We start from the raw sequence: 576,716 nt of genomic DNA, 5'->3' as shown, positions 1-576,716 counted from the left end.
TATGTGGAAGTAGATCCACGGAATTGTGAGTTTCCTTTTTCTTCTCTTTCTGGAGAACTCAGTATTGTTCATTCGATAATTTTACCGATTTGACATGTCATCATCATTGCTCTCATTTTTTTTTTTAATTGTGAGTTTCCTTTCCCGACATGCCAGGCCAGAAACATTTTTGATGCCTTGACTGTGGCCTTGAAAACTTCTCATTGAAAATGTTTTTCTGTAAAATCCTTCCATTATGGTGCTGTATAAAGCCAAATCATAAAGGCTGCGCATTGTCTAAACACTGCCGGAACCAATTCTGCTAAAGCGCAGCTCCCGCAATCAGTGCAGTACACAAAGCCGAGCCCACCATTCCTGAATACAAAAGTCTGTTACCTTGCTAAAAGAGCGCCGCGCGACAATCGTAGCACCACAGACGGAAAGTTGCCCCGCATTAATTTGCGCGCTTCGTATCCACAGGCAATCTGCAGCAAGACACCAATTACACAGAGTTTTAAAGTGTCTAATTGAGGCCCTTCAGTCTGAATATGTTATTGCCAGCTCTGATTCAAGGATGAAGACAACATGCTCGACTGCAGCCTGCTGCTTCTTACTCTTCAAGGGATATGCGATGTTAAGAGGATGGATGCTCAGCTTTTTGGTTTCAGCGTCCTTCCACTGAACCAGCGTGCCTCGAGGTGATAATCCCTATTTTGTTGCATTGGCTTATTACAATGCCAGAAGTCATTTTTTTTTGCATTTAACCACGGGGCCCTTTTGCCTTGTGATGTGAGAGCGAGACCCTCCAGAGGGGGCGCCGAGTCGGCAGCGTTATCATACAGTGGCCTCCAAGACATATTGCCTATAAAATCTGCTATTCTCCAAAAAAAAAAAGCATTCTTGGAAAAACCAAGCATGAAGTTCATTTTTCTTCCCATAATTCCGTCTGGAAGAGTCGCACTAAAAACATCAAAACTATGACGGAGACGGGGGAAAAAAGATTTGAAGATATCTTCAGAATATATAGCGTCGCTTTCACTGCACCATAAAGGCAACACTTCGTCCACAGACCTAAGTACGGGTCACAGTAATTTCCATGAGCAAAAATCCCCCAAAAAAATACAGCCACCAGACTCTCATTAGGAAGCCCATGTTGGAGGACATAAATAATGCAGCGCACTTAGAACAGTGGCCAGCGTCTGTGCACCCACCAGTGTGTTTGATCTCGTCAAGTTTAACTCACATTCCTGCGCTTTTTTCTGAGGCGTTTAACTAAGCAAGTTCCTGCAAAGGCACACAGGGGTGTCGTGGGCCAGTCACTGGCATTTGATGGGGATAAATATGGGGAGCGTTTGAAGATGAACCCAAAAGACTAACGCCGCTGTAATACTTGAGCTGGGAAGATCGTCTAATGAGAAGCCGGCCCCCCCCCCGTCTTTGGCATCATAAACATTTTTGCCAAATTTATTCCAACCTCCCTATGGAAAAGCATCCGAAGAATTCTCATTTCAGTTCCCTGTACTAAACTTCATCTCATTACTAGAAGGACTCCAAAGCATCAGTGGGGACTTTAAAGCTCTGGTGAGAGTGGGAATATTAAAAGAAATATAGAATTAAAGTCAAGTGAGGTATTTTAAAATAAAATGGACTGCTGAAACAACAAGTACAAACTTTTAGAAAGGATGATAAAATATAGGAGTGAATGTTAGGGTCACACAGAATTTACGGACAAACCTGGCATAGGCCGCTAACTTCCGCTAACTTAAAAAAAAAACAATGTAATTTGGGTTTTACTACAGTTACGGAGAGTTCATTTGAAGTTCAAGAGTTATTCAAATGGCTGCCCTCAATACATGTAATAAACAAAAGTCTGTTCGTTCAAGTTAATTAGTCAATAGAAACAGTCTTCACTTGTAAATTGAAACTGTAATATATGCATGCTGGCATAATACATTTTATTTCATTATTATTCAGAATTTCTATAGGTTTGCTTTTTTCGCAGTTTACAGTCTAGCCTTTAGGGAGTACACGGTAGTTTAACTTTTGCGGCCTTTGTAAAAAGGAATTGTGTTCATCGCTGGGTTGTACACAAATTGGTGGTGACTCAAATTGAGATGTGGCTTAGCCGCTCAAATCCGAATGCCAAATCTGAATTTTCAGATTTGAGTGAGAATAAATGATAGCATATTGTCGAGAGCTGACACTCAGAAATGTTTGCTTTCCTTTTTTTTCTTTGGTCCTTCCTCGGGTCTCCTGGTGGCCTCACGACTCTGGCTGGAAGTGTTCGGTTTAGGATTTTTTAATAGGTTTTAGGTGAACTAAAGAATACACACACACGCACGCACATACAAAATAAAAAATAAATAAAAATTTAAAAATTCAAAAAAGAGAGCAATGATGATGATATGTCAAATCGGTAAAATTACCGAATGAACAATACTGAGCGCTCCAAAAAAAAAAAAAAAAAAAGAAATAAGACAAGAATGTTAAGCCAGCTAATAAGCATTAAACTGTTAAACAAACGGTCAATAAAGCTCATCTATGCCTTTGTTGCTTCCTCACTGTTGGCCCGTGACGCCATCCTAGCATAAAGGGAGTTTGCAAAATTGGACACTTGACTGGAGAGGAACATTCATAGGTTAGCGTAGCGCGAGCTAGCTATAGTACGACAGAGACAACATGGATAGACAACACAGATGGCTTTAAAACTTTATCAAAAGCGGAAAAGACACCCTGAGTTCTGCCGTTGGCCAGCGTACACCAAAGGATCCTGCAAACATTTCGTAGATAGACGTGGCTACGTTAGCGTGTCAAACACATTCAGACAGTGTACAATATGTTTCCCAAAAAAGTAAATATGAGGTTTGGTAAAGCGCTTTGGACTACATATGATGTAGATAAAGCACTGTATAAAGTGGACTCCACTTACCATTGTGATCATATTGATTAAATTTTTTGTTTTACTCAACGTGTTTTTCGGCAAAAGTACAAATGGTAACCCATTTCAATTATTTCATTCACTGCCATTGACGGCTATAGACGTCAAAAATTCATTTGAATTATTTCTATTAGTTTAACATTATTTTCCTACTTTTGTTAACAAGAGTATGAAAACCTAGAAAAAAAAATTGTACATTTAGAACAGAAATAAAATTTGTGATTAATCGTGAGTTTGTTTTTTTGTTGATCAGGGAAAGAAAAATCAAGTTTTACTTCTTTCTGTCTCCTTTCATTCTTTTTTTTTACTTGGAAATTGAATATTGTTTTTTATTGTCTTTTTTCTTTTAAAAATTAATAAAATTAATTGATTGATTGAGTTAACTAGTGAAGTCATGCAATTAATTATGATTAAAAATTTCATTTATTTTAATTAATACTCTTTTCTTTTTCTTTTTTTTATAAAAAATTTAAAAATGAAAAATTACGATAAAAAAAGAAAGAAAGAAGAAAAGATTATTAAGAATTAGGAGCGTCAGGGGATACATTTTTTTCCGTAATTAATCGCATGACTTCACTAGTTAACTCACGATTAATCAAAAATTTTATCTGTTCTAAATGTACAATATTTTTTTTCCTAGGTTTTCATACTCTTGTTAACAAAAGTGGAAAAAAATGTTAAACTAATAGAAATATTTTAAATGAATTTTTGACGTCAATAGCCATCAATGGCAGTGAATGAGTTAATTTGGGATTCAGTGGTCATATGGTAAACAAATTTACAAACGCAGATTTCAGCTACAAGTCCTGATGCTAGCTAGTATATAATAGTTTATTTTGTTAAAATTGTAAATTCTCATGACAACATGTAATACGCCCTGGTTTAAAAAAAAAAAAAGAGATGTTTAGGAAAGTTTATTTTAAAAAAATAATCAATGCAGAATTGTGAACCACAAATCTACAATAGATCTTCAAAAAAAAAAACTGTCAGAAAATGAAACTCTAAGGGCATCATATTATGACTCATGTCATTTTATTTATTTTTTGCTTTATTGAAAGGTCAGAGCAGCCTACTTGCAGTGTGGGCTGACTTCCCCTTAAGTCATTTAGCTTTAATTTCCACATCTGATATCGCCAATCGTGCTCCCTGTAAGCGGGATAAGCTCAGCCCTGGCCGGAGCTAAAAATAATAAGTCTTAGATGTTAAGAGACCAAGGTTTGTTCTCCCAAGTCATTAGCTGAGATAGCCGTTACGCTGAATTTTCTACCCACAGAGGAGTACAAGGAGGAAGGAGGTGCGCCCGCCGCCCGCCATTACCGCCAAAGTCATTTCCCTTAAACCAAAAAAAAAAAAGATCACAAAATAAGGTGACAGAAACAATAATAACCTCATCGAGAGCTTGGCTTTTTTTTTTTTCCTTCTTATGCCGTCAAAAGTTACGATGGAAGCTTATCAAGTTAATTTAGCGATGCTTATCCGAGCACACGCCCATTGGATGACAAGCTGCATCATCGGCATGAAAGATAAGAGCATCTTCAAGCACACTGGGAAGATGTTATCCACGAAAGTAGGGATGATGAGAAAGTTCATCAAAAATGCCAAGTGCTCATCCAAGAACTCAATTACAGTAAACAAAAAAAAAAAAATGGTTAATTCGTTGCCAGCAGATAATCAAATAGGATTAAGCTGATAAAAGTGATTTGAAAGTAAATAAATAAAAAAACATATCGTGGCAGTTAGAGGAAGCCAAGTTTGGTTAAGTCCTCCTTAAAGCAACACATTGGGATATTTCAGACTCTCATCCTGGCCCTTTTCAAAGCCATGAAGGTAAAAAAATATATATATATATAAATTCCAAAAAAAAAAAAAAAAAGTTAGCGGCTATAAAAATGATATACATGACAACGGCATTTCATCATGTGTTGTACCAGCTCCCAGACACTCAGCTCAGGACCCAGAGGAGCTTCTGTATCTCCATGATAAACTCATCTGGCATGATTTATTAACTAGTGAATCACTCTTTTGCTCCTGCACCGCACACACACATCCAGCGCGCGCGCGCGTGTGCGCCGCTACGCAACTTCTCGGGAACAGTAAGCCTTTCCACAGGGACAGTCAAAGTCATTAGCACCTCCAAACTTCCTCCATGCTAATTTTTGCTTTGATTTCCTTGCTAGCTCATTTAAAGCTGACTTCACAGTGCTGATGTTTTCAAACTTTCACCGCCATTTAAGACTTCTTTGCTGAGAACTCGCCGCAAATTGCGCAAACCTTAATAATGTGTCTTTAAAACGAATATTTGAGGCTTTTAAAAAAATCATGACCGGCTCGACTTTCTTTTCTTTTTTTCTTTCTGGACCGGCTCGACTTTCAACTCATCCATCATTCTTGCTTTCTTCTTCGTTGACCTTGCGGAGGTTCAAGCTCAGGCAGCTGCCGTTTGGTAGCGGGCTGATGCCGGTCTCGGGCGGCCTCCTCGCCGTTCCGCTGGCACAAAGAACGCTGGCATCACTTCCTCCTTTGCGCCTCCATCTGCCACAAGTCCGACCAAGGAGCTACTTCTTATTTTAGGCCATCTATCCACATTGCTGCAATTCAGACCTCCGGCCCCCGCCGGCCCCGTCGCCCATGTCCCATTTAGCTCTCACGTCCACTCTTCAAATGGCAAACTTGGGGTCCCGAGGCGAAGCCGGGCCGCGCTATGAAGTGAACTGGAAACACGCGCGGCCTTTTTCCTCAAACTTGACTATCCTTCACTGTCAGGTGAAGGATAGCCGCGTTCTGCTCTGCTGGCCAGAAGAGAGCGGCTTCGCTCCTCACTTACGCAGCACTTTGAAGAAAATCCCCCAACGTTCACAAGTAATGATCACTTTGTAAACATCACAGTCTATTAATGAGGTGACGGCGAGGTCGGGTGAGATGAGGTGATGCTCGCCAGCTGAACACTAGCTCGAGATCATCCAAAAATCAGAAGGGGGTTTTAGTCCTAAAAAGTAGAAGCATAGTATAGAGTTTGAACTCTAACACTTTGGTTATAATAAAAAAATAAAAAATACTGTAGTAAAACAAGGATTCATTGAAACTATATTGCACATAAATTGCGCCCTACATTTACAATAAAATGTTTAACAAGATTAAATGCAAATGAACCACACACAAAATTTTCCAAATGATGTGAAACAGAAGTGCATAAGGTTGTTCACTAACTTTTTCAGCATCATTGTATTAAATTAAGGCCACAACTATTGAATTATTTTAATAATCGATTTATCTGTCAACTATTTTGTTGATTAATCAATAAGTCAGATTTTTAAAGATTCTGATTCAAAAACATGACTTTTATTTTTATTTTTTCAAATTGACATGACATGTTTTTTTTTTATTCTTTTTGGTCTGTAACATGTCACAAAATTGGCTAAAATATTGTTTGTTAATTTCTTATTTTGATTCCTCACAATGATAATCCGCCTGCTTTCATACAGGACTGACGAAATCTGACAATGATTACTGTCAAGAGGCTGAAAGATATGGACAATGGTAGTTCTCTAAATGATTAATTGATTATCAAAAATAGTTAGTAATACGATTACCGATTAGTTGTCGATTAATTTATTAACCGTTACACCTCTATAATAAATCAAGTAGGGAATGGCAAGTAGCAGTACCGGGTAATATCGGGCTGAATCTGGCCTTATTATAAAGTATCAGGTACTAGTAGAAGCCACCGATACTTTAGGCAAAAAAATAATAATCCAACTTTAAGTAAGTCCTCCTTGGCAGTAGTTTTGCGCTATACAGCGGCATAATCATCATCATAAAAAAAGCTCTTTGTTTACAATTTTTTTATGTTAAATTAAATTTTATATATCAAAGATATTAGAGGTATCGTTACCCGATATCAGTGAGTACTGAAAGAGTATAGGTCCGAAAAAAAGTGGTATCAAACATCCCTAAACCAAAAAAACGATGAGAGGGTCCGCGGTTTATGACCGAGATCTGCTCCTGAACTCATAGAGAAGTTGCAATCATTAGATGCTAAGACAGCAAAGTCATAATCACAGTAGATAATCATACAAAATAATACACGTCTAGGCCAAAAATAGTTAAATACAATATAATAATAAATTAAAAAAAAACTGAATATAAGGCAGTAACTAAGCACACCTTCATGTGCCGCAAACACAAACTGGTGTACTGCGAGCCAATGGTGACCTTAAAACCTCGCATCAATACATTCACTCCCAGCCAATTTCACTGAAGCAACCCCCTTCGTTCCCAGCTGTTTTACTGGATTTTAAGTGATTTTGCAAGCTCTACAGAATATTCCGTTATATTGCTATAAAAACATTGTATGCTCTAGCTGGCATAAAAAATATATATAAAAAAAAAAAAACACAATTATACGTTTTTGGGTTTGAACGTTAATTAGTAAATACACTACTGCTTACTGTTTGAATAGTCAAGCTACTTTACTAAGACAGCTGCTAAGTTTCTCACAGCTAATCAGCGATGGAGTTTGAGGAAAAAGCTGATTTTTATCACTTAAAAACAACAAGCACAGTTTGTGACCGCAACATTTGTTATGATCTTCAAACCACTCCAACTTAACCTTCATCCATGTCAAAAAAATAATTTCTCTAATACGGCTTCAAAAGATAAAGACATGCTCTGTGCACAGTACTTTCTTATATTTCATCATTGTGGCTTTTTCTTCAGCATCGTCTTGGCTCGGACGGCGCAAGCTGGCGTTACGTAGTGAACGATTCCCGAGGCAATCATCTGGAAACGTCTGTAAAAAGTATTCCTCTCCAGCTCTATTGCATCTCAATAGAAGAAAAGTACACCTGGCAAAAGTGTGCAACACTACTTTGGGTCTTGGCAGCGAAGCTCTGGAGGGAGAGCGGCCATCTCATCAAGCACAGGTTAGCGGGTTAACCTCTGGATCCCTAGAGAGCATTAAACTAAACCCTCTAACTGCTGATAGTTGGCACCTAAATAAATCTACGCTATAATTGCCTTGACTTTATGCAGCCAAATGTCACTTTTAAGACAAAACTTCCACCTTTTTAGTGATCTGCCCCTGCGTGTTGACGAACTACTTAAAATATGGCCCCGGTAAGAAATATAGGTTTCCTTTCTTTCCTTTCTTTGGTCCTTCCTCAGGTCTCCTGACGGCCTCACGACTCTGTCTGGAAGTGTTCGTTTTCGGTGAATGGTATGGGATTTTTTAATAGGTTTTAGGTGAACTAATGAATACACACTCACACACATACTCACCCACATACAAAATAAAAAAAAAAATTAATTAATTAATTTAAAAAAAAAAGAGAGCGCAATGATGATGACATGTCAAATCGGTAAAATTACCGAATGAACAATACTGAGCTCTCCAGATAAAAATAAAAAATAAAAATAAAAAAAATTAATTAAGAAATATAGGTTTCCTTTCTTTCCTTTCTTTGGTCCTTCCTCGGGTCTCCTGACGGCCTCACGACTCTGTCTGGAAGTGTTCGTTTTCGGTGAATGGTATGGGATTTTTTAATAGGTTTTAGGTGAACTAATGAATACACACTCACACACATACTCACCCACATACAAAATAAAAAAAAAAATTAATTAATTAATTTTTAAAAAAAGAGAGCGCAATGATGATGACATGTCAAATCGGTAAAATTACCGAATGAACAATACTGAGCTCTCCAGATAAAAATAAAAAATAAAAATAAAAAAAATTAAGTAAGAAATATAGGTTTCCTTTCTTTCCTTTCTTTGGTCCTTCCTCGGGTCTCCTGACGGCCTCACGACTCTGGCTGGAAGTGTTCGGTTTAGGTGAATGGTATGGGATTTTTTAATAGGTTTTAGGTGAACTAATGAATACACACTCACACACATACTCACCCACATACAAAATAAAAAAAAAAATTAATTAATTAATTTAAAAAAAAAGAGAGCGCAATGATGATGACATGTCAAATCGGTAAAATTACCGAATGAACAATACTGAGCTCTCCAGATAAAAATAAAAAATAAAAATAAAAAAAATTAAGTAAGAAATATAGGTTTCCTTTCTTTCCTTTTTTTGGTCCTTCCTCGGGTCTCCTGACGGCCTCACGACTCTGTCTGGAAGTGTTCGTTTTCGGTGAATGGTATGGGATTTTTTAATAGGTTTTAGGTGAACTAATGAATACACACTCACACACATACTCACCCACATACAAAATAAAAAAAAAAAATTAATTAATTAATTTTAAAAAAAAGAGAGCGCAATGATGATGACATGTCAAATCGGTAAAATTACCGAATGAACAATACTGAGCTCTCCAGATAAAAATAAAAAATAAAAATAAAAAAAATTAAGTAAGAAATATAGGTTTCCTTTCTTTCCTTTCTTTGGTCCTTCCTCGGGTCTCCTGACGGCCTCACGACTCTGGCTGGAAGTGTTCGGTTTAGGTGAATGGTATGGGATTTTTTAATAGGTTTTATGTGAACTAATGAATACACACTCTCACACGCACGCACATACAAAATTCGAATAAAAATAAATAAATAAATAAATAAAAAAGAGAGAGAGCAATGATGATGACATGTCAAATCGTTAAAATTACTGAATGAACAATACTGAGCTCTCCAGATAAAAAAAAATAAAAAATTAAAAAAATTAAACAATCAAAGAAGAAATATAGGTTTTGATTTATTCTTCATTTTCCTTCTTTTGGTTTTAGAGATTACAAACGTCCCTTGGCCGTCCAATTCCAGCGCATTACCTGCTCTCCACAAGTAATAAAAAAAAAAAAGACCTGGGTTTTGGGTGAATCGGAATTGTTTTAGGATTACTCCCCCGAGTGTACATCACAAGCGACACACCGGTAGCTTGGAATTTAAAGGAATCTAGATTAATAAATCATAAGCCAAACCCGGCTTTCTTCAGTCACCTTTTTTGTTGTACCTAACGCCTCGATTCCCAGCAGGCCGGGCACGGGAAGGCATGTAAGAGAGCGCGGCGCTGCGGAGAAGCGCGACAAACGGGCGTCGCAAAAAAGCCCGGCGGGGGCCCCCGTATCTCCGCGCGAAGCTTCACCGACTCTGTCCTATCAAAGCGGGTCGGGGGACCTCGCCGCCATTCCTTGGTAGTCCCTCGCCGCGCACACTAAACGGCCGCTGGGAAAAACACTCCAGGTGCTCATTGACTTGCATGAGGGCTGCCTTTGGTTTCTCACGCCGGCGCATAAGAAAGACCGAAGAGCTGCTATTGATCTATTGTTGTAAATTATTTTTCTCATGCAAGTAATAAGCAAGCCAATTATCCACATTGATTGGAACTATTGTCAGCCTGGAAAATAGCAGCAGGGTGAACGGTTTAGAATGTGATTGTTGACAGCGGTTGTAATAGTAGATCGCTTTTTGCCCCTGAGTGCTGTTAGCCACCCAGCGTAAATGAGTTGCAGTTTGCTTTCAAGGACACTTGGCATCCCAAGATACTTGTTGAAGAGAAGGAATATTATTAACCCCAGTGGCACGCACTTCCATTTCTTTATATTTCGCAGGCAGAACCGTCAAACCATTACCACATTTCTTTGAATGGCCAAACCTAATTTGACTTTGGGAAAATTGCTCTGCGTAAGGTCAAAACAATGCCACAACAATGGCGGAAATGGGTCATTGTGAAAATAACTAGATGGCAGAGGAAACTTTAACGATACACGCTGTTCTTTTTTCTTCAAAGGCCAGCTTGATTCAAAGTGCTGTAGGAGTATAAGATACAAAAGTGTGTTGGAAGCTGTAGTTAAAAATGTATCTCAATTATTTTACCCTAGAGGATCTGAAGCTAGCCGTTAGCGTGCCTAACATTTTTCAACTGTTGCTCAAACTGGTTCAATAAGAGTCTTTTTTTGTGCAAACGCACATCCTAAATATCCAAAGCAGACTAGATGGGTGTGACTTCTGAAAACCTTCCCTAAAAAAATCAATGTACGGCAACTGAAAGAAGTTCAAGCTATTAGTTGCTATGCTACGGCTACTGTACTTCATTTGGCTAATTTACTGGAGGAGTGGGACCAAGAAGAAAGGTCACACAATGACCGAATGGACTGAAATCATCAGGGAAATATAACTGGGTACGACAATGTCTATGGCAATATGCCCTTTAAACTTTGAGATATGTTTTGAACAAGTGGAAATTTTGGCCTGAGGGGGTGCTAAAATAAAGGTCAAAGGGTTGAATATTTCTCAACACAGCATTGATGTAGAGAACTGATCCACACGTACGCTACGTTGTTCTTTTTATGATAATACTAAATTAAGAATATTTTTCACCATTCCCTTCAAGGAGAACCAAACACAAATTCTTCAAAAGCAAGAATAAATTGTATGAGCCTGCCCTGTTAAAAATACAGTACACTGATAACTAGCATTTGCGGAATAAGAATTAAACAGAATAGTTCGTCAACGTAAGGGCAAGCGCCAAGTGACGTCAAATCGCAAGTATCACGTAGCCTGCTAATACAGCTGGTTATTAAATTGGATTTAATCGGTCGATCATAATGGCCAAGATGTAAAACATGCAGAGGCTATCAGGGAAAGTGTAGTAAAAGCTCAAGCATCGTACATCATGAGAATCGCAAAAAGAAATTCAGATGGGCTCTCAACTGACATTATGACCAAAGTTCATTATGTAACTTTTGTAGATGTAAATAAATCTAATATGTAGATTGTCATTGTTGAATATTTACGAACAATAAAAATGACTGCCCCCGTAAAGCCCTTTTTACACTGCATTTATCAAGACTTTATTATTATTATTATTTTTTGCAACAATCAAAAATAAATCCTGTTCAGGTGACGTCTAATCGGTGGCAAAATCTCAATTTTTACTTCCTGGTAGGCTGCTACGTCAGTACTTCCAAATATGGGCACTGTCAACCGATCATTTTGTGTTGCCGCATGAGTATTTTGCACTGAGTGCAGTGTGAAAAGGGCTTAAGTGAGTCGATGTTTTAGAATAAAGACTGCAGCTGATCACTTGAGAATTATCTCATATACTTCTCCTACTAAAAATTGACACTTTGGTATAAAATATCTATTTAAAAAAATGATCTAGGTAAAACGGGATATTTATTCATTTATTTTTTCTCTTTTTTTTCCTTCTTTTTTTTCTTTTCTTTTTAGAGCTTAGTATTGTTCATTTGGTAATTTTTCCGATTTGACATGTCATCATCATTGCTCTCTTTTTTTTATATATATATATTTTTTAATAATTTTTTATTTTTTATGTGGGTGAGAATGTGTATGTGCATGTGCGTGTGCGTCAGTGTGTATTCATTAGTTCACCTAAAACCTATTAAAAAATCCCATACCGTTCATCTAAACCGAACACTTCAGAACCCAGCCAGAGCCGTGAGGCCGTCAGGAGACCCGAGGAAGGACCAAAGAAAATAAATTATTTATATTTATTCATTTATAAGGAAATTACTCATAGCCATTGGTGAATGGGTGGGTGTCTTTTACGTGGTACTACAAAAAAGCGAGAATATCAGGTTAGGGGAATAATCCTGGTTTTCATCGTAAATCAAACCATTTGGAATAAAATTGGATACACATAGATTTTCTACGACGACAGTGCTTTTCTCATCAAAGTGGCTGAAAGCATGAATACATCTGGTATTTTCAAGGTTTCCCTTCCAGAGTGGAATAATGAATAGAGAGAAGTGCTGCTGAAAGTGGAGTTGAGCAGGTGAGCTTTTTTTTATTTATTTTTTTTTATAACTCTTGTCTTGTCAGTATAGGACATGGCAGTATGACAAAATCCTGCCTTCCATCCTAAGTGACACAAGACTCTGGAGCTCCCCCATAATTAACCCTGGCTGCGCTCCAGACCAGGTAGTAGAGGAGAGCTAGAGCAATGACTGCCAGCTTGTCTGGCACGCTCCATCCATTCCCCTCAAACCTGGAGATGATCCTACACGGGAGACATTTTGACACTCTCCACCGCATACACGGAGGACTTGGGCAAGCCGCCGCCAATAAGCCCATCTGTGGAACTCATTATTGGATGGCCGCTAAACACTCAAGCAAGAGCATGCACAAGGAAACTAAGCTATGCAGATATCCTGAAATGCTGATACCGGCGCATTTTGCTCAAAACCAACGAGGGAAAGCGAAATACTGTACAACAAAAACACAATTTTTCATTATGTTGACAGGTAACTACGGCTGTGAATCACTCCCACAGTATTGGGACGTGCCCCTTGAGGGCGATAACTTTCTAGGTACTATCGTCTCAGTCATTGTTGCCTAAAGAGACTTCTTCAGACTCTCGGTTGTTTGCAGTTTGACCAGGTGCTTGGCACATACAAACTGTGCATTCATCTGCCAAAAAGTGTTGGCTCGCACACAATAGCGCATACATCTTCTCTTGCAGTCTGCTAGCAAAAATGTGCTTGTCAACAAACTGCATTCCCTGTTCAAATACAAAACCGTGTGTGTAAAGGATATCTCACGCACTGTGTCGCTGGTACTTATACTGTTGCAAAAATAAAACTATATTTGTTCATACAGCGGTACAGAAAAAAAATATACATATTAAACAAGAAAGCCCTGTGCTGTGTTTACTTTTAATGCTGCCCCTGGATGTGTTTGAACTTCCTTACAAGAAGCAGCATTAATTAACATTTGAATGCAAATTAAAACATTGAGAAGAGTCGAGCTTTTTATGTCTGCAAGTTTTGTTGATGAAGGGGTGAATATAGTTTTGACTCCTCTTCAAAATATTTAACAAATGCTAAGAATGATATTTTGTGCTGATCCGGCTATATTTTTTAGCAAATGTTATCATCTAAAACAGAGAGTTGCTATTGATTATTTTTTTTTACCAGAAAAATAGCTTAAATAGCTGAGCAGTCTTAATTTGTAAAAACAGTGTTCACCACTAGATGGCAAACATTGCTCATTAGTACCTTCAAATCCAATACTGTAGTTCATCAGAGAAGAAGAATGAACGTGTCTTGTCTTCTCTCCAGCATCAGGTAAAAGAAAAAACGGTGTCTGTCAGGTAAAATAGGAAAAGTAGATTATATGTTCACACAATTTTGATTTATTTATTTATTTTCAATAAATCAATAATTGGCCAGTCCACATGTGTGGGTGTTTTTTTATTATTATTATTGACCAATCTAAAGTGTTGAAAATGTCTTGTTCTCTTTGATGATGCAATGTTAATTAACGGTTGAACAAATATGCAGTTTTTGAGGTCTTCTGATAAGTGACTATTTTGGAGGTACAAGGTTTCGGCCCGACGTCAGTGATATGTTAACACAATTTAAATGAAAAGTTATCAGTTGAACATGTTTAATTATCCATATTAACTCCAATCTCAAAAGTACACAAACAACAACAAACAGAACAGTTGACGTGCATAAGGAGGTACTATATGCGTGTCCTCCACAAGCATGGATATATTTTTTTTATTTTTTTTTGAATAAAAGATTATTAAAAATAAGGGGCATCAGGTGATAAAATTTTTTTATTAAAACAAATCTAAATGTACAATAGAAATATTAATAGTTTAATAGAAATAGTTCAAATGAATTTATGGCAGTGAATGAGTTAACTGCGCACTAAATCCAACACTATGTTAAAATGTAATGAGTAGCATCAGGAGTTCCATCTAATTTAATTCCCATCATTTTTTTTTTTTAGTCCTCAATTTGTGCAATAGCTTGCTAAACCCGAGCTGCTGTTAAAGGTCAACCGATATCCAAATGTACAACACAGTGGAACCAGAGGGCCTTGTGCAAATCAGCTGGGCACAAAATATCCTTATGTTGCTTCTGTCACCTCCTGGTACCTTCACGCTTTGTGCATATATCGGGGAGGGGGGGGAGAGCGGGGGCAGAGGAGCCTGGATAAATTAACCAAACCACTTAGGTGATTTCTACTAAAATTAGCAGTGCTGCCTGTGGGCTCCATCAATTGTGAACTTGCACAAACTCTGACAAGCAAGGGGGGAACTTTTTCCCCCCGGCCCAACAATCTAGGAGCCCCGTCTGTCTGCCCCGCTCCCTCCTTTCCTCCTCGCACCGTATCTGCTGCACTTCCTATCAATTAGGGTTCTCTACTACTCTGCATGATCAGTACATGCCGAGAAATTATATTCCGTCATATCAGAGACATTAATGTTTTTATTCAATCAATATATCGACACTGGCTTGTGAATATTGAATAAATATGTTTTTTTAAGTGGAATGTAGTAATTGAAACTGAACGTTGCCATTGAGTGATGCTGCTAAAGTTGAGCTGAGAAACTACATGATTTAAAATTAGGAAAGGGCGTGTGATCATTTAAATGAGATTTTAATGAGATGGCTGCCTTATGTTGTTAGAATAAGAATAGCCAGAGGAGTTGTTCCATATCAAAAGCCTAACATGTTAACTTGACATAGCTGATATTATGAGTAGTACAGTTCATTAGTCACAATTAATCCACAATAATGTTTAACAATCAAATCATTTATTAGGGCAATGAATATGCCCATCCCTAATCAGAACAATGAGATGACACATGAACACCTCCGGTAACAGAAAACAGTCAGTAGATGCAAGAGAAAAGGTTTTGTGATTTTGACATGGCCTGAATTTGCAATGTTGCCCTTAAACATACAGCAAAAATAGCAAATGCCCTATATATTGTTGCTGACATGTTGTTTGTGAAACATTTATTTAAACTCCAGGCCTTGGGCTTCCCCACTTGGCTGACTAGTTGCTCGACCTAAACTGACAGGTGGCCACCCTGAAATTAGATGTTAGCGGACCATGTTGCTTTCGGTGGGCACAAACCGCTTCTTTCTGTGCAATATCATGACTTTTACTGTTGAACGTTTAGCAAGGCTAAAAAAAATATATAGATTTTTTTTTATTTTATTTTATTTTAAAGAACAATTTGGGGATTCAGTGACTTCATTTGAGGAGCAATGTTATAATTTTGTTTTGCTTTTTGCAGGTTAATCCAAAATATCTGAAGCATTTTATTAAACAATAAAAATATGACAACATAATGAATGAACAATTGTTTGTTTAATAAAATCAACAGTCTGTATTTTTTAAATTCACACCGTATATAGCAGCCAACCGTATTTTCTTGTTTAGAAGCAAAATTTAATTGATTAACAGAAAAAAGAAAAAGAACATAAAAATTCAAACTCAGGACTTTATTGTGACAAGAATTACAAATGTTTTATATTATGGATATACTTTTAACTTTTTACATGTTTCCACCCACTGCGGTGTTAGCCGCGCTAGCCGTGTCCATCTTAGATTTGCTTAGCGATTAGCTTAGCGATTAGCATGGCTTTTCCATCTTTTCTCGACATCCCTTCATGACAACGATACATGTCAGAAGTGTCGCTTATTGGCTGCCGCAGATGTGATGACTACTGACTTGAGAGTGACTCCGTAACATGTTTAGCCAGTCTGGTAACTAGCCAAAGCTTGTTTCAAGCTAGCCGCTACCGTGTAAGTAGCACAGCGCTTCAAACGACCTCTAACTACCCGCAATCAGCGACGTGAACCCACCGAGTCTTTGATTCTCAGTTTAGCTTTTACGATGAGGCACAAACTGCTTCTTTTGAGTTTTTGTTGAGAAATATAATTGTAGAAGAAATTAAAATCTATGAGTGATGAAAGGCTATTGACTGGCCAAAATATTAGATACACCTATTAAAACTCAGGACTTTATTGTGACAAGAATTACAAATGTTTTATATTATGGCTATACTTTTAACTTTTTACATGTTTCCACCCACTGCGGTGTTAAACGCGCTAGCCGTGTCCATCGTAGATTAGCTTAGCGATTAGCATGGCTTTTCCATAATGACAATGATACATGTCAGAAGTGTCGCTTATTGGCTGCCACAGATGTGATGATTACTGACTTGAGAGTGACTCCGTAACATGTTTAGCCAGTCTAGTAACTAGCCAAAGCTAGCCGCAAGCTAGCCGCTACCGTGTAAGTAGCACAGCGCTTCAAACGACCTCTAACTGCCCGCAATCAGCGACGTGAACCCACTTTGATTCTCAGTTTAGCTTTTATGATGAGGCACAAACTGCTTCTTTTGAGTTTTTGTTTAGAAATATAATTGTAGAAGAAATGAAAATCTATGATTACAACATTCAACCAGAAATCTAAACATGTATAAAAAATGAGATGGATCATCAAGGTGGCAGCGCACTGGCAAGATGAAGATATTTTATTTTATTTTTTTATTAATTTTTATTAATTTTTTATTTTATTTTTATTTTTTTCTTTCTTCTTCAGATGAAGATATTTTATAAGAGGAAATGACCGTAAATGGACCCATTCCTTTAATGACTTAATGAAGACAATGTGACTCGCAAGCGCCGCTGCACAACCGCGACTCGCTTACACACACCCAAACAGAGCACAGTGGCTGATTTTCAAATCCATTTTTTTTTTTCTAAAATGGTAAATCCTAAATCATCACTTTGAGAGATTACCTTTTCTCCCCAGCAGACAATTCTCTAATGCATCCAATTAACGGGAATAGAGTTCCAATTAAAATGTCACAACTCAAAAAATAAAAAATAAAAAAAAATCATTAGAGATAAAATTGCCGGTGACAATGGGCCAGTAATGTATTCCAACAAATAAAACGAGCACCGCCGCTTTGTTTTGGATCCATCTGTACATTTGTATTATTTCACAAGCAAAGATTCGTTTTCAAACGGTACAAATTCCAATTACTGTAAAGATTTGGTGGAGGGTTTTACCAGCTTGAGAGTGGAGTGTATTCGGACCAGACGGATCCTCTGTTTGATGACAGTCTGCAGCTTAGAAACTCTTAGACAAAGAGGTCAGATCAAATTAAAACTATTTGATCACGCCGCTGCACAACAACGCAGCCAGCTGGGTTTTTTTTTTTTTCCTTTCCACCTCGCTCGCCATTACGCAACTGAGAACATCTGTTACTCCACCACCGAATTGATGTGCAGACTAACAAAACACTTAAAGCGGAATAAGATGGTTTTAATGGAATCGAATTTCACAAGCATCAACGTTGTTACACGTTAACTCATTCACTGCCATTGACGGGTATAGACGTCAAAAATTCTATTCATTTAATTATTTCTATTAGGTTCACATTTTTTCCCCATTTTTGTAAACAAGAGTATAAAAACCTAGAATTTTTTTTATTGTACATTTAAAACAGATATCAAATTTGTGATTAATCGTGAGTTAACTATTGAAGTCATGCCATTAATTACGATTACAAATTTTAATCGCCTGATGCTCAAAATTTGTAATCTTTTCTTTTTCTTTTTATTTAATTCACTGACATTGACGGCTATAGACGTCAAAAATTCATTTGAACTATTTCTATTAGTTTAATATTTTTTTCCCACTTTTGTTAACAAGAGTATGAAAACCTAGAATTTGGTATTGTACATTTAGAACAGATATAAAATTTGTGATTAATTTATAAGTTAACTAGGGAAGTCATGTGATTAATTTACAATTAAAAAAAATAATCGTCTGACTCCCCTAATTTTTAATAATCTTTTCTTTCTTTTTTTAATTAGGGGCATTAGGCGATTACAAATTTTAATTGTAATTAATCACATGACTTCCCTAGTTAACTTATAAATTAATCACACATTTTACATCTGTTCTAAATGTACTTTTTTTTTTCTAGGTTTTCATACTCTTGTTAACAAAAGTGGAAAAAAAATGTGAAACTAATAGAAATAGTTCAAATGGATTTTTGACGTCTATAGCCGTCAATGGCAGCGAATGAGTTAAAATGGATGATCTCCCAAGTGATTCAATAACAAAGTGAATTCATCTGGCTGTTGAGAAGTGTAGAAATGTATGCAGACAAGCGTTCTCTTTTGGGAACGTCATGGGGACATTTGTCTGGGAATTGGAGCTCATTCTTTATTGGGCTAACAGCTCCCGCAAAGCCGTTGTTTTTAATTGACAAGGTGCTCCATATCAAATTCAACATTTTGGCCTATGCCCTAGTTTCCAGTGAGGGGAGCGAAAAGTTTTAAAATGGAGATTTCCAAGGGCGAGTCCAACTTCTGAAGAGACTTATGAAACGAAAGAATGTGGCAAGGATTAGAAAATGGCTGCTTCTGGCGGACCAAGCGGCTGAAGTTAAGGGTGCACATCATCACGTCCGTCAACAAAATGTATATATTTTTAGCTTCTGTTTGTTAATAACATAAGGAGAATTCAGTGACTCTGCTTACCTGTTGTGAACCAGCTATAGAAGATTGGAGTCAGGGGTCACCAACCTTTTTATAAAGCTGACAGCAACTTATTGGGAAATGATTAATGCGAAGGGCGACCATTTTGATATACATTTCTGAAATAAATGTGTTCAAATGACCTTTAATAATTGTATTATTAGAGCCTGATCTATTAAATCGGCCAATTTTAGCACTTTTAAAGTTGTCAAAAATCAGGCAAAAAAAAGGGCTAATTTTTATTTATTTATTTAGTTAATATTATATATAATGAGGTTCAAACACACTGACTGACTTTCGCCCTGGCTGAGTCTGCCCTTTTTTTGGGGGCGGGTCCAACAAACACAACCCACATGTGACAGCCATAGGCTGTGGTGGCTATCAAGAGCGGCTATCGGATGAAGCTGGTAAAGAAATAAAAAATAATAATAAAAAGAAGCTAGTAAAATCTTGCAAGAGCAAAGTGTAAGGTGACAAGCAACTAGTGCTGTCACTATTGGATATTTTCAGAATCGATTAATCTATCGATTATTCAATCGACTAATCAGATTTGTTTTAGTTTTGCATTAAAATGTATTATAAAAGCATATTTTCCCCTGATTACTGTCTATTTAACCAGTGATTGGTGTTTATTTCATACTTTATATGCATACAGTGATAATAAAAAAAAAGGGGGGGGGGATTAATGTAATTAACTCCAAAGTAAAAACAGATGTTTGAAAATGTCATATTTTGATTAAACACAGAAGATTATCAGTCTTCTTTCATGAAGGACTACAGAAATCACTCAACAATTACTGTTGCTAAGCTAAAATTTGACGATTTGGACAATTTTAAATAAATAATGATTAATCGTTTATTAAAATAGTTGTCGATTCATTTGATTATCAATTACTTGTCGATAAATCGATTCATTTTGATAGACGGCTGCCTGAATCATGGGACTCGGCGACAACCACCTTACAGGCTGTGGAAGGTAAGCGGCGGTCGACCCATTGAGTCCGACAATCGATTCGCAAAGTTGTCCTTTGGGCTCTTGTAAAGGGAGAATCTAGCCTATAATTATATATTTTTTTTAAATGTACCTTGTTGTGATTTTTTTTTTTTTGTGCATATTTATTATTTATATCATTATTGTAGTGTTTTTTTAAATTGAATGGATTATTTGTTCACCACTAGATGGCGCTAAAGATTGCAAACTGTCAAGTTTTTTTTTTTATGTCTTAAATTCTTTTGTCTTAACATTGCGTAATGTGTATGAAATGCGCTATATGAATAAAGTTGCCTTGACGTGCACTGTTGATGTGCCCTTGAGCACTCCACCCACTAAACCATGAACGCAATCACCCATCAAGCATGAGGTATCATTATTTCTAGCAGAAATCACTGGCATCGCTACCACTTTTCAACATACCTCCACACATCATCAAAAAACTATTTTTACTTTCGATTGGTAAATCGTCAACATCTATTTGAAAGTGAAACCAATGACAGACGTTTCAGCCCCCTGGCGTCCCATCATGTGGGCAGGACAGCAAAGCCTGCTCAACGAATGCCCGGCCAAGTTGAGCTGGAGGGAAGTAAAAGACCCGCTTCCTCAAACGGGCCCGCCGGCTTTCAAAGAAGCAGCCATTAGTGGGAGCTCATCAAACGCCATTGGGGGGCCGGCCCATTCCCTGGGTGAAGCCGAGCTACAATGGCGCCACAAGGAAGCGGGGAGGTGGCGGACTACCGAGGTGAGCCCCGGACCCAGTGGTGTTTCCGAAAGGAGACCGGTCCGACACGCAATTCCCAGCCCAACTGTCAATGTTGGCACCCGATCCAAACCCTTGAAGCAGAGAATCTGTGCTCATATTGGCTATTGAGCACCACACACACACACACACACACTCAGGTTCTCTCACTCATCGCTCGCCTGCTATTGTTGTGTCTAGCAACATTCCAGCCAAAAAAAAAAGGATCTGCATCTACAGCCGTTCATCAACATATGATATCTTGATCACCACTGTTTCTTAACTCAATCACTGCCATTGACGGCTATAGACGTGAAAAATTAATTTAAGCTATTTCTATTAGTTTAACATTTTTTCCACTTTTGTTAACAAGAATATGAAAACCTTGAAAAAAATGGTTCATTGTACATTTAAAACAGATATAAAATTTGCGATTAATCGTGAGTTAACGATTGATGTCATGCGATTAATTACAATTGAAAAAATGTAATCACCTGACGCGATTTAAAAAAAAAAAAGATTATTACAAATCAGGTGATTTTTATTTTATTTTATCGTAATTAATCGCATGACCTTACTAGTGATCACAAATTTTATATATGTTCTAAATATACAATGAAAAAAAAATCTAGGTTTTCGCACTCTTAACAAAAGTGGATAAAAAGTGTTAAACTAATAGAATTTGTTATAATGAATTTTTCACGTCTATAGCCGTCAATGGCAGTGTTAATAGATGCCAAATTCCTCGCACATGGAGACACATTTCGTTCGGTAGACCAGAGGTCATCAGGAAACTGAAAAATGGAGATTATTAGTGCTGGATTGAGAATATGCAGAAGTTACGGCAGACGAAAAAAGATAAGGAAAAAGGAACAGTCAATTTATCAGTTATTTTCTTAAATGAACGTTAACTTTATTATTTATTATTATTTACTACTATCTACAATTTAGGACATGTATAATTTAGGACATTCATCTATCATGGAAAACGTTCCACAATGGTCGCAACACAAAATATTATAAACTTAAATCAAAGTTATGAGGCTAACAACTAGCCATGTAAACAAAACAAGCTAGCTAGCCACACGAGTAAAACTATAATGAAAATAAAAAATAATATAATTTTTTTTTATGCTCATGTCGAACACATAATATCCAAATACAAAGTATGACTACTACACACCAGTTGCTAAAAGGGTAACTTTATACATGTGAGAGAGCACAAATCCTGATAGCTGATCGTCTTATATTCATAAAACGGGCATCGCCGGACAAACTTAACCATCAATGACCTGTGTAAGTCAAGGTATTCATACTTATATATCAGTGAGTACTCAAAAAGTGAGTACTTGTACTTTGGTATCGGTTTGGGGGAAAAGCGGTATCGGTGTGGAAGAAAAGTGGTATCGAACATTCCTAGTTCTTACACAAAACAATATCTTGTCTAAATGCTCTGAATGGCTGGCAATAAAAAATAAATAATAAGAAAGAAATAAAATAAAATGAAAAATAAAAAAATAAAATAAAATACAAAAATATAAAAATACAAAAATACAAAAATACAAAAAATACAAAAATACAAAAAATAAAAATAAATAATGCAATTCCTAATAATAAAGTGATCAATTATATGCCAACGCAAAGTTCCTGAGGTATCACAGCATATCATCATCAGCACTACAATTTCCACCACGTGACAAATACATTGCGAATGTGCGCGAGACCACCGTGGGAAACAAGCAAGAGGTGGTGACTGAACCCATTGCGACTATTGCAGGCAGTCACTACATTAATCTCAGCAAACACAGTGGGGTCCGAGGTGGCACGGTGCCACGCTGAAGGCCCCCGCTTGCGGCCATCGCTTCCCGTGACAGAGCGATAATGTCACCGGGGTCCAGGTGAGCGAAAAACGGCAGCCTGCTTGACGCTCAGTTGCCCGCTTTAATTGGCTAAAACAAAGTAATTTGAGAGCGGTGTGAAGGGCGCGAGGGGGTAAATGATGGGACAGAAGGTCACTGCTTCTCTTTTACTCTGCTGCGCGACATCCACCGACACCCCCAGCATGCGCTACGGTTAATACGGAGATCTATTATGCACCAACCTTACACCATCTGCTCACACACTGAGAGCCTGCACGGCGAACCTTGTTATTGAATAACAAAGACGGAATTTGTTCTCTCGCGCTATACAACTATCCGCGGCTGGAGCAGTGTCTTCTGAATCTTGAGGATCATAAGACGCTCTGATGTTACACAGTGATGGGAAATGATGTAACTGTATCAAAAGAGCACTTAAAGATTACATAGTACGTCCTTTGTAGTCTGCATTCTTGTAAAGCAGAGTAGAATGAAAACACAAAAGAAGAAAACTCCCCCCCCCACACACACACACACACTGCACTGTATGAAACAATCCTAATAATTATCATAATATCATAAAGAAAATTTATGTCCTGGATTTCAGAAGTTTTTTTTAATCAAAAATATTAACAGAAATGTTGCAATATATATATTTACATTTATTTTTTACTTGAAAAAGTTTGAGTATTTTTTTCTGCTTTATTGAATCTTTTGAGTTTTTTTTTCTGTTGTATTAATTTTTTTTCTGTTTAAAAAAAAGATATTATCTCTGTTTTCCCAGAATTTTTTTTTCTGTTTTTTTGAGTAAATTTTCCCTGTTTTATAAAATAATTATTTGTCTGTTTTTCTGAATATTTTTTTTAAAAGGTGTTTTCCCTCAGAGATTAGAGAACAAACCACAATACAGTAAACACATTCACTCCTTTATTGAGAGCCAGTAAGTAAACATGACCATCTTAAGTCAAAGAAGTCAAGTCACTTGGAGTTCAGATGTAAAAAAAAATAAAAGTAAAAATAAAAAAATACTCAAAAAAACAGAACACCAGCTCTGATTTTCAGAATTTTTTTTCTTCTTTTTTTTTGAAAAAAATTAATGTTTTTTCCAGTTTTTTTAAATAATTTTTTCCCTGTTTTTCAGATTTTTTTTAAAAGGGGTTTTCCCTCAGAGATTAGAGAACAAACCACAATACAGTAAACACATTCACTCCTTTATTGAGAGCCAGTAAGTAAACATGACCATCTTAAGTCAAAGAAGTCAAGTCACTTGGAGTTCAGATGTAAAAAAAAATAAAAGTAAAAATAAAAAAATACTCAAAAAAACAGAACACCAGCTCTGATTTTCAGAATTTTTTTTCTTCTTTTTTTTTGAAAAAAATTAATGTTTTTTCCAGTTTTTTTAAATAATTTTTTCCCTGTTTTTCAGATTTTTTTTAAAAGGGGTTTTCCCTCAGAGATTAGAGAACAAACCACAATACAGTAAACACATTCACTCCTTTATTGAGAGCCAGTAAGTAAACATGACCATCTTAAGTCAAAGAAGTCAAGTCACTTGGAGTTCAGATGTAAAAAAAATAAAAAATAAAAAATCTCAAAAAAACAGAACACCAGCTCTGTTTTTCAGGGGGAAAATTTATTTTTTTTTGGTTTTGTCAAATATTTTTTTCCAGTTTTTTTAAATATTTTTTTCCCTGTTATTCAGATATTTTTTTCCAGCCTGTTTTTTGGAATTTTTTTTGGACAGAAAAAAATATTAAGTAAAACAGAAAAAAATATTCAGAAAAACAGAAAAGAAAAGAAAAATACAAAAAAAAAAAAAGCTCTCGAAAAAAATAGTCAGAAAAACAGGAGTTTTTTTTTTTTCCAAGTGAATATAGCATAGTGGCATTCACCACACCATCATGCTGAAAGAGAGAAAGGCCTTCCCAAACAGTCTCCACATAGTTGAAAGCATCCAAAACATATTTCAGGGTGAATTTAAGGGACAAGCCCTACCCATGTTTGATTAATTATTCAATCACAAGGCGTTTAAAATGGTTTAGTCCGCACAATGAGTACTAGGACACACTTGTTCATACTTACATACGTAAATATTTCATGCGGTAAAAACAGGCCATGACCGTACCAAAAGTACCATTGAGACATTTTTCCAATACCTGCTGAGACGATATTTCATTAACGCTTGTGAACTGTGTTCAAGCGTGTTCAGTTTGCCTTAGTTTGAGTGCCCCACGCACAAGATGCACCTGTGTTAAACAAACAACCCCCCGACCCGCCCCCCCTCCGTGCCTTCAGGGCTCTCTCCCAAGTGAGCCCGATGCATGGATCATGTGATGCCGAGCGCCGGGGGGGGGGGGCGGGATCATCGGGATCATCTCTAAACGTAGCCCCCCTGGAAAATTTGCATTGAGTGAGGGAACGCTTCGCCTCCTCGCCTCTGAGGTGGAGCGGCGTGCTCGCGTCCCCCTCGCGCGTTATCAGTCTGACTGGGGACAACGCCATCAGTCACTCCCGTCCACATTCCCCAGCCCGGAATCAAATCAGCTCGGGGTAGCACGTCCGCGCTGATGACATGCAGACAAGATAGCAATCTCGTATGCCCTAACGTTGTTTTCCGATGCGTCAAGTATTTATCTTTGTACAAGCTCCCTGTCAGTGATGAGTGAATGCTTCCATTCGGTTCCCGCTCAGTGACAAAGAAATTTTGGTCCAGACTTCAAAGCTAAGTAGATGTTTATGGAAACATGGAACTGTCAATGTAGAGTAAATATTTCTTCTTCTTTTTTCCTGGAGAGCTCAGTATCGTTCATTCGGTAATTTTAACGATTTGACATATCATCATAGCTCTCTCTTTTTTAATTTTTTTTTTTATTTTATTTTGTATGTGGGTGAGAATGTGTATGTGCGTGTGTGCTTGTGAGTGTGTATTCATTAGTTCACCTAAAACCTATTAAAAAATCCCATACCGTTCACCTTAACCGAACACTTCCAGACAGTCGTGAGGCCGTCAGGAGACCAGAGGAAGGACCAAAGAAAAGAAAGGAAAGTGAAATCCAGCACCGACCAGACACCACCCACCAGGCCACCAACCAGAGTCCTTCACCAACCCCAGAAACATCTAAATTCCAACAAATCGAGAGTAAATATTTTTGATTGGTGGGTACGTTCAAATGTATTTACATTTGAACATACTCGCAAATCCATTCAAACATACTCCCAAATATAGTACACATACTCGCAATTATGTTCGAACATATTTGTAGGCTAAATGCTATAAACATACTGTAGCATATTTTCCCAAAATGCCACAGAGAATGTGGCTTATTTTAATACCCCGTGGCATTATGGGAAATGATGCTGTTTGTAGCATTTATTCTACAAGTACGTTTGAACATGCTTGCGGGTATGTTCAAACGTATTTATGAGTATTTCGAATGTATTTGTGAGTATGTTTGAACATGTTTATTTTGAATACTTTCAAACGTACTCGCTAGTCTGTAATAGGGAAGCATATTACGTAAAAATATATTTTAAATATTTTTTTGTGGTGGAGGGGCGGAGCTAAACTGTTTGTCTTGGAAAGCAGGTTCATCCCTGTTTTGGATTTAAAAAAACTTTTTTTTTTCCTTCCCAATGTGTTTATAATCTTATTATAAAAATAAAAAAAACATGTGCCTAAAGACATTTAAAAAATAACTACCGGTATTGTTAATATTTTGATTTTTTAAAGTATTATAATTTTAAAAAATTATTTTGCCGACAATATTTTCCCTTTTAGTAAAAGTGAATATCGGCTCCAAATATCGGCCTCCTTGACTACTAATAATCAGTATCGGCGCTCTCTATAAAAGGAGGGTACAGGATGAACTGTAAATAATAATAATAATAATAATAATAATAAAAATCCTGGATCAGCAATCCACCTTTTCTAGCCAACAAATCTCTCCACAATGTACTGTGGGAATTAGTTTTACTAGCAACATAGTCATACTGTCTTGCCCTTTGCACTATGCTGAGATAATCATATGCTCAAACAACAAAAAGCTTTTATATTTCTTACGGTTTCATTTGTCTAGGGAGGGAGGGAATCATATTCTGAATAAGGTGCTTGATGTCAAAGAGTATCTGTTAAAATTGATGTGCATCATGGATGTGGTGAAGAATTATTTATTTACTTTTTTGTCCTTAAAACTAAACACAAAAGCAGGTTTGTATTACACAATCCCAAAAAGATAAACGCTGCATTCGAAAAAGTTCACTTGAATTTTTAAAAAAATACGAGAGAGGAAAAAGGTTTGAGCATCCATTTATCCTATTTGGCTCATTCAAAAAGGTATGTTTTCAATTGATTCAGCATGCTTTTACTAGCAGTTAGCCGAGGAACTTATCCAAAGATACTTTTACAAATCGTAGGGAGGTCTCGCTCCGAGCTACACTGCACACCTTAAAGCCCCCTGCAAGCTCGCCTGCAGCCGCACTTTCTCCCTCTGAGCGCCGTACAGGAGATCAATGATGGTCAAATTGTTTGCGAGTAAACGCTTGAAACGCAATAAAAATTCTTCCGAATTTTTTTAAGGGTTTTATAGCAAGTATGAATAGTATGAGATGCTTTGGGTGATGTTTTGCTTTTGAAACCTCAGTTCGAGTAAGAATGCAGTGTAGTAGCATTCGTAATTTAAATCATTCTCCAAAACCGATTTTTAAACCTATATTAACTCATTCACTGCCATTGACGGCTATAGATGTCAAAAATTCATTTCAATTTCAAGCATTTTTTTCCCGCTTTTGTTAACAAGAGTATGAAAACCTAGAAAAAAAATATTGTGCATTTAGAGCAGATATATAAAATTTTGTGAGTTAACTAGTGAAGTCATGCGATTAATTACGAAAAAAAATAACGGCCCAAATTGTAAATAATCTTTTCTTTTTCTTTTTTTTTAAAGAAAATAAAAAGAAAAGAAAAGATTATTAAAAATTAGGGGCGTCAGGCAATAAATTTTTTTTAATCATAATTAATCGCTAGTTGAATCTTGATTAATCACAAATTTTATATCTGTTCTATATCTACAATAAAAAAAAATAGGTTTTCATACTCTTGTTAACAAAAGTGGGGAAAAAAAGTTAAACTAATAGAAATAGTTAAAATGAATTTTTGACGTTTATAGCCGTCAATGGCAGTAAATGAGTTTAAAAAAAAAAAAAGTTTTATTTTTTTATTGTTTTTTTACTGAGTCATGATTGAACACTGGACTACATCACACTCTAGATTATTATGACTTTGAGTTGAGTCAAAATCTTGACTTTGATGGTCACAATAATAACAGGAAGTGCAAAATAATGTGCGGTGTCCCACTTCACAGTCTCGACTTTTGTTTACAAACACAGGACGTGTGAGTCCCATCTCAATTTGTACAAAAACAAGCACAATCAAATTCATACGAAATTTACAGCTTTTTGGTTTACTTGGAAAAACTTGTTTTATAACATTAACCTACAGCACTGTTGTGGTCAAATGTAGCATATTCAGCACTGTGCCATCCTTTAATTCACTTTGATTGTTCGGAAATTTTCGACTACTATTTTATTAATCAATAAATCAACTAAAGTCCTACCATTAACCGAAAATTGTCTTAATACTCGGAATTTCAGCCTCTCTCAGCAGTAAACATTCTCGGATAGCTGTAGTCATCCATGTAAGCAGACTGATTATGTTTGTGCGTATTCTTTTTAAAAACAAGACAATTGCACACATCTGCTTTTCCTTTGGAAAACAATGATCAACATTTTTGTGGATTTTCTGATATGTTACAGATGGCACCAGTAAGTGAATAATACTCAGTTTATGTTTGGGCATTTTCTGCAATGTCAATTTGAAATACGGTCTTATTTTATTAATAAATGGATTGTTTGTTTTATCCACTTCAGTGATTCATCAAAAAATAATCAGCAAATAAATTGATAATTAAGTATCCCAGTGAGGGGGGGTGAACGTTTGCAAGTATTTTCGAAAGTAGCGAATGTTGAAAAATGCTAATTTTGGTTATGGAAAAAGGTTTTGCGAATAACCGCTGGCAAGACCGGACGCACGTCGCACATTTTGACCGGATATTACGTGACACGTACGTTTGTAAGGGGGGGGACGTTGAAACAGAAATCTTTTATGAATTAACTAAATACATTTTATTTCTTTATTTATTTATTCGCCTACCTTCTTCTTGTTATTCATTTTTTAATGTAAATCGTATTTGCTTGTATACTTACATCCAAAGTTTGTTTTGTTCTTGTTTTACTTATCTTTACTGCATGACCAATTTATGTTCCATGTACAGCACTTTGTATGCAGCGATGCTTGTTTTAAAGTTGAGTTGAAGTGAGTTGAGTTGAATAAAGAAGCGAATATAAATGCAATTTTAAATGGAAAACAGCAAAGAAACTCTAAGGTTTATTAAGAATGACAAAAGCAAACTCATCGCTTTCTGGTCTTCTTTTAAATTACTGGTGGATCACATCTCTATGGTGTATACCGCCACCTACAGCGGCGGAGTCCCCTCTCAATATTTGCAAAAAGAAGAGAAAAAAAAATATTAACTCATTCACCGCCATTGACGGCTTTAGACGTCAAAAATTCATTTGAACTATTTCTATTAGTTTAACATTTTTTTCCACTTTTGTTTACAAGGGTATGAAAACCTAGAGAGAGAAAAAATATTGTACATTTACAACAGATATAAAAAAAATAATAATAATCGTGAGTTAATTATTAAAGTCATGCAGTTAATTACCATCAAAAATATAAATCGCCTGACACGATTTAAAAAAAAAAGAAAAGAGAAAACATTATTAAGAATTAGGGACGTCGGGTGATTACATTTTTTTATTGTAATTAATCGCATGACTTCACTAGTTAACTCACGATTAATCACAAATTTTACATCTGTTCTAAATGAACAATAAAAAAATTCTAGGTTTTCATGCTCTTGTTAACAAAAGTGCAAAAAATGTTAAACTAATAGAAATAGTTCAAATGAATTTTTGACGTCTATAGCCGTCAATGGCAGTGAATGAGTTAAAAATTTAAATAAAACAATTTAATTTAAAAAATAAAAACAAATGGATGGAAACCCTACTACTGAAGAACTCGCAAGTGGCGCAAGCAGAAATTAATCAGTTAATTAATTAATGAATTAATCGTTGAAACACAACACCGGTGAAACTTCACAGCCCGAGAATTCATCGCAGAACAAAACAAAACTTTTTCGTCTTGAATCACCTTTTTTCTTCACCAAGCAAATTTCAGCTATATTAGAACTTGAAAGCAAATGCAATAATCATGCATTTGTAACACTGATTGTCAAACCCCTTGATAAGTTCACAGTGCGCCACACGAGCACCGTCTGCGAGATACGCCACTATCGGCATCACCCCAAGGCCTTCGCCGTCTCTCTTCTGTGTGCCTATTTCTGTCTGTCACGTAAAAATAGGCTTTTAACAACCCCCGCGCGCAGTTAATTATTGCCTCTTAAGTACTGCATTAGTCGGATAAAGCTGCAAATAGTGATTGATCAGACGGAGGATATTTGTCAGTGAGAGGGAACGGGGACGGTGACTCTTTCTTTCAATCACTGTCAGAAAGCAGCATGGCGACTCCGCGTCACTGGTGGAGCCACGTGGCGCCGCCGCCGCGCCGCCGCCAAAGTGATCAATCGGCAAACACGCGCTTAGGCTAAATAATCACATGACTTTTTCGTATTCAAAGCAGGCTTGGAAAAGTTAGAAAGGGGATGGAATTGTTTTTGATGGAAATTGCAAAACAACAAACAGGTGAAGTTTATTATTGTCGTGTTGCAAATCAAGAAAGGTGAAAGGCCAACTAGACTATCAGGTATGATGATTTGGGAAAATAATCCAATCGGGATTTGTTATTTCTCAATATTGCGAATGTGATTTATTATGATTATTTTTTCAAGGTCCTCGTCCCCTGTATTTTTAATAAACAATATCCGATTTATTTGATGTCAATATTTCGGTTTAGTGGGTTAGGCTTACGCTAAAATAAAGGCAACCACATATTAATATGAACAAATACTTCAATTAGAGTTGTTCACTTACCTAATAAAGGACTAACAATCTTGTAAGCGTTCACTACAACAACTTCACAAAAATCTACGTGGCAAAATTCTTTATCTTTATCACTTCAACTTAGTTACGTTACTGATTACTTGATTTTGAAAGTAACATTTTAATTTTATTTCATTTATTTTTTTCTGGAAGTAACATTTTAAAAGTTAATTTTTAACTCATTCAAACCCAAAAACGTATAATGATGTTTTATAATACTTTGTCCTAAACTCCCAGAAACGTATTTATACAGTTGTTTTTGTTTGTTTTTTTTATGCTTGAGCAAACAAAAGGCTTTGATACAGTTTCTGACCTGAAGAGGGCGCTTAAAACAATGGTAGTTATTACAACAACAAAAACGGCCAGCACGGGGCAGGAGAGTATAAGAGATCATTCAGGGCCATGTTGCAGCAAGCTTTATTTGCCAGTGTTTTCAGAAGGTTTGTGAATAATGTTGACATTTAGCTATATTCTAATGCTAATTGATGCAAAACGGAAACAGATAGAAATATACTTTTTTTTCCTGATGAAAGAAGAGCCTCTAATCTTTCTTTTGGTAGGTTCCCTGTTTTTATAGCAATAGAACACAATATTCTGTGGGCCTTGCAAAATCAGTCAAAAGCCAGTGAACCAGCCGGGAGCGAAGGGGGTTGCTTCAGTGAAAATGGCTGGGAGTAAATGAGTTAATTGATTTACTGATTAATATCATACTTTTAAATATAATATTTTCATCTTTAGTGGACACATACTCACTGGTATGTACACGTGAACGTCAACGTGCTGAAAACGGGGAGAAAAAAATGAAAACGTGGCTTCCTGAAATTAAGCTTTTTTTTTTCCTTTATTGCAGCACTTGTAATTTGAAAATTGCATTATACTACATGGCAATGTTGATTTTATTTTTAATTGTTCAGCCCTATAAACTATAACATTATAGTATTGCATAGTGCAGCAAACAAACAAAATAAATCTCTTCTTCCCAAAATATTCAAGCCAAAAGTGTAACTAAAAGTTAATAATTAAAAAGTGTGTTCCATAATTCCATTTAAATAGGACTTATGCACAAACGATTACTGCTTAAACATTAGCATTGTTTTACTAACCACATTAGTCAGTTCTGTGCTGCGGAGAAAAAAAAAAAAATAGTGACCAACCTCACCAGATTTTAATCAAAGCTGAAAATAGTAGCTGATTGTAATCGGCACTCAAAAGTCACCAGGGGTGTTTGAAGAGCCCGTCAAGCCTGCGAGTGGAGCTAATTCGATTAAGTGGCGCCAGTACCTGGAGGGGACGGATCCGTATCGCTTCCCTTTTTTATTTATGAGATTAAGTCGCGCCTGTTATTCCAATATAAGTCATCAAGCCAAGAGAAATGACACTGATTTTCAAGTTGCTTTATCTCCCAAAGTTTTTTGTTTATTCCGGGTGATTAATAAAGTTTGCTCATTAATAGCATCAAATTGGCTGTATAGAAAATGACAATGGCGAACAGCAGGTGTGAAAATCGCAGATAATATTTCAATATCACGTTAATATCACAATGTGATTGAAGATTAAGTTTGGGTGAGAATCTATGAATTTAAAACAAAAAATTAAAAATTAAATGTGAAAACCTTTGTTTTAAGGGATTATGCAAGTTCAAAGTCATCTAATGCTGACCAAAAAAAAGCAGTTATTTGTTGTTTTTTTTAACTTTAATTTATGACCATACTCAAATCATCTTTTTCTAGGACTCGATTTGATTTCGATTCGCAAGAGTTTAGTTTGATTCGATTTAGGTTTTTTCCCCCCGGTTCGATTCAATCCACTTCAGTTCAATTCAATATTGATTAATTATGGAACATCAATTTTTCTTAAATATCAAGGACGTGATAAAAACATTAAATTCCAATCAAATTTTGTGGAGCCGAGCCAGTAACTGGTTTAATTTATTAATGAAAGTAACACTTATTATAATCACCTAAGTGTTACACAAACTGAGATGAAAATATTTTCATAATTCTAATTCAATAATTGTAAATATAAAATAAAAAGATTCTGAATTGTCTTAAAGTGCAATAAGTCAGGTCTTTTATAGATGTAATCAAACTATTTTATTATCGGCAGATTTCTGTATTATCTGGTTCATCTGTTTGACGTCAAATTAGCCGATAATTGCCGATAATTATCGGCCACCGATATTATTGTGCATCCAAAATGGAAACCCAACTAATGACGTTTTCTAGTATGTGTTAGCATTAAGCGAGTAGGGGCACTACTTGTGGCACTGCACCATTAGCAGACTTTTGTTTTCTATATTTTTATTTTTCCGTGGGGGGGTATAAAAAATAATAAATTTTTGTTTGTTTTTTTGGCGTTGGGGGGTATAAAATGATAATAAATAAAATAAATAAAAAATGTATTATCTGCGTTTTTTGGGGGGTTTGCATCCCCCCATTGGATTTCAATAGTAATATCACCCTTCACCACTAGATGGCAGACAAGGTTTGGTTGTGCACGCACTGATTCTTATACTGGCCATACTATAACAATAACAGGAGTCGACCTCATCATTTTTTTTGTGCATTTGGAATGATATGCAGAACAAACATACTGGTAGTTCTCAACACACAGTTTTTGTTTTGCAGCCTCCATTGTAGACGCTCAAGTTTCCGTGGTTTCTCTCACAACAACGTGACATCCACATGACTTGACCCACACAACATGATGCAGAACATGTGTGCGCAGTGTGATGCGGTTCAAAGACACGACGGCTTGAAAGATACTGCTGGTCACACGTCCCGAGCGAGCGTTTTTGATACCTGCCTGCTAGGGCGCCGTCTGCGCACGGTTGAAGATATGAAAGGCTCGGCCCTGGATGTGACATAAGACTGGCTTTGAATGAGCCTTTACATCCCTCTCAGCACCTCTTTGCCACCGCGGGGGCCCCTTCTGAGAGGCCCACGTTGTGTCAGAGGGACGCGGGAGCGCAGCCACGGGCCAAGCGCCACCAGCAGACGGGTCACAGTGTACCGCATTAAATTTAGACGCCTTTAACATCCTCCAATAATGCATCTGGAGCATTTCCGGTCATTACTTGTCAAAGTCCCCCCCCTCTACTTGCATACCGACTTCTGTAAATGGGCCATAGATCTGAGCTGTCATTCACCACTGGAGATTTCGCATCAAATCTGGTGTCTATCAGCAGTCAAAAGTTGCTCGCCAGCCCCAGTTTGAAGCCGCTTGGTGATTCAAACTCCAAAATAAACTGGCCCACATTACAACAACTTGTACTAAAAGTATAGAGTCACTATAGAGTTAACTTTTACTGAGAAGTGTATGAAGAGTAGCGCACCTAATGGAATGGAATGTTCAACAACTTACAAGCAAACAGAAACCAAATCAAATTTTGTCAAGTCAGGATCATACATTTGAATTATTGTTGTCTGTGTGGGTCATTCATTTGTCATTTCCTGCCTCACGTTTCCTGCACTAAAACGTTAGTTTAAATGAACTGCGACACCCACAACACTTAAAGTGGCCATACTGATTAAAAACATATGAAAGTCATATTATGGATTTCGGATTCGGATGAACCTTCAAGCGAGGGGCTGGGATTTTTCAATTAAGGTGTGAACAAAACTAAAGGATTAAAAAACAATGACACATAATTTTAAAGAAAGGCATATATATGCCAATTGGATAGAACGATTATCGACCGGGCTTATTATCGTTGCCAATATTTTGCATTTTGAAAAATAGCGACAACGGCCTTTTTTACGAATGCGAAGGCCGATAAAGCGGTGAATGCTTGTAAACGTAGCAAATTTTGGGTTTTCATCAGGATTTGTAAAATGTTTACAGTTTTTATTTATTGAAACAATTTTTCACTGTGAAGATCTTTTGAAACCTTAACAAAACTCAAAAATTAGCTACATTCCCATGCATTTGTCCTCTGTGAGATACAGGAAGCTTTTTGTTTATGGATCTATTTAAATTTCCACTCTACAAAAAATTATGCTAACACTATTTTAAAAAATATCGACATCGGTCTTTTTATGAATCTAAAGGCGATAAAGCGGTGAATGCTTGCGAACGTAGCCAATTTAGTGTTTCATCAGGATTTGTAAAATGTTTACAGACAGTTTTTATTTATTTATTGAGACAATTTTTCCTCAGTGAGATACAGGGAACTTTTTATTTATGAATCTTTTTAAATTTCCACTCTACAAAAAATGATGCTGACACTATTTTAAAAATTACACACAAAAAAATTGGAAATTATGTTGAAATTTTGGAAAACTTTATTTACAGTAGAAAACTTCAGGGAACTATTTATTTGCTTAGTTTTTAATTAGTTTAACACTTGCTGATGACCCTGGATGCTCCCTACAATTTTTGTTATAATTTTTAAACAAATCTGTTAATACTTTATGTTTAAATTAAAATAATTTTATTTTTATTTTTTTTACACTAATAGTTTCTCTTTTACTCGGCTTGAAATATCGGTTATCGGCTCTCTTAACTACTAATAATCGGTATCGGCCTTGAAAAAAACATATTGGTGCATCACTAATCCCAATATAGCATTTATCCGTAAAATTACATTAAATTAATGGCAATTTAATTACTCTTAATTATTCTCTTCTAATTTCTAGTTTCTGATTATAAAACGGCCAAATGCATGGCATTATTTTCCAGCCTCCTTTGGTGTATTTTTTTCACTAACATGATGTGCAATCCCACCACAAAAACAAATAAAATAAATAAAAAAACTTCGGAATCAACATGCGATGCCACAATTTTCTACCGATACTTATTATTACATCTTACAAATGTGATGAAGACATGTTTTATTTATTTTTTATAATCAAATATTTTTCAGATTTTCTTCAACGTGGATTATATTTCACGCAAATATAATACTCTATAGATAAACAACAAAGAATAAATCCGATATTACAACACAAAATTAATCATTAAATGATGATCAGAGTGTTAATTCCCCTGGAAATCTTTTTTTTTTTTATGGGTTTTATTTATAAAGTGCACCTGAACGCAGCTTGCTCAGCCGTTACATATCCGCTAGTGTAAACAGCAATCGGCTGTGCCTCACAGCAACGAATAATAATCAATTACAGAACAGAAACAAACAAAAAACAAAAAAAAAGTCACAGAGATCCATACAGTTAACTACAACACAGTTTCATCTGCACAACACATGAAAAAAAGTGCATTTCTGTCAGCAATATGTCACTTCAAAGATGATGAAGGCTGGCATCAGCACCGTACACGGTAAAATACAAAACACGAATAGAATACGGACAGGGGCGGGATTTCAGCAACCATTTTGCAGAGCGGAATTTGATTTCACTCAAATGTTGTCATACGCACCGTTAGAAGACTATCTTTGTCTTCCGCGTGTTCGTTGTTGTTCGGGGTAGACAGAAAGTTGATTTTCTAAATACAGACTGGAGATCGGTGAACAGGTCCTTCGAAGGATTTATTTTACAGAATATTCTGGACACAAGCAAGTTTACAGATAAATGGCTGCAGTTCCTCTTGCAAATGTGTAATTACAGCGGACTCACAGCATTCTTATACTATCTTGAAGAGCAGTATCATAAAACCCCCAAATCCCAATGGCCCATTGGTGTGGGAATAGAGGAAGCGCCCCCAAACATAATTTAAACACTCACCCAGCTCTACTGAGGAAATTAAAACAGTTATGACTAAATCTAAACAATTATAACTAAATCAAAACAGTTATAACTAAATCTGGGCAGAAGACTCTCAACAGCACCCAAACACGACTAACATGGATGGAAGTCAATATTTGTCAATTCTTCAAAATCACCCCTAACCGATACCAGATACTGACGTTGATATCGGTGCGTCCATAGTGTTAGTGCTACATGCAATTCTCAAGCACGGGTACTCAAGTAGAGATGGTGAATAAAAATAATTTGACACATTAACACCCTCAGGCAGTAATTTAGTGCAACGTGAGTGTAGGGCGATAGGGAAAAGGGGAGGGCGAGTAACCGACACCAACAAAACAACAATCTGACCTTTAAAAAAAACAAACATCTAAAAGCAAATGCCGCTGTGTTATTCACGTTATTGAGATGTGTGTTTACAAGACGCCGCCATTTAAAAGTGATGAAAATCTATCATTCTGATCAAGGCAATGGTTTATTTCATGAAGGATGCAGAAGATAATAAAGCATGTTGTTGTGGGGAAAGAAGCGTGTGGGAGCTGAGGCGCAGTCAGTCATTCGTGAAACATAATCAGGCAACAAAAATTGACCCAAAACGGCATCCTGTATCAAAAAAAAAAAAATTCTTCCTTAATGATCCAATTTGTCATGTATTATTATGCGTTTCAACATGCAGGATGTTACATCAGCGGGAGCGGGACTTTGATGTGGCAATGTGTTTGTTTAGAGTAGTTTTAAGAAGCAGTATTTGTTTTGAGTCATACTTAAAAACGTCACTACAGTCTGCTTGTCCAAATTTCTAATAGCTGCAGCATTAGAAAAAAAACACTGCTCAATATATTATAGCTCAGCAGTCAAAATATTAGGAACACCTGCTATATACTGGAATCAGATGGATTTATTTATTAATTTACAAATGTACTTTATGCTGTGTAGATCAAGAATGGGCAACTGGCGGACCACACACTCAGTGAGTGCAATAAGGATTTTTTTTTTCTTTTAACAAAATGTTTTTGTTTTGTTTTTAATATGAATTTGTTATGGAAATGGTAAAAAAATCAATTAAAAAATGGGGCGAAAAACGGGACAAATCCAAAATATGCACTATGCACATACGTGGGTGCCGAACTGCGATTATGCAGGGGTCCGCTGTAGTTTTATGTTGTAATATCACCATTCACCACTAGATGGCAGACATGTCTTTGTTGTGTTTACACTGGGTCTTATACTGCCCATAACTCAAACGTGAGAAGGCCTAATATTTTTTTTATTTTAGTTTTGTTAGTTTAGTTCTGATTTGGAATGATGCAGGACAAACATATATCTCAATAACATAAATTTATTTGAGTTAGTTCATTTTTTGTAGAAAAAAATTTACACAATGAGTTCTTGCACTTAATGTTGGTTTCTTGTTCAGCAGTTGTTTTTGCACTGGGGAAAAATACAGTATGTGGTTGTTTTGTTGTTTGCTTGAAACCCTTTGCTGTTGGGTTTGGTAAGTAAATCTCTCATACTGGCACAAAAAAAAGTATCATCAAAAATCACCTATATTGAGAGGAAGATTTTGTCCATAGCATTTTTGTCATACATTTGTCGAATGGAACAAAACTGCCAAAATAAAATAAAATAAAATAAATACATAAATTAATTAATGTAAAAAATATAATTAAAAAAATAATAATAAAAAATTTGAAAATAAAAAAAATTATCCAAAAAATAAAAAGTAAAAAAAATATGAAAATAAAAAACAAGATTAAAAAATATAAATATTATAAAATTATAGCTCCCTCCAGCATTTGAGTTGCCCATCCCTGCTTTAGATAGAGCCCACAATGTGTTTATTTGATGTTCTGAGAGGCATTAATAGAGTATTTTAAACATCTGATTTAGTTACACAAGAACAAAATATGACCTATGATGCAGTAGAGTTCTACATCACATTAAAAAAAAAAATCAAAAAGGAAATGAATACCTATCTGACAGTTTAAATCCAAGACGAGCATCGTTACATTCATTGGTTTCTGCATGTGTGCCTAATAAAATGCCTTGTGAAGGAGAAAAGCCACGCAAATTCATCTTAAAATTTCATGCATGCAAAATAGCAGAAACACAGACAAGACTTCTAAATTTGTGTCTTCAAAAAGACACAGGAAGAGAACGCCTCACACGTGGAAAATAAAAAGATGAATCCCAGCACATTTCATTCTGATGTTACGTCGAAACTCACATCCTCCTTAGATAAGCACGCCTCCGCTCAAATGCAAATTGACCTTTGAAATCTGTAAGACCAGAATACCTTCTTTTCCTCCACAGGAGCGGTGCCAAAGTCTAAACTGGGACCAGATGTCAGTGCCCACACAGCGAGTTGAGAGAAACACATTTTGTCAGGTGAGCTAACAGATGTTTGCTAGCTTGTTTCAAAAAATCTATCCTTCATAAAAGTAGCAAGCATGTCACACAAGAAGTCTCAATAAAATGGGATATTATCGCCTCTTAAATGAAAATACAGGAGGGATGAAATTCAATATCGATGGTATAGGCAGAGAGACAGAAAAAACACATCACAGCTCCGTCCAGATCCAAATGTATCATTTCCTAGCGCTAACTCATTGAATTTGAGAAGTCACCAAGTGAAGTGCCGTCTGGTTAAGTGGCGCGAAAAGCTCCACGGCATCTCCAAGCTCTTTGAGATTCTCAAGGGGGAAAAAAACCAAACATTTTATTTATTTATTTTAAAAATATTTCTTGCTTGGCTGCACCGCGTCCACTGAGAAGCGAGGACAACAAAATAAACGCTGCCACCGCCTGAGCTGAGATCTCTCATTTCACAGTCCAAAAATAAAACTGCTGGATGAAAGTCTGGCAATGCGGCCGTTAACAGGAGGCGATTTCATTTTCAATCAGCCACTAAGTTGCAATGTCAGGTTTGATTTGTTTTCTTACAAGCAAATCACTTAAGACTACTTGTAAAAACCTCAGAAATATGAATATGAACTACAAGCTGGTGTTAAGCACAGAAGAACACTGATTGATTCAATTAAGGGTATTGAGGGATTTTTCTCATGAAATGACATCAATTCATATTATTTAGCAGTTGACTGTAGATGTGGTGTAGTGACTTGTTACACCACAGCACAATACAACCACAATAATAAACATTTTGTGTATCACATGCCTCCCTGACACTATCTTTGTAAATATATATTGTGCATGTGATTAACCATGTGCAATAATTGTACTCAATAATACAATTATTTTTTAAGACCACTACATAGACAACACTCTAGGCATAAGAATTGATTGCTTCTAATACCGGAAAAATAATTACAGTGTTCAATGACAGAATCTGTGTTTGTATTTGGATATTATCTGTGCTCAACTTATTTTAACATTTAAAATAATGCGACTATTCTAATTAACTTGTGAAGGCAATTTCTGGACAAATGATAGGGAATGATATACAATGATCCAGAATGAGCTGATCATCAGAATCAGTCAAAAAAAATAAAATAAAAAATAAAAATAAAATTAGAGAAGGAAAAAAAAGGGGGGGGAATATTTTTTTTTAACTTTCATTTTTAAATTTTGAAAAAAAAAAATACAATAGGGATAAGATGAACAGTATAAAATAAGAATGGTTTGAATCGGTCAAAAATTGAGATATTAAAATTAATTAATTACAAATTTTAATTAGGAACAATTAGGGACGTTTTTGTGGGAATTTTAGTGGTAAAATTGTTGAGTTTTTGATATAAAGAAATGTATGGCAGGTTTAAAATTGTTCCCAGGGCTCCCACATGGGAACGATGTGAATTTGTTTTGTTGAATGTGTCGTTGGGAATTAATTGTTTTGTGTGTGTGTGTGTGTGTGTTTTGCGGTACATGAACATTTTTGGCATGTCGAAAACTGTCCCCAAGATCATAACATTTAGAACTTATATTTCAATTTCAAACAGGACGAGCAATGAATTTGCAAATATAACAGAACATATGGTGTTCCACATAGTTCCATTCTGGGGCCTGTGTTGTTTTCATTCTATCTGCTGGCCCTGGATACCATCTTAAGAAAACAGCTATGTTTTTTTTTAAAGTGCTCTATCAACATAAGAGTTGAATTGAGTGATGTGAGTCAGCGAGTTTACTGCATGATTTGCAATACCAGGTTTAGCAATTCTAGTCCGGCACAACCAGCGAGCTAGCAAAATGAAAGCATCGCTAGCTTGGAAATGGGAAATACAAGACCACTATCCTGTCTGAATTAAAGATGAAGAGAGCCTGATTTGATAAAAAGGCTACTCTCCCTGTTTATTTTTTCAACAGTAAATGAAAAGAAACAAAAGAAAAACTAAATAAATTACATTATTATTCAAAATGAAGGTATTAGTGACTGTGGGTAGGAAACTAGCGAGTTCACTACCTCCAAGAACTGCTGAACTAATGTGTTGAGGGGAAGAGGGTGTTTGTTGGGAGGTAAATTAATAAAACAATGATAACATTGTACCGCGAATGAACATTTCTTCAGCATGACTGCTTCCCATTTAAAATGTGGCCTTTTTTCCAAACCAATACGTGTCCGCCATCCACCATTTAAGAGACTATTGATTAGGTGGCAGTGACACAACAAACAACAGATTGCCATTACAGCGACCACATTTGCAGACAGCCACTTAAAGATCCTTTGAGATGAGCTACGAATCAATCGTCTACTCTTTCCACTAAATCTCCAAACCTGAGGCTGTGTAGCATTAAAAAACAACTTTATGTGATTGACTGGAATGCTCATTCAACTGCTCTGAGAGCAAAACAATCAATCCAGGGGATCTATTGCAATCTATTTCACATAAGAGTTGCCATGCCAAGTTTGGACAAAAAAATTAAAAAAAAAAAAGTTCTCCAAGCTAAGTGACTTTTTTCTTGTTGTCGTTTAACCTTACTTGAAAGTGAACAGCAGGAGGACTCATTCAAAAGCAGGAGGGGTTAAACATGCGTGTGCTGTTTTTTTTTTCTCTCTTTTCTCCCTACTCAGCATTACATAACAGGCAAGAGGCGTTCTTTTTCCCTGTCGTTTCCTTCTCTTTCCCAGACACTATTTAATCGTGTGCATAAAATAGGGTGGTGGGGGGTGAATGTGGGTCAGCAGGTTAGGAGACTCTCAAAGTCAGACTCGTGAAGAGGAGAAAGAAGAAAAAAAATCAATCCATGCTTCCCAACTACCTGCATTTGCCCCGCTATTACATAAGAGCAGTCAGCCTGTGCCAAGCCACAAGTCACACACTGCCCCCCCCCCCCCCCCATCCTTCGGTGCTGTGTAAATACTGGAGGGCTGATTTTTCTTTCACCAAACATCAACTCCAAAAGTGCCCATAAAGTGGTGAGAAAGGAAAAGGTTCTGCAAGTGACGATTATGTGATGATTTCTAACCCTCAGCTTGTGCACTCGTGTTTATGGCTAAACCTGTTACATAACCAGCTCACATTCCACATTCCCCATATCACACTCTAAATATACACGGCAGGAAGATGAGGGCGCAAGCACATGTACACAAAACACAGTGGGATGAATTAATTGTCAGTGTGCGGCACTTCATTATATCCAATTGTGTCACATATAGACAGACACCTACTCAGCTTAGGGGAATCGGTTAAAAAATAGTTTTAATTTGCATGAGGAATACAAAGGGGGTGTGGTTAAACTGTCTACTGTACTGTACAACACAGATAGATCCAAACGAGACAGAATTAATCCACACACACTTCTTTTAGGCCCAGTGTGGAAGGTTTTCCACGTCAAAGGCGCGTTGCGTAAAACACAACCAAATCCATAAGGTGCCGGTTTTTCTTTTTCTTTTTTTTTAACGCACAATTGCCATAAGAGATGCCATCTCAATCACTTGGGATCACACGTCAAAGCTCGATCGATAAACCGGTCCACAGTTTGCAAACTTTTGACACCCAGCTTTGCCGCGTATAAAAAAAATAATACAAAATATAGCCGGTTAATTAAACATGTGACTGATTTGCCATGAATGAACCCAACGAGACGTTACAAAGAAATAATAAACCACTGCGCCCACAGCTCCATGCTGTGCAGTTATTTTACCGGAGCTATTTAATTCATTTGGAAGTTTCACGCCCCCCCTAAAAAAAAAAAAACGCTCGCCACCTTTCTCCACATTCACTCACCTCTATTTGTGCTCGAGCAGGTCTGCCTTCGAACCGGAGCTGGATGGTCCGCTTTCCGGAGCGTCTCCAGGCTTACCGGGGTTTCCCTGACCGCGGTAGCCGGCTCCGAGGCGCTGTTGCCCGGGTCGCTCGCTGGATCAGGCGGGGACTCCATGTTGGATGTGGTGGTTCGCTGCCTGGCTGCGGCGTGCACTTCAAACTATTCTCTCCGCTTTTTTTCGTCCGCGCCACCAAGCCTCAGCGATGTAATTTGGAGTAGAAGTAAGAAAATGAGAAATGCGAGCGTGTGTGGAGGTGGGTGTGCGGGTCTGATTGTCCACTGGCGGCGCTAGTGTGCGCCCCTCTCATGCTAACTTTAAAAAAAAAAAAAAAAAAAAAAAGGAGGGAGAGGAGGAATACACACACGCAGGCCTTGCAAGTAATGATCGAGCCGTTGTACTTTTACACGATAACAGCACCTTGTTACTACCTTTGCAAGTCACTGAATTATTTTTATGCCCATGCATGGATTTTTTTTCGAAGGTGAAGAGGTTGCCCTTATGCCACCTACAATCTGTACTCGCGACAACTCTAAATGCTTCAAAAACAGAAACTTATTTCTAAAATCGCTGCTACTTTGTTAGCGCCGAGTACAATCGAGATTCCCCACTACAACTGGCGACTGGCAGCAGTTTGACAGGAGACTTCTGTTTTTTGACACACGGTGTCGTAAATGACTGCCGTCAAGCGTCGCCGCGGCAACCAGCATGCTCTGCTTGGCTTGTTGCTACGGTTCAATCCAGCGTGCTGCCTCATGTGATCACGAGGCACACACGCCCATTTAAGGGCATACACGTGGACTGTGACATGCTTCTGCCCCCTGGGAGCTCTTTGGCTGTATTTCATGAAAATAATAAAAAATAAAATACATGAACAAAAATATGTTAAACATTGAGCAGCTTCTGAGATGTCCATTTAATCAAGCATAACATTCCACCATTAAACCTATTCTTTTCCTTGTAAAAAAAAAAAAACACTATAATTTTGAAATCTTATGCAAAAAAAATAAAATGTGCTTTATTTGTACACTTTTTTTTTTGTAAAACAGTCAAACTCAGGGATAACTAATTATTGCAGCCTGGCCCATATGGATTTTTTTTTTAAGGCATGCTGATACTAATATTTGGCAGAATCAAATTCAGATAACCAATTAATCAGCTGATTGATTAAAAAAATCTTAATAACTTAAGTATAAAAACTTTTTTTGCATTTAGTAACGTTTGCATCAATAAATATATGAGTTGCAGGCTGGACATTTGACTGTTTTATAATACTTTGTAAAAACTTGCCGATTTTTGCAGAGGGGAGGGTATTATCTTTGTCTATTATCTTTGTATTATCTTTGTCTTATATAATAATGTGTTAATATTAACACACAAAAAAATCTGCAAAAAAAAAACATCAAATTTTAATAGAGCTAATATTGGCCAATTAAATCAGCCAGATGATTAATCGATCGGGCCCTAATAATGAATATTATATACCAAATATTATTTCAATCATGGCTTGTAAATGATTGCAGAAATATAAAATTATATTTTAATTATTATTATTATTATTCATACTGATTGTAATGGCACGGCATGGATTATAAAGATAATTGAAATGAGTGGTTTATAGGATGTGTGTCAGAAAAGTTCCACGACTTATGTCACAAATGATATACTTCAAATTCAAACTACAAAATACTTCTCTGGCATGCTTCCGTACACTCTTAACGCTTAAGGCCTAGATACACCAGTCCGACGTCAGGAAAATGTAACCGACGTCAGGAAAATGTAACCGACGCCTACCCCCTGTGGTGTCGGCCCAGACGCCACAACAATGACGTAAATACACACCGCACCGACACAGACTATTACGTGCCTTTAGCGCATGCGCGAGAAGTAATTCCCCTCCGTACCATCGGCGGCGGTAGTCATTCTTCCTAAAGGCAACCGGCAATCTCTTAACGGAGGCGGGATATAGAAACGTAAACTACTCATACCAGTGTTGATAGCGGCGGCCAGCTGATGAAGCGAAAACGGGCGCTGGAACAAGCTTCGTCCCAGAATACATGGATGTACTCTGTTGTGGCGTATCCTGGACCCTGTCCACTCCTGGCTTCTACCGATCATGGTTCACCCGAAAAGCGGTTTTGGACGCAGTGCCGACCTCCAGCTTCTGAAGGAGCTTCCTCGAGACCGCCGGACGGAAGAGCCATTCACCCCCGCTGCTCCCACAAGGATCGCGCTGTTAAAAACATTTATTTTGAGGAAGTTTTTCCTTTCCAACAACTTGGATTTCAGGCCTCTGCCTGACGGGGACCTGGACTGTCGCTGGTGAGTCCACCGCTATGATTGAATTACTACCGCCTGGCTGTGCTTACATGGACGCGGTGGAGAAACGGCGACTATTAAAAAAATATATATATATTTTTTAATGTAAACGATGTCTATTTACCACATCCATCACAGCTTTGAAGCCGCCTTCTTTGAAGTCGGCCAAACTGTCACTGTGGTTTGCCATTTACCGACCTCCAAAATACAATTAGGACTTTTCAAACGACTTTACAAATCTTCTTGCTGAAATATGATCATATCCACTTTATGGGGGACTTTAATATTCACGTGTGCTGTCCTGAAAAACCATAAAGTCTCGCCACGGCCATTTTGATGTCGTCCACTAATTGTAATTCACATTCTCGTTAGGGGCTGAACACTCATCTACGTAAAATCCAAAATTCATAACAGTAATAAATATATACAATAGTTAGATAATTACCTGAGTATTGTCATTTTGTAAACTCATTTTTATACTGTTCTTGTTTAAGATTCTATTAGACTGTTTGTCTACTCATCGCATATCCAGTGATGAACTATAAGTGGTGCAGAAAATGAAAACGAGCCCCTCAAGAGGGGATCTATAAATCATTGGCCTGTCAGATGTTTTTTATGTTTCCACAGCAGCTTGTATAGCATACCAACAAGACTATTTTATGGTATAACTTTAGGAGCTGCGCTGCGGCGAGGGCCTCCTTTTTGTCAGCGAGCCAGTAGGAAGCTCTGACTGCCAAGCGAGCAGGCCAAGTTTCTTTCCCTCTGCTTAACTTAAGCTCCTTCAAATTGCCTTGACCTTTTCACCCTGTGCAATTTGACCGTGTGACCCCTGCACTCTTGAATACAAGACGACCTGGAACTCGAGGGAATATCACAGGCGCTGTTACAGAGCTAAGATGATATGATACATACATCTTTTAGATATTTTACCAGATTTTTGCATGAAACATTATGGCGGAATTATTATTATTTTTTGTTGGTAATTTTTCTAAAGATATCACATATTTGCATGTCTTCTCCCCCAGACCAGATGTTGCAGGGTTATGATAGTTTTGGAATTTTCATTATAATTTAATTTTTTTTGAGTTTTTTTTTTTTAAATAAATTTAGTTTGAATTAGTTTTTAGAATGTTTTTTTTTTATTTAGTTGTATAATTTAAAATTATTAGTTTTAGGTGTATTATTATTAGATTTAGTATTAATTAATTTTTTTACATTTTGTGTATGTATTTTATGCAAGGTTAAAAAACATTTGTGTTGCGTAATGTGTAGTAAAAAGTAAAAAATTATACTATTTTCAAAACATTTTTAAAGCAACTCTTTTTATAACTATTTGTTTTCATATCCAGAGGAAAACACTTGTGACCAAGCATCGCGTTTCGGGCTGTGTTAAGTGACAAAAGCGGGAGAACCTGTCAATTCACGATCTGAGCGATAACATACGCGAGTTCGTTGCTGAGGAGCGACGTCATCTTTTGGCGCTCTTGATGACGTTGCTTCTGGGCGACACAGAGTTAAGCGACCACAACTCCCAGATGACTGTTTGAACATCCTTCTACTAGCAAACAGCCGTGCTAATAGCAAAATATATAAAATTCATGTATTAAATTTATTGACAAAGACGAAAGTAAAGGATATTTTCGCTATAATATAGTTAGCTTCATAAGTTTATTACATGCAAAATGTAGTTTGTTCGTTTTGGGGGATTTTTTTTGCAATTTCGTTTTTATTCCATTTTATTAAAATTTTTGTTTTTTATATTTCCATATTTCGTTTTCTATATTTCATTAGTTTTTCATCAAATACTTGGTCTGTCATAGTACCTCAAATGACCTGCGAGAGGCTGCTCAGTGCCACGGGCTAACGTTATCTAACTTATTTGGTAACGACATTGCGTGACAAACTCTTCTTCCTGTCATTTTTATTGTAGTGAATGATTTCAGTGAGTCATAGTGAGTCATCAGTAAGGAACCATCACCCACTGGACACCGATTGACGCGGCTGAACCAGGGTGAACTGTGGCACAATGTGCGGGGTTTGGAGTGGCCAACCGTTTCAGTCATTAGTTTTGCTGTGATTCAAATTGCTGGTGAAGGACATCATGGTCTCGAAAACCATTGAAGCAACAAGTTTTTCCTCGTTTTTATGACTCTGTAAAGTGAAAGCTGCAGCCAGCTACTAGTCTGGACTGAATGAGGAAATGCAACCTATTGGAGAAAAAAAAAAAACTAGTGTAGTTTGTGTTACGGTGAACTTCATACAAAATTTTGAATTATGAACTATGACCAGTTTATTTTAAAATTTAAATTAGTTAACTAAAGTTTGAACTTGTTTGCGTAAAAAAAAAAGCTTTGTCAGGAAAATACTTAACTCTTTCACTGCCACTGACGTTTAAAGACATCAAGTAAAAACCTACGGAGCACTGCCAATGACGTCAAAAGACGTCATCCAATTTTTTAAAAAAAAATTTTTTGAAACAGATGGGGGGAAGCCTTCCGGAGATGTGCTGAAAATTTTAACCAGGTTTTTTGAGCCTAATGACTATTTTTGGCCCCTAGAGGGCAGCGATGACTGTCTTTTGACAAGATCGGGTGAGCGTCAGTAGAGGCGGAGCTAGAGCGTCGAGCAGGAGATCAGAATGGAAAACAAAGAAAAATGGCGACCGGTTTGTGAGGAGCTCACGCCCGAGCCGTTTTATTTCAAAGACAAAAGCATCGACCAAAAAGAGCACATTGATGATCATCGATGATCATCGATGATGATGATGATGATGATTATGACTCCGTGGATGGAAAGCATTGACGCGGCAGGAGAATACGTGGGGGGGGGGGCTAGATGGCTGAGGAGGAAACGCAGAAGGTGCCCGTTTGCAAAGCAGCTCTACACTTACTAGACAAAAGCGATCGACCAACACTAAAAGAGCACATTGATGATGACGATGATCATCATCGATGATGATGAAGGTGAATCCGAGCTTGACGGCGAAATTGGAACCGCTGACGCGGCGGCTATGACGGCGTCGTAAACGCGGAGCACAATCGAGCACGCACAGGCGGACGTTCGATCGGACGACGGAAAGTGCCCCGAGTCCAATGCATATTCATCGGAGAAGTGTGTACAGTCTGCTACTTGCTATTTATTCCCCGGAAAAAAGGCCGTCAAGGAAGTGTGAAAGTGAAAGTAAACTCCTGTGCGAGTCCTGGCGTCTCTTGCACGCAAGAGAGCGTTACAAAAAGAAAAACTGTATTTGAAACATCCACATAATTGTAAATAGTACCACAGTTGCACACATTTGTAAATAGTTTGCGAAATTGTTTTGTCAAATTGTTATACTGTTGAATGGAAATAAACGTATTTTGCAATCAAAAAACACTTTTTCATTGTTGGTGAAAGCGTTTTACAGAAGTAAAGCACTATTTAGGTGTTTGTGGCATCATTCATGGACAAAAAGAAGTGTACAATTCACTAGAATGCATGAAATAACATCGTTTCACAAAAAGCCGTTTTTATCCGCTTTTTGTTTCAAAACAGAGAATTTCGGTGAAAGTAACCATTTTCTATTGTTGATTACTGAAGAACGGAATAAGGTAGAAACAAACGTTTTTTTCTGATGAAAGATGAGAGTCCAATCTTTCCATAGTCCAAACACAACATTTTCTGTGGACCTTGAAAGATCAGTCAAAATGCTTAAATCGGCTGGCACTGGGAACAACCCGTTTCTGAAAATGTCTGGCAGTGAAAGAGTTAAGAGACATCGGACTATCAGCCCTATGCTGACATCAAAAGGGAGGGAAAATACTCACATTTTTGTTTGATTGTCTTAGTATGCACCCCAGCTTTTAACACACACGTACACAAACACACACATAGCATAACACTTCCCTGTGTTTAAACCAAAAAGACACAAGGACAAGTTTTAATTTTTGAGTAAAAATGAATTATGCTGCTGTCACTTTGTTTAGAAGAAGAAGGATGTAAAATGAGCGGCGTAAGCTCGCCCGCCCGCATTTAAAAATGATTGATTAAGCTGACACCGGCTCTCGGGCGCAACACCACTCTATTTTTCTCCCTTATTATGTAAGGCTATATTTCAAATCAGGTTGTGCACTGGAGGAAGACACAAGAGACACAGCAGATAGGACACCCTTCAAATAAAAAGTTTTATCAGACAACAGCCAAGGAGACCGATGAGCTTCCATTTTAATCTTGTCTGGTGAGTTTCAATAGAAGGAACAAAATAAAGGACTCTCAAAATAAGTTTGACCACAAGCAAAGCACGCACACTGGAACAAATAAATTCTAATGTCCACTGGGGTCGTACAATCTAGACTTGCGGATAAGATGGTTAAATTGATGCCAAATTAGCACTTTTTGTTGCTAGGTTTAGCAACGTTTCAGACTGGACTTTTTATTTATGTCCAAAAAACACTCAGCTACTGTACTTTGAAAATGTATCTTAGAAAATGCAAGCATCTATTCAAAAGTGACTCAAAAGCTAAACTGTATGCATTTTCCCTCTCAATGACACAAGCTAATGCACTCACTCCCATAGATGAAAATCGTGCTAGTCTTGCAAAACACTCAGCGTTTGAATTAAAGACTATATTAATTTCTTATTATTTACTTATATTATTTTGTATTTCCCTGATGGCTTGTTTGGTAAATTTACTTAATATATTGAAAAGTTAAATAACTATATTTAAGACAAATTAAATTACCTACAGATACAAATGTGTATATAATAAATAAATAAAACAAACCATTAGCAACAAATAGACCCTAGCAACATCCCCTGAAAATTAGTTGGAAAATCTGCCGAGATGACGATGGGTGAAACAAATCGCAGTACGTATATAGACATGAAAGTCTAAAGTGAATGTAAGATGGAATGCGGTAAGAAGCCGCCATACGCTGGTAGCCTGGTAGCCATGCCATGGCCATAGGCATGCTAACCACTAGCTCACCATGCTCCCTGAATGTTGTTAACATATGTTACTAAATATATTTTACAGGTAGCAGTTTGGCCCTCCACTTCCCAGGAACGATAATAAAGCAATTAAAGTTAAATTGTTAAAGTTAAAGTGTTAATGTCTCAAAATTTAGTTCAAACTGGTAAGAGCCAAACTAGCAAGTTAATGTCAACAATAGCTAACTTTTGCTGGGAAATACACGGGTGTGGGCGGGGTGATTAACTGAAATAAAAATAGTGCTAATGTTTGTAATTTTATATCAAGATGGTGTTAGCAAAACTAGCAACCAAATGATAGCATCATCTTATGTTTACTGAGAATTGCAACAAAACAAAGTTGAATCAACTAAAGTTAAATTAGTGCTAATATCTCTAATTGTATAGTGTTAGCAAAGCTTGCAAGCTAACGTCAGCGTTAGCTTGTATTTCCTGGGAATGCTACAAAACAAAGTTGAATCCACTGAAGTAAAATTAGTGTCAGTAATTGTATTTCAAGCTGGTGTTAGTAAAACTACCAACTCTCAACATTAATTTGCTCGTACAGTATTTACATTGATAACATAAGGAAATCTTTATTTAATCCAAACTGACAATCAGGCTAAGTCACATGATTCAAGCTGTTCATTTTTAATTGCTTTTCCCCAGAACAAATATGTTCTCAAATTTAAGATGTTTCCAATGTGATATTAAAAGATGCAAGACTGTAAAAAGTGCTTATTAGATTTACATTAGGAGTGAAGGAGGATTTCTTTTTTTAAAGACGTATGCAAATTATTTCGACAAGAATGTGGTGACATAGCCTTACAAATCGGACATCAGTGGCCTGAAACGCGTGTCTTGGCGAGCAGTGCTGAGTTCCGCAGTGTAATGAAAGAGACATATTAATGACCTCTCACTTATTCATGCGTCGGAAATGAAGAGGCACAGTCACATTTGGAAAAAGTTGACAGAATAAAGAGACATCGTTGGGGAAATGATTGTATTTATGATTTCAGTCTGACAGAGGAACGTGTCGAGAGGGAAGCGGAGTGAAATGTCGTTGACGGTTCAAAGGGTTAAACGTTGTGATGTACGGCAACATACTCCTGTTACATGGTGAGCCTTTAAGAGTCTGAGTGAGCCTTTTGGGTGTAGACCTGCAGTGTGTGAGTGCAATAGCTGTCATTTGAGGAGGAACAAGTGCAGGCTATCACACATTGTGCATATCAATGTCGAAAAATGCTGTGCAGTTGAATTTTTTGAAATGTTTAGTGAATATGAATTTTTTTTGTTTAAAAAAAAATTTAATAAATTTGTGAGCTCTGGTGCACTTTGTAATTTTACCACTGAGAGACTCGGCTCTCAATAGTACCACCTAGCTGCAGCCTGACCACAGTGGATCATCACTTTAAAGCACAGCATATATCGTATGCCCAGATATGAATGAATACAAATCTGGAGCAACTGCTAATGTTCTCAATATTTTACTCAATACTCTTTTAGTCTATAGGCCATGTTATTATACTATTTATAGAACCTAATATTTGTAAGGTCTTTAAATGTATATATTATATGGACATACTGCAAGAAAAATGGACAAAACAAAATTAGTGCACAGTGTAAATATACTGATTCTTCAATGTAAAAAAAATCCCATTAAAAAAATAAAAATAAACCAAACTTGGCATCTCACACTTTCAATAATTATGCCCAATAATCATGTACATTATAAAATGTTGCCTTTTGTAAGCCCTGAAAAGCAGGATTACATCAGATGACATTCAATAATTTTCAGCAAAAACTAGGCTGTGCTGAAATACTTCCTGATTTGTTCATCTTCAAATGTACATGCTCAAACTAAGTGTGCCACCATCTAGTGGTTGAATATGTATTTACGCGCAATTTAAACTAGAGTTAGACCAAAATAGAGGATTAACCTTGAACCCACTGTATATATATATAAAAAAAAAAAAAAAACTTTTCTGTGCCACAGCAATAAACCCTACATGTAAAATAATATTAAATAAAAAGTTGAGATTAGCGTCCGGAAGAGGAATCGTTGAAGTCAAGGCTGGAGTTGACTCGTGATGGCACGCGAGTGGAGTTCATATGACTCAAGAGCGGGATGATTTTCTTTGTTAAAAACGGGGAGGTGAAAAATGGCGTGGTTATTGGTGCCTGACAGAAGTTAAGAGCTTTTCCCTGAGGCCCAATGTCTTCTTCCCCCTGCTGACCGCAAGGCAGCCTTCTGCTGCTGCAGCATCCTCTCACCTTGCCAGCTCACTCTCATGTTACCGCCAGCCATCCTAACTTCGGCTCCACTCTGATTTGAGGACTCTTGTTTCTGGTATTTGCGTCCCACTTTCGCAAATTCGTCAGAAAAGTCTGACAAAAGTTGAATTCTGAGACGGTAGCAAAGAGGCAGGTAAATCAAGTGCAAGGTCGAAGTTTTTTTTTTTTTTTGTAGTTGTGTAATTAGTAACGTTATTACAGCCCGGTTCTAAGACTTACCAGAGAATCCTGTGTGGCACAAGCACGTCCCACAGGAAGACATCAAAGCAGTGTCTGGGGAAGGAAAATCTCTATTAGAGCTGGAGAGGAAAGGGGGGAAAACAATCCCACATTCACAACACAATATTTCAGACGGAGCCAAAACTTGACGAGACAGAGACGTCACTTTAGCTGGAACACAACTCTTGTCTGTTTTGCTCATTACGCTACTTCGACCCTGCAGGTATTCACACTTTTCATTCGAATATACTGTGCATGGAGAAATATTGCACAAGAGTTTTGATTCTTAAAGATGTGAGTTGTCAAGTGTACATATACATGACCTACCCTCTGCGGGGCTAATGTTATTATGTTAGTAAGGTACATGAATCTCACTGATTTGCAGATGGAGTCCTAAGCGGCTTTGCATTGGTTGCCTTGGCAGAGAGCAAAGGTGTGTGTTACGGGCAATTACTGCCATGGTACTCGCCTTGCTCTTCTCTCGCGTATGTGACGTAAGCGCATTGTGTCACTTATATGTCCGCTCGCAATATTGCTTTTCATTGTGTCCAAAATGTGAATTTTGAATGGCAAATTGTGATGCGAACTTATTTCGAGCCTTGTATGTTCTATATAACAAAGATTCTTCAGTGTTATCAAACTTTTTTTCGCCATAGGCCAAATCGTAGTTCTGGTTTTCTTTGAAATGTATGATCGTGATTGTCTTACATTTACAAAACAAATAATAATAATAACTCATTTTGAAATCTGAGACCAGTAAAATATGCAAATATTTTATATTTTAAAATTTAAAATGTATTTACAGACGCTCCCCTACTTACGAACATTCGAGTTACGAACAACGGTACATACGAACATTTCTGCGCGTACAGTATGTCGAAAAATGTTCGGAAAGAGATGCTGTAAGTTAGATTTTGTATTGCGCGTAGTGCTTCTTTCCGCCGCTAATACCGACGCTTGCCGCTGTGAGAGCTCATTGGAGGCTCAGCAACGTGTCAAGGAGGAGGAGGAAGAAACGCCGGCCCCCATGAAGCAGGAAATAACTTTTGAAGCCGATTCCAGCGACAACGAAGAATCTCTCATGATATAAAATCCTCCTCTTCCTCCTCCTCCATCATCTCCTTAAGCATTGAGTACATCTTCCAAAAGTAAGTTAAACTTCATTTTATTTATCTTATTACGTACATGTACATACTGTGTGTGTCTCTCGCTCTCTCTCTCTCTAACATACGTAGTACAGTACAGTACTGTATGTATTCTCTCCATTTTATTAAAAGTTTTTTTCAGTACAAACCAATGCAGGTTACTTGTACAAGCCTTAAACATACTTATATAAACCTTCAATATACTTATATAGGCTTTAAACATAAATTATAATACAAAATATAGCACTGAAGCAACTTACGAACAAATTCACCTTACGAACGATCGTCCGGAACGTAACTCGTTCGTAAGGTGGGGAGCGTCTGTATTTTATACGGCGGCAAATTAAGGCCACATATAAATATATATATAAAAAAATTGAGGGGGCGCTGAAGGTTTTATCCCGAGAAAAAACTCCCAAATTTTTTAATTCACAAATTTTCTCGCAAATCTTCGAGTTTATTTCCCGTAAATTTACTAGATTTTTTTTTCTTGCAAATTTGCAAGTTTATTTCTCGTAAATTTGTGAGTTTTTAATAACCTTTGCTCTGCAAGCTGAATTCTCGCGGTATTTGTGAGTTCACAAACTCTCGAGAATACATCTTGTACCGAGCCCGTCGATTTTCCACCGATCCAATCACAAGGCAACTTTGTGTTTGGGGGCGACATATGTAGCTGTGACGAAACCAGGAAGCGCCGACAGTCGAAACCGTGGGAAACAAACAAACCTAACATGGACGAATGGACGCTCACTTTTACTCACCGTTTCCTTGTTGAATGTTGAACAGTGGCGCTCCGTGCATTTTTACGAGACCAAAGACGACGTTTTCATCCGCTGCCTTGATAGGTCAAAACCAACGTGTACATGATGCTGCATCGTCCAATCAGCTCAAAGTATTGTACTCAATGTCCCGCCTTTTCTGAGCAATTCACCGTGGAGCAGTCCCAGATTAATATTGTGGCGAACTCCCTTGAGTGAATCACAATTATAATACTGGCTATTGCCAGGTTAAGTTTTTTTCTCCCCCTCTATATACATAAATTCAATAACGTATCCCCCCCCACCCCCCCCCAAAAAAAATGATAGTTTTGCTATTTTCCAAAGAAACATCAAGTCAATGCACATCATTTTCTTTCCCGGGCCACATAGATCTGGCCCCCGAGTCTTGGTTGGACACCCGCGTTCTAAATGTATAATAGGGGTAAGGAACCCTGTTCGTCATGAGGCTGCTGTTTCCCTCCTCCAACACACCTGATTCAAGTCTTCAGCTCATCAGCAAGCTCTGCAGTACCCTGATAACGATCCTGATCTTTTGAATCATGTGTGTTGGAGGAGGGAAATATCTAAGGTATGCAGGATGAGGACCGGAGTTGGTGTCAACTCGTAAAAAAGAGCATTGATGATTGATCAATTTTGGTGGATAAAAACGAAATATTGAATATTTGATATTAAAACGGAAAGATATGTTGATTTGTCACTTTTGTTTATAAATACTGGTGTATCATATTTCAATACAAGACATTTTGAGCTCATCATTTCATTAATATAATATTTTTTCCCCATTTCAAACCCTGACGTATATGATCTGACACATGCATTGCAGCATCAGTGAACTTGGGGTGACCCCCGGTGACATCGAGCCACTGTCGGACCCTCATTAGGATCTCATTAGATCATTAAAGTAATTGTACATCTTTATTTGTATCATTGCAGCAAAGATGACACGGACTCGTCAGTCAACAAAGCGTCGTCAGCGCTCTCTCGCCGCATGCGATGATGAAAACAAGACGGGCGGCTCTCCGGCTGCCTCTCTGATCCTCTCCGACAATACTCGCCAATCCTACGCCGCTGTGCGGTCTCTGATGTTGGGCGGCTGCTAATTTAGCCTTTAGCTCCGTGGTACGGTAAATCACAACACTCAGGAAGACAAATGTCAGAACACATGTTGCCAGACTGTCTTTTGAGCAGAAGATTCCTTTAATTGGGTGTGCGGGGACCGCGTCCAATCCCAAACAGCCTCCTCTTCGTCTTCCTCCTCGCTCTCTGGCTCGTTGCCGCTCTCGAGTCGACGCGACTAACAAAAGGCAGCGCGAGATGAAAAAGACAGCGCCAAGCCGTCCTTACTTTGTGCCATTATAGAACACACACACCAGGGGTAAAGAGGTATGATGCTGAACATCAAGGAGAGCTTTATATAACTCGCCTCGTTTCATGTTTATTTTACTCCTTCAAGCCACCATGTCTGATTGACACTGCTCGCTGTCATAACAACCACTCCGACCGCCCTAAAGAATACAGCCATAGCTTCTGGATATATTTGTCTGACTTTAGGAAAATGTGTAAAAGAATCAAAATTGCTCTCCAAAGTATGCTGGGTGTCATCTCATCATCAGTGTTATGATTTCCGCCCTTCGCCGTTCCCCGCTCACATACACACACATACTGTGAACTTCAGCAGAGGGAATAGAGATCATAAAGAATAGATATTCAAAGGCTCCAACACAAAAAGACTTTCCTCAAAGCCCTCTCTCGCATTCCGTCGCTCTTTTTGGAACCCGCTGGCTTCGCCAGGCTTGAATTGTCCACACAGAGGAGTCGCAGGGCTCAAGTCGAAAGAAGTGATTTTTGTTCCCTTAAATAGCATTGTTCACAATTTACATGTCATAAACCTTGGAGCAGCATGTTTTTTCATCATTTCATATTTGAATATGGAAGCAGTTTAGCTAACACTGAAGTGCTCGAACATCCTTGATGCTGTCACTCAAACAGACAAATGGAACATTATCTCAATTATAACCGTCAGGGATGCAACTAAGAACATTCACACACTCAACGCTGACTAATATTATATTATTTAATCACTGGAGGCTGATTATGTGTTTAACTCATTCATTCCCATCCATTTTCACTGAAGCAACCCCCTTTGCTCTCGGCTGTTTTACTGGATTTTGACAGATAGTGCTATAAAAACATGGAACCTACCAAAAAAAAGATTAGAGTATCTTCTTTCATTTAGGAAAAAAGCATATTTGTATCTGTTTCAGTTTTGCAGAAATTAGCATGAGAATATTGCTAAATTTCGTCATTATTCACAAACCTGTTTAAAACACTGGGGAAAAGAGCTTTTTGCAACATGGCCCTGATTGTTCTCTTATACTCTGCTGCCCCCCGCTAGCCATCTTTTGTAATAACTACCATTGCTTTATATGCCCTGTTTAGGTCAGAGGATGCATCAAAGCCTTAGGTATGTGCTAGCATAAAAAAACGTATAAATACGTTTTTGGGACCATGGCACTATTTAAAATTTGTGTACGTTTTGGGGAGCAAATGAGATAATAATGCATATGTATTGAGGATAATACATTATGAGCAATTATCTCCACTCTATTCAATGTTTGTCCAACAATAGTGGCTTCACACACACACAAAATTCTGGGGTGGAGGATTACTCGATTAATCAATAGTACAATCGATTTTAGTGCACTACTGTCAAAAAATATTAGATTTGATGCATGCCCATCATCTTGTCTCATCCCCCTTTCACAAATATTTTCCCGGGTTCCCAGTCCATCCCTGTTGCCAAGGGCGGCAATTACCCTGAAACCGCATACGTACTGTATACAAGAATGTCAAGAAAAGCCTACTAGAACTGTTGAACTTTGTGGTTAATCATGTTCTATCAGCTTCACTTTAAATAGTGGAAGTAGTGTACAGACTTGAATTTGAATGTGCTTGATTGATTCTGAATACACCTAGAGGGTGTGCACACTTGCACAACCACATATCAGTATATATATATTTTTTAATAGAGTTCAACAGCACATTGGTCACATTAATGATTTATCTTTTTAATGGCACAAAAACATGGCATTTGAACAGGGGTGTGTACACTTTTTTTTTTATATCCACTGTAATCGGTCAAAGACTCGTGTAAATGGCACTTCAAAAATCGTTTAGTGCTTAACTTGAAAACAATGTGCAAACCATAAAAAACATTTTGTGAAACAGGAACAGATTGAATGACATGAGTTTGATCTTTTCTTTTTTGTGAAGTGCAATGTCAAAAGCTTGTCTTTTATTTATGTATCACAGATGCAATATGTGCAACAGCAAGTTTAAACATTGTAAATTATTACACTATCAAAAAAATAAAAATAAAGCCCCGTCTTTTTTATGTATGACAGATGCAACATGTGCAGTTTAAACATTGCAAATTGTTAATTGTAAAAAAACATTTTTTTTAAAAAGGGCCAATGCTCTTTTGGCTCAAACTAAAAAGGTCAAAAGAAATTGCTAGTTTTTGGAAATATGGCTAGCAAGGACATCTTCAGCTGATCAATGCAGACATGCTGACCACTAGTCCACTGAGCTATAAACTCGCTAATTAGCTGTTTCTTAGACACATTCAATTTTGTGCTGTATATGACATATTGATGAAGTGAGTGTGTATCCGGAAGGCGCATCATTAACAAGAATTGGGTACTGAATTAATTTCAACAAGAGAAGCATTAAATCTGTTGGTTTTCCGCTTTGAAACAACTTCCGTCGCATTTTGCTAGGAACCTGCCCTTTCAAATTGATGGCTGCAGCCTGTCATCATCTGAGCCGTGACCCCGATCATCTGTGTTTGTTTTGGCATAGCAGCAGGGAGCGAAGGGCCACTTGAATGCGCCAAAGTGGACAGACAAAGACAGTCTGGACTGTGTTCATCATGTCTGCGTATTATCTGGCTGCGGTCCAGCGCGCAGAAATTAAATTCCCGTGGCTCCGTGCTCTTGCTAGTACATTACTCGAGCCACCAAGTCTGCACCAAATTTTAATTAGTTTGCCCTTAAACTAATATATTGGAGAGAAACATTGCCTTAGTGAACTACTACATTCATTTCTAATACATCACAAATGTATTTCCATGTGAAAATGAAGGAAACATCTGCCTGCGGTGGAATGATTTTCAAGATATGAGAATGACATCAGAGTAATCTAAAGGGATCTCTCTCTCTCTCTTTTTTTTTTTTTTAAGGATACTTGACCCATTTATACATTTTCAGCAGTAAAAAGTTTAAACTTAAGAATGAATTTGATAACTTCATTATTTTTTTTAAATCTACAATTAATACTTTTAAATCACTTTGCCACTTACTGTCGATTGAAAATGACATCACGTGTGCTCGTGGCTCAGGTAATGACCAATCATGGCTCAGTTTGCGAATGTCACATGACCAAACTCAGAAAACAGGTGAGCCGTCATTTTAAGTTGACTCATTCTCGACCAACTATTAACTTTTTATTGCTGAAAATGGCTACATAAATGAGTAAAATATCCTTTTAAGTGAATTTCATCAAATCGTTGACTCCTCTTAGAATATCCAGTATTTTGGTTTTGGAATTCTGACCATAATGAAAACGGAGCTCATTACCAATTTTCGTCTAGCTGACTGTTTCTCTTTTAATGGCGATTTTGCGATTCTTCTTTTTCAAAAAAAGAAAAAAAAATGCATGAATACAATAGAGATTGATTAAAAGGACTAACATTTAAAGTAATAAAACTTTAGAGGTGTCCCAATAATTTTGTTTAGTTACATCTTTAAAATAAGGTAACATAAACACTAAATGTCTTGTCCCATCATTAACCTCTTATTGCCATTGAGAATGTCGAAAAGTGAGATGTAGGAGGATTTTTTTTTGGACATGGATTGCTTTCTAATTTAGACTTTCGTTCACTTTTTACTGTAAAGTGATTAACACAATTTGACAGTAACATTTGTTACTATCAAATGTTTCCTACATATTAACTCACAATAATGAGGGTGAAAAATGTCAATTTGATTATTTTGTAAAGTCATTCGGCTCTACTAATGAGCATGAGCCAACTTTGCCATTTTTTTTTTTTTAAATAGGAACTTTATGAAGTAAAATAGAGCAAAAGTAGTGACAAAATCACACCGAGACAACAATCAAAGATTTGTTTTCCCTCCCTCCGGTTTCCCAAATCCCGAATTGTTTCCCGTAATGTTTGTCTTTTCTTTGTTTCCCTCTGTGAGTTGTTCTCCCCAGCCAGACCCCATAGTGAGCAGCAGGCACCTTTTTTATTGATCAACGCAACATCTCAAATAAATGAGCGCAGAATGAGAGCTATGCTCCAGGGAGTTCAGGGGGAGCTGGAGCTGCATAGGTTCCCATCAATTTTAATCACTGCGCTAATGAAGAGGCTCCCTCTCTGTTGGATGTCCATAAGTCAGTGTGCCACATCTCCCCTCCTCTACCTCCATCAAATCACAGCCTACTTCTACCGCACGCCTCTAATGACCTTTTCAAAAATAAACAATGTCGGCATTAGCGCGGCTGAAAAATGGTCAGATATGAATAGAAAAGTTAAGTGTTTCGCGTTGAAGAATGCGCACCAGGCGCAGCGAGTTAATCAAGCTCTCGTCAGCGCGTGCACCCGCACGCAAAAGCATTCCGCATAATGTCTTTAATGTTTGGATTGATCATGCTCTCTGCTTCTCTGTCTCCTTAAAAAAAGTGATTAACGAGAACTAATTAAACTTTTTTCTTTCACAGCTTTGGTAGAACAAATTTTTGATTAGCGGGGAAATGCATTTTAAATAGATGCTTACATGCAGAAGATTAGAGTGGTTTACCCTCGTAACAGAAAAAAACATTTCATCATAGATTGTAATATCAATAAGAAGATATACAGTGATTTCATATCTTTATTTTTTTTTTTACCGAAAAACGTTCTAACTCTCCCTATTATGAGGATAGTCTGAAAAAAAGTATGATCATTTGTCACCAAAGCTCATGCGTACATCTCTGCTCATGCTCACTTCAACCTCTGATATTAGAACGATAGACCCAATATTTTGGATTTTATGGACGTTAGATGAGGAAAAAGCTTAATTTTAATTTAAGTTGTCGCCAAAATTGTGATTGTCCCAATATTTTGGATTTTATGGACTCAAAAGGAACCCCGACTGTAATGACAAGTTTGCTCTATAGCCTTTTATTTATTTGGTTGTTGCTAACATAACTAGGAGATTCAGTTTTTAAAAATCATTTTCAGTTTAATACATTTTGTAGAAACTTTATTTGGTCAAATTATCTGCAAATATTCGAACAATCGCCATCATGTTTTGGATTTTATGAATGTTAAGGGTTTTCCTCTCCATAGGTGCTCTCTACAGAACCTTAATGCTATCGAGCCAAATGTATCATATTAAATACAAGACATTTTGAGCCCTCTATATTTCATGAGTATAATATTTTTTTGCCATTAAAACCCTGACGTATATGATCTGACACACGCATTGCACGGATAATCCATTAGAGGGCAGTATCACCCAGCTGATGGCTTTTTCCAGTGACCTTGCAAGATCGCCCCAATTGAGAAAGGAGAGACACCTATACTTATTAATAGTGGGAAATGTTCATTCAGATTTTTGGAAATACTAATATGTTTGATATGTCTGTTTATTATTATATTTTTTGACAGTTAAAGGTACACATTTAAAGCATTGTGACCAGATGTATCAAATATGATACAAATCAAAAGTCTTATGTGGAAGTTGATTTAAAAAAATTATTAAAAAAAAGAATCAGAATTTGTTCTCATACATTTCAGGCTTTATAGGGCCTAAATATTCGGGTGTAATATTTTCAAAAGTGGACATAAGTACGACTGTCCTCATTTTCCCTGTAGGGAGCATCTATGGAGAGTAAAATGCTTGACGTTCATAAAATCCAAATTATTCTGGCAATTGTTTAAATATTTTTAGAGGTGGAAGTGAGCCTTTTTAGTAGAGATGTCAATATAAATTTTGGTGACTTTTCTTTGGTCCTTCCTCGGGTCTCCTGACGGCCTCACGACTCTGGCTGGGTTCTGAAGTGTTCGGTTTAGGTAAACGGTATGGGATTTTTTAATAGGTTTTAGGTGATAATGAATACACACTCACACGTACGCACATACACATACACGTATTCACCCACATACAAAATAAAAAAATAAAAAAAGAGAGAGCAATAATGACGTCAAATCGGTAAAATTACTGAATGAACAATACTGAGCTCTCCAGAGAAAAAAAATGAATAAAGAAAAAGAAAAATTTTGGTGACAATTGACTGCAATTTTCTGATATTAAGCAACTAAGCTTCATTGTACTCACATGAAGTGTTTTACTACAGTTTCACTTGCGCACACAGACACATCTACTCACACGTGCTCCTATTTGACTTGTGGTGACGTCCAGAATTGCGCTGAAGCATCTGCTCCTCTCACTGTAGGTGAAAGAAAACCCATCACCTTCCCCCTGGGTTTGCATAAGCCTCTCAACGTGACGCGATTTGTCGCCACGTTCAGGGAAATCGTGCCGTCTGAACGCTCGGTTGTGGGCTCGCGGTGAGAGCTCGGGTTCGAGCGGTGTATAAATTTGCATTCAAAATCTAAGACCTACAAGATCTTCCTCTGTGTCCTACATGAGGCGAATTTACTGTAAACTAAAGTGACATCCAAGAGAAATAATCCAAAGTCATCCACATGAGCACATTTAATGTGTACAACTCTCTGGGTGATGGAACGTGATTCAAGCGGTCTAAACCAACAGTATGCTCCGAAAACCAACGGAGAGCATCCATGTTTGATCTTTTATTTGTGATGTCTGTCGCACATGGGGCACTCTTTGTGTGTGTTGCTGTCGTTTTAGCCCGAAGGCGCACCGGGCTGAGTGCGCCAGCAGGGGCAGCGGGCCAAGTGGACGCAGGCGTTGCGCTGGCGTCTGCAGCTGCCCAGACGATGGGATGGGATCAAACCTTACGCTTGCTTTGTAGACATTCAATTACATTAGTAAATATTACTCTGAGGCATAGGCAAATATTTTGCGGCAAATGAAAATGAGGGTAGCCTATTTCTCTCTCTGAACATGAAAGTCAACCAGAAAATGTGCTAGTTATTATCGATCAATCTGACTGAAAGTCACCTTGATGTGATTCTGACTATCAATCATTTCGAGCACGCTCTTAGTCATGGCTGGCAGTAACCATTAGCATTCCCATGGCATTGTTTGGCCAAGACGACAGGGCTGTTCCGTTGTGATTAACACAATGAAGAATCATATCCTCCTGTCCCGCTCTGTAGTGTCTATTGTTTCCAATTTAGCTCGCTAATCTCCTCTGGATGCTCCGACTCTTCATTATAACCATCCCGAAACCGTCTCAAATGTCACTCTGGAAGTGTTTGTGTGAAAGATACAGCACTTGTGCGCGTTTGTATCTTTAAGCCTTTTATTGTGAAAGAGATGTATCACAATAAGAAAATCTACCATGGATAATTAGCTAAGAATGAGGAATGGCGAAGTCGATTGCTGAAGGTGTTTTTTCTTCAGACCTCTTTAGCTTTTCTTTTTTGGGCTTTTGTAAACAACACACTGAATGTAGAAAAGACGATTGAAGGAAATGTTGGCCTTATGGATTATTTTGTGCTTTAAAATCTCCAGACAATTCAGAGGAAAAGTTCAAGTACTAGTCCTGTATAATGGCTGCATGTCTGCCCAATTTAAAAAGTTTGTAGAAAAACTCCACGGATAAGTATGCATTTACAAAAAAATTATATTTCTCAGTTTCGGTTTTATGTTGTTGTATGATTACGTTCAGGGATGTTCGATACCACTTTTCTTATTCAGACCAATGCTAGTGCTCAACTCTTGAGTAGTCACTGATACAGGTACCGATACCACTAGTACTCTTGATACATATCATTTCCACAAAAAAACAATGACATAATTTTAAAGAACGATCTACAGTATATATCCCAATATAGCAATTATCCTTATAATTGCAGGAAATTAATGGGATTTTTTATTTTCGGATCCTAAAATGGCCATCGTGAGTACCAATACATTGAAATAAGGCTGAGTATCGTCCCGATACCAATACCTTGTATCGGTGCTCGCTTATCTTTTGTTGTTTAGCTAGTTTTTTATAAAATTGCCACATTTTGATTTTAGCTAACCCTAAATTAGCACCCCAGAAAAATATATACAATATATATTTATACATACCCTCAATACAACCACATCAATTGTTGTATATCTTGACTAAACTCCGTTATAAATTACCTAGATACTCTAGAATTGTTTGAAGTACTGCACATTCCAGACTATAAGACACTTTTTTCCCACGCTTTGAACCCTGCGGCTTTAAATGTGACGCGGTTTGTTTTAAAAATTTTTTACTGATGACCCTTGATGCTGCCAATGGATTTACTCGTAGTCTCATCATATTTGACCAATGAAATGACCAAAAACATCACAGTGGACAGTGTGGAACATTGTCAAAAACTGCACTATTACCAACGGGCTACAAATTCTGTGTGATGAGAATGTGCCTCATGTGACAACAAGAGTGCTTGAGAAAGTTTGTAACGAAAGCTTGATGACTTTTCTGGGAGGCTACTGTGTAATTAGTCACGTCTGGCATTGTTTAGGGGGGGGGGTTATGTTTTATAACGTGGAGACCCGGCTCGTAAAGCAAAGCGGAAAATATCCTATATGTACTGGCGATTTCAGGTGATTAAAGTTTTTATTCGTAATTAATCGCATGACTTGAATAGTTAACTCACAATTAATTGCAACTTTTGTATCTGTTCTAAATGTACACTAAAATCTTTTTCTTTGTTTTATATTCTTGTTAACATAAAAGTGAGAAAAATGTTAAACTAATAGTAACATGACTGCATCTTTTAGTCATTGACACAGTAATTGCATAATATTGAGTTAAAATTAAAAAGATGTACAGACGCTCCCCTACTTACGAACATTCGAGTTACGAACAACGGTACATACGAACATTTCTGCGCGTACAGTATGTCGAAAAATGTTCGGAAAGAGATGCTGTAAGTTAGATTTTGTATTGCGCGTAGTGCTTCTTTCCGCCGCTAATACCGACGATTGGCGCTGTGAGAGCTCATTGGAGGCTGAGCAACGTGGCGAGGAGGAGGAGGAAGAAACGCCGGTCCCCGTGAAGCAGGAAATAACTTTTGAAGCCGATTCCAGCGACGACGAAGAATCTCTCATGATATAAAATCCTCCTCTTCCTCCTCCTCCATCATCTCCTTAAGCATCAAGTACATCTTCCAAAAGTAAGTTCAACTTCATTTTATTTATCTTATTACGTACATGTACATACTGTGTGTGTGTCTCGCTCTCTCTCTCTAACATACGTAGTACAGTACAGTACCATACGTATTCTCTCCATTTTATTAAAAGTTTTTTTCAGTACAAACCAATGCAGGTTACTTGTACAAGCCTTAAACATACTTATATAAACCTTCAATATACTTATATAGGCTTTAAACATAAATTATAATACAAAATATAGCACTGAAGCAACTTACGAACAAATTCACCTTACGAACGATCGTCCGGAACGTAACTCGTTCGTAAGGTGGGGAGCGTCTGTACTGAAGTGTGATATTGATTTGTGTTGAGGTTATTTTTCTGTCACTAGATGGCATAATTGCATTTGTAAGACATTTTTAAAATTGTAAAATACAACTTGACCCCAGTCTCTACAAATATATGCATTATTAAATTTATTACTGCTAAATTTGGACGTGTACCTGTCTGTTGCGTTGCGACTGGATTTCCTCGCAGTACAGGCTTTCCAATTAAGGCGCTGGTCATTAATTGTGCATTAAAAAAATGAGTGTCATTAAAAAACTTTAAATTAACTCAAAAGTAATGCACTAATGTTGACACTCCTATCTCCGTATTTGTTTTTAGGGCTAAATTCAGCTGTTGGGGCTCTCAAACAGGCGCGCTTTGTAGTCCAGAAATGACGGTACTTTACTTTGAGAATATTTATTTTCTGCCAGTTGCATGTGTCATTTACAGCTAAAACATCAATCCAGCAATAAAAAAACATTCACTTTATGTCAAAACTTGACCAGGATATGATTTTATGTTACCTGTTCCTGTGTTTTACATTACAAACAAAACAATAAACCACCATGACACCGCCAGTCAACGTTTTCCTAGTTCCTTCCCAACGCGGAGAAGCAAGTTGCTAAACACCTGGTCTGAGATCAGGGAGCATCGCACATTTGCCCTCTGGTCTCTCATGGAGAGCATTTGGAAGCGAACTGTGGGCCTCCTAAAGGTTCTGTGTGGTTGGGAGACATATGGCTTCGTCTGGTGTTATGTAACCCTCAACCCTCACCATCTGCCTGGAGGCCCAGGTGTGCGTAGCCTGCCAGCCTCTTTGCAGATCCGGCACCACTGGAGCTCTGTCATTCATTGATTTTTTTTAATCATTCTTTCTCTTGTTCAAATTACGGACATGTACGCGTACAAATAAGACGTGGAAGCCTTTCGCAGAGAGAAAATCGCCCCAGAAAATCTTCAAGAGGGAAGCTATAGGCCTACGTTTGTTGACACGTGGACCCAGCGCAGCGTGCCGGCTGGGAGTTATTGGAAAATAAATCATAAATCATCTCACCTCAGTGACAGGTAAAGGTCCTCTCAGAGTACACGTCCTCTGTGGCCAGTCTAACTTCATCTGATCCCGCATGCTAATACAGCGCTAACGAGTTTGCGTGGAGCACACCAGGAAGGCATCATTAAGAAAGCAAGGGAGGAAAACTCAAGTCCCACAAGCAACGCATAACTTTGACCTTTATGCGAACATCACAGAGAGTTCATCCCGCAAACTCTCTCGGCGCACACGAGGCTCATTCCCATCCCCGAAGTGATTTAGCCGGCAAATCATCTCTCGTTGTCGTGGGTGGCTTCACATCCCCGGCGTTGACAGCCTTGTAGTCAAAAGTGCAAAAGCTACAAAACCAACAAATATATTTGCCTTTTACAAATCTAGTGCAGCCAAGCTAGGTGATGGAGCCTTTGGTAAATATTGAGTGTAGGGGTGTCCCGGCAACGTGGTCTGCAGATTTATCTGCGCAGTACAAAGATGAGCTCCCACGAGGATGCTGGGAGAGATGGCTGCTGTTTGATCACCCATCAGGTGTCAGCGATGTTTCGCCTGTTAAAAACACAGGAGAGGCTGCCGCTCTTGTTTGTGCCAAGCGCATCTCTTCAAAGAGCCTCAGAAGCTCTGTAGCTTCTCATTTAAATAGGAAAGTTTCTTTTGGCTGCTAGCAAGCAACGGCAGATCTCCTGTTGACATTCCCGTGTAAAAACACATCACGACGGTTGTTTTCCCGCCTCACAGCGAGAGGTGATTAATGCCCAATTTTGTGATTATATCAAAGTGAATCCACCCTAATTGTTGCACAGAGGGGAGAGTAAGAGATCACATGATGTTTTACATTTGGATTCGTGACGGATCATTTTACCGCAAACTACGCAGCGCGTACTGTAGACGTGCACCTTGCAGCCACTTCATCAATTTTAATTGCTGTGCCCATCCAAAATAAATAGAAAGTTTAGTGGAAAAGTAAGGAAAGGCAGAAAATGAAATGTACATTCCAGCATGTCGTTATATGGTAAACGTTAGCGGCTGCACCGTGGCGCTCTGTATCTCTTCCCTCCATATGAAAAATAGTTTGCTATTTTGGAACCCCCTGGCAGCCATAGTGGATCACCACAGACCCAGAGCTCATTTATCTTTTGTCAGAGATGAAGCCAAACTAACGCCATCTCCTGAAGCAGCTAAAGAATGAGGAGGGACATAGGGAGGGTAAAAATAAACCTGCAGCCCAGGTAGCTACACAAAGAAGTCAGTCTACAAGTAATGGGCTGCTCCGGAAAGTGAAACTCTATTTGGGAGTGTCTGTTGATTGGACGCTTTCACTTTACACCCGGCTGGCTTTCATGAGGTTGCAGATTTGCTTGGAAAAGATGATCTGAAGGGCAAGATGGATTAGATTAGGATGTAGTTTGTTCAAACACAGCACACTATGTACTTCACTATGTACTTCACGATGTACTTCACTTGTGTCATGCATGAAGATGGATAAACTTTTGTTTGACTTTTAAAGTGTTTTAGTAACGTTTGGCTGAACTGTACCACTTCTAGGGTGCTGTATCTATTTTTATTGTGTATTAGGACAAGTGGTTCAGATAATGGATGTTTGGACATGCAAAAGTGTGGAACTACAAATGTGGCGTAAACATTTTTGACTGGCATGTACGGCGGTTTAATTTATTCCATCCATCATCTACCACTTATCTGGAGTCGGGTCGCGGGGGCAGCAGCTTTAGCAGGGAAGCCTAGACTTCCCTCTCCCCAGCCACTTCAACCAGCTCCTCCGACGGGATTCCAAGGCGTTCCCAGGCCAGCCGAGAGACATAGTCTCTCCAGCGTGTCCTGGGTCGTCCCCGGGGCCTCCTGCTGGTGGGACATACCTGAAACACCTCTCCAGGGAAAGGTCCAGGAGTCATCCGAACCAGATGCCCGAGCCACCTCAACTGGTTTCTCTCAACGCGAAGGAGTAGCAGCTAGACACTCCCTCCCGGATGACCGAGCTTCTCTCCCTGTCTCTAAGAGAGAGCCCGGAAACCCCGCGGAGGAAACTCATTTTGGCCGCTTGTATCCGGCATCTTGTTTTTTCGGTCACGAGCTGTGGGTCGTGACCATAGGTGAGGGTAGGAACGTAGATCGACCGGTAAATCGAGAGCTTTGCCTTTCGGCTCAGCTCCTTCTCTACCACAACGGACCGATACAGAGTCCACATCACTGCAGACGCCGCTCAGATTTGCATTATGGAGGGGAAATGCTAATTTTTTTAGCATTTTTTAGCAATCAAACAAATGATTTGAGCTTTCCTCTTTACAGGGAGTCCTCGAGTTACGGCCGAGTTACGTTCCTACGCTGGCGATGTAACCCGAAGTCTGATTTCACCATTAAAGTCGATATTTACATCAAAATACTTTCTAGAGTAGTTTTAAAAAAACATATTTGTGCGACCCGGAAAGAGCCGGAACCAATATTTAGCGATTTATTGCTGACGGATTCAAATTTACACATGGAAATGCGCGAAAAAGACGGTACTACGGACGATGCACGGGCGCCATAAAGGTTTCATAATTGTTATAGTTTTAAGGTAGACATTTTTGGGTTGTGTTTGATAGAAGCAGCACCATCTGCTGGTTGTGCTACAGCACTGTCAAATGTGTCTTTATTTTGCACCTGTCAAACATAAATCTGGCAACAGATGAAGAAAACGTGAGCAAAAAAAGCTAATTCATGTAAAAAAAAAATGTATGTGGAAAAACTTTAGCGAGAAGTTTATTTAGCTGGTAATTAATACTTGGTCACATGTATTGGGCATGCAGACAGAATTTATGTATCGTCCTCATCTGTGCCCATTTCCTCACTCACAGAAAATCATCAATCTCCCTAAGACCAGGCTGAAGAAAACACACCTGTGCAACACACACACAGCCCACAGACAAAAAACTGTGTTTACACGCTCAGAGTAACCTGGCTATCGGCCATGCTCCGCGCAAAATCGTACTTGCCTATTTCTGTTTTTCCGCAAACCTTTGATAGCCTGTGAACGTGCAGCCCTGTTACCATGAATAAGCCAGTTAAAATAATATTCCTTTACACCTGCGGTGCCCCAGATAGAGCGGTCTGCCAGAAAAAAAAGACACAGCCGCCAGCATCAGCTTCCCTCTTTGACTCAGCTCTACTAGATTTATTCTATTACAGTGGAAAGAAATTATAATCCTTTTGGTAATAGCAAAAAATCCTCACTGCATGCGCAATGTATCTGAGTTCCCTTAAGTGATAACATTTTGTAGGTGGGATGCTATCTTAACCACTCTTACTGGTTCAAATCAGAGACTAGTTCTACCCTCGCCACAGGTTGCGTTCACTTTTCTCATGACAATGATCTGGAATGTCTCTCACAGACCTGCAAGGACCTTATGATTAGTGGTTCTGTATCTTTTTGGTTCTTTACATAATTAAACAGGTCTTTGCGGAAATAAACTGGGGCAGTCGAGTATCATATCTCTTTGACAAGGCAGTTGACAGACGTCTGTGTCCAAACTAAATTGGCCATCTGCTAGCGTGTGCCACAGTCTGACAGTGCTCAGGTATCTCTCTCAACATGGCGCAAGCTGATAGTGAAGCAGACCGGTGTAAAACACTGCATGAGTAGGATTTCAGATGAAATGTCTGTGAAATGTTTTTTTTTTTGTTTTTTTTTAATCCAAACCTGAGAATGCAAACAGAACAGCGCCCCCAGTGGCCTTTTCATGGGGAGTAGCTACACCATAACTAAACAAGGCCCATGTTGTGATTGCCTCTCCATGCCTGATGTGGTCAGATGATAGCGCATCCGTTTGTCTGCAGATGAGAACCCGATGAGCTGTCAGCCTCCAAACAGCTCTAAATGAGATGGACAAAAGTGGCATGAGGGAACGTAATAAATGCACTGGGTTGCCGGGACACCTCATCTCAGGAGGGAAGAAGATGGCTTGTTTGTGCCTTCCTTAAACAAAAGGCTCGCATTACATGTACAGTTAACACAAAATACATCAATAATCATGCCCATAGATGTATATTATAAAATTTCTGTGGGCGTAAAACACAGGATTGGAGAGGATTGAGACATTTAATAATCTTCGTTTCAGCCAAAACACTTCCTGCTTTCTCTTCTTCTTTCAAATTTAAACAGTGTTGAACAGAGTAAGTGTGCCACCATCTTGTGGTTGCAAGTGGAATGACATACATAATAGCTGGGGGGGAAAAAAATATTCACAAATAGCGGGACTGCGAATCTGAGCCCTGTAATGGAGAAGAGTTTATCATTGTACTCTTGATGGATTGTCATTGCGGTGTTATGCTTAAAAAAGACCTGTATGTACAAAAGCTGTAAAGCTAGCCCGATTTCACTTTTACTCATGGACAATTGTTGAAGTATCGTCTGTAAGTGACTTTAACGACACTTTTGCATATGTAATGTAGATATATTGATGTACGCGTGGACTAGATGGCATTTAGTGTTTGCTTACCTTAAATGGTAATCGCTAGCGTGCTAATGCTAATTGTGATTGCAAACTATTTAGCATAGGCTAATTGTGTTGGTGTTTGATAATGCATATGTACAAAGGATAATAAATAAAGAGTAGTTCTTTCCATTCAATTCAACTCATGTCCAACCTAAACCAAACATTTACCTTTTAAGATCTGAGAAATAGTCCAATGGTAATGAATCTTGAGCAGAAGTAGACTCCTACCGTAACCGTATTTCTAAAAGTGCATGGACATAGCAAGCGCTCATGTTCCCTCTACGCCGTCCTGCTAATTATAAAACTGCTGAAACAGACTGTCTGCATTGTTTAATGTTCCATTGTCAAGGAAACGTATTATTCTTTTCTCGCTGTAAAAAGATTTCATCACATCTGCACTGAGCGCCACACTTTGATCTCAACACGTCTTTTTAATCAAGCTCCAAAAAAGACGTTTTGATTGTTACAGATCCTGCAAAGACAGCACTGGGAGACATATGCTAAGTTTATCTTCAGCAAATAGATCAGTACGTTCATATTTTTGCACTATAATGGTCTTCTTTCCTCTTGCACAGGGCCCATTTGGTATTATTTGCTGCCGGGCATGCCTTCTTAATAGAATGGGAATTCCAATTTGACTCCAGCGCTTAGCAGTCTTAATTTGAAGACATGCTAGTCTCCAACCTTAGTAGACGAGAGGCGGTAATTTGAGCAGACCCCCATCACCACACTCCCTCAGGAATGCTGCATCAAGTATATTTCATGGCTCCTTCTTTACGGAATTTGTCGCAGCAAGCACTGTACTTCTATTAGATTATGGGTTATTGACTTTTTATATTCAATTTTCTCACATTGGTGGTGGTGTGTGTGTGTTTGCTTGTTGACACAGATGTATACATGATCAGTGCACTGGTTGAGAAAAGACTACAAAAGGGATCTGTTGGTCACAAACATCTCAGATTATTGCCATTAATTCAAATAGATTGAAACTAAATGGTAATAGCAAGCGTATCAATAATAAAAGAGTGGCTCCGAGGCAACAGACTCCAAGAGGCTGCTAATTGACTATATAATTAACAGAACATGAGGGGAGGCAAAGTGGTTCATCAGAGCACTAACAAGCATGTGACCAGTGGCTTCTTGAGAACCTCTTTAAGGAATCATTGACCCTGGAAATGAGAACACCCCTGACTTCAGACATTTGTGGGGGAAGGGGGGGGGAGATCACATCCTCTTCGGGGACACCTAACCACTGTTAAAAGGACCCTATTTGGAAGCCGAATTCTCCTTTGAAACCTTACTTTAAAATACAGACTGCTTTAAAACCTAAACACATTCCGACAGCTGTATTATTCAACACAATTTTTTTAGCACCTGTTGAAATTTGTAGCCCTCCTTGGAGGGTAAGCCTGTTCAGGGACATTCTCAGACTTGACATTTTTAACTCAGTTTTCTAACCACTATTAAAAATTGAGGCCCTATGTGACAGCCAAAACCTGACTCCAAGGTCACACATTTTGATGGCTGAATTTTCTAACTCAAGTTTGTAACCACTGTTAAAATTTGGGACCCTGCGTGGAAGCCAAACTTTGAAACCATGACAGCTTTAAAATCAAAAGTCACACATTCTTACAGCTAAATTGTTGAATTTTGTAACTACTGTTAAAAACCAGGACCTTCCGTGGGAGTCAAACCCTCCTTTGAAAAGTTCTTTAAAATCCTGACTGCTTTAAAACCTCAGGTCACACATTCTGACAGCTGAATTGTTATTGTTGTTGTTTTTACTCTATTACGTAACCACTGTTGAAAATTGGGACCCTATTGGGAGCCAAACCCTTCTTTGAGACCCTGACAGCTTTAAAATCAAAAGTCAAACATTCTTACAGCTAAATTGTTGAACTCAATTTGGTAACTCAGGTCTCTGTGTGGAAGTCAAACCCCATTTGAAAAGTTCTTTAAAACCCTGACTGCTTTAAAACTTGAAGTCACACATTTTGACAGCTGAATTATTTTTTACGCAATTACGTAACCACTGTTAAAAATTTGGGACCCTATTGGAAGGAAGCCAAACCCTCCTTTGAAACCTGACTCTGAAACCCTTACAGCTTTAAAAATCAAAGTCACACATTCTTACAGCTGAATAATTTTTTTCTCAATTACGTAACCACTGTTAAAAATCAGGACCCTATTGAAAGCCAAGCCCTCCTTTGAAACCTTACACAAAAAGTGTTTGAGGGGTACTCTGACTGCTTCTAGTAGAGGCAGACGCAATTGTTTTTGTTTTTTTCGGTGTGCGTATTGCAAGTGAATAGAGGGACGGCTGCCCAGTCTGCTGGCACTCAGACCCAGCTGGGTTATTGGGAGACAGTGGCTGCCTAATGAGCCTCGTTAACCCCAGAGAGCTCACCCCACTGCTCCTCCCAAGCCTGTCACAGAAGGATGAAGGATCGCAACCGCTCCATCACAATTTATATATATTTATATTTTTTATTTTTATTTTTGATATTTGTACACCAATGCAGTACATTTTTTTCCAAATATAAAATAAATATTGGAGGGGAGGAGGAAACAACGCCATCTGGTGGTACACTGCGTATTCATAAAAAATACTCTGGGAATCGGTTTCACAATAAGTACCCGATTGTTGTTGCTCTGTCCATCAAATGCCGTTCTGTTATTTAACAACATTGTTAACACATTCTATGGCAGTTTTAAAATGTATGGTTTACCCACAAAATGTGTCACGCTTGTAAAAAACACATTTAATGGACTTTGCCGTGTGAGGGCAAAGCTTCAGTTCAACCTCTGCTGAGGAAACGTCCCCGGGTAGTTGTAAATTCCGATAAAAAGATCCATGCCAAAGTGAGCGTGAGTGAGTTGTAATGTTAAAGAGCAGTTGTAGCCACAACTGCACAGGGCTGTCTTTCCATTACTGCAGCTCCCCAGTGCATAATGGTCAAGGCCTGTCTTTACAGCGTAAATGTTTACCCTACAATAAGAAAAGAGGTTCACCGCAAACGGTGCGAGTGCCGTGAGGGAGGATAATGAGCGACTATTTGCATGCCTGCCTTCACACTTTGATCAGCTGATAAAGCTGAATTCAGTCTCGTGGTTCACCAGTCTTCTAAAATAAAATAAAAAAACAATGAAAGGGCAACAGTGAGAGGTTGTTTTTTTTCACGTGTTAAGTCAATTATCTGGTTTCTTAGTTGATAAATTCCTAACCAACTTCGACTTTGCATAACATTGTGGGGAAGCATTCCTTTCCACTACATTGTAATGAGAAACTACATAGGTACAGTATAAAGGGATTACGTTACATTTTATTCTTTACCATTTTGCTGTGTACTGACTTTTGCAAGGCCCACAGAATAGTGTGTTGTATTGCAGCAATTAGCATTAGAATATAGCTAAGTTTCATCATTATTCACAAATATGTTTTAAACTGTGGGGAAAACAGCTTGTTTGCAACATGGCCCTGGTTGATCTCTTATACTCTGCTGCCACCCACTGGTCATTTTTGTAATAACTACCATTGCTCCAACCGTTCTCTGCAGTTCAGAGGCTGCATCAAACAGAACGTATTTATACGCTTTTGGGTGCAAGTGAGTTAAAAATGCTTTAAAAGGCAATCATTGGTATGGGGGAAAGCATCGTTTTTAACCTAGATTTAAAAACATTTACACTTGGGGATGACTTATTGTGTGCAGCATAACAGCTAAATGCTGTTCGCTTTGAACTCTGAGCTTCACTAATTGCCCCGAGTTTGCCCACTTCAGAACCCTACCAGGTTTATATTCAATTAACATTTCTTTAGTGTATGCATAACTTGAACAATTTGGGATTTATAGGCCAGTAGCAGAATTTTAAAATCTATTCTACATCTGACTCGGAGCCAGTGTTAAGTTTAGGACTGGAATTAACTCTAGTCCCAAATAGACATATACTACATGGAATTCCCATATAGACTTTACATCAGCCTATAGTTGTCAACCACAACTTTGCATTATTGCTGTTGCATTGTCCACATAACACCTCGTAGTTATTATCCATTTGTGGTCCAGTAGCTTTGAGTGCAAAAGTTGTCTGCTTATTCCATAAACCTCTGTAAGATTTAGCAGGGTGCCTTGATTTTTTCATTTTTCTTAATGAGTACAGGGATGTGATTTTTCCGCTAATTCGCGGAATTCCGCTTTTTTTATCTCTCCCCCAAAAAAAAAATCAGATTTTTTTTTTCTTCTTTTTTTTTTTTAGTAGTTCATTGTGTATGCACATGACTCTGACAGATAACATCTTCTGCTATAACAGACATTTGTGGTATGCTCTAATATGAGTTACTTTTCATTTGGTCATGATACAATTATTTGTTCATGAAATTTGAACTCTTCAACATTATTTATGTGTTAACTTAGTAATCACATTAGTTAGATATGATGATATTCTCAGTGATAGTTTTTAAAAGCAAAGGCAGTCCAATGTTTTTGAATGTGACTGATTTTGAGTTGACTAAAACTGCCATTTTATATGGGATAGTTCAATATACATTGAAAATTTATGCTGTTGTTTTGTCTATTTCTTTGTCATGTGAGTGCATTGAAAGTACCTAGCTGGGTGCCAGCGGCCCCCAGACCCCCGGCTAAATTTTCAGATAATTTCACTTTGGTCAAATCACATCCCTGTGAATACACTTACATGTACAACAAAAAAAAAACATGTGTTTTTAACAGTTCCTTGTGTTGATATGCAGACCCGAATCTTTCCACCATGGCGTAGATCTGTGCTTTAATTTCTAGTTCAAAATGTGAGTAAGAATCAGCAATGAAAATATTTGAACAATCTATTCAAACACCTTGTGGATGGTACTGGAGGCGGGTGGCCAGAGAGCAGTTGTTGAGAATGGGCAATGAAGACATGGCGACGAATCGCAGGCGCAGCTTCTACTCATTTTTTTTTCTTTTTGTCATAGCCTGCCAAAATGGCTTTGATTTGCTGAGGGACCTATTGATAATTAATCATATCATCTGTTTCCCCCTTTGCATAAGCCAAAAACAAAAAAAAACTCACCAATTGAGGCCTAGGAGGATTTTATACCACCGGAATGGCTGATGGGATGAGAGCTGGCTATGCAAGCTGTCAGCAGATGGCGGCTTAAACTCAACATCTTTTACTTCTCGGCCACTATAAGAAGACAGAATTAGGAGTGTACACGCTTGCCAAGGTGGACCGACGTCTTTTAGGGCAGATATGGTGCGATTTAATTATTATTTTCCTCCATTTTAATTTAGAGGGAGCAGAACATTCATCTATTTACAATACAGAGCTATGTGGTAGTCAGGGGTGGTCCTAAGAATCTGTCTTGCCGTCAATTATTTCAATATTTTCACACCTTAGTAAGCAAACAACATTGCTGAGAAGTCATTGTTTATCATACCATCCACAGTCATGCTTTCATGAAATAAAATGCACACATATCCAGAACCTTGCTCAATACATTCAGGAGCACAAGGAAAGAGCAGCATTTAGAATTGTGAAGAATTAAGAGATTCATTGTACTTTGAATGTATGAGCCATCGATCGCAGTATGCAAAATGGCGTCTGCTCTGATTGGTTGTTAACTCTTTGACTGCCAGACGTTTTCAGAAACAGGATGTCGCCAGTGCCAGCCGATTTAAGCATTTTGACTGATATTTCAAGGTCCACAGAAAATGTTGTGTTTGGACGATGGAAACACACATACTACCAAATGAAAGATTGAACTCCCATCTTTCATCAGTTTGTTTCTACCTTATTCCGTTCTTCAGTAATCAACAATAGAAAATGGTTAGTTTCACCGAAATGCTCTGTTTTGAAACAAAAAAAACTCTAGTGAATTCTACACTTCTTTTTGTTCATGAATGATGCCACAAACACCTAAATAGTGCTTTACTTCTGTAATACACCACCACCAACAATGAAAAAGTGTTTTTAGATTGCAAAATACGTTTATTTCCATTCAATAGTGTAACAATTTGGCAAAACAATTTCGCAAACAATTTATAAATGTGTGCAACTGTGGTACTATTTACAATTATGTGGATGTTTCAAATACAGTTTTTCTTTTTGTAACGCTCCCCTGCGTGCAAGGAGAGGGAGCAGGATTTGCACAACAGAGTAGTTTCACTACCGATTGTCCCTTTCGCGTGCAGACGTTACACTTTCTTGACGGCCTTTTTCCCCGGGGAATAGCAAGTAGCAGACTGTACACACTCCTCCGATGAATATGCATTGGACTCGGGGTACTCTTCGTCGTCCGATTGAACGTCCGCCTGAGCGTGCTCGGTTGTGCTCCGCGTTTTCCGGTGTTAGCATCGCTAGCCCGTGAACCTTTATGACGTCGTCATAGCCGCCGCGTCAGCGCTTCCAACTTCGGCGTCAACCTCGGAGTCACCATCATCATCATCGATGATGATCATCGTCGTCATCAATGTGCTCTTTAGCATTGGTCGATGCCTTTCGTCTTTGAAAAAAATTCCCAAGTGTGAGCTGCCTGCAACCGGTCGCCATTGTTCGCTTCCTCAGACATCTAGCTCCGCCTCACGTCTTCTACTGCCGCGTCAATGCTTCCAACCTCGGAGTCACCATCGTCATCATCGATGATGATCATCGTCGTCATCAATGTGCTCTTTAGCGTTGGTCGATGCTTTTCGTCTTTGAAAAAAAATGCTTGAGCGCGAGCTGCTTGCAACCGGTCGCCATGCTCTCTTCCCTTCCCCAGCCATTGTCCCCTCTAGCTCCGCCTCACGTCTTCTACTGATGCCTACCCAATCTTGTCAAAAGAGAGTCATTGCTGCCATCTAGGGGCCAAAAATAGTCATTAGGCTAACTAGATCTGCTTGAAACTTTCACCACAGCTGGCCAAGGCTTTGCTCCACCCGTTTCAAAAAAAAAAAAAAAATTGGAGAACGTCTTTTAACGTCCTTGGCGGCCCTCCGTAGGTTTTTACTAAACGTCATTTAACGTTGTTGGCAGTCAAAGAGTTAACTAGGGTCACCATAATTTGATTTTCAAAAAAGAAGCCGCTTGGCTTGGACTCATGATGCATAAATGGTAAGTTTTACTCAAAGATACAATACATTAAAAGTATTTTAGCATAACTCTCCAACTTTTTGTGTTCCAATTGACTTTTTTTGTTCATGTGGGGAATGGATGATTGAACCCACATCACGACTATATATCCGCTTTGCGCAGAGCACTACCAGTGAGCTAAAACTAAAAAAGATTGTCTACTTTTTCTTTTAAAAAATTAAATAATATACCAATAATAACACAATCAATGGTAATAGCAAAACTTGCCCCCCCCCCCCCCCCCAACCTACCTAGTCACCGCATGATCAACTTCAGCAGTTCGCAGTCGTGCTAACAACACGGCGCACTCCACATTTGTTCTGTGATGAAAACCGGACATTTTCATGAATTTATAAAGGAACAAAAAACTGGATGTGCGGACAGGATGTAAAAAAGTGGAAAATCTACGGGCAAAAGTGGATGTTTGGTTGCCCTACTGTTAGCTAGCAAATAGATCATGTAGAAGATAAGCAAAGCAATTACAAATAAAACAGCATTATTTATACTCAATAAAAATATAAACACAACACTTTTGTCATTTTTTATGAGATAAACTCAAAGATCTAAAACATTTTCCACATACACAATATCACCATTTCTCTCAAATATTGTTCACAAGCCAGTGTAAATCTGTGATAATGAGCACTTCTCCATTGCCGAGATAATCCATCCCACCTCACAGGTGTTCCAGATGCAGATTAGACACCATGATTAGTGCACAGGTGTGCCTTAGACTGAAAGGTGCAGTTTTGTTTTATTGCTGTCTAATCAGCATCTTGATATGGCGCACCTGTGAGGTTGGATGGATTATCTCGGCAAAGGAGAAGTGCTCACTATCACAGATTTTCACTGTTTTGTGAACAATATTTGAGTAAATGGTGATTTATTTATATTTATGCCATTGCAGCCTTTTCATCGCTAATACGAACACCACGAGGATGGACGCAGGTTTCATCCACATTTGAGTCTCTTCTTGCCTTTTAATGCTTCCTGTCTGCCTGCCGTTTCACACAAACACACTTCCCACATATCTACCGAGTACGCCGGCCCATCTCTACAGCAAGCACCATGCTCGTATATGGAACATATTTTTAGCTCAATAATTCATAATCTTGGAGGGATGTTGAATAATTGAAGTGAACTTGAAGGCCTTTCAGCTCAGCTCAGCTCAGCGGAGCTTTGCATGTAGCTGATGGATCCGTGGGATTCGATGCACATTACAAGGGGGAGAGGGGAAATATAGTGCTAAGCTGTGTTTCTGTTTTCGCCGCACATTCATTGATCAATTATTCAGCCGAGCCCCTAAGAGTGTGACCCTCGGTTCTCTGCAAAGACCCGGGTCCGCTTAGCCAAAGACAGGTCTGTGACGTCTTCTTCACCTATTGCTTTGAGCTCTGCTGCCAGTGTGGGTATAACCTCTCATTGCTGTTCACCCGGGTTCAAATATTACACTTCCAGTCAGTCAACTGGTGAAACAAATCGAGGTGGTGATGCTGTTTAGGTTCTTCTCCCTGCTCAGTCTTAATCTGTGGAGAGAAGTATAAAGGAGTAAGGTTTGCTTTTATACAGCTGGGGGGTCCCCACAGCCTGAGTGTGGCTTTATCACACAGGCCTTCTTCTCATGAGTGCCGCCTAATCAAAGGCAAATCCAGCCTTGGAGCCAACATGGCTGCGAGCTTCCAATTAACACAAAAGAAAGGCACAGCGCTTGCTCAAAGTCCTTAAACAGCCTCAATCACTGCATCTTAATATCTCTGTGTTCTCAGATATGTTTTTTTTTTTTTTTTTTTTTGACTGATAGATTCATACATGGTGGCTAAATTTGTGAGTATAACTTCCTTACGTATGATCTAGACCCCTGCCAGAGGCTTTAATTATAAAAAATATATATATATATATATATTTATTTATTTATTATTATTATTATGTCAATTTGTGAGTATAACTTCCTTACATGTGATCTAGACCCCTGCCAGAGGCTTTAATTATATATATATATATATATATATATATATATATATATATATATATATATATATATATATATATGTATATATATATGTGTGAAGATTAAAAAATCCAAGCACTATTCCCCTTTGTCACAAAAGGAGACGGGTGACATGATGGGCAAATGTGACAGGCCGTGGATGCCCGGTGAGTGAGTTTAAATGTGTCAAAAAAAAAATTGCCACTGCAGTCGTGTTCTCTTCGACCTTCGTAAAATGAGGCGGACATAACTAAACCTGACAATACAGGCAGTCCTTTCCAAAAGTATTGGAACAGCGAGGTCTCCAGAACAAAAGCAAGTGAGCAAAAATATCGGAATGGTTATTATTAAATTAACTTACAGTGAATAAAACGCTATGTTTGGTGGCATAACCCTTACTTGCAATAAAAAGTTCAAGCCTGCGACGGATTGACTTAACCACAATGTCGCATTCTTCATTTGAAATGTTTTTCCAGGCCTTTACTGCAGCCTCATTCAGTTCTTGTTTGTTTCTAGAGGTTACTCTCTTCAGTCTCCCTCTTCAGGGGGGTAAAATGCATGCTCTATAGAGTTAAGGTCTGGGGATTGACTTGGCCAGTCTAAGACCTTCTGCTTTTTCTCTCTGATGAAGTCCTCTGTTATGTTGGCAGTGTGTTTTTTGTAAACTTGTAGAATTCATTCCGCTGTGATCATCATGATTTACATGAGACTGACTGTGTGTTGTGAAGTCTCAAATTCAACCACAGTAGAGTATGGTAAGCACTTTTGGGCATTTTCATGGTAAAAGGTCCCAAAATTGGTCCATCCAATGCTTTTGTTGGAATATCACAGTGCAATGGGTGGCACTAGAAACAGTGCTGCTGGCCATTGATTGTAAATGTAAATACAGGAATGTGAAAGGGAGAAAAAAATCTGTGAATGATATATTTGACTCTTGTCTTACATATATATATTTTTTACATGCTTCTTTTTTTTGTTGAAATCATTGGCAAGTTGTCTATGATGTAGTGTTAATACTATCAGACATTTTAAATTTAGTCTGAGTTTTAGTCCCGTTTCAATCACACTTGTTAGTTTTTATCATAGTGAGTCAACCTCATCCCGCTTTTATTTAGTCACCTATAAATCTAGCATTTTAGTCTTTATTTTAGTCCAAGAAAAAAAATATTTTATTTGTCTAGTTTTAGTCAACAAAAACTGTCAACGTCTTAGTCTAGTTTTAGTCAGGACAATCATTTTACCCCTGTATATATATATTTTTTTTTGTTAGCAGATAATGTTGAACATTTCGGATGTAAAACAATTTCACAAAAAATATTGCTGTGTAGCGTGACAGATAAGCAGACAGGATTTTACAGAATCATCAAATTTTCGTCTCATCTTTGTTCATGAACTAAAATGTCCATAGATTTTAATCCAGTTGTCACTTTACTGTAAACTGCAGCTGGACGGAGTCCAGGAAAAAGTTTCCCATGGGGAAAATAAAAGTATATCGTATCGTATCGTATCGTATTAAGTGAAGTTAATTTTCATCTCGTCTTTATTGGTTGACGAAAATGCTGACTGATTTAGTCCCAGTTGTTGTTTATTAATGAGGGTTGTAGTCTAGTTTTCGTCCGGTGGAAAATGTGTATTGACAAAAATATTTTTTAGTTTTTGTTAACACTATTTAACACTTCTATGTCGTGTTCTCACCTGAACTATACTTTGGTAAACCAAACTAAATTGGGCTGAAGGGCAAACATGTTTTTAGATGATGATCCAATGCATATGCTGAGGTCTTCACGCAACTGTGCAAATCGAGTTTTCTCGGTGGGGGAGGGTTTCAACTTTATTTCATGCCCTGTTGAAAGTTGCAAAGTGGTGCAGTGCATCCTCACTTCTAAAGGTTCTAAAAAGTACAGGAAAAAGAGCAAACCAGAGATTGTTTATGTAGAATCAGCCCTGTGGGATTACGTCTCCATTGTTCAAAATAAAGTACCTATTGAGGCCAAAAGAGATCCACGCTGCATCAGAATCGCCCGATATAACAACGTTTAGAGGTCAAGCTGAGCTTTGTCTGCTATGATTTATGATCCGCCCGCTCACCTACAGCTGTAAGGGAGAATACATGTCATATAACACTGCGTTGTTAGAAAAACACAGTTTGATACCCCTTTGATAGATGGATTTGAAGTTACCCCGGCTTTCTGACATCAACCGAGCGTGCTTTAGACAGAGGCGTTTAATCTTCATCCTGACTGGTAGGCTCCTCACGTCCCCTGAGCTCCTTGTTTTCCTGTATTGATTAAAATCTGCCCTCTCCACCTTCCTGGTGTAAGAACTCCTTCAAAGAAGGCTCAGTGGGATTATATCACTAAGAGAAACTTAGCCTAGTCTTTGTTCCAGCCGTTGCGCTACCTTGTTCAGTGTAGCAAGTCCGGGGCCGATATTGCCGAGGAGAAAAACATGATAATGAACAGGCGCTTTAACATCAGGTGATTCATCATAACGCTACAATGCGATGCATTTTGGAGGATCTGAGCGGCAAACGGAGGCATTGCGAGGTGACCTTCCCACAGTTTCCTTATTTGGGTTTGACCCTCCATGCTTGGGTCTGCACACAGCAAATGAAGTGGGGATTGAAACAAGGGATTAGTTTGGAAATGAGCCCCGTCCTATCTTGAAACACGGACTGGCTGAGGACTGGCTAGCTTACCTCTTATCTGTGCTTCATTGTTGCTTGAGCTGAGGAAATAATTTGAGCACGTACATTGGCAGGCCTCTGTCTGCGGCTGTGTTCTACAAAGGTATGACGGCAACAACCACTTAATTTGCGATTAGGGCTTTATTCAAAGGCATGTTTATTCTCCGAGGAATTCATTAGATCCAGAAGCTGCTTCATTTCTTCCTCCTTTCCTGCGACTTATTCCCCCAGTGAGGTGATTTAACGCTAGTCTCTGGGTGATAAAAAAACTGAGGAGCATGACCACAAATACAGTGAATACATTAGCTTCTTTTGCTTCCAAACACAAGGAAGGTTATTCTATCATGCAAATTAGGCAACGCACCAACACATTTCTCCTGCCTCTCATTCTGCAGACATCTAATTATTTTTGCTTCAGTGCCAAGTGACTTACCTGTAGTTATTTAATGCTGCCATTGAAAAATATATATATAATGCCATTGTTGTGCACGCGGGAACTTTTCCATGAGGATCAACGTAATGCACAGGTGAGTAAACGACTGAAAATGAAGAACAACCCTAATTCATCAAGATGTGTCTCAGTGGCAGGTAAAAACTTCAGAAAATTTAGTTTATTTCAATTGTGTTCCTTGCAACTTTTTTGTGATTAGTCGTCCCACTTTAACCGCAAGTGTCCCAATTTTTTTTTTAGCCTTATGTCCCAAGTCACAGCGGATTTCGCCAGCCCCGTTGTTTTGTCCCGGTTTTATGCCATTTTCGGCATCCCAATTTTTTATTTTAGTCCATCAGCAAGCTAACTGTTACACCGTCATCATAGCAATTCATACAATTAATAAACTGTAACTACAGCTAATTGCTAACATGCCGGAATTAAAACTACTTCCTCCTTCTGTGTCTAAGAATCATGGGAAATGTAGTGCTGTGGTTGCCGGTCGGACCCAAGGCAAGCTGAACTTTTCTGGCGGCATATTTTCAATGTTACAATGTGGGACCAGCATGAGGTCAACAGCATAGGCAGCTTCAATAGCTGCCGGGACCGAGCAAAAAAGGTTGGATAATGGTGAGTGCATTGTAGCACTGTTGAACTGTCAACCAAGGTAGCATTTAGCATTAGCTAATGTAATAACACAATCACTGGTGACAAGAGTAAATTTGTTGTAAATCGTTAATGGTGACAATTTATTTCATATTTGATTTTCAGCTAAATTGTAATGTCCCGGTTTTTAATTTTGAAATTCTGGCCACAATATTTTAGCCGCATTCCTATAGACTGAAGAGGAGTAAAAAATATTTGTCCTCTTTGCGTGTTCCAAAACTTGAAGACAGATTTAATGTAAGAAAAAACACCTTTGCAAAAATGATTTTAATCTAACAGAGATCTCTGGACATCGTGACAGTCTCCAATTCATCACTTAACAGGTGGAATTCAGAGCGCCGAATGTGACTCTTCCGCGTGTAAAATGGCTTCTTATAGTTAAAACCGACCGCCTCTCTTTCATTTGTAGACAAAACATACTCTCTGGGTACTTTTCCATGAGCGATGGCGAAAACAGAGTCAGGGGTGTGTGTTCGAAGCAGATTCTGTTCTCAAGGACCAAATGTGTTTTCCCACAGAGAAGGAACTTCTAGACAATATGTCCCAACTTAAGGTCAAATTATACTGAGCTCAACACTACCCGCCCCACACGTCTACAAAACCTTTCAACATGGTTAATATAAAGAATTAAGATGTTAATAATGTATAACAATAGTTAATATATGAAAATAAAGAATTTAAATGTTAATAATATCTAACAAGACCAGGATTAACCAATTCCGGTCCTCGAGGTCCAAAGTCCTGAGGTTTTAGATGTTTCCGCCCACTAGCACACCTGATTCATATAATCAACTCATCAGCATGCCTGATGACGACCCTGATCTTTAGTACCAGGTGTGTTGGTAGGCGGAAACATCTAAAACCCTCAGGACTCTGGACCTCGAGGACCGGAATTGGTGAACCCTGCTATAGACTATCATTATTTTGCTGTGAAGGTTTGAAAGCATGCGGATAAACTACAGCTCATAATGCTTGGCAACGGTCAAATATCTATGAAATATGGCTCTTTGTTGGACATTCTCCGAACAAGTTAGAGTGAATTAACTTTGCATCTGCGCAGTATTAGAGGCTGCCTGTTGGGCAATGATGTGTATACTGTGAAGCCAATCTTTCCAGACGGCTTTGAGCTGAGCCACAGTGCGCCATCTGTAGCAGCCAAGGGGACAACTGTTGCTTACTAAATTAGCCGTTTCCCTCGTCCTCATGCATCAGAGGAAGATCTGGGATCCTGGTGACCTTTCCCTCCCCCCTCTTTCAAGCACTTCCCTTTGCTAATATAGACACAAACTCAAGTAGGTCAAACACCAGGTATAAATCTACCTTGGCACGGTGCCGTGACGTTTGCCAGGTACGCACCGCGGGATGGCGTGACGGACTGAGAGTGGAGATGTGGCTCAAGTATGAAGAGGGCACGTTGTTGCCGGCGCCAGCAGGATGGGACCAGCTTGCCACTGGCTGAAGGCTTTGCCTCCTACACGGGAACCAGTTGGTCGTAGCAGTGTATTCCTCAAAAGATAAATTTGTTGTCGAAATCAAGCTGATGGCACGTTCATAGACAGTTACTGACATAATAAAATTAATACCTGGAACACAGAGATTCCATCAATATTGACGGAAGGTTCGTAAATGACAGACGGTCATTTTGTTGATGGCTGAGCCTGACGGGAAACTTTGAAAAATTGACGATCTCAGCATTACCAGAAGTGGGTTTTCATCCGTCAATGTAATCATCAATAACCGTCAGTGCTAACGAATCTGCATTTTGCTGATGAATGATGGAAACATTGACGGACGGATTGACGATTACAGTTTGGTTCAGCTAGAAATACTGAGAGATTGACGATGATAGAAGGGTGTCCCAATGTTGAAAATTGACGAATGTCGGTTTTTTAAAAGTCAATGACGTGCCCACCTCTGGTGGACAGTGATCATTTCTTCGCCGAAAAATGTGTCATATTTTCCGTCACAATTTTTTTTTCAGATGAAAGGGAAACAAAATTTTAAATATAAGCCATTCATTGAGACAATAACTAAAATTGACTGACAATTTCGTCAATGACTTAAACGAAAATGAAAACAATTCTCGCAATCCAATCAGAAGGAATGCAACACCGGTGGGACAAAAGAACCACGAAGAAACCGTTCGGTGTTCAATGCACTTTATTTAATGTTCAAACATGTTCACATACTGTTTACTGTAAAATTAATCTCAAGCAATTATGCACTTTTTTTTCTTATTTAGGTGAAAACGAAGTTATATTGTCAGTTCAACATGTTTCATTGAAACAATTAATAAAGACACTGTTGTATTAAATGTCTTGCGTGTTAAACTTCAGTTACAAATAGGTGTGTGTTGCTTCGTCTGTCCTTCCTTTTCTCAGTCTCTCCTTTGGTCTTTTGAGGTCTCCCTGATTTGTTGGAGTTTAGATGTCTCTGGGGTTGGTGAAGGACTCTGGTTAGTGGCCTGGTGGGTGGTGTCTGGTCGGTGCTGGATTTCACTTTCTTTTCTTTGATCCTTCCTCGGGTCTCCTGACGGCCTCACGACTCTGGCCGGAAGTGTTTGGTTTAGGTGAACGGTATGGGATTTTTTTTAATAGGTTTTAGGTGAACTAATGAATACACACACACTCGCACGCACGCACACATGCGCATACACATTCTCACACACATACCAAAAAAATATATATATATATATATATACTGTATATATATATAAAAGGAGAGCAATGATGACATGTCAAATCGAATGAACAATACTGAGCTCTCCAGAAAAAAAAAAATAATAAAAAATAGGTGTGTGATAATTTTCTGTATAAAAGTTTGAAATGTATGCTGAAGGAAAATATCAACTAAATTGTCAATTTAGTCAACTAAAATTGGATTAACTAAATTATGACTAAAACTGTCATTAATTTTAGTCAAAAGACTATAACTAAAACTAAATTCAAATTTCTTGTCAAAATTAACACTGCTGGTGGAACAGTCATAATGCATTTATGTCCCACAATATAAGGAATGGGTGAGTTCCGATACAGATTAGGTTAGTTGATGGTGAACATTCAAGATCATCAAAACCGGTTATATACGGTTAACAAATGGTGCCGTACACACTCCATTGTACTGTCACGTACAGGCGCTCCCCTACTTACGAACGAGTTACGTTCCGAGCGATCGTTCGTAAGGTGAATTTGTTCGTAAGTTGCTTCAGTGCTATATTTTGTATTATAATTTATGTTTAAAGCCTATATAAGTATATTGAAGGTTTATATAAGTATGTTTAAGGCTTGTATAAGTAACCTGTATTGGTTTGTACTGAAAAAAACATTTAATAAAATGGAGATAATACGTACAGTGTTGTACTGTACTACGTATGTTAGAGAGAGAGAGCGAGAGACACACACAGTATGTACATGTACGTAATAAGATAAATAAAATGAAGTTTAACTTACTTTTGGAAGATGTACTCGATGCTTAAGGAGATGATGGAGGAGGAAGAAGAGGAGGATTTTATATCATGAGAGGGTCTTCGTCGTCGCTGGAATGAGCTTTAAAAGTTACTTCCTCCTTCATGGGGACCGGCGTTTCTTCCTCTTCCTCCTCGACACGTTGCTGAGCCTCCAATGCTGGGTGAACTCTCACAGCGCCAAGCGTCGGTATTAGCGGCGGAAAGAAGCACTACTCGGAAAAAGGCGCGCATACAAAATCTAATTTACCGAACATTTTTCGACATACTGTACGCGCAGACATGTTCGTATGTACCGTTGTTCGGAACTCGAATGTTCGTAAGTAGGGGAGCGTCTGTACTTTTGTTTCAGTGTCTTCTGAAATGTCACCAATAGTCAAATCAGTGAATTGCATTTATTCGCAAGCAGGTAAAACATCAAACAAGCAAAAGCGGTAAATCCGTTTTTTCCGCAAAATGGAGCAGGAACGGGGAAAAGTCCAGAGGAGGAAACCCGTAGGTAGAGAAGGTTGAGGAGAGCCAGCAGAGGTTGCCATGCTTAGCCAGTATAAAATATTGAGGCCCGAATTGAGTTGGTAGGCCTGCAGCTGCGGGCAGCGGTGATAAATCCACCTGTGAGAGAGCTTGTATCAGACAGGCGCAGGCCACTGGCAGATAAATGGACTCGCCCGTGCCCTGACTGGGAGATGCGCACCCCTGTGGGCTTCCCTGCCACGGAGAGTTATATTTCCCGCTCGGTCTCTCGTAGGTCAGAGCGGCGCTTCTGGATACGAGCGCGCTAAATGAAACACTAATGCAGCGAGTTTCCCATCAAAAATTTCCATAATTCATTTCCACACATTTCCTTGAGAGCGCACTGTGGGATTTGAGGGAGGGGCCGGGAATCTAAATGTAGCGGCTGCATGAAAAGAAGCGTTGGATCAACAGCTCTGTGGCCTCGTGTTGAAAGGCAGCCACTCGACCTTACAGGTGTATTCTATCTTTCTACAAGGATGATTTTTTTTTTTTTTTTTTACACAGCACCTCGAGACCGGATTGTCAGAATTTTCATCTTCAATGAGTTTTCAGAGTTAAAAACATTTATTATCTTCGGCTGTTTTTGCATTTCAAAGGAAGTTCCACTTCACATCATTGCATTCTGATTGGTAAATACGCCAACTTTGCACTTTTATTGAACTTTGATTGTAACGTATTTGAGTCATTTTCTTTGACGTTTGTGAGTTCTAGCATGTCTGTCTTGCAATGAAAAGAATCTGGGTTCGATCCTCATCTCAATCCCGTCTGAACAACAGAGCTTTTCTCTCACCGTTCCTGCTTCATTCAACATCCTTTAACATCTTGTTGAAATTGCTGATAAGTGTAAGTTTTGCTAACCCAGTCGATGGTTAGCTGTGGATTTTTATATATTTTAATTAGCATGTTTGGCTGGGATTTAGGTGGTCTGGAGCTGGCCGCCATTTTGGACAGTTTTGCTGTGCTAAAGTTACTCCGTTAGCTATTTTGAAGGATGTTTGTCTAAGTATGTTATTCATTACATACATTATATATAATTGTTTTACTTATCTATTTGTCTATTTACTGTGCAAAATATTCTATCTGGAGTTTTTTTTTCTCTCTTTCTCTGATTGTAGAAATGACTTTTGATATAGTTCCCTCCGACCAAAGCGTGTTTGTGTCTGCTGGTGTGTTACACCAAAGTCTGATATGTTCCAATGTGCAACCTTCTCAAAAGATTCAGAAACGACGTAATGAAAAATTCAAGCCGGTTGGCTGTTTTCAAGTGGCGGTTTGATGCCTTCTTGTTCATGGCCTACTTTACCATACAATGAGAAAGACCAATTTAATTTCAAATAAGCATTAAAATGACTTACTACTTTGCAATTAGAATGGGAAAGGGGAAAATATAATATGAGATGGGAGCAAAACCTTGAAAAAGAATAATGGGGAAGTAATGAGGCCTTGCGAGCTTTGTGGGATGGAGAACAAATGGTTTGTACCAAGCACGCTTAGAACACAGAAATAGTGTGAACACCAGGTGCTGTACAACAACATCCCCTGCAGTGTGATGAATTGTTTGACTAAAGAGGGGTTTCATCCACACCGCCATTGCTCGACCCGACAAGAACGCAGGGAAACATAATGTTCTTCGCGTGTCTGCTGCATCACGGTGAAACATGAGCATTCTGTCAAGTAAAAAAAAAAAAGGTCGTCTTAATCTGTTGTATGATTAAGTGTCTGCATAATTAAATCCACCAAGTTGTTTTTGTAGCTATGTTGGTAACCAGCATAATCTAAAAGCGACATTGTTGCCATTAATGTTTATTCGAAGAGTTTTTAAAAAGTATATGATGACATCATGTTGTGTGTAACTTTTGAATTTAGAAAATATGTATCTTATTCTTTTACCAAAACACTTCACTATATCAACACTTAAAGCATAAGGTAATGTTAAAGCTTTTTCTACATCATGCATGCTCCACCAATGCCCAGATGAGTACAAAGAGCCCTGACTATTTTACTCTGATTGCACCTATCAACTTTTATCTTCCCTTTTATAGTAGAGTGTGCGGACCCTCACACGCCACAGTTTCTTTTTTGGAGCGGAGGGGTGGAGTTTTTCTAACCTCATTTGAAGTCATGTCTTCGTTTGTCAACTGTGACTGTCGCTTTAAGATGGTGCACGCGCACCATGAACGAGCCTGACACAAATGCTGCAGTTACGCTTTGGGCCAGAGGTGGCAGTCGCGAGTAAAAAAATAAATAAAGAAAAAGTGACAAACTGCACAAAGATCCTTGAAACTTAACATGCTACAGGATTCTTCTGTTCCAATTTTTCAAAATAAAAGATTATGTTGTTTTTAAGGGTCCCAAATATCTTTAACAACACAAGGTAATTTTAATACTATGGTACTGTGTTATTTTTGATTATGGTTTACCGTCAGAAGCTAATATCGGTCCATATGAAAATACAATCATTATGACCTGTAGGACATGATAAATATGGTATGTGAAACCCCACATATTATATAGCATTTAAATGCTAGAACCACATCCGACAGTCTGATAGGGATAACAATGACTGACTGGTCATCGCTGGCTACATCCTTGTTAGTAACCAAGATCTTGCTTCATTATTTAGCCTTGGCATCATCCGCTGAGTGCTTCTGTTCAGCTAAGTGGCCTAGTGGTAGACGCCCAGAGACTGGGAGGTTGTGGGTTCAATCCCCCGGCCAGGTCATACTAGGGGTATGAATTGCCTAGTACCTGGCGATTCAATTTGTATCACGATTCATAGGTCATGATTCAATTCGATACCGATTAATCCCGATACGAATCTATAAATGGATTATTTCGATTTTTTTAACTCAAATTTAGAAAATACTAATCAGTAAACTTATACATGTACACTGTAAGATTTGTATGAAAAAATGTATTTATTTATCTGAAAATTCAGGTTGCAGTCTGTTTGATGTTTGAACAGCACTGAAATAAAAATATTTAGGCTTAATGTTCCATTAATATAACATTCTTCCATGCTTAACTCTTTGACTGCCAGACGTTTTCAGAAAAGGGATGCCAGCCGATTTAAGCATTTTTGACTGATCTTTCAAGGTCCACAGAAAATTATGTGTTTGGACTATGGAAACACACATACTACCAAATGAAAGATTGGACTCATTTTTCATCAGAATTTTTTTTTGTTTCTTCTACCTTATTCCGTTTTTCAGTAATCAACAATAGAAAATGGTTAGTTTCACCTCTGTTTTGAAAAAAACGTCAACGTCTTTGGCACTCCTCCATAGGATTTTACTAAACGTTATTTAACGTTTTTGGCAGTCAAAGAGTTAATGTGTGAATCCTAACCCTAAGTAAGACATTTGTTGAATATTCCCATCAAAATTTTTTTTTACAATTTTTTAAAAAAGTTAAAAAATTGATCCGAGAATTGCGCGCTGTAATATCTCGATATATTGCCGAATCGATTTTTTTTCTAACACACCTAGGTCATACCAAAGACTATAAAAATGGGAACCATTGCCGCCCTGCTTGACACTCAGCATTAAGGGTTGGAATTGGGGGGGTTAGATGATCAAATGATTCCCGAGTGCGGCCTCTGCTTAGGGGATGGGTCAAATGCCGAGAATGAATTTCGCCCCACTTAGGTGGGTGTGACAATCAGTGGTACTTTAGCTTTAAAACATAATAATATTTAAGTTCAATCTTGTATCGTCCCTGTAATATTTCTGGTGGGGATGCTTGGGGGGGAAAAAAAGAGGAATAAAATACAGAACCAAACTCTCCTGGGTTAACATTTCGCCTAAGGTCTAGTAAAGACACAAAAGATTAATATTATGTACAAAAGAAAGAAAAGAAGAAAAATGGCTGCTTGTGTAGCGTCTTACTGAAGCGAGCGAAACAGCTGTTCATGGAGTGAGGAAGTGGTCAGGTAAGACAAGCCTGGAAATAATAATCACAGACCCATCTGCTGACCTGGGACCGCGTGGCCCCCGGGCTCCCGGCACAGGCCCTCCGTATGGAGCGCAGCGCAGCCCTGGCCCCGGGAAAGCTGGCCACGCACACTCGGCTGCTGACAACGCCACATGCTCCCAAGCTTGCACACTATCGGACTATACAATATACTATAGCGTATTCTCTTATCTTGTTTGTAGCAATACTTTTGAAGCAGTTCACACAAATGGGCTCAATAGTTGTGAGAAGTTTAAAAGCAAAACAGGGGAACCAGTCTTGTTCCACCTGCCAAGCTGCTTAATTCCGATCATTAATTCAGTGACAAATAGCGGCGTATGATGGCATTTTAATGTAACGTCGGATTAAAGCTCATTCATCATATTAAAGCGCATATCAGTGATTTCCTGGTCGTGCATCCTTGATGGTTATTGCGGGAACAAATCAATATTGTGCGGTAATTGAGTGATGAGGAGGGCGAGCGGTGTGAAGAAACCTAATCATAATTAAAGAGCAGGCCGGTGAACATGAGGGCGAATCGGGTCGCTCAAAGCTAAACACTACACTGTAAAAAAAATATATTATTTTTTTTAATCTGTTTATTTAATGGGGAGAAAAAACTGCCAGTTGTGGTTGCCAGAGAAATTCTGTAAAAAACAAAAATACAGTGCAAATGTAAACAACTTTACAAAACAACTTCTACATTTTACTGGTATTTAATGCACAATAAAATGTCACTGCTTCTAAATGTTACTGGGATTCAGTGGACACAAACAAAATCTGCATGTCAATTTTACAGAACGAAATAGTATAAAAGCATATTGTTCTTGGCAAATGGTGCTTTCCTACCTTACAAGATTCTCAAAGAGCTTTGCAATTCGACCACATTTCACCTACAGATCACAGCATCAGGAACGACTGACGTTTCATTATCCTGCAAATGGATCTGAGTCGCACTGCGCTGGGATCGAACCAACAACCTCAGGGTTGCAAAATGACCGTCCTACCAATGAGCTATGCCACCCTGTTGTTACATTGCCAGTAAAAGATTGTTGAATCTACAAGTCTAAAAAGATTACGGTTTTACAATATATAATATACAAGTTGTTCTGTAAAATTGTTTATATTTGCGCAGTTTAAAAAATATATATTCTGGTAACCACAACTACCAGTTTTGTTCTGTAAAAAAAAAAATGTTTTTTTTTTAAAGCGTACTGATAAATGAATAATTAGGACTACATATATATTATATTAATTTTAAATGACCATAATTAATTTAGTTTAACCTTATATTCACATGGTTTTGCTGTATATCTAAATATTCTTATTTGAAATATAACTTACTTATATATATTACTTATATAATCTTTTTTGGGGGCATAAACAAAATGTACCACAGAACTTACTGACAAAAAAAGTGTTATTCTAACTTTGGTGTGATGTAATTTTAACTTTATCCCAATGTTTTTGTTTTACAGTTTATCTGTGTTTAAATTGCAGTAATTTGTTGATTCGGGGAAAAAAAAGTGATATTTTTAAACATTTTCTTACTGTCAAATCAACAGTTGTGTTTGTTTCAGAGTTTTACAACATAATAAATTACACAATGCTTCATTGCTTTTGTATTTACAGTTTTTTTTATGTCCCAATTTTACAGAAATTCACTGTTGTTTCCACAGACATTTTTTACAGTGTATCAATGAGACGCGAGGAAACCAAGCTTAGATTTCTTGAGGCAAAATGGCGTGACGTGAAGATTTGCCTACGACTTTTAATTGATTTGTCTTTGAGAGGTCGTGTCGCTGTTAATGTCATAATCACTTTGACTTATTCTGAATCAGGATCAATCTCAACATTCTCCTTAATGTTCTAAATATGCTGATAAACTTCACAAAAACATATGCTTACTCAAAATGTACCAGCCCAAAACGCACGTAAACAAACAGCCACTTAATCATGTTCTGTGCAATTTTTCTTCCTTATTTATATATTTATTTTTTGCTCAGTGACATGCCATCAAAGCATGTGCCACAAAAGCAACTTTAATGTACTTGGAAAGTAAGTGGCAAAGAGATTTGCATCACAAGCCCACATTATCTGCTGACGCCGCGGAATGATTTGTTTTATGCACACTCGGCCTTGAAGTTTTGCGAGCACTGTGTCAGTGATGATAGAATTGAGGTAAATGGTGGAGACTGAGAAAACAACAACTTTGCTGAGGTCCCCACTTTGAGCCCGGGAGGCAAACTGCTTAACACAAAAAAAAAAAAAAAAAAAATCCCATTTTAATTGTAGCAAAATTCCCTTGAAAAGAGTGAAAGTCAGCACAGACAATGTCTACCAATGCAGCCGAGAGAAACGTGTTTATTTTGTAAAACCCGAGCCCACGTTCCAAGGATGGGGTATTAGTTTTGCATCACCCAACACAATGCACCAAAGTTCTTTGACAGAAGAAGCGCAGGTTGTTGCAAGGGATGTTTAAATATGATCAACACTGCAAAATGCAAACAAGATAAATACCAACATTTTTAAGTATGCAACTATGTCACCTGTTAGGTGGGGAAACAGAAAATTGTTGCTTTTTATAAGAGAAAATGCATCCCTTGCAAAAAAAAAAAATACAATTATGTTTTCCCACTGTTGTTATTCCTTGTGTATTACACAAAATTGGATTTCTAGCTGTATTATTGTAATTTATTCTAATCCTCAGTGTCTTATCGGAGAGTGATTCACATGCCCACAATCTGCCTTTTTTTTTTTCTTCTTCCAAATGTTGTCAGACCATCAGCTGGTGCTTCTGCCTGTCAATGCATTATTTTACAGACGCGCTAATGTGCAAAACGGGCAGCATAAAAATGTGGTTGCCTCCTAATTTCAATCAATCAAATAACATTAGACAGGAGTCCTTTCAATATCATTACTGAAACTTTAATATCCTATATGTCGCCTACTTTATTTAATTTGACCCAAGAAGTAAGAACGCAAAAGTAATAACAAATAGGGCGGGTTTTATAAAAATCGAATAATCGCTATCTAATCGATTTTCTTTTTGAATCAATTATTCTAATATCTCTTTTTTTCCCGCACAAATTCATAAGAAAAGGCCACATATTTTTTTTTACATTTATGAAAGACTCGACTTATTGAACTTTAAAACTGTTCAGAATCTTTATTTACAATTATTGAATTAGGAACATGGAAATATTTTCATCATATCCTTGCTGATGTCAATGATTATAACACGTTACTTTCATTAATAAACTAAATTGTTTAACCAGTTACTGCCTCCGCAAAATTGAGTCTGCAATTTGTTTATGGAGTCTTTAATCATCCCCTTGATTTTTAATAAGAATGGGTGTTCCATAATTAATCAATATCGATTGAATCGAATCGGGAATAATCAAAATCAAATCGAACTGAACTCTCGTGAATCAAAATCGAATCAATTGAGGAAATTAGAATCGATACCCAGCCCTAATAGCAAACAAAACCTTGGATAAACAGGAAGCGTACAACAGTAACAGATTTGAATTCATTCGGTACTCACCCAATAACAAATAGTGAATCCGATTTTTTGGAGTGTGAGTCCATACATGGATGGATGGATGGAAATAGTGCAACCTACACTGTCAGGAGTAGATGACAGGCCCGGTGAGATAGGGATGGTCATTTCCCAGGTGGAGGGGGGGCGCACAGTGAGGGATGGGCTGCGCGCGGCTGTCACAAGACATTACGAGACGCCGCGCACGGCTCCGCGCACAAACACACGGTACACACAACCGTGAAGATGATCACATTTGATACACAGATGACATTCTATCCCCGCTGTGACAACACAGGCTCATTTTTCCGCCGCGACATCCGTTGCCGTGTGGGTGTCATTCAAGTCAAATCTATCATTCTAATGGAGAAGTAGTCACACCTGAGGATTATTTGAGGGATAAATATATCATCGTCTCGTTGGGCTTCGACCGAAATGTCTCAGGGCTGATTCTTTGAAGAAGAATGCCTTAAGATGACTCCAAACTAGAGCTGCGCTGGGCCCTGTATGCCATAAAAACAGGAAACAACAGCAGTGAGCTTTAGCAGCTTCCACACGCATACGCTGAACCTCTTTAACATAACCGCAGAGGGGTAATGAAGAGGGTAATTATGTTATCCTTAATGAGTGCAAAGAAGCAAAAGAGCCATCAATAAAACAACTCCCTGGACTGTTTTCATTGAGCACTATAAGTGTGTACTCTCAGAAAAGAAATACAGTAAGCTAATGTACCCCAGTAGACACAATGTATTTTAAATTCCCCTTAAATATACAGCTTGTGTACTCTTGACATGGGACGGCTTTCAAATATATTTTAGAATGCAATTTTTGTCTGTCCTTCCTTCCTTTCCTCAGTCTCCCCTTTGGTCTCTTGAGGTCTCCCTGATTTGTTGGAATTTAGATGTCTCTGGGGTTGGTGAAGGACTCTGGTTGGTGGCGTCTGCTCAGTGCTGGATTTCACTTTCCTTTCTTTTCTTTGGTCCTTCCTCGGGTCTCCTGACGGCCTCACGACTGGCTGGATGTGTTCGGTTTAGGTGAACGGTATGGGATTTTTTAATAGGTTTTTGGTAAACTAATGAATACACACTCGCACGCATGCACACACACACACGCACATACAAAAAAAAAAAAAAAAAAGAGAGAGAGCAATGAAGATGACATGTCAAATCGGTAAAATTACCGAATGAACAATACTGAGCTATCCAGGAAAAAAAAAAGAATGCAATTTTTGATCCTAGAAAAGGCTGGAGTCCTGCAATTAGCCCTTTGTTAGCGTGAATGCAGCATATAAGTAAGCCAGAGTCTCTCCCAGCTAACTTTGGGGGAGAAGTGGAGTACATGCACCACGGACCGGCTGTACCCAAAAAACGTAACAGATATTGCGTCATTGCGTTTCGTGTCACTATGCCCACCGAAAACAAACGGCATGGACAGTCTTCATAAACCCATCCATCCGTCCATTTTTTTCTTTTTTTTTTCTTTTTCTGGAGAACTCAGTATTGTTCATTCGGTAATTTTACCGATTTGACATGTCATCATCATTGCTCTTCTTTTTGTGTGCGTGCGAGTGTGTGTGTATTCGTTAGTTCGCCTAAGACCTATTAAAAAATCCCATACCGTTCACCTAAACCGAACACTTCCAGCCAGAGTCGTGAGGCCGTCAGGAGACCCGAGGAAGGACCAAAGAAAGGAAAGTGAAATCCAGCACCGACCAGACGCCACCAACCAGAGTCCTTCACCAACCCCAGAGACATCTAAATTCCAACAAATCAGGGAGACCTCAAGAGACCAAAGGAGAGACTGAGGAAAGGAAGGAAGGAAGGACAGACGAAGCAGAGTGAGATCCACAGACGCCAGCCTCCACCGATTCAACGACCAGAGGAAGAAGCAGATTGTGTCTGAGTTTCGATAGATGCTGGAGTGGTGGATCTGGCATGCATGAAAATCTCCACCATTTTCTTAACCGCTTGTCTTTACAAAGGTCACGGGGGGAGCCTATCCCAGCTGGCTTCGGGTAGTAGGCGGGGTACACCCTGAACTTGTTGCCAGTCAATCGCAGGGCACACGGAGACGAAAAACCATCCACACGCACAATCACACCTATGGACAATTTGGAGGGTTCAATTAACCTACCATGCAAGTCTTTGGAATGTGTGAGGAAACCGGAGTCCCCGGAGAAAACCCACGCAGGCACGGGGAGAACATGCAAACTCCACCCAGGAAGGCCGATGTCCGGACTCGATCTCGCGTCCTCTGCACTGGGAGGCGGATGTGCTAACCAGTCACCCACCGTGCCGCTCTTCATAAACCACCCCACCAATTATGTTACTTACTATTTAGTAGTAGATGTTCACAATCACATGACCATATTTTCAAATCCGAAAATAGAGGACACTCTGCCTGGCCTCGAGATTATGGTATCAGTCGCAGTAACACGGTGCACTCCACCTCCAAGTCACACAATGTCAACCAGATATTTTCAGGAATTTATAAAGATACCTGGACAAGATGTAAAAAAAGACGTATCGTCACCCTATAAATGCAATGGTCCAAACCCCGTCTTGGTATTGCTAGCAAAACTGTGTGTGTGTTAGCGTCTTTGTAGGTTTTGAAGTGATGAATGAAGTTTTGCCGTTGTAGTAGTTGTGCCTTTTAGTCTTTCAGCCACGCCGTCCTCTTTCTGCCAACGTGGTCATCAACATAATCTGTGAATCCAAATCTAATCATGAGCGGCGGGGCTTCTTCCATCGCTATAGGTGGTTAGCCACTTAGCCCCACACTAGCAAGTGCGCCACAACACTGACTGGGTTGCCAGGTTGGCACGAATGAAACAAACCTTAAATAAAGAAGTTTGTTCTTTGTTTCTTTCTTTCATTTGTTCTTTCCTCTCTAAAAAAGTAGACAATGGCTGCGTTTCCATTACAATTTTTTGCAAAAATAAAAGCGATATTGTACTATTTCGATAAAGTACCAATTTCAACTTCTCGGTGTTTCCATTGAAAAGCGTTTCGCTTCTGAGGCGCAAATTCTCGTAATGTCCCGTCTCGCGAGATCTCGCAGTTCTGTAGGAGGTGCTCATCATGTTTACGGAAGACGTACGCCCGGAGTTGTTAAGATTAAAAACAAATCACTTTGTGCTTCAAAAGACTTACGACATGAAAGTGAGTGACCCCCGTACTTCCTACTTCCTTTGCTCTGTGACCGGGTGGTAGTCACATGACCACAGGAACACTTTTGCGGAATACTTCTATTTCGACACGTACATGGAAGATGGCCAATAAATGACTTGTTAAGTCTAAGTCAAGTTGAGTCAATTACCAAGTCAAGTTATTCCCAACTTTTTGTCAGTCGCAAATCCTAAAAATAGCTTCGGTCTGGCTAAGAGAAACCACATGGTGACTACGTTCAAGTGAGAAAACTGTAACATTAGTGCGCCGTGGTATGTTTTCTCATTTCACTTAATTGTTCTGAATTATATTTACTATTGATAAACAAATATATCCTTGTTCATCTATCTATTCCATCGATGTATAATGACAGGCAGAACAATTAAAATGCTCTTCCGTTAGACGGTAGAAGGTACAACATAATTAGTTACGACCGTGTGTGTATACTGCATCGGCTTGGGGCTTATCCTTGCGAGATATTTTTGGATTCTTTTCCATTTCCATTCATGCATTTTAATCAAGTAATTATATATACTGTATGAAGATGATGGATATTTATGTACAACTGTATTTGCAAATGTCTTTGGCGACACACTCCTAATAGGAAGCCCTTGCCAGCAAGCCAAAGCGCAAGAGCACTGCGGTAGCATATTCCAACACTGCTCAAACCCCGGTCTCTGAAAGCACCACTAATTGCATACGGGATTTGCTTATCCAATCCCAGAGTGCATTGCAGCCGAGCGAGAGGCAGGGGGGGTGAATTAGAGGCTGGCGGGGTGAGCCTTGTGCTTGCTGAAGCCTTGACAGTGCTTTGTACTGAATGATTGTTCTCCAGACAGCTGACGGAGGTAGCGGTGCACGCCGAGTTGTTTGAAAGCCCGAAAGGATATGCAGCTGCATCATCAAAGTCCAGCAAGTCTTCCATGTGTCAGCGAGAGATTAAGCTCTTCCAGAGAGGGCAACGCCTCTGATCACTCCATTCAATCGATGGGAATTTGAATAAAGGAATAAAAGATCAGGCATTGTGTATCTGGGTGCTGCGCAACCGCTGCATAGGATTAAGGTACGCCGGAGAAGGAACAAGTGACAGACGCCATCAATCACAAGTTCCCCACACACTAGTTAGCTGAAGTTGATATTAGCCCTAAATAGGACGACGCTGTTTGTTGCTGCACACTCTCTGACTTTAATTAATTCTCAAGTCATTTTATTTTTAGGCGCAGGTTTTTATTTGTTGCCGCTCCTGTACGTGCATGAGCAGGAAAAATGTAAATCGCATCCTTCCTGAGTGAGGGGCTCACGTACACCGGGATGCAGCAAATTAAGCACAAGCGCGTACACGGTGAGGAGCACACCCAAATACACAAACAATATGAAAGTCACCGCGCAAACAAACTTTGGTGCGGTGGTCCGCCTCGGCCTAATTTTTCCGGGCTGAGTTCTCTATCATCGCCCGGCGTCTCCTCCACAGGCTGTGTCAGATAATAGCTTCCTTTTCTCCACTTTTGGAGAGAGAATGAGTCTATTCCCTGGGAACACAGTTCAAGGGCAGGTCTGCATAAGTCCCAGATACAGACTCTTGATCCCAAGCTGGTTTTACACCCAACATGAACATATACCAGGGGTCTGCAACCTGCGGCTCTGGAGCCACATGTGGCTCTTTAGCACCTCTCCTGTGGATCTATAAATAAATGTAAAAAATAGTAGAAATTAATATATTATATATATTAATATATATATTAATATCAGACTCCAGAAAAAGACAGACGAAAAGTATATGGAAAAAGTTTAAAACTTGTCCTTGGAATTGCCCCAAAAAAAAGTCAGAAAATTGATTATTCTTATTATTTTTAGAAGGCATAATAGAAAATGTTCAAAAAGCAAATCTAAAACCTGTAAAAACAAAATAAGAAATTCCTAAAATCCCACACAAAACTGCCAAAGAAGTAAGAAATTTTATTTTTTTAAAAGCTAGAAAAGAAAATGCTTAAAAAGTAACTAGAATTGTTCAAAATCATAAGAAATCCCGAAAATTACCACATATTGTACACAAAAAAAAAAACAACAACAACAAAAACAAAGCAACAAGACAAACCGAATAAAAACTAAAAAAGTCAGAGAATTAATTTAAGAAAAGGCACGGGGAAAAATGTTTAAAAAGTAACAATAAAATGTCCAAAAACAAAAGAACAAATCCCGAAAATGACCATAAAATGTCCACAAAATTCCCAAAAATGTATAGTAGAAAAAAAGTGGAAAAAATAGCCATAATATGTCCAAAAAAGTAAGAAGGGAGGCAAATTACCATGTGTCCATAAAATTGACACAAATGTCAAAAATTTGACAAAAAGGCAGAAAAGTCTAAAAATGTATGAAATCTCAAAGTATTGAACGTTGCGTATTTTTCTGTTATGATGCTGACTAACTCACAGTTTCGTTCATCACAATGTTCAAATGTTTTGCGGTTCTTGGCAGATTTTTTGCTATTTATTTGCCCCAAAATGGCTCTTTTGACAGTAAAGGTTGCTGAGCCCAGACATATACTAAGAGTGTGGCTGGGGCTCCTTAGGCTGACACTTCAGCCCGTCTTCTAATTATCATACGCTTGCATCAGATAACTTTCCCAACTTGAGACATGTATAGAAACTCATCAAATAGCTCCCATTGTGCTGTTTGTCTTTTGTCTTCTTTCTCTCAGCCACGTTTCTCTGCTCTCTTCAGCCATCATGTCCCACAGTGGGGCATAATTACTCAAATCCTTTGCCTGGCTTTCACTCCTATTATTAGTCTGGCGTTCGAGCCCTCTACTCTGGTCAGATGGTCCGGGCTTGAGGGCAATAAGTCACAGTACATGGGCACGAAAGGTAGCCAAACATGTCCGTTGAGCACCAGGTGCCGTTGCAGTGATACCATTTGGCGAACGTTCACTATTGTGGTGCTACTGTTGCTACAGCGCCTTCATTGCTAGGGTTTTAAAACATGCATGTTAATTAGCTCAGGCATCAACCATTATCTTGAATTAGCCGCTTGGCATCCTTGAATGAGTCACATGAAGACACAATGGGAAAGCGATGAATATGTGAGTGCCAGTAAGACGGAAATATGCACAGTTGCAGCATCATTAGAATGGCTTCTTCATTATGCTATGCAAGAAATGTCCATTTTATTCAAAAAATTTTTAAGCAAGTCTCTTTTTTTCTTAGCTTTTGTTCTCTACAAGAAATGACTTTGATTGCTATATTACATTTTTATTTTGCACTTAAAGGGTGCACTATTTTCCAAGTACTTTAATTCATGCAAGTAGGATGACAGATCTCGTCAGGTTTGTTCACTTGCATTGCTTCACCTCTTGATTTTTTTTTTGGAGGGGGGGCACTATCAACGCTTTCTGTCACCATCATAAATCAGCTGCATGATTATGACTTGTCTTCTCCCTGCTCCTTTTCATTCTAGAATATTTGTTTTATATTATATTGTCTTTTTTTATTTTAAAATTGAATGAAATGAAATGACCCATGTTGTTAATTTATCATTAATGTGAATAATGAGTTTAATATTTTTGTCAAATAAAAATAAAATGTGTTAATTTTGTTTGAACCAACTCTTAGACATTTGTTGTATTCTATATTGTTATTCCCTCTTTATTGTCCTCTTGTGTCCACAATTTTGACAATGAAATAAAACTCCATACACTCCTATTTGTTTTGTTCAATTTTTTTTTACAAATTAATTCAATGGTACAAAAAAAAACATACTTTAAAAAAGACAAAAATAAGGAGTGTAAAATAATGAAATAATACTCCATACACTCCTATTCATTTTGTTCAATTTACATACAATTTAAATCGATGGCACATAAAAAAACATACTTAAAAAATGACAAAAACAAGAATGAGGAGTATAAAATAACAATGAAATGTCCAGTAATAATGAGACATCGAGAGCGATTGAGAGAGGTAAAACATTTTTTTTTTTATGTGTGGCTCTCTTCGATATTGTCTGACCATATTATTATAAATATAACAGAAACCCGTGACATAATCATCAATAATACAAAAGCTATATGAAACATTACAATTATCGACACACATCTTAAATGCAATCAGTCTAAAACTATCAATTATCAACATTTTAAACAGGTAAATAATCTAACTTCTTTTTTTGTCAGTGAACATAGCCTACATTTAGTCCAAATATGAATTGATTTAAATTGAATTTAGCATCCTCCGAACACCCACCGCTACAATTGACACATTTGCACTAATTGTTCAATTCTTCTAGTGTACACTGGTATAGAAATGCTATAGGCTAATATTTTAGCCGCCTTATTTGTTTTCTCATCAAGATGCATAATGATCTAAATTATTTTTATTTGTAAACCATTTCCTGATTATTTTTGTAAAACCCCAACTCTTCATACAGCTGTGATTATTTGCACACATTTTCAGTCATATACATTACAGTGCGAATACTGCTAAGTTGAATGACCTTTGGTGACCTTTTAGTACATCCTCTGAAATACAACCAATTCAATCTCAATTGTTTGTTTTCTGCTGTTTGCTTGACTCTAAAGGTGGAGGTAAAGCGGATATGCGGAGGTCCAGCATCACCTACGGACCCTGAACTCTGCTTACATGCAGCAGAGTGTAGCTACACATCTGCACCCCCCGCCTGCGCTAAAACCCCGGCCTCAGGGCCCATCCACAAACATGGGAGCTGACCTGTTTTGACCTCTCTTCCACTCTGGGCCCCTGGGACCCGCTCCAGTCAGCTCTGGGACCTCCCTGTTAGCACAGCCTGCCCGTTCAGCGCATCCGATGGCAAGTGAAGCACACGAACCCGCCCCCGCGCCGACACATAGACTGTACACATAAACAAAGAGACACACTCAGACGTTATCCGGGCATAACATACTGTCTCATACAAACACAATCTGTCACATTCGGGCATGTAGAGCATCACTCTGTCTGCATCTCTCACTCTCATCTTGTCGTTCTGCTGTGGGACTGCTGCATTAAACTGGTGAATATCTCCATCTTGTGGACGTCCTTTTGAACGAGATGCAAAGAGGAATGTGTTCCTTCACTCTTTAGGCGGTGGTCAACAAATGGAGTAAAAATGTTGTAGTGGGTACAAATATGGCAGAGGGGGGGATAAAATCGGTAACATATTTTATGTTTAGTATGTATTAGTAGAATTTATTTGGTAAATTCATGTGTGTAATGATTTTATAATGCTTTTTTTTTTTTTAAACCCTGGAGAACCCAAGAACCCTTTTCTTCTTTGGAAAATTATGAATCATACATTAAATGACTGCTATAAGTTCACTGAACACCAAAGTATATGTTTTTTTCAATTTTAACCCTTTATTCCCTAATTTAGGATTAGGGCGAAATTTGACCCTTTTGGGATTTAGGGGTATCATTTTGAAAAATCAGAATAACAAAAACTGTCAGTAAACTATTTAGAATTTAAGAAAATAATCAATCAAATACACAGCTACATTGAACAATATCATTTTTTTTGTTTTATTTGTTGCATTTTAGAACTGGATTTTGAATGTACAAACACACTGTGGCCAATGGAAACAAGAACACAGGGACAAAATCACTGCTGGAAAAAAAGAAAAGGTCTTTGTTATTTAAGTAGCAGAATTTATAGGGGCCAAATTTGACCCCGTGGGTTCTCCAGGGTTAAGTAAGCTCTGTCTGTCTGTTGATGTGCTGAGAGGTCTCTTGATGGGAGGGAATCAAAATTGTGGCCGATAATTTTAAACACGTCCATACTTACTCGTTAAACAATACCGTCTCGATCTATGCATACTTGAGCGTGTCATGTATGAAGTTTAATAAGTTGAAAACAACTTGATCGCGACCATGTCATCTCGCTTCCAGGAGTAGGCTACAATTTTCAAAATGATCTTGAGGGCTCTGAACTCTACAGTGTCATACTCTTGTACCACTTGCTGTCCTCAGTGTCCTCATGAGTAATAATTGTCAATGTGCCAACAATTGTTTTTATTTTTTCATGTCCAGCTCCAAATGTTGCGTTTAATAGTGTGTGCTTTTCCTATTTTCCAGCAGTAGGCTATTAGTTTGAAGGGGGGAAAACAATCGCCCCAAATTGAATATTTCTACAAAACTATTTAATCATTTGTCCTCGGTATACTAATTTCAACAACAATGTTAGTTAACAAGCAATTCCAAAAACTGACCAATACCGTCATCCATTTTAGTCCGAATAACAACAAAATGCTCTGATTTTTTTTCTCCTGGTTATGGAATAGTAATAATTCATAGTATAAGAGTACATTTTTTCACATTTTTTCACATTTTTTGGGGGGGTGGGGGGGTCATTTTTGTCATCGAAGGTGATGGTCTCTTAATACTCATATACACTCTAAAAACATTTGGGTCAAAAATAACCCAAATTTGGTCAAGAACAGACAAACCCAAATTTTTGAGTAAGTTGGGTCAAATGAAAATCCGACTAAACAACCCAAAAATTGGTTATTATAAAAAGTTGGGTAAAGTTAAATGAATACCCCTCACAAATCAGTCCAGTTTGTTGGGGTTGCTTTGTGAGTTAATAATTTGACCCAACTTTTTTGGTTGATTAAATAACCCAATTGAATAGGGTCAAAAATGTTTCAAACCAACTTTTTGAGTTATTAAACCCACAAAATTTGGTCAAATTAAATTAAAACCCCACAAAGCGACCCAATTGTTTTAGGTTGTTTGTGGGTTACTCATTTCATCCAACTTTTTGGGTTAATCGAATAACCCAATTGAATTACATCAAAAATAATTTGAACCAACTTCTTGAGCTATTTAACCCAAAGGCTGGGTGAAATTAAATTAATAACCCAAAAAGCAACAATTTTTGGGGGGTTGTTTGTTGGTTATTTATTTGACCCAACTTTTTGGGGGTTGAAAAACCCCCCAAAAAGTTGTCGGTCCCTTTTTTTTTTTATAACAAATTTGGGTCATTTTTGACCCAAGTGTATAGCTACTCAAATGTTCATACTGGTCATGTTTACAATGGATCCTCTACGTGATATGCTTTGTCCACGACCCTGAACGTGGCGGCAGGGTGACTTTATCATGAATATTTTTGGTTTGTTAGACAGTGGCCCCTCTTGGATTCACTTTTCGGATGAAGGCACAGGTAACCCCCCCACCCCGCCAAGGAACAGCCCCCCTCTCGACACGACACTTCCTCCAGTCTGTTTTTTTTCTTTTCATTTTAAATATGCAACATCTGTGCCGGGAGAGCCTTCCAAAAAGGCTGCTCCTTGGAGGATGTCGCCAGAGTCTGCTCAAACTTGGGGTTGAATGGGGCATTTGCTACAGCAAGATTCTGCACAGATGTTTGCATTCGCAAAGTCATTGTGTCCTTTGACTCTCTACCCAGGGAGGTTTATTTTAAGGGCGCTTGGTGTGTTTTCAACTTAGGTCACTTTATATGCACCTGTCAATGTAACGGATGCTTGATGAAGGGAAATGGGCCTGCAGCTTTCTGATGTTATTCTAATAAGATGGAAGGAAGATGGATTCCCTCCAAATGGTCATATTTAATGCAACATGGCCCAACATCCCCTATATTACATTTAAACATTGAATTTTGATGCCTTGAATAAAACCACTGCATACATTGGCATGAGCGCAGTCGCACAACAGTGTTTGTGCTGCACTTCCATGAAGAATGAGAATATTTTCCGAACAGAGACGCAATGACCTTAAGGCGGCTTGTCAGTCGGATTATTCAACTGATTTGCAAACACGAGTCGAGACGAGGCCGAAGAGGGGCCCGAAAAGAGATAAAAAGCCAACGCAAGGAGGAGGACACGCCGGAGCAGCCTAATGCATCGCTTACACAAAGATGTTCATATTTAATGCTCATCATTAAGGCAGGGCCGGAGCATGGAAGACGCTTCTGTTATTTTCCCACACCCCTTGAGCCAAGTCCTTGTGACAGCCCTTCGCCGCATCCCGGCAAATTATCCGCATGAGCTGCGGCGAACAAAAACAGCCCAGTGCGGGGGAAGAGGGGCCCAGCCTCAGCTCCTCTCTTATGATGGAGAGACTTGTCACTTTGCATCAGCTCCGGACGCCCCGAGCGCATCAGCTGCAAGTGAGGAGAACAAGACCACTCTGTGGGGAGAGAGGACAACACGGAGAGCGTGAAGGAGATCAGAAACACTGCAGAGCTGAGAGGGTAGAAGAAAATTTGGACCTTTGGCATTTAACAAGCATTTTATTGGTCTTCTTTTCAATGAAAACAAATACAGTGTCCTCAAAGCAAGAGTATGTCAAATCATCTTTCTCCATTGGAATGAATAGAAATTACAGTATAATTCGTTCCAGTTCCCCCAAAATACAAACAAAAAATATTTAACATAACAAAAATACACAGCAAAAATTGGAGTGTTAAAATTCCAGGGTTACATTGTTTTAACTCCCAAAGTTTAATTTCAACGTTTTCCGAGTCAAGTGGTGTTATTTCACAGAGTTGCTCACCTAGTGTTAGATTTACTCTTTAGAGTGTTTGATTAACTCCGCCTTTGCACCTGCACATTTCCAGCTGAGAGAGATAAATCGGCGCCATTTTCCTCCTCCTTGCTTATCACTGGGAAACACTGACATTCAAATAAAAGGAATTTGGGCCCATGATGTCATTTTCACAAGTTGATGGACTTCAATATAAACATGGACTTGTTGTTTACAGTGAAATGAAATGATGACATTCCACTATTTTGTCAAATAACTGACGTACTTTTGATCACGTTGAACTTATTTACAAGGACTGAGAATGTGGTGACTGTTTGGCTCATTGGAGAGAGCTGCTGAAATTCCAGTGTAAACTTTTAAGAGGTCAAACAGAAAACAGACTGGAGTGTTGATTTAACTCAGTGAGTTAAGAAAAATGTACACTCTCCCAGTGTTAAATATGTAACTATTTTAAAAGTGTTAATTGAATTCTGGAGAGTGTGGCGCTATAAAAACTCTGAAAAACTGTTAAAAGTAGAGAACAATTTAACTTTTTAATCAGATTAATCACATCTTAGAATTTCGATTCGTCACAATTAATCGCTGAATTAAAAAGGCTTTTTTTTTTACAAGATTTAAAGAGCACCTGTTATGTGTTATTTTTTTCGACATTTAATGTTGTGTGGACATCTTCAAAAAAAATAGCCACTGCACATGCTCATCCTCCTCTTTTTCTAATCAGTTAATTATTTGCATAATTTTAAATGGGGGGGGGGCAGTAGTTTGACATGAACAAATATTCTGAATGTCATACGCCAACATTTATGAAATGCTTTACTAAAATGTAAAATATTAAAATATAAACACAACCTGAGCTAGGTTTAACGTATCATGTCAGGATCATCTGCGGTCAAAATTAATAGTGTGATTAATGTGATAATTTTTTTGTGATTAATTAGTTAGTTAACGCTTTAACTTTGACAGCCTTAGCTAAGCACTGGACATTTTGCTGTGATTGGACTTTACACTGTTGTACTTTAGAAAAGCATACAGTGATATTGTAATGAAATATAATATGAAGAATTAAAGAGATTACGCATCATGATTAATTAAACGTGAGGCTCCTTTTGCGGCGCATACGGATATGCAAGAAAAAAAACCTGCCAGTCGCAAAAGCTCAGTAAGATGCAGTAAGTTTAGGCGGTTTTTGGTTTGTTTATTTCTTTGTTTGTTTTTTCAGAAGATGAACTCCTGTGAGTATTGTTACTGTATACTGTCTTTCTGTGTTGCTGCACTGTTATTGTTTAAGTATCAAAATCACTGCAGCATCAATTGTATTTGTTAGCTTGTCAATGATGTTCTGTATTGGGCATTAACATTGTTAAGCGATTGTTTTAAATACACAATGTTTAAAATGGTTAATTCTGTTTAGTTTGACAGAAAACTCCAAATGAACATGGCAATAATCAACTTATCTATTAATTACAATGAAATGTTCTTGTGTTCAATTTCACTCTTAGAAAGTCAATTTGTGAGTACAGTGACATGAGATCATTTTTTGGTGTGCTATGAGTTTTTTTCTCCCTCATTTAAAATGGTTCCTTGGATCAATAAAGGTTTGGAAGCACTTGATTATAATAAGATTGTGTACTGAAATATATTTTATATTTACCTGTTATATTTAGATTACATTCCAATACAGAACATTCCTTCTTTTTCAAATGCTTTGAACTGTAAATTACAGTAGACTTCACTAACAATCTTGCCTCATGTGACGTAGGCTACCAATTGTAGAGGTTGTTAAAAAAGAGTTGGGGCTCTCCCTGCTGGCCGATGCCCAAATTTGCAGGACCTACAATCTTATTTAAAAGAGGAAGAAGAAGTTTATATTTTTCACCTGTATAGAAAAGTACAGAGGCCTCGTGCCCTCCTTCTCAAGGATGTTTCCTGGTGGCCAAGGAGACTTGAGAAAAATGAAGCCCCACCAAAATAAACCTGTCTCACGAAGATGCATGTGCACCAAGCCTAAATTGGCCTATTTAAAGGAATAATGTAACCACGGACAGCCTTTGAATAATATTGACTCGCAAAGTGTACGAGGTCAAGGACAGGCTAGATGGAGAGCTAACTGGCATAAGAGTGATGGAAAAGACTACCGGTTATGTTTCAGATTCACGCAAGTTCATGTAAAAAGTCTCAGACCGAAAGTCTCAGACTAGAATTTTTCAGTGTTTGGAAAAAAAAATGTTTGGGCGGTGAAGCAGAAAACACCATTATTCTGCGGTCATGTCTAATTATGCAGCATATAGCTTTAAATGCTTATTTTGTATTCAATAAATAGCACTGTATTTTAGCAAACATATGCGCATTAGCAGTTTACAGGAAAAACTATTGAGTCAATAAATTCATCTTTTGGCACCATTATGTGAGGGAGTACAGTACACGGAAATAATTTGGTAACATTTGACTATTTTTGTCGATTAAATATTTTTATTTTATCATCGATCCAAATATTTAGCAGCTAGCCTCAGCCCTTTGAATGTTCATTATGTAATGCTGATATTTATTTATTTATTTATTTTATGATTACCGAAATAACATGCTTGGGAGGTGATGAAAAATATGACAGCAACAAAAGCCTGCTGCCGCACCTGCATGTTGTGCATGCGAACAGGAAATTTGAAATAATTCCTTTGAACGCAAGATGGAAATAGCAAAAATAAATAACAAAAAAAAAAAAACTAAAAAACTACAGGATGGAAATAGCAAATGAAGAGAAGTGCTTTTGATGAGCTGTTTCTAAATGAATGTGATTCAGATCCCATGCTTTTAAAATCAAAACCAGTGTCCATATATTTGATATGGCTCCAAATATTTAAAGCATTCTCGACTCCGGTTGAGTATTTATCGAACACACACAGAGTATTTGCTGCTTGTCTGCCTGAATCATTGCTGTCTTGCTGTAAAGCCTTGCGTACAACCAAGCACGCTATTCATATTCATGTGCTTTTTTTTTCTTTTCTTTTTTTTTTTTTTTGCCGGAAGGCATTGGTGTCTACTAAAAATAGCAGAGTGAGAGAAAGGGTCTCATAGTGTGTTTCCTAACATGCATGAGTCCTTGTCTCCATGATTGGTTGTGCACATGTGCCTCGGTGAGGAGAGCATACTTCATTTTCAGGCGCTTAAAATAATTACACTTGGGCCAGAATAGAATAGAAATGCAAGGTGCATCCCTTAATTTAGCCCATCTATCTAAGGTGTGCGTCATAACAGCTTTTGTTCATTAGATTCTAATCATTGAAGTGTTTAGAGTTTCCAGACAAAAATAGGAACGTTCTCAGATCGTTTGTTCTTTTTGATTTCTCATTGAGAAAATAGGTTTGAAGAGAAATTGCGTTAATGGAGGGATACCAGCAGATGGCAGCAAAGACCAAGTGTAGCCATTATGCAGCTCTGTGGATAATTAGTCTTTGTATGTTTCCTATTTAATATCATATAAGTCAATATAAATTAAAAACTGTTAACTTACAAGTAAGTAACAGTGCATATGGGCGTTGCTGGAGTATATTGTTATTATTATTATTATTATTATTATTATCAGATAAATTTTTCAAATCCCTTTTGTAACACCCAAAGGCAAAAACATGATTATTTTGTAAAGTTAGAACGTTGTTGCAGCTCATTAGTTGTACCGAAGTTGTGGTCCATGAGTTGAGCCAAAATTCTACGGGACAAACATTTCCTGCCATGTTGTTGGAAACTATTCTGAGCCAGATACTACACACTGATTATTTCGGCCCTCAATGAAGTGCCTCCAAGTGTATGCATGCCTGCATTAATGTGGCAAAGATGCAGGTCATTTCCGTTTTCCGCCCCCCCAGCCCCTTTTTAAAGTCTGTGAAGCGGTGGCGGGGCCTGAGGCACAACGCTTGATTCTCTCAAATCCGGATATGGAAACTGTGACAGAGCTCTGTGAGTCAGAGACAATAAGGCAGTGATTGTGAAAAGATAATCTACTACATGAGGGATGGGCAATTTTATTTTATTTTGAAAATGAGCTTTTCTGGAGATTTTTTCCTTACCAAAACAACATCCAATATATCTTTTCCATGAAAAATGGGTAACAAACTGAAAAAAAAATCACAAATATAAAAAACTATTTGGGGAAAACAACAAACATGTGAATGTATCGATGCCAAATTACAGATATGCGTCGATTGTAGTTTTAAGTTGTCATATCCTCAGTCACCACTAGATGGCAAACATAGCTTCGTTGTACTTCTCTCCACGACAAACATAGTACCTAATTAATATTGAAATTTCAAGTGAGTTGATTTTTGTGCAAAAATACACAATGAGTTCTTGCACCTAATGTCAGTTTGCTGCTCAACAATTTTGTGCCATTCTTAAATTATTTTATGCAAGAGAGCGTTTTTGCACCGGGTAGAAAAAAAAAATCCATCACGATATGTGCTTATTTTGTTGTTTTCTTCCCACCCTTTGTTCTTGGGTTAGGATACTAGATCTTTAAAACAGCATTTTTGTTATACATCTTGTTAGGAAGTGCACGGTCATATGTGGCCCCCTGAGTAGCACTGATGAAAAATCGTGGGGCCCCTCCACTGTTTTAAGTTCCCCATCCCCCCAACCCTGACAAAGAAAGAAAGAAAGAAAGAAAACAAACTTCTTCAAGATGTTGCTATTAATGTGAGTGTGCCCATGTAAGTGTCCATATTCATCACGTCCACCAAAGGGCAGTACTCTCATGAGCCAACATTAAAATTAAATCGCCCCGCACAGAAAGCCTGCTGCTTGCAGGAGATTACATTTAAAGGCAATTACTGAGACTGACGCGTATCAGATATCATCTGATGTTTTAAAACAGCCCTGCCGGACAGCTGTACCTCACTGCTGCACATGATCCCATTGTGACATAAGTTTCACAGACCCTCCTAGCACACGAGCTTTGTGTCTCATGTTTGATGATCATTATGAGTGTGAGCCCAGTAACCGTAATAGCACAGACGCAGATCAGTGCTTTACAACCATTGTGCTGAAGCGCATTAGTATCCGTAAGAGAGCCTTATCTTAATTAGTCCAAATTATTTGTTTAGTACAAATAAACGCCAGGAGTGAAAAGTGACAGGCAGAAGTGATATTTTTATGTAAATTGAAATGAGATCACTATTAATTCAATATGTACTGTATACTTCTGTCTAAACACAATATAAAATTGTGAACCCAGACTGAATTTCGCTATTGCTAGCTGGCGGCTAGGAGGGTCCTCAAGATGGCTGACATTGGTCCATCCATATCAATGACACATGCATTTTTTTTTTCAGGGCCTTCCTTGGTGCTTCTTGTCTCATATGCCTGCATGTCTGAAAAACAAAAAACAAAACTTTTGTTATAGATGGTGAAACCCAGACATTGGAGTCGCCCGTTAGCCTAATGTCATCCGCCAATGTTCACTGCTATCTAGCTAGCTGTCGACTGACCTTTGTTTTAGTGTTGTGTTGTAATTATTACAGAGTTTGGGTCATTCATGCTTGGAAGGCAGACAAGTTTGCCCCCTCACAGATGTGCTCTCGACCTTTAACGGCTGTGCAAAATGAGCCTCATGTTGATTTGAAGCCATCATTCAATGGTTAAACTCCACTGTCTTTTTTGAGGTAAAGTCTCCGTGCCAAAGAGGCCTACTGTAACAATAGTTATATATATCACATGGAACCTCAAAATTCAAAATCCTCAAAGATTATAAATTTGTGAAACCAGACGGAATTTCGCTTATGGTCCCTTACTAGCTATTGCTAGCTGGCGGCTAGGAGGGTTTTCAAGATGGCCGACATTGGTCCATCCATATCAATGACACATGCATTTTTGTTTTTTGTTTTTTTCAGGGCCTTCCTTGGTGCTTCTTGTCTCCTATGCCTGCATGTCTGAAAAACAAAACTTGTGTTATAGATGGTGAAACCCAGACATTGGAGTCGCCCTTTAGCCTAATGTCATCTGCTAATGCTCACTGCTATCTAGCGAGCTGTCGACTGACCTTTGTTTTAGTGTTGTGTTGTAATTATTACATTGGGTCATTCATGCTGTCTTTTTTTAGGTAAAGTCTCCGTGCCAAAGAGGTCGAAATGTTAGGTGCACTATCACACTCCAATTTACTTTGTTCTGTATCAGTCGCTTGCCCTGTACACAAGGATGGCAAACAAAGAGTCATCATGTAGCTCCTTTGTTTGCTTTTAACGGAACACACTGACCTGGGATCATGTTGTCATCTGTTATACCTGGTAGTTACATATTTAAAGCTGTTTATGTAACAAATTTGATTGATTTCCAGTAAGCCCAAAATAGTTTTTTAAGTCTAACCTCAATGTATTTACACAGACGATGTTTTGAAATATTAAATTGAGAACATGTAAATGTAGGCTAATCATGGCGTCCTTTAATGAACTGATATTTACAAGTCTTCTTGTTCATGTTACTCGACATTTTGTGTGTATGAATGATTAAAAGAACTACAGTATAAAAGTGCTTACACAATGTACTGACAGCTGGTGATGGAGGGGAAATAGCACTAGCACTTGAATTACTCAGACAAGAGCAGCCCGGATCAATGTGTGAGTCAAATAAAAGCATCTCACACATGAAAGGCAGGATCTCCATGGTCCCCCCCCCCCCCCCCCCCCCTGAAGCTGGCCCTTGTTGCCATGGGGTTAGGATGAAGGAAAAATAAAACCAGACAGACTCCTGATGAGATATGACGTTAAAACCCAATGACCAACCCTCACTGCAACGCCTGATCGTGGCTTCCTCATGAACTGAAAAAGCAGATCAGGGTTGCAAGAGTTCAAACGTCACAACTGTGTTTAACAAGTGTGATTAAATGAGAGGAGGTCCGGTTCCATCTCGGTGTGGTTGTTTTGTAGCAAACAGATCACGCTTTGATTAAGCTTAAGAGCAATGAGTGGGTGGTGCTGCACAAGGCAGGTGTACAGATAATACAATTTCGATCAATGTCATAGAGATAAGAGTAAGTTCCAGTAAATGTTTACATTAAAACCTGTCACATGACACTAAAATGGTAGCATTTAATTAGCGGCTAGCTTTGAGCAGACTTATGTCCGGAATGGTTCACCCAGGGGGACGGCTGTACTGATGCTTACAAATTCCCGAAATGAATTACTGACGATGTAGTGATTCACCTGCGTGACCTTCGTGCAGGTACTGTGGGTTCAGTTCCCAATCAGTGACGGCGTGGATGTGAATGGGAATGGATGTAACTTAAATTGTAGGTGCTCTGCGATCGACTGGAATCCAATCTATGGTCTAGTCTGCTTTTGCCTAAAGTGGTCTCGAACCGTGGTTCGCAACCTTTTTGCAGTGACGTACCCCCTGTGAAATATTTTTTCAGCTAAGTACCCCCTAACCAGTAGAAAAGCATTTGTAATTAAATTAAAAAATAATAAAACTGAGTGCTGTGCCATCATTGTCTGATATAGTATAGCATTTCCCGCTACGCTAAGTTAGCAAGTGGAGAACGTATATGTGCAATAGATTAATCTGTATTACAATAAATAAATAAAAAAGCAGATTTATTAAATACAAATGTTTTGGTATTATAGGTTAGGCTTAAACATCAACAAGTCTGTCTGCACTACTTGAGCACTTATCTAAATACCTTATCTGGCCGCATCTGAGAAACAAACTAGCTTAGCGCTAGCTAGGACAGGGCTATGGGTTAGCGCAACACAATGGGGGGGAGAGAGAGAGAGAGAGAGAGAGAGAGAGAGAAAGAGAGAGAGATTAATTAATTAATTATAAATAAAAGATTTGTGCACATACAAATTATTATCAACATAAAGTGCCATCCTTTAGGATCATAGTAAAGCTCTGTTGTCAAAAAGAAATAATTAACTGAATTTTAAATAAAGTTTTCAAGTGATTGACAGGTGATTCTAGGTGGCATAATGACAAGTAAACTGCTTACTGGGTATAGTAAGTTTCACTCTTGTTTTAAGCCTGGGAAAGTGACCAGACATCTGGGACAGTCACTGTCAATCACACAGTCGTCTTAGCGATCCATTTGATGAACCAATTAAAAAGTAATTTAACTGTTAAACTGCTAACGCTTGTGTTTTCATCATACTCGAACTAGAACTACTTCCTGTTTCCTGGCCTAGAAATTATGGGAAATGTAGTTCTCCTAGTTTAATACTGCGGTCGCTAGCCAGAACCAATGCAAGTTGAGTTTTTCTGGCGGCACATTTCCAATGTTAAATTGCGGGATCGATGCGAGGTAAACGGCACAGCCAGCTTCCAATAGCTGCCGGGATCAAACAAAAGGTTGGATAATAGTGAGTGCATTGAGTTGCTTACAGTTGTTGAACTGTCAACCTCGATAGCATTTAGCATTTGCTGAAGTCATAACACAACCAGATTAATCAGTGATTAAATTCGTTTGAAATAAATCCTGGTGAGAATTTGTTGTATATTTGATTTACAACAAAATTGTAGTGTGTCGTTTTTTGTTTTAATTTTGAACATCTTGTCATTGTCAAATTGTTTACACATACGCTACGGCTTACATTATGTTACCTGAACTTAACTTCTATTAATTTGCTCAAGAGTGAGTTTGACATCAATGCTGTCAATAGTGTTTCACTAACATTGACATTCTTGAGAGGTGATGATGCTTTTTGTGTGTCAGTCACACATAGTTTCATCCCCAGAATCATGTCCGCAACATGACTTGTGACGCACTTTCTAATATTGTACTGTGTGCTTGTTTACATTACTCGTGCTAATCACCAAAGCCGAACATGTTTGCCAATTTGAAGGGATAGCCATAAAAAGTGATCTCATGGTCCTAAAACAACTCTTAGCACACAACGGTGACATCATGGAATATTTGTGTCCTCTCATTATTTAGGTCAAAATATGAAGCGTTTGTATGTATTAATAATTAGCATGTATGGTATTGATCAACTATTGTGTATACAGTGGATGTCAATATTGGTGTCGCGATGCATCATGTTAACGACGGCTCATTGTTTTCATGAGTTTATCACCCCAAATGTCAAGCAGCTCGCTGTAAGAAGAAAACATTAAACTGATTTAATCGGTTCCCACGTGTTTACACTGACTTTTAAGTGACGTTATTAGAAAACCTGGTAAAACATAAGCCCCGATAAGAGACCTGCCGTAGCCACAGTGTTGACATTAGAAAGTGGATGTGAGATATCTCTAGGGGAGGAGCCAAATTTGTTGATCTCAGCATGACAATGTTTTCACACTGTTTTCTAGAAACCGGAGAGGTTTGGCACAAATAGCATGTCTGATATTTGGAAATAAATCTATAAAATGTCAGAATGTAGTTATTGGGTTTTTTTCCAGCTAATTGCTTTGTAAACATGCATTAGTGATGGCAAAGGCATCCCAGGTAACTGCAGGTAACCAAGCAACTGCTTTCAGATACTCAAGATTAAGCTGCTGTACTTCCCCTTTGGTGCATTTACATTTATGACGCACAGATGTTTCCTGCAGATAATAGAATATCACTTCTCATAATCAGGTTTAAGTAACACACGTTGCCCTTTTGATATATACAGACGGATGTTTTATGTCTGAATATTGAATGTTTTTGTACTTCATATAAAGATAGAGAGACCACAGTAAAATACATTCAATATCCTACAAAGGGTGTGACTTTAATTTATTCAGACACAATCTGTTGTAGGGTGCCGGTCAAACTCCGATTTTGACTCGTACAAATGTGAAATATAAGTAAACCACTGTCCAATAGTAACTGGAAAAAAACAAAACAGTCAAAGACATAAATTAAGGGTGATTGAGTTGCATCACAAATGAACCTAATATATATATATAATGTAATTTAATGGACGATATGCACATCAAACACATTTTCTTCTATTGATGGTAAGATGTGACGTAGCCATGGCCGACAGGCTTAAACCAAATGTACCGGCCTATTTTCAGTGTGTAAATCAGTGGAAATCCCTGAGATAGTATCAGTGGTCGAGCAGCAAGGTGAATCACAGGTTATTTACGTTTATTACAGGTATTTCACAGCTGAGCCAACACTCAGCTGAAAAGTGTCCAGGAGGATCCGCCTCCACAAAGGAACTGAAAACACATCCTGTGAAAAGAGCTGTTGTTGAGAAATGCACGCTGTCGCTTTGTATGGCACGCGTTTCCTTTATTTGGTCAGATGCATGCTTCTCCTATCTATTGCTGTAACACAAAAGCTGATTTATCGGGCCATGTACTGCAGAAAGACAATCCCTCATTTCCATCACAATAGCTGAGGCTGGATTGCGGCTGCATGAATGATTGGTACAGAGTGAATGAAAGTGGATCATGACAAGTTATTTTTGTCCTTTTCGCAAATGCATAATCCAAAGAATCCAATATACAACGAAGTATTTGCATCACAAAATGTGTGTCATTGTCGCCTTCCAATTAGTCTATTCTTTTTTTATGACACAGATTAAGTAGAAATAGATATTTACATGCAATAATCACATTATGCTGTGTCATTACCGTGTGGTGTCAGTTCTCTATCACAGCATTTCCCAGCCTGGCGGGCAAGCTATTAAACATTAACCAGCAGCTACAGTGGCGTCTTTCAAGCCTGCACTTTATTGCTGCAAGCTGCAGGATATGTTTGAAGTCTACATGTACATTAGGCTCTGCGGCCCTGCTGAGTTGTTCAAACATATAATACCATGCGTGTGTAAATTGCTCTGTGATACACTTAAGTCCTCTGAAAATAATATAATTGAAAAAGAACAACCTGGTTATATTTCAGTCTGTCAACCATACTCTTATGAAATGCAGGTTCTACGGAAGCATTCACTTGGAGGGGGGGGAGCCTTCTGTTTTTCTGACTAGTTTTTTGCGTGATTTTTTTTTTCCTGGTTTTCTGAATATTTTTTTCAGTTTTACTATTTTTTTCTGTCATTTTCTTTTAACAAGAACAAAAAATATTCAGAAAAACAGGAGGGGAAATTTATTCTGAAATACAGAAAAAAAATATTCAGAAAAACAGGGGGAATATTATATAACAAATAATAACAAAAAAAAAGATAAAACATTATTCTGAAAATCAGAGCACCAGCTTCTGTTGGGAGTTCAGAGGTAAAAAAAAAAAATCCAAAAAACAGAAACTGGTGCTCTGTTTTTCAGAATATTTTTTTCCCTGATTTTTTTTAATAATTGTTTCCCCTGTTTTTCTGAATATTTTTTTTCAGAGTAATTTTTCCTCCTGTTTTCTGAATATTTTTCTCCCGTTTTTCGGAGGAAAAAATTTATGACAGAAAAAAACTATTCAGAAAAACAGAAGATTTAAAAATCCCCAAGTGAATGCAATAAGCTTCCGTATCTTGAAATGTGATGTCTTTTCTAAAAGTGACCCAAAATACCCGATAATAAAATGATTTAAAGCAATTTTTGTGTACACTTGAGGCTTTTCCGGCTCAAATGTGACCCGTATCTATAACAATGAATTTGTGATTTACCAGTGTATGTTAAAGTAAGAAAAATGGTGGAAAGTGTCATGTATTGTGATAAATACAGAATAGTATAGTTTGTTCAATCTAAGATCAAATGTGTGTTGTACTTTGACTCGTATTTGGGTTGCTAAGTTGTTTTCCCAGGAATTGGTCTGTGTTAAAAACAAAATACATAAGCAATTGGGGGTTTAAAAAAAAAACTCCCTACGAAGGTTTCTGGTTTCTAGTGATATTTTCAATCAGAGTAAAAGGTCAGGATGAAAACAACAGGCTTAGGGAGAAACATGAGACTATTGTTTTTTCAAACCTGATGCAGCAGCCATTTTAGTACAGCTAAACATTAAAGCAGACATGCAATTATATTTGTATTAAAAAATTTTAAATGTAGGATTTTTTCTTCCTGTTGGCTTTACCTTTTTTTTATTAGCTAATAATATTTGCCTTATAAAACTACTTTTTATTTTCTAGTGATTCCATATTTAATGAGGTTTTCAAGAAAACAACACTGAATTGAATGCAAACCAAGTTGATGTTTCTCATAATTTATTCATTAAAAATATCGTCACATTACAAAAAAAATTAAAATAAATAATTGAATACCTTCAAGTGGAAGCCAACCTTAAACATTTCTTGACAATAATATATTATATGTGACCTCACTAGTCTAAACATGACATTTTTGGAGTATGCGTTATGAAGCAAAATCCAGCCATTTTTATCCATCTCAGGGGGCGGCCATTTTGCCACTTCGGCTGAAGATGACATCATAATTGCTCAGGGCTCAGGCAACAATCAATCATAGCTCACCGTTTTTTTGAAGCTACGCTGTGATTGGTTGTTACCTGAGACGTGAGCAACATTGATGTCATCTTCAGTCGACAGCTAGTGGCAAAATGGCCGCCCACTGAGATGGATAAAAACAGCTAAATTTTGCTGCTTAACTCTTAAGTTACTTAACTCTATTCCTTAATGCAATATTGACCAGAATACCATATTTAGACTAGTGAGGCTGCATAGAACATTATTGTTAATACATTTTTTGGGGGTTGACCTCCTCTTTTTTTAACAACGTATTTGGAAGTACTAATGGTTTAAGGTGATGATGCGACCAAGAGGCAAATCACAGCTACCCAGCAGATAGTCTCTTTTAAGGGTGGACATTTTGTTGACCACTTTGAAGCGAAGGGAGCGCACGCCGAGGTCTTCCTCGGAGATGCCGTCGAAAAAGAAATCTTCATTGAAGATGGGATTGCGGCTCTTTCGGATGACCGTGCTGCGTTGCTTCTGGACTTTTCCCGGAGACAGCGAGATGCCGACGCTGCAGTTGATGATCTTGGAGTCTACGGACAGAGGGTACAGACCCTCGGCACTGATCAGCCGGACCCTCAGTCTTTGGTTGTCTGGGCAGTACTCTGCTGAGAGTCTCAGGCTGCCGTCCTTCCCGATCGGCACCATTCTCTCTTTCAGGACTCGCTCCCTATGCAGGGTCACATCCATGGGGAAGATGGTCGGGGGTGCCAGACTATAGCAACTGGGGAGGCTTTCGCCAACGCCCTCCGATGCCCTCCTCATCACGTTGGGACTGTTGTCGGTCGAGCTGCCTTCATCCGTGGACAGGGAATTATTCCGGGACACCATGGCTTTCCTCATGTTCCTCGATAGCAGCAGCTCATGGCTCAGCGCCTTGAAGAGGGACGACTTGGCGGGGCATCTGGTCAGAAGGGGCGAACTGAAGGGAGACGACTCCGTGGAGGACGTCGTGTCGCTGTCCGGAGACGCCTGCCAGTTGAGATTGTGTCCTCTCGGGGAAAGTCGGGAGGACAGAGTGTTGAGGCTAAAGGAGGAAGGTGAGGACAAGGAGGGTGAGGCGGCTTTCGAACAGGTGGCGGATCGGCTCCTGGGCAGCAGCAGGGGGGAGGAACCCGGATCGGAGTGGAAGAGGGACTCCTTCCTCCTGGTGTGAGGGCTCTCCAATAAGGTGCAAAAGCCGTAGCAGGTCTGGGCTTTGGCCAGATGGGGGAGGGACAAGGCAGCCTGGCTTTGAGGATCTGCGTTTGTTGTCTCCTCATCGCTACAGCCGTCGTAGGGGCCCTCGTCCACGCTCTCCACCTGGATTATGTGCGGGTTGAGGGGCTCGTGGTGCACCAATTCCACCTCAGCCTTCTCACAGTGGCTCGCTTTGGCGACGCGAGCAGCTCGGCCGTGATCCGTGTTTTTGAGCTCCTGCAGGGACGGAATGGTGGGCGGTATGCAGAACTCTGGGATGTTGTCGGGGGTGATGACATTTGGGAAATGGGAAATTCTTTTGTGCTTGTCCGATTTTTCCCCGAACATGATGTCGCTGATTTTGAAGTTGAATTCTGTCGATGACATGGGCAGGATGGAGCTCTCCATTGAAACACGGATCTTCTCCGCTACCCACATAGATGTGCTGGTTGAATTCTTGAAAGTCACTACAATTGATAGAATACACGTCAGCATCAAATATCTATATTTAAAAAAAAAAATAAATTGTGGAATCATTGCCTTACCTTGTATTGATAAGATACAGATTTCCTTGTGCAGGATTAATCGAAAGCTCCGGATAAAAGGTCAAAGTGCAGTTTGAAATCTGAGAGTCTCTTTTAGACAGCAGACGGCGGTTTTTTGAACATCTGGGTCTGTTTGAGGGAGGCAGACAGGTTAAATCAAGCAAGAAAGCAGTGAATGTAAAACACACCCCCTGCACTCCTCTCGCTTGATCCTCCCTCTCTCCAGTCCTCGGCCACGGTTGCCACGGAAACATCCCAAAGCACAACACAGCTCCTGATTGGCCATTGTTTCCCAAATATGACATTCAATTTGATATCGTGTCATGAGACATGACTAGATGAATGACTGCGTTTATATTGAAATGTATTTGAAGAGATAAAACTCTTGAGTAGTCCAAACTGGCATTTAGATAACCGTCTGATTTAAATCGGCAACATCATCTTTGGAAGCACCCATTGGCCAATTTTTTACCCGGTCTTGCCATTTCTGTTTGTTTTTAGCTCAAATATTACTCAAACCCTCATTTCGCTTGAAAAATAAAACATAACCAAAATACTAGAAGAGCTCACAATATGATGCATTCCATTTCCAATGTCATTAAATCTGTCCACCCTTTACAGTTCAAAAAAAAAAATCTCTTTATTGAATGAACGGGTTTCAAATTAAATGCGTTTGTCAATAGTACTTAAAAAAAAGACATACTAGATGTTACAAGAAACTGCTGAATGCATTACAAATCTATTGTCAATGCTCGCCCTCTTGTGGTGGCACAGATATTGTCATGGTTGTGTGAAAATCAATATGACACAGTGGACTGTATGTCATACACAGTCCCCAGAAAATCTTACTACTAACACAACAATCAGTTATTCCTCTGCCATGTTCAAAATGACATTTAAAAAGTTCATAAGACCACACGGGGGGCCCTTTCGCTTTTTGACGGCCGTGTCCGTCTCAGGTGATAATTCCAGGGAGCAAGGTTCAAGTGGATGAAGTTGGTTGCTATTGGCAACAGAGCATTAACGCACATAATTAGAGCATATTGCCATCAATATAAGAACATGCACTGAAGAGCGAAGTTCTACGAAATGTTTTCCAGTTAATGGCGGGACATCAGGAAGTGAAGCGCACCGCAGGCCAATGAGTTTTTCTAAATTGTGATTGTGGAAATACTGGATACTCTTGTGCATATACTGTTGTAAAAAAAATGGCCGCTACAGCACATACACAAAGTTATAACCTTAAAAGTACTTTTCTGTTAATTCGAACAGACTGATGATTAATGAAGTCAAATGCTAACTCGTTCATGCTTGAATAGAACAGAAATACAATATGATATGAATAATAATAATAATATCATAATATGAAAACCCCAAAAGGCTTCACTTAAAACAAAACAAACAATAAAAGACAGGAGCAAATAAGAATTATATGGCAACAAAGAGAAATTTAAAGGACGCTAGTACAATGAACAGAAAGAGGAGAACCTAAGGTTACTTTAACGCATGGTCAGGCTACAATCTGATTGGACGATACAAGGGGGTGTGGCTAAAGACACCAGCTGAAAATACTGTGCTGTACATGACAAGCAATGTTGAACTTTGTGAAGGATCTTTATAATATGTTATTTATATATATATATATATATATATATATATATATATATATATATTATTTATTTATTATTATTTTTTTTTAATCTTTGCTACAAATCTGAATGTCAAGTAGCAGAGTAAAGTGCAATTCCTGGCACTTAGTGTAGGTATTTATATTAAAATGACCCTTAAATACATTTGGTAAAGCAAAAACATTTTATTCTGGAAAATATTATATATGCTGCTAATATTCAAGTGCATGTAACATTACAATATTTCAACCACCTATCAGTTGTATTTTATTTTATTTTATTTTAAGCACCCTTAATAGGGTCGCAGGTAAGCAGAAGACTATCCCAGCTCCAGCCTGGACTTGTAATCGCAGTATTTTAAAAACAGACTAAAATTAGTCACCCGATCTAATTTTGTATTTTAGGATAATTTAAAAAAAATAATAATAATCAACCCTGTGTTGTTGTAATGCTCAGAATACTGTTAGATGCATGGATTTTTTATTTTATTTTTCTAAACATATTACATTCCCTAAAGTGGAAATTTAACTCAAACTACATGCAAGGAGAGGTCAGAGTGAAATTGGCGTTCAGGGGGACTTGCGTGTGCCATGCTCAAGGGCACCTCGGCAGTAGCCAGGAAAACAGACGATCATCTTCCAGACAACTCCTTTAGGCATTTGACATTTTGTCTGGCTCAAAAGCATTAGTCCTTAAAGATGATTCTATACTGTAATAAAAATGAAAATGCATAAAATGTGATAATAATGATCCGAATCAATAATTATTGGTATTTTTTGGTTGTTCATATAAAATGTTAATCATGCTCGCTGAGGGTGGCAGTTCATACGAGACTCCGGCAGGGGGAGGTATACAACCTTTTTAGTGTGACACTTCCACCCACAGAGATGCTAAACTGAGAGGTAGGATGTTGTTTGACACATCAAATATATTCGATTAGATACCCCCGAATTAAATCTGTACCCCACTAGAGGAGCATGTTTTAGAATTGAATGAAATAAAAAACAATATGAAACCCGTCGTGGCATCTTTGGTGAATTGTAACCTGTATGCTGCAGGGTGTCACATCTTTTATTTGGATCATCACAGTTCTGGCAGGTGCATTTTTTTTTCACATTGAGTCAAATGTGCCAGGGTACGCGTATGCATCACGTGACTCAACTTGACTACATTCCCAGTAAAAGAAACGTCGCCGTGTGCCTCATCTCAGCGATGATCAGTCCTTGAAAAACGACACGCAAATATACGTGCTCCTCTTCCTCATCTCTGCATGTGTAGATGGATAAGGAGGGGCTTGATGATGATGATGAGGAGCGTGTGTGTGCGTATTTGGATGTGTGTGAGCGCGCGTGCGCGCGATGTGTGTGTCGCCTCACCGTGAGCTCGCTTGCTTTCAACGAGACGCGGACCGACAGCAGGTAGGAACTCACCTTCACTCTTTTCCGCGGAAGGTTCGGAGGAGTCCGGTGCTTTTTTTTTTTTCTTTTTCTTTTTTGTGGTTTCCGCACATTCGGACTGGAAACATGTCATCCTCCTCTTCGCCTGCAGACGACCTCTCCCCGCGCTTTAGCGGTCTTTTAATGGCTCACTTCAACCCTCGCAAGCGCGCTCTCGATTCGGATCTAACGTCGCCCAATTACAATCTTAAAGCCTCTCAAGTGGGTTTCTTCGCCGAATTTGAGGACTGCCTCCTTTTTGACACGCGAATATATGAGTGACCTACTTGTTTTCTCGTCGTAATTTGCAAGTGTAGTGAGTCCTCCTCGCATTTGGTACACGGCGAAAGCGGTGCTTGCAGCTCCTCAGCATCCTCGCTGCCCTGCACAAGAAATGTGTCATGGTTTACTAACTTGGACTTGACCTGGATGCCGTGTGGATGGCGGTTGACATTTTTGGCTGCGTGGTTGCGGGCGTGTGTACTCACTGACGTGACCGGTGATTTAAGGTGTATTGGGTTCAAGTTTGAAAGGTGGGCAGCACGTCTACCTTAAGAGTTCTGTTTGAATCTTTGCTCCGGATCGTGAGGGTTTTAATCCGGTATGCCAGCTTCCTCACACGTTACAAACACATGCATGTGAGTGGTTAGCATGTCCACCTCACAGTTCTGAGGCTGGGGGCTTGACCTTCATCTGTGGAGTAGTGCATGTTCCCCCCCCAATGCTCGTGTTTTTTTTTTCTCTGGGTACCCATATTCTAAAAACATGGAAGTTTTGTAAACAGAAGACTCCAAATTGTTGTTAGGTGTGATGCAAATGGGAAAGGTTGTCTGTTTTCGATTTGGCTACAGAGTTGAGCAGGAATCCTGACACTGGATTTTTTTTAGCGGGCCACTTAAAATGATTTGACAGGCCGAATCTGGCCCCCAAGCCTTGAGTTTGACAGGGGTTGGGCTGTTTACTATTGAATACTTTTAGAATCAATTAGGGGTGTGAATTGCCTAGTACCTGGCGGTTCGATTTGTTTCGCGATTCATATGTCACGATTCGATTCGATACAGATTAATCCCGATACGAATCTATAAATTGATTATTGCGCTATTTTTTAACAAAAATTTAGAAAATACTAATCAGTAAACTTGTACATGTACACTGTACGATGTTTGCAAATATGATTAAAATGACGGACTACCAAAATCAGAGAATATTCACTTTTCAGAGGCTGAAATCAGACGATTCGGACCATTTTTATTTAAACAATTGCTCTAAATGATTAAAAATGTTTGTTAAATAATTTGATAATTGATTAGTCCTTTAAACAATGAATTTGGAAACCTCTCGGATGGAAGTTAGTTAGGTCTGCTGGTTGGGTGCTTTATCAGAGAGCAGAGTGGGCCACAATTTGAGTATGGAGGATGTCCATATTATGAAAGAGAGGCACGTCTTGTGAATTTCATAACTGCCGTACTGTAAACATTAGGGGTGGGAATCTTTGAATGTCTCACAATTCGATTTTTTGGTGTGCGATTCGATTCAGAACCAATTTTCGATCAAGAACCGATTTTCGATTGAGAAAGATTTTTGCTTCAAAATGGTTTTTGCTTCAATTTATAGATGTTCAAAGAATCATAATGATCTACTCCAGTCTGACTCGCTAATGCTAATTAGCACCCTACTTTTATCACTCAAAAGATCGTCTCCACGCTGCAAAAAAAAAAACACCTTTTAGTGGAATAACTTGGCCGTGACTTTTTTCTTCTACTCTCTAATGTGGACAATTTAACAGTGTATCAGACCGCGTGGAACCACACTGCCCCTAAGTGGCCAAATCGGGTACAACATCAACAGCGCTCCCAATAAAGGCACACACAAACAAAACGAAGACAGTATAAAATAATTCAAATAAAATTGATTTTGGGACATTTAAAATCGATTCTGAATCGTACTAAATGAGAATCGCGATTCTTACGAGAATCGATTTTTTTTGGGGCACACCCCTAATGAAAACCCACCTGGTCTGTCTGTTCCTTGTTGCTGCTATTGTTGCAATGAGTCATGTTAATCCCATCATTTTACGTTCCTTTTTGCCACTTACGTCAAACCATTTTTGCTGGAATCAGAGGATTTGGACAATTATAAAAAAAAAAAAAAAAATGGCTTCAAACGATGACTCAATGAATAAAATAGTTGCCGATTAATCAATTCATTTTGACAGTTCTATACTTCATATAACTTCATGAATTACTTCACCGTCACCACAAAAACCCTCAACCTCCTCACAGGCTGAACATTGCATGTCAACCTGTGCTTGATGCAGCCGATTTATCACGCTTTATGATTTCACTAAATTTAAATGTAGTGCACACATTGTGTCCTTGCTGCGGCATAAAAGCAAACATACACACAGTACATCTGTTATTTACAGTCAGGACAAGCTATACATTAATCCCGCTGACAATGCCGCTCATTTCAATGATAGTAAATTGGTTTCAGAGAAGCTTTGCAGCAGAATTTAATCTCAGTATTATTTTTGGGTCACATTTTCGTCTTCTATTTAACATATTACAGACAAATGCAAATGTGGGTCTCTCCTGGTAGAGTTACGGCCCATATACATGTAGGCTCTCTTTGGTAATTGGATTCACTTTTCAGGAAGAAATGTGGGAGGATGGTCGTCTTGTCTTTCCACTCACCAGCCATTTGATTTGGTAGCTTCAAGGCTAGCAATGCTAAGCTTTGGTTGACATCGGCAAAAAAGTATTACAAGATGAAGATGGTGTGGTGTTGGTTTGCAGTGTTTGTGGCGTGAGCTGTTTCTTAACTCATGCACTGCCATTGACGGCTATAGACGTCAAAAATCCATGTGAACAATTTCTATTAGTTAAAAAAAAAAATCATTTATTATGAAAACCTAGAAAAAATGTACTGCAATTGTAAAATTGTGATAAATTGTGAGTCAACTATTGAAGTCATGCGATTAATTATGATTACAAAATTGTATTTTATTTTTTAATTTTTTTTGTAGAGCTCAGTATTGTTCATTCGGTAATTTTACCGATTTGACATGACATCGTCATTGCTCTCTTTTTTTTTTCTTTTTTGTATGTGGGTGAGTGCGTGTGTGCGAGTGTGTGTATATTCATTAGTTCACCTAAAACCTACTTAAAAAATCCCATACCGTTCACCTAAACCGAACACTTCCAGCCAGAGTCGTGAGGCCATCAGGAGACCCGAGGAAGGACCAAAGAAAGGAAAGTTAAATCCAGCACCGACCAGACACCACCCACCGGTGATTACAAAATTTTAATCGTCTGACTAATAAAAAAAAAATAATAATAATTAGGGGTGTCAGGTTTTCATACTCTTGTTAACAAAAGTGGGAAAAAAATGTTAAACTAATAGAAATAGTTCAAATGAATTTTTGACGTCTATAGCCATGAATGGCAGTGAATGAGCTAAATGCCAGCTACTCGCACAAGGCAAAATATTACATCATTGCATTATTGTCCAGTTAAACCTAATGTTATAACTCCAGCAAAAATAATGATCACGGATGGATAGTACATTAGCGCTTTAATTAACTTACTGCAGCTTGAGAGTGGAGCAAAAACATGACATTGTTTTAGCAACAAAAGGTTCAAACAGAGGTTGTGTGTTTTGCCAGATTTCTTCACCGTGCTACCGTGAAGCTCCAACATGACTTTATTCCTACACCGGGTGGTTGCTTCCACCCAGCAGACTTACAGTATCACTGAAGGGAGAGCCTTTTTCTCAAATGGTCCTCCCACCCGAGATCCGGAGCCTTAAAGCTATCCCGAGTCGCAGCTGTCTGCATCCTGCTGAGACAGCGTGAGCTTCCTCGCTTGCATCACTTTGACTTTCATCTCTCCCACAGTCCTAGTATCCTTGAATTGACCCTGGATATCCAGGAGATGACGTCACAGCAGAGAGGAAATTCACATGAAATTCAAACACCTCAGAGGTCAAGTCATTTGGAAAGTATAAGCCTCCAAACTAAACTATACAAGTGTACTTTGTGCTTGTACCTGAAATCTCAACTAATCGTCAGCATCCAGGAATGGCTTGTTTTTTACTTTAGACGTTGGACAGCATGTTCAACCGCAACATTTACCAATAGGTTTACTAGGGGTGTGCCAAAAAATCGATTCTCGTAAGAATCGCGATTCTCATTTAGTACGATTCAGAATCGATTTTAAATGTCCCAAAATTGATTGTATTTCATTTATTTTATACTGTCTTCCCTTTGTTTGTGTGTGCCTTTATTGGGAGCGCTGTTCATGTTGTACCCGATTTGGCCACTTAGGGGCAGTGGGGTTTCACGCGGTCTGATACACTGTTAAGTTGTAGCCACATTAGAGAGTATAAGGAAAAAGTCACAATCAAGTTATTCCAATAAAAGTTGTTTTTTTGCAGCGTGGAGCCGTTCTTTTGAGTGATAAAAGTGCCGCGAATAGAACACTAATTAGCATTAGTGAGTCAAGACAGGAGAAGATAATTACGATTCTATGAATTGAAGCAAAAATCATTGTCAATCAAATAATTTTGAATCAAAAATCTTTCTCAATCGAAAATCGATTCTGAATCGAATCACACACCCAAAAATCGGAATCGAATTGTGAGACATTCAAAGATTCCCATCCCACCCCTAGTTTTCATCCACCTAATTTTATTAGAATTTTCCAAAATTCCGAAAATAAACCTGAAATGAAAACGCTAGAAATTCGGGGTGGGGGGAGCCTAAAATTTGAAAACGAGTTTTTATGGTTGGATGGCATGAATTTTTCAGCGTATCGACAAAAGTAAAATGCTCATTTTAGCTATACACTGTAAAAAAAATAAAAGTAGGCAGTTTTACGACGGCGTATTAGGGCCATGTATAAATATATATTTTTTAGAGGGTAGGGGCAATATTCAGAGAAAACAAGTTTAGTTTAAGTTTTTTCTTTCTCCAAAATTTGCTAATTTTTCGACTTTTCGATTTTTTTTTTATCGGAATATTGCCACCACGCTCTAAAAAAAAAAATCATGCGTGGCCCTAATACGCCGTCGTACAGTTTAACACGAGTCTTTCTTGAAAATGAAGTTGTTTGCATACACCAATGAATTATTATCCAAATAATTCCATATGATATCATACAAAAATATTCCAGTTGTGATGCGTGATTTTCTACTGAATTATTGTCGGAAAAGGCAAGCTCACATTCCTCTGCAGCACTCATTACAAAGTGATTGTCCTCTCAACTGGTGTTCCGTCATCAAGAACGCATTCCTGGTTGGAATTCCTCAGAATATTCAGCTGGAGGGTGGGAAGTAAGCTTTTTTTTTTTTTTTTTTTATATATATATAAAAGGAGTCACTGGAGAATGTGATTGTTGAACCCTATTTAATGCATGAGCGTGTAGGAGGTGGGAACTCAAACGTGACCCCGCCTCTATGTTTACGGCTGAAATAGATCCGTCCTGTGGTGTTTTTTTCACTGCTGTCTCTGTGATCACTTCAGGGCCTGGCCCTCTTCCAGAGCTTTCTCTACACAACAGCGGTTAGATGTATGGACGCAGGCTGCCACTCTCTCTCTCCCGTTGCTCCATCAATCGGAATTCACGATTTCCTGTGTATTTCCCAGCAGATGAATGTGGCAGGCAGTCAATATATTGCACACGGGCCATTTTCTTTTTTATTAGCAACCTCTCTCGACTTTCAGGTTTTAAGTGTGGTCACGTTTGTAATTGAAGATGTTGGATTGTGCTAAAATTTAAATTAAAGCATATTCAATTATTATTATTCTTATTTAACCCTGGAGAAACAACGGGGTCAAATTTGGCCCCTATAAATTCTGCTACTCAAATAACAAAGACCTTTTTTTATATATACAAATTTAACTTCAAAAGTCCAGAGTGCCACTTCTGACCCCTGCATAGGGCCATCTAGTGGATGAATATTGCACTTACATGAGCCAGAGTGGTGGTGACAAGATGGCTGGCAACATGCTGTTTTGTTAAGCTGGAAATCAATCCAAACAAAACCATCTTCTAAGCAAACCATCAGATGGTAAAATTGTTTGTTTTTTGTTAATCTATTTCATATCATGTTGCAGAATGCCTAGGAGTATGTTTTATATATATATATATTGATAAATTAGCAACTCTGAGCTAGTTAAAAAAAAAGGGTTAAAATTGAAAAAAACATATATTTTGGTGTTCAGTGAACTTATAGCAGTCATTTAATGTATAATTCATAATTTTCCAAAGAAGAAAAGGGTTCTTGGGTTCTCCAGGGTTAAATAGAATAGAACATGTCCCCTACCTGACCTACAAAAAGTGCTATAAACAAATAAAACGGTCTGAGTTTTCACTATATATATACATATAAACCGTTTTAGCCAAGAGATAATTGGGAACCCGCGCAGGCAGGTGAAGACAGCTCGGGGGGTCCTTACAGGTCTTAGTGTCATTTTTTTCCTTAGAGACAGGAAATAATGTGAAAACGCTATGGAGAAATCAATGTGTTCAAGTTGGAGTCGTTTAATGTTTAGTGGCAACGTAAGATGGCCGCCACGCATACGAGTAATTTGTGTACTGTAGACCAAGATTCCTTTCAAAACCCAAATATTGCCAATATACGGGTTTGGAAGGGTTGTATTTACACACACACAAAAAGCCTCGAGTGGAACTAAACAAACCCAAATTTGACTTCAACACTCTAAAAACAGTTGGGTCAAAAGTAACCCAACTATGGATCAAAATTGGACTGATCCACATAATGGGTCAATTTGACCCAACTTTCTGGGTTGTTTTATACAAAATGACCCAATTTTTTGACCCCAAGTAAAGGATCTGACAAATATTTGTGAGTTGTTTTACGCTAAAAGACCCATTTCTTGACTCAAAGTCGGGTCAAATCAACCCAAGTAGAGGATCGGTCCATTTTTGACCCATAGTTGGGTTATTTTTGATGCAACTGCTTTTAGAGTGCATGTAAACATACGCTCTACGTTTTTATGTAATTAACGTTAATTTTGGAGAGAGAAAAAAACTTTGTAAATTTGCGACTTTATAAGTGGCAGATTTGAAAGAAAAAACTCAGAAACTTTTTTTCTCTGAATATTGTCCCTACCCACTAAAAATATATATATTTATACGTGGCCCTAATACGCCATCGTAAAACTGCCTACTTTTATTTTATTTTTTTACAGTGTATAGCTAAAATTAGCATTTTACTTTTGTCGATACACTGAAAAATTCATGCCATCCAACCATAAGAACTCTTTTTCAAATTTTAGGCTCCATCCCCCACCCCAAATTTCTAGCGTTTTCATTCAGGTTTATTTTCGGAATTTTTGAAAATTGGATGAATGTCTCACGATTCGATTCGATTCTTATTTTTGGGTGCGCGATTCGATTCAGAATCGATTTCCGATGTTCTTCCTGTCGCTAGCCATCACTGGCATAGATAGTTGAACAAAAATACATTATTTGGAATAACGTCACCAACAATACACCATCTTTTTATATGATTTATGCACAAGGTCAACGACAAAATGTGAAGACACCGCCCCTTAAAAAAGTGCCAGTGGTTCCAGATGTTTACCACACATGGCATCTGAAACGACGTCGCAAGGCTAGCATTGCATTGGCAAGAAGTAGGTCAGTCGATGCAAGCGCGGTGCGGTTCAGGTCAGCGGCACTGGCCCAGCCCGTGGCGCTTCTCGTCAGCAGGTCAGATGGGACCCCAGCGCGAGTACGAGACGACAGGTTTTCGACTGCGCCGTCCGTCCTGGACACACGGGGCCGTGCGTGGGTCTAAAGTGGGTTAGCAGCCTCACAGCTAATGCACATTACTGAAGGTTCCCCCAGCGCCAGATGTCGGCTTAAATAAATAGCTTTTTTTCATGCCAGGATGCTCTCAGCTATAAATATTTGCAGAAATATTTGTGCTTTTAACTAAACGGTGGGATAATTTCATTAAGTTCATTGCACGGTTGATTACGATTTAGCCAAGAGAGTTGATGCGGTATAAATCATGGCAGTGTTCTATTAATTAAGCTATCATTTATTGATATGTAAATTTGAATTTGAAAGTGTAGAAATGTGCTTTTAATGTATTTCATTTGCTAAATGAGGATGCATTGGATTGAAGACAGGAGTATGCACCTTGAAGCAAACCGATTATCAGCATTACAAATCATGTGATGTCTGCTGAAGATCATGTGATAGCCTGAGGGGGGGTGGGGGTGGTGGCTGCACGGGGTGACGGAACCAAAGCTCTTTTTTCTCCGACATGTTTGTGTTGTCCAAATTGAATGATTGCAAATAAGAGGGATGTCGGCCATGTCATTTGCACTTGGGGATGTAATGTATGCTTTTGTGTTTGAGTCAATACCTTCTCATTGTGTTTTTCTTTTTCTGCTCAAACCGCCGCTGCAGGTCTTGTTAGTCACACAATCCATTGAACATTTAATCACCTGGTGTTTTTTATTCCAATATAGTGATTGCTTTGTGAATAATGACCCTACTAATGTTGAAAAGCTTTTATTCTTTGTTACTCTCTAAAGGTCACTGAATTGTTTATTACCGGTAATTCTAAATTAAAGAGGAAATCAAGCTAATTTTATATTAGACAATAATATGTTCTATGCAGTCCCCACTAGTCTAAATATGGTATTCTGGTTAATATTACGTTATTGGAATATGAGTTATGAAGCAAAATCCAGCCGTTTTTATCCATCTCAGGAGGCAGCCATTTTGCCACTTGCTGTCGACTGAAGATGACATCACAGTTGCTCAGGGCTCAGGCAACGACCAATCACAGCTCAACTGTTTTCTGAAGCTGAGCTGTGATTGGTCGTTGCCTGAGGCCTAATTAACTGTGATGTCATCTTCAGTTGACAGCAAGTGGCAAAATGGCCACTTTTTTGCCACTTGCTGTCAACTGAAGATGACATCACAGTTGAACTGTGATGTCATCTTCAGTTGACAGCAAGTGGCAAAATGGCTGCCTCCTGAGATGGATAAAAACGGCTGGATTTTGCTTCATAACTCATATTCCAATAACGTAATATTAACGTCGCAGCTTCAGAAAACAGTTGAGCTGTGATTGGTCATTGCCTGAGCCCTAAGCAACTGTGATGTCATCTTCAGTCGACAGCAAGTGGTAAAATGGCCACTTTTTTGCCAGTTGCTGTCGACTGAAGATGACATCACAGTTGCTCAGGTAACAACCAATCACAGCTCAACTGTTTTCTGAAGCTGAGCTGTAATTGGTTGCTCAGGGCTCAGGTAACAACCAATCACAGCTCAGCTTCAGAAAACAGTTGAGCTGTGATTGGTCGTTGCCTGAGCCCTAAGCAACTGTGATGTCATCTTCAGTCGACAGCAAGTGGCAAAAAAGTGGCCATTTTACCACTTGCTGTTGACTGAAGCAACTGTGATGTCATCTTCAGTGACATTGACTGAAGATGACATCACAGTTGCTCAGGTAACAACCAATCACAGCTCAGCTGTTTTCTGAAGCTGAGCTGTGATTGGTTGCTCAGGTCTCAGGTAACAACCAATCACAGCTCAGCTTCAGAAAACAGTGGAGCTGTGATTGGGCGTTACCTGAGCCCTGAGCAACTGTGATGTCATCTTCAGTCGACAGCAACTGGCAAAATGGCCGCCCCCTGAGATGGATAAAAACAGCTGGGTTTTGCTTCTTAACTCATATTCCCCCAAAAATTATATTAATCAGAATGTCATGTTTAGACTAGTGAGGTCACATATAACATATTATTGTCAAGAAATGTTTAAGGTTGACTTTTACTTTAAGGAGTGCAATTCCAAATACCTGTATTTCAAAAGTATGTTCTGGCTAAGGCTATGACGGGCTTGCCCCTTTCATTAGCATGCCAAAAGTTTTCACGGCGTCTCTGAGGAATACTCCATGTGTCAAAGGTTGGTGGCAAGGGCAGGATTGATCAATAGTTATTAGTCACAGCCGAATATAGCTGACCGCGCTCAGCACAGCAAGTCACTTAAACACACAATTTTTTTGAGATGGGAGAAAAATATATAATATTGTCATAGAATGGAACAGCCCAGCATGTCTTGTGAAAAATGACAGGCCAATATTTTGACGTCAATGTGAATTCAGGGTCTGTTAGGCTTTTTGTGTGGCAGCTGGAAAGGAAGGTGGAGGTCTCAGGAGTGTCGCCGGAGTTCCCCCCGCCGTCTTGGACTGGGATGTCACGGAAGCTGCGAGTGCGGCCGACTGAGAGAGAGAACGCGCTGTAGTGTCACCGCGATGTGATGCTCGCACAATAACTGCGGAGCGCTCTGACACTTTCTCAGTCAAATGATTCATTACCGGCCCGCAGACTGCTCTAATGTACTGTATGGTGATTGTGTTACTTTAGCCTTGTATAGGCGGCTCATCATCTGCGCCGTGACCTTGTTCAGGGTGAAGTGACTACTTAGCCTCAGTGGATCAGTATCTGGAATTACATTTATTACGATGGTTTTGGAGATGGAAGAAGTTGTCCTGGGTTGCTAATGTTTATCGGTGTGGCCTTCGTTCTTTTCTTGACCGCTGCCACCTTTTAGAGCATCACTTTCTGCAAAGTGCCTGGCAATTCTGCATCGATATGCTGGTTATTTTTTGAAATGTGTTTCAAATCAGCCACTGTAGTCTTGTTTTGGATTGTTTGCATGTGTTGTGCCTTAAAAAGGAATACTTTGTCATTGTATATTGAAGAGCAATACAGTCTCATGTGCAATTCTTCCCTTCTTCTGTGTCTATTGTATTATGTATAATACTAATAGATTACTATATATAAAATAAAAATAAAAAAAACTGCAGAGAAAGATAACACACCATTGCTGGAGAATGCACCAGTCCATACTCTATTAGGGCTTGTTATTGTAATTAATGGCATGATTTCCAGAATTAACTTGCAATTAATCGCATACTGTATTTCTTTTTTTTTCTGGAGAGCTCAGTATTGTTCATTCGGTAATTTTACTGATTTGACATGTCATCATCATTGCTCTCTCTGTTTTTTTTTATAATTATTTTTTTTATAATTTTTTTTTTTTTTATAATTAAAAAAAAAAATTATATATATATTTTTTAATTAATCGCATATTTCATATTTGTTCTAAATGTTCAATGAAATATTTTTGTCAAGTTTTGAATACTCTTGTTTAGTAACAAAAGTGGACAAATTATGTTTACCTAATACAAAATATTGTTTTATCTTTTAGTTCAGCGATACAGTAATTGTAAAGTCATTCATAAAATTATATGAAACATATAAAAGTTAAAATTGGTGTAAAACATTGAGTCAGATTTGTGTTGAAGGAATTTTTCTGCTACTAGGTGGCATTAGTGTTTCATGTTGGATGTTAGCGACAGGAACGGTACATTTTTCTTTTCAAATGAAGCGAGTATGGCCCATCAGTGACGCAGCTTCTCGGGACATAAACAACACAGATGATGTGACATGAGATATCTTCTGGAGATGCTGAATAAGAAAGAGAAAGTGTCTTAAGAATCACTACAGGTTGATTGGTTTGGTATGATTTGTATGCAATTCCTTTCTACTGAAATAACAGATCCTTCAAATATCACTTTTTGGCACTCGTGGGTGAAGCTAGACACACTGCGGTCAATTGATCACTCAACAGGTCATTAACACAAACATTAACCAAAATATGCCATCATTGAAAAAATACAACCTTTTTAAATAAATGCCAAAATAGCAGGTTTAATTACAGTACTTTTTTTTTTTTTAATGAAGCACTCCTATTTAAATTGGCTCAGTAATGTCATTATTTTGCTGAACACTGTCAGAAAGCATGCCGGTGTTAATGGTATCAATTAAGAGTTTAGGGGGCTTTTTCTCATTTGCATTACATTATCAAATGGCGCTAGTTTTGTTTCCTGTACAGCTGTATTTCTTGAAAAGCTGTTTGTGTATTTTACACTATCCATTCCATCTATCAACACCGCCGAACAGCGCTTTGGTGAGCAAAAACAAGAGGATTTGTGAATTATACCGCAGCTTGTTCTCATACAAAGCTACCATCTGTTAATCTTCCAACGTTAATCTGACCTTGTAAATGAGATGACCTTATCTTCAGATTTCACGTCGCGTTTCTAGGTTGTGTGCTGCATCCGTTCTTAAATCCTTAGCGGAGTAAAAGGTCACCTGGTTCGATTGAACCAAATACTTATTTTTGACAGGCCTTGCTTATATATACAATCAGAGTGTTTTTACGAGAGCTGAATATAAATGTCATGTTTCAATTTCCCGTAAGCGTGTTAGACCCCAGAAGTCAACATTGTACAACATCAACACTGTCGAAAGAGATGCTTCTCTCGCGGTTCTTTTTTTATAAGCATATAATTGCACTCCAGCGGTCAGCATGCTTTCAGATCGATGAAACGTATCACAGAAAAGACGTTCTGGATTACAATAAAACATGGACGAAAATAGACATCTTTGTTTCCCCTTCCATTATGTGCTCTAATTTCTCCTCCTCGGCTATTCTTTGGCGATAGTGATTCACGCTGTAAAAAACAAACAAACATTCAAACCGGTGGTCGTGCGGGTGTTTAGGTACAAGTATTTCATCTTTATTTCTGGGTTGTTTGCTGGATGTCAGCGAGGCGTCACCTCAAGTGCTCATTGTTCTAATGATGCATCGCCTTTTCAACGTTGCACAACAAGGGCGGACGGGATTCTGTGTAAGATGATACATTATCCTGGAAGTGTCCTAAATGGATTGTCTATCCGCAGTGCAAGTTTGTGTACACAAGTATTGCCATACATGGAGTACAGCTGTCGAAATTAATCGATTAATCGGTTATCAAATGAATCGACAACTATTTTAATCATTTTTTAAATTTAGATTGTCCAAATTGTCTGATTTCAGCATATCAACAGTAGTTGTTCATTGTTTTTTTGCAGTTTGAAATAACAAGGTACTGAAATAAACTTATTGTAGTTGGTGTCATTGAGGAATATGGTGTTGGATGTGTGGTCTCAACCAGCATTAACTCATTCACTGCCATAAATTCATAAAAAAAAAAAAGATTATTAAAAATTAGGGGCAAGAGGCGATACATTTTTTTAAATTGTAATTAATCGCATGACTTCTAGTTAACTCACGATTAATCACAAATTTTATATATGTTCTAAATGAACAATAAAAAAAAATCTAGGTTTTCACACTCTTGTAAACAAAAGTGGGGGAAAAAATCAACTAATACAAATAGTTCAAATTAATTTTTGACGTTTATAGCCGCCAACAGCAGTGAATGAAGTAAAAAAAAAAAAAAAAAAAAAAGAAAGAAAATATTATAAAAAATTCAGGGCGTCAGGCGATTACATGTTTTAAAATTGTAATTAATCGCATGACTTCTAGTTAACTCACGATTAATCACAAATTTTATATATGTTCTAAATGAACAATAAAAAAAATTCTAGGTTTTCACACTCTTGTAAACAAAAGTGGGGAAAAAAATCAACTAATACAAATAGTTCAAATTCATTTTTGACGTTTATAGCCGCCAACGGCAGTGAATGAAGTAAAAAAAAAAAGGGAAAGAAAATATTATTAAAAATTCAGGGCGTCAGGCGATTACATGTTTTAAAATTGTAATTAATTGCATGACTTCTAGTTAACTCACGATTAATCACAAATTTTATATATGTTCTAAATGAACAATAAAAAAAATTCTAGGTTTTCACACTCTTGTAAACAAAAGTGGGGAAAAAAATCAACTAATACAAATAGTTCAAATTCATTTTTGACGTTTATAGCCGCCAACGGCAGTGAATGAAGTAAAAAAAAAAAAAAAAAAAGGGAAAGAAAATATTATAAAAAATTCAGGGCGTCAGGCGATTACATGTTTTAAAATTGTAATTAATTGCATGACTTCAGTAGTTAACTTGCAATTGTTCACAAATTTCATATCGGTTCTAAATGTACAATAAAAAATTCTAGGTTTTCATACTCTTGTTAAGAAAAGTGGGAAAAACGTTAAACTAATAGAAATAATTAAAATGAATTTTTGACATTTATAGCCGTCAATGGCAGTGAATGAGTTAATCAAAGTATAGATTTTTTTTCTTCTGTCCAATGGTTAGCTATTAATGCTAAAGCTATTGGAGCTATTTTGAAACCTAGCCACTTGAGGCAGATAGCTGCCCCACCCCACGTCTGGTTCTGCTCAAGTTATTTTATTTTTTCAAAAGGGGAGTTTTTCTTCCCACTCCTGCCAAGTGCTTTCTCATGGGGAATTTGTTGTGTCTCTTTAAAGCGCTGCTAAGAGGGGGGAAAATGAGACTGGGAGGCACTTATTGTATCCAACTGATATGGCATTATAAAAATCTATCTTGCTGTATACATATACATATTATATTCCTGGTTGTCGACATTATTTCATGTTCTATTTTCTTCTGCTTAAAGTGACGAATCTTCAAAATGTTGGCCATATTATCGTTTTTCTCTGCTGTCCCAATTTGACAGCTGTTTGCTGCTCCCTCCTTTGTCTGGGGTCAAATGTTTTTAAAAACAGCCCCCTCGCTTTCTGTTTGAAGTGGCTGATTATACATTTCCTGAGACATTTTTTCAGTGTGTTTGGATCCGGTATCAAATGCTGTGCTGTCACATTAGGGATTAATGGCGTTATTATTCCATTACTAGCATAATCGCTGGCATGTGATCTCAGATAAGAGCTGATATTGGGACAAATGCGCTATATTTATTACTGTTTGTATTTATTTCTTGGTGCCTCGCCATTGTCAGGATAAATAATAATGTATCTCAAGAGAGAGAAGCCACTACGAAGGTTTGGAAGTGAAACATTTGAGGCCAAAGTGCTGCAAAAGCAAAAATCAAGCACAATTATTTTACGAGCACAATCCACTAGCAAGCGATTTTGCGGGCTCGTCTCCCTTGATGATACGTTGCAGTGATGTGAGAGGCACGCAAACGAGCCCGTCGGGTGCGTTTTGGGGGGAAGTGAATGTGCCTTTCACAGTCATTTTTGGAAAAAAAACAACATTTTAATATGGGTTTTGATGCAAACTGGTCTTTAACTCATTCACTGCCATTGACGACTATAGACGTCAAAAAATCATGTGAACTGTTTCTATTAGTTTTTATGAAAACCTAGATTTTTTTTATTGTACATTTATTACAGATATAAAATTATCAAGCGATTAATTATGATTAAACGCCCCTTATTTTTATTTTTTTAAATTAGGCCTGTTTTTTATTGTAATTAATCACATGACTTCACTAGTTAACTAACAATTAACCACAAATTTTATTTCTAGGTTTTCGTACTATTAGCAAAAGTGGACATTTAAAATGAAATAAAAATAGAAATAGTTCAAATGATTTTTTTACGTCTATAGCCATCAATGGCAGTGAATGAGTTAATTCCCATACTGTACAAGTAATGCACTTTACACTTTCACATGTGACTCACTAGAGATGAGAGGACACATCACTATTCAGCCCTGTGTCAAATATTATGCATTCCTCACTCAAGGGAGGGACAAAAATCATTGAGGATGGCCTGCAATGTAAAGGTGACCTGCATGCAAATTTGCGGTGACAACCCCCTCGACACAATCGCTTCTGCACAAACCGCTCACCGTTGCTGGCTTTTAAATTCCCCAAAACGATTTTTTTTGTGAACGAGGTTATCTCTAAATGTAAAGCAACAGCGGTAATGATTTATGCCAACAACTAATGTGCCTATACAAGGCCTGCACATCCTGCATGTTTCAATGATATAGATGTCAGCTCCCTCTGGAGATGAACCATATAGGACTAATAGAATTACACATCCGCCTCCTGTCCCCAGAGAAAGCACAACGAATCATTTGGAATCACTGGGGGGGGTTTTCAGCAAGCACATGAGGCAGGTGTCTTTCTTGTAGCCAACCTATGCTGTTAGGTGACCCTTAAATGAATTTTTACTTTGCAAAAAAGAAAGTGGCCAAACAAATATGTGCAATTCACATGTCTAATGGACTGTATGGTGTTCCACAGGGCTCCAATCTAAGGCCTCTGCTGTTTTCATTGTATCTGTTGCCCCTGGGTGATTTGCAATGCCAAGTTGAGCAATTAAACTATTTATTAGGGCTGGGTATCGATTGAAATTTCCTCAGTCGATTTGGTTTCGATTCACAAGAGTTCAGTTCGATTCAGATTAGATTTTTGGGGATTCACTTCGCTTCAATAGGATATTGATTAATTATGGATCATCAGTTCATTTTAAAACTCATTCACTCCAAGCCATTTTCACAGAAGCAATCCCCTTCACTCCCGATGTTTTACTGGATTTTGACTGATTTTGCAAGGCCCAATGATTTTGTGTTCTATTGCTATAACAACATGGACCATATATATATATATATATTCTATTTTGCAGGAATTAGCATTAGAATATAACTAAGTTTCATCATTATTTAGAATTGGGAGTAATTTAGTTGTTTTTTTTCAACATAGCCCTGGTTGATATATTTTTGCTTTGCTGCCACCTGCTAACCATTTGTGGGATAACTACAATTTCTTCACCCGTTCTTTGCAGTTGAGAGGCTGCATCAAAGCCTTCTGTATAAAAAACAAACATAAAAAATGTATGAATAGGTCTTTGGGACACTTAAAACATTTAAAATAGAACGTATTTATACGCTTTTGGGAGCAAATGAGTTAAATATCAAAGTCATGATAAAAATTCCACAAACATTAAATTCCAAATAAAATTTTGCAGACGCGGTAACTGGTTAAATGATTTAGTTTATTAATGAAAGTAAGATGCAGTAATCACTTAAGTGTCACACAAACATTGACTTCGGCAAGGATGAGAAATATGTTCATAATTCTAATTCAATCATTGTAAATATGAATTAAAAAGATAATGAGTTGTCTTGAAAATACTTTTAAATTTATGCAAACAGTAAATTTCAAGAAAACCTTAAGATAAAAAAATGGCATATAAAATTCTATTTTCTTATGAATTTATGGGGGGGAAAGTGATACTGTATTAAAATAATCAATTCATGGTTTTATGAATCGATCAGGCTCGAAAAGCAAAATCAATTCGATATTGATTAATCGATTTTTTAAAATTATTTTTTAAAACCGAGCCCTACTAGCTACTACTTGAATTTGAAAAAAATAATAATCACATTTTAGTTTTCAATAAAGAAGGGTTTGGCGAATGCGCATAGAAAACTGCTCCTGAGAAAAACTGTTCAAGCCTAATGCATATATAGAAACTCACTCGACATTTGCCCCATGTAAAATCTGCAGCAGTTATTCAAGAAGGCACTTTGACACGTTACTTGAATATGCCAGAAAACGTGTCAACCTAAAGTCAGCATCGTCTCATGCGTGATGTCATACATTTGTGCTTAAAGTTGGGTATTGGGAAGATGTTTTGCTGTTGCTTAGTGATTCAGTTTCAAAATAAATAATCACAAAAATGCCACAAGGTTATTTAGATTTTTTTTTTTTCAGGGAAAAAAACACACTTATTTTCCAGTTATCTTGTAACAGGTTATAGGCACATTTAGAATAACGGCCTTTTATCTGACAACTACTGCTAAATGTCATTCCTCCGAGATGAGGAGCATGGTGAAAACTGTCAATTAATGAAATCAAACACGTTTTATGTAATTGTTCCGCCTCATATACAAAATTCATCGTCATTCATTATGTATCACGAGACTGTTGGAGGAGCATACTAAAAAGCGTAAACCAATCAACGCCGTGAACATCAAGTAGCAGTTGGGATTGATTTTTATTTTTGTTTCACATTGCAAAGATTGTCTTCGTGATCCATGCCATGCATATCATAGTAATCGGTTAACGTCAATCTACAGCAATAAGAAAAATATCTCTGCCGTCATCGGCCACTACGAACCTTTTACGTTCGTCTGTGCTGTTTTCAGTGTCGTGCTTTCATAAATCTGCTTTACAGCTACATCTGCTGTGCCCATGCCATGCCATGAAATAACACCCAGTGAGGACACACAACAATGATTTCATTTTCCGGCACTCTTTTTTTTTTCTTTTTCTTTTTTGCTGCTCCCTGGGTGGGTGGCTCTTGATTACATGATGATGCCATAAAAAGGAGAGATTAAAAGAAGCTGGATAGCCACAGCTGTGTATCCATTCTCACCGTTAGATCGACGTTAAAGCCGAGGCAGCAGTCAATGCTGCTGTCTTTATTGCTTCTCAAAGATCTTTGGAAAGTGTATGTTTTTGTCTTGTTAACTTGAGCGACATGTAGACGCTGGCAAGTTGGTTCCTTGCTACAGGCGGTCCTGCCAGATGATGCCCGGCCTTGTCAGAGACCTGCACTGATGTAATTGATGGCTTGTCCAGTTATTATAGAACTGAGCAGGGCTAACTAAATTCTGAGCCTGACTGCATGCTTGCTTTGGCCTTTCCTTCAAAATATGTGCTCATCCAGTGTACGCTGTGTGGACATTTAATTCCTAACAGGGGTAGCACAACAAAACAGGTAATGATACAAACTTAAGTCAATTCGACTGTGAGCTCGGGACCTTTTCTCAATCAATTAGTGTTCAAAACGGACCCATCAAAGTCCACCACAGCTGGATTTACACTACAGGTCCAAGTGCTCAAGTGTATCTGACATGGCTGTATATTTAAAAATAATAATATATATATATATATATATATATGTATATTAGGGGTGGGAATCTTTGAATGTCTCACGATTCGATTCCGATTTTTGGGCCTGCGATTCGATTCAGAATCGATTTTTGATTAAGAACAATTTTTGATTCAAAATGATTTGATTGACAATGATTTTTGCTTCAATCTATAGATGTGCAAGGAATCGTAATGATCTAATTCAGTCTGACTCGCTAATGCTAATTAGCACGCTATTCGTGGCACTTTTATCACTCAAAAGAACGCTGGAAAAAAAAAAAACTTATTGGAATAACTTGATCGTGACTTTTTCCTTCTACTCTCTAATGTGGCTACAACTTAACAGTGTATTAGACCGCGTGGAACCACACTGCCTCTCAGTGGCCAAACCGGGTACAACATGAACAGCGCTCCAAATAAAGGCACACACAGACAAAGGCAAGACAGTATAAAATAATTTAAATAAAATTGATTTTGGGACATTTAAAATCGATTCTGGATCGTACTAAATGAGAATCGCGATTCTTATGAGAATTTATTTTTTGGCACACCCCTAATATGTATATCTATATATATATATAATATATATATATATATATATATATATATATATATATTATTATATATTTTTTAAATATATATATATATATATATATATATATATATATATATATATATATATAATATATATATATATATATATATATATATATATATATTATTATATATTTTTTAAATATATATATATATATATATATATTATTATTATTATATATATATATATATAAATATATAGGTCTCTCCAATTTCGATACTGTAAATAGGATTGTATGCCGAGAAACATTTGGCGGCTTCAAAAGTCTTGGCTTATCAGCTATCCAGTAATATATACAGATCAGTGCATCACGCACCGGCAATGTTGGAGGCTGCCATGTTGTTTTTTTGTGCTTAATGAGAGTTTGAATATAGAATACAATACTGCATGCCCAACTGGCAAACACGTGATTGAAAACTATCTCTGTAAGTCGTTTTTCACAGAGGATAAATATCATATGACGAGCAGTGGCATCAAACAGCTTGAAGGCTCTTTTTTGAAGATGTGTTCACAATCAGCCAAATTTGTTAGGTGAGTTGAATTGAGTTCCCTGCAATCGTACCTGTGCCTGTCTCGAACTTTTGCTCGCAATCCAAAGCAAAAAAGTATTACAGTCCTCTTTTCCAGTCTTTTTAATGCACCAGAATTTTTATTTTTTATTTTTTTATGGAGAGCCCAGTATTGTTCATTCGGTAATTTTTACCGATTTGACATGTCATCATCATTGCGCTCTTTTTTTTATTATTTTTTTATTTTGTATGTGGGTGAGTATGTGTATGTGCGTGTGTGTGTATTCATTAGTTCACCTAAAACCTATTAAAAAAAATCCCATACCGTTCACCTAAACCGAACACTTCCAGCCAGAGTCGTGAGGCCGTCAGGAGACCCGAGGAAGGACCAAAGAAAAGAAAAATATTTAAAAACCGGACATGTCATTGTAATTGATAGAAACTGATGTTTGAACTGATTACTACATGCTTCACGTTAGTTGCAAAATCTATGAGAAAATGACGTTTACATATTTTTTCACAAGCTACAATTTTGTCTTTTAATCAATATGAATGACTTATCCACACTACACCACACGCTTCCCTTCCATGCGCCGAAAAAATAATTTCAACTACGTATCGGGGACCTGCTCCTAATGTTTGTTGCATCTCATTCAGCATGACTTGTTTCACATGACTGTGGCACTCTGCAGGCAGGCCACCAGCACTGTAGTTGTGCTTCATTAATCCTGTCAAGCATGAAACAGACAGATGCATTAAATGGGCCACTAAAAACAATTGGGTCGTTTTAAAAGCTCTTGAGTCTCATTTTACTGGAACATTACTGGGTTAAATCATAGGAAAATGGTTGGAGGTCTTTATTATTGCACGGTGCCCGTCGATGCTGTCTTGTCACCCTCGCTATACAATCGATCCAAGCATTGAGAGCAACGTGAGTGGGTTGGTGGGCGCGAGTGAAAAAGCAGCGTCGTCCCCCCCCCTCCCCCCTTCACCGCAATAGGACTGACCTTGAGAAGGCCTTTCTCCTTTGACTTCTCTGTGTGGAGAGTGAAGACATTTTTGTTTGAATAAACGTCTTTGTCGATGGCATGTCATTGGGGGATTACGGTGTTGTGTGTAAATACACGGTTTGAATTAATTCACGTCATTTTCCACTAAAATGCATTGGATTGTCCAGAATAATGGCGATGCATTTTATTTTTTTTATTTTTTTTATTGCATTACATTTAGCTTAACTCGTTCACTGCCATTGACGGCTATTGACGTCAACAATTTATTTAAACTATTTTTGTTAGTTTAAAATGTTTTCTACTTCTATTTTTTTTATTGTACATTTAGAACAGATATAATTTTTGGGATTAATTGTGAGTTAATTAGTGAAGTCATGCAATTAATTACAATTAAAAATATTAATCGCCTGATGTCCCTAATTTGTAATAATCTTTTCTTTTTTTAAATCGTGTCAGGCGATTTAAATTTCTGATGGTAATTAACATGCGATTAATTCCGATAAAAAAAAATTTAATTGCCTGACGCCCTGAATTTTTCATAATCTTTAAGTCGCGTCAGGCGATTAAAATTTTTAATTAATCACACATTTTATATATGTATTTCTAAAAAAAAAATTCTAGGTTTTCATACTATTGTTAACAAAAGTGGGAAAAAAATGTTAAACTAAAAGAAATAGTTTAAATGAATGTTTGACGTCTATAGCCGTCAATGGCAGTGAATGACTTAAAGATGGTTTGAAAAATTGATTGACTTTGCTATACACATGGTCAGAGGCATGATGGCGAGCCGTGCTTTTAGCTGAGAGTGAGTGAATGCGGAATGTTTGTGCGCTGTGCGTCCACCAGTCGCTAAGCTCGTTAGCGTAATCAGGTTACAAGAGAATGGAACTGAGGATCATTTTGCCTGCGGGCTTGTTTCCCCCCCAGACTTCCCCTGTGAGATGGAGAACCTCTCACTCAAGCACCGACCGAGCGGCCCGGCTGCGCAGACGGCTGCGCCTAATGATCCAGTCCCTCCGCCTTTTGTTTGTATAAAACGCACTATGGGGGGGTGTAAGTGCCACCACGCTCTTGATGTCCAGCTTGGAGTGTTAAAGTCATTCTAAAACGTTTTTCTTCTTCCTCAGCTATACTTGAAGGATCAGTTTGCCATTAAATAAAAAAAACACTGTTGAGCCCTATTTTTTGTAAACAGGCACACGTCAATTCAGTGTAAAAACATGTGCAATGTCATCTTCACAAGTCTAGTTACCATGTTTGGGTATTTGGTAGACCGAGGACGTTTTCTACGACCCCCCCCACCCCACCCCCGGTGCAGCTGCCAATTTGGTGACAAAAGTAGATTAGACTTTAGATCAGTTCTGAGGTGGTGACGTTGTGGTTTTAATGTTTTGGTGGGTTTGATCAAGGCGCTGTAAGAAAAATTGATGCAATGAAGCGATTGGACAGATCCCGAGATGATCATCGAAGACATAGCAGTTTTCATGAAATTTATGCCTGACAATGCACATTTAGCATCATAGTTTAGCACTCCATTATGAATAAGTCATGCTAGCAGCGTAGCAACCGTGGCTAACGGGTTTTTTTTTAATTCGCAGTGTGCATCTTATGCATGTCAGTGAGGGGCGTGGCTTTGGTCAGAGACTCGAGGGCCGGCGAAAGGTTAGTGGAGAGATGTTACAAATCATTAACTCATTCACTGCCATTGACGTCAAAAATTCATTAGTTTAATAGTTTAACACTTTTTTCCACTTTTGTTAACAAGAGTATGAAAACAGATATAAAATTTGTGATTAATCGTGAGTTAACTAGTGAAGTCATGCGATTAATTACGAAAAAAAATTATCGCCTGCGCCCCTCATTTTTAATCATCTTTTTTTAAGTTTTGTTTTTTATTTTTTATTATCTTTTATTTTTTTAAAGAAAAAAGAAAATATAATAAATTAGGGCCGTTAGGCGATTAATTTTGTAATCATAATTAATCCCATGACTTCAATAGTTAACTCATGATTAATCAGAAATATTATATCTGTTCTAAATGTACAATAAAAAAATTTGGAAAACATGTTAAACTAATAGAAATAGTTAAAATGAACTTTTGACGTCTATAGCCGTCAATGGCAGTGAATGAGTTAATAGGATCACTAATAGGATCCTACATTGTGCTTTTTGACCTCAGCTTGGCTAACAAACGTAATTATTTACACAGCAAAACTACAGAAGATAGAGCATGACTGGAAAGAAGAGATCTCTGTTAAATAGTTTTTTCGCTTTCGGGGAATCAATATTGTTTTGCTCGGGTCACATTAGCAGCCAGCAATAACAGAAAATGACAATATAGTAAAAGGATAAGCAACTGGATCAATCTGAAAGCATTTGCTCAATGAAATATGAACGGTGGTGCAACTTTTGGATCTCATTAGATTGCGCAGGTGTGCCCAATAAAGTGTCCAGTGGGCGCATCCCACTCCTGACGAGATGTTACGCGATCATTGCGAGAACCGTAGAGGAAGTCCAGCACATCATTGATTAACTGCTCTGTTTATCTATTTTCTTTGCAACAAAAGCCACCTGATCTGTGAACGATCCAAAACCCGAGTTGCTATGGCAACCCATTGACATGGAAAGGAATCCTGTGCATGGGAGTTCTTAACTAAGCATGGCAGCATCCCTAACATGCTGCCTCTCTGTGTGATATGGCTCATCCGGCCCGGCTGAAAAATGCGTTCTTAAGGTTTGTTCAGTCGTCATGCATAATTTAACAGTCAGTCCGGCTCCTCTTAGTTGACCCCCATTGCACCAGATATACAATTTGCTGGATGCTGGTGGATGTGGGTGGATCTTTAGTTGAGCAGATGTTCATGAGGTCGATGAAAGCCAGTGTTGTTTGTTTGTAGTCATCAGCAGGCTTGCGGAGTAACGGAATACATGTACTGCCGTTACGTAATCGGATTACAAAAAAAATTTAACTGTTCCATTACAGTTACAGGAAAAAAAAACATGTGATCAAGTTACAGGTACATTTATTAAAAATGGGGATTACTTCGAGGGATTACAATTACGATGAGAGAGAGGGCGAGAGAGCGAGAGAGAGTGCGTGCACGCCCGCACGAGGTGGTCAGTTGCTACACGTCGGGGAGATGGGAATGAACGAACTGACTAGTCGTGTCCTCCACACGCGGGCAGTTTGAAAAAGCTTGAGCTGAGAGTCCAGCAGCATGCTACGCGCTGTAGCTTCTTGCTAGCTAGCCTACAACCATAATGTGAGTTACACCTTCCAAACAAATCTTCCTCCCGACAATTCACTATTTAAACATCATACACAACATATACACGGCTAAACTTGTGACTGGGATAAAAGTTCATTTTGCAGTTGATGTCACGCATCATCATCTTCATTGGATTTATCTATCTATCTATCTAGCTAGCTATTTTTGCGATCTCACTATCTATCTATCTATCTATCTATCTATCTATCTATCTATCTATCTATCCATCTATCTATCTATCTATCATCCATCTATCCATCCATCCATCTATCTAGCTAGCTAGCTATTTTTGCGATCTCACTATCGATCTAGCTAGCTAGCTGTTTTGCGATCTATCTATCTATCTATCTATCTATCTATCTATCTATCTATCTATCTATCTATCTATCTATCTATCTATCTATCTATCTATCTATCTATCTATCTATCTATCTATCCATCCATCTATCCATCCATCCATCCATCCATCCATCATCTATCTATCTAGCTAGCTAGCTATTTTTGCGATCTCACTATCGATCTAGCTAGCTAGCTGTTTTGCGATCTATCTATCCATCTATCTATCTATCTATCTATTTATCTATCTATCTATCTATCTATCTATCTATCTATCTATCTATCTATCCATCCATCCATCCATCCATCCATCCATCCATCCATCCATCCATCCATCCATCCATCCATCCATCCATCTATCTATCTATCTATCTATCTATCTATCTATCTATCTATCTATCTATCTATCTATCTATCTATCTATCTATCTATCTATCTATCTATCTATCTATCTATCTATCTATCTATCTATCTATCCATCTATCTATCTATCTGTGAGGTGTGTGGTTGCTTTCAGTGACAGTTCGAAAACAGCATATGGCCTTCAATCAATCAATCAATCAATCAATAGCCTGCATGCTTTTTAATTACACAAGGATTTTTGCTGTTTGTAGGCTGCCCGGGTCCCTATCACCCGCAAATAGCAGGGGCACATTGTATAGAACATATATTGTGGTGATATTTATTTGTATTTTGTCTTCATGAGTATACTCAATATTGGAGTAATCCAAAAGTAATCCAGTTACATTACTTTAATATTATGGTACTTGGATTACGTGACTAACTACATTTTTTAGCAGGTAACTTGCAACTGTAATGGATTACATTTTAAAAGTAACCCTCCCAACCCTGGTCATCAGGAAAACTTCCTTCAGGGGTCGGGAAATGAGAAGAATGACGTCAGAAAGTTTCGAGAAATGATCATCTGTGTCACTTCAAACTGCATGTTAACAATATTACAAGCTGTGTTTTTCGTTTTCATTTTTTATTGTTAGGCCGTCTGTTGTTGTACTGTTAATGCTCCATGACCGTTTATATTGAATTAATAGTATTCAAAAGGCCTCATGCAAAATGTTTCTTGGTTGTGAATAACATGTACAGTCATTCTTTGAATAGATGTTGTCAACCTCTGAGGTCAAACACAATCCGTTCCAGGCAGCTAGTTGATCGATTTCTTCACAGATTTCCCCACAGCCTTTTCCACTAATACAAGTGTTCACAAAACACTGTGCAATAAAACGTGTAACACACGCGCTGCCTTTACTGAAGTGGAGAGAGAGTGTGGCAGGCTGAAGGGTTGGTGAATTAAAGGGGAAGTCAACTCGTCTAAACATGGCATTCCGATTAATACTGCGTCACGGCTCACCTGTTTCCTGAGATTGGTCATGTGACATTCGCAAGCTGAGCTGTCACTGGTCCGCTGGCAGTTGTGCCATGGCGGAGATATGATGTAGACGAAAATAAAGCCCTTAGTGTTTTATTTAGTACTGACATGCGATTATAATCTTTTAGCTATTTAATCACACAATTTTCTGAAATTAATCGTGATTAATCTCACGTTGTTGTTTTTTTGTTCAAAACTTGTAACATTCAATTTAATATTTATTTGTCATTGCAAATAACATGGTTATAAACAACGGGATAACGTTATGAGCCCCAAATACTGGCATAGTGCATATATACATACATCATACATACATTCATACAACATATATTTACTTCGGTAAAATCTCAGGATTAATGTAAAATCATCACATTGAAAGTATATTTAGAATCAAAGACTGTTCTAATATGTTATTTGATTCTGAAATCATTTGCTCCCAAAAACGTATAAATATGTTCTATTTAAAACATTTTGTTTAAGTGTCCCAAAGAGATATTTATACTTTTTTTTTTAATGTTTTTTTTTTTTTTTTATGCTAGAGTATACATAAGGCTTTGATGCAGCCTTTTTACTGCACAGAACTGGTGAAGCAATGGTAGCTATCACAAAAACTGCCCAGCAGGTGGCAGCAGAGTATAAGAGATCAACCAGGGCCATGTTGCAAACAAGCTGATTCCTCTTCTAATTCTAATGCTAATTGCTGCAAAACAGATAAAAAAAAAAAAAGATTATAAAAAATTAGGGCCGTCAAGCGATTTTTTTAAAATCATAATTAATCGCATGACTTCAATAGTTAACTCACAATTAATCAAACATTTTATATCTGTTCTAAATGTACTATATTTTTTCTAGGTTTTTATACTCTTGTTAACAAAAGTGGGGAAAAAATGTAAACTAATAGAAATAGTTCAAATGAATTTTTGACGTCTATAGCCGTCAATGGCAGTGAATGAGTTAATGGGCAAATCACAAAATGCAAATTGAATTTCCCGGCAGAACCTTCAACAAAGCAGTCAAACTGAAGTGACACGTTCACAGAGAGGTATTTTCATTTTTCCGACATGCACTATCAAAGTGGATCCAAATCAGCCCCCTCAAATACTTTTTCTGCTCATCATATCTGTCGTTTTTGACAGGATGGGTGAAAGGCCCTCTGGATGTATTGAGGATTGCACACAGCACACAGATGAAGAGAGAACCCGAACACTGTCAAGGTCTCTGACTGACTCTTAAAAGCTGGCACTTGCTGAAATATGTGAACAAGTGCTGTGCGAGAGTGTGCTCCACGTCCACGTGGTCCGTGAAGCGGTCGGTGCCGCTGTCCTGCCTTATATGTCCAGGAAAAGGTGGGCACAGCGGCAGCTATAGCAACCGAGGGCCGAGTCACTGATCTGGAAACAATGGGCCCGAAAACATGGCCTCTCATTGAACCTCCTCACATACAGCTAAGTGGCTTCACTTACCACTGACAGCAGGTTTGATTCAGTTTGGTTTTTATGCTTCACTCATCTTACAGAAAAATGTAAGCGCAGTACAATGTATTAACTCATTCACTGCCATTGACGGCTACAGACGTCAAAATTTCATTTGAACTATTTCTATTAGTTTAAAATTTTTTCAACTTTTGTTAACAAGAGTATGAAAACCTTTTTTTTTTTTGTTTATTGTACATTTATAACAGATATAAAATTTGTGATTAATCATGAGTTAACTAGTGAATTCATGGGATTAATTTGGATAAAAATTTTAATTGCCTGATGCTTCAAATTTGTAATCTTTTCTTTTTCTTTTTTCTTTTTAATTCATTCACTGCCATTGACGGCTATAAACGTAAAAAAATCATTTGAACTATTTCTATTTTTTTTTTTAAATCCACTTTTGTTAACAAGAGTATGAAAACCTCAATTTTGTTTTATACATTTAGAACAAATATAAAATGTGTGATAAATCATGAGTTAACTAGTGAAATCATCCGATTAATTGCGATTACAAATCGCCTGATGCCCCTAATTTTTAATAATCTTTTCTTTAAAAAAAAAAGAAAAAGAAGAAAAGATTATTAAAAATTAGGGGCGTCAGTTGATAAAAATTTGTAATCATAATTAATCGCATGACTTAACTAGTTAACTCACGATTAATCACAAATTTTATATCTGTTCCAAATGTACAATAAAAAAATTCTAGGTTTTCACACTCTTGTTAACGAAAGTGGGAAAAAAATGTTAAACTAATAGAAATAGTTCAAATGAATTTTTGACGTCAGTAGCCGTCAATGGCAGTGAATGAGTTAATCACAAAGAGGCATATTGCAAGACAAACAAATGCTGCTACACCTAAACTGATGCACTTCTGCTGACCCTTGCTACTTTGTTTGCAGGAAAATAAATTTTTAAAAAGCAAGCGTGGCTCAGTTCAGCACGATATAAATTGCTGATCGAGTCCCGCCGTGTATCACATCCCTTCCAGCCTATGTCGCGTTCCACTGCTCATAATACTTAAGTCAGCGTGCAAGTGGTTGTAGTTCAGTCAATTAAAGTCTAGTGAGGGGTAAAAGAAAGAAGGAGGGGGGGGGGGGGGGGCTCATTGCCAGGGCAGCCGACGGGAGATTGGAGTCACCTGATTTACAGGTCGTGACTCTTCAGGCAGAATGTCCAGTTTGTGGGAGCCAGAAAGCCACATGAAAGCTCAGTCATCGAATACAGATGGTCTCTTTTGAAGAGTTCGGTCAACGGATTGGTTTGTGCTTAGAGACGTGGTGAATGTGCATATTCCTGCGCCCGCCGGGATCTTTTGTTTATTATTATTTATGCCTGGATGGTTTTTATTGGGAGTAAAATGTTGTGAGGTCTTTTATTGAGGCGCACATTATGTTGGCAAAGGCTTTTTTGATTGAAGTTTGTTCTTCAAATCAATTGAGGCTGCTCATTTTTCCACACATTGTTAGACTGGCTATGACGGTGGTGTCCAAACTACGGCCTGGGGGCCATTTGCGGCCGGACATCTGTTTTTCAGCGTTTCGCGGCATCAAATTGCCATTTGACACAGATCCGCAAGAATAGCAAAAACTGGATGTTTATCAGCATTTTCTGAAGAATTTTGGGGGTTGGGTTAAAAATAATAATAATAAATGAGAAATTAGTCAAGGGGCGTACTCAGAATGTGGTCAGGGGCTGCAGTTGGCCATCCATACTGTATAGCTTTTTAAAAAAATAATATCAAAGTTTCTCTTCAAATCACCGTGCTGAGTAAAGAATTCAATTTTTGAAGCAAAAACAGTTTGTTCCACTTTTGCTTACATTGATCATCAAGTCATTGTTTTAAAAATCTTGAAAAACGATTTGCTTTATCACCTTTAACAGAAAGCTGTTATGCTGTAGCTGTTTAGCAAATTAATTACAAAATACAAACAATAATATATCATAGCTTGCTTGATTGAGTTTTGTGACCTTCCAATGAAAAAGTAAAATAATTATATTGCATGAATGATCTTTTAAAGCAAAAAAGACTAGCAGGGATCTAAAAACAGCAGAAGAATTTAGTTAATTGGAAATCATATTTACGGTTTAAGATGTTTCCGACACAAGGCCGTAAACGCAGCACATATTTTTATTTAATTGTTTCACATTTACGGACTGGAAGTCCTTTTATAGAAATATTTAGTGGTAATAATTTTAAAAAAAAAATCCCATACTAACACTCCCAACATGGCAGGCAAACTTTCCAAATTTCCATTACCATAATTGAATTACATTCTTTTTTTTCTTAAATAAAATCCCACTCAATTCTGCTATAAACAGGCTGAAAATTGCGTGACTGGGTCTGCCTTTTACTCGTCTATTCTTGCATTCATTACCATCAAGTATTCACAATCCTCTCTTGAAAGCCCTTAATCTTTCCATGCTCTGTCTGTAGCATTTTAATTATTGCATATATGTATTGCTGGCATCACCCGGAAATTGCTTGTGTCTCACATCCAGCTTGAGTAACATGGCAGTGAAGTGTTTTGTTTTGTTTTAATTAGATTTTGCAGAGAATGGTCTGCTTCATGTAAATTGAATCTCCATGTTGTTTCTTTGAGAAGTCCAACATTATTATGCTCGAAAGTGGGCCTGGTGTTTATTTAGCTCATTTTGATGCATGTAGCGTTTTCGATGATTGTATACCGGGAAGTACAAAGACCGCTAGGCCCAAACCTTATGACCTAAAGTTTGATTCAGGTAATTCTTTTAAAATGTGATTATTGTATTCTGTGGTGTTGAAAGCTGATCTGAATCCATAAGTAATAAGACTAATATTCTGGAAACGTTTACAAACCCCTACTGAGCCAAACTGAGAGACCGAGTGACTACGCCAGTGCGGAGGTTTTTGGTATGTGCGATATTTGGAACCGTACAAGGCGGCATTTGTGAAAAAATGCTACGTAAAATGATTTTCTATTAATATCAAGTCATGTAAATTGTTGCCGTGTTTATTGGGAATTTACGATAATTTGCTAATGAATGAAATTTAGGGGTGGGGCTAACGTTAGCATTAGCTTGTCATGGCTTCTTTTGCTCTGCAATGGTTAATCAAAATTAGAGCTGTCAAACGATTAAATTTTTAATCAGATTAATCACATCTTGGAATTTTGATTGATCACCATTAATCGCTTACTAAAAAAGTATTTTTTTATCAACATTTTTGTCCCGCCAAATTTGAAGAGCACCGTCTATGTGTTAATTCTTTTGACATTTAATGTTATGAGGACGTCTTCAAAATTTTTGCATTCACTGCACACGCTCGTCCGCCTCTTTTTCTAATCAGTTAATTACTTGCATTATTTAAAATGGAAAAAAATGACCCCAATATTTTGACATGAGCAAATATTCTAAATGTGATACGCAAACATTTATTAAATGCTTTACTTTAATACATGAAATTATGTTTATTGCTCAAACACAAACTGTGCTACCTTAAACGTAGCCATCCGCTGTTACGCTAAAGGATAATCTATGGTCAAAATTAATAGTGCGATTAATCTGCTTTAATTCATGATTAATGCGAAACTTTTTTGTGATTTATTAATCAGTTAACGCTTTAACTTTGACAGCACTAATAAAAATGCAAGCTAACCAGCAATGGCGGTCTCGTAACTTGAGAATCACGATTGTTATTATTCTTTACTTTATTACGTTCAAATGAACTGTCATCACATCAAAGTAAGGGTAAAAAATATTTCAGTGGATGTTTGTAGGTCTACTAAAAGTTTAACAATAGAAACACTCATGTGCATTTAAACGGGGTGTCTGACTGTGTATTGATATGTAACCATGTAGCGATAACGGCAATGTCGTGATATCGCGATATTAAAATTGCCATAGTATTGTCGTGTCATGACATTAAAAGCAGCATTCCATTTGTGCAGCACCAGCAACCTCTGGTGTTTAGGCTTATTAATGCAGTTTAATTTAAATTAAGCATGTTTTTGGCCATGTCTACCATAACACGAGATCCTCCACGAATTGACTCGATTCACAATGTTTGTGTGAATTAGCAAGTCAGTGCCTCAAGATTAAGTGTTATTAGTGATTATAGGTCATTTACGCATGTCAATATGAGCTTTTTTATAAAATATCATGAGCTTTTTTATACCGCCAACCTCCCACATTATCGCGTTAACTATCGTATTGTGAGCTTCATATCGTGATCTCTAATTGATACTATTTGTGATTCATGATTTGCGCGGACTACCACTGACAGCGTTCAAAAGGCGGCAGCTGGGCGGAGCGTTCATCCTCAAGGAACATTCTCCATCGCCAGCAATTTGGTAGCACATTTGTCAAAATCTCGGAATTAGAGCCGCTACAAATTGAACCGTTGCGTGTCTCGTAAGACAGCTGGACAGCTTCAATAATAGCAATCTCTTTGTTGTGCGTGCCGTTTTATTATCGTATTTGGTATCTATCTCGCTCCAAGATGTTAGGACTAGAATCAATACAAATGATTTTATCTGCTGTTCCATATTAGTCAATGCCACAAGAGAGAAACAGTCACATTCATTGTAACGAGTGCGTTGTGAATGCTTTTGAAAGGCCGCTGCTTTGGGGATGCTCCACTTTACTGGATATTTTTAGTGTAAGACGAGCTGCACTCTCCTTCCCCATGACAAGGGCGACATTCATAATTTCTGACCGTATCTTCACCCTTTAAATTGAATTACAGCAGAGTGTGGAGCCCAAGAGCAAAGCAGTGGTGCAGTCATAGCACCACAAACCATTTGGAAATGTTGTTGTCCAAAGATGTCATTTTAATGCAGAATTTATTTCAGTGTCTTGAATATATAGTGGAATATTGAACACGCTTTTCTGGGATGCTGGTTGTTCAGATTGTGCAATCGTTTTTCACACTGGAAATTATACATTCAAGGATCACTATTCCCCATTAGAAACTTTTAGGGAATATTTTAAGAACATTTTAAATTGATTGGTTAGTCTCCAAGTGCCTGTTGAGACTTTAGTGCATGACTAGCGCACTTAGTAATTCAAACATGGTCGGAGATGTTCCACTTTTGAGGTTCTACTATGCGTCCAAAAAGTTGAATTAAGGTGGAAGTGAAGCTTAAACATTTATTGACAATAATATGTTATATATGACCTCAGTAGTCTAAAAAATGACATTCTGATTAATATTACATTTGTGGAATATGTGTGCCCACCCATTTTTATCCATCTCAGGGGGCGGCCATTTTGCTACTTGCTGTCGACTGAAGATGACATCACAGTTGCTTGGGTATCAGGCAACGACCAATCACAGCTCACCTGTTTTCTGAAGCTGAGCTGTGATTGATTCGTTGCCTGATACCCGAGCAACTGTGATGTCATTTTTCACTCAAGTGGCAAAATGGCCGCCTTCTGATATTGATTAAAAAAAATGCTGGATTTTATTGCATAACTAATATTCCACTAACACAATATTAACCAGAATGGGCTACCGTATTTAGACTAGTGGGGCTGCATAGAAGATATTGTCACAAATGTTTTTGAAGTTGACTAATAGGAGCTAATTCCTATTTCTGCCCAACGATGAATTGTGCCTACTGTAGCAAGAGCTCATTAATTTACATAATGTACATGGATGAAGAATGATGGAGGGAAAAGCCTTTGGTTGATTGTTAGAGCTGATTGTTTGCCCGTGTAATCAATAGGATTGTTTTTAAAAGCGCAACCTGTTTCTGTGGCATAACCTCTTAGCCGGATCTGTTTCCCATAGCAACTAAACACTCATTGCAATTTCCAGGGAAGAACACAATTTCCACAAAGATATGTTTGCCAGCACTTGCTGCTCTGCATCGATCGCCGCAAAAAAACGAACGGTGATAATCATCCACTGTAATAATTGCGTACACCGCCGCATGCAAATGTTTCAATTCTTCACCAACGTGCCACAATAAACTCCTCCTGATCTTATTAATGTGTTGAAGACAAGTTGACAGAATAATGTCTCTGCGGACTCATGTGCTACTTACATAGATTAAGGTTGGAGCTGTTAAATACGTGCATAATGATTTGCTATTTATTTGCCGTAAATCAAGCATGCCTTGCGCTCGTAATTAAGATATATTTATGGTAGCTGATTAAAACACAAAGTGTTGCATACAATTATGGGACCCTTTCTAAAGTGCAAAAAAAAAAAAAAAAAGATAGCTCGTTAAAAAGGTCGTTAAACTTAGAAGCAGATCGGACCAAAATAACACACCTAACCTTGACATGACTTGCTAATAATGCAAACTATTTTTTTTACGGCAAGCAAAACAAGAACTATACATATAAAAAGCAAAGCTTTTCAGCAGCCATGTGACTCACCAGCGGACTTTCTTTTCCTGTAAAGACATCTCGGCCTCAGGGGAGGCACAGTAGGCGTCCAGGAAGCTGACCTTGCCTTCAATCGGACTTGGATAAAAGGCCCTTGTTGGGCTCCGTGTCAGTCAGCGTGTTAAAACGAAGTAAAAGAAAAGCGAAAAGAAGGCTAGGAGCAGTTTACCCTCTTAACATATTATCAGTAGCTGTGAGACTGCTAGCAACATTCTGGAGAAATGCTGAGATTGGGATTGAATTTTGTCAATTAAAGACATTGACATATAGTATAACATGCAAAAAAAAAAAAAAGCCTGTAAAACCGAAACTAGGGATTGGGGTATACCAACATCAGTCATCATATCGGGCCAATACCGGGCCTTATTTCAAGGTCTTGCAATGAACTGCAAATTAACTCATTCACTGCCATTGACGGCTATTGACGTCAAAAATTCATTTGAACTATTTATATTAGTTTAACATTTTTTTCCACTTTTGTTAACAAGAGTATGAAAACCTAGAATTTTTTTTATTGTACATTTCGAACAGAGATAAAATTTGTGATTAATCGTGAGTTAACTAGTAAAGTCATGCGATTAAATACAATTACAATTTTTAATGGCCTGACGCCCCTGATTTATAATAATTTTTTATTTTTTTAAATCGCGTCAGGCGATTAATTTTTTTAATTTATTGCATGACTTCAATAGTTAACTCCCGTTTAATCACACATTTTATGTCTGTTCTAAATGTGCAATGTTTTTTTTCTAGGTTTTCATACTCTTGTTAACAAAAGTAGAAAAAAAATTGAACTAATAGCAATAGTCTATAGCCATCAATGGCAGTGAATGAGTTAAAAGAATATAAAATAACCATTCATTTAAAAAATGCTATATTGGGATGTGTCTTTCTTTAAAATTATCTGCCATTTTGGGGGGGGGAGTAGGACATTTTATGTATTAAAAGTACTAGTCGTATCGGTACTTGGGATCAGTTTGGAAAAAAAAGGAGTATCTAACATTTCTAGATGCAACTTGTGGCCAAGTTGGATCAGAATGAAACTCAAATGATTTTCCACTTGTTACCACACTGCTTGTTAAAATTGTGCTTTAATCAATGTCAGTCATGCTTGTAAACGATCCCACCAGGGCCGCTTTTAAACTCCCTGTAATCACTGCTTAAGGAAAACATTTTATTCATTCATGCATCCATCCAAAGCACAAAGATGCTTGTTTACTGCTCAGTCAATACTGTGTCTCCTGTGATCTCTGGATGACCTTGAAAATCATGTAACAGTGCGGGGGTGGTTCTGAGTTAGGTATATTTTCAATGAAATCAAATGAGCAGGATTTACGCAATATTAGAAACACCATGTAGCACCCTACAATGTAACAATTTCATGAAAATGTAATAACGCCTAAAAATGTCATAAAATGTGCACTTAACTCGATTAAGAATGTATTAAAAATCCAACAATGTAATAATTTCACCAATAATGTACTGATATTGTACTAACGTTTTTGCCAAAAACGTATTACATTATTAAATTAACTTCCAACACTGATCTCCATTTAAATCAGTCAAAATACACTTTAGGGGTTGAATTCAACTCTGAAACATTTAACACCAACATTTTAACACTACAATTTTTTTCTGTGAATGTATTTCACAGTCTAACATTCTCATGGCACTAAATGTAGAACATATATATTACATTTTTTGTCAAGTTTTTCCTGATAATTAAAAATGTTACTACAATATCAATCAGCATTTTTTTTTTATTCCATTATTGGTAAAATTATGACATTATTGGGTTTTGTTACATGTTTTTATCAAGTTAAGTGCAAATGTTATTACATTTTCAGGCAATTGTCACATTATAGACTACATACCTGATTGCATTCCAATGCTCATTCACTAAATAGTAAATAATTCAATTGAATACAACACTTAAATAATACAACTGAATAAAATACCTATATAATATTTTTAGGGAGGGGTATGGGTTGGTACCACAGTACTCATGGCAGCAGCTAATAGCAGTATAGGCCACTCTCTTGTGACTGTTTTACAATCAGCAGCTAGAAATTAGAAGAATAGAAAATTGCCATTAATTTCATGTAATTTGAAAGAAAAATGCTATATTGGGATACATAGGTGGTATCGGTGCTTTGTATCGGCATTGGTGACTATACTCTTGCTTGTATCAAACATCCCTAAAAAAAAAAAAATTTGCACACAACCGGAATGATGTGAATCTTTGTCACTTGACTGGCGTTCACACCAATCTTTCTGGCATGCATTCATATTGTATGATTGCCTGAATCTTGAGCTTCCACACATCTCACACGTCTCAGACAGTGTCAATCAAAACCTGCTATTATCTTTGTAAAACTGAATTTCTTCTGTAGCCATTGTAGCTCATTAAATTGTATATAATTTAATGGCAAGATTTGTTTGAACTAGTAATAATATAATCTTATTATGCTTAATGAATTTTGCAATTACCCTTTTGTTGCGTAATGGATTGAAATTGGAGGGATCAGTTTGCACTACTACTTGGATTCACTGCCATTGACGGCTATAGACGTCAAAAATTCATTTGAACTATTTCTATTAGTTTAACATTTTTTTCCCCACTTTTGTTAACAAGAGTATGAAAACCTGATGTCCCTAATTAAAAAAATATATAAAAAATTTGTCAGCCGATTAAAATTTGTAATCATAATTAATCGCATGACAGTTGATCACAAATTTATCACGATTTTTTATATCTGTTAAAAATGTACAATTTTTTCTAGTTTTTTATAAAAAAAAAATAAAATTAACTAAACAAAATGTTAAACTAATAAAAATTGTTCACATGAATTTTTTACGTCTATAGCCGTCAATGGCAGTGAATGAGTTAAAATACAGTAATGTTTAAAGGACATATCCTCCCACAACCTTCCATCTTTCACATACTGTAGTGTAGTCTTTTCATGTCAAGAGCTATACTGACTTTCTGTATAATACTCTATGATGACACACAGTGTGTCTTTGAAGGACTTATTTCCATCCTTATGCACACGATTCTGGACATAACAAGCCAACAAGTCTCGCATAAAGCGTGTGAGCAAGGCCGAGACTAAGAAGAGGTTTAAATGTTATCGAGCCACTTCCTTGTCTGTAGGGTGATTAACTGGTGGGGTAATCAGGCTTCTCGCTACTGCTGATACCACAGTCATTAAAGCTCTTCTCGCTCCAGATGGCTTCTGTGTTTCCCCGGTCCTCAGCAAGGTGATCTTTGCTATTTTCGGAAACGTTAAAGCAACAGCATTTTTTAAAACGTTTTTTTTTTTTTTTTTTGCAATGGTTTCAACACTTCCTAAAGCCACAAATGTCTTAGCTGTTCATTCAGAATTTTGTAGCCTGAAAATGGCTCATCATTGATGTTTTGATGACATCATTATCACTCTGGAGAAAATGTTTTTTTTTTTTTTTTTTTTTCTCTAATAGATGGCAATGTCATTGCCTCTGTGTGAGTTGTACCTTTCAACATTGTTGTGTAAATGTTTACAGAATTAGTTTAGTTTAATTGGTGAATAAAAAAAAAAAAGATTCAACTCTTGAAACCGATACCAAATACAGATACCACTAGTACATACAATTCCTCCAAAATACAATGACAGATAACTAAAGAAAGACCTCTATATCCCAAATTATCATTAGGAAATTTATGACAATTTTCTATTATTCTCATTTTTAATTCCTGATTGTAAAATAGCCACAAAGGGGTACCTTAAAGTAAGGCTGGTATCGGTATACCAATACCTGGTATTGGAAATCATCCATCCCTAACAAAAAAAACACAATATTGTGCACTTTTCTTTCCTTTTTTTTTTTTTTACATTATCGTGACTTTTTTTGTTGTTGTTGATTTTGACTCTTTTTCCCACATAAGAACAACATGGAAAAAAATTTGGGGGGGTTAGCTCATGTTTTTAGGTGTTATAGTGGACGCCATGATAATATGGCTGTAATGTGTTGTAAACTTACCAAGCTTATATGCAACATTTTTAACATGAACATCATGCAAATCAACTTGCGATTGTGATTGGTTAGTTAAGATCCAATCATGAACCAGAAGTGTTGACATCATCCAAATTATGCGTTTCATTGGCTTAGACATGTAATATCCACTGGCACCATCTATGGGTCTCAATGGGTTAATACTTTTCAAGCCCTTAAAGAAATGCTACTTCTGGGTAGTTACTTTTTTTTTTTTTTTTTTGCATGTTATTGTATGGTATAATTTAACATTTTATATTTGGTGGGATTTGTGTCTTGTTCAAGGCATTCCTTATGGGAGGATTTAAACTGACTCGTGGATAAAACTTCAAATATTGAGTATGAAATCTAAAAATGAAAAAAAAAAAAAAATTTTAATGGATGTATTTTATCATATTTATTGTGAAATTTGTACTGGCCCAGATCAACTTTCGGAAGCCTGACAGTCATGTAGTAAAATCCTGTAGACAGAATGTGAGTGTGAATGCATGTCAATATGTGCCCTGCGACTGACTGGCGACCAGTCCTGGGTGGACCCAACCTCCTTCCCACTGTCAGATGTGATCTGTGATCCGGCTGTAACCCACCAAGAATAAGCAGTAGAAAATTAACAGATGAAAATTGCTACCCGTGCTTGAACATGTACTTTGCTGTATTACAGTGTTAGCAGGAGGATGCTGGTGAAAAATGTTCTCTCACTTGAGTTTGCTTAGGGATTCTAATTATCGTCCAAGGTTTCATCATGTGATTTCGCTGGCTGAAGTGACGGATGATGCTGACAACATCATCCGCAAACGCCCCCGCGGTGCAGTAAACTTAAACGGATGCAATCACAAGGAACCTTGCTGATCAGTAAAGGCGGGTCTCATAAGAATTGGTCTACAGGAGAGTATGTTTGACCAGGAAGAGAATTTGTGCGTTTTTGTGTGATAATGTATGTAATCCCGGGCGCACGCCCATGTTGCGTTTTCATTCTGAGAACGAATGCTGCTTCCCCGGCCGAGTGTCTGTGGCAGCGCCGCATGCGACAAAAACTCCGCGGGGCCTCCTGGCAATCCTGTGAAAAGGCGAGCTCACGCGGTGCCATTAGCTTCTCTTTCTTTGTGGTTGTCTTTTCCTACTTTGAAATAAAGAAGTGGGTTTTGTTGACGAGGAAACCACGACAGAGGCGCACAGGCAGCCTCATTCACGACTTCATCAATATGGAAAATTGACTTTGCAGATTTTCCAGAAAGCTTCCTTGATGAACTGTGGCTGAGATCATGTCAGGTTCATTTTTTACGCCCCTCCCTAAATGTTGACTGCTATTATGGGAGTTATAACTAAACTTAACTACAACAATTTTCTGCTTAGGATGTTTATAATAACCAGTATTTTAGTGCATGGGGCTTAAGAGGCTTAAGGTAAAGATGGCCAAGCAGAAAAGGTCCCCCCCAGCCTGATTTGCCCATATAAGTCTCTGAAGCCCTGAGCCGCTTGACCTGTGTTGCAGAATGTGACAAAACACCCACTAATTTGTCTCACAGTGAAGTCTCGCTTGCGGGGTAGTGAGCAGGCTAGCCGCAAATAATGATGTGCTGCTGGTGGAGGAATGTCATTTTCTTTGTTTTTGTTCCGGTTATTCTTGCACATATTATAAAGGTTTTCCCGTATTTTCCCAGCGGAAAGTTTATCTGTAATGTTATGTACCTTGTTTGGGCACATGGTGGGGTGAGGCGAATGGAGGTGCACAACCCAAATTAAATTTCCCAGAGGGGCATACCTGTAATGATTTATTGTTTCCCTTGGGGTGTTTATTCCTTCTCTGTTTCACATTTTTAAATGTGCAAAATAATGTAATCTGGGCACACTTAAGAAAACAAACACGGGGGTTTATGCAGTGTACCGGTAATAATCGATTAACTAAGTCTCTCTCACAAGCTGATTAGCTATATATTTAGCTTGTGTGGTTACACCGTATTTGTGGTGAATGCACCTCAACGGAAAAGTACACTGCAAACATTTTCGCTGTGTTTTTACAGTAAATAATTGGATAAGTTATGCATGACTTTCACAGTAAGGATTACAGCAATAAACTGTGAAATGTACTCACAGCAATTTCCTGTCATTTCTTATCTGTTATTTACAATACATTGTTGTAAAAGCACAACTTTATTCTGTACTGTAACTGTAACTTACAATGCAAAGTTTTTCCAATGACGTTTTCTTCAAAAGCTTTTTATCTCGACAGTTTTACCAAAAAGTATGACTTATTTTACCTTAAACTTTACCATTTTCAGCAGTCAAAAGTTACTATACGGTATTTTCTAGAATTAATTTGATAACTTTTATTTTTATTTTTCATGTCCAATCATTACCCTTACCTCATTCACTCTCAGCCATTTTCAGTGAAGCAACCCCCTTTGCTCCCGGCTGTTTTACTGGATTTTGACAGATTTTGCAAGGCCCACAGAATATCGTGTTCTATTGCTACAAAAACATGGAACCTACCAAAAAAAAGATTAGACTCCCTTCTTTCATCAGGAAAGTATATTTCTATCTGTTTCAGTTTTGCACAAATTAGCATTAGAATATAGTTAAGTTTCATTATTATTCACAAATCAGTTTAAAAGGATCCTTTTGCAACATGGTCCTGGTTGATCTCTTTTGCTCTTTTGCCACCTGCTGGCCGTTTCTGTAATAACTATCATTGCTTTAAACGTTCTCTTCAGTTCAGAGGCTGCATCAAAGCCTTTTGCATGCTCAAGGATTTAAAAAAAAAAACATTAAAAAAAATTGAAATACGGTTTTGGGGCCATGGCAATATTTAAAGTAGAACTTTTTTATTAATTTGGGCGCAAATGAGTTAAAAACAAATGTTTCCACTTGCTGTCGACTAAAGATGACATCACCTGTGCTGCGAAAATAGATAACGACCAATCACAGCTCACCGTTTTTCTGGGTTTGATCAGCAAACTGAGCCATTATTGGTCATTATCTACTTCCTCAGCACAGGTGGAAAAAAATGTTTTTAAGGGTGTTAATTGTACATGAAAAATAATTAAGTTATCAAATTAATCCTGAACAAAATATTAACTTTTTACTGCTGGCTAAATTAGTCTAGTATCCCTTTAAAATGTATGTTTTAAATTAATTAACAACATATTTAGATTTCATGTCACAACTCAAACGGGGCCAAAATATAATATTTCTCCCCTCATTCACTGACCATTCCTATTTTTTCCGATTTAAGGTCCAATGAGCTCTACCGGAAGGGGCGGGAAGCGGTTTTGTCGTTGATTTATGTTTCATAAATCACGCAAGAATCTTCCAAATATGATCGTCTTGACATTTTTGGAGGAAGTGCCTTTGTCGTTCTCTTAGAGAAAAGGCAAATGGCGTCTTCAGGTTCAGTGTCGAAATTGGTACGCCATGTGACAAAAAAAAATTATACTGTAATAATACTGTTGAATGCTGTGAAATCCTTGCATTATTGCTGTGTTTCTGTGATATTACAGACCTTGTTGTGCTATAACAGGTTGGTTTTTTTTACAGCGGGATTTTACTGTAACGGATAAATGCTATAAAATCCAAGGATGCTGTAGTTTATACAGGTATTCATTGGGATATTAAAGGGAAATTAATTGCAACAAATCACTGTAAAATAATAAGTGTTAATTATTGTGAAATGCTGGTATTTTATTTTATTTTTTACAGTGTAGGCCTCCATTGTAAAAAATTCCCACTCTGTGTTTTTAGGTGTGTAGGTCAGCACGGCCATTATAGCCTCCAAGATGGTGGCTTTGTCACTAAAGATCTGCGTGCGCCAATGCAACGTGGTAAAGACGATGCAATTTGAGCCGTCCACGCCCGTGTACGACGCCTGCAGGATCATCCGGGAACGCGTCCCGGAAGCCCAGTCCGGACAAGGTGAACATACAATTGAATCGATCCAAATGTCATGATGGATGTTTATTCGTATCTACACGTTACATTCATCGTTTCGATTTGCGCTGTGCTCCAGCTTCCGATTATGGTCTTTTCCTGTCTGACGATGATCCCAGGAAAGGAATCTGGCTGGAGTCTGGAAGAACCCTGGATTACTACATGCTACGAAACGGAGTAAGATTAAGTAGTACAGCGTGAGGTGGAGAACTGTCATCTGTTCATGTATCTGTTAATGTGATTTACAATTTTACAGTGTGCCGTGCCATTCCTCTGCTGAGAAACATTTGCTCTTTTGCATCACAGGATATTTTGGAGTATAAGAAGAAACAACGACCGCAGAAGATCAAAATGCTTGATGGCGCGGTGAAGACCATCATGGTGGACGACTCCAAAACGGTCGGCGAGCTGCTTGTCACCATCTGCAGTCGAATAGGTGAGTGATTATCTTCTCCCAGTGCGGTTAATAAGAATCTTTTTCGACTCTCGTCCAACACTTAATTTATTCATGATCTATTTTATTTTTAGTCCTACGCGTAGCAGTTAGCACATGCAGTGTTTTATCATGTGTTGTTCAGTCTATACTCGGACAGCAGCATTTGTTAAGTAGTAAAAAGTGTTGTCGCTACACTGGAAAAAGTCCTTATCGCCTCTTGTTTGGAAAATGGCTACCATTTATCACATGGAGAAGATGAAGTATTTCTTCTATGGCCAAGACAACTTTTCCTTCCCTTCTCTTGTCATTTTTAATTACAACGTGTTGCTATCAGGTTCACAGAGGATTTGGCAATATTGGAAAATGTCAGTTTAGAGTTCAATGTCCTGTGTTAAAAATGGCGCCCCAGACATGATGACATGGGAAGACAATTATAGATATAACGTGTGTACAAAATGCTAATTTGTGAATAACAAATGTAAATTTGAGGCCATGAAATTGGTAAAAAAAAAAATACAAATTAAAAAAAAAGATGTGTTCCAATGAAGCATGGGCCAATATTAGATTCTAAGTGAGCATTTGAAATATTTGGGAAAAAATAAAATAAAAAATTCCCCAATGAACACAATCTATTTTATTTTTAAACAAAATGTGGAATATTTGGTACATTTAGAAACATGTACCAAGTAAAGTTTAAGTAAATAAATAAATAAATGTTAACGTTCTTTTTATGTGACAGTGGCCCATCTCTGTCGAGCTATTTTTAAGAACAGACCCCTGGGCTACTCATATTGTCCTTGGGGCTAACAAGTACACGCTGGCGCCACAGTAGTGGGTTCTACATGGTGAAAATGTTTGTTTTTCTTCTCAATCTGTGACGCTAATTAGGATAAGCGCTAAAGAAAGGGAATAGATGCATTTAAATAATCAAAGCATGATGGAATAATTTCCCGCTCTCCTTCCATTATGATGGGGCCGAAAGCTTGTTGAAATCCTGTTCGAGCCTGGCTTTTTTCTTTTCTTTCTGTTTTTTTTTTGACCGATTCTCCTTCAGTCCCCAAGCTGCACGTTAAAAAAGGAGAGAGCAATTTAAATCAATTAAAATGATGTTCTCATTTCCCTCCGTGCGCACATTTGTTGCCTCCTCTGCAAACCAAGTCTGTACATCACCTAGTATGCAATGTCTTTAAGGCTGTTGCTGTTAAAGCAACCTGCTTGTCAGTAGTAAATACCCCTTGGCAATACAGATTCTTGCAACAGCATCATTTTCAGAATGTCTTTGTAGCTCATCCCGAGGCCAAAAGAAAATGAAATCATAACTATCACTGTCTATCATGTAACTTTAACTCTTAGTGTTTCCAGTAAAGCTGCACCCAATTGTCCAGTACACAGCCACCGCTACCTTGCAGCAGTGGCTTCATAACTTCGTGTGGCTAAATTACTATTTCATGCGCACGTTATTGTACTTCATTGGGAGAAAAAAAACACTGAGAAATGTGAAAAAAAAACAAAATAGACCAGATATTTTTTTCCGTCGTCAACACGAGCCTGTAAAGGCTTCTCCTCCTCTGGGAGTCCTCCTGACTTACTTCCTGCTTTCAGGAATCACCAACTATGAGGAGTACTCACTCATTCAGGAGGTGTCGGAGGACAAGAAGGAGGACGGTTTGGGAACGCTGAAAAAAGACCGACCGCTCTTACTGCGAGACGAGAGGAAGATGGAGAAACTCAAAGCCAAGTTGCATACAGACGATGATTGTAAGTATCCTCCTTATTCAATAGGATCATTGCAATTGTATCGGATTCAATTTCCATCCGTTAAGTCGTTATTCAGTTATCTATCTAGTGTTTTTTTTTTAATTGAGTACTCAAATCTTGAGCAGCCCCCGATACCCATATCAACTACTTATTCCTATTCGAAGCATTTTTTCTTAAAATCGCATGGAAAATTTCTATTCTTCTTATTCCTGGTTCCTCATCATAAAATCGACACAATCACCAGTACCAATCGATATCTTGAAATAAGGCTGCGTGTCAGCTTGATAACGGTACAGGGTATCGGTACTTGCCAATCCTTAATTTCAATTTAGTGGAAGAAGTTTTAATGAAATAAACGGCTTATCTTTTCAAGAAAATGCCAATTAAAAAATATGCAACACACAATATAAATCGCTCAAAGTTTGCTTTAATTTCCGCTGGGGGGAAAAAATTTGCACCCTGAAAAAGATTTTGACATTCTCACTAATAATTCAGAGGATTATCCATTTTAGATGGTGTATCTATTAGTGTGCCCAGAAAAAAATATTCACATAAAAATCAAGATTCTCATTTAGTACGATTCAGAATTGATATAAAATATCCCAAAATGTATTTATTTTTATTTTATACTATAAAAGCTAGAAATTTTATAGCTAGCTACACAATAGCAGTTGTGGTCCATACGCTGTTTTTGTGGAAAAAGGCTCTTTCCTTACAATTAACTCATTCACTCCCAGCCATTTTCAGTGAAGCATCCCCCTTCGCTCCCGGCTGTTTTACTGGATTTTGACTGATGTGTGTGATGTGCAAGGCCCACAGAATATTTAGTTATTTTGCTATAAAAACATGGAAGCTACCAAAAGAAAGATTAGAGTCTTTTCTTTCATCAGGAGAAAAAAAAGTATACAGTATTTGTATCTGTTTTCCTTTTGCAGCAATTAGCATTAGAATCTAGCTACGTTTCATAATTATTCACAAATCTGTTTAAAACAATGGTGAAAGAACTTTTTGCAACGTGGCCCTGATTGATCTCTTATACTCTGCTGCCACGATCAATGCCTTCTTTATGCTCAACCATTAAAAAAAAAAAAAATTTTAAAACATATAAATACGTCTTTGGGAGCATGGTAATGTCTAAAATAGAACGTATTTATACGTTTTGGGGAGCAACTGAGTTAAAAGCTTGTCTTGCAAAGCAGACTGGAGTAGATCATCACAATTCTTTGCACATTCATATATTGAAGCAGAAATTATTGTCAATCAAATCATTTTGAATCAAAAATCTGAATCAAATCATGAGAAAGTCAAAGATTCCCACCCCTAGTGTCTTTGCCTGGTTAATTCCACCCTCATTATACTCCTCTCATATGCCATGTTGGTTAAGTGAGCATCTTCTTATATGAGTGTGTGGGTCAACACAATGTGTATTGATCGGGCAGTGAACTGGCTGGACCACAGCAGGACCTTCAGAGAACAAGGGGTGGAGGAAAGCGAGACACTGCTGCTTCGACGCAAGTTCTTCTATTCAGACCAGAATGTGGACTCGCGGGACCCCGTCCAGCTCAACCTGCTTTACGTGCAGGTAAGACTGTAGTATAGTAAGCTCTTAGAATTGGAACCTGATTTTGAATTGGCTCAGCCAGTTATGTACTGTTTACAGTCAATGTGGTTTAACTCATTCACTGCCATTGACGGCTATAGACGTCAAAAATTAATTTGAACTATTTCTATTAGTTTAACATTTTTTCCACTTAAGTTAACAAGAGTATGAAAACCTAGAGAGAAAAAATATTGTACATTTACAACAGAAATAAAATGTGTGATTAGTCGTGAGTTAAGTATTTAAGTCATGCAGTTAATTACCATCAACACTTTAAATCGCCTGACACGATTTAAAAGAAAAAAGAAAAGATTATTAAAAAAATTACGTCAGGCGATTAAATTTTTTAATCGTAATTAATCACATGACTTCACTAGTTAACTCACTATTAATCACAAATTTTAAATCTGTTCTAAATGTACGATAAAAAGAATTCTAGGTTTTTCACTGCCATTGACGTCAAAAATTCATTAGTTTAACATTTTTTTCCACTTTTGTTAACAATAGTATGAAAACCTAAAAAAAAAAATATTGTACATTTAGAACAGATATAAAATTTGTGATTAATCGTGAGTTAACTAGTGAAGTCATGCGATTAATTACGAAAAAAATTATCGCCTGCGCCCCTCATTTTTAATCATCTGTTTTTTTAAGTATTGTTTTTTATTTTTTATTATCTTTTATTTTTTTTAAAGAAAATATAACGAATTAGGGGCATTAGGCGATTAATTTTTTTAATCATAATTAATCCCATGACTTCAATAGTTAACTCACGTTTAATCACAAATATTATATCTGTTCTAAATGTCCAATAAAAAAAAATCTAGGTTTTCATACTCTTGTTAACAAAAGTGGAAAAAAAGGTAAACTAATAGAAATAGTTCAAATGAATTTTTGACGTCTATAGCCGTCAATGGCAGTGAATGAGTTAATAACAACATGAGAGAGGGCATTTTAACGCAGTAGCACATTAGCAATGAAGCAGACAATTACGAGTACCACATGGGTAGACGAGAAAATAAAGTTGCCAGGCAGTGTGACAGACTGTTTAATATATCGAGTCGGAAGATGTACTGTAATTTGCGTGATGTCTGAGCAGACAACTTAATGACTAATCTTAGAAGATGGAGTTAAGCTTCGTAAGAACATCCAGTCAAGTTATTTTTCTTTTTTTTCTATTCTTGTGTAAGTGTGGGTCGTCCAATGTTTATAAATGGCGGGCGCCCTGCAGTCACTGAAGGGTTCCCCGAGGGGTGTTAGCTACTCATCAGAGTTTGCACTCTGCTCACATCAGCACACTCCCATTAGCCTCTCCTTCCCCGGGGAGAGAACAGTATCCCACTGACACTCACGGAGCAGCAGACGCTCGCGCATGGAACAAATAGTTGCAACACACAACTTTAAAGGAAGAGAAAATGGATTTTGCTTCAAAGTAAAGTTAAAGTAGTTGTAAACAACTTTTTCTATTATTTTTTTTTTTGTTTGCTCTCCTTGCAGTTGTGCACTTTATATTAAGCCAATGACATGAATAGAACATCAGTAAATGAGAATTTACCAACAAAGGTAGCTTTCAAAAGGAAAGACGCTTATCTACTCAATCTGTTATAGGAGCCTCGAATATTGAACACAATCTGCAGCGGCACTCTGGCTGATCTCCAAGGATGCATGTCTTAAGTTTGAAAATTACTTTACCGCTGTTAGTTAGACCGAAAAAACATCTTTCCGTTGATTTATTTGTCATGTATCAGGGTCAGGGGTCAACTGACTTAGAGCAAAGGGAAGACAAAAAATTATTCATATATATATATATATATAGAGAGAGAGAGAGAGAGAGAGAGGGAGGGAGGGATAAACTGAACCCAAGAACAATCGTGTTCGGACTCACACCAAAAATCCCTTATCATGTTGACAACGATGAACGAGTTCCGGTTTGATTCGAAAATTCCGCAACTAACTACAGAAAGGTTTTTCTTTTTAGTTTAAAATGGCTTACCTGAACTAGAATCCTACGTCGCATTGTGGCCAAAGGTAGAATCCTGGTCGATTATTGCACCTTTTTCTGCTGTAAATAGTAAATCCTTGTTGTTATGGATACTTCGTCATCTTATTATTATTATTTTTTTTTTTTCTTCTTTCTTATTCTTATTATTTCCGATTCTTATTTTCTTCTTGTTTGTCTTTCTTCGCAGGATTCTAGTTTGCCGGTGCAAAAATGATTAGGAAATGGGGGATTTTGGTTCCAAGTCCAAGCTCTGATTTTAATCTATACTAATCGTAACTGAGTATAAATCGCAAGACCATTCAAATTGTGAAAAAAAAAAGTTACTTACAGTCTCAAAAAGATGGTAATACTTAGCTAATTCGAGGTCTCACGATACGCTAACATTGACAGGTTCCGCTTTACATGTTTATTAGTAAATAAAGACTGTCTAGACGTGTAGCTAATGCGTAGCACGCGCAACACTCAACAATAACATGAGCACTGATGCTAACTAGCACTAGCAACATGAAACGTGTACAGGCTGGTTCACTGCTATTATACAGGGTGTCCATAAAGTCCCTTTACCATTTAAAAAATGTATTAAAAATGCAATTGATTAGATATTTTATTCAGATTTGTTCTATTGTATTCAGTGTTTAAAAAAACACACAGTGTTTATCATTACTGACCTTAAGCAAAGGATTACTGATGCCATTGCCACAATTGATGAGGCTATGCTACAGCGAACATGGCAAGAAATCGAGTACCGTCTGTGCTTCGTGCAACTAATGGTGCCCATGTAGAAGTGTATTAAAAGAGGTAAAAAAAAAAAACTTTAATAAACGCTGAATACAATAGAACAAATCTAAATAAAATATCTAATCAATTGCATTTTTAATAAATTTTTGAAATGGTTAAGAGACTTTATGGACACCCTGTATGTTCCAGTAACAGGTAATCTAGTATGGAATTTACTACTTCCAAGTCTGTGTCATGACAATAATCGAGACTTAGCTTTAACAAAGCTAAATGTCCATTTCAAGATCACCAGTACGACTGTGGAACCAAAGTGTTACATCGTCTCTTTACATTTAGCCAGCTCGCCTGCTGTTCTCATCTCTCATGTTTTTGCCTCAATATTTTCCTTACCCTCCGCTTTCCTTCCCTTTCAGTTCATGTGTCCACTCCCTCTCTATCTCCCACACACTCTGACATAATCACACACACACACATCCCCACCCCGGCGCACACACCGCTGCACTGCAACGCAGAGTCATATTTCCTCTCACAACAACAACTCCGCCTCCTGCCCCTTCCTCACTGTTGCCCTTCTCCATTTATCTCTGCCTCATTGTCTACAACACACTCTGATTGTTGCGCTGGCAGATTATGTCGGCTCTTCACGTCGGAGAGGCTGTAATTTGACGTAGTGTTAAAAAAGCGCCAGAAAGACCCAGAAGAGAGATCATTATCCAAGTGGAACAAACCCCGGGCTTCCATTAGTGTGATTCTTTTCTTTGCTGCACCCTTTTTTTCCCACAATTTTCATGTGATCACTCCCTCTGTTTTCCCCCTCTGACGTCAGTATTGCTCATTTGTGTTATTTTCAACAACTCTAGTTTATGGAGGTCTTTTTTTTGCCTCTCCATTGTGATGACTCAACCATTAGCTAAGATGTTTCTTAATCATTTTGTCCAATGTCAACAGACATCTTAGGTAAGACTGTAGTATAGTAAGCACTTAAAATTGGAACCTGATTTTGGCACCAAATTAGAATTGGTTCAGCCAAATATGTACTGTTTACAGTCAATGTGGTTTAACTCATTCACTGCCATTGACGGCTATAGACGTCCAAAATTCATTTGAACTTTTTCTATTAGTTTAACATTTTTTCTACTTTTGTTAACAAGAGTATGAAAACCTAGAGAGAGAAAAAATATTGTACATTTACAACAGAAATAAAATGTGTGATTAGTCGTGAGTTAACTATTAAAGTCATGCAGTTAATTACCATCAACAATTTAAATCGCCTGACACGATATAAAAGAAAAAAGAAAAGATTATTAAAAAATGACGTCAAGCGATTACATTTTTTAATTGTAATTAATCACATGACTTCACTAGTTAACTCACTATTAATCACACATTTTAAATCTGTTCTAAATGTACGATAAAAAGAATTCTAGGTTTTCATGCTCTTGTTAATAAACAAGAACTCTTGTTTATTTATGCAGGTCTTTTTTTTTGCCTCTCCATTGTGATGACTCAACCATTAGCTAAGATCAGAGGTGGGCAATCTCGGTCCTCGAGGGCCGGAGTCCTGCAGGTTTTAGAGGTTTCTCACTTCCAACACAAGCTGATTCCAATCAGCAGGATCGTTATCAGGCTTATGCAGAGCTTGCTGATGAGCTGATCATATATCAGCTGTGTTGAAGAAGGGCAACATGCAAAACCTGCAGGACTCCGGCCCTCAATGCCCACCTCTGGCTAAGATGTTTCTTAATAATTTTTGTCCAATGTCCAATGAAGGCCTCATCCCTCCTACTACGCATCCGCTCCCTCTCTGTCATGTCTTTGCGTTAAGAACAGGATAAGCCAGCATGGCAATAACTCCACCCGAGAGTACTACTCTGCAGCGTCCACTCTATTGCCTAATTTTAGCCAATTCCCGCAGCAAACTGGTAGTGACAAGATCTTTTATTAGAAAAGCTGGGCCAGACGAGGAATTACTGCGGGAATTTGTCAGCTAAGAATAACTTCTTTTTCCACAGTTCATCAGTTTTTGTTCCAAAGGCGCTACTTGGAGAAAAGAAATATAGTACAGGAAAGTTATAATAAAACTCAAATATTTAATCTCATAATTTTTACGAGACTTTTAAAATCAGTTCAGTTCGCAAGGCACAGGATGAAAAAAATGTCATGTACAAATATTACAGAATGTCATACTTGCCTGTGAGAAATTGCCAGTTAGCATACAAAAAAATGCAATATCAGATTTTTTACAGACAATATGTATCAAACATATATTGTATATGACTATAAAATACAATTTTATATTGAACAAACTAAAAGTACAGTATGACAAAACTATCTACTATTCTAGCTATTCTTACATTGATCCATCAAAAAAGTTGCTTTAGTTGTTTTCTGTATTACCGAATCTGATTGGGGTGTAACAAAAACTGGTTAGAACCGGAAAATGTTTTTTTTATTATTGTTTTTTTATTTGAAAGATGCAAGTGCATCGAAGCGAACTAATTTGAATCGTTCCAATTTATTATATATCTAGATATGTATTGAATCTTCTTTTATTGGAGATATTTAACTTATTCACTCCCAGCCATTTTCACTGAAGCAATCCCCTTCACTCCCGCGGCCGTTTTACTGGATTTTGACTGATTTTGCAAGGCCCACAGAATATTGTGTTCTATTGCTATTAAAATATAGAACATACTCTTCTTTCATCAGGCAAAAAAATACATTTCTATCTGTTTCCGTTTTGCAGCAATTAGCATTAGAATATAGTTTCATCATTATTAACAAATCTATTTAGAACTACTAGAGCTTTTTTTCAACATGGCCCTGGTTGATCTCTTGCTGGCCATTTGTGTAATAGCTACTATTTCTTTAACTGTTCTTTGCAGTTGAGAGCCTGCATTAAAGTCTTCTGTATGCGTTAGCATTTTAAAAAAAAATCATTAAAAAAATGTATAAATACGTCTTTGGGACACTTAAAACGTTTAAAATAGAACTTATTTATATGTTTTTGGGGGAACAAATGAGTTAAGTTAGAAGGAAACAACACTTTTAAAGTCCTGACAAGTTATTTCCAATGTATGTAAAATGACAACAGAATAATAATTGCATCATACCATATCGAACCAAATCAGTCAAACCGAATTGAATCGTTCCACTTTCAAATTGAACCTTTCTCGAATCTTTTAGAAAACCGTAATGAATCGTCTTTGTGGAGAGGAACGAATCCCCCGTATCTGAGAATAAAATAAGAAAAAGTCATACATAGGTACTGAGATTGTAATATTGTTCATACTGTAGTTTGACGTATTATATATGAATAAATAAATACATAAATATTTTGGGGGGATTTGGGATATAAGCAGGGCAAGTTTATGTTGAAATCACAATTCATACACAAGGGAAATTCATAGTGCTTTACAGCTGCATACAATGATAACAAAGGCAAATGTAAATATTTTTAAAAAAAATTAAATCAAAGATTTTCTTGCAAAACAAAATAATGAAGTCTTTTCCCTGCTTATTTACTTTCTCATCAAGTATGCTGAGCGAGCTCTGCTGTCAGTTGCTTCGGGTATCCCCGTTTCAGCATTTCTATATTTGTACACCAACTGTGCTTGGGTGACCTCAGGCTCTTTGCGTCATCGTTTGTGACGTCTTGTGCTGCATGCACTTCCTTTTGTCAAGCTCAGGTCAAAAAGCCACACAATCACAGTGGCCTGTCACTTCCCACATCTGCCAAGAGAAAACTGGTGGGACAAAAAAAACTAACAGACGTATGGATGCTGCAATTAATTATGTTCTCGCAGAATTGCTCACCGTTTCCTTATTGAATTTGAACAGCGAGAGGAGTTTCGTGCATTTTTATCTGGTAAAGATGTTTGCGCTCCCCCCCTTAAGATGCGTCGGAAGACGAAATTTTCATCCGTTGCCTTGATTGGTCAAAACAAATGTGCAAAGATGCCGCATCGTCCAATCAGCTCAAAGTATTGTACAGCAAGTCCCGCCTTTTCCGAACGGGTCTGCTTCGTGAAGTCGATTGAATCACAGTTATTATCTGGCTGGCGATGTTAGCAGTGGACATGATATGTCTAAACTAATAAAAACCCATGATTTGGATGATATCAACACTTCTGGTTCATAATTGGAACCGAGCTAACCAATCACAATCGCAAGTTTGATTTGCATGATTTTCATGTTAAAAATGTTACATATAAGCTTGGTAAGTTTACAACACGTTACAGCCATACTATCCTGACGTCCACTATAACAAATAAAAACATGAGATAACCCTAATTTTTTCCAAGGGGTTTGATTAACTCATTCACTGCCATTGACGACTATAGACGTCAAAAATCCGTGTGAACGATTTCTATTAGTTTAGTTTAGTTTCATTTTTTTATGAAAACCTAGATTTTTTTTATTGTACATTTATAATTATATAAATTATATAAATAATAATTTATAATGTATTTTTAATGTATTTTTTAAATTAGGCCTGTCAGGCGATTACATTTTTTTAATTGTAATTAATCACATGACTTCTCGCAAATTTTATGTGTTCTAAATTTACAATTTTTTTTTCCCTAGGTTTTCATACTCTTGTTAGCAAAAGTGAAAAAAAATGTTAAACTAATAGAAATAGTTTGAATGAATTTTTGACGTCTATAGCCGTCAATGGCAGTGAATGAGTTAATAAAAACTTAGTTCTACACTACTTGAAAATAAACAACCACAATTGTTCTTACTTTGGTTGAGTCTGATCGATTTAGAAACAAAAAAATCTAATTGTGATTTATTTATTTATACTCAATGTTGCAATGACAATTTACTATGCTTTTTTTTTTTTTTTTTAAATATACAGTATGATTATTTCCAGAGTTTGAAAATGTCATTTTACTACATTCCGATTTGATAAATCATTCAGGCCTACAACGCAACTGCAAACAGTGACCTTCGACCTCACGCATAACAATGCACTGGAGAGTGCGTCACAGACGATAAGCACGCGTGAGGGATCATTTTTCGAACATCCCGGTCTGCAAGAGCTTATGTGCTCCGCTGTGCACCGCGCTGGGGAAAAGGACTCATGAGCACAAGCGCGGGAGATTGTTGTCCTCATTACAGTCGTAAGCCGCCGACTAATTGTTCACTTAAGTAATGAGACATAAGAACGAGTCGCATGTGAGCATTCGGTCGGCTTGCCGGCGCTAAAAGCACAGACGGAGCCTTTCTCACTATCTGCAATGCTCTCATCTTTTCAAGCATTAATTTTGCAGCACTAAACTCGAAAGCAGGAGAGAAAGCCGGCTGGCCTCTGGAGAGAACAACATACACACTCACACAAAACCCTTTCAAGGATGTCAACAAAAGCTGCGCCCTTTCTAGCCGCCTTTATTTTCATGTTGACAGCCTGGCTAAATTGTCAAATGCACCTTTTTTGCCTAATGGGAAAAACACAATCGCAAAATGGATTCGCTTTCGTTAATGGTCGTTACGCAACGCAGCGGAGGGAGGATGATGAAAGACGGATGTGTGTGTTTTTCAACATGGAGTGTGCTGTGATAAGTAGATGAAGACGATAGCTTACAAGCATTTGGAATCAATTCTTGTGCCTTTTGTGGTGGTCAGCTACATTTACTACTTTCCCCTCCTTTTCCTGGTCTCCCCTCCAGGCCAGGGATGACATATTGAATGGATCCCACCCCGTCTCCTTTGATAAAGCCTGTGAGTTTGCCGGGATCCAGGCCCAGATCCAGTTTGGACCCCACGTGGAGCACAAACACAAGCCTGGATTTCTGGAGTAAGCATTTTGCAATCAATGATTACGATCGCTCTCGACGCCATTTTAAATGCTCACTTCCCAGCTGTGCATGTAAGATGATGTGTTTTCCCTTACGTATGTAATTTCCTCTACTGGAAAACTCCAGGCTGCTATCAGCTGTTCCAAATGTTTTTTGCTCTCTAGGCAGTAGGGCAAGAATGACCTCATATGTTGAGCTTTGTTAAGAGAGAGGGAAATGCCTGTAGCTCAACAACAGCAAGCATGTAAAAATGTCATCTCTCTCCCCATAGCCTGAAGGAATTCCTGCCGAAAGAATACATCAAGCAAAGAGGGTCGGAGAAGAAAATATTCCAAGTACGTACTACATTGTTTAGTGGTGGTGTGAATATTACCGATAATAAAACTGTTCAAATAGATTTACTATTAGGGCTGGGGTGGGGGTGGGTGGTTATCGAATAATCGATTCTGAATCGATTTTCCTTTTCGAGCCTGTTATCGATTCAAAAAAATCAATCAATTATTTTAACCCATTCACTCCCAGCCATTTTCACTGAAGCAACACCTTTCACTCCCGGCTGTTTCACTGGATTTTGACAGATTTTGCAAGGCCTACAGAATATTGTGTTCTATTGCTATAAAAACATGGAAAACGTGGTATCTGTTTCCGTTTTGCAGCAATTAGCATTAGAATATAACTAAGTTTCATCATTATTCACAAACCAGTTGAAAACACTGGGGAAAAGAGCTTGTTGCAACATGGCCCTGGTTGATCTCTTATACTCTGCTGCCACCTGCTGACCGTTTTTTGTAATAACTACCATTGTTTTAAGCGACCTCTTCAAGTCAGAGGCTGCATCAAAGCCTTCTGTGTTATACGTTTTTGGGACCATGGGCAATACGTTTATGGCAGCAAATAAACATATATATCTCCTTTTCCCATAAATTTGTAAGAAAATTTAATTTTACAAGCCTTTTTTTGTATATTATGTTTTCTTGAAATTTACTGTTCACATGAATTTAAAATTATTCGTTTACATTTATGAAAGACCTGACTTATTGCAATTCATAAGGTTTTTTATTTATATTTACAATTATTGTATTAGAATTATGAAAATATTTTCGTCTCATCCTTGCTGATGTCAATGTTTGTATAAACTAAATAATTTATCCAGTTACTGCCTGCGCAAATTTTAATTTGGAATTAAATGTTTGTGGAGCTTTTATTATGTCCTTGATATTTAAGAAGAATTGATGTTCCATAATTAATCAATATGAGATTGAATTGAAGTGAATCGAAATCGAATCGAACTGAACTCTTGTGAATCGAAATCGAATTGATTGAAAGAATTAGACTCAATACCCAGCCCTATTTACTATATATTGACAATTTTAACTAATGATGAATTAGATCCTGGAGAATGTCTTTTGATCTTCTTCTCTGTGCAGGATCATAAAAACTGTGGAGAGATGACAGAGATAGAAGCTAAAGTGAAATATGTGAAACTGGCCAGATCACTGCAGACGTATGGAGTGTCATTTTTCCTGGTGAAGGTAAGGACCCAATGATGTCCAAAGCTATGCCCATAAAGCAGATAGTGTAACATATGAATGTGTATAATAACTATAAATATGACATGTTGGAGTCATTTGAAAATATTGTCTTTTGAAGGGTGTTTGAAAAGTCACTATGCAATCTTTCAGTATTATTTAACTCATTCACTGCCATTGACGGCTATACACGTCAAAAATGTATTTGAACTATTTAATTTAGTTTAACATTTTTTCCCACTCTTGTTAACAAGAGTATGAAAACCTAGATTTGTTTTATTGTACATTTAGAACAGATATAACATTTGTGATTAATCATGCGTTAACTAGTAAAGTCATGCGATTAATTACGATTAAAATTTTAATCGCCTGACGCCCCAAGATTTTAATAGCCATTGACGGCTATAAATGTCAAAAATTCATTTGAACTATTTCTATGTATGAGTATGAAAACCTAGAAATTTTGTTTTATTGTACATTTCGAACAGATATAAAATTTGTGATTAATCGTGAGTTAACTAGTGAAGTCATGCGATTAATTACGATTAAAATTTTAATCGCCTGACGTCCCAAGTTTTTAATAGCCATTGACGGCTATAAATGTCAAAGATTCATTTGAACTATTTCTATGTATGAGTATTAAAACCTAGAAATTTTGTTTTATTGTACATTTCGAACAGATATAAAATTTGTGATTAATCGTGAGTTAACTAGTGAAGTAATGCGATTAATTACTTTACTTTATTAATTAATTAATTAATTAGAGTGTACAGTGATTGTCCAAACACACTCTATAATACCTGATTTAAAGCCAAGGTTTATTTAATAATGACAATTCCGCCAAGGTGGAACTGGTAAGCAAATTTTAAATGCACCCTATGTGTTCCATATTATACTTATTTCTGCTCACTGATACAATCACAGGCAGGTACAGTTAGAAATTGTAACCCAAATCACATAACACATCGACAGGGTTGTTATTCGCTACAGTAAATAATATTAGTATATCGTATCGAGGTAACGTTGTGCAATAATTAGGGATAAACTGATTATTGGCCGGGCCGATTATCAGTGCCAATATTTGGCATTTTGACATTTGACATATTATTACAGCATGATTGAAAAGGTTCTGTGTATTTTTCGTGTGAATTTTTCACGAGGACTTTTAAACATGTCAGCATCAGACACGCTTATTACAACTCATTTCAAGCTTGTAAGCAATTCTGTCATTCTCTGGTTTCTCTTGTGCGTTTGACGAGGAAACGTAGTGATGGAGGATTCAAAACGTTGCTAAATAATTCAAAGAAACAGCAGAGACTCAAACACACCTGGGTTTGTTGACATGAGGTCTGAGAGTTTATTGTAGCCTTCCATTTATCTTCTGTCAGCCTTTAATCACCACAGGCTTTTGTTTGGCAGCGGCTCTTTCGCTGTAAACATCACAGATATGAAAATATTGTGCACAAGCGCTGTGTGCGTTTGTGTGTGTCAGCGCAAAATAAAATCTCCCCGTTGTTGGGTTTTTCCTGTACGAGCATGTTTGGAAACCTTCACCAAAGTTCCCCTTGTTAAAATAGCCAAATGCCCACTTAAGGAAGAAATCCAACTAGAAAATTGACAATGACGCTCATGTAATGAAATGGAAAACAATAATAAACCTGTTTTATGCTGTTATTATGCACATTACGTTTCTTGGTTTTCTTGTGAGTCGTTGACCTTGATGCTTTCCCAATGAGTGGCCTTTTTGTTTTTCTCCGAACTCTTTTCAAAAGTGAATACTATGAAACTGCTTCAAAGTGCCTCAATCACAACAAACTAATAACAGTGTATATATATATATATATATATACTCTCCCTATATATGTATATATATATATATATATATATATATATATATTTTTTTTTTAAATCACTATGGTTCTGTCCATTTGGTTTTTATCACCTCATGGAAAATTTATATTGTACAATTAATAAGTTAATCATTATAGTTAACAATGTCTGACAATTAAAACTCTATCCTTCATCCAATTGGACAGAATTAGCAGCGTGTATGCTGCGCCAGCAGCTGTTAATGCCAAACCAATTTTTATTTGTGCCTGAGCCAGATTGAGCATTTGACAGTGATTTTTAATTAACACTCTTTTAACATTTTTAACATCTCGGAGCTCACGGTTGTATTTTGAATCACTTTCAAATTGAGTGTGTTTGCAACTGTGTCATTTTCACATACTGTACATCACTTGACATTTTAAAAAAAAAAAAAGTAATTTAATTTGAGCTGCTCTTATTCATTAAAAGCTGAGTGTTAAATTACATACAAGGATTCTTAGTAGTGGTAGGAAGATAAATTTTCTGTTTTTTTTATGTTGGATCTTGGCATTTTTTGTTTCTGAATTAAAGCAAAAGTCAACCCCAATTTCTTTATTTTACAATAATATGTTCTGCACACCCTCACTACTCTAAACATAATATTAATTCATTAGTAAAATCTAACCGTTTTCATCCATCTCCGGGGGCGGCCATTTTGTGACTTGCTGTCGACTGAAAATAACATTACAGTTGCTCTGGGCTTGGGTAAGGACCAATCACGACTCAGCTTGTAAACATCACATGACCAAACTCATTTAACAGGTGAGCTCAGGTAGCAACCAATCACAGCTCGCCTGTTTTCTGAAGCTGCGCTGTGATTGGTCTTTACCTGAGCCCTATGCAACTCTGATGTCATTTTTAATCAACAGGAAGTGGCAAAATGGCCGCCGCCTGATATGGACCAAATGTCATTTTGCTGCTTATTTAATGTTCCTCAAACGCAGTATTAACTTATTTGCTCCCCAAAACGTATACAAACTTTCTATTTTAAATATTGCCGTGGTCCCAAAGACTTATTTATATGTTTGTTTGTTTTCAATGTTTATTATGTTAGAGCATGTGTTGCAGCCTCTGACCTGAAGAGGTCACTTAAAGCAATGGTAGTTATTTAAAAAATTTAAAAATAAAAAATTCAATAAAAAGAGTATAAGAGATCAACCAGGGCACCAAGCTTTTTCCCCCACTGTTTGAATAATGATGAAATTTAGCTATATTTTAATGCTAATTGCTGCAAAACAAAAACAGATACAAATATACTTTTTTCCCTGATGAAAGAAGAGACTAATCTTTCTTCTCATGTTTTTATAGCAATAGAAAACAATATTCTGTGGGCCTTGCAAATGCAGTCAAAATCCAGTCAAACAGCCGGGAGTGAAGGGGGTTGCTTCAGTGAAAATGGCTGGGAGTGAATGAGTTAGAATGCCATGTTTAGACTAGGAATGTAACAATATCCAAATGTCATGATACGATAAATATCACGATATGAACCTCACAATACGGTATTATCACAATATACACAATTATCAAAAGCTCAGGATACTGTATTAAAATGAACAATATTGTTATTTTAAAAAAAGCTCATATTGGGGGAAAAAGGTACAAATTGTGTTTTTTTAATAGTGACAAAGAAATAGGCTTGGCCATGTCATGTCTCGTCACTGTCATCTTTTTGGTTCTGCTGTGTTTGGTCGAAGCGAATGAAAAGTAATGTTTTGTGACAGAGATGTTGAAAAATATTTGCTGGTATGACTGATTTATGGCAGTGATAACCGCCCCAGTGGCCAAAACATTCCTAATTAAAGTTAAACTGCGCTAGAGGGTGCTAGAACAGCACACATAACAGATGTGCTGCTTTTAATATCATGACATGACGATGACGATATTTTGGCCATTTTACAATATTGCCGTTATCGTTACATCCCTGGTTTAGACTAGTAGGGTGCATATTTTTGGGTTGGCTTCCCCTTCAAGATCCAAAAATGATCGCCATTCACTCAAAAATGAATGCCTTGAAGGAGATTTGCACTGAACGTCGGTTGCCCCTGTGAAATGAGCTACAATATAATGGATTTCCAGTGGGCAGAGTGCTGGTTTGAAGCACAATGCTGACGCGCTGACAGTGACTAAAGCCTGTGGAGACCCTGCTCGATAAAGCAGCAGTTAAATAAGGCTGAAATCTGCTGGGTCAGTTCACAGCTGCCCCCACCCCCCTGCTCCGTCGGGGGGCTCACAACGCCACAGGCACGGCATGTGTATTAACACAGTGTCCGTGTCTCAAATGAATCATCTTGTGGAGGTGTTTAGCACCGGCGTGAATATCATCTGATGTTTTTCTCCTATCCGGCAGGAAAAGATGAAGGGTAAAAATAAGTTGGTCCCACGCCTGCTGGGGATAACCAAAGAGTCTGTGATGCGAGTGGAGGAGAAGACGAAAGATGTGGTTCAGGAGTGGCCCCTGACTACCGTCAAAAGATGGGCCGCCTCCCCTAAGAGCTTCACCCTGGTACTGTTTGACTCTCAGCATCACGTCCTCGGCACCACACAGACACATGTTCCCGTTTTCAACCTACTCAATGTATGTTCCGTGCTCGGATTGAGCGAGATATGTTTGAATCTCAAATTCAATCGTTCCTATTGTTTTCATCTTACAGCACAAAGAGCATTCATAAAATTGTGAAGCCCTATATCTACTGGCCGGCTATTTCATCGAAAATATGCCTTGGGAGGATTGTGCAGACTTTAGATGTTTTATTTATACCCCAAAATATTTTTTTTTTTTTTTTGCCAGCAAGAAAATGATATTTTTGTTCCATATTTGAAAGACGTGCTATTTTAAACCGATGAACAGACTCATATCACACCATAAGTATTTTTAAGGTAAAATTTTATGGATTCAGAGCAAAACAGTCGATCCCGCATACATGAGGTTCCACAAATTTGCAACCTGGCAGATTTTTTTCCCCCCACTATTTTTATTATTTTTCTATCTCTACTTGGAAAACGCAAATAGGGGCCGCCATATTTTCGCATTCCGGCATATTCGATTGCACACTTCTGCCGCATTTGGCATTTTAATGACCAAAAGTAAAGTCGATTTTAGACTCCCTAAAACCCGGTAAAACTTGTGGCGCAGATGGTGTAATGCGATTTTGGCAGGCGGACAGATTCTAACCTGCGCCGATGTAGGTGGTGGATGTCATATTGAACAAATTATTCAGACCAAAAGTAAAGTAGATTTTAGACTCCCTAAAACCCGGTCAAACTTGTGGCGCAGATGGTGTAATGCGATTTTGGCAGGCGGACAGATTCTAACCTGCGCCGATGTAGGTGGTGGATGTCATATTGAACAAATTATTCAGACCAAAAGTTAAGTAGATTTTAGACTCCCTAAAACCCGGTCAAACTTGTGGCGCAGATGGTGTAATGCGATTTTGGCAGGCGGACAGATTCTAACCTGCGCCGATGTAGGTGGTGGATGTCATATTGAACAAATTATTCATCCATCCATTTTATTAACCGCTTGGGTCAAGGGTCGCGGGGGCCGCTGAAGCCTATCCCATCTGGCTTCGGGCAGTTGGCGGGGTACACCCTGAACTGGTTGCCAGCCAATCGCAGGTTACACAGAGACGAACAACCATCCACACTCACAATCACGCCTATGGACAATTTGGAGTGTTCAATTAACCCCCCATGCATGTCTTTGGTATGTGGGAGGAAACCGGAGAAAACCCACGCAAGCACGGGGAGAACATGCAAACTCCACCCAGGAAGCTCGAAGCCCGGACTCGATCTCACATCCTCTGCACTGGGAGGCGGACGTGCTAACCAGTCATCCACCGTGCCACCACAAATTATTATCAGTTATTTATTTTTAAAATATTTTAATAGCACACCCTTGACCGGTTGGAAAAGCTGTTGGAGAGGGTTCACGCTTGGACGCCCGACGGAGGTGCGAGGTGGTCACCAACAGTCCACGTCACACTTAGTTCGAGTGGAGATCATCTTGCTGTTCTTTTTTTACTGTAAATGCACTTTGCGTGCGCGGACTCCTTCCACATGCCTCTCTCTGCATCGAATTCAAATGGATTCATGAGGAGAGCCGCTTCGATTGGCCGTGAGTTGGCTGCGTTCCGTCCCACAATGGAGCAAAACGGAAATGCCATCTTCATAGCTACGCTAGTCTAAAAATAATTTTAAGAATACAGTAATTTTTCATTTTGCTTTTCATTGTGTGTCAACTATGCGGATAAAGAAAACTGGTCTCTACCACACTATATTACATACCCACATGGCTACTTGATTTTCCTTTGGTTTCGAGCAGGAATAATGAAGGCTTTTATTCAGTATCTATTATTTATCTGTGAGCCTGCTTCCAGGATGGCGTTATATATAGAATGCGCCAGCAGAGTTTGATAGACATTAAAATCCTTCGATTCAAACACCATCTGACTGGCCTTGAATCTCTGTTTTGCCTGAAGGATTTCGGCGAGTACCAGGAGAGTTACTACTCTGTCCAGACGACAGAGGGAGAACAAATATCCCAGCTCATTGCCGGGTATATTGACATCATTCTGAAAAAGGCAAGCACCAAATATGCAACTTTTTTAATTGATAGGACATCGTTTTACTTTACATTTTGGTCTTCATTCATTTTCTCTGGACTCCTCTTCTCACAGAAGCAGAGTAAGGATCGCTTTGGCCTTGAAGGAGATGAGGAGTCCACCATGCTGGAGGAATCTGTTTCCCCTAAGAAGTAAAAAGCATTTCTCTTTTTTTGATGTTTGTTGTCTACATGTTATTTGAATGCGCTTCCAGTATTGCTATAAAAGTATTTGGACAGTCTCTGAAAATGGAAGTAAATATGGAATGTTGCACCCTGTGAGATTTTTCTCCATTCTTATGAGAAAAAAAAAAAAAGTCTTCCAAAACAGTTTTCACAAATTTAGAAGCTTGAAGGGGAAGCTAACCCCCCAAAAATTATTGACATTAATATATTCTATGCAGCCCCATTATCAATTAATCAATCAATCAATTAGTCTAATTATGGTATTTTGGTTGATATTGCGTTAGTAGAATATGAGTTAAGCAGCAAAATCCAGCCATTTTTATCAATATCAGAAGGCGGCCATTTTGCCACTTGCTGTCGACTGAAGATGACATCACAGTTGCTCAGGTCTCAGGTAACAACCAATCACGGCTCAGCTTCAGAAAACAGGTGAGCTGTGATTGGTCACCCACTGAGCTTGCTAAAATTTTGCTTCATAACTCATATTCCAAAAATGTAATATTAATCAGAATGTCATGTTTAGACTAGTGAGGTCACTTATAACATATTATTGTCAAGAAACGGTTAAGGTTGACGACTAAGGGATTGCTACAGCATAGAAGAAAATCTCATCATCCCTGCAAAGTCATTGCACAAGCCGCTATGTTATTATTTTTCTACACAAGAAAAAAACGTTTGGAGGTTAAGATATCACAAAGGTTAAGACATCACTTCTTGGAAACAGATTTATGCAGTCATTTTCATTTCCCAGCTGGTTGCCGGTTCTCCCAGTTTTCCCATGTGCCCTAGTAGCTGACGGAAACTAATGCATTGCTTGTTTTGCGCTCTTTCCCACTCTCTCACACACATACACGCACACACAAGTTTGTTTTACTATCTTTGTGGGGCCATCTCATTGACATAATGCATTTCCTAGCCCCTCCCCTTAACCCCAACCATCAAAAATGATTGCCTACCCCTATTCCTTACCCTAACCTAAACCATAACCCAATTCAAACCTAAACTCTAAAACCAAGTCTTGACCCTCAAAAAGAGGTCCAAACTTGTCCATGTAAGGCCATTTTGCTGGGCCCCACAACTCTGTAAAATCCCCAAATGTTGGCCCCACTGTGTAGCAAAAACAAGACCACACACACACACTTGGAAATTTGTATTCACCAGAAATCCACAGGGTTCTCCGGTAGAATTGGGCATCATGCCCCTGCTGCTTTCGGGACAGTTGACTCGATGTTCTCAGTACCAAACAAATTGCTGTTTCTCTCTCTCTAAAAAAAACAAAACAAAAAAAACTCATGAATACAAAAGTCATATTTGGCGCCAAGGAGGAAAATGTTCATTTTTCGGTATGATAATTTGTCTGACTATGCTTACTCGCCATGGCAACAGCCATTAGTGTAAGGATTGTTTTAATTACAGCTGAAGTGTTTACAAGAAGCTCTTTCAGCCCCTCTCTTTCAGTTGTTACACTCTTTATAAGACGCCGTTATGTGACAGCTCGTTTGAGGACGTTCCATTCCGCGTTTGGCTAAACAATGACCACACAGAGCAAGCATGAGTGACAACTAACAGCAGTTATATAGCAGCAAATTGATGTCTCATCTCTCTTTTGTCTCAAGGTCCACCATTTTACAGCAACAGTTCAACCGGGTGGGTCGGGTGGAGCACGGCTCGGTAGCCCTTCCGGGTATTATTCGCTCGGGGTCCGCGGGCAACCCTGACAATTTCAATGTAGGCACCATGCCCTCTGCCCAGCAACAAATTACCACCGGACAGATGCACAGAGGACACATGCCACCGCTAGTGAGTACATACAGTAATCGTTTATCATCGAGGTCATATAGTGCTGGGCTTTTCTTCACAAAGCGTATCTTTTATTGTGGTCAGAATCTGGCCCAGCAGGCCCTGATGGGGACGATCAACAGCAGCATGAATGCCGTGCAGCAGGCCCAGGCTGACCTGGGACATGTCGATAATCTGCCTCCTCTTGGCCATGACCTGGTGCGTCCTCGCTTCACACTCACGTACTCAAAAGAAGGTCCACCTGTGCAGTGTAATGAGATCCCATACAAGAGCTATATCAAAAAATTCGGCCTATACAAAATATTAATGCTCAGTTTTGTAAAAAAAAAAAAAAAAGCTGAATTGCTGAACCACCCTTTTAAGAGATGCTTTACCAGTTGGACTTAATGAAGGGTCCATTGAGTACATTTCCTATGAAAAATGTTTTGCCCATGATTGCACAATATCCCATCATGTCCTCAACTCACTCTGTTCTACTTTTTCTCCTCTTAATGCATTCTGGTATTAACCGCAAATGTTCAGTAACAATCCCAACATTTATACGGGATCAGGGTCTCCCACTGTGTCTAAAGCTCCCTTTCTTTTCCATTCCACTAAAAGGCATCCAGGGTTTGGGTTCAGAATAAAGTGGATGAATCCAAACATGAAATCCACTCTCAGGTTGATGCCATCACTGCTGGAACAGCATCTGTGGTCAATCTCACTGCAGGTAAATGTCCAGATATATAAAAAAAATCATTAAAAAAACGCATATAACTCCATTAGCTCTGTGTTCTTTATTTACTTCCTGTGGCGGCCTATAAACTCTGCTCACATGGGCAACCAAACTTGGACACATGTTGGAGAATACTAAAGTAGTTTGTGCACTTTGCAAAGTCAAATTCATTGCAAATAGACGCTGCTGGAGTGCGGTTGCTCATGGGCAGAACTAAACCTGTAAGCGAGAAGTTTTGTGGATATACTGTAAGTAAGATGCTTTTAAAGCTATAAAAAAAAAGTATTTGAATCTAAATATACTTTCTCTTTAATGATTTTACATTAATTCCAATATATTTTACTTAAGTTATAAATCTTGTAGAAAATGTGATTAAATGCAATTAATTATGTAAAATTGTGCGATTAATTCATTCAAAAAATTTTAATTGCTTGTCATATAGTGCATTATTGGGGGGGGGGGGCAGATAAACAGATTATACTGTATAATAAACAGGCATGGGCCAGTGTATACCACACTTCAATTGTTGTTGTCCACTGATTGGTCCTGATGTAACTCAGTGTGTTTACATGGTAATCATTACTCTCATAATTGTAGCTGTAGTTGATTTGTAGGTGAAATGTGGATTTTGAAAGCTGCTTATTTCCAGTCATCAAGTAGTTTTTTAGGTCTTTAAGGAAATTGATCCTGAAAGATACAGTATTCGCAGGCCTCCTCAAATTGTTCAATGAATCAGTTGTATTTTCTTGATATTTCAAAAAATAATAATAATATAACCAAATCTTGAAGGGAAAAAAGAGAGATTTGGCCCATAAAGTACCGAAGCATATTGCATTCACTTGAGAAAAAAAAAAAAAAGTCATGTTTTTTTGTTTTTTTGTTTTTTTTGGGGGAAGCTTTGTTTTTTGGAGTATTTTTTTTCTGTTTTATTGAATACTCCCACCCCCTGTTTTTTTTACAAAGTTTTTTTTTGTTTAAAAAAAATATTTTTTTTCTGTTTTTCTGAATAATTTTTTTCAGCCTGTTTTTTGGGGGGGAAATTGACAGAAAAAATAATTCAGTCAAACAGAAGAAAATATTCAAAAAAACAATTTTAAAAAATACTCAAAATAACAATGCTCCCCCCAAAAAATAGTCAGGAAAACAGGAGGGTTTTTTTTTTTCTTCAAGTGAATGCAATACGCTTCCGTAATAAAGCATCTAATTCAGGATTTTTAAAAACGGCGAAGCAAAAGGAAACTAACCAAAAATAAATAAATTCAGTGATGATTGGCTTGAAGTTTCCTCTAACAAGGGAACATTTCACATTTTCCTTTATTACATACAGTAAATTGTATTGCTCTGGAGATTAGGCAGTGCATCTCATTGCTCCTCATGTGGTTTGGCACCATTCCAGTCAAGTTCCTGCCAGCCTTTTTGCTGGGTTTTAATCTTCCCTCACCATCTGTTTGGTGACACTTCCTCCACCACCCAAATCGAAGATTTGCTCCTTCACAGGCAACGTCTCCCTCGATTTCACTTATCTCAATAGAAACATCACTGACTGCTCCAATTGTAACTCTAATAAGTGGCGCTGTGCTACAACATATCACATATGCTCTGCACTGTGTACTAGTTTGACATTGAACCACAGTGGCGGTGCACTTCCCTCCACAGGTGAGCCCACAGAAACTGACTACACAGCGGTTGGTTGCGCCATCACTACTATCTCCTCCAACCTGACTGAAATGTCCAAGGGCGTCAAGCTGCTTGCCGCGTTAATGGACGATGAGATGGGAAGTGGACACAAGCTCATGGGTGCTGCCAGGATGCTGGCAGGAGCGGTGTCAGATCTGCTCAGAGCTGTTGAGCCCGCGGCCACTGAGGTGAGGCACCTATTTGTTATTTTAGAGACATGGGCAAACAGCATTTACATTTTCTTTAAAGACCCTGTAAAGTCAATTCAGACACCCGTTTTTTTTGTTTTTTTTGCCGCTAGAGTGCCTCGTTGTTGCCATGAGTGCACGCACCTCAAAAATGGAAGAGCAAGGATGTGGGAATTTTTTTTTAAAAGTCAGACGTAACAGCCAGATGTGAACGTAAATTCAAAAATGTATTTCTAATACACATTTGAACACTTCACTTTGGATAGTTCGGTTGTTTAGCCACTTTAGAGTGCCTCGTTGTCACCATGAGTGCACACACGTCATGCATGCAGAGAAAAGTGGAAGAGCAAGGACGTGGGGAAAAAGGTAAGTCAGACATGACAGCCAGCAGGTGGACCTAGGCTTCAAGCTGGTATGGCCACTTTAGAGCGCCTCGTGGTTTCGAATTGGAAAAAGCCTTATGACAATTTTTTTCCAGGATTTTTTTTAAAGCCCTCTTTTATTTAATTGATGAAAATTATTTCATCATTCACATTTGTTGTTCCCAACACTCTTCTCTATAGAGTGTCAAATTTAGACTTTTTTTTTTTTTTTTTTACTTTACAAGGACTTTAAAGTTTCTTCTGAAATGGAATGTGACCCCTGCTGGTAGCATTAGTGTGTGTAGTCCAAGTTAGCGTACTGAACGTGATGATGTCATCTCCCTACAGTCCAGGCAGACTGTGCTGACTGCAGCAGGAAGCATCGGACAAGCCAGCGGGGACTTGCTCCGTCACATGGGGGAGGGCGAGACTGATGAGAAGTTCCAGGTTGGACCACACCCACTCCTTGTTCCTATGACAATGCTGGCCAAACAGGACTACGTAGTCTGAATAACTCAATGCATGGTTATGTAATTAGCCCATGCTTTATTCTTAGACTATTACTTCATGTAGTTTTGTGTCATGGATGGTTTTCAGCTGTAACCCAGACATTTCAACACAATATTATTGTCTACTGGTTTCCTTTCTTTTGCATTGACCATAATATACAACTAGATGTGATTTATTGGAGAATTTTCTTTCTCTTGTACATCAGTACAATGAGGAAGATAAATATTGCAACACCTTCCTCTCATCTCTCCATTCCTGCATTGCAGGACACGCTGATGAACTTGGCCAAGGCAGTGGCCAATGCAGCTGCTATGTTGGTTCTAAAGGCCAAGAATGTGGCCCAGGTGGCCGAGGACACCATATTGCAGAACCGCGTGATTGCGGCCGCCACTCAGTGTGCACTGTCCACCTCACAGCTGGTAGCCTGCACCAAGGTAATGATGTGAAAGTTGTTGGGCTGCACAGCCAAGTAGGTAGAGGACATCCTGAAAAATAATTGCAGTGATCGAGCATGTAAAAATAATCATTTTTGAATGGTTTTGAGGACAGAAGGCAAACACGCTTTTTTAAAATTGTCCTAATGCATTCCTGCATTCTTCCGACTTGTTGCAGGTGGTAAGTCCAACCATCAGCTCCCCCGTGTGTCAGGAGCAGCTCGTGGAGGCAGGGAAGCTGGTGGACCGCTCTGTGGAGACGTGCGTCAAAGCGTGCCGCTCAGCCAGCGACAATGGCGAGCTGCTGAAGCAGGTCGGCGCAGCGGCCGGCGTGGTGAGCCAGGCCCTCAGCGACCTTCTGCAGCACGTCCGCCACTACGCCAGCTGCGGCGAGCCCATCGGACGCTACGACCAGGCTACTGACACCATCATGAATGTCACCGAAAATATTTTTACTTCGATGGGTGATGCCGGTGGGTATCCAGAAGTGAGGTTGTGGCTGGATGTGGGGTTCATTTGCATAAATTACTATTAAGGCCAAAGCAGGGCTCAGCAACCTTTACTGTCAAAAAAGCCATCTTAGGCCAAATAATTAACAAAAAAATCTGTCTGTAGCCGCAATAGCTTTCAACATTATGATGAACGAAATAGTGTTAGTGTTAGTCTACTGTACTGAGGGCCCAACAGCTAATTTGAGCTGCACCATAATAGAAAATATGCAAAATCCAATACTTTGAGATTCCTTTTTTTTTTCTCTGTCTTTTGTCTTTGTTTGAATTTTTTTACTTTTTGGGCAATTTTATGAACATTTTATGGTCATTTTCTGCCTCTCTTCTTCCTTTTTTGGATATTTCATAGCTATTTTTTTACATTTCTTTCTGCCTTTTTGCTATCAATTTTGATATAATTTTTGGCAATTTTGTGGACATTTGATGATATTTTTGGGGATTTCTTCTTTTGTTTTTGGACATTTTATAGTTACTTTTTAAATGTTTTCTTTTCTGCCTTTTTATACAAATACATCTTCTGACTTGTATTCTTTTTTTGCAAATTTGTGTACATCCTTTGGTAATTTTCAGGATTTCTTCTTTTTTTGGGGGATATTTAATATTAATTTTTTTTCCTGCCTTTTTTTTGGGGGGGGGCAATTTCAAAGACATTTTATGGTAAATCTTTCTTTTGTTTTGTACATTTTCATGGTTACTTCTTAAAAGTTTTCTGCCTTTTTTTTTTAATGTTCTTACTTTTTTGTCAATTTTGCTTACATTATGTGGTAATTTTTTTGACATATTTAGGAATTTTTTAAAACTTTTTTTTTAATCGACCTTTCGTATCTTTTTCTGACAACTTACAAATTTGGACTCTTTTTTTGAATATTTATTATTATCCGATTATTATCTAAATAATTTAAAGAATATTTTATCTGAAATTTTAAAATATGTAAGAAAAAAATAATAATAATTTCTGCCATTTATTTTTTTTAGAGATCCACAGGGAGCAACAGGACAGGGACGAAAGAGCCACATGTGGCTCCAGTGGCTAAACTATAAAAATAATGTAACTACTAACTATAAACTATAAAATTATATACAAGCATTAGTACTAAACTTTTCATAAAATAAAATTGTGTTTTGAATAGGGGAAGGCATTTAACCTTCAAGAACAAAGCGTTTTATTTTTTTCCCCAAATATACCTGTTCAACAACAAATCAACAGTGATTTATACTCGCCAAGCAATCTATATTCTCCAAGGCTGTACATGTAGGCTGTAAAACATCTCACTGTCTAGTCTCTCGAAGGAGGGGGGTGAGTGATTTCCGACTGGAGGTGGGCGTTTGGGAAACATGGCTTTTTATAGCACATGTGTGGGGAGATGCTGCGTGCACGCTTTGCCCACAACATTAGTTTCACGTGCAATTTACATCAACATAGAGCTGTGCGTTCATCGTCAAAGAGAGATACTCACATATACTGAAGTATTATAAGCCTATTGTTGTGGTTAACGATGTTGTAAAACAACGTTGCATCATACTCAGAGATGTTTGTTATAGTTACCTCATATTAGAGGGTCAAATATGTATCTATTAGTGGAGACGTGATAGCTACATACAAAAAGGAAGTACAATAAAACCTTCCAGGAAAGCAATTGTGAAGTCAGAGGTCACTGATGTTGAACGAGAAGGCTGTTAGCTTGAGGTCAGGGATCTTCTATACAGTTATTCAAGCATTCATTTATGGTCCTTGCTTTGCGCTGTGGGGCACAGTCTTGCTGGAACAGAAAAAGACCTTTCCCAAATGGCTCCAACTAAGTATATTTTCCCAAATGTCTTGATTCACTCGTACTAAATCCTATAGTGACCTGGCACAAATGCAAGTTTTTTGTTCCTTAATAGGTGAGATGGTGCGTCAGGCCCGGGTTCTAGCGCAAGCCACCTCTGACTTGGTCAACGCCATGCGGTCTGACGCCGAGGCAGAAGTGGATGTTGACAACTCCAAGAAGCTATTAGCCGCGGCTAAACTCCTGGCTGATGCCACAGCTAGAATGGTGGAGGCGGCTAAGGTACAATTTTATTTTATTTTTTTCTTACTAATGTATTGATTGATGATTTGATTTTCATCGCATTTCCGTTTTTCTAATTTCACTTCAAAATGGCTACCTATTTATTTTTATTTTTTTAGAAAAAAAGCTCAGTATTGTTCATTCGGTAATTTTACCGATTTGTCATCATCATCGCTCTCTTTTTTTTCTTTTTTTTTTGTATGTGGGTGAGTATGTGTATGTGCGTGTGTGTGTATTCATTAGTTCACCTAAAACCTATTAAAAAATCCCAAACCGTTCACCTAAACCGAACACTTCCAGCCAGAGTCGTGAGGCCGTCAGGAGACCCGAGGAAGGACCAAAGAAAGGAAAATGAAGTGGCTACCTAATTAAAGCACAGCTCTCATTATCAGCTTAATCTATTGAAGAACAATACCTTTTTATTTTTCCTCTCTCTCCCTAATAATGTTATGGCCTGTAACTCCAGATTGAATGCTGTGTTAAATATGAGCTAAATCAAGTTGCAGTATTGCCTTCATTAATTTACTGCATATTTTTGGCATAGCTGCTCACACTCTGCCTGCCATCATATTTTCACCTCCCATTTATAAGGGGGCAGAATCCATGGCTCTTAATAAGCTCCCGGCAGGTGGAATGCTGCTTAAGGGTCATTTTTAATCAGTACATTAATTGCCACATCCCTGAGAGCCAAAATGAACTTTTTATTGCTTTAAATGCGTTTTCAGCCCCTGATTGCACACTTCAGGTGAAACTGTCAAAATCTTCAAAATGAGCATAAGCACAATGAAATTAATGCTGGAATCATCTTCAGGATGCTAAAATACACTAAATAAAGCAAAAATTTTGAGTCTAAAACGTTTAGCTTAGCTGTGAGAGCCAAAATGAACTTTTTATTGCTTTAAATGCGTTTTCAGCCCCTGATTGCACACTTCAGGTGAAACTGTCAAAATCTTCAAAATGGGCATAAGCACAATGAAATTAATGCTGGAATCATCTTCAGGATGCTAAAATACACTAAATAAAGCAAAAATTTTGAGTCTAAAACATTTAGTTTAGCTGTGAGAGCCAAAATGAACTTTTTATTGCTTTAAATGCGTTTTCAGCGCCTGATTGCACACTTCAGGTGAAACTGTCAAAATCTTCAAAATGGGCATAAGCACAATGAAATTAATTCTGGAATCATCTTCAGGATGCTAAAATACACTAAATACAGCAAAAAAATTTAGTCTAAAACGTTTAGTTTAGCTGTGCGAGCCAAAATGAACTTTTTATTGCTTTAAATGCGTTTTCAGCCCCTGATTGCACACTTCAGGTGAAACTGTCAAAATCTTCAAAATGAGCATAAGCACAATGAAATTAATGCTGGAATCATCTTCAGGAAGCTAAAATACACTGAATACAGCAAAAAATTTGAGTCTAAAACATTTAGTTTAGCTGTGAGAGCCAATATGAACTTTTTATTGCTTTAAATGCGTTTTCAGCCCCTGATTGTACACTTACGGTGAAAATGTCAAAATCTTCAAAATGGGCATAAGCACAATGAAATTAATTCTGGAATCATCTTCAGGATGCTAAAATACACTAAATACAGCAAAAAAATTTAGTCTAAAACGTTTAGTTTAGCTGTGCGAGCCAAAATGAACTTTTTATTGCTTTAAATGCGTTTTCAGCCCCTGATTGCACACTTCAGGTGAAACTGTCAAAATCTTCAAAATGAGCAATGAAATTGTAGGATAGGAAATCTGGCAACGGCCATCATCAGAAAAGCAACGTACCGGTACTGCTGTAGCATCCATTGTGACTTTTATCGGCAAGATCTGATTCAAGCTGACATACAGCAAGCCAGCGCTTCATTTTAAATGTGTGTGTACGCACCCTCAGGGGGCGGCTGCTTACCCGGAGAATGAAGACCAGCAGCAGCGGCTCCGAGAGGCGGCCGAGGGCTTGCGTGTCGCCACTAATGCCGCCGCTCAAAATGCAATAAAGAAGAAGCTCGTCAGCAGGCTGGAGGTGAGTCAAACGTGTCAGCAGGTTTGCATCTTCTTCTTATTTGCCTTTCTATGCGCCGGATCCGGCCCTGCAATATAAACATTAGAAGCTCAAATAGACCCAAGCTCTTATAGTTTAGGTGAATTTTCTTCCCGATAGTGAGATAGAAATCTCATTTGCGGTGTGAATGATGCATGCGGTTGCGAAGACCTGTGTTTAGCCCGCGGTATCAGATTACCCTTAATGAGTTGAGCCACTCAGCTCCAGCGATCAGACGTCGTACATCACGGTAATAGCGCTAATGGTCACTTCCGTAACGGTGCCATGCATGTGTTATGTATGTGTGCTTGCAAATGTTTTACCGCGGATAAATTAAGCCTCCATATCACTTCACTGCAGGGTGTCATATTCTTGTCATCGCTTCAAAGTTGGTGACAACTAATTAATGTGAACTAAGAAGTATATATAGTATATTTAATCTGAAGGACAGCCAAGGAAACTGCAGTACAAAAGCAGTGCTCATTATCTTGTGGAAAAAATGCTTGACAGCACAGACGCATTTCAGTTCCATTTGGAGTTCTCATAAGATTTCAGATGAAAATCTAACCACTTGTATTTGTGGAAAACGGAGCGCTGTCATGTCTGGGAGATTTCCGACTAAATTCTTATGAGAATAGGTTGTTTGGTTAGATATAACAGCCCTGGCTTACATGACAGCATGGAGCCAAACCCTTTACCGGGTTACTTTTTCTGTTAACATTCATTTTCTATTAACCCCAAGTAATCTTTGTGTCACTTGTGCAGATAGCAGCAAAGCAGGCGGCGGCTGCTGCTACTCAAACAATTGCAGCTGCGCAAAATGCCGCGGCTTCCAACAAAAATACGGTCTCCCATCAACAGCTTGTACACAGCTGCAAGGTATGATGGTCACACTTTTTTTGCGCTCTGTTAAAATCCCTGTCAGATGTGGAACGCCTAAACACAAGCCGTACTATTTTTATAGCTATAAAATACACAATATCTGCATGCTTTGCTTGCGTGTGATCTTTCAGTCATGATGCTGTAGAATTTTATATTTCTTGTAGTATGTCTTTACTTTTTTATTTATTTTTCTCTGTACTACTTCGCTTCTAAAAAACCTTGGGGTGTTGTTTTCCCCCGTTATATCACAACTTTGCCATATATATATATATTTCTCTCATGTGATTATAACTTCATTTAGTGTACCTAGAAATTTGTCTCATAAGATTTGGACTGTATGCTTGGAAAATGTCATCTTTTTCTTTGTAATAATACAACTTTAGGAACGTAACTTCTATGTCAAACTCAACTTTATTTATACAGCATTTTAAAACAACCACCGCTGCATACAAAGTGCTATTCGTGGAGCGAAATTATTCATACGAGTCAGCAAGAGAGTTAAAACAATAAATCTGGCAGCCATTCGCATAGCAGTGGATGGAAAAAAAAAAACATGTTTTCTTAAGATGGAACCCAGGGGCAGCAGATACAATGAAAATAGCAGGGGCCCCAGAACTGAACCCTGTGGAACACCATATGCAAGTGTGGCAGTGCAGGACTCAAAGCAACCAACACAAAAAGTTATGTCAGCCATGTAGGATCTAAACCACTTAAAAGGGATACTTGACTCATTGAGCCATTTTCAACAGTAAAAAGTTATAATTTTGTCCAACTTCATTATTTTTCATGTACAATTAATACCTTTTAAAAACTAATTTTTCAACTTGCTGTCAACTGAAGATGACATCACTTGTGCTGAGGAAGCAGGTAACAACCAATCATGGCTCAGTTTGTTGACCAAACCCAGAAAACAGGTGAACCATGATTGGTCGTTACTTACTTCCTCACCACAGGTGATGTCATCTTCAGTCGACAGCAAATAGAAAAAATATGTCGCTAAGGTATTAATTGGACATGAAATAGAATGAAGTTGGACTTTTTACTGCTAAAAAAGGCTCAATGAGTCAAGTATCCCTTTAAAGTCAGTCAGCCAGTGGATGTCATTAAAAACTTGTAACGGGGCTGACTTTGTGCTATGCATCATCTTAAAACATGACTGGAAAACCTCCAAGACATTTTATGTTCATCCAAGAAAGATTTCAACTGCATGTGCACCACTTTTTCCATAGAAATTCACTGTTTGTCAATAGAGTGATTCTTGGAGAGCCAATCCTGTGTTTCGGGCGGTGCTTGGTGTCAATCAGTTTGAGAACCATTGCTATAGTTAAAGGGGAAGTCAACCCCAGAAAATAAATTCTGACATTAATATGTTCTATGCAGCCCAACTAGTCTAAATATGGTATTCTGGTCAATATTGCATTAGTGGAATGTGAGTTAAGCAGCAACGTCCAGCTGTTTTTATCCATCACGGGGGCGGCCATTTTGCCACTTGCTGTCGACTGAAGATAACATCAAAGTTGCTCTGGTCTCAGGTAACAATCACAACCAATCCAACAGACCAATCACAGCTCAGCTGTATTCTGAAGCTAAGCTGTGATTGGTTGTTACCTGAGCCCTGAGCAACTGTGATGTCATCTTCAGTCGACAGCAAGTGGCAAAATGGCCGCCCCCTGAGATAGATAAAAAGGACTGGATTTTGCTTCGTGACTCATATTCCACAAATATAATATTTATCGGAATGTCATGTTTAGACTCGTGAGGTCACATATAACATATTATTGTCAAGAAATGTTTAAGGTTAACTTCCACTTTAACCCGCGTGTGCACATGTAGGCAGTAGCAGATAGCATTCCCCAGTTGGTGCAAGGCATGAGGAGCAGCCAAGCCCAACCCGAAGAACTTGGAGCCCAGCTTGCCCTCATCATGGCCAGCCAGAGTTTCCTACAGGTCTGACTTTTTCCTTCGTACAGTCACATCATAGAAAAATCACTCTTGAAACGCTTCCGTTGACGATGTGCGATTGATCTTGCTCTTCTTCAGCCCGGAAGCAAAATGGTGGTGTCTGTGAAGTCAGCCGTTCCGACGGTGGCTGACCAAGCTGCTGCCATGCAACTGGGTCAGTGTGCCAAGAACCTGGCAACCTGCTTGGCAGAGCTCAGGACAGCCGCCCAGAAGGTATCCCTGACATCTATCGGACGCAAGCATTATCTCGCCGTGTTGTTCTCAGTCACCACTTCAATGTGCTCAGTCATCTGACCTCATCCTGAGCAAATAGGCTCAACATTTTCCTACGCGATGGCATCCTGTCTGGTTGGGCAGCATGCAATTAACGGCGACATCTGCGCATTGTTTAAAGGCCCATGAAGCGTGCGGTCCCCTGGAGATCGACTCGGCCCTCAAAACGGTCCAGACGCTCAAATGCGAGCTGCAGGATGCCAAGATGTCCGTTATTGACAGCCAACTCAAACCTCTCCCTGGGGAATCGGTGAGCCCATCAGTGAAGTCGTATTGTAAAGATAATTGTTGAAAGCACGCAAATGGGGTCATTCCAGTTTAATTGAGATTATTTTTGGGCGCCCGGGCTGTTCACGCAGTTGGAGAAGTGTGCTCAGGATTTGGGAAGCACATCCAAGGCTGTGGGCTCTTCCATGGCACAACTGCTGACTTGTGCTGCTCAAGGCAATGAGCATTATACAGGTAAGAAATTGAAATCTGTCTAAATGTCAAGGTTAGGTTAGACAGAATCAGTGTAACAATTCCCGGCTTCTTTTTTATTCTTTAAACTCTTCCAAGAAAATACAACTTTTCTTATTTTCTGTTAACTCCATTGCTCCCAAAAACGTATAAATACGTTCTATTTTACCAAAGACATATTTATAGTTTTTTTTTTATGCTACAGCATACAAAATGCTTTGATGCAGCCTCTGACATGAAGAGCTCGCTTAAAGCAATGGTAGTTATTACAAAAGAAGGCCAGCAGGTGGCAGCAGAGTATTAGAGCTCAACCGGGGCCATGTTGCAACAAGCTCTTTTCTCCAGTGTTTTGAACAGGTTTGTGAATAATGATGAAACTTAGCTATATTCTAATACTAATTGCTGCAAAAAAGAACAAGATACAAATATACATTTTTTCCTGATGAAAGAAGAGACTCTAATCTTTCTTTTAGTTGGTTCCATGTTTTTATAGCAAAAGAACAAAATATTCTGTGGGCCTTGCACAATCAGTCAAAATCCAGTAAAACAGCCGGGAGCGATGGGGATTGTTTCAGTGAAAATGGCTGGGAGTGAATGAGTTAAACAGAATTATGCGAAGCCTGCTTTGCCTTTTTTCAGTCCCACTGGGGATCTGACAGGAGGCATGAGGTCTTCGAGAATGTTTTTTCCTAACAATGAATGCTCGTGGGCAGCTCATCTCGCTGTGACCCAGGGTGCTGCTGGCTACTCATTAATCTTATTTTCACTAGATTTAACATTCAATCAGCAAATGGTTCCTCTTGGCTGGTTAAAGCAATTTGCTGCAATTTCCTGCTATTCTTTTAGTATGTATAATACATTAAGAGCATCTTCCATGTGAGGCCATGTTGATAATAACGTCAGATTCATTTGGGCGTAGAGGGTATTTTATTTTGAAGGCTTGTTGTTTTTGTGCAAATCTGTGATTGTGGGAATTTAATAGGCAAGCCTCTGTGCGTCTTGCTTAAATCCTATCAACCCATTTAAAAAAAGTGAAATGCTGTTGCAACTCTTCTCATGATATATACTGTACATGTGAATCTGGTCATAATTAAAGGTAGGTAAGACCAAAGATCATTAACTAATTGAGTTTGCTTGATTTTGATACACACTCAAAATTGAGTTGACAGGCTTAAGACAACTTGGGAGCGCTTCTGTATTTAAAAAAAATAAAAATAAAAATAAATATATATACATATATATATATATATATATATATATATATTAGATCTTGTGTCAGTAGCACACCCGTCCTTCCTACTGAATGTGTATTTTACTTTTTGGACATTTTATATTTAAAAAAAAATTCTGCCTTTTTTAAAATTTATTATTATTTGTATTTTTTGGGGCAATTCCAAAGACATTTTATGGTAATGTTTATTTTGTTTTGTACATTTTCATGGTTACTTTTTAAAGGTTTTCTGCCTCTTTTTTTTTTTTTAAATAAATGTTCTTACTTTTTTTTCTCAATTTTGCTTATCATTATTCCAAAAATATTTAAATTTCCCGCAACAATTTCAACAGACCTGGCTGCAATTCCCTCACGCCTGTGTTTTGTTTACAGGTGTGGCCGCCAGAGAAACAGCGCAGGCTTTAAGGACATTGGCACAAGCAGCCCGAGGAGTTGCAGCAAGCACTAAAGAGCCTCAAGCCGCAGCTGCAATGCTGGACTCTGCCCAATGTGTCATGGAGGGCTCGTCCATGCTGATCCACGAGGCCCATCAGGCCCTGGTACATCCCGGAGATGCTGAAAGTCAGCAGCGACTTGCACAGGTGCAAAAAAAAAACCTTGCAGGATCATATGACATATTACACTCCGTTTCGATGGTATGAATGTTTTTTCATGCTGGAAGTAATCATAGCAGAGGTTATCAAAGGTGTGCTTTACATATTAAGCAGCTGTATGACGACGTATATTTATGGTAACATACATTACGCCTCATGCATTAATGAGATTGCAGTGATATAAAAAGGAGAGGAGTAAAAAAGACTTGCTACTTGAACCTACACAGTACATTGATATGAAAGTATTCAACTTGTAGCTTTAATTTTTTAATTACAGTTATATGGTGTACTCATCATTTCATGGAAAATTAATTAGTTTGACTCAGTTTTGAAATTTCTGGATAAATTGCGTGTGACGGCTGAGAGGCTGAATGAATAAATATAGAAACGTGGATGGTATTGAATGAGTTGGAATGTTGACAGATATGGAATTTTGTGGAATGGTATTGAATGATATTGAACAATTTAGAATTGAATGATAGGGAATGATGTTGAATGATATGTATTTAATTGTGTAGAATTACACACACACTCACACACACGCGCATACACTTTCTCACCCACATACATTTATTTTTTTTTTAAACAAAACAAAGAAAGAGAGCAATGATGATAACATGGCAAATCGGTAAAATTGCCGAATGAACAATACTGAGCTCTCCAGAAAAAAAAAACACATGAAAAAATAAAAATTGTGTAGAATTAGGTGAAATGATGTTGGTGAAAAATGTGCAATATGCGGGTGAAAATGTGTTATTTTTGGTTTGTGCGAATGTTGGAGAATATATCGTTCCCAAGGTGAACTGCTTGAGCCGACCATTTTGAATGTAGAATGGGAACAAATTGTTGAATGTGTAATTGGAAATGAATGGGGTCAAAAATGGAGAACTATGTGGAATGTTGAAAGGTTTTGAGCGGGTGAAATACTGTATATCAGATTGAATGGCAAGGTGAATTGTAGGAGCTCAACATTTGGAATTTGGAATGGGAACGATTCAAGCCCTAATACTAAATCCTAACCCTAACCGCCAATTCAGAAATGAGTGAGGAATTTTGTGGGGTTAAAAATAACTTGTTGGAGGAATAACATTAAGAAGCTTAATAACGAATAGTAATACATATGTGTGAAGACCTGAATGTTTATATAATACTTATAATTAAAATAGCATTTTCTGTAAGTAGTTGATGGCACACTGATTGCACTAATTGACATTTGAATCCGTGGCAATGACATGTCAGGATGATGGACATTTGCCATTGTTTTGTTGTTAATGCACTCTTTCTAGCTGTCACACTGTTTGAAACACATTGAGTCTAAACTCTATGACAGATTTTTGTTTCAGGGTCTTATGATAATAACATTGTGAAATATCGTTTTTACGGTTAGCTTCTTGGGAAACACATATCAAGTGAATTGCATTCATTTAAGCACCGAGGTTGTGTTTTTAACTCATTCACTGCCATAAATTCATTTGAACTATTTCTATTAGTTTAACATTTTTTCCACTTTTGTTAACAAGAGTATGAAAACCTAGGAAAAAAAATTTGTTGTACATTTAGAATTGCGATTACACATTTGAATCGCCCGATGCCCCTAATTTTTAATTATCTTTTTTTAATTAGGCGATTACATTTTTTAAATTGTAATTAATTGCATTACTTCACTAGTTAACTCACGATTAATCACAAATTTCATATCTGTTCTAAATGTACAATAAAAAAAACATTATAGGTTTTCAGACTTTTGTTAACAAAAGTGGAAAAATGTTACACTAATAGAAATAGTTCAAATGCATTTTTGACGTCTATAACCGTCAATGGCAGTGAATGAGTTAATATTCAACATGTCTTCAATCTCGGCCTCGTTTACACTTTAGTTTTTTCAACTACCGTAGAACTATCGCAATAAGTCGGTTGCAATCTCCTCTAAAGTGTGAACATTTCTCCTTCCCACAGCAATTATTACAACGCCAATGCGGAGCTGTTTTCATTCTGCGTCACCTGCCTTGTGTTTCTCTCTCCGGAGCGCTAGAGTAAAACATTCTCCTTACGGCCCTACAGGGAATAAACATATTGTCTGGCATTCGTCTGTGACAGCTACATAAATTAATGGCACAGATTAGATTTGCACTGTGAGAGCCCTATTTTGCATTTGAGATGTTTCACAGACGTTGCATTATGCGGCGCGTTGTTGGAATGACTTATGGTCCTTTGGTCCTTCCTCGGGTCTCCTGGCGGCCTCGCGACTGGCTGGAAGTGTTCGGTTTAGGTGAACGGTATGGGATTTTTTAATAGGTTTTAGGTGAACTAACGAATACGCACACACGCACGTACATATACAAAAAAAAACAATTTTAATTAAAATAAAATAAAATAAAAGAGAGCAATGATGAAAAAAAAAAAAAAGGGAATGACTTATGGTCGTCCGGTAAACGGGTGATTGTTCGGTGTTTCAGGTGGCCAAAGCTGTGTCGCACTCGCTGAATAATTGCGTGAACTGCCTGCCGGGCCAGAAGGATGTTGACATGGCTCTCAGGAGCATCGGAGAAGCTAGCAAGAAGCTGCTGGTGGAAATTGTGAGACCTGCTCCAATTTTGTTGAATTTCTTTTCATGTTGCACTTGAAAGCTTCTAATTTCTTACCTCCTTATTGAAGATTGATTGCACTTATTTATCCAATAACGCCATCTACACGATGGCCTTTGCCATGTGTCTTTGAAGCTTCCTCTCTGCAGTAAGACATTCCAGGAAGCCCAGACTGATCTGAACCATACAGCAGCTGAGCTCAACCATTCGGCAGGCGAGGTCGTTCACTCCTCCCGCGGAACGAGCGGCCAGCTGGCCGCCGCCTCCGGGAAGTTCAGTCAAGACTTTGATGAGTTCCTGGATGCTGGTGTTGAGATGGCGGGACACACCCAAGTACGTTTCACCATCTGAACAGTCTCGTCAGGGTTCTATTGTTGCTGCATTGTCATTCAAAATCCGCTACCCCAAAACTCCGTGAAACCGGAGTCGTCATATTGTTGTCACTCTATTACCAACTATTCAATTTGTTTTATAATTAGATCAATCAAATTCACTTAGGCACATTTCTTTGCCCGAGAGCCAGCTATAATGGGATCTTGTGATGTTCATGTTCTGGTTATTTTGTTCATTAGTGTGGGAATATCTTCAGGGATCTTATCTTGTGTAGCATGATGCTCCAGCTTTAATAAGTCTCGGACAGGAAACAGGTGGTGGGGGCCCCAAAATACATCATCTGCAAAATGTCACCATTCCTTACTATAGCTTTTGTCTATAATTTAGTAAAAGACCAATATGTTTTTTTGTCCGGGCCGTTACCGATACCGATTATTAGCAGTCAAGGAGGCCTATAAATTATATATGGCGACGATATTAATTTGCAGTAAAAGGGAAAATATTGGTACCAAAATTGAAAATTAAACCAACTCCATAGCTTTGTTGAAATGTCATTAAGCATGTTTGTTAAAAAAACAAAAACAATAACAGATTTTGTTTTCTTAATTTTAATAGAGAATAGACAGCTTTGTTTTAAAAGTCTAACAAAAAGTGCAGGAAGCTTTTAAGGCCATCAGAATGTCTTCAGTTAACTTAAAAGCTAGCAAGTAGAAGTGTCAGGCAATTACATTTTTTAAATTGTAATTAATTGCATGACTTCAATAGTTAACTCACGATTAATCACAAATTTTATATCTGTTCAAAATTTACAATAAAATGTACGCTCAAATATTTTTTTTCTACGTTTTCATAAAAATTGAAAAAAATGTATCTGTATCTTTTGATACAGTAATTTCAATATAATTCATAAAATTGAGTTAAAATTAAAAGATGTACTGTAAAAAAAAATGAGTATGATATTGATTTGTTTTTAGGTAATTTTTCTGCCACTAGATGGCATTATTGCATTTGTGCATTTTTCTTTTAATATTAAGAGCCATCTAATCTTAAACAAGAAGTAACTTGTGAAACTGGACATTTTTAAAATTGTAAAATACAACTTGACCCCAGTCTCCACAAATATATGCATTATTATTAAATTCATTACCGCAAAATGTTGTGTTTGCTGCGTTGCGACTGGAGTTCCCCCAGTACAGGCTTTCCAAGTAAGGGGCGGTCATTAATTGCGAGTTTAAAAAAAAATTGTGGCATTAAAAGACCTTTAAATTAACTCAAAATGAACACACTAATTGACATCACTACTAGCAAGTAAATAACTTCCTAAAGTTTTCGACAGTCTAAGGTTTTCCAAAATTTCAAGTTTTCAAGACCAGAGTGTTTCCCAGTGTCAACATATTAGATAGTTTAAGTAAAAAATAAATATATAAATATATAGTTCCCTGAAGTTAACCCAGTTTTTAAATTGATCGCCTATCAGCCTTCATCTTTTTTTTAAAAAGACCGATGCCGAAATTCCGATAATCGACCCATCCCTACAATAACATTGATTACATATACACTAATACAGTTTGGAACGGATCTTCAAAATCACATTTTTCTTATTGTTGGCTTTGCAGAGCAGGGACGATCAGATCCAAGTTATTGGTAATCTGAAGAACATCTCAATGGCATCCAGTAAGCTTCTGCTGGCTGCCAAGTCTCTGTCCGTAGATCCAAGTGCAGCCAATGCTAAGAACCTCCTTGCAGTTGCAGCACGGTGAGCTACTGCATGTTTGTGCTTGTAAGGATACTTGTATACATTTTTGGTGAATCGGATCTTATTAGGTTGTGCAGGTGTATCCTCCATCATATGATTCCCAAACACTATTTTTATTTTATTTTTTAAATATGGCCTTGTCCATTTAGTGTTGCTTCAGGGAGTCATCTTCCTCCTTGTGGAGAGAAGCCAGGTAGCTTTTCTCAAAGGGCTTTGGGCCTGACTGACTTCTCTCTGTCTAATTAGGAAGATGGAAGCCTTGGCTGGAAGCCGTGTGTGCTCAGCAAGGCTGAACCACAAACCCGAGACAATTCTGTCACTCCCGCTCATGCCCGTGCGTTGTTGCGCAATGCGTTAGCCTATCGCGGTGAATAAATACGATGAATAGGGCACGTGCGGGTGACGTAAGTGAAAAGGTCGCCTATGTGTTTCAGGGCGGTGACAGAGAGTATCAACCAGCTGATCACGCTCTGTACGCAGCAGGCTGCAGGACAAAGGGAGTGTGACAACGCCTTGAGGGAGTTGGAGGTAGCCGTCCTTTCATACCATTACGCTATATGCCAACCTTGAGTTTAAATGGATTGCTTGTATGCCTTTTAGCCCAAAATTCGGATACATCAACAGAATCATCCATTGTAGACGAACATTAAAGTCAGCATTAAGATAGACTCAATTACCCAAGTGAACGAGAACTGTTGAATACCAAAGTCCTTTATGGCAGGAAGATCATTTTACAGTGCTTTTTTTTTTTCATTATATTTTACTTATTTAATTCCATTGACGCCTATAAACGTCAAAAAATAATTTTCAATTCTATTTCTATTAGTTTAACTTTTTTTCCCACTTTTGTTAACAAGAGTATGAAAACGTTTTTTTTTATAATCTTTATTTAAAAGAAAAAAAGAAAAGATTATTTACTCATTCACTGCCATTGACACCTATTCATTTTAACTATTTCTAATAATTTAACATTTTTTTACCCACTTTTGTTAACAAGAGTATGAAAACCTAGATTTTTTTTATTGCACATTTAGAACAGATAAAAAAAATATATAAATCGTGAGTTAACAAGTAAAGTAATGCAATTAATTACGATTGAAAAATTTAATCACCTGACGCACCTAATTTTTTATTAAAATTTGTCATCGTAATTAATCGCATGACTTCACTAGTTAACTCGTGAATTTATATCTGTTCTAAATATACAATAAATATACCAAAAAAATATACAATAAAAAAATTATAGGTTTTCATACTCTTGTTAACAAAAGTGGAAAAAAATGTTCAACTAATAGAAATAATTAAAATGAATAATCTAGAGGCGTCAGGCGATTAAATTTTTTAATGGTAATTAATCGCATGACTTCAATAGTTAACTCACGATTAATCACAAATTGTATATCTGTTCTAAATGTACAATATTTTTTTTCTAGGTTTCATACTCTTGTTAACAGAAGTGAAAAAAAATGTTAAACTAATAGAAATAGTGAATGAATTTTTGACGTCTATAGTCGTCGATGGCAGTGAATGAGTTAATTCAGATTCTGATAATTGGTGTCTATGGTATCACAGTTTCAGTTCTAATCATATGCATGTGTGTGCATATAGGCTGTCAGAGGGCTCCTGGATAATCCCAGTGAGCCCATCAACGAACTGTCCTACTTTGACTGCATCGAGAGCGTCATGGAAAATTCAAAGGTACGTGCCTTCAAAGTACATTTCTGTTACTGTATGAACTAGTTTGAGTATTGGGTGACTGAGCAGACTAATGTGTGTTCAATTTTGTTGTACCTTGTGGTACAATGACAATAAAGCTATTCTGATAAGCCAATATTTTAAAACCTTCGTTGTTTGGACCTGTTTTAGGTCCTGGGAGAGTCGATGGCAGGCATCTCTCAGCATTGTAAGACATGTGACGTGGTGGCTTTTGGGGAGTGTGTAGGCGTGGCGTCCAAGGCCCTCTGTGGGCTGACGGAGGCTGCAGGACAGGTGAGACAGCGAAATGTTCTCATCTTAAAAAAATAACCAAGTTGGAAGAACTTTATATAAAATCCTACATATTAAAAATGTAGGAGAAAGCCATTCCTAATTGGTAATGAGCAGCTTTCTACTGCACTTAACTCATTCACTGCCATTGACAAAACACCCACTAATCATGGCCAGCAGATGGCAGCATTGTATCTCTTTTCAATGAGCTCCCCGGTATCAAATTACATGAAAACATGGCGGATCTTAGGAAATAGAACGTGAATGATCAAAGTGTCACATTAAATCTAATTCACAGAGCGTCACTAAACAAAAAATATTAGTGTCAAAGACACCGTCATGCAGAAAATGTATCTTTTCATAAAAAGCTTTTTTTTCTCTTTATTTTTTCCATTTTTGCTTGATGTCACTCAAATAATTTTTTTTCAAATGGTGATTAATAAAGAACGGAATAAGGTAGAAACATACTTTTTTTTCTAATGAAAGAATGGAATCCAATCTTTTATATGGTATGTTTGTGCCTTGAAAGATGAGTAAAAATGTTCAAACTCGGCTGGTACTGTAGGGGCTGTTTTTTGGATAACGTTTGGCAGTAAAATAGTTCATTATTATTTTTGCAGGAGGTGAATTCAAAGTCCACCAACAAAGCAATACTTTTCAAACATTTAATAACCTTAAAAACTAACAACAAGACCTGAATTGCACCAGATGGCACGTTTTATTGCTTTGGACCTAAGCGCCAAAAAAAAAGACGAAATTTTTCCGTAAATAACAGGTTCCAAAAAACAAATCCGCGAATACTGAACTGGTAATATGCAGGGAATAACTGTATAGTTCAGTTCAATTATGTTAAGTCACAATTAGAAATGGTGTGTCATCATATATCATTATGTCGAGCAAATTGACCTACTCCATGTCTTCTAGCAGGCTGATAGTTTGATTTAATTAACTTGTACGTATTTCTGTTGTAGGCATCTTATCTTGTAGGTGTGTCTGATCCCAATAGTCAGTCAGGCTATGAGGGGTTGGTAGACCCCATCCAGTTTGCACGAGCCCACCAAGCCATTCAGATGGCTTGTCATAGCTTAGTGGACCCGACTAGTTCTCCCTCACAGGTAGGAACCGCCACACTTAAATAATGGTCCGCATGCCACGAAGAACCTTCTCTGTTTTTAATCTAGCCTATCAAACATTGCATAATCAACTGTCCTGTAATATTTGTCATTAACCCTGGAGAAACCAAGAACCCTTTTCTTCTTTGGAAAATAATGAATTATACATTAAATGACTGCTATAAGTTCACTAAACACCAAAATATATCTTTTTTTTTTTCAATTTTAACCCCTTTTTTTTAACTAGCTCAGAGTTGCTAATTTATCAAAATATATATATATATATAAAACATACTCCTAGGCATTCTGCAACATGATATGAAATAGATGAACAAAAAAAACACAATTTTACCATCTGATGGTTTGATGAGAAGATGGTTTTGTTTGGATTGATTTCCAGCTCAACAAAACAGCATATTGACAGCCATCTTGTCACCACCACTCTGGCTCATGTAAGTGCAATATTCATCCACTAGATGGCCCCATGCAGGGGTCAGAAGTGGCACTCTGGACTTTTGAAGTTAAATTTGTAAAAAATAAAAATAAATCTTTGTTATTTGAGTAGCAGAATTTATAGGGGCCAAACTTGACCCCGTGGGTTCTCCAGGGTTTGTGGCCATTGCGCTTCGAACGGAGACACTGAATCATGACAATCGTATACATCCCGGTGACCTTTGACTTGACAGGTGTTGTCCGCGGCAACGATAGTAGCAAAGCACACATCAGCTTTGTGCAACGCGTGCCGCCTGGCTTCCTCGAAGACCTCCAACCCCGTCGCTCGGAGACAGTTTGTGCAGTCTGCCAAAGAGGTGGCCAACACCACCGCCAACCTTGTCAAGACCATCAAGGTCAACTCTCCAACCGATCAAAACGTTGAGTGTGAATTTGTTACCGGATCTATTTCATCTCGTGTGGAGTTTTCTGTGTAAAAGTCAATCCAGAAGTTAGCTGTGAAAAATGGTCATGGGTTCATTAGGAATGTCTTGTTTTTAGGCTTTAGACAAAGATTTTTCTGAAGACAACAGAAACAAATGTCGAGTTGCTACCACTCCACTCCTCGAGGCTGTAGAAAACTTGTCTACCTTTGCCAACAACCCTGATTTCGCCAGCATCCCGGCTCAAATCAGCAACGAGGTAACTCCCTAGAAAGCTGAATGTATTTCATTTCTTTACACACTTTTTGCCTAAAATGGATCTCAGTGTTTGAGAAATGCTTCTATTTTCAGAAACTAAATGACATCGTACCGAAGGATGTCACAGCTAGTTGCTTAAAATAACCCTAAAAAACAAAAGGAAACATCTGTGCTGTAAACGTGCTGAGAATTGGAGTTGATTTCCTTTTCTTTCTTTCTTTTTTGTAATGCTAAGAAATGGATCACAAAGAATACATTTTTATGTTTTCAATCAGAGCGCAAAAGTCCTCTAAAAGCTTTATGGCTGTAATCTGTTGGAGGGCAGTGTTTAACGGCACTCACGCCCTTACTGCCGCTCTAATCTTCATCTTGTTAATCTAATTGTCGAGGGAGGCTTTGCCTCGGATCATAAAGACTGAAGGTGTTTCTTCTTGTGTCTCTGTAAAGCTGTCTTTCTAATCTCATCCCTGTGTTCGATTGCTTAGTTGATCTTTCCGCCGTACTATAAGGAATATTAACACTATATCATAGCTAGCTGGTTGCTCCCCGTTAGCCTTTAACCGGAGCTGTTATTGCACCTGCTCACAAAGTTGTTTTTTCCGCAGGGTTCAGTTGCCCAGGAGCCGATTGTCCGTTCGGCCCGCGCCATGCTCGATAGCTCCACTTACCTCTTAGAAACGGCACGGTCGTTGGTGCTCAACCCCAAAGATCCCCCCACTTGGTCTATACTAGCGGGTCACTCCAGAACAGTTTCTGACTCCATCAAGAGCCTCATCACTTCCATCAGGTTGGTTCAAAACGGTTTTCTTTTGTATTCAATACGCTAAGACAAATCAGAGATGTGAGGAAATCAAACAAAAACATAACCGCATCCAAATAAAGGATAAGATACTTGTAGAAAAAGCAAAACAAACAATTAAAAGTTAACAAAAGGGAAAACATGATAAACTCATTTCCCTCTGTAATATTTGTCACCATCATGCTGATGGCTAAGGTTCCTTTCCTTGTATTCTTTTTAAGTGTTGTTGAGCGTTACTAATTTGTCATTATTTACACCTCACAGCTTTTGTGCATGAGGGTTTTAAGAACAGTAACATATTTTATCAAATTAGTGTCCATCTTAGTTTGATTCTTATGCACAATATCTAAGGACTGGAGTCAATGCTTACAGATTATTTACAGAAATGTTGAAACAGTGTGGGTTCTTTCACTTCAAATGAAGTAGAGACATTCAATACCACTTGTTTTCAGATCGATACCAGTGTGAGTACATAAAGTTTTCCCCAAAAAACAATGACAGGCCATTTTAAAGAAAGACGTCTAAATCCCATTTGTCCTCAAAATTGCATGAATTTAACGGCAATTTTTCAGTCTTCTAGTTTCTAGTCCCTGATCCTACAACGGACACAAGAAGCCATTGGGAGTACCGATACCTTGAAATAACGTATCAGTACTTGCCCATCCTTAAATTTAAAGAGGCAGTGTGTATTATTTAGCGCCATCTAGTGGTGAACTAACAATTCATTTGTTTAAAAAACACATTATTAATTTCAATAATATGCACACCCAAAAAATTCTGTGACATGAATGTACTTTTTTTTTTTAATACATATAATCGTAGATCTAGTAATCGCTAATTATATTACATAGGCCGAGCCACACCTTACAGGAGGCTGACATGTTTGGCCGCCATCTTTCTGCTGCGGATACCTGAAGGTGAAGAATTTCATGAACGTCGTTAGCCTCTGGTGCCGTTTGCACCTATTGTCTGACCCAAAGGGTCCACCATGCTTTGTGCTCCCGCCGTTTTGCTCTCGCTAGCTTTTGCTAGCTCGTTAGCCGCTTCATCCAGTTCTTGCTAGCCGCTCGTGTTAGCCACCACAGCGAGTTCTTGCTAGCCACTCTTGCTCGCTAGCTCCTGCTCACTTATCACTCACTCCAAATAAACATTTGTAGTAATTGGTGGTAGTCTTGCGAAGTGTGGTCTCTCTGAGGCACCGTAGTGCGCGTTTTATTAGTTCGCCACTAAATCCTACACACTGCCGTTTTAAGTTAACTGTGTTGATTGACTGCGATGGCGCAGCCACTAACCGGTTAGCTTGTTAAAGCAGACGGCTGGGCTCCTCTGTTGCTAGGCAACCTTACCGATGACAGGGCTCCAAAAAGGCAATGTGAGACTCCCTTCAGTTTGTGGTCTTCACACATCACTTGTCTCATGGTTTAAACAAACAAGTTCTAATAAAGCCGTGCAGCTTTCCCTTTATTTTAATTAAAATAAATATATATATACATATACACGTCCGCCTCCCAGTGCAGAGGACGTGAGATCAAGTCCAGGTTTCGGCCTTCCTACGTGGAGTTTTTCATGTTCTCCCCGTGCTTGCGTGGGTTTTCTCCGGGTACTCCGGTTTCCTCCCACATTCCAAAGACAACGCATGGCAGGTTAATTGAACACTCCAGTTTGTCCAAAGGTGTGATTGTGAGTGTGGATGGTTGTTCGTCTCTGTGTGCCCTGCGATTGGCTGGCAACCAGTTCAGGGTGTACCCCGCCTACCATTGTGGGATGGAACGCAGCCAACTCACGGCCAATCGAAGCGGCTCTCCTCATGAATCCATTTGAATTTGATGCAGAGAGAGGCATGTGGAAGGAGTCCGCGCACGCAAAGTGCATTTACAGTAAAAAAGAACAGCAAGATGATCTCCACTCGAACTAAGTGTGACGTGGACTGTTGGTGACCACCTCGCACCTGCGTCGGGCGTCCAAGCGCGAACCCTCTCCAACGGCTTTTCCAACCGGTCAAGGTTGTGCTATTAAAATATTTTAAAAATAAATAACTGATAATAATTTGTGGTGGCACGGTGGATGACTGGTTAGCACGTCCGCCTCCCAGTGCAGAGGACGTGAGATCGAGTCCGGGCTTCGGGCTTCCTGGGTGGAGTTTGCATGTTCTCCCCGTGCTTGCGTGGGTTTTCTCCGGGTACTCCGGTTTACTCCCACATTCCAAAGACACGCATGGCAGGTTAATTGAACACTCCAGTTTCTCCAAAGGTGTGATTGTGAGTGTGGGTGGTTGTTCGTCTCTGTGTGCCCTGCGATTGGCTGGCAACCAGTTCAGGGTGTACCCCGCCTACTGCTCGAAGCCAGCTGGGTTAAGAAAATGGATGGATATATACATATATATTTTATAAATTATTATTTATTATTTATTATTTATAATAATTTATTTGTTAAACTATGATTTATTTGTTCAACATGTAGGCTTCTTTTAAAAAGAGTGAATAAAAATGTGGGGGTTTTTGCACCCAAGTGGAACAAGCATGCCTACATTTTTTTCCTTTTTAAAATTTTGTCCCCCTCCTAGGGACAAGGCACCAGGACAGAAGGAGTGTGATTACTCTATAGATAGCATCAATAAATGTATCCGGGACATTGAACAAGCCTCCCTGGCTGCAGTCGGACAGACCCTGCCCTGCAGAGATGATATCTCCATGGAAGTAAGCAGCCCGTCAGCTCTGTCTTGTCTGAGAGAAAGAGCTTAATGGGATCTGTAGTCTTTGGCTTGTGATTTATACCATAATTCGCTCTGCCTTTGTAACCCACTAGGCACTACAGGAACAGCTGACTTCATCCGTGCAGGAGATTGGGCATCTGATTGATCCCGTCTCCACAGCCGCCCGGGGTGAAGCTGCCCAGCTGGGACACAAGGTGCAGCTCTGATAATATATCCTTTTATCCCTTATGGATTTAGATAAATACAACTCTATCGTGTTCAACAATCCTTTCCCATGGCTCTCCTAACCTTATTTCGCTCTAGGTGACTCAGCTGGCTAGCTACTTTGAGCCACTTATTGTGGCATCAGTCGGCCTGGCCTCCAAGCTGCACGACCACCAGCAGCAAATGACCATTCTGGACCAGACCAAGACCCTGTCAGAGTCGGCCCTGCAGATGCTTTACGCTGCCAAGGAAGGTGGCGGAAACCCAAAGGTGATAAGCAGTCCATTGCATTCATATCGACTGAATGTATGTGAAGGATTTTTCATGGCTCAAATTGAGGTACAGGTGGTACCATTCTGATTTTCTAAAAACACTTACTGCCACCTCGCCTCTGGCCAGCACCGCTGATATACATACTGTTGAAGAAAAGCATCTTTTCTTCCGTGTGTTCCTTTTCTTTCGGGTAGTGAGAATGTTGGTTATCCGAATGCAGGCTGGAGATCGATGAACAGTCACTTCGAAGCTTTTATTTCTACAGAATATTCCGGGCACAAGTGAGTTCCCAGACAATGGCGGCAGCCTCTCACTAGTGCGAAGATTTCAGAGGACTTACAACATTCTTATACTATCTTGAAGGGCGGTACCACAAAACCCCAAGCCCACCCGGAGTTCACCAGACATGAGATAAGACTTTTACAGACATCATTCAATACACATTGACTTCAACCACAGACAAATGGTCTATGGTTGTGGAAATAGAGGAGGCCCCCCAGACAAACCGGCACGAGCAGAAATTGCGACATCACTCACAAAGACACATCCACAGATAAAAAGTTCTACTGAGGAAATAATTAAATTAAAACCGTTTTGACTAAATCTGGGCAGAAGACCCTCTTCAATACTGATACTGATAAGGTTGCTTCATTATAAAATTATATATGATATAAATGCATTTTCATGACCTTTTTTAAGTGTTTTTGTGCCTTGTCTCCTTTGGTTTAGTCCAGGGGTCTCAAACTTGTGGCCCGTGGGCTATTTGCAGCCCGCAAGATGAATTTTGCGGCCCCCTACTTGACATTAAAGTTTCATACTTGCTGTATCGTTGCCGTGGGCATTTTGTGTATGTGTGTTTTTTAGTCACATCTGGGCTACCATAGCTCGGGCTCATGACAGCTTTCGATGAAACATGAATCTGAAGTGACACCAAGTGGAAGGAAAAGATTTTCTTGTCACCCAGTCATGTATTTTTCAAAACCTGCCATGATGGTTGGCGACAAGAACAGCCAATTTTAAGAAAAACAGGAGATAATGGTTTTTTTTGTTACAGAGTACAGCGGCACCCCAATATGTTCAACTGGACATGCTGTAGAGATTGACAAGATTGGATTTGTTGCACTTTGTTGAATACTTGAATCACTTTTTTTGTGAAATACTTGACTCTATCTCTTGAAATTGAAAAAAGTTTTAGACCCCTCGTTTAGTCAAAGACCAAAGGGGATTTGGGCAAAGTCGAAGGGCAACATTGTTAAGTAAATAGGAAATACTTTATTATCATAGCAAACATTTTTGTTCACTTTTGTTCACCATAGAGCAAAAATTGCAAGTGTACAGTAGGCCCTTTCACGGTTAACACAAAAGATTATTTATATAAATAAACAAATTGGAGCTGCGTTAGTACGTTTGTTGAAATTCCATTAAATGTATTTTGTTAAATAACACATCTCTATGGGATAAATGTATAAGGGAGAAACAAAAACTCAGCTATGAAAAGCACAACGCTGATATCGATCAACACAAATAGCAACGTCTGTATCGATGTCATCGTTATTTGAATCAATCCACTCACACTGCTGCTTTTAGAACGGGACGTTGTCCAAAATTAGGCCGAGATGGCCGCCTCTGAATTTTACATGCAAGGGAAACCCTGATGCGTTTGTTGTGCTTCATCAACTGAATTTGAGCAGGCTGCTGTGGGCACGAGGACAAGGAAGATGCTCTTACTCCATGAAAGTCCTTTCTGTCTAATGTGCAGCTATAAGTCAGTTGGCTACTTCTTACGGAGTTTTATTGCGGCCTGTCAAGGTATAGTATACACTTACAGTAATTGGACTGGTCTGGCTATAGTGGGAGAAACAGAATCAAAGTAGAAGTAAAAACAAGAGGTTGCACTCTTGTGTATCAATTTTACCATTAGTAGTGTGGACTACATTTGTTTGAAAGGTTTTGCATTTGATGTCATGTTTAAAAAATGTTCTGCTTGCATAATGCATCGGTACAACTTTTGAGTCCATTAGAGAAACAATGTATACTCTTATATATTTAATAAAACAGCCTCAAATGCCCCTTTTCCAATGTACCGGTTTCATCCTGAAACAGCCTGGTTCTATTTTGTGTGCTTGCTTTTCCATGACATCTTTTCGACGCCGTACGGTTACATTGGAAGCAATATGGCAAGGAACTACACTGCACACGCCCATTTCATGGTTTTAAGCGAAAGAGAAACCGCTGACTTGTTTTTTTAGTCACTCTGATTGTGCCACAGCATCAACAACACATCGTCCTAAAATCAAGTTCAATTGCTAATTAAAGACACTAAAAACTGCTTAATTACGCTGACATTGTGTTAGCATTGCATTACTCAGCGCCTGTTGCCAGCATTCGGTGCTAGCATGTCCAGTGTTAAGCGGCTAGTTGCTAGCTAGCTGCTAAGCAAACAAGACGGCGAGAGCCATCGGTTTGTTTTCAGAGGCAGTTAAACAGACAAAAATGACTCCGCACACTCACACACACTCAGCCTGACACAGTTGTCATTCCTACTGATCACTTTTTAACAAACCAGGTTTCATCGGCCAAAATCTATGGGGAGAGACTTAGCTAAAATATCAGGAAAAAAAATAAAAATGTAGAAAATTTGGCTATATTAGTAGTAAACAACTATCTATTTTCACTTTTATTAGAGAATAAACAAGCCTTTTTGACATTCCCAAATGAATTATCAATCAATTAATTGTCAAAAATATCAATCACTCTAAAACTAGAGCCATTTCAAAAAAACGGATGTCATTTTCGGACTCAGCAGACCAGAATTACTGAAATAATTAAAATATCCTTGGCATTTGGAGAAAAAAAAATGTGTTGGCCAGTAGGCCTATAATAAAAGACAAAGACATGGGTACAGAGGGGAAAGAGAAAAAAAAAAGGTCATTTTTGTGTCTCTCTTGCTTAAACGCATAAATTGATTTTACGCCTGTGTGAAAGCTTCTGTGCATTTGATGGGCTGTAATGTGCGACCTGGCCACATGGTGCAACTGCAATCCGTATTTTGAATCGCCGCAGAACGCCACGCACTGCGAGTGTGCAGTAGAGGCTGGCACAGTTCACTTGATCCCGCAGTGCAATTGATTGATTGAAGCACCTAAAGAGTCCTCTCGCTCAATTAGAGCTACAGCACAGTCATGTTTGGTTTTAATCTTCAACATCCCCAGGCGTCCCACACCCACGATGCAATCTCCGAAGCGGCCCAGCTGATGAAAGAGGCTGTGGATGACATCATGGTGACTTTGAATGAGGCGGCCAGTGAGGGGGGCATGGTCGGGGGCATGGTGGAGTCCATCGCCGAGGCCATGGGCAGGGTGAGAAGTGGATTTCGCCGCCGCGCTTATTCCCAACCTAATTTGTCCGAGTCATTTCACAGCTTGAAATGTGTCCTTGTGCGCGACTCTCATTATTCCTCTGAACCATTTCAAATCCTCAGGCAAATAATGATATTAGCAGTTCCTCACGCCTGCTGGGAAACATGTCACTGTATTGACTTTGAGGTTAATAATTGACGATACACACACTTGCAGCGCAACTTATTAGCAAAGACTGCACAATTGAATGCACATAAATATGAGATGTCTGTTTTAACTAGCATGACGAGAGAGGTATTAATTTTACTATATGTTTACTTTTGTGATTGTAAGTAAATTTGACTCTATTTAGAGTGTGATCAAATAGACTCAGTTTTAGAGTAATACTTACACTTGGAAGAGAGTAAAATAAAGAATTAGGAAAAAAAACAATAAAAGTCACTCAAGGGTTGAGGAACAAACTTGCGGCCTTCATCTTGAGAGACAGCCGATCTCCAGCTGTGTGTTAGATTATTGCTCATGTCTTGGATTTAAGCAAACAGCTCAGGTGGTCCCAAGCTGAAGGTCGTGATTTCGTTCCTCAACCCTTGAGTGCCTTTTTTTCAATCATTCATTTTACTTTCTTCCAAGTGTCGATGCTACTCTAAAACTGAGTCTATTTTATCCAAATCTAGAGCTGTCAAACGATAAAAAAAAATTAATCGGATTAATCACAGTTTAGAATTTTGATTAATCACGATTAATCACTTAACAAAAAAGGCTTTTTTAACAACATTGTTTTCCCTCCAAATTTGAAGAGCACCAGGTTATGTATTAATTCTTTGACATTTTTTGACCCACTGCACACGCTCACCCTCCCCTTTTTCTAATCAGTTAATTACTTGCATAATTTAAAATGGGAAAAAAATGACCCTGATATTTTTGACATGAACAAATATTCTAAATATGATACACAAACATTTATTAAATGCTTTACTTAAATGCATGTAATTGTTTATTGGTCAAACATAACCTGTGCTACCTTAAACGTAGCCATCCGCTGTCACCCTAAAGGATAATCTATGGTCAAAATTAATAGTGCGATTAATCTGCGTTAATTCATGATTAATGCGATAATTTTTTGTGATTAATTAATCAGTCAACGCTTTATGTTTGACGGCACTAAAATAAAGCCAAATTTGCTCTACAGAATTTATTGTGTAGTGATGAAAAATAGCAACGCTTATGCTATTACGATGCTAATACTAAAACAGCATTACTAAGCTAGCTAGTTCCGATTGTAAACATGCCAACATTAGCCATGGCTGCTACATTGGTAGTTTGTGTTAAACAAAATTGAACAATAATAGTCAATATTTTAGGCACAGATCTTGCTTTGGATCTTAACGTATTGTTCACTTCCACCTAAAGAAGGGAGCTGTTTTGGCTTGCTTCCAGAATACAGCCGTTTATTTCAGTGAACAAATCAAAAACTTTGGCAAACTCGTTATTGTTTTTTGTCATATCCCCTCTTTGAAATAGCTTTGTAGTGGCCCCCGAACCTTTCCGAAGAATAATATTTAGGATGGGAACACCCGCAGTCCTTCATAATAGTTTTGCTTTTGTTTTCTTTCAGTATAATACCAACATTATACTGATATGAGAATGTACACTAACCTTGGTGAAACCCTATAAGAATAAAGAAATAAACCACGTTATTTGTCTCTTCACAGCTGGATGAAGGAACACCTCCCGAACCCGAGGGATCCTTTGTGGACTACCAGACAACGATGGTGAAGTTCTCCAAGGCCATTGCCATCACAGCACAGGAGATGGTGAGTGCCCCCTTTCCGTTCTGATGATTCCGTTGCTTCATTAGCTAACGAGGCTCCCTCCCTCTCGCTCTGACTAGATGACCAAATCAGTGACCTGCCCCGAAGAGCTCGGCGGCCTCGCCTCTCAGGCCACTGTGGACTACGGGCAGCTTGCACACCAAGGACGCCTCGCTGCAGCCACGGCAGAGCACGAAGAGGTCAGAGGGCATATGCTGCCTCACCAAAGATAGATACCAGTTTCCTCTTAAAAGATCATGTTTGAATTGCAGCTGTTTGGACCCTAAATGTTTTCTCACACTCTGATTAACTCTTTGACTGCCAAACGTTATCCAAAATACAACCCAGACGATGCTAGCGGATTTCGAGTATTTTAACTCGTCTTTCAAGGCAAACAGAATATTGTGTGTTTTGACCATATATACATGGTGGGTACCAAATGGAAAATCGCGTTCCATTCTTTCGTTTGAAAAAAAAGCCATGTTTCTACCTTATTCTGTTCTTTAGTAATCATCATTTGAAAATACCGGTAGGTAATTTGAGTGACATTGAGCGAAAATTGAAAAGATAAGGAGAAAACAAGCTTTTTGTGAAAAGATACATTTTCTGCACAACAGTGACTTTGACACTAATATTTTCTGTTTAGTGACGCTCTGTAAATTTGATTTAATGTGACAAAGGCTTTGATCATTCACGTCATCCATTTGTCATGTTTCATTGTAATTCCATACACCCGGAGCCCATTGTGAAGAGATACAATTCTGCCATCCGCTGGCCATAGTTAGTGTCTGTTTTGGGATTTTACAACCCCAATGACAAGGCAGTGCTGCACAAGACGTTGCACTGCTCATTCAGAAGAAAAAAAAACGTAGTTGACGTCAATTGACGTTATTGGCGGCATTCATTAGGATTTTAGCATACGTCATTAAACGTTCTTGGCGGTCAACGAGTTGAGGCAGACGTTTACTCTGCGATATGACTCTCCATCTTTGAGATCAAAGTCAAAGCTACCCCACCCGCATCTGCCACTGCGAGCACCCACACAGCCATTTCTTAAGGTTTCCTCTGTTGTCTGCGCGAAAGCTATATGAGGAAACATCACGCTAATAAGCTCACAGCTCTTATCAGTAACTAGTACATAGCAGGCTGCTGCAAACCCTGCCGGTTACCATGGCGACACATTGCCTTGACAAGTTTGAAAGCCTATAGTGACGCTTATAAAGGCGCACCCACCCACCCATGTATATCAGCCTAGAAATTAAATGGCCCTGCCAGCTTTCTGTAAAGAGTGTTTTGCTTCCTTTTCCAACTGCTGCTGGGTAAACGACATGTTCAGCACACGATTGCATGGGAACCAATGACTGGTTGTGCTTTTCAGGTTGGTTTCCAGATCAAAACACGAGTTCAAGAGCTGGGTCACGGCTGTATCTACCTGGTCCAGAAAGCTGGAGCCTTGCAACTCAGCCCCACAGACAGCTTCTCCAAAAGGGAGCTCATCGAGTGTGCACGTGCAGTCACAGAGAAGGTAGCGCGCCGGTTTTAGTATTTTTACTCACAGTGGTACAGTTTTATAAGGATAGATCAAATACCGGCGTCCATATTCAGCATTTTTTCGAATATATAGGGCTTTTTTAAGAATCACACAGACGATAATCGATCAATATAAAATCGTCAAGGAACTACAGTATTTATTAAGCTTATAGCTTTCTAAGAGATGCTGCTGACCCTGGGAACTGTCTGTACCTTCGGTTTTTGTTTGAAATTAAAACTAAGATAAGTAAAAATGTAATATTTCAGATATTTTGACATTTGGAAAACTTTATTTACTGTAAGAGACAATAGGGAGCCATTTTCTAACTTTAGAATGTTTTGTTAGAAAGTTAAGAATAAAAATTCAAAATACAATATTTTGCTAATCTTGTCCAGTTGTTCACTAAACATGAGCTTTTTTTAAAAAAAAATCAACAAAGTTAAGAGTTGAAGTTTGTATTTTTAATTTTTATTTTGATGCCAATATTTTACCTTTTAGTAAACATAAATATCGGCTCCAAATATCGGTTATCGGCCTCCTTGTTGGCTCTAAAAAAAATCATCTAGCTCTACTGTTTTACTGTTTGAGTTGATAGCATTATGTATAAAGGAGGTTTCAACATTTTGGACCACTCATGTAGCTAATATAGGCGTGATGTGCAATTTTACACCACTGGTTCATTGACTACCTCTCTGACAGCGGAAATCAAAGCCGAACATCTCCTTTATTTGGATCCCCTTTTTTTTCTTTCTGTGGTTTTCTGAATCTGCCGAGAAAAGTAAAAGCTTTCCCCCTCAGCTGATGTTACGCTTCTCTGACTTTAATGAAAGTCATTCTGGTAGTTAATGCATATGGTTTACTTTCTTATTGCTGTAATTGACGATGCTTCATGTAAAACTGGCTGCTCCTTATATCACCTGGCAAAGAAGTAATAAAGTTAGACTTGAACTTGTAAAAGGTTAGTAGAATATAAATGTGATATGTTATTTTGGGTGATAATAAAGGATTTTACCGCACCCGGTAATGCAGGTCATGAAAGTGAAGCTATCCTGCACCACTACGTACTGAATAGTCATTTTGAATGTGTCCCTGCTTTGACCCTGCCAATGGCGAGCTATGCTAGTCACACATTAGTGATTGTATTCCACGAGAAGACTGTGATTTCATTGAACGCACTTACCCTACTTGATTAATTTGAGGTTTCACACTTGCTGATGTGAATCTTGCGCCTCGTTTAAAGGTTCCTCTCGGGGATCTCGGTTGCTTATGAGAGATGCTGGCAGAGAGAGGAGCTATGCTACTTGCTCATTCTGGCTCATCAACTTGTTTTGATTGTAGTGGATTTAAAGCATGCTTAACCTTGTGTCCATTTCTTACTCCCGTCTTCTGCCATCTATCAAGCTGGAACACTTCTCTTAAGCACTTGCTAAATTGTTCAAAATATTAAAAGCCCGATCAATCATCATATAAAATCATACTAAGTGAAGCTAAAAACAGACTTTGTGCAATTCAAGTGTGAGTGACATATTGAAAAATTGTGTCTTTGGGACTTTTCTGTCTCTGTGAGTTTTGATTGTTTCTGTCGGAAAGGTATTTAATTAAAAATCATTTAAAAAAAAAAAATCATTTTATAAGGGTTATTAATACTAGTCCATCATCACTGTTAAGCTTTGTACAACGTAGTAGTAGAAAGCTGTGAATAAACTTGATTCATTACGGAATCTTAATAAATACGCCACGGCTTTAACCCGTAAACCCTTCTTTCGGATGTAAATGAGGTCATTGGTGAAATCTGCTGTAATAATATGTCCAAAAGTGAAAATAAAAAAATATTGCGCTACTAATCAGTTAAAAAAATCAAATATACTGTATATATATATATATATATATATATATATACGGTATGTATATAGATATATAAGGTATGTATATATATATATATATATATATACGGTATGTGTATATATATATATATATATACACACGGTATGTATATATATATATACGTTATGTATATATATATATACGGTATGTGTATATATATATATATATATATATATATATATATACAGTATATATATACGGTATGTGTATGTATATGTATATATATATACGGTGTGTATATATATATATACGGTGTATATGTATATATATATACATATATATATATTAAGCTGGATGGCCGTCAGACTGGACTAAATTGTTGAAGTGTAATAATGAGTGTGTAAAGAAGTGTTGTATGATTGTTATGCAGTTATGCAATGCGTTCCGTGTTGCAGGTGTCATTGGTACTGTCAGCGCTGCAGGCGGGCAACAAAGGCACCCAGGCATGCATCACAGCAGCAAGTGCTGTTTCTGGCATCATCGCCGACCTGGACACGACCATCATGTTCGCCTCGGCGGGAACACTGAACCCTGAAAATGAGGAGTCCTTTGCTGACCACAGGTGTCTGTAACCTTACTACGTATTAATCGTGCAAATAAGGACATGCAGTACATTTTTTAAAGTGGACTCAAACAAAGAGATGTTATCTGCTGTTGTTTTCTCTGCAAATGCCAGTTCTCTGTTTTGTGAGTGACTCACTCAGGAGAAGCAGAGCTGGATGTAATGTAATGAGGGTGTTGACAGTGATACGTCGCACCTCTTCTCCCAGGGAAAGCATTTTGAAGACAGCCAAGGCGCTGGTGGAGGACACCAAGCTGCTGGTGGCTGGAGCCGCATCCAGCCAGGAGAAGTTGGCCCAGGCTGCCCAGTCCTCAGCTAAGACCATCACCCAGCTCACGGAGGTGGTCAAACTGGGAGCCACTAGCATGGGTTCCGAGGACCCCGAGACTCAGGTGACCTGTTAAGAACGTCAATTCAGTTTTTTTGATATCATTCGAGAGCTAATATACTTTGGTTTCTGTTCTGCTTCCAATTTTAATGTTTTGGGCAAGGACACAGACCAACTGGCAAACCTGGTTAAAAAAAAAACTCAGATTCAGCAGAGACAGATGAGCTGAACAAGGGAAAGCAGGGAGGTAATAGGCAAGGAAAGAGACAACTGGCAAATGTTAGTTTTAAATAAATGACACTCAGGGCCCTATTTTCATAGACAGGCACATGTGCACCCAGCATTAAAAAAAAAAAAAACGTGCGCATCCCAATTTTCATGCCGGGCAAGTCTAGTCGAGTGTATTTGGGCAGTGTTGCGCCGTTCTGGGCGTTGCGGCAGACACTGCTGCCATCTGGCAATTTGTCAACAGAAAGTAGACTGTGCTCGGCCTAAAAACGGGCGCATCTTCTTAGCTCATTCAATCCCAGCCATTTTCACTGAAACAAGCCCCTTCGCTCCCAGCTGTTTTATCGGATTTTAACTGATTTGCAAGGCCCACAGAATTATGTGTCCTATTGCTATAAAAACATGGAACCTACCAAAAGAAATATTAGAGTCTCTTCTTTCATCAGGAAAAAAATATATTTCTATCTGTTTCAGTTTTGCAGCAATTAGCATGAGAGTATAGCTAAGTTTCATCATTATTCTCAAATCTATTTCAAACTGTGAGTAAATGAGCTTTTTTTAACATGGCCCTGGTTGATCTCTTTTGCTCTGCTGCCACCTGCTGGCCGTTTTTGTAATAACTACCATTTCTTCAACCGCTCGTTGCAGTTGAGAGGCTGCATCGAAGCCTTCTGTATGCTCTAGCATAAAAAAAAAATTAAAAATTAAACAACATACAAATACGCCTTTGGGAAACTTAAAACATTTAAAATAGAACGTAGTTATACGTTTTTGGGAATAAATGAGTTAATTGTCGTGTCGTAATTGTTGGGTCAAAATTAACCTACTTAGCGTCAAAAAGCAACCGACTTGGGTCAAATTTAACCAAATTTCTGGATTGTTGACCCGATTTTTTGGGGGTTGTTTTTTACAATATGACCTAGATTTTTGGGTTATTTTGTGCAAAACAACCTAGAAATTTAGAATTAAATTTGAAAGTAGTGGATTGGTCCCTTTTTGACCCAAACTTTTAAATTTTTTCTTAGGTGTTTATTTATTTATTTATTTATTTATTACTAATTGCATTTTAGTATTTTATTGACTGTTTTTTTATTTTTTTTGTAGTTGTTTTCACTAGATTTTATGAGTATGATAGTGTACGGATGTCAATGTGCAGCACTTGGTAAACGCTTGTATGTGCTACAGAAATAAAGTGGGTTGGAGTGAAAATTGATTTTTTATTTTTTTTATACAACTGCTTTTAGAGTTTAATGTTTGTAAATTTGATAGAGACGCCATGCCTCCCTGAGCGTTGCGGCACCCGCAGCGCCTCTGACAATCTGGTAACAGAAGGTGGACTCAATTTTAGACTCGGTAAAAGCAGGTCTAAGTTGTGGTGCAAGTGGTGTAACGTGATTTTGGTGCATTTGAGGCTGGAGTGCGCTCCTACCGCCCACTCTATCGCACCCAATTCTACCTGCCCAAAGTCGGGGGAAACCTATGCCCTCGGCAGGGCCCTCAAACTCAACCAGAGACAAATGAATGACCCAAGGGCAGGCAAGTAAAGATAAGGCTCAAGTGGGAGACACAAGGGCTGCCAGTGAGCTAATAAATAGACTCATATAATTACCAAAACTCATTAAAAAAACACAAAGCCTAAACACAAAGACACAGGTGGGAGTCAAGGGCAGGAAAAGAGCTGATAGGTAAGGACACGGACAACTGACAAACCTTGTTAAAACTAAAGACAACAGGCAAGACTCATCTAGAACATTTGACAGAAATGATTGACAAGAAAACAGACAATTTTGAAACCTAAGTGAAATAATGAAATACAATCAGACTAATCAAGAAGGAAGGGCAAGGCAAGAGTCTGCCAAGGGTTCAAATAGACCTTTGACATCCGTCATCTCCCTCTCAGTATATCATGACTGGATGGGAGTGATAAACACTACACGAGGAAATCCTCTCCCCGGGCTAGCGCTGATGAGCTTGTGCTTGCACCGTTGTGATTTATTGATCCCACTTTCATCTCCTCAGGTGGTTCTGATCAACGCAGTGCGCGACGTGGCCAAGGCGCTGGCCGAACTCATCGGCGCCACCAAGTGTGCCGCAGGCAAGCCTGCCGACGACCCGTCCATGTATCAGCTAAAAGGCGCCGCTAAGGTAAAAACGTTCAGTCGAGCACGTGGCTGCCATTTTCTTTTTTTTTTTCCTTTTTTTAGAGCTCAGTATGGCTGCCATTTTCTGACGGTTTGTGCATTTCAACACTGTCAACTGCAGAAACTTCCTCAATGGATGACTAGGATTTGTCGTTCTGACAGCTATCATGAATACAAACCTTCTCATGTAACTTTATACTTTTACTTAATATGGTTTGGAATGGAATGGGGCCACCCAGGGTCCCATTGACAGATTGGTTCTGTTCTTCCGGCATATGGTGACCAGCCTTCTACCCCAAACACGGGACACTGTGAAAGTCCTGCTGTGCATTTACTCGCATTACTAACCTCGTAAGGCTCCTGTTGCGTAACGCCGCAGGAGCCTTGTGCAAAATGTGTCAGCACGAGGAACATTTTATTTCTTCCAAATTGGGTATCATTGGGTAATTAGCATTTTGAATGCTCACTGAATGATGTTGTGCTCTCCGTGTCTTTATCAGCTGTCCAATTATAATCAAATAAATAAGCAGCTTCGACTTGTGTTTGTATATAACATATGTTCTGTATTTAAAGAGAAAGAGCTCCACCTCCTGGTTTGACTTCAAGCCTCACCCACTTGACTGGCTTGATTTGACAGGTCATGGTCACCAACGTGACGTCTCTTCTGAAAACGGTGAAGGCAGTGGAGGATGAAGCCACTCGCGGGACGAGGGCACTGGAGGCCACCATCGAGTTCATCAAACAGGAGCTGACAGTAAGACTGCCTGACAGGCCGGATCTATTCTTTTGTGGTGATGAAACGGAGCCTCGCGCTGAGTCGGCCTTAAAGAAGGTCGGGGATATTTATGTCTATTATTCTGAACCAAACAACTTCACTGCTCTCTTTATCTGGCTCTATTTCTCGCAGCCATTGTGGGACTTTTACAGATCTTATCATGGGCTAAAGCTGGAGCAAAATGAGAATTTTAATTTGTCCCAAATTCTTGCTTGTACGCCTTTCCTCTCTTTGTCTTTTAAAGGGGAAGTCAAGCTTAGCTCATTCACTCCCAGCCATTTTCACTGAAGCAATCCCCTTCGCTCCCAGATAGTTTACTGGATTTTGACTGATTTTGCAAGGCCCACAGAATATTGTGTTCTATTGTTGTAAAAACATGGAACCTACCAAAAGAGTCTCTTACTCTCTTCTTTCTTTAGGAAAAAAAAATATATTTGTATCTTGTTCTTTTTTGCAGCAATTAGCATTAGAATATAGCTAATTTTCATCATTATTCACAAATCTGTTTAAAACAATGGTGAAAGAGCTTTTTGTAACATAGCCGTGGTTGAGCTCTTATACTCTGTTGCCTCCTGCTGGCCGTTTTTTGTAATTAACTACCATTACTTTAAGCAAACTCTTTAGGTCAGAGGGTGCATCAAAGCTTTCTGTATGCTCTCGCATTAAAAAAAAACATTAAAAAACTTACAAATACATTTTGGGACTAAAATGTTTTTTTAAAATGTTTTAGGGCGCAAATGACTTAAACATTTCTTTCCAATAATGTTATATGTGACCTCACTGATTTAAACATGATATTCTGAATAATATTACATTTGTGCAGTATAAGCTAAGCAGAAAAATCCAGCCGTTTTTATCCATCACAGGGGGCGGCCATTTTTCCACTTGCTGTCGACTTAAGATGACATCACAGTTGCTCAGGCAACGACTAATCACATCTCACCTGTTTTCTGAAACTGAGCTGTGATTGGTTGTTACCTGAGACCTGCACAACTGCGATGTCATCTTAAATCAACAGCAAGTGGCAAAATGGCCGCCACCTGAGATGGACAAAAACGGCTGGATTTTGTTTCTCAACTCATATTTTACTAATGCAATATTAAGCATAATGCCATAAATGGACTAGTGAGGCTGCATAGAACATATTGTCAAAATATTTGCAGGGGGGGGGGGGGGGGGGTTCCCCTTTAATTCTTCATCTTGACACGAGAGCATTTCTGATCCTCTTGTCATGTGTATGACTCGTTTCCATCGCAGGTTTTCCTGTCGAAGGACGTCCCGGACAAGTCCACCACACCTGAGGAGTTTATCCGCATGACAAAGGGAATCACCATGGCGACGGCCAAAGCCGTGGCAGCGGGCAACTCGGCTCAGCAAGAGGACGTGATCGCCATGGCCAACCTGAGCCGCAAAGCCATTTCGGATATGCTGACAGCTTGCAAGGTTCGAAGTCAAATGAGAGCGTATACGCCCACAAAATTTCATTATCTTCTAAATAAATGTTGATGTAATTTAGGGGTGTCAAAATTTGTGCGTTCATTTTGATTTAATTTAAAGTTCTTGTATTGCCACAAAAATTTTTAACACACAATTAATGATTGCTTACTTGGAAAGCCTTTACTGCGGGAATTCCAGTCGCGACGCAGCAGACACGTCCACATGAAAATTTCGCAGTAATGCATTTAATAATAATGCATATATTTGTAGAGAAAGGGGCCAAATTGTATTTTACAATTTTACAAATGTGCAGAATTTCACAAGTTACTTCATGTTAAAGATTATATAGCTCTTAATATGAAAAGAAAAATGCACTGAGCTGGCATCAATGTCTTACAAATGCAATTATGCCATCTGGTGGCAGAAAAAAATTACCTCAAAACAAATCAATATCACCCTTGTTTATTTACAGTACAGTCCATATTTTAAATTTTAACTAAATTTTATGACTTATTATAAAATGACTGTATCAATAACTAATAGATGCAACCATATTTCTATCAGTTTAAATTTTTTTCCACTTTTATGTTAGCAAGAGTATGAAAACTTTGAAAAATATTATATATAAAAAAAATATAAATATATATAATAAAAATATTTTATTGTACATTTAGAACAGATATAAAATGTGTGATTAGTCGTGGTTAACTATTGAAGCCATGCATTAATTACTATTAAAAAAAAATTAAAAAACTGACACCCCTAATACAATTTAAAGAAAAGAAAAAAATGCTAGGCAATGATATGCTGCAACGTGCTTTAAAATAATAGTTATGATTTCAAATGTGTCCACATTTCTTTCTTGTTATTTTGATCTGTGTGACATCCCACCGGGAAGCGTTTATTTTGGTCTCCTTGAAATTCTAAGAATGCTTTATTTTTCTCTCGCGATTCAGAAAGCGGCACACCACCCAGAAGTGAGTGAGGATTTAAAAAGCAAGGCCCTGCAGTACAGCTCCGAATGCACCACGGGATATGTCAACCTTCTGGAGCAAGTCCTACAGGTCGGTATGAGATTTGGATGTACATGATGCGTTCGATGATAAGTGGCACTGTGTTGCTTTCAGCGGCGCATGTTGAAATCTTTATGTATAAATGTCCGGCAAACTGCCCTGCTAACATATATTTTCATGGTTTTGTTGTTCACAATGAAATGTTTGATAAAATACATAATTCATATATTGATCATGAATATTCTGTTTTCCTGATCATATTGAAAATGTTGCATGTGTCTGTAATTGCTGTCCATCCTGTTATGATGGAAAAGAAACCCACTGATGTTTCTCGTCACTACTTGAATAGAGTTTGAAACAGTAGCTAGTTACTGAGTAAATATTTACACTTATGTTTCATCGTGTGTTTTTTTTCTCTTCATTTTCATCGTATCGTGTGTGTAGTTGGATATTGTCAAGCTTAAAATGTCAACAATGTCATTGAAATATCATGTCGTATAGATACGTTCACAAATTCAAAATTTATTTTCTAAACCAGCGGCGTCCAAACTTTCACCTCTGAGGACCACATACAGAAAAATCAAAGTATGCACTTAAAAATTCCACTTTAATTTATTAAACACCACAAAATCAGTCTGTCACACAATTAATATTGTTTATATATTCGTTATTTTGAAACGCTGCCACCTGAACCGCTTTCTATAAAATATAAATATATATCTTTTTTTTTTCTTCTTTTTTACAAAATGTCATTTTTATATAGAAGAGGATTAGGGCCAGTAAAGGGAGAGAAAAAAAGTTTGGCAGGATTCTGACTTTATTCTCAGAATTCTCACTTTTCTTCTTAGATTTCAGACTTTAAAGTGAGAATTCTAACTTAAATCTCAGAATTCTGTCTTAAAAGTAAGAATTCTAAGAATAAAGTCAGAATTTTGAGAAAAAAGTCAGAATTTTGACTTTATTCTCAGAATACTGACTTTAAAGTGAAAATTGTAAGAATAAAGTCAGAATTATGAGATTAAAGTTAGAATTCTGAGAATAAAGTGAGAATCCTGCCAAACTTTTTTTTCTCTCTTCACTGGCCCTAATCCTCTTCTGTATTTTTAGTATATACCGCGGGCCATTGTTAAATGGATAGCAGGTCGCAAATGGCCCCCAGGCCATAGATTGAACAGTGGTCAATTTGCTAAAGGAATGATGTTGCTAAATGAAGGTACGCTGCTTATTAAATGCTAACATTAGCCATAAATATCTGCTTTGTATTTGTCCACGCTGTCAGGAAGCTCACATAAGTTTGCTGTTTGCATGTTCATTGTCATCTTACAGTTTCTTTAAAAAAAATTAAAAATTAAAAACTTTTTTTTAAAGTGTGCATGGAGCTTGATCAATATATACATGTGTCGCTTCTACATAATACAATGAATATGAAGTTTCGGAAAATCTCAACTTTTTGGGGGTGAAATGCAGGAGTGGTAAACTCATATGTTCTGGTTGTGTGCGTTCAGGTGCTGCAGAGGCCCACGTCGGAGCAGAAGCACCAACTGGCCGTCCATTCGAAGCACGTGGCGACATGTGTGACGGAGCTCATCCAGACAGCCGAGGCCATGAAAGGTGAGTCCGACTGCCGCATACATGCTCGCATACTCACACACGACACAATTAGCATTGCGGCCTTTCATATTTAAGCTGTTTTGTTTCCTCTATAAAAGTCGAATGTGACAGTGAGACATTATCAACACTGTGAGGCAAATCCTCTAAAAGATTCCCATTATGAACTCAATTTCATAAACAGGATTGCGGAGATGGAAGCGATTAAGTTGAAGGAGCGCTAATCCCCCCCCCCCCCCCCCCCCCCGCGCATGAATAATATCGCTAAATGTCGCAAAGCGTGAGCGATGCGCCACAATCCGTCTGTGTCGGGTCACTGCAATCACATTAGAATATTGAAATTGGACCAAACAGTGGTTGCGCTGCAGAATTGCTCCGAATGAAGCTCAGCTGTGCTTATGATACAAATATGTTGGCTGCACTGCTGCGTCTGACAGCGGTAATAGATTGTGTTTGAATGAGAATTAGATTTCAGAGCGTACACCAAGACGCGCCGGGGCCATCCACTTGATCTTTTTAACGTTCCATGTGCTCTCTCTTTCCCTCACCCCTCTTCTTCCCTTGCTGCCTCAGATGGAGGTAAGTGCGCTGTGGTGTGTTTTCTTCCCTGGATCGACTTTCATAGGGTCTAAAGGGGGGGTTAGAGGGGGTATAGACGGCTGGAAAGGTGGGAGAGTGCAGGGCAGATTTCCCCTGAGCTCAACGTAATCTTGGAAAACACGTTCCCATCTGCCTTAGCAAGCTGTTCCCAAAGTGCTGTGTTTTATAGACCTCGGTAAAAAGGCTCATCAAAAGCCAATTGCTTCCTTTAGTTTCTCTTATTTAACTTTGAGGCATTGCAGGAAGCAAGCAAAGTTGAGCAGCAGTTGGAGTGTTATCAACCGTTACCCTAAAAAAGTAACCTAGTTACTCATCACTTGCTTTAAAATGTAACATAGTTGCTACTGATTACTTGTGTAAAAAGTAACTTACAGTAGTTATTTTACTTACTTGATTTTAAACCTTACGTAGTTACTTTACTAAATACTTGATTCAAAAAGTAACTTACTGTAGTTATTTTACTCATTACTTGATTTAAAAAGTAATTTACCGTAGTTACTTTACTGATTACTCAATTTTAAAAGTAGTTACTGCACTGATGACTTGCTTTCAACTGTAACATAGTTGCTTTACTGATTACTTGTGTAAAAAGTAACTTACAGTAGTTATTTTACTTACTTGATTTTAAACCTTACTTAGTTACTTTACTAAATACTTGATTCAAAAAGTAACTTACTGTAGTTATTTTACTCATTACTTGATTTAAAAAGTAATTTACCGTAGTTACTTTACTGATTACTCAATTTTAAAAGTAGTTACTGCACTGATGACTTGCTTTCAACTGTAACATAGTTGCTTTACTGATTACTTGTGTGAAAAGTAACTTACAGTAGTTATTTTACTTACTTGATTTTAAACCTTACTTAGTTACTTTACTAAATACTTGATTCAAAAAGCAACGCACTGTAGTTACTTTACTGATTACTTGCTTTAAAAAAGTAACATACAGTAGTGACTACAGTAATAGAGTTACTTCTAAAATAAAGTAACTGTAACTAGTTACTTATTTTTTTGCGAGCACAACACTGCCGGTAAATACATTTTTTATTTAAATCTAAAATAAAGGCAGTCTTTTTATTACATGACATATTTAACCATTAATGTTGTAATGGCAAAACTCAGCATTTGTAATGTACATTATTTATAAATATAGCAACTAAATTAGGGGACCACCTTCAGTCACCCAATCTGGTATGATTTTTTTGTTGTTGATTTTTTGGGCACAGAGTATGCAACAAACTTTAATACTTTGGTTTTTAGCTGACAAAAAGCCCAAATAGCGACTGTACGTCCATCTTATAAACATAAATCTCTCTCCTTCCTCATTTGCTGTTACTCAAGTTGTCAATACGCCGAGAACGATGATATCGCTCTCGGACGGGAATGGGAATTTGAATACTCCCACAATGCATTTCACTATGTTCAAACTGTAAATACCAACATTTCCCTTCCTTACGTGTCATTTGTTTAGTGACCTCAGCGAGCAATAATTCGTAATGTGTTAGATAAGTCGTTACCTGAAAAATGTGCATCACTGCTTGTGAACTAAAAGATTATTTTGTGAGTCAAGAAAAACATGCACTCTCATGCCTTTCAGGCTCCGAGTGTGCGGACCCCGAGGACCCCACTGTCATCGCAGAGAGCGAGCTCCTCGGAGCAGCGGCGTCCATTGAAGCTGCGGCCAAGAAACTAGAGCAGCTGAAGCCCCGAGCCAAACCCAAGGTAAGATGTGCCCTGCTCGGCCCTCTCCGCCCACACAAACGCAGGTTTTTCCTATTAATCAGCAGGGAGCCGCGTTGCCCCATCGTAGGAAAAGGTGACATTATCTTCTGTTTCCATGCCGCTATCTGGCTATCGCCGCAGATGAATGTTTCTTTGTTCCGGCTCGCGCAGCTGGTCCTCTGTAAACTTTCTTGGACTTTTTTTTATTTTGAGCTCTGTTGCCAGGGAGACATAATTGCCCCGCGGGGTCGTCAAACTTAAGTTGAACTGGGTTTAACCCTGGAGAACCCAAGAACCCTTTTCTTCTTTGGAAAATTATGAATTATACATTAAATGATTGCTATAAGTTGACTGAACACCAAAATATATGTTTTTTTCAATTTTAACCCTTGTTTTTTGAACTAGCTCAGAGTTGCTAATTTATCAAAAAATATATATAAAACATACTCCTAGGCATTCCGCAACATGATATGAAATAGATTAACAAAAAAAACACAATTTTACCATCTGATGGTTTGCTGAGAAGATGGTTTTGTTTGGATTGATTTCCAGCTCAACAAAACAGCATGTTGCCAGCCATCTTGTCACCACCACTCTGGCTCATGTAAGTGCAATATTCATCCACTAGATGGCCCCATGCAGGGGTCAGAAGTGGCACTCTGGACTTTTAAAGTTAAATTTGTAAAAAAAAAAAAAAAAAGGTCTTTGTTATTTGAGTAGCAGAATTTATAGGGGCCAAATTTGACCCCGTGGGTTCTCCAGGGTTAAAAGGGTGCGATGGACTGTCGTGACCCTTTTTCCTTAAGAGAGGGCCTCCATCTTATTAAACGTATTTCCTTTTTGTTTTATGCACTGTTTCTCATTTCAAAACTAAGCTGGGTATTCTCCCTTTACCTAAATAGATGGGAGATGATTAAATCCTGTTGTTTGTCGGCATGATTGTGTGTTTTGTTTTGGGGATGGTTTAATCCCTCTTGCATCTCCCCTTTGTGCTTTCCTGCTTCCCTTTACCTCTTCCAGTGCACTCAGTAATTGTCAGATGAACCTGCTGTCTGTGTCATGTGAAGGAGCCCATATTTAGGTCAGCCCACTTTTAATAAAAAAATTTAAAAAAACCCTAATGCTCTGTCTCATACTCTAATTCCATGAGGTCATTTATTATCAGGCCTCTGTTTTTTGTGTTGTTTTTCTATAAAAGGAGATTAGTGAGTTACATTTCTTTTCCCTCTTGCAGCTGTCACTGCCTCCCTCTAGTGATCTCATTTGATGCATGAAAAGACAATTTAGGAGGGAAATACTGCTAATTGAATCCCTAACTACCGACTGTCCTCTATGTTTAGAATCAAGATGTTTTAATGTTATTTGAAACCTTCTAATTGATGTTTGCGTTAGTCATAACTGAACGATTATGTGCAGAGGCAGAACTAATCAAGTGGCAACTCCGGCGTCGTTTTAAGAGGAAACGACTTTGTAAAATAGCGCCCCAATTTCATCCCACTGTCGCTTCCATCCAACCTTTTTAATCCTCTTTGCTCCCGCTCCTCATCCGTCGTCACCCTTAGCGAGGATGGAAGCGTTGGTTGTCCCATCCCCCGGCACATGCATGTCTCCTTGCCTCCCAACCCCCTCCCAGAGCCTTTGTAGACCTGGAAGACTTCTCTGCAGGGCTCTGTCTGATATGTTTGATATATTAGGTTGTTATTCAGTCCAACTATGTATCAAACATATTCCTACAGTGTCCCGCCTTGTCTCCTGCCACCTGTGCCTTTTGTGTTTCTGGAGATTTTGGGTGCACAATCATGTGATCTCTGCTTGACTGTCGCTGAACTGATCGTGGTTAGTTCAGGTCCTGTGCGGTCAAAGTCATACTCACTTTTGTGTTTTAAAGTGAAATATTTTTTTATATGACTTTGGGTGCTTTCTTTTAAAGACACTTAATGCTGAAGTTGCATATATATATATATATATGTGTGTGTATATATATACATATATATATCATGACTTCATTAGTTAACTCACGATTAATCGCAAATTTTGTATCTGTTCTAAATGTAGAATAAAATATTTTTTCCAAGTTTTCATTCTCTTAACATAAAAGTAGAAAAAAATGTTAAACTGATAGAAATGTGTCTGCATCTTTTAGTCATTGATACAGTAATTTCATAATAATTCATCAAATTGAGTTAAAAAAATGTACTGTGCAGTAAATATTGATATTGAGTTGCGTTAAAGTCATTTTTCTGTCACTAGATGGCATAATTGCATTTGTAAGATGGTGACCGCTCAGTGCATCTAATCTTTAACATGAAGTAACTTGTGAAATTATGTACATTTTTTAAATTGTGAAATACAACATTATTATTAAACTTATTACTGCTAAAATTTTGAGACTGGAATTCCCCCAGTATATGCTGTCTAAGTAAGGAGCGGTCATTAATCGCCAGGTTAAAAAATAATTAGTGGTGCTTCACATGCACATCTGTTTTCATGTCAATCACTTTTCAAAGTCGATTTTTGGGCGGCAACCCTGGACGTTGTCTGACATTCTCTTCTTCTTTCACCTCCAGCAGGCTGACGAGACGCTGGATTTCGAGGAGCAGATTCTCGAAGCGGCTAAATCCATCGCCGCGGCGACCAGCGCTCTTGTCAAGTCTGCATCAGCGGCCCAAAGGGAGCTGGTGGCACAGGGCAAGGTCAGTCACATGTCAGTCAAAATGCTTTCGGAGCCGCTGACGTTGATGTTGTGAGGGAGTGTTTGTATTATTAGCTGGCCGAAATGAAAAAGGTCTAGTATTTGTGGTAAATAAATACTATTTTTTTTCTGGAGAGCTCAGTATTGTTCATTCGGTAATTTTACAGATTTGACATGTCATCATCATTGCTCTCTTTTTTTCTTTTTTTTTTATGTTTTAATTTTTTTTCAAATTTTTTTTTAATTTTTTTTTTTATTTTGTATGTGGGTGAGTATGTGTAAGTGCGTGTGAGTGTGTGTGTATTCATTAGTTCACCTAAAACCTATTTTAAAAAATCCCATACCGCTCACCTAAACCGAACAGGAGACCCGAGGAAGGACCAAAGAAATTAGATCTTTTTAAAGTACCCTATGTCACTCTCAGGTTGGGTCCAATCTAGCCAATGCGGTGGATGACGGCCAGTGGTCGCAAGGACTCATATCTGCGGTGAGTATCATTGTCTCTACTGGCAGACAGAACATAACACAAACCTTACCGACTATAATCCTTTTTCTTGGGATGTCACCTGCTGTAGGCCCGCATGGTCGCCGCGGCCACCAGCAACCTGTGCGAGGCGGCCAACGCGTCCGTGCAGGGCCACGCCAGCGAGGAGAAGCTCATCTGCTCAGCCAAGCAGGTGGCTGCCTCCACAGCTCAGCTGCTGGTGGCCTGCAAGGTGAAGGCGGACCAGGATTCCGAGGCCATGAAGAGACTACAGGTAAGGCCTGCTGTTAGAATGCTTGGAGCCACTTATAAAGGTATGCATACTAATTCTGGCACTTCGTCTTCTTCCTAAAGGCTGCTGGCAACGCAGTTAAGCGAGCCTCAGACAACTTGGTGAAGGCGGCTCAGAAGGCGGCCTTCGACAAGACGGACGACGACAGTGTGGTGGTGAAGACCAAATTTGTTGGAGGCATCGCTCAGGTACTCACTGTACAGATGTTGTACAATTGTGAGGATTTTGACAAGGGAGGAATGAGGGAAGTGTAGTTTTACTGTCACCAACGTCCAACATGAAGCACTAATGCCACCTAGTGACAGAAAATTGCCTCAACGCAGATTTATGAACTGTTACTTTAATGACTATAAAATAATACGGTTTTTTTTCAGGGCCGATACCGATAATAAGTAGTCAAGGACGCCGATAATCTGGAAATTTTTTGATTTGGAGCCGATATTCATTTTCACTAAAAGGGAAAATAGTGGCATTAAAATTTTGAAAAAATACAAACTCTATCTCTTATTTTGGGGGGGAATATTAAAGCATATCTTTACTTTTAGGGTTTGTAAAATATTGGAGTTTTTAATGAAATAAAAAAACTTAGTTAACAGACATATTTGTTTTAAATATCTAACAAAAGGTTATGGGATCTCCCAGGGGCAGTAGCATGTTTTCAAAAGTTAAATAAAAACTTAAAACAATTGTTTTCTACAGTGAATAAAGTATTTCGAAATTTATATCTGAATACTTGAAAAATATCTGAAGTATTCCATTTTTACTTATCTTAGTTTTCATTTCAAACAAAAACAGAAGGTGCAGAGAGTTCCCGCGGTCAGCAGCATCTCTGAAAATGTAAATTAAAAAAATAATATTTTAATGAGTAAATTGTCAGGCTCAATTTAAAATGGTACCAAAATATGACAGTACATTTCCATTTTCGCTGGTGGGAGGGGAAAACATTTTTTTTTTTTTTTTAATGTATTTATTTTTGGGGGGTCAATAGGCTACTTCCATTAGTAGATTTTTTTTTTTTTTTTATAAAAAATAAATATATATATTTATTTACCCACTTGCATAAGTGTGCTTTTTACAGTTTTCAATATTTTTTATTGATTTATTTTGTTTTTATTTTATTCAAAAATAGAAAAAATAATACTTGCTGGTATGCGATTCCATACCGCCGATTTTCATTCCGATATTGTTAAATGTAGAAAATGAATCAACGAAAGCTCTGCCACCCAAACCGCAGGCGTGTCAGCTGTTTTCCTCCTCCTCAGATCATCGCAGCTCAGGAGGAGATGCTGAGGAAGGAGCGCGAGCTGGAGGAAGCCCGGAAGAAGCTGGCCCAGATCCGACAGCAGCAGTACAAGTTTTTGCCCACCGAGCTGAGGGAGGACGAGGGCTGATGGTCGGCCAAAGATGGGACGCTTTCACGCCAGCGCCGCCGCCGGCTCTTCTCTCATCCGACCCAGGATTACACAGCACTTGAAACAGGCCTGTTTGGTAAGACGACCAAGTGCCTGTGCTCCGTTGTGTATTTTTGTGTACGTGTGTGCGTGCGTGCGCTGACGTTTTGATCAATAATGTCAAGACGGTACGATTGAGTCGTGAGAAACTTTGTGAGTGTTACTGCGTCGTTAAAAGTTACGATAATGACGTGAAGAATTCTATCGTTGTTACTGAATGTTAGTTTTCTAGTCAGTGAGCAAAGGCAAAGCTAAGGGTCCTTAGCGTCACTTATTATATTTGAAAGGACCAAAACAAAGGCAGGAGGGGTTTGTCGCACTTCACCACTGGCTTGCATGCACCATCAAATTAATACATATCAATGAAGCTACTAACCAATAGCGTAGTAGAGCATAATGGCACTTATCACTTACCATAGCAAAATCAAGAGCTTTTTTCCAAAACGCTATATATGCCACATTTAAAAAATAATAATAATAATAATGCTACGCCATTCTGTTGTGTACAGTATCGTTTGTTGATCATGTTCAGACTGAGCCAATGAATTGTTTTAACAGGATAAATTTATGATTGAAAAAGTTTGCTGTTCTGAGAAAATATTTTAAAAAATCTGAATATTTCAAATGGATTTATAGCATTTTGGAAAAGAATCCTTCCGATTTGGACTTTGGGGCTGCCAGAGAACCTAAAAATTAAAAAAAAAAAATCGATTTATTCTTGACTGATATTTTAAAAGGAAAATAGTTTTTCTTACAGAGTGAACAAGAAAGTTGTGTAATGTGACCAAAATGATCTGCTTGCTTGTCACCTCACTTCCTTTTTGACAAACACAAAGTCACGCGGCAGTGCAACAATATTGCTGTTCAAACGTTTTTGGTTTTTTTTTGCACTAATAACAATACTGAAGTATTGCAGCGGAATTTCTTTGAACGCTGCTTAGCTATAATGGAAATCGACTATGAAAATAAGTTCATCACTGTTAATGACGACAGCAAATTGTAAATAATACAACTTGACATCTTTTTTTTTTTCCCCCATTTCAACTTCAGAGGTTCCGTTGCACTTATTATAAAATACATGCGAAATATCAGCAAAATTTGCAAGGCACAAGTAATTTCAAAGTATTGATTAGCAATATGTTGTCATGAGTGAGTAATGTAGTCGGTAGGAATTATGACAATAAGATAATATTGTACTGTATTGTATTCAAAATGGACTATTTTTAAGCAACAACAAAAAAAAAAAAACGAGAGCAATACGAGCATGGTGAAGCCAGGTTGCACGAACACACTCATGCAGCATGCAACATGCTCCCCAGAAATTTTATGGCAAATCCTGTATGCTGAAATGTGAGCAAATTATTCTTTTTTGCCATCAAAACTCAGTTTCATAAAATTTCATTTGAGTTTTGTTTTTTTTCTTCAAATGACCTGTAATTATGACGGCTCTACTAAATCCAGTGCTTTACTTTGTGTCAAAGATTTTTGCAAGAACAAGCGTTTGTTTCTGCATCACCGGCATGTACATGCGACAAGCTTTTAAATACTTTTAACGATTAGGATGTATTTCACTTGGGAAAATGTGTCTTGGATGTACGCCACTCACAAAAAGTTTGGGATAAGTGAATTGATTCCAACTGTCAAATTCTTGCTTTTTAATTTTTGTTGCTAATTGGATTGTTTTGGGGTTTTTTTGCAATCTAGAGATATAAGATGTTTTTTCTCTTCCTTACTAATTTACAACTGTTTTTATTTATTCTGAAATTGCAAATTCCCCCTTCTCTCATTTTTTAACGCACATGTTCGATGTTTCAATACTTTTGCACAATTAGTTTTTCTTCCTGGAGCTGAATATGAAAACGTAGAATTTTTCTATTGTACATTTAGAACAGATATAAAAAATTGTGATTAATCGTGAGTTAACTAGTGAAAACGTGCGATTAATTGCGATTACAGACTTTAATCGCCTGACGCCCCAAATTTTTTATATTTTCTTTCCTTTAAAAAAATAAATAATAATTCACTGCCGTTGAAGGCTATAAACGTCAAAAATTAATTTTAACTATTTCTATTAGTTTAACATTTTTTTCCACTTTTGTTACCAAGAATATGAAAACGTAGAATTTTTCTATTATACATTTAGAACAAATATAAAATTTGTGATTAATCGTGAGTTAACTAATGAAGTCATGCGATTCATTTGTTTTTCTTCCTGGAGCTGAAGAGCAAAATTCACAGCAGGTTTGAGCCGTTAATTTCCTGCTCCGATTAAAATGAGCATTTCAACTTTTTTCCCCCCGTTCCTTTTATTTCTGCCATCTCAGACCAAGACAAAAAAAAATTATCAAAAGTACTTGCCATTGCGAGTAAGTAGCCACTAAGACTGGAAGAGTCACAGAAAGGCAAAAAAAGTGAACGTCCTTGGAAATGTTCATGCAAAAAATTAAAAAGTATTGAAACATTGACTATGTGCATTCTAAAATGTAGACCTGTCAAAATGTTAGAGTACATTTCAGGTTTGTCCTGAAACTTTTTGTGAGTCGTGCGCATTTTAATGATAGCCTTTAAGGCCTCTTTGTCATGTCAAATATTGACACGTTTGTAACATTCACGTTTATCCTCAATGGTTCACGTAAGATGACTGCGAGCTGACGACGAAGATCTTGCACTGACTTGTATGTTTTTTGGAACGCAACGAGCCTATTGGATGCACTGAAATTGCTTTCGATAGCTCCCATTGTTTTAAATCTAACATTCCTTCAAACACTTCCGAAAGGTACGAAATTCAAGCTCCGGTTCAGGAACCCGGTCCAGTACGTCTTCTATATTGGGAATTTGCCAGCAGGTTTATCTCCTGCGTTGTGTCTTAGTGCCTTACTCGAGTGTGTGGTGCAAGCAGCTGAAGATCCGTCCTGGTTGGAGCTTGAGCCTTGAGAACTTTTTTTTTGCCAATTCCCATCAAGGCCTGACTGAGCGCAACACGTGGAGTCCTTTGCCATACGATCCAATGCCTTGGCTGCCGGCCTATACCTGCCTATATTGCTGTCGTGGATACCTTTGGGATTTAGAAACTTGGATGGAATACTAACTGCATTCCTTGAGCATGTTTGTGTTTGAAGTGATGAGAAGTTGTTTAGAAAAAAATAAATAAAAAATTAGGAAGTTGGGCTGTTCTTGTTCCCTTATCTGTCATCGAACCACTTTAAAATGTCTGTTTTTACCAGTGAGAATTACCCTGTGATGCAGTGCTGGGCAAAGGTTTGAGGCCGACACTAGCTTTGTTGTTTTAAAGATCAATGAAAATATTGAATACGGTACTGTACATTATTTTAATTTTTTTTGAAGGTAAGCATACAGTATAGTGAAGCTCTAGATGAAATTTATTTATCAAATATTGTGTATTTTTTATTATCAGTAGTTATTTCATTTTATTTTATTTTTACTTTTTCATTGTTTTACTCTTCTGTTGTCTTACTTAATTTTTTTTCTTGTTTCATTTGGACTACCCCCCCCCCCCCCACACACACACACACACACACCACCCCATTTCAGTCATCATCTACGTTCTTATGTTTAGAACTGCTTCCTTCAAAGGAACCCAAATTGGTAAAGTAGCTAACCCACACTCTAAAAACAGTTGAGTAAACAAATAACCCAATTTGGATTATTTGGGTCCTTAACCCAACGGTAACTTTTTTTGGGGCACACACAAAAAATATATATATATAAAAATAAAATTGGAAACAACGAAGAAATCTGATCGTTTTGTATAGAACAATCCAGAAAGTTGAGTCGTTGATCAGTTTGACCCAACCAACTGTTTTTACACTCTAAAAACTGTTGGGTCAAAAATAGCCCAATTTGGGTAAAAAAAATAATAATAAATTACCAATCCACTGGGGTCAATTAGACCCAACCCTAAAAATTTTATCATTTTTTAAATAACAACCCAGAATATTGAGTCAAATTGAAGTAACGTATCAGTCAATTTTTTTTACCCAAATTGGGCTATTTTTGACCCAACAGTTTTTAGAGTGTAAAAACAGTTGGTTGGGTCAAACTGATCAACAGTCAAAAAGGGATCGACCCGCTACTTGGGTCGATTTGACCCAACTATGAGTCAAAAATAACCCAATTTGGGTCAACAAATGGACTAATCCATTACTTGGGTAAATTTGACCCAACCCCCAAAAATATTGGTAATTTTGTATAAAACACTGCTTATCTTTCAATTGTTTTTGCTACACCAACCAGTGGGTTAGGAAAACAACCCAGCATTGTCTAGTGTATTTAAAATGTTTTCTGGTACAACAACAAATCTAATGACGGGCCAGTTTTTTTTGCCCAGCACTGTGTTATTGTCTGAATGATTTGTGCAAATATTCAAGCAAATAGCGAGGAGGGAAGTTGATTGTGTTATGAATCGATGTTGTGCAAAACCGCGTTTAGTTTGATGACTTAATGCTCAATGTATGATATTTATCTGGTCACAAAAGTATTTTTTGTATTCATCACAAAATAAAAAATAAAAGTCCAAGCAGATCTGCTTAGTGTTTTTTCTTCATTTGGGTGCCTTTCTACGTTCTTTCCAGCAGGTGTCAGCATCGCGCTGTGTAGTTGAGCTTTGAAAAGCCTTTCAGTGAAGTCAGACCAAATATAGAAATAGTTGATGTGTTGGTTTTTTTTGCTCTTCTTTGTCCACAGTTCAGACTTTAAATCACACACTCATTCCCATACTGATGTTTAAGCCAGTGATGAGCTCACAATGTTACAACCACACCACTCGAAGATGCTCCAATTAATAACAAAAAGCCTTTTTGTTGACATTTCCCTTCCTAATGGGGTGCTACAATAGTGGCAGGCACGTGGGAAGGTGCAGGGCTTGTAAAGGCTGTTCAGTGGTGTCCCACCCATCATGTACTGAGAACATCTCTGTGAACACCATATATGGCTCTTTGCACACATCCAAGGCCAAGCAGCAGACAAAGCGGAGCTTGTTAGCGGTGGATCTCACCTTGCTCTCACTCTCAGTGAGATGCTTGTCTGATTAGCTCTGACATGTTTAAGCTTTCATCATAACCTCTGGACACAAATTATGTTTGTTTGTTTGTCTTCACTTGTTTCCCTCTCCTTTGCTCTCGTTAGCCTTTGCTAGCTTCTCCTGCCAGTCGCTCTTGTTAGCGGAAGTTAGCCGCTCCAGCTAGTTCTTGCTAGCCACTCTCATTCACTGCTCTGGCTACCACCTGCTCGCTCACTCCAAATGGCTCTGTTGAAAGTGATAAAGCAAATAGTTTAAAAAAAAATCTAAATGATGGAATGGCTAGTGGCTCTCTATCCCACTAGAATAGATCCACCGCTGAATCTCCACTCTCCACCAAAACAAGTGCAATCTGTAGTAAAATAACCTTTTTTAAATCACCTACTTGAGGATCCTATGTGACATGTTCACAAATCAAACCTTGAGTGGAGGAAAACATTTTTGCTTCAAAAAAAAATGTCTTTATTGACTAAAATTTTATGAAGAGAAATCTTGCATGTCTAGAAAAATCTCGCCAGCAGAAGTCGTCAACCTATTTGAAACTGAGAGCTGCTTCTCCACAATGGATTAGTGTGAAGTGTCATGTTTATTTTCAGTCTTGTCTACTCCCTGTCATGTTTAGCTTCTGTTTTCCTTGTGTTTTCCCCTTGTCTTGTCATTTCCTGTTTTATTGTGAAAAGTCTGACTCCTCTCGTTTCAGGTCACTTGCCCTTCCTTGTTTGGTGTCTTTGTCAACCCTGATCCCTGATTGTGTCCACCTTTCCCCATTACCCTCATGTGTCATCCAATCAGTGCCCTCAGCCAGGTGTGTCTTGTTATGTCATTAGTGTTGGTGTATTTAGTCGGTTGTCTCCCCCCTGTCTGTGTCGGTTCATTGTTGCCACTGTCGTAAGTCATTCGCCACGTCACGCTGACCTTTTTGCCTTATCAGGATCCATGTCATGCTGTTAGTTTTGCCTAAGTTGTTTTGCCATGTTTAGCTTCATGTTTTGTTAGTTCCGTTTATTTTGCACTTTGAAGTTAGCTTTTTGATTAGAAATTAAAACCTCTTTTTTGGACTGCACCTCTGCCTCCTTGCTCTGCCTTCCTGCATCTGGGTCCTAAAGCCCCCACTCTACTGACATGAAGACCTACCAGTTTGATACACATTTCGGAAATGTATACATTTTCATTTCATTCATCAAAATGTTATTAATAATAAATGCTTATCATGTATGAGAAGACTGATTATGCTAATGATTTCTCAAAATACTTGGGAATCAAATATTAACTAATTTACTGCCAATGACGGTTATAAACGTCAAAATTTATTTGAACTATTTCTATTAGTTTAACATTTTTTTCCACTTTTGTTAACAAGAATATGAAAACGTAGAATTTTTCTATTGTACATTTAGAACAGATATAAAATTTGTGATTAATCGTGAGTTAACTAATGAAGTCATGCGATTAATTACAATAAAAAAAATAACCCCTAATTTTTTATAATCTTTTTTTATGAATTTATGATAGTGAATGAATTCATAGGAAAAGATTCACTTTTGTAAATCTCTGCCAGGGTTCACGTTTTCAAATGATTCATTTTACAATTTCCCTAGAAAATCACAATGCCCCATGACTGGTTAACTATTTTTACAACAGGCCCGCAGGCTACAAATGTAGTACTTGGAGGTTACATTGTTTTTAATTTTAATTTATTTATATCACATATTACCACCTCCCACTTATTTTTCTTTTTCTTTTTTGTAGTGTATGCTGCAGTCTACTGAAAGGTTTCGGCACCTGTGGGTTAAGATGTTATTGTTTTTATTATGAAAGAAAGAAAGAAAAGTATCCAATTTTGCTTCTGCTTTGGCTTTTTTGCAAATATTTTTGGGGAACGTGAGAGGAAGCCGGCGTACCCGAAGACTCCACGCAGGAAGGCCGGAGTTGAGATTTGAGCCTGAGAACTGTAAGGCAGACGTGTTAACCACTAGCCTACTTTTCACTTTTAATCCTCCTAAATTCTTGTGTGAAGATCCCTCTCCTGTGGCAAGCCAAGGAATTTTCCAGCTGACAAGTAGCACTGTTTGGCTTTCAGTCCATTTTGTCCAGGAAGTTGTCACCCCCCCCCCCCCCCCGAAACATGATGTAGCCCACAAAGAGAAGTACTTGCCATTTCCAAGTAGAAAACAGTTTGTATGTACGTTATGGCCAGTGTTACTGTATTTGGAATTCCAAATGAAGTGAGGTCATCGCGCTTAAAGGAAGTCACATTCCATGCTTATGCGTGCTCGCTGAAGCGACGCCGTGGAAGATAAACCCAATATTCATCAGCTGACGGAGCGTTCTTATTGCTCGGGTCTGGAGCGCATGACTATTTTAGGTCATCGGCACTACGTCGGTCACATACTGTACTGTAGCTCCTCCGCTTTATCGAGCGTAGTAAAAAGGAAAGGCCTTTATTTTAATAACGTTCCCTATCCAATATCATCATTTCCAGCTTCAAATTGCAGGAAGTCTCCGCAACATTCCCGGAGTTTTCTAATGCCGGTTTTTGTGTTGAATTTGCTCATTTCCGCCAGATAACGAGTGGGCGGAGCTTCCGTGTGGCGGTCGCTCCGCTGCTGCAGTCTGTCTGCGTGCTTTCTTAGCCAACATGTAAGCAAAGGATGCCGCAGTATTTCTCCGTCAGCAATGACAGCAGGGCTATATTGGGACAGAGCTGAGACTTCAACCTCCCCAGCTAAATTTGGACAAGTAACAGCAGGAATCTCCATGAAACGATATCATTTGACACCCACTTATCCCGTAGTTGAGTTCCTAACTGGATTCCTTGTGATTTATTTAAATTTTCTTATATCGTGTTTTTCATGAACCCGTGCCGCGTGGACTAGAGGAAGTGTGGTTGCCGACTGCAAGTGATCCGCAGTCTATCTCCTGGGATTTAAATCACAGCGCAGTGAAATGCAACACTCAGTCCATCCCAAGCTTCTTAAGTCTTAATTTGGAAACTTTGCTTGGGGCTCGTGATATGGCCGTCGGGCTGCTGTGGCCTCCACGCCCCTTTTAGAGCGGAACAAATAGTCGGCCCATGCGCGAGTGCTGAGGAGGAAGAGGACAATATCTTCAAGAGACGATACTGTGTGGGCATAGCAGCGTGTCTTCAATTAATTGTAAGGTCCCCCAGGAAATGGCATTTAATCCCTCACGGAGGCAACACACACTCTTAAAACTGCTAGGTTGAAAGTATTCTAACCTAATTCTAACTGTATGATCGCAGTGAGCAAAAGTATCACCATATTAAAATGACAGCTTTAAAATGCCTTTTTTTTTGTAATATTTGAGTAAACAAAAACTTTTTTTTTTCATTGTACACAATTTATTTTATTTTTAAACAAAGTATAGAATATTTGGTACATAAGAAACATGCACCTTGTTTAATTTAAATAAATAAATAAATTTTAACATATTTTTTTTCTGTTTTTTTCTGGTCATTGTCCCATCAATGGTGAGATATTTTTAGAACAGACCCTTGGGCTACTCATGTTGTCCTTGGGGCTAGCAAATACCCACTGCCATTTTTTTTTTCAAGCGACAATGCACATTTACTAAGCAAAAAGGCATCTTTGCAGTGTTTCTTGCCCCCCCCCCCTCCTTCTCCAAGATTAATGGTGAGAAAAGCCGTACAATAGGCCCGTCCTTTTAGCAGTCAATTGTTTTTGGGTTGTTATTGTTAATTTATATATTATCGAGGATTTTAGGAGAAGTGCTCATTCTATTATATATATATATATATATATATATATATATATGTTTCTCATCAACTAAACATGAACGTGAATTTGAGAAAATTCCATTTGCTGATAAGATAAAGTTCTTAAAATCATTCTTGAGGATATTAGCTAACAAGTGAGTCATACGGACACTTTACTGTAATTGAACATTAATCAGCATTTATTATAGAAGATGCAATAGTCCATTGGATGAGAAGGGAGGGGGGAGAACACCAACAAATTATGCTAGCATAATTATTAAGCATTTGTTTTTAGGCTCGTGAATTATTTTATTTATATATATTTATTTTATGAGCTGTCTATGGATTCCATTTGTTGTTTTATTTCCTCACTGACTAACCGCACACTGTCCGCCCGGACCCGACTCTTTCCTTTTTCTTTGCGACGGTCAAACAACAGGCCTCACTGTAAGAATGCAGGTGGAGCGGAGACGCGGGCATTCCTCAGCGTGGCCAAACCACGGCGGCCCACTCGGTTGTCGACACAAAACCACAGTGGAATGTCTCCATCACTCTTGTTTCCCACATAACATGTATAGGCTGTGCTTTTGGTTATTTTTGTGGCTGCATCGACTTCCTGTTAGAAGTCAAGAAATGCTCGCTGACTGAAAACCAACTTTATGGATGTTTGGATGAGGATCTCTTAATTAAGGTAAATGAGGAAGCCTAAAAATAAGGAAAAATCAGCAACCTTTCAATTTCTCTAATGTGGACGATTTGGTTTAAAGTACACGTCGAGACATTTTACAGCCTTCCCCGAAAGGAAAGAATCATAGCTCATCTTTGGGAGCACACAAAGGCTCCCTGCAAGTCTGCCTTGGACACAGTGAGAGAAAGACACACAGCCCATATATGGACACGTATACAAAAGCGTCCCCCTCAAACACGGAAACACCTCGGCCCGTGACACCAGAAGTAAATGAATGAAGGCAAATGTTTAAAGAGAGCTGTCAACAAGATGCTGCGCTCTTGTGAGATACAACACCCGTGTGCGCGTGCGGCAATAATTAGACTACTGTAGTAGTTCACTTAGTGAAAACAAACGGTTGCATTGTATTTCTTTTGCTTCTGACTAGCATACAAAGCTCTAAAAGTTGTTGTGCTATTGAATATTCCAACCGTAACATGATGGAAACTAAATTAGCATTTCGTGTTTTTCCCATGGAACCTGAATGTCAAAAAAAAATGTGTAAAAGCAGTGAAAGAGTGGAACCGTACGGTTCAAAATGGAGGCTAACCAAAACAGTGCTTTGTAGTGAGCGTTATTTTGTTCTCTATATATTTTAGTCGTTAGCCCATCTGCATCGTTATCTCAATAAATGGACTCCTCGGAGTGACGTTTACTCGTTTGCTTAGCAACAGGAGGGCCAACACAAGGGTTAACTAAATAAAAGTAGGCGAAACATCACCCTAATCGTCCAAATCGCTGAAATTATTGACACAAATGTTCTACTCTTTATAGAATATTAAAAGAGTGCAGACTGGCTGGCCAGGCTAACACAACCTGAGATCAATTCACCACAACTCAGTGCTAGCTAACGTAACATATGCTAGTCTTTTGACATGTTTTAGCTCGCACGCCGCTCATTTGAATTTTCTATAAAACATTTTTTACATTAGTATACTCTTTATAGAATATTAAAAGAGTGTAGACTGGCTGGCCAGGCTAACACAACCTGACATCAAACCACCACAACTCAGTGCTAGCTAACGTAACATATGCTAGTCTTTTGACACGTTTTAGCTCGCACGCCGCACATTCGAATTTTCGATAGAACATTTTTTACATTAGTATAATGTACAATATTCACATGACCTAAGAATATTGTACAAGTGCCTCTTGACTGTTTGTAAGGACATTCATCTAACGTTAATCCGTAGCGACATGCATTAATACATTTAGTAATGATCCTTTTTGGTGAGTATAATGACATTTAAATGTGTTTTTTCTTCTATGTTTATTTCCACAGAATATCAGGCTCATTTTCAAGTACATCTTCTTTAAGAGCTGTTCTTTTCTTTCTTTTTTATGCTGTTGTTTTGTAAGTCTATAAACATTATAAAAAACATGCTAGGAGTTAGGTATCTTTCTCAACCATATTTAGAAAGCACTTTAAAACACCCATTGCTGCAGGTGCAGTACATGGAGTAAAAATCAGTCATGCAATGATGAAAGATGGGTAAAACAAAATTAGTACCACAAAAATAAATTATTAAATGTAACTATTGTTTCAAATATCTTTTTTTCCCACCTCTCTAGACCATGCCTTCATGTAAATAATGCTTAAAATATATATTTGTAACCTGCTCTGTCAGGTGTAGAATTAAATTTTCCGGCAGGATTCCTGAGTGCTGCATGAATTCTAAATGAATCATGACAGTTCCCTTCCAATGAACCCCCAGCCCCCCCATATTCCCTTCTCTTCCTCTCAGTCAAAGCCGAGTGAGCAGCATCAGATATGGCCGACATTCCTGCTTCTCGGTGTGTCCCCATCTGTTGGGGAGGAACACAAACAAACAGTGTGGGCGGAGTACCCCTCCCTGCGCCCCCCTCCAGAGGCCACAAATATTTCACCATCATGACCTCTCGCCACATTTTGTGTCTGCAGCACTGGCAACCTTCGCTTTGGGTCTTGTTACTGCAAAGCTCAGCCTTTCTTGTTTTGTTTAGCTTTTTTTATGTCCACTCTAAAGTCCAATTAAAGTACAATCAAAGTTGTGTAGTGCTGCAACACATTTGACCAATATTGCCATTCAAATCAACACACTGTCAAAAATAAAGAAGAGTTTACTTTCACTTTGCTAACCAGAAGAATGGCAACTGTTGAATTGTCCCATAATGTTCCAAATGAACTCCTTTACATTGCCTTGGCAGGATACTTCAAATAGAGCATGCCCATAAAACCAAAACTGGACCTCTTATTCTTTATTCTTGGCCCGCTCCCAAAAAATCCTCTGAACAGTGTGGGAGATGACAGATCGTCTCATTTAACGGCAGTTCACTTGTACCGAAAGAACTTGGCAGATGCTCACCATCTGTAACTCATTCACTGCCATCGACGGCTATAGACGTCCAAAATTCATTGGAACGATTTCTATTAGTTTAACATTTTCCCCACTTTTGTTAACAAGAATATGAATACCTCGAATTATTATTTTTGTATTAGAACAGATATAAAATGTGTGATTAATCGTGAGTTAACTAGTGCAGTCATGCGATTAATTACGATTAAAAATTGTAATCACTTGATGCCCCTAATTTTTAATCATCTTTTCTTTAAAAAAAAAAAGATTATTAAAAAAAAAATAAGAAAAAGAAAATATTGGGAGATGACAGATCGTCTCAATTAACGGCAGTTCACTTGTGCCGTGCTAAAGAACTTGGCAGATGCTCACCATCTGTAACTCATTCACTGCCATTGACGGCTATAGACCTCAAAAATTAATTTGAACTATTTCTATTAGTTTTAACATTTTTGCCACTTTTGTTAACAAGAGTATGAATACCTAGATTTTTTTTTATTATTGTTTTAGAACAGACATATAATTTGTGATTAATCGTGAGTTAAGTAGTGCAGTCATGCGATTAATTACGATAAAAAATTGTTTTTTAATTTTTAATAATCTTTTCTTTAAAAAAAAAAATGTAAAAAAAGATTATTATAATTATTTTTTTTTTTTACTATATCTGTTCTAAATGTACAAAAAAATTCTAGGCTTTCATAATTTTGTTAACAAAAATGAAAAAAAAGTTAAACTAATTCAGTTAAAATCAATTTTTGACGTCTATTGCTGTCAATGGCAGTGAATGAGTTACTGGAGCACCTGCAGAGGAAGAATCTGACCTTCAGAGCAAAGGAATTTAACTCCTAAAAGACCTCAAACCACTGATAACTACAATAAAGTTAAACTGAACTGTGTAACAGTCGTAGCACACAAGAAAAAAGACATCAAAGACTCCACACACACACAAAAAAATCCTCATACAGTACGTCTAACATCAACAGTAACATGAAGAGTATTCTCTGTGAGTTACACCTCCAATGACAGATTCATTCTTTGCCAGGCAGTATTGTGTGTCACCGCCTTGTTGCAACACTCCAGCGCAGGTCCCAGTTAGCCTCACTTCCAGCCAAGTACAGCTCCCAATCTATTTAAACGGATCATCGCTTTGATTAAACCACACCGCATCCCTGACCCAGCACGGCTTGAGTTGCACCTTCGGGCTATGACACGCACTCTGATTATGCGCCGCCTAATGGTTATGACCCTGCATGGCGCTATCTAATTCCAGTGGATCTGTATATATATATATCTGGAGCAGGTCTGCACAAATCATCAGATGGCATCCAAAGGGGGAGATTGCCAAGATAGTGCTGCTCACAGTTTACCCGAGCGAGAGACTTCAGTATCCCTTCAAAGTCTGGCCTCGGGTCCACTTAGTTGGATGTTATCCAACGTAATGTCTGAATTCTTCAGAATGAACTAAGCTTGTTTAAAAAAAAAAATAAAAAAATGGTGTCGCTTTCAGGAATCCCCCGCAGAGGAACGCTCGCTATTGCTAGCTAACGGCTAGCCCCGAGGAACAGAAGCTATCGTTTTAGATAGTTTGATCGTGTTTGCTCGGCTTGAAACCGGAAAAAAAAGTAGACCGACGTGTGCCGGTTCGTTTTTTCTTATCACTTATAACAGCTGTTATGTTTCCTATCTCATTAGATGTGTTAAGATGAGAGCTAAAAAGTCGACTAAGCGATCATCATAAACAACTACGATTCCTACGTAGAATGTTTCACTTTTATCCACCCAAAATACTTCACAGCTTGGCTTACCTTAGCTAAAAAAAAAAGTATTGACTTCACCTAACATTAGCCTCAAGACCAGATAGGAGTTAGCAACGCGGGAATGCTAATCAAAGAATGCTACCGCACTCAATACATAATACAATACATGAGAATGTATTCCAACATGGCAGCCGCGAGCTTGTGTGACATCATGGAGTAACTATCTTTTGGTCGATATCAACGACACAACTGGAACCAGACACTGCAATGACACATCGGTATTTAGAAATCCCCCTGATTGAGTCCCCTTTAAAACGATTTGATGGAATACATCTAGCGGTTGGTGGGAATGCGTCAAGCATCAGAAAAGGTAACATTATTAGCTAACATTAGCTAAATGTCAGAGCAGCTAATAAACTCAACTGAACTAGCTAACAAGGAGTATGTCAATCAAATATTCCTTTTTAGTAAAGTAATCCTCGAAAACAAAACCAGTAGCATTGGAACCATTTATCGTTACTGTTATTGACGTCTACTTCGACTAATGATGTCTCCTAAAATTGTCCATTCAAGAAATAGGCTATTTTGATGCTACTTGTGCACACCGTCACTTTTACAGCCTTGTTTATAACCGTCGCCATTGCTTTAAAGACGTGACGTGGCCTTATTTATCGGGCCCGCTCTTAACTATCTGGCATTGTGGGAAAGTGAAGATGAGGTGAATATGCATTGGGCTCATTTACAAGCACCTGTCAAGAGCAGCTGTCGCTTCTCTCTTAAACAACTGATTCAAACCGCAGAGCCAGTCTGGATCAGGGGGTTCTGCATGCCTGATGGGTCCAGAACATGCAACAGTTGTCTGGTGGTAAGTGGCTGTTCACTGCCAATGACATTGTAGCAACGTGCTTGTTGGAAGGGAATCTTATATTATCCTCATATTTGATTCATACATGACTGCAAGCAATGGGCTGCAATTCAATGATATAACTGACATTTATACACTATGGACAAAACATTAGGTACACTAAAAAAAATGCATAGCAATGGCAATTAGTAAAAAAAATAATAATATTTTTTTTTAAAAATGACTACTACTGCATGATACTAGCAATCCTAGTGAAATTCTTATTTTTTTAATTTATTTATTTTTTTCTTCTCTGGAGTGAAATTCTAATGCGATATACACCTAGTCGAGCTCCGAGGACTGCAGACCGGGACAATTAGCGGCAACCAGAGTTTGAAGCAAGCACGGTGAAGCAGCATTTAGCTGTTATGCTGCACGCAAATGGAATAAGATGTCTCGTAATAAAGATTGTGCAGGTGTACCTAATGAAGTGTCTGTCGCTGAGCTTTTTCGGACGCACTGGGAGAAAACACGGAAGCGTTTAACAAAAGGAGAGAGATCATCAAAACAAGCGCGTTGAGCCTTGTTTGCTATTTTTACCGCGTTAAGATGTCGACGGGGAAATAACATAATGGAGCTTATTTTCATTCCCAAAATGCCACTGATAATCCGCCTCGCAATGACAAACCTTCCCCTGGGTGCGGTACGGGAAATTACTGTTTGAGATGATAAGGATCACATTACAAATAGTGAGGAAGAGCGCTTTTAGGCGTTTTTTTTTTTTAAGATTTATTTAAGTATCCACAGCAGTCAGCCATGTTATCATATAGGATTAAACGTGTCAATATGGACAAAAAGTATACAAACAGTTAGATAATGATCAAACTTCATTGGGTTGTTTACAGATTTAACATTATGTATCATCTTTTTACTGTCAAATTCTGACCTTTTGTCCACTGCGGGTGCATCACTTGTTTGAAGGTGGAATAAACGACACAACCTTAAGATTGTCTGAAAGAGGATCCTAAATGACTTGACTGATTGTGATCCGACATGAAAAGAAACAGGGATCACGTTTACAAGTAGTGCCAATCACCATTAAACAAATGCCTCGCTGTTACGACAAGCTGGCGTGTAGATTAGCAACATGCTTTGCTATTATTGCGCATGTCAGTCAAGATGAGGCTCGGAAAGCCCTACAATCATTTCCGTCTTAATGGCACATTTCTGGATTCTTCTTTAATTCTGCGAGTAGTCATTCGCTAGGCGTGGCGACAATAATGTATAAAACCCACCGAAGGCCGAACAAGACGGGAATTATTTTAAGAGACGTATCTAATGGCATTGGACCTTGGACACTTGGCACCCGGGCTTGGATGCATATTACAGACCAAGGCAGGTGCATGAAAGAGAAGGCGATCCTAAAAATATCCGAAGTATCTTTGTAAAGATTATAGAAGACGCTGGTGTGTCCTTGGTCCGCACCCTGCTGGGACTCAAGGCCTGCTTTTCAATAAACCATATTTTGCATACTATTCATTCAAATGTGCAGTATTTATAAAAACTTATTTAATACACACAACTGCTTTTATTTTATTATTATTCTATTTCTTAAATCAAGTTTTTAGTGGTTTATTTGTAGATAAAAATTTAATATAATTAACAATAAAAGCTACTAAATAAGGCATATAGACATGCCAATTAATATGTCTGAAAATAACTATTTAAAACAAAGTACAACTTTCTGCACTGCATCTTCCTGACAGCTGTTTCTAATCATTTGGTTACCTCATTAAATTACATTACAGGAGGTTCTTCCAAACTTTAAAAAAAAAAAATTGGTGTGGCCCAAAAAAAGACATCTATTTTCAAATGCCATAACATCAACATTTAAATTAATCATAAACTAAAGACTCTAAATTGCCCGTTGATTGGCCAGCAGCCAGTCCAGGGTGTACACTCTAAAAACAATTGGGTCAAAAGTAACCCAATTATGGATCAAAAATGGACCGATGCACTTTATGTGTCAATTTGACCCAGCTATCTGGGTTGTTTTATACAAAGTGACCCCATTTTTTTGACCCAAGTAAGCGATCTGACCAATATTTACAAGTTGTTTTACACTAAAAGACCCATTTCTTGACTCAAAGCTCCTCCTCAAGTAGAGGATCGCTCCATTTCTGAGTTATTTTTGACCCAACTGTTTTTAGAGTGTGCCCCGCCTCTTATCCAAACCCAAATGCATTCTTAAAAATTCTGGGCTATTTTCCTAACCCACTCACTGGCTTGATCCATATTTTGACCCATCAGATTAGGTTGAAAATTTGATATTTGGCATGTTATAGAGCTGAAGTTGGTCACTATTTGTGTACTGAATATGACGGAAATTTGATGTAATATTCTTAGAAAATGTCAGTGGTCGTTGGATGACCTACGGGGTAACACAGCTGACTTTGGACAGGGGTTCAAATCCTGGTTAGGGTGGGAAAATGTGTGGGTTGTGTCAGAACTGGCATCTGGTGTAAGAACTGTGCCAATATTATATGAGTCACTTGCTGTAACAAACCCTCACAGGTGAAAGTTACTTCTTCTTCTTCTTCTAAGAAAATGTTGATATTGAAATTTGTATCATGTTTTAACCTATTTCTTGGTAGCTTTATTTCAACAGTATGGGTAGTTGGGTCCCAGTCTAAGCTCTGATATTAACTCATTCATTGCCATGAATTCATTAAAAAAAAAAAAAGATTATTAAAAAAGTACGGGAAAAAGGCGTTTTTTTTTTTAATTGTAATTAATCGCATGACTTCACTAGTTAACTCACGATTAATCACAAATTTGATATCTGTTCTAAATGTACACCAAAAAAATTCTAGGTTTTCATACTCTCGTTTAAAAAAAAAGTGGATTTTTTTTTTTTTTTTACGTTTATAGCCGTCAACGGCAGTGAATTTTTTATTTTTTTAAAGAAAGAAAATATTATTAAAAATTTGGAGCGTCAGACGATTAAAGTTTTTAATCGTAATTAATCTCATTACTTCACTAGTTAACTCGTGATTAATCACAAATTTCATATCTGTTCTAAATGTGCAATAAAAAAATTCTAGGTTTTCATATTCTTGTTAACAAAAGTGGGGGGAAAAAATAAACTAATAGAAATAGTTCTAATTAATTTTTGACGTTTATAGCCGTCATTGGCAGTAAATGAGTTAAGTCGCACCTGAGTACAAGTCACAGGACCAACCAAATTATGAAAAAAAAAGTTTTTCGTACAGTCCAAAACAGACACTGTCAGACACACAACTTATCCCCAGTTTCCAAGGAGGACTTCCTCTCGATTATCAGGTTAAAAGCCTCATCGTCACACACAATTGTCCCGTGGGTGGACTGTGCCATCAAACGAAGCTCCTCCCCAGGCCGAGCCATGGCCGCCAATCTGCATGTGCACGCAGGCAGACACTGAATGTTTTTAAAAGCCTGCTACATCTGCTTGTGGTCAAAAATTGTAGTAGTAGTCATAGAATGCACATTTTCAGATCGCAGTGAGTGTCAGCGTGTAAAAACACACGAGGAATTTTTCTTCACAGTCACAACACAAAAAAATAACAATGACAAAATGGGAAGCCTGGCGGCTTGCTAATTCCGAAATTCTCACATGGGGGAAAAAAATAAACATGGAGAGAAAAAAAAAAACATGAGGAAGGAGGTAGCGGGAAACCTCTGCTTCATATTGGTCGATAGATCAATCTTTATTTTAATTCATGGTTCATTTGCCTTTATTTTTTTTATTTTTTTATTTTTTTCTGGAGAGCTCAGTATTGTTCATTCGGTAATTTTACCGATTTGACATGTCATCATCATTGTTCTCTCTTTTTTTTTTTTTTTTCCATTTGCCTTTATTTTAGTGGAAGCCTAACCTATCAGAGCAAAAACATTTATTGATTGTTTAAAAAATAGATATACATGGGAAGATGACCTCCAAAAAAAAATCAAATAGCAAATCAATATTCATGTTCAATATTGAATCACAATTTGATTAATTTTGAAAATAGTTCATCTTACTTATACACTAATCAGAGTATAAGAGCTGTGCTTTCATCCTCCGAGCACATAAAGTGACTTCTCTTACATTATCATCATGAAGTCTCATTCCCCTCATCCCATATAAAGACGTATAAAAGTCAAATGTTTGGGAGAAGACGAATCAGCGAGCAGACCCTCTCAAGACATCCAGGCACCCTCGCGCTTCCTCCTCCCACCCCAAAAAAAGTATTGGATGTCTCAAGGAATCTGCAGGCCCCCCCTCTTCTAAGTACATATTTGTGCGGGCGCAGCAAGGCAGAGCCTGCACTCCAGCTCCAACGTTCACTGAGGCACACACGGCCCCAGCTCCTGCTCTCGCCTCCCTGCTAACTTTTTCCACACTTTTTCTTTGACGGAGACTTTCCCGTGTTGGCAATAAGCAGCCATGGACGCCATCAAGAAGAAGATGCAGATGCTCAAGCTCGACAAGGAGAACGCCTTGGACAGAGCTGAGCAGGCCGAGTCGGACAAGAAGGCGGCGGAGGACAGGAGCAAGCAGGTCGGCAAATAAAAAAACTTCTTCATCATGGATGGATGGATGGATGGATGGATGGATAGATAGATAGATAGATAGATAGATAGATAGATAGATAGATAGATAGATAGATAGATAGATAGATAGATAGATAGATAGATAGATAGATAGATAGATAGATAGATAGATAGATAGATAGATAGATAGATGTGCATGAGTAAACTGTTTTTTTCCCTGTTTAACTGCCTTGTCTTTGATACGCATGTGTAGTTAGAGGACGAAATAAGAGAGTTGGAAAAGAAAATGCGTGTTACTGAGGACGAAAGAGATAAAGTGTTTGAGGAGTTCCAAACTGCCGAGGAGAAGCTGCTGGGCGCCGAGGAGGTCGCCACCAAGGTATCCGTCCCTCACCGGCGCAGACGTCCTTAACCTTGCTCTCTTTCTTTTTCTCCTGTCCTGTCCTCTCCTGTTCTCTGTGCGTCTTTTGTATCTGTGTATATGTGTGTCTGTGCCACTCTCGGGGTCACTATCCATCACCCCCCCCTCCACACACCCCCCACAAAAAAATTTGAAACGGGCCTCAGCTTGAGGATGACTTGCTAGCTCTGCAGAAGAAGCTGAAGGGAACTGAAGATGAGCTGGACAAGTACTCTGAGGCTCTTAAAGATGCCCAGGAGAAACTTGAGCTGGCTGAGAAGAAAGCCACTGATGTAAGTACAAGTGAGGGGATCCACCAGGGCACCGTCACGCGTCCCCTTCATGTTTTCACTTTCCTCTTATCACTGCACTCTCATGCTGCCTAGAAATTTACATTTCTGTTCGTTCACTGTCAAATGTCTTGAAAAATATTGTTTTTACCCTTTGACCTCGACATTTAGGATATTTTTGGGCCTTAAAAAGTCAAAACCTTTACCTTGAATTATATGCGATACACTGATTTTGATGGTAACCTTATGTCAGACAGTGTATAAGTTTCCCATATTTTCCTTCTTTTACATCATCTATAAATATCTGTATTGTATTTAAGCATTAGTTGATGTTCAGTGTGGGCCCACGGTTTGGCAAAATCCAGTGTAACTACAATAACTTTCAGTTGGAAGGAACCAAATTTCTAATTTGGGGCTTAAGCTGAAAAACTTTGGGAAGCCCTGCTCTATATTTTACTCCATGCCCAATCATTTTACAAGTCAGCCCAAAGAAAGTCACACTTCAGTGTACGTGACATCCACACCACATCTATTTTCAATACGGACACACGATAGCAGTCGTATTACATTTTGCGCACTAATCCTCGTCGTTTGATATGTCGCCTGCTGAGGGATTTTTTTTCCGGAGTGAAAATCAAGTCAGTCTTCCCACGAGCGCAGGGAGTCAGCAGCGTGGATATATATAGCCCACTTCTTTATATGGTCAACTTTGAGCTGCGGGCTGCTTGCTGAGCAAAGGGGGAAAAACGCAGTTCCTCACAATGCGCCAGCTGCACAATTTGGCCAAATATAGTCGGAGGATGGAAAGACATCAATCGAAAGAAATGACATCTTGGTGGATATACAGTGTACACTGTATGCTGATTGTTGGACAAAAAGGACTTGCCAGTCATGTAGTTGTAGTGCAAAGGTCATGGCCCACTCAAGACACAAAACAGTTATAGTCTTCGTGTTTGTTTTTTGTTTTAGTTTTTTTGCATACAATAGCGTAAACCATAAAGATCTCTTGCTGGAATTGTTAATAATCATTTTTGCTCATTTACATGTATAGCCTATAGTTGGGGATAGGGGACAGGCCAAATAGTGAAAATCCATTTATAAGTGACGGCCATTTCAAATATATTTTAAGAAAAAAAGAAAGAAAAAAACCCACATTGTTAACCCTCCCAAAAAACAAGGGGTGGCTTAAAAAATTATTTTTTGAAAAAAAAAAAGTCAATTGGTAATTCCACAGGTGTCAAGCTGCGAGTATTTGTGGGGCTGCATTGTCCTCAAAAAAATTATACAATCAATACAATGAATTTAAGTCTACCAGTGCAGCACAATTGTATTTTCAAAATATCAACTCAACTTAGTTAATAAATAAATGTTGCCACACTGAGCAAAAAAAACAACAACTTTAGTATATTTATCTATTCACAAATAATAATAATAATAATAATAAAAATAAATAAAGGTTAAATTAATAGCCCTTCATTTTTTTCAGGCTAGTTTAGAACACCCTTTTGCCAGTCCTATGTGTATTGTTCACAATTGACCAACAGGGGGTGCTAAAAGACAGGTAGTCCCTGTCGACGTTGGGGGTGATTACAGCTCATTGAAAAGGGCGTGCACCTCATTAAAGTCTCATTCTGGTCTTATCAATTTTAATTTCGCATTCCGTTGCTTTTATGGGCCGTTTGTTATATTATCTAGCTGTTAATGTTTTACAGAAATGTAAAAATATATATGTACCGCGCACGCACTGTCCTACATGGGCTGCTGTGTCGTCACTACAATGACGTAACGTCATCTGGTTAACTTGAGCAACAGTGCGATAGTAAAAGATTTGTTATCAATTAGATACCAAGAACTATGATACTGAACCAAATTTGTTATTATTGATACAGATATAGCCTCGGATTTGTCAGGAAACTGGTCTTTCTGAATGAATTTGATTGACTTTTAAGTATTTTGTGCCTTCTGTCCTTTATTTTTAATAATTAGTCACCCCAAAAAATTGAATGAATATGGGCAAAGTCTATAGGTAATGGTTTAAAGTAAATGGGGGAAAAACATAATAATAATAATATTACACCATGTACCACTTTTAAAAACTTAAAATTATTTGTAGTGGGCCTAAGTGATCGTCAAAAATGAGGCATAGAGACCCCAAAAAAATAAAAAAATTGAATTCACTATTATTGTAAAACACTGTAAAATTATACACGGTTTGAAATGTGACAACGCGCTTATAGGAATACTTATGGATTGCTTTTAAAGCTGTATATATGTACAATGATTCAATTAAAAGATATTTCACATAAGTTAACTTCAGAATTTAGCTTAATGATTGAAAACAAGCTGTTCTAAAATGTTAAAGGAAATTGTATCTAACTGTGTGGGTAAAAAATAAATACACAAATAATTAAAATCAGCCAATGTAACATTATGCAGTTTGACCATTTTAATTCAGTGATTTTGAATTAATTAATGTTAACACTTTGCCCTTTGTCTGTATTTTGATCATGATGGTGGTAACTATTGACCCCTGCGGATAATGATCAATATGAAGTCTACGCTCGGTATCGATATTATCGACATTTGTATCGATCCGCCCACTCATTTGCAGCCGGCCAGTCAGCCAGGCTGCTCTAGCGTGCGCGCGTTGCTTTGCCGTGAGGGAATCGCGAAGAATGGCAGGACCCTCGTCGGTGGAGGCTGTCAAACGAAAGATTCGATCTCTGCAAGAGCAGGCCGACTTTGCGGACGACAAAGCCCAACGGTTACACCGCGAGTTGCACGAGCAGCGCCAAGCCAGGGAGGAAGTAAGACACGTCAATAATGTGCCTCCGTTTGGGGGAGATTGTGGTTTATGTAGGTCGATGTCGGGCTCTCTGCCATGCGGGATGCTGCGCGCGGAATACGCAACTTCACCTGCTACGTTTTGATTTGATGCCCGACTCGTGAATTGCTAGTGTTAGTAAAACGTCGCGCTTTCACCATTTTCTGATTCTTTGAGCAAAAAGCACACTGCGGATGACAGATGCCGTTTGACGTGCCCATATATGGTCAACGCACAGCAACTGATTTTTTTTTTTCTCCCCCACCTTGAATTAGAAGGAGAGCAAATCCCTTGGACGGTCAGGGGCTTACACTGTCTGAGGCCGGGACAGGCTCAGTCTAATATAGCTTTATCTCCTTTGTCTGTTGACTTGTTCTCAGCTTAGCCGCTCAATGTGTAGTGGTGTGACTTCCTTATTCTGCCTAACTTTTAACCAGATATCAACTTGAGCGCCAAATTCAAAGCAAGGAGGCCAAATCCAATGTGACCCATCATTGAAATGGTCATTTTTCTGTATTTAAACCACTTTTGCAATGTATTTACTTCCACCAAATCCCCCACTTGACATAAATTGGGCAATATTTGCTAGCCACTTTTCCGTGACGGCTAATTTCAAATTCAAATTGTCGTTAATCTGTACATATGCAGTCACAATCATCATCATGGCCCACAAGGGAAACCAAAACTACAATGCGGGCTGCAAAAAAAAAAAAAGAAGAGTTTGACACCCATGGCCGGAAGCTACTGCTAAAGGAAAAGACAACTTGAAAGAATATTGACTTTATATGGTAAAGACATGTTGAAATGACATTCATAAGGACTAAAAAAAAATGCTTTGGGAGGCTGTAGTTCTGTGAGTTCTCCATATATATGCATAATTCAAAAATAGTGAATAAAAAGTGAGTTAAAGTAAATACAAAATTAAAGATGGCCAATCCTTGCTGTTTCAAATCATCCCAAAATACAGCTTCAGATCCCTCTGATGATTAACGTCATGTTCTTTGTTTCTGGGGAGAAAATGTTTTCAACATGTTTAGTATCTTATTTTAACGTGTCCTGTGTTGTTATGCACAAAAGTGCTGCTTTTGACTTTTACAGCTTTTGCCCTACTATGGAAAAAGTTACCCTGATTATCTATATTAAGTGTTAATAAGTTTTATGTTGTATGTCTGATTGGGTAGATCGGGATCGGACGATATTTTGCAAATCGGTGATCGGCTTTAATGTCTTAATTTGTCCGGTACATCAATGATGTCGTTGATCAACTCCGCGAAATAAGACATTGCATGTTATGTTCAGTGTTTTTTGAAGATTTTGGGGGGTTTAATTTTTTTTTTTTTCCCCACTCATTTTGATTGGCAGCAATTTTTTGTGGGTTCGTACCAGTCAGTGATCGGCTAAAAAAGCCCTGTGCCATTTGTAGCTTTATGTTAACTAACTAAATAGGCCCAAATTTAATATTAAGCAAAATTGTGAGTAAATTGAGACAAGAATATCATTATTTTCCACCATATAATGTACTCCTCACATTAAAACTGACAATAACCCAATATTGTTTTAGCAGTTTTTACTACTTTTTGCGACGTTTTTGTTACGTAAAATGGGGCACATTCGTGTACTTTGCGTGCTAGACAAGTCCATGTTGAAAAAGCAGAACAAGTAAGCTCTCGACGGAAGTCTTTCCCCAACTGCTTGCACAAACAAATGAACTGCTTGAATAAGCAATCATGCCTACAGAACTTTGGGTTGACATGTAAGCCACGGGTGGAATGTAATGTCATGTTTGTGACAAACAAAACCAAAACTGACTTCATGTCTTCTGTTCTTAGGCTGAGAGCGATGTCGCCTCCCTCAACAGACGCATCCAGCTGGTTGAGGAGGAGTTGGACCGTGCTCAGGAGCGTCTGGCCACTGCTCTGACCAAGCTGGAGGAGGCCGAGAAGGCGGCTGATGAGAGCGAGAGGTGCGTTGGCGTACGGGTTCCGCCCACCCGGGGTCTTTTCTGTGTGTGGAATAATATGTCTCCTAAATCACATCCTTTGGACCGTGTCCTCACAGAGGCATGAAGGTCATTGAGAACAGGGCCATGAAGGACGAGGAGAAGATGGAGATCCAAGAGATCCAGCTCAAGGAGGCCAAACACATCGCTGAGGAGGCTGACCGCAAATACGAGGAGGCGAGTTTTTGCACACATTTAAAAATAAAATACCACATTTGTAAGCCGTAAAAAACAAACACATCTTTTTTTTAATTATAAGATGATTTTATATTCATTTTAGAAGACGGTAAATACTAGATAAAAAAAAATACTTTCCACATATTTATTGATTTTTATTTACAGTAGGAGGAGCTTTAGGCATAAAGTCGACTTGATTTATTGCAAAGTAGTATTTTTAATCTACTATATTTCATCAAATACAGATTATTTCCTATTAAAGATTAATACCAGTACATGTTGTTTTTTTCTTTTAGCACAATTTGCACTATTTACTGTCACAGTCATTCACTTCCGAGTTAATGTGTTTGGAAAAATTTATTTATGTGTCGATCATATTGTTTTACGTTTTTACTAAGAAATGTTAAAAGTGAAGTGCTAACTGCCTTGTTTCAACAAATAATGTGGATTGTGGAAGAGAAAGGGAGTAGAATCTGAGGATCAGATTTAAACTTCAACACTCGAAAACTAGAGTTTAAAGATTTATTTTATTTATTTATTTATTTTTGTATATCAACATGTTAAAGAAGACAGGTGACCTGTAGCTAACAACGCTGGCGGTTGAGGGGATGCTGACTTTGCTATCCTCAGGAGTCCATTTCCATGTGTCGTACATATTTAAAAGTTAAATTGGATTTTTTTTTTTTATGAAATAAACGAGTGTTTAAAAAATAACTAAATAAAAAAAACGAAAACTGTATTTTACTATATTTTATATAATATTTATAAAACCCACAAAAACTAATTTTAATTGTAGAAAAAATGTCCTTTGTTTTTATTTTTGTCAATACATTTTTCATACATACATGAGCTTTCAGATTTTAACTCAAATATATTTACAGTATTTCTATGTTACTGTACCGCATTATGGAAAAACGAAAGTCAAGCAGTCATTAGGGAATTGTAGTTAATATTTTATTAAACAATAATTGACAAATACTACAGCTATTTAAAAATAAATTAATCTAAAGCTAATACTAAAACTAATAAAAAACTAAATTAGAACGAAACTATTTCAAAAACGTTAAAAATAACAAACCCGCTCTCAAAACTCATTTGAAAAAAACTAAAGCTAATATTAAAACTAATAAAAAGCTAAATTAGAACTAAACCGTTTTAAAAAAGTTAAAACTAACAAAGCCACTCTACAAATGTAATTCCAACTAAAAAACAAAAGTCAAACCAAAATTAACTATACGGAACAAACAAAACTATTATAATCCTGATTGTATGCTGTTGCAATATATCATTATATAATTATATTATTTGAGTTCTTGTTATTTCTACACCAGCTGCTTTAGTCAGGCCAAAATGATTGCGGTTGTTGGTTGCCCCTACTAGCAATCTCCGCTACCGCTACGTACCGGTAGTTTTAAGAAATGTACCAAATCCAAACTCGGTAAATGTGCAGCATATTTGAGAAAATGCACATTGTTTTGTAACACTTTTCTGTGCTGCACCTAAAGGTGGCTCGTAAGCTCGTCATTATTGAGAGTGACCTGGAGCGTACAGAGGAGCGCGCCGAGCTGACAGAAAGGTAAAATTCACAAAATTCACATCCGCGCCGCTGACCCTAACCCCCGGGCACTGCATGCTAGCAGTTCACATTATACGCCGAAAAAACAAAAAAAGTCTTATTTATGTAAAACGCATGGCCGGCCTGTTTGAACATGACACCTTGTGTTCTTACTGTATGTGCCGATCATTTGCATTTGCTCTCCCCGGCTTGAATGGCTGCGGCTTGCAAACGATGGTTACTCACAGCCACTGGCGACGGATGGACGTTGAGCTAAGAGTTGTGGAGCAAAGCACGAAATCACTAAACTCCTCACTCAGACAGGTACTATGAGCCAAAACTAACATACGTGTACTTAAAAAAAAAAAAAAAAGACTCTTCTCATACTATCATTCACCGGAAAGAATGAAGCCTGTGCTTTGCTTGCTGTGCTGGTGCTCCTCATTTTCCATCACCAGTTTAACTGAAAATTACTCATGAAAGTGACCACATTTGGAGTTAAAGTGTTTGTCTTCTCACACAACAAAATGGCACCCAAAAAAAGTTGTGTTATGAGATTTTGATTATTTTGTAACGCGTACAAATTCACTTGAACTCAGAATTTGGCCACTTGATCATTTCATGCTTAACTGTGAACCTTTTCCTAAAGCCACATTTTCCACCAAGCAGAAAAAAAAAATTGTTCAAAATTGAGATGGAAGCTGAAACAACTGAGACACTTTTTGATAGGGCTGAACAATTAATCAGAATCATTTTTTATTGTATGTAATAAGATGTAAAAAAAACATGTAAAGTAGTAGTATTGTAGTAGTATGAGCTAAACTGCTGGTTTTAGTGTGCATAGTTTGATAGGGAAGGAGCTGGAAGAGGTGGTGACCCGGATGTAGAGAGTCCAAGAGGATTTTCCCTGCCTTTGAATTTTGTCAAGTTGTAGTTAACGCTTAAAAGGCTGCAAGTCACAGCGTTTATTAAGCTAACAGCTCTCATTGAATTAAACAAACTTTCATATTAATTCATGGTTCATTACCCTTTTCGCATAAGCATAACCTATAAAACCATAACATTTTTGTATAATAAATCTGATATTGTTTATTGCGCGGACCTTGAAAAAAAAAATCACACATTAAATCGCAATGGCAATATTAAGTAAAAAAAAACGTGTTCATTTTTCAAAATGGTCCAGCCCTACTTTTTGGCACCTGTATCATGTGGGTAGCAAAGGAAGTGGGCGGAGTGGAACAGAACTGAAGTATGTCGAGTGGTTGACTAAGAATTGTCGCCTCTGTGTGTTGGTGTAAAAAAAAAAAAAAAACACATACAAACTTGGCCTTTTTCTGAACTGCATGGTGGAAGTTTGGTTTAACATTGCAGGGACTGTGCTAGAGACAACACCGACATCCGCTACCATTTGATCATGCAATCACCTCCACATTCCTGCTCTGTTTAATTAACTCGGGGTTCCCTACTGATTTAATCCCTGCACTTCTTATTGATCTTCTTTCCTCTCTCTCTCCCCCCCGCCCCCTCATTGCTCCGCCCTTCTGTTTCTTTCCCGCCACCCATTTGACGTCTGGTTCTGTCCGTTGTGGTCGTGGCTTCCTCCCTCTCTGTCTCCTCTCTTTGCACCTGTGTCAAACAAAACCAGCAAATGCGCTGAGCTGGAGGAAGAGTTGAAAACTGTGACCAACAACCTGAAGTCACTGGAGGCCCAGGCTGAGAAGGTAAGCAGCCCCGTACTGCATGCTGACAAAGATCTCCTTGATGGGGGGCCAGAAGAGCTCGGAGACCGGATGTTTGTCCTCTGCCATGACGCTGTGCTAGATTTGACGACTTTTGTCAGGATCATTATTAGCTCATTCACTGCCATTAACGATTATAGACGTCAAAAATTCATGTGAATTTTTTATATTAGTTTAACATTTTTTTCATTTCATTTTTTATGAAAACCTAGATTTTTTTATTGTATATTCATAACAGATCTAAAATTATCATGCGATTATTTCTGATTAAACGCCCCTTATTTTTTATTTTATTTTTTTAATTAGGCCCGTCCAGCGATTAGATTTTTTACATGATTTCATTAGTTAACTAACGATTAATCACAAATCTTATATTTGTTCTAAATTTACTATATTTTTTCCCCCTAGGTTTTCATACTCTTGTTGGCAAAAGTGGAAAAAAATTTAAACTAATAGAAATAGTTTAAATGAATTTTTAACGTCTATAGGCGTCAATGGCAGTGAATGAGTTAAAGAGCTGGCTTCTTCAGTTTGTTTGACTTCGCTTGTTATTTGTGACCCGCAGTACTCACAGAAGGAGGACAAATACGAGGAGGAGATCAAGATCCTCACCGACAAGCTGAAGGAGGCGAGTTTGACAGCGCTCGCGATCATAAACACGCGGCGTCGCGGCTATCGTGCGCTTACGTCGATGTTTCTTCTGCACAGGCTGAGACCCGGGCCGAGTTCGCTGAGAGATCAGTAGCCAAGCTTGAGAAGACCATTGATGACCTGGAGGGTACGTTTGTTTTTAACATCTCCACATTTACACCCATCACGAACCATGATACAATTCGAGGACATTGCTTTAAAGTCCTGAGTCTGATTAAAAAAAAAAAACTTTTCTTTGTGTGTGCGTATACCACAGAGGACTTTGCACTCACTTGTACTGCCCTTTCATTCCTGTCATTCTTTGGTGTAATGTTGTTTTCCTCCCTTTTTCTGTTTCAATCTCTCCACTTTGAATGGTCTTCACCGCCTTTTCATGTCACCTTTGACCCCTCCCCCTACTCCCGTCACTGCACCTCACCCCGCGCCCGATGGCCCACCAATAGATGAGTTGTATTCCCAGAAACTGAAGTACAAGGCCATCAGCGAGGAGCTGGACCACGCCCTCAACGACATGACTTCCATGTAAATGTTGCACCTGCCGTGCCTCTTGTGTTTGTCGGTTATTACGAGTACTAGGACTGGGCGATTCATAGAATATTGAATCGGGATTTTGATTTCGGCTTCGTACGATCATAACATTAGAGCCGAAAGAAAAGGATGAATGTGCCGTGTTTGTAAATTCTTGTGTTGTGAAAGCACTCTGAATGCTAAATGAAAGTTGTTTATTACCACCCCAGTTAGCGTTAAGCTTAATAACACACATTGTATATTTAAATACAAGACAGACTTTGTTTTAGAAACATCACCAGTGCTAATGCTAACAGTCAATGTAAAGTCCCATTTACAGGCTAATACAAAATTAGCATCGATTTCCGGGAAAGATATTCTTTCGAATAACGAATGTTCACATACAATCACTGTAGTAGCACATAGCGACCAGTGATATTACAATACTCAAAGGCACATATTCTTCCAAATATGTGGAAAAACAAGTTGCATAAAAACTCAAGCACAACTTTCTTCTTCTACTGTTCATATCTTAATCGTAAGTGTATACTCCTTGCATGAACGGGACCACACTGCCCCTTTAAGGCCAAGGCGCACATATCAGGAACAAACGGTATTTGTTTTTTATTGCTATTATTTTAATATATTGTTAAATAACTTGTTATTAATCGTGATTTTAGTATCATTAAAAATTGTGTTATTATTGTACAAAAATAAAATAATTCTATAGTCGCCCAGCCCTAACGAGTAGCATGTAGCAGTCTGCTCAGGATGCACCATTATTACGCACATTGTTTTACTCAGGTGGTCATAAACAATGTCTTTCATGTGCGAGCATTCTCTTGCAACTCCCAGTTGGCTCCTCTTTCAATTTACGGTGTGACGGTTGTGTCAGTAAGGTTAGAGTGTGTAAAGAAGACAGGAGGAGTCATTTGTAATGCATGTCACGTGAAGCAAGCATGGACCGGTTTTGTTTCATTTTTATTTGACGGACCTTTTTCGTGGCATCCTGAGACACGCATGCTAATCAGGAATTCACTCGCCGTAGCCCAGAGCCTTTCCTCTTTTGATTGATCATCTACTAATACGTCCTGCTTTGTCCCCTGCTAAATCCCCCTCCCGCATATTTGCTCTTTTTTCCCCCGTATTTCAATGGCCTCTGTGACGTGGCTGCTATTGATGTGGTGCGTCAAAGAGCCGACACCCCCCCCCCCTCCCTCCCTTCATTCACTGTACTTCTTCTCTCCTCCCTCACAGATAAATTGTTTACATCTCATCAAAGACGCCTCCTTCCGGCGGAGTGGCATCTGTCTGCTCTCTCCAGCCTTCCCTCCATCTTCCTTTCCCTCTCCACCTGTGCTATTCCCGTCCTCATGTTTGTTCTCATCCTGGTGTCAAAGTCCATCCCATCTCTTGTACAGAATCCTAAAATCGTTCTGCGTTGTGTAAAAAGAATAAACCTCATCCCTTCCACGTACGCTGTATCTCTTTACTCTGTCCCTTTTTCCCTATTTATTTCCAGTCGAACCTTTATGCTCTGTCTTGACTTTTCTTTCAACGTCTCAGCAAATCGTTTTCCTTGCTTTCATTGTTTCAGCCAAAAAACGTAAATAAAAAACAGAGCCAATTTAGTTTCTCTTGTAGCAGTCGAAACTTTTTCGACATGGAGTACTGTGACAGGGAATCTTGCTTTGGGTGTTTTGAGGACATGAGGATTGGGATTGGATTGTGATCAGGAAGACTTTGGTTAAGTAGCGAGATGATGGAGAACATCTAGTTGGATGAAACGGACTGAGAAGCTTTGTGCACATCTCTGTTGCAATATGACGTGTGGGCATTGTACGTTACGCAGCATTTCAATAAATGTACAATCTAAACGTTCTGAGTGTTTTGATGAATTGCCATAATTTAGGGCAGAAAATGTATGTTAACAGTGCAACAGTGGAGTCTTTAAAATGTCACAAGTTACAAACAGGAAGATAATTATTTACCATTTTAGTTTGCAGTTTAGCTGGTTAACATCTAATCTATTTTAGTCACAGTATATTAATTCAATCGAATCCTGAAGTTTCAGTGCAAAACACAGCATGCTCCCGCTTAAAGTATTCCCCAAATATTTGTCTGAACTTTAAAGACATACTGTACAGAAGGTATAGTAATAATTGTAATGTTTTTGTTTTTTTTTTACAATTTAGTATTAAAAAGAAATTTAAAAAGGTAAATTATTTACATAAATCTGTTGTCGTGAAAAAAATACTGCAAATAAAGCAATTTCTAATAAAGCAAACATTCATATTCAACAAAGCCCACATTTTATTTATAAAATGGCCCAATTTTGAGCAGGGCCGCATAGGATATAATATTTATTGTAAAGACATTTTTTTTTACTTGACTTCGCCTTTAAATAACATTGAAAGTATTCATATCCGTGTCAACAATTTTTTGGGGGTTGTTTTTTTTCTTGGTCGAATTTAAAAAATAAATAAATATGAAAATATTTTTGGGGGTTGAATCTTTAAAAAATAAATACAAAAATAGTTGAATGTTTACTGACACTTTCTTGTGTCATTCCCAACTAAAAGATAATCATTCACATAATGCATATTAACTAAAAAGCATTCTGGGAATAAATTAAAATGAATCATGTCCATGTTGATCATGACCAATGAGATGTCAACATCCTGACTATCTTTTCTTGCAAAAGGTAGGCTGCCGGCAGACTTTGCACATTTTTTTTTTTTTTCACCTGCACCTATTTTGACTTGCTGTCTGGCTGCAATCATCTACCGGAATAGCTGCCATGTCACTAATAAACTACATTTGGGCCTTGAATATGAAATGTGTCAAACATATTAATGACAATTCTACAATTAGGATTTTTTTATTTTATTTTAACAATGTTCCAAGTGTGTGCCAGGGTGCTCTTAGTCAGTTTGAATAACAATGTTGACTGTGTGCATGGTTTCTCACAAAACCATAGTGAGTTTTTTTGTTTTTGAGTGCTGTGAAGAACAGGTTAAACATGTAACAAGCTTGATTATTAACACAGTCCAACCGGCTGACTCTCTCATAATCACTTGACTGTGACTAACGCTTGCTTTTTCAATTTCCCAATAGAGAAACTTGCCCATGCTAAAGAGGAGAATCTTGACATGCACCAGATGTTGGACCAGACTCTAATGGAACTGAATAATTTGTGAAAGCACATTCTAACCCTGACATGCACTGTGGTTTGGCTTTTTGTACTTGCACCTTTGCTACCCTATAAACCTGTACCTTGCCCACGGTGCAGCGCAAACAGCCAGATGCTATTTTATTGCACCAGCCTGCCTTCAGTGGAACTCAACCAAGGAGCTAAGGGAAGTCAAACTTAACCATCACCTCCGATGAAGCCCAAAGTCAGAGGCATGCTTGTATTCGCAAGATAGTTTTTATACTGTAACAATGTATTTTCCTTGGGCGGAATCACAGGTGACTTTGGTTACAAAGACTGTTTTGTACATCTGCATTGATAGTTACATTCTATTCCACCTCAAGTTTTGCACATACCAAAGGACAAAATGGAGAAATTTAGCACTTAAACCTCACAATAATGCCTTTTTTTTTTTTGCATTCTGTATGAAAGTCTGTCAATGCACTCCTCTTGTGAAATTTCAGTATATAAACTGGTGCTAGTTTACTCATATTTAGGCTGTATTCGTTTGTAACAACCACAGTCCTAATTTTTTTCATTTTGTCTGTGTGGTTTCAGACACCTGGTTGTGCATTTTTAGAATTTTTAATGTAGATGTTTCAAATGTTTATCATATTTGAAATGTTTAAAATCTGAAATAAATTAAAGCACGTTTTAAAAGCTTTGTGATTGTATTTTATTTTAACACTTTCGCCACCTCACTACCCTATTTTAATTTCGGCTAAGTATAGTGGTACTTGGAGAGTAGGGTTTTTTGGGGGGATACTCCTGAATTGGTTGTTTACTTATGATTTGCCTTCCAGCCAGTTGTTATGTTTGTGATGATGAAGTGTTTTCTGAGTGAGTACTGTGCTGACCAACATTTGCAAGGCTGAGTCCGTCGCTCGATGTTTTCAGGATCGGTATTCAATTAATCAGGTCTGGCTGCATGACAACCCGGAAGTAAGTTGGCAACGTTTGGCGTCTTATCGTATGTGTTTTTACTAAGAAAATAAACCGTTATATTCTTTTAAAATGTACCACTTGTTGGTGCCACATAGGTTATATGCCAAATTTACACTTTTGCCCACGCGTATGTCCACTCTGTGGATATCACGAGCTGCCGGGCGAGCTAGGCTATACAGCAAACGGAATCATGTTTTTAACCAAAGTCGATGCTACGTGAGTGGGTCCGCCACAAACTTGTCAAAAAACTATCAAAAGTTTTCCTTGGTGTGGGTCTGCGGGGCCGGTATGGGGCTTGCCTTGGTTTTTGGACTGAAATATGCGGGTGTAGACAACGGTTCGTGTGATAATTCAGCAACAGAGCCACAGAATCATCGATACGACGCCGCAATCCAAGCGAGCCGAGTCCTTGTGGAGCGGATACAGGTAGGCGCGCAGGTATGCAGGCCGGAATGTGGACGTGAACAGGTTCCACCAGTCTGGCTCTCTCCGTTTCAGCTATGTCGGTTTATGTGGGTCTTTTCTTGCCAGATTGAGGCTGGAGCACCCGGATTGGTGGTGGGAGTGTCGGTAGATGGAGTTCCTGTCTGGTGTGAAGGTTCGAGCATGGTGGAACAACTCGCATGGAATTTAACGTCCCAAACCCCGTCTGTGATTAATTATCACCAAAATTCTCCAGTCGTGCCCATTTCAACCTCTGGAAATATTAAAACAATCGCCCCAAATTTGGATTTATGAGTTTATGTGTTTTCCTCTCCACAGGAAAAGCTTAATGTCAGATTTTTTTTTTAATCACTCTTAACCAAAATTTATATGAATGGGGTTGTTCGAATTTTGCTGATTTTTCTTTCTTTTGTAGTAATATGAAAGGACGAAGTAATGTAAAATAGTCAAATGTTCGGCCCATAACTCATATATTTACTGTCGTAAGCATAATATTCCATGTATATATTTATTTAATTAATTGGCTGATTAGTCAGTTATCAGAATTGTATTCTGCCAAATATCAGAACTGACCTTAGAAAATCTGTATCGGGCAGGCCCTACTTTTTTTTGTGTCTTTTTTGTTGACCCTTTTACTGTGTTCATCAAAGTTGTCTATTGACCCTTTCAAATGATTGTTGGAATTCAGGGGTTGGTTATGCCGATTTGGAGAATCGTCTTCCGTGTGGCCCGGAAACGGTCATGCGACTCGCCAGCATCAGTAAGTCGTTGACGTCCGCGGCTGCTGCACGCCTCTGCGAGGAAGGGAAACTCAACCTTGACGCGCCCGTCCAGAAATACGTGCCGGAGTTTCCTCAGAAACAGTTTGATGGACAGAATGTAAAGTTAGCTCAACTTTCCCAAATCCATTTTGGCATCTTCTGCAATTCAACCCGCTCTTTCTTTTTAGGTCACAATAACCCCACGCATGATTCTCTCCCACCTCAGCGGTATACGGCATTATGAGAAGGATGCAAATAAAATGAGGGAGGACAAGGAAAAAGCTAAGCGACTTTTGAAGCCATCAGTGACAGAGAAAAAGGAAGATAAGCGCTTGTGTGAAAATAAAGGGGAGCCCACTGAAAAGCAGAACATCCAATCCAAAGAAGCTTCCCGGGACAAGAAGAAAAAAGAATTTGAGCATGAAGAATACTACTTGACAGAGAATTTTGAAAGTGTCACTCAGGCGTTGGACCTCTTTAAGGACGACCCGCTTATTTTTAAACCAGGTAAGACGCATGCGCGTGCTCGCTCGTTGCTTCATTAAGATGCGGTTGCAGTTTTGGCCATTTAACACTCCACCCAACTTCCTCCTCCTGCAGGCACAACATTCTTGTACTCCACCCACGCCTACACCCTCCTCAGTGCTGTCATCGAGCAGGCGGCTGGCCAACGCTTCCTGGATGTCATGAACAACCTCTTCCGGGAACTTGGAATGCTCAATACCGTGCCAGATCAGAATGAACCCATCATTTACCATCGCGCCAGGTAAACAAATTTACAAGGTGTGCCATATCAGGGACGGGTAACGTAAAAAATTGAGGGGGCCACAGTTTTTCTACAGCAGTTTCTGGGGGTTACATAACGCTACTCACAACAAAAATTTCATATGGAAAATGATATGCATATGCATGTTTTTTAATTTTTTTATTAAACAAATGTACACTACAGTATCTTAATAAATCCTAACTCAAATATATTCATGGAAGAGCCACTCTTCAACAGCAAAGGGTTGGAAGTAAACAACAAATAAAACCACATAATGTGATTACCTGCAAACAGCTTTGTTGGGTAAAAATTAACATACAAAATGGCACTGAACTGCTAAATGGCAAACCAACATTATGTACAAAAACTCATTTTTTTGGCAATTTTTCCCACAAAAATCAGCTCACCCCAAAAATGTTTGTATTATCCTGTCATCTTCCCGGTGGGCGGCGTAAAAAAAAAAAAATTGACAAGCACTGCCCTAAGCCAAAACTTCCTTCTAGTCTTCTTCTCTACTTTAGTTGAACAAGTAAAAACACAATAATGTGATGTTTGCCACCTAGTGGCGAATGGTGTTATTACAACTTAAAACCGAAAGTGTGATAGCAAAAACAATTGATAATGTTTAAAAAACAATAATCAACGGGCCTCTCTGAGTTCTGCCCATCCCTATTTAGACAAAAACATTCAGCTCGCCTATGAGTTAAATATTCAGTCAAAGTTTTGTAAGACCTCTGAATCCTGATGATTTATTTTTTAGGAAACTTAGTGGAAACGTTTTGCATGACTGAGCCCCAGTGCACAAATCAAGCTTCATAAATATATGCTCGGATAAGTTTGCTGTGGAAGTACTTCAACTCCATCAAACATTTTTGAGATCAACTAGGTCAAATGTCAAACAAGGTCGGACGCCATCAATAGTCAAAGAATTATTGTCCTCCGCAGATATTACCGTCTGAACAAACGAGGACGAGTGGTCAACTGCCCGTACGTAGACAACTCGTACAAGTGGGCGGGCGGCGGCTTTCTTTCCACAGTTGGGGACCTGCTGCGGTTTGGGAACGTTCTACTCTACAGCTACCAAATGGCTCACGTCAAAGACAGTGAAGGGCTGCTGCCCGCTTTCCTCAAACCTCAAACCGCCGTGGAACTTTGGACGGCGGTAGACAAAACGGAGGCCAGCTGGGACAAGGACGGACGGTACGGCCAAGGCTGGCTGGTGGTGGAGAAAGAGCAAAAATACGGACAGTGCAGGAAGCGCAGGCACTACGTGTCACACACAGGGGGCGCTGTGGGGGCCAGCAGTGTCCTGTTGGTGTTGCCCAGCGAGGAGATAGAGCAGCGACGGGGACAGTCACAGAAGGTCCTCCCACAGGGGGTGGTGGTCAGCATTATCACCAACATGCAGTCTGTGGGACTCAACAGCACAGCCCTGAAAATTGCACACGAGTTTGACAAAGCCAAAAGCGCGTAAGTTGTTTCCAGAAAACGGGACTGCTTTGATATTTTATATGTGAGATTTTTATAGATGTATTTTTATATGAAGTTGTTGAATCCCTTGCACTAGATGGAAATAACTCACCAATTTTAATGTCAAACAGAAGTTAATAATGAATTTTGGCCTAATAGAACCAATATTTCCTAATGAAAAATAACATCATCAAAATGGATGTGTTCCTAAGTCATATTGAATGAACTTTTGGCCAATTGTGACATATTACAAGATTTTTCAAGTATCCCTTCCCTTAATGAATGTGAATTACCAATGTGTTAGATTAAAAAATAAATAAATAAAAAAGATGATACAATTTTATAAACTTGTACTAGGACACCCCACCAAAAATGCAGTCCAAAATGTTTTGTTTTTTTTGTAATGCTTTTTGGAACCTGATTGAATCGAATCAGTTTTTGTCTTCAAGCAAAAAAAAAAAGCATTACTTGGCATGGAAAAAAATGCCGTATTTTATTTTTTATTTTTTATTTTTTAAGAAACATGGGAACTGTTTCTATTTCCGTCCACTAGATGGTGCTCACCACTAGAAATGCCAGCAACGATGCGAGAGGGGAGGATTCAGTTAATACCCAAAAATGCTGCGTAGAAAGGAAATTGTTACTTAAATTATACTTTGGCCATTGTCAGCATGTGTCAAATTGTTGTTGACATTTTTGTAGTATTAATTCACCTTGTTTAATTGTGACGCAAACTTGAGTGTCGCAAATGGAATTTCATCAAGTGTACTTATGTTTTGCCTCAGTCCAAAAATCACACAATAGTCATCATATTTCAAATGGCTTGTATTTACAGAATCACACCCATTTACCCGTCAACTGACACAAAAGGGCTTTTTGTTCAGCGTCACACAATGCAGCAAGTTGAAAATGTACATTGTATGTTTTGACATGTACAACAAAGCTTTGTAACTACTTTTAGTATTAAAAAAAAGCTCATAGATTGAAATGTGATATTGTAGTTCTGTAAAAGCTCCACAGTCGGGGAGACATTTTAGAATTCAAATTCCAACTCCACGTGTGTGTCACTAGAGGGGCACTAGTGATGTCAAAAGTGGAAAATGTATGGATGGAACGATGTGGAAATTAAGCAGTACATGCATCTCTGGCTACTCTGTAAAATATGGCAAATTCAAAAGTAAACTAAAAGAACGGAATGTATTCTCATTTGGACTTTATGAGAACAGACTCACCACCAAACTTAAAAAATATTTTCTTTACACTAAATAAAGGTTTTATGGTGGCCCAAATTTGACCCATGAAAACATTAATTCTATTTCCATTATTTCTTTGGAAACAACTTGAATATACACTCAAATGTATCAAAAATGAATCCACTTAATGGGTCAATTTGACCCAACTTTCTGAGTTTTTTTATACAAAACAAACCTTTTTTTTTTTTTTTTTTACCAAAGTTAAGGATCTGACCAATATTTACGAGTTGTTTTACACTAAAAGACCAATTTCTTGATTCAAAGTTGAGTCAAATTGACCCAAGTAGAGGATTGGTCCATTTTTCACCCATAGTTGTAATTTAAACAAATTGGAACATCGCAGAACTGATCGTGTTCAACCTTAGAAGAGCCACTATAGAACCAAACTAGTAGTTCCAACATACAGTTCCACTTCTTAAGATGCTCAACTCATCAGTGTGCTTGTTTTCCACCAGGGCTGGACAAATAATCAAATTCAAATCGACAGCAATACAGTTTGATTGGGGAAAACATGCTTCATTTTGGTCAGCCAGTAGACTTGATTTATTTACATTTATGCATGTATGTAGTGTCGAGATCATTTTAGTGCTGCAGAAGAATGTTTGTTTCAGTTTCATGAAAGATTGAAGTGACAAAGACACAGATTTGTTTGCAGTATTGTTGACTTACTGACTTTAGTCTAGTTGTCATAGTAAATGCTTAACAACTCCAAGTGTATTAGATAAATAAACTTTTATATTAATTCATGGTGTATTTGCCTTTATTTTAGCCTAAGCCAAATTAATACAGATTAATGTATTGCTTGTTTGTAAAAAAAATAAAAATAAAATACATGGGAAGAGAACCTTGAAAAAAATCACAAATTATTTTTGCAATATTGTTGATTTAAAAAAAATCCCAATTATTTTCAAAATCCTTCTGCCCTAGTTCCCACATTAACCGGCATTGAAAACGATCTCACCATGTGTGTGTTGCAAGAGCACATCACCGTGGAATCGTCATCTTCTCGCTTTTACTTTCCAATACTCTGTGTGACTCTGTTTCCGCTGTTGCTTGGCTTTCAGCATCCTGCACACAAAGTGACATCAAGAATTTAAAACATACATTTTTAAATACCTTCCTCCTGTCATCCATGTACCGGTACTTACTTATATGTAAAGTAGACAATAACAGCAAAAACCACTACGATGAGGATAGCAACAAGGACGAGTGCTACAATTAAACCCGCCTGCTCCTTGTCGCTCGATCCAAGGAACAGTTGGAACTGCTCGCATCGACTTCCTTTGTAGTAGTCGCTGCACCTAAACGTAACATAGCGGTCTCAGTACGCAGTCCAAACATGCATCAACATTTTGTGTGCTTGCATCACTTACACACAGGAAATTGTTTCCATTGTGGCAAGTTTATAGCACGTGCCACCATTCATGCAATAGGCAGCGTCCTGCGCATCACATGGCGCTCCATGTTCTGTACGGACAAGGCAACATGCTTGAAAAGATTGCTTGGAGAAAAATTTTGAATCTAATTTGGTTTACCTGCCATCATCTGGAAGGCTGATCTTTAAATTCTTCTTGACCTAAATAGATCGATAAAAGTTGAGATGAATCAAAGGAGAAAACAGATTACAAAGAGGCTTACGATTGATCTCTGTGGAATGCCTCCGAACATGAAAATGACAGTAGCCTTGCAAAAACACCTCACTATAACGTTTGCTTTAATTGGTTGCCTGTACAAATAAATGCAAGCAAAATATGACAACAACAACAAAAAAAAGACTAATTCAGGAATAGTTGACTTACCTGCCTGTGAAATCCCAACTTTTGCTAGCTACAGTGACTTCCCAATGTGAATCATAGTACTGCCTTGCTTTCGACCAGTCCCTTTAAAGACAGGCGTCATGTGGGTGTGCTCTGCCTCCACTGAAAAATATGTCGCGAATGCAGTTTGTCCACATCGCCTCTGAAAATGGCGACACCAACTCGCCGCTGCAGGCGCATTTGTCAGTCTGCCTGTCAGCTCGGCAGTGGAATCGCAGCAGCCTCTGGCCATGACTGTGATTGATGATGATGAAGATGAGGAGGAGGAGGAGGAGGATGATAGCCTACGTGTGGGTCACATGTCAGCGAGTGAAAAGAAGTTCGTTGCCCGGCCATGACAGTTTCCGGATGGGTGAGACTCGAATGAATGGTTGGCATGTGGAGAAGGTATGAATGGAATCGTGGGAACTGGAGTCAAGGTGCGCTGCCGACTGCTTCCTTCAAAGAAGTTATTAGTGTCGTGTGCTCTGGACCGTTAGTTGACTCATCAACTGGCAACTTTTCTTCCTTGTTTGCAGCTTTCTTAATGGCAATGTGTGTCGCACTGCAGGCTTGGCGGAGGCCCAGTTCTGGAGACACAGTGGTGATAAACACGTCACTGCTTCATCTATAATTATTTAATAGTTGTGTACCTTAGTTTCACTTGAAAAGCGAGGGAGGATTTAACCTGCGCAGTTTCGCATTCAATTATTTCGTCCAGTGTGAAATGAATTGTGTGGTTTTAGAACAGCACAACATGGGTCAAAATTGTCAATCTCAATAAAGTTATGACACTTTTTATGATTAGTTATGACCTATTATCTAAAACCTGATCATTTTGTGGCTTGTGGTATCTATACACGATCCTAAATAAATAACGGATAGCAATCACATGACTTTTTCTGTGTTTTTCTATTATCATTTTCAGCAATTTGAGAAAGAAAAGAAATTTGTACACCTTACCCCCAATAACTTTTCTTGGGAAAAGGTGAACCCCGTCATATTTGCTACACTTCCTGAAATTGACCCCAAGTTTGAACAGAAAAAGTCTCCTTTTTAAAATGGGAGGGGAGAACAACCCCCCCCCCCCCCCCATAACTTTTCTGGGGCAAGGGGGAGTCACCTCAAATTTGCTACACTTGCTGAAAATGATCATAGGAATACACAGAAAAGTCACGTGATGGCTTGGCTAGGGTTCACTTTTTTAAAATGAGAGGGGGGCCCTCACAGGGCTCCTATGACAGAATTTGTACCCCCCCCACACCCCCGTATTTTTTCTTGGGCAAAGGGGAGCCTCCTCAAATTTGCTGCACTTGCTGAAAATGAAAAAGTCACGTGATGGCAAGGGTTCACCTTTTTAAAATGGGAGGGTGGTACAAATTCTAAAGGGCTCCTGGGAGAATTTGAATTATTATTTTATTTATTTATTTTGCCGGGTTTTTTTTCTCCCCCTTTGGCGCGCATGTGTCTTGGTATCGCGAGGAAGCTGAAGGAAGTGAAAAGAAGCCAGTGTTTTATTTATTTATGTCATTTTATTTTACGTCGACGCTTCCAGAGAGCTGTAAGTAATGTTTATTGTGGCGCGAACGCAGATCGTGTGTATGTTTTTATAATTGATTTTTATTATTATTATTATTATTATTATCATTTTTAATGTGTATTTTTTAATATATATATATATTTGTGCTGCCACGACCTTGTTTCCTCGTCGACGTTGTCACTCGCTGGATTCCCGCCTTCAGCATTTGGACAGCTCCCGTTTGTGAGCCTCTGCGTACACATGGAGCCCCCGGTGTGATCGCGGGGAGGGGGTGGAAGCCCCCCCCCGCCCCCTTTAAAAAAAAAAAAGCCTCTACGGTCGCACGATGGGACCCTCTCCCTGGACTCGGTGACGGCGTCGCCCGCTGCCGAAGCATGGTGCCCTCGCGCCGGAGGAGGAGGAGGTCCATTTGTCGCGCCGTGTCCCCGGAAAGGCGACGCCGCCGCTGCTCGGCGGATTTGTCAGCCCACTCAAGCCAAGATCCGAGCTCCTCACATTGCGATCTTCATTATCGGCGAGGAGGGAGATGTGGCCGTCGTCACTGCGAGGGCAAATGAGTCACGAGCGCACTTTCCACTATGTAGATCAAGGCAACGCAGGAGGTTAGTGTGCATTTGTTTGCTTCGTTTATAGTCCTTGCTTGTGTAGGCTGAATCGTGAAGAAGAAGAAGAATCCCACCGAGGGGCCTTCGAGCACAGTTTATGTCGGCCTGGTTTGACATGATTGCAAAATGCATCTTGATGAGGATGAGCCTGTGCAGAAATAGACCAAGGCTCGTTGGCTGGTAACGAGATGGTGAAATACATTGCAGCCTTTTAGACAACCATCTCCATGATGGAGCACTTCTAGGAATGAGTGGAAACCACTGATGAAAAGGGTGAAAGTTGGATCTGTTTTGAAATCATATTCCAGGGAATCACCTTGAGGAGCGATTGCGTGCACATATGTCTGCAAGTGAGAATAGAGTGGAGCCAAATGTAACCCATTGTAGGCAACTTGTACCTACATTACAAAAAATCTGCAGGTTAGGTTAGTTGAAGACTCTAAATTGTCCATGCGTATCTTGCAAAATCAACTAAATGATATGTTTTAGTTCACCTGTGACATTAATGAGGATTCAATCTCTCGAGCTCTTATTTTGATCCTTTGGAAAGCAGCTACATGAAATACAAGAGCAACATTCTTGGAGGTAATTGTAGCCTATCAACCATATTGCTTTTTATTTTTTTTATTTTTTTTTTTACAGCGTATAGTACATGAATGTTGAATCTGTTACATCAAATGTAAATATCGAATTATGGCAATAAATAACATTGACAAAGCAATGTTAGTACTACTAATAACATTGCATTTTACACCCTATAAACATTATTGGGTTAAAAATAACCTAGCGTAGTTTAAAAATAACCACCAGTTTTAAGGGTGTGTAGCTGTTACCTTTTGAAACAGTTGGGAAAAAAATTGTATTGAGTAGATTTTCTTCGTGGCAACAATGCTTCTTGATCATAATTGTTGGACAGCCTGTTTATTTCCCTCGTAAACGATGCCCTATTTGTAGGAAACGCGCATTTGTTGGGTGAGCAGCACAACTGATGTGAAATGTGCCAAATATTGACTGGCTGAGCCAAACTGCTTATTCTTGATTTGTTGTCGACATGTCAACACCGCAACAATTATGCATCTAATCATCGGATTGGCTTTGCAACGTGTGTGATTTTTTTCCAGACTCTTCCATTGAAAGTGGCTTGTCACTTAACGGAGTTGAATGGCCTTCTGTCCCGCAGCACAAGGAGCTAGCTAGCATCCCTGGGTACTTGCTATGCAAGAGGTGTGGTGTTCTTCAGCCCCACAGATTCACAGAGCGGAGCGTATATTAAGGGAGATTTAAAATCCATTACAGTTTAGTGCTCCCTGGGAAAATAGTTAAACAGAGCATAGGCAGAGGTGAGAAGAAGGCGAAGAAGCAAATGCAAAGTGTAAGATAAAAAAAACAAAAAATGTTCACTCTAAAATCATTGGGGTCAACAATTAACCCAATTTGGGTTCAAAATAGACCAATCCACTACTTAGGTCAATTTGACCCAGCTTTCTGGGTATATGAATCAAGTAAACAACCAAAATTGAGTCATTTTGTACAAAATAACCCAAAATGACCAATTTGGGGGATTTGTACAAAACAACACGTAAAGTTGGGTCAAATTGACCCAAATAGTGGATCATTCCATTTTTTACCCAAATTGGGTTATTTTATTTTTGAGACCGATCTACTACTTGGGTCAATTTGTCTAAAGTATCCTCGTAGTTTTTTTGTTTGTACAAAATGACCCAATTTTACGTATTTATTTATTGTTGTATATACAAAATGACCCAATTATTGGGGGGGGGTTGTTTCATACAAAATGACAATTTTTTTGGGGGTGGGTGGGAGGTTGTTTATGCAAAGCAATTCAGATAATTGGTCAGAGTAGTGGATTGGCCCAATTTTTTTTTTTACTCCAATTGTGCTATTTTTGACCTAACTCTGAAAACAGTTAGGCCAGAAATAACCCATTTTGGGCCAAGAATGGACCGATCCGCTACTTGGATCAATTTGTCTAAAGTATTCTCTCGGTTTTTGTTTTGTTTTGTTCTTTTGTAGTACAAAATGACCCAATTTTATTTATTTATATTTGTGTATACAAAATGACCCCAATTTTTTTTGTTTCATGCAAAATTACCATTTTTGGGGGGATTGTTTTGTGCCAAGTGACTCAAAAAAAGGGTGAAATTGATCCAAATAGTGGCTCATTCCATTTTTTTACCCAAATTGGGTTATTTTATTTTTGAGACCGATCTACTACTTGGGCCAATTTGTCTAAAGTATCCTCGTAGTTTTTTTGTTTGTACAAAATGACCCAATTTTACGTATTTATTTATTGTTGTATATACAAAATGACCCAATTATTGGGGGGGGGGGGGGGGGGGGGTGTTTCATACAAAATGACAATTTTTTTGGGGGTGGGTGGGAGGTTGTTTATGCAAAGCAATTCAGATAATTGGTCAGAGTAGTGGATTGGCCCAATTTTTTTTTTTTACTCCAATTGTGCTATTTTTGACCTAACTCTGAAAACAGTTAGGCCAGAAATAACCCATTTTGGGCCAAGAATGGACCGATCCGCTACTTGGATCAATTTGTCTAAAGTATTCTACCGGTTTTTGTTTTGTTTTGTTCTTTTGTAGTACAAAATGACCCAATTTTATTTATTTATATTTGTGTATACAAAATGACCCCAATTTTTTTTGTTTCATGCAAAATTACCATTTTTGGGGGGATTGTTTTGTGCCAAGTGACTCAAAAAAAGGGTGAAATTGATCCAAATAGTGGCTCATTCCATTTTTTTACCCAAATTGGGTTATTTTATTTTTGAGACCGATCTACTACTTGGGCCAATTTGTCTAAAGTATCCTCGTAGTTTTTTTGTTTGTACAAAATGACCCAATTTTACGTATTTATTTATTGTTGTATATACAAAATGACCCAATTATTGGGGGGGGGGGGTGTTTCATACAAAATGACAATTTTTTGGGGGGTGGGTGGGAGGTTGTTTATGCAAAGCAATTCAGATAATTGGTCAGAGTAGTGGATTGGCCCAATTTTTTTTTTTTTACTCCAATTGTGCTATTTTTGACCTAACTCTGAAAACAGTTAGGCCAGAAATAACCCACTTTGGGCCAAGAATGGACCGATCCGCTACTTGGATCAATTTGTCTAAAGTATTCTCCCGGTTTTTGTTTTGTTCTTTTGTAGTACAAAATGACCCATTTTTATTTATTTATATTTGTGTATACAAAATGACCCCAATTTTTTTTGTTTCATGCAAAATTACCATTTTGGGGGGGATTGTTTTGTGCCAAGTGACTCAAAAAAAAGGGTGAAATTGATCCAAATAGTGGATCATTCCATTTTTTAACCAAATTGGGCGATTTTATTTTTAGACATATTTGTCCAAAGAATTATCCCAGGTTTTTTTTTGTTTGGGGGGGTAGTACAATATGACCCCATTTTTTTTTTATATTTAAAAAAACTACCCAATTTTTGGGAGTGTTTAATACAAAATAAGCATTTGGGGGCGGGTGGTTGTCTTGTGCAAAGCAACCAAAAAAAAAATTGGGTAAAATTGACCCAAGTAGTGGATTAGTCCATTTTTGACCCAAATTGGGTTACTTTTGACCCAACAGTTTTTAGAGTGTTGGTAATCATGCATTTGCGTGTACATTGAATCATTATTTGACGTATCTTTTTGCAAATATAGTACAATTCCTAGTGTATGCTATTCATGTGATACACCATGTACATTTTTTTCCTGTATTTTCCAAAGGTGTGAAAGGAGCCGAGCCAGGTCACTGTCGCTGTGACTATCATTTTACACCTGGCCTGATTTAGTGCCAACGTCCGTCGGAAGCCTTTCAACATGAGCAACCACCAGTAAGTACCCCCGACGCGTGCGTCTCTTATTCTGAGAGGGTGCAAAATCCCGAATCTCTATTGATGAGCACGCCGTCTCGTGCAAAGGGCACCTCCATCTTGGTGGGTCCTGATTAGCTCGATGGGACCGGCATATTCTCCTGTGAGGACCTGCCAACACGGTGGGGTTGGACCTCATCTACAGTATAATATATCAGTCATCTCCTGTCTGCCGACACCTCTAAGCATTCATGAGGGATGCTCACTTGTCATCTTCTCTTATTAATAATTACTCCATGTGTGTGTGTGTGTGTGTGTGTGTGTGTGTGTGTGTGTGTGTGTATGTGCGTGTGTGCGCGTGCGTGTGTATGTGTGTGTGTGTGTGTGGTCCTGCAGACAAGCCCTGCATTCTGATGGCAGCCGTGCTAAGAGAAGGTAGAAAGGAGGGGAGGGGGAGGTGGTGTGGAGTGGAACAGACTTGAGGGGTGGGGGGAGGTGAATCCAAAATGGGTTCAGTCAGCTGTGTTCTCTGGTTAAAGGCGCAGGGTTCCGAGAACAGTCGGGAGCGCAACGTCTGTACTGCGGCCAATCATCTTTAAGTAGATAATAGCGGGAAGGTGATGACTGCTTATGAGTGCGCTTCAGTCAAGCCCACAGCCAGCAAGTGAGGCGACAGATGGGAAAGTTTTAACGTTGACAAAGGGTTTTGGAGTTATTTGAACCCTGATTCTGTTTGACAGGATGCCCCTCGCACTGTAGCATCCCTGTTGTGGCGTGAGAGGGTTTTTTTTTAGGGTCCAAAAGTATTTGCGTTTTTATGATTCTGCCTTTCACATCAATGGAGAATATGTCTCACCTACCTTATGATGCAAAGAGGTACCAGTTACGTACGCACTTCTGAAATAGCAAATTTGCTTCAATTACCAATAAATATATCATTACCAATAATAATAAATATCAATATGCAAGACTTTAGAATCTATAAATCTTTTTGTTTGTTTTTTCTAGAGAGCTCAGTATTGTTCATTCGGTAATTTTACCGATTTGACATGTCATCATCATTGCTCTCTCTCTTTTTTTCTTCTTTTTCTTTTGTATGTGGGTGAGAATGTGTACGTGCGTGCGTGCGTGCGTGTGAGTGTGCATTCATTAGCTCACCTAAAACCTATTACAAAATCCCATACCGTTCACCTAAACCGAACACTTCCAGCCAGAGTCGTGAGGCCGTCAGGAGACCCGAGGAAGGACCAAAGAAAAGAAAGGAAAGTGAGAGAGAGAAAAAAAAAGAATCTATAAATCCTTGGTTACATTTTTAAATGCTCACTAAAACATCATTCCTAGGAAATCACAATAGCCCATCACTGTAGACGTATTTTCAGAGCAGGCCCCCCTGGGGACCATTTTGGGTTAATGGTTCGTTCAAGGTCGCAACTGTCCCAAAAAAAAACGTTCGCCAGACATTTTAATGGTCGCAACTTCTTGTTGCCAGGAAATTTCTCAAAATAGAAAAAAAACATTGTTGTTGAATTCTTTGCAACGGTTTGAGACCTACAATGCACTTCATCTAAGGGTGTGTTTCCATTATTTTATCATACACAAAATATTAGAATTCATTGTAGGTGTGCACCGATCGATCAGCACCAATTTCATTAATTTTGGGGTAATTGGAGATAAAACACAAAATAAACTTTTGAATCTAACACCTCAATAACAGTGTCATTAAAAGCATCAGCATTAGACGGATTTCGTTCTGTCTGGCGGTTTGGATTCTCCCATCATTTATTTTGTCATATTGAAAACAAAATATTAAACCAATAATATTATGTACTTTACGTGTCCATGTCCAGATGTTGGCGACCCGTTTTCAGGCTAAAACTCATTTTTTCATGTCGGCCTATGGAGAAAAATACACTACATGGAAGTGCCATTGTTCCTTGGTTAACAATAAATTGTACAGGGAGTCCAGGTCAGGGCAACAATGCTGCCATCCTGCAAATAATGTCGTCGCTGTCGGGAGCTTGTGTCTGATCTACTGCCGGGGAGTGCGGCCTGTCCCCGTGTAATTGATTTGGCACATTTGTCTTGGTTTGCTGATGATATCAAGACAGTGAATTGCTGCGCTTCAAGCAGCAGCCAAGTGTCTGGATGCAAACTTATTGGGCAAAGTGGCGGTCGTCCAGACAGCCGGCTGGAAATACGGCCACTCTTAGCACTCAGTAACAATGACACTGACGGTCGCTTCCAATTGAAAGAGAAAAGCAAAAAGTTTCAACAAGAGCACCTGGAGAGGGCAAACGTCTGCCAAGGCGCAAACAACTTGTCACGTGTTGAAAATCAATCAGTGGATGACTTCAATGGGGTTTCATTCACAACCGGGATTTGTACTTGGTCTTTAACTCATTCACTGCCATTGACGGCTATAGACGTCAAAAATTCATTTGAACTATTTCTATTCGTTTTTTTCCCCACTTTTGTTAACAAGAGTATGAAAACCTAGAAATTTTGTTTTATTGTACATTTAGAACAGATAAAAAAATGTTGATTAATCGTGAGTTAACTAGTGAAGTCATGCGATTAATTACAATCAAAAAATTGACGCCCCTAATTAAAAAAAAATAAAAATAAAAAAAGATTAAAAAAAAAAATTAACAAAAGTGGAAAAAATGTTAAACTAATAGAAATAGTTAAAATACATTTTTTGACGTCTATAGCCGTCAATGGCAGTGAATGAGTTAAAGTGGAAGTCAACCATAAACATTTCTTGACAATAATAGGTTATATGTGACCTCAATAGTCTAAACATGACATTCTGATGAATATTACATTTTTGGAACTTGAGTTATAAAACAAAATCCAGCCGTTCTTATCCATCTTAGGGGGCGGCCATTTTGCCACTTGCTGTCCACTGAAGATGACGTCAATTTTGCTCAGTGCTCAGGCAACAACCAATCAGAGCTCACCTGTTTGTTTGTTTTTAAGCTTTGCTGTGATTGGTTACCTGAGCCCTAAGCAACATTGATGTCATCTTCAATCGACTGCAAGTGGCAAAATGGCCGCCGCCTGAGATGGATTATAAACAACTGGATTTTGCTGCTTAACTCATATTGCACTAACACAATATTAACCAGAATACCATATTTAGACTAGTGGGGCTACATAGAACATATAAATTGGTCAAATTCTTTTAATGCCTGTATGATTTATTTATTTATTTTTTGTAATATGAATCCCAGAATGATTGCGACTTTAGATCTTGTACGTCCCGCATCGAGATTTATGAATTGCTCTTACACTCAGGGACCCAATCACGGGCAGTGATTACTCTCACAACACAGATTAAGTTGCAGTTGTCTCTCAAATATGAAGTGAAAACTAATTTAAAAAAATGTTTTTCAATCACAGCAAAGCTTAAAAACAAACAAACAGGTGAGCTCTGATTGGTTGTTGCCTGAGCACTGAGCAAAATTGACGTCATCTTCAGTGGACAGCAAGTGGCAAAATGGCCGCCCCCTAAGATGGATAAGAACAGCTGGATTTTGTTTCATAACTCAAGTTCCAAAAATTTAATATTCATCAGAATGTCATGTTTAGACTATTGAGGTCACATATAACCTATTATTGTCAAGAAATGTTTATGGTTGACTTCCACTTTAACTCATTCACTGCCATTGACGGCTATAGACGTCCAAAAAATTATTTTAACTATTTCTATTAGTTAAACATTTTTTCCACTTTTGTTAATTTATTTTTTGTGTTTTTTTAAATACAATAAATAAATAGATAAAATAATGTACACATCTATTAAATTGTTTATGCAGCTTTTTGGACTCTATCCTTGTGCTTACTGGTATCACATACAATTTGTGGAATGTCCTCGCCCGCACCGCTAAAGAGAAGCCAAGTATTGAGATGTGAAGTCGTGTCGAGATGGCAAGCAGCCACTCTGCTGGGCTGCGGTCATAATGGCTGCTGGCCCGCTCTCTGATTGGCCGGAAATGTGGTTTTGATGCACTAAACAGTTTGTCTGTCATGACTGATTAGTGTCCTGGTCGCCGGCGGCTCGAGGTGCCAAGCGCATGCGAGATTCCGTTTTGGTTGTTTCACTGCAATCCCGTCAAGACTTGGGGTTGTGACGGCAACATGTGTGTGACGATCTCGCTCAATTGAAAGAAACCTTTCAAAGGAGTCCATGAAAGTGCTTCTCATCAAGAATCAGGCCAAGCAAAGAGGAAAAAAGCTATTTTTCTTTCTAGGACTGCTTACATTAACATTTAACAGAAAAGGTGCTTCTGCTCATCCACCTTCAACCCAGCACACAAAGTGTACAATATACCAAGACGCCATCTTTGTCTCGTAATCAATGACTTTGCCCTGCTGTTGATCACTGGTGTTATTCACGTCTCCGCACGGGCTACGCTGGACCACCGCCAAGCCACGTGAGACCCCTGTTGTAGGGTGACTTCTCCTTGTTCCCCATTGGTTCAGCTCGTCCCCTCACAATCCCCCCCACCCCCCTGTATTTAAATTTCAAGACCTTGTTGGCGGATAAAATGACAGCTGACCTTACAAAGGATATGTGATGTGCAAAGACGGCTTGTGTGTCATTCAGTGTCACGTGAAGAAGCAGGAAATCTGAGCTTTTATTGCATCTTGTTGTAAATATTAAAACGATAATGCTGTTGTCAGTTTTCACCTTTTACTGGACAAAAAAATGTAGACAAAACAAAAATCAAAATGTAAACAAAACAAAAATAGTTTTAAAACTCAACCCTGTTAAAAAAAAAAATAATAATAATTGGATGTAATTCCACTGTTGACCACTAGATGGTGCCACACTATTCATTTAACATTGTGAAGATTTGAAAGAAACATCCCTTTTCTGCAGGACAATTTTTGAACAGTCATCTTTCTCTTATAAGAGTTGTCAACTCTGGAACAAACTGCTATCAGAAATAAAATCCATTTGTTTTGTTTTTTTGTTTTTTTAATTGCTTAGTGTAGGTTTTATGTCATATACTATTAATGTAATATTGGATTATTGATTTTGAATTGTGCGGTTTCTTCGGCCTTTTGCTTTTTATTGATATATCTTTCGCATTTTATATTCTTCTGCTGTGGAAGAGCCCAACTGGGGACTGGAGTTGAAAATTAGCATTAGCTATTACCTCTATATGCTTCACATTATCCCTTTCAAATAAAGAATTTAATTGAATGAAGAACAGTGATAACAGGAAGTAGGCCTATTTCAAGCTCATCCTAGTTTTTGCTGAATAATGTTGAATGTTAAATCCTCTTCAATCCTGTTTTTTTTTTTTTTTTTTTTACACTTACAGAAAATGACACCCGTAGATTCATTTAATAAAAGTGTGTATGGGTTTAGGCTGTCGCCTATTTTTGTATCGTGGATTTAACTTATTTCAAGGGTGGTGTGGAACGTTACTACATTTAAGCAAATAATGCTTATTATGCTTAATATTGAGTAGCATACAAATAATAACGGAAAATCCAAGCACCCTAGGAGTAACAAATGTCTGAGCATGTTTACACTTTATTTTATCAGAATTAGACATCCTTCCAGCCAACACATCCTCATTTGCTAACACCTAAATCCAGTGGTGTAATTTTAGTAGTAAAATAAGGCTTCTTCATTTAATGAGGTCCAGACGAGTGAAATCGCATTTAACTGTCCGGAACATTCTCCGAGACTTTGTGACTCTGTGCCAGGGACTCTAACACTTGCCGTTGTTGTGCGCTGGTGCGACAGGGCCCCCCCTCAAGCCGCTTCCTCCGAGCTGGAGGTGATCTCCCAGCAGGTGGAGGAGGAAAGCCAGTGCGTGGCCCCGGTCCAGCTGGTTAGCTTCACCTATAGAGACTTGCCTCTGGCCGCCCTGGATGTATCCCTCGCTGGATCTCAGCTCATCTCAAACCCGGATGAAGAGGACAACAGAGAGGGGTATGTTTCTAAAAGTCTCGATTACTCACTGCACATTTGGTCAGTAAATGGCTTGATTTTTGTATTGAACAAAAATTTGTCTTTGTAGCTTTGCCAAACCACAGTTCCAAATTATAGTCAAAATTGCTTTATTGTCCAAACAAACACAATGTGTAAATGATATCCCAAAAAAGTATAAATATGTTCTATTTTAAATGTTTTAAGTTTCCCAAAGGCGTATTTATACGTTTTTTTTTTTTTTTTTTTTTTTTTTTTATGCTAGAGCATACAGAACTGCAAAGAACGGTTGAAGAAATGGTAATTATTACACAAACGGCTAGCAGGTGGCAGAAGAGCAAAGGAAATTAACCAGAGCCACGTTGAAAAAAAAACCTCAATTACTCTACAATTACTACTACAATTCTAAATAGATTTGTAAATAGTGATGAAATTTAGCTATATTCAAATGCTAATTGCTGCAAAACAGAAACAGATAGAAATGTACTTTTTTTCCTGATGAAAGAAGAGACTCTAATCTTTCTATAGCAATAGAACACAATATTCTGTGAGACTTGCAAAATCTGTCAAAATCCAGTAAAACACCCGGGAGTGAAGGGGATTGCTTCAGTGGAAATGGCTGGGAGTGAATGAGTTAATTTAAAAATCGGAGTATTTTTTTAAAATGAAAGCAAGGATTCATATTGTATTTAAGATGGCCGCCATCGGCGTACTCACAGGTCCAATTGACTTTACCATTGACGCTTCTCCGCTAATTACAACTTAAAATCCTTTAAAAAACCAAAAATATAGCGCAATGTCATAGCTCGCGTCGCAAGATTCGAGCTAGACGGAGCTACACTTTGATTTTTTTCACTGTCGGATCAGAGATCACACAGAAGCGGTAAATGAGCAAGATTAATCATTATAATCAGATCCCGCTCTCACTAATTTGTATGCTCAAAAGCCCCAAATGTAATCACACAATGACTGATGTTGCCACCCCAATTATGAACATTTGAGTAATATTGTGGCCTGTTGTTGCCTGAATGTGCTTTATCCTTAATGAGGTGGGATTGCTGATCATCTATCCTGCCGTCACGCTCTCCATTACTCGTTATTACATTCGTATCGTCACATTTCGTGTTGGAGTCCTCCTATGAGTCCTGAATTTGCATTCATTTATTATTATCATTATATCAGATAGTCGTTTGCTGGTTCCATTTCCGCGCTCAGTGAAGTTTCTATTCTCAGTGGCGATGTCTCGTCAGAAAACAAGGAGAGTTATTTTTAGGTCTAAGGTCATCTTTTTCTTATCACAATTATCGGCCGGCTGTTGGCTCAGTCCAGGACACGCCTTTCCCGGACGAATGACCAGTGTTCTCTAAACAGTCTTAATGGTTCTCTCTTAATAGTAGAGATAGACCAATATGCTTTTTTCAGGGCCGATACCGATTATCGGTAGTCAGGGAGGCCGATAACCGATATTTGAAGCCGATATTACATTTGCAGGGGAAAAAAATTGGTGTCAAAATTTTTAATAATAACATAATAATAACAACTCTAGCACTTGACTGCTTAAATGCCTTCAAGCACATGTTTATTAAACAGCTTTTGTGATTTGCAACATGTTAAAAGTTTTTTGTTTGCTATCAGCTTTTGCATTATTATGCCAATTCCCAAATAGCCACTAATTCGCGGGCTAACTGTTAGCTTGCGGGCTACCTATTCACCCACACGCTAACCCCGGGATAACTCCCAAATAGCCGCTAAAAAACGGCTATTAGGTTAGCCCGCGAGCTAACCGTTACCTCACGAGCTAACCTAATAGCAGTTAATTTGCGAGCTAGCCAGGTAGCTCGCGGGCTAATTGCCGCTAATTTGCGAGCTAACGGTTAGCTTGCGGGATAACCATTCACCCGCACGCTAACCCCCAAATAGCTGCTAATTGGCGAGCTAACTGTTAGCTCACACGTTAACCCTGGGATAACTCCCAATTAGCCGCTAAAAAACAGCTATTAGGTTAGCCGCAGGCAGTTTTTAATATATCGTCCATCAAAACAAAAAAAGAGGCCAATGTCGATATTCATAAAATGATAAATATCGGCGCAGATTATCTACCGGCCCGATTATCGGTCTATCCCTACTTAACAGTGTTTAGAGACTGTTTAAAACAGAACAGTCAGAATGGTCTTTAAAGACTGTTTAGAGAATGTCCAGGAAATGCTACGCGATCGAACGAACCATGAAAGTCATTTAAACAGGGGTGTGTAAACTTTTATATCCACACAGTAGATTTGGGGAGAGTATAAGTGGATGATGCAATGAGCAATTGAGGCCCGGCATCAAGTTTCCTCAAGGAAACTATTTGGCGTACGAAAATAGCTACAGTATACACTTGTAAAAGTTTGACCTACTTCTTTATTAATTAATGTATTTAATATTTTCTTCCAGGCCAGGTGATGTAGCCAACAACCAACAAACGTGACTAATCAAACAGTGGGTCCGAATGGGTTGTGGGGTTCAGTTGCACCTCCACTAACAATTTAGGTGATGAATTTCAGCAAATTTCTGTCTAACCTTTTCCGCATTTTCCGACCACTTTAGTTTCGATGCTAACCAACGTGCCTCCAGGGTGAGCAGAGGAAAACCCTTTACGGTATTTCCTCTGAGCATTTTAGATTGGCATTTCTGATTACCGGCACAAAGTCAAACCTGTTGTTGCAGTCTTGCACACCTTCACATGCACACTGTGTGGAAAAAGACCGTCACCGGTCGTGGCAGCCTGAGTGACGCATGTATTGCATCATAGGAATGACGCAGGCGCTTTTCTTCACACAAGGCGAGTACAATAAAGCTTGCAGTTAGAGGAGGTGCTGGGATTTCCCAGACAGAAATGTCATTTACATTCTAGACATGCTTTTACGGAAGCAGATTGCATTCACTTGGGAAAAAAAACAACTCCTGTTTTTCTGACTAATTTTTGGGGGGAGCTTTGTTTGTTTTTTTAGTATTTTTTTAATTGTCTGTTTTACTGAATATTTTTTTTCTGTAAAAAAAAAAAATCTAAAAAACAAGCTGAAAATTAGTATTTTTTGAAAAATTACGAAGCGTATTGCATTCACCTGGAGAAAAAAAATCCTGTTTTTCTGACAAATTTTTTGGGGGAGCTTTGTTTTTTTAGAGTATTTTTTTGTGTTATTGCATAAAACAATAATACGGAAGCATATTGCATTCACTTGAAAAAAAAAAAATTATTGTCTGTTTTACTTAATTTTTTTTTTCTGTAAAAAAAAAAAAATTAATTAATTAAATTAATATTTTTTTTCTGTAAAAAAAATATATATATATACCAAAAACAGGATGAAAAAAAATACTTAGACAAACAGGAGGAAAAATGACTCAGAAAAAACAGGGGGGAAATTATTTTTAAAAAACTGTTTTTTTTTTAATTTATTATAGTAAGTGTATTTTTTTTTTTTACTCCAAGTGACTCACTAATAGCGGAAGCAGACACTTTTCCGCATACCTCCATATGCAATTTGATGGTCATGTTTACTTACTGGCTCTCAATAAAGGAATGAATGTGTATACTGTATTGTGGTTTGTTCTCTAATCTCTGAGGGAAAACTCTTTTTAAAAAAATATTCAGAAAAAAAAAATATTCAGAAAAAAAAATATTCAGAAAAACTGAAAAATAGTTATTTTATAAAACAGGGGGAAATTACTCAGAAAAACTGAAAAAAAAATATCCAGAAAAACAGAGGAAAATAATATTTTTTTAAACAGAAAAAAATTTAAAAAATTTTTTTCGATAAAACAGAAAAAAATACTCCCAAAAACAAAGCTCCCCCCAAAAATTAGTCAGAAAAACAGCACTTTTTTTCCCCCCTGTTGAATGCAATACGCTTCCGTACTTTGTCACCTTGTAATGACCCCCCCCCCCCTTTTTTTTTTGTGTCTGATTGAGACCTCTGGTTAAAGAGAATCACGTTTGAAGTACCGTTCTTCTAAACGAAAACCCTCATGTTGCCGAACGCCTCAATATTTGATGTTTGCTTTTGTATCTGGCTGCGCTCGGAAAGGAGCGGAAGAGCACACAGAAGCACGTTTAGTCTTGCTCGGCAGCTTGGCAGTGCTCTTCATCAGGAGACGTGGGCGATGATGTGGGAGGTGGATGTTCTTGCCGACCACATGGGGCACAAGCGGTACTCGCGGATTGTGTGCAGCGGTGAGCTGGATGGAATTATTAATAGAATTTGGCTGCAACCGTCTCCTGCGCGCGGGTTCAAGATGTGATTTCACGCCACAGTCAAATCATTATTGTCTTGATTCATGTCAAGCAAGACTGCATCATCTTAGCACCCTGATAGTGACAACTTAGCGCTGCCTTAATAGGGGTTATGACCGGTCTATTTTGGATGAGTTTGTTGGTAATGGCATTTGGAAGAGTGATTATAAAGTTTGCACACCCTTGAATTTTGTGATGGAAAAAAAGAGAGCAATGAGAAATGATTTGCCACCATTAACCTTATTTATAGCCAGTACAATTCTATTGGGGATGGGGGGGGGGGATTAAGATAAAAAACTAAAATAATGTGATTGCATAAGTGTACACACCCTCTTAGAACTGGGATGTGGCTGTGTTCCAAATGAACCTATCATCACACATCATGCGTTTTTTGAAGACTCATACGTGCCAATTATAGATCAATTAAAAACTGTGTTAACTTCAGGGAAGTATTTATTTAAATTGTTTGTTAACTTTGTAAGAGATGCTGAGCATTGAAAGTCTTTGTACTTTTTCTTTTTGTTTGAAATTAAAACTAAGATTTCGGATATTTTGATGTTTTTGAAAACTTTATTTACTATAGAAAACAAGAGCTATTTACTTTTTTATTTAGCTTTATTATTTAACTATTACACTATTACTCTATTATTTATTTCACTTTTTAAGAAATGTCTTTTGACTAAGATTTAAAAAAAAAGTCAATATTTTGCAAATCTTAAAAGTTGTTCAACATTTGATGATTTTTTTTAACAAAGTTAAGAGTTGTAGGATTTTTTATTTTATTATTATTATTATTTTTACGTCACTATTTTCCCTTGAAGTGAAAGTGAATATTGTAATATAATATTGGTTACTAACAATCTGTTTCGGTGTCAGTCCTGAAAAAAACAACCCATCAATCTATTGCTAATTTTAACTTACTCTGATCAACCCCCATATTCATTTCAAATGTTCCAGTAGGCTTTTCTTGACATTTTTTCCCTTTCTAACAGACACATTGAAAGGAACCCCGACTGTCATGACAAACTTGCTCTATATTATTTACTTGGTTGTTACTAACATAACTATGAGATTCATTTTTCAAAAATAATTTCCAGTTTTATACATTTTATAGAAATGTTACTTGGACGTACGCCGCCATTGTTATTTACGTCGCAAAGCATTTAGTGCGTAGTGACGTAGAATGGCGGCTGTGAAACGCGTGTAAACGAAAGCAAGGTAAGCCTCCGTAGCGTTCCTAAAGGGACGATCAAAATTCTTGGATGCGTCTGGTGAATGACGAGAGCACGGCGCGGGGGAGGGTGACTCTCCCGATCGCATGTTGTTTGTTTAGGAACGCGACGAGGCTTAACTTGCTTTCTTGATAGGCTTTTCACCATTCTACGTCACTACGCACTGAATGCGGTGTGACGTAAATAACAATGGCGTGCAAATTGTTTCTGCAAAATGTATTAAATTCGATTTTTTTTTTTAAGGTTTTGTGCTTGCACTGACTTTTATTTAGAATTGTTCAAAATTCCCTCACCTTGACTACGACCCCATTTCAGCCCCAAAGCGTGATTCTGCTTGACCTTTTTTGTAATTACGGCCAAAACGAGCTAAGCATTAGCTTGCTATTATCCGGACTGGTTGCTGTGACCTCCAGACTTGGTGGAGCCCCCCGACTTCTGTCATATCTTCTCCGCGTGCGCTTGTCCTGACTTTTCATCCGCATCTCAGCTGGCTGCCCACAGCAGCAACAGCAGCAGCATATGCCGTTGATGTCCAGGGGTCAGACTGAGAGGTGTGAGGCACACAGCAATGACAGATGGTTCATGTGGGTCAAACTGCCGCTTTGACTGGAGGAGAGAGCGAAGTGGAGTGGGGATAAAAAGGAAGGATGTGGGATTGGAGCAAACAACCTTCATCCACTTTTTTTTTTCTCCATTCACATCACTACCAACAGCTCCATGTGATGATTGTTGGACATTGTTAGTCTCTAAATGATCTAATGGTATGAATGTGAATGTGTGTAAATAAAGTGCAAATTTCAATGGCATCTAACTCCCTGTTAGAAGAAAAAAAAGTTTAAGATGATTACGTATCAAAATGATGGCATACCCTGTATCCTGTTCCTGGTCTTTTGTGCTATAAAAAATGCCAAATGTTGTCAAGTATTGCCATCATTTAGATGGCGCTCGTAACCATCTCAGGTTTTATATTCTTCGGGAAAATATATGTATTTTAAATAATAAATTAAACAATAAATAAATAAATTATATTAACTCATTCACTGCCATTGACGGCTTTAAACGTCAAAAATTTATTTGAACTATTTCTATTAGTTTAACCTTTTTTTCCCCACTTTTTTTAACAAGAGTATGAAAACCGATTAATTACAATTTTAAAAAATTATAATCGCCTGACTCCGTGAATTTTTTATAATCTTTTATTTTCTTTTTTTTAATTCATTCACTGCCATTGACGGCTATAAACGTCAAAAATTCATTTTAACTATTTTTTATTAGTTTAACATTTTTTCCACTTATGTATGAAAAGTAGTAATATAAAAGGAGTATAAAAACCTAGAATTTTTTTTATATTGTACATTTAGAACAGATATAAAATTGCTGATTAATCGTGAGTTGATTAGTGAAGTCATGAGATGAATTACAATTAAAAAAAAATTTATCTCCTGAATTTTTAATAATCTTTTTTATTTATTTATGAATTAATGGCAGTGAATGAGTTAAAATAAATAAAAACTAATTGTTGACTGTCGAACGTGCACTGTATAGTTCTGTGCAACCGGTCCAATATGGTGGGATATATACGAAAACCGTGATAGAGTCTCACCAAAAATTTATGTGGACATGTGCAGACGTGCTTATCATAGTCTGAAAATATTAGAACAAAACTCACAATATTTTGGATTATTTTATTGTTATGACGCCGAATAATGAAAGCGTTATTTTTTTAAAATTCTATTCACGCCGTAACGTTGGCTCTCCTAGTTGCAAAACATTACATCACTTTAGCGAATAATGGAAGTGTTATTATGCCTAAGTGGCAACGCCTTCGACGTTAACTACGATAGCCATAATTAAAAATAATAATAAATATTGACAATAAACCATAAAATTGGTCAGTTAATTGCTTCTTTACATAATCCCTCTAAATTATTTTGACCTTTTAGGCCGAATAACCCAAAACACTCATCCTGATACTGTTCCATTCCAGTCCTGTAAGTGGCAGTATTGTGCATTTAAAGTAACCACAGCGCCGTCTGCTTCCCAAAATAGCGAGAATTTTAAAAAATAATAATAATTCTCCTCCTTTATGTAAACCTACATTCAAATGTAATGTTTTTCCTTGGCCCATTCACTTCACCATGACATACAGTTACCTGCTACTGTGTTTATAGATGCCCGAAAAGAGCAAGATGTTGCTCTTCGTACCTCCCCCCCATCTCAAACACTCATAGGAACAGTCCTCTTTATCAAGCTGTCCCGCCTGCCTGGCCCCATGTGCGACACAATAGATGACATTTGAGAGTGGCGGGTTTAAGGGTTTGTTAATATTCACAGACATGCAAAGTGCGAGATTGCTTTTTAGGCTGAGAGCGAGGAGCGATGGAGTGTCCTGGCGAAAACCTATTTATCAAGGACAGCTTGTCTGTTACTACACACATGGAGCCCGATCCATCTTCATTTGCTTAGACTCTGTGGTCCATTTCTGTGGCGAAGACTAGCGCTTTGTGTCCCCGCTGCCGTGTCAGTCCTTAGTGGAAGATGCACGAAAAACTGAATTGCTGAGAACCTATACTGTACATCATCTGTAGTAGTAAAACAAGGCTTTACAATGATGTATTCAGAGCATACTTGGATGCTTTTTTGCTATATTGTCTAATGTGCATAAATTAGATTAGATTAATGTGCAAAAAAGTGGGTACTAGTTAGCCCCAAGGACAACATGAACAGCCTATGGATTTGTTCTCAAAATAGCTCAAAGTTTGTTAATCTACCAAATTTTCCGTAGTTTCTTTAAAAATAAAATAGATTCTGTCAAATAGGAAAAGGTATGTTACAGCAATATTTTTGCTCATCGTTATCTTACTGTTAGAATCTAATTTTGGCCCATGCCTAGGTGCTTATAATGTTACATCTAAACCTTGAATGTGCTTGTTATACAGGCAGGTATGAAAGTTGATTTCCTAGATAAATGTGAAGAAAAAAAAACATGGTACCAGCGGGTACTAGTTAGCCCCAAGGACAACATGAGCAGCCTATGGATTTGTTCTCAAAATTTGTTAATCTACCAAATTTTCCGTATTTTCTTTAAAAATAAAATATATTCTGTCTAATAGGAAAAAGTATGTTACAGCAATATTTTTGCTCATCGTTATCTTATTGTCAGAATCTATTTTCGGCCCATGCCTAGGTGCTTATAATGTTACATCTAAACCTTGAATGCGCTTGTTATACAGGCAGGTATGCAAATTGATTTCCTAGATAAATGTGGAAAAAAAAACATGGTACCAGCGAGTACTAGTTAGCCCCAAGGCCAACATGAGCAGCCTATGGATTTGTTCTCAAAATAGCTCAAAGTTTGTTAATCTACCAAATTTTCCGTATTTTCTTTAAAAATAAAATATATTCTGTTTAATAGGAAAAAGTATGTTACAGCAATATTTTTGCTCATCGTTATCTTACTGTCAGAATCTATTTTCGGCCCATGCCTAGGTGCTTATAATGTTACATCTAAACCTTGAATGTGCTTGTTATACAGGCAGGTATGCAAATTGATGTCCTCAAAATGTCACTTTATTAGCATATCCTGGTCCCATGTGTGATATGTAGATACAAAGCCTCTCAAGTGAAGAAAGTAAAAAGGAAGTGTAAGGTGGATTTTGTCCTCTGACCTTTACTGCTCTGTTGCCTGCAAGCTCACAGTCGGCGTCCATTTCCCCCTCCCGTGCCAGCTGAGTTCAGCAGAATGCTGAGAATCAAGAGAAGCTTCACCGCAGGCAGCGTGAGGCTCCTCTTCAGTACTGAGAGACCCGTTAAATCTCCAAAAACGTGCTCACATTACTATTCAATCATTAGTTTTTGTTATTTAATGTTGTTGACACTGCATTGATTGGAATTTAAAATGTTTTTTCAATTTTAGATTTATTCATTTCAGTAGTTTTTGTTAACGATAACTTTTCTTGCAAAGTCAAAGCAAAGCAAACATTTAATTATATTTATATATTTATTTTTTTATTTATTTTCGCATTTTTTAATATATATTTTTTTATCATTTTTTTATTTTTGTATTCAGTTTTACTAGTTTATTTATTTATTATATTTTGTTGATATTTTATTTCCATTTATATTATTATTTTTTTAATTATTGACATATATTTTTATATCCAGCTTTAGTTGTACTTTTATTCATTTATTTATTTATTTTGGGCAGTTTTGTTCCTCCATAGTCTCAAGACATCACTGTGTGGCTGTAGTTCACTGCACTACATCATAGAACGAAGGTTCAAATGTTTTGGTCGAAATTTTAATGTGCTAACCTTTTTTGTGCCCAATTAGTGGAACAATCCATATGTTAACAGTACTTTGCATCCGCATGAATAAATAACTAAGTGTTGGCCATGCAGAAAAGTGTCGCTCGTTTGCTCACCGCCTCCCGGTGATGAATCACTTTGTGGGAAAATCTAATTGTCTGTGGCCCAGCGTGCCGCGCTCTTTTGCTGACCTACGTGGCTCTGTTGTAAATGTGCGATCAAGACATTAATCAAGAGTTCTGATCGATCATTTAGAGGCCTGCTAGACCTGCGCAACTTGCACGGTATCGTGATTTAAAAAAAAAAATGTAGGCCTCTTTTTGAAGGGGAATTTTGTGTGCATGTGTAACAATCAATAACTTGAGTGAGTTGATCGAGTAGTCCACACTTATTAGCTCTTAATGAAACACAAAGCAAACCTCCTTGAAGGTAATTGAATTTACCGCATGCGTCCCTCCGTGATTGAAAGAACGACATGTGAGTGAAAGTTCGCTATCTGTGGCTGATGTCTTTCTTCCATCTGGACGTTCTCCCATAGCTGACGCGCCCTCACGTCCATCTCACCCGCTATTGATCGCCTTCATGATCTAATCCCCTCGCTTTGCCCTCCAGTCAGCGAACCTTCCATCTACACCCCCACCGCCCCCCCTACCCTTCCCGTTGCCTGTTGATGTCTTCATGAAGCATCAACAGCAGCCTTTCCCCTCTCCATCCTTGTAGCTGTGTGTGTGTGTATGTCAGATGCACGCGTATGAGCATTCCCAATTGATCCGAACCTGCCATGACCCTGAGAGTAGGTGGGTTTCCATCCACCTATTTTTATGCGAATTTTCAAACAGTCCAAAAAGAAGTGAAATGGAAACGCCAAAAATTCGGGGGGCAAAAAAAGTTTTTACGCTTGGAGGGGGTGGTTTTTGAAGCGTATCGAAAAAAAGGAAATCGCGCATTTTGCGATGGAAACAGGTTTTGCGAATAAGCGACTACAAGACCGGATATACGTCGCACGTTTTGACCGATACTACGTCACACGCACGTTTGTAGTCACAATAAATGGCGGATGATAAAGTACGATATGTTTGGGGAGACGAAGAAACACGATTCTTTTTATAATTAATTAAAGAAAAAAAACAATAATGCAATTTTAGATGGCTTTATTAACATCAGCTCTCAATGTAACGACACACTTCACTTACATGCGGGAGGGAAGCCAACAAGACAAACTACTTCCGTTCAGTCCGTCAAAACCAACATTCCCACCTGGAACTCCCCATTGTCCCAGAGTTCCGTCATTATAACGTCATCTCGCGGCGCATATTCGCAAAAGAAGAGCGGGTGGAAACGGGCATAAATCGCATGTCCGTTTTGCGCATTTTCACAAAATTCGCATTAAAATTTCAAAACATTTGGATGGAAACCTGACTGCTGATTCGCCCTACCCAGCTCCACCCCCCGCCCGGTTACTTTTGCCACTGAAGCGCCCTCCCTTACTAATAAATACTTCAGGTTGGTTTTAAATGATTCCCCTCAAATTAAGTTTGAGGGCTGGGAGTGATCTGTCATTGGCCTGTTCCCTGCTTTCAGCCTTTTTTTTATTTTTATTTTTTATACAGCTTTATTAAATTAATACTTTTCCCGCCTGGCCTGAGTGAGAACGTCTGAATGAATTATTATTCTATTTCAAAGAGTGTGAGTTACATCTCATGCCATTTGGTCGTACTCTTCACTAATGCTCCACAAATGTCTCATGGAGACATAAATGTTTTTAGTTTTTTTTCTGTGCTCTTCCATAGCACGCCAAAATTGTATATTGATCCTTGGTAGGAAATTTCTGCTGGACTGTTTCACTACGTTAAATGCGATATTCTGATTAGTATTTATTTTGTGGAATAAGAATTAAGGCACGGCAACTTTATTTAAATAGCACATTTAATAAACAAGGTAACTCAATGTGCTTCCGGCAACAAAAGGCACAACATCTAAAAGCATTCACAAAACAACTGAAAACATACAGAGCAAAAAGAACAATTAACAATGTAATGACATTTAAAAGCAAAGGAAAGAAATACAAAGTAGCTTTCTGAAATTACCGTAGAATACAATTCTTCAACAACAACAAAATCCTTATCAAACGAATGGGGGGGGGGGGGAGGGACAGTTTATAATCTAGATTTCAAAACATTTATACTTGGGGCTGACTTCACTTTGCAGCATAACAGCTAAACGCCGCTTCACCATGTTTACTTTAAAAACCTAGGCTCAACTAATTGACCTGAATCTTAAGCAAATTCATCCATTTTCATCCATCTCAAGGGGCAGCCATTTTGACCAACACCTACCTCTGCTGTCAATGTAAATTGAGCCCCAATTACAAATGTCACATGACCAAAAGCAGATGTTCGTAATGCGAGCCCGAGGCGAATTTGACGTTGATTTCCGTCGACCGCACTGGGCTGTATCGGCCGGAAATGGCAATCCCCCTGATATGGATGAAAATGGAATGATTTGTTTAAGACTCAAGTCAATTTGGGGAGCCCAGGTTTCAAAGTAAACAGGGTGAAGCGGCATTAAGATGTTATGCTGCACGCAAATGGATTAATCTGCGTCACACTGAAAGCTGTTTTGGAATCCGTGTATTTTTCTATAGATTGTTTTTTGGTTGACCTTGCCTGCTGAAAAATCTTTCTTTCCCCTCTCCCAGGTCCAACTGGCTGAAGCCGTGCTGCGGGGGCCGGGCGGCGCTGTGGCAAGTGTGCCTGTCGTCGGCCGGCTTCAACTGCATCCTGGTGGCCTGCGTGGTTGTGGTGGTGCTGCTGCTGACTCTGGAGCTGCTCGTCGACACCAAGCTGCTGCAGTGTGAGTAAACAGATGCGGATTTAGGAGTCCAGCTGCTCCTTTTAATTGACGACCGTCAGCGCTTGTCTGCACCTGGAAACGCCGTGTAGCGTGTCGCGGCTGTTGTGAATGTGCAATGAACAAGGTGCTAACTTTTCTGCCAACTCATCGTTATAATGATTCAAGTCAGTAATTGCGTCGTTTGTCATTTCTGAGTCGCCACGGGACTACAACCACTGCACTAAAAGCATACAAGACGAGTTTATTTGATATACAGTGGTACCCTGAGATGCCTTAAATCCTCTTTTTCCATTTAAAAGAATGGAAATGCCTTTTAATACTCCCAAGCCCCCCTTAAAAACAACAAAATATTTTGTAATATGTTTTTTAATAAGGAAAATAGCACTCCATAATAGTGTGCTTCATAAACATATAGTAATAACTTCATTTAATTTAAAGAATTCAAGTGTGTGCATCGTGATTTTCGTTGTGAATCGTGGTATGCTCCACTTGGCCAGCGGGGGCAGTATGATACAGTCAGGATAGACACAAACGAAGAAGATGTTCATTGGTGTTTAAATGTCCGTTGTTTATGGGATTATAACACCCTGACTATTGATACTAATTGTTAGCATGTCTGTGGCATTTTCCATTATTTGGGTTATTTTCCATGTTATCATCAAGCCAACATTCATTTAAATACACAACATATATATTTTTTTGTTTCTTCCATATTAGCATTAAGCTAAAAAAATAAATAAATACGCCTCTAATTTTTGTCTCTTCTATTTTAGCATTAAGCTAAAAAAAAATGTTTAAATACGCAACATCTAATTTTTGTCTCTTCCATCTTAGCATTAAGCTAACATTTTTAAAATACAGAACATCTCATTTTTGTCTCTTCCATGTTAGTATTAAGCTAAAAAAAAAAAATTAAATACACAACTTATACTCTCTCTTCCACATTAGCACTAAGCTAACTTTTTTTTTTTAAATACACATCTAATTTTTGTCTCTTCCATCTTAGCATTAAGCTAACTTTTTTTTAAAATACACAACATCTAATTTTTGTCTCTTCCATCTAAGCATTAAGCTAACATTTTTTTAAATACACAACATATATTTTTTGTCTCCATGTTAGCATTAAGATAACTTCTTTCTTTCTTTTTAACACAACATATAATTTTTGTCTCCATGTTAGCATTAAATTTAAAAAAAAATTAAACACACACAGCATATCGTTTTTATGTCTTTGTTTTATGTTCTGGGAATGACTTTAAACAGCTTCAATCCTGTCCATAAATTACCAAACTGCTGCTTATTTTGAAGTGAGTGATTCTGAGTTGACTTTACTGCCACCATACAGTGCACATTTTGTAGCTCGAATTTTTGCTCCCATGCCGAAGCAAAAAAAAAAAAAAAAAACTGTCTTAAAGACGACTCGTACAGTATCACCAAAAAGTGGGGTCACTCATCTCAAGGCGCCACTATTCTGTATTTAGTTTAGTTTTTAGCATATACTATACATGTGATTAGTACTTGGAAAGCATCCAGAAAGACCAAAGAAAGTCATGTCTTATTTCTTATTCATCTTTGCACTTCTCCTATCTTTTAACTTTTAATGAGATGAGTGGTCCCAGAATGTTCCAACATGATCCCAGGTGGGAAAGGCGTGCTGTGATGTAATACGAGGAATACTATATACAAGTACAACACACACGTGTTGAAACAGCAGTGAACTGCTTTATTTTTTTTATTTAAAAAAATCTTATACCATATATTGGGTTCAAAATACTATATGTGCAAACCGCTGCACTGAGACACATTATGCACTGAGAACTTTTTTTTTCTCACCTACTGTGCATTTGTTTTATATTAAGTCATGTTAAATTCTCGTGAGGACGGTCCGAGCTATGGTATGCTAGTTTATCTTCTCTATCCTCTGACCTTAGGCAACTGATCAATCACAACCTTGCAAGCTAACTGTCCCATTAGTATTCCACTCTTGATACACAAGCGGTGTGACCCACCACAAGCCCATGTCACATTCATCCTCATCATCTGTCCTGGCTAAAACACGCTCGTCCATCATGAGCGCAAGGTCACAGGGCACGCGACCAGTGCCAGCTGGTATACGTTTTATTAGCGCAATAAATACACAGGCAGATACAGTACACATGCATAGCGGCACCGAGATCACATGAGCAAGTCAATTGACCAATCGTGTTTCTTCTTCCGTGCAGTCAACAACGCGACCCAATTCGCCGGCGTCATCCACTGGATCAGTCTGGCTATCTTGTCCGTGTTCTTCACTGAGGTGAGTCTCCAGCAGAGCTACGGACAGATAACGAGCTCCACTTGCCGATGGAACGGAGTGATTCGATTATTTGTTTAAGACTAATGTACATCATGGGTGGGAATCACAGAGTATTTAGAATATTTTGTATTGTAAAACATTTTTGAAGAAGTTTACAGTTTTCAAAATTTAAGCATGCTTATGTGAACAATATTCAGTAATTTAAATGTATCATTTATAAATTCATTAACATAATGTTGTGTGCGTTTTGAACATTTACAAGTGTTCAGTATAATGAAATGATTGACGTTATTAAAACCAATATTTCAATTTAGTTAAATGGTTTCTGTAGTAGGGCCTGATCAGCCGTCACCCCCCCCCCCCGATTTATTTATTATTATTATATTTTTATTGTTAATTTTTATTTATTTTTTTATTATTATTATTATTATTATTATTATATATATATTTTTTAATATATATATTAATTTGTATTTATTTTTTTATTTTTTTATTATTCTTTTTTATTTGTTTTTGCTTTTGCTCAACGCCCAGGTTGTGCCAGGTGGGAAAAAAACACTGGCTGTGGAAATTAGTTTCTGAGAGTAAAAAAAATTATATATTTTTTTTTTAACTCATTCACTGCCATAAACTCATTTTTAACTATTTCTATTATTTGATTTTTTTCCCCACTTTTGTTAACAAGAGTATGAAAACCAAGAAGAAGAAAAAATTATTGGACATTTAGAACAGATATAAAATTTGTGATTAATCGTGAGTTAACCAGCGAAGTCATGCGATTAAATACGATTACATTCTTAATCGCCTGATGCTCTAATTTTTTGTAATCTTTTTTTTTAATCATGCCAGACGATTATTTTTTTTAATTGTAATTAATTGCATGACTTCACTAGTTAACTCACAATTAATGACAACTTTTACATCTGTTCTCAATGTACAATAAAAAAAATTCTAGGTTTTCATATTCTTGTTAACAAAAGTGGAAAAAAATATTAAACTAATAGAAATAGTTCAAATGAATTTTTGACATCTATAACTGTCAATGGCAGTGAATGAGTTAAATCATTAATTATTTTTTTACTGGCAGGAATGGGCTTCCATATAATGACATCCAAACCAAGATTTTTTTTTAAAATCAGAAAAAAAAATTCTGCCATGTTTTTGCTATTTTTTTCTCTTTTGTAAACATCTCTGTTGTCTAAAAGACCACATTTTGTTAAACGGTCAATTGTTCTGTCTGTAACTCATATCTTTGTTGTTGTAAGCGTTGCGGGACCATATTAATCATTATACCTTTATTAAATTAATCACCTGATTTAATTATCTGTTAAAAAAATAAATCTTTATGAAGATGTATTGGCCCCACACTGGGGAAAAAAGTGAATTTGACCAAATATAGTCTTCATTTTACAATAATTCTGACCTTTTTATTAGAATATGTCATAATACAAAATTTGACTGCATAATGTTCTTGTGGCTCCAATTAAGTGCAGGTGTTCAAAGTATCGATCACTGTTTCCTTTACAGCCTGGGACGTTTTTCTTCCTCAGACTTGACGAGCCCGCTGCTAACATTTCAATTCATTAGCAGGTTAGCCGCAAGGAATGAACCCATGTGCACAGCAGCAGTAAATGCCACCACCTCAGTCTTTTATTAGGAGTTACGACCCAGAATGCACTGCGTTCTCGCATCTTAGCCACAGTGTCACCTTCTCTCTGTCTCCATCTTCTGCCCCCCCCCCCCCCCCCCCAGACCGTTTTCAGGATAGTGGTCCTGGGGATATGGGATTACATCGAGAACAAAGTGGAGGTAAGATCCCGTGGGTGCTATTAGTCCCGCCTCAGGGGCTCGCTTCACTGCAGTGTCATTGCTTCAATGTCACCGCTCAGCGAGTGTTTGGTTGTTTTTTTTTGGTCGCCTCAGGTGTTCGATGGAGCGGTCATCGTCCTCTCGCTGGCCCCTATGGTGGCCTCCACCGTGGCCAACGGCCCCAGCAGCCCCTGGGACGCCATCGGCCTCATCATCACGCTGCGCATCTGGAGGGTTAAAAGGGTCATTGACGGTAAGACTGAATCCATGTGAGCATTGGTTTTCTGCATGTGCGGAAAAAAACTGAACGCACATTGTTGTATTTTGGCAATGCTTTTCATGTGACCCCTGTGGGAGTTGAAAGTTTGTTTTAATGGTAAATTGACTGCTTGGATTTGGTTTTGTTTGTGCATTGTGATGTTTGTTGTATTAAAATTAAAAGTTAATTAAAAAACAAACAAACAAGGTTTTCCTCATGTGCCATTTCATGTGCTGTTTGAATGGGGAATTTACGCCCCCTTGTGGAGGTAGAGTGAAAGAGGGGGAGCATAATATGAGACCCGGCATAGCGAAATTAATCAGAAGTCGTATGAGTGGATTCTGAAATATGAAGCAATAAATGGTTCAGTAGGTTAAACTTCTTCTACCTCTTTCATTGATAAAAAGTTACATTTTCATGACATAAACATTATGAGGTGTTCAAATATCGCATTTTGTAAAAGGCACTCATCAAAGAAGTCAGTAATTATCTCAAAATATAGCAAAACAATCACTTAATTACTTGCCATTAGCAATTTTGCTATATAGTTCATGAGCCCAAAATACTGGCCTCTGATTGGTCTATTGCCGTTTGTCAGATGCTTCCTGCCTCTTAATGATGACTGATCTGAGCAGAATAGACGCTATCGCTGTAGCATCTCAGAAAACCCCTGCGCCTCTGTGGCGGCCATGTTGGTAGGGGCAACGTTCCTATCAAAGGCACTGCATGGACATTGCCAATACATCGCATTTTATTTATTTCTTAACCAGTTGTGATGAAGTTTAATATTTTTGCCGACGCGTGTCCTATCAATATATACAATTTGGGAATATATATATTTATACTTTTACCGGTGAAAAGCTACTTCCAGTACAGTGTTGTACGTGACCGTAATGCAGCGCAATGACGCTGACGTCTTTGACCTTCCTAGCTTAGCACCACTGTAGACATGTAGCTCAAAGGGGTAGCATCGTACCTACATATTCATATCTGTGGTAATAATGTAATGAGTAATAATAATAATGTATTGAGTAGCCTAGTGCAATAGTTGGTACGTGATTAATAGTTGGTACGTGATTATGTGAAACCTTTTTTTCTGAAGGCAACACTTGAAATATATTTCCAAATCTAATCAGTACACACACTGAGAAACAAATCCAAAATATTGGCTTCTTTATTTATTATTCTACGTGTGTGTGCCATTCAAGCTTGAGACCACAATGGTGTGTGTTTTTGTGTGTTAGTATGTTTGTTTCGAGCTTGTTGCCTCAATTGTCTCTTCCCTCGTTATTTTATTTATTTAACATGACTTATGGTATTATGCTGTCCTAATTAATGTGTTTTTGTTCCGCTGAGGCAGTCGCTAAGGGCAAACTGTTAAACCAATTATGGAGAGCAGAACACACTATTTGTTGGAAGTCATTGTTGGTTTTAACAGCCGTGCTCCCCCTTGTGGTTTTCCAATTAGCTGCACAATGCGCGTAGTAGAGATGGCAGGTGAGCGCCAGAAAATTAAAAGTTGTAAGTTAAAATATGTGTGTAAAAAATGAATAATTCAGTGTTCTCAATTTTTAAATCTATAATTTGATTGTAACTTATTCACCAATTATTTACGGGGAAAAAAATCTAAAATGGTAATCGTAAAATAATTACAGTAACGGCGTGTGTTCTTGCCCTGTATTGTCCCCAGCCTACGTGCTCCAAGTGAAGGTGGAGATGGAGCTGGAGATCCAGCAGTATGAGAAGGCCAAGGCGGTGAGAGAGGAGCAGCTCGACCGCCTCACGCAGATCTGCCAGGAGCAGGCGGTAAGCGCAATGTGGCGTAAATTGTAGCTCAACTCGTAGTTACAGTTTGCTACCAGCAGAGGGCAATAAAGCACCAAAGAAAGAAAGGGAAAGAAATCATTCCTTTTTCAAAAGCTGACATTTTTCCACGTCATCATTCATTCCACATCACTTAACTTGATAGCATTTTTGGTGCATTTTATATAATAAAAAAAAATAAAGTGTTTTAGTTTTACTGTAGCACTGTACCATAGACTGTCTGTGAGCTCTGATGTCACTGAAATGTCATCCTATACCATTTCGATTTGTGCCTTGTACAATACCGCCTGTCCACTTCTTCTATCTACGTGAAGAAATGAAGTCAACACCCCTTTTCTCTTCCTCTCTTTCCCTTCAGTTTGAAATCCGCCAGTTGAGGGCTCACCTGGCCCAGCAGGACCTGGATCTGGTGGCGGAGCGGGAAGCAGCCATGCAGATCCACCATATGTGGGGTAAACCGAGCAGCAGTTTCCATGAGGTGGACGGACTGGCCCCCGGGGTCTCCGATCATCACAGGCCGGCCAAAGTCAGAGCGCCCGGAGGGCCCTCAGGTAACCGTCTGGAATAGGCGGCTCCTTTGTAACGGCGGGCTATCAGGTGGCTTCATGCACAAGGCGGCGTTCACTCGGTGTTTTCAGCGCTAAGTTGTGGCCTCGGTGCTTTGAGACCTGCCGGACAAATGATTGTTGATACGCCGATAAGTGAACCTGAAACTGAATGCTGCTCACGTGGAACTGGCAGCCGTGAGAAATCCCTCACACTTGCAGAATTCAGTTTTAGTTTCTTCTTACAATTCACTTTGAAAGTGGACAAAGCACTAAAAGCCTTGATGGGTACAAAACCGACAATGTTGTTCTGCAATAGTTGTGGTTATTTAGAAAGACACACTGAATTCTGAAGTATTTCTGCATCTTCCGCTACTTCAGATCACCACGGCCAGGACGACATGAACAACTACATCAGTCAGTATTACAGCGAGCCGAGCAGCGGTGAGCATCGACCACATCCCGTTCACTCCTCAGTTCCGATATCCGTATCGGTCATTGTGCCGTCTCTCGTAGACATGGGCGTTCCTGACCCGGCGGCGCGTATCATCACCACGACGGCCATCGACATCCACCTGCCCAACAACCCCACCCAGCTCCCTCCGTCCCTGGTGAGCGCCGACGGAGTCTCCGGCAGCCGGCTGCAGCGCGCCAACAGCTCGGCCAGCGAAGCCTCGACCACGACGGCGTCGCGCATCAGCAGCCGCGCGCCGGGATCGTCGGCCGACTGCAGCTCCACCGTGCGCGAGGCCTCCACGTCCACGGACTACAGCGACCAGCGCTGCTACCCGCCGCCCTACAGCAGCCCGCTGACGCTGGCCAATCAGCCCAGAGGGAGCCCCAGCGCCGTGGTGCAGGAGCTGCTCTCATCTCTGTCCGAGGACTCCTGTTTGAGCCAGAAGGGCCTGGACCCGGTCAACCTAAAACCGCCCAGCCCCACCGGTTCCACCAAAAACAGCCCGGAGCTGGAGAACAGGGTGAACATCTACAACAAGAGGAACCAGGAGAGCCGTCTGGGCTCGCACGCCAAACCGCTCATCCATCTGCAGGGAAATGAAGCATTCCTGGAGGAGAAATACAGGATGATGGAGCCGGTCGACGCGCCCGTCCATCACCTGTCCGGGACATAAGGTGGTGGAAGAGAGCAGGAACGGGAACCTAAATCGATGCTCCAGTCCATCATCTGCCTGGGACGTAATGTGGTAGAAGAGAGCAGGAACAGGATCCTCACTTGATGCTCCAACCTACCATCTGTCTGTCAGTCATAAGATGGAGGAAGAACGCGAACAATAATACACTATTGAACTCATCATCTGTCTGAGACACAAAATAGTGGACAGGAACAGGAACCTCAAAAAATATTTCAATCGATTATCAGTTCGAAACATAAGATAATGGCAGAGAGCAGGAACAGGACACTAAAAAAAAAAAATCCATCATCTGTCTGAGACACAAAATAGTGGACAGGAACGGGAACCTAAAAAAATGTTTGAATCCATTATCAGTTTGAGGCATAAAATAGTGGCAGAGAGCAGGAACAGGAACCTCACGTGATGCTCCAAGCTACCAACTGTTTGTCAGAGTCATAAGATGGAGGACAAGAACGCAAACAATAATACACTATTGAACTCATCATCTGTCTGAGACACAAGATAGTGGGCAAGAACAGGAACAGGAACCTCAAAAATGTTTGAATCCATCATCTGTCTGAGACATAAAATAATGGTAGAGAGCAGGAACAGGAATCCCACTTGGTGCTCCATACCACCATTTGTCTTAGACATAAGATAGTGGCTGAGAGCAGGAACAGGAACTTCAAAAAATGCTAAAATCCACCCATCATCTGTCCGTGACATAAGATAGTGGCAGAGAACAGGAACAGGAGCCTTACTTGGGACCCCAAAACACCATTTGTCCGAGACATACGATAGTGGCTGAGAGCAGGAACAAGAACATCAAAAGATGCTCAAATCCACCATCTGTCTGTGAAATAAAAGAGAACAGGAAGAGGAACTTCACTTGGTGCTCCAAACCACCATTTGTCTGAGGTATACAACAGGAATCTCAAAAGATGCTCAAATCCATCATTTGACCGTGACATAAGATAGTGACAGAGAGCAGGAACAGGAACCTCACTTGGTGGTTCAAACAACCATTTGTCCGAGGCTTACAATAGTGGCACAAAGCAGGAACAGGAACCTCAAAAGATGCTCAAATCTATCATCTTACCGACACATAAGATAGTGACAGTGAGCAGGAACAGGAACCTCAAAAGATGTGTGAATCATTCATCTGTCTAAGACATTAGATGGCAAAAGAGAGCAGAAACTTCAAAAGATGCTTGAATCCTTCATCTGACTGAGATATAGGTTGGGAAAAGAGAGCAAGAACAGGAACCCTCATAGATGCTTCTGCCAATCATCTATCAGGGACATAACATGGTAAAAGAAAGCAGGAACAGGAACCTCAAAATATGCTCAAATCCATCAACTGTCTGAGACATTAGTGTTAGTGAGCAGGAACAGAAACCTCAAAAGATGCTCCAAACAATCATATCTCAGACATAAGGTGGTATAAGAGAGCAGGAACAGGACCATTCGTAGTTACCATACTCCAAAATATCCATATCTCTGGAAGAATAGGGGAGAAGGAGATAGCAGGAAGAGGAAGCTCTATTGATGCGCCAGCCTATCATCTGTCTGGGACATAACATGGTGGATGAGAGCAGACACAAGAAATTAAGTCAATGCTCCTGTCTGGGACAAAGGGTAGAGTGCAGGAACAGGTATTTTGAATAGATAATCCATCCATCATGTGTGATGGGCGTAGTAACGCGCTGGATGAAGCGCAAGAACGCCCATGAACCCGGGCCACTTTTCAGGAAATGACTCTCACACAGACACATTTGTGATCATTTGAACAAACTTGAGCAGCAACAGGGAGCGTTCCTCATGCTGTATGGGCTACTACAAGCATCTGCAAGCATGTCAGCTGTTTCATGAAAACTTCCTAAGAACAGTTTGACAAAACAACTGCAGGGTACTGTGGAATCAGTATTGAGATAAAGTCCTTTCTAATCTTTGTCTTTCTATTTTAGCAATGTTTGTAATTATAATTCCATGAATGGAGTTAAAAAAAAATAACTTTTTTGCAATCAAACCAAGTTCAGCTTGGCCACTATTGAAATTTTAATATGTGCATTAATGTCTACGTTATTGTATTAATGACTTTTAAAGATTGGTTGAGCAGGTGTGTACATATTTGCAAACGGGAGGAATTATGTGTGTCTACTACAAATTGCTCATCGCATGAACCTTCTACAATATCGCACACCAACTTTATTGTACTGTCAACAGATGTTTTCTATCTCGGTCATCATGGTCGACCGACACTACTACAATAAAGGGAGAAAAGAAAACACAAGTGATTGGTCACCTTTTAATAGTCCCAAAATTACAACTCAACAGGACCACTTCCCAGACACGGCCAGGAATTGGAATAGCAGCTAGTCATCATCACCGGAGGCACTAAATATCTTCAATCAATTGTTGACATTTAAAATGTGTGCATCTATAAAATGGTGCCATTGATCTAAAGACATTCACAGCAGGTCTGTTGCATCCTGCATTTGTTCTTGGGCTTGCTTCATCCTCACTTGCTCAACGCTTCAGTCATCTCAGGAACAGCCTGGGGGAGGGGGGTGCAGAGTAATGCAAAACAGTCAAACAATCCAACTAATTCATAACTTTATAGTTAAAAAATGTTTTAGAACCCACCCCAAAAAAATATAGATTTTTTTTCTTAATCACATATTTTTTTTAATTGATCAGCAGATTCGTCAGTTCTAAAAAAAGTATCCTGCCAAATAATAATAGTCGGGCGCTAAAGAACATTCTAATAGTTCCTTAGCGACTTGAGGACAGAGTTCATCCTGAGTATCAATTGTCCTTTTTTTTTGGGGGGGGGGGACGAGCAGCGAGGACATCCATTTTAATCAGCTATCTGATCGGTAAGCGGTAAGCCGATCCCACGCCGGAGGTCACAAGTCCGCTGCCACTCACAATTATTTCTAATCACGTCCGCGGGGAGTTCGTCCAGACGCCGGCGCACTTCACGTGACACCTGCGCCGTCCCACGACAGCCGTGGATCACTTTTAAGAGACGTTTAACAATGTGCTTATTGTGATTGTAGTTTGCATTCGTGTGGAACTGCCTCACAAAAACAAACCATTATTTATATTTGTAATTTTTGATAAAGCACCTTAATTTGATTCAAATTATTATTATTTTTTAGTGTTGCAGCTTTTCCACAAAGCTCACCTTGAAGAGATCCGCAACCAGGCCGTAGTCTGACACCTGGAAAATGGGAGCTTCTGGGTCCTTGTTGATGGCCACAATAGTCTTCCCCAAAAAAAAAAAAAAAAAAAATTCAATCTTTCAAGAGCGCATCGAGACATCTATTTTACAATTCACGAGACGTACCTTGCTGTCTTTCATTCCAGCCAAGTGTTGAATAGCTCCAGAGATGCCCACCGCGATGTACAGGTCCTGTGGACAGGAACAGGAACGTGCATGTAAACCGGAAGAGGCGCACATGAACAGTAGTTCACCCGTTTTTGTGTTGAATTGAAACCACCAGCTGGTCTTAATTAACATTTGCAAAATCTTAATGAAGTCAGTTTTTGGTCTGGTCTAAGAAGCGGGCCAGACCGCGCTACTCTCAAGGAAAATGGAGGAACTGTTCCTCGAAGAACGCTAACGGCGCCGTTAGCGTCACTTTGCAGGACTTAATGTGCGGATAATCATCAGCAGAGAAACTGCCTGAACCGTCTTAATGGATCGTTAACCTTTGACGAAAGGACAGCGGCGACGCTTGGAACCTCCAAGGTCGAAGATGACGACAATTTATCCTGAGACTGGTCGACATGTTGCTCATTGTTATTTTTCATGTTTCTTATTCGGGTTGTGCCTTAAGACAAATTTGTGTCTTTTTTTTTTGTATCGTTTGTCGACAAATCTGGTTCCGATTTTCATTCATCTTCCACATGGGAGCAACTTACCGGTGCCACAATCTTGCCCGTTTGTCCCACTTGCATATCATTAGGAACATAGCCAGCGTCCACTGCAGCTCGGGAAGCACCAACTTTATATAAAAAAACAACAAAAAAACAACAACATTGTGTAAGTTGTTCAAAGGACACAAAATGACGTTTGTGTTGTAGCAACATCCAACCTGCTGCGTTCATTTTGTCCGCAAGATCATAAAGCAGTTTGAAGTTTTCTCCACTTTTCAATCCTCTTCCTGCAAAAACACATGCATGAATGTGACAATTCTATAGTTTGTAACTCCTGTTAAAATTATTATTATTTTTTTTTTTTTTTTTAAACATCCCACCTCCTGACACGACAACCTTTGCACTGGTCAACTCGGGCCGGTCACTCTTGGTCAAATTCTGTTCCAGCCACTCGGAAATTCCCACGGCGGAACCAGCGGCCACTGCAGGGCGCGGGAAGACCGAACATGAACGCATGTTCCGTACGACCGACGGCCACGTTATTCACCGTTACCGTTTTCCGTTGCGGCGCTTCCGCCCTCTGCGGCCGCCGCCTCGAACGACGTCCCTCTTACGGTGAAAACCTTGACGGGCTCGCTACACTTGACCGTGCTGAGAGCATTTCCTGGTGACGTCACATACGGACAGCATCAGGAACAGTAACGCCTCGTACAAAAAAAAAATATATAATCATTTACCGGCGTAGATGGCTCTGACAAACGTATCCGGTGACTTGATCTCGATAATATCAGAGATTGGAGCCACGTCCAACTTGGCAGCCACTCTTGGCAGAAGGTTCTACAAAAACAACGCAATGATTGAGGATTATGAGGATGAGGAAAAGGTTCACATTGCGGATGAAAAAAGAGAGAAAAGATATTTGTGTCTCTGTGTGAAATCAAATAAATTTGTTGTTTATCCGCTTATTTCTGAAAATGTGTCTGGAAGCAAGTTTTTCTGAATTATGACATCAGGATAAATCAAGTTTCTCCGTTCATGACCTGAGAGCAAGGCTCTGTGAAGATCCTAACTTCTAAGCCACTTTCAAGCATCTGTCATAAACACAAGCTGAACGACCACTTTTTCCTCACATGTGTGACGCCCTATCTTAAAGCCAAAGGGTAAGCAGAGCTGCATTGAATTCTGTTGGATGCACAGGTTAAAGTTAGCCAACAGTGTTAGCTTCTGACACAGTGGATATCCAAAAAAAAAGCCCCCACACAATTTAAACGGTGGCAGGTGCGTGCAGACTCTCATTTAACACGAGTTTGAATGGGATTGGTTCATTCTGAATACAGCCACATTCGAGTTATAAGAGGGTGTGCGGACTTGTGCAACTCATTGTCTCAGTTATTTTTACTTCCCCTCTCGATTCCCCCCCCCCGACTGAGTTTGAAATGATTTCAAATGCTCTCGTTTTTTTAACTCTTTCACTGCCACTGACGTTTAAAGACGTCAAGTAAAAACCTACGCTTCACTGCCAATGACGTCAAAAGACGTCATCCAATGATTTTTTTTTTTTTTTTTGAAACGGGTAGAGGAAACCCTCCCGCATGTCTGGTCAAAGTTTCAAGTCTGTCTGTTGTGCCTAAGGACTATTTTTGGCCCCTAGAGGGCAGCGATGACTCTCTTTTGACAAGATCGGGTGGGCGTCAGTAGAGGCGGAGCTAGAGCGTCGAGCAGGAGATGAGAATGGAAGACAAAGGAAAAATGGCGGCCGGTCGCGAGGATCTCACACCCGAGACGTTTTTTTCAAAGACCAAAAGCATCGCTGAAAAAGCACATTGTTGACGATGATCATCATAGATGATGAAGATGAGGGTGACTCCGTGGTTGGAAAGCATTGATGCGGCAGTAGAAGACGTTAGATGGAGCTAGATGGAGGAGGGAACGGGCAATGGCGAGCGTTTGCAAGCAGCTCTACACTTACAAGACGAAAGGCATCGACCAACGCTAAAATAGTGCATTGATGACGACGGTGATCATACTCGATGATGATGAAGGTGAATCCGAGCTTGACGGCGAAATTGGAACCGCTGACGCGGCGGCTATGACGGTGTCGTAACGCGGAGCGCAACCGAGCACGCACAGGCGGACGTTCGATCGGACGACGGAGAGTGCCCCGAGTCCAATGCATATTCATCGGAGGAGTGTGTACAGTCTGCTACTTGCTTTTTATTCCCCGGAAAAAAAGGCCGTCAAGAAAGTGTAACGTTTGCACGCAAAACGGACCAATGTGAAAGTGAAAGTAAACTGTTGTACGAGTCCAGCGGCGTCTCCTTGCACGCAGGGGAGCGTTACAAAAGGAAAAACTGTATTTGAAACATCCACATAATTGTAAGTAGTACCACAGTTGCACACATTTGGAAATAGTTTGCGAAATTGTTTTGTCAAATTGTTACACTGTTGAATGGAAATAAACGTATTTTGCAATCAAAAAACACTTTTTCATTGTTGGTGAAAGCGTTTTACAGAAGTAAAGCACTATTTCGGTGTTTGTGGCATCATTCATGGACAAAAAGAAGTGTACAATTCACTAGAGTGCATGAAATAACATCGTTTCACAAAAAGCTCTTTTTCTCCGTTTTTTGTTTCAAAAGAGAGCATTTCGGTGAAAGTAACCATTTTCTATTGTTGATTACTGAAGAACGGAATAAGGTAGAAACAAACTTTTTTTTTCTGATGAAAGCTGAGAGTCCAATCTTTCATTTGGTAGTATGTGTGTTTCCATAATCCAAACACAACATTTTCTGTGGACCTTGAAAGATCACTCAAAATGCTTAAATCGGCTGGCAGTGGGGACAACCCGTTTCTGAAAACGTCTGGCAGTGAAAGAGTTAATAACAAAAAGGCTGTGTACACTTTAGTGGCTCATTTGCATAAAGAGCCACTCTCTCAAATGGTGTAATTTCAGCAAGACAAGAAACAGGACATGTGCAATATGCTATAATTAGTTTTTAATAAATGCATATCCAGACATGTTATCAAAACACCTGGGAATTATTTTAAATTGTGAGTGGGGAAAATGTTTTTTCTTTCTTTCTTTCTTTTTTAACTCATTCGCTGCCATTGACGGCTGTAGACGTCATAAATTCATTTGAACTATTTCTATTTAACACTTTTTTCCATTTTTATTAACAAGAGTATGAAAACCTAGAAAACAATTTGGGGGTACATTTAGAGCAGATGTAAAATTTGTGATTAATCGTGAGTTAACTAGTGAAGTCATGCGATTAATTACGATTACAAATTTTAATCGCCTGATGCCCCTAATTTATGAAAAAAAAAATCTATTTTTTTATATCTGTTCTAATACAATAAAAAAAATCTAGGTTTTCAAACTCTTGTTAACAAAAGTGTGTGTGGGGGGGGATTACTAATAAAAATAGTTAAAATTTATTTTTGACGTCTATAGCCGTCAATGGCAGTGAATGAGTTAATATGTCATCAGAATAAATGTTGCCGTCCATTCAAAACTTTCAATTACAGAGAGTTCTATAATATCTTTAATTATGTGTTGAGTGTTTTTCCAGGTTCACACTGTACCCCCCTTTCATCTAAGAAACTCAGGGCGCTGAAAGGCTACTTAAAAAGGAAAAAAAGAAAAGAAATGAAAAATCCAGTATTACCTTTCCAAAGGCAGATGCACCAGCACAGATATGGGTGAAGTTGAACTGCTTTTGCGTGGCCAAGACGAGCGGCGTTAGCTCCTCTGGAGAACAAGACCAAGTGTGAGTCAATGTCAAAAAATGAACAATAATGCTAACAAAGTCTCTACCTGGCAGAGCTCCTTTGCAAAAGTCATTCTGAACCACCAAAACTTTCTTCACACCTTGAACTTTACTGATTTCCTCTACAACCTGGGAAAAAAACAGACAAAAGCATTTTAAACGTCTACCGTCAATAAAGTGGGACATTTTTGTGTTAAAACATGTTAAAGCAAGAATATGAGCCGGATATTTTTCACACCTTTGCACAGTTTGTTCCTGCGATCAGACAAGCCACCTCACCGCCAAGTTTGCTAGCAGCACTGATGGCATGCAGTGTAATTGGCGTCAACTTGTCATTGTTGTGTTCCGCAACCACCAAAGTGCTCTGAAACCTCTGCAGGACGCCAGCCTATTGGACAAAACAATATCAACATAACAAACTTCAAAAGTTACATTAAAGCGAATAATTGCGATTATGACTTGCATCAAATAATAAACATCAAATGAAATGTAATGTTGCGTATGAACAAACAATCCTGTGGTTGTGAAACAGCATAATGTTCACCTTCAAGGTCCAGACATTAATAGCCGAGAACAGAGCGTCCACGCAGATTACCTACACAACGAGCATCTGCGTCCTATATTTGACCGTATGATATGTATTTTTTGCGCCGTATTGTTTAATATATGACATATTACCAGGTCAACGACAACATTCTAGTTTCAACTCGCCAGTTGCCAACTCCGGTTTCATAACCACCGCGCAGCTATGCTAACACCGCTTAGCATTAGCAAAAAAAACAACATCCTAGTGGAGTCATAATCAAACATTACAAAATCTTGTGTCACACTATTGTTTATTGGTCAAGCGTGTATTTTAACAAATTGTGCACGACGAATTTTGACCAAAAAATGAACCTGCCTGCCTGGCCAGCTGCTGCAGCAAGAAAACAGATAAGATAGTTGGCGTTTCGAATTTAGCGCAAAGAAAAACACACCAATTAAGTCACATTTTAGCCGCTTCGTCGAATTCTTACCAAGCGCGTCACGTTCGTTTTGGACAAAATTCTGTTCATAGTGGACTCTGGTGTGGATGCTCCTCCGGACTGCTGTACTGACAACTGCTGCAGAAGGCACTGGGCCAAAGGTCAGCACACGTCATCTGTTGACTTCTCGCGAGATCTAACAAAGGACGAGAGGCTGGATCGCCGCATGAGTCACACAAGAGAAACATTTAAGAAGTTTTTAAAAAAATATTTACTGTAACTTACCTAAAGAAGCAATAAAAATGTTTTAAAAAAGGATTAAGCTGTAAGTTTTTGGTAAATACAGTCCAATTATGTTCCCGTTATATTTGATTTAAAAAAAATCGTATTCTGTTTCTAATAAAACTATATCGTTCTGTTTAAAAAATAACTTTTTTTTTACACTGAATTTGAGACGAATATGCTATTTGGTTATTTCGTGGGGTTAGCAATCCAAAAATGTAGGCATTTTACCTTGTGTTTATTTATTTATTTAAGCTAATTTGGGTATAATTTACACATATTAACCCCTAGGCGTTATTGTGACAATTTTTTGGCTTTTTGTTGGTTCTCACCAAGCCATTTCAAAATAAAATACTGCCCACGGGTTAAATAAATATTATTTTAAAATATGTATAATATCCACACGTGCACCTACCACAGCATTAGGAACACCTTAACAATACAAGAGCCTTTCTTTAAAAACTTGCCTATAGAAAACATGACACAAAGCACATTTATGTGAAGAAATGCAACAAGAAATGCAAGTTAAATAATTTCAATGTTGTGGAACTAAATTGGTTAAATGTATTTTCCATCCAGTAGAGGGTGCTATAGAGTAAAACGCAAAAGAATAAACTTAACAGGTTTTAGTTGTTTTTTATGATGATGACAAAATATCAAATGAAAATGGAATGAAATATTGCCATTGTAAGTAGCATATCCTAAAATATTTTTTAAAATAATAATAGTAATAATAATAATAATAATAATTATTATTATTATTATTATTATTGATTGGCTGGCAACCAGTTCAGGGTGTACCCCGCCTATTGCCCGAAGCCAGCTGGGATAGGCTCCAGCGCCCCCCGCGACCCTTGTAAGGACAAACGGTTAAGAAAATGGATGGATTATTATTATTATTATTATTACAGTAATAAATAATGTACACGTTATATACAAGTTTTTTTAACTTCGTTTTATTGATAAACGCTCAAAAAAAAATACATCTAACTGATATAAAATTAATGGAATGAAAAACAATACCAATCATTTTTAGCCAAACTAAAGTATGATACATTAAAAAAAAAAAAACATGTACATTATGGGAGCTATGGAGTCCCCACAAAGGAAGTAAAAAAAAACTCCAAGCAGTAGTTACCCAAAAGTCAGACATGATTTCGTGTACGTGTGTGTGTGCGCGCGCGCGTGTGTGTGTGCTTCCAGCAGGGCATTTGCATAGTGTCACCCTTCTGTGTGGACGCACAGAGGTCCAAGGTCTGCAGACGTCACAGGTTGGGGGAGCTTTGTTTTGTGCCCTCCTCTCATGCATCCACACAAGTTGAAGCATCCAGCCAGGGGAAGGGACGCTCTCTTCCTCCCGCATGGTGGATATCCTGCTCAATGCGTCTTCCTTGGATGATATGGGGGATCATTCCAAAAGTAAGACGTGCATTTTTCATTTTTTTTTCCTTCAACGTATTTATGCGAACAGATTTTTTTCTTGTTTTTTTGCAAAATCGTCTAAAAAAGCGTCATCATTAAAATGTCACAATTTGGCACTTGGTGATATTTTGCTTTTTGCTGAATGACAAAATGAATTGTCTTCAAGGTGATGCATGTGTGCAGGCATTAATAGCCTATATCCATCCATCCACGTGTTACAGAGAAATCAGGAATTGCAATGTGCGTGGGCTGCGGGAGTCAGATACACGACCAGTACATCATGAGGGTGTCCCCGGACTTGGAGTGGCATGCAGCCTGCCTCAAGTGCGCGGAGTGCAGCCAGTACTTGGACGAGAGCTGCACTTGCTTCGTCCGGGACGGAAAGACTTATTGTAAAAGAGATTATGTCAGGTATAGGATTTTATATTATATTTTTTTTTAAAAAGCACACACACATCAACTAAATGTATGTAAAATGCGCACTTGATGTAAACGTTTTCTTTTTATGTTTTGTTTTTCTGTTTCCAAGGCCACATGACAACTTCACTAATAACTGACTTTCTTTTTAGGTTATTTGGCATAAAATGTGCAAAATGCAACACGGGCTTCTGCAGCAGCGACCTGGTGATGAGAGCCCGGCAAAGTGTGTATCACATGGAATGTTTCCGGTGCTCGGTGTGTAGTCGACACCTCCTGCCCGGGGACGAGTTCTCGGTGCGGGACGACGAACTGCTGTGCCGGGCCGACCATGCCCTGTTGCTGGAGAGGACCTCCGCCGGCAGCCCGCTGAGCCCCGGGAACATTCACTCCAGACCCCTGCACATCTCTGGTATTTTTATTATTATTATTATTATTAATAATAATATTATTATTATTTATTCGTTAAAATGAATCTGAATACATAATATTGCATGAAAAACGAACTAGCTTGAAAAAAAGTCGACATTTAATTTTGATAGCTTGATATAATATTTTCCCCGTGTGTCGCGCGCTCTTTCGCTCATATCCTTTTTCGCCTCACAGAACCAGTGTCCGTTCGGCACCCACCTCATCACCGGAACCACATCCACAAGCAGTCCGAGAAGACCACCCGGATCCGGACGGTGCTGAACGAGAAGCAGTTGCACACGTTGCGGACGTGCTACAACGCCAACCCGAGGCCCGACGCGCTGATGAAGGAGCAGTTGGTGGAGATGACCGGCCTCAGCCCCAGGGTGATCCGGGTCTGGTTCCAGAACAAACGCTGCAAGGACAAGAAGAAGTCTATTCTGATGAAGCAGCTGCAGCAGCAGCAACACTGCGACAAAACGGTCAGTTTTCCATCTTTAAATTGATGCAGTTTTACATCATGTAGTGTGTGTGGCTGTATATTTAGGCTACGTTGCAAATGTATCCACTGTGGAACTAATGAAGATGATCTTATCTGCTAAAAACGTCTTGAACTCGTTTCTTGCAATATGGGACTAACTGTAAATTATACAAATTATTCATAACGTTTTGAAACTTTAAATATATAAATGATTCAATTTATGTCAATATTTAAACATTAATTCATTAGTTTATTAACACAGCCCGAAGAAAAATGCTTGAAATTGATTAAATGAGTAAATGTAGACGTAAGACTTGATTTGCCTGCCTAATCTTGTATATAAACAAAGTTATGATCAAATTATTATTATTTTTTTTTTACCTTTAGTCAATAACGCTTGGATTAGAATATAGGAATTCTTATCCATATTATATTCATTTCCAGGATTCACATTGGAATTCGGCATAAAAATGAAATAAAAGCATCCTAATTAAAGTTACTTTTTTTTTTAAATTTGTTATTATTGATTATGTCTTAGAATGCACATATTATGACACTTTAGGCCCTAAAGTTAAATATAATGTGTAATCCTATTCTAGCACCAACGCTATTAAATGACATGTGATCATTTTTATTATATAAAATGTATATTTGGGAGGCTTATGTACATGTTGCATGTAGAACCTGCAGGGCCTGACAGGAACGCCCCTGGTGGCAGGCAGCCCCATACGCCATGACGGCACCGTGCAGGGGAACTCCGTGGAGGTGCAAACCTACCAACCACCCTGGAAGAGCCTCAGTGATTTCGCCCTTCAGAGTGAACTGGACCAGCCTGCCTTCCAACAACTGGTAAGAACGCGACACAACGTGAAAAGCAAAAGCACCCCATAGGAACTATACAGACACTTTATTAGGTACACCTGCGCAATCCAATGGCATCCATCCAGGACAAAAAGGTTTGACATTGTCATAGAAGTAATCACCAGAATGTTACTGAAAATTGTTTCTAATATTTTGACCAATGCAGGTGATAAAAATATTAGAAAATATACAAATAAAAAATTTGGTTATGCATTTATGATAATTTCGTCTAATCGATATTCGTTTTCTCATAATTCCTTCATTATTGTAATATATTAGTTAGGTAATCGTCGACTTAAATGATCTTCGGCTTGATTTAAAATAAAACAAAATAAGATAAAATACAATAAAACTCACTAATGAAATGTCCTGTTGTTCCAGATGTCTTTTTCCGAGTCGGGCTCGTTGGGGAACTCTTCGGCCAGTGACGTCACGTCGCTGTCGTCTCAGCTTCCGGACACGCCGAACAGCATGGTACCGAGTCCGGTGGACACGTGAGGCGCTCGGTCACGGGACGCCAAATACACGAGGACTTCATCCAGAACAAAACAATCGCAAGATGCTGCTGATGGATTTACTCGAGAGGATACTCAACAATCCCTACTTTTTTTTTCTTTTCTTTTTTTTTTTGAGCAAGGGCACTACGGAATCGGACGCGCTTTGTGGGATTCGAACGTGTGGACAAAACTTAATCAAAGTGTCTCTGCAGAAGCCAGAATACAACAATGTGTGGACGTGCATGGCATCGCTTTATCTGCCCGGACAAATAAGTTATTATTATTTATTATTATTGTTATTGTAACGAATAGCCAATCTTACCAATAAAACGATGGTTCTAATTAATTCTTTTTTTTTTTGCATGTAAATGTGTTTAATCAGCTTGCAGAGTACTTCGAATAATAATTTAGCATTTCCCAAAAAGGACAAAACAAATATTCTTCAGTGCTACATTAGTGGACGAGAAAACGAATTTGTAAAAACAAAATAAAAAAAATATTGGTATTGGCCAAAACAAACAACATAAATAAAGTAAATTCAATAGAACTAGTTGAAGGTGTTTAATAAAATAAAATAAAAGAAGCCAAAACAACAAAATAAAAATGGATTTTCTTTTTCTTTTACCGAATGAACATGAGCTCTCCAGAAAAAAAAAATTATATTTTTCTAAAAATCAACAGAACAAGTTAACATAACTGTATTTGGCAAAACAAACGCAAATAGAAAATGTAAACATCTATATTTTTTCTTTAGAAAAAAAAACTGTTTTAGGACCTCTGTTAAGTTTACAAAAAAATGCGCAATAAAATGAATAAAAAAATGGGCTATACCAAAATTCTAATTTATTGGATTTTCAACCCGATTAAAAAAAAAATACATATACGCATATAGACTACCTGCATGTTAGTATATATGCGTATGCCTAGACAGCCTAAATTCGCATTTTTAGTTTATCTATTTTTTTTTTTTTTACTTGAGTTTCTTTTGTCTTCTTTCCAAATGGCTACAGTCCAGACAGACGACAGTCTTATCTGCATCTGGCATCACCTGCCAAGGGCCCTCTGACAGGGGCCACAACACAACACACGGGGGTGGGGGGAGGAGGGGCTCCTTGGCGTAAGGAGAGGGTGGGGGGGCACTCCACGCCGCCCGCGGACGCATCTTGGCGTGTCCTGAGTTTATTTTCCTTCCAGTAGGAATGCGGCACGGCAAATAGCCGCTGGACAAGAGGGAGCAGGCGGGTCAAGCCGGGCTTGACACACAACACCTTCGCAATTTGTTTGGGAGGATCCGCTTTTATCAGTGCCAGGAAACGGAGACCGACCCATGTTTAAGATCAGCTCAGCCAACGGTGCTGCAGCACTTATGCAACATTGAAGGACAAATAAGCGGTTTCCAATTTATGATAGAATTTGCATTTTAACCTGTTCATTTTTGTCTTACCTGCAAATTAAGACGCATTGCAATTCAATTTCAAATTATTTTTATCAAGTGCAGCAGTGAATGAATCTCAAATGATTTACAGTCATTTAAAAGAAACCATATTTTCAATATTTGATGATTGAAACAAGCAAAAAAAAAGCAAATTTGAGCAGGAAGAACTTTTATTATATACATTTATACAAGCTATAATGAAGCATTAACATAAATATGTATTCTGTGCGTTAACAGTGAACTGATTAGTGTTTTACATTCTTGAGGAAGAAACCGAACGATGCCAGCTAGAAAAAACATTCTAAACACATTTGCAAATATTGGCGGTCACATCTGGCATAGGATGAGTACAAAATTGGACAAATGTAATAAATTAATGACGTTTCCAGAACAGAAACAAACATTTGTTGCTCTTTAACTGCAATATACAAAGAAGATATTTGGTGCAAATTCATCATGCACATCAGTCTGCTTTCCCAGCAGGTGCACCAATGCAGAATAAGGCTTCCACATTTATTTATTTATTTTTTTTACATTTGAAACAGGAAAGTCCGTTACTCGTCCTGCTTTTTGAGGAAAAACTGCAGCGCTGATTCCCACTGGTCTCGAGGGAAGCGGTTGGGCAACTCGCAGTAATCCAGTTGCTGGAGTGCTGCATGCGGGAGACGGGAAAGACACACATGTACATAATAATGAACTGTGTGAGTGTACAGGTGATAAAACCTGATTATTCACAAATCAACATTCCCGCTTTATGATGGGAGCCACATACAAAGTACAAGAAAGCACGTTCCGTTACATCCGTACTTGCCGTTTTTCACTTGTTTTATATTTTTGTTTTCCATACAGATATTAACTCATTCACTGCCATTGACGCCTATAAACGTAAAAAATGTAAACTATTTCTATTAGTTTAATATTTTTTTCCCATTTTAGTTAACAAAAGTATGAAAACCTAGACATTTTTTTAAAATATATATATATTTTTTTTAAAGAAAAGATAATTAAAAATTAGGGGCGTCAGGAGATTATTATTTTTTTCTTTAATAGTTAACTCACAATTAATCAAACATTTTCTATCTGTTCTAAATGTACATATTTTTTTTCTAGGTTTTCATACTCTTGTTAACAAAAGTGGAAAAAAATGTTTAACTAATAGAAATAGTTTACATTTTTTACGTTTATAAGTCTATAGCCGTCAATTGGCAGTGAATGAGTTAACTAGAGATAGACAGATACTGTACATGTTTTTTTCAGGGCCGATACTGATGCCGATTATTAGTACTTGTAGTCAAGGAGGCTGCTAACCGATATTTGAAGCCAATATTAATTTTTTGTCAAAAAAAAAAGGGGGGGGGGGGTATTGGCATCAATCTTCTTTAAAATACAAATTCCAATCTTGACGGTTAAAATGTTTTATTGCATATTTATTAAACCGTTTTTCAGACTTTTCAAAATCTAGAAGCTTTTTTCTTCTTAGACAATTAACATCCTTTTAAATTTCTAACAAAACATTCAGGGTATTAGTACGTCTTAAAAATTTAATTGGAGACTTAAGGAAGTAAATGCCATAACTCTCTAGTTTTTTTTACAGTAAAATTTTTTTTCCTAAAATTTAAAAATACCTGAAATCTTTCACATTTCTTTGGTTCAGAAGGTTTTCAGGGTCAGTAGCATCTCTTATGAAAGTTAATTGAAAATTTAAATAAATAGCTCCCTGAGATTAAAATTGTTTTAGATTTACTTTATATTGGCGGTCAGATAAAAAAAAAAAAGGGCCGATACCGATATTTTTTAACTATAATAACGACTTCAACATTGGGTTAGCATTCCATAGGAAAATAACTGTTGTGTGTGTGACTTACCACTTTGCTTTATTTTTGTGTCACATTGCTTCTCATTTGTAGCACAATCCTGTGGATTAATAATAAGAATAAAAAAAAAGAAGTTAACATTTTCATTGAGATTAGAGTTTCAAAAATCACATGAATTCAAGTTGAATTCAGAGCTTCATTTAGTAACTGGAGCTAATATACAGTAGGCAAATAAATATTGACAGAATTAAGAGTTTCCATTTCCCTTTGTATCTTAAAAAGGATCTTAAATCTTAAATAGAGGAGCGTGGGGACTGATCAAAAGATGTAGATTTGTGGGAAAAAATCTGAAATTGACCAAATGTGGACATTTCTCCTTGATAGTGACACTATACAGTATACCTAAACATATTTTGTGTTTTACAATTACACGTAACTATATTTTTAATGGTTGTAGTGTGGAGAGTCTCTGATAGGGCGATCGGACATTGGCAAAAGCTTTTCAAAATATCCTCCATCTCTTCTTATTCTCACATCTTTGAAGCCATAAGCTCTTCCCTTGACAATTGCACCCTGTTTTTGTGGTTCAAAAAAAATAAAATAAAATAAAAATACACAATAGAGCCTAAAATCCAATACAGACGCTCCCCTACTTACGAACATTCGAGTTACGAACAACGGTACATACGAACATGTCTGCGCGTACAGTATGTCGAAAAATGTTCGGTAAATTCGATTTTGTATGCGCGCCTTTTTCCGAGTAGTGCTTCTTTCCGCCGCTAATACCGACGCTTGGCGCTGTGAGAGCTCACCCAGCATTGGAGGCTCAGCAACGTGTCGAGGAGGAAGAGGAAGAAACGCCTGTCCCCATGAAGGAGGAAGTAACTTTTAAAGCCCATTCCAGCAACGACGAAGACCCTCTCATGATATAAAATCCTCCTCCATCATCTCCTTAAGCATCGAGTACATCTTCCAAAAGTAAGTTAGACTTCATTTTATTTATCTTATTACGTACATGTACATACTGTGTGTGTCTTTCGCTCTCTCTCTCTAACATACGTAGTACAGTACAGCACTGTACGTATTCTCTCCATTTTATTAAATGTTTTTTTCAGTACAAACCAATAAAGGTTACTTATAAAAGCCTTAAACATACTTATATAAACCTTCAATATACTTATATAGGCTTTAAACATAAATTATAATACAAAATATAGCGCTGAAGCAACTTACGAACAAATTCACCTTACGAACGATCGCTCGGAACGTAACTCGTTCGTAAGTAGGGGAGCGCCTGTATAGGTCCGCAGTTTTTTTGTTGCAGCGCCTCAGTAGATGAACTGTAATTTTTGTTGGCAAGATTTTTGCCCGCATACTAAGTAGCCATCATCCATCCAGGTTTCCCCTGTGAGGAATGCTCCCACGGGGCCGAAAGCAACAATGAGACGGCGTGTGCATTGTGACTTTGTTTGAAAGCAATGACAATAGCTCGTCTCCTTGTGAATGGCGGCTTAATCGGCGTCCAAACAGTGCGGCTTGGCCGAGTGTTGTCAGAGGAAGATAAAGGTGACAAGAAGGTGTTTGCCGGAAGTCGAAGCAGCGGCAGCCGAGGAAGCCATTCGTCTTTGCGAAGAGCGCGCCTGTTACACATTGACCACAGCTCTCATAGTCGTTGAAAGATTTATTTAAATTTTTTATTTGATACCACTCGCTTTTTTTTGCACCGATGCGATTATGATAGCGTGCCGAGCGGTTTACCTGAATGAAGGTGGCGAGCAGCACGCAGCTCATCTCCTGCTGCAGGATGACCTTGTTGGGCCCGTTGTTGTAGCACGCCGAGATGATCGAGGGGAAGAGCACGCGGATGAGGCGCGGGTGGCTGAAATACTGGAAGGGCAGCTGACACAGTTTCTGCAGCACGCTGGGCTGCCGGCCAGACTGCACGATCACCTGTGTGTGTGTGGGGGGGGGAGGGAGGGGGCGGGGGACAAAGTAGAAATGCTCTCTTACTGTACTCGAGTATTTTTCAGACAACTTTTTACTCTTACAACCTGTAAATAGGTATCTTTAGTGAAGACGTAAGTAGACTGAGGTAAAGTCAACTGCGATTAAAATCTTGATATACTGGCAGTATTTGTAAGATGTTCACCATTTATTTTAACATTTTTAATTTTTAGTTGATTGACTCATTCACTGCCATTGACGGCTGTAGATGTCAAAAATTTATTTCAATTTCAATTAGTTTAGCATTTTCCCTCAATTTTGTGAACAAGAGTATGAAAACCTAGAATTTTTTTTAGAACAGATATATAAAATTTGTGATTAATTGTGAGGTTTTTTTTTTTATTAATTACGAAAAAATTACGCCCCAATTTTTTTTAGAATCTTTTCTTTTTTTTTTTAAGAAAAAAAAAAAGATTATTAAAAATTAGGGGCTTCAGGCGATCAATTTTTTAATCATAATTAATGACGCATGACTTCACTAGTTAACTCTTGATTAATCACACATTTTATATCTGTTCTAAATGTACAATAAAAAAAAAATCTAGGTTTTCATACCCTTGTCAACAAAAGTGGGAAAAACGAATAGAAATAGTTCAAATGAATTTTTTACGTCTATAGCCGTCAATGGCAGTGAATGAGTTGATAAATAGCCTTAAAAAAAAAAAAAGTAAGCTCCCCATTTTACCAGCATTTTGTTGTTTCTCGCTTTTTCAGTTCATTAGTGAGATTAAACTTGACTCAAAGTTGGGTCAAATAGACCCAAGTAGACGATCGGCCCTTTTTTGACCCATTGTTGGGTTATTTTTGACCCACCTGTTTTTAAAGTGTAGTTAAAATGCATTTATTAATGGTTTAAAATACATTAATTGCATTATATAATAGAGGTTCACTGTTTTACTGTAAATAAGAACATACAAATATTATTACAAACAATTTGAAAGACATTAAAAAAAAATCTATTAAAAATAAATTTTGAATAAAACAAATCTAGGGGAAAAAAATTCAAAGTTGCTTTTTAGTGTACAAACGTGAGGGGTTAATGTTGGAGGTCAGCGGGGCAAATCCAGACTGATGGAACAAAATGCAGTGGCATTATACAGGTAGGGGCCAATGTAAAGACCAAACATCGGGTCACGATGTCATAAATTCACTCCGATTTACAAGACTCTAAAAATATGCTTCTCCTTTGATAGTGCGCTGTCAGTCTGAGCAGAAGCATAAACAAAGTGATAATTCATCACTTTTATCAGCTCAAGGTGAAGCTTCTCGGGGCCTGCCCTCTGCGGACGTATTCATAGAGACAAAGAACAGCCTTTTTCTTATCGCCGCGTATTTACAGAAGCAGTGCAGGACGCGTCAAAGCCAGAAGGTGTAATAACAAGTGTTCTGTCTGATGTGACCAGCTCATCACAGTTGACAGTTCGGATTGTAAACTTGGAGGAAGTTTTGTTTATTATGTCAGAGGGTACGTTTACATCCAGATTGATTTGAAAATACATCCCAAAATGGGTTTGGAATAAAAATGGAGACTTTCAGCTTTATTAACTCATTCACTGTTCATTGACGGCTATAGACGTCAAAAATTCATTTGAACAATTTCTATTAGTTTTTCTTTTGTTTTCCACTTTTGTTAACAAAGAGTATGAAAACTTATAATTTTTTATTGTACATTTAGAACAGATATAAAATTTGTGATTAATCCCGAGTTAACTATTAAAGTCATGCGATTAATTACAATTAAAATTTTAATCGTCTGACACCCCTAATTTTTAATAATCTTTTCTTCTTCTTTTTTTTTTTATTAGGGGCATCAGGCGATTAGAATTTTTTTAATTGTATTTAATCACATGACTTCAATAGTTAACTCACGATTAATCACAAATTTTATATCTGTTCTAAATGTACAGTAAAAAAAATGTTCTAGGTTTTCATACTCTTGTTAACAAAAGAGGAAAAAATGTGAAACTAATAAATGGCCGTCAAAGGCAGTGAATGAGTTAATGAAATAAAAAAAAGGCATTTATCATAGAGTTCCTCAATTTTTAAGGGCTTGATATTTACCAAAGTTGCATGCAGAAATACATAGTATCATACCGAATTAAAAGTCTAACTGGTCTGGTGTATACAGGGAACTATAAAAGGTTCACTCCTCACAAGTTCTCTAATTCAATAAGAGGTTTTCACCCAGGAATGTGCGACTCACTGGTCAAATTCATCCACTAACGAAAAAAAAAGAAGCTTTCAGGTGTTTCCAGCAGCAGCGCTGCTTATTTTCAGTGTGTGTACTTTTTGGTATATTTGTGATACTTTTCACTCAATCCTAAATTGCATGCTGGAATGCCGCCCAAAGACAAACTGGCAACAACATTAGAGGTGGTTTTCAGCCCCACAGCCAAGCGTGAGTGAGGCTCATGCTCAAAGCAGGGCAAGTAAAGCGGAAACTTGAAAAGGTGAATGCCCCCTGGGGTCAGACATGTTGGAATTGGGATAAAAATGTAAATTGCATAAAACCACCATCCTGCATTGCGGCTTGCCTTAATGGTTTTGTCCAAATATGAAGATTGTGGGTTCAATCCTCATCCCCCTTTCCCCCTGTGACCATGTTTAAGTATGCTTGAGAGTTGAGAAAGACAACTAAGTGAACGAGGTGATTGTGGTCACAGCCACTGCACTTCAGAACACAGACGATAAAGAAGTATAATCAGCATTGCGCATACAAACTCACCAAAAATCAATTCATTGGAAGATAAAGGATCGATAAAAGCTTAGCTTGACTCTCCTCATAAGGGAATTAAGAGAAAAATATGGTTGGCCTAATAGCATTACTGCCAAAGTCATTTGTATGTTAATGTACTGTAACAACAGCAATAAAAAATAGCAATGTGCTTGCTTAAAATTGTGTTTCTTCTTTATGTTTGTGTAGATTCGATTTTGTTGCATTTGTTGTCTTTTTCTGTCTCCCGAAAATGGTCAAAAATGTCTTTAAGACAATTATATCATTAAGCTAAAGAAAAACATGCAAGCAGACATATTCAGACGCTAGCATCTCTATTTGCTTCATACTTACAAAATGTAGGGCGTTTGATTATTTTTTATTTTACGGATGTTAATATCTTTGTAGTAGGGGTGTCAAAATGAGTGCATTAATTCTGAGTAAATTTAAAGTTCCTTTAATGCCACTAATTGTTTTAATGCGTGATTAACTCATTCACTGCCATTGACGGCTATAGACGTCAAAAATTCATTTGAACTATTTCTTTTAGTTTAACATTTTTTTCCACTTTTGTTAACAAGAACATGAAAACCTATAATTTTTTTATTGTACATTTAGGACACATATAAAATTTGAGATTAATCGTGAGTTAACTAGTGAAGTCATGCGATTAATTACGCAAAAAAAAATTTAGCGCCTGACGCCCCTAATTTTTTTAATAATCTTTTCTTTTTTAAATCGCGATTAAAATTTTGAATTGTATTACTTCAATGGTTAACTCACGATTAATTAAAAAAAAAATCTGTTCTAAATGTACAATATTTTTTTTCTAGGTTTTCATACTCTTGTTGAAAAAAGTTAAGCTAGTAGAAATAGTTCAAATGAATTTTTGACATCTATAGCCGTCAATGGCAGTGAATGAGTTAATGACAACGCCTTACTTGGAAAGACTGTACTGGTGGAATTCCAGTCTCAACGCACGTCCACGTCAAGTTTTAGCAGTAATAAATTCAATAATAATGCATATATTTGTGGAGACTGGGGTCAAGTTGTATTTTACAATTTTAGAAATGTGCAAAATTTCACAAATTATCTCATGTTAAAGATTAGATAGCTGTTAATATGAAAAGAAAAATGCACTGAGCTGTCACCAATGTCTTACAAATGCAATTATGCCATCTAGTGGCAGAAAAATAATCTCAACACAAATCAATATCACACTTGCTTTTTACAGTACAGTACCATATTTTACATTCAACTCAATTTTATGAATTTTTATGAAATTACTGTATCAATGGTGCATATTTCTATTCGTGTAACATTTTTCCACTTATGAAAACTAAGAAAATACAATATTTTATTGTACATTTTATTGCACAATCAAAACAGATATAAAATTTGCGATTAATCCTGAGTTAACTGTTGAAGTTATGTGATTATGATTAAAAATTGTAATCTCCTGATATCCCTACTTTTTAAGACTTGCGCAATAAGAATGTAAATAAGGGAAATGTGCAAGAGGCATCCTACATCAATCCTTTATAATTCGTTATTAAGACTGAAATGTTATAATGTTTTCTCATTTTTACACTTGAATGACAGTTGAGAGAGTATGAGGTTAGGATGGTGACCGGAGACTAAACTTTAATGCACCTTTTCCCCGGCTGAGTCCGAGTAACTGCACAGTAAAGTCTGACATAATAAAAAACCCGTCAAGGCATCTGGCCAGCGTGAAAACGCCGACCGTGGAAAAAAACTAAACGCCTTCGCTGCTCTGCTTCTGAAGCTGGGAGACCTGGCATTTTTAAACAGTGCTGCTTTTTATGACACTTCCATGACATAACTTCCTCGCTATTCACAATGACAACAAAGAGTGTGTTAAAGTTAATGTTGTGGAACGCGTGCAGACTTTTGGAGGGGGGAAAAAGGCAATGTGGAAGTGGAAACTAGGTTAAAGACGCAATAAACATTCTCCAAATAAGATTTTTAACAGCGTCAATCCAAATGTAAAATGTCAGCACTTGAATTGTGCTGATGATGCACTTGACGTATAATTTGCCGTGGAATCTATTCTGTCACAAAAATGAAGAAAGAGACGATGTCTATCATTCATCAATGCGTCTGGACAGCATCCTAACAACTTCACAGGAACAAGAGCCGTATATATCGTGCGTAGCGTAATACTGATAAGCCGACAGAGCAGCGCCGCAAAAACAACAAACAAAGCCAAGTTGCTCAAATAACTGTTTACAACCGTTTATCCAGACACGCGTCAGCTCCTATGTAAACTCTCTTTCGACAAGCCAATTCCAGCAACGCAGACATTGACATAGACACTCCAACTTGACTTTAGGGTAATTGTCAGCCGTCTGAAAAAAAGCCCATAGAGTCATGTGTTGACTCAATAAAACCAATATCTATCCCTGACGCCGCCGTCCTATCCTAGATCTCCCGGATGATAATCCCACTGTGGAATGATGCTGATGACAAACGCAATCTCCGCTCTCAAAAGGTTTGCAGCAGTAAAAAAAATAAAAGATGTTCTCGACTTCAGTAAGTCGGTCGGACTCGCATTCGTCGAATGTAAAAATCGCAGAACAATCAGGCGTTTTTCCTGCCAGTCAGCGGCGACTGCGTTTGTCTGCGTCTGTTTACTCTGCCGGGTGATAGAGAGTGTAACATTCCCTGCCGCGGGCGGCTTGGCTTGGCTTGTCTCGGCAGTAATGAGCCGCTGAAGGGAGCGTTTCAACATCAGGTTAGCAAGAATTACAGGCCTAAAGATCATGCTCGGGCCTGGAGGGCGGAGGAAACGCCCTCTGAGGGAATGGGAAGAAGCGGGATGACCCCGAAGATAAAGCTCTGCTCGGGAAATGATCTTCCGCAGATTCCAAAAGAGAAAATCTCAGCAAGATAAACAGCTAATCTCACCTCATTCACAAATCCTTTTATGCAACCTGAAATTAATCCTTTGTTTGCTTGCCAAGTGGACTTTTTTTTGCGTCCACGTGCACTCAAACAAAAAAGCTTTTCTTAAGATTTACACACAACACAAGCTTGTTGGAATCAATTGGGTTAACATGTCAACACTTTCCAATGACAGTTCCGCCAGTTCAAAGATTCCACCGCCGGCGCTCATCATCGTGCATGAATCACAGTAAGGAGATTATGAATGCATATTTCTATGCAGGATGAGAGGAAGTACACTTTTAATTGTAAGCGATCAAATAAAGGTTGTTTTTGTTCTTTAGTATTTTCACAGACCTGCCTTACAGACAATGCAACATATGGCTACATGGCTCAGTGGCCCCTACAAGCAAGCCTACATATGTTGCTCCCGCAATGGCTTTTTGTCTGACAAAGTGAATTATTCATGCCCCTTGAGCAGAAGGGGGAGGGGGGAGGGGGGTACATCAGGACGTATGCTTCAAAGTTCTGCTTTTTATGAGCGGCTTCATTTCTAGAGCACATACGTAAACAAAAGCTGGTGCGCCGACATTGAATCAGCGGCGACGGCGACCGCACGGGCCTCGGCTCGGGTTGCTTTTGTGCTGTGCCAGTGCTTACATTAGCCGGAGGAACGATCAAACTGCTCGGAATACTCTCCTAGACGCCATCCATCTTGGTGCGGAACTCAAGAGACGCGTTCCCACAAGTGGACCACTGGCGAAGATCGTCACCGTTTGTTAGTTGTGTGGGAAATTGGGAACCGTACGACCTGGAGGTCCAATGTGATTTACAAAAAAAATTCAAATACGTTATTCGTTCTCATAACCTTTTTACAGAGAGCACACGAACCACGGATCAACGATTTTATACCGAATTAGGAACACAAATTTTGCTTTAGCGAATAGGGTCATGCACGGCTGCGGACTTTATGTGCGCACGGAGACACATAATCTTGTCAGTCACGTTACTTAATCATCACCCCTCATTCGATTATTCAATATGAAATGCAAATTGCCTCTCACATTTTGTACATTACAATAATTGAAAGGGATAGGCTCACACAAGAAAGCCTGAATGTGGTACAGTGGTGGGGTCGCTTTAATTCAAATTGAAAAATCTGCTTAATTAGAATCACTAATCAGCCTATAAATTGCTAAGAGGACATCAACGATGTGTCAGAGGTTAGAGGCTGCTGTCTGTGCCCGTCGGATTCAACATAATCAGGGTGCAGCCAAGTGTAGCTGATCAGGGGCCTGCTAGACGGGCCATGCATGACAGCCAATTACACAGCAGTAAGATCTGCTCGTGCACATCACTGTCCCGTAAGTGGATAGAAGGCTGAGTTGTGCATGCCGTCTGGGGCACTGCAGAAGGGGGAAAGGGGGGGGGGGGGATACATTGGCCACAGGTAGGGAATTGCAAAGAAACTTAACTTAAAACAGGTGCTTTATGTAACAGGTAATAAATATTAAATCATGAGCAATAATCTAATTAGACCAAAGTAAGGATCGAGTTAATGTAATATATAAAATAAAAAATGCGCTAACTTATTGATTAATCACAAAAATTATTACATTATTAAACACACTATTAATTTTGACTGCAGATAATCCTTTATCTCAACAGCGGACGGTTGCGTTAAAGGTAGCACAGGTTGTGCTTGAGCAATAAACGTAACTAAAGCATTTAATAAATGTTTGCGTATGACATTCAGAATATTTGTTCTAGTCAAAATATTGGGGTCTTTTTTTTAAAAGTAATGCAAGTAATTAACAGACTAGAAAAAGAGGAGGTGGAGAGTGTGCAGTGGATACAAAAATGTGGAAGACAGCCTCAAACATTAAATACATTTAATTAAACACATACTTACCAGGTGCTCTTCAAATTTGGCGGGGAAAAGATGTTGATAAATAGCCTTTATAATTAAGTGATTAATCATAATTAATCAAAATGTAATCGTTTGACAGCTCTAATAAAAAACAAAATTTTAATATATGCAGTATAATGTTCAATTTGTAAAAAATACAATAAAAAAAAAATTAAATAAAAATATTATTCATTAATCAAGTAAAATAAAATCATAGTCCATAATTTTACAGTACATATAATTTTTTATTTGTCTTTAAGCATCAGCCAGTAACATATTTCAAGTCTGTTAAGTACCACTTACAAAGCAGAAAATGACCTCCTGTAAATTTTTCATGGTAATTTCTATTTATTTTTTGTTTTCGTAAAATCTTTAGTTGTTGTGTAATACTCTAATTAATTAAGAACAGCTCTTTGTAGGATGCAAACTTCCCACCCAAAATAATAAACTAAATCAAAACTGAACATTCAATTTATAAAGACAGAATTTTTGAAATAATTTTGTGGCCAGTGAGTGTAATGCAAATATTATCAGTTGGATGTCAATGCATACGTTTTCTACATCTCATTTACCTGGTTGTCCGGGTGATTGACAGTGAAGTATCCGACACAGATGATGACTTCGTGGAGGAGCTCTTCTGCCGAATGCTGGGTGCAGTACCACAGCAGCGAGCTGACAATGTGGCGGAAAGCGAGTGACAAGCCCTCGGCTCCTAGAACAGTCTGAGACATCGCAAGCGGCATTAGTGTGCGGCACGCTCAATTAACATGAATTGCCTGCGACTAAGATTACAAAGCTCTCAATGTAATAAAACATTTTATGTGTGTTGTCGTGGGAACATGCTTGGTAGAAAGAGTGCAAACAGACCAAATGCCATAAAACATCCCAAAACCAGCAGGAAAATGAGATGAGAGGAGCGGTTTGCTGACAGTATTTATCAAACATGTCAGTGTGACGGAGCACCAAAAGATCATCACAACTCCACTCAAACAGTTTGAGTATTGTAAAATCCATAAACAGTATACCTTTGGGGCTAAACATATTGTAAAGCCTTACAGCGACGCGTCAAGTTAAAATTGATCAAATGTATTAGACAAGTCAGAGTAGGGAGCTTTTATTAGGTGCATCTGCCTGTGCCTCGCTACATGTCAAACCAATTGTCTCAGTCACATGATACAGTACAAACGTAAGCCCACAAGCTTGCAAAAATGAGTCAAAAGTCCTTGTTAAAATACGGGTTTAATGTTACAGGTGATTCTCACGCACCAAGCCCGCTCTGCGTAATATGCGACGACAAGCTCACAAATAAGGCAATGAAAACGGCCAAAAAAGCACTTAATATGTTGCTTCATTTCCAACATCCTATATTTATAAAGCAGGATTTTATGCAACGAGATCGACCAAAACAAAATTGCAGAGTAGGCTGGACATACGGTACTATAAAATATATTTCGAGTTTCAATGGCGCTCCAAGATGGGACAAGCTCATTGAAGGTAATCAAGTCAGACATTTAACTAATTACATTAATTACTATATTCAGTGTAAGGGTGCGTTGTATTAAAAACATGTTTTTCTATATCAGTCAGTCAAAAAAAATAGCTTTACGTGAAACCATCGCAAGGCACATAAAAGGCTGAGGACCACTTGAGTTCAAGACATAGCGGCGGAGTAGATCAGAGTTAGATGTTCAAATAAATAACCTTTTCTGCACAGTGATGCTGCTGTTTTCTCCTCCTTGGGCTTACTTAACACACGGCCCAGTTTACAGTGCTAATCACTTGTGCTCGTCCCAACCACTGACCCACCGGGATCTAATCAATCCTGACAACAGACCACAGGTCAGAGGTCATCTGTGTTTATGTCCACAGGTCACTTTTGTCCTGCGGAGAGAAACTCCACCTCGAACAACGGATCAAGTTTACAGATTTATTCGATCAAGGAAAGATAAATATTTGTAGTTGTTTTTTTTTTTTTTTCTGTGGGCACTGAGATTGTTTTTAACCCTGGAGAACCCACAGGGTCAAATTTGGCCCCTATAAATTCTGCTACTCAAATAACAAAGACCTGTTTTTTTTTTTCCAGCAGTGATTTTGTCCCTGCGTTCTTGTTTCCATTGGCCAAAAGTGTGTTTGTACATTCAAAATCCAGTTCTAAAATGCATCAAATAAAACAAAAAAATTATATTGTTCAATGTAGCTGTGTATTTGATTGATTATTTTCTTAAATTCTAAATAGTTTACTGACAGTTTTTGTTATTCTGATTTTTCGAAATGATACCACTAAATCCCAAAAGGGTCAAATTTCGCCCATATCCTAAATTGGGGAATAAAGGGTTAAAATTGAAAAAACATATATTTTGGTGTTCAGTGAACTTATAGCAATCATTTAATATATAATTCATAATTTTCCAAAGAAGAAAAGGGTTCTTGGGTTCTCCAGAGTTAATGATTGGGTTAGCTGATGAACAATGATTTCTTCTTCCTCCAGAATTTTGTAGAAAGCAAGCACAATACACGAAAATGACACATTTGTCCTTTTTGATACCAAGGGTGTGCTAAACCAATAGTTTCTTTGTTAACACAAAACTATATCATTATTGTGGATACCTGGAAGGCAGAGAGGTCAAGCAGGGCAAAACTGTTGAGGAAGCGGATGCCTTGCAAAGCCACCTGGATGACCCCTGGGCTGTAAGGTTCCTGGCTCTGAGAGGATGACTCTGGCGAGAAGCTGTGCAGCAGGATGGAATACAGCGTGTGCACCACTCCCACCAGGTCTGTCGATTGCAGCAGGGCCGTCAGCCCGGTTGGGTCCTGCCGCTTGTTGTCAAATATACTAGACGCACTGAGGAGGAGACGGGAAATGCATGGTCAATAATAGAAAGAGAGAAGAATAATGAAAATAAAATGGGATCTCCCGGGTCACTCCATCCACAGCCCATTAATTGTGCAAAATGTAATTTACACAAAAGCACATCTGCAAAGTATTACTTGATAAAACTAAAATATCTACATATTATGTTACTTTTGTGACCACCTCAAATGAATCCTGCTAAAAAGGCCTCCACAGCAGCAGCCATGATTTGCAGTCATGCACAGTGGAGGGTGTGTGACCTCTGGAAGGAACCCACAGTGCGTGCTGATACTTGACGTTAGCCAACAGGCCTTGTGTGAAGTATGCTGCTACACTAGAACACAACCTCCTAATGCCATTATAATCCCCAGACACAGCAACTGGCATGGACTAAATATTCTACATGGCCACTGAACATTCTCTCACGTGACGCACAGACAGCATAACTACGCCTGTTAGATGCTGAATGAGGTTCATGGGCATGGCAGAAAAAAAGATAGATTTAAAAACCTGTGTGTCTATTAGCTATATTCTAATGCTAATTTCGGCAAAACGGAAACTAATACAAATATAATTTTTTTTCCTAATGAAAGGAGAGACTCTAATCTTTTTTTTTGGTAGGTTCCAATAGCAATAGAACACAGGGCCTTGCAAAATCAGTCAAAATCCAGTAAAACAGCCAGGAGCGGAAGGAGTTGCTTCAGTGAAAATGTCTGGGAGTGAATGAGTTAAGTGTTACTCAAGCTGATGTCAATCATCAGCAAGTATGAGATGAAAATATTTTCATAATCAAATACAATTGTAAACATAAATGAAAAAGATTCTCAATTGTCTTAAAGTGCAATAATTAAGGTCTTTCATAAATGTAATAAAATACTTTTAAATTCATGTGAACAGCAAATTTCAAGAAAACAAGATACACAAAAAATTCGGCCTTGAAAAATTCTATTTTCTTAAGAATTTATGGGAAAAGAGATGTATAAAATGATCGATTCATGGTTGTCGGAATCGATATCGGGCTTGGATTCATTAAATTTTTAAACCCAGCCCTAGTGTCTATTTCTCTAAACTTTGTCAAACTAAGCTGTCACAGCATAGCTCTGCTATGCTATCAATCATGCTTAGATACTAGAACACAACCTTTCCTATAAGGGGGAAAAAAATGACTAATGTACTTTTAATCTTCTTCCACCTGCTAAGTGTCTGACGACGTGAACATTCTGTTCCTTGGCACTGAGGTGAGGCAGTCACGGAAAAAAATCTTAAACTAATAATGCTATTTGATATCAATATTAAGCAGAAAAAAATGCATTAAGTGCATTCCCCGGTAAAATGTGCGACATCAAAGCGTATCCCAGCTACTGTGGGCAATGTTGCTTTCAAGTGAAGAACTTTGGCGCTGATGTCCATTGGTGTGACTGTATGCTTAGCCTCTGTCAGCAGCACCACTGAACCTCTCTTTAGGGGAGGTCACCGCCGCACATGTGGGTGGGCTCCCCCCCGAGCTGCAAGCTAAGGTTTATGGTGAGTGACAGAGAGCCGGGTCAAGTAGATGCCTATCTCGATCGGCGGTAACGACAGCTTAGCTAGCTGGCTGGAGGAAACGATCCGCCGGCTGATTGTAGAGGAACCAACTGTCTTTGTTTGAGTAACCATGGGAGTCATCATTAGTGATCGAGAAAAAAAAACAAGACACACAACAGAGACATGCTTACCGTCCCGTTACGACAAAGCACAGCTTGCACATGCTGTACAGCAAAGCTGAGGCTTGCTGGAGGAAAGCGGACATCTTGGGGTGCTCATCCACAGGACTTTGGATGGATAGGAAGCACCCATACAGTTTGTCAATCAAACCCATGTTGACCACATAGCTGCAAGAAGAGAAAGACATGCAACCAAATGGACCAAAGATAAATTTGATGTCTTACAAAATAAATCCCTAACCTCACATCTCTGCAACAGAAAGCTAACAACTCATTTCCACCCTCCTCCCAGTGCAATTACTGTAATATCTGTAATTTGTCTTTGCCAATGGCAGGTCTCATGATCAAGTTTCCTTGTGGTCTTTTCAGCCACAAATCACTCCTAATAGTGTCATTAGAAGGCCTTTTGTGTATACTTACCTAGGGGCCATCTTCCTGCTGTTTCAGTATGCCTAAATATTTGTTGCCCATCAACACAGCCTTGGACTAATTGCGTAATAGTGACTGAAGCTACCAAATCAATTAATTCAACCAATAAAGCTGAGGCTTTTTGAAAAGTTCTAGAAAACAGTTTTATGAATTACACGGTTGGATTTTGTGTGAAGAACGTGCTTGTATAACAAACAGCCTTCCGTCGATGTGTATTTCTTCGTCACTATTGAGGGGCCCCTTAAAACAGGTGACGATGCCGATATTCCATTGCAGCCCATTCGACACTTGAACCCGTTTCCAATTGTTTTGACTTCTTCCTCTTTCTCAGACTGACTTTGGCTGAAAGGATCCATCCTCACGTTGACTGCTTTGTTCAACGTCTGCGTTATGTTTGACAAGCTGCTTGGTGGTCGCACTTGCTGCTTGGCGCCACATCATGTGAGCCTGAACTAAAAACATTTATGACAATGACGAAGGTCTAAAAGCACTGAAACCAAAACTGAGAATGCGGTAATAAGCAAAAACGAAATTGTGAGCTGCTTTCCGTGTGATATATGGTCCGGTATAATGAGAGTGTCAAAACGAAAGCTAAAAATGTTTTGATCTTTTGTCCTTTCTCACTTGCTAATACATTACAGAAGGCCGTTGAGGTAAATCCTCTGCTCATACTTGGGATTAACTGAGACCACGCCATTTTTCTCAAGGCCTCTCCTGTCTCCAGGGTTACGACTAGGTCAGTGGATGAGAGTGGCGGTTCCTTGCAGCTGCTCCAACATGATGAATCACGGCTTGTGGGAGGGACGGGAGAAAGGACGCACTCATGCAATGGCTTCTTCATGGGGCCAGGCCTGCCTTTCCTCATAGCCCGCATTTCTCCATCACAGGTTACCTCCTACAGTCCAGACCTGCATGGCGAGCTCCAACGGCAGGTTCAAGGGCACCTTTCAAAGCCCTGCAAGTGCTCTCTGTTTACATTACCATGCACCCACCCCTCTAGAAATGTATCCTACTTGAAATGTGTGTGCATAGAGTACAAATTGGAAAAATGCCAGAATACACGCTCATTCTCACACTACTCCCATTTTGACGAAACAACCATTTGGTCGATTTCCAAGAGGGCTCACATTTTGCCAGCTAATACTTCAAGAGACATGCCACAGAAGATCCATAGGTTGAAATCTTGCACTCATTTAAAAGGGAAGTTAACCCCCCAAATTTTTTGACAATAATATGTTCTATGCAGCCCCACTAATCTAAATATGGTATTCTGGTTAATATTACGTTAGTGGAATACGAGTTAAGCAGCAAAATCCAGCTGTTTTTTTTATCCATCTCAGGGGGCGGCCATTTTGCCACTTGAAGATGACGTCAATGTTGCTCAGGTCTTCAGTTAACAACCAATCACAGCGCAGCTTCAGAAGCCAGGTGAGCTCTAATTGGTTGTTGCCTGAGCCCTGAGCAACATTGATGTCATCTTCAGTCGACAACAAGTGGCAAAATGTATGACAATAACATCCAAAACACTGGGAAGTATGCATGGTGATTTCTTCACATTATTCAAATTTTTGGACATCCTGTTTTCGTGGGTTTTATGAGCTGGAAGCCCAAATAATGTAAAAATAAACAAATACTTGAATTTACTTAAGTGGTGGGCCCTGAATCTATAATCTATGAAAGTTTGACTTTTTGAATGGAATTATGGAAATTATTCAACTTTTCAAGGATATTCTAATTAATGGACGAGCACCTGTATAGCAACAAAAATGACCCAGTAAATAAAAGAAGAAATGGGAAATACCTGATTAGGTCTTGTGTGCGAGTATTGAAAGAGTCTGTGGTAGAGTTCTTGACCTTGGGATCTGGCGAAGAAATCAACGTGTTTTCCACTTTCCCTGATTCGGAGGTCAGCGGCGACAGGCACCCCAAGATGGTAGCTGTGGTCTGCAATAGGCCGGTGGTAAAACCCTCAAACACTTGCTTGTTAACACTGCGGCCAAAGATGGACTTGTCCTCATCAGGGACATAAAGCTGCAAAACAAAAACAAAACAATCACACTGAGGCCAACATGAAATATGCAGTAATTGTTAAATGTACAAAGTTAAAAATAAAAATCCCTTTCCCAATATATATGCCACTTTAAAAAAGCTTACAAAAAATATTTAGCACTACAGGCTTTTCATACCATTGTATGTTTAACTAATTGTCTAAAAAGTTAGGTTTACACAGCGATGCGTAACACTAAAACGTTTGGCTGGCTCTAATGGCTGAGTTGAATGCTGCCAGTGTAGGTTAAAGCAAGACCAATGCCGACATTCTCCAAAAATCTAATTAAAGAGGGGATTCGCTCATAACATGGCAAGGCAAACCCTGCCGTACTCAGTTCCCTGCAACTTGCATACCAGGACCTAAGACGTGTTAAAGTACAGGAAAAGTGTTAAACAACATCAAGCACAAATGATGTGTCAGAGCGCAAACAATTTCTCAGGTCAGGGGAAAAAAAGATTTGTCTGTTGCAACCCTACTAGACATGTCAGTCAATGTAGCAGCAGCTGTGATGTTTTATATAAACTGAAACAAAGATGCCAACCTCTCTCTGTCGTGCCCTAAGGAAATATGACTGCTTTGAATTGGAACTCAGAACAGAAGAAAGAAACCCCAACAGAGTTCATGCATGTATCACAAACGAGTGCCTGCAACTTGTCCCGTCTGTGTGTGGCGAGTACGGCTCAGCTAGCCGGCACCAGTAGATGTTTGCCGAGGGATGAAGTTGACTTCTTACAGGGTGATGAAAGAAAAAGACCTGACGTGTTGCAAAGCCGAATAACTGGCTGTGCACGCAAATACTCTTTGTGAAAAGGTGTTGAAGTGTTCCACTGAACAATCACAAACACTGCACGGGAGCTTTAATAAAACATGCATGGGCTATTTCACATATTATTATGTATTTGCACTCTAAATAGCTGTTGAGGTTACCAAAATAATAGAGTTTGTAATTCTACCATTACAGCCGTGTTTCACAACGTTTATTGAACCAAGGCACCAATTTTGCATTTGAAAAATCTTACAGTGCACCACCAAACGAAAGGCTCACAAAAAATGGTGAATACCGAAAAAAAATAAATAAATCATGATCGTCTGAATTTTCTCACAAATTGAATTTGTCAGTGAAAAATCCGGCCTGTTTAATTGAACACAACATTGATATATGGACTTACTGTTAGCTGGTGGAGCAGCACGTCCATGAGGAGTGCGATCTTGTTGCTAAACAGCACATAGGAGCAATTGAGGGGGCAGCAGGAGCATGTATAGTAGTAGGTATTCACAGCAACGCAAAGGGACCTAAGAAAGAAAAGGGCAATTATGAATATATTAAGAGATTGGATTAAGAAAAAAACAATGGCACCTTGATTTAATAGTTAGATTTTGTTCCATGACTTAAGGTTGAAACTCATAATTTGTATCTCAAATCAACTCTCCCCATTGAAGTGAATTGAAATGCCATTAATCCGTTCCAACACCCCCCTAATTTTTATTTTTTATTTTTAAAAAAAGTAAAAGTGGTAGTAATTTTAAAATACAAATATAACATCTCTCTCTTGCTCTCCCTTCTCAATCTGGCAGCGGTGACACGGAGGAGGGCTTACCTAACCAGTGAGAGCTCAATAGATGCAACCCTCAATTTATGGGCTTCTTAATGCCACAATCACTTGCAATTTTCACTTTCTTGGGTGCCATTCAGTTGGCCAATTTACAGGAAACAAAAAAACAAAAAAACAGATACCTGAAATATTTACTGCACAGCACAAATTATTTTTACGTGGCATACTATAGTACAATTAGTATAGTTTAATATTTGTCCAAAAAGTTTGTTTGTAAACCGGTTTTTGTGTGTGTGTGTGAACTGAATACATTCACAATTGGACTCATTCACTCATTAGGAAACTAAACACACTTTTGTGTACTTGTGCTTAGAGTGTAGTTTGTCTTCCTAAGTCAAAGGCATATCTCAGTGGCAACGTGAAAACGGTTTAACGGATGAAACCCGTATCAGGTACTTATGAGGAGGCACACGAGACTTCCTCAAGGCAGTGGAACATAATCTCAGTCTCATTTTGGCTGAGATTTTGCAGCATTTCCACTGAAGAGATAAAGCCGTTCCGGCCCCAGGCAGTTCCAGCGATAAGAATGCCAGCTTGCCTCTGTATTCTGTGTGATCTAAAACAAACACCAAAGAAGACTGATGCCGTAGATAACTGACCAGTCCTTCGGCGGTGACACTACATTTGCCCAGCTAATATTTCCTGACAACTGTATATTTTAGCAATTGGCAACATGGCGTGTTGCATCAACACGGTGGGGAAAAAGGAATCTGCCTCGTGTCTAAAAAGCAGGCCATGGTAATTTCAATTGGTAAACATTTTGATATCTACCAAAGCCTTCACCGCCTTCACATCTGCTGCTACTTTTCAGTCAAGCCACGCTGGCATAAGACAAGGAAAATATATTAGGCTGAGGGAGATCCGAGTCGGAGACTAACTTTGTTAGAATTCTCAAGTAGCGAGCAGACATCTTGTGCTTCCATAACATGTTAACACATTTATCTAAACTAAGACGTAGTCCAGTGGCAAACATCAAGTCTGATGACAAAATGCAATGTGGAGCAGGAGGTAACAAAAATACACAAAGGCATAATAAAATAAGGCTGTGAGCTAGCAGCCATCTGCCAAAATGGCATTCTTCCTCATTTGACGGTCGGTGGTAAGATGATCAGCTTGTTTTGATGAAAAAAAGTAATGTCAGTTTGAATAAAATCATAAAATGCTGCGCACGGCTTACAAAATCCAAACTTTGGTAGCCAAGGACAGGAGTTAACTAAGGTGCTCAACGTCACCATGATTGTATCCAAGATCTTGGCCTTGTTTGAGTTTAGCCTCATTCCACAGCATCACAGAAGTCTGAGATGAAAAGATTGCCTTCTGCCAAAGAGCTATCAACACAGCAACAAGTTCATTGTGGTCCATTGAAGCAACGGTAACAACTGTGCTGTAGGCCTGTTGTGCGTACTTCCCTATAAATGCCATCGTATACATCCTATAAAGTACACCAATAAGTAGCAGAGCCAGCATTACATTTATTATTTTATTAACAGTAAACCATAGGAATTTTTATTCTAATGTGATTAAATGTATGTCTATTTCCTGTTTTCTCTGACTGGCTTTACCAAAATCAATTCAGTTCTCTAGATACCAATCTAGGCCTCTGGCATAACCACTCACCCAATAGCCAATGTAATGAGCATGCAATTGCTTTGTAACACAGCTAATCGGGCTTGTCTTTGGTCATCTCCGAACAAATGGGGAGTCTATCAAAGACATGTTTGTCTTATGCCCTTACACCAGCTTGTACAATGAGGCATCGCAGCGATCTGTCTTTGGTTTCCTCCCACCTAATTGAGCTTGATGAGGCCGACACCTGATAGGCCGCCCTCTCTGGGAATCTCTCTATCCCAATAGCCATTCGTGACGGCGCCAGTCAAGAGATTTTGAGAGACAATTTAGTAAAGTGCCACGCCATCTTGTCTCATGTTACTCAAACATATTGTCTTAGGCGTGTCGGTTGACCGGTGGAGGCAACATTCCTTCAGTTGCACCTCCATGCAGGTTCTGATTGTTCTTTGCATGGTGATCCCAAAAGTGACCACGGCAAATCTGTTCATCCACTAAATCCAGATAATGGTCACAATTGTGCTATGAAATTACCATACTTACTAAAGCCTGACATTTCAGACAGAATAATGAATAAGCGATAATCTGCACCCTGACGCCCAAGTGTATCTCACAAAACAGGGATTAACATTTTACCTGTGAAGCTTTGTGTTAAATCCTTGGAGAAATGTGGATGGGAGGTGGAGGGATGGCATACACCTGATCAACTTTAACCCCAATCTGTAGCTGCTTGTGTGGCCTGTGGCCTTTTGCGTGATAGGGTTAAAGTGTGGGGAGGTGGAGTTAATTGCAATTTCTGTTAGTATATCTCTTCATGAGGTCCACATAGGAAGTCCAGAACAATTCAGAGTTTCAATTAAACTAATGATGGCTTGCAATTAAAAAGTAAACACTAATGAAACTGAAGTCATTAAGGTTTTTGGTAATGTAGTTTTAACATCAAACAAATCTCCCAATGCCATTTATAAAGACATCAAACATGCAAAAGGCTCTTTTTGTCACTGCCTTGATTTATCTACCCTGGGATCTGTGCTCCTCAAGTCTCACATTTCTCACTCTCTGTACGCTTCCTATATGAGCAGTCAAGCTTGGCTGGAGTAAACCGGCAGAAATCTGACCAACTTCCAGATCAGGTTGAGTCACTGCCTCTTAAACAGGGCAAATTTGTGTTCAGGGGAAGAAAAAGAACCCTAAGCCAAAATAGAAAAGGTGAGGAGGAAATCCAGTTCCTTGTGCTGTCAAACAATCCTTTCATTCACTGCTATCTAAATGACATTTAATTTGATTCTGCTGCTGATCACTCTGATACCCTGAGTGCTTCCAGGACATCGACTCTGGTTGTTGCTCAACACTGGTCAGGTAGAAGGGGGTGGGGAATCTGATGAGCCGTAACACGGCGTCATGCACACACTCAAACAAATGGTGGAAAACATCCTGAAATAAAGCCACTGGCAGCGGGTCTAATTTCACAGGATACACCACGTCATATGAGACAAGAGGCGCAAATACAAATTGGGTTGACACGCATGTCCATGGACTCCTCAAGCTTGATCAAGTTACCATGACAACATTATCTGTCTTTTCAAGTCAAAGCAGTATTAACTACATTATTTGGTACACTTACAAACTTCTAATGAGTGATTCCAATCTCCTCTCGTGTAGCTACTTAATGCAAAATTGTAATTCCACAACCATGCAGCCAACACAGGGTTACACCGGGACATAAGTAGAAGTTTGCAGAGGAATTAGCTCATTAATGTAATGGTAACAGGATGGAGTTAACATCCCTGGGGAGAGATATGACCAGTGCATCACCGCAGTTGCCACCCTTAAATTGCTCTGCTCATCTGGCAAGAGGAAGCGATCAATATGGTAGCATCAATTGTAAACAGAATAGAACGGACTCTGGGGCTAGTGTCTACATGGTGGTCCATTATGACGTGAAGCCAACCAGATGAAGGATAGTGACAAGTAGACAGCCTGACTACTTCTTTTTACTAGTTAGCAAGAACGCTGACAAATAGTCATTAGCCAGATGTCTCATGACATTGCCAAAGAACAATGTGTTTTTATATCATCCTTGTTGTGGCCAAAGGGGCATTACACTTAAATATTAGCATTTTTCCAAAGGACAGATAAACCGAGTTCAAATATAGCCAATGAAAGCTGAAATGTGACCAATCAAGGTCATTTTCTAAAGCTATTGTGTCTTGGATGAGGGGAGATGTATGACTACTATAAAGCTGAATATGACAGAAATTTATGTCATTAGAACTCAAAGATGATTGTAGATTTTTCTATACAAGGTCACAGCTTAGTACAGAGTGAATCAAAACATGGTTAAATTAATAATTAAACAGAAATCTGCTGCTAAGGATTCCCTCAGATTAGGATGATTGATTCAAGCTCCCCTGAAAAAAAAAATCAATAGACAAGTGATGCCCTTAAAAGCCTTATAAATAAAAGAATTTCTCCATTAGCGGGGATTCAGAGACCACTAAATGCTAATGAATGGAAGAGCAAGGCCATTCTGCTCCATTACAGAGTTCCACTAGAAGTAGCACTGCCTCTCAAATGTTATCTACGGGAAGGCCCAGCAAACTCCAGACCCACAACTCAAAAATACCCTGCACTCTAAATGGCAAATGGGACACGTTGCCACAGTAAAGAATGAACTCAAATTGATTGGCGAAATGGAACTGCTTTCAAATTTCTACGAACACATTGTTACTCATTGATACATTTTAAGCGTATTTATTGAGATGCGACTATAAACCAGAAATTTACTGGGTTTGTTAGGATAGACGCCACAAAATGAAACGGCAACTGTGCCATTTCTGTGCATTAGAAAAACAAACTTCACTGTTCTGTGTAAACAAATCTGAAATGAGAAGCGGTCACAAGGGATGAAATAGAACCAGGTGATTTCTTTGTCAATTTTCAAACATAAAGTCCACTTCTTGTGAGTTCAGCCAGCGGGAACGAACTGGTGTAAAATGCACAAATAAATCGTGCTCAACTGAAAGTTAACTACAAATTCTGTGAAGTAGATTACCCATGTGCAATTTAAACATGGTACTAACTTGTAAGGGATACGGGGAAGGGCGGTAGGTGAAGCGGCAGCAGAGACGACCTGCAGGATTTGCTCCAAAGCTGATAGGCCGCCGCCCACTTGGAAGGCTACTTGGTCTGCGGTGTTCTATAGAGGAAGGGACAGAGACAGACAGAGAAAGAGAAAGACAAAAGTTAGCTTTAAGACAGTAAGCCACAGACTGCACAGGCATGATTATATGGCTCCCACGAGGGCAGGAGGTTTTTTCTTCTAAAGGGGTAACGTATTGAAATTCAAAACAAAGTGACCCCCGTTGAATCTTTAAACGTGCAGCCTGTCCCACCTGCAATCAAGTTTCAGTAGGGGGCATATGGCTATGTTGGGTGGGTGGTCTCAACAAATGGCCAGAGTCAAAAAAACAATGACAAAATGGCAGTTTCTGCAATCGGTCAAGATTTAGCTTTCCACTTTGTACTCAGTGGAAGTGCAGTACAATCTCTAGCGGCGTTGGTTATCTACTTATCTAATTTATCTAGAAAAATTATTCCAGCCACTTAAAGGCCTTAACCCTGGAGAACCCAATAACCCTTTTCTTCTTTGGAAAATTATGAATTATACATTAAATGACTGCTATAAATTCACTGAACACCAAAATATATGTTTTTTTCAATTTTAACCCTTTATTCCCTAATTTAGGATTAGGGCGAAATTTGACCATTTTGGGATTTAGGGGTATCATTTTGAAAAATCAGAATAACAAAAACTGTCAGTAAACTATTTAGAATTTAAGAAACTAATCAATCAAATACACAGCTACATTGAACAATATATTTTCTTGTTTTATTTGTTGCATTTTAGAACTGGATTTTGAATGTTCAAACACACTTTGGCCAATGGAAACAAGAACACAGGGACAAAATCACTGCCGAAAAAAAAAAAGAAGAAGGTCTTTGTTATTTGAGTAGCAGAATTTATAGGGGCCAAATTTGACCCCGTGGGTTCTCCAGTTAAATGTGAAAATGAATTAGTCGATTGTTAATAATATTGTTGATTATTGTTTAATGGTGCCTTGAAGTTGGTTGGACATAAAAAGCTGATAACACTATCGGCCACATTTGTGTCTGCGCTGATAGGGAGGAAGTAGCTGTAGGGGTTTTATTGCTGAAGGACCTACTTGGACTTCAGCGGGCTGTGTTACACTGAAGGTCACCCCACCTCCTAATGAGGTTACAGGCTCCTTAGTGCTATGACAGCACTAATATCGAGCCACTTCACAGCGCTTTTGTTCCTTAGATGGTAAGTTGCCAACAAGCCTGAACACATGAGAGTTGAGCGCTTTGCTAAATGGCAGATAAGCTCTTCATCCGTCACTCATGCCAACTGAGGATCCAAATTCACCTTGATTATGGCGTTGCTCATAAACTTAAGAAATTGTTCGAAAGGTGGTTTGAGCTGTGTTGCCATTTTTAAATAGCTAAAGCGTACTAGCTAGAACATCCAATCCCTAATTAATTGGCTTTCAGTCACTAAGTTTAGCCCTTCTCCCTTAACGTTCCCAACAACACACCCATCTAAAAGCTCTGCGGCCAAAAGTGAGGCACCCCTTTCATAGGAGCTTATCAAACAGTATTTAATGCACTGAATGGGACCTGCCCAGTCCGGGCTGTCTCCTGTAGAGAGCAGACACAGCTCGGCTAGCTGGTATCTTCTGATGACAGATTTATTCAATGTGAAAATGGAACCAAACTGACTGAAAAGGATTACGTTCGAAACATCTATCATAGTCTCATAATAGCCTGACTTTTCAACCTTTCCATCCACTTGTAGTTGGCATTGAATTAAAGAATTTGATTTGTATTAAACACGCTATGTATGTGGAAACGTCGTTGCTCTAGACATTGGATTGTTAGCATTGGCGCTTAGTTCAGTAACACGGGACAGATTGGCCAGCAATTATAATTTATTTTTATTTTTATTTTTTTCTCCAGCAATTATAATTAATTACAGGCTAAACAGTGGAAACGACATTTCTTGAACTCTAACTGGTGAGCACAGATACTTACATATAGCAGTTTCTTTATTGGGCTGATAACTATTAAAAATACAGTTCATGTTCCCTTCCATTTTTTCAGATCAATCTTAACACCCAAATCAATATTAACAATAAAGGAGAAGTAGGTAATTTATCTTTCTGAAGCAGGACGGCCACCAAAGGCCAATCATTAAGACCCAAGTTAGAAGGATGGCTTCTGAATAATACAAGAAGGGGGAATCTTATTCAATTACTGTCCAGGGTCAACTATTGTTACCCCAGCTGATGGGAAGGCCGCAGCAGCTGCTAATTCCTGCACCCGTGTGTGCAGACCAGCCAGATTGCACTTTGTAGCCTCCTCCCACCAGACACTTTAATTACACGGAGGAGAGGTAATAGCCTCACTAGTCCAGCCTGACCAGCAGATGGACAAGCAAGTAGTCAAGTTGATATTAGACTTAAAAGTCTTCTATTCACTGTTTTGCATGAGGTGAGTGTGATGGATTGTCATTATACAGCCTTACGGAAAAGCCCAAACAAAACTCCCCAGCTCTGTTGGCAGCGAACCACATGAGGAAGTAAACATTTTGGAATTTGGTATAAACGCGCGTGTATGTTTTGGTGTAAGATTTAGTAAACTGGGAAATAGATTACCCTGTGAAATAAATGGACCATGCTAACTAAGTATAACAAAAATCAAAATTGAGAAACCATACAGTCACTCAAAGATAAATATAATTCCACATGCTTTGACTTGTGGTGATAAAATTATGAAAATATTTTGGAAACAATTACAAAACAACTTTGTTCAGGATCTAACCGTTTTGTTTTGTTACACCGTGGTAATATTCAAAATTGAATGTTTTTGACTCTCATTATTTCAGCATTTATACTTTTTGTGACAATTCTGGTCTAAACAACAATTTATCAGTTTGGGAGCATTATCCACTCAATAAGTATTTCATAATACTAAATACTAAAATCATTTGTACTATTTTGCCATTTTCTGCTTGCATAAGGTGTTTCTTAATTTATTTGGAATTTCCTTCCATCCATCCATCATCTGAACTGATTATCATTGTCAATTATAAACATAGAAATTAAACTTAAAAAAAAAACTGCCTGCTTTGCAGAGCATTTGAATGCACAACTTGTTTTCTACATATATAATTCTCTAACGAAGATGGACATGTAACGAAATGTACTCACTTCTGCCGCCATTGAACACTAGCCCTGTGCTGTCAATCTGACCTTCCCAAAACAGACTTTCAAAGTTCAAACTTTTCCATTCCCTATTCAGCAAAAGCAGGCTCTGACAGCTGGCATTGAAAACGCAAACAGAGCACACACTTTCAGGTACTCACAGGTCTGTGTTCCTGACATTTTCTTATACGTTGCGTATTTTCAGACATACCTTCATTGAAAACACTAATAAACACTTTGGGCAGTACATTACGATAAATAATAAGGAGTGTGTGTGGAGAAAAAGGAGCAGAAAATTGGAAAAATTTGCTTCTCAATCACTTGGAGTATAGCTAGAATTAGGTTTGACACAAAATAAACCATTAGAGGCCACCGAGGGAGAAACAAGCCGGGGTCAGAGAGAGACGCCGCGTAACCTCGCGAGCAGTGTGTGTGGGTGCGTGAAGGGGTGGGGCCCAAACGGCAGTGCAGGAGGGGAGTGTCGGGTGTTGTCTACAGAATTAGCAGCGAAAGTGGAGACTGAATCAGATATGGGGCAGAAAAACAAATCTGTAGGTGAGTCAGTGACATGAGAGATGCTTGTTAGGTCAAATAATCTAAACGGCCCCGACTTGAAGAGGCCAGACAGCCATGCTGACGAAGACTCTATTTATTTGACTTTGTCCAGGGATTAGAGAGAAAAGTGTTCCCCCGACTGCCCCATTTGCCAATCATGCGAGATGGTCGAGCACAACTTGACCAACAGGGTTTTACTTTTTTTTTTTTTTTTTTTTAAAAAAGAGGTGCAAGACAAGGCCTTCGATTTTCCTATGGAGCACATCTTCAGTGGCCCACTGACCCCTGACCTCATGTGCAAGTGGGCGGAGGAGAGAGGAGAGTTCCTCACGTAGTGACAGCTTGTGAGCTACTTACATCACAGCGGACTCCTCCTCTCTCCTTAGAGGAGGCTGTGCCAGCCAGTACTTCTTTCTAAGCGTCCCTGGGGAAATACGATAATAGCATCTCCGGTTATCCTGGTTGTCACTGATGGGACTCAATAATCTTTCTATTCTGACGCCCACAGACACACTGTGGGATGGTATAATGGCACAAACCACAACTTGGCAGGAAATTTATGCCTCATTACAGGAAGTGGGCTGTATATTTTCCTCATCATAAACATGGTGGCAGGTGTTTTAATGCTTTCCCTCTGCTCAAGTTAATATGGTTTTATAGAAAGAAAAAAAAAGCCAGAAACATGTTTCATATAAACTTTAGTTGGAACCACAGTTACAAGTAGCTGTATATCGAATATACGCATTCACTTACCTTTATGGAAAACCACAAGACCAGATTTATAGTCATGTGTTTGACGTATCAATTGCCACAGAGAGTGACATATGTCATAAACATGCTCTATCAACTACTAATTTTGACACGGTCATGGCATTTGGTCCATGTGTTAAAGAAAATGTTCAGCGCCATTTTCACTAAAAGCTACTGTAATTTCAGTTCAGTGTGGTACACATTTACTGTGTTCCCATTGTAAAGGCTCAAATAATGGCTAACCCTATCAACTTATCGGTAACACTTCAAATGGAAGTCAACCTTAAACATTTCTTGACAATACTATATGTGACCTCACTAGTGTAAACATGTCATTCTGATTAATATTACATTTTTGTAACATGAGTAATGAAGCAAAATCATTTTTATCCATCTCAGGGGGCGGCCATTTTGCCACTCGCTGTCGACTAAAGATGACATCACAGTTGCTCAGGATCCAGGCAACGACCAATCACAGCTCACCTGCTTTCTGAAGATGAGGTGCGATTGTTACCTGAGACCTGAGCAAAATTGATGTCATCTTCAGTTGACAGCAAGTGGCAAAATGATCCGCCATCTGATATTGAGAAAAACTGCTGGATTTTTTTTCTTAACTCATATTCCACATTAGTGCCAGTGTCAGTGATAAACTTGAAAAAAAGATTTTTGGGCGTACTGTACTTCTTCAGTGTTACAGTGTGATGAAAAGGCAAAAAACAATAAATAAATACTTTTTAAAAATGACATAGCTGATGCAGGCAATTCATTTACCTGATTTGAATGGCTCCATGTTAAACTTCAAATTTTCCAAACTCCCCAAACAATAATTGTACTGATTTAGAATATTGGAAGGCCTGTGAAAATGCGCAGAACAATGTGAGTGTATGCAATAATGCATTTGGAGAAGAATAAGAACTTATAGATAAAACCTGGATGAACGATAATCATAAATGGCTGGCAGAGATACCTTTTTTTTTTTATTCAACTGCTCATTGTCTAAACCAGCGGCGTCTGAGTGGTACAAACCACATACATAGGGACAATGCTTACTCTCGTGCCAGGAAGCGCCTCGATTGGTACCATGTGCACAATCAAAACACAGTTAACATGGTCTTCATTAGTCAATAACCAAAGGCAAGTGGCTTTAGAGTAAGTGATACTTGGGAGGGTGAGACAGAGGGAGCCGAAGCCAAACACAACTAATGACCGAGGAGACATACAGAGCGCGTCTGGCATGACCCGCGCTCAGCTGCAGACGGCCAAGCCAAAAGAGCGGGACCCACTGCTAAAAGCCAGCACGGGACCAGATAAAGTAAAGTAAAAAACAAAGAAAAAAAACATATTACAGCATGGCTGAAATAATTGAAAACAATGTGAAGACAAAACTTTTAGTTGAACTCAATCACATTGCTTAAGCTACCTGTTTCTCCAAGATACGAACGATCTCTCCCAAAGTACGATCCAGACTGGACACTTTGTTGTTGGCCCATTGGCCGTTGTCTTGCCCCTGCAGTTGCTTCAAAAGGTCCTTCACGAGGCGCTGTAACCTAGAAACGCAGCAAAGGCAAACATCAGAGCACTAATTCAATACAACTTGCATTTATTATTTTAATATTGATTCATTAATGAAGTTGTATAACTGCAAATGATTACAACTAATGATGTGATTTCTTAAACCCTGCAGTTTGGATAAGAGTCAGCCTAAAGCCAACAGTGGCAAATAAATACACCATCTCAAATATTGAACATTTTTAACATTTTGGTTTTCACAAAACCTTAATGCTTTGCGGTTTTGAACAACTGTCAAAACAAATAATCTAGATGAAGAGCTTTTTCCAATAGCTTTGGAAAAGGTGATCCACTTTCCTCATGGTGACCCCCCCCCCCCCCCCGCGACTGATCAAACAACTGAATCAATTGTCAAAATAATCACAGACATAAAAAACGGTGAGTTTCCTAATATTTGAGTTAAGATAATAAACATTAAAGATTAAAAAAAAAGGAGTGCACTCACTTGGCCTTGTACGGGGATTCAGGAACTTGCGTCTTTGCGTCAAATGATGTCTCGTAATGCTTTGCTCTGCGGGGGTACGAGTGAAGAAAAAGTATTACAATCCTAGGAGAAAAAAAGCGTTTGGCCTTCCAATTAAAGCACACAGCGGATGAAAGTGTGAAAGGAAAGAAAATGTTCAAGCCGAGTGTGTTTATTTGGCCTGTCAGCGGAGTGGCTCGGCCTAAAATGATCCGACACCACTGCTGATCTCGAGGCAGCAGCATTTTACTGGCACAGACTAAAATCAAGATTAAATCATAATGTTAATTTCCCCTCTCACAAAACGCCAAATACTTAAATTTCGTCTTCTCAGGAAAAAAAAACAGGTCAATGTAGGTGACAATCATCATTCAGTGTTTAAAGTGTGACCTCCTGGAAGGTCATGGTCATGACAAACTGTATGTCTTTGCCCTGCAATTGTATCAAGCTTTAACAGGCATTATAAGGAACTCGTGATAAAATATAGGAGTGTCTTTGTATGAACAATTATTGGAGATGCTCTCCCTCTCACAACCCAATGAGAATTGCAGGCAGCACATTGTAAGAGCAAGCTAACTGCCGATTACAGTTAAAACAAAATTAAAATTATAAAGTTGAGCTTGTTGCACATGGAGCAGAAGAAGAAATGTTTTCTTAAAACTATTTACGCCCGGTGATGAAGCAGCTAACCTTTTATGTTTTAAGGGGTTTCTGTGTTTTTTAATTGCCTTCTGGGGGCCTGTTACCTTTGAGTGCAAGTCCCAGCAGGGCTGGCGAGGGAGTGACAGAGAACAGAGACGGATCATGTTGTCACTTTCTCAACACCGCAGAACCGCACAAAGCCTTAACAGCAGTATTGAGACTGAAGCATTAGGCCAGAAAGGCATCAATGTTTCTGCCAGTGGCTTTCAAGCACTCTTTTATAAGCAAAGATGATGATGATAAGAACAATAGGAAATGTTCTTGATGATGCTAATATATAGAGGCTGTAGATTACTTCTCTTAAAAAAACACGTTGCCTTTCCCCTACTATATCATGATTATCAATAATTTTTCCTGATACGATGACATATTTTATACAATGATCCACATTCATTTTGGGAGTTACGCATAAACTATATAAAAAGTGTTTTTAAATCTCCTCCAATACGTGTAAATATTTTGGAGGAAAAAAATTGCAAGCATAATATGTATAGAAAATATAGTTCATTAAATGGTGGCCTATTACTATAAGATAAGAAAATTGTTTCTGAACATTAACACTATCCCTTGCCTCTAATAAACTATAGGAACAATTTTAAACAACAAAAGTAAAACATACGGACATCTGTTTCACATATTAAATATTGAATGTATTATATTAAAAAGACTTCTAAAATACAGAACATTGTTTCTCATCATTGAAACATTTTCTCCATATTCTGACAGTCAGCTAAATCAAGTACGCTCAGTTCCGGGTTCTGCTGCACAGCAGGCTCGCCTTCCATTTGTTGTTTAGTATTGATTTTCTTTGATATTTCATTTAAAAATCAATAGCTGAAAGGAAGAAAAATGGGTAGGGCTCATACATGCTTTAACATGAACACTGTACAGACAATTGCTGGCAATGGCGGGGCAGCAATTTGGAGGAAAGCTCTTTACAGGTGGAAGGCCAGGCTCGAGAGACCGATTTGCAGTTTTGCCGTGCAATCATTGAAAGTGCCCATAAATTAAGGTCATTAGTGTTACCTTGTGGACAGTCAGGATGCACATAACATACATATAACATAATTAATATATATATATAATATAATTATATTTCAGCACCGCAAAAAGTCCTGCATCACTTTTTGTCCTCTGTGTCTCTAAAAGATGGGAAGTGATCAACTGACTGATAGAAGATAAAAAAAGATACTGACCTGGAGTTCATCCTGGCACGGAGCTTCTTCGCCTTCTTGCGGGCCTTTTGCCTCTCCTCGTTATCCTTTACACACTCAGAGGAAACTGAGTTGTCAGTCATGATGTCCACAATGTATTTCTTCAAGGAAAGATGCTCCTAAAACACACAAAGTGGTACGTTTTTGTATATCCAAAAACCCAGTGCATATTTTACAAATAAACAAAATATATCATCAACTGAAATGTCCGTTTCCTTATGAAAACAGTCAATGCACACAATGACATTAAAAATAGCAATTATTTATCAGGAGAAGATAGGCAAACATGAGAGAGCAATTAACACCACAGTATCCTATAATTACTTTTGTAACGCTCCAGGCATCACCCATAGACGAGGTTTAAGGCCAGAGGAGTTGCTTCGACCGTTTTTGGTATTTCCACCAAAAAATGGTGTAATGTACACAACCCAATTTCTGCGACATGCTGCGTGTGCGAGAAACTAATTACCCAATTATGCTGTCATCCATCACCCCAGAGGAAAGGCCTCACACATAAAGGACTTCCACTGAGAAGTCAAACTAAACCTGCGTGTGGGATGCCGTAGCCTCTGGTGACAAGTGCTAGTGCACCTGCTAGCTGAATGGAGGGTTTCACTACAGTGGAACGAAATACAGGTGTCAGAGTCAAAAGTGGAACATTCCAAAAGTAAAAAGCCACAATATTGAGCAGCAGCGCCCCTGTTGGTTGCAGTCAAGTAGTGCATCCCATTTTGCTTCACTTGTTTCACAAAGTGATTAATCAGCGTTCAATCCCAGAAAACCTGATTACTCTCACCCGTAGTCAGAAGCTGTGCGGGCAAACCAAGATTTCTCTGAATCTGATCCGGAAAGTGCATTTGGCTTGGTTAACTCTGACATGGAACATTCCAAAAGTCCCCCCCAATTTTTTTTAAATTATATTTCTTCTAGAACTAGAATTTCTTTTTGTATAGTCAAATCCATTCACTTGATTTGACAGTTGCCTGTGTTGTTGTTTTTCTTTCATTTTGGTCACTGATTCTTCATACTACAGGTCAGTCATGCCTGATAACCGTAGACGTCATCTCACTTGCACTCAGTCTGAGAGGATATCTAGTGTGCTTGCCACTCAACTAATGGAATTGTTTCAATAATGCATCCAAAACATCATTTGCCAAAAATATATCATACTGGTAATATAAAAAGGTAATCTGAAATATGATGCTGCCACATAAGGAAAAATGCTGACAGGCAGCTGTAGAGGCTTTAGCAAATACAGATACAGTTATTACAATAAGGGCTAAAGGTAAACTCAATGTTTCAGACAGTCAAATACGGTGACAGACAGGTGTTTACCACTGAACCATTATCACAAAGCAGCAAATACACTGGCCTGAGGGCTGCGGTGCCGCACAATACCACATATTGCTTCTGGTGGGAGAAACATGACCCGCCTCTAAACATCCCTCCCTTTCTCTGACACAGACAGAGCTATCACAGATCTAAAAGGCAGCCCACACAAATACACATTCTATGGGATATGTTCACCCAGCGCCTCTTTTGTCACTCACAAAAGGCCCAAGCGGGTAGCTTTCCATTTGGCGTTGAGCAAACAGCTGAATTTCATGTTGGCTACTAGACGATAAGTGATACGACACTGGATGGGGTTACAAGCTTCAGTGGTTCGCATGACAATTTTTTTTGTATCAGACTACCGCTTTGGATAACATTTCATCACGGACATGTCATAAATCCAAAACTGACACTCATGTTTAACTGGAATTCCTCTTCGTTTCTTTTTAGGTGCAGATTCATTGCGGGAAAGGTGTCGAGTGTCAGATTTCAAAACAACAAGGGGAGTGAGAGGGGGACTTCAGCTGGCACTTTGGATATTTCAGCAAGGTTCTCAATTTGGGGGCCATTGAAAGAGCGTCAACAGGACTTCCAGGACTATTTGGATCCTATGGGAGGTCATTTCTTTGCAGAAGCTCTTTGCAGCCTTTACGCCCCTCTTTTAGGCAAGCCTGCCAAGAGTCAAAATTTCAATTCTTGGTATTCTTGCCAGATAATCTGATAACTAAATTTCTAGGCCTTCAGTGAAAACTTTTTTTTTTTTTTTACTATTTAAAAAAAAAAAAAAAAAAAAGCAAAATATCAATCCAAAACAATGTAAAAAAAGTGCAATTTTTTAAAATGTGAAATTACCGACAGCCATTAACATTAACAAAGCCGGCAATAAATAATTTTTTTTTTTTAATTCACATTGTACTGATTGATAAATGTATGTATACTACGGCATAAGTGTATGTGTGTGTGTTATTAACTGCATCAATGTGCATTTATCCACACATGTGTTGTGTGGCTTGATGTGTTCCATCTTAAGTGCTAAGGCTCGCCTCACAGGGCACAATGCTTCCGAAACAGTCTTGGACTCGACCGTTGCCAAAACAAAACAAAGCAAGAAAGAAAAAAAAAGAAGAAAAGAAAAAGAAGAAGAAAAACATTGGCCACTCAACCCCGCCCAAATTATGAAATGTAATGTGTGGACTCCCAGCAATGTAAACTGTTTTAAATCCACAAAATGATAGTGGCAGTCAAGAATCACATATGACGTGGGCAATATTCATTAGAAAAGTGTGCAATGGATTTACTGAAAGGAAAGGCAAGACTCGCTTCCCAGCAAGACGCAAACTGCTCGTACATTTTCTAACGTAAAAATATGAAGGCACAATGCTTTGGACACCAGCCAGTGCGGGAAAACTACCTGATGACTTCTGCTCAGAGGAACCAACCGTCTTCATTTTAATTAAAAAATGTTCATTACAGGGAGAGTTATGGAGCCAGTCTAGAAAATAGCTCGCAGTGGAATAAATGAAATAGTGGAGACCAAAATTGGGTTTGAAATAAATTATATGAACAGCCGCCGAATGGTGCTCTATACAAAGTCTTCAGCTTGTTTAGCATTCACATATCAGTAGCGAAAAATATGCTAATCAACATGCCATTCATGCCTGTTGTCGTTTAGACGCACAACACAAAATAGCCTAATAGGACAGCAGCATAAGGCTCAATAATTTAGATATGGATTTAAATATGCATTCATTTGAATGAAGTGCTCATGGGTGCATTTTAGTTTAATGCTTCCAAAAGTGCTTTCTCAATAATTTTGCACACAGTTTTTGCTTCATTTGTGAATTTTTGTATTAGCCATTAATAATTCAGTATCACCTGGCCATTTGTCACAATATTTTATTTTTGCATTATAAGGCCTTCAATGATGTACACTTCTTTGCATATTAGTATTTTTGTGCTTTTAATATTAAAATGTTTTAACTCATTTTTATTTCAGTTATTTATCTTATGTAAATATTTGATTTATTGCTCCTAAAATAACCTGTATAAAAGCCTCACAATAGGCAAATTTGCTAAATCAAAACTTAGCTTACCTACCTTTTTTCTTTGCACAAGCGCCCTGAGTAAAATGCCGTTGTTTTGTTTGTGCACATGCCTGGCAATAAACCGGATTGTGATTCGTCATTTCCTTGTTTATTGAACTGTCAAACGGAAACAAACTGACTTGCGTTTCGAAAGAAAATACCTGAGAGGAAGGACGGCGGGCATATCAATTATTCTCAGAAGAGAGCGAGGAAGAAAAGCTTTGAATGAAAGAGCTACCGGGGCCAAAGGTGCTGCGTATAGCACCAACAGTTGTCAGCATCACAATGAGCAGCGCTGAAAAGCCAATCTCATATTGCAGCCTGAGAGGTTAACTTGCATTAACGGGCTGCCTTCCCATGGAAAGCAGCTCAATGGCCTAAAAAAAAAAAAGAAACCCAGTGTGATGAGGTGATGTCACCCCTCCACTGGAGCGCTGAACCCTGACTGTGTACATTTCAAGGCTCATTTGCAATCGCACAAAGAGCCGCGATGGTGTATGGGAAGTGTATAAACAATAATAATTTTGCTATAGAAATCGGTTTCTTTGTCCTCTTACATAACACGAGCGGCATCGGGACAGCATTATATACGAGAATAAACGTGCGTATCGTCGGCAAGATGATACGCACCACTTCCTCGTCGGACAGCTCCCGTCCCTGGATGCTGCTACTGTCTCGAACGGCTTGCTGGTGCCTCTTGCCCTTGGTGTGGCTGAACAGGTGCACCTCCGAGGTGATCTGCAAACACAAGCACCGTGGTCAGAGGTCACTACCGTCACAATGGAGACTGAGGCAGGAAGGGGTCATCAGAGCCCCACGGGATGCTTGTGAAATGATATACCTTGAGGTTGTTTTTTGCCAATAGGACATGACCTGCCACGGCTGAACCTCTCAAAGAAAAGCGGAATAAATTACAAGTTCGCTCCACAAGTCAACTGATGTCTACCATAGCTACGGGATGCCAATTTGTTTTTATTTCACCATACAGTTTGCATTAAGTAAATGTGCAATTGCAATTGATTTTAAAGGGCAACTTCCACATCTGCTAATGTCTGGCATTTGCAGTCAAGTATTATCTAAAAGAAATTTCACGAGAACATAGAACTGATTTTAGACTTACAATTAAGTCTCAAAATATAATTATTATTTATTTATTTTTAATTATTATTTGTTAAATCTGGATCTTTTAGCTCGTAAACAAATAAGAAAGTGTGTGTTATAGATTTTGAACATTCAATTAAGTATATCTGTAATGAGAAAAAAAACACGGGACCTTAAGACAAACAATGAAAATCATTTAAATCCTTAATTGCAGCATCTCTTTTTCTTTTGCTACTATGCTTTCGTAATTGCAGATAAAAAAAATGCAGATTTCCCCAAATAAAAACCCACTCTAACTGTAAATTACTGACTTAACTCTATAAATAGTGCAGCCTTGACAAATGGCGACACCATGGAGCCCTTTTACCACAGACTACGGAATGGTTTATGATACTTTGTGTGTCTCAGCCAGGTCATTAAATAAAGTGCTCCTTCCTGTGGACCCCGTCCTGATCTCTCGTGTCAGATGTTACACCAAGGTCAATCGTCAGTTTAACAGAATTCACTGAGCAGTTGATACTGGTTTGGTTTCACATGTCAGAATGCTCCATCCTTAGTTACATGGTAACCACTCTCACAAATAATATTACACTTGTGTGTGTGTGGGGGGGCAGTAGCGCTTATTGATTTAAGCCTAATTGAAAATTTTCTATATTATTTATTTAATTAATTATTTAATTTTGGCAGAGTTCTACAATATATACAGTAAATGAAAATGCCCTCATTAGTTGAAATATTTTATATGTCCATATCGAATCCCCCCCCTTTTTAACAAGACGTACATACCACAACAGCGCAGAGTGAGCACTGTTTCTTGCGTTCGTATGGCGTTAGCTTGGGAGCGTAGTCTGTGTTGGCGTGTCGGCCGCTGCTGAGCTCAGCCGCCTTCTCCTTCCTCTGCTCCATTTGCTCCATATGCCTGCGGCTGCTCTCGTCGTGCTGTGGAAAACGCAAACAGAAAGCAAAGGGGGTCAGCTGGGAAACGGGGGGGGCCTTGCATGGTGTCTATTAGAGAAGCTAAGCAAGGTGAGCCATGTATAAACTTACCTTCATTTGAATTTTCTTCTGCAGCTCCTCCATGGCCTCTTGTTGAGCCGCACTAAGAGCAGCCAGACGCTCCTCTCGGTCTCTTCAAACAATATGGAAAAGAAGAGTTAAAGAAGTGGGAGTTAAGGGCTTGGCAATAAATATATTTTATCGATACATTCATTATTTATTTTAGCCGGCGTACACTAAAAAGATATTTTTTAGATTATACTCTGCTACATTTAGCAACTTATACGGCCCCTTTAGTGACAAATTAATTCCAGCTAAGAAACAGACAATGCGCATCCATTTTCACATACATATGTCAGGAGCCTGGTGGACCTTTCAAAGTCAATAATGCTGAACATTTCCAAAGGCATGGTACCCATTTTGTTTTAAAAGCAGTAATTTAGCAACGCGTTGGAAACTTAGTTTTGACCCTAGATTTGTGCTTCAAAGCCACAAATTATTTCTTGAGATGACCTTGCCTCACCTGTACAAGTCTACATGGGAAAAAATCTCGAGAACGCTGGTAACAGAAATATGCACAAGCCAAGCTATGTAGTTGGATGTCTTATTTAGTGATGTTAAATTGTTGCACATTTAAAACCACGTTTATACAGTAGGTTTCCCAAAAAGTAAATGCTTCACAAAAAAACACAAAGAAAATGATATTAACTCATTCACTGCCATTGACGGCTTTAGACGTCAAAAATTCATTTGAAATATTTCTATTAGTTGCAGATTTTTTTCCACATTTGTTGTACATTTAGTTGTTTTTTTATTGTACATTCAAAACAGATATAAAATTTGGGATAATTTATAAATTAACTATTGAAGTCATGCGATTAATTACAATTTTAAAAAATGATCGTCTGACGCCCCTAATTTTTAAAAATCAGGTGATTAATTTTTTAAATTTCACATGACTTCACTAGTTAATTTATAATTAATCACAAATTGTATATCTGTTCTAAATGTACAATAAAATTTTTTCCTAGGTTTTCATACTCTTGTTAACAAAAGTGAAAAAAAATATGAAACTAATAGAAATAGTTCAAATGAATTTTTGGCGTCTGTAGCCGTCTATGGCAGTGAATGAGTTGATTTATCTGTGGAACTTAATGCTGTAAAAAAATAAAAAAAATAAAAAAAGTTTAAAAGCTTGTCTGGTATCAGAAGAAATTTAAAGAAAATTTCCAGAAGGTGAAAAAAACATGACTTTTTTTGATAAATGTCATTACCATTACTTTTTCTATAAGCAAAGAAGGGGGCGGTGAGAATCGGAAATGTAATATAACCCCACACAACACCGAGAAACTATTAACCTCGCTCTCTCCCGTGCTGCATCCTCTCTTGCTTTCTCCTTTTCCTGCCGCTGCTGTTCAATACGAGCCTCCTGTTCCTTGCGCCGCATCAACAGCTCCTCCACGCGTGCTTGCCGCTCAGCTTCGAGGGCTCGCTTGCGTTCCTACCAAAGAAGAAAAGCAGGATGTGAGCAAGCAATACGCACATGAAATATGCATACTACTATGTAAATGTTTTTGGTCGCACCTGCACAGCTTCATCTCTGGCCTGTTTCTCCTCTTGCCTCCTCTGTCTATCCTCCTGGAGCTCATTAAGGCGTTGCTCATATTCATTTAATTTTGCCAGGGCATCGTGTCTCTTATTCTGGGCTTCAAGAGTATTGATGAATGCTATTTCATTTACCTGTATGGACAAAAAGCGGAGAAACAATTACGTTATCATAAAATATGGCCTCAAAACAACAAGTAATGCAAAGCAGATGAGACTTCTAAATATGTTCACATACTGGTGGTAACTTCTCTCGCCTACCTTGGCCTCTTCCTCTTGAGCCTTCTTCACAATAGCCTGGAGTTGCAGCTCTCGTTTTAACTCTGCATGCAACAGCTTTTCCTCCATCATCTTCCTCCGTTGTTCCAACAACTCCTCCTTCCATTTCCTAACCTCCTTTTCCTGTAGAAAGCAAAATTGTGGCAAAAATAACGCTGATCATTTTGCTTGTCAATCTTGCCTTAAAAAGTAGCGTTGATAAAAATCTGCAAACCGCTCGTTACACTGAGTTCCTTTAGGACGGACTTCCATCTGCTCAACGTGTTTTTACTCACCCTCTCCAAAAGCTTTTGCAGTTTGAGTGTCTTTTCCTCTCGCAATTTGTCCCGCAGCTGCTGAGCCTTCAGCTGTTTCTCTTCATGTTTTTTCTTCGACTCTGCAATCGTCCTGTCAGAAATATGGTCACAAATCATTGATCTTTTGGTTAACATGGACTGACATTGCTTTGGACTCTTGACAGGGGCTGTAGCATGTTGAGGGACTTTGGGTTAATTCATAAACGGTCAGACAAAATAAACTGGCCTTTTGACGTGGTCTGCTGGATTAAAGGGGAAGTCAACCATAAACATTTGACAATAATATGTTATATGTGACCTCATTAGTCTAAACATGACATTTTGATTAATGTTGCATGTGTGGAATATGAGTTATCCAGACGTTTTTATCCATCTTAGGGGGCGGCCATTTTGCTACTTGCTGTCCACTGAAGATGACATCACAGTTGCTCAAGACTCAGGCAATGGCCAATCACAGCTCACCTGTTTTCTGAAACTGAGCTGTGATTGGTTGTTACCTGAGACCTGCGCAACTATGATGTCATTTTTTACAAGTGGCAAAATGGCCGCTTTCTGATACTGATAAAAACTGCTGGATTTTGCTGTTTAACTCATATTCCATTAACACAATATTAAACAGAATATTGCATTTAAACAAGTGAGTTTTTTGGGGGGGGTTGAATTCCCCTTTAAATCCTTGTCAAAATAAGGTGAAGTGCCTGCAAATTAGTAGGTTGAGTTGCACCTCAAGACACTTAACGCGTAGTAAAGTTGTTCATACTAAGTTGATATAATAATAACTTTTTAGTTTTTCGAAAAGAAACTGCACCTTTTGCGTGACGGCGAGGACAGTTTTTCATGCATGTGGATTCCGTGTCCAGGAGGTCGAGCAGGTTCTTCCTCCACCATGTCACCCCATGAAGTATTCTGACGCCACGCCTCCCTCGCTGCAAGTGGGTAAAGAAAATATCTGCGGTGAAGAACACTTGTAACCAATTTACAGCTAACACGTGGAAATCCATACCGTCATAATCTGCCAACATCTCACTCCACTCCATATTGGGCCCGCAACCTCCATTAGCTATGCCGGCCTGGAACAGCATAAAAGAAAACAGTTCAGATGCACAGAGTACGCTCTTTAGCGGGTGAAATTTGCTCATTTGTCTAACCGGGAAGTCGTTATCTGTCTCAAGGTCATTGTTCTCTGCTTGAATCTCTCTGGTCAGCTGCTCTTCTTCTGCGATGGCACTGGCTATCGCTTCTTCATTAGCCTTCTCCAGTCGGTCGGCCAGCTCCTCTTTCTTGGCAAGGACCTCTGCCATGGACTGAGGATGGACACAAGGTGCAGGTGTCATCATACACAGGATGACAATAAGTATCGGTTTTGACAATAAAATGGTAGCTGGTCTAAATTTGCCCATTGGTAGGTGATTCATATTGAAAGAGAAAAAAAAAAGATAAATCTCATCACACTTTTAAATCACAGGGTGGTGACAAAAAACACAAGTAAGGAAGCATTCCATTATCATGCAGGGCACATTTACCGTGAGGATGAAGAGATGGCGAAAGGAGCAACCTTTTTTTTTTTTAAACAATATTTTCCCTGATTTGATAATATGAAATCACAGCTTAAGTAAGTCTCATACATAACTTATATGGGGCATGCAAATGACTGTTAGAGTGGGTCTCAATATGATGCACACATGAATGTGGCCTACTCAAGAACAGAAATTGACTAATCAATTAAAATAGTATGAGAACCACTAACCCTATCAAGTACAGTCCTACCATGTTACACGTTTATTAAACTTTGGTGCACATTTCAAGTATTTTGACTGACAGAACACTCGCTTAAAAAAAAAAAATCACAGCTATTCTTTACAGTGAATAGTGCTAAAACAACATTACACAAAACTATGCAGTCTTGTCGACAATTTCTGGTAAAGGGGGCTGCTTCAGATTGACTTTGTTTAGGCGGTGAAGTACCCATGAGACCTTCCTGAACTCCCCTCGTACCCACCCGAGCCCACCCCTCCCTCTGCTCCTCCATCTCTCAGCACTCACAGTGGAAAGCTCTGTGGGGTCCAGCACACTCTCCAGTTTCACCGCTTCCATGGGAGTCTCAGCCTGTTGTGGAGCAGACGCGGCCATGCCCTGCGACGCACCCCCCTCAGCCACACAGTGCTCCGAGGCCGACGGTCCGCCGAGCCCATCCGTCTGGGGTCGCTGTAGGGATGCGGAGCGGGCCGGGGCCGGGGCCGGGGCAAAGGGTGGGGCTGATAAGGTCATGTCTGCTGGTGGGGTTGCAGCTGAACACAAGGTGGGCTCTGGGGCTTGGGAAGGGGCGATATCTGCTATAGGGGGTGGCGCGTCATCACGGGGTGCGTCGACACAATGCCCCGAGTCTTGTGCATTCTCTGCTGGGGGCTGCACACACGCACGCACACACACAAACACAACCAGATGCAAGCTCCATTAAAAACATGCACAAATCATGCAGGGAATCTTGCTACTGACATGCCCTCGACACAAATTCTGATCCAAATTCGATGATGGATAAGATTTGGATTTTTAAAGATGAATTAAAAAAAAGACGTGTTGATTAAGTGTGAACTGAATTTCATGAGTGAAAACAGATTTAGCCACTCAAATCAATCTGTTGAAAGTTGTGTGTCTTTTCAACCTCATGAGCCCAAAACAAAAACAATGTGGTTGATGAATCCGTCTCATATTTCTATACTCATCATGAATAATCGATATCTCTCTTTGGAGGAGATGCATGACATGATGTAGAGGACCCAAGTACCTCCACTGTATCCCCGCTTACTGGATGTTTATCCTCCTCTGGGGGATGCTGGAGTGTCGGGACTTTCTTCTCAGAGTCCCCCTGGCTTGCATTAGTGGGAGGGCAGATGGGACGCTGTTCTTGAGGCGGCACCAGCGACTCATTTTTGGTGCTGTCCTGCTTTGCGGCGACGTGAGTGGCCAAGACCGGACTGACCTTGGCAATCATTGTGGCAGAGCGGGGCTTGGCCGCACGTCCTCGCTGGACAGTTTCCCAGCCTTCAGAATCTTTTCTACCTGAAAACATAACAGTTCATATTTTGTTTTGTTGCTTTTTTTTTACATTTCTGCATTTACGCAGTGAGGAATGTCTTACTTGGCTTTTCAACTGAACAAGACATCAGCTGACTTGAACTTGGAGCAGATCGAGTACACTTTACTCGGTCTGCCCAACTGGGACCAGTAAGGGATAGTCGGGCTGCGGCCAGGGCAGGTGGAGGTCCACTGGATAAGACACATATTATATATCCCAACAAATGAATAAAAACAAACAGAATGAATCATTCATAAGAAGATGACAATTTTTTTCATTTCATTTTTGCCTGGTCAAAGTCACACTCCACTGTAAAAGCACAATCAATATGCATTTCCGACAGAGGCCGATTACAGAGCGTTGCCCATACAGAACAAATGTTTTCCGCAGTCTTTAACTGCCACTTTCATCCACAAAATCCACTGAGGCAATCAAAGAGTTAGGTGAAGGAAAAAAAATATATATATATAGTCGCCATCAGAAACCAATGGCAGTCACACTTACATAGTCGTATGCAATGGTGATATCATGCAATTTATAGTCTGGCAAGTGTAGATGCTAAGCCGTGGTACACACACACAGTATTCGGCCCACACAGTAAATAAATATTCCGTTTTACTTTTTTTTCTGGAGAGCTCAGTATTGTTCATTCAGTAATTTTACCGATTTGACATGTCATCATCATTGCTCGCTCTTTTTTTTATAATTTTTTATTTTTATTTATATTAAAAAATAAAAATTCCGTTTTATTAATAATGACAATATAAGAGTGTCACAGCTGATTATAATTATATTTGTCCAAGTAATACTGGTGTATAGTTATGTTGACAGTGTATAATAAACACAAATAGACCAAAGGAAATGCCAAATGATGTTGGCTGTACATCTTGGCACCACATGGTGGAAGAGACGGGACTTACCCAAAATTTAGGGTGCGACGTGCACCTGGGGAGGAAACCATTCTGTCTGCAGAGGGGCTTGGCACCACATGACGTCCTGGAGACATTTTACGCAATTCCCATGCTAAAGAGGTAGGCCTGCAAATGAAAAGCATTGGCGTAAATACTTGCAGCTATTTAAGACACAGTAGAAACTTGGACAACATAGGATTTAGATGACCGATTGCATACAGCCAGTCGAATGAAGTGAACACAATAAACCAGTGGATATTTTGAAAAGGAGACAAAGTCATTGATCCCTTCTGTTTGTACCTCAAAGCCATTGAGCAGACACCAGCACTTTGTGGTCACAGTTCGACCTTGGGGAGGGCAACAGTAAACAAACAGGAAATGAATGAATGCGAAAGACAAAGAGATCACCTGTTCTGGGCATCGGTTTTCTCGAGCTTCTCCTGGAGCTGGATCCAGTCTATGAGGGCTTTAAAATCCCGCACGTAGTTGTCCAACATCATCAATACTTCCTGAGGAAAAAGTAAATACAAAATTACAAGAAAGAACAGGTTTAAAATGAATAAATTTAAAAAAGCAGCATGACAAATGATCTGAAACCCAATCCAATATATCCACAAAAAATATGTACTGTATACACCTAGTATAGCTCGTATATGTGGTTGTCGGTCCACCTGCAGTTCACTGGGCCAGTACAAATTTAACAAATAAATGCAGTGAAATTGGCACATTCTGGCTTTTTAAATATTCAATATTTTGGGTTTTATCCCTTAAAATTCATCAATCATTGATCCGTTTACTGTGCCATCATGCTCATTAACTCATTCATTCAAAATTAATTTGAACTGTTTCTATTAGTTTAACATTTTTTGCCACTTTTGTTAACAAGAGTATGAAAACCTAGATTTTTTATTTATTGTACATTTAGAACAGATATGAAATATGTGATTCGTCGCGAGTTAACTAGTGAAGTCATGCGATTAATTACGATTAAAAACTTTAATCACCTGACGCCTCAAATTTTTTATATTTTCTCTTTTTTTTATTCATTCACTGCCGTTGACGACTATAAACGTCAAAGTTTTAAAAAAAAATCCACTTTTGTTAGCAAGAGTATGAAAACCTAGATTTTTTTTTAATTCTACATTTAGTACAGATACAATTTGTGATTAATCGTGAGTTAACTAGTGAAGCCATGCGATTAATTACAATTAAAAAAAAATGTAATCGCCTCTTCCCCCTAATTTTTAATAATCTTTTTTTTTAATGAATTTATGGCAGTGAATAAGTTAATTTGCACTTCAGGTTAAAACCTTCCATCAGGACTGACTTTAAGAAGCTATGAATCCCCCAAAAATGTCAAAGTATTTACAGTAGTTCCATTTTAAATACTTAGATTTTACTTGCGCAACCCCATAAAAAAAAATGCAAAAAAAGTAAACTAAAAACTACTTAAAGACTTAAAAAACACAGCATAAAGCCGCTAATAATTAGGGCTGTTCGATACCACCACAATTTTCTATTCTTCTAATTTCTAGTTCCTGATTGTAAAACGGCCACATAAGGGGGCCGATACCAGAGTACAGATACCTTGAAATATGGCCCGGTGTAGGCCTGATACTACTCACTCAGCCCTACTAATAATGTCAAGAACTCATTGTTTACTACAAAATAAAACAACTGCTGGATCAATCCAATAGACAAACACAGAAAAAAAACATAAACAAGAAATAAGCCTTATAATCGATCAATTAATTGCTCCGTCAGTATTTAATCGATTGTGTGGTATTAATCATGACGTAGAAAGAGTGCACTGGTTCATACAACAAAATGATTAACAGGCTGACGATGTTATTCCTCTCAATACAACAGAAATTTGAGACAGGAGTTCAGAACATTCATAAAGCAAATCCGCCAGGCCATTACAATATTTTTTTTTTAAAATGTAAAACAGTTGCTGGAAAACCCAGACAAGTTCATGTGCACAGAACAATGAGTCAGAACAGAAACGGTACATTCTTGATGGGGAATGCCTCTTATCTTATCTGCCTTTGGTCTTTCAGATGTCCCAGAGGTGTTGGGACTGTTGGGAGCTACCCCCCAACCATGGCCACAACCCTCCTCATCGAGCTCTAATGAAAGCAGACAACTGATGGATGGAGATCGTGAAGGGAGTGGTAATTGAGAGTAAAGCTTCACAGTGCTTTTAGTTAATCGACAAGTCAGGCCAGTGAAAGATGTGTCCAGCGGCAGCTCCGATGATTGGAGCTGGTTAACAAAGACCGCCTCTATAGCTCGCCGCTCATTTGGTAATGAAGGCCGAGCTGGTCCTCTGACGGACAAAGTCCACAGCCAGTGGTGGCATCGTAAAGTGGCTTTTAGCATGTTAACAGGCACACTTACCTAAATACAACCCTCACATAACATTTTCACGACGAATGACAACATGTTTAACCCCCGAGAGGCCTTGCCATTCGCCGGGTCAGTAAAAGGCAGTGGTCCATCAGGCACACAAAACAAAATAAATCTTTTTAATTTGGGGAGGGGGGCTTCATTTAGAGGACAAATGTGTAAAAATATTAGGGGTGTCAAAATTAGTGTGTTATTTGTGAATTAATTTAAAATTCCTTTTAACGCCACTATTTTTTTTTTTACGTGCGATTAATGACCACCTCTTACTTGGAAAGCCTGTACTGGGGGAATTCCAGTCGCAACGCAGCAGACACGTGCGCGTCAAAATTTAACAGTAATATATTTAATAATTATGCATATAGTTGTGGAGACTGGTCTTAAGTTGTATTTTACAATTTTAAAATGTGCAGAATTTCACAAGTTACTTCATGTTAAAGATTAGATAGCTCTTAACTCATTCACTGCCATTGATGGCTATAGACATCAAAAATTAATCTAAATAATTTCTATTAGTTTAATTTTTTCCCCCACTTTTGTTAACAAGAGTATGAGAACCTAGAAAAAAATTTTTATTGTACATTTAGAACAGATATGAAAATTGTGATTAATCGCGAGTTAACTAGTGAAGTTAATTGCCTGTTGCCCCTAATTTTTAATAATCTTTTTTTTTTAACGAATTTATGGCAGGGAATGAGTTATATCATTCACTGCCATTGACGACTATAGAGGTCAAAAATTCATGTGAACTATTTCTATTGGTTTAACATTTTTTTCATTTCATTTTTATGAAAACCTAGAAAAACATTTTTATTGTACATTTATAACAGATATAAAATTTGTGATTAACTATTGAAGTCATGCGATTAATTACGATTAAAAATTGTAATCGTCTGACGCCCCTTTCTTTAAATAAGGGGCATCAGGCGATTAATTTTTTTAACTGTAACTAATCACATGACTTCATTAATCATAAATTTTGTATCTGTTCTGTTCTAGCAAAAGTGGAAAAAAATTAAAACGAATAGAAATAGTTCAAATGAATTTTTTACATCTATAGCCGTCAATGGCAGTGAATGAGTTAATATAAAATTGGGGGAAAATTGTTTAACTAATAGAAATATTAGTCATTGATAGAGTAATTTCATAATAATTCATAAAATTTAGTTAAAGTTAAAAGGTGTACTGTACTGTAAAAAAACGGGTGTGATATTGATTTGTGTTGGTCATTTTTCTGCCACTAGATGGCATAATTGCATATGTAAGACGGTGACAGCTCAGTAATTTTCCTTTTCATATTAACAAGAGTATGAATACTTGGAAAAAAATGTTTACATTTTATTGTACATTTAGAACAGATAAAAATTTGCAATCAATCATGAGTTAACTATTGAACTTGTGCGATTAATTACGATTAAAAAATTTTAATCACCCCTAGAAAATATACAATTAGTGTAGTTTGCGGAGCAATAATATTATCTTCATGATTCAAGATGATGGTTGATTTTATAGGTGTGATTTGTTATTACATGGAATTGACATGGTGAGTCGTTGTGTGTGAGAACAGCGCACAACTCCACTGGGGTTGTCAGAGCACTCTCATTCGGGATGAGTGCATCATGTATCCATTTCCTCAGAGCCCAAACTGGGTGGAATGGGGATTATGAGCAGCAACCCACTTGCATCGACATTAGAAAGCATCAGTGTGTCATGAGATGAATGGGGTTCAAAAAAATTAAGAGCCGCCAGATGTCTGACAACATAATGATCACACCACATGGATCATGGCAACAGTCCTGAGTCCTGACCACAGACCCGTCAGCAGAACCATGCTCGGCATAATGCAGCACGACAGAAGAATCAATATAAGAAGAAGCGCTACTCAACCATTCAAAAGGTACAAAAACAAGAATCACAAACCCTAGACAGTCAAGAGAATAACCACATCTTCAGTATGCCTAAGAAAGCACACATCTGTTGTTTACAGCCTGTCATCAATACTCCGAGCAGGCTGACAAGAGGGAGCCCTGTGATAATTCTCTCAGCAGTGTGGGCCTCTGACAAAAAGCAGAAATCAAGAGGAATGTGCCCCTGTATTTAGATGTCAATGTCTCCCTCTAGTGTTCTCACAAAATCCTGATTATGAGCCCACAGCCACAAAAAATTGGCTTCAATTTATCTTTAGGGGTGTTAAAAAGAATTGTTTCAGCGATATATCACGATATTACCGTGCACAATTAACGTATCGATTCAATATGCGGCCACATCGATTTTTAACTCATTCACTGCCATTGACAGCTTTGGACGTCAAAAATTCATTTTAACTATTTCTGTTAGTTTAAATTTTTTTCCCACTTTTAACAAGAGTATGAAAACCTAGAAAAAAAGTTATTATTGTACATTTAGAACAGATATAAAAATGTTGATTAATCGTGAGTTAACTATTGAGGTCATGTGATTAATTACAATTAAAAATTGTAATCGCCTGACAACCTAATATATAATAATCTTTTCTTTTCTAAAATCTTTTTTTCAAAAAACACATTTTTAATAATCTTTTCTTTTTTTAAATAATATTTTTTTCAAAATAAGAAAAGATTATTAAAATTAGGGCATCAGGCGATTGAATGTTTTATTTGTAATTAATCGCATGACTTTAATAGTTAACTCATGATTAATCAAAAATTGTATATCTGGTCTAAATGTACTTTTTTTCATACTCTTGTTAACAAAAGTGGGAAAAAATGTTAAAACTAATAGAAATAGTTCAAATAAATTTTTGACGTCTATAGCCGTCAATGGCAGTGAATGAGTTAAACATCAATTTTTTATGGAAATATTCAACAAAACATCTGACTTTAAGTTAGCTTTTAAACCAAGAGTGCCATCTAGAGGAGTAAAAAAAAAAAAAATCACAGGTGCTTCAGAAAGCTTCATTTGTCTGTCTGTCTGTCTGGTTAGCTGTTTAGCTAGCTAGCAAGCTGGCCCATTTAAACAAAGAGTGCCATCTAGAGGAGTCAAACAATATCACAAGTGTTTCATGAAGCTTAATTTGTCTATCACTACTGATATGTATTTTCAAAATTTTGAATTTTTTTATCTATTTATAAAAATCGCAATAATCGACTTATAGATTTGTATCATGATTAATCGCTATCTAATCGAATCGTGACCTATGAATCGTGATAAGGATCGAATCGCCAGGTACGAAGCAATTCACACCCCTATTTATCTCCATTTTTTTTTCCTCCCCCAAACATGCTAACCTTGCATTCTACGACACTTTGATCGGACTCGCACGTGACGTAGATCTCGTCCACCGCACGTCGCAGGTTGTCAAACAGGAAGGCCCAGTAACGTGCTCGTAGGTCCACTTTGCGAGGCTGCCGGGCTTTGGTGGGGCTCTTCTCGGGTGCCTTGTCCAACAAGGCACCAGCTGTGCTTTTACTCTCCACACCAGTATTCTGAAAAAAATAGTTTCAAGTTTTAACTTTGTCTCATGAGATAGCGTGAATATATAAAGTCTAAACATCCCTGTTCAAATGCTGTAAGAGATTGTTGTCACATGTACTAAACAGTCCGTATTTGAAATTTTTAAAATGGCAGGAAAAGCCTACTAGAACAGCTGCACTTTATTTTGGGGTTAATCAGGGGCACGTTAAATGTCACAGGTTTGTGGAGCTTGAAAGTAATGGAAAAAGTTTTGAATTCATTTATCTTAATTTTTAAGCATAAAAAAAATAAAATTGGAACGTGTTGTAAACTTTTTCTATCCACAGTGAACCAACTTAATGTGAAATTCTTAAGGGTAGTTCTAAAGACGTGTTGAGTAAAAAAGTCATCTAAAAATTGGTAGCTGGTGCCCTCTGGTGGAAATGGATCCAACAACTCACCTGCTTCTTATTCCTTTGCTGCCCAGAATGAGTCCTCTGAGTTCTTGTGCTGCCAGCGGACTGACTTTTGGACTTTGCTGTGTGGATAAAATGGGAAAAATTATCCTTATAAAATGATTGATGCCATTGGAAATGTGTCAACTTGTCATATATAATGAATGAAAGCCCAATTAGAAGTATACAGTTGAATATCAAAAATACCATTTTGCTCCACAAGAAATTTACAGTCAAACGTTCACCAAGTACAATTTTAATATTCATAGCAGTCTACAAAGTGTCAGTTAGCTCTTGTGTGATGCCATGCATGACTGTTTTGAATTATTTTTTTTGTATGACTTTAGAAGAGCACATGTGTCAAGAGCCGGTCCTCGAGGGCCTGAGTCCTGCATGTTTTCGAGGTTTCTCTACTCCAACGCACCTGATTCAATGATCAGGATCATCATCTGATGAGCTTGAATATGAATCAACTGAGTTGAACGTCCTCAAGGACCGGACTTTTACACCCCTGCTTTAGAGGATTATTTTTCCTAAAATGCAGATATTTTGACTTAAGACGATCTATTATACAATAGTTCTTCCTGACAGTTCCAACAATCCTTATTTAAAAAAATGTCTAATTTCTTAGATATTCTAAATCAGGGGTGGCCAAGTTCGGTCCTCGAGAGCCACTATCCAGCCTGTTTGCCATGTCTCCCTCCTTCAGCGCAGCTGAATCTAATGATTAGCTCATCAGCAAGCTTTGCAGAAGCCTAATGACGATCCTGATCATGAATCAGGTGTGTTAGTGGAAACATGGAAAACAGGCAGGATAGTTAGTGGCTCTCGAGTACCGAACTTGGCCACCCCTGTTCTAAATGAACTAACTAAAACTAACTCATCTTTACAGCGAAAAAGGGCAGTAATCCAACAAGAAATGGGCTAAGACAAGAGGAAACCACAAGCATTGCATTGAGGGAGTGTGGGAGGTGTGTGAGTGGGAGAACAGAAAAAAAATCTATTAAGGTAGCCTCTTAAAACAAAAACGTGAATTTTGCTTGAGCAGCACTGACCTTCCTCCTCTTTATTCTCCAGTGGGACACTCCATGCAATCAGGTTCCGAGCAGCGCGGCCCTCTTCGGCGACGATCTTGCGAACTTTGTCATGACTGTTGGAGCGCTGGAAAGATGCCTGCAAAAAGGATCCCAAACATCAATATTTCACTGCATACGTATCAGCGGTGTGACTCAATAGAAGGGAGACTTTCACTACAATATATATGGCAATATACGGCGACTCTACTTTTTTTTTTTAAGATATAAGGCCCTGTTGTAGGTGAACTCAACTCGCGTCACAAGCTGCAGTTTGGCAGATAGCATGTTTATTAGTTAATTAAAAATGAACTAAAACTAAACACAAATGCTTTTAAAAACAAAAACTAAAACTAAAACCAACTAGAACTAAATATAAGTATAGAAAAGAAAATCCTTTGTTTTTAATACCATACATGAGCTTTCAGGGTTCGTTTTAAAAGCATATATTTCGGCAATGATAAAACTATCCATCCATTTCTACTGGACGGGTGAACTGAAGCCTATCCCAGCCAACTTTGATCAACCATGATCTCCAGTATAAGAATATAACCTGAAGAAGAAAAAAAAGAGAGAGCAATGATGATGACATGTCGCATTGGTAAAATTACCGAATGAACAATACTGAGCTCTCTCAAAAAAAAAAAAAAAAAAAAAGAAAAGAATATAACCTGATAATATATTGATTTAAACACCAAGTGTATGTAACGACATGCACATCACGCATCTCCAAGTACTTCAAATAAAAAAATGCAGAAGCTCTTACCAACCGTATGAAGTCTGAGGATAATGTGACACAGTATTGCACTCGAATCCAAGTTAAGTCACAAGCAATTTCTTACATGCATGCAAGTGCAGTAACAATTTATATTGGATGTCGAGTATTCTTTGATAGTATAGTTCTTAGGGGTGGGAATATTTGAATGTCTCACGATTCGATTTGATTCGATTCGATTCAGATTTTTTGGGGGGGGCCCTGCGATCCGATTTTTTTTGTTCAAAATGATTTGATTGACAATGATTTTTGCTTCAATCTCTAGATGTGCAAGGAATTGTAATGATCTACTCCAGTCTGACTCGCTAATGCTAATTAGCGGGCTACTCGCACTTTTATAACTCAAAAGAACGGCTCCACGCTGCAAAAATTTTTTTTTTATTGGAATAGCTTGATTGTGACTTTTTCCTTCTACTCTCTAATGTGGCTACAACTTAATGTATTAGACCGCGTGGAACCACACTGCCCCTAAGTGGCCAAATCGGGTATAACATGAACAGCGCTCCCAATAAAGGCACACACAGACAAAGGCAAGACAGTATAAAATAATTTAAATAAAATCGATTTGGAGACATTTACAATCGATTCTGAATCGTACTAAATGAGAATCGATTTTTTTGGGCACACCCCTAATAGTTTTACAGATCTTGTATTGCATCTCAGTAGTCGTATTGAATGAAGAGACCGTTGTGTATTGCTTTGGACTTGGCAGTCTGATGCAAGGGTATTGTTGCTATGGTTACCCATTAAGCACAGTGCTAAAATATGGCGTGCTGTAGTGTCCATGTCTGCAAATGAGCATGCTGCAGAGCTGCAAACTTTTAATTCAAACAGGAACTATTGGGTCGGATTCACAGTGGTGTTTTGCAACATACTGTTGAGCGCCGGAGTCAAATGCACCACACTGCGAGAGCTTTAAACGCAAGCAAGGCTGTGACAAGAAACAGCTCGGGGCTCGAACCAACCCGCTTTGCGCCCAACATGCATCATGGCTGACCTACACATTGAGTATGCATCAGTGATTGTAGAAGCGCAAAGCGAGCAAAAAAACACTGGAAGGCAAGTCACATATTTTGTAGGGATGTTCAATACCATTTTTTTTTCAGACTGATACCACTAGTATATTTGATACACAAAATTTCCCCGCCCCAAAAAACAATGACAGATCATTTTAAAGAAAGGCCTATATGTAGCATCTTTCTTTAAAATTGTATGAAATCAATGGCAATTTTCTATCCCTCTTATTTTAAATTTTTAGTTCCTGATCATAAAATGCCACAAAAGGGTGGCCAACACAGGTATTGGCCCGATACCAATACCTGGTATCGGTACTCACCCATCCCTACATATTTATTTGTCTTTTGCACCATAAGACCTGACTGTGAAATAGAATCTCAGTACATCCTTATCTAACAGAGAAAAAAAGTGTTGAAAGAGAGGAACAAATGTGCTTTGCATTTTTAGATGACGTAAACAATATGATAAAGAACGTAATGTGCTCCATTGTTAATAGACTGCTAGATTCTGGCATTCATGTCCTCAGTCTCTCATTCACTGAGTTCTGTCTCAGTATAATGGTCCCTACTTCCTCTGCATTATTTAATAACTCAGTTGAAAATGACCATAGGGTGCATTTTTTTTCTTCTTCTTCCCTCTCCTCTTAAAGGTCAACCTGAAACAACTCATGTTATTGCTAATTAGCCACCGAACAAAAGTACGCCTCTGGTTATCCTATCATCTAAAGTCCTCTACGGTTGCATCCTAAGCAACGCCACAAAAAAACTGTCTATGCGATGTAAGAATCGTTTTTATAGTCATTCATCAGGTACAACAGCATACGTGGGTGTCACATTATGCAGTGCCAAAAATGCACAGTGCATTGGTCCTGATACTATTTAATGTCCCCCAGGGAGATAGCCAGCTGACCTACTTTTGGTGTGCAAAAAATTCTTCACGTCAAGTGGCCTGTGCACTTATTCTTCCGAGTGAGAAGACCGCAGAGATAAGAAGATAACACTGTACACAAACACAAGAGAATCCCTTGCCTGTTCGCCGCTAATAGCTAACACATTAGCTTGAACCCACCTAATTAACAGAGCAGCACCAGTTCAGCCGGCTAAACTACACTGTAAAGGGCACAGACTCCTTCACTGACTACCGGAAACAAGACCCATTTTCCAAGCCGGTGCTGAGTAAGGAGCAAGTGTAAGGTTTCCCTTTCAGTCCCCTGCAAGCAACAAAAGAGGCGAGAGCCCCTTAGGAGACGAGCAAAACATGAAATACATACGGAATAGAAGAAGAGCGCAGAAAGCGCTTCTTGGTCCTCGTCCAGGACTGACATGCTGTTGCTGCCCACTTCAGGCGCCCTCTTCCCCCTCACCAGCAGCGCCACTTGTACGACAGGCCATGACCATCTGACAGGGGGACTAAAATAGACTCCCAGTGCTCGCTCCACAATGTCAACGCAACTTGCGCCGATAGTTCAACTTGTCTCAGGAAGACCGGAGCAGTTTCGGCCCGAACTGGCTGCTGCTGCTGTCCATCAGCTCGACACTGCGAGCCGCTTGTTACATTTGCAGCTTCTGTGCTCCACTTTGGGAGCCCACACTCTCTTCCTCGCGCTCTCCTTCTGCCGCGACTCTGCGCAGTCATGCACGCAGCCCCCCCAACCTGTGCTGCCAGTGATGAGAGCGTAGCTGCAGGCAAAGGGACAGTGTGCGTGTATAACCACACATTCGCATTAGCAACATAAGAGTGACGCTCGGAATCTGATTGGACTCTGCATATGATGATTCATAGTCTTATGGGGGAATTTTTATTTATTTATTATATATATATATATATATATATATATTTTTTTTTTTTAGACAAGCCTTCATGGTTTAGCGGCAAGACAAATGCTACATTAGAATCAACTAGTTTTTCTGATAAAATATTTGTTAAATTGACCTTTTTACTTGCTGCGCGGTCGTTGGACGAGTGGTTGGCACAGCCAAGAAGTCCTAGATTCAAATAGCCCAGGCTGTGTAGAGTTCCATTCTGGTCGGTCTGTTTTATTTATTTTTTTTTTCCCCAGTAAAGATCCAAAATCAAGAGGGGCTTAATAAGAAACTAAAACTTTTTACATTTAGAGTTTCCCACAGCGTTTTTTTTTTTTTTTATGCTGGCAGCCCGCCAAACTTTCCTTGAAGGAAGGAAGGTGGGAAATTGGATATATCCCATTTAGATACTCCCAGATTACTGATTCTGATAAAAATGTTTGTTCTGGTTAACGCAGTCAATCCAAATCACATTGTGTTACATGACGTTACTTATTTCGAATAACTATAATAAATAGATTAATCTGTTGGTAATCGTGACTCTAAATTATGTTTTGGTATTAAAAATCTTTGTCTCTACGGGGGTTGCCATTGTCGAGTGACGTCAGATTTAAACTGGTCGGTGATGCTGGGGTCCTTTTTTTTCTCCTCCCGATTTCGCACCTGAATCTCCAAATTCAAATAGGCGTTCCCGAACACCTTTCCCGGTATAAAGTCGGAAAAGTCCGAATTTCCATCTTCCTCGAATGCAGCATAAGGGTTTTCTGGCTTTGGTCATGTGACATTTGCAGGATGCGCTAGTTGAAATAACATGCAATTTTATTGTGTTATAATTTTTAGCGTTTTTACAATGTTCAAACCGTTATTGTTGTACTTGCCTGCATCAATCATTTCCTTAAAATAATAGAAACTAGTATTGCTTTTGCAGTTTCCTAGAAAGAAAATATTTAAGATGTGGACAATACATTTGTTCAATTTACACCAAATATAAACATTGTGATTTGAATTTGTTCCCCACTGTACCTAATATAAAACGAACCATGGCCGGAGTTAGTTATGTACCTCATTAGAATTACAAACAGTTTGAACATGCACTCGTGCATTTTGCAGAGCTACACGAGGAGTTTGTTGTTAACTAGTCAGCACTCATCTTAGTCAGTGGTCAACTATTATTCCTACTAGTTGAGTCATTTCCACAGCAACTATGATCACTAACCATGATGTAAAAAAAAAATAAAACATCCAAAACGATCGAAGCCTTATATCGTCGAGCTGGTAGCACCACACCCACTTGGAAGGTAAAGGCACACTAAAACCAAAATGGATTTAATCGTGGCTGCTAGCTAGCCGGCGTTAATCCAGCCACGCGCAAGACAACAGATTTCGGAGACGTACAATAGGCGCTCCATTTCGACAAAAAAAATAACATAACGAGATGATTCCGGTTACCTTGAGAGCATTAATGGACGGGTTTTTGTTTTTGCCTCCTCCATGTGACGACCCCGAGCTGTTGCTGCCAGACCTCTCCCTCCCGTCACCTCCGTGCCCGACTCTCGGTCCCAGACGGTGCTGCCCGGCGCCGCGCCGTCGTCCGTCGTGGCGGCCGTCTTTGTTCATCGATTCGCGCTACGTTCAACGCTCAGTCGGTGAGAAACGCTTAGTCCACGGACAAAGTTGTCCAGTTGTCAGAGTGGATGGGAAACCATGTTACATGACAGCGAGGCTAAGATACCAAAAAACGGAAGTCCGATGACATTGCGATGTTTTAGATAGACGGCAATGTGGTCCAATCATGTTACGCTAACATGAGAGCGACATGGTTGATAGCCAATCGAGTGCAGGATAATTCGGGTCACAGGGCGGGACTTAGTTACCGAGGGCGGGACTGCACGTCTCTACCATGGCAACCATAAAGATTGAGCGGGCATTTCGCTAAACGTGTGCAAATGAATCTACTTTCAAAATAAAGGTACATTCGTTGTGCTTCATACTGGAAATAATAGAAAATTGGATTTTAAATGTACGATCTAAAAAGATACAAAATTCCCTCAATTTATTTAATAAAAACTACATGAAAACTAGGCACACCTCTGAATCCCTGAAGCTTTCGTGTTTTTTTTTTGTATTATCTAAATGTCAATTGGATGTTTATTTGATCTCCAAAAGCCATAATGAAAAATATTTACACTAATGTCATTAAATCTCTCATACTTACGATTATCTCCATTCTTGCTGTCTTTTTTGATAACTCGATAATGCTGTCCCAATGGAAGTGTTTCGAAGTGAGTTAGGTTGTGTCTTAGATGTTTCATAAATAGACCACAAGCCGACTAGAAGTGATGCACATCGTGCAAGTCTTAAAACGTCCGTTTATGACAACGACAACCACGACGTATGGGTATGTTTTGAAGACTGCACATGTGTTTGAGCAACGTTTTACGAACGTACGTTTTCAGACATGCGACACTTGTTTTATTGTGAAATCTCAAACCGGAAATCTAACAGTCTTCTGCCCCAGCTCCGATGACACAAGCAACGTTGTTGTCAACTGTTCACGGTAACCGCAATTATTCAGGCAACAAAGTATACGTTATACAATTCGAGTCGTTAGTGATTATTTCGCATTTCGGATACGTTCAAGTATTTTGAGGTTCTGCCATTCTGTCTGTTTGCACGTCGCTTCGTTGACTTAACCATACCAACACATACTTCGACATCTTAGCCGATTTTTAAAATAGTGCGATAGACTACAAACATGATAAGAGGGAAAATGGCAAACGAGTGTTTGCTGCTCTTTTAGTGTATGGTGTACTAGTTCAAGTTGACTACGATACGATACGATATACTTTTATTTTCCCCGTGGGGAACTTTTTCCTGGACTCCGTCCAGCTGCAGTTTACAGTAAATTAGAGATAATAATAATAATAATAATAATAATTAAGACTACAGGATGCGCCACACAACTCTATCTGACGTAGTACCAAGACTGACCTGTGAGAGGCAGCATAGTACCACAGGGCCTCCATGAATACAAAAAAAGAAGAGTGGGAATAGTGTACTGTACTAAAATTAGGCTAAATGTTAGTAACTAAATTTACGACTCAGAGCGAGCTTTAAAACACTGCCACTCGATAAGTGACAAATAATATCTAACCCCATAAGCAACAGGAAATGCTGTAAAATTGTAGAATGACAAACCAAGGAGTGAATTGAAATGAAATATTCATAAATATTAGTTGTTGTTTTTTTAAAGCGACAAGGCAAATTCCATTTGCGAATACGAACTAGGATGCTCTTAAAAGATCAATCAGTATCAAGTATGATTGATTATCATACCAATTTCTGTATCTCCCCAGAGATGTCACCTTCTACTGTGACGGCGGTGGCATTGCTGGCCCTTCAGTTTGTGTTGGTACTCAGCTCTCACAAACATGAAGATCATTTAGGACACCAGCTACATTCTGAACATGACATGAATGTCTTGCTGGGAGAGAAGGTTGTGAAACACTATTTTTCCTTTTATCTTGATAGCCTTGTGACTTAGCTTAGCTTTTATGTGATGCTTTTGTAGGACCCTGAGGAGTTAAACAAACTAAGCCCAGAAGAGCAGAGGAAGAAGATGATGGAAATTGTAAAGAAGATTGACAAAAATGCTGACAAACACCTAAGCGCAGGTAAGATTGTGTGCATTGTAACACTTAAAAGAAGAAAAGGTGAACAAGCAATTGATTTTGGTTTCTTCATAGAGGAGATTGCTCTATGGATTCAGCATGTGTACAGAAAATATGCCCTGGACGACGCAGAGGAGCGCTTTGCTGAATTTGACACCAACAAAGACGGTGTAGTATCGTGGGAGGAGTACAACATGGTCGTCCATGACAAGCTCTTTCATTTTGATGAAAGCACAATCCTGGATGATCCTGAGCAAGAGTCTCTGCGACATGTATGTACTATATGTACACCAACATCCCCATGGCAACATGTTAATTCATAACACCAATATGTCATCTTATCTTATCCTCCCGTCAGCTCCACCTGAAGGAGAGGAGGCGCTTCAATTTCGCAGACCTGGACGGTACGCTCGGCCTCAATGTGACCGAGTTCCTGGCCTTCACCCACCCGTCTGAAGTGGACCACATGGCTGTAAGATCAGAGTGGATCTTGGATGGATAATGTACTCGGGATGTTAGATCCTCTCATCCCCCTTCTTCTAATTACAGGATTTTGCAATCGAGGATGTGCTAAATGACTACGACTTGGATCAAGACGGACTGATCAGTCTGAAGGAATTTATTGGTGACATTAGACGTGGAGGTTAGTACATTTTGATAAAAAAAAAAAAAAAAGAAGTACTTGAAATGTATTGCTGTTGACTTTCACAACAGATTTCTACCTGAACAAAAAAGATCAAAGTCAGGTTTTTTTTCTTCCCTTTTACTATTGAAAATTAATATGCAATTATATTTGTCAAGGTCCTCTTCTATTTATTTATTTAATTATTACTTTTTTTACAAACACAAGCAATAAATACACATAAATGTTTTGGTCTTATAAGTTAGGCTTATGCTAAAACAAAGACAAATAAGTCAAACCAAACAAGTGTGGTGTAAACATAAATCAGCAAGCAAAATAAAAAAAATAAAAAATAACTGTAATTTACCAACCTTACCACTAGGAGGAGTAACTACTGTTCACTCCAATGTTTTCATCTGATTGTACATTAAAAAAAAAATTGTGGTCATCTATGAGCATGCATATCTAGTTTCTACTCAGTTTACCATGATGAAATCAAATTTTATATGCTTACTATCGCTTTCAATACATAATTATTTAGAGTGTACATGTTGATATGAACTACACCATTTACCACAGATGTAAAGTGATGGAATTGTCTGTCGTCATTTTGAAAAGGTATATTAACCCTGACAATTTTTCTCCCCAAGTGCACTGACTTTGCAATCCCTGTCGCTTGTCTTTGAAAGAGGACGCCCCTTCACAGTGGGAGGTGGAGGAGACCGTGCGCTTCAAGGACCTCTACGATCAAGATAAGGACGGCATGTTGAATCGAGAGGAGCAACTCCGCTGGATTGCGCCCAACAGCTACGGCGCCGCTCGAGAAGAAGTAAGACATGACTTTTGACATTAAAATTTGGATTGTTTCCATTTGTTTGGTGACGGCACGTTCATTTATCATTCACAGGCTCTTCATCTCATTAAGGAGATGGACCAGGATGGAGATGGGCAAATCTCAGAGGCTGAAGTTTTGAAAAACCAAGATACCTTCTTGAACAGCGAAGTGACGGACTACGGCAGACATATGCACTTGTCGCATGATGAACTATAGCTTGAGATCCTTATTTTGTCATTTGCTCCCACATCAAGAATTATTAGATTTATTTTTAAGCAGTGTTGAAGTCGCGTGGCAACACAACACTGCTGAGGAACTTGGTAAACCAGCACAATGCTCACTGGCTATCGCAGGGATTTCAAAAAGCGAAGTGGCAGTCCATTTGTGTTTGCCGCTGCCACTCTTCCTCTTTTCAAACAAACGAGCAGAGGTGTCATATGACGACTCGTTTCCTGGACTCTTTCACTTGCGTCGAGCAGCCGACTGTCAAATTTTCCGGTGTTCAGAAGCGCATTGAAAAGGTGAAAAGTTTCTTCAGAGGGGAACCACGCAGGATGGAGTTACAGTTTAAGGATGCCTTTTGGGTGAGCTTCTGCCATGATTCATTCATATACATGTATATATTTTTTTTAATTTTTGTGTTTTGGTTTGAGGACCAAGTTGACTGTGGAACACATAAATTAATTGGTCACTAATGTTTTTTATTAACTCATTCACTGCCATTGATGGCTTTAGACGTCAAAAATTCATTTGAACTATTTCTATTAGTTTAACATTTTTCCGACTTTTATTAAAACGTATAATTTTTTTATTGCATTTCATATAAAATTTGTGATTAATCGTAAGTTAACTATTGAAGTCATGTGATTAATTACAATCAAAAATTTTAATCATCTGACGACCTAATTTTTTTATCTACTTTTTTTTTTTTTTTTTAGAAAATATTATTAAAAATTAGGGTGTCAGGCAATTATTATTATTTTTTAAATGTAAATAATCACATGACTTTAATAGTTAACTCATGATTAATCACAAATTTTATATCTGGTCTAAATGTACAATATTTTTTTCCCTAGGTTTTCATATTCTTGTTGACAAAAGTGGGGAAAAAAATGTTAAATTAATAGAAATAGTTAAAATGAATTTTTGACGTCTATAGCCGTCAATCGCAGTGAATGAGTTAATATTTTCTTTGTGTTTTTTGTGAAACATTTACTGTTGGGAAACCTACTGTATAAACATGGTTTTAAATGTTTTTTTTTTTTTTTTTTTACAACCACCAGCATTGAAACTGAAAAAAAGAATTCCAATACAGTACCTGCAATTCAAAACTGAAGCACCCGGTACTAATGTTAGTTCTATTGTGCATGTCTGATGAGTCACACATTTGGTTCAATTTTGTATTCTTTAAGGTTACATCATTTATTCCCATTGCATTTTCTGTTTAAAACTGAATGTTACTAAGCTGCGGATGTAAACATTGTGGTCTTTGTCACTTATTTGATTAATAAAAAAGAGAGAGCTCAGTATTGTTCATTTGTTAATCTTAAAAAAGATATGAACTAATACAGTATCGGCAAATGTGAAAGCGTCTACTGGCAGATTTTTGCTATTCACTAATATTGTGATTATGTTGTCTAAAGTGCATTAACCTATTAAGAACACTTAACGTGTAATTGCATCTCTTGCAAAAGCAAACTGGAGATGTGAAAGTATATTACGGGCAAATTCCTGCCTACGTGAAATTAAATGTGTAAATGTTTTACCAAACAAAATGTCATGCACATCTGATATCACTGACTATTCAATAAGTATTTAATAAATACAATTTAATACATTAAAATACTTTCAACACTAGGAAAACAGCATTTGTTGCCTGTCCCCACTTTCAAAAATTTGCCTTTACCACGAACTATAATACATTTAAACAGTATTTATTTTTTTTTTTACTTCTGTTACTCCTTATTATATAGTTTTGTTTTTTTAATATTTGAAGTATAATTATAACGTATCACAACTATGCTTATAATATATAAAATAAAACTATTATTTATAGTAATATAAATACAATTACATTATTTAGCAAAATAAGTTATATTATCACAACTGTACTTGAAAAAATAAATAAATTATATATTAATAAAAAAATAAACAATTGAATATTCCACAAGTCACATATACAGTAGTCGACGGGTAGTTGCATCATTCAGAACTGCTGCAGACAATGGGAAATTCTGACTGAGCAGCAATTGAGACCAGAGATTCCTAAATTGAATAACCTTCATCTACAGTAAGTAGGCAATAACGTCTTTTTTTTTTTGCAGCTTGGCAACATACCACCTTTTTGACCTTGGGAATAAATAAATAAATTCACCTTGGAGTCCAATAATCTGGCCCCATTGATTATGTCTAACATTAGTGTGTTCAGGGCCTTTCCTTCCAAAAAACAAGACACATTAGAAGTGGGGGAAAAAAAAATTTCACAAACTGAAAGCTGATGGCTAATGTTGTCAATGTTCGTCCAGGGAGTGAACTTCATTAGCAACGCCGGCTATGAGGCCATCATCCAGAGACTAAACGATGGTCGGCGGACGTGCAAAGACATGGAGGAGCTGTTAAAAATGAGGTGGGCCTGTTAACTTGCAAGGTTATGTAAGTGATGTCACCCTGACACCACATTGTGGTCGTCTTGTCTGTCACAGGGCTTCCGCCGAGGAAAAATATGGCAAAGAACTAGTCGCCATCTCACACAAGGTTGGGGGTTTCTATGAGATCTGGTGGGTGTGCGTGGGTTTGCACTGCAGAGATTGTGTTAAGACGTTGCCCACGTCACATCCTCTAAGCATGCGTTTGTTTCCACAGCACGCTGAGAACGTCCATTGATGAAATGAAAACGCGTAAGAGCAACATACAGTATATATATTTTTTTTTTTTATTGAAGAATACGTGTTAAGAAATGGAACTGATAGGTAACTTGCGTGTCCACGTTTCAAGCCTTGTATACTTTTTGTTTGATTCTTTCCCAGAAACGGAAATGATTGGCAACTTGCACATCCAGTTGTCTGGCCTTTTAAGGGAAGAGGCAAAAAGCATTGAGCAGTTCAGAGAGAAGCAGAAAGAGGAAAGAAAAAAGGTACTTAAAATATATATATATATTTTTAGTTAATTTAAAGTTTCTTTAATGCCACAAATGTTTTAACGCGCAATTAATGACCGCCCAATACTTGGAAAGCCTGTACTGGAGGAATTCCAGTAGCAACGCAGCAGACACGTCCACGTCAAAATCTAGCAGTTAATACATTTAATAATAATAGTACAGTATCATAGCCTACATATATTTGCGGAGACTGGGGTCAAGTTGTATTTTACAATTTACAAAAAACAAAAACAAAAAGTTACTTCATGATTAAGATTAGATAGCTTTTAATACGGAAAGAAAAATGCACTGAGCTGTCACATTCTAACAAATGCAATTATGCCATCTAGACCGACTTTTTAATTTCAACTCAATTTTATGAATTATTATGAAATTACTGTATCAATGACTAAAAGATGCAGCCATAATTCTATTTAACTTTTTTTTTTTTAAATCCACTTTTATGTTAACAAGAGTATTAAAACTTAATGTTAAAAATATTTCATTGTACATTTTATTGTACATTAACTCATTCACTCCCAGCCATTTTTACAGAAGCAACCCCTCTTCGGTCACGGCTGTTTTACTGGATTTTGAGTGTAATTTCAAGGCCCACCGAATATTGTGTTCTATTGCTATAAAAACATGGAACCTACCAAAAGAAAGATTAGAGTCTCTCCTTTCATCAGGAAAAAAGAAGTATATTTCTATCTGTTTCTGTTTTGCAGCAATTCGCATTAGAATCTAGCTAAGTTTCATCATTATTCACAAATCTGTTTAAAACTGGGGGGAAAATAGCTCTTTGCAATATGGCCCTGGTTGATCTCTTATACTCTGCTGCCACCTGCTGGCCGTTTTTGTAATAACTACCATTGCTTCAAGCATTCTCTTCAGTTCTGAGGCTGCATCAAAGCCTTCTGTATGCTCTAGCATAAAAATAAAAAAACACACATAAAAACTGTATAAATATGTATTTGGGAGCATGGCAATATTTAAAATAGAACGTATTTATACGTTTTTGGGAGCAAATGAGTTAAGAACAAATATAAAATTTGCGTGTGTGTGTGTGTATATATATATATATACAGGGTGTCCATAAAGTCTCTTTACCATTTAAAAAAATTATTAAAAATGCAATTGATTAGATATTTTATTCAGATTTGTTCTATTGTATTCAGTGTTTAAAAAAAACACACAGTGTTTATCATTACTGACCTTAAGCAAAGGATTACTGATGCCATTGCCACAATTGATGAGGCTGTGCTACAGCGAACATGGCAAGAAATCGAGTACCGTCTTGATGTGCTTCGTGCAACTAATGGTGCCCATGTAGAAGTGTATTAAAAGAGGTAAAAAAAAACCTTTAATAAATGCTGAATACAATAGAACAAATCTAAATAAAATATCTAATCAATTGCATTTTTAATACATTTTTTTAAATGGTAAAGAGACTTTATGGACACCCTGTATATATATATATTTGTTTTTTTAAATAGTTGACATTTGATTGTCCTTCCTCATCAGCTGGAATTCACCATGGACAAGGTCCACAAGAGCAAAGTGTCCTTCTACAAGAAAACAATTAATGTAAGGTCAACATGTCAGAAAAATTCCAGGACTGATGTAATATAAGTGTGTCATTTGTTGGTCATATGACTGCTTTGTGGGTGTGGGTGTTCTTTATGATGTGTCATCTCATGGTTCGCAGTTTAGTATGCTTGGTTGGCCGTGCATATCTAAGCATATATGCATTTGTGTGTTAATCCCATAAGGGAACAGCCTTAAATCTCACTTGCATTTTGTTGTTGTTGAGGGTTGACTCATTTAAAAAAAATAATAATAAAAATTACCATCTACTTCTTTCCGTGCTTGCTATCACATATTTGTGTTTTTTGTTGTTGCACGTGTCTCCAGTCTGAAAGACAGTACGAGCAACGCTGCAGGGAGGCAGATGAGGCCGAGCAAACGGCGGATAGGATGAGCAACGCTTCCACAGCCACACCCAAACACATAGAAAAGGTAAATGATCAAGTCTATGATGAGTATTGGCTATAACTTGTTTTAAATATTCATTCACACCCCCAAAGGACCCATGTGATTAAAAAAAAAATGAATTGTTTACAGCTGAGCAACAAATCCAAACAGTGCAGGCAAGCTGCAGAAGAGGCCGGTGAGAACTATTTGTTCTGCACTTCTCTTTTATTGAGGATGTCAAAACCCATCTATTCAAACTGATGCCGTTGTGACATAAAATAACATCCACTCTGTTTAGTCAGTGTGACAAATGCAAATTCTGTGTTTTAAAATTGTATGCTTGATCTTGTAATGATCTAATAGAGCGACAGTACAAATCCAACATTGAGCAGCTGGACAAGATCCGTCAAGAGTGGGAATTAACGCACATCAACACGTGTGAGGTAACTTGTCACATGTGACAATGTCCCAGTATATTGACCAAGAGAGGAAAACACAATCCATTCTAAAGAGTACAAGCTTAACCCAAGAGCGGCAATACCCATTTTGTGTCCTCAATGAGGATGTGCAATACTTCCTATGATAAGACAATGAAACAAGTCACTAATTTGCAAACTTCCTATGTTAGGCACAAAACTTTGTTATGAGGTTGATTTGAGGTTACACATTGTCATTGTACAACAGATCACCAAAATGTCCTATGCTCGGTGTTGTAAACGTTAATTTCCCAATCACGTTTTCTTGCAGATGTTTCAGCAGCAGGAAGCGGAGCGCCTGAAGGCCCTGAGGAACGGTTTGTGGGTGCATTGTAACCATTTGTCCATGCAATGCGTGAAGGCCGATGAAGTGAGTCGTCACACATCTAAAGTAATCAGCTCAGCTTTGCAAACCAAAAACGACTTATAATGTCTGCTCCTTTCAGTGTTATGAAAGTGTGAGGCAAATACTGGAGAAGTGTGACGTTATCGCCAACATGAACTGCTTTGTGGGGATTAAAGGCACCGGCTCCAGCCGTCCCGGTAGGCGGGCCCGCCTTATTTGAATACGACACGGGAGAATATTTTCATGTTATCGCTGATCAAGATATCTTTCACTGACTCTTTTCTTGCTCTGTAGCTCCCATTGAATACCAAAACTACTACGAGAGGGATGCCACAGAGGTCCGAAATGGAAGCATGGGACTTGTAGGCGGAGTCATGAAAAAGTCTGAACAACACATTGGGTTGACAATCACGCAACCGATAACAATTGTTAAGGTTATATACTGTTCCCATTTGTAGGTTTTCAAATCTCCTTCAAGGGAATTCTCTAGCTGGCTCCAGTATGAGCCTTCATAAAGATCCGAGCGCAGACAGTACAGGTAAGACAAATACAGAAACTTGAATTTGAATCATTTTACATTTGAATTGCTCAAATATAATTTGAATGAAATCAATTTAATTTTATTGTTTAATTTGAATCATTAAATTGACATTTTTAATCTGAATTGCACAATTTGAATTATATGGAACGCAAGTCAAAATTAAGAAATGTATATCAGTTTACCTGATACAGTATTTGATCCTCACTGAAAGTTTAATTCTGTAGGCTGCATATTCACATTCAGTTTTCCAAATACAACTTTAGTTCTTCTCATTCCAATTTTTGAGCACGCGACACGGACTCTCTCAGGAAAGATGAATCTTCTAAGCAGCTTTTAACACTTATTATGGCACCTTTCTTTAAACTTTGTGATAAAAGTCATCAGGACAGGGAGGGATAAATATAAATATAGAGGACCAAAAGTCCAAATAAAACCCGATATAAAAAATATAATTAAGTAATTTAATTAAATAAATAAAACACACACAAAAGATATATAAACATATATAAATAAAATCAAAAAATAAATATATAAATAAATACAAGTAAAAAATAAATACAAAAATAACAAATGTAATTCATTTTTTTTTATATATATATAAATTTGGAAATACAAAAATAAATATATACATAGAATTAAATATCAATAATAAATTTGCTCTGCTCTCACATTTATTTTATGCTCCAGACGCTGAGGTGCATCATGAAATGCTATTCAAATGAGGGGGCGGTCCTAAGTGTGTCAGCGAGTATGTCTCGATTTATTGCCCCCCAAGCCTCAACTAACATCATACCTGCACTAAACTCCATTCTCTAAGCATTACTGACACCTAGGGGTAGAAACAGCACACAGCACATAGACAGACCGTGCACTTATTGCTACATGAGAACGAAGTTCAGTATGTAAAAATGCTCACCGCAACACCCTGTGATATAGTGAAAACTCTGTGATATGAAATTAGCTACGTAAGAGGTTAACATTTGCAATAAAGTGAGACTGTTAACAATATGACGAGGAACGACTGTATTTTGGACTGAGTTCGCAAGTTTTAAGTGCTACTTCTCGTGACGACATCATTTCTGCCCATGGTCTTTGAATAGTAACGGTGCACCTTTCCGGAATGGGCCGCACATTTAGTTCTTTAATTGACTGGACTACTAACTCCACAGGGGACTATGAAGACGTCTATAGCGCCATCCCTAGGATTCACGGGTCCCAACAGAGCGAAGAGTACAAGGCCGTGTACGAGTACGTGGCCCAGGTCCGTCCTTGGCTCGACTTTCACTGAATTGTTCCACTGAATGAAAAGAAGTCACTGCTGAAGGTGCTTGATTTTTCTTTAGAGAGACGACGAGCTCTCCATGTCTGCTGGCGACGCCGTGCTCGTCACGGATCAGGGTGAAGACGGCTGGTGGATGGTGCAGCGCGATGGCCAAATGGGGCTGGTTCCAGGCTCTTACCTTGCCAAAGAATGACTTTGAACAACGCAACTAGAAGGACTTGTCACTAATTATTTGTGAATAATGTATTTTATTTTTCACTTGTATTAAAATCTTAAATACAATTTTCATAGTGTTTAATTTTGCAGAGCCTTCCTAATGAGAAATATCGTAAAAATACAAGCTGCCCTTCTGTAAAGCCTACAAGCATCGTTTGTTGCACTAATTTCTCTAGAATTTCCGAACCCGACCCGAGTCACTGCACTCCTTTACAACTTCATTACATTCTTAGCAGTCACATGCTACGAGTTGACAAAAATTCTAGAACTACAATTTATGTACAGAGGACTGTAAAACAGCTTCCAGCATAACAGGAGACAGTAGTGTACAACATTAGCAGGAGTATTCATGTTGAAAATCACTGCATCTTGACATTATAAGGTCGAACAGTCTTACAAATTAAAGAGGAAATCATCCTGTGCACTTCCTCCATCCATACAAGGTCAATCACGCATTCTCAGCAACCGTTGGAAGAATTTGGACTACAGCTTTGGGTTGCAAAAAATAATAATAAATCATGCAGCTTCAGTGTCTTAATGTTAGTGTGTTAATGGATTCACCAATGAGTCTGAGCAGGAGACGCTCAAGCGTAGGTGCCTCCTGTGATGAGGAGCTGGTAGGCGGGATCGTTTCTCCTGCGGCACAGCACGACGCACGCCGACAACATACCCAGAATCTTGTAGGGATGGGAGAGAAGAAAAAGTATGTTTTTATTGCACAGTCATACATTTCTTCATTCATTCATTCATTCATTGGATATTTCATTAGGTCACTGTGTGCAATATAAAATGTATAAATACGTCTTTGGGACACTTAACACGTTTAAAATCGAACGTATTTATACGTTTTTGGGAGCAAATGAGTTAAAAGCAGTTTAAAAAGTCAGGTTGATTTCCATCCAGTTCTAGCACACTTTGGTGGCTATTTTTTTAGTTTAATTTTCACAAAGCGTGTTTTGGTCCTATGTTTAAAATCCACGCTATTGGTCAGATGAAGGGGAACGTAATAATTATTTTTACAATATTGTGAGTTTTTTTTTTTTTTTAAACGCCAAACTTCCCACAAAAACGTGATAATTATCGTATCGTGATGTTTGGATATCGTTACATCCCTAGTATCTATCCGATACCAATACCTGGTATCAGTACTCGCCCATCCCTAACTTTTTCTTCATAATCACCCAGCCTGAGTGGTTTAGAACTACCGTTTGAAAAAAAAAAAAAAAAAACTGTTTTGTTTTGTTTTTATTCTAAGGAACTGCATACTCACTTGGATGTAAAATAATTACTATCTTGGTCTGGCACTGCTAAAAAAACTTCGTGAAACAGGAAATGCATGCACCGAACACCTGTGATCACACATCAGTGAGTGTACGCTGCGTTAAAACTTCTATAATTGTATCGGTAAATGGCATCGGCCCGTTATTTGTTAGTACTCGCTGATACCGATGCCAGTGTTTTAATGCAGCATCGGTGCCCCTCCCGATACTGGTATTGGCACAACACTGTTTAGAACACAAAACAACTACAGCTAACGCAGTCGACAAATCCAATGTATTCTGATGCGATACAATAACATACCTGGATGGCAGCAAAAGTCAGCGCAATCCAGATGACATACATCATAATCTCCTTCAACTTCTTCACAACCAGAGCCTCACAGCCCTAAAACCCAGACAATACACAAAAGATCCGGATAAACTAATTCAGTTGCTACTTAAACAAATGTGAAGATTATCATCATCATCATCATTTTTACTTCTTGGTAGAGTTCTTCATGACGAGTTAGGGACCCCGTGCAGAGTCCACCAACTTCAACGTTGCAACAGCTGATGGGCACGCTGTTGTTCTTGGATGTTTCAAACCAGCGCGTGTCCCGCCAGTCGGAGTAATTGCGGATGCCGCAGCATTGGAGCTGCACAAACAAATCGGTGTGCTGAGTAAGAGTGCCCACATGTTCTCACTTGTTTATTTCTTGTGCGTCCTCACCTGTTTCTGAATGTAGTCGATGGCGCGGCTCTGTGCGTTACTGTTGGTGCCGTTGTACTCCTCGTATACTTTATGGATGGAACCATTCACGTCATCTTCAACCTGGCAACGAAATATGACTTAAGTATTCCACGCCGGGTTCCACATATAGTTTAATTTTATTTTATTTTTTTTAAACACCCCCCACTTGTATGACTTTCTCACCTTTGCTCTGTAAATATATCCGAGAACCACAACAGCCACTTCAGTCAGGAAAACCAGCAGCAGAATTAGGACGAACTGATTGATTCATGAGAAATATAAAACAAAATGAAAAGCCATACGCTCCCAAGAAAATTGTTTTGGTCATTCTCACAGCAATATCTTCACACGTTCACGGTTTGTACTGACCGTCTTGAGTCCGCAGTGGCTCTCCCTCACAGTGGCGCAGCATCCGATGAGGCCGATGAGGAAAAGGAGCGCCCCGGCCGCCATGATGACGACCGCCGGGACCAGCGTGTAAACGTCTTCGAAAAAGTGGTCGTAGTCATCGTATGTAATGAAGACGTACGCGCCGGCGTAGCAGAGGATGCCAGCTGCCGCCTGTTGGTGAGCATTGCATAAATTGCTCCTTTTTTTCCACTCACATCATAGAACAATATTAGACCAAAAGTCTTCATGTGTGGGGAAAGTTGAGACACTCTCGGATCATGACAGTGAAATGGAATATAGCCAATCATGATGCAACCTGACTGAGAAATAAGGAAGTTTTATCTGACAGGTTTTTAGTGTTTCGTCTTCTTTGTTTTTTGTTAGCTCACATTTTATCATGTGAGATTTCTGTTTTGGATGACACCGTTTTTGAATTGCAGCAAGATTATAGCATTGGAATGGCCATAATTACCGTTTTGAATATATTTACAAAGTAAATTAGGTAATTATAATGACTTTCCTACGGTGTTAGTATATGTTTGTTATAGACTATGGCACGCTCAAACATGTGTATATTTCAACCCTAATTTATTTCATTTAAGTTAGCCATTAATGGCGCTACACCAGGGCCAGGGGCGCCAAAGAGCCTGTCAGAAATCTATGTATGCTACAAAAATAAAATAAAATAAAAAACATTAAAAAATTCACAAGTTAGCATTCTGTTCCAAACCAATTCCCACTTGTGTATTTGTGCCACACCTGTACCCCATGAAGCCTAATATTAATTTCACAATTACCAACTTCTTAAATTATTTTGTGATTTGAAGTGTTGATATTGTTGATGTTGAACGGATAGTAATTGTTCCTCGTTAATTGTGCATATGGCACAAACTACACTTGTGATTAAAATGCAGTGCTTATTTTTGCCATGACCCGCCTCCTGCTGGTGGTATTTTGAACGGCTCTGATTGGTCAACCGCCGGGAGCAATCTACTGCATTCTTGGTAAGGCATGTATGACCTTTTTTTTTTTTTTTTTTTTTTTTTACCGTGATTAGGATCAGTAAGTAGGCCGTGAACAAGTTATTTTCGTGTGATGTAAATGCTGTCGGTAATTGGTTATTTTTGTCGTGAGTCAGCTCTATGTGTAGTTCCCACCTAGCTTCACCCACCTCTTCTTTTCTCAAAGTTTTCCATTTTGTTTTGCCACAAAATATAGGCTGTTACCTACATTACCAGCCTAAAACTAACCGTCAGAATAACTGTTCAATTATTCAATAAACGCGTGAAACAAAACCTCGTTTACAACTATCGACTGACTGCAAAAAAAAAGTATAAAAATATTAAATAAAACTAAAATGTACAGAGCGGTATTTGAACCAGTGTCCGAGCACTTTCAAGGGGAGCGTTCTACACTTCTACCCATTGCAGTTGTCGCGCGTTTCACGGCAAATGTTAGGGGCCATATTGCCGGTCACGGCAAAATAACCACTGCGTGATGAAAATCTGTTAGCATCCGGAGGGGGGGGGATTCAGTCGCGGTGCCTGCATTTAGCATTCAGTTTGTGTGTCATTCTTTTCTCCATGTTTGATTGTTGTTGTTTTTTTGTTCCGATCAACATATTTAATGAATTAATTCAAAAAACACGTTTGCCTGAAGTTCTACCGCTAACCGAAAAGTTGTACTATTTTCAAACTAATGTCAGTTTGTTTAAAAAGGTCGGCTGCAGAGATAGCAAGGAAGCTAGCCTAAGCAACCAAACTAGGCACAAAGTTGCCACAAATAAATATTAGTAGCTAGCTAGCCGGCTAGCTCACTAGAGGCTACGCCGTGGCGCGCAACAACAACAAAATAATCCATAAACTTACCCAAAATATGAGGTTTAGAAAGACCAAGACGGTCTTTGAGGAAGTGATACCACACTGGCCCATGGCCAACACTAGAATTTAAGCCTGTGCTTTGTTTTAAGATGCTACTTTAGACAAAGACATACCCTACCCTTTACTCTACATTCGTTCGTGTGTGGGTCGGAATATTGTTGTAGAGCCGCCACAGTATAACTGAAAGACGCAAAGATGGAGATTTGCTGACATCTAGCGGTAGTAGATGTTATTGAGCGGTACAACACTCGTGAGCTGGCGATAGCCAGATTGATATTGTGATTCACTCATTGTGATACTCAAATGCTGACTAAATGGTAAATTCTCGTTTAGTTTTTTTTTTCGTTTTTTTTCTCTGGAGAGCTCAATATTGTTCATTTGAAATGTCATCATCATTGCTCTCCTTTTTCTTTTCTTTTTTGTATGTGGGTGTGTGTTTGTGCATGTGTGTGTGTGCGCGTGCGTGCGTGTATTCATTAGTGCACCTAAAACCTATTAAAAAATCCCATACCGTTTACCTAAACCGAACACTTCAGAATCCAGCCAGAGTCGTGGGGCCGTCAGGAGACCCGAAGAAGGACCAAAGAAAAGAAAGGAAAGTGAAGTCCAGCACCGACCAGACATCACCCACCAGGCCACCAACCAGAGTCCTTCACCAACCCCAGAGACATCTAAATTCCAACAAATCAGGGAGACCTCAAGGGCCCAAAGGAGAGACTGAGGAAAGGTAGGAAGGACAGACGAAGCAGAGTGAGATCCACAGACACCAGCCTCCACAGATTCAATGACCTGAGGAAGAAGCAGATTGTGTCTGAGTTTCGATAGATGCTGGTGAGGTGGATCGGGCATGCATGAAAATCTCCACCAAAGAGGGGAGCCGTCGACCCCCGCTAGGACAGAGCAAGCGCAACACCTCAGGGCCCCCCAGGCCGCGGCAGCGCCAAAGGACGACCCCCGGGCCCCGCAGGGGCCACCGGCCGGAGAGCAAACACAGGAGCAGGAACGCCCCCCACCCCAACGCGGCCCGCGCCCCAAACCCAACGCAGCAGGACGGGGCACTGCAGGCACGCCAGGCACCCCACTGGTCCACAGCCCCCGCTCCCCCCACGACCCCCTCCCGCCCCCATCCACCCCAGCCCAGCCCCAGCCGCCCCCAGAACCCCCCCCCCCCAGTTGTGTGGTGCATTAAAATTGGAGGGGAGATCAAATTGAATTGGCTCCATCTGTTGGCCAAATGGCACAATGACATTTTCAGTGACTCCAATTACTGAGCAGAAGTTACTCTATCGTGATTATTTTGAAAAGCGGCTGATAAAAATAGACTAACCGAATCAATTGGGCTCTAATCTGCCTTGTTGAATGTTAATTGCTTTTTGTACAAATGAAGGAGGAAATCGGTGAAGAACAATTGGAAGTGAGATTTTATTTGAAATGTGTGTGAAATGTGATTCACAGACAGAGAATGTCAGCAACAAGGTCTTTCCCTCTGGGTTCTCTTCCAGAATGCAGCCACTGCCGTTACTAACATGTACAAAGGTGAGTCATGATATCGGAAAAAAATCATTTGTAGTTGTTTGTTTATTTCTATTGTTCAAAGTGGCGGTTTTCACAAACAACTGGAGGAGTGAGTACATGAATTATGCTTAAGTTTAACGTTGTGTGGCCACGGTTAGCGTGCTTGTTTTGTCTCAGTGGGTTGTTTGTAATTGTGTTGATTTCTACTGTGCAAGGTGGCAGTTATTGAGAGATTGATTATATATCATAGCATGTAACTTGAGTTATTCAAGATGGGACGCTTCCTTTTCCTTTTCCTTGAGAGCACAAATTTGAATCGCAAACACTTTGTTCTTTCCGAACTTTACAAGCCAACTGAAAGTTTACTGTCAAACTAAACTGAATAAAGATATGCATTTAACTAAGCACCACAGAACTGTCTGAGGAAAGTTTGGTAGCTTAATGCTAAACGCTGTACACGGGCATAGAAAACTAACATTGCTGTTGGGGTGTTAAAATCCTGTAAGAAATGGATTTTTGAACTCAAATGGTGCTGCTAGCGCATATAACAAGACTTCCAAGCATATATTCTTTATCCTCTGCAAAAACAGCAAATATGATCTCATTTTACTGGGTAGTTATGACCGTCTTCTTTGCGCTGCTGCCATATAGCTTCGTAGTGCAAATTCAATTCTTTACATTCTGTTGAATTGGGTCATTACGGGCGGCGGTGCTGAGCATGAGTAAGTGTTGTTGTTTTTGTCGTGGTCTAGAGAGCATGGAGGCCCGCCAGTGCAGCTAGGACCTGGGGATCCAGATCGGCTACCAGCGCCGGAACAAGGAGGTGATGGCCTGGGTGAAGAAGCGGCGGAGAACCATCCGGCGGGAGGATCTCATCAGCTTCCTGTGCGGCAAGAACCCCCCTCCCAGGGCGTCCCGAGCCCCGCCCCGGGGAGCTACGGTAGCCGCCAGCCGGCCGCCGCCGCCCGAGACGGGCAGCTCCGTGGAGACGGGCCTGCAGCCCTTCAGAGAGGCGTTTACAGTTGGGGTGTAACGATAACGGCAATATTGTGATATCGCAATGTTAAAACTGCCACAATATATCGTCGTCATCATGTCACGATATTAAAAGCAGCACATGGGAGGAAAAAAAAACGGATTGATTTCTATTTGTGCAGTTCTAGCACCCTCTGGTGGCTAGTTTTTTAGTGCAGTTAAATTTTCGGAAGACATGTTTTGGCCCTTCTATGTTTAAAATCCATGCTAATGGTCAGATGAAGGGGAACGTAATATGATTGTGAATCGAGTCAATATGTGGAAGAACTCAATATGTATATATACTGAGGCACATACTCATTCAGATACAGATTTCAGCATATTGACAGTAATTGCTCACTTATTTCTGTATACAGCCATTTGCAAACATCTGTTTTTACTTTGAAAAACAATAACCAAATCGGTAACATCAATCCCCCTTTTTTTAATCACTATACAGATAGGAAGTACCAATCGCTGGTTAATAAACGGTAAAAAATGGGGGGAGAATGCTTTTGTAATACACTTTAATGCAGAAAGAATAATTGGTTGAGTAATCGATCGATTAATAATCAATTAAAAAAATATTTGATAGTGACGCCACTAGTTGACATGGTGGAAAAACTAGTTTCATTCTAGAAGGCAAGAGTGTGGAAGTCAGCCTTGAGTCTGCGGCGATCTCAACATTGGTGTTGTTACTATATGTGGTAAATATTGTAAAGACAAAAAAGTTAATGGATTTAATTTTGGCACGAAGGTTTTGGCGTGACGCCGGCGGAAAAATCAAACGTGGATTCAATTTAGAACACTGAATTTGTCATTCGAGCGTCCCTTCAGACTGCACTGTTAGGTTGACAACGTGACGAAGCAATTTTATGATTTGTTCACACTGACACATTTTGACATGTTCAGTGAAACAAATGTTTACTTTTGAGCCGCGTGCTCTGGATTTTGAGAAACAAAATAACTTTTGCAGGGGATCTTTTGCGATTTGTACAAATGGCCCTGAGAAATGCACATGTAATGTTTTGCTGACCTGAGAAATGAAGACCTTTCCAGCATGCATTATTGTGATCTTTTTTTTTAATCTTGCACCTGACGAGTACCCCGTGTTTAAACTAAACTAATTGCAAAACCACAATGAAATGCAAGTATATTTTACTCCACCATTTTTGTGCTTTAACTACATTTCTCAACTGATTCAAACCATTCCAACTTCAACATGTTCCAAAAATTCACGCTTTGTGGGCTATTACTTTTCTCATTCCTAACTTTCACCGCTTTCCCACAATTCATGGCAAAAATCCAAATTCAATCGAAGACGTTCCACAATTCAGTTGAAATTAAAAATGTTGAGCCCATTCAAGTCACACTCCCCCAATTACCACATGCCATTTTTTTTGTTGTGCCAAAATGTTGTACAATTTTTTTTTAAAGATGTATTGGTTTGGGTTAGAGCTCGAATCGTTCCAATTCAAGTCATTCAATTCGATATAATTTTATCTATTTCCATATCGTTTAAATCATTCAATTCCCAGATTTTCACTCACATATTGCACATTTTCACCAAAAACATTCCACATCATTCAATGCATGCATTTGGCCACTACCCTTCTAGTTAATTCTAAATCGTTCAATTGCATTTAATATCAATCCAAATATTTCAACATCATTCAACTTAACTTCAACAACTTTTTGTTCAATATGATTTCACGTTTCTATATTTTTCCATTCAGCATTTCAGCATTCACGTTTCCAATGAAAATAAAGACACACTTCGGCAAACGGAGGCTCGTTATCGGCAAAACACGCAAATATCGCCCTAATGTAACAACACAACACCTGCTTTTTAAAACATTTGTATTTGCTGGCTCATTCTCCTTAATGTCTCTCTCAGATGATATCGTTGTACTAATAATTTCCAGGATGCTAAATATACACATTTAAAGCAAGATTGACCTTTAGCCTTGAGTCAAAGACAGATACTCAGCCTCTTGTTATGAAGTGTTTCGAGAGGCTGATGGTGACTCGGCTCATGGGGGAGGTGGATGCACACTTAGACTCCCTTCAGTTTGCCTACAAGCGGGGTCGCGGCACTGGCGATGCTATCAACAGCATCACACACCTGGTCAGCAAACATCTGGACGTCCCTAAAGCTTATGCACGTGTGTTGTTCGTTGACTTTAGCTCAGCGTTCAACACAATGCAGCCGCACCTGCTTTTGGGTAAACTGAAGGAGATGAATGTGAACCCGTACATCTCGAGGTGGTATCACTCCTTCCTGACACAGCGCACACAGCAAGTCAGGGTCAACAGCTCCCTCTCGGAACCCAGATTGATAAGCACAGGCGCCCCACAGGGCTGCGTCAGCTCCCCGGTCCTCTTCACATTGTACACAAATGATTGTGTGACATCACACCCTGAGAACTTTATCATTAACTCTTTGACTGCCAAAAACGTTAAATAACGTTTAGTAAAATCCTAGGGAGTAGTGCCAAAGACGTTAAAAGACGTTTGTTTCAAAACAGAGGTGAAACTAACCATTTTCTATTGTTGATTACTGAAAAACAGAATAAGGTAGAAACAAACTTTTTTTTCTGATGAAAGATGAGAGTCCAATCATTCATTTGGTAGTATGTGTGTTTCCATAGTCCAAACACATAATCGTCTGTGGACCTTGAAAGATCAGTCAAAATGCTTAAATCGGCAGGCACCCACGGCATCCCTTTTCTGAAAACGTCTGGCAGTCAAAGAGTTAAGTTCTCTGATGACACAGCTATCGTCAGCTAGCTGCAGGCCGGCGCTAGCCCACTGGACTATTTCTCAGAAATAGAGAAATTTGTCCAGTGGTGTGACCGGAATCATCTTGTGCTCAATGTGGGGAAGACAGAGGAGGTGATATTTGATCCCAAAAACTGTTGGTGACCATGGGCCAGTCGTCATTAAAAACAATCACATCAGCCAGGTGGGTTCAATCTGGGGGTCCACATTGACAACACACTCAGCTGGAGGGTACATGTTGGAAGTCTCTGCTCCAAACTCCAACAGCGTCTCTATTTCTTACGCAGACTGAGGGTCTATGGAGTGGAGCAGAGGATCATGCTGTTGTTCTACCGGGCTGCATTGGAAAGTATCATCAGATACGGCATTGCGGCCTGGTACGGCAACCTGACTGTGCAGTCGAGGTCACGGATTGCCGGTCTGGTGCGGACTGCCATGAAGATCATGGGGGTCAGGAATCATCCTTCCCTACAGATGCTTTATGAGCGGTCCGTCACCGGACTGGCACAGAAAATTGTTAATGACCCGACTCACATTCTGCATCATGAGTTCCATCTCCTTCCGGCAGGAGATTTAGGGCCCCCAGAACCAGGCTGAACCGCCACAAGAACTCATTCCTGCCGACATCCATCAAACTGCTTAACAACCGACATTAACTCAGTGCAATAAGATATATGGTGCAATGTTGTGTACATACTCATGTGTGTGTATGTATATATATAGAAGTGTGTATATGTGTGTGTGTGTATATGGGTGTGTGCAATGCACTTCTCTACACATGTATACTCCTGTGAAGACTTCTGGGAAGTCTTCTACTTATTGCTGCACTTCTTATTTATTTAATTTTAATTTCATCTCTTTCTATTCTGGTGTTTTCTCAAACTGCAGCTGGACAGACTCCAGGAAAAAGTTCCCCACGGGGAAAATAAAAGTATATCGTATCTTATCGTATCGTATCGCAACTCCCATCCTGAGCTCGATACAAAATCACAACCTGTGTGGAACACATGACGGCAATGCTGGGAAGTCGACAAGGACAAATACTTACTCTTTTCACACTGTTTTTGTCACGTGCGCATCGCCCCCCCCCCCGTGCTTGTCAGCTAAGCAAGCATATAAAAAGGGCCCGGCAGCTCACATTGACACAAGATCTTCCTCACACAACTGAATCCAGACATGAAGATGGCGATGATGAAGTTGGCGATGATGATGATGGCGGTGATGATGACCGTGGTCATCATGGACGTGTCCAGCTGTCCCATGGGTCCTGAAACAGAAGGTACGCACTCACACTCAATCTGCTACCTGCCTTTTGGCCCATCTACCACGGGTGCTGACTCCTGTCTTTTTTTTCTTTGCAGATCCTTTCTGGGATACTTACCCGGATAATGGCGAGGGACCCTTTGAGGGTTACCATATCGAGTCGGAAGGGAGCAACGCTGACCCCAACTGGGATGGGGAGGGGCGCCAAGTCGTGACCGTCCATTCCTGGTCCGATGCGATGAATAACTTGTTCTACACCATCAAGTACTGGTTCCAGAATACCGAGATCGAGTAAACCGGGCCTGCCAATGGGTTTCCGAGGCCGATTGGATCAAGGTGTAACCAAACAGCTCCTGATTGGCTGTCTTCTGGTCATTTTTGCAATCACCACGTAGTAGTAGTAAATAAAGGCATTCCAAAAGAGATGGTTGTATCTTTTCACTGATATTCATCACAAAAAAACATGTCTTAGAAAGAGTGTTTGGAATGTGGTATTTATAATGTCACTTTAAATGCTAATCTGTTTAAAGGGATACTTGAGTCATTTGGCCATTTTTAGAAGTAAGAAGTTAATATTTTGTCTACCTCTTACTGCTGAAAATGTCTAAATGACTCAAGTAACCCTCTAATAGGACTTATGTATCGAATTAAAAGGATAAAACATTTAATAATAATAATAATCAACTCAACAAACCCGTGTTGTGACAAATGTAAGGGATAAAAAAAAACGCTTTGAAATCTTATAATTATTTTTTGTATACTAATTAACCACAAACATGCAATAAGACTGGCCTCGTTTATTGAAGGATTTGCCTGTAAAATGTTTGTTTGTTTTAAATTGCCTTTGCTATTTGTAAATAAAATGTTCACACACAAAAAAAAAACACACGGGCGTGTCGCTGACAAGTGACGTCATCAGACGACACATTCTACAGTTTCATATGCTTCCGTATGAACGTTACAATATGTAAACAAACACTTTTGTGAACACATCGCATATGCATTTGCGCACAAGTGCAAATGCGTACATATTACACACAGAGTCCAATAAACTTGAATGCCCAAGTCACTCCACAATATTGTGTTATATCTGAAGATACATTCAAAACATAATTAGATCGAATCGAACAGTTTTTGTCAGTTGTGATGTGTCACACATTGCATCAATTGAAGAATCATTTTTCAGCTCCTTCTGCTGTGCCCGCCTTGGCCACCTGGGGGCAGCATAAGACAGACGGATTTACTGTCCACAAGGCTCAGCACGATTTGATTTGGGACGCTCCTGGTGAGACGATGACGTATCCCGTGACGTCACCAGAGCCCCCATCCTCCTCCAATCCCTCCTCCTCCCCCTCTTTTCCCATCCAGCGGCATCGCGAAGCTCTCAGAAAATATACTTAAATACTTCACACCTGGTAATCAAAACAACAGACCTTGTGGCTTTTTCCGCCAGGTGATAATCCTTGATGGGGATGATAAAATCTGCTTCTTTTATTGAGACACTTATTTACGTATTTACGTTCGTTCATTTCTTCTTCTTGCCTTCTAATGGAAAAGTACCGTTCTGTACATTACCGCCACCATCAGGGCAAAAGTGAGAATTAATTAAATGCCTGGTGGAAAAAAACGGGGAAAAAAACACAACCTCTCGGGAAAAAAACAGCTTGTATTTGAATTGTGCTGAAGATAACAATAATAATAATGCATTAGACTTATATAGGGCTTTTGTGGACACTCGCTTACACAGAGGTCACATTATTCGTGCCTTCACACATTCACACTGTGGTGGAGGTAAGCTATTTAAGTAGCTGGTGGAAGCGTGGCTGCCAGTGTGCGTCTACAGCCCCTCCGACCACCACCAAACATTTGTACCTTCCATACAACAGTGTGATTAGCACTGGATGTAATGTGTGTGAAGTGCCTTGTGCAAGGTCACATGAGCGGGAGAGCGGGGATCGAACAGCCAACCTTCTGGTTACTGAACGACCATATCGACACCGTGAGCCACTGCAGACACAAAGATCATTTACATGTAGGCTGGAATGCATTTATTTATTTTTAGGCTTTTTGCTTTCCGTATCATGGTGTCATGAAAGCGGTCACGTTTTTTTCAAACTTTATAAAAATGTGTAATTCTAATTAAAATCTCGAGGCCCAAATACAACAAAAGCATATATATTATTTTTGACCAAGCAGGTGCTAACCTTATGCTTATTTCACACTGCACTTATTAATTTCAGCGCTTCTTATACATGGCCACTAGCTGACAGTGTTTCTGAGCTTGACTTTACATTTGTACTTATTTGCTCGCAGTAACAAAGCTGAACTCTGCATGAGTGCCAAATATCTTGTCCCAGTGGCTGAAATGGGGCGCAAAATTGGTGTTGGGTTTCTGATGGTGCACGTCGTGTTTGCTGGCCCCTCCATACAGGCCAAACGGTATCACACGCGACATGGACCAGGGGAAGTCATAGCCGCAGTGGGCCTCTATAGAGACATAGACGTGCAACACCATGAAGGTCCACGTGGTCAGCAGGTGGCATCTCAGGAGCACGGGGTTCAGGGTGGTCCAGAAGCCGACGGTGAGCAGCTCCCACCCGCCCAGACATTGAGTGGCCAAAGCAAAAGGAGACGAGTAGTCATGATGGATGGCGTGGAAGGTGACATACAGCCACGTTATCTTGTGATGCAGCAGATGCCAGACGTAGTACTGGAGGTCAAAGAGCAGCAGGTTGCCCAGGACTCCGGATATCAGCTCCAGTGAGGACGGAGCCAGGTCGGGCAGTTCCACAGGCGGCCTCCACATCCACTGAGCAACCGACGCAGGGAGGACCAGGAAGACGTGGTTGTACAGGGTGACACCAGCACAGTGCAGCAGCATGGAGACCGTGGGCCGCCGTCTCGGCTGGATCTTGAACCGCTGCACCCGTGGCCACCTGTCTCCCGCCATGTCGCACACAAGGAAAGGAAGACACAAGATGAAGTAGGATGAGACGGTGAGAACAACGGGGAAGAGTGGAGAGCGAAGATAATCCTTGTAGTCAACTCTCAGTATGTCCCAAAGAGGCTGAAGCAAAACCTTGTTTTCTCCCCACAGATCAAAAGTTGTAGTTGCAAAAGCCATACCAAAGAGGAACATTGATTCTTGAAACAACACCTAAGAGATGTCAGCCCACAAGTGCCTGCTTTTGCGCTGTGTGTACTATCAAGTGACAGCCAAGTGCACTAATTATTTATATACTTAAGAGAGCTGGTCACATTTCTTTAGCGCCAAAAAAAAGCTATTTAAAAAAATTAAAGAGTCAGGCATGCTAACAAAACCTCTCAGGAAAACATATTACACAAGAAACAAAATGTTTTTTAATGGTGAAATTGAGTAGTATGAGGATTCTGAAAAGTATTTTCTTCCGTTTAATTATTCTATACATAAGTTTAGAAATTAAGTAAAAATGAGGATTCCGAAAATTATTTCCTTACGTTTAATACATCTGTACAGTATAGTATGTGAGTTTTTGTTGTTGTTGTTTTTTACTGGAATTGCTAACGTTGATTAACAAAAATTGACATGAGCACTTGTAATTGCATGCATACATTTTCTCACAGGTTAATGAAGCCTTTTATGACCTTAAGCACCTCGAAAATAATTTGCTTTTTTAAATCATTATTAGTCATTATTTTTAATCGAAATACATTTTCATAAATACTAAATATGAATAAAATATTAAACAGTGATTAGATTTATGCAAGGTCCATCGAAAGGCGCCGTAGGTTATCTAACAGCGAGTTGGCGTAAACAGATTTTTAAAAAAAAAAAATTATTTATTTATATTTTTTTTAACGTAAACAGAAAGTTGTATTACTAGCAGGTGAGCTAACGCATGGCTAACTTATCACTGAGTCGTCCCAATTCATGACATACAGTATATGGTATAATTTAAGACTAAGACAAACATGAATGTATTTTGATAAAACGATTATTCTTTAAAAAAAAAAAAAAAAGAAGGGGGTGGGGGGGGTTGCTGTTCTCGGCTATCGTTTGAGAAACATTTAATACACCCAAGCTGTAGGGGGAGACAAAGAGTGTTTCTCATACAGAAAGTGGTCAAAATGACATCCCGGAGAAGACATCTCCAACGTCATCACGCCGCGCACTCTGACGTCACTTGTCGCACTCTAACCTGACAGCTACTTCACGGTGAGAATTGCAGACGTTTAAGAGAATATAGTTGTCATTTGATACGTTATGGTCTTACGAATACACTGACCAAAACATGACGTACATTTTTAAAGTAATCGCTTCTTGCTGTAACAATGAAATCAGGGTACATAGCAACCAGACTCTGACTGCTAGCAAAGTTGTTTTCATTGAGTTTATCACTCTTATTATATTAATTAGATCATAGGATTATTTAAATAAACCCTCCAAAAATGAGGTTCATTCAAATTTGACACACACGGGCAGATGTTATGACAACCAAGAGTCTGCCACATACTTAACTGTAGATGTCTGGGTAAATTAATTATAGACGTTTTAACTTGATTGTCGCACTTTGCTCTGACTTTTGGTAGTCATAAAGTTACATTGATTTCCATTAAATAAAGCAAACAGCTAAGCAAGTCAGTAACATTACAAAATGTCGATGTTGTTTTAATTCAGGTGTGAAAACAATGGAGAATGGTGATGGAGGGGAGACGTGTGAACCAAAGGTGGTCCGTCAAACACAGCAGCTCTGTCGCTTCTTCTCTCAGGGAAGACGTTGTTACTTTGGGGCCAAATGCAAATATTTGCACATAAGAGAGGATTCTAGATCTGGTCAGGAAGAAGCAACCACGACTCCCTGCCGAGCTGATGTCCCATCCCTCCCTCATGTGGGTCAGGAAGGGAATGGTGATGTCCTCACTGCCAAGCCCAAAGCGTCCTCAGGAGCAGGACGCCGCACCTGCCGCTACTTTTTGTCAGGTCACTGCACGATGGAGGACAGGTGTCGCTTTTGGCATCCACCGCAGCTCCCCTCAAAGGGGGACCGCACAGAATTGTCAGAGCAGAGAAGAGAACCTGCGCCTCGGCCAATCGTCCTCCAGGAGGTCAAACTGAGCGAGCTGACTGAAGACGTCGCCGTGCAGCTACGAGACACAGAGATCAAGCAGCTAAAGAGGCGTTTTCCCAAAGACCGTCTTATAATTCAAGAGCGAAGCGATGGCAAGGTTACGTATTACAGGGCCACCGTGGAAGCCACTGATCCAGACTGGGTAAATATTTATTTTCTGCTCTGTATCCTTATGAGGAAGGAAGGGCGTAGTGTCAATGGCAATATTGTTGACCTTATTGAGGACAACAAGTGCAATAGAAATTGGATGGCTTTTTGTTTGTGTCTTGAAGAAATTGAGTCTAAATTCTCATCTACAATCAGCAGAGGTGTTGCTGATTCAGTCTAAATTATTTTGTATGAAAAGTTGATTCCGCCAGTCACAACTAATCCATTTTTATGCTCTTTGCAGCCTTTTGATTTGAAAGAAGTTGACATCATGGTGAGCTTTCCAGACACTTATCCTCAAGAGGTAAAGACCACAACTTTTAATACCACTCTGCAATGATATGATGACATTGTAGTTGTGCAAAAAAAAACTACTATTTTCAAATCATTTTAGATTTTTACCCTTGATATCCCGTTGGATCAAGAGCTGCCTCAAGTGATGGGAAGGTATTAAAAGCAACCTGTTCAGTTATTGTCAGAATTAGGTGTCTTTGGTGCATTATTGACAGTTATTGTGCTGCGGCTTTGGTAGGCACGTGCAGCAAGCATCGCTCAAGTGGCTTCAGGCCAAGCATGCCACTAATCAACTACTCGGAAAAGTGGAGCTGCTGTTCCGGCCTTTTCTCCGTTGGCTTGATCGTAGTTTGGAGAAGCTTTTTACGGAGGGAGCCAGACAGGTGAGCAGTAGTTGTACATGTACAGTGGAAAAATATTGCTGTTGCGGTCTGGATGTTAGCAATTTCAAAGTTCTCAATAAAAATAATACCTTAAAATAGAGAAAGATGTACAATACTTATCAGTGTAACACTTTTCTCACCTCTGGTTGCTATATGTTTTAAAAACCAACTGTTAGCACTTCTCATTAGGAGTAGCGTCAATTATCATTTGGCCTCAGCGATTTTGTTACTTGGCTTGCTATCATGCTACATATTAGCACTGAAATTTAGCTTCTTTTTTTTTTTAAATTTAGCTCAAAAAAGACACTTGTCAAGTGAATTTTTACTCAAACTTTTGTTCAACTTTAGAGTTTTTTTTACCAAAAGATTGGTTGAGCTTCATTTTATTTGTACTTAAAAAAAAAAATTTTGCAGTTAAAAAAGGACCTTGATTTGGAAAAAGCCGGACTGCAGTTCATACCCTACCAGGATCTGCAGGCAACAGTGTGTGAAAAATCAGACCATCATCCACCCGACACCAACCCTGACTCTGCGAACGAGGAAGAGGCGGCCAGCGATGTAGTGAGAAACCCCGAAGGGGAAGGCTTAGCTTGTGATGACGAGCGGCGAGAGGACGAGGATGAAGATGCCACTCACCTGGTGGAAAACATCAAGATCAGCGACGTCCGCAGAGGCACGGAAGTCAGACTGCTTGGCCTGACGCTGGGAGAGAACACGGCCACCGCAGTGGGCCTCAATATCACTGTTTGTCTTCAATGTAACAGGTAGCTGGGGATTTGCCATTAACTAGTCTCCCAAGGGATTTGTTGAAGTTCCTTATGAGGATCTTATTAGATTGTGCGGTTGAAAAATGCAACCAACTAATTTCCCGTGCGCAGGTGTAAAGTGACGGCAGACCTGACGCTGAACGGGAAGACCGCCTGCGTAGCTCAGTGCGAAAAGTGCAGTGCGAGAATCAGCGCCGCCTTCAGACCCTCCATGCTGCACCACTACAGCGACGTGTTGGGATACCTGGACCTCCACAACGCTGTTCCCTCTGACCTGGTGCTTCAAGACTGTCACCTCACTGTGGGCTGCCTCAGCTGCTCCCAGGAGAGTTTTGTCCAGGTACGGACTCACCCGACAGCGAGATCATTACACCGCCAAAAACCCTCCATTAATTAATCTATTTTTTAATATTTTATTAGAACCTTTGCTACGGTCAAACAAAAGAGACCAATTGTGAAAACTGCCACGGCAAGCTAAGTCTGTTGGTTGAGAGCGCCAGATTCCAATACATTCAGCCACGCAGCAACAAAACAGGTGAAAGCTCGCCTACATTCTCCGGGCAGATTAGCCAAGGTTTAAACTCTTGTACTGTACTAAACTGAAACAGTCTGACTACAATGTGCCCACACAGGAAGAAGAAAAAGCTGCATTTTACTCACAGTGGTAAAACTATTAAGTGCACTTCTCCCACCCTGATGTAATAACCCTAGAGAACCCAAGAACCCTTTTCTTCTTTGGAAAATTATGAATTATACCTTAAATGACTGCTATAAATTCACTGAACACCAAAATATGTTTTTTTCAATTTTAACCCTTGTTTTTTGAACTAGCTCAGAGTTGCTAATTTATCAAAATATATATCTAAAACATACTCCTAGGCATTCTGCAACATGATATGAAATAGATTAACAAAAAAAAAAACACAATTTTACCATCTGATGGTTTGCTGAGAAGATGGTTTTGTTTGGATTGATTTCCAGCTCAACAAAACAGCATGTTGCCAGCCATCTTGTCACCACCACTCTGGCTCATGCAAGTGCAATATTCATCCACTAGATGGCCCCATGCAGGGGTCAGAAGTGGCACTCTGGACTTTTGAAGTTAAATTTGTAAAAAAAAAAAAAAGGTCTTTGTTATTTGAGTAGCAGAATTTATAGGGGTCAAATTTGACCCCGTGGGTTCTCCATGGTTAAAAGCAACTGTCGCTGTCTAACAAATATTTTAGATAACTTTTGTAAGTCCATGCTGAAAAAAAAAACCCTAAATATACTTTACAGATCTATCTTGTGTGTTTTTTTTTTTTTTTTCCTGTGCAGGTCCAAGTGCCTCAACTGTTAATTTTAAAACGGTGAGAGATCCAGCTGTTCAAAAGGGGAAGCCGCTACCAGAAAAAGGAGCATGCAAGCATTACAAGCAAAGCCATCGCTGGCTCAGGTATCAACCTTGACTCTTTCTATTGTCATTTTCAACATAAGAGTACATCCATGTCCTTTCCACGCACGTCGTCATCAAGGTTCCCGTGTTGCGGCCGGGCTTACCCTTGCGACGTGTGCCACGATGAGGACCAGGACCATCCCATGGAGCTCGCTAATAGGATGATCTGCGGCTACTGCGCCAAAGAGCAGGTGAGCTTGGCGTGATGACGGTAGAACTGAAACGGGCTCCTGGCTAACATTGTGTCGTCGTTGCAGCCGTACGGCAATGGGAAGCCTTGCATCAGCTGTGGCAGCATGATGACCAGAGGTGCTCACACCAGCCACTGGGAGGGAGGAGAGGGCTGCAGGAGCAAAATTAAAATGTCAAGGTATCTTAAAAGCACATTTCACCATTCAGTTGGCAGTACTTAATTTGTCTTGTCTTTTCAGAAACGATCGGCAGAAGTACGCCAACACCAACAAGACGATTTCAAGGAAGGCCAGTGAAAAGCATTAGCTTAATTTGTTACTTTGTGAACACAAAAAAAACCCAGAAATTCAATGAGTTTCTAATTTCCCCCAATAAATCATGTTGTAATGATCATTCGGTGTGACAGCTCTTCTGACCTTTATTAACCTGTTTCATGCCATTCCAGTGGGTCAACTAAATCTTTTAACGCGGGATTAAAATTTACACACTTCCCCCATTAGAGGGGAAGTCAACCCCAAACATTTTTTTTTTAACAATAACATGTTCTATGCAGCCCCACTAGTCTAAATAAAGTATTCTGAAGATGACATCACAGTTGCTCAGGGCCCAGCTGAGCTGTGATTGGTTCGTGGCCCTGAGCAACTGTGATGTCATCTTCAGTCGACAGCAAGTGGCAAAATGGCCGCCCCTTAAAATGGATAAAAATGGCTGGATTTTGCTTCCTAACTCATATTCCACAAATGTAATAATCAGAATGTCATGTTTAGACAATGTTTAAGGTTAACTTCCACTCTAAGAAGTGACAGATAAAATGCTCAATAAAAGGGATGAGAAAATATATGGCATTTCCTCATTTATCGCTGGGGTTATGTTCCAAAAAATACCCGCAATAAGTAAAATCTGCAAAGTAGTCAGCTTTGTTTTTTACATTTATTACAAATGTTTTAAGGCTGTAAAACCCCTCAGCACATACTTTTCTCGGCGGCATTTACATTTTCTCACATTTCTCTCTCATTAAAACTTTTCCAATGTTCAAATGTTAATTTTAAAAAATGCATGCAAAATTGCACAAAAAAAATGTGCAAAAGTGAACCGCATTAGAGAGGGAAAACTAAATATTCATTCAATAAATGTTAAGAAAATAGTTGACTAAAAGTGAATTTAAGTTGAGGTGCTCTAGTGTGGAGTGTATTTACTACTGTTGATGTTTTGCAGCGCATTGTGCTATATAGTAGTTCATCTTTTTGGCTTGAGTGTTGACACGAAAGCCCCTTGAGCCAAACATCCACACTTAAGAGGGATTTTTCCAGGCTTAAGCTTCCCAAAGCAGCAGCAGTGCCTTGCATCAAGATGTTGAACATCAGTAAGGTGCCTCTGCGTCCTCTCACCTTCAGCCGTTCCGATCATCTCCTGCAGCCTCTCCGGAACCATCTTCTTGTGCACCGCAGGCCTCTCGTCTAATCTCCTTTATTCCTGGTCCTGCTTGCTTTTTCCAGCTACGTCTTCTTCAGCGCACCTTTCGCAGTTATGGACCTACTGGGAGAAAGAGTGCCTTCGTTTCATAAGTACAAAATCCAGCCGGGACGGCGGCCCACGCTCGGGATGATGGCGAGGAGCTTCCGGACGGCCCTTTGTAATCACGTTTTCTTCGTCCCGATTCTGCTCAAGTGTCACACGCTGACCACTTGGTGCATCACGGTGCTTAGTATCTGGATGTCTGTGGAGGACCACATTGGCTATGACCTTCCGTGGGGCCTCAATCGGCTCGTGCCTTTCGGCTTGTTGGGGGGGAGCGCCTGCTCATGACTTGCACCATCAGAGGCCTAACAGCAACTATGCTCCCTTTTTTAGCCACTGGGACAGAATCTTTGGGGGGGAGGGGAACTGACATGATGTAAATTGTGTTTCATTGTATATTGTAAGCATTTGTGCGTTAATAGTCATAAAGGCAAAGTAACATTCTATTCAACTACTGCAGGTGACTCAGTTAACTGCAGTAATACTAGTCTTTTCTTATTGTGTTGTTGCAATAAACAGCTGCTTGTTGTGAAATGAGCAGAGTTGAGTTCATTGTCACTATATAGCATTCCTAGCGCAAACCTTTGCTCGCAAGTCAAAGAAAAAAAAATTGTCCAAACGACGGCTTGTACGTAACTCGAAAAACTCAGAAGTCGGGTCACTCATAACTCAAGGCATCAGTTTGTTTCCTTTCCTTTTCGTTCATCAAAAACAAAAACAAAAAAACAGCATATCCTCCCTTGCTAATTTTCTGAAAATCCACAAGATGGCGCCAAAGTAAACCTTTTCTTACACTTACACAGTATTATAAATTTTGTGATTCAGTCTTGCGTGGTAATTATTGTACCGTGCACAATTATGTACCTTATCCTATTACAACTTCTGGTACATATGAAAACATAAAACATCTTCACCATCCTCCTCAGTGCTATCCTTTTGGAGTACAGTTAGATCATGTACACTCTAAAAAGAGAATTGCTAAACCAACTCAAGTCTAAAAAGAGAATTGTTGATCAACTTAATTGAATTGATTCAAGTGGTAACACACAATTGAATTAAGTTAATCCCAAATTAATATTTTAAGTTTAATGAACTCAAGTGATTAAACATAATGACCTCATAGTTAATTGAATTTAACTCATTCAATGCCATTGACGGCTATAGACGTCAAAAATTCATTTGAACTATTTCTATTAGTTTAACATCAGTCATTGCTTCAAGTTTCTGCTTGCTTGTGCATTTAACAAAATATGAGCAGTCATCATCTTACGAGCTTGTTGTTTGCTGACTCGTGCTTCATTCCAGTAGGAAAAAAAAAAGTGCAGTCATTGACAGCATGTAAGCATGCAAACTCTTTTTCCTCATGATCTTCTTACATAAGTCCAAATCTTTACAAGCCAATAAATCATTCATGTTTCTCCAACAATGGGCAAAAAAAAAGTAGGATTTAGAAGGTTGTGTCAAGCACACGGTTAGAATTAAGGACGTTGTTTTCTTGAGCTAAGTGCTGAAGGGAGCTTTAGTTGGACCAAATGTTCATGACTAACTTGCAGAATTCAGCAAAAGAACACCAAGCAGCAAATAAGAGTTACTTAAAATAATGCTGAGTCAATGTTTCCAATTTTAAAAAAAATACTTGTATTTTAATCAGTGATATACATTCATCAATGGAGACTTTTATTTAAATATTGTACAAACATGTTGGAAATCTGACCCGTGTTCTCTGTCGGGTGCATCTTGCTGTAGCTGATGAACTGGCGGCGGAATTTGCGCAGCTCGGCCATGTTGACGCTACTGGTCAGCTCCATGTTTGACATCTGGTTAAGGACTTGCAGATTTAAGTCATGACCTGAATTGTTTTGGTCCAGTCATCTCCAAACTTGGCACTTAGCTGATTCGTTCTAGTGACAATTGAAAAGTCAAAATCATCATAATAAAGACTTTGGTTTTCATTCAAATCAAACATCATGCAGAAGCAAATTGACATTTTGTGACATCAGTTTTCTAGCTGTCAATAAAAATCCACTAAACTGTATAATTTGCTCTGTACATGGCTCAACTTCTAACGACAGCTGTGATCACTTGAGCTGCCTTTCATTGTGCTGCTTTAATCGATTCCTATTCATTCGTAGAGCCTTCAAGACAAGCCAGCTGATAGCCAACACCGTCCGTCTCTCCCACGGGAGGCGGAACTTGATGAGGCAGCAAAAAGCTATTAGGCGACGCACTATTATGTGGCCTGCCCTGCTCTCAAATTAAATAGTTGCCTGACATATGTTCATGTGAGTTGTTTAGAAGAAGAAAAAAAAAAAGGATATTTTCTCTGTCGCTCCTGGAACTGTAATACGATCTCCGGGGACACTTGTCTTTTGTGCATTAAAAATGGCCTAAAAAAGGGAAGAAAGTACATGGGAAGAAACATTCATTAGAAGTAACACTACAAAGAAAGTACGGTAGGTAAATGGCAAGCTAATAAGTTAGTAAAGTAGGCAATACAATTATCTTTTTTTTTAATTATTAAATATATTATCAATCATTTTCTTACGTTAGGATATATTAATTTTATTTTAGATCCTCATTTATATTTTTTTAATTCTATCAAGTATTGTATATTATGTTTTGTACCTCTGACAAGAAAAAAAAATTGTGACGAGTTTTTACGTTTCACTTATTTGACACTTGTTGCTTTGCAGAGTTCACAGCAAGTCTAATCATTTTCTTAAAAATTTGTTTATGTACAAAAAAAACAGCAAAGCCTGATTTTAACAATCAGGGAGCCTTTTATGACTCGACTACCCACTGTGAGAGTGCCACCTTAAATTACTGACATTAACTATCATCAGGCAATGATTCAGCCACAGTGGAATACTCCATTTAGCGTCTTTGTTGTAAAACACAAGCACAAGCAATTAGGAACTAGCCACAGTGCACCATGGGAACTCAATTGAGTTTCCCACATGTCACATTTAATACGGCTGCTCGTTTTTTTTCTTTCTCTCCCTCTCTCCACTCCACCACATTGGCATCCTAGCTGTTACTAATTATATTAATTAACTGGCCACTAATCAATGGCCCCACTTCCACCTGTGCTCCTTGAACTATTGTGGTAATCTGTTCTGTGAGGATACAAAACAAGAGAAAACACATTAAACGGTCGTAGTTAAGTACACCTAATATAACAGATAAAATGTCAGTGTTAGCCACGAACCTTAACCAATGACTAATCAGCAATGTCTTCTCTGGCACTTGTGAAAAATTATCCTGAACGATTACCCTAGTGCGCGGGGTTTGTTAATAGTGATTTTTGCGCGGAAAATGGTTCGATATTTGCGACCACTTTCCTTTCTTTGGTCCTTCCTCGGGTCTCCTGACGGCCTCACGACTCTGGCTGGAAATGTTCGGTTTAGGTGAACGGTATGGGATTTTTTAAATAGGTTTTAGGTGAACTAATGAATACACACTCACATGCACGCACATACACACCCACATACAAAATTAAAAAAAAAAAAAAGGGGGCGGGGGGGGAGAGCAATGATGATGACATGTCAAATCGGTAAAATTACGGAATGAACAATACTGAGCTCTCCAGAGAAGAATATATATAAATTTGCGACCACAAACCCTTATGCGTGTGGTCAACGCCAAGTTAGGCCGTGGATTTTGAGAGCAAAAAAATCCCAAACGTACCATTAACACATCCTGTGTGGTCTTGTCTAACTCGTACAGGAAGTTTGCAGATGAGAGTGGTTGCTGCAAAGACACAGACAACAAAACTGAGCTCATATCAATGGAATAAGTAGCATTATTTAGTATCAAGACAGTCAGAACTTATTCACAGTTAAACATTTATCAATTTATTTGTGTTTATATTTTGCTAGTTCTTACACTTTGAGTGGACTGGTTGGGTGGCGGTGCTTTCCTTTTGAAGAGTGCGTCGGCGATGGCTTCAAATGGAAGCGTGTCATCTCGGAGGATGTTGAAAAGTGGACTGTCCCACCGGTTTCTGGAGTCTGGCGCTTCAAATCGCAGAATTAATGCGTCCAAGCTACAGATGACAGGACAAATGTCAATATATTTGTTACGTAACGTTTGAGACATGCATATGTTGTGTATGCAAATGTCTTCACTTACATTTCTTGTGTATATTGCTCCTCTGCATCTCTGCTGGCGTTCCACGCTGAGCTCACATCATCTGACGTCAAACAATACACCTTAAAAAAAAAAAACTTGTCATCTTGCAATGCTGTTTTATTTCCAAATTGGCATTTAGATATACTTACCAGGCAGTGTGGTGTCTGTGCATGTTTTATGAGACAGAAAAGTTCATAGCGGTAACCTGCAATGTATAAAAGTGGAAAGGTTTTCAAACTAGGTAAGGCCACTATTGTGTAGGGTTGAGATTATTCAAGTTAATTTGTCTTTTTTTTTTATAAATAGATTTTATATCAAGACCATATCATCCAGCCATTGCCATTACCTTTAATGTAGTTTAAGGAATCCAATATAACAATGTCATCCTTGTTGACTTTCCTGAACAATAAAAGCACCCGTTAAAAAGCACAGAGACAATAAAACAAAAAATGAAAGAAGTCTGCATGCGCACCGACCTTTCCACTTCAGCTTTCAGTGTAGCTCTGACCTGTTTTTCCTTATCAGAATCTGCAACATTAAACCGCACTTATTCACTGCAAACAAATGCATTTGTATGACATTTTGTAGACACTTTCACAACGTTTGGCTTTCTCTTTTTAAGGACATGTAGAAATATAAAGCTATAATAATAAATAATAGTAGTAGTTTGTTTTGGTGCAGTGCAAAGGACAATTTTATTTTTTGCACTAACAGATTCAAAATACTATTAAATTAATTATTTTATATCTCAGACAGAATTTAAAGTTGTCATTGGAATAATTATTATTTTTTTATAAATGTGGAGAGGAGAGGGGGGCATTCGTGCGCCTAATGATTTCGCCAGTGCTAGCGCACCGTGACTCCGTTCAAAATACCATCAATTCAATAGTTTCCCTAATCATATAAACAGCGTCATCATGTGCAGAGAAAACTAAAACATCGCACAATCTTATGAAAACATTTACTTAGCCAACGGTTACACCGATTAACAAAAAAAAACCTTTTTAATAGTATTTTCTTGCTAAACATTGTTGTGGTCGATGATGGTTAGCAGCTGCTAGCTTAACTTGCCTGCATACGCGGCGTTTTTCTCAGCTGCCAGGGGCGAGTCTCCCACAACGTGAACCTTTCTGTCGGTGTTTTGTTCGAAATACACTTTTAATTCCTCTGCCCTCCGCGTTTTACCACTGCATGGATAACCACACATAACTATTAAAGGCATGACTTGTGATTATTTTGTTGTTGAAACAGCTACACTAAAGGAAGTGTTGCGGATTGTCATGTTTCAACTGTGACCCGGATGTGATGATAAACTGTTTATTCTGACCATTAGGAGGCGAGAAAGAAAACCCCGGACAAAAATAAAACAAATGCATACTATTTTAACCAGTTAATTAAATTAATGTATCTTTTTTAAAGTTGAATTTAATTGCAAAATGTATTTATTTATTTTCCACATTTCCCCAAATAATAGAGTAAAAAGACCAGCTGGTTGAGACAGAGTTATTTATTGAACTTACATTACATAATGATGTTCCTTCATTCGAGGCATTTCTTCCGCTAGTTAGAGCATCTACTAGAAAAAGCCACCATAACAAATTACACATTTCATAAATAAACTACAACGTTCAAAGTGAAGTGTTTCTATTCTGTCACATGTGAGGGGCACAAAAAAAAACTGAAACACTATTACACTTCAGAGTATGATGGAGTGCACATTTGACACAAGAAGTAAACTGTCAATGATAGATATTGTGATATAATTGTGGAGGTTAATCACACGTTGAGCAATGGGGCTACAAAACATGAATATACATCCATCTGTGTCGTTGTGAGATGATATATGCTGCCTCTGTGGGGCCGGTATTGGACGTGTTCCTTAGCAGGTTTTCCCCCTTCCTCTGGAAACAATAAACATCATTGCAGGTGCAAACAATCATGACAACTATAAATGTGTCAATATCACTATAAAGTGCCTCTTCAGAATCAGCTCATTCATCCAAGTTCTTATTATAAGCGGTCTTATAAAATGAGGTTCCTTTGTTTTGAAAAATATTTACACGCGTGTTTTGTAATTTTCATCATGTGTGTGGTCAGATGTGGTGAAACTGAACATGTCTACTCTATCATAGTGCAATATCAATTGATTTTTTTTTTTTAAGAAAGAAAGAAATTTGAAATGCATCTGTTAAACAGTCAGGTTGCTAATTAAAATATTTTGTGAAGTGAAAGTCCATCATCATCTCATTGAATTCTAACATTAGCCCCAAATATGTCCACCCTGTCAGCAAGCTCACATATATTTTACTGGAGTTCTGAATAGCACCTAAAAGTGATATTGACTCTAACGACATACTTAACTGACATGTGTTGTGACCAATTATGGGTTTGATTATGAAGATGGTGGGCAGAGCTTTCATGGTGTCGTCTGCCTTCATGCCCTTGATGGAAGACTCCACAGGGGAACTGTCTGCAACACTTTTCTTACCCATGAAATGACCTAAACCAACACAAGCAGATCATTAAAAAAAAAAAAAGGAAAAAAAAGAAAAGCCAAATGTATTCTAAGCTTGACACAATGTGACCTCTCTTACCTGTTGCCCACATTCCTCCTATTCTTGGCAGCATCTTCATCCTCACATCTTTGTTTCTCATCTGATTCGAATGAAGAGTCCTTGAAGACGTCATGGCGACGTGAGACACGAAGATAACACAAAAGAGGAGTCCAGCTCTCCAAACCGACTTGGCTCTCATTCCTTCCTCTTAAGTGTGAAATGTCTATTCAATGAAAATATTTTTGGCTTATGCCCTCCGGGCTTGGAGACGGGCAGTTATAATGGGAAAGGATGGGCTTAATATTCTAATGACATGAAGTCACCGCTCTGGTGGTTTGCTTATTGGTGTCTTGTACGACCCAATGGGATCCGATACAAAAGATGCGTCAAATATTCTGTCTTTACTTCAAGGACCAAAGAGTGCCCATGAGAGTATTTGCATTCCAAGTGAGCCACCCCAAAAAAAGCATGACAGGAATATAATTAAATGCACCAATTTATTTGTATTTTGGGTAAACATAACAATAATGTTATATCTTTAGAAACGTTCTTAAGGCAGGTATACAAGTCGTCATTGTACAGGGTATCAAAAGTAAAAAAATATCCTTCAACGAGCACAAAAGGCCAAATCATGCATGTCACCCTCAACAGCCGCACGTTGCCATTTAAGGATGCAGAGAGAAAGTAAAAAATTAAGAACTCATGTAGCAATTACATAACAGAAAGGTTCACAAGTCAATATGACTCAGTAGTCCCAATATGGTTCCCAAAATCAATTTATAAAATTTTATATTGTGGGATAATATACATTCTGCATTGCACTGAGATTATTTATCTGTGACTCCTCTGCACATTTAACAATCACTGCCATTTACCAAGGAGGTAGTTAATGTCGCACTTCCAACACAAAACAGTCACAGCAAGGAGTCCCTCATTTGCCTCGTTTGATATGATTTCTCCCCAGTCACAATACGCCATGTCAGATCTTGATTAAAGTACCTTGATTTTGACATAACAGAACTCACGTGCCTCCAAAATTCATTTTACTGCAGCCAGAGGTGTTTTAAATACTGATAACCTCACACTCATTACCCTTTACAAGCATTCATAAAAAAATAAAAAGCATGTGATGCTCATTAAATGAAACAACATCTTTCTTATTCAGCCAGCCCAACTTTTGTAAGGCTTAAGCATTGGTTTGTGGTTATTAGTACTGCTTTTAAATGACGAGTGCATAAAAGAATAGCGCCCGAATGCCATTCGGAAGACATTTGGTGGCGTTAATACTAAGATTTAAGCAACTAAAGTACAGCTGATTGCTCAAGTAGGTGAAAAAAAGCACAGGCTTATCAATGTTATCATAGTTTTGTTACTCTCTTATCATGGTGGATGAAATGTTAAAAAGAAGAAGAAGAAGAAAAAAAAAGTCAACGAATTGCTCACTTGCAAAGTTAAATAAAAGTCTCTGGAACCAAGCTTATCAGTTGGTCATCTAATATATAGATATATATATATGTATATAAAAATATTGTTTTCTTGTTAGACCTTTGTTTTAATGTGCTGCAGTGGCTCTGTAAAAAAGTGTGACCATACGTAGCATCGAGCAGCAAAAGTGGTAGTTCCAGGAGGAAAGCAGCTTAACAGATGTGTGAACATTGAACTCACTATGCTGACGTTTGAGTGACATTCGAAGGAGAGTCCCTGTCCGTCGGCGAGGGCTCAGTTTTGGGCTGACGGCCTCTCGCTGCCGCCGCCTTCTCCTCGTCCCCGGGATTTTTAATCTTGTGAACGATGATCCGGTGTCTGTTGAGGGACAGCGGCGACGTGAAGCACAGGCCGCAGTGAAGGCACTGGGGTGTATTTTCGGAGCTTTTATGAAGAACGATGTGATCCTGGAACTGGACGTCGTCGTCCGTGATGAATCTGCACTTGGAGCAGTGGAAGCGCGCTTTCGGCCGTTTCGCCGGAGGATCCTCCAGGGAATTTGCCACGTCCTGACCGTCCTCCATGCCTGCGGTTGGCGGTCCAGAATCCTGCGATGGAAAGATGTCTCAATAGTGATTTTCCTGCTGACAGTTATTGCATAATCAATTGTTACCTTTCCCAGAGCTTTTTTGCATTCCTGGATGGAGGTTTTCTGCATTTGGCCAAGGTCAGGATTTTTGATTCCATGCATTAGACTGACGTGGTTCTTCATCATCACACTGCTGGTAAATGTCGTCTTTTTGTCTGTGCAATACCTGAAGACAGTTTATTAAGATGGTTAACTTTGATACTATCAAATACAGTGGAACATCCTGTCAGACACAGCACTTCTTAAGTCACATTTAGGGGGAAAAAAAATGGGGGAAAAAATGGTCCCACCGTACACCCAAAAAAGTGTTCATCTTTAAACTTCTCTTACCAACAAGTGTACATTTTCTTCTTGCCATCGTGGTGAGCGCGAATGTGTCTTCTTAGGCTCGTCGGGGAGTTGAACGACTGCTCGCACTGTCGGCAGGGGTAGCGCTTTAACGACTGAGGACAGGAAACTTGGGAGTGAATATTTAAACATCACTCATGAACACTATACGGAAGTACTTCTGAAGCTTGTGAAGAAATACATTATAAATGACTTTATTGCTCGTGCTCAACCACATGCAGTATTTGTTTAAGTTATTAGCTAGCCCTAATAAATGTGATGTGTTTGAGCAGGAAGATTCGATCATGCTTTTATAGTCGTCTAAGCGGGAAATGCTCACTATTTACTTTAACACGTCTTTAAAACAAAAAACACAAGAACTGTTGACGCTTTTTAAAACTATACAAGCAAGATTACCGACATGTATCAATGGACTTTTTTTTTTTTTTTTAATTAGCATGATTGCAAAATCATGCAGTGTTCCCCCACGAAACTGCAGCTTTTTAAATACAGTAATTATTTATTTATTTTCACAGAAATTTTGAAATGTGCTGCTACATGGCTGTAAGATACGGAGCGTAGAGCATGAAAAAGAGGCAGAGAAGGTCCCCAGTAATAGTTGTTTTCCCCACAGAGTAGCTACAAGCTATGCCAGTGAGTATTGTTTGCATGTTACTGCTCCATCTGAAAAGTGCAGTTGTCTGAAGCTTTATAGCTACAGCAACACCTATGCTAATCTCAATTAGCTTGCCATGGCATTCCGCAGTATATGTTAGCATTAAGCTAAAGGCCTTGTAGACTAAATGACATGGGTCCCGCTGAACATTTTGGAGTTTAAATATAAAGTATAATATATAAAAAATGCGTTTGGGTGCAGTTTTTCTTGATAAACCACATATATTTCTCTTTCTGAGCACCACACTTACACTTTAGAGTGTGTTGTCTAATACAATGTGAAAGTTCATAGAGTGATGATAGCAAGTGGAGAAATTGGAAACTACTATTTCTCCTACTAAAAAAAAAAAAAAGTTATTCAAAAAAACCGAGGAAGCAGATACAATTTTCTTAAGTGTATGTGCGCTGATAAAAAAAAAAAAATGTTGTGTATCTAAAAAGTGAATGAATATAAATCATTCCTCACCTTCCCATGCTTGGACTTCAAGTGGGAAATGTAGAGATCTCGCTCAGGGAAACACTGAAGACACTCCCCACACGTCCACCCAGACGACTTCACCCGAAAACTGCCGTCCTTCTCTGCCTTTTTTCGGGGAGCCTCCGTGCATTTCACCGGGTTGTGGATGGGAATGGCCTCCTGGTGCAAACTTTGTTTACTGTTCACCTCCGTCTCTGGTCTCGCCTCGCCTCCATGTACACGCTATGGAAACAGAAAAATACAAACACGGGGCATTTTACTTAAACTGCAGAAATAATGAGCATTTTGATTTTGTTTTATCATTTTTTTTCCCCAAGATACAAGCAGTCACTTTGTTGAAACAATCAGGGTTGACCTTGAAATGCTGCATCAACAGCTGCTTTTGAGAAAAGACCGAGTTGCATTCTGGACACTTAAACACGCAGGAGAGACGCTTGTTGGCGTCCTGATGAAAATGTTGGAAAAGTGACCACTTCTTCTGGAAAATGTCACCGCATGAGCACTTGAAGCTGAACCTGTGAAACAAAGAGACATTTACGTCAAACTAGCGGAACTGGAAAAGGACAATACAGCTTATAATGATGTGGTCACGAGGGTGCAACTTACTGAGGAGGGATTTTGGTAGCACTGTGTTTATTCTTCAAATGAGCTTCATAGCGGTCTGAATTTTTGAAGGCCACGGGGCAGGCGGAGCACTTGTAGAGAACCTCGCAGTGTTTCTCCTCAATGTGCGACTTTTGCCCTAGAAGGGTCTTGAAAACCACTTCGCAGTGAAGACACCTGCAGGGAGAGAATGTCAGGGTGAAAGCGGGGTCAGGGTGGAGCCGTCTGTGAACAGTTAACGAACAGCTGGCCCAAAACTCATCTAACGCAGGCCTCGGCTCTGGCAGGACGCAAGCACTCGTCTCGGTTCTCACGCTAACTTACTTGTACCAGGCTTTGCGTGCATAGTGGAGACAGTTTTCCCTGACGTGCTTCTGAATGTCAGCAGAGAGGCCCAGGGCGCCGCACTCGGGGCAGCAATAAGGGGGCTTGAGTGCGTGGATGCGCTGGTGGGCTTTCAAGCTGCACTTGTTGGGGAGCAACATGGAGCAAAGCTTGCAAACCTGTTGGAAGACATGGGTGGGGGGGGGGGGAAGTAGGACATGATAATTCAGTAAAAACAAAACAAAATAACCATTTCATTTGAAATTATAGGCTAATGTGAACAGGCTGTAATAATAAATAAATACATTTGAGCTTACATGAGTTGAGGATCTTCAATGAATACAAAAACACACGGTACCAACATGTTTCATTTATAAGATTTGCTTACAACTGTGATAATCACATGGGGTTCATTCGCTTTTAACTCATTCACTCCCAGCCATTTTCACTGAAGCAATCTCCTTCGCTCCCGGTTGTTTTACTGTATTTTGACTGATTTTGCAAGGCCCACAGAATATCGTGTTCTATTGCTATAAAAACATGGAACCTACCCAAAGAAAGATTAGAGTCTCTTCTTTCGTCAGGAAAAAAAGTATATTTCCATCTGTTTCCGTTTTGCAGAAATTAGCATTAGAATATAGCTACGTTTCATCATTATTCACAAATCTGTTTCAAACTCGGGGGAAACAGCTCATTTCCCAGCTTGCCCTGGTTGATTTCTTATACTCTGCTGCCACCTGCTGGCTGTCTTTGTAATAACTACAATTGCTTCATGCATGCTTCAGTTCTGAGGCTGCATCAAAGCCTTCTGTATGCTATAGCATAAAAAAAAAATCTTTTTTTTTTTTAGTCACTTTCTTACTCGCGACCGCCACCTTTGGCTCAAAGCGTAACTGCAGTATCTGTGTCAGGCTCGTTCATGGTGCGCGTGCGAGTACGTGCATGATCTTAAAGCGACAGCCACAGTTGACAAAAAGACATGACTTCAAATGAGGTAAGAAAAACTCCGCCCGTCCTCTCCCCAAAGAAACTGTGGAGTGTGAGGGTCCGCACACTGTACTATAAAGGCTAGAGTAAAACAGTCAGGGCTCTTCGTACTCATCTGGGCATTGGTGCAGCATGCATGACGTAGAAAAAGCTTTAATATTACCTTTTTAAAAACGGCACAATGCACCCTTAAACATTTCTTGACAATATGTTATATGTGACCTCTCTAGTCTAAACATGACATTGTGATTAATATTACATTTGTGGAATACGAGTTATGCAGCAAAATCATGCCATTTCTATCTATCTAAGGGGGCTGCCATTTTTCCACTTGCTGTCGACATCACAGTTGGTCAGGGCTCAGGCAACGACCAATCTCAGCTCACCTGTTTTCTGAAGGTGAGCTGTGATTGGTTGTTACCTGAGACCTGCGCATTTGTGATGTCATTTTCACTCGACAGCAAGTGAAAAAATGGCCGCCTTCTGATATTGATTAAAAAACAGATGGATTTTGCTGCTTAACTCATATTCCACTAATGCAATATTAACCAAAATACCGTATTTAGACTAGTGGGGCTGCATAGAACATATTACATCAAGAAATTTGGGGAGGGGTGACTTGCCCTTTAAAAGTTCATATTGCAAAAAGAGTCTACCCACCAATCCTTGCTTATCCTCTGGCATAGACTGATAATGGCCTGCGAGTGCTCGGTGGTCGGACATTTGCTTGTTGCACTCCAAGCAACACAATTTGTGGTGGGTGACGTTGTCTGGATAGAGGGCCATGACGGGCTGACTTTTAAGCGAGCGTGACGATGTGGCACGAGAGTCCGTTTGGAGTGGTTCCGTACTGAGAGGTACGAACATGTGCGCCTCGGCGATGGGTTTCATGTGGAGCTGCGTGCACTGCATCACCGCGCCGTTGTTCTTGTGCTCCCTGGCGTGCGCCAGCAGGGCGCACTTGTTGAAGAACACCATGGTCTTGGCGCAGTGCGTGCATCCCACCTCGATGTGGACGCTCCTCCGGCTGTAATGGAACGCGAGGCTACGCTCGACCCCGAACGAGTCCCCGCACTCGAGGCAGCGGTAGCCTCGTGCCGGGAGGCGGATGTTGCTTTCGGGTGGGGGGTTCAGGTCGGGCACGTACGTCGGCATGGGGTTGGTCTTGTTCAGCAGCCTGTTAAGTGTGCCCGCCGCTGTGTTAGGGATGGACGTTCGTGGCCAAGTTTTGATCTGATGCACTAAAGGGACGGTGCTGCACACATTTGAGGACAGCGTGTGCTGGCTGGATTGATGAGAGGCGGAGCGGGCGGTCACAGAGGCGGCGACGCTGTGAGGGACGAGGTTCAGACTTGCAAGGTGTGCTGCTTTGGGAAGGAAGCTAGCACTTCCTGTATGTCCTTTAGTAGAAGATATTTTCTTTTGCGTATGTGGCCGAGGTGCAGCTGATCTTTTGACAGGTGAATTCTGGAACAATGTCTTGGAGTTTTCCTCCGATTTGCTGTTCAAGACTTTGGGTGAATACGATCCATCTTCACTTAACAAACTCTGCGATGGCGACGACTCGTAAGCTGAATGGATGTCGTCCGTTTCGGAATCGGGCAGCACGCTGGTCACGGTACGCTTCACCTGCCCACTGATGGTTTTGATGGTCTTTATTCGAACCTTGGGTACGACCGGGGGCGACCCACCAGCCTTGCTGCTGCTGTCGCTGCAGATGCTCACGGGGCTGTCGGGAGGCTTCATGAGGCGCTTCACCGCTTCGAGTGGGCTCATGGGACTACGAGGGGATATGGGCACCTTGGGGCTGTATTTCATGCAGTCACTGTGCATTGCTGGAGACTCTCTTGGACTCTTTGTTTGCTCGCTGGGGTCCTTTCTAGTATTGAGAGCCACCAGAGCTTCAAGGCAAGACGGCACTTTGGAAGTGTAGGGCTTTATTTGAGAAAATGAGTCAGGGCCATCCACTGAGTTTCCCAAATTGCAGATAGTCTCACTTAAGATCTTGTTACTGCTCAGATGAGGAAAGCCACTGTGCACTCTTGTCATTTGATTACTGACACTGTTTTCAGACAGCTCCTCAGGTCTTCTCCCGGGCGACTCATTGTCCTTCTGGAGCTCATCGAAAATACAAAGCTCCATCTTTTGTGGATTATCTGCTGCTGAGGGTTCCAGTAAATTGGATTCTTCCGGGAAACATGATCTCTCTTGTTTGGAATGCGCACTTTCTCTCCTGTCATCACGCTCAGGACTGGAAATGGGACTAGAGTGAGAGTGTGACGGGGAAAAAAGTGGCGTTGCATCAGGTTTGTGTTGAAATGGTGCTTTTCCAAGAAATTCACTTGAAAATTCCCCATTCAGAGCAGAGACAAATGATTTACTGAAAACATTGTTTGCTGCCTCACCAGATCCATGTCCATTAAATCCATTTTGCAGAACTGGTCCTGAGTGGAGCCCGTTTGCAAAACCTTCCAACTCCTGGTGATGTGTGTTTTTCACAATCACACTCACAGCAGGAATGTCCGCTGTCGGGACTGCTGCATTACTCCGTAAACTGTCGTTGGCAGGTATTCCTGGGTGTTTTAGATGCACCTCATCATTCCCATCCTGGATGGGCTCTTTGGCATCCAACCCAGTGGCATCTGGGATGTCAAAGGCAGCCAGAAGATCATCAAAATCCGGGGTTTTCATGTCACCCATGTCGGCGCGACTCGTAAACCTGCACAGGACACATAATGAGTGTAATAAATCCAGCGAATGCGCCGACTAAAGTTTTACACAGCAGGTGAAAGTTTAACAGATGTTAACTGAGAGATTTCGTTTTAACTCGAGCGACTTTAGTTTTGCTATCTCGTTAACAAGCTAAATTGAAGGACTACTAAACTTATATATACCCTGTAGCCACAAAAATAAATTGACATTTCATATAGTCCAATACGTTCAAATCATTGGTCAATATTACACTGCACGAATGTCTGTATGAAACACTCGTACAATGTTTTGACGTTAGCAGCTAGTCGATAAGCTAATTTAGCCGCGTCGCTACACTACGGATGCGAGTAAGCACGTTAGCACGAGGCTAGCCGCGTAAATCACAACGAGCAACCGATGAGACATCTTACCATTTGACCCGGGTATGCTAAACAGTTCTTTAAACTACTGGGACGCACCGATGGAGTCTTGCATTTAGACCACAGTAGCCAACGTGTGCTAGGTTATAGCAAAGCTAAGTGGCTAGCCTAGCTAGCGTCAATTTAGGCTTCTTTTTTTTTTCTCTCTGAAAGCGGTTGTATTTTCCCCGAGGTAGGTCTCGCAGGCTAGAGGCGTCGCCATAGTTACCAGCCATTTAAGTGTTTCCTTTACATTATCTAAAAACAATACTCAAGTTCTCTGGTGGTTAAATAGCTACACGCAGGTAGGTGTGAATTGTCCATTGTAAAATTGGGATTAGGATATTCTCGTCATGTAATTTTCCCACTGTAAACAAAATATATGGTCATTTTAGATCAACACAATGGTTCTCAAACCTTTTACACCATGTACTAGCTAAAAAACAAGAAAAACACAAACAAATAAGTCCAAAAATAAAAATAATAAAAACTTCTCCACGTACCACCATGACCGTCATAGAGTAGCTGTAGTACAAAAAAATAAAGTTGCATTTCAATAAATTTAAATATCATTTAAAAGTTCAGTTCAATTTAAAACATGGAACATTATTGTTTATTTGTCAATTCTTAGGCTAATTCCTTCCTAATTTCCAGATTAAAAGAGTTTTATTGTATGCAATATTATTATTCCAATTCCTTGGGATGGTGAATTTTGTTGTAAGATATATTAATCAAAATTAAAATAAATAAAGAGTTTCACTTTTTTGATTAAAAACGACCAAATTAAATTCCACGATATTCAAATTTATTGAGAGACACTTGAACATTAATGATTGTGAATAGTGCCTCATGCTAATTAATGTAGCTGTTTTAGTAAGTAAATTCATTTTCAATTCCATTGACAACACAATCAAACTGTCAACCAAGTGCACACATTTGTATAAACTGTTGTCAGTTATTGTATCTATACCTGTAGATCGTTGCATAGCAATATCATTTTATACAGACAGTGCCCTACTATGTTTTGAACCCTTATACCCTCACAGTGATCATCTTCACCAATCCTTCTGGACCATGGACCAGCACCGTTTTACAAGAGGCCATATTGGGTGGGACACTTACAGGAAGGAGATTAGTCATTAAAAGCAATCATTAATCGTCCCTGTGGTAAATATCAGTCCAGATTGCACGTTATATTACATCCAATCACCCATTTGATGCAGATGATATTTGATTAGATGTTCAATGTTTTTATTACGTTATAAACACTTGGAAGACTTTCAAATCAGAAATTAATATCTTTGAAGAACTCAACATGCAGTGGGGCACACATTGCTGACATTTCAAAGAAACAAACATACCAGGAGCGTTTAATGATGTTACACTGTACAGTTATTGTTCAAATGTAAGACTCACTGGTGCACAATATTGACATTTTCGTTTGTGACACAATTCTTGCCCAAAGATCTTTTACTGTGTGTGTTTATATCCAGGTAGAAGGAAAGTATTTTTAATATGAGGTCCATTAAAGCCTTTTATGACTTCATCCACGCCTTTGCCATGTTCCTCCAGGGCTGATGGGAGCAGTACGTAATGTGTCTCTACGTCAATGATAAGATGTTTTGTGGAGGGCAGGCTATATTTCCCGGCAGTGTATTGGGCAGCGCAGCATTTGGCGACTGAGTCTAGGAGCGCACACAATGAGTAAGCTATTAGCTCTGCTTTTCCTTCCACCTGTTGTTTTCTTGTCTTGTGTTTATTCCGCTTGGGTTTGAAACTAAAGAAAAAATACATTCATTTAAAAAAAAAGAGGGGTTTATTACATGGTGGGCTAGCAAAATGCAACTTGTTTGTCAATCGGGTGTTTCTGAATGTTAAAGCTTGCACAAAAAGGGAAGGTTGTTTGTGTTTTGCAGATGACCAAAATAGTTTTAACCTCAAGAATGGAAGCCTTCCCAATGGAAAGGGAGTGTACAACCATGCATTTGAAATGGAGGTATGTGATGTGGTTCATTTTTGGAGGAGAAGAGACAACAGGTTTTATTATTAGTTAACAAAATGTTCTTAGGAGGACATCACAGCTGATACTAGCAACACCGACGAGCAACCAGAGCGCTCTAAAAGGGGACTGGGATCATATATAAGGTATGTCTGGTTCATTCTGGTGCACCACATTGTGTCTTTGTATTGCTCTACTTCTTTATACACTCCACCATAACCATAACCATATTTGTCAACATTAATTAATTAACATTAATCACAGGAAAAAAAGTAGTGATGCACAAACAGCAGGTTTAAATACAGTTAAGCTTCATCCAGACATTTCACCCCAAAACTGAATACTTTTTGTGAGGAGTCTATGTGTGACTAAGAAAATGATCAATAAATGCGCAGTGGAGTCCTAATCTGATTTTTTTGTGTTCTTTAGTCAAATAACCAAGCCGATTAACGTAGCTGAGGAATACTTGAAGGATCACTCCAAAACCTTCAAGTACGCATTCCTGGGCATACTCGGAGCAGGTACTGTAAACAACAGTGGCTCTTAAAGTACCATCATAGAGATAAACAGAAACATAATTCAAATTTTCATCAATAGAATGCAAGGTTTAATTAGCAAATATACTATATTTATGTATTTATTTAGTGTCAACGCAAAAATATTCTATATAATAATATGTTCTATGCAACTTCTCTAGTTTAAACACAGCACTGTGATTACTATTATGTTTGTTATAAATTAAGCAACAAAATCCACCTGTTTTTATCCATATTTTGCCATTTGTTGTCGACTAAAAAGGTAGCTCAGTGCTCAGGTAATGACCGATCACAGCTCACCTGTTTGCTGAGTTTGGTCATGTGACGTTTGCAAGCTGAGCCATTATTGGTCGTTACCTGAGCAACTGTGATGTCATTTTCACACAACAGTAAGTGGCAAAATGGCCGCCTCGTGCGATGGATAAAAACAGGTGGCGTTTGCTGCTTAATTCATATTCCGCAACATTAATCAGAATGGCTTTTTAGATACAGGAAAAGTTGAAGTGACAAAGCCACCGATTTGTTTGCATTGCTGTAATCTGATTAATGATTTACTGATTTATGTTTTCGCTTCATACTGCAAGTCAAAGTGTTTAGTAAGTTAACAAATAATTGAAGTATAAAAATCCTTCATATTAATTAAAGGGGAAGTCAACCCCAATTTTTTTGGACAATAATATGTTCTATGCAGCCCCACTGGTCTAAAAATTATATTCTGGTTAACAGTGCGTTATTGGAATATGAGTTAAGAAGCAAAATCCGTCTTTTTTTTATCCATCTCAGGGGGTGGCCATTTTGCCACTTGCTGTCGACTGAAGGCGACATCAATGTTGCTCAGGTCTCAGGTTATCACAGCTCACCTGTTTTCTGAAGCTGAGCTCTGATTAGTTGTTAACCTGAGACCTGAGCAACATTGATGTCACCTTGAGTCGACAGCAAGTGGCAAAATGGCCGCCCCCCTGAGATGGATAAAAACAGCTGGATTTTGCTTCATAACTCTTATTCCACAAATGTAATATTAATCAGAATGTCATGTTTAGACTATGAGGTCACATATAACATATTATTGTCCCAAAAAATGTTTAAGATTGACTTCCACTTTAATTAATAAAACATTGTATTATAATTCATCTTAAATTGTAATACAGATTAATTTATTGCTTGTGTTTTTTAAAAAAAAAAATACATTCGTAGAGAACCTTGAAAAATAATCACATGTGAATCAGTGACTAACGTGTCAGATTTTCCATCAGTTACTTATTTGAAACTCTAATGTGTGTGTGTTTTATTTTCTCTCTCTGTAGGTTATTTGGCATACTTTATTGCGGCCTGTGTTTTGGATTTCCAGCGGGCCACCGCCCTGGTGGTCATCACCTGTTTGGCTGTTGTGTCCAAGTCCTACGACCTGGTGAAGAAGTACAAGGGAGAGAGCATTAGTCAGTGTTTTAGCCCTGTCGTGCAATGTTTCAAGTCCAACTTAAGATGGCTCAAATGGTGAGCGGATGTTCTGATGGCTGGGCTGCCCTTCTTTACAAAGGAGTCCAAATGATGACGCAAACGTGTGTATCTCAGGGTCTTCATCGTCATTGTTGTGGTCCTGCTGGTTCTGTGGCTCGCGCTAGACACCGCAAAGCGTCAAGAGCAGCTTATTTCTTTCGGAGGTGTATGCATGTTCGTCCTGATCATTTTTCTCTGCTCAGCCAAAAGAACAGCGGTGAGTTTTTTTTTTTTTTTTTTTTTACCGTGCCGACCGTTTCGAAATGTGCCTTATCTCGACACTTATCTCTCGTGTTTTGCTGAGACTTTGGATAGCGCTCGGTTTTGCAGAGTTGCTTCCTTTGGAAAAACACGACGTTTTATGGCGGCTTCTTGAAAGATAGCGCGATACCTACCACCCGTGCAATAAAAAGTGTGATGTTGTCTGTTCACTTTTAGGTGACTTGGCGGCCTGTGTTTTGGGGCCTCGGCTTGCAGTTCTGCATCGGACTTTTTGTCATCAGAACCGAACCTGGGCTCATAGCTTTCAAATGGCTCGGACGACAAGTGCAGGTGCATTGAGCTTTACAAGCTTTCATTTAATCGATTATCGGTGGTACGCTGCTTCCCTCTAGTGGTATGCTGAACAACAGTTCAGTTGTGCTAAACATTTACATAAAATTTTGAATAATTGTTTCTTTTGAATGAAACAATAATATTGAATTTAATATGCATTTTCCTTTGCAAAATATTTTGTTTTTATTGGGGAGGCTTGGATCTATTAATGGCATGTCTCACTATTATACGATTAAAATGAAGTAAAAAATACTCTCCCTTTAAGGATACCTACCGGACGCGACAGACAGATAAGCCTATCTACTGTATATGTGTCTTGTCACCTTTGAAAATAACATTTTAAAAAACAGCATTCCTGCCTGATGGGTTAAACTGCCTGTTATTTAACCAGTACAGGCCTTATCTTACACCCTGTAACAATCTCGTTTAAGTGTTTGGATCACGTGCTTATCTTTAAGGGTGCTTTATAATGCTGTCCAAGCTCATGCTTAGGTTATTCAAGGGTTCTAATGCAAATGGCTGTTCTGATAATAATTTATTTTAGGGCTGAGTTCCGCTCACTATCTGAGTTGCTGTAGCGCGTCCTGTGACTCATAATTGGAAATGAGAAATTGTGGGGTTTTAACACCACAGGTTATTATCATTATAAAATAATGTTTGTCTTGTATATTTCAGATTTTCCTGGACTACACCAAAGCAGGATCATTATTTGTTTTTGGAGATTTGATCAACGACATATTTGCCTTCCAAGTGAGTGGCCGTGCAGATGATGTGCAATTTGATGGCCTGTACACGTGGATAAGAAAGCATGAATCCAGCTGATGAATCTAATATGCGATATTAACATGTGTTTCCACTGCCGCCTTCCTCAGGCTATGCCAATCGTCGTGTTCTTTAGCAGCGTGATGTCCGTGCTTTACTTTCTGGGCTTAATGCAGTGGCTCATCCTGAAGGTAAACATTTACCTTGTATTGCAGGTTGGCAAGGGTTACGTATGGAGGAACAAAACTAAAATTAATTAAAACAAATGTAAAAAATATAATTAAAAAAACAAATACAAATAATGAATATAAATGGAAATCAAAACATCATATACACAAATAAATACATGCAAATAATAATGAATAAAATAAAAAAAACAAGATAAAAAAAATAAAAATAAATGGAAATAAATACAAAAATAAACATACATAGAATTAAATATCAATCAATAAAAATAAAAATGCTCTGCTCTCATATTTATATATTTTATGCTGCAGACAAGGTCAGCATTAAATGCGCAAGGAAATGTTCTTCAAAGGAAGAGGCGGTCCTAAGTGTGTCTGGGTTGAACGTCAATTCAAATTGCTTCGGCGAACAAGAAAGTCTCGATGGCTTGCATGGAGAACTTGCAACTTAAATGTCTAGTTGATCGACAACGTCACATAAATTCCTGTAAACAACAGGATCCATTGCTTTGTGTGTGTGAATCCTCAGTTGTTGCTGTGGCACGGGCATAGTCGGATATAGACTGACATGTTAATCAACTAGTAGGTGAATAGTTTGTCCCCTTGGGCAGAGCATTTCTATATACTGAATGATAGTTAATTTTTTTCATTTATTTTTTTATTTTGTATTCATTTTTACATTTATATTATTTGTTGTTTATATTTCAATGTATATTATTTTTTGTATTTAATTTTTAAACTATATTTTTATATCCATTTTAAATTTTTGCTTTTATTTATTTAGCCAGTTTTGGTCCTTCATAGTGCAAATTGTGAGTTCTAATCATTAAAAAAAATATATATTTATTATAATGATTATTATTTTTTTGCCCATGCAGATCTCATGGATTATGCAGGTAACAATGGGAACCTCTCCCACGGAAACCTTGAGTGTCGCAGGCAATATATTTGTTGGCCAGGTAATCTTGACAATCCCTGTTCTTTGATTTTACAGCATTAAAAGTGTTGTTTGGGTTTTTCTACAGTCATTCACCCAGCTTGTTTGTTCCTTTTTTCTCTTGTGTATGTGTGTGCATCAGTCAGAGGCGCCGCTGCTGATTCGGCCCTATTTAAAGAACATGACCAAATCTGAGATCCATGCTGTTATGACTGGAGGATTTGCCACAATTGCAGGCAGCGTCATGGGAGCATTCATCTCTTTTGGGGTAAAAAGACAATGTAACGCTAGATCTCCACATTTTAGTCCTCATTTTTTGCATCTTTTCAGCATTTATATACTGTATAATGTATTTAGAAACAAATCTCTGAATCCACTTTTACTGAGTTGTAAAAGTCTCTATGGGGAGATTAGACATAGAGGCTAAAATCTGATTGGACAAAAGCATTGAACATCCAGACTACAGACATACAGACTACGAAATGAAGAAGAAAAAAATGTTGGGAATAAATGATTACCTATTGAGATCCTATGCAAAATCTGTTAAGTGAACTCCTGCCGTTTTATGTTGCAGATCGATGCGTCCTCCTTGATAGCAGCCTCGGTCATGGCTGCTCCCTGTGCACTCGCCTTCTCCAAACTGTCCTTCCCAGAGACAGAAGTGAGCCCCTTTAAGTCAGAGGAGTCTATCAAAGTGTCTTGTGGGTGTGTATGCATCATGCAGTTACGTACTTTATGTCTGCTCATTTGTGCTCGTTAACATTTCTTAATACTCCTTAGAGAAGAGCGGAACATTCTGGAGGCAGCCAGCAGCGGAGCGTCAGCCTCCATCGTTTTGGTTGCCAACATCATAGCAAACCTCATCGCCTTCCTCGCCATCCTCGCTTTCATTAACGAAGCTTTGAGCTGGTTGGGAGGCATGGTGGGATACCCCGATGTCACCTTTCAGGTATTGTGATTGCGTGATGGAAAAACACCAATACACCAGATTATTAGGTACGCCTGCTAAATGGCTTCAATTCAACTTGTGTGTTAAAATCTTGCCTGTGTTCCAGTTATTTTGTTCGTACCTTTTCATGCCCCTGGCCTTCATGATGGGAGTGCCGTTCGAGGAGAGTTTTACCGTTGCCGAGCTGATTGGCACCAAGCTTTTCCTCAATGAATTTGTGGCCTATGAGAGATTAGCCTCACTGAAGATCAACAGAGTCAATGGACTGGATGCAGTAATTGGCGGGGAAAGACAGTGGATTTCAGTGAGTACTTACATTTTTTTTGTTACACCCCTAATTTCCAGTGTCTGTTTTTCTGGTACAAACGTCTTATTCTTTCAGGTCCGATCCGAAATAATCACCACCTACGCTCTTTGTGGCTTTGCCAATTTCAGTTCCCTTGGCATCATGATTGGTGCCCTATGTGAGTAGTATCCCATCATTCCTTTTTTTTTTATTTTAAATCATGCACCAGCATGTTGTCGCTGTACTGATGTTTGACACAGAGCATTTTCTCTTACCAAAGCCTCTGTATGCCCATCTAGAAGAGGTGATGTCTCGGCTCTGGTGGTGCGAGCCTTGATTACAGCCACGTGCGTCTCGCTTGTCAATGCTTGTATCGCGGGTAGGTTACATTTCGCCTTTTTAAGAAATCATCCCCCTGCGCATTGCGCTTACCTTTTTGACCTTCTTCCAAGGGATCTTATTTGTTCCTCCGCTCGACTGTGTGAGGTTGATCAGCGAATCTGTTTTCAACGACACGGTAGGAGTGAACGTCCAGACCTGCTGCAATGAACTCTTTGGAAGGTAGGCCTCGACTTTCGACCCCCCCCCCCCCAAATAAATAAATAAAGAAATACAAATTTATATAGATATATATATATATTCTTTTTTTTTCTTTCTTTCTTTTTCTGGGGAGAAAAGAAACAGAAAAGAATATAGATATATTCTGATTGCTTTGGGTCAAGCAGAGGTGGCAAATCCTTTAGCCCCTGGTGCTAGCTAGCTAGCTCCCTAGCAGGTAAACGAGCACCATGGGAGCTAGCTAACTAGCACCAGGGGCTAAAGCCAAACTATGGCAGGGTTTTTACTTTCTGGACCTGGATTTGCCACCTGTGTTTGGGTGCATATTTGTACCTTATTGTTTTTATATTGTAAATGTGTATTTTGTTTGTCTATATCTATCTGGACATTAAGTCTATGTTAAAACAATTCAATTCACTATATTAAGATGTACCCTTAGACGACAGACCCAGCAATTAATCATGGTAAGGTGTCTATTCGAGTGGAGACCATGTACTGACTTGTCATGTGATTTCTTTTCCAGTGCTGTCAACAACGGGAGTAGTATCTCATTCGAGGATTCGTGGAGCACGATTAAAAACGCCACCGCTTATTTGGCCAAATGCTGTCAGTGCTGCGGTGTCTCTCAAGAGGCACTTTGTTTGTAAAGGAAGACTATATCGGTATCCTTGTATTGTAGTTCGGTTACACTTTACAAATGTAAAGACTATGCTGGGAAAAGATAATATTTTCATAAGTTTTTTTTTCTTTTTTTAGCTTTCTCTATTGGCACGTGAAGTACCTACAGTGGATGTAAAAAGTCTACACACACAGTTGGAAATAATAGTGTTAGCACAAAACCTTCAAGCTTCTGCTAGAAAGCAAAAAAAAAAAAGTCAGGAAAAGCCTTGTCGAAATTCAAAAATGTATTTGGGGTAATTCAGAGGCACGTGGCAGGTGTGTGTTGACTGCCTTTTAACATGAGTTTGACTGTGAATGGTTAATTCTGACCGGAGGATGTGCACACTTGTGCATCCACATCAGTTATTTATTTTTACCTCCCCTCTCAAAAAGATTTTTTTTTTAAACAATTGAGTTGTACAGTTAACGTTAATAGTGGGAAAAAGTCTTGAATTGGTCTATCTTGGTGTCTTTCTTTTATATCACAAAAATGTGTCACTTGAACATTGTAGACTCTTTACATACACTTAACATCTTTACAGTATATAGGCAATCGTAGATCTTGCCTGTATAAGGCAAATATTCAGTAGGATAGTGTGCTACATGAATACTAGAACTATGGCTATAAATATGTTGTTTTTGTTTTGTTTTTTTTAAAGAACGCCCCCACACCCCCCAGTGTATTACATACTGTAGTGTGTTTTAAGATAGATGCACAGTAACTGCCATGTATTATATTGTAAATGAATTAAGAAGTTTACTTTTATTGTGTGTTGAATGTTGAATGAAAAATGCCTCAGGAAACCTTCAGACATCAGTTGTTTGATGAATGTAAATAGCCCAAAATTCTATTCATAATGATTGAATGTATTACTATGCAAATGGTTGTACTGTATAAACAAATAAAGACCCATGTATACTGAAATATGAATCTACTAAAAAAAATTCTGTTTTAGATTTTTATTAAAAATAGAAAATATATTAGTTTGACATGGTGTAACACTTTATAAACGTACATTTATACTTCTTTGTCTCACATTCACTCGCTCGGATACACATATGAGCCAATTACAATATTTCATTATTTTGTCACCACACTCTGAAATACTGTAACCGTGTTTTGCTGTCATCTGATGCTCAACATTTTCTTATCAACCGTGCAAGTGAAAAAGTGAAATCTTTTTTTAAGCCAACCGCTGACCATCAACCAAAAATTCATTACATTCCTGATGCATCCATGTCAGTTCTGTTTGGAATTTTAATTAACTAAAGCGAGCGATACCAAATGTCAATGTTGAAGCGCGCGTGCTACCAGTTAGTAGTAGTTTGTATTTGAGCTTTGCATACAAAGTGAAGTCCTTGCGTGAAATCCTGAGAGTGCTCTTTTGCCTACTTTGCCCCAACGTGCTCGTGAATCGGCTCGAGACAACAGCGTGGAGCTGAATCAGCAGCTTTGGAGTTACATGCCAACGTACTGCGTCAGCGCAGCAGTGAGCTGCACCATAACATATTTGAAATGACGGATATGATGACGTATCTGTAAGTGTGATTGTTGCTTTAAGCAAGCAAACTACAGAAACAGAAATTACTGAACATAACTTATTTCTATGCACACAAATATACTTACTAGGCAAAACTTTAGGTATACCTGCACCTGAGAATTTGGACACCTACACACAAACTATTGACTGGTAATGAATTATGCAGGTGTACCTAATAAAGTGTCCAGTATATGACTTTTCATTGTGCTAAATTGAACAGCGCGAGCTTTTGAGTGTACTTTTTTTGTTGTGCCAAACATAAAAACATAAAAAGGATGCCCTTGCACACAGACTTTGCATCACAGATGAACATGCAGTGTATATTATAACTTTTGTGGCCAAACGTGGACATTTAAAACAAAAAGGGACATCTCCCCTCTCTATTACAGATTTTTTTTTTTAAAGGAGCACGTCTTCAAGATTACAGTCATTTTTGATCATTCACTTATCATGTCCGCTATGACAAGTACTGCTGAGAGTCCACTCGTGGAGCTGATAAGACTCTGAGGCATGTGTTTGTGATAATTCAGTTATAATGTAACATCCTCCGCACAACTCTTTATTATAGTCACATTTTTTGCAGGGATAAGACATCCCATGGTTCTTCACGGCCATTTTTGAGAGCAAGAAACTCCTTTACTTATTCTATTATAACTGGAGAGGAACATCTGAAATACTCTCCTACCTCATTTCAAGAGCGTCAGTAGTTTCTGCAGGCTTTAGTTTGTCGTTTGAGTCGTCGTCCTCCGTCTCCTGGACTTTCCTCGACACCTTTGGACTCACATTAGCCTTCCGGGCCATCTTAGGGCTGTGTCCTTTACGGTGCGGCTGCGGGCTGCCTGAGCCTGGGGTCAACTTGCGGTTGAGCAAGGGGCTCTTGGAGCTCTTTACCTTGGTAGTCTGCTGCTGGTCCTGAGTCTTGAGCGGGCGCAAGCTGAGAAGTCCGCAGTAGTAGTTGCATTGGTGGACCGTCGGGAACTGCTCAAAGACTTCTGGAGAGCTGCAGTCTGTCAGGCCTTGGTAGCTGAAACACAGTGATGGGTGGGGGGGCTTTTAATGCAGCCACGTGGATAACAAGCAACCCAAAACATCAATGCATCCAGGGTATAATACAAACCCTTTTGTCTTGGTCACCACTTTAACATTTGTAATCTTCGTTTCAACACCTGCAAAAAAAAAGCAGAATTCATATTTTATATTATTTTTTTCTCCAAAATATATTTATATTTTGCTTGTTCCCCTGTGAAAAACATGCATGTTTGGTTCATAGAACACTCTAAATTGTCCATGCTTTTTTTTAAATTATTTTTTATCGAATATATAGCTTTATCTACACTATTATATGCTTAAGAAAAAGCTATGCTAAAGTTGCGCCACCAATATTCTTCTTTGGAAGTAGTATCAGAGCCGTAACAGGTCGGATGCCCCCTATGTGGGCAAAATACAGCCCGTTTTTTTTTTTTAAATTCAGCACACTGAGCATTAAGAGCCCTATAATGATTGATGTATAAATTCAACATTTCTCCTCTAAAAATGGCTAATTTATTGAACAATTGTAATAGAAATTCTTTATTTGGAGACCTTTAGCAGACATGAGATTAAAATAGATTAATTAGATTAATTAATCAAATAAAAAAAATCCTCTAATTAATTAGATTAAAAAAATTAATCGGCTAAAAATAATACTTTATGTATTATTACCACCGTTTTCTGAGAAAGTCACATTACATTTACTTTTGCAACAAAACAGTCCAAAATGGCGACCAGATTCAGCTCTTCAGTCCGCGAAAATCCAATCTTGGTTGCAATCTACTGGGTCAAAATGACCAAATCTGTTCAAGACCCACTGCTTCATTCCAGCATTTTTTAGTGCATACCTTCCATTCGGGTGATGAGTAAATTGCCGTGCGTCCACTGGTGAATCCAGTGCTGGAAGGTGCTGCATTTCTGTTCCATCTCGGAGGCACTTTGCGCAACCATGTGGCCTTTAGCATCTGTCACACAGTACTTGAGAAAGGCTTCCCCCAGGTCAACTTCCACTGTGGCGTAGGGCACGGAGTTGGCAGGTCGATACATCAGGTACTTAGAGATTATTCTGCAGGCAAAACAAACAAAGCATACTTACAAGGACAATTTAGCAAAGCCTTTTGGGGCTAGTTGAGTGACTTACTCTAGTGAAGAGCCAAAGTTTTCGATGACTCTTGCTTCTGCTGCAAATATTTTACAATATTCTCGGATCATGTTCTGAATTTTGCATTCCTGACAGGAGAAATCAAAAAGAAGAAGTCAAAAATAGCAATGTGAGGTAGGAGGTTCAACCCTGGAGAACCCACGGGGTCAAATTTGGCCCCTATAAATTCTGCTACTCAAATAACAAAGACCTTTTTTTTTTCCCAGCAGTGATTTTGTCCCTGTGTTCTTGTTTCCATTGGCCAAAGTGTGTTTGTACATTCAATATCCAGTTCTAAAATACAACAAATAAAACAAAAAAATTATATTGTTCAATGTAGCTGTGTATTTGATTGATTATTTTCTTAAATTCTAAATAGTTTACTGACAGTTTTTATTATTCAGATTTTTCGAAATGATACCCTTAAATGCCAAAAGGGTCAAATTTGGCCCTAATCCTAAATTGGGGAATAAAGGGTTAAAATTGAAAAAACATATATTTTGGTGTTCAGTGAACTTATAGCAGTCATTTAATGTATAATTCATAATTTTCCAAAGAAGAAAAGGGTTCTTGGGTTCTCCAGGGTTAATAGCAACTTAACCTCAAAACATTTCCTTCCACTCACTTGTTTTGTCATCTCAAGATTTCTTTCTATAAGGTTGTTATCCTGCTTGGTCCCGTAGGCGATGGGATTTGGAACCTTGATGATACATGTGCTCCCAGAATCATAGACAGGATTTAGGCCGTAGATGACTTTCACTCGGCTGGCTTTATGATTGCAACCCTCACCCAAGTGCGCCATTTCGGTCATGATGCGGCCAAAGTACTTGTCGCCCCAGGTGCCGGAGTTGGCGAGGCCTTTAGTGAACAGCAGTGGCGTCATCTCTATTTCCTCTCCAACTAGAGGAAATATTAACAGATGTAACCCGTTATGAATATAAGGCCAAAGTCTACACCCTGGATTGGTCATCAGTCAATCACAGAGGGCATATGGAGACAAAAGTTACCTTCCAAATCATCTTTGAGAAGTATATCAGACAGAACTGTAAAAGAAAATGGAATGTTTCAAGAAAAACTGTGAATTCATTGAATAGATTTATGGATCCTACTTGGATGTAGCATCTTACTGTCTACGCTGAGGAGGAAGTCTGTGGTGTCGGTGCCGTACTCGTTCTGGATGCTGCAGCCGTACACGCCACAGTCTTGGCTTGCGGCCAGAATGATAGCAAGTGCCACCTGAGTCTCATCCCCTGCACTTGAAGACAACATGCAAAAACATCAGCAGTAGGCTTTTCTTTGGTCCTTCCTCGGGTCTCCCGACGGCCTCACGACTCTGGTTGGAAGTGTTCGGTTTAGGTGAACGGTATGGGATTTTTTTAATAGGTTTTAGGTGAACTAATGAATACACACACACACTCGCACGCACGCACATACACATGCTCACCCACATACAAAAACAAAAGAGAGAGCAATGATGATGACATGTCAAATCGGTAAAATTACCGAATGAACAATACTGAGCTCTCTAGGAAAAAAAAAGGAAAAAAAAGCAGTAGGCTGCAAAATGAGTCATTGACAGGATTAAGGCACAAGGTGTCGCTATAACACAGACGACCGTTATATCTGGCATCACGCTGCTGATAGCAAAAGTGCATATATATAGATTTTAATGCCCCCGGAGATGGGAAAAATACTGTGTCGTATTACAGTTCATGCGTCTAGCCAGTTTCCGTGTCACAGCTGTGAGGTTGACAGTCACATGAGCTGTAAATCTGTGCACCAAGAATATGAGAATGACAGAAGGCCATGGGGTGCTCTCTAAGTAAATAAATCCTCATCCTAATCCTTGTAGAATCATTTGTTTTAGATCAGTACAGCTTTATGACCAGTCATGTTGTCTGTATATCCCCGGAATAATAGCCCAGGGATACCATTCGGTCAACAACGTGGCTACTGTAATGTGTTTGAGGTGGCGATGACGTCCGTCTACCTTCTCTTGACCTCCAGTATTTCCTCTTCATCCCTGAACCATTTAATGGTGGAATCGGACAGGACGTTGAAAAACTGGCACCATAGTTTTAAGTGTCCGGAGGCATCTGGGAAAGGTTCCCCTCTGATCTTCCGGATGACCTGTGGAGCTGTTGGCACATGGCAGCAAACATAAATATACACAGTACCAAACACCCTCTCTAATACGGTTCCTAGAATTCTGTTGGACCGACGCCAGCCTTCACAGACTACACATTCAATTTCACTCAACATCCGCACAATGCAGTGTTTCCTATTCTAAAGCTCTTGGAGTCATTAGGGTAGCAGATGAGCAATCCCAGTTGACTTTGGCGCGAGATTCAAACCCGCCCGGACCTCTCAACTATGCTAACCATTTGTTTAAGTACAACACCTTCCTCCAATAGAGAAGGAATGTTTCCCGTACAGTTACAATTGACAATTCCGAACATCCGGGCATTTCTGATAATTCCTCAATTCCACGCAATGCAAATGCTTCCTTTATATGGTCCCATCAAACTTGACCACCATTTTGTCTTGTAAGCTTGGAATTGTCAATAGCAAGATAATGCCGTAACTACTGAAATAAGAGATGTGTGGTCATAAGAAACCATACGATATTCCATCAAAAAAAAAATTAGTCTCCAATAATAAGGTCAAATGAAACTGTTAACTGAATTGAATGTTTTTTTTAGAGAAGATTTGTCTTAATCGGCCAAAATATATTTTAAACAAGAATGAATTATGAATGAATATTAAAGTTCCTGTAACTTGAAGTATCTTCTAAATTGTTGGATTTCCACGCCACGGCAGGAAGCACTAGCCATAAGCTAGCTCGCAAGCTAACCGGATTGGGCTTTGTATTTATAACTAATTAAAGTAGCACTAAGGAACTTTTCAATCTTAATAAAATATTTTCATAACTCCTCTGATGAAACATCGACTTAAAACTAGCTGAATACTGGTACCTTTTACATGACCCGAAGGGGTCTGTATCATTTTTACTAGCAACTTTGAGGAGGATGGAAGGAACACTGCCACACAAAAAAATGTGCTGACTGCTTCATGGCATACGTCACTTCCCCTTTCCCCATTTGTTACAAAGACAGAAGTCAATTTGAATGTCAACGCTCGCTGGCGTGAGCTCAAACACAACGCAATGCGCTTGTCCTAATGCAGTGGTGTCCAAACTCGGTCCTCGGGGGCCGGTAGTCCTGCAGGTTTTGGAGGTTTCCCTGCTCCAACGCACCTGTTTCAATCAACAGGATTGTTATCAGGCTTAGTAGAGCTTGCTGATGAGCTTCAGCTGTGTTGGAGGAGAGAAATATCCAAAACCTGCGGGACTACCGGCCCCCGAGGACCGAGTTTGGACACCACTGTCCTAATGGGAAATGTGGTCTCCCTTCAGGCATAACATTACCGCCTTTGTCCCTATGACGCCGCCATAATCAACGTAAACTGAAAGTTCCATAGTGTTGCTTTAAGCCGCAATTGCGCTGAATAACCACTGATGCAAACAAAGGTCACGTACTGAGCACCGTTTTAGCCATGACCCAAAAATTTGGAAAATTGAAATGTCAGTGTATTACAGTACATACAGTCGTTCTCAGTTTTTGCGAGTTTTCAGTTTTCTTGAAACATAATATTTACAAACAAATTGCAGAATTCAAATTAAAGTGTCTTTAAATATATTATTGCTGAGCACACAACAAAGTATCTTGTTCTTATAAGCTAACGGCTGTGAAGTGTTTGGGTACGAGTTATAGCCATACCTTTCAGTGGGTCATGCTTCTTTTCAGCAACTTTCTCCTTAACGGCTTTGGCTGGCTCCTCTTTGGGCGGCTCCTCCACAACTTTGGGTACCTCCAACGTGGCCTTCCTGCGATTCAAAAGCGGCGAGCGTCTCTCCATTGGAGGGGTGTTTTGTCCCACGGGGGCTTGGAGCAGTGCTGCTCTGCGAGCCTGGCTTGGGGACATGTACGGGGAGACGTTTTGAGCTTCCAGCGCAACGGCAGCTGTGTCCGCATCCTCTTTAGGTTTTGGGATGAATATTTTGCGGCGGGCCCCCGAGGCCAACTCCTCAGGTGTAGCGGAGCGTATAAGTGAAAGACTGTCCCTTCGTTTCAGCCTCGGGCTGCTTTCACAGGACAGCGATGATGTCGGCGTAGTGGACGTCGGGGTTGATCCGCCACTCGTGTCTTCGTCCGCCTTGTCGCTCTGACGGTCATCCACTGTGATCACAGGGACCGTCATCCCAGCATCACTCTCTAGCTCCGCGACGGCCTTGGACATATATTTACGGATACTGCCAGGGCTCAGTGATGGGTGAGTGGGGGGTTTGTGTGTAAGTCTCTCAACAGGGAGTCTGCTTCTCAGGAGGTCCTCAACAGTTACAGAACTGTCAATCTTAGCCTGTTTTAAGGGTTTTGCCTTCAGCATTTCAAGGGAAATATTGTCCTCCGTGGTTTTACTTAATGAAGGCCCACTGTCATTCCTCCTTTGTAGCACAGCTTCAGAAAAGTTCTCTGTTAAACTTTGATCTGCCAAGTCTTGAGTTTTTTCAGACACTGCTGTCGAGGCACTGCCAGTTCCAGGCGGTCTTACAGTCTGAGTGACCACAAAAGTTTCGTTTTCTGCACCCTCACTGTGAGTGGGCTTCCTTAGTTCACTCTCACTCTCATGACAAGTGACAGATATTGGCGGCACCACAAACAAAGGTGCAGTCGACATTTCTAAGGTCTGCAGAGAATCCGGAACACGTGTGTTTACGAATTTATGATCCTCCTTGTCATCGTTGCATGAAACATTTATTTGTGGAATGGTTGAATAGTCGACCTGTGGGAGCTGATGATTACCTTTCATGCTTGCCTGCTCCTGTGCTATTTTTCCTGTCTTGCCAGCGTACTCCTCAAGACCCTTTGTGTCATCTGAGGGTGATGGCTTATCATCACGATGCAGAGCTTTCTGCTTAGGTAACAAACCTGATGAATCAACATTATCCAGGGCTATAGCTTGAGGTTTTAAATGTTTTTCTAAAATACTTGGCTCGGATTCTATCTTCTTGAGTGCTAATATAGTTAGCGGCAGAGTAAACTGTTTGGGTTGAGGGTCTATTATTTCAGTCCTCGGGACAGTGTGTTCATTTGTGGTTTTATCGGACGCGGTTTCTTTGACAACTGCTGTGCCCTCAGTGCACAATGATGCGAGTGGAACTTTTACGGAGGGATGTTGCTGTTTCACAGTATGGTCTTGATGCACCGTGCTTGAAGCTTCTTCCAAAAGACTAATTTCAACCTGCTTATTATCTTTCTTGTCTGTAACAATCTTAATTGACTCCTTATTTAAGTCATTTGCTAAGACTTTCTTTTGTGTCACCATTTCTGAAACTTCATTGCTAGTTTCAGTGGGTTGCACAACTACCTGTGTTTGTTCTTTTAGATTGTTCACATTTTCTTCTGTATCTGTGAGTCGGGCATCATTGACTTCTTTCTTCCTTTTATCTCTCTTCTCATGCCTTCTAAAACTCACTTCTGAACTCTGCAGTACTCTCTGGTTTGGGTCTTCTTTGCTTTCATCTGCGATAGAAGGCGTGCAGTCTGCCCACATTTTTAGGTCAACCGTCTTGGGGGCTGCAGCAGGTAGAACTTCTACGTTCATTTCCTGAGTCACTGAAACACTTTCAGCCTGCTCTTTTGCGTGATCGCTCTTTGAACTGCAGGCTTCCATATCAGAAACAAGCGTCTGATCGGGCGCTTTAATTTCCCTCATGTCGACTGCCTCTTCTAGCAAAGGCCCTGTTAATACAGCTTCCTTGGGTCTGTTTCTATCAGGATGGGGTAGCTTTTTTAGTTTCTCATCGTTTTCCACATATAAAGTATTGGAAGGGTCATTCACCTCTTTGTTAGGTTTATCCACTTTCGGCGAAGGTGGAGTAATTACAGCCACCTTGGGTTTGTTTATATCGGGACAGGGCTGTTTCTTTAATTTCTCTTCAGTTTCCAATTTTTTGTTAGGGTAGTTCACATCTTGGTCAGCTTTCCCCTCTTCCAGTAAACGCGGTGTTAATACAACAGCCTCGGTTCTTTTTATATTGAGTTGGGGTAGCTCCTTTAATTTCTCTTCAGTTTCCACACATAATCTATTGGAAGGATAGTTCACCTCTTTGTCGGGTTTATCTTCTTTCAGCAAAGACGGAGTCATTACAGTCACCTTAGGTCTGTTTATATCGGGACGGGGTTGTTCCTTTAATTTCTCTTCAGTTTTTACACATAATGTCTTGGTAGGGTAGTTCACATTTTTTCCACCTTTACTCTCTTTCAGCAATGGTGGTGTTAATACAGCCTCGGTTCTTTTTATATTGAGTCGGGGTAGCTCCTTTAATTTTTCTTCCGTTTCCAAACCTAATTTCTTGATAGGGCAGTTCTCCTTTTTGTCAGGTTTACCTTTTTCTAGTGAACAGGGTGTTAAAACAGCCACCTGGGCTTTGTTAACATAGGGTAGCTCTTTTAATATTGCTTTATTTTCCACACATAATTTCTTGGAAGGTTTCTTCACCTCTTTGTCAGGTTTATTTTGATTGTCCATCTTTTCAACAATTATCTCTCCTTCTTGCAAAGCCTCAGGGGGTGTCACACAAAGGTTACTCGTCGCCATAGCTGAGATAACACTGGGAGGAGGAGCTTGCTTATCTTTTAAAAGGCTAGAAGACGTAGTTTCTCCAACAGGTTGACTTGGCTGTGATGATGCTACCAGGGTGTCTGGATCTTGCTGGCATGAGAGAACCATATCCACAGTTGAGACCACCTCAGTATGTTTCTTTTCAGCCTAATAGGAATCAAACAAAGTCTTTTAGTGCCTCATCACAATTGTGTTTACGGTACTCTTCTTAATACATTCTATGAAACCATTTGACCTTTTTTTTGCATGAATGTAATTTAGATGTTTTTGTTTTCAACTTTATGTTCAAAGTTTCAGGGTGTACACATGTTCTATAGCTGAAACCTTTTTACCACTCAGCCATGTTTCACCTTAAGAATAGTAAAAGATCAATACATTCTCATGTTTTATGACCTGTTAGTGTAATCCAAGTGTTTCTCTATCTTGTATCACATAAACAGTGACTGTGTTTACACAGGAAAGGGACCAAGGAAATGTTTTGATATTTTACCTACCAAAATCTAGATACAGATCAGAACTAGAAGTTTAGGAACTGAAGTTGCTTGAACTGCTTGTGTCAGCTCAAATGATATTTTGAACTAAGACAAGGGGAATTCCTGAACATTTTGGGCAGGTGTGTGCTGCTTATTCAAAGAAAGGGTAAATGAATGATAGGTCAGCAGAAACTACCCATGGGAATTAATATTTTACTTGATCACAAAAATGTCAAAACAAATGTTAAATTGATGCTAATATTGAGGAAATAAGTCAAGAAAACATGTGCACACAAATACTGTATCCTGTATGGTAGTTGGGGTTTTCCCCTCACTGCTCATAGTCTGTAGTTAGCATCCTTCAAGTATATACATGGGGCTGCGTGTAGCTTCATGACAATGTACTCAGAATTAAAAAGAAGTTAGCACTTTCGATGGAAAGGAACTGGTGTCATATACAGTTGGTGACATTTAACATTTTCAAATTATATTTTTACTGTTTTTGAATTTACTTATAAGTATATAGATGCCATATAACTATGTGTAGTTAAATGAATAACAATGTGATAATGTTTTTGTGAAATATATTGGAATCTCTCACTCCCTTCCAGCTCTTGAGATAATAATGTGTATGTTTTAAAAGTTGTCAAGTTTTCATGTCATTAGTCATTTGGTGGTAAAAACTGGAAGGTCCAAGGTCAAAGCCTATCTACATAATTTCTCCGAGGCTGGTGGGGAGCTGAGATAATCGTATCAGTATTATCATGTCTGCTTATTAAGAACACTAATTCTTTGTCAAGTCTAAGGGCGGGAGTATTCTTTTTACAAGTATAAAGCAACTGTATGTTTTCATATTCGTCACACTGGAAGCTTAACATCACCTTTGAATGTAAGCTATTCTCCTGTGTCTTTAAGAGCTCTTAAATAAACTCCTTAAAGGAACTTTTTCATAAGATCTCAATTCTGCAATTTATTTGAACACGCAAAAGATTACACTTAATAAAGTAATCAAATAATGCCTTCACAGTCTAAAAATGAAGCTTTTCCTCTAGAAGCTGTGTGTAAACACAGTGTGTGATTGTGTCACAATCATGTGAGGGGAAAAAAAAAAAGATAAAGGGTTTGACTTCCTCTAGCCACTCAGCAGTGAGGTTTTGTATTAAGGCGTCACCACAATAAACGTACAGTTCCACATTTCTGTCAACAGATTCCACTGCGTCTACTTTGAACCTGATGACTTCAGTTCCTCTTCCCACGTGTCACATGCCAATAGCAAGTCACTACTCCATTGCACGCATCGACAGCTCAAGCTCACTGAATTCATTCAACAAAACACATACATCACATCACGTGATGGTCTAATGAAAAAATAATAATCTTCAAATTGTATATACTTTTTAATGTAAATAAAAATGTCTGATGCAGCTATATTGGGTTTTTCTTTTGGTGACATTTTGTTGATCAGGAATGAATTGTTTTCCAATTGTTGACTCAACAGACAACATTATTTAGCAACTATTTAGATAGCATTCTGTGGTAATAGTTGAGTGACTTTGCAACTCCGTTTGACATACCATTGTGATTTTATTTTTCATCAATCAATATAGTTTTAACAAAGACAAATTCAAATTACTTTTTAAAATATGTTTAAAATGTGGGTTAAATACAACTTTATGGAAGAAAGTCATAATTTGGCAAATCAATAAAATGGCCTGAATAAATGCAAGCTCAAACGCAAAAAGGTCAGCCATTTTGAAAATCACTGCCAAATATCAGTTGCTGTGTTAGCAGCAATTATACAGTGCATCATAAATCATGAATCCCTATTCACAGCATATGCAAACCAATTGTCCGTGATTTCCATTGAAAATAGAAGCACGACCTTCCTGCCGTCTACACGAAGGTTTATTTTTAGACTTTAGGGATGCGTTGGGCAGTGGGGGGATGGTCGCAAGGAATCTGTAAAATGTGACAAGAACCTCCTCATGCTGGGACCCGCCACAAAAGTCACTCGACTAGCCCTCAGACAGATCGTACAAAGCCTCTCCGTAACGTGAGAACTACCGTTGGCATTCAGGTTTCAGCAAGTCCTCTGACGCACTGCTGCCTCACTCACACAGCCAACACCGCAGGCATTGAGTGGCCTATTTTACAGTGGACCGTGAAGATACACAACATCCCTCACTCCCACATATAACATTGCAGAGTGATCTACTTTTATGGTTCCTCATTTCTTCGACACTTTTTTGACTTGCGTCTGTTTGGTTATGCCAGTGCGGCAAAAGTAAGTTTCCGATGGGCAGGCTGAGTCATTGCATCATCTTAGTATAGTTTGACTGCCCCGCCTAAGATAACCTCTACCAAAGCTCTTGAGTGCACTTCCCAAAACATTTTTATTTTGTTTTTTTATCACCAGCCACAACCCAAAATCCAAACAGTTTCATAGTGAACAGGGTTAAGGATTGTATTAGTGCATTCACTATCTTGTCAGGCAAATGCAATCTAAAAATAACTCTCAAGTGACAACCAGCTGCTTTTCAAGACCTTTGTACATACCTCAGTAAGAACTTGAAGACCGGACAATGGCGTTTGTTGGCCGGGATCGCTTATCCCGTCACCTGCTGGTACCTCCATGTTCTCCGCCAGAACCCCAGCGTCCTGGTTACTTTGTCCACTAGGCTCTTTTGGGCTCGCAAGGGTTAATTCAGTAATTGTTGACTTACGTTCTTGTGCCATCGAGGGTTTCTTGGACACAGGCTGTTGGTTTACATCCACGCAATTTGGAGGCTCTTTTGGCTTATCGGTTTCCATAGGTACAACTTGGTCCGTTTGAGTTTTGTCCATCTCTGCCCGATGCTTCTTGTATAGCTGATAGGATGGCGGTGTTTGTGATTGTGTAGATTTCGGCTGTGCGGACTTGGGAAGGTGGTCATGTTCTTTATCTTTGGTTTCAATGTATTCATGAGAGTCCTTCTTACCCTTCCCGAAGAGGAAATCTTTGACCGTGTGCAACATGGAGGAGAAGGATGACTGCACGTTATGATGGTCATGATCCTTAAGGGGATTTCTGTGATGTTTAGGATGTTCTGCCACATGTGACATTTCTTGTAACCTCTCCTTTTCTTTCTCCATTTCTACAACAAAATCTTTTTCTTTTATGTTATCTTTCTCTTTGGCTGTTTCATGCTCGTCTTTCTGTACTTGAAGTTTTTCAAGTTTTCCTTCGTTCTCTATGCTCGTATTTCCGATACATACGTCCATCTCTTCCGTTGCTTCCAACTGAGGTGAGTTCTCGCTCTCTTCCGCAGTCTGTGACTGGAGAGTCTCTGATAAAAACTGTGCCAAACTGATTCCGCCGTCATAACAGTTTTCACTTCCGTTTGCTATCATATGGCCTCTGTTGCTGCTGTTTGTGGTGGTGTTAACGCCGGCATCGACACCATTGGTGATCTTTGGTTTCTTTTTGGCCACGAGTTCCTCAGGGGCCGGTATGTCCTTCCCCAGACTATTGTCCAAAAGTATTGCGGTGGCTGTTTCTTTGACGTCAGAGCTAACTCCGTTGGCTCCTACAGCAGCAGCAGCAGCACGCAGCTGCTTCACAGCTTCAGGCTCATGAGCTGCCTGGACTAGCTCCGGTGGCGGAACTGGACGTTTTCGTGGAGGTGGCTCTGGACTAACACGTTGTTCCTCTGTCTGAACATTGTCCCTGAACTCCCTCTTCTGTTCTTCCAAGTCTTTCCGCTTCTTCTCCGCTTTTTGCTTCAGCTTGGCAAAGAATCTCTGGTGGATCTTGAACTCACTCATGGTGCCCACTTCCAATACCCCCGAGCAGGAGACAATACCTTTGCTATTGCTCGCTGAGACCTGATAGATGGCCGCATCATCCAATGTGCAACTGGAAAGAGAAACACCTATTAAACAAAATGAATCAAAATCTGCATTTCCGGTCATTTAAGAATCTATATTTATTATTTGATAATTGGGTGTCACATACTTGTAAATATGGAGGGTGTGGGTTTTCCCATTTTTGTGGATCTCATACTTTGGAAGCCCACAATAGCGGTCCATTTCCATATCATCCTTATACCATTTCAGTTCTGGAGCTGGATAACCTATATTAAAAGGAAATAACATTATTTTACTTTACAAACACTCCAATTGTACCTTGTTGAAAGTTAATTCAGTTGTTTTGCAGGAGAATGACATATAGAGGTTTCAAGGGATACTGGAGTCATTTAGCAATTTTCAGCAGGTCATATTTTGTCCAGAATTAATTTGATTTGACTGAAGATGACATCACTTGTGATGAGGAAATAGGTAACGACCAATCACGGCTCACCTGTTTTCTGGGTTTGGTCAGCAAACTGAGCCATGATTGGTCGTTACCTATTTCCTGAGCATGGGTGATGTCATCTTTAGTTGACAGCAAGTGGGAAAATGTGTTTTTAAATGTATTAATTGTACATGAAAAATAATGAACTTATCAAATTATTAATTATAGACAAAATATTATCTTCTTACTGCTAAAAATGGCTAAAAGAGTCAAGTAGCCCTTTAAAATAGGACATACCTGACACGACACAGCTAAACTTTACGTTACAGTTTTCTGAAACAGCCTTTGACTTTAAGGTGGTCTCAAAGGATGGTTGTACGTCCTCGGTAAGCTGAGCCATGACAGTGCACAATGTGCTCCTGCAAGTAAACAGAGGTTTCTAACAAATCGTTTCCACTTCTGAATCACTTCAGAAGCCTCCTCACACTGGTGCAGTACATTCCATTTTCTTTGAAGGAAGGTTGTTAATGGACATTTTTTTTTGGTAGTGGAGAGAGTTTAAAACAGAGACTTTTGGGACACCAAGGAAAACAGAAATGGCAAATGCAACACTGAAAATGATGTTGGTCACTGAAACTGAATGCAAGACCGGACAAAGCTACACGCTTACATTAACTGTTAAGATTTGTGTAGGTTTCATTCTTGGGGTACACCAGATTGTGTGGTTAAAATGTTAGTTTGGAGGAATGTTTGAAAAGTATGTATTACCTCATTGGCCTGTAGTGAGAATACCTTGAATAGCTAGTTAGAGAGGAGGCAAATGCAGGGTTGTTAATGAATAACTGAGAGTTCCATAATTAACCCATTCATATGATGTAGGCTGTTGATGTCTCTCCTCTTCAAAAAAGAAAAAAAAAACATAAAGCATTTTGACATTTATGTTATTTTGATTGTTTTTGTCTTTATTTTGTCTGTGTGTGTTTTTTTTAAGAGTGCCTTTATCTCAAGCTCTATTTTCAGCTGTTTTGTCTTTACTACCGTGCACTATAAAATGTATTTTCAAACCAAAAATTGCAGTGTGTTTGTGTGTGGATTAAATGTGTACCTGTTTTCTGGCCTAACATTTGAAAGGTAATTATTGCGGGTTTCGGTGCGGCCATTTGAAGAGCTGCTGTCCTCTTCACTGAAGCTGCTGGTTCTCCCATTGGCAGAAAAAGAGCGAGTCATTGGCCTCCTGGAAGTCATTGTGCACTGCAATAATTTGCCAAAGAAAGAAAGTGAAATCCACACTATTTAACAAAACAAAAAATCCTGAGTCACGTCCTCAGCTGGTCAAAATTCACTGCCTTGGATCGTAGCGGAATTTTGTTATTCATAGAGAAGCCCCTAAAAATGAAGAAGATAAAAGACACAATTAAATTACTGGAGCACACATACATAGTTGAATGATATTAATTATTATTCATACACTGCTCAGCACACACTTCAAAGTCCATGCTTGTCCTTTCTGAACCGGCAATGTACTTGGAGTGGAGGAAGTTATAAATAGTTTGAAGCTATCAAATTGTAATCAAATACAAGTGTAAAACAACTTCTCTTAAGATTGACATGCTCAATTACTGTTTTAGGGTCCATATACACACAATAAACGTTCCAACTTACCATGGAAATGCTGTCTGTGTTGTTTTTGAGCCCGTGTCTGTGAAGAAAGCCTCTTGAACTGCCTATCATTGGCACACATGTGTTGCCAGCAAGGCCCTATTTTTAGCGGGCCCACAAATAGGTGCAAGAGCACATCAGATTTTCCAAAACTACACTTCAGACTTAACAATGAAGTCAAGTGGTCAACAGGTAATTACCATTTGAAGATGCTGTATGCATATTATCTAAAAAAGAAGAGTGTCTGGTGTGGTGCAGATACAGTACAAGACTGTATGTGATTGTGAACAATGAAAACATGTTGGAGAAAAGGCTCACGGATATATATATCTATTTTTTTTTTTTTGTATGTGGGTGAGCATGTGCATGTGCGTGCGTGCGTGCGTGTGCGTGCGTGCGTGTATTCATCAGTTCACCTAAAGCCCATTAAAAAAAAATCCCATACTAATAATATAATATAATAATAAATTGCCAAATGCAGAAACATCAATGTAAGTTATCATGAATTTCACGAATTTCCTATCACTGAGAGTAACAAAAACCACTACTAGTGCAAGCATACATGTTGGATTTTAGGCATAAGTCAGTAAGATATTGGTGATGTTGCTGTTTCATTTTAAACACATTACTCATAGAGAGGATTAGGTCAGTGTAGTGGAACAAGGCTATAAATGAGACGCGCATTCATCAATTTTACAATCTGGCATCATCATTTTTTTAATATCTCTCCCAACAAACTGGGAATTTATCCAACTATAAAACATTACAGCTTTACTGTTTGAGGAGCGCCTGGAAATGAACGCGATTGCTTTTTACCGTCATATAAAAAATGTTGCTCCTCATGCTTTTTCTTGTATATGTACATTTTTAAAGTTAGTTCATTTTACTGTCGACATGCATTTGGACTTGTTGTATGACTGTCTCTCCAACTTAAAGCAAACGTTTAGCATAAACTAATCGCAAGTATGTGGTTTTATAGTCCTTTCATTGCGTCTTTATATCAGGCTTTACGGTAAGGTCTTGTTCCGGAAAAGAGGGGAGGGTTTATTTGCAAAGATTTTTAAGTTATTAAGCCGTGATAAGAGAAACAGTCCCTGGCAGCTACTGGTACAGCGCTGATGGCAGGTATGCACCCAATCACTATTACCTTTGATACTCTATAAAAAGTAGAACATGAAAATGATTTTTAAAACTCTCGTCGGTGCCGCTAAAGCACAGAAAGAGCACGGGTGGCTTAACTTATAGTACTTCTGTCGTTGGTTAGAACTTAAAGTGCTTTTTAACAAACTGACTTACTTCATTACAGTTAATGCCGCACCGCAAGGGAACATATCGCCGACAAAAAGAAGGCAATGCATTGATGAGTGGTTCAATCCCCGTCAAATGATGGTCGGAGGTATGTTGCTGCGCCATTATGATATCAACTATGATTTGCGGTCACAAGTTCTTGAAGGAATGAGTGCGAATTTCTTGCCTTGTTTTAGACATTGTCATAGAGCGCCAGCCTGTCTGTATGTGTGTACCTGTGAACTACAAGGTGGCCCTGAGTGTCCGGGCTGAGGCTGCAGGCATCCTCAAGTATCAGTGGTTCACTAATGGTCGCGGCGGCGGCGGTGGTGGTGATGGTGATATCTACGAGGTATGTGGGAGCCACCAGTGTTATGCCGTCACAAGTTCACAGCTCGCAAGACCGAAACACTATCAGATGCACTGATTTATACATTTACAGCATCTACATGTGAATATGATCTGAAGTCGTTTTAAACTATTAAAAAACAGTCAATCTCTTCATTTGGTATCTTATCCTGTTTGTTGACGTTAAATTGTGAGATTTCTAATCTGTCCAAGTGCTGTCATTGCACCTTTGATTGTCAGAACAAGCAAAGTTTATCAAGCAAAATGCGCCTGTAGTGCATATCTGCATAGATTAATACATTTAATGATTTCATTTCCGGTGATTATTGTTTTGTCCACTTCCAATGATTTTTGTGCCACAGTTATGTGATGTCATATAGGGTTTTTGGTATAGTATTGACGGGTTCTGTAAAGGCAAAAACATGGGTATTTATTGTCTTAAGTAATTTTTATCCATCCATCCATTTTCTGAACCGCTTATCCTCACGAGGGTCGCAAGCCTGCTGGAGCCTATCATTATCTTTTGTTTAACGTAGCTATTCTTGCAAAAATTATCTCAAATTTGAATTTTTTTAATATCGCTTTTATTCTTTTCTGCAGCAAAAATTCTGTCGAAATTAAATCAGTGTCTTTGAAAAATCGACTATAAAATCTATATCTGTTTGAATAAATTGTTGGTATTTTGAATAAATAAAGTTGTAATTTTTCAACATCATTTTGGGAAATAAGTTTTTGCAGCAATATCCCACCTTGCTGTTTTCATTGTTGAAGGCAAAGGCGGATAAACGCAAGGTCTTCTGTTAATGGCAAATATGGCAGATTTGGTGGATCTTTGACTAAAAGAGGCTGATGGCACATTGCATCATTCCGTGTGTATGAAATTCTGTCCAATCAGGATGGTTCGTGTATCTTTACATCTGCCTTAGTGAAAATGAAAATCGCTATTTTCACTATCTTAATGCATGTTTTTTTCCCCCTCCTATAAAGGTCAATGGGGGAACTCGGGAAGATCTGATCATCGATGCCATTAAAACTCAATGCTACGTGTGTCGGGTGAATGATAACTTTTCTAACTGGGTGTTCAGTGATTGGGTTAAAGTGAAGGTGCTGGACATCGATGCATCAGGTATGAATGTCCATATATTCCATACTGATCCACAGTGTGCTTAACCTCTGTGGTTTTGCATATCACGAAGACTGTCATGTGGGTGTTTCAATAATACTCTTGTGGGTTTCATTCTTTTCCTAACAATGTCAGGTTTGCCGCTAGAGTGGCAGGGGGAGCCCCACATTGCTATCAACCCGAAACCTCAGACAGTCCCACTTGGTGCAAAAATTACTCTCCGCTGCACTGCCTTTGGCAACCCTGCCCCACGCTACCAGTGGTACAGAAATGGACATCCACTAGAAAACACTACTGACACGCTGCAGGTAAGGAAGGATGTTTAGCAAGGGTGATTATTAACGGTATTTGTTTACATGATGTCATACATCCCTTGATACGCATGTTATTCATTACAGAAGGTCTGTTAATATGTAGCCTGATGTTTGATGTGCAGTGGAGTATACAATGTCACAAGCAGGCCGATGAATGAGCTATTGTTCCACTTGTAGATTGAGCATGCCGAGGCCAAACATAAAGGAGCATACTTGTGCTCAGTGTCGAACGTGTTGGAAGAAATATGGAGCGAACCTGTGGAAGTTGGCGTTGGTAAGTCTCAGATGAAACTTATCGCCCCGAGATAAGACACTTTCCTGTACTTTTCTCTAAACTTCCTTAGTTTGCCGTGAAATGCTATCTTAACAAATATATATTTTTTTCACATTCATGTCATCCCACTCAATTAAAACTCAGCATTTCAGTTTCTATTATGCTGAGGGTACTTTCCCCATTTCTACGGAGTAAAAGGGAAGTTGTTAGAATCCAAATGGTATTGTGTCTGAGCTGTAAAGTGAAACCACTCCCTTTTGCTGTTTTTTTGCGGTATCGAATGTGCATCAAAATAAGTTGCAACACCTTATGCAAGCTTTCATGACAAAATCATTCACTGTTTTTGAAAAAAAAAAAAAACTCAGGTTTTCTGTTGTTTCAATTCAGTTCAAAATGATCAGCTTCCTCTAACAGCAACCAAAGGTACATTTTTGGAAATTTTTATTTTCAACTGTTATTTCTACTTTTATATACTTAATTTTTTTTCTAACAAATCTATTTTGATCATGTGTTTCAGCTGTTGACAAAGTCGCCTTACTTATCGGGAACTTGAATTACTCCAACCACCCTGGCTTAATGGCCCCAGTCATGGACGTACACGAGCTCGCCAACCTCCTGCAGCAGCTGGGATTCCGAGTGGTGTCCTTGCTGGATCTCACCAAAGAGGAGATGCAGGCTGCTGTAGACAAGTTTTTTGACCTCCTAGACAGAGGAGTTTATGGTAAGTACAGTTAGCTGTTTGCAGATTCACATATTCATTTTTTTTCAGTGGATGTAATCTACCCTCAGTTACATTGTTTGCTGAAAAACTCACAGTTTATTTATTAAGATCTAAAATGCCACAAGATGGCACCAAAGCCCTGGCCAATGGGAAAGTAGTAATTGTGTTAGGGAAGTATGTTGAAATGATACATCTCGACTTAGAGATGAAAATACAGTACTTGAAATACAGGGTTGTTAAGTGGAAGTTTTCGGAAAAGTTTTTGCCACATGTGCATATACATGTGTACAGTGATTTTTTTTTTCTTGGTGCCAAAATCAAATAATCTGTAAGTCATTTATTTTTAATGGTGTTTTAAGATGAAAATTATATTTTGTTTTTTAAATCATAAATATAATTATTATTTCAATTATTATACAATACTGTATTCACTAGCGTTTGGGGCAGAATCTCGTATGTCGTTTTTTTTTTTTTTTTTAAACAAATTATTGACCAATCAAAAATGTGTCAAAAACGGCTTGCTCTCTTTAATGATGCAACGTTAATGGTTGGACAAACATGCTGTTTTTGGGGTCTCCTGAAAAGTGCTGATTTAAGATGTACAAGGAATCAAAACATATTTTGTGGGTGTCAATTACTTATTTATTTTTCTGCTAAATATATAGCAGGTGTTTACTGTACCTGTATAACAAATAAGATGTACTGTAATCTGATACCATAAGACGTCATGGTTAATGTGTGTCTTCGTAGAAATAAGTATTGCTCACAGGCAGAAGTCCTGGCTATTTATGGTTTTGCATGTCATTCTCATATCGGTTTCACAACAAAACAGTTGATGTAATTGTAAGATAACATAGCCCAGATGACTAGCATTTGTTTACCTCAGTCTCACTTTTTTTGAATCGCCCCAGTCTCTTCATATTAACCACATGTTCACACTTGACGCTGAAATTGAAATCTATATTTCATCATTCTTTCCAGGCCTTTTCTACTACGCGGGCCATGGGTACGAGTGTGCTGGGAGAAATTACTTGGTGCCTGTGGATGCACCACAACCCTACCGACCTAAAAACTGTGTGTGCGTGCAACGGATCATGCTGGCAATGCAGGAACGAGGCACCGCGCTGAATGTTATCCTACTGGATACCTGCCGCAAATGGTAACCTTCGTAGATGGATTTCTCTTTTTATTTATGTGATCAGGTTGGGACTACATTTATTAAAATAAATAAATAAATAAATAAAAACTTTTCTTGAAGGTACAACCAGCAGGGCATACCATCAGCCATTATGCCACAGCAGCCGAAAGGAAATACCGTGTATGGCTATGGCACGTATGTACATTTCTCAGTTAATTTTTTTTTCTTAATAAATCAAATCACTATGAACATTAAACCATTATGGCGCATTTTATGAATGCAGGTGCGAAGATGCGGAGGCTTTTGAAGTCCAGGATGGAGGAAAAAGTACAGGAATCTTCACCAAATACTTGAACAAGCACATCCTTCAGGCAGAAAAAGTCACACATGTCTTGGAGAGGGTGTCTGAGGGTGCGTATGTCCAAGAAAGCATCTAAAATGCTCTTAAAAAGGAATTTCACAGCCACAGCGTTGTTTGGATGCAGGGTAAATAGATCTGAAAATGAACACTTCTTATCTTTGTGGAGCATTGGCTGGTAACATAATTTTCGAAGATACTTTTAACATGCGACCTCATTCTCTGGAAATTCACACTGTCGGCTCGAGAACAGCAAGAAACCTGAGTGCTGCAGAGCACAAGACAGCTGCTTGGCCTTTTGGACCCTCGCACGGCTCTCCTTCGCTCTCATGAGTTCACTCGCAAATCAGCTGTGACTGGACAGGGCACCCTGCTGACAGCATAATGTGCGAGTTTTTAAATATTTCACCACACATTTTTTAAAAAAAAAATACTTTAAATTCAAATTAATAATCATAAATTAGACAATAGTACTATTTATTTGATGTGTGGTCATTTTGGCCGATTATATTAATGAGATGTTTTGGTCAATGATTTTATTACATCTGCAATGGAGTATTTTTTTATTATTTTTATTTTTTTATTATTATTATTACAGGGATGTGATTTTTCCGCTAATTCGCGGAATTCCGCTTTTTTTATCTCCCCCCCCAAAAAAAAAAATCCGATTTTTTTTTTTTTAGTAGTTCATTGTGTATGCGCATGACTCCGACAGATAACATCTTCTGCTATAACAAAGACATTTGTGGTATGCTCTAATATGAGTTACTTTTCATTTGGTCATGATACAATTATTTGTTCATGAAATTTGAACTCTTCAACATTATTTATGTGTTAACTTAGTAATCACATTAGTAAGATATGATGATATTCTCAGTGATAGTTTTTAAAAGCAAAGGCAGTCCAATGTTTTTGAATGTGACTGATTTTGAGTTGACTAAAACTGCCATTTTATATGGATAGTTCAATATACATTGAAAATTTATGCTGTTGTTTTGTCTATTTCTTTGTCATGTGAGTGCATTGAAAGTACTTAAAAACACGGAAAACTGGACCTAGCTGGGTGCCAGCGGCCCCCAGACCCCCGGCTAAATTTTCAGATAATTTCACTTTGGTCAAATCACATCCCTGTTATTATTATTGCAAGCAGGTTAATAAAAAATGGGATTGTGACTGTGTAAGACTATTATCTTCCAAATAACAAAGAAACAATGAGGTTTTTTTATGGGATACTGCCAGGATGATTTTTAATTGCCGGAGGTGTAGCATAAACATCAAGTCGACTTGATCCTCGTCTTGCTTTTATCTGTTCTTTTTTTCCTTCCTCATTTCTGCCCACTCATCTGTTGTATATTTCTCCTTAGGTTTGTGTGTCCACTGTCCACTCAATCACCTCAGAAAATTTCCCTAAGTTCCTCAAAGTCAACCATGTGCATCCCATGAATATTTTGTAAACCTCGCCTCCAGTTATGAGGCAACCAAGGCAGTTACATGCTGGAATAGATTGGAGCTGTTGTGGTTAATGTTTGGGTGTTGTTTAAAAATTCCAACTTGCACTGTACTGAGTGAATTGACCGAAAGCCAATGCTAATGATTGACTCCTAACACTATTGCCATCCAATCAGAACTGAAATTTACCCGGATTCAAATATGATTTTAAGTCAGACTTGAATGAGCTTATGCATTGTATAGATTCAGGGAATATTTTATAAAGTAAGAACTGTTGACAGACAGTGATCCTGGTTTCTTATTTGTTCCATTAGATTTGGGCCGAGACCCTCTGGTCACAGGCAAGCAGGCTGTGGAAATCAAGCACACCCTAAAGGAACCTCGGTCGCTTGCCGATCCGGTTCAGACAGCCGGCCACACAAGGGAGCTACACCAAAGAGATTTTTGTTGGCGGCAAGCAAATGGTGCGTCATTGTTTTGTTTTTTTACATTAAATTAGTATTATCATCCTTGATTCAATTTCATATTTAGTCAGAGCAATAACATTGTTGTTCACGCCTTCTACACTACAGCATGTGATATACTATTTTAAAACATACAGAAAGTACTTCCTTATAAAGAAGCAAGATTGTTAATTGGTTCCCCTTTATTTGGTGTTCATGTCTATTCTGTGAATGGAAGCTGTTTGTGACATGACATCTCATAAGTTCCTCAAATCTACTAACCCTAGAGATAATTGTATCCATCTTAGGCTTCTCATGTGTTAATGCTTCTGCTGATGACTGGATTGAAGATTGCCTTAACTAGACTATTTAACACTGTTTTATTAAATTTATTTTATGTTATGTTTTCAGAGCTACCAAGAAAGACGCGGTTAAAGTTCCTTTGTGGCGTTGAAGTGGAAGTCAGCTTCTCGGCCTTGTTCTCGAATGTCTTGGTGGCTTTTGGAGTTATAAAGACCACAGGCCCCAAAACGGACAACTGCACCATGACGCTGAGTAGCATACCTGTAAATATTGTTTGCCGCCGCACCTCGTACTGCTATGAAACAATCTGCCAAACTACCTCTAAAACAGTGACTACCAAGTCACTTTAAAATAAAAACTTAAAGGAAAAACACTGTAATCAGTAAAAAAAAACTTTTTAAAAAGCAACAGAAAAAAAGTCTCATTTCTAGTCTTTTAGTTGTGGTGTGACGCCAAGTTTTATCAGCATTAAAATTCCACATTGCTCACCATTGATGCTTTCACAGTGACCACTCACCCAAGTTTCATAAGTATGAGGACGTCATACCCATATATAGACATCTAGTTTCCACTTCCGCCAAAACAACATAAACACAAAGAAGGAAGGAGTTGTAAGTTTCACTTCACAGCTCAGTGTGAGAAATGTTTTAATGGGCTATACTGACATCTAGTGGCTGATTATAATCTTGGGGAACTGAGTTACAATACTGACAAAATATGCTGATGACAAATTACTTCTTTCATAGCCAATGCAAGACATTTTTTCTGGGACTGGAAGGTTTGAGAAAATGGACTCATTACTGTTCGACAACGCTGATAATCCAGATTGTACTCTGCGAGTGTGTGGACTTCAAAAGCTTACGGTATGTGTCCTGGTCATTGTGTCAGATCATTTAAAGAGAGGGGGGGAAAAGTTTTTAATAAACTCAAATATTTTATAATTTTGTATTCTGCGTGTCCTTTGTTAGGAATCACTGGTCATCAGGATGGATCTACATTATACTCACATGGAGAGCAGGCTGCGTCTCACAGAGAGCCAACAGGTGGACATCGGAAAACCTTTGGTGGCGTCCTGCAAGTTGAACGAGACAATTCAAAACACATCGCACAGGAAACAAGTCAAACAAACGAGTATGGGCAGCATTTCACACAGCAGGCAACCACTGAATCAGACTCAGGCAAATCCATGCCAACCCTTTACCAGGAAGGCCGAGTGTGGTGCTCAAGCGACGCCCTTCAGGTGCAACGAACCTGAGGAGAATGATGAGAATGAGCTACAAGACTTCACATGTTTGACTTAATATTTGAAGACTTCATGAATGATGATGAATGAATGCGGTTTTTGTGACATATGTAATTAGCATACAATCATTCAACACTGAAAAACATCCATACTTGCTAGTCTTTTGTTATGTAATGCTTTAATCTTAAATTGGTATTGTTCATTGAAATTTTTTTTTTAAGTGGCAAGCTGGCTAGCCACGGATATGTACCTAATAAAGGCAATTATTTATGCAACTGATTCTCTGTATTTCAGTGTACTGTAAGTGTATTTGCTTAGGTTCTCTCTGGAACTTTACAAGGCAGGTTTGTGTTGTGGTCATAATAGAGCTTACATTATGGCACTTATTGAAATCATTGTCAATTCCTACTTTTAGTTTAGCCAGGATGGAATAATAATTAAGCGCCAGGGTTGCAACTGAAGTTTGAATCTTACCGGCTTGAATTTTACCGGCCTAAATTGCTAACTTAGCATAGCTTACTTTCGACTTGTGGGAACATTCGTGCTAAAAGTTCATGACGCAAATTTTAGGCAAAGACAAATGGGATTTTAAAATAACGAACCGCTTACCAAAATGGTCGTTGTTGTTCAAATACGTTATAGTTCATGTTTAAGGCACCAGCGAACATTAAATTCATGTTCGAAGAACTAGCCTTGGCCGTACCAGCAAAAGACAACCGGCAAAAGGATATAAACTTATCGTTGGGCGTCTTATAATCAGTCCCGGTTAGCTCGCCGTGATCGTATAGTGGTTAGTACTCTGCGTTGTGGCCGCAGCAACCCCGGTTCGAATCCGGGTCACGGCAGTCGGGATTGCTTTTGGTTTTAGTCGTTCGAATAGTTGTCTATTTTATAGACTCAAGATTAATATTTTTGACAAAGCTCTTAATGCTTCGTGGCCGCTGCGTAAAAACATAAATAAATAAAAAATGAAGGGAGCAAATGGGTTTTTGTAATGTAGTGACGTCATCTATCCTGCAGGGGGCAGTGTACCACATAAAATTGTCTTCATGAGTTGACGCGGAGATAAAATATAGAAAACAATATTTAAATTGACATGTCGAACTTAAATTCAACCAGCCATGTTTTAATACCATGAATTAGCATGAGCTAGAAATCTGAATATTGAATGTGGGCTCTTATGCAGCCAGGGTTGGTCGCACCAAAAATGAGCACACTTGTGGAAATCTCTGGAATGGGAGGTAAGCGGGAACCAAATGTGAACATTAAAGTGGAGGAGAAAAACGCTTCACTCTCCGGTTGGTTCACTTTGACGTCAGATTTCTTTGGGGCCCGCCCCCTCGCTCAAGTGGCAGCAGTGAATGTGAATGGAGAGGTTGTGGGGGGGGGGGGGGGGGGGGGGGGGAATCCGACTTCAGACGCACACAGCAGAGCGTCACTGCGTGTGGATGCAGGCATCCTGGGATTGTTCCTACCTTACCACCGCACGACGTAACGCCAACCTGTCGGGACCGCGATGGTGCAAAGCTACGCGACTCGACACGCGGCTGCGGGCCGTTTAGGGGACCCGGGAGTGTGGTCGTTGTGACGTTCACTTGAACGCCGCTGTTTGTGCTGACTTTATTGTTCCCGGCTCAGACGCACAGCGAAGATGTTGAGCCGATTCGTGAGTGGCAGCGTCAGGAATCTCGAGCGGGAATACAGCTGCACCGTCCGGCTGCTGGACGATTCGGAATATACGTGCACCATTCAGGTGAGCCACCTGTCGGGCCATTGTGCGATTGTGTTCGAGCTGAGTGGCATTCTACCTCGCATGCCTCCTCTGCTGCTCTCTGGCGAGAAGCTGACCCCAAGTGTGCTCTCGGTTTTGTCATTTCAGACAACCTAACGCTAATTTCGGGTGATGCGTTTACCCCCCGTGACCCACTATCGTCAAAACACATCAGCTACAGGCAAGATTTACTGTCAGCTCTGAGATGGTGTAGAAAAAAAAGATCTTCTTTGTAGCTCTACAATGTGGGACAGTATCCCCCTGCTGTGTACCCTTGACACTCACACAGATTGTCTGAAGTGAACCCAACAATTTGCCTTTGTAGTTTATGTTAGCGTCAGCTTTTACATTGGCAATTGGCATTTTGGACTAGTGAAATCCCTCAGAGGTGCATAAGCAATACTGTAGAATATACCCTGAGGGACTCCCACTGTAGATCTATTTCTAACAGTGCAGTAACCTACATTTGTACCTTTGACACTTGACTCCTAGTTCGTGTGAGTCTAATGATACGTCTTATGGGATATGCTAGTGTCGGCTTTTATCATGGCTTAAGGCAACGGCAATTGAATTTTGAGGCACAAGATGAGGACAGTATGCCAGTGGCTTGTCACGTGGGACGTGTTTGTAGCTTTCTGATATCTGTTTAAGAGTTTCGAGTACAGCTGTCTGGGTTTCTTCATAACTCTTGGTTCGATAATAACAATAACTTGAATGTATAATTTCGAAGTATACAACAGAACCAGTTTAATGCACCCCACAAACATCACTGTACTGTACTTTTTGGGAATGCATTGTATTAATTGTCTCTCTGGTGTATACAATGCATGTACTGTTTTGAAGCTGTAAAATGTCCTACTGGGTATGTTTTTGTACCCTGTTACATTATTGTCAGTTTTGATCATGACAATAACTGGAAAGTGCTTTTGACCACACCAGTTATCTAAACCCTCTATAACAATGGGGTGGTACCCTCAAAAGTATTGTTTTGTTGACTTGACACTTTTTTTTTTTTATCCAGGTGAGGCAATTGAGAACAGATCACAAAAAAATATGTATATATATTCATTGAATAAAAGGTACAGAACTGGCTAAAATGTGTAATGATGATGTACAGTGTACAATATTATCTTTGCAATCAATCATTTTCGTACAAACGTCCATGATGCGTTTTATTACTTGTTGTCGAATGTTCTAGTCATTCAGGGCAGAAAATTGAAAATAAAATCCATCCCAAAAGTAGTGCGGACAAAGAGGTTAGTAAAACTGTATGGTATGCGCGGTGAGCAGAGGGCGGAAATAGGATAGGGTCTTGAATGTTTTATAGATACAGTAAACACGGACCAGTGAATTTGCCTGTGCGAGTGAAGAAGATGCTCATACCTTTTTGGACGATGAAATGGCCTGTGGGGTACAAGTACAGAACGTACACTGAGGGAATTCTATCATTGACCTATTTCTGACAGTTTAGTATCCTACCTTTGTACACTTGACTTTTTATTTTGTATTTTTGGGTCCTTGTACTGACAGTTACACTGGTGTCCAATTATTATTATTATTATTATTATTATTATTATTATTATTATTATTATTATTATTATTATTATTATTATTATAACAGTAGCCTTGTATCACTTTTATTATCTTGCAAAACCTCAATACCATTAGGGCTACAATAAGTTGTCACAGTGCTGCCTATTTTGGAAACATGCCTGGGTTTTCTGACCATGGGAAATGTACCAACGTTTAACACCTGGTGTCCAAAAGTGATGGTACTTGTGGTGTAGATTGTCCATTAAAAGGCAGAAGAAAAAAAGATTAGAAACAGCTCAGCTAACATGATGCTCAAGGTATTCTTTTGTCTGTTACGGCTGATTCTGACGTAGACGGGATCGTTAATAATACATACAAGGTATTCCATTTCCATATCCATAGCATTCCCCTCAATGTGATGAATAAGCTACTTTAATTTAAGTCACACACCTGTAAAGAGAATAAGAGGACTGCTGGCAACGCCTTTTTGTAGCTACTGCCCATCCAAAAATCACACTTTTTTTGTTCAGACTCGCATTCTCCCGAGTAGGTGAAAAAGAAGCTGTCACATCAACTACAAAACAATTTCTTCCTCTCGGTGGATGCTGCAGTTAAGGATTAAAAGAGGTGTAAAAAGACATCCCCAGAGACTTTGCTGACTAGACACATTAAAGCATTGCCAAGACAACATTAACCTGCCTTGTAGAACAATGAAACATTCATAAGACCTTCCAGATTCTTGCTACTTTGATATCCATTGTCATCAACAGGCTCCTTTTTTTTTGTCCCATGAGAAGGTGCGAAACAGATACTGTAAGATGGTGGCTGGGGCGTCGGTGTTGTGAGCAGACCTGTTTTTGTGCACTGCCAGAGACGGACACTGAGGCCAGCAGGTGTTCTTTCTGTTTGCAGCAGAGTCGCGTGGTCAGGCCGGCTGACGTCAACGTGCATTAAGAAAGGATGGGAGTGGAGTGAAAGAGGAGAAAGCTCTTGCTGGGGCTCTTCAGCTCAAAGCGGCTGCTAAGTGAAGGGCTGTGTTCAAAACTGAAGTTTTCCACCTAGGATATCTCAAGAGGCTATTTCCAAGCGAAGGCCTTTTCGCTTGTGTCTTCCGTGTCTTTTGAACTATTTTGGTCATATACTCACTGACTATGACATGAGGTGCGCCAGCAGTTGAATAGCCTCCAATACAAACATTTGCAGAGATACAGTAATGCTAATCAATTGTAATGAACACTCTCAGAGTGGTATTGATTTTACAATATGAAATACTATTGGATACTATAACATCAAAATTAACAGGTTTACCATTAACCCATTCACTGCCATTGACGACTATAGACGTCAAAAGTTCATGTGAATTATTTCTATTAGTTTAACAATTTTTCATTTCATTGTATTTTTTATGAAAACCTGTTTTTTTATTGTACATTAATAACAGATATAAAATTATCATGTGATTAATTACGATTAAACGCCCCTTATTTTTATTTTATTTTATTTTATTTTTTAAATTAGGCCCGTCAGGCGATTCATTTTTTACATTGTAATTAATCACATGACTTCACTAGTTAACTAACGATTAATCACAAATTTGATATCTGTTCTAAAATTACAAAAAAAAATTCTAGGTTTTCATACTCTGGTTAGCAAAAGTGGATTTTTTTTAAAACTAATAGAAATAGTTCAAATAAATTTTTGATGTCTATAGCCGTCAATGACAGTGAATGAGTTAAGTGATATAGGAAAACAATTAGGTCACAATACGTTTTTCAACGTCTGATCATGTTTCATTGAGATGCACACTCTCACTGATCTGATGCCCCACATTCAGTTATACGTTCGTCTCCTCCGTGCAAACTGCTATCACCTTATAAACATAACAATCTTCCACAGAAAATGAAAGCACAGAAAGCACTGTAGGCGTCAAAAGGCATTTAAAAGAAGCAGCTATTGTGCAATAATTAAATTTAGCTAATCAACACAAAAATCTTCTTTTAAACACAGTATTCTGATTAATATTGTGTTTGTTAGCAATATGTAGCAAAATCCACAGTTTTCTATCCATTTCAAGGGGCAGCCATTTTGCCACTTGCTTTTGACTGAAAATGACGTCACAGTTGCTCTGGGCTCAGGTAACAACCAATCACAGCTCAGCTTCAGAAAACAGGAGAGCCATGATTGGTCGTTACCTGAACCTTGATCAACTGTGATGTTTTTTTGGCCTCCCCCTGAAATGGATACAAATTGGTGGATTTTGCTACTTAACTCATATTCCATAAACACAATATTAATCAGAATGTCGCGTTTAGACATACAACAAATCATTGTAATTTGTAAAGAACAACAAGAACAACGTCACCTTTAATGAAAGGCAAAAGTGAGATCTCATCATTCCACAAATCCTTTAGTTGCAGCTGTCATCCGGATGCAGCTTGACAGATGAGCCCGGAACCTTATTTTTGTCCTTAGGCCTCTTCTACTGTGATTTTAATGCAGTGTTACAGCATGGAGTCAGATTGAGACTTTTTGTTAGGTCAGAAATACATGAAAATGACATTTAGATGCTCCTGTGCAAAACGCAGAGCTCCAATATTATAGTGTAGCGCCGTGTGTTTCTTCTGTAGTTAATCCCAAGTTTGCCAATAATTGTTCTAGCGACATCTCACAGTTGGTATCCAATGGCAAGCCTCAAAAGGGTTTTACTGTTGGTCTTAAAGCGTCTGTGCCTGCACTAGAACAGTTCAAACCCTTTTCTGAAATTGGTGTGGGAAGAAGATTCACAAAGAAAGTGGGAAAGGCGGTCGCCACAGACACGGGATAAAATCTTTGAGAGGATTGGTTGACTTTGGAGAGGCCTTTCTATACACAGTCTCTGAATCTTGCTGGCAGTTTACTTGTTCTCACCCCCCCACCCCCCCCATTTGAAATGTTTCTCCAGTTACTTATACTGTAGAAGTGTGATAACAAAACACATACATTTTTGCTTCTCACACAATTTTTAGGCTTAAGAAAGCCACTGGGCATTATTTGGTGACGGTTCTGATTAATTCCAGATTTAATGAATGGCTGTCTGCTGTGTTCCGGCCCACTCTAATCAAGAGTTAATTATAGTTTACACACAATGAACCCTGTGATTGACCATGTTTTCCTAACACGTTTTATTCAAATAAACCACAACCGTCAGAATATTACTAATGTGAAAATGAAACGCTTAAGCAGGGCTGTCACTACTGCGGTGAAGAACAATTTGTGAACTGATAACACAGTCCAACATTTCCTGTAGTCTGCTGCCATCTTGGAGTCTCTCTGTTGAAGTGGTGAGGGATTGGAGCCTGCGTGAATCGAGAAGTGTTTTACTTTGAAGCGCAGTGCCAGCATCTCAACTGTTGCTACGGTGACTCCACAGTTACCCAAACTCAATGTAAGATTGCTCACTGGTCAGGATTGCCCTCCAAGAGTTCTGACAAATGGCCTGTTAGCTCTCACAGAAAATGTAACACTATTTTCCATTGAAATCAGTTACATTTGGAATAATATGCTCCAGAGTTCAAACTCTTAGCATCATTAAACCTTTATTTAAACTGTACGTTTAATGATTTAAATAACAAGTAAGATTATTAATTGTCATACAAGTTTTAGCAGAGGTGTTTAAAGGGGAAGTCAAGATACAAGACAATAATATGTTATATGTGACCTGACCTCCCTAGTCTAAACATGACATTACATTTATTGAATATGAGTTATGCAGCAAAATCCAGCCGTTTTCATCCATCTCAGTGGGCGGCCATTTTGCCACTTGCTGTCGACTGAAGGTGACATCACAGTTGCTCAGGGCTCAGGCAACAACCAATCGCAGCGTGGCTGTTTTCTGAAGCTGAGCTGCGATTGTTTGTTACCTGAGACCTGAGCAACTGTGATGTCATCTTCTATCGACAGCAAGTGTCAAAATGGCCGCCTTCTGATATAGATAAAAACAGCTGTATTTTGCTGCTTAACTTTTATTCCACTAATGCACTAAAGACATTTTTTGGGGGTTGACTTCCCCTCTAAGGCCCCACCCCCCCAAAAAAAATCTCCTCAAAATACGATTTAGGCCATTATTTTAGGAGGGTGACAATATCACATTTGATTCAAAACCCTTCCTCATTGTCACTAAGTCCCATACCATGATTACTACTAGAATGATTGTCAGGTTTGTAAAGAACGTGTTAGTTCAGCTGCTACGCTGTTGCTATGCTTCATAGCATGAATGAGTCAAATGTGTGACAATGGTGAATGTTTTATGACCTCGGGAGAACGTCATTTGCATTTAGCAGCATCGCGATTGGCTGAACCCGTGGCACATGGTTCGTTGCAATTAAGCATTACATCACTGTTGCGTCTAGCCGAGCTTGGCTGAGAAGCTCTGACACGCAGCCCACGCCAATCTTTTTTGTTTTTTGACAGTTTGCGACAGTATGTGGGATTAGCCGCTTGCAGTTGCATGTCTTTTTGATAAAATAGTTTTTTTGCAAGATGTCAAGGTTGGCCCACAATCCTCACCATTGTGTTTCTGTGCTATCCCTCAAATAGCTTTGATATTTCAATGGGATAAATTGGGAATAACAATTAGCATCTAGCAACACAGATTCAGTAGGAAAGTAACAGATTAATGGCATTTCCATTCATTCATATGGAGAAAGATGATTTTAGTTGTGAGCATTGTCAAAGAACAAATTAAGGTCTTATCTCAAGGCACCACTGTACAAGCAATAATATAAAAAAAAAAAAACACTCACATTTTCTGTTATATGTTCTATTGAAGGCATTCTGGGTTCTCTCTCTAATGTCATCAGCGCCTTTGTAGTTAGAATAAGTGGTCTTCTCCTATTCCCTAGTGTCTCTTTGAGAATGGAAAACAGGGACGCAGCCTGTCAGTCTGCTGAGTCCCCCATTGTGTTGTGTTGTCTGGAACAGAAATGGGCCTTGGTTTATGTTCCGCCGGCAAGCCTGATTATTAAGCCTCCCAAACAGAGTAACGTCTCTGTGGTAGCTATTCTACTAATGAGGGTCTTGATCTTTACAAGACCTGGCTTTTGGGCTATGGCCAATAAAAACAAAAAACATAGCACGCTTATCAGGAAATTCAGTGCACTTCCGATCATTTGTCATTTGGAAAAGAGTGCAAAACTTAATTCCCGTATAAAATATTAAAATAACTTTATTACATGTTTAGTCATACCCCAATCTACAATGCTGACAGAAAATAATGGATTTAAACAAAAAGAATGATAATATTGTCATTCATTATTGAGCAAAAGTTGTTGATTTAAGAAAAACTCAGATTTCATGGGTGCGAAAGTATGTTAACCTCTCACTTAATCAGACATTGCACCTCCTTTTGCAATGATAACTTCATCCAAACACTTTCTTTAGTGATTTATCAGTCTTTCGCATCTACTTTGGGGGAATTTTTACCACTCTTCCTTGCAAAATGCATCCAGTTGAGAGAGGTTGGATGGGCGTTGTGACGTGGTGGAGGTACTCGTAGATTTAGCTAAGCTTCCCACAACTAATATCTCAGGCTACTTGAGACTGAATCAACAGCAGCGACGTAGTCTGAGAGCGGTATATACTAGATTCATTCAAAAATACAGTCCTGAATTCAACTTTAATGTAAGTTTCTTCTCGTTTGTCCCTGAAATGTTTTTTTGTTTTTTTTTACCCCCCCCCCCCCTTTTTGTCCTCCTGTTATTTCATCCTGTCATCCCGACCTCATCTGCGCCACGGGTTACCTCCATCACACTCAGCCTGTATCATCCCGTGGTTCTGCCTCACTGCAGGGTGTTTGGAGCTAATGATTCTAGCCCCGCCTTCTCGCAGCCCTCTTTTCTTTTCATCCGTAAGCTGTTGTCTCTTCTGTATGCTTTGTGGGCTCTTCCTCCTGTTGGGTTTTCAAGTATGGCCTCTTCCTATTCACAGACACAGATTAGTTTGTGTACCTTCCTTCTATACTTGGCCTTGGACACATACATTTGATAGTGGTATATAAGTCTGTATGGATGAAACATGATTGCCATCTGTGTTGACTAGCCTCTGAGAGGACATCCTTTCATGATCCAATTTTACAAGCAGCTCTCTCAGTAACTAATTAGTAAGACACCATTGGCAACTTTCTCCATCTTAACATTGAAAGTGTACTGGAGAAACTTTAGCTGGCTAATATGAGCATTATATTAAACTGTTAAGCAATCAGTCAATAAAGCCCTTCTAGGCAAGCTGTTGACCTCTCACGCCATCCTAGCACAAAGGGATAGACAAACCCTCCTTGGTTAGCTTAGCGCTAGCTAGTACGACAACAAAGATGGATGACAGGGATGGATTTAAAACTTTACCAAAAACGAAAAATCTCCCTTGTTCTGCTGTTGGCCAGTGATAGCGAGGGATCTGGAGGCTAAAGTAAGTTATTTCAAACTAAAAATGAAAATCTTTCCGTAGGTTGACGCGGCTACGTCAGCCGCTTACAGTCTTGGTACACTATGATAATTCATATACCTGGAGAAATGTCTAGTCTTCTTTCACATTAAGCATACTTTACAATTAAATAATAATACTAGAAACATTCCCACGGAAATTTTGAATGGGACTGCTGAGTCTTGCAAGGTGGAAAGACGCATCTAGTACTTGTGTCATGTTTATTTCTAGTCATGTTTAGTTCCTGTCACGTTTAGCTTCTGTTTTCCTTGTGTGTTCCCCTTGTCTTGTCATTTCCTGTTTTAGTTTGAAAATTGACTCCTCTCGTTTCTGGTCACTTGCCCTTCCTCGTGTGGTGTGTGTGTCAACCCTGCCTCCTGATTGTTTCCACCTGTGTCCCCATTACCCTCATGTGTCATCCAATCAGTGCCCTCAGCCAGGTGTGTCTTGTTATGTCATTAGTGTTGGTCTATTTAGTCGGCTGTCTCCCCCCTGTCTGGGTCGGTTCATTGTTGCTGTTGTTGTAAGTCTTTCTCCACGTCACGCTTTTTTGCCTTGTCAGGAACCATGTCATGCTGTTAGATTTGCCTAAGTTGTTTAGCCATGTTTAGATTCATGTTTTGTTAGTTCAATTAATTTTGTACTTTGAAGATAGCTTTTTTGATTAGAAATTAAAACCTTTTTTCTTGGACTACACCTCGGCCTCCTTGCTCTGCCTTCCCGCATCTGGGTCCTAAAGCCCCACCTTACTGACAACTTGTAGCAATAGTAGTAGTAGTAGTAGTATAGTAGTAAGCAAGTACTTGTAGTAGTAGTAGTAGTACTTGTAGTTGTAGTAATTTTAGTAGTAGTCAAATGGCCAAGATGGCCGCCGACCCAGGTGGGCGTAATATAAGTGAATATGAAATAAGATATATTTTTTCCAGAGCAAGGGGTGTGGGGAAAAAAGGAGTCACCAGTTTATTTATTTATAATAACACAATTACACAATTAATTTTATTTAGCATCTGAAATTCTGTCTGCACTATTTAGCCCTTTATTGGTATTTTGTCACCCAAGTACCGAATTAAGTGGCTGACACAACTCTCTATTACATTGCATCAATATCAAACTCATTCTAGTACATGCTACCGCCTATGAACCCAACAGGCAGAGTATTTATTCCTCATTTATGTGGTGTTAATCAGTGCAAGTTGGCACTTTTTCAGCATTGTATTCAAAGTGGATTACAGTACATGGGTCATTTTGAGAAAAGAAAAAAAAGCCCTTTCGCACTCACACAGATGAAATGTGCAAGTACAATATTGACACAATCCTCTTACCTTGGTTGCACCCGGGCGCCTGTAAAAAGAGACACACTGAGAATAGAAGTTGTGTTAATTCTCAGTGGAGCTCACTCATGCTCTTCCACGTCTTTTTATCTCGCTGCTAAAAAGATGCACTTTTAGTCAGGTGTGCGGGGGCTCATTGGGAGGATAGTGGAGGAGATTTCTTATTTTATGAGGATCTTTATTTCTATGCACGTGTGTCTGCGGGGGTATCGGATCCATCAGTCAATGCTTTGTTCCAATCTACAATCAAATGAAAGCATGCCTTGGCTCTTTTTGTTCCATGTGTTTCCTGGCTTGCAGAACATTGGCAGCTAGTCATGCATAGAAGCATTCTCCTTTCCCTTTGTGCATGTGTGTGTTTGTGTGTGTCAGCGCGGCCGTCAGAAGCGATGAATGTCTGTGAGGAGCAAATAGATGGACACGCGGGTAAACAAAGCAAAGGTAGCCAGGCACCACAGGTTTGACTACACAAATCTTTCTTTACTCCCACTTAGGAGGTTGTATTTTTGTTTGTTTGTGATGGATTTTTTAAGAGTTGCATGTTTGGAGTTTCACCAAAACGTTATGGAAAAATTATACGACTTAATACGTCAAATAAATCTTTAATTCAAACCATCACTAAGCGTGACGTCACACGAAGTGTCCTATGCGATTTCAGCACAGTGAATAAATAATTCTTTTAAATAAAGAAAAGTAAAGTAGGGTAAAAAATCCTTTAGTTTGACTGATATGAGTATTTTAATTATTGACAATTTTTGTCCTTTAAATTGTAAAACAAAATTCTAAAAAACAAAACAAAAAGAATATACTTAAGTAGGGGTGTCAAAATGAGTGCGTTAATATTGAGTTAATTTGAAGTTCCTTTAACGCCACAATTTTTTTTTTTAACACTCGATTAACGCCCGTGCCTTGCACTGTGCTGTCATTAATGTCTGACATTAAACACTTATGCCATCTACTGGCAGAAAAATGACCTCAACACAAATCAATGTGTCTCTTTTTCTTCTTCTTTTTTCTTTTTTTTTTTTTACAGTACATCTTTTTAACTGTCTTTGCCACTGAGACCGTCTTTACCATTAATGCCATTGTTGAGATCCTCATTATGTTGCAATACACAAGAGGGATCTGTGAGCTGAAGTGCTAGGATAAGGCGGCCGGCCATCTTGCATTCAAAGCAGACAGCAAATAAATGGTGTTATTTCTGCGAGATGTACAGATTTGTGAAAGTGTCGTAACTATCCCACGTCTTCACCGTTATTACGTTTGCATAAAGACATGAGTGTAATGGGTTCCATGAGCAGTTAGGATCATTTTTTGCACTTGTATCGGAGTTTGAAGGGCAACATGTAATTTGTGCAACCCACAGGATTTTTATGGTGTCGATGATGATGACACCTGCTATTTCCTGCACGCATCGCTGCCATTCCACAATGTCTGTAAATGTACCAGGGGACTATTTCCAGAGATCTCTCACTGCGAAATCAAACAAGAAAGCGTAGCATGTAAATGGTGAACAAGAGCGTTGGCGTTTGCCGGCAAATGGGTTTCCAGGCCAAGCGTTGACATGGGCTTAGAGTTCAGCAGCTGTGCATATTATGATCAGTGTGCATGTGCATGCCTCCCTGGAGCGTCTTCGATACAACCCGGGGTTCATTTTACAAAGCATGTTCAACAAACACCGAGACTAACCCTGAACAGTTGACATGCCCTCAGATAGGGGAAACTGTGTTTTCAGTTCCAGGACTGAGTAGTTCCACCTGGCGTTGCCACTACACTAAAAAGTCCACATCAATCTTTCCTTTCTTTTCTTTGGTCCTTCCTCGGGTCTCCTGACGGCCTCGCGACTCTGGCTGGAAGTGTTCGGTTTAGGTGAACGGTATGGGATTTTTTAATAGGTTTTAGGTGAACTAATGAATACACGCACACACGCACATACACATACTCACCCACATACAAAAAAAAAGAAGAGAGCAATGATGATGACATGTCAAATCAGTAAAATTACAGAATGAACAATACTGAGCTCTCCAGAAAAAATAAAAATAAAAAATCCACATCAATGGAGCCCCGATTCGTCAAGTCACCATGGCAACGGGGAAGTGCAGTGCGCGGCGCCGCCCTCTGATGCCGCGTTTTTTTTTTTTTTTTACCCCTCTCAACTGAAAATCTCAATGCGATCGATCATATGGTGAATTTGAAAATGTCTTTAGAAAAAAAGTGCAATACCGCAGCGGCTCCCCATAGAGGAAGGCGACGTAAAAAACAACGTTGCTGCTCGGGTGTCGGGTCAATGCGTAAATTTAAATGTAGTCCTTTGCAATCACAATACTATTACAGGGGGAACCTGTTGAATGGTAACTCACTAACTCAGTTCATTTAGGTGCAATCTGCAGGGGGAGAAGCGCACTTGAATTAAGATGAAACATAAAAACGATATTCAAACGGTTATAAGAAAATAAACAAAATGTAAGGACTTATTAAGTTGTGTATGTAGGTGATGGATTGTGATCTGAAATGGTATCGCTCAAAAAGATAACTGTACGGAAATGCCAGCATATCTCAATCAAATCTCACGACGAATATTTAATATGCGCATCTCAGGATCGCGCAGTGCATTGTGGGTGGGGGGGGGGGGGCGTTACCCTGCTACCAAACAATTGTCAAGACTGATGGAAAGCCATGGAGACAGTATTCATTAGTTCACCTAAAACCTATTAAAAAAAAAACCATACCGTTCACCTAAACCGAACACTTCCAGCCAGAGTCGTGAGGCCATCAGGAGACCCGAGGAAGGACCAAAGCAAACAAAGGAAAGCGAAATCCAGCACCTACCAGAGAGACAGACGATTTCAACTGCTTGAAAGTTGATGATTTAAAGCGTTTTTGTTGTCGCCGTGGATTGCCCGTTACGAGGACTGCGTTCGGCAACAGACAGAAACGGAAAGACGAATGGCTGCCCTTGGATATAATGCGTCGTTCCAAAAACTACCATTGTGGACAAAGGAGGAAGAGAGAGATGCTGTGAAAAATGACTACATGTCATCGTGGACTTTATGAATGAGGAAATGTAGCTGAAAGGCGGGGATAGAGAAAACCTCGAGGTTCATTGTGAAAAACCTGCTACCGGCCAAGTTTGGTTCATGGAACATGTTACTACGGTAACTGACCGAGCGCTTAAATGACCTCTCTTTATGTTTCCCACATTTCAGGGTTTCTTGACCCAGAGTTCTCACTAATCCTGCTTTGTGAAATAGACCCCTGCTCTTGTGTTATGTAAACAAAAAGGAGAGAAAATCGGTGTTATATCAATCGTTATTACATCTTAAGTGAAGGAAAAATAACGACCACGCTGTTGTTTCTGCTTTCTGGAGTAATATTTGTGGCATATTTTTTTTAATAAAGTGTATTTGTGTGTAGCTTGCCCATACCAATGAAAATCAAAAGATATTGCCCGCCGACCTCTGGAAATGAGACTCTCTTTTGTTTTGGTTGAGCACGCACACACACGCACACACAGAGGTGCACCATATGGCAGTGGGATTGCAATCCAGAGGGGATTGTTTTAAGCAGTGATGATTCCTTCTCACTAAATTGTGTTTATTGAGCTGGCGAGCTGGCCCCTTTTTGCTGCGGGTTATGAGACAGGTGCCACTGTATTGTATGCAGCGCCTTTCACCATGTCCATTGACTAAATCATTTGGAAGGGATGGCTGATTGTTTGATTGCTTGCCCCTGGCCTTTATGGCTACCAACGCAGTAATAAAGACATTCATCTTTTTTGGCCATATTAAATATGTCTTGACTTTGAGGCGGGCCGGTGGTCGAGTGGTTATGACATTTGCCTCACAGTTCTGAGGTTGGTGATTTGAATCTGAGTTTATATTAACGCAATGACCAAAAATTTTTAACAAAGACATTTGTTTCTGCTGTAGTATAGCGCCAACTACTGTCGAGGAGGACTTATTCAATGTAAAAATTTTTTTATTTTTTTTGGCTGTATATATGGGCTGCTGGAAGAAAATATTAATCATGATTACTTTAATAATAATTGCGATCACAATTCGGACAATCATTTTTTTTGGGGGGGGGGGGGGCGTTCGGGTAAAATAAAAACAAGAAAATGTTTAAAAATGTAAAAAAATATTAAGACAATAACATTTCTTTGAAACACTAAAGTTATGCACATCCCTTTTGGACCAAACCAGATTTATTAAATTAGACATTTTAAAATAAAAAAAGGTACTAATATTTAAATTTAAACAATTCAAAATTAGTAACCAGGAGGGATCCTGTGGGTTGCTGGGATGCTGATGATACACATCTGGGATTATTATTATTTTTTTATTGAACAAAGCTATTTTTAATCCTCATCCTTCCTCAAGGCCAGAACAAAAAAATGATCACACTACTAGAAGAGTAGTCGTAGACATCTCTGCCCACATGCTGCCTCGAGCACAATGCAACTATTGTATTAGCTAATCTGTAGGCGCTAACCCTCTAGATAATAAACAATTGCGTGGATATGTTGTATAATTTTACAATGAAAACTCCAAGGTTGTATTCTCGGTCAACATGAGAGTTGATGTTTCCTATCAGGGTTGGTTCACATTCACACAGCTGCTAACAGACAAGCACTTATGAAGCCGATTGTGCTGAATATTGCCAATACATACTCAATTATATTTTACATAGCAAAATATCCATGTTACTCCAGAAACGTCTGACCTGAGGTGTATTTTCCCAAGTTCTCCTTTTCTCACATCTATATGAGAAAAGATCATCATGCAGTTTGATGTCTTATTTTATTATGTTGAATTGTCAAACATGTCAATTTATTAAGGATCATCATATTTACATGATGTTTTCACAAAAGGGGCAGGAAGAACTTATTTAAACATTATCTTTATTTAAACAAAAATGCTATGAAAGTTGAGCTTCCAGCAAGGGAAAATGCAAAAAGTGCAACTTGTTTTAAATAACCAAATTTTTCTATAAGTGAAGGGGGAAAAGTCTATTACAATTTGATTTAGGTTTAAGGCATAGTATCTGTAGGCAGGAATGGAAATAAAAATAATCTGTTGTGGTTTACAGCCATTTCCATCATAAATAGATGTAAATGTAAAAATAAAAAGAAGATATAACAACATATGTCAATAAAGCTTTGATGAGTAAGCGAAGAGGACAACTACTGCTCGGAAGACAAGTCACCTCGTATGAAATCTTTATGAATTTTAATTTTAAAAATAAAATGAACAGTTGTTACATTAAATGTAATCACCCTTAACTTTGAGTCATGTTGCAGCAATGTGAGTCTATTTAGCTTTTTCTTAGCTTTGCGTCGGATGCACATTTTGACCATAGCCTACACTTTTTCTTTTTTTTTCTTCTTTTTTTTTATAATTAATGCAGTCAATATGCTCAATGAATACAGCATTCAGCAGGATTTTTCCCTCTGAATTAAATCCTTTTTTTTTTTTTTTGCTGCCGAATCCTCATTGACTACTTTCACTCCGGGCTCCTCTGTGCTTTCTTGACGCTAGACATTAACCTGGCTTCATAATTAATGAGCGACAGTAGAGCATTCTGGAAAGCACCCCGGAGTGCCCTTCAGGACATCCTCAGCAGCAAGCAAACTCCTCTGTGTTGCTGCTTGCTTTAGAACGACACAGAAGATTTCAAGTCCACGCTGAAGTAAGTCTCTGTGTAGTTATTAATACCAAAGAACTGACTACTATGGCCATGTGGTTTTACAAGAATTTAGCAGGAAATTGTACACGAATCTTCACTATATAATGATGCATAATGGTGGTTCATTCCAAAAATTTGTTGGACATACTTTGCCTGATTATTTTCTACCTAAACGCCCCTGGAGAACCCACGGGGTCAAATTTGGCCCCTATAAATTCTGCTACTCAAATAACAAAGACCTTTTTTTTTCCAGCAGTGATTTTGTCCCTGTGTTCTTGTTTCCATTGGCCAAAGTGTGTTTGAACATTCAAAATCCAGTTCTAAAATGCAACAAACAAAAAAAATTATATTGTTCAATGTAGTTGTGTTTTTGATTATTTTCTTAAATTCTAAATAGTTTACTGACAGTTTTTGTTATTCAGATTTTTCGAAATGATACCCCTAAATCCCAAAAGGGTCAAATTTTGCCCTAATCCTAAATTAGGGAATAAAGGGTTAAAATTGAAAAAACATATATTTTGGTGTTCAGTGAATTTATAGCAGTCATTTAATGTATAATTCATAATTTTCCAAAGAAGAAAAGGGTTCTTGGGTTCTCCAGGGTTAAGGTGTTATTCACCATATTGGTAGTTTCAAAGAGGTTCTGATAAATTTCACATATATTATATATTATATATATATATATATATAATTTTCACTTCTAACTAACTCCTCAAATGCATTCACTCTACACTGATCAAAGTACAACAACGGATTATTTTGAGTCGCAAAAAAAACACAGAAGCATTTTTTTAGCTCCAAAATGATGGGTTCCATGCTGAGGAACAGTCTCTGTTATTTTGCTCTAATTATATCTGCGCCTCAACCCGTCTGTTTCTAAATCCTGCACGTTAATAAATAATAGATTAGTGACTAGATGAATTATGTAGTCATGAGTGAATGTTGTGGATGTTGGATAATCAGACACAACTTTTTGACTCCGCAATTCCACAATGCACTGCCACCTACATTCATGAATTTAAAAATGGACCACTTTCTCCTAGCCTGCAGCAGAACGGAATATGTGACGTCTTTTGATATTTCACTTATTTCTCAACAGTTATTCCTCCGAAATGGAGTGCCAGAGCTGAATGGCGCATAATAACTACTCAGCTGTCAGTTTCCGTTTGCTCCTCGAGAATCTGGCCGGAGTTGTCAATCAATACTGCGGCGACCACTTCATTCAGTGCAAACAGAACCTTGATTTGATTTGCACCAGCTCTCCTGCCTCTGAGTCAGAGGACAAAAGAAGACAGAGGACCACGGGAGGTCTCGACACTTCAAATTAGCCATCGAGTCTGTGACGGCGCAATCTTTGTCTAGTGTAAAAAGCTCCTTCGTTCATTCCGTTTTAACAGAGCTGAACTTTACTAGCTCACTGCCAAAACTAAACTGCCCTTCATTTTGCATTGTTTCACATCATATCACGCAGGTTCCATCCAAAGTTCTGCTAGATGTTAAAAAGAGTGACTCTTGATGACAGACGGAAGGAGGCGGAGGCCAATTAATTGTAAGTGGCTGTGTAAAACACGGAGGTTTTGCCACGCTAAGCTGTGGGTGTTCAAGGTCATTTGTCAAGGTTATTGGCTGTGACTCACTGTGATGGGGAGGCACAGAGAAGGAAGGCAACCGACAGTGCAGTATTATTTAAGCAACGTGTCAACACTGGGACAGACTGATGGCTTTATGTTGAAAACACCACAGAAAGAGCTTTTAAATGCTAATAATTCTCATAGTTTTACTGATTGGTGGAAATATAAAATGAAGTTATGCAGTGCTTTACCCTGGAGAACCCAAGAACCCTTTTCTTCTTTGGAAAATTATGAATCATACGTTAAATGACTGCTATAAGTTCACTGAACACCAAAATATATGTTTTTTCAATTTTAACCCTTTTTTTTAACTAGCTCAGAGTTGCTAATTTATCAAAATATATATATAAAATATACTCCTAGGTATTCTGCAACATGATATGAAATAGATTAACAAAAAAAAACACAATTTTACCATCTGATGGTTTGCTTAGAAGATGGTTTTGTTTGGATTGATTTCCAGCTCAACAAAACAGCATGTTGCCAGCCATCTTGTCACCACCACTCTGGCTCATGTAAGTGCAATATTCATCCACTAGATGGGCCCATGCAGGGGTCAGAAGTGGCACTCTGGACTTTTGAAGTTAAATTTGTAAAAAAAAAAAAAAGGTCTGATATTTGAGTAGCAGAATTTATAGGGGCCAAATTTGACCCCGTGGGTTCTCCAGGGTTAAAATATACAGTATGTACAGGGGTGAGCATTTCATAACATTTCCTTGATTATTTAAGGGAACATTTGTGATGGACTATATATATATATATATATATTTTTTTAAGATATGTTGTATTTAATGACTCAAGTCGAGTCTCATGTTCAAAAGTCATATTGGAAATAGATCTGCGCAAATGTCGCTCAAAGGTCATGGTATTCTTCTTTGACCTTGCCACATACGTAGTCAACGTGACCAATTGGGAAAATCACAAACAATTTACAGTCTGCTACTCACACCTGCACGCATGTAGAATGCTTGGGGATGCTTTATAATAATAATAATAATAATAATAAGGTAAAATAACTGGAAAATGATTATTAAATGAAGTTGAAGTCGGACTAAATTGTGCTCCAAGTGGAATTTGCTTTAACCGTTGGACTATTGATGACTTGGAGAAATCTGTGGCATGATATGTAATTGTTTTGAATAAAGGTAATAATGTACAATGACATTGAACATAATAGATGTTAAATAAATGTAAATGTAAATGTAATAATAATTCGAACCATGGTCTTCCCGGTCCTAACTATTTGCTTAACCACTAAGCTAACTGACTTGTTTAACGCCATGAAACACTGCATATTCAGCCTTCACGCAATAAAGAATCCGAATGAAGGCTTTCAGCATTCACACAATAAGGTATGCAAAGAGTTCTTTAATTGTTGATCTTTGGGTTATTTTTGCTAAAAGCGTTCATCAATTTTATGTCCATCCAATCTGTATCAAGACTGGTTCGACACACCAGGGAAGGCTTTTCTGCTGCTTGGTGTCTCCTGTATCCACCATTAACTTGTTATGATATGTCATGTTTAGATCATAACCCACTCCAGAGGTTTATTTTGCTGACCCTGTTCTGACACCCAGTAGTGGATTATTTCTCTCAATCAAGATGTTTTATGTAACCGACTGAGAGGATTATAGAGGAGAAAAAAAAATTCCGCTTTTAGAATTTAGTCCCATGCAGCATAAAGATGTGGCCTGACTGTCTGTCATATGGGTGGGGGAAATAATCCTTCCAGTGTGAAATGTGCTTTCATGTTTCTGAGCTACCAGTGGCCATCTATACAGTACTTGAAATGAGAAAATAAATGAATAAAATCAGAAAAATAGTCAACTGACCTTTTATCTGAAATGATGAGAGTAGATTCTGACATCTTGGTTATAGCTCAAACATGCTCTTGTGAGGCCTGAGTGGGAGCTAGAGAAACGTCATTGGCGTACAGGCATTCTGTAGTCTTCTTTTATCCATGGCAACCGCTCATTTCGTCATCACTCCCCAGGTGTGCCGTGTAGCCGAAACTCTAAATCATAGTCATCTCTTGCTCACCTCAAACCATCATACACTTAATCAGGACATAGCAGGATATGTAAAACAGTATTTACCTCCCTGCTGTTTTTATTTTTTATTTTTTTATGAATGCACTCCACATTCTGGTTGCAAATAAAAGCTGCAAAAAGAAATAACAGCCAGTGGCAACGGTCCAATGGGCAGCCCAGTTTGCAAATGAGAATTTGCTTATTGTGGTACAGTAATTAGTGCCTGAAGACTGCAGCATTAGCACATTCTGCTAATCCAACTCCTCTATTGCAGCGAGCTCCCGGCGAGGAGACTAGGACAGAATCCCAGTGGAGCAGATGGATGACAGGATCCGAGGGGGGCTGAAAGGGGCCCCTGTCATTAAAAAGGCTGATTACACGCTGGTAATGAGATCAGCTTTTTGGACTGATGGCGAATGGTTTTATAGCTTTGCCGCAGAGTTTAGTCCTAAACGGGTAATATCTGGTGGGTCCCAGTCAAGGTTACGGCCTTTGCATTCTGGTGATTATGTCCTTTTCCGTGGATTAAATAGTGCCATTACTTTGCATTTGCAGGCCACCCATCTTTACTTTAAAGAGGAAGGCAGGTCGATTTTTTTTTGAAAAATTTCTCCCCTCCTTGCATTCATTCTGATTAACTCCTTCACTGCAATTGACGGCTATATAAACGTAACACAAACTGTTTCTATAAGTTTAACATTTTTTTCCACTTTTTTTGAAAATCTAGATTTTTTTTTTTTACTGTACATTTAGTTTTGTACATAAAATTTGTGATTAATCGCGAGTTAACTAGTGAAGTCATGCGATTAATTACGATTAAAAACTTGACCTTCACCTGACGCCCCGAATTTTTTCTTTTTTCTTCTTTTTTAATTCATCCACTGCCGTTGACAGCTATAGACTTCAAAAATTCATTTGAACTATTTCTATTAGTTTAACATTTTTTTCCAGTTTTGTTAACAAGAGTATGAAAACCTAGAATTTTTTTTTATTATACATTTAGAACATATTTGTGATGAATCGTGAGTTAACAAGTGAAGTCATGTGATTAATTACAATTTAAAAAAGAAAAAAATCGCCTCTTGCCCCTAATTTTTAATAATCTTTTATTTTTATGAATTTATGGCAGTGAATGAGTTAATATTGTGTTAAGCAGCAACATCCGCCTATTTTTATAAATCACAGGTGGCGGCGAAAATGACATCTCAGAGCCTAAGGGCCAATCACGGCTCACCTGTTTTTTGACTTTGGCCATGTAACGTTTTCAAGCTGAGCCGTGATTGGTCAGTAAAAGAGCCCTGAGCAACTGTGATGTCATTCTCAGTTGACAGCAAGTGGCAAAATGGCCGCCCCTCTGAGATGGATAAAACAGGTGGATTTTGCTGTGTTTAGATAGTGGGGCTGCATAGAACATATTATTGTAAAGAAAAATGCTCCCCTTTAAAGCAGTAATTTCTTGTAATTGGCAACTTGATTTAGTGTTTTCTTTATTTCTTTAAGATGTAAAGCGCTTTAGCTAAGAATCCTCACTTTGTCAGTCTCTTGTCATAAATACAAGTTATGGAAGTGAAGGGACGTCTGTGACTTCGTCCCACAACAGGGATTATAGCGATATGGCAAGAATATAATAATTAGGGAAAGTCTCTTCTGGTGGGATTAAACCAGATTTAGTTTCTGTGTTGACGAAAACAACTCAGCTGTTTTCTGCTGAAGCTTCTTATCCTTGCGGATAAATTGCAAAGAGCACTGTAGGGGGGCAGATATGTTGACCCGATGTGTCTTTCACCTATCCGCATGGGTCTTAAAGTTACAAGTTAAGTGTTGAATGTTATTAAATTAATGTCCGATACTGTGGAATTGTAAATGCGCAAAAGAGCATCTTAACCAATCCTGTAGATGAATCTTGGAGTTATTGTGGCAAAAGCTTGGACAGGGTTGTGATCGCCTGCAGCTCTGGATGACATCATCGCTTCCAGACCTGCATGACTGGTTAGACGTTGGAAAGCCTAGAAGGGAAAGAGGACCCTCCGCAAAAGATGCCGCCTCCCACGTCAGCCTCCCAGTTCCACCGAACCACATGCCACCCTCTGCTTCCAAGCCATGCCGCTCTGGCTTCCCCCTAGGGCAAACAAAGACCCCTTTCAGGCCGGTCCCCACTGTGATCATGCGGAGCCGAAGCAATCTGTTCCTCTTGGCTGCTCGCTGTGATGTGACCCAGCCTTTTTTCTTGCCACGCCATTGTTGCTTTATGCAACGGCCATTTTTTTTAACTTCATGATAGGTGACAATGCCCATCTTGAAAAGAGACAGGAGGAGGATGAGAACCAAATTGTTGCTCACTTTGATTTATGCTACTGGTGTACTGTAGGTGGCCTTAAAAGGAACAAGAAGAACTGAAGGTATATAGCTGCACACTTTTATGAGCCAATTTCTCAATCATCTATAATCCCACATGAGCCCTGAGATCAAACCGTCCAAGGTTAGCTTTGCGCTATAGCTAGCTAGCACAACAGACACAACATGGTTGGACATCCCGGATGGATTTAAAATTTTACCAACAGTGAAAAAACATTCTGGGTTCCGCCGCTGGCCATTGTACGACAACGGATGCTTGAGGTATTTTAGACTAAAAAGTAAAACTTTTCTGTAATTTGACGCGGTTGTCTTAGCACATCTGCCGCATACAGTCTGTACACGTAAAAAAAAAAAAAAAAAAGTGAATATGAGGTTTGGTAAAGCACTTTTGACAACATATGGTGTAGGTAAAGTGCTATATATTATAAGTGCAACCCATTTACAATTTACCATTTTGATTAAACTGTATTTTTCATTTTTTTCTCGACTATGACATGTTTTGTTTTTTTTTAGCAAAAGTTTAATTAGTAACCTATTCAAATTGATTTGGGATTTGATGGTTAAATGGTAAATTAATATGCAAATAAGTCCAGGCCCGAATATATACAATGACCCCCGTTCATTGTGGGATATGGAAAAAACAGATAAAAACAATTTTTGTTTTGCTAGCAAGTACGTATTCTTCAGCCAGCCCTTAGCACAATGATGTAAAAAAAAAAAAAGGTAACTGACCCAACATTATTTTAATGGCTTTCTGAGTTCCGGTGCCCCGATTACATTTCGTGATGGACAAAGCTGTTTGGATCAGCACTCACCTGCGTTCCCACCAGCCCTGTGCTCAGTCAGGCTGCATGCTTCCATTTCATTTTACCTGCGGCGTCAATCCACTGGCCTCATTCAGTCACTGTGCAGCAGTCTTGGTTGTCAAGAAGTCAAAAAAGCCTCTGATACCTCAAGACCTTTTGAAAGCTTGCCTGTAACTCCTCTTTAATTAAAATAGATGGGAAAAAAGGTAATGTTGTAATTGACCTTTGTAGCTGCCATCAAAAGCAACTCTTCATTTATTTAATGGCTTTATTTTATAGTTTAGGAGAATAAATAAAATCATTATGTCATGGAAAATTGTTGAGTTATAAAACTTTATTGAAAGGTGATCATATATTTAGTTCTACGTTAAATGTTTTGTCATTTGCTTTAATGGATATGAATCATTTTTCTTTTTTTGTGCTAATTGAGCTTATTTTGCTTTTGTTAAATTTGTAAAAAAAAGTCTTTGTTATTTGAGTAGCAGAATTTATAGAGGCCAAATTTGACCCCGTGGGTTCTCCAGGGTTAAAAAGTCAATTTTCCATAATACCGCCACTTGATGATTATTATTTGATTTTTATTCCCAGCATTTTCCCCCCACAGACCATATAATCGGTCAAAATTGACACATTAGGTGGCTATAAACACTCTCATTTCTGGCCATTTCCTACTCATCCACTCTAGTTATAAAATCAATCAACGTTAATATTTTGTCAGGTTATTTACTGTCTTTCCCCATTCTCCCTAGATCTCATTAGCCAAGTAATTGTACAGTTTTCAGGCCATCAAACGGAGAACCTCAGAAGCTTGTTAATTTGCATTCTGCCAAATATCGATACAGCATCAAAACATTTTCAAGCTGTGGACTATTCTCTCCCCAGACTCTTTCATCTAAGATCACACAGAGTCTACTTTGTACACATTGATAATAGTATGACATCATCTCATTGTAGGCAGTTAACCCTGGAGAACCCACGGGGTCAAATTTGGCCCCTATAAATTCTGCTACTCAAATAACAAAGACTTTTTTTCTTTTTTTTTTACAAATTGAACTTCAAAAGTCCAGAGTGCCACTTCTGACCCCTGCATGGGGCCATCTAGTGGATGAATATTGCACTTACATGAGCCAGAGTGGTGGTGACAAGATGGCTGGCAACATGCTGTTTTGTTAAGGTGGAAATCAATCCAAACAAAACCATCTTCTCAGCAAACCATCAGATGGTAAAATTTTTTTTTTTTTTTTGTTAATCTATTTCATATCATGTTGCAGAATGCCTAGGAGTATGTTTTATATATATATTTTGATAAATTAGCAACTCTGAGCTAGTTAAAAAAAAAGGGTTAAAATTGAAAAAAACATATATTTTGGTGTTCAGTGAACTTATAGCAGTCATTTAATGTATAATTCATAATTTTCCAAAGAAGAAAAGGGTTCTTGGGTTCTCCAGGGTTAATTGGAGGGATAATTGTCACATGTAATGATAATAATGAGCCTTAAGCGGGGTTTTTTTTATGGTCAGAGACGACCACGATTAAATTAGATATAGTCACTTTGCATGATCTTTACTGCTGCACTAGTTTTATTTTGGGCTCTATACTGTAAAATGGTGTCTTAATCACTTGTTCCTCTGTTTGAAGTCTGGCACACTTAAGTCAGTACCTTACGTAAGCTTGTGTGGGAGACCACTGATGATGAATTTGAGCCTCTATTGCCTCACGAGGGCCGAGTGCTATCTTTACATTGTGCTGTCGTAACCGTACAAGAAGTCTCCTTCCCATTCGAAGGGCCAGTCAGCGCTGAAAAGTAAGAAAAGCTTTGTATGGAGGGCTGCTCATGGTTACTTACCACTGTTGCTACGAGACTGTCAGAAATGCCTTTGAAGAACAGTCCTGTTCGGATCAAATGTAAATGTTCTTAACACGGTACACCTGGTTATTAAGCCGCTGTTGTGGCTCAAAAATGTGCTGAACATGCTTTCAAATGCAAAAGCAGTTGCTATGCTCAGTACAGTATGCGCCTTATGAATAATATTTTTTTCATACTCTGTGAAATACAACCCAATGAAAAAGTCAATTTTGTACCTTGGAGTGTTGAGAAAAGGAGTTTCAGAATCAGTAAACAGCAATAGTTTAAAAGTTTTCAAACCAATACATACTGAACACAACCGATACTACATGTTCCTTGACCAAGCTCAAAATGAAATCTACCCATCAAATGACTGCAATTTATTTCCATTGAGAAGACTTGAAATGCCATGAATCCATTCCAGACCGCTCAACACCACTACATTTTTTTTATGCTACAACATATGCTGTAGTATTCGTGTGTTGCACGTGTGGCCGGTTAGCGGCGTACAGCAGTTCTTTACAATTACTCTCATTTTGGATTTGTGTTTTTGACTGTTACCCAAAGCTCTCCTTAACCACATGCATTACTAGAGCTGGGTATGGATTTAGATTCCCAAAATCGGATTCACAATGGCCCAAATGGTTTGATTGATTTTCGATTCAGTTAAGGATTTCACGCAAAATAAATTTTTAAGTTTTATATTTATTTATATTTGGTATATTTTGATATAATATTTAATGTTTATTTAATTTAAATAATGATAAGTATGAATTTCAAATATTGTGAATTGTCTTTAAAGTGCAATATGACAGGTCTTTTGTAAATTTAAGAAAAAACTTTTAAATTCCTTAATAATAAAAATATTTGGGCCTTTAAGTAAAATCCAGTTTTCACTTTCAGTAAAATTCTATTTGTGCATGAATTTATAGGAAAAAGACTTAAGAAAAAACTTTTAAATTCCTTTGAGCAATAAATTTAAAGAAAAAAACATTTAGGCCTTTAAGTAAAATCCTGTTTTCACTTTCAGTAAAATTCTATTTGTGCATGAATTTATGGGAAAGGGACTTATTAAAAGTATTGACTCATGGTTTTATTAATAAATATCGGGCTACGTACAGAACATTTCACTCTAGTAGCATTGTATCCGAATTTGGAAGTAAAGTCACAGTAAATATATATATAAAAATAAAAAAAATCCACTTCTTGATCATAAGAATTTTGAGGATTGTGTAAGATTAATTCTTGATGAATGACACGTCAGCTAAGCCCTCGAGTAGTTGAGCTACATTCACAGTTCCACACTGTGGCGACCACACTGCTAAAATGCTAACCTACCGTCCATCTATGCATTGTTTTACATCCTGACACCGTGCACTCTCCTATGATTGCTGGGGAGACTATTTAACCTTGCGACCACCTTGGTTGTCCGCAAGCCAATCATCGTCATGTCTCCCTCGGGGGAGAACAAGCCAAGCTGCGGGGGGCTTGTACTGAAAGTTCTATTTTTTGCTCCACTTTTGTAGAGTCATCCTAAGAGGCTTAATTTATTTTAACCATGCAATCAGATCGCGGCTCAAAATACCGGCTTATATTAGAGCGTGGAAACTAATTAAGTTTCATTCTCTCTCTGGTTAACCTCGGACAAGGTTGTCTTAACTACGCCAGATTTCGTAAATCACAAATCTTAGCCCCCAAGCGCACTCCACAGTAAATGGCATTAAGTGTTATATAACAGCCAGTTATATCTAGAATGAACTTCATGCCTTTTTGCTATTCTCAAATTCACCTATTCATGTGTTTTCTGTGAAACCTATATTCATCCATTGTAATTGGTCTCAAGGAAGTATGTTGAAGTGATACATCTCAAATAGGGCTGTGACTCAATTATTCTATTGATTATTCCATCGATTAATCAAATTATCTGATGAAATTTTATTTTGCATTAAAGCCTGTTACAAAGCATTTGTGTTCCTGATTACTGTTTATTAACCATGTTTATTTGGTATTGTTTAGTGAATAAAAAAAACAATTAAGTTAATAATTACTGTTAACTCATTCAATGCCATAAATTCAGTAAAAAAATATATAAAAAATTAGGGGCAACAGGCAATTACATATTTCTATTGTAATTAATCGTATGACTTCACTAGTTAACTCATAATTAATTGCAAATTTTATATCTGTTCTAAATGTACAATGGGAAAAAAATGTAGGTTTTCATACTCTTGTTAACAAAAGTGGAAAAAATGTTAAACTAATAGAAATTTGTTAAAATGAATTTATGACGTTTATAGCCGTCAATGGCAGTGAATGAAAAAAAAAAAAAAAAAAAGATTATGAAAAATTTTGGCCGCCAAAATTGTAATCGTAATTAATCAAATCTTTGCCACTATGTGTGTATTCGTTGCTCTGCTGAGTGGCCATTAAAACTGATAAAAAAAATAAAAAATCTAATAATCTGAAAAATCATTAATGTTGTAAAATGAGTGACATGATATTACAGTAAACAATTTCCAGGGTATAGGACCCGAGCCCTGCCGCAAATAGCGAAAATCCATGATTCATCAATTAATAATAATAATAATAATAATTGTACTAATATAGATAACACTGTACTTTCATTCATTGGACAGCTTCGAGTCTCACTTGAGTTTCAAGTAATTTGAACAGTGTCAAAGGATTAGCCAATAAGGACGTTCCTCCTTGGTGCTCCGTAAGTGACACCGTAGTAAATCTCTCAAATAAGCTGTCATGCCAAATCCACGGCCGACAACTCAACAGTTCATGTCACTCCTTCCCGCCTTGCTGTTTTGGTGGCCAAATGCGGCACTTCCCTAGTTCAACCGCCCGTGTGCCTAATGCGACAGTCGGCTTGCTCAGCTTTGTGGGATGCTGAAGAGCTCTGCAGCGTTTCCCAGCGGGCGGCTCAAGTGTGTGACCAATAAGATCATTTGCTAATTCCTCCCAATTATGGTGCCACCACTCGGCATTAATCGGTGTCTGACTTTAGAAGGTAATTTCACCTTTGTTAAGACCTGGCATTAAATGACTTCTTGAAGTGTGTATTTGAGTGCATATTACCCGCTGAATTTGACCGCTGGCTCGAACCTTAAAGCTTCTGTTTACCAACCTAAAGGCTCAGCTGTAAATTTGTTGATAAACACCCCCCCCCCCCCCCACACACACACACACACACGCCACATATCCTCCCTGCATTCTGTGAAAACTTTGTTTTCTGGTGCATTCACTGAGGTGATTGCATCTCTCTTGGGCCTCCATTAAATCCTGGACACGCTGCAGCAGTGGTGGGCCTTTATCGTGAGTGTGCACAGCATCCAGCCTCTCGGGCTAAACAGCTTGCTGCATTTTCATGCTCGGTTTCACCATTGGGAAGTCATCATTCCCGCGGCTCTGAAGACGGTTGGAAGTGTGAATTGATACCATCGCTTGTGCCTCTCGCTCGCTCACAAACATGAGGTGTTTAAACTTAATTGTGCCAGTACTGCATCTTCGCAGTCGTCAATTAGGTCAGTGATTCTCAACCTTTATTGATACAAGACATCCCGTTTTTTTGCTATGTGTGTGTCGATCAAAAAAAACAAAACCGGTAAATTCTTTCCTATTTACTTCCAAATTCACGTTTGCGTTCTCATTCGCATCCGCATCTGTCATGTTTATTTTCAGTCTTGTTTACTCCCTGTCATGTTTTCCCCTTGTCTTGTCATTTCCTGTTTTATTGTGAAAAGTCTGACTCCTCTCGTTTCTGGTCACTTGCCCTTCCTCGTGTGGTGTCTGTGTCAACCCTGATTGTGTCCACCTGTGTCCCCATTACCCTCATGTGTCATCCAATGCCCTCAGCCAGGTGTGTCTTGTAATGTCATTAGTGTTGGTGTATTTAGTCGGTTGTCTCCCCCCTGTCTGGGTCGGTTCATTTTTGCTGTTGCAACTGTCGTAAGTCTTTCGCCACGTCACGGATGACCTCGTCGCCTGATCAGGATCCATGTCATGTTGTTAGTCTCGCCTTAGTTGTTTTGTCATGTTTAGCTTCATGTTTTGTTAGTTCAGTTTATTTTGTATTTTGAAGTTAGGTTTTTTTTGATTAGATATTAAAACGTCTTTTTGGACTGCACCTCTGCCTCCTTGCCCTGCCTTCCCGCATCTGGGTCCTAAAGCCCCCATCTTACTGACAGCATCTATTCTGTAGCAAGCATTGACCGAGAATTACTTCCTGCTTTCGCTTCTAAGAAACATGGGAAAGGTAGTTCTACTATCCACTGTGGATAAGCTGATAGCATTAGCAAGATAGCATTTAGCATTAGCGATTGTCACCCTGTCTTTCGCACTCCGGGTGATGAAGATTGACTAGCGATTACATTTGGTGAAATTTATATTAAAAGGTATACTAAACTCATTGAGCGATTTTTTTTTTTTTTTTTCAGCAGTAAAAAGTAGGGGTGTGCCAAAAAATTGATTCTCATAAGAATCGCGATTCTCATTCAGTACGATTCAGAATCGATTTTAAATGTCCCAAAATCGATTTTATTTAAATTATTTTATACTATCTTGCCTTTGCCTGTGTGTGCCTTTATTGGGAGCGCTGTTCATGTTGTATCCAATTTGGCCACTGAGAGGCAGTGTGGTTCCACGCAGTCCAATACACTGTTAAGTTGTAGCCACATTAGAGAGGAGAATGAAAAAGTCACGATCAAGTTATTCCAATAAAAGTAGTGTGGAACCGTTCTTTTGAGTGATAAAAGTGCTGCGGGTAGCGCGCTAATTAGCATTAGCGAGTCAGACTGGAATAGATCATTACAATTCCTTGCACATCTATAGATTTCATTTTATTAAAGTATTCTATTCAATGATCAAAGAAAGCTATTACAAGTCTTTGATCATAAATATACTTTTTACATTAATTCCAACTCAAGTAAATATCTGTTAATAGCTTTAAAAATGTGGTTAATCGCGATTAATTACGGAAAATTGTGCGATTAATTAGCTTAAATTTTATTGTTTGACAGCGCTAGTTTGTAGTAATTGTTAATTTGTTGAAAATCCAATGGTTTTAGAATGCTTAAAAGTCTGTAGTTAGTCGTCAAGCAGAGGCCAACCCTTTCGTCACTTGAATGTTATTAACTCATTCACTCAGTAAAAATGGATCTTCACCATCTTTACTTTAGACAACTGCTGTGATGTGAACGGCAGCCACGGCGGTTCCACATGGCAAAGTCGTATGAAAACAAAGTGTCTGTCAAGTAAACAGTCTTCCATCTGGAAGCGACTTCATCAGCAGGGTAGATTCAACTGCGGCTATCGACTGCAGAAAAGCGCCAACCGAGCCAAAAGACCTCTACTTGCTCCGCCTTTTCTTCGTCTCTTCACTTGGTTGCCTCGACTTTTCGGGAGCGCTCTTATTTATCTCTTGTGTCCCGTTGGCAAATACGCAATTTCCTTACATTGCCTTTTCAATGGTATTCCCTTCACAATAGGAGGTTTAAAGCCTCTAAATCCTCCCGTCAATCTGCTGCACGGCTCTTGTGTGCTGCTAATGCATTTTGAGCTCGTGTACCACACTCTGAGGATGCGTAGCCGTTGCCGAGTTGTTAAATCAATAGTGTTCTGAAGCGCTTAATTATGCAAATAGAGGCGCCTGTGTGGCTTCAGCTGCAGATACGGTTCGATCCATAGAAAGCTGAGCTAGTAAGGTTCTATTATAAGCAAAAAATTGTCATGACTTAGGATCTGTTCATCTCTCGTACCGTCAGTGCATGCGCGAGAAGTACTTCCCCTCCATACAATCGGCGGTGGTAGTCATTATTCCTAAAGGCAACCGGAAACCTCTTTACGAGAACGGGATATAAAAACGTAAACAATGCATAACGGTTACTTTTTCTCTCACGACGTGAATGTAACCCTCCAGCTTTTTGCACAGTATCGTATATAAAAGTAAATCCTACCTGCTAAATCCAGTCGCGTCCCCATGTCATGCCATGGTTTGGGTTTCATACCTTTGTCGGCATAGCTTTTTTTTTCTTCTTTTTTTTTTCTTCTTTTTTTTTCTGGAGAGCTCGGTATTGTTCATTCGGTAATTTTACCGATTTGACATGTCATCATCATTGCTCTCTCTTTTTTTTTCTTTTTTCCGTCGGCATACCTTTTAACGGTAATACCTTACAATGCGGGTCTCTCCTGAACCAAAGAGACAAAGTCATCTTCCCGATCTTCTGTCTAGACAGACATTGTATGTTCAAATGCGGAAGGTACAGCAGAGTGACGATGCGCAAAATGAGCGGGGGAAAAAATGGTTGATCCGCGTTCGTCACTTCCTCTTCTTGCATTGTGAGCTAATTCGCTAGCTAACAGCCAATCACAGTGATCAAATGCCTCCGACGCCGGTTCAACATGTCGAATTTGCTGAAACCGTTCCCCCCGACTTTTCCAACTCGATCCGACTTTACGATAGTAATTTATACACTGACTAGACGGCGCATGCCGCCGGCCCAACGCTGTCTGATTCCCGACGTTGGATTGGTGTATCTGGGCCTTAAACACGTAACACAAGACTGTGTTTTATGAAAATGCTAATTGGTGTCAGAGAAGAGTTAAGTTCATCTAAGATTATTAGCGAAACTTATCGGGGGTGTTTATTGTGTATGCTTTTGCTCTGATTACGGCTGTTAAAGAAGCTAAAAAAGATGTAGGTTATTTGTTTTTAACTCCTTTGCTCCCAAAAACGTATAAATACATTCCATTTTATTTTTTATGTTTTAAGACGTAATTATAAGTTTTTTATGGGGGGGGGGGGGCGTTAATACTAGAGCATGGCTTTGATGCAGCGTCTCAACAGCAGAGAATGGTTGAGGAAATGGTAGTTATTACAAAAATGACAGCAGAGCAAAAGAGATCAACCAGGGCCATGTTGAAAAAAGCTCATTTATCCACAGTTCTATACAGATTTGTGACTAATGATCAAACTTGGCTAATGGCTATATTCTAATGCTAATGGCCTCAAAAACGGAAACAGATACTTTTTTTCTGATGAAAGAAGAGACTAATCTTTCTTTTGGTAGGTTCCATGTTTTTATAGCAATAGGACACATCATTCTGTTGGCCTTGCAAATTGGTGTGTCTGGGCCACACATTTCCTCTTGTCTGGGGTGAAGGAAGTATATTTTAACTATCTCAGACTAGGCGATGATGTTTCTCGACTCTGAGGGGATTGATTGTTTTAGACAACGCTAACAATGTGGCACAAATTTCGCAAAGTGGGAAATCTGCACATATTCACAGTTGGAAATGTTCCTTTGGGTAGACTTTTAATCATTATATGGATCTATAATCTTTTTGAAATGTTGAATGTTTTACACTTCATCTGGTTTATTTTTTATTTTTTTTCTAGAACGTTCTATATTAGAGGCTTTGCCATATTTTGTACATGTGCACTTACTGTGCTTTTTTTTTTTTTTTTAATAGATGAGTTTGTAATGATATTAAAGTGTTTTGGATCATAGTTTGTGGTATATTCATGTTTTAAATGGCCAATATTACAGTTGGGGCTGCGATGAGCACAGGTTTACTGTACAAGAAAATCAATAAGGGGCTCCTTACATTCTGTCAGTGCTCTTGACAAAAAATGAGGGAATGCTTGTCCAAGCATTTCTCTTCAGAAATTACTCCCAAAAAAAGATGCCGTGTTCAGAAGGGAAATAACAGTTTTGAAGTGAAAAGAGCGCTTGAAGGTTCTTTCCAAGGAAGCCTCTGCCCTCTTGCCCTCTATTTTATGCTGGCTTATTTCTCATTAAAGACACGACAACAACAATTTACTGCAGGGAGCCGCACAAAGATGAACGTTTTGTATGTCTCGCGGGGATTTTTAATTAGCTATTGAGAAGTTTGCACTTTCGGAATCGTAATAAGTTTAATAAACAAATTAAACTGGTCAAACTTGTGTTCAGAAATGACGTTATGTTGTCCAATTCATGAGAACACTGCAATGATTGGTTAGTCAGTTGTTTGGATATTTGCTCGGTTAGTCAGAGCTTGGTAGTTGGTTGTTTTTTTTTTTTTTTTCTGGAGAGCTCAGTTATTGTTCATTCGGTAATTTTACCGATTTGACATGTCATCATCATTGCTCTTTTTTTTTTTTTGTATGTGTGTGTGAGTGTGTGTGTATTCATTAGTTCACCTAAAACCTATTAAAAAAAATCCCATACCGTTCACCTAAACCGAACACTTCCAGCCAGAGTCGTGAGGCCGTCAGGAGACCCGAGGAAGGACCAAAGAAAGGAAAGTGAAATCCAGCACCGACCAGACACCACCCACCAGGCCAGTTGGTTGATAACGTTGCCCTGCACAGGAGTGTTTAGAACATCCAAAATCCCAACCAAAGAATATGAATGGATACCTAACATAATTATAATTTGGATGATAACACCTGGTACTGTACTTTTAACTTCACAAAACGAGTGTCTCCTTATAATTCCCACTAAGATTATATAACGATCTGAAACGCATGATGGGTTTGTGAAAACGGTTTTCAGCCACAAATACCTGCCATGAAATCCAATTGTACACCCGTCGTGGCTAAATCACAGATAACGCTCAGATATGAGTCAATGTGTGAATGAGTCTTTGGCAGTATGCCTGATGCAATGCGTCATGCCCGTTGGCTAGACCAAGCCGTTATGATACTACTGCAAGCCATTTGAGTCCCCCGCCCGCCGAACCTCCAAATGCGTCGGTTCCGAAAGCCTGAGTCAGTGAGAATGAACGACACCGGGTCATCGCCCACCAGCTTTTCATTGGGATAGATAGAAGTGGCGCATCGCAGCTGGGGTTTGTGCAAATAGCACAAAAAAAAAAAATGAAGCTTTGTTTATATGCTAATCCAAAGCGTGACACTGATTGTGCAGCTCATTCGTTTTGGGGGTTATTTGTCACACTTTTTTAGCAGGAAAGCTTAACTGTGTGAACAGGAGGGAACAATCCTGGCAAAGATTACTCAAAGATGTGAAGGAATAGACGGCTGTAGATGGTAAAGGTGCAGAAACAACAATGTTGGCGTCTTGGTTTTTGTTACTTATTTTGCATGTACTACTTACAATTCTCCGCAATATGTGTCACTCTGATAGAATGGTCGTTAGAGCCAGGCAGGCAGAGACATCCATCACCGGTGGGCTGAGAACTAATGACTTTTTTGTCAAGCCTACCCAAAGCTAGCAAACCTGTACAGACAGTGTATCTAATTGCGTTGTCTCAACTCAGCATTAACACAACTATTGCATCCTTGCAAAATGCTCCGCGTATGCAAATGAACCACCCCTCCCTCCATTTTGCCTACACTCAGCACTTCCTGTCATCTACAGCTGACTTCAGCTTGCATAGGTTACACTTATCACTGAAATCTTTTGTATTATTTACAGCAAACAGGTATACCCCCGATATATGTCAACTACCTTAAAAATTGGCACAATTTGGTACTTTTTCTTTTTTTTGCCCATTCTTATAGACAGACACCTTATTGATCCACCACTAATTGATCGGGCTGTCCTTTCCTCATGAGACTTGATTTAGTAATTCGAGTACTATAATGAGCTTTTTTGTAATTTTAATTTAAAAAACAACAACTTTTTTGTCCTTTCTTTTCTTTTTTTTCTTTTCTTTTTTTTTTCTTTTTTCCTGGAGGTAATTTGAATTTATGTACCATCCTATAATATTCCTAGCATTAAAAGCCATTAAGAAGATTACAGTAAAGCAAACATTAGTACAAATTGAGGAATTTAGCTATGTTATTATGCAAGGCAATGCAAGTTTCTTGTATACCGCCACAAGTAAAATTCATAGTGCTTTGTAGAGGCAAATAAATTAAAAACACAATTAAACCAAAACCAAAAGACTGTGTTTTATGAAAGTGCTAATTGGTGTCAGAGAAGAGTTAAGTTCATCTGAGATTGTTAGCGGAACTTATGGAGGGTGTTTATTGTGTATGCTTTTGCTCTGATTACGGCTGTTAAAGAAGCTAAAAAAGATGTAGGTTATTTGTTCTTAACTCATTTGCTTCCAAAAACGTATAAATACATATTATTTTAAATGTTTTAAGATGTATTTATGCTTCTTTTTTATATACTAGAGCATACAGAAGGCTTTGATAGAGAATGGTTGAGGAAATGGGAGTTATTACCAAAATGATCAGCAGGTGGCAGCAGAGTAAAAGAGATCAACCAGGGCGACGTTGAAAAAAAGCAATTTTTTTTTTTTTAGCAATAGAAAAATGTATAATTTTTTTAATAAATTTTTATTTAAAAAAAAAAAAGAGAGCAATGATGATGACATGTCAAATCAGTAAAATTACCGAATGAACAATACTGAGCTCTCCAGAAAAAAAAAAGCTAATTTACCCACAGTTCTATACAGATTTGTGAATAATGATAAAACTTGGCTAATGCCTATATTCTAATGCTAATTGCTGCAAAACGGAAACAGATACTTTTTTTCCTGATGAAAGAAGAGACTCTAATCTTTCTTTTGATAGGTTCCATGTTTTTTTAGCAATAGGACACATTTCTGTTGGCCTTGCAAAATCAGTCAAAATCCAGTAAAACAGCCCGGGAGCGAACAGGATTGCTTCAGTGAAAATGGCTGGGAGTGAATGAGTTAAAGGTAATGTGAGATGAGTTTGAAAATTATTTAAAAGCGGTGAAGGATCAGAGTTTGTTATGGTGCGATGCCAGGGAGGCCGCGTGTGACCCCAGATAACAGTTTTTTTTCTTGCCGTACTAAAATAAAGTGTACAATAATTGCACATCCACTACAATAGGTGGCAGTGGCGTGCTCATTGTCAGAGAGCTCCTCTCCCGAGGTGTACTTTTTCCCATTTTTGAGACAAATAATACTATTTATTGATTTAGTGCACGGCAGGTGCTGCAGAAACCTGGGTACGTGTCCCCTGGCTGGTCCACCAATATTCCAGAACAGAACAAAAGCAATGAGGGCACATATCTTACATTAGAAAAAATAAAATAAAATTAATAGAAATCAGATAATTTTCACACCTGATTGGCTCTCACAGAAAACTGGTAGGGAATTATTGTAGTGGTTTTAGGTTCACTTGAATTCTTCTTATAGTAAATGCCGAATTACAGTCTTAAACGCATTTGTACATTCAGAGGCCGGAAGCACAATAATTATTCATATGCACCCTCCATCTCTTTATTATCTTGATTCCTCACACTTCTGGGTCAAATCATTGCCATTCCCATCATGCTTTGATGTCCCACTTTTTGCCGGTGCAGATTGCTCCGAACTGCTCTTCCAGTTCACAGCGCGCTCTGTCCCTCATTAGAACTGCTTGGCACAACACCGCGCTTTTGCGATGACACGAAATGGTTATTCCACGTCATAGGCGGAAATCTAATTTGTGAAACAACTGATGACATCTTTGTTAATTTCCCCCTGGAGTATTCTGCGTTTGATGATTGATGATTTGATATCGTGTGAGTGACACATTTCATGTACTGTATCTCCTCCTTCTGCTCAGGGCTGTGTTTACGTTAATAACCCCAATCAACAGCTGCCAACGAGCCACTACAAAGATGGTCACACCATATGCTAATCCATCCGTTCTTCAACTCGGGGAGCTGCGAGCCTTTTTTTGGGGGGTGGGGGGGGTGATTTTATGTATTATATCATTTTTGCTGTCACTGTTGATGTTTTTGTGGCTGCATTAAATCAGAAGATGTATCTCAGAACTGCGCATTCGTACACCGCCATTGACCCGCAAATCCCTGAGAGGTGCTTATCCCCCCTTGTCATCCTCCGCTAATGGCTTTGGTAATTGCAAGCTGGCTTAATGAGAGAGGACAGTATGTAGAATTATATATAGACAAAATGTATGTTATACATTATGTCAAACATTATCATACTCGAGAGAACTGCACACTCGCTGTTCACTGTGTGTTTGCTTAGCTGTACTGCGCGGGTTTGATTTCTGGCCAGTGCCAACCCAGATAAATAAAATGAATAAATGCCATCAGGAAAGGCATCTGAATTAACTATGTTGAACAATTCATGTGACCGACTCGCTTTGATAACCCCAGAAGCTGAACCCTAACCCAAAAGAATACTGTACTGTGTACAAATGTGTATCTCTACCAAATTAGCATAGCCCCCACCCCCACCCCCCTGATAATGTCTTAATGTCTGTATTCCCGTAGAACACCACCTAAAAACTTCATCTAGCATCGTTCTGATGCCACACATATCGGCATGTTTGAGCTGCAAAATATATCTGTTTGAAGCTTTTGATAGCTAGAATACAAGAGGCGCTAGCCACCAGCTAGCTTGCGAGCTAAATAGCCTCAGGGGGTCCTTTCAGCCAGCGGACAGACAGTGGGATTGTCTGCGGCATTACATCCTTTCTTGGGAATAAAAAAAAACAAAACAACAACACCGTCCCAGCTGTTCTGTATGTTGTGACATTCAAGGAAGATGCATTTTTAGGGTGTATAGGCTGAGCTAGCTAACATAATGCTTGCTGCCATGATAGAAATACGCCTAGTATGTAACTCTTAATTGTGCCAAATATCCATTCAGGTTCTTACTTATTTGGGGGTAGTGCTCGCGCCGGACGGCCAAGTGCATCGCTGGGTGCCATTTTAGTCACACGCCCCCAAAATCTGGAAAACTGAAATGATGAAAACCAGTTCTCAGTCGTTTCACGTTTTCAGCAAAGAAACTTTAAAGTTTGAAATATATATATATATATATATTTAAAAATATTTAACTACATATTTCAGTGTAAAACTACTACACTGTGTCAAACTTGAATACGTATAAATAAGATTCGGGCAGCACCTGGTCTATTAATTTATTTAAATCATATTGTTCATTTTGTTGCATTGTACTGTTTACTTCTAATCATCCAATAACATCAGAACTCTTTTAAACCGCACATTTATTCCCGCCACAGTATTTGACCACATTGATCGATGATGGGCTAAGATTGCAGTTGCTAGAATCACACTTGGGTATTATAGTCTTCACAAAGTCAGCATCATATTAAGGTGTGAGAGATGGCAGGTCGTTCTGTCCGACGGAGGCAGCAGGGTCACGACCTGAACTCCGTGGAGCTCAATCACTCGGTGACTCAGTAGCTCTACGGCATTAGCTTAGGACATAAGAAGGCCATAAGGACATAGGAAAATCATTTCCTTATGAAACCAAATAAATTACTGCTTGAAGACACGCACGCATACGCACACACACACACACGTTTGTTTTACTATCTTTGTGGGGCCATCTCATTGACATAATGCATTTCCTAGCCCCTCCCCCTAATCCTAACCATCAAAAATGATTGCCTACCCCTATTCCTTACCCTAACCTCAACCATAACCCAATTCAAACCTTAACTCTAAAACCAAGTCTTGACCCTCAAAAAGAGGTCTAAACTTGTGGGGCCCAGCATAATGGCCCCACATGGACGGGTGGGCCCCACAACTCTGTGAAATCCCGAAATGTTGGCCCCGCTATGTAACAAAAACAAGACCACACATACACACACAGTTAATGGCATTGATGGTTTCCACTCCTGTGATAGTATCTTTTATTAATAGCCTGGGCTTTTGCGCGGACATGGAGACCATTTTAATGATTAATCTGAAAGGAAAGTTCCCATTTTACACGTGGGGCTCTCTTGGCAGTTAAAGAGCCACTGTTCACTCTTCAGGTACATTAGGAAAGATTTTTCCATTCCTCTGCACTTATTTTAGACACGTTAAGGTTTATGTCTGCATTCACCTACAGACCCTGAGCGTCATTCACTAACGGTAAGTACGCACAATTCTGTGATTCATCAATATGCTCGTACTTGGCATTTCGTGGTTTAACGAATTTTTTGAAGTTTTCATACAGACAAAGCAACAAAGGTGCAAGTGTGTTATTTCTATGATGAGCTGCAATATGTATTTTTCCGTGATTTTGAAAAGTGTGATGCAAATGGATTGATTTGCCCACACGTTTTTTTTAACCCTCCGCTGGCATGGTTGTTTGTAATGTAACTCCGACCAGCATATTGCTCATAAATTTTCTGTCGCTTCCAATGCTAATTTCATGAATTTGATCAACTACAAATGCCTCAGGAACGCTCGTGCAATGAATCTGGCAGTGTTTTTTGCATATACTGTATGTGGAACCTGAGAACATTTCTCTGCATTTATTTGTGAATGAGGCCCACTGAATGCACACTCAAAGGTATGCATCGTGACTGTACTTAGTAGATTTTTCAAGGATCTGTACTTGAGTTTTTATTTTCTGGCTTTTTATTTTTACTCTCTACATTTGCGAGTATGTTACACTTCATGGCTATTCTAGTGTATAAATGGCAATAAAATGCATTTGAACTTTTTACTTTTATACCCACCCCATGGAGAACCCACGGGGTCAAATTTGGCCCCTATAAATTCTGCTACTCAAATAACAAAGACCTTTTTTTTTTCTTCTTTTTTTTAACAAATGTAACTTCAAAAGTCCAGAGTGCCACTTCGGACCCCTGCATGGGGCCATCTAGTGGATGAATATTGCACTTACATGAGCCAGAGTGGTGGTGACAAGATGGCTGGCAACATGCTGTTTTGTTGAGCTGGAGATCAATCCAAACAAAACCATCTTTTCAGCAAACCATCAGATGGTAAAATTGTGTTTTATATATAGTATGTTTTATACATATATATATATATATATATATATATATATATATATATAAATTAACAACTCTGAGCTACTTAAAATTGAAAAAACATATTTTGGTGTTCAGTGAACTTACAGTATAGCAGTCATTTAATGTATAATTCATAATTTTCCAAAAAAGAAAAGGGTTCTTGGGTTCTCCAGGGTTAAACATGGTGGGTACCAAATGAGAGATTGTGTTCCATTCTTTCATTAGAAAAAAAAAAGTATGTTACTACCTTATTCTGTTCTTTAGTAATCACTATTTGAAAATAGGTCATTTGTGTGACATTGAACGAAAATTGAAACGAAAGGAAAAAACGAGTTTTTTGTGAAAAGATACATTTTCTGCACAACAGTAACTTTGAGACTAATATTTTTTTTGTTTAGTGACGCTCTGTGAATTAGATTTGCTGCCGTCTGCTGGCCATAGTTAGTGGGTGTTTTGGGATTTTACAACCCCAATGGGCGCTGCACAGACGTTCCACTGCCCATTGAGGGGAAAAAAACGTCAATTAACGTTTTTGGCGGCATTCATTTGGATTTTAGTATACGTCTTTTTTTTTTACGTTTTTTGGCGGTAAAAGAGTTAAAAGTTATTCAATGGAATAATCCAGTAATACGTGAAGACTTTTGCCACCATTACGCAAAGGCCTCTTTATTAGGTACACCTGCTGGTGCTTCCAAAAATATGAGTTTCTTCCTCCGTGACCTTGCTTTCAGGACTAAAGGCAGCTGTCCTTGGCGTGGGACAGAGGCTGAGTTGCGGGGGGTGAGGGGCAGAGAACTGGGGAGCAACAGTGGGGCGCTGGAGTGAACGGTGTGGAATACTAACAAACGTCTTGAACAAAAGGCCAGATGTCCTTTCGGGCTTTGCACTGTCCTTTCCATGCTGAACTGCTTTTTAATTGTTGAAAGACGTTCTCGCCTGATCGCTATCACAAAGAGAGATAAAACAAGACAATAACGCATTACCAAAGAACCCCCCCCAATATTATGTTTATTTTATGGCCTTGCGTTTAATGACCACGGAGCCTGAGAAGCGTAGATGCAGAGGACAATGGTATCGTTGGCCTTATTGGTATTCTCGTGGGGTGTAAAATCTCCTTAGTGGTGATAACTGCACCAATAGCAGAGTGAAACTAATTTGGGTTCAACTGAAAAAGCTGTTAAAAACTAAATAGGACAATGTAGACATGTCAGAGTCTGTTTTCTGGAGCGTGAACTGAAGTAACGTTCCTCTATTAGGGGTAATTTTTGGATTAAAGTTGAAAGCATTTGCTATTTTTATTAACCACTTTATCTTTCATATTTTACAATTTTCTTAAGATGTTGGCTAAATATGTATCCACTCACCTGCATAACAATACTAATACACAAAAATATCAAACTGATCTTGTAAACAAACAAACAAAAGTTTTAAAAATACATTTAGTACATGATATCCTTATTTATATATTCATCTTATGGTAATTTGTGCAAATGTGTCTTAACTTAAAAACCTCTTCGTTTAGTTATTATGTCATGAGGTGTTTATTTGAGGTGAGGTGTTTTGAGGGAGCAATAAATGTATTTTAATTTAATTTAATCATATATTTTTATGAAAGTAGTCATTGTACAGCTTATTTATATTTATATATATATATATATATATATATATATATATATATATATATGTATATATATATATATGTATATATATATATGTATATATATATATATGTATATATATATATGTATATATATGTATATATATATATGTATATATATATTATGTGTGTATGTATGTATGTATATATATATATATGATGTATGTATGTATATATATATATATATATATATATATATATATATACACGGTGTATATATATATATATATATATATATATATATATATATATATATATATATATATATATATATAAATAAATAGATTCCTGGACTGCATTTCAAAGCTTTTTGTAGCCAAGTAGTTTGAGGAAATGTTGCTGCAATGATGCGCCTGCTTGTAATCACCCCTCTTAATGTTCTTATGTAAATCATCTGTGCAGCCCTCCTGGCTGTACACGATTAGAAGCCACGAAATACCGCTTCTCTTTGGGAAGGTTAACGCAAAGAGTGTCACGGGGCACTTTCAACTGTATCGTTTCTTTCTTAGCAAAACGGGTTCCCGTCTGATCCTACAAGCTCTAGGTTGAGCTAAGTGGACTACGGTGTTTCGCAGTAGGATGAGATTTGTTATGCAAAGTGCTATCTAGTATATGGTGTACACTTACATTTCTATGAGGATTAGAGAATCCCACAGCAGAGATCTGTGCATAGTTAATTCATCCTCTCTTTAAGCTTCTAGCTCTGGAGACACCTCAGATGGTTCTAATACTGGATGAAGTCAGTCGCTGGGTTCAGATTTTAATATAAAGCCATCTGGAATTATTAGACTAGGTTTTTTGAAGGTAAACTGAAGTAACGTTCTAAAATCCATGCAACTTGTGTCATTTTGGACGAAAACTCCAAAGTCTTGGAGTAATATTGTATTTGCGTGCTTTGCTTTGGGCAATGCAGTCATGCTGGAACGCAAGGGAAGATGTGAAGAAGAGCAGCAATACTAATAATAAGTTGGCGTTGCATGTGATGACTGAGAAGAAAATATTGTGTGGTTTGGGACTAAATCGAATACAAATGACTGTAAATTAGTCAAGTAAATGTCAACAACAGGAACAATAGTCATCAATGTTTACCTACCTTTTGTGTAGATGCGAATGACAAACTGTAGATATATTAATAAATTGATACAACAGTATATAAACACTATACAGTATATATGTAAAGAATGTGTGAACATGGTTCAGATTAGGACCCAATAGATTTTTTTCAGGCCAATTCCATTATTAAAAGTAAAATTCCAACAACTGATTAATCGGCAAATTAAGAAGGGGAAAAAAATCTATAATGAATAAAGTAACTTCTTTTTTTGGTCCCTTAATGCTTGCAACAATGAAGGAATGATTTACAGACAGATTATTTGACTGTTTTATGCCATTTTTTTTTCTTTAATGCCATTGCCTTTGTTTTATGTTTTAATGTGTTTAAAAAAAACTGGGAATTTTTGGGGGAATTTTCACAGATAATTTTTTTAATTAATAATAATAATATGAGCTGCTTAATTAGTCCAGATATTAGTATAAATCCATCAGGAATTATTCCTCAATTCCAAACTCTATTCCACTCTCTTCCTTTCTTGGTATTGGTTGCCATGATGAAACTTTTTCTTGTGTCCTACAGCGAGATGCTAAAGGCCAGTATCTATTTGACCTCATCTGCCACCACCTCAACTTGCTGGAGAAAGATTATTTCGGCATCAGATACGTGGACCCCGACAAGCAGCGGGTGAGTCAGCCTGCTGTCGTTTTCGCGCATGACTTGAATTCCACTGGAACGTTACTTGTAAATGCCCTCATGAGCTAATGGTGCGTGTCACAGTACACAAGTGAGCACATAGCTGCCCGCGGGCCATGTCACTAAGTAATGATTTTCATTTTTAGATCATCAACATTTTTTTTTCTACTGAGTTTAAACTGTGTATAACAGCAAAGTGTATTTTTCTCTCTGGAAACATTAGTAAGTGTGATTTTGGGCTATAAGACTAAGTGACCAAGAACCATTGTAGCATTTTTGCTAACTAAACAGCACATTTGAGTAAGCATGGTTAAAAATGTGTTAGTAGGAACTACAACATCAAAGTGTGCAGTCATTTTCATCTCTTAAACTGCCTTTGAAAAATAGTCCAACAGCACTCACTTAGCGGCTAGCTGCTAGGCTAGCCGCTAATACTAAACACGTGTCACATTCTACAATCTCACTGTAATTAGATATATTTTTTTAGCATCATTTATTAGCGATTGAACATGATTTCAGGCTCATGTTGTGTTAATGTGGGTGGGAACAATTTTGTGATGGCAATTTAAACTTAAACTGGGCTCCAACTTCCAGTCGGAAAGACGAGTCAAGCTAGCTGCCACGCTAAACAACTTCAAAATAGAGGCGTACTCATGTCCGTGTATTACGGTATTTAGGAAGATTGAAGATGGCAGCATGTTTTTTCTACCTACAATATCAAGAGCAAAACATAAATACATTTGGTTGGAAGAGCTGTACATTTTATTTTAGCGAAGATGTGTGACCCGTTCCTAAACACTTTGTTCTTTAATCCAGCCCAACAACAACTAACTACTAAGTGTGTCTTTAGTGGTCAAGTTACTTGAAGACTACATTGTCTATTGGCATGAATATTCTTGTCTATTCGCGCCCTGTGATTGGCTACCAACCAGTCCACATTGTACCCCGCCTTTTGGCCAAATTCAGCCGGGACAAACTCCAGCTCATCGCAACCTTAATGAGGACAAGTGCTGTAGAAAATGGATGGCGCAGTCATCTTGGGATATGCTTGTAACCATCAGGGAACAAAAAGATCCACTGCTGGAAGATTCTTTTAAATGAACCTCTACCTGACCAACTAAAGCAATACAACAAAATCATAACGCAGCCCTCATAGACTTTAATAACCATTTTTCAATCTTCATGCTCCCTAGAAAATGAGATCCTTTCGCTCGCCATTAGCCACACTAGTATGTGGTTTAGAATTTGATTTCACACAACATTTAAGTCATTTCCAATTTTTTCAACCACATTTTTCCTGGGGAAAAAAAAGATGTCTCACCAGTGATATTTTCTTCATTGTATGAAGAAACATGAAAGATGGCAACATTCCACGTAGTTAAGAAATCTCAAATTTAAAGTCTAATGATATTTGTTCCAGTATTCTTTCAACCTCCAGTTTGTTTAACTCGCTGAACCAAATATTCCAAAAGAAACAATCGAAACAAAATAAATCTGTGTTCTTGTTATCTGCTTTGAGAAGAAAGCAAAACACATGCAGAGTTAATCCTTTAAGTCACGTTGAAATGAGATCTTGTACGGTATAATGACGTCGTGCTTGTTTGTTCCAATCTTTTGTGTGACTAAAAAGGCATCCATCCTCCTTAGTGGGGGGGTTGGCGGCTGGATTCGAACCCTGTTCACCAGCCAATCACAGGGCACAGAGCTGAGATTCAAACATGAATATCAGAACTGTCAATTGCGCGGCACACAACCTAGACTGGTCCGCATATCAAATAAACATTCTCACACATATTCACAACTTCGACAATTTAGAGTCACAATGAACCTAACATGATCGTTTTATTTTTTTAGATGTGTAACGATGAAGCCATACAGTAGTATTCTATGCAATCTATAATTGATGCACTCAAAGGGTAGAACATGGCATTTGTGCTGTGTGTCCATATGCAAATCACATGCTTGACTGTACTTAAAATATAGATTTGATGAGATGCAGTCAAAGAACACCAAAGTGAGGACTCGTGTTATTGTTTCTTTAATGACGAGGGGACGTTCCAGGATGCGTTCCATGCATGAAGTATTCACACGCTTGGTGGGTGGCAACGCTGCGGTTGTGCATGTTGCTCGTGACACTGGAATATCAAGAACTTACGAGGGACCACACCGATTAATCAGAAGGCCAATTTATTTGGTGATATTAGCTATTAAAATTGGCAAAAAATATTAACTCATTCACTGCCATAAATTCATTTGAACTCTTTCTAATAGTGTAACGTTTTTTTTCTACTTTTGTTACCCAGACCTAGATTTTTTTTTAATTGTACATTTCGAACAGATATAACATTTGTGATTAATCGTGAGTTAACTAGTGAAGTCATGTGATTAATTACAATACATTTTTTTATCATCTTTTATTCTTTAAAAAAAGATTAAAGAAAATAAAAGATGATTAAAAATTAGGGGCGTACTTAATCGCATGACTTCACTAGTTAACTCACGATTAATCACAAATTTTATATATATTTTTTTAGGTTTTCATACTCTTGTTAACAAACGTTAAAAAAAAATAAACTAATAGAAATAGTTAAAATGATTTTTGGACGTCTATAGCCGTCAATGGCAGTGAATGAGTTAATATTATTAATATTTTTTAGTTTTTGTACATTATCGAATAACAACATAAGACAAAGATAACAATATTCAACCATTCACGCTCAAAAAGCTCAGCAAAAAATAAAAAATCTGCCGAAACAAACACCAAAGGATAAAGTAACTGTCTGTCTCTAATACATAAAGGGATGTAAAGGGACCAAAAAGTATGTAATTTTAGTCATTATATATATATATATATGTTTTTTTTATTTGGCCAATGAATCTGTTATAAGAATTTTTTCTTTCAAATATCGGAATCAGCATCAGCCTGAAAAAAAAAAAAAGTTCATACCCGTGTCGGTACCAGATGTGATCGGCCTGTCAGATCGTATCGAGGTCGCCTAACGAGCACGTCACCTTACAGGGTTGGCTAGAAATGATCCAATTGACAACAAACATTGAAAGAAAATATTAAAGATGTCATTTAAATAACAAAATGTACAGGCTGAAATAGTAAAAACGTAAATAAACCTAAGAATATAAAAGCAAGATATATTGAAATAAATAATGAAATAGACTGAATAAATAATAAATACGCAAATTAATTGCCTGAGATGTGACAAATATTGTCAGTTTCGATCACTAATGTGGGTCTATTATCATTAAGACTATTTTTGCGATGTATTGTGATTTGTGAACTGCTCAAAAAGAAACAAAACCGAAGTGAACACGTCTGAATCTGAATTTCGTACCGACGGCAAGTTCGACGGCGCTTCAATCTATTTTTTTCTTCTTAAATCTTCAAGTATCCTGCTTTTATATTCTTAGGTTTATTTACGTTTTAACCATTTCAGTCCATACATTTTGTTATTTGAATGACATCTTTAATATTTTCTTTCCGATGTTTTGACGTCCACCGGATTTTTTTTTTCCAAATAACTTTATTGAACAATTGTAAACGAATAATCTCCAGCCAATCCCGATACAATCTGGCAGCCTGATCACATCTATTGCCGACACCGGCGCTTTCAGGTGAAATTTTTAGAATGTACGTAAAATCATTTTACGCATTTTACTAAAATGCACTGTAACCTTTACAGGTGAACTTAATTTGACCTCTGAACTTTTCTCTCTCTCTCTCTCTCTCTCTCTTTATATATATATATATATATATATATATATATATAATTATTATTATTATTGTTTCAGTACTTTTTGCACAATTTGCCTTGTTGGGACAAAGATCAACATTGAAATTGTCCTTTGAATGATGTCACTAAGCCATCAATGTGTTCTTCTTCCAACGCAGCACTGGTTGGAGTTAACGCGGTCTATTGCTAAGCAAATGAAATGTAAGTACTGCTCATTTTTGAATCTCCGACAACCACATCTGGAAACAAAGTACAGTATGTTTACGTTACGCATGACAAAGTGTTGAGCTGATTTGGCAACAGAAAATTAAACAGCGATTAGTCGCTCTCAGAGGAAAAGTTCAACATGGTGGCAAATGGGCTGATGATTTATAATAAATCGTAAAAAAAATAAATTTTGTACAGACACAATCAATTGGCTGGTTCGGTTGCTTGGCAACTGGCCCAAAAGTAGCTCTTGACTTGCATACTTGGGAGGAAACAATCTAATTAAATTTGACCTTTTCAAACACTAAATGGTAAATTCACTGTTGTGACGTGTTTTAGGTGTAATGATTTATTTGAACGTTGCTGATTGTTTGATGTCTGGTCAATTTGTTTATTTCAGTTTTTGAATACTATTTCATCTTTATTTCATCCAGCTCAGCCTCCGTTCACCATGTGTCTGCGTGTCAAGTTCTACCCTCCTGATCCAGCTGCTCTAAAAGAGGAAATCACTCGGTAAAGTCCCTTTTCCCACACCAAATAGTTTCCCAAGGTGCACACTTAAGATGTACAGATGTATCTTAACTCATTCACTGCCATTGACGGCTATAGACGTCAAAAATTAATTTGAACTATTTCTATTAGTTCAACATTTTCTTCCACTTTTGTTAACAAGAGTATGAAAACCTAGAGGAAAAAAAAGTATTGTACATTTCAAACAAATATAAAATTTGTGATTATTTGTCAGTTAACTAGTGAAGTCATGCGATTATAAAAAAAAAATTAAAAAAAATTTAATTGTCTGACGAGATGATTATTAAAAATATGCGGCATCAGGTGATTAAAGTTTTTAATCGTAATTAATCGCATGACTTCAATGGTTAATATACTAATAGAAATGGTTCAAATTATTTTTTGACGTTTATAATCGTCAATGAATGAGTTAATCGTGCGTTAACTATTGAAGTCGTGTCATTAATTACAATTTAAAAAAATTATCGCCTGACGCGATTTAAAAAAGAAAAGATTATTAAAAATTAGGGGCGTCAGGTGGTTAAAATTTTTAATCGTAATTGAATCGCATGACTTCACTAGTTAACTCACTATTAATCACAAATGTTATATTTGTTCTAAATGTACAATTAAAAAATTCTAGGTTTTCATACTCTTGTTAACAAAAGTGGGAAAAAATGTTAAACTTATAGAAATATTTCAAATTAACTTTTGACGTTTATAGCCGTCAATGGCAGTGAATGAGTTAATTGTGTGAAGGCTTTCATTCAAAGTTATTCAGTGTGCATCTTTCCACATTTCTAAATGCATCTTTGTAAATAATAAACAATAACAGTGGCCTTCAAAAATTAAAAAGACAGAGCGCGTTTTCAATCCGAGACATTATGATAAATATTACACCGTTTGCTAAAGAACTTGTTCAGCAGGAGTTGTGCAAAAAGCTTTCTCTGGTAACCCTGAATGAAACATGGCAGAACAACACTTGCTTGGCATAACATTACCATTTTTATAATCTAATTATTTAAATTTTCATAGAAGTTTCTGACTCTACACCTGTCTTTGTTTGAAATTAAAACTGAGATAAGTAAAATTTTAATACTTCAGCTATTTTGAAATTTAAAAAAAAATTATTTACTGTAGCAAACAATAGGGAGCTATTTACTTAAGTTTTTCTTTAACTTTTGAAGACATGCGACTGCCCCGGGAAGATCACTGAACTTTTTGTTAAATTTGTAAAACAAAGATGTCTCTTTACTAAGATTTTTTTTTTAACTCCAATATTTTATGATCCCTAAAGGTTGTTCAATAAACATATGCTTAAACTAAAAAAAATATATAAAAATAATAGCTTGGAGTTTTTTATTATTTATTTTTGATGCCAATATTTTTCCTTTTAGTGAAAATGAAGATCTGCTCCAAATATCGGTTATCGGCATCCTTGACTACTAATAATCGGTATCTGCCCTGACAAAAAACATACCGGCCTACCTCTAATGTAAACAAATAGTGGCAGAGCATCAAGGTGACCTACGAATACTGCATGTGAAAATGGAAAGAAAGTCTCAGATGTCCAAATCTTCCCCTAGATATGAGGGTGGCCAGAGAGTGGCCACCGCTAGCCACCACATAGCTCCGCCCCTGGTATGACGATATTATTATCAGAATTATTTGTTTGCTGTAAAAAAAAAAAACAGTGCAGCCAAGAGAAATGCTGAAATAAATGTATATAATTCCATTGACCACTGAGCTTTACTCTTGGCTCTCTTGAGATTGTGCAGGTGTACCTAATGTTGTGTCCAGTGATTACTCAGCAATTCTAAGACTGCCCTTGAACGCCCCGCTGAGCTTCGTGTTGTCCTTTTCATTGTAGATATCTCGTCTTCCTGCAAATCAAAAGGGACCTCTACCACGGCCGCCTCCTGTGTAAAACCTCAGACGCCGCCTTGCTGGCTGCCTACATCCTTCAAGGTAATGGAAGGTAACATATGGACCTGCTGCCTCACTAACTCTGCATTAACTCATTTAATGCCATTGACGGCTATTGACGTCAAAAATTCATTTGAACTATTTCTATTAGTTTAAAACATTTTCCCACTTTTGTTAACAAGAGTATGAAAACCTAAAAAAAAAAAGATTGTACATTTAGAACAGATATCAAATTTGTGATTAATCGTGAGTTAACTATTGAAGTCATGCGATTAATTACAATTAAAAAGTTAATCGCCTGACGTAATATAAAAAAAAAAAACAAGAAAAGATTATTAAAGATTAGGAGCGTCAGGCGATTATTTTTCTTAATTGTAATTAATTGCATGACTTTATGAGTTAACTCACGATTAATCACAAATTTTATATCTGTTCTAAATGTACAATGAAAAAAATATAGGTTTTCATACTCTTGTTAACAAAAGTGGAAACAAATGTTAAACTAATAGAAATAGTTCAAATGAATATTTGACGTCTATAGCCGTCTATGGCAGTGAATGAGTTAACTTGGCTGGCAGGCTGACAAACGCATGCTCTGCTGTGGGAACGGGTGAGACAGACCAACTGAAAATATACAACGAAGATGCGGGAGCCATCGGACATGTATTTTTCATACTGCCATTAATACACTCTCGGAAAAAAGGCTACTATAGGGGTCCATTTTTCAGACTTCAAAAGTGAACCCCTAGGTACAAACAAATACTGCTTATGGTTATAAAAGGCAAACAAATGGTCCAAACTAGCCAAGGGACCACGTAAATGCACCATGTGTATGTAAATGTCTTTTGAAAGAAAGAAAAAATAGTAGTAGTAATCTAGACCAGGGATGGGCAACTTGCAATTTAGGCATTTTCAACGAACTGTCAACGGTTCTTGTGAAGTAACACAATGGCTGCTATGTGCAATGTGGTGGCCAGTGGATCCTTAATGCAGCACATTTTTATGACCAACCCAAAATAGAGCATTTCAAAATATTTTCAGTGCTTCTCTGGCCTGTTATCATCCTCGAGCAAAGGCACGCATGGTGAAATGTAGATAGTATCATAAAAAGCAGAGTGCTGGTGGGTTAGAGGAGGGGCTCATGCATAAAAGATGCTGCTGCCTGGTCAGCTCCCCCTCGCACAGCAGAACCCGGCATCAGGGTCATCTGAACGTAGAGTGACGTGACGTGAAGGACCGTATGCAGGTTAACCTTTTGTGTTCCTTCTCCAGCTGAAATCGGGAATTACGACCCCGGGAAACACCCCGAAGGTTACAGCTCCAAATTCCAGTTCTTCCCCAAACACTCTGAGAAACTGGAGCGGCGGATTGCAGATATTCACAAGACAGAACTGATGTAAGATGGAAAAAGAAATGCTAGACCAGGCGTGGTGTATAAAGGGAACTGACGTAGATGGGCTACTAAATTGCACTTATGTTGTGGTGTTAATAGTTTTTAAGACAAATATTTTAATACAAATGCAGCAAGTTGTGTTGACAGACAATATATATTACTTCAGGTCACATACAGTAGTTGTAAAACTCTTCTTTGTTTGTGGCTGCATGACTGTATTTTGAGTCACCAGAAGGAGCAACAATTAATTATTCACGATGCAATAACTTTATTAATTATTTCATTACTGTGTGTTTTTATTAAGTAAATACTTTAGTTTTATTTTACTCATTTAAAAAAAAAAAAACGCATCACAATAGTTTTTGGGGGGGAAGGCTGTAACAGATTAATGGCATTTCCTTTCATTTTATTTGCGATGTGGGTGTTTTGAATTACGAAGATGGTCAAATTTAACTCTTATCTCAAGCATTTTATATATATGACAAGTTTGTAAAATGTATTTTATTAAATTGCTTAACTGTGAATTTGTGCAATTTACTACTTAGAATGGATAATTGTATGTATTGCAATGTGTTTTGCCATAAGAGGGAGGTTTCTGGGCGGAAAGTCAATGTTTATCCCTCCAGCCAATCACAGAGCGGGGTGGGGGTGGGGGTAGGGGGTGGTTGTTACTGAAGGCAGGCGCTATGTTGACGAGAAGAGAGTCTGTTTTGAATTGTTTGTTTACAAACACAAATGGTCAAAACTTAAGACCCCACTAATATATAAAATCTAAGTATATATTTATATAAAATACATACTGTATATAAAAAATAATAATAAGTATTTTATTAATACATTATTTAATCAAATATTTTACATATTTAACGTTTTTGATGGTTTAAAAAAGAACAATATATATATAAATCTTAGCTACAATTGGCCATTGATCAATTTAAAAAAAAATGTTGAGGTCATTCATAGGTGAGGTTAAGTTGAGGTGTGTAAATGATGTAAAACAGTTTATATAAATGAATGTATACATTGTATTAATATGTATACTATACAGTTTAGCTGTTGGCTTATATTTAAAAAGAAATAATTTTCATGTATATTCTAGTACCACTACTACTGATGTTGCTGCTGCTATTAGTACTACAACTACTAATAAAACAGTTTAAATGTGTATTTGAAATTGCTTATTTTACCCATGTTCAAATGCATTATCTCCGATAATTCTCATTCTGAGAAAAAAATAAGCTAAAATCAATACATGGATTTTAAACAAGCAATTTTTAATGGTGAAATAGCGAAACGAATGCAAGAAATATGACAGGATTGTTAATTATGTAAATGCCGGGTGGGACGGCTTCAACAACTCAGTGAGCTGACCGTATGGTTATCTCGGGTGCAAGCCTGAATTAATAACACGCACTTGCCCTGACATTGATGTCACTGACTGCATCAAAGACCGGATGAGGATGAAAAAGACAATTGTCTGTGCAATAAAAAGCACTCAATGTCCACTCGCCACTCAAAGGCTGCACTTAACTATATCACTCAATAGTGATTGTCCCTCAGTGGAGATGATGATGAGGATGATGATGATGATGATGATGTAGTGTCATGTAGTTTGAAAGGTGAAGAGGTTGAGCAGGACTTAGCTAGCCTAAAGCAGTTAACACATCTGTGACAGCGTCAGTCAAAAAAAAAAAAAAAGCAAAATCGTTTTCTGTGGTTCATGTTTTCGATGTCGGGAGATTGCGGGAGCTCTGCGGGGCGATTCTTTTTCTCCCTCTTCTTCTTCACGCTCCTCCTCCGCCTCCTCTTGTTTATCCTTTTTGGCTTCCTCCTCTCCTCTTGTTCCTTCTTGTCTACTTCCTCCTCTTTCCCTTGTCCTCTTTTTCCTCAACCTTTTTCTGCTCTTTTCCTCCTTTCATTTCTCCTTCTCATCTTCCTTTTCCTTTTCTTTTTCCTCGTCTTAAGTCTTCCACTTATCCTACCCTTCTTCGTCTTCATCCTTCTCTTCCATCCCGTCTTGTTCCACTTTGTAAAAAACGTCCTTTGAATGTTCTTAATTTATTTGAATATGCACGGTCAGTTGCACATGATTAAAATGTGGTAAACTGACGCGATTGTTGGAAAAAAAAAAATCCCCTCCTCAAAATGACAACAGTTTCGTTTTAGTTTTTGAATCGCGTGCAACCAATATACTTTTTTTTCAGCACACTTTAAAAATCTTATTTTTTCAAGATAATCTTCAAGAAATTGACTTTTCTTGCAAAAATGTATTAAAAGAACACATATTGAAAGGAAAATATGAAATGTTTTTCATGAACTATGGTGAGACACAATAGTGCTGGTTCTGTGCCATTAATGGTTTTAAACTGTTTGAGACTCTGCTGCCCACTAGTGGCAAATGTTTTCTTCACTAGTTGTTAAGAACTGTGCTGACTTACTGAAATCAGATTCAATTCAGGCTAAAATAATAACCTTTTTTGGGGGGGTCAGTCCTGATCCTGATACTTTTCCTGATGCCCACAAAATAAGCTACAACAACAAAAAAAAACTTTCACAATTTATTTATACCTTCCTGCAAGTAGTTTAAATGACTACAAGTAGAAATAATGTCTAAAGTGCATTTTTTGTTTGTTTAATAATGTCCCACGATTTCACTATGTGTTTCCGTTCCCTGTCAGTGGGCAGACACCCGAAACATCAGAGCGAAATTTCCTGCAGAAGGCCCAGATGCTGGAGACATATGGTGTTGATCCGCACCCGTGCAAGGTGGGATGCTGCAACAACAACAACAACACGTCGTGAGCTGCACTTGTATAATTGAACGTTTTGTACGTCATGGTTTGATTTCCTTCTTTTCCAGGACGTGTCGGGAAACCCGGCTTTCCTTGCCTTCACGCCCTTCGGATTTGTGGTCTTGCAGGGAAACAAGAGAATGCATTTCATCAAATGGTGTGTTAAGTTATGTAAGCAGTAAAATTACAGTGCACACCTACATTTGGATTAGGACCAAATTAAGCCTTTATTTTTTTAGTATTAGTGGAACATTACAAAAGTTTTTTTTTTTCAGGGAAAAAAAACCCCACCAGGATCACGTGTCTTTCATATTTAGTTGTATATTGTATATTCCAGGAATCCCTCCTCCATTCGCAGTCCTGCTGTTAAGTGATTTTTTTGGGGGGGATAGTTCGTAACTCTATTTTGGGTGTAATTCCACTGCTGACCACTAGATGGTGGCACACTTTAAACTTGAAAGAATGAAAACAGGAAGTATTTCAGATCAACCTAATTTTTTATGCAGATCCTCTTTAATCCTACTTTTTACACCTACAGGAGGTGACGGCTGTATGTTCATTTTGTAATGCACAAGTTAAGTTTGTTAGTTTGCAAAAAACAAACAAATTGTTTACTGTAAACTAGGGGTGTCAAAATGAGTGCTTTAATTTTGAGTTTATTTGAATTTCCTTTAAGTCACTAATTTTTTTAACGTGCGATTAATTAAATAAAAATAAATGAATAGCCCCTTACTTGCAAAGCGTAAAAAAAACAAAAAATCCAATCACAACACAGCAAACATGTCCACGTCAAAAATGAACAGTATTAAATTTAACAGTAATTCATATATTTGTGGAGACTGGGGTCAAGTTGTATTTTAAAAAAAATTAAAATGTGCAGAATTTCACAAGTTACTTGACTTCATGTTAAAGATTAGATAGCAGATAGATAGAAAAGAAAAATGCACTGAGCTGTCACTGTCTTACAAATGCACTTATGCCATCTGGTGGCAGAAAATTGACCTCAACACAAATCGATATCACACACGTTTTTTACAGTACAGTTCATCTTTTTAATTTTAACTAAATTTTAATTATGAAATTACTGTATCAGTGGCTAAAAGATACAGCCGTATTTCTATTAGTTTAAGCAATTTCTCCACTTTTACGTTAACAAAAGTATGAAAATGTTGAAAAAAAATTATATTTATTATATTATATTTATTTTTATTTTATTGTACATTCAGACATATATAAAATTTGCTATTAATCGTGAGTTAACGTCAGGCGAGGCGCCTGAAATTTTAAAACGTTCTACTCAAGAACGGTGATGTCGTAACGTCAGATAAGCGCCTCCAATTGGAGAGGAACTGGCAAAGTGATTATTATGTAGTATTAGTGTAGCACTTGTAGTGACTGTCGTTATTTATTCACGGCACAGCTGGTTGTACGCTACGCACTCTTCCATCTGTCACTACCCGTGAAACGAGGTGGTTCTCACTTGTGCGCAGATGGCTAATTAATCACACGAGCTATATTCAGAAATAGTAGAAATTGGAATTCTTTATTGAGAAATGCGTGTGTGGTGCTCAAGTTTCCTACTCTGCTATTCACCGACTACTACCAGCCATTTGTTTTTGTCCACTCCAGAGCTGTTTATATGATCTTCAAGTGCTCGTCATGAATATTTAATAAGCTCGTTTCTCTGCGCTTTCCTTCCCGGACAGGAATGAGGTGACCAAGCTCAAGTTCGAGGGAAAGACGTTCCACGTTTATGCAAACCACAAGGAGGTGAGAGCGCCACCAGCTGGCATGCATGTTGTCCATCATGCCCCCCCACCCCCCCACACACAGTGTTTTTAATTATCCTGCACGCCGTCCTCTATTTCCAACGTGCAGGAAACAAAGATCATCCTGACATACTTCGCACCCACACCGGAGGCATGCAAGCACCTTTGGAAGTGCGGCGTGGAGAACCAAGCTTTCTACAAGTGAGTCCAACGCTTCAACGCCTCCGTGTGACCTTCGGATAATTCTCCAAACTGACAATGTTCTATTCGAGGAACTCTGCGGGGTTAGCAGGTCATAAAGCTCCGTCACACGTTATTTTCTCCAAGGCGAGAGAAAGGAGGCATTAAAAATGAATGGTCTCACTTACTATGACGATAAACATATTGAATAGTGTATGGAGACGTGCCAGGGACTCGTATGCATATCGCACATGGGGGGGCTGAATAATTCACAAGTCTTTTCTTTCTTATACAGATTACTGTTATAAGTGTTTCGACCTTCAGTACAGACTCAGGACAGGTCAGATGTAATCAAGGCTAAGAAATACTGGCCAGTGATCGACCATAGATTTTTGCTTTTTAACCCCTTTAGACCCATACATGGTCCCAGTAGACATGACATATTTGCGCGTCCAAACTAATAAAATGCATCATTTGGATAATGTCAACACTTCTGGTTGATGATTGGATCTGAACTAACCATTCACACATGTTCATGTTAAGAATGTTGCATATAAGCTGGGGAAGTTTATATGGGGAAAAAGAGTCAAAATCAGCAACCAAAATAAATAAATAAATTGCCCAGCAAAAAAAAATAGGTGCTGACAAAGTTAAAGTGTTAACTAATCAATTAATCACAAAAAATCATCGCATTAATCATGTATTAACGCAGATTAATCGCACTATTTATTTTTAAGTTTAGCTGACAGTGAATGGTTACATTAAAATTAACACAAGTTGTTTTTGAGCAATAAACATAACTACATGCATTAAAGTGCAATATTAATGTTTGCGTATGATATTCAGAATAGTTGTTCATGCCAAACTATTGGGGTCATTTTTTTGTAATGATGCCAGTAATTAACTGATTAGAAAAAGAGGATGAGTGTGTGCAGTAGATAAAAATATTTTGAAGACGTCCTCGAAACATTAAATTTTGGAGAGAAAAAAACATAACAGAAATATAATGCGGATAAAAAAGCCTTTTTAATTAAGCGATTAATCGTGATTAAGCAAAATTCTAAGATGCTCTAATATACTGTATATTAACTCATTCACTGCCATTGACGGCTATAGATGTCAAAAATTTATTTAAATTGTTTTTATTAATAAAACATTTTTTCCCACTTTTGTTAACAAGAGTTTGAAAACCTAGAATTTTTTTTATTGTATTAGAACATGATGTAAAAATTGTGATTAATCTTGAGTTAACTAGTGAAGTCATGCGATTAATTGCGATTTACGATTTTTTCTTTAAAAAAAATAGATATATTTTTTTCGTAAATTAGGGGCATCGGGCAATTAAAATTTGTAATCGTAATTAATCGCATGACTTCACTAGTTAACTCACGATTAATCACAAATGTTACATCTGTTCTAAATGTACACAAAAAAATTCTAGGTTTTCATACTCTTGTTAATAAAAATCGAAAATAGAAATAGTTAAAATTAATTTTTGACGTCTATAGCCGTCAATGGCAGCGAATGAGTTAACTGTAATGACTTTTTGATGTAATGAGGAAAATCACCGTTTTCTTGGAAACGCTTTTTGGCAGGTGTTTTTTTTTTTCAACATTTGCTGGTTGATAATAAAATAATTCCTAATGCATTTATAATTGTTGTCAATTATATGCAGATTTTTTTTCAACTGCACTTCTTGATGAAAATGTCTCTTTTGTCAAAACATGCACCTAAACACGACTCTTATATATATATTTTTTATGTTTAATAATTCAACATGGCTCCTTGTCATACAGAAAAGATTCTGTTCATACTGCCTGTCGCAGCCAATTCATTAGTGGAAGAAGTACACGTAACCAATGACACACTTGAACTAAAGAACCTGAATTCCAGAATCGATAACCTATACCAATTTAGACTTTCCGCTGTAACGCAATTCTTTCGGAATAATGTATTAACCAACTTGATTTTCTCCCTGCTTATTAAAGTTGAAATGTCTTTTTTTTTCTTTCTTTCCTTTTCAGGCTTGAGAAGTCAAGTCAGGTCCGCACAGTGTCCAGCAGCAATTTGTTCTTCAAAGGCAGCCGCTTCCGTTACAGGTCTGTACACCGAGTCGACCAGAGGACGTCATGACTGATGGCAGTGAGGGGAGGGCGGCACGGGTGAAAAGAGGTTTTCCCAGAGGACGTGACCTTCTCCTGGCCTTCTGTTCTGCCACGTCAGCCTGTTTTAGCCACAGAGGATAAATAATCACAAGAAGCAAGCCAGCCAAATGAATGGGATAGATTGTACCTCAGAAATAGTCACTTTTCGGTAGGCCGCGATTAACATTGCATCATTAGAGAGCAAGCTATTCTCAACACTTTAGATTGGTCAATAATTTGTTTAAAGAATAAAAAAAATAATTAATTAAAAAAAAACTTTTAGTGAAATGTACCAAATTGTGACTTGAGGTTTGAGGTTTTGGCGCCTCTTAACTCATTCACTGCCATAAATTCATTAAAAAAAAAAAGATTATTAAAAATTAGGGGCAAGAGGAGATTCATTTTTTAAAATTGTAATTAATCACATGACTTCACTAGTTAACTCATATGTACAATCAAAAAAATCTAGGTTTTCATACTCTTGTTAACAAAAGTGGAAAAAAAATTTAAACTAATAGAAATAGTTCAAATTAATTTTTGACATTTAAAGCCGTCAACGGCAGTGAATGAATTAAAAGAAAAAGAAAATATTATTAAAAATTGGAGCGTCAGGCGATTAAAGTTTTTAATCGTAATTAATCGCATGACTTCACTAGTTAACTCGCGATTAATCACAAATTTTATGTACAAAACTAAATGTACAATAAAAAAAAATCTAGATTTTCAACAAAAGTGTGGCGGGGGGTGGGGGGGAGTGGGGGCGGTAAACTAAGAGAAATAGTTAAAATGAACGTTTGACATTTATAGCCGTCAATGGCAGTGAATGAGTTTTAATTACCTGGACCATTTGCCCATTTTAAAACTCAAATGTGGCTCTTTTACCCAAAAATTAGCTCGCCTAGTTATATATGGAGGACCAAAACTGCCAAAATTCAGAATAAATAAATGACTAAATGAATAAATAAATAAAATAAAAACTGATATAAAAAAATTAAATTTATTTATATATATATATATATTGTTGATTTTATTTCCATTTATATATTTTTTTATTTAATTTACAAATTATATATTTTTTTTTACATCTGTTTTTATTTTCACTTTTTGCCATTTATTTATGTTGAATTTTGGCAGTTTTGGTCCTCAATAGTTATATACTGATATTTCCACAAAGTCTGTCTGAGCATCGTTCGTCTCTGTGCTTTACGACAGTGGTCGCGTGGCGAAAGAGGTGATGGAGCAGAGTGCCAAAATCAAACGAGAACCTCCGGAAATACACAGGTATGCATTAAAAAAAAACTGCAGCGACATCCTGGAATTTTGTCGCTAACACATACAAAGAAACTCATACAAAGTAGGCTACCGTGTATGACTTTTTGGCAACGCTGTGCTACTTGTGTGTGTCTGTGCAGAGCTGGCCTCGTTCCCAGCAGGAGCTGTCCATCTATCACTCATGGGCCTCGGCTCACCAGCGTGCCACGTACGCGGCGGAGAGCTGTGCACATCTCCATCATGGAAGGTAAGCCCGTAATCTTCACACTTAAGTGTATCTGAGCTGATTGAAAAGTTTCTACCATCATGTGCTTTCATCAAGATAGAAATAAGACGGTATAGGACTGGGGATATTTTTGGGTGTTTTGCTAGGTTGTTAAGCTAACAACCTAGCGAAACACAATTTACTAATAATGTTACCTTGTTGTTTTGACCGTCTTTGTTCTTTTCTATTGGTGGTTGACAAACCATCTTTAAGGTACATTGGCGCCACCAAGTGATATTTTCGTTCCACTACAAGGAGACCAGTGTGGATTGATGGTGGCCTGCTGTTGTATAGTTTTCTGCCGCCATCTAGTGGTGGCGTTCTGAAAGCGCACTTGTATCGCAGATTATTGTTGGTCTCATCACCCCCAAAAAATGGTGAAATGGCAGTTTGTATCTTGAAAAATCATAAGCTAAATACATAGTTTTTAGGTCTAAGATGATTCCGAGCTTTTTAGACCAGCAGTAAGATTTTAAAATCCATTCTTTGGCTTATTGGAATGAAAGTCTTGATGGACTTTTTTTGTTCAGACCTGTGAAAACTCTGCCAATACTCCAATCTACTGTCTTGTTTACGCAGAAGATCTGATTCTAGAGATGGTCTTCATGCGGTAATAGTAAGTTGACTTGATAAAAGTCCGAACCAAATCAATCATCTCACTTGATTTGTGGCTGTGACATGGAATCACGTTCTAAACGAATCAGGGACATGTTGGTCTTCCCCTCCATGAGAAAACACACGCGCGTTCCGTAACTCAAGCCATTTGGCCCAGTTTGCCGCATGAGAGCTGGCAGCGCACGTTGCAGATGTGCGCGTCAGTCAACCTGCCAGGATTGTGTTCGGAACACCTGCGGGTTTCTGAGCCCAGAGCAGCTGGCATTACTGGCGGTGTGGTTGAAATGGATCGGGCAGCAGGTTCATGCTTCGAAAAGACCTCAGATAAAATCAATAAATTGCAATTTAGCATCTCTGTCTAGTATACATGGTTCAAAATCCCTGGGAAATGACTTCCTCTGCTCTTATGACTTCTTCGTTGGTTTACTCATGTAAGACATGCCTAGTTAGTAGCTTGTGGTTAGCTAGTGATAGTCCAGGATTTCTCCCACATTCTGTAAATGCACATTGTGTTAATTGAGGACTCCAAATAGTCTTCTCAAACTTTTTTTTTTCACGACGAGCACCACCTCAAAAAATATTTAGACCACCATGCCATGGCCAGGATTTAAATAGAATAACGCAGTTAGCATAAGCAGCATTTTTGTTAGACGCTTTAGCATGATGTTCAGTTTGAACATTCACACTGCACTTAAAGATAGGAAAAATAAAAACATATAATTTTGACAGTTAAAGAAATCAATCATTTGTAAAAGACAAAAAGAAAATGTAAAGCAATATTCAAATTCAAAGTAAAGTAAAATAAATGAAAGGGGACAGAAAGAAGTCAAACTTGTTTTGTCTGCCCCTCCTGGTCAACTAAAAAAAACACACAAAATGAATGACAGCAAGCGGTTAAGACGCTTTCAGTGGTACAATAATTCCAAAATATATATATATATATATATATATATATATATATATATATATATATATATATATATATATATATATAAGGTGAATATATATATATTAGGGGTGTGCCAAAAAAATCGATTCTCATTTAGTACGATTCAGAATCGATTTTAAATGTCCCAAAATCGATTTTATTTCAATTATTTTATACTGTCTTGCCTTTGTTTGTGTGTGCCTTTCGGTCCTCGAGGGCCGGACGGAGTTCTACAGGTTTTGCAGGTTACTCACTTCCAACACAAGCTGATTCCAATCAACAGGATCGTTATCAGGCTTATGCAGAGCTTGCTGATGAGCTGATCATATATCAGCTGTGTTGGAGAAGGTCAAAATGCAAAACCTGCAGGACTCCGGCCCTCGATGCCCACCTCTGCCTTAGATAATAATAGATAAATGATCACATATTAAATCCTGAACGCAATTTTGAGACGATTATTCAAAATTGCTCGCTAATACAATTATTCAAACTTAATTAAAAACAGCAGTGAGCCCCATCTCGGCCTCTTGAGTGTATTTAGTGGTGGCCTCAGGGGAGCTGACTGCGTTGGTTGCAGTGGTATTAATACCCCAACTGAAAATAGCACCGGCCCGCTACTCCATGTTTGTCACTGGCCTGGGTGGGGCCAAGCCAGGCCATCCCGTCGCTTCACACGCTCGTGCGCAAGTGAAGCCCGCTGAACGCCCAGCGACTCTGTGGCCTGGACTCTAATCCGGGACCGGGACCATCAGGACCATAAAGGACCTTTAGGAACGCGGCGCAGTCATGGTGAAGTGTCTGATCCGCATCACCACCCAGGTGAACGTCCACCTGCGCATGATCAACCACTGCTACCGCGACGTCAGGGTTCGCGTGCTGAGCCTGGGGCCCCGCATGCTGGGCAAGGCCCTGGGGGTCCTGCCCCTGTACCCTGCTCTGGGCGGGCAGCCGGAGTCGGCCGGCGCCACGCCGTTGCCTGGCACGCCGCCGCCCTGCCTTCAGCCAAGCAACCATCCAGGTAAATTCATCAAAGAGACAAGAGGGTTCGACTCGATTCCTGCACTGCTCATGGGTCACTGAGCTCCTGCATCGGTGCTGATGAAAACAAATCAAAGAGAATTATGGTGATGAGTCTAATGTCACCTGAGATATTTCAAGGCGACTTACTTCATGTCACTGTGTGCTTGATAAATAAGAGCTGCACTGTCACCGCCAGTTGAATTAGATGTGATGATGATGATGATGATGATGATACTTTAGATATTGCCGCCTTCTATTGGGCGATAATATATCCACATGTCAACTTGACTTGACACGATCGGGTTTCTGTTTTCACATGGTAGAAGAAAAGTTATATGCCATGAGTAGTCAGGTTTCCTTTTTTTTTTCTCTCGATACGCTTCCAAAAACCACACCCTCCAAGCGTAAAAACTTTTGGGCAAATTTTGAGCCTTTTCGCGAATTTCTGGCATTTACATTCAGTTTTTTTTCTCAATTCTTAAAAATTCGAATAAAAATAGGTGGATGGAAACCCACCTAGTGTTTGTTGTAAGGTTCAGCTCAATTAACTCATTCACTGCCATAAATTCATTTGAACTATTTCTTTTAGTTTAACGTTTTTTTTTCTACTTTTAGTAACAAGAGTAAGAAAACCTAGATTTTTTTTATTGAACATTTCAAAAAGATATAAAATTTGTGATTAATCGTGCGTTAACTAGTGAAGTCATGTGATTAAGTACAATTAAAAATTGGAATCACCTGACGCTCCTAATTTGTAATAAAATTTTATTTGTTTAAAAAAAAAGAAAAGATTAAGGTAATTAATATTAGTAATCGTAATTAATCGCAATATTTTTTTCTAGGTGTTCATACTCTTGTTAACAAAAGTAAAAACAAATGTTAAACTAATAGAAATAGTTAAAAAGATTTTTTGATGTCTATAGCTGTCAATGGCAGTGAATGAATTAATTAGAATATTTTTTTCTACAATATTCTATTTCATTAGTTCAATTCAAAAAGTCAATCTTGTACTATACAGATTCAATAAAGATGAAACAAATGCTTTTCAGAATGCAAATTCCTACCTAATGCCTTTATTTAAAACAAAAAACAACATTATTAACCCTATTAAAAAAATGTATATGATAGTTTCTTACAATCTTATCCATGCAACTACCGGTAAGCCTGACAGTGAGTAATGGGTCGTGTCAAAACGACAGGCAGTCCCGAGTGGGATGAGGAACATATTCGCCATCTAAAACTCCTCGAAAGCTGAGCCATGCGTGTGATATGCTTAGCGATGACAAAATCATTTTGTTTTTTTACGACAACGAAACGATGGCAGATTAAATATGGCTCTTTGATGACGGAATCATGACGAAGCGTGAGATTTCGTTGACATGTCGAGACCGAATGGAAACAACAGCGCACTCGTGACTTGTTCAACAATAAAACACACATAAGCAAGTTTGTCACAACATCTTATAATGTTACTCAACAAACAGCTTGTGATAAATTTCATAGTAAATGTTCCATGTAACACCTGGCGCAAATGGGCTGCTAGCTAGCTTCAGGCTAAAGTTGCTACTTGTGCTAACATCATTATTCTTATTATTTTTAGCTTATGTGTGTTAGCTACTGTTATGTTGTGAATTTTGGGCTTTTGAGTGTCACAAACACACACGAAAACAAATAAACCCAATAAAATAAATACTTTATATTGTTGGCCTTTGCCTTATAGAAAGATTTTTTTTAAAAGTGAAGTTACTAAGTGAAGGGTGCGTGCTAGTCATTTGGTTAATAAGGTATTGTTGTTGATTTTGCTTGTTTGATAGTTAAGTTTCTTAATATGGTTTTATTTTGTCAAAATTATATATAAAAAATATGCAGGCCTAAATACTAAAATAAATACAAATGATTATTAATAACAATTCTTTTAAAAACTCATACTTTTGTCCATAAGACTAAAACTAAAATGGCTGCCAAAAACAGCATTGCCGGTGTATTAGCGTTAAGCTAGCAAACAGGAAGTATGTGGATGTTTGAAAGACATCATGCGTAATTCTCTTTTCTTTACCTTTAGCAAAATCTCAACGCTCTCAAATGAAAAAAACATCACATTGAATGATTAACAACAAGAAAATAATCACTTAAAGAATGTCAAAATCAGAATTTTTAGCGCTGTGTGGCTAAGGTTCACTGTAAATTAGGTGTTCCAGGATATTCTAGTTTATTGAGGAATTTTTCACTTTCACGTCACCTTTGAGACTCTTGTGAATTTTGTAAACAGACTTGACTTCACAAAAAATTATATTGTGAACAAAAGCTAAGTCTCTAAAGGTACAGACATCCCACCAGTCTCCCCATATTTCTTTCAACCAGGCCTGGAGTCGCTCCGTGACAGCGCCCACTCCACCCCGGTGCGTTCAGTGTCCCACGGCGAGGCGTTCATCCCACGCTCGCGCAGCCAGGCGGCGGACGCCAGCGAGGGGACGGCGGTGATCTCGGACGAAGCCTACAGCCCCTCCGACAGCGTCCTGCCCACGCCGGTGGCCGAGCACGGCGCCGAGCTGCCGGTCACCCTGCGGCAAATTAACGGGGCGCCCTGCAGCATCGAGGAGGAGAAGGAGTCAGAGGCGGGGACCCCCACGCGAGGGGACGGGGTGGACTTTGGACACGAGGGTGCCGCCGGGGCCCTCAGCGAAGTGGAACAGGTGAATAAGTTTGTTTTGAGTGTCCTACGTTTGCTCCTCGTCACCATCGGACTCCTCTTTGTCTTGCTCCTCCTCCTCATCATCCTCACCGAGTCCGACCTGGACGTGGCGTTTTTACGTGACATCCGCCGGACCCCCGAATTCGAACAGTTCCATTACGAATACTTTTGTCCCCTCAGGCGGTGGTTTGCCTGCAAGCTCCGCTGGGTGGGCGGGTTGCTCATTAGCAAGTGAGGCGCTCGCGTTGGTAAAAAGGCCGCTCGGTGCGGGGCCGAGGAGACGCCATGGAGGTGGCGCCCACGGGACTCCTCCTCCTGCAGACATGCATCTCGGACCGCCCCGGTGACCCGGGCCAACTTGTCTCTCCCCCTCTCATACTTTTGAGTTTTTACACCTTGCCCACCTCACGTTCACTTTCGTTCTCTTCTTTTTTTTATATATACCAATCATCTTTTCCTTCCCTTTTTTTTCATAAAAAAAAATCTGAGAACTTTAAGAGGGATGAGCATTGCCTTTAGGTATTTATTGATTTTAAATATGCATTTGCATCAGATGAGAGGAAATGAGCACTAATAGAAGATGGGTAAAACAGAAGTTAGTTAGCGGGGTACACACATATTTAACAACTCATTTTTTAAATGTGAGAGGAATGTACATTCTTACTGCTCTTTTTGGGAGCATCTATAGTCAATTGTAAAACTTTTTTATTTTAGTATCAAATTTATTTTATTTTTTAAAAAAATTTTTGCGATTATGGATTTTTTCACCGGCACGGCACATCTTTTACAAACAGTCATGCGCTCATCAGCTATCTCAAGACTCCTCCCCCAACCAGATGTCTGCTGCAGTACCAAGCCCGACCTGTGAGAGGCAGCATTATACCACAGGGACAATCAGACTGCCCAAGAATACAAAGAAGAAGGAATACGATAATTCCCCCCTCTCTCAGTGGGGCATTGGGACTGATGCTGCATTCGAGGAAGGTCGGAAGTCAGACAGCGTTTCCCAATTCCGACCTAAAAGCGTTCGTGGCGAAAGTAAACAATCAAAATGGCGGATAGTGATAAATAGTTTTTTTATTTTGGTCCTCAAAACACGTTAACTTCCAGAAAACTTGCCTTCTCGCAATTTTGCTTCATTTATGTATTTATCTTATTTCATAAGCATTCTATACAGTTCAGTAGTTCACCGCATAATTTCATGCAGGGATAGAGCGGCATACTGACTTCGCAAGTGGGATTTCCGAGTTCAAGGGGGCGTTCCTGAACACACTTCCTGGTTTGAAGTCGAAAAAGTCCGACTTCCCACTTTCCTCCAATGCAGCATCTGCCCTGCCATGAATAGTAAACAAACAGGAGTAATTGACCCCACCCCCACCCGACTAAAAAATATTTGTAACTTGCATGTTTCATACTATGATCCTAAAATGGTTAAACATCATTTCAAACTCATCTTACAACATTAACCATAAAAATAAAAGGCTTATTTGATTTGATTATGCGACACCAATTACAACTATTTGCTATGCATGCCACAAGATGGCAGCAAACACTTGCCATAGTAAATAATGAACAGGTTTTACACTTACTATTGTCAGCCCTTACATAACATAATATTACATTACAATTATTTAAAAAAAGAAAAAGTACAATTAATTAAATAACTAAAATAAAAAAAAATGGCAAAATGCACTAATTTGACTCCATTGCCAGATGTGTGTACAATACCCCGCTTTAGGTGGATTTGACAGAAATACTAAATATAGTATGAGGTTGAATATAAAGTCACAGAAGGTTGAAAGCTAAATGAAGGTTAACGTGAATGAGAAGAATACGAAAAAAAACAAATACAGTATTGTTGGTATTGATTGTTTTCAGAGGACACTTTAATAGACATACAGTAAAATGTCTCTTATTAGTATTACATAAGGCTATGATGAACAGTCACATGACCTGGTAGTGTTAAGCGGAATGAGTAGATAATATAGCCTCGCTATACAGTACAGATGTAGACTGCAATGCTCATGAAGTACTTCTTGAATGTGTTTGTTGTTTCTGCTCATTTATTTTCACGACCTTGAGATTCAATGAATTTCAATTATTTCTTACGATGAAGATTTATTTTTGGTTTAAAGATCAACCATTTTGGTTTATGTATCATATTTGCTAGGAGAAGATCAGATGATGTACCTTTTTTTTTTTGTACAAAACAAGTTTGTTTCCTAATATATTGACAACTCCGATGTATATTTTAACAGGACTCAAAATGTTATTTTGTTATTGAAGATTAAAATGATACTTTTTGTAGCGCCACGAGTCAAGAGAGGGCGGGCGCATTGACGGAGAAACAAATGTCAGCCGTCAGTCTGCGTGTATGATACAAATACACTTGTAATGCCAAAATACATTTACACCTTTCATACATACATCAGATGTAAAAAAAATAAAAAACTTAATTGACATGTTAATAAATACAATTTATCATGGTCATGTTTTAGATTATGTGCATTTGTTTTGAATACAAATATAAATGTAAAATGTGCATTGTTGACATTTTATACATTGAATTGACTGCTTTTCGGACATACAAAGCAAATAGTATGAACTCAACAATGCATGTGCTCATATCAAGGGACTGATCATTGTGCAATGTTTTGGGGGCGTCCCGAAAAACAGCAACATGTACACAACACCAATAATGCGATTACAATAAACGTATTCAGTAGAACCTCCAAAGTCGACAACAGTCCAACCTCTGATGTGTTCGCATAAATCGTAAAGTCCCGTGATTCAGGCTCCCGAAGCTTGTGTCTCCCTGCTTTGCTCTTGCTAGCATTTGCTAGCGTCTCCTGCTAGCCACTCCAGCGAGTTCTAGCTCCTGCTCGTCGCTCACGCTAAATAATTGGTCATAATTATTGGTAGTTCTTGCGAACTATGGTCGCTCTGAGGCACCGTAGTGCATGTGCTTCAAAATCATTGCATTCTATTAGTTTACCACAAGATGGCACTAAATCCTACGCACTGCCCATTAACTTAATCCTCACACTTTTCTTCATTGATTCGATGACACACACACACACACACAAAAAAAAACTGGGGGGGAAGTAAAAATGTGGACTAAGAAAATAATAATTCTTCTTTTATTTCAATAAATATTTATAGTTAATTAAATTATAGTTTATAAATATTGAGTAAAATTAATTAAAAATATAAAAAAAGTATTTATTTTACTAATTTGTGTTTTTGCAGATAAAAAGCAGTTAACCACTGATTTAACGAGATACATGAACAATAATGAAAAGAATACACTGTAAAAGGAAAAGATGAAGAAAAAAACACCATGTTTATGTCATAAATATTACAGGACTCTTGATCATGCAACTATTCAGTGGGTTATATTAAAGAACCGAGCAGCCTTAAGGTTGCCCGTGGGCCATACGTCACCCAGCTTTCGATTTAGATGTACACTGAGCTGATGTCTCATTTAAATTCCACGGCCTTTATGGTGTCCAACTTTGGAGGTTATGCTGCTGTCAAGTGTCTGGAGAGAGCAATAAGTCATTGCGAATGGATTCTGGCAAAAAAGGGGGAAGAAGAAAAATCACTGTGTGTGTCTTGAGTGCTGTCGGAATTGAAAAGAAACGAGTCTCGTTTTTTTCCAAAAGAGACTTACACAATATATATTTTTAAAATGGTTGTTGAGGTTGGAGAAGGAATTCATTTTAAAGGGAAGCATCATCCGTTCAGCGTGCAGCTTTTGCACATTTTGTCCTTCACAGGCTGCTTGGGTCCACTGGAATTCGTCCAATCAGAAAGCAGAGAACAAGGACATTGTCCATGAGAAGTCAACATACAGTTGTATCAGCGTCATGTAGCGTCTTGAAACATGAACAGGAAAAAATATGACACAACAAAGAAAAGCAACATTCAAAAAGCAATAATTAATTAATGACTTAAAAAAAAAAGTACAATTGGTGTTGAAAAATGTGATCACTGAGTTGTATTTCCTTCCTCTTTGACCTCTTGTGTGGATGTTTTTGTTTAATTCTTTAATGTTTATTTGTTCAAAGGGAAATACAACCCAACTATTTTCTTTACAGTAATATGTGCTATGCAGCCTCGCTAGTCTGAACACGGCTTTCTGATTAATATTGCGTTTGTGGGAGATGAATGAAGCAGCAAAAGACACTCAGGGAGCGGCCATTTTCTAAAGCTGCACCGTGATTGGTTGTTACCTGAGCAACTATAAATGTCATTTTCAGTGTCATTTTCATTTTCATTTTCATTTTCAGTGTCATTTTCAGGCTGTGTCCGAATGTCCACCCTTATGCCCTAACCCCTCATTCACTACATAGCGCCACACTATGTAGTGGTCTAATATGTAGTGCCCTCGTTCTGTTTGGCGATTTGGACAGCCAGCTCATTACTTTTGCCTCGTCGCATATCACGTGACCACAGTAACTGTCGTGACGCACCGGCGCATAAGTCTCTTGCCATTTATTGTGAATGAAAATGTTTTAAAACTGTACTTTATTTCTTTTGTTGTACATATTTTCAACTAAAACGAATTGATTATTTCCGTAGTATATATTTAATGCATTGCTTTAATTATTTTTTTTTTTCATACTCTCGATGCATTGTGGTCTATATCAATCCGTTTGAGTGAACATCGACGTTTACTACTTTTCAGAGTGCATTTTGGGTAATTTTGAGTGCCCTACATTTTCGTTCCCTGGACATTCGAATGCCACTACAAAATGGCGTGACCCCTCAGTAGAGCACTATATAGGGAGCATATTTGGACACAGCCTCAGTCAACAAGTGGCAAAATGGCCGCTCCCTGAGATGGATAAAGCAGGTGGATTTTGCTGCTTTATTCATATTTCACTAAAGCAATATTAATCCGAATGTTTAGACTAGTGGGGGCCCATATAACATACTATTTAGAAGAAATGTTTGGGGTTGACTTTTCTTATATTGTTTGATTGCTTCTCATCATGCAGCATTTTGTTTGCGTTAAACAGTCTTATCTTGCATTTTAGTAGGAAAGTAGGACAAGATTAAGTAGTTTTACCATGTTCATATCACAGAAAACTTGATTTATTTCGGTATTTCAGATTCAAAAAGGAAAACTTGTACAATATATGGATCAGGTTTTGTGTTGAGTTCCGATGGACCTCAACAGAGACACTTTGCACAATGTGATATACAAATTTGAAAAAAATAATAATAATCTAAAACTTCTCATTGGCTCAGACGTTCTTTTTGTTTACATTCGTGAGCCCTCAAGTGGTCATGTGAATTCCTTAAAATGCTGCACGTTCAGAAAAAGTGGTGTATCTTGTCTCTTTTGTCATCAGATGAATCACGTTGTTATATGCAAGTTGTATATATCGCAACATCCCTATGTGCCAAATTCAGCTGTCGACCTGTTCTGAACCCATGTTTGTACCTTAGCTAACCTCAATTAAGTCAGTAGGAAAACTTGTTCCTCCCCAGTAGACCTTTGTGAACTGGTGCCATGAAATGGAAATATTCTGACTTGAAATAAACATTGATTTGAAAACATGGACATGTGACTGTCAAAATCGCCTCTGCGTTTTTTCCCCACAGAAAACCAGCATCCAGTGAAGGCAACACAACTAACGCATGTGATACAAACCACAAAAATACTATGATTTTCTTGCAATGCAAAAATAAAAAAAAAAAAAATCCTCGTCAGTAAAATAGGTTTCCTTTAGTGTGCATTTTTTAATTAATTGCTTCACTATACAAACTTGTCTCAGTAGAAATGTTATTACAAACTAGACGAACAAATGCATGGAATGTTTTCAACGATCTTTAATAAACATTTCAATGAACAGTACGTGTCAGTAACAAAAAATAGAATCCCAACAATGTACACTTTTGTACAACATTAATTACAAAGAGTGAAGTGTAGAGGCAGCAGCGCTATATGTGAGAAAAGGCCGGCTTGAGAAAAGGCCGCTGGCTCTGAGGCGTGGGCACCGCCAAGAATCCCGGCGTCCTTCCTGACGAGTTACCTGCGGCACCCCGGGACCCTCGGCCGGCGGACTGAGAACCACCTCTGGCTCCCCCTCTGGCGGCCCAGGATTTGTTGGTGCTGTAACCTCGGCTGATGGAGAAACAAAAACAAGTTGAGTCAATGAAGTTGATTTGTGGCGGATGAGAATTGACACAAACGCACCCCCTAGAGCTGGAACCTGCGCCTCCAAATCCTTTTCTCTTTTTGTTGTACTTGAAGAAGGGCATCTTCTTCCTCTTCTGCCCCCGAGCACTCTGGCCGCGGAAGTACGCGGAGGAGTCGTCGTCGTCCTCGTCGTCGACGGCCGAGCGGCCTCGTGTTGTGTCTATCCAGCCGTTTTCGCCACCCTCGGCCTGGGGTTCCACTGTGATTGACGCACACATTAGAATGCTGTTCGATTGACTTGCACAATCATCTGGATCGGACTGGAGGCTTACCAGGATGCTGCCACTCGGAGTATTTCTGCAGGACCTGGATCACCTCGGCGCCGTACTTCTCCAATTTGTCCTCTGTCACGCCGTCGATTTGCAGCAGGACTTCTGGGTCGGAGGACAGCCTCTCTGCGGATGGGGGTCAAGTAAGAACAGTTAAAAAAGACGAAAAGTTCATAAGGGTTTAGCACTTGACAATTTAGCAAATCATACCCTGGGGCTAACTAGTACCCACTGGCATCATTTTTTTTTTTTTGGAAGGACAATGCACATTACTCAAAAAGGGAGAGAAAAACACTGTTGGCCTCTCAAAATGGCTAACTCTTAAAATTACCTGATAACTTTTTCAAGGTGGCAGTGGAGAAGATGTTGTAATAGTGAATCCCGAAGGTCTTTCCCATCTGCTTGCAGAGCTCCACCAGCTCCTTGAGGCACTCCTGAACCTTCTGGTCCCTCTGAGAGACGTTCTTGGCCACCGCGGCTTTGTTCTTCCTGACGGCGGAAGCGCTCTCCGTCTCGTAGAAGTCCACCTGCAATCAGACGGGAATGTCAGCTTTGGCATTTGTGCGTAATACTGCACCTTTTGCCGGGTCCCGCAAAGCAGGACGGGTAACCTGCATGTGTCCGGAGAGGAGGTTGAGAGCTTTTGGTCCCGCAGAGATATAAGACACAGCTTGGCCGCCATTGGTGATGTAAAGGTCCTCCATCAGGATGTTGTCCAGGACCAGTTTCTTGAACAGGCGGTCGGCGTTGTGCTTGGAATAAGATCCTCCCATGCCAAACATGCCTGTCTGGAGTTTGGCCGTTTTGGAACCTAGAAGGGGTTATTTTAATTTTTTTTTAGTATTGCTATCTAGCGCATGGAAACAGACGGCAGCCATGTTGGTGAGGTGCTCGTAGGAGAACGTCGTACCTACAAAGATGTCCACCAGCATGTTGAGCGTCAGGCGGGTCTGTTTTGCGGTCCGGACGAATTTGGCTCCAACCTTCTCGCAGTTCTCCTGCACGAACCTCACGATGTTCTTCACCTCTTCGGTGACATTCCTCATCTTGTATTCCTGGAAATATTTCATACAACCACACACAAGGACGTTATGCCAACGTTGGTAGTTGTCGTGCCGGTTTGAGAGATGGTCACGAGTGTAATGGTACGCCTAAAACCACAATTCAGTATATGCCACCATTTTACAGTAGTGGAACAAAATTTTAATCAAACTGACATACAAAAAAAATAAAAATAAATACTACTATAGTATAAAATAGAGCTGGGAATAAATCAAATTGAGTTGATTAATCATTTCAAAAATCGAATCATTGAAAATTTTCTAAATCGGGAAATCGAGGTGTATATAAATATACGTTTTTGTCTTCTTCTGGATTATTAATAGCTGTTCTTCTTTACTGTTACATCCAAAAAAAGTCAGAATGCTGGATGGCTTTTCAAGGTGTGTTTACAAAAGCTGCCAACTGCTTATGTGGCATTTAAGCACAAACTATGAATTTTAAGTTTACATTAAAACTCATTTAGAATCAGTATACATTACTGCTGTCTGAACATTTTTGCATACATGAAACTTTTAAATAAATGTTTATCAGATTAAAATAGATTCAAATCGTAATCATCTAGAATGGCTGGAGGGGAAAATATATATATATATATATATATATATATATATATATATATATATATATATATATATATATATATATATATATATATATATATATATATATATATTTTAATTTATTGTTTTTTGTGGCCCAGCCCTACTATAAATAATGTTGACTATATATTCAAATGTATTGGTTAGAATGTAAGCACCCCCCCAAAAAACTAGCTTTTTTTATTTTTTACTTGAGCAAAAAATGCAAATTTTTTAGCGTTTAGCCTACAAATATATGTTCGAATGTACTTGAAAATATGTTCAAAGTTCAATATGTTTTGCATGTATTTTCCAGTCAAAAATGTTTACCCCAAATTGGCAGTTCTACGCTTAACTCTTAAGTTAATAATAATAACACTAGTACGTCTTCTCACATTTGGCCTGCTGCAGTTGTCACAGGTGACGTCCGGGTTGTCCTTACAGAAGCCCCTGTTGAACTTCATCTCTCCAAAGTAGGCCAGCAACTGAATCCTCCTGCAGTCCATCATGTTCTCGCAGAACTGCACCATACTTTGCAGGTTGGTGAAGTGAGTGGCCTTGGTGTTCCTGTCGCCCTCTCGGTCCACTGTCGCCAAGAGAAAATGCACGACCGCCGTTTTCAAAGCAAGAAACCACCGAGTGACACCCATGTTGACTTCACGTACTGCTGATGATCCTCTTGATGCGGAGCACGTCGGTGTAGCTGTAGAAGAGAATGCAGTGCGAGATCTCGCCGTCTCTGCCGGCCCTCCCCGACTCTTGGTAGTAACCCTCGACCGATTTCGGCAGACTGGCGTGGATGACGTAGCGCACGTCGGGCTTGTCGATGCCCATGCCGAAAGCGATGGTGGCGCAAATGACCTGGTGGGGGCGGACGCGCGTTAGTGATAATGTACGGAAAAACGGGGTCGGCGCTGATGTCGGCGAGCTCACCTGGCAGCCGTCCTGGTTGATCCACTTGGTCTGCACGTACTCTCTGTCGCCGTCGCTCAGACCCGCGTGGTAGGACAGCGCAAAAAGGCCGGCCCGCTGCAGGCTTTCGGCCATGGTGTCGCAGTCGTTTCGGGACAGACAATAAATGATGCCGGAATCACCTACAAGACAGATGACAAGATTAGAATCAAACCAGTGAGGGAACAGAATGACATTGTGTGTCAAAAATTGCCCTTTAACTCATTCACTGCCATTGACGGTTATAGACGTCAAAAATTCATTTGAACTATTAGTTTAACTTTTTTTCCCACTTTTGTTAACAAGAGTATGAAAACCTAGAATTTTTTTAAATTGTACATTTAGAACAGATATAAAATTAGTGATTAATCATGAGTTAACTCGTGAAGTCATGCGATTAATTACGATTAAAAAATGGAATCGCCTGACGCCCCTAATTTTTAATAATCTTTTTTATTTTTTAAATCATGTCAGGCGATTTAAATTTTTGATTGTAATTAATTGCATGACTTTAATAGTTAACTCACAATTAATCACAATTTTTTAGATCTGTTCTAAATGTACAGTATTTTTTTTTCTCTAGGTTTTCATACTCTTGTTAACAAAAGTGGAAAAAATGTTAAACAGAAATAGTTCAAATGAATTTTTGATGTCTATAGCCGTCAATGGCAGTGAATGAGTTAATGGTTTACAATTACCTTAACATCTATGCTAATTAGGGATAGACCAATTACCGTCCGGGCTGATAATAGTCATTTTGATGAAAATCAGTATCAGGCTTTAAAAAAAAAAAAAATCAGATGCATGATAAAAAATCTATTTAAAACTGTGCTTACCTCGGGGAACTATTTATATAAATTTAAAGTTACGTTATTAATGATGCCGCAGACAATGGAAGTTGTCTGCACCTTTTAGTTTTGTCTGAAATTTAAACAAAGTTGAAAATGTCGTTTATTTTGAGATTTTGGAAACATTTATTTACTGTAGAAAACTATAGTGAGTGCTTGTATTTACTTGTGTAAGTTTATAACTTTTTTAAGTCATAGGCCGACTGATGACAATGGGAGCTCCCTGAACTTTGTTAGAATTTTAAAATGAGGATGCCTATTGTTGAAGATTTAAAAAAGAAAAAACATTTTTGCAAATCTGAAAGATTGCTTAAAAAAAAACATGTGCTTTAAAACATCTCAACAAAGAGTTGGAATTTGTTTTTTACAAAAGTAACGTATTTTTTCGTTTAAATGATGTTGTACGATAATCTACCACAGCAAAAGCGTGAAAAGAGGCACTAAGGAATTCTATAAGTAAGAAGTTATAAGTAAGTTTATGTTGTACCAAAAATATATTTTTGATCTATTGTAGGTGGGTCTCTATTTGCTAACATGTCCTCCACAATAAGCGTTCACTGTAATAATCAAGTATTTACGTGGATAATGCTTCTTGATCCAACTGACGCAGTCCTCGGCAACCTTTTTGGGTTTCTTGGGCAGCACAGCATATTTAAGGTTTGCTCGGTTAAAGCTCATGGTGAAGCTGGAAACACACACACAAAAAAAAAAAAAAGAGGGATGAGACAGCAAAAACGCAACTCAATAGTGTAAAGTCAGAAAAAAACACTTACACTTGCGGACGCGTCATGTTGAGCTGATGCAAGATATCCGTCTGCACGCGGGGGGTGGCCGTGGCGGTCAGGGCCATCATGGGCACTTTGGGGAACTTCTGACGCAGTTCGTTCAGCTTCTTGTAGTCTGGACGGAAGTCGTGGCCCCACTGGAACATCGGAGGTCACTTAGTTATTAATGAGTCAGTCGGGAGGGAGGCGGGATGTGGGTTTGTGTGCACGCACATGACTGACGCAGTGAGCCTCGTCGATGACGAAGCGAGCCAGGAGGCCTCGCTCGTACAGGTTGTGTAAGGCCGAGATCAGCCGGTTGCTGGCGCTGACCTTGAGGACGGAGAGGGAAGACGTGTCGGTCAAAGTGGCGGAGTTTACACAAACATACATAATCGAAATTCAATTATTACACTCCACAATTATAAAATCAGCACTAATCAATACTAATTTTGAGTTGGTTAAATGTATACTGTACATTTGCACCTTAAAAAAAAAATATATATAATTATTTTTAAAATAACTAATTTAATAAATTTTGTTTCGTCCAAAAGGAACTTGCATAATTAGTGTTTCAAATAATTGTATTTGTCTTAATATTTTTTTTACGTTTAAACATTTTCTTGTTTTGGACCCAAAAAATAAATGATCCTAATCGTTTCAATTTCAATCATTACCAAAATAATCGTGATTAATATTTCCTTCATAACCGAGCAGCCCTAGCGCAAGTGCACCTAATTTTTTTTTAAAATATTTTAGAAACGTTCATTTTGGTAGTTCAATTCAAAAAGTAGACCTCGTATTATCCAGATTTATTAAAAACTAAATACTTTTCAGAAGACCAATTCCTATCTAATTACTATACTAAAAATCACTTTAAATTTTTGTATTGAATAATATATTGAAATTCATTAGGATGGTGATTTTCTTTCATTAGTTGAAACAAATTAGTCTGCCGAGTGAATCCATATAATATACTGTACAAATGTCATTTTTGAAACTGAGCTGAGGGTTTTTCAACTATATTCTAATTTCTTGAGTTGCACTTGGACATCAAACAATCACCTTCTCGGGTGTGACGTAGAGGAGTTTAATGATGGGCTCCTTCCTAGAGAGCTGCATGTAGATCCTGCTTGCTTCGCCGTCACCTTTATCACCAGACAGGCTTGTCGCCGGGATCTAAAACACCAACGATAACAACGACACTCAGTCACAGATGCCGGTGAAAGACTGCTCCCCCCAAAAAAAATCCCCCCCTAACGCAAAATCAAACAAGTTAATCTCACTAAGAGTTGTATTTAAGAGCAAACCTACATCCAGAGAGGTCAGCTTCTGGACTTGATCCACAATGAGAGATTTGAGTGGCGAGATGACGACAGTGACTCCCGGCGACAGGCAGGCAGGAAGTTGGTAGCACAGACTTTTCCCGCCACCTACAAGCATACGTCACCATTCAAAGTGAACATCTTCTAACTGGCGTCATCTCTCGTCAGTAGAATCATGTGAGCTTGCAAACCTGTGGGCATGAGCACGAACTCGTCTTCCCCGAGGACGGCGGCGTTAATGGCTTCAAGCTGGTTGAAACGGAACTGATGGAGACCAAAGCGCTTGTGGAAGATCTTCATCATTTCCGGCGAGTGGGAGAAGTTGAACCCTCGGAAACGGTCGTGTGCCGGGTTTCGGAAGGTGGGTTCTGAAATGGGGACGTAGGTTTCATTTATGATGCAACTTCATGCTGGGACGGACAAAAGTATTAAGACACATCTGGAAATATCTACTTGTCCTCATTAGACTTTGGCTGATATTAGATTCTGACGGTATGATAACCGTGAGAAAAAATATCACAGTATCAAAAATAACAGCTCTAAAATTATTTTTAAAACACAAAATATATAATAGAAATGTATATCTTAAGGTTCATAATACTACATACTTTTTGTTTTAATTCTCAGTAAGTCGCAGTGTCCCATCACTGCTATTGAGCTATTTTTTTTTTTAATTACCTTTAGGCTACTCATGCTCTCCTTGGGGCTAACTAGTAACTGGTGGAACAGTTTTTTTTTGTTGTTGTTTTTTTGAAGGACAATGAACATTAATCAGAGAAAAAAGTATCAGGTGTCTCTAACCTTGCGGGCAGAGAAGGGCGAGAAGAAAAAAAAATAGCGAGCCAGTATTATTAGCAGTTGTTAAAACCTTGACTTTTTAAAACCACAGTAAACCATCAAACTGGTAATCGGCTCATGCTTAGTAACTATTCAATCAGAACCAGACTAGGCTCTATAATTTTCCTTCAAACAACTTTATATATTCTTCCAGTTTGACTCATTTTGTTTTTGTTGCAGATCTTTAAATCGAGACGGTTTTCTCAGTGACTTACCAGGAGAGCAAATCTTTGCAGGTTTGGGTGGTGGCGCAGGCGTTGCGGGTTTGTTCTCCCATGAGAATTTGCTCGGCCCACCTTCCTTCACGGCCGCCGTGATGGATGTCTTTAGCGGCGCTGCGGAACTTTGGGCTCCGTCGAAGTAGTCGGGAATGTCCGATTCGTTCAAGTCATCAATGTCAAAGTCGTCGAGGAAAAAGTCGTCATCGGGACCAATGAGGTCCGCGGCTGTGACGTCTGGTTGTGGATTAGTTTGAACCTGCGCTGCAGTCTCAGTCTTCTTCTTTGGCGAAAAGAAAAGATCTTCACAGTCCACGATGGTTTTCTTAACACTGGAGATATCGTGAGGCGTTTTTGAGATGCTGTGGCTTGATGGAGAATCGCAGATGCTGTCAATTTCCACAATTGACTTTTCTTTAATAAGGTTGTATGATTGACCCGTGTCACAGTCCACAGAGGATCTCCTGATCTGAGGCGTCTTCTTTGAAACCGCCGGTAAAAAGCTGCTGCTAGATTTGTCTTTGAAGACGGGATCAGAAATCACGGTGCTGTCAGGCTGCTGAGTCCTCAGCAAGGAGTCGCCACCGGTAATGAGAATCCTCTTCCTGGAAGGTGACAAGGAGGCGGAGCATTACAGTCACAACGTGATGGAACATCATGAAGAAAAGTGGCACCAACCTTTGAGCCCTTTTCAGTAGAATCTCATTTCCGCAAGGCAGAGCGATGAGCTCGTGCTCAGGGATGGAATCCACCAGAGCACAAATGGACTCCATGATGCTATAGAGTTCATCACCTGGGAGGGAAAATATTCAGAATATTTTACATAAGGGAAGAAAAAAAAAAAAAGGGGGGAAGACGCTCTCACTTTTTGTGTCTGTCGAGTGCTCATTAGAGGCTTGACGAAGGCTCACGGTAGATCCTTTGGACTGCAAATTATGAACGTTGTTTGACTTGCATCTGTTCAAAAGAAGAACAAATCGTCACAGCTAATAAGGAGACATTCAAACAGAATGTCAGTAAAACAAACAGGTGTCACTTAAAAGGCAAAAGAGATTAAATCATAAAATTAATCTAAAATTTGTTGGTCATGATTATCTACATCATCACATTTCCCACCGGTGATTAAAAAAGTCATCTGTATGAAACTTTAATCATTAAAAGGGTTTACATTGCAATTCCTCTCCTTCAGTGGCAACATACATGTTTCTAGATGTCTTATTTTGATTATACACAAAAATAACTAGTTGGCTTTCATGAAGGACTATAGAAATCAGTTAATATTTACTTTTGACAGGCTGAAATCACAGTATTTATGATGAACTATGGCTCTAAATGATTAATCTATTATGAAAAGTTGCCATTAATTTGATGATCAATAAAATCAATTAATTTTCTTTTTCTTTCTTCTTGTGCCGTAACTTTGAAATGTCGACTGTCAGGACTTTACGTGACAGTTGGCAAAGACAATAAATGTACATTTTAAATACTACGAATACAAAATGTGCGCATGCTTCAGTGCATCATGGATTACTTAGCTACACGACTGGTGAATCCATTCAAAACGCTTTTCAGTATTAATTTAATTATCATCTTTGAAAGAGCTTTTTTTTTTGTGCTTAAGTTCTTGTAATATATTCATTACATTGCGCAGGTTTACTGAATGTTGACAGTAATACACAAATGAGTTTTCAAGAAAACAACTTGGCTCACATGGACTCCACAGGAGATTTGCTGTAATAGCTCTCTGGAGATGGCGGTATGTAGTCAAGGTCATCTTCAGGCTCCGGACTGACATCCAACTTCATTGACTTCGGGTCAACCCATTCTTTGTTATCAACTAAGAAGAGTGATGACAAACAAGGTACCATGTGTTTTCCATTTGTTGCCTTTTTAAATGCACAAATGAAACTGCAGTAAAAAAGAAAAAAAAAGTGTTACCTGCGATGGGCACATCATTATTGTCCTCTTCACTGTCACTAACAACACACTTCAGATAAGGATGGCGTCTTTTTGGCGTTTTAATTGGAGAGTCATCCAGTTCACTATCTGTTAGTCCTACAACTTCAGTCTGATCAGGAATGGCTTCAATTCCATCTGTTTTTAAACAACACTGCCCCCCTGTGGATTCGGTTTTCCCAACACCGACTGGCCTGCTGCTGTCAGTCCTGCTTACGTCTCCACTGAAAGAGGCATTCTTTGCCTTGGTTGGAGTTTCAAAGTCATCTAGATCATCCCAGTCGTCAATCTGGAATCCAAGTGATGTATCCATATTTACAGGGGTGCTCGGTACCTCAAATATGGGTGGCGATGGAAAAGCAGGAACACTGTCCAGGCTGACGTCCGAGGTGCATTTGGAACTTACAGAGAAGAAGTTGTTGATTTTGGACTTGTGAGAGGTCTCGGACTTGTTTGAAAACGTCCCAACAGGTTGAGTCACAAAACTGTTCTTAGAGAAATTGACATTCCTGCTTGCCAAAACATTTGGGCTAGTTACCTTGCTTGAGGTTTTGGTCAAGATCGTACCTGCTGCTGGGGACTTCTTTTTAAAAGAAAATGGCCTGAAATAGCAACAGAAGAAAAATGAACATGTTGTATTGCAGATGGGACTTTTGTGTAAGCATAATTGAATAGAGAGGGTCAAGGTTGAGCATATTTTGGGAATGAGGGAGAAACACCCCAAAAAAAGGACATGCCAAAGTGTCATTCTTGTGTGACAATTTAAACTGATTAGTACTGTCAAACGGACAGAAACAAAATGCTAGCTTAGTGCATTATGATTAACGCCATTAAGAGTATATGAAACAGGTTGAATACGCACACCTAAAAATGCCACATAAGCATATATTGACTTGATGCTTTCTAAATACAGTCAAAGCAAACATGACATTATATTCATTGTCTCTGACGTCAGCGTTTATGACCCCGTTTTTACACCGATACATTTCTTAATCGTTAGAAGCTAACGTGGAGCAATTAGCATGTGACACTCTCGTGAACGAACTTTTTCCACTCACCCCGATTTAGGTTTAGCCAGAGACCGTTTGTTTTGGGCGGTGTTGCTGTGTCTCGCCAGCTGCTCCTTCAAATTATTCTGAGGAAAACTGGACATTGTTGCTAAAGAGCTGAGCTAGCCGCTAGCTGACCGGCAAGCCACGCTAACTTGTCCGTTCCTTTAGGACTTTGTCACAGTGACGAACGAGTCAAATGGGCACAGGGGTAATCCGAAAAAGACCGTTGCGAGTTGTAAAAAGCTACATTTATAAAACGAAAGCCAGTAGTGTTTGTTGGGAATGGGTCCGTCTCAGACAAGGCGCCTAATCAACGCGGATACTCCATTGGTCGAAATGTTGCGCCGCTGAGGTTTGTGGGATATGTGGTTTACGGGATGTTGCCAGCACCCGCCTCTACCGAATCATTAGTGAGGGCACAGTTGTGCCTTCAGAAAGAATGGATCATTATTTTATTTCAACCATGTTTTGTAGTTTTGTTTTGAATTGATGGACACATTTATTACATACACTGAATGAATTTCTTATATTTTGTTCCTTTTGTAAAGCCGATTCTGTCAGTCTCACTCATCCATATTAACAGTTTGACTGTACAATGGACAAACATTTAATGTCAAGATTGTTTGCCTATGTCTGTTAAACTTTTGTTACATGATTGATATTATTATATAAATGAAACCCCAAATATAGCCAGAAGCATGTATTTTATACATCGTATGGATGATCTACAAAAACACTTGAGACAAAATGCCCCTGAGACAAAATGGATTTATTAGCAAGAGGTAACCCGGAAACATAATTGTTTGTTAAAATCAGCAATGTCTTTGATTTTATATATATATTTATTTTTTATTTAATTTTCTTACAAAATGGGGGAATATTTCATTAAGGTGTGGTAACATGAGGGTTGAAAGATAATTTTCATACCACTGGGTATTGCTAACAGCAAACATGTTTATTTGTTCATATACCTTATAGGAGTATTGTATGTGCATGTATAAGTGTCTACAGTTTAAGTATATAGTATTATTTTGTCTGTGTTGCATGCTTGCCAAGTGAGCTTCAAAAGTGTCCTGTACATACATAGTAAAAATACATACAAATATTCACAGAATAAGCACTACATTACTATAATTCCTGCTAACAGAAATGGTTATAGACAGGATTACAGTATAAATGCAAAACACTTGTCGAGTCCTACTCTAAAGTCATGGTTTTAAGACCACTCTGTTGTATTATTATATATATATATATATATTGAAGCTTGCTATATGTTAATATATATTTTAAAGGATCACACCGTTCCACGTTGAGGGATATGCAGGGCTAGCATGTACAAAATGTACAGCACGTGTCAGAGTAGTGAATTAACAACAAGGTACAAAATACTTTCTCATGTTTATATAAAGAGCAGGTCACTCTCGTAGACTACTACAAAAATAGTGTTTGAATGCTGCAGGCAGAGGTCATTCACTTACGTTTTTATCATATTGTTAATAAACAGCAATGCATATAACAGAGTGATATACGGTCACGTTCCACAATCACTGGAACAGCAAGATGGACAGATTGTCTTTTAATTACAGAGGAGCAACAACCTTTTTACTCTACACAAGTATCGCTGAACACTTACCATCTTTTTTTTTTTTTAAGTAATTACAAAAAAAAAGTCAAAAATAATTTCATTTTGAATTCAAACAATTGTGTTATACTAAACTGGTGTACTCTTTACAATAAACAACAGAACTCAGAAGAAGTGTAACCTGTCGTCTATGAGCGATGACTGACATTATTTTGCAGTCAGGACAGGAGACCCAGAAACAAATTTATACAAACAAAAAGACAAAAAAAACAGTTGGTAGCAATTTGAAAATATTGATGAGCATCGCTTTCCAACACTTTGCTATTTATCTGCAGTTCCTGCCACAGACCCAACCGTAATATATATATAATTTAATATAATATTATAAATGATCAACTCAACATGGTTGTTAGTCAACAAGGTAACAGTCTGTCATCACCACCTTTTCTTCACCACCAAATAACTTCTTCTTTTTTTTTTTTGTGACCAAACCAGGCACAATAATAGCTTCTGTTTCTTGAATGTGTCATTGTGACTTTTTGTCCTGGATGCCGTCAGTATAAAAATAGTCTATGGTGCAAAACATTTGTTGCAGAGCAGAAATGAAGAGACAAACTTTTTGTTTTGGTTTAGGAAGCATAGAGATGGTTCGCTTACCACCGCAATTTGTTCCCACGTCTTCCTTTGCGCGCGCACAATCTCTTGTGTTCTCTGTGCTCTTTTACCTGATTTGATGCGCTCTTTACAATGCTACATAGGTTGCGGACAAACTAATACTTATGGATAAAACCGAAGTAAAGATAGCTGGCAAGTGTAAAAACGTACACAAAGCAAAATAATGTCATTGGTCACATTGATTTGAACGTGACTAACCTAACGTGACCTCTGTTATTATGCTTAAAAAATATTGTAATTAACTCATTCACTGCTATTGACGGCCATCGACGTCAAAAATTAATTTGAATTATTTCTATTAGTTTAAAATTGTTTCCACTTTTGTTAACAAGAGTATGAAAACCTAGAAAAAAAGTGTTTTATTGTACATTTAGAACAGATATAAAATGTGTGATTAATCGTGAGTTAACTATTGAAGACATGCGATTAATTACAATTGAAAAATTTAATATATATTTTTTAATAGTAATTATTTTTATTATTATTATTTTTATTATTATTAACAATTAATCGTGAGTTAACTATTGAAGCCATGCGATTAATTACAATTGAAAAATGTTATTATTTTTTTAATAGTAATTAATCGCATGACTTCAATAGTTCACTCACGATTAATCACAAATTTTATATCTGTTCTGAATGTACATTAAAAAAAATCTAGGTTTTCAAACTCTTGTTAACAAAAGTAGAAAAAAAGTTAAACTAATAGAAATAGTTCAAATGAATTTTTGACGTCTATAGCCGTCAATGGCAGTGAATGAGTTAACAAAAAATTCAACAACTTATAACTTCTGTCATCAAACAACCTTAAACATCTACTGTACATGAAGAGCAAATATCTTGTACAACAATGCAAAAGTGGATGTGTACGTGAACTGATGTGTCGTATTAACAGAGAAGATAACATAGCATAGAAGACTGCCCCTTCTCGCCCCATCAGTTGGACACTTTTGGCTCAATTCTGAGGGATGCTTCGTACATGCTTTCTTCATCCAGAACGCAGCTCCCGTCCAGTAGGTACTGGGCTACCTGGAGCACAAACCAAAATTGGCCAAATTCAACACCAGAAAAAGAATAGCAGAATCATTTTAAGCAATTAGTTCCTAGTCACTGTGTACATTGTATGCTGTTTGCTGAAACTGTCTGATTTATTATTATTTTTATTATTATAAACAATTAATTGTGAGTTAACTATTGAACTCATGCGATTAATTACAATTGAAAAATGTAATTAATTTTTTTAATAGTAATTAATCGCATGACTTCAATAGTTAACTCACGATTAATCACAAACGTTATATCTGTTCTGAATGTACATTAAAAAAATCTAGTTTTTCAAACTCTTGTTAACAAAAGTAGAAAACAAAGTTTAACTAATAGAAATAGTTCAAATGCGTATAGTTAACTGTGGAAGAGCTTAAAATTCCGTGATGTAATCCCTTTAAAATACGGTAATTTGTCTAACCTTTGGTTGAAGATCAAGTTTGTATGCCGTTTGCTGAAACTGTCTGATTTCTCTGATGATGTGAGAAATCTGAAAATGAGTAGAACCGAAATATTAGTTCGTTAGTAAAAACAAAAACACAAAGCAAAAGGACACGTGGGTAGCGGCGGGGGGCATCTCACCATCCTCATCTTTGAAAAGTTGACCAAATTGTCTTCGGTGTAGTTTGGCGTTCCCTCCTCAATGAAGGCCAAGTCTGTGAGGTACATGCCCAGATAGGGCACACATGGAGGATCACAGCTGAAGGGGGAGAAAAAAAAAAACCACATCCTCCTTTTGTGAAACCACTTTTTAAAAAACATAAAAACAGGCAATCAAAAACCTGACTCACTTCTTCAGAGCCTCTCTCAGGTTTTTGAACCTCCCCTCCGAAGACACCAGCTTCTGCAGCTTGTCAATCAGTGCTTTTGTCTGCAGGAACATTGGCTTTGCCATTTAACAAAAAAAAAAAACACACTCACAGTTGTGTGTGAAGTGTTTTGTCACACACCTGCTTGGACACCTTGAGCCAGGTCTTTTTGAGACGGAAGACAGAACTCCGGTTGAGGGAGGAGGTGATCTCAAGCACGGCGTTGTAGTTATGGAGGCAGCGGCAAATGTCGGCCACGGCCACCCATTTCTCAATGACGGCCACTCGGGCGACCACGTCGTCCGAGCGCAGGATCTCTGTGGCGATAAGGTTGCTTATCTGGCACAAGAGAGGACCAGAAAATATGGAGGATTTTCACCAAATGCGGGTGGGTGAAGAAAACATGTCCCGGCATAAACGGGGGGTCCCTCGTATTCTCAAAACTGAAATGACTCGGACTTGACATACGTCGTTGAAGTGCTTTGTCGTCCTCATAATGTAGGGTGTCTTCTCATTCTTGTCATTCTTCATCCAGCCTTGACCAAAAAATTCCCTGTCAAGATGAGGATCATTACTTTTAGGTTTTTTTTCCCTTTACAAAAAAAAATAATTAAAAGGCGGTGAAGGGAAAATAACCATGGTTTGATATGTCCTCATGTAACCTCTTATATAAGGATATGTTGTTGTCCTGAACTGTTGTACGAATCCAGGTGCCCAACAATTTGTAAATAAAGGGCGGAATCAGCCTGGGAACTCTTCCTTGTTTATACTACAGCCTTCCCTGCTTCGCAAAACATGTTTTCGAGAGTGTCTGGGAGAGGGCTTGGACAGCCCGGTTTCTCACGCTCACAACTTTTTGTTAATGAATAAAAGACGGAGCGGCACACGGTGTGGGTAGAGTCAGCTGTGGGATACGTACGATTGCTCAGTTGTTTTGCAGCTCGTTCTACCCGGACCGTGGGCTCTCCGGTCTAGTGTCAAGGTAAGCGCTGATGATGATCATATTATGCTGCTTAACGTTGTATGTAGTGTATTGATTGCCGTTTGCGGGGAATAGAAGGCACCATTATTCTAGCAAAGTGAGGTGTGATTATTGCTGTTTGTGGGGAATAAAAGGTACAATTATTCTAGCACAGCACAGGTATTGATTACTGTTTGCGGGGAATAAAACGTATGATTATTCTAGCACAGTTCAGGTGTTGATTGCTGTTTGCGGGGAATAAAAGGCACAATCATTCTAGCACAGTAAATCAGTCTCTGTGTATTCATTGTTACCGCCGATCACTCACGATCCTGCATAAAAATATAAAGGTGAAGTAGTGTTTTCCACAAAATAGGCGGTTACACTCACTCATATGGGATGACCTTAAAGACCAGATGGTCAAGCAGGGTGAGCTGCTCTGCAACCTCCAAGGCCGAGTGATTCTCGAAGGGGTCGGCCTTCCCTGAACCCACCTAAACGGATAAAAGCACTCATGATAAGATGGAAGTTTGGCAAATAACAAGAGGATTTTATTCCCTATGCTGGAACTCCAGACACAAACTTTCACTGGAATGACATTAATAAAGTAACATATAATAGCTAGGGGTGTCAGGGAATTGAATCTTTTAATCGTAATTAATCGCATGACTTCAATAGTTAACTCACGATTAATCACAAATTTAATGTCTTCTAAATGTACAATAAAATGTACAAAACTTTTTTCCTAACTTTTCATACTCTTGTTAACATAAAAGTGGAAAAAATGTTAAACTAATTTAAATGTGATTGATCCAGTAATTTCATAATAAATTATAAAATTGAGCTAAAATTCAAAAGATGTACTGTACGGTAAAAAACGAGTGTGATATTGATTTGTGTTGAGGTAATTTTCTCTGCCACTAGATGGCATAATTGTATTTGTAAGACATTGGTTACAGCTCAGTGCATTTTTTCATTTCATATTACACTGCCATTGACGGCTATAGACGTCAAAAAAATCATTTTAACTATTTCTATAAGTTTAATTTTTTTTTCCAATTTTGTTACCAAGAGTATGAAAACCTAGAAAAAAAAAATTGTACATTTAGAACAGATATAAAATTTATGATTAATCGTTAGTTAACTAGTGAAGTCATGTGATTAATTACAATTAAAAATGTTAATCGACTGACGCCCTGATTAAAATTTTTTATTAAATTAAAAATTAGGGGCGTCAGAAGATTAAAATTTGTAATCATAATTAATCACATGACTTCAATAGTTGACTCACGATTAATCACAAATTTTATATCTGTTATGAATGTACAATAAAACAGTTTCTAGGTTTTCATAAAAAAATTTATTAAATTAAAAAAAATGTTAAACTAATAGAATTAGTTAAAATAAATTTTTGACGTCTTTAGCCACCAATGGCAGTGAATGAGTTAAGAGCTATCTAATCTTTAACATGAAGTAAGTTGGGAAATTCTGCACATTTTTTAAATTGTAAAATACAACTTTACCCCAGTCTCCACAAATATATGCATTATTATTAAATTTATGACTGCTAAATTTTGATGTGAACGTGTCTGCTGTGTTACGACTGCAATTCCCCCAGTACAGGCTTTCCAAGTAAGGGGCGGTTATTAAAGGAACTCTAAATGAACTCAACATTAACGCACTAATTTTGACATCATTAAAAAATAAAGAAAGGAAAAGCTCAGTAAATGTAATGTTTCAGTGCAATTGGGGAAGAACCCTCAGGACACGTAACAAACGTCACTCACCAGTTGTGTCACATCTTCAAGAGCAATTTGATTGTCACCGTGATCATCCTGAGTTAGAGTTCTGAAAAAACACACAAGTTAACGTAGTCTGAGATGGCAAAAATGCTGGCCTTTTAGAGTAAATATTAGCATGGCAATTAAGTGACGTACCTGATGATATTGGCAGCTGCTTTTCTCTCTTGAGTCAGCAGCTCAGGATCGTGCATCACTTCCTCCAGGAAGGCGATAACCTTTGTTTTCAACTCATTGTTACTCTCAAAGTCCTGGAATACAAGTAAAAAGGGTGTGTCATTTATACATATTTTCTGGTTGGTTAGCCTAGCAGTAGCTTGTGTTGCTGCCTTATTTATTTGAATGTCTTGAAATGCTGATTATTTATTTATTTTATTTTTTTCTATTTTTTTTTCTCTCTATTTTCTCCCCAAAAAAAAAGATTATTCATTTATAACAGCATGGATGGTGGATGGATTTTTAGGAAGTGTTTGTACAGCATGTGTGCATCTACAACATACCAATAGTCCCAAAATTAGAATCAGCAGCCCAAATGAGTCATGGGTCTGTTTTTTCAAGTATACTAATTATCAGAGTAAAAATAGTTATCAGGACTTAGTCATTTGTTTGTTATATAAGTCAGTAAATGTGTTTTTGAAAGTTTTGGCCCATGAGCTGAAAATGACTTAAAGCTTTAGAACTTGTATTTACCGGCGAGTGTTTGGACACCCAGTGTCTGAGAACATTCAGAACTCTGTTGGTTGCCGCTCGTCTGATCACAAACTCTTTGTCGCCATTCCTCTGATCGGTTGGGAAGCCTGTATGGAATATTTGAACAGACAAGCAACAGTATTCCTCATTGGAGGTTCTGAAAGATGACTTTCTCGCGGGTATTTTGACAGTCTGGAAATCAGGTTATATACTGTATGGTGCTTTTGGACCGGAATGGTGAATGTGCACCTGTGCTGGCGAGGGACATCCTTCGATATTTTTCCTTGGTGGGTGTGCCCTCATTGGCTCCGGCTGTAGCGATGGCGAAGGCGGAGGCAGCGGACAGCGCACTGCGGTTGTTGTCCAACTCTCGACATGAGGACATCACCATCCCGTTGTTGTAGGAGAACAGAGAGAATTCTGAAACAAGATTCAAAAAAGTTGTGGTGTCAGTTACGTACTAGATCGGCGGCTCTCGAATTATTATTTTTTTTTTTTTTACATCAAGTACCACCTCAAAACATATTTTGAATTCAACATTAAAATAAAATGGCACAGTAGGTGTGAGTTGGTCAAAAACGAGGGAGAGATTTCATTTAAAAAGTTACAGCATATTCGATATTCTAGTCAATGTAACATTATGTACAGGTCAAGGTGTGTAGATATATATTTAAAAAAAAAACATAGAAAAAGTACTTGAACTAAATAGTTGCAATTTCGGGAGAAATTGCGTGTGAAGGCTGACGGACTGAATAAAAAACAATGAAGCATGTGGAATAATTTAGAATGATAAGGAATGATACTGATTGACATGGAATGAGCTGAAGATGTTTAAGTTTGAATGTTTTTTTTTTAATCAATGAATTTACAGTATGTGGAAAGTTACTGGAGGTGAATATGTAAATATTAAGAATTTAGAAACATTTGTGAATGGGAGTAATAAATGAGGTGGCTTGAATGATCTGCACATGTTGACGTTGTAATAGTTTGAATCCGTCAAGTAATGTTGATGGAGATTATGTCCTAATGTGGTAATTTTTGGATTTTTTTTCATGTACACAATTTTGGCATGTTGTAAGTCATTCAAAAGTTGAATTGAATAAGCAGAATGATTTTAATTTCAAATGGGAACTATCTGAATCTGTTATTTTGAATATGGCAATTTAAAAAAACATTTAGGGTAAGTTTGTCCTCACTTGGAATGAATGGGAAATTTTGGGTGAAAAATGTTGAATTATGGGAAAACTGTGACTAAATGTAAATGTTGAGTGGATGGAAGGTATTCAATTCATGTTCTTGCTGCAGAATTGACTCCCAGTTATTCCTAAAGTCTCCACTATGGGGCTCCACAGACCTACGCAACCATCCTGGTTCAGCCTCTCCTCTTCAGCAGGCTTTGGTATTCAAGATGGTTGCAGCTAAATATAGCCACAAAAATATCAGCATAACAGAGGAATCAACAGATTCTGCAGTCTGCTATTTAAATCCCGAGAACATAAACACATCACAAGAGGCGAGAAATCCTACATTGTGAGGGGCGCACTCTTCCACCGTTTCACTTGATTCCAGGGAGGGCTTTTGCTTTTAAAGGCATTTTTTTTCCTCCCCCTGCAATGTGGTGGTGAGATTTAGGAGGCACAGATAATCTTGGCTGCAGTGAAACAGCCTCATTATCCGTGGGTGGAAAGGGAAAACACGCTCTCGATGTAGTTGCTATGACACAAGTTTCCCTGACACCTACTCAAGCCAACACTGGCTTCCCCTGCATGTTCCGAACCGTCGACTTGTTACTTAAGCTTTTGACATGGTGCCATGTCGCCTTTGTGCTCGCTTTCGCACAAAGACGATTAATCAAATTCGGTTAATCCAGCCGATCCCAAATAGCAAAACGTATGCGTCTCTTTGTATTCTATTTATGTCCCGAAAGCTTGACGCTGCTGTGGGTGAGTCGGGGTGAGGTACACGCGTTTGTATAACGCACTGTCTTGTCGTAATGACGTCACGGCACTGTTTGGAACAAAATGTACCTGAGGAGTTTTTGCATTTGATGTTTTTCGGGGTGGTTGGCGACTTTGTAGGCGAGGCTTCCGGGTCGGCGTCATCGCTCTGGTTTTGATCGTTGTCACTTTCTTCACGCACGGAGAGATCTGCACCACAACAAAGGCGATTTTGACATCGGATTGGTTTAACAAGAAGTCCAATTTCTGAAACAGTTAAAGTTACATCAGTCAGCACTACTGATTTTGAAGGATTTAGTCAGATTAGATGATCGTGGCAACACAGAAATCAAGAAAAATGGTACAAAATGAAGAAAATATACTGTTGGCAAAATATTAATATATTTCATGGACAAATATTAGAATTGAGGAACACATTTTTGAATGAAGTGAAACTCTACTTTGACACCCTGACTGTTTTAAATCCTGAGGCCACACATTCCGACAGCTGAACTTTTCAACTCAATTTCATAACAACTGCTAAAAATGGGGACTTCATGGAAGCCAAACCCTCCTTTGAAACCTTACTTTTGAAACCATGACTCCTTCAAAACCCGAGATCACACATTCTGACAGCTGAATTGTTCAACTCCATTTTGTAACAACTGTTAAAAAATTATGAACCCACTTGGTAGCCAAACTAAACCCTCCTTTGAAACCCTACTTTGAGACCATGACTCCTTTAAACCTCAAATTTACACATTTTGACAGCTGAAAATTTTCAACTCAATTTTGTAACTACTGTTAAAACTTGCAACCCTTCATGGAAACAAAACCCTCCTTTGAAACCTTACTTTCGAAACCACGACTCTTTTAAAACCCCAAATCACATATTCTGACAGCTGAATTCTTCAACTCCGATTTGTAACAACTGTTAAAAAATTGTGACCCCACTTGGTAGCCTAACCCTCCCCTTTGAGACCATGACTGTTTTAAACACTGAGGTAACACATTCTGACAGCTGAAAAATGCCAAACTCGATTTTGTAACCACAGTTAAAACTTGAAACCCTTCATGGAAGCAGAACCCTCTTTTGAAACCTTACTTTCGAAACCATGACTCCTTTAAAACCCGAAATCACACATTCTGACAGCTGAATTTTTTCAACTCCATTTTGTAACAACTTAAAAATTATGACCCCACTTGGTAGCCAAACACTACTTTGAGAACATGACTGTTTTAAACCTTGATGTGACACATTCTGACAGCTGAAAAATGTCAACTCAGTTTTGTGACCACTGTTAAAACTTGTAACCCTTCATGGAAGCAAAACCCTTCTTTGAAAGAAACCTTACTTTCAAAGCCACGACTCCTTTACAACCCGAAATCACACATTCTGACAGCTGAATTTTTCAACACCAATTTTCTCCCAGGCTTCAATTTTGTAAGAACTGTTAAAAATAACGACTCCACTTGGAATCCAAACCTTCCTTTGGAACCTTGACTTATTTAAATGCCCTTCAAAATAAGTCAAATACTTTGGTTACAATGTAGGTCAGTGATTGTGATAACGTTGAGGCAAGCACAGAGTCCCTCGCTGACCCCAACCGCCCATCACTGCTCAAATGAGGCCTACCTTGCTTGCACACTGAGGTCTCCTCCATCTTGTCTTTCTTGTCCTCTCCCTCATCCGGTATTTTGCTGGCAATCGGGCTGGACACGTAGAGTTTGTTGATGTCCAAGGTGGTCTTGCTGAAGGGGGACATGGACGAGTACATGCTTGCATAGCCGTTTGAGGAGCAGCTCAGGGCAGCCAGGTCAAGAGCTTTGCCCCCGGTGATGATGGGAATGTTGAGGGACAGCTTGCGCCGTCGGTTCGGGGACGAGTTCTTGGCGATGGCCAAGGGAGGAGGGGAGGAGAACTTCCTGCTGGCCCTGGGGGAGCTCGGTGGCTCTCCATACAGGAGTTTGTTATTCTGACTGCTCGCAAAGAACAACTCCAGGGACCTGTATCACAGCCACATATATGCATTTCATTGAAATTCAGGACTGAGGAATATGTCTGAGGAGCTTTGCTAAATACACATCCCTCCTGAATTATGTATGCAAACCCGGTCTATTTGCGTCCGTGTCTGGTCGCTTCAGAGCAACATACAGTGCAGGCTGCAGTGTTGCAGAAAAAGAAAAAGAAAAAAAACTCCCACTCTCTGCCACCCTCCTGGCGACCTCATGGGTTCCCATAAATAGCACAGCGAATGATAGCGCGCATGGCCGCCGCTGACACAAGCAGTCAAGTGTAGGTGTCTCACAGTGACATGACAAGTGCCGTGGGGTGGGCAATGCTGCAGGGCGTGGGCAAGGCGGAGTGGCAGCTGATCATAACCCTGCAACCGGGGGGTGGGGGGCTCCTAGAGTTAGCCCCACCGCAACGCTCCATCAATATTTCACACCACGGAGCTTTTTGCAAGGAGGAGAGATGGGAGGGAGGCAAGGGTGGGGTCCTGCAGCAGTGAGCTTGGTTGCCATAGCGCGAGGGAGACCAGTTGAGACACTTCCAGACAGCCGAGAGACCGGGCCCAATTATAGTTTTTGACCACGGACCGGTGTCTCATGGAGTGTTTGTTTTGCCTGATTTACTCTTCATTAAACTTTAGATTGTTTGGCATGCGTTTTTGTTAGGGATGTCGGGCATTTATTTTTATTTTTATCGCAATTAATCGCATGACTTCAATAGTTAACTCATGATTAATCGCAAATTTTATATCTGTTCTAAATGTAAAACTAACTTTTCACACTCTTGTTAACATAAAAGTGGGGGAAAATGTTAAACTAATAAAAATATGGCTGCAGCTTTGAGTGATACAGTAATTTCACAATAATTCATAAAATTGAGTTAAAATTAAAAAGATGTACTGTATGGTAAAAAATAAGTGTGATATTGATCTGTGATGAGGTCATTTTCTGCCACTAGATGGCATAATTGCATTTATTGCTGTTAAATTTTTACGTGGATGTGTCTGCTGCTTCCTCCAGTACAGGCTTAATTCGTGGCGTTAAAGGAACTTTAAATTAACTCAAAATGAATGTACTAATTTGGACACCCCTAGTTTTTGTTACTTCATATTAAGGCATAGGTGTCAAACTCCGGTCCGCGAGGGCCAAAGTCCTGCAGGTTTTGGAGGTTTCCTTCTTCTAACACAAGCTGATTCCAATATATAATATATAATTTTTTTCCATTGATTATGTAGCCCATTCGGATTCTGTCCCATCCAATGTAAAAAATAAAATAAATAAAAGGCTGCTGCATCCAGCCCTACTTGATTTACCACGAGTCAGGTGATACTCAGCTGTACTTTATTTCTACACGACACTTCCTGAGTCTAATAATTCCTCCTATGTGGCACATTACACCCACTCCACCCCAATTTCTGATTAGATCTAGAAGGATGTCAAAGATTATGACTCGTTTTGCTATTGAGCAAAGCTCTCAATAATCGAGCAAGTTGAAGTTGCGTGACTCACCGAGCAGGGATTGCGCTGATGGGTTTCTTGTAGATGGTGATGAGTTTATCCAGCACCACATCAGCGGTGGTGAACACGCGATAGGAGTGCAGGAATGTGTTGAGGAAGTCGATGGAGAGGAAACGAAGGTCGGTCAGCCTCTCCAGCAGACGTTCCACGCTGGCGTAGCGGATCTGCAGCACCTTGCAGGAGTTCATCATCTTGCTGAAGCGGATGTCCACGTCGTCGCAGTACAGACTCGAGTCGGACCTGTGCGCAAGGAGGCAATATGGATGTGACTTAATAGGGTAGGAATTATTATCCATTGGTGACCCCGACGTGACCATTTCAGCCAATTGTGGAGTTGTGTCTCCTTTTCATAAATTCATAAATTCAGGAAACATGTAATAATACAAGCACAACAAACCTAATTTACAACCTGGTAAGATATGACGGAGGGCGTTTCAACGGAATGTTTCATTTTAAATATTCATTGACCCAAATTGTGCAGGACTGAAGTTGAATTAAAAAAAATGTTTTGATATTACAACTTCGGACCCTACGGAAGAGGATTAGGGCCAGTGAAAAGAGAAAAAAAGGTTTGGCAGGATTCTGACTTTATTCTCAGAATTCTGATTTTAAAGTGAGGATTCTAAGAATAAAGTGAACATTCTCACATTATTCTCAGAAATCTGACTTTCATCTCAGAATTCTGAGATTAAAGTGAGAATTCTCACTTTAAAGTCAGAATTTTGAGATTTAAATCAGAATTCTCACTTTAAAGTCAGAATTTTGAGATTAAAGTCAGAATTCTCACTTTAAAGTCAGAATTGTGAAGATTGAAGTCAGAATTATCACTTTAAAGTCAGAATTTTGAAATTAAAGTCAGAATTCTCACTTTAAAGTCGGAATTCTCACTTTAAAGTCAGAATTTTGATATTAAAGTCAGAATTCTCACTTTAAAGTCAGAATTTTGTTTTTCTCTCTCCACTGGCCCTAATGCTCTTTATTTATAACAGTATTTGAGATATCAGTATGGAGTTGGGGTTGGGATTAAGATAAATTATTTGCTTGTCGCATTGGAACATCTTACTTGATCATTTGTGGGACGGTGACTTTGGAGTTGTCCTCAAAGGCGTTCATCATGAGTCCGTTGCATCGGATGTTGTCAATGCACTGTGAGACACGCAGGACAGTGCAGTCAACATAACAGGCGAAGCCAAACAGGAACATTACAAAATAAAAGAGCTGCAAAGTGACGCGTGGGGACGTGCCTGGCTGATGTCACTGGTCCATGCAGACTTCTCCTGCCTGGAAGAAGCAACCAAGATGACTGTAAACGACTGACTGTCCTTTGGTTCCACCACAATCTTGAAGTCTAGGTGCTCCATGTCCTGGCCACCTTTGTCTGATTTGGCTTGGGACATGAAAATACTCGATAAAGTCGCATATAAACAAACAAAAAAAAAAGCAAAAATTTTTATTTGATTTTCTGTTTTACATGTTTTTAAATAATTTAAACCTGCTCTTAAGCTATTTCAAAATAATGATGTAATAGATATTTAATAGACGTTCATGGTGGTATATACAGCCAGTTCCTTATTATTCCACTCCTGCAAGGTGCAATACTGTGTTATGAACAATACACTCACACTCATCATCAGTCCCCTCGGGCTCCTCCATCAGAGTGCAGTCTATAAGGGAGACGACGCCATTCTGCAAACACACAACATACGTTTTGCTTAGGTCCAATGGCGGAGGCACGTGGTGGAATGAATTAAAGATTTATAGCTCCGCCCCTGCTTGGGACGCCATGTGTTTATAGTCAACTGCCACAAATGGCACTCATAGATGATCCAATACAATTGTATGTAAAATAATAATTAAAAAAAAAGACAAATTAATACCTCTCTGACAATGTCAATAAAAACTAAGCAAGCATTATCTTTGTCAAGATGGAATTTTTGGCCCAGCTCTTAGATTCTATTTCATTAAATTGCTGATGAGTGTGTAGATTTACAGAATTCATCTCAAAGCTTTTTGTCCTCATTTTAGTCCCACCGACATCAAACATCCCCTTTAATGTTGAGTAATGTGAAGTAATAAGACAGCTCCACTCCGCTGCCCAAATCAAAGTGACATCAAGCGTCTGCGACTTCAAAACATGAACAACGAGCCTCGGCGAGCGTGCGACAGGGCCGCTCGTGTCTCTCCAGAGGTCACCGGCGTTGATAAAAGCCACACCGTTGCCCAACCCTCGGCGTCTTTCCCTCTGATGTCCCGTAATCCGCTCAATTTGAGCTCACGAGATACAGTTGGAGATACTGAGAGAAGCTTGGTCAGCAGCTCGGGCCCACCTTGGTGAGATGAAGCTTTCCTCCGGACCCTCTGGTGCAGATGATTAAATGCTTGGAGAAGAGAAAGCACTGCCTCTCCCCTTCCTTCTTCAAAGAAAGAGAGCCCAGACGACCGCGAGTGATCTTGCCCTTCTCGCTCAACGGAACCTGGATGAGAGAGCCTGAGAGTGCAATAGAGACACAAAAAGAGACATATACTGTATATAAATGTTAAAAAATATTATGTAGTGCATTTTTGAAATGCACACTAACTCCCTTACCAACTCTCTAATTTGGTTGGGTTTCACTCCATAACTAGCGTCACAAGCAAAAAAACTAACAAAAAAACTATTAATTTAATACATTTTTAACATACAAGTGTAAAAATGTTAAATTGCCATTGCATTACTAGCATGGTAAAACCATAAAACATTATTCAAACACACCTCAAACATTCTTCAAAGGGTCAATTGGAATTCCAAATGAGGAGGGCTAAAGGGTATAGCAGCTAGCCAACTGGAGGCTAGCAAGCTAGCAGCGGCCGTTAGCTAATGCCAACAGTCTCTTATGTATGCTTTTAACATTCCTAACTGCCTCACAAGAGTAAGATAGCTAGATGCAAGCATTAGCAGCTACAATAGCTTCGGTCAACAATAGCCTCAAATTCATGGAGCCTGAATGTCTTTTCACACTGCACTTTGTTTTATTGGGCAGCACGACAAAAGCGCCCTGGTCTAAGCTTGCCCATATTTGGAAGTGTTTGTGTAGTGGCCTAGCTTCTCCTGCTGGTTGGTCTATATTGCTGTTAGCACTCTGAAATCACTGCACCAGCCCCACTTCTATATTTTTATTTTTTTTATCATTATTTTTTTTTCTGGAGAGCTCAGTATTCATTCGGTAATTTTACCGATTTGACATGTCATCATCATTGCTCTCTCTTTTTTTTTTCTTATATATATATAAAAAAGTATATATTTTATTGGATGTGCCTTCTGACGTCACTGCAATGCCACTCTCGAATTGAAAATGTTTCAATTTGAAAGCACGTCGTACCGTAGCAAAAATTTACATGCATTTAAAAACCGCTGGATAGCTAAATTCCAAATTGGACAACAACTGGGTTGCTGTACCACTGTGTATTATTTATTCATTTAATTGTCTTTAAAGAATATTAAATGAATATTTTAAAATCTTTGTTATATATCTTCTCCTCTAAGTCAAGATGGATTGATCTCCTTTTTATTCTTTTCCTTTATGGGATACTTGATATGTTTAACAGATTTGTTATCAGTATAGTACCATTTCATCTAATTCAGAAATCAAAGATTGAAATGAGTTTTTGGGGACTGTTACCTTGTCTTACAAATGTCTGGCTGGTGTCCAGGAGGATCTCGCAGCCCTCCACGATCATGCGCTCGATGGCAAGGTTCTTCCGGATGTTCTCTGTTTCGCTCACTTCGTCGTGCATAATTCTGAGAAAAAGTTTTCAACTTTAAAAAACATGAACATGAGTATTCTACAAGATGGGTGTCTGTGTTTTTTTCCCTCTCCATTCATTCAGGAAAAAAAAACACATTTGATGCAGGACATATAGAGATGGCCTAAATAAATGCACTATGTGCATTTCAATGAAATAAAATATTGCGGCAACTTCATGTATTTTAATTTATTTTTAATACTTCAAAGGGTAAAACTACATTTTCATTTTATTTTTTTCTTACAGCTAACGAGAACTCAAAATTCAGCAACTCCAGATGTTGGATATTATGTAAGATATTACATAATAAAAAATAATTTAAAAAATAAAATCTAGTAGGTAGTAGATCTTCAGTATTTATGTGTGTAAAGATTCTATACAATAAATGGTTCATTCTTTGAATTTTTTTCTTGAAATTAACAATTAACATAATTTTAGAAAACAAGTTATTAACTTTTAAAGTTTTTAAGTCTTGTGTTAATATGTTTAAATGTTGTGAATGGAGGTTCTTTTTGCAATTTTGTTAAGTTACTTTTTATTTTCTCTGGTTTGCTTCTAAATGTCGTTAGCTGTTGTTTGTAAATGCGTTTTAGGTGTTTTGTCTTTCCTTGTGTAAAGTGAAGCACATTGGGTTGCCTTGTGTATAAAATGAACATTTTAATTCATTGAGATGCTTCTGTATTTTATTTATATATTTTTAATTCTCAAGGTGAGAAATTATTTTGTTCTAATCTAAGGCATACAAGGTCAATCTTCCAGACGTATGACTTTTCTTTTCAAGGACGTGCATCCCATATAAAACGTCACTCTACTTTTCCTTTATTTCACCTCGAGAGCTCCTCCAGCTTCGATTTGGCGTAGTCCAGGCTGTTCCTCTCTATGTGTTCATGGGGCGTGTGGGCCAGAAGTTCATGAAGCGTAAGGATGTAGCGGGGAATCTGCACACAACAACAGGGCGAGCCGCGTCGATATCACAGCTAACGTGAAAATGCACACGCTCCAGAATACACGGATGCAAACGTGCGCACACACTAATGAGAGGCGGATCAGAGGTGAGCGCAATCTCCGCTCATCAGCAAAAATTTATTATCAACGCAGCACAGCCGGCAGCATCGGCCCCAGCAGAGTGGACTGTCGGGAAAGTGCACATCTTGCCAGAGAGGCGCCATTATTGAAGCCTGGGCTTAAAAAAAAAAACAGCTTTTTATAGGCATGAACGACACCGTGGGGGCAATGCGAGCCAAAACAGACAATGTCCCGCTGTTTGGTGATCAGGCGTGCCACAAAAAGGCGTACTGGCTTAAATTTGTCTAGATTATTGTGATAAAATAAAAATAACAACACAAATAAATCACTGGATGGAGGGATAATCCATTCGTTTTTTTATGCTGCTGATTTTGGTTGACCAATAATGCGAGGATTATAATTATCCTACTGAGGATAAATGGTGCAGAAAATGAATGCATAATACTTCTTTCTTTAACATATGTCTAAAATTAGCAGTATGTTTTCTTCATTTTTTTTCCAGAGGTGGCACACTTGACACTTACTATGTAGCTCACTAAAGTTGTCAAAAGGACTGAATTTTGGGAATAATTTAATATTGCATGAATGAAGAACCAACAGAGATACATCGGCCACAACGGAATAAAGCGATTGTAAAATTGATGCATTTTTTTAACAGATCACATTAGTCAAGGTTGATTTATGGGAGATTATGTAAAGTTAAAATCCCTTAATAAGACTAAATACGAGGTGTGTCAGGAGATTACATTTTTTAATTGCATGACTTCAATACTTAATTTAAGATTAATCGCAAACTTTATATCTCTTCTAAATGTACAATAAAATGTTTCTTTTTTAAGTTTTCATATTTACATTCACATAAAAGTGGAAAAAATGTTAAACTAATAAAAATATGGCTGCATTTTTTAGTCATTGATTCATAATAATACATAAAATTTAGTTAAAATTAAAAAGATGTACTGTACTGTAAAAAACGAGTGTTATATTGATTTATGTTGAGGTCATTTTTCTGCCACTAGATGGCATAATTGCATTTGTAAGACGGTGACAGCTCAGCGCATTTTCTTTTCACATTAAGAGCTACCTAATCTTTAACATGAAGTAACTTGTGAAATTCTGCACATTTTTAAAATTGTAAAATACAACTTGACCCCAGTCTCCACAAATATATGGATTAAGATGAATTTTTTTACTGCTAAATTTTGACATGGACGTGTCTGCTGTGTTGCGATTGGAATTCCCCCAGTACAGTACGCGCGTTAAAAACATTTATGGCGTTAAAAGAACTTGAACTCAAAATTAACGCACTCATTTTGACACGCCTACTAAATACATTGCATTTTGTAAATATTAATGTTGTATTGAATGATATCTAAAACTAATATGGTATTTGTGATTTGGGGGGAAAAAATTGGGGGTGTTTACCTGGAACATGGGATAAGTGAGAAAAGTCTCCAGAGTTCTCTCCTCGCAGTCGGGCTTGGCCTCGTACTGCTTTAGAATCTTGTCAAAGTCTCGGTTCTGCTTGCAGTGGGCCAGGATCTGGAGGCTGTACTGGTGATTCCTCACAAACTCCTGGTAGATGTTCAGCATGGGCAGCAGGATGTCAAACAGGTCGGCTGGACAGGTATAGTTTGTTTGGGGTTTAGTACTATGGCGCGTTATCTCGATACATTCATGACAAAATGAAAAGTCGTCCTTACCCAGCACCAACGTTGGCCAGCTGGCTATTCTGGCTTTTAACCCCTGGTAGAAGATCTGATGTAGAAACATGATAGTTTCACTGAAAAAAAAGAAAAGTAAAGAGAAAAAGATATCAAATCAGACTCCAATCACATAAGCAATTTTCCTCAGTTTTCCAACATCCTGTGAAGTTGAACTGCAGTGCTGATTGAGACGGGCTGCTTGTGAGCGTGAATGAGCTCCGATGAGCGTGTGGGTGGATTTCCATTAGGCCAATGAGGGGTGCATGCAGATTAGTGTGCAAGATGAGGGTCCAATGTTTGTCTGAAGGGATGGGAAGAACAAAATAATTGATACGATTCAGGATATTAAAAAATCCTTACGGTATATAATTGTAACAAATAGTCAGCCCATTTGACTCCCTCAATAGCTCTTAATTAGCCTGCAAGAGCTAATAATTAGACTCCAATGTTTCCGAGGTGCACATATTTATCCCAAGTTGTTAAAATCAAGTGTAAAGGGTACGAAACGTCACCACAAGGTAAAATGAAATAGTTTATTTAAAGCAGGCTGAAATGGTTATTTTGCATTTATTGACCACCACAGAGGGCTTCGGTAAGAGAGCATATAAGTATTCAGTTGTACTCGACACTCGATTTTTGTATTTGTATATCGTCATCGATTACTGCACTGCTATGAGATGAATGATGAACAGAGAAGGTGAAAACAGGAAACAGAAATAACGAGCAGCCTTCCAAATTAAAAGCATGGATTTCAAAACAAGATCTAATTAAACGTCACACACTAAACAGCTAGAGGAATTCTTAACATGGTAGATGTTACTAAATTACTTGAAGCACTATTGTATTGAATTAAATTATTTGCATTGAAGTCAATGTATTCCTTAAAAAGAAGTTGTACAACCACATTTTTGATTGGGACTTTTTTTCTGGCCACTGGGTTATTTGTTTCATTTAATTTATCTATTTCTTGAAATTCATTTTATTGTGTGCTCTATGCAAAATGACTTTTATGAGCAAATGGAAAAATATAATTGCAATTAATTTCATTTACTTTTAAGGAAATTTTTATAATTGGGATATATATGTCATTTCAAAAAATGTATCTCTCATTGTTTTAGGGGGAAATTTTATGCATCATAAGTATTAAGTACTAATGGTGTCTGTGAGGGCTGAAGATTTGAGACTCGGTTATCGGTCTCAAAAGTGGTATAGAGCATCCCTAATTTAAAGTACAGTATCGGGTTTGTGTGATTGTGACGCTGACAGATTTGCTCACTACAGCTCATGGCACGTGAAACTAGAGGCACATTTCAATACATTAAAACAGAATAGAAAACTTAATTATTTTAGATTAGTTAGATTTATATGGTAGATTCCCTACAAACAGACTAAAAGATACAGGAGGGGGGGGGGGGGTTGGTTGGTTGGCAGAATGAACTGATTAATACAGTGGAACATCGTTTTTTGTGACTAATTTGAATGCTTTAAATTCAATAAATCTGTTCCAGAAAAAAAAAAAAAAAAACAGTGTAAAATAAATATACCAAAGTGGATAAATGAACATTCAACATCAATTTTACCTTAATGGAAGACTTTTTACAGCGAGGGGAAAGGCGGCAACCACGATTCCACAATGCAAGCTTTTATTAAAAATTCCAGGCAATTACAAGCCTATAATGGTCTGATCGGCAAGTTGGGAAACATTGGCATAACATCCTGTCAAAAGTCAGCCCTTCAAAAATAAAAGCATGTCAATTCACAGTACTTGATTTGGCACTCTGGTGGCTTAGTCACACTCAAACTGTCTTAAATGCAACTTTTAAAAAAGGCAACAATGAAAATGTGGTCAAACTGTGTTATGCTGAAGATCGTATTTTTGACAGTATCTGTTATGCAGATGTTGAGTTGTTATAAAAGCTTGCATTATGAAATACATCTGATGAACCCAAATCAATTTCCGAAAATGTATTGCAGAGGGATGCTTTTTTGTGTGTATGAAATCCAAGCAGATGTACAAAAACTGAGACAAAATTTAGATGAAATAAATCATATTTTCAAAAAATAGCATATGAAAACCAAGGTTCCACTCTAGTTAAAGCGGTTCGAACCTGTTGAGGAATATGCTGCTGACGTCGTCGTGGGTGATGGGCGGCTTCTTGGAGCTGGCGGCCATGCGCAGCGGCCTCAGGAAGTTGTTGACCAGGATGTGCAGCTGCTGCACGTACTCGGCCTCCGAGTCCAACATGCTGAACACCACCTGGTTCCTCTTCCTCATGCTCTCGGCGTGCGGCGAGCGGATGTAATCCTGGATGATGGTCTTCCACTTCCTCCTGCAGATCCAGCCGCGCAGGAAGCTCTGGACCTGCAACCGCAAATAAAAACACGAGGTTGTTTTTTATTTAAAAAAAAAGACAAAACACGCAGCAAAAAAAAGAGAAGAGCTTTACCTTTTTGATCTTTTTGATTTCGGAGTCATCGTCGGTTGGGGCGGCCGTGGGACTGGCGTGGATCTTCTCGTTGTCTTTTAGCAGCCCTGCGATCTGTCAAGGGAAAAGACCAATAGTTTAATGTTATACTGTATGCTTCTCGTTTACTATCATTTCAAAACAAGGAGTGAGCGGCACATCGGAAAATTAAACCATAATTTCCTTTTCTTGTCTTTTTTTTCCTGGAGAGCTCAGTATTGTTCATTCGGTAATTTTACCGATTTGACATGTGTCATCATCATTGCTCTCTTTTTTTATTTTTTATTTTATTTTATTTTATTTTGTATGCGTGTGAGTGTGTTTGTATTCATTAGTTCACCTAAAACTTATTTTAAAAAATCCCATGACCAAACCATAACTTTCTTATTATAGTCTCGTTTTTTGATATCACAAAACCCCGCCACATTTCATAGTCTGTATTGTTCTTCACTTTTACTGAAGTAAAGGAGTTGGAAGCAGTAGTTCGAGTATTTTTATTATTATTATTTTTATATATATACAAGTAGCTTGTACATCTAGTGTGAGTACTTTTGCCACTTCTGTTTAAATGCATTATGTTCCAAGTGGTAAAACCACAGACTGGAGCTGCTGTGAACTGTTTGATGCTAAGTGTCTCCATTTACTTTGTAGCCCAGCAAAAGGGGAGCTAATTGCTGTTGCATTTTTATTGAAGAGATGCAATATAAAACAGTGTTCATGCATATTCCCCTCCCCTAATCCCATTTCACAGGCGTCACATTAGCACATGAAAGCAAAATGACTATTTGAAGTGAAGAATGGGGGAAGGCAGCCCTGTTGGAGGCATTGTTGTTGAGAGGACATGCAAAGTGGAGCGCTGAGCATTGGCCACAGAAGATATTTCAAATTTTTACCACCCCAAAAAAATACACCGGTAATATCGTAGATGATATATGTATATATATATATTAGTGGTGGTAGTTACAATTTTTATTCATAATTTCTGTTTCATGTGTACAGTAAAATGTACAATAATACACTTGTTAAATGATAAAAGTGGAAGAAAAAAAAGTTACATCAAAAATTTGGCTGCATCTTTTAGTCCTTGATACAGTAATTTCATAATAATTCATAAAATTGAGTCCAAATTAAAAAGATCAATTTTTTTTATTCTTGGTGACAGCTCAGTATAAGTATGCATCTAATCTTTAACATGAAATAACTTGTGAAATTCTGCACATTTTTAAAATTGTAAAATACAACTTGACCTCAGTCTCTAAAAATGTGAAACAGTAATAGAAATATGGTTACATCTTTTAGTCATTGATACAGTCATTTCATAAATTATAAAATTTAGTTAAAATTAAAAAGGTGTGTAAAACGTATAAAAAAAACAAGTGTGATATTGATTTGTGTTAAGGTCATTTTTCTGCCACTAGATGGCATGATTGCATTTGTAAGACGTTGGTGGCAGCTCAGTGCATTTTTGTTTTCATATTAAGAGCTATAACATGAATAAAGTTGTGAAACTGCACATTTTTAAAATTGTAAAATACAGCTTGACCCCAGTCTCTACAAATACTGTATATGCATTATTATTAAATTTATTACTGCAAAATTTTGATGTGGACGTGTCAGTTGCGTTGTGAGCGGGAATTCCCCCAGTACAGGCTTTCCAAGTAAGGGGCACTCATTAATTGCGCATTAAAAAATTTAGTGTCGTTAAAGAAACTTTAAATTAACTCAAAATTAACGCACTAATTTTGACACCCCTAACATATATAACATATATAAGAATACCTGAAATGTTACCGTAAAACCTTAAGAGTGAAAAAATGAGTTAACTTTTACCTCAGACTTGAGCCTCTCAATCTCGATTTCCCCGTCTTCTATCTGTTGTCGAAGTTGCTTAGCAACCGTTTTCTCCGTCTCCACAATTTGAAGGAGATGAAGATATTTCTGCATGAGGGTCTCGTGCTCGTTGGCCAAGTTCCTGTAACTGTCAGAGGCACGCACACACGCAGAGTGAGTGAACGTACCGTCACACTAGCGATGGCTTTCACATCCCGAGTGTTGCGGCTCAAATCAAAGCGATCAGAATTTCTTGCGAACAAAGCACTTTCTCCTCCATCTCTTTGCTTACGTAACCATGGCAACGCAAGCCCCCTAAAGACTGAGCACCTCAGTCAAATATTACGTACCCTACACCGACAACTTCGAATTGTACATTTCACTGACATGCTTTTTTTTCCCGGTCCTTTTTTTTTACCTGGCGTGTGATATGGCAGCCACCCATTCATCGCAGTCCTTCACATCTTCTGTGCGCAACTCGAGGGCCTTTTGGTTTTCGTGAGTGAAGCTGACGGTGAAATAATACTGCAATAAGAGGACCAAAGGGGTTGGCTGGTTAAAAGCCTGACAGCAGTTTTAACGTGCGGTTTTGCAGCCCATTTTACAGTAAACATTCCAAACTAACAAACTCAATTTCTCATCTTACAATATACACCAATAACCATGATGACCAAAGATATACATTATAAAATGAACCTACAGCCGTTGCTTTCTGTAGACGTAAAAAGGAGGATTATTCACGATTTCACATTCAACAACCTACTAATAATAAACAAATCTAGGCTGAGCTTGAATTACGTCCTGTTTTCAGGCTTCTTCTGTCAAATTTAGTACCAAACAATAGTGTGCTGCCATCTAGTGGGAGACAGTGGACTTACACAGACAATGAATGAGAGGCAGAAAAGAAAACGCTTTTATGAAAATGGATTGGCTAGCTCAACAACTAATGTAACATATGCCTTGCAATATTATCTGTCTACATATTGCTAGCGTCAAGCCAAAACCTTATGTCACAAATTGGCACATTTTTTAATAAATAAATAAAAATCTATACTTTTGGCCAGTCCGCACGTGGAGTTGTCATTTTTAAGATTATTATTATTTTTTTTTTAAACTATTTTAAGTATTGAAAATGGCTTGCTGTCTTTGATGATGCAATGTTAATGATTGAACAAACATGCCGTTTTTGGGGTCTCCTGAAAAGTAACTTCGGCGGTACAAGGTTTTGGCCCGAAGCCAGCGATATGTTGCTCTACCGTTTGCGTTCAGATATTTGTTGTTTAAAGGGTTAGAATGTATTTGCATTTTGTGTTAGCATTAAGCTAGCGTTGTTTAATACCAAGTTATGTGGTTATTTTATTTACATAATGTGTAATCCTCTGTTTTATGTTTAGTTTATCAGTAAACTTCAACCGGTAGTGGCAGCTTGAAGCATTTTTTTTTTTCAAAGAATTGCTCACCATGCGCCAAAACCGAACAACTTCTCGCACCTTGAAAAGTTAGGTTACTCGGGTTTTAATTTAAGTTAAAAGCGGAGTTTAAAAAACTATTTTTTGTCATAAACCGGTAACATTTCATTGTTGCCGATGAAAGGAATACATGCATTTACCAAGAAACATGAAGAAGGCACACTTTACTTGCTTTAGTGGGGCACATAAAATAATATTGCGGCTCAAATCTGGCCCTCAGGCCTTTAGTTTGCTCCCTGTTGAAGCCGAAGCTCCTCAAGTAGCGGCTTGATTAAAGCCGCTTATGTCTTTGCGTTTGCTTTGGCTCTGGCTGCTGCACGCGTTCTGGAGCCGATTTAGAAGCGCACAGGGGCCCGGGGAAGCCACATCTTCTTCTTCATCATCATCATCATCATCATCGCCCACCCATGCAACGGATGGTTAGAGCTCAGCGAGGGAAGCCTCCCCCAGCTCCATTCCTGGGATGTCTCTTAGCTCCCGGGAGGAAATGCCATAAGACATGGAGGCTGGAGCCACGGCCAATTATGTAACTGTACGATACCTGTTTCCTAGCAACTCGGCTCGACGTGATCGGTCGGGCTGTTGTTGCGTTTTTGTGGTGTCACTCCAGTCTTGACGAGCGCACTTGCTTTCTGGCGCCGCAGCAGCAACTAATTGGAAATGCTTATGATCTTCAAATTGAGCTGTTTCCGACGTATGCATTATTCAGTCGCCATTAAACAATCACATATTTTTTCAACTGGAGGGACACTCTTCTGTTTACTGTTTGGAAAGTTGACTTTTCAGTTTCCGACAGCGTCGAGCGAAGGTGTCGTCCCCTCTAATCTTTGGCCCGCGTGTTCAACAGGCGCCTATCAACCTGCGACTGATCGTTATTCATGGCTGACTGCTCCTCCATCTTCACTTTCATTAGGTATTCATCTAGTGTCAAAGAGGATCTATTTCTGGCAGCGAGTCACGCATGTTGCTGTACCTTTTCATCACCTGTTTTCCAAAGTGTCTGGTGAGAGGCGACACCAAACACGCTGTCTGCTATCTGATTCGCATTTAAGGCTGAGTCATGCATCTTTAAAATCATCGCAGGTCCTCAAGAGTCAGGGATGTGTGAGAGGAGATGATATTGAAAGCTTTGAGTCTCTAGTTTTAGGGAGTGCTAGAGTTGTCACTGTAGGCCAATGTTATGACTGCCCTTCGTTAGGGACGGTCCGGGTTGAGTCTCGGCGGATTTCGCATTTCTGCATTGTCTTGTCGCGATACTAGGCAGGTTCCATCACAGCATCCCGTTTTTTGGCCATATGTATGTCAATCACACAGTTGCCATAGCAATTCATATGATGAATCCATTAAAAGAGAATTGAATTGTTAAATTGCGTTCTCATTCAGCTCCCGCATCTAATCATCTACTTTCTGCTTCTAAGAATCATGGGAAATGTAGTCCTAATGCTGCTGCTGAGGTCAGATTCAACGCAAGCGGATGTTTGAAGCACATGTTTCCAATGTGGGACTGGCACGAGATAAACTACATAGCCAATTGACAATTTCGAACATCTAAACAGTTCTGCTATTTCCACAATGCAACAATTTATTTTGTGTGTGTTTGCCTATGTGACTGGCATACAAACCAGGCATGTTGTTATAGTAACATTTTATCACATTAAAAATAATCCTCAGAAATCAAATTAGAAATATCCAATGCTGCATTCGAGGAACGTGGGAAATCAGATTAATCCCACTCAGATTGTGTCAGTTCCGCCCTCAAAGCATTTGAGGCAAATGCAAAAACAAGATATATGTTCACGTGACACAACGTGATTTGGAATGAATGTGTTAACTCGAAAAACAAACAGTTTATTGGAATCAGCCATCTTTATTGTTTACAGTTGCCTCCAACGCTTTATGGCGGAACTGGGACACTCCGACTAGGATAAATCCGACTTTAAATGGAGCCTACCATTTTGACTTGTGACGTCATTTCGGACTTGTCAATAGCTGCTGAGACAGAGCAAAAAAGGTTGGATAATGGTGAGTGCATTGGCTTGTTTATCACTGTTGAACTGTCAACCGAAATAGCATTTAGCATTAGCTAAAGTAATAACCCCCTGAAGGCGAACAAAAAAGTGCCATGCAGGAAAAAATGTGATCAGAAAAAAAAGATGAAGTAAATGTGTAAACAATCTATCATTTCATTACACAAAAAAAAGGCACAACAAGACATCTTCTTGACTTGAGAAAAACTTCAGTAATTAATCTGATTCTATCTGATGACATTCAATATAAGACTCTGTCTTGGTGTTGAAGCGTACTGCATCATACTGGGAGTTGTTTCTAACATTTTGTTTAGCTTCTCTATCTAGATCAGAGTGGCAACGACTAGCTAGAATCAGTGCATATCTGCACCACTGCCCAACCACGATTAAACTCAATAGCAATAAACATGTTTAATTGATTCCTGTTAAAGCGGACAATTCGTCTTCTTCCTTAGAAGTTACACAAGCTCCCGTCGTTATAGGACAGATGCACCTAATGAGGTATCTAGTGAGCTGACATAGGTAGCATAGCCAAAAATTGTACTTAAGTAAGAATGACTATATATGCCCTATAGTACTTTGTGCTCAATAGTGAATAACTTGCTGCGCCTCAAAAACAAAGACAAAAACCAAGTTTATTCTATTCTCTTCGAAAAAATGCACCACTTCCTGCTGTAGTTCTGTTGTGTTTTGTGACCCGTCTAATTGGACCCGTCAATCAAATACCGTTAATAGCAAAAGATGTGAGACAAGTGTACTTCAGCCATCCACTTACTCCCTGCCTTTTCCGCTGCATCATTCTTTAGGATGCAAGTAAGCGTCGCCATAGAAACCTGAGCTTCGATGCCTATTCAACTCGAATAAATATTGTAGCCACTATGGAGGAGAAGATTAGAGCATGAGAAATGTAAGGAAACAAGAGCAGGTGGTTTCTTCATTAAACGTGTTTGTTTATGTCGTTAACCTTCATAATATTTATTGCAAAATTGATCCTCGCGATTGTGCTGCATTCTGCTGGATCAGCACCAGGGCAGATGTTCTCAGCAAGAGCCAGAACTCACTTTGGATCTCAGCCTCATCCTAGCCGTGACGTCAATATTCACAACGCGTTTATTCAGACCAGATGGATCGTTTTCATATTTATCTTTTTTTATTTTTTTTTTATTTTGCACACAAATGCATTCTGTCTGGTTAATTTCTAGAGGCAGAGCTACAAGGTTGAGGCCTAAACACCGATTACTGCACCATCTATCTAAGGTGCTTTTGTGCTGCTATTTGTGTTGTTTCACATGACCTATTTATTTAAAGGAAATCCATTCAGGGCGCTTAAATCAGAGCTGACTGATCAGTGGAACCCTGCTGTTTCTTTTTTTGCCTCCAATAAACAATTTCACCACACGATGGCACTGTTGCAACCACAACTTTTTTTTTTAAGAATCTCTCCACCCCCCAAAAATATAACACTTTTTAAAAGTGAATATAGTTAATGCAAAGCCGTTACACGAGTTACACAACATTTTCACATTGTATAGTAAAAAATAAAAAATAAACTATCGTAGCCTATATCGTTCTAAAAAAAAATGGATTAACGGCTGGCTTGCCACGCGCATAAAAAGCAGAACACTGCAGCAGGCATTGGCGTTAGGTGATAATATTGTTACCTCATCATTAATGCTATATGCATGGATTACATAACGCGCGAGACAGCAACCTGCAACCGCGTGCTTTCGCTTTTTTTTCCCTCCCTTTTTTTGTGCCGCGCTTTATCGAGGTCATCATGCATCTGACAAGACAAGATCATACATAACAGATGTGAACGCGTGTATATTAAAAGGAAGAAAAAAAACACGTCTGAAGACATCACGCGCAAGTGTTATAGCGCACGTGTGTGTGTTTGCGCGCACACCTGCTTTTCCAAACACTCCTTGGCCGAGAGCGAAGGTTTGGGCGAAGGCGCTCTGTCGCATATGCATCCCTCCAACAGGTACAATCCCGAGGGGCGAGAGCTGCTCTCGTTCTCGAAATAAAAGAGCATGTTTTGCAAAAGCGCAAACCACTTGGTGTGCCATTTGGTGTTGTCCGAGCTCTTCTTGCTCAAGCAGCCGCGTCTCGTCCCGTCCTTCTTTGCCAAAAGCCCCAGGTAGGTGACATGACCGTCATTCAGCCGTATTCCCTTCTGCATTTTTGCTGGAGAGGAGACTTCGGCGTGCGCGCTTACACGGTCCTTACATCATCTCTCCAACGGCCCCGGAGAGGGAAAAAGAGGGGAGTCGGAAAGACAAGACTTTTAAGTGAAAAAGCAAGAGCCGCATTGTGAGAAGAACCCCTCGCAGGTCCACGTTGTCCGCGGGTGACAGAGAGACAAGATGATGAGGGGGGAGAGGGGAGGAGGGGGGGGAAAGAAGGCAGGAGGTTGTGCGCTCTCCTCCCATGGAAAGAAAAAGAAAGAAAGGGAGAAAAAAAAAAAAGATCTCCAGAAAGCAGCAGCAGCAGCAGGCAGGCTGGCTGCTGAGCGAGGCAGAGCTGGCTCAGGTCACGTGACGCATGCTTGGGGAAGCAGATTTCAGCACCTTGGACAGGGAGCACTCCGCAACATGCTGCACCAAGTCCTCCTCAATAAAAAGACACGTTTGAAGACAATTTGAGATGAAGTATGCCAAACGTTGCTTGTTGTCATAGATGACAAATTGCAATTACCGCAGATCGATACCAGCCAAGGAAGCTGTTACCCCTCACGTGAACAGAAAAAAAACCTTTCCTAAAATTTGAAGTGTTTTTAAAGAAGAGTCAACAGTACTTCCTTTGAGGTAATTTAACGCAGAGCTAAAGATGTCCAAAGTGTAAATCTGGCTGCGGTTGCTGACAGATTGCGGATGAAAGAAGATAAACTGCCGATTAATGTTGACTTTCTGGAAATATTGATTGTATCAGTCAGATATTGATCAGAACCATTATATACATATAATATATACATATATTATATATGGGGAGGAGGGCAACAGGCCAAATGGAACTACACTCTAAAAACAGAATTGTTACACCAATTTAAGATTACAAATTGAATTGTTGATCAACTTAAAAACAAAAAAAAATCACTTCAACTGGTAACACACAATTGAATTAAGTTAGTCCAAAGCGAATATATTAAGTTTAACTAATTATGAGTTAATTAAATTTAACACTTTAGATTGGAGCCACTTTGGATTAACTATTACATTTAATGAAATCATAATTAGTTCAATTTAATATATTCTCTTTTGACTAACTTAATTCAATCGTGTGTTACCACAGTGATTTATTTTTTTTTTTTAAAGTTGGGAAGTTCGGAAGTGGAACATATTGTATCGGGACATTCCTACTAATCTTATCTTAAATCAACTTTACGTCACAACTCAAACATGGCAACCACCTTCAGCCCATCCAAATTCAATCATCAACCCAACTTTGAGTAACCGAATCTGCTCAAAATCCACAACAATGCAGTGAGTGGATTAGGAAAACAACCCAGGATTTTTAGTTTGTGAGTTTGCATTGTATTTTAAATAAAAATAAATAAAAAACATTTTTGACATATTTGTTGAAACAGTCATAGATTTGAGAGAGAAAAAAATCAGCTTTCTCCGGCCCCATCTTGTATTTGTAATTGGAT

At 38.7% G+C, this 576,716-nt stretch overlaps 24 protein-coding genes, 3 long non-coding RNA genes and 1 other non-coding gene across 63 annotated transcripts in view; 15 read left to right on the top strand and 13 right to left on the bottom strand.

Annotated features, from left to right (window-relative positions):
* The window catches only part of roraa (RAR-related orphan receptor A, paralog a), a 266,868-nt gene extending 223,450 nt beyond the window's left edge, over nt 1–43,418 (bottom strand). Inside the window, exon 1 of the mRNA XM_077567868.1 lies at nt 42,766–43,418. Coding sequence (XP_077423994.1) covers nt 42,766–42,919 — 154 coding nt within the window. The 5' untranslated portion in view covers nt 42,920–43,418. The remainder of the gene's footprint in view (nt 1–42,765) is intronic.
* Nucleotides 43,419–44,808: 1,390 nt separating this feature from the next.
* Nucleotides 44,809–59,080, top strand: LOC144053815 (uncharacterized). The gene is made up of 2 exons (XR_013294518.1): nt 44,809–45,125; nt 55,439–59,080. It is a non-coding gene; the product is annotated as an uncharacterized LOC144053815 (long non-coding RNA).
* A 60,129-nt stretch (nt 59,081–119,209) lies between these two features.
* Nucleotides 119,210–124,192, bottom strand: c2cd4a (C2 calcium dependent domain containing 4A). The gene is made up of 3 exons (XM_077567345.1): nt 123,822–124,192; nt 120,764–120,892; nt 119,210–120,685 (listed from the first exon to the last, which is right to left on the bottom strand). Exon 3 carries the CDS (start codon nt 120,654–120,656, stop codon nt 119,316–119,318), a length of 1,341 nt encoding a protein of 446 aa, XP_077423471.1. The 5' UTR covers nt 120,657–120,685; nt 120,764–120,892; nt 123,822–124,192; the 3' UTR covers nt 119,210–119,315.
* tln2b (talin 2b) lies at nt 123,593–242,987 on the top strand. 6 transcript variants are annotated; one of them, XR_013294352.1, is made up of 58 exons: nt 123,593–123,809; nt 165,255–165,425; nt 165,520–165,617; nt 165,747–165,876; nt 167,479–167,634; nt 169,074–169,216; nt 177,647–177,774; nt 178,047–178,110; nt 179,203–179,307; nt 183,521–183,676; nt 185,652–185,753; nt 185,850–185,926; nt 187,576–187,759; nt 187,844–187,957; nt 188,360–188,468; nt 190,131–190,339; nt 191,050–191,148; nt 191,478–191,645; nt 191,824–192,118; nt 194,039–194,205; nt 196,087–196,215; nt 196,999–197,112; nt 198,949–199,062; nt 199,156–199,290; nt 199,472–199,600; nt 199,710–199,812; nt 201,413–201,621; nt 204,090–204,209; nt 204,354–204,551; nt 206,168–206,307; nt 206,742–206,835; nt 207,916–208,005; nt 208,174–208,296; nt 209,265–209,408; nt 210,092–210,277; nt 210,399–210,539; nt 211,144–211,325; nt 213,901–214,033; nt 214,143–214,244; nt 214,354–214,524; nt 217,740–217,886; nt 219,599–219,700; nt 219,778–219,897; nt 221,076–221,222; nt 223,508–223,674; nt 223,883–224,066; nt 226,250–226,375; nt 227,009–227,125; nt 228,404–228,589; nt 229,540–229,647; nt 231,102–231,207; nt 233,402–233,526; nt 236,094–236,219; nt 236,643–236,705; nt 236,794–236,976; nt 237,057–237,182; nt 238,257–238,482; nt 241,409–242,987. XR_013294352.1 is itself a non-coding variant. In XM_077567336.1 (58 exons), exons 3-58 carry the CDS (start codon nt 165,290–165,292, stop codon nt 238,383–238,385), a joined length of 7,659 nt encoding a protein of 2,552 aa, XP_077423462.1. In that variant the 5' UTR covers nt 123,593–123,809; nt 146,244–146,307; nt 165,255–165,289; the 3' UTR covers nt 238,386–242,987. The 6 variants fall into 6 exon arrangements, 5 of the variants coding, with proteins under 5 accessions (XP_077423462.1, XP_077423466.1, XP_077423461.1 ...); XM_077567336.1 differs by adding an exon at nt 146,244–146,307 and having other exon boundaries at nt 238,257–242,987; XM_077567340.1 differs by having other exon boundaries at nt 210,092–210,253; nt 238,257–242,987.
* A 13,685-nt stretch (nt 242,988–256,672) lies between these two features.
* Nucleotides 256,673–271,454, top strand: tpm1 (tropomyosin 1 (alpha)). 14 transcript variants are annotated; one of them, XM_077567436.1, is made up of 10 exons: nt 256,866–257,462; nt 257,709–257,834; nt 258,023–258,148; nt 262,799–262,932; nt 263,028–263,145; nt 264,651–264,721; nt 266,346–266,421; nt 267,005–267,067; nt 267,148–267,217; nt 267,534–268,848. In XM_077567436.1, the coding sequence occupies exons 1-10, from the start codon at nt 257,349–257,351 to the stop codon at nt 267,614–267,616; spliced, it is 981 nt and encodes a 326-aa protein (XP_077423562.1). In that variant the 5' UTR covers nt 256,866–257,348; the 3' UTR covers nt 267,617–268,848. The 14 variants fall into 14 exon arrangements, with proteins under 14 accessions (XP_077423550.1, XP_077423549.1, XP_077423548.1 ...); XM_077567428.1 differs by lacking the exon at nt 258,023–258,148 and adding an exon at nt 268,855–269,070 and having other exon boundaries at nt 256,884–257,462; nt 267,534–267,612; XM_077567435.1 differs by lacking the exon at nt 267,534–268,848 and adding an exon at nt 270,715–271,454 and having other exon boundaries at nt 256,942–257,462.
* A 242-nt stretch (nt 271,455–271,696) lies between these two features.
* lactb (lactamase, beta) lies at nt 271,697–277,171 on the top strand. Of its 2 annotated transcripts, none has more exons than XM_077567598.1 (6): nt 271,697–272,161; nt 272,267–272,333; nt 272,868–273,058; nt 273,129–273,447; nt 273,541–273,706; nt 274,652–277,171. In XM_077567598.1, exons 1-6 carry the CDS (start codon nt 271,805–271,807, stop codon nt 275,178–275,180), a joined length of 1,629 nt encoding a protein of 542 aa, XP_077423724.1. In that variant the 5' UTR covers nt 271,697–271,804; the 3' UTR covers nt 275,181–277,171. The 2 variants fall into 2 exon arrangements, with proteins under 2 accessions (XP_077423724.1, XP_077423722.1); XM_077567596.1 differs by having other exon boundaries at nt 271,697–272,173.
* Nucleotides 274,992–280,512, bottom strand: nrg4 (neuregulin 4). The gene is made up of 6 exons (XM_077567600.1): nt 278,229–280,512; nt 277,965–278,005; nt 277,803–277,896; nt 277,578–277,730; nt 277,391–277,497; nt 274,992–275,138 (listed from the first exon to the last, which is right to left on the bottom strand). Exons 2-5 carry the CDS (start codon nt 277,972–277,974, stop codon nt 277,428–277,430), a joined length of 327 nt encoding a protein of 108 aa, XP_077423726.1. The 5' UTR covers nt 277,975–278,005; nt 278,229–280,512; the 3' UTR covers nt 274,992–275,138; nt 277,391–277,427.
* tmem266 (transmembrane protein 266) lies at nt 279,564–312,978 on the top strand. 4 transcript variants are annotated; one of them, XM_077567594.1, is made up of 12 exons: nt 279,564–279,786; nt 279,968–280,367; nt 281,492–281,710; nt 284,125–284,231; nt 289,975–290,163; nt 302,668–302,822; nt 305,045–305,118; nt 306,871–306,927; nt 307,042–307,180; nt 308,877–308,992; nt 309,369–309,561; nt 309,937–312,978. In XM_077567594.1, the coding sequence occupies exons 4-12, from the start codon at nt 284,218–284,220 to the stop codon at nt 310,683–310,685; spliced, it is 1,686 nt and encodes a 561-aa protein (XP_077423720.1). In that variant the 5' UTR covers nt 279,564–279,786; nt 279,968–280,367; nt 281,492–281,710; nt 284,125–284,217; the 3' UTR covers nt 310,686–312,978. The 4 variants fall into 4 exon arrangements, with proteins under 4 accessions (XP_077423720.1, XP_077423718.1, XP_077423719.1 ...); XM_077567595.1 differs by lacking the exon at nt 281,492–281,710 and having other exon boundaries at nt 279,567–279,786; nt 309,937–309,999; nt 310,072–312,978; XM_077567592.1 differs by lacking the exon at nt 281,492–281,710.
* A 1-nt stretch (nt 312,979) lies between these two features.
* Nucleotides 312,980–319,515, bottom strand: etfa (electron transfer flavoprotein subunit alpha). The gene is made up of 12 exons (XM_077567599.1): nt 319,357–319,515; nt 318,579–318,728; nt 318,388–318,469; nt 318,239–318,321; nt 315,308–315,407; nt 315,124–315,234; nt 314,951–315,052; nt 314,789–314,857; nt 314,616–314,698; nt 314,038–314,103; nt 313,876–313,956; nt 312,980–313,242 (listed from the first exon to the last, which is right to left on the bottom strand). The coding sequence occupies exons 1-12, from the start codon at nt 319,393–319,395 to the stop codon at nt 313,207–313,209; spliced, it is 1,002 nt and encodes a 333-aa protein (XP_077423725.1). The 5' UTR covers nt 319,396–319,515; the 3' UTR covers nt 312,980–313,206.
* A 1,769-nt stretch (nt 319,516–321,284) lies between these two features.
* On the top strand, nt 321,285–323,932 carry isl2a (ISL LIM homeobox 2a). The gene is made up of 5 exons (XM_077568719.1): nt 321,285–321,420; nt 321,579–321,838; nt 322,033–322,319; nt 323,000–323,167; nt 323,561–323,932. Exons 1-5 carry the CDS (start codon nt 321,290–321,292, stop codon nt 323,675–323,677), a joined length of 963 nt encoding a protein of 320 aa, XP_077424845.1. The 5' UTR covers nt 321,285–321,289; the 3' UTR covers nt 323,678–323,932.
* A 1,331-nt stretch (nt 323,933–325,263) lies between these two features.
* Nucleotides 325,264–382,606, bottom strand: scaper (S-phase cyclin A-associated protein in the ER). 4 transcript variants are annotated; one of them, XM_077567341.1, is made up of 31 exons: nt 382,297–382,606; nt 377,236–377,353; nt 376,187–376,263; nt 375,560–375,757; nt 370,296–370,396; nt 369,897–370,013; nt 369,040–369,167; nt 368,686–368,960; nt 367,944–368,306; nt 367,049–367,204; nt 366,904–366,970; nt 366,709–366,826; nt 365,880–365,991; nt 365,587–365,727; nt 365,305–365,460; nt 365,079–365,221; nt 363,772–363,853; nt 363,511–363,663; nt 362,254–362,361; nt 358,190–358,326; nt 356,274–356,339; nt 355,680–355,806; nt 349,751–349,866; nt 344,658–344,781; nt 343,240–343,469; nt 341,022–341,177; nt 339,063–339,297; nt 337,028–337,177; nt 328,684–328,875; nt 326,977–327,025; nt 325,264–325,763 (listed from the first exon to the last, which is right to left on the bottom strand). In XM_077567341.1, exons 1-31 carry the CDS (start codon nt 382,462–382,464, stop codon nt 325,666–325,668), a joined length of 4,461 nt encoding a protein of 1,486 aa, XP_077423467.1. In that variant the 5' UTR covers nt 382,465–382,606; the 3' UTR covers nt 325,264–325,665. The 4 variants fall into 4 exon arrangements, with proteins under 4 accessions (XP_077423467.1, XP_077423468.1, XP_077423469.1 ...); XM_077567342.1 differs by having other exon boundaries at nt 368,707–368,960; XM_077567343.1 differs by lacking the exon at nt 382,297–382,606 and adding an exon at nt 380,316–380,609.
* Nucleotides 382,607–383,338: 732 nt separating this feature from the next.
* On the top strand, nt 383,339–386,198 carry rcn2 (reticulocalbin 2). Its single transcript, XM_077568259.1, has 8 exons — nt 383,339–383,404; nt 384,204–384,343; nt 384,419–384,521; nt 384,594–384,790; nt 384,877–384,990; nt 385,068–385,161; nt 385,830–385,969; nt 386,048–386,198. The coding sequence occupies exons 1-8, from the start codon at nt 383,371–383,373 to the stop codon at nt 386,189–386,191; spliced, it is 966 nt and encodes a 321-aa protein (XP_077424385.1). The 5' UTR covers nt 383,339–383,370; the 3' UTR covers nt 386,192–386,198.
* Nucleotides 386,199–386,412: 214 nt separating this feature from the next.
* pstpip1a (proline-serine-threonine phosphatase interacting protein 1a) lies at nt 386,413–394,012 on the top strand. Of its 3 annotated transcripts, XM_077568256.1 has the most exons (15): nt 386,413–386,559; nt 388,501–388,601; nt 388,678–388,752; nt 388,838–388,872; nt 389,002–389,108; nt 390,636–390,698; nt 391,026–391,130; nt 391,236–391,281; nt 391,449–391,528; nt 391,833–391,931; nt 392,008–392,104; nt 392,202–392,289; nt 392,366–392,445; nt 393,618–393,709; nt 393,792–394,012. In XM_077568256.1, exons 1-15 carry the CDS (start codon nt 386,413–386,415, stop codon nt 393,921–393,923), a joined length of 1,347 nt encoding a protein of 448 aa, XP_077424382.1. In that variant the 3' UTR covers nt 393,924–394,012. The 3 variants fall into 3 exon arrangements, with proteins under 3 accessions (XP_077424382.1, XP_077424383.1, XP_077424384.1); XM_077568257.1 differs by lacking the exon at nt 390,636–390,698; XM_077568258.1 differs by lacking the exons at nt 391,236–391,281; nt 391,449–391,528.
* tspan3a (tetraspanin 3a) lies at nt 393,959–398,408 on the bottom strand. Its single transcript, XM_077568260.1, has 7 exons — nt 398,215–398,408; nt 396,326–396,517; nt 396,140–396,214; nt 395,936–396,037; nt 395,706–395,861; nt 395,528–395,611; nt 393,959–394,623 (listed from the first exon to the last, which is right to left on the bottom strand). The coding sequence occupies exons 1-7, from the start codon at nt 398,275–398,277 to the stop codon at nt 394,531–394,533; spliced, it is 765 nt and encodes a 254-aa protein (XP_077424386.1). The 5' UTR covers nt 398,278–398,408; the 3' UTR covers nt 393,959–394,530.
* Nucleotides 398,409–404,646: 6,238 nt separating this feature from the next.
* LOC144053075 (uncharacterized) lies at nt 404,647–405,222 on the top strand. Its single transcript, XR_013294322.1, has 2 exons — nt 404,647–404,815; nt 404,898–405,222. It is a non-coding gene; the product is annotated as an uncharacterized LOC144053075 (long non-coding RNA).
* Nucleotides 405,223–406,713: 1,491 nt separating this feature from the next.
* LOC144053719 (cholesterol 25-hydroxylase-like protein 1, member 2) lies at nt 406,714–409,527 on the bottom strand. The gene has a single exon (XM_077568464.1). It carries the CDS (start codon nt 407,936–407,938, stop codon nt 407,099–407,101), a length of 840 nt encoding a protein of 279 aa, XP_077424590.1. The 5' UTR covers nt 407,939–409,527; the 3' UTR covers nt 406,714–407,098.
* LOC144053718 (uncharacterized) lies at nt 408,901–413,518 on the top strand. Its single transcript, XM_077568463.1, has 12 exons — nt 408,901–408,994; nt 409,457–410,049; nt 410,299–410,358; nt 410,449–410,501; nt 410,587–410,731; nt 411,146–411,495; nt 411,610–411,838; nt 411,919–412,033; nt 412,816–412,933; nt 413,013–413,124; nt 413,191–413,303; nt 413,365–413,518. The coding sequence occupies exons 2-12, from the start codon at nt 409,468–409,470 to the stop codon at nt 413,429–413,431; spliced, it is 1,944 nt and encodes a 647-aa protein (XP_077424589.1). The 5' UTR covers nt 408,901–408,994; nt 409,457–409,467; the 3' UTR covers nt 413,432–413,518.
* A 294-nt stretch (nt 413,519–413,812) lies between these two features.
* Nucleotides 413,813–415,013, top strand: LOC144053179 (cholesterol 25-hydroxylase-like protein 1, member 1). The gene is given in 2 exon segments (XM_077567317.1): nt 413,813–414,910; nt 414,912–415,013. Coding segments are annotated over 2 exon segments (537 nt in total). The 5' UTR covers nt 413,813–414,475.
* A 1,244-nt stretch (nt 415,014–416,257) lies between these two features.
* On the bottom strand, nt 416,258–420,084 carry kti12 (KTI12 chromatin associated homolog). Of its 2 annotated transcripts, XM_077568465.1 has the most exons (9): nt 419,846–420,084; nt 419,251–419,302; nt 419,121–419,173; nt 418,924–418,979; nt 418,775–418,854; nt 418,529–418,688; nt 418,331–418,393; nt 416,962–417,030; nt 416,258–416,451 (listed from the first exon to the last, which is right to left on the bottom strand). In XM_077568465.1, exons 1-9 carry the CDS (start codon nt 419,994–419,996, stop codon nt 416,308–416,310), a joined length of 828 nt encoding a protein of 275 aa, XP_077424591.1. In that variant the 5' UTR covers nt 419,997–420,084; the 3' UTR covers nt 416,258–416,307. The 2 variants fall into 2 exon arrangements, with proteins under 2 accessions (XP_077424591.1, XP_077424592.1); XM_077568466.1 differs by lacking the exon at nt 416,962–417,030 and having other exon boundaries at nt 416,300–416,544.
* Nucleotides 420,085–420,263: 179 nt separating this feature from the next.
* On the bottom strand, nt 420,264–421,781 carry LOC144053724 (uncharacterized). Its single transcript, XR_013294498.1, has 3 exons — nt 421,369–421,781; nt 421,140–421,274; nt 420,264–420,675 (listed from the first exon to the last, which is right to left on the bottom strand). It is a non-coding gene; the product is annotated as an uncharacterized LOC144053724 (long non-coding RNA).
* Nucleotides 421,782–421,807: 26 nt separating this feature from the next.
* Nucleotides 421,808–430,239, bottom strand: znf592 (zinc finger protein 592). Of its 2 annotated transcripts, none has more exons than XM_077568468.1 (9): nt 429,920–430,239; nt 427,458–429,516; nt 425,811–425,989; nt 425,490–425,663; nt 425,239–425,398; nt 424,872–425,105; nt 423,734–423,846; nt 423,428–423,569; nt 421,808–423,362 (listed from the first exon to the last, which is right to left on the bottom strand). In XM_077568468.1, the coding sequence occupies exons 2-9, from the start codon at nt 429,495–429,497 to the stop codon at nt 422,994–422,996; spliced, it is 3,411 nt and encodes a 1,136-aa protein (XP_077424594.1). In that variant the 5' UTR covers nt 429,498–429,516; nt 429,920–430,239; the 3' UTR covers nt 421,808–422,993. The 2 variants fall into 2 exon arrangements, with proteins under 2 accessions (XP_077424594.1, XP_077424596.1); XM_077568470.1 differs by lacking the exon at nt 429,920–430,239 and having other exon boundaries at nt 427,458–429,060; nt 429,203–429,323.
* slc28a1 (solute carrier family 28 member 1) lies at nt 429,858–439,756 on the top strand. Its single transcript, XM_077568471.1, has 19 exons — nt 429,858–429,931; nt 431,480–431,611; nt 431,824–431,903; nt 431,976–432,052; nt 432,336–432,427; nt 433,747–433,936; nt 434,015–434,156; nt 434,378–434,491; nt 435,170–435,244; nt 435,367–435,447; nt 436,320–436,400; nt 436,521–436,646; nt 436,953–437,083; nt 437,159–437,327; nt 437,434–437,631; nt 437,710–437,791; nt 437,894–437,992; nt 438,066–438,174; nt 438,695–439,756. The coding sequence occupies exons 2-19, from the start codon at nt 431,608–431,610 to the stop codon at nt 438,816–438,818; spliced, it is 1,974 nt and encodes a 657-aa protein (XP_077424597.1). The 5' UTR covers nt 429,858–429,931; nt 431,480–431,607; the 3' UTR covers nt 438,819–439,756.
* A 77-nt stretch (nt 439,757–439,833) lies between these two features.
* alpk3a (alpha-kinase 3a) lies at nt 439,834–458,258 on the bottom strand. Of its 3 annotated transcripts, XM_077568251.1 has the most exons (15): nt 455,457–458,258; nt 455,078–455,358; nt 454,741–454,773; nt 454,270–454,391; nt 453,694–453,811; nt 452,256–453,594; nt 446,322–449,373; nt 444,533–444,680; nt 443,670–443,797; nt 443,550–443,585; nt 443,168–443,442; nt 442,543–442,631; nt 442,250–442,467; nt 441,490–441,538; nt 439,834–441,396 (listed from the first exon to the last, which is right to left on the bottom strand). In XM_077568251.1, the coding sequence occupies exons 2-15, from the start codon at nt 455,215–455,217 to the stop codon at nt 441,054–441,056; spliced, it is 6,090 nt and encodes a 2,029-aa protein (XP_077424377.1). In that variant the 5' UTR covers nt 455,218–455,358; nt 455,457–458,258; the 3' UTR covers nt 439,834–441,053. The 3 variants fall into 3 exon arrangements, with proteins under 3 accessions (XP_077424377.1, XP_077424376.1, XP_077424378.1); XM_077568250.1 differs by having other exon boundaries at nt 455,078–458,258; XM_077568252.1 differs by lacking the exon at nt 454,741–454,773 and having other exon boundaries at nt 455,078–458,258.
* On the top strand, nt 456,673–464,907 carry malt3 (MALT paracaspase 3). 2 transcript variants are annotated; one of them, XM_077568254.1, is made up of 15 exons: nt 456,673–456,756; nt 456,938–457,027; nt 457,116–457,270; nt 458,254–458,392; nt 458,525–458,697; nt 458,881–458,977; nt 459,365–459,400; nt 459,495–459,698; nt 460,680–460,857; nt 460,957–461,031; nt 461,120–461,247; nt 462,958–463,107; nt 463,498–463,652; nt 464,136–464,252; nt 464,358–464,907. In XM_077568254.1, exons 1-15 carry the CDS (start codon nt 456,750–456,752, stop codon nt 464,688–464,690), a joined length of 2,037 nt encoding a protein of 678 aa, XP_077424380.1. In that variant the 5' UTR covers nt 456,673–456,749; the 3' UTR covers nt 464,691–464,907. The 2 variants fall into 2 exon arrangements, with proteins under 2 accessions (XP_077424380.1, XP_077424381.1); XM_077568255.1 differs by lacking the exon at nt 459,365–459,400.
* A 498-nt stretch (nt 464,908–465,405) lies between these two features.
* On the top strand, nt 465,406–465,477 carry trnah-gug (transfer RNA histidin (anticodon GUG)). Its single transcript has one exon. It is a non-coding gene; the product is annotated as a tRNA-His (tRNA).
* Nucleotides 465,478–466,047: 570 nt separating this feature from the next.
* On the top strand, nt 466,048–532,398 carry frmd5a (FERM domain containing 5a). 2 transcript variants are annotated; one of them, XM_077568302.1, is made up of 14 exons: nt 466,048–466,385; nt 508,090–508,194; nt 512,108–512,150; nt 512,591–512,669; nt 514,537–514,634; nt 515,865–515,988; nt 518,664–518,751; nt 518,846–518,934; nt 520,484–520,547; nt 520,665–520,747; nt 522,751–522,825; nt 524,083–524,151; nt 524,283–524,389; nt 529,332–532,398. In XM_077568302.1, the coding sequence occupies exons 1-14, from the start codon at nt 466,284–466,286 to the stop codon at nt 529,895–529,897; spliced, it is 1,692 nt and encodes a 563-aa protein (XP_077424428.1). In that variant the 5' UTR covers nt 466,048–466,283; the 3' UTR covers nt 529,898–532,398. The 2 variants fall into 2 exon arrangements, with proteins under 2 accessions (XP_077424428.1, XP_077424427.1); XM_077568301.1 differs by having other exon boundaries at nt 520,656–520,747.
* Nucleotides 532,399–535,488: 3,090 nt separating this feature from the next.
* Nucleotides 535,489–546,077, bottom strand: blm (BLM RecQ like helicase). 2 transcript variants are annotated; one of them, XM_077569574.1, is made up of 22 exons: nt 545,740–546,077; nt 545,220–545,283; nt 544,664–545,129; nt 544,436–544,562; nt 543,591–543,682; nt 543,404–543,518; nt 542,723–543,330; nt 541,862–542,038; nt 541,660–541,778; nt 541,411–541,524; nt 540,580–540,678; nt 540,355–540,503; nt 540,160–540,266; nt 538,716–538,876; nt 538,448–538,643; nt 538,178–538,368; nt 537,053–537,197; nt 536,754–536,953; nt 536,474–536,669; nt 536,146–536,268; nt 535,871–536,072; nt 535,489–535,798 (listed from the first exon to the last, which is right to left on the bottom strand). In XM_077569574.1, exons 1-22 carry the CDS (start codon nt 545,832–545,834, stop codon nt 535,615–535,617), a joined length of 3,930 nt encoding a protein of 1,309 aa, XP_077425700.1. In that variant the 5' UTR covers nt 545,835–546,077; the 3' UTR covers nt 535,489–535,614. The 2 variants fall into 2 exon arrangements, with proteins under 2 accessions (XP_077425700.1, XP_077425699.1); XM_077569573.1 differs by having other exon boundaries at nt 544,664–545,283.
* Nucleotides 546,078–546,481: 404 nt separating this feature from the next.
* On the bottom strand, nt 546,482–575,644 carry LOC144054000 (ras-specific guanine nucleotide-releasing factor 1). Of its 2 annotated transcripts, none has more exons than XM_077568996.1 (27): nt 574,974–575,644; nt 569,990–570,096; nt 569,572–569,719; nt 567,724–567,816; nt 567,385–567,638; nt 565,274–565,353; nt 564,996–565,189; nt 563,373–563,482; nt 562,421–562,539; nt 561,089–561,249; nt 560,384–560,447; nt 560,006–560,148; nt 559,825–559,907; nt 558,753–559,001; nt 556,867–557,237; nt 555,321–555,440; nt 553,543–553,713; nt 553,294–553,400; nt 552,742–552,854; nt 552,592–552,652; nt 551,195–551,298; nt 550,312–550,396; nt 549,985–550,182; nt 549,826–549,905; nt 549,617–549,734; nt 549,456–549,524; nt 546,482–549,019 (listed from the first exon to the last, which is right to left on the bottom strand). In XM_077568996.1, the coding sequence occupies exons 1-27, from the start codon at nt 575,247–575,249 to the stop codon at nt 548,927–548,929; spliced, it is 3,771 nt and encodes a 1,256-aa protein (XP_077425122.1). In that variant the 5' UTR covers nt 575,250–575,644; the 3' UTR covers nt 546,482–548,926. The 2 variants fall into 2 exon arrangements, with proteins under 2 accessions (XP_077425122.1, XP_077425123.1); XM_077568997.1 differs by lacking the exon at nt 574,974–575,644 and adding an exon at nt 570,272–570,388.
* Nucleotides 575,645–576,716: the final 1,072 nt, after the last annotated feature.

The sequence above is a fragment of the Vanacampus margaritifer genome, chromosome 6, assembly GCF_051991255.1.
Source record: "Vanacampus margaritifer isolate UIUO_Vmar chromosome 6, RoL_Vmar_1.0, whole genome shotgun sequence".
NCBI lineage: Eukaryota > Metazoa > Chordata > Actinopteri > Syngnathiformes > Syngnathidae > Vanacampus > Vanacampus margaritifer.
Note: the sequence above shows the minus strand (reverse complement) of the source record. Positions and strands in the feature narration are given on the sequence as shown.

Bases quoted from the DNA above. Each gene is read 5' to 3' on its own strand.
- c2cd4a (XM_077567345.1), bottom strand. From the start codon at position 120,656: ATGTGGGTAGCGGAGAAGATCCGTGTTTCAATGGAGAGCTCCATCCTG.
- tln2b (XM_077567335.1), top strand. From the start codon at position 165,290: ATGGTGGCTTTGTCACTAAAGATCTGCGTGCGCCAATGCAACGTGGTA. The intron at 214,525-217,739 runs GTGATAAGCAGT...CAACATCCCCAG, and splicing joins AAGGTGGCGGAAACCCAAAG to GCGTCCCACACCCACGATGC. The intron at 236,977-237,056 runs GTAAGGCCTGCT...TTCTTCCTAAAG, and splicing joins AGGCCATGAAGAGACTACAG to GCTGCTGGCAACGCAGTTAA.
- tpm1 (XM_077567424.1), top strand. From the start codon at position 257,349: ATGGACGCCATCAAGAAGAAGATGCAGATGCTCAAGCTCGACAAGGAG. The intron at 257,835-262,798 runs GTATCCGTCCCT...TTCTGTTCTTAG, and splicing joins CCGAGGAGGTCGCCACCAAG to GCTGAGAGCGATGTCGCCTC. The intron at 262,933-263,027 runs GTGCGTTGGCGT...GTGTCCTCACAG, and splicing joins GCGGCTGATGAGAGCGAGAG to AGGCATGAAGGTCATTGAGA.
- lactb (XM_077567596.1), top strand. From the start codon at position 271,805: ATGTACCACTTGTTGGTGCCACATAGGTTATATGCCAAATTTACACTT. The intron at 273,448-273,540 runs GTAAGACGCATG...CTCCTCCTGCAG, and splicing joins CCCGCTTATTTTTAAACCAG to GCACAACATTCTTGTACTCC. The intron at 273,707-274,651 runs GTAAACAAATTT...TGTCCTCCGCAG, and splicing joins ATCATTTACCATCGCGCCAG to ATATTACCGTCTGAACAAAC.
- nrg4 (XM_077567600.1), bottom strand. The intron at 277,731-277,802 runs GTAAGTGATGCA...TGTTACGTTTAG, and splicing joins ATGGAAACAATTTCCTGTGT to GTGCAGCGACTACTACAAAG. The intron at 277,498-277,577 runs GTAAGTACCGGT...CTTTGTGTGCAG, and splicing joins ATTGTCTACTTTACATATAA to GATGCTGAAAGCCAAGCAAC.
- tmem266 (XM_077567592.1), top strand. The intron at 302,823-305,044 runs GTGAGTAAACAG...TCTTCCGTGCAG, and splicing joins CGACACCAAGCTGCTGCAGT to TCAACAACGCGACCCAATTC. The intron at 305,119-306,870 runs GTGAGTCTCCAG...CCCCCCCCCCAG, and splicing joins TGTCCGTGTTCTTCACTGAG to ACCGTTTTCAGGATAGTGGT.
- etfa (XM_077567599.1), bottom strand. From the start codon at position 319,395: ATGAACAGAATTTTGTCCAAAACGAACGTGACGCGCTTG. The intron at 318,729-319,356 runs GTAAGAATTCGA...TTTGTCCAATAG, and splicing joins AAACGAACGTGACGCGCTTG to GCTGGCGTCCTGCAGAGGTT. The intron at 313,957-314,037 runs GTACGTCTCGTG...TTTTTGGGGAAG, and splicing joins CTGGAATGAAAGACAGCAAG to ACTATTGTGGCCATCAACAA.
- isl2a (XM_077568719.1), top strand. From the start codon at position 321,290: ATGAGGGTGTCCCCGGACTTGGAGTGGCATGCAGCCTGCCTCAAGTGC. The intron at 321,839-322,032 runs GTATTTTTATTA...TTCGCCTCACAG, and splicing joins CAGACCCCTGCACATCTCTG to AACCAGTGTCCGTTCGGCAC. The intron at 322,320-322,999 runs GTCAGTTTTCCA...TGTTGCATGTAG, and splicing joins AGCAACACTGCGACAAAACG to AACCTGCAGGGCCTGACAGG.
- scaper (XM_077567341.1), bottom strand. From the start codon at position 382,464: ATGAACAAAGACGGCCGCCACGACGGACGACGGCGCGGCGCCGGGCAG. The intron at 365,728-365,879 runs GTGAGTAAAAAC...TGCTTTCTACAG, and splicing joins TGCAAAAGCTTTTGGAGAGG to GAAAAGGAGGTTAGGAAATG. The intron at 327,026-328,683 runs GTAAACCGCTCG...ATTAATCCACAG, and splicing joins TGCTCGCCACCTTCATTCAG to GATTGTGCTACAAATGAGAA.
- rcn2 (XM_077568259.1), top strand. From the start codon at position 383,371: ATGACACAAGCAACGTTGTTGTCAACTGTTCACG. The intron at 383,405-384,203 runs GTAACCGCAATT...GTATCTCCCCAG, and splicing joins GTTGTTGTCAACTGTTCACG to AGATGTCACCTTCTACTGTG. The intron at 384,344-384,418 runs GTTGTGAAACAC...ATGCTTTTGTAG, and splicing joins ATGTCTTGCTGGGAGAGAAG to GACCCTGAGGAGTTAAACAA.
- pstpip1a (XM_077568256.1), top strand. From the start codon at position 386,413: ATGACGACTCGTTTCCTGGACTCTTTCACTTGCGTCGAGCAGCCGACT. The intron at 391,529-391,832 runs GTAACTTGTCAC...GTTTTCTTGCAG, and splicing joins CGCACATCAACACGTGTGAG to ATGTTTCAGCAGCAGGAAGC. The intron at 392,290-392,365 runs GTCTGAACAACA...TCCCATTTGTAG, and splicing joins GTAGGCGGAGTCATGAAAAA to GTTTTCAAATCTCCTTCAAG.
- tspan3a (XM_077568260.1), bottom strand. From the start codon at position 398,277: ATGGGCCAGTGTGGTATCACTTCCTCAAAGACCGTCTTGGTCTTTCTA. The intron at 396,518-398,214 runs GTAAGTTTATGG...GCTCACCAACAG, and splicing joins TTCTAAACCTCATATTTTGG to GCGGCAGCTGGCATCCTCTG. The intron at 394,624-395,527 runs GTATGTTATTGT...CATCCCTACAAG, and splicing joins TGACTTTTGCTGCCATCCAG to ATTCTGGGTATGTTGTCGGC.
- LOC144053719 (XM_077568464.1), bottom strand. From the start codon at position 407,938: ATGTTCCTCTTTGGTATGGCTTTTGCAACTACAACTTTTGATCTGTGG.
- LOC144053718 (XM_077568463.1), top strand. From the start codon at position 409,468: ATGGAGAATGGTGATGGAGGGGAGACGTGTGAACCAAAGGTGGTCCGT. The intron at 412,934-413,012 runs GTATCAACCTTG...GTCGTCATCAAG, and splicing joins CAAAGCCATCGCTGGCTCAG to GTTCCCGTGTTGCGGCCGGG. The intron at 413,304-413,364 runs GTATCTTAAAAG...TTGTCTTTTCAG, and splicing joins AGCAAAATTAAAATGTCAAG to AAACGATCGGCAGAAGTACG.
- kti12 (XM_077568465.1), bottom strand. From the start codon at position 419,996: ATGCCTTTAATAGTTATGTGTGGTTATCCATGCAGTGGTAAAACGCGG. The intron at 419,303-419,845 runs GCAAGTTAAGCT...TTAATGTTGCAG, and splicing joins GAAAAACGCCGCGTATGCAG to ATTCTGATAAGGAAAAACAG. The intron at 418,394-418,528 runs GTAAGAACTAGC...GTGTCTTTGCAG, and splicing joins CCAACCAGTCCACTCAAAGT to CAACCACTCTCATCTGCAAA.
- znf592 (XM_077568468.1), bottom strand. From the start codon at position 429,497: ATGGGTGACATGAAAACCCCGGATTTTGATGATCTTCTGGCTGCCTTT. The intron at 425,399-425,489 runs GTAAGTTGCACC...TTTGTTTCACAG, and splicing joins GCTACCAAAATCCCTCCTCA to GTTCAGCTTCAAGTGCTCAT. The intron at 423,570-423,733 runs GTAAGAGAAGTT...AACTGTCTTCAG, and splicing joins AAGAAAATGTACACTTGTTG to GTATTGCACAGACAAAAAGA.
- slc28a1 (XM_077568471.1), top strand. The intron at 431,904-431,975 runs GTATGTGATGTG...AAATGTTCTTAG, and splicing joins ACCATGCATTTGAAATGGAG to GAGGACATCACAGCTGATAC. The intron at 432,428-433,746 runs GTACTGTAAACA...CTCTCTCTGTAG, and splicing joins CCTGGGCATACTCGGAGCAG to GTTATTTGGCATACTTTATT.
- alpk3a (XM_077568250.1), bottom strand. From the start codon at position 455,217: ATGACTTCCAGGAGGCCAATGACTCGCTCTTTTTCTGCCAATGGGAGA. The intron at 443,798-444,532 runs GTAGACGGACGT...GTTGTCTTCAAG, and splicing joins ATACTGGAGGTCAAGAGAAG to TGCAGGGGATGAGACTCAGG. The intron at 442,632-443,167 runs GTGAGTGGAAGG...TTCTCCTGTCAG, and splicing joins ATCTTGAGATGACAAAACAA to GAATGCAAAATTCAGAACAT.
- malt3 (XM_077568254.1), top strand. The intron at 458,393-458,524 runs GTATGAATGTCC...TAACAATGTCAG, and splicing joins GCTGGACATCGATGCATCAG to GTTTGCCGCTAGAGTGGCAG. The intron at 463,653-464,135 runs GTAAATATTGTT...CTTCTTTCATAG, and splicing joins TGACGCTGAGTAGCATACCT to CCAATGCAAGACATTTTTTC.
- frmd5a (XM_077568301.1), top strand. From the start codon at position 466,284: ATGTTGAGCCGATTCGTGAGTGGCAGCGTCAGGAATCTCGAGCGGGAA. The intron at 508,195-512,107 runs GTGAGTCAGCCT...CTTCCAACGCAG, and splicing joins TGGACCCCGACAAGCAGCGG to CACTGGTTGGAGTTAACGCG. The intron at 520,548-520,655 runs GTGAGAGCGCCA...TCCAACGTGCAG, and splicing joins TTTATGCAAACCACAAGGAG to GAAACAAAGATCATCCTGAC.
- blm (XM_077569573.1), bottom strand. From the start codon at position 545,834: ATGTCCAGTTTTCCTCAGAATAATTTGAAGGAGCAGCTGGCGAGACAC. The intron at 536,670-536,753 runs GTTACCCGTCCT...GTCTGATTGCAG, and splicing joins TCCTCTCCGGACACATGCAG to GTGGACTTCTACGAGACGGA. The intron at 535,799-535,870 runs GTGCGTTTGTGT...TTTCTCCATCAG, and splicing joins GCAGGTTCCAGCTCTAGGGG to CCGAGGTTACAGCACCAACA.
- LOC144054000 (XM_077568996.1), bottom strand. From the start codon at position 575,249: ATGCAGAAGGGAATACGGCTGAATGACGGTCATGTCACCTACCTGGGG. The intron at 553,401-553,542 runs GTGCACATTCAC...TATTCCATACAG, and splicing joins GATGTCCCTCGCCAGCACAG to GCTTCCCAACCGATCAGAGG. The intron at 552,653-552,741 runs GTACGTCACTTA...GTGTTTTTTCAG, and splicing joins GCAGCTGCCAATATCATCAG to AACTCTAACTCAGGATGATC.